The following is a 557,499-nucleotide window of genomic DNA, read 5'->3' as shown; positions in this document are numbered from 1 at the left end:
TTTTTAAAAAAAAAAACTTATGTAGTCCTAATTTTATGGTGTTTATCAAGGTGGTGTGGATTACTGGTTCTTCTGGGGCGTGTCTTCATATAGTTTTGCATAATTAGCCTCACCCCCTGGTAAATACTATAAATTAGCACTAAAAAAGGCCTATAAGGTGGATTTAAAAAAATACTTAGGGGAGCAATGGGAATAAAATTAAAGCAAAAAATTGCCATTTTTGAGATGGTGACTAGTTGTGTTCAAATGAATAAAATTCTATGTAATGTTTATCCAACTGCAAGCAAAAAAAATAATTTTAATGAAAAATTCCCATTACTTATAATAAATTGTGTCGTTTCATCAGATTTAGTGAGGAAGGCATGGAAGTGATGGAGAGACTCATCTACCTATATCGAAAGTTCATGCAAATGAAAGTGAGCAATGAAGAGTACGTTTGCATGAAAGCCATTAACTTCCTGAATCAAGGTGAGCATCCGCTGGTGTTTTGTGATTTGCATTGGCAGATTTTCCATGACACTAGGTGGCAGTGCACTTTTTTTGGAAGTTGTGTTGAGGCAATGCGTAGTTTTCCATTTATTAATCACCACTTAATAACAGTTTAATGCTGCCACCAAGGCCAGGACGCGCGTCACGTCACATATGTATTACAGGGAGCAGCACTATAAGATTAGCCCTATCCAAATAGGGATTTTGTGACAGATCGCCAGCTGTTCTCACTTTATCTGGGAATGTTGACATCAGTAGATCAATGTAGTGACCACACACGCTTGATAGTGTCATTCTTGTTTTAGGATTCATATTTCAGAGCTCCGTTGACTTTGCCTATTATTTCTATTTTTTTTCCCCCCTGACTGCTATTCTAAAACTTTTTATGACTAATATGATGTATTACTTTCTTCAAGACCTATTTTTGCACCAAATCCCCCCCACACAAAAAAAAATAGGATTATTAATGTTTTAGCTGGGTGCTTAAAAGGATCCTGGATCCCCATATCATTAATCCCTTCACGCCATGGCCACTTTCCGTTTTTTGTTCGTTTTAGTTTTTTCCTTTGTTTCTTCCAAGAGACATAACTATTTTTTTTAATTTTTCTGTTAATATGGCTGAGTGAGGGCTTTTTTTTTTTTTTTCAGGACGAGTTGTACTTTTGAATGACACCATTCATTTATAGTGTACTGGAAAATAAGGAAAAAAATTGCAAGTGCGTTGAAATTTCAAAAAAAAGTGCAATTTTCACAATTGTTTTTTGGGGTTTTATTTGCCATGTTCATTATATGGTAAAACTGACTGGGAAATATGATTATCCAGGTCAGTACGAGTACGCAGATACCAAACATGTATAAAAAATTTGGAAATTTGTAATAAAAAAATATGTAGCTCATGTCACCGTTTTCAGAGACCTGTAATATTTACATTTTTTCGGTATCTTGGGCTGGGTGAGGGCTTATTTTTTGCGTGTTTTTACGGACACCATTTTGGTAGATACAGTGTTTTGACTGCCTCTTATTGGATTTTGTTGCAGTGGCCAAAAATTTGTAATTCTGGCATTTTTATTTTTTTTTCCGCCGTTTACCAATCAGATAGATTGGACTTTTTCTAATGCAGTGATACCAAATATGTGTTTTTTTTATTCTTTTATTTTTTAAGGAGACAAAAGGATTTGATTTGAACTTGTGTTTTTTTTCGTTTTTTTCATATTTTTAAAAATATTCCCGCTTTTTACCATATTTAAAAAAAAATTGTGATTGCTTGTGCTATACATATCAGGCCATCAGCATTGCTATGTATAGCAGAAATCACAATCTCCTATGAACGCCGGCCACAAGCCGACGTTCACAGGAGGATCATAATGGCAGGCATGGAGGTCATCAGCAGACCCCTGGCTGTCATGATAACCCATCAGCGCCCTACAATCACGTAATGGGTGCTCCGATGGGAGCGTGGAACGGCTCCACTCCACCCGCAGCTGTTAGACACAAGATGGCTGTTTTAAATTTGCCGTCATGTGCAGGGAAAGATGCTCGGCTTGCGAACCTGCATCAAAGACAGAGACAAGACATATGACGTAAGTTTACGTCATATGTCGTGAAGTGGTTAAAGAGCGCCTTTTAACAGGTCAAAAGTAGCCAATTTTTGCCTTTATTTTATTCCCGCTGCTCCCTAGTACGTGGTATTTTTGTTTTTTATATCCGTCACTCAGTTCCAGAGATGTGGGCTTTTTTATTCAGTGTTGTAAAAGAAGATGCAAAATCTTCATCTTTATTGGTGAGGACACTACCACTTTTCTGGTGCATGTAGCACCTTTACCCGACAGTTACACTTTAAGCTCCGGATCAAATTAAGTTACTACAGTGAGCTGGCTTTTTCTTTAAGCTTTTTATTTAGGGCTAATATTTAGGATCTTTATCAACTGGGCGTGGTTCACAGATCCTCTGGGGCGTGTCTTTAAGCTGCCATGCATTATTACCCTCGAGCCATGCTCTCTTGTTGAATACTATAATAAGTAGCCCTAAATAAAAAGGCCCATATATCTGAAACTAGATGGTGGGGTTTTTTTTTTTTTGTTTTTTTTTTAAAAACTCAGCAAATTCAGGGGAGCAGTGGGAATTAAATAAAAGCAACCACTGGTAACTTTTTACCTGGTTACAGATATCTATATGGTGGGCTGAGCTGTTGTCCATTATGTGGGGACAGAGCAGAAGGTGAATTATTTTTGAATTATTTTTTTTTTTGTCCAGGTTTTCTATGTTTTTTTTTTTCTGGTACAACAAATAATTCTGCTATTTCATTTTGCTTATTTACACCAAAAACTAAAACTTTTGTTTACTAATACATTATTATTCAAAGTATTAATAACAAATATTTTTAAATAAATAACATAAGAAGGTAATCTTTAGGATTTCTACATAAGCTACAATTTAGGTCATAAAATTTAGTTATCTTTTTTTTTGTGTGTGTGACATTGAACTTGCTGTAATTTCATGCTTTAATGAAACAAGGGTTTGACGTTCAAACCTAGAATTTCTTTTGACCTTTGGTCCTTCTTGGCTTTTCAGTTCTTACCTTTGTGTTTTCTTCAACAGATATCCAAGGTCTTAGCAGTATCTCTCAGCTTGAACAGCTGAATAAGAGATATTGGTACGTGTGCCAGGACTTCACGGAGTATAGGTATCCACATCAACCCAGCAGATTCCCGGACCTTATGATGTGTTTGCCTGAGATTCGCTACATTGCTGGTAAGTATCCAGCAACTAGTCGAGATCTGTCCATCATGATGGCCAAGACTGGATTAGGACACATGTCTAAGGCCTCGATTTTCTCGTACGAGTGCTCTCCATTATTTTCATGGGTAGCACTTATAACTTTGATAGTCTATAGTTCACATGTCTGTAATCTTCAGTGGACTGAGCGTTCCGCGGAAAGTCGCGGCGACATGTCCAATTTATAATTTGAGCTTCAGATCAAAATCAGCCATGACATTCGAGTGCAGTCCTATTTTTACGGACTGTCGGAAAAGAAAAGGCGGAGAAACTTGAGAAAATTTCTGACACTCGGGACCAAACTCTGAACTAAGTAACTGGTCCTTTTTTCGCATATGTGAGAAAATCTGAAGACTGAATGAGGCCTTAAACTGTGTTTACATGGGAAGACGTATCAACAATATAAGTTAACTGTTGTTTGTTTAAACTCTTTCTGTCTGGCTCAGTTTTTCATTTTTGCTCCTGAGTTTTCTTCCTCCCCTTCATTTAAGAACCAGAACTTCATTATATTTCCATTGACATTTTACCATGTGATGGTTTTAAGTCATTCATTGTGTTGTAAAAATGACCTAACTACAGAGGTGTGTCTAGGTTTTCCAGCACCCAGGGCAAGAACTCAGTTTGGCGTCACCCACCCCCCAAGCACATATATGATTTTCACATTTAGTCACATGCCAACTAGCTGCTCTTCCTAATTCTCTTATTGTTCAGTGAAAAACTGAGAGGAGCAGAAAGCAAAGCTAGTTGTCATGTGACTAAGTATGAAAATCACATATGAAGGAAGTGGCTGGAACTCTGGAACCTGCAAGCAGAGCTGAATCCCGACAGTGAGGATATTACACGCTGTTGGGATTGGCTACAGGGTTTCATTTTATAATTAAAGGGCATGTCCAGGTTTGTTAGAGTGGCTGCAGATTGTCATAAGTGCACACTTTTAAGATTCTCCCTTTCCAACGGCATGAGAATTAGGATCATAAAAAAAAATACATTTACATCCAGGTACCTTTATAGATGATATGGTCTCTGATTGGAGTCAGTCATTCTCTCTGTTCTTCATCTTGTCCAGACTCCATGATGACTTTTCTCACAGCTCGTCTCTGCAGACTTCCATCTTCTCCGGTCTTCTGCAGCACATCCCCACACGATGACCTTAAAGATAGCAGAGTCATTATAATGCTCCTAAATACAAATATCTGCCCTACGCAGAGCTCCTGAATGTATAATTGCCCCTCACTATATTCCCTGCACAAAATATACAAAATACTTGGACAACCCTTTCTTGATCTAAATGTTTGGCTCCGATAAAATAAAAAAGCCTATACTCACATCCTGTGCCGGCACCGTTCCAGCGGTGTCAGCATTCGTTCTCCCTGCGGCTGTTGTGACATGTGACACCGGAGTCCAATCAGCGCCGGCGTCACAGTCTCCACCTTCGGACGAATCGAACATGAAGAGGACGTCCGGGCTGCGGCCGACCTCTGACATCCTCTTCATGTTCAATTCCACAGGAGGCGGATTCAGTGGCGCCAATGAAAAGTAAAATGTAAAAGCAAAAACAAAAAATCAGCAGAATTACTATTTGTTGTTTTTTTTCTTCTGTTTCTCTCTCTATAAAGAGTTAATAAAAGTTTGGTAATAAGTTATATGTACCCGAGAATCCTGCCACTGTCAAATACAACTCATCCTGCAAAAATACAGCCACGTCGATGAATAAATAAAAATACTGCGACGACTTCAAGGTGACAATGATAAAGAAGAATAGCTTTATCCTAAAGCCCCAAATGGGCAACTTATTAAAGGGATTTGGGTTTGTTTTTTTTGCTATTGGGCTAAGAATTTACCCTAAGGTAGTTGCTAACCACCTGCCTATTCTGCCGATCTGTCCTATTTAGGTGGTTCAGATTCATTTGACCTCACGTCAGCAGAGGAGCTCTTTCTTTCCCGATCTGCTCTTGGGGCGTCACTACCGATGTCTTGCCGATGTAAAAAGGGCTCCCTGCAGTTTGGCAGCAGGGAGCCAGCTGTCAATTAGCATGACATCGACAGAGACACCCCGTCATCAGAGCAGAGCGGAAGAAAAGAAGCTGCACTGTTGGCGTGACGTCACCAGAAGCGGAAGAATCAGTGGCAGGTAGTTAGCAACTACATGCTTCTTCTCTTCCGTTCTATCCATGGGGTGTCTTTGCTGATGTCATACTGATTGACAGCCGGCTCCCTGCTGTCAAACTGCAGGGAACCAGTTTTAAATTGACATGATGTCGGTAGTGACGCCTCAAGACCAGATCCAAAGAGCTGCTCTGTTGATGTGAGGTCAAATGAAGCTGGACTGCCTGAACTGGACAGATCGATGCATGGCAGAACAGGAGGGAGGCTAGCTAGCAACTACATACCGGTAAGTTCTTAACCCAGTTGCTAAAAAATCCCCTCAAAGAGTCCTGGATATCATCTTTAAGGAGTTATACTATAACTTTTTGTTGACTTTTTTTTGCTTTTCATGTGTTTTTTACATACATAGATTTATTTTAACCTTTTTTCTTTGTTTGTTTGAACTTTTAACTAGGAAAATTGCTGAATGTACCTCTGGAGCAATTACCACTACTTTTTAAAGCATTTCTCCACTCATGCAAGACAGGTGTGCAAGGATTGAGCAAGGATTAACTAAAGAACTGATTTGCAGACAGTTGGATACCAGGGCTGCTCTGCATCAGTTGAATAAGAAAAGAAAGACAATTGCATATCCCTGTATGGGAAAAAAAAAAAAAAAAAGTTTTCATTATTATTATTATTTTTTTTTTTTTTTTTTACTCTTTCTTATCTATTTATTTCTTGACAGAGTTGAATGTATTATCTTCAACACGGGTGCACAAACATAAATGCAGTTGCTGCATTTTGCTGTTGTTTACAGACCTAAAAAAAAATAATTTTGAAGCCTTTTAAGGGAGGGATTCACCTCCTGATACTGGGAGGGATTCTCCTCCTGTTACGGGGAGGGGATACAAATGTTACAGTGTTGCCATTTATTGTGTCTTTTTTTTTATTTTTATTTTTTTTATTTTGTTGGGAGTGGGTGAGAAATTATTTCAATAGTTGGAGCGAAGAAAACTACCTCGATTTTAAATGTTTGTGTTTTTTTTAATTATTGATAGATTTTGTTTGAACTTAAGAAAATAAGACATTTAGTTGCAAAAAAAAATGCTGAGATTAACTTGTGCAATTTTGGTTTTATAACGGATTTTAATGAACGGTGAATATTTTACAGCGTCTGGCTTTGTGCAAAAAATGTGTAGATCATAATTGGTATGCGGTCTTTAATCTGTCTGGGACTTTACCCTGAGTTTTTAAAAGAAAAAATACACAAGCGAGCAATAAGTCAATCAGATTGGATTTAACTCTACAAAATTTGATAATATATAAAAAAAAAATAACAAAAAGTGTATAGAGCTTCCCCTTGCTCAGACTAAAAGTAATTCACAGAATGGTTTTGATGTTAAGTCCACATTCAGATGTCCGTTTTTCACGTACGAGTGCTGTCTGTTTTTTTTTTCATGGATAGGATGGTCTATTGGACTGTTCTTGTCAGATTTTTTTTGTCAGACCTACAGATCTATGCAAAATCGTGGAGACATGTCCGATATTGAACCATTTTTCACTGACTGATAGGAGAAGGTGGAGAAACTTTTTTTTTTGTCATCAGTGAAAAAAAAACCTGATGGCACTCAGATGAAAATCACTGATGAAGCTCTGTCTGTTTTTCTCACATGTCAAAAAAACTGAATGAGCCCTAACACATATTAAGGTCAATACATGTCTTGTACTTTCATCACTTTCTTTCACTGCAGCACCTAAAATTAGAATTAATTCACTCGGTGCCCGATTCATCGAAGCTTTCACACCCGAATCGTAGCATAAAAGCTTTGAAAAGTTTCAAAAATTAGGCTCAACTCAGAGTTTTACCTAAATGTTGCCACTTTTGGCGTCTTCACTCCAGTTTCTCCCAGCTCCGCTTAAATGAGCATAGCTGGGACAAGACTCCACAGCCCATCTTAATTCATAACGAGCTGTGGCGTTCCCTACACCAAAAAAAAATCTCACTCCAGCACACTTCTTCATAAATCAGGAGCATATAAACTCCAGCGCACCCCCTCATCAAAACCGGCGGGAAAAATACCGGTCTTGATTAATCGGGCCCTAATTTTCTAAATTAAAATGATTAGTATTGCTTTGAAATATAAATTACACAATTGATTGCACAAGACAGATACTGTTTCAGATTCATTTCATACATAACTTTTTCCACAAAGATTTAGTAGCGATGTCATAAAATGTGAAGTTTTTGGGGGTTTCTTTTGTTTTTTCTCAGCATTTTTCTTATCCTCCAATTTTACATGTAGAACGATAAATGGATATTATCCCATGCTGCCGAGCACAACACAACATTTAATTAGCATCTTACGGTTTCCAAATCCTTTAGATTTAGTATTTGCTATAGCACCTTTTATGCCATTGTTGTATTAGTCTTTGGAGACCATCTTGTTAGTAAGAAGGTCTTCTCCATCGTCTTTACCAATGTAATTAGGGATTGGGTCACAAAGTCAGTGTCCCCCGAGCCTTTTAAACGTATTATCGCAAGTATCCATGATTTGTGACTTTAAACAGGGTAACAATACAGCGTTCCGGATGCTAAGCTCAGGCATTACGGTTTAGTTCTACGAAAGCAACGTCATTAGGTCAATTTCTCTTCCTTACCTTTCTTCGATTGTGAAGGCCAGTGATCATATGAAGTCATACATTTTATTGTGATTTTATTTTTTTTTCTAATAGACTGGTAAGAAGATCACAATGATAATGAGTCCTGGAGCTGGGCCACCCCACAAGTGGTCCTGACAATAGCACTAATAGACTTCTGTAATTCCATTTGGAGAGGTCCATGTCTTATTTTGGGCATCAGTTTGGTTCCCTAACTGAGGTCTTTAATTAACTCCGTGCCATTTGTAGCGGTTTCAATTGTATTCTGCAGCCCATAGCATAATGTACAACTGGAGGAAGGATTCAAAGCAACCCCATTTGTATGTTCCATAGCCTTTCTAACTTGTAGAACTGTCTTATTGTTTGATTTGGTGATATTTTTTGTTGTTATTTTGCCTTTTGTGTTTTTGTGCTTTTATCTTACATGATTTTTTATGGGAAGCCGGGGGAAGGAGTTTTGTTTCATGATTTAAGAGTTCTTCATTATTTTTTTTTTTTACACAATGTTACTTGCTTTTAAAGTTGCCCCTTTTGATTAGTTTATACATATGTCGTGATCAAAGAGGACTAAAATAGAATATTCATAGATCCCATTGGCTTAAAGATATATTGACCTATGAGTGATCCTGAAGACACTGAAATATACAATAAGAAAGAAAAAAAAATCCCCGTTAGTGTTGAGCGAGTATGTTCTGTCCGAGTATGCTCGGGCCGAGCTCCGAGTATTTACAGCTGCTCGGTGATGTGTTTGAATCGCTCCCGTGTGTATGATTTGCGACTGACAGCTTTATTACATGGGAGGAATGTGTAAGAAATAGACATTCCTCTCATGTAATAAAGCTGTCAAACAGTCGTAAATCATGCACACGGGAGCGATTCAACCATATCACCGAGCAGCTATAAATACTCGGAGCTCGGCCCGAGCGTACTCGTCGAAAGGGTTAACAGAACATACTCGCTCAACACTAATCCCCGTCCATATTTTATTCCCAGGTAGACAAATGTGATTTTGAAGTACTTAAAGGGAACCTGTCATGTGAAAAAAACTCTTATTAACCTGCAGATATGGGGTTAACCCGCAGGTTAATAGTGTTCTGAACCTGCCTGGTGCCCAGCACTTAGACTCCCGCTGCCAGGAGGAACCGTATTTCTCCCAGTAGCACTCGGGGTTCAGTCACCGCACAGTGCATAGAGAGCTGCGGCTGTAATCGCGCCCGAGCACTCACTCACAGCCGGCCCTAACTCTGATCCTGCTGTCAGTCAGTGTCGGGGGGCATGGTTATAACCACTGCTCACTATACACAGAGCGGTGACTGAACCCTTGCCGGCTCTGCCCCCCGAGCAAAAGGAACGGGCGTTCAAATTCATACTGCCCAATCCTTCTCTCTACAACATCATCTGTAAGAGAGAAAAGTGAAGACATCTATATACTTTAGATGGTTGGCCAGCTTTTATCTAATGTGTATGAAGACTGTCGGGAGTGGAAATCAGAGAGGTGGGTGGTGGTTCTTAGACCCCTCAGAATATCATTTTTTGGTAAGTCTCCTTTTTAATATAGTCTCCACCATCCCACTGTTCAACAATGCTCTAGTCATTTTAATCATATTGACTTTACATAACCCTCTCTCCTTATCTATGCAAAATGAGCCAGCGATTCACCACTGGATGAATGCAAGAGCCCGGGGATTGGTCTAGGAGATGGCTCATACTAAGCCAATGGTCAACATTTTTTCCTTCCGAAAATCAGAAGGAGATCCAAGTTTTTTTCAACCCCATGGAATTTTTACAAACATCCGACAAGGGTACAAAATAAAAGGAGTCCTACTAACCTTACCAATATCCTGCCGCTGCAGCGCTAACCCTTCCCTTGTACTCCACTGGCCTATGGCTGGCATGGTTAAATGTTGACACACCACATCATTTTTGGAGCCAGGTAGAGAAGCACTGGCTGTAATGGTGATAAGTTGTCACCGATGCCGACACGAGATGACTTCAGCTATATGATGCCAAGACAATAAACTTAATGAACAGACACCCTCAGCAACTCAAGGAAGGGTCGGCACAAGAGCGATGGGATCGGAGTTTTATTCATTTATACCATTTGTTGGCTGTTTTTAAAAATTATAGGAGACCAGAAATCTCCTTTTTAACGATAACCACCTGTATGATGATAAACGGAGCGGCTCAATTTTGGTCTATAAAGCCTGTTGTATCAAGCCAATAGTATAAGTCATAGACCCATTCAGTGCTTAGCTTTGGGGGACTTCCTAGCTGGTTTGCAGCTGCTGCACAAATGTGTCCCCAGAGCACCCGTAATGCACATTACTACAAGCATACTTCCCCTCCCTTAGTGACTCTACTTGCCGAAAAGCCTTTTTTAATTTTTTTTTTTTCACTGGTAATACGGGTATGCTTAACGGCTGAGTCGGTCACTTACATTCTCAAAGGCCATGTAACTAAACCTTGTGCCCAATATGCATGTGATATTACAGCTGTGCCTAATAACGTGCGTATGCTAAAGTTTTTAAAGAAAACTGGCCAAGATACACGAGTTTTAAGGGTTCTTGGCATTCCAAATTCAACTGGTTTTCATCCTGTAGTTTCCGAAGGTGGAGAATTTTTTTTTTTCCATTGGGTTTGTGATAGGATCAAAATGATTTACTGACTAGTTTTGAGCAATGCAAACGACCTGAGAACATCTTCCCAAGTTTTTAAAAAAAATGAAATTGAAATATTCACCATGGATGAGCTTTACTAAAATCATTACGTGCACTTATAGTGTTGAGTATGGTATGATCAAACGTACGGAAAAACACGAATGATATAGACGTCTTCTGGCTGAGATGGTCCACCATTTTCTTTTAAAGTTTTTGTCATCATAGAAATTCACTAGCATATAGGAAAATGTTTTTTTTTTTTTTAATTATGCCATAAATTAGCATATAATTTAAGATCATGGGGTTTCAGAATGAGAACAGACACATCTCACAAACTATACATGCCCATCCAAGGAGCCATCTCATTCTGCACGGTGAAGTTTAAGAAGACCTGATGCAATTCCCATACTTGACTCCTTGGGGGAGGGATTTCTTTAAAATAATTGCCTCATCCATATGTTTTAATAATTTTACTCAATTTATTTTTTTTGTTCTGATAAAATGGTATTAATTAACGGATGTTGTCAATCTTTCCATTGAAGTTTAGAAAGCAAAATAACAGCTTTAAGATCTGGATTATTTGTATAGTTTCAGCTGATTTTTTACCTTTTTTTTTTACCAAATACGTCTGAACGTTTGGTCGTGCTGCATTCAGAAAACTTTGCAAACATTTGATATTCTGCGTTAATTTACAGGAATTCCTAAAAGAGCAAAGTTTTTTTTTCCCAAGTGAAACCAAAGTTCCAACATTTCACTAACTACCTCATGTAGAGATACTGTGGGAGCGGACCACACTTACTCCATAAACTACCTCCTCCTTGATCTGCTATAGGAGTTTCAGCGCTTATGAAGCTACAGGGGGATTTATTAAAGGAATTCCCCTAAATCTTCACACGAGTGATCTCACTACAACCCCGTAGTGTCTTCTTATCTACTCTTCATATAGTACTTAAGTCACAATGGCATGGATTCACTGTGAGAAGCAATTTTTTTTTTCCCAAATAACAGGAAGGCAGGGCATTTCCCATAAAGTATAGCTTTCCTGTGTTTTTGGCAACTGCCTTTTCCATAGGATATATTTGTGATATTTCTATGTATTTGTATAAATAATATAAAAGCAAGAATTCATCATCTTTCGATTGTTATCTATTGAAGACGGACTCTATTGCAAAACTACCCCTGCGTCCTGAAATTTTTTTATTTTTTTTATTGTAGTACAGCATTATTCCTGCTGTAGCTTTATGTATCTGTAACTCCACTACCTTTTTGGAAATGTGACCAATGTATTTTAAAGAGCATGTCTAGCAAGTGTTTAGAGATTTTTAAATCAATAAATGTGAATTCATATAACAACATTCTCGTCTGTGGTTATTTGTATTATTACTGTAAGGATTATGATGTCACTGCGACATGTCTTTACACAATGTAAATCAAGATGAAGACATCGGGGCTAAGTACTTACTGGCAGGTAGTTGCTACCTACCTTCCTGTTCTGCCCTGCACCCAGTGTCGGACTGGGATGACAAATGCCCACCAGTAGCATTGATTATTAGGCCCACTGTTCAGCTGAATGCAAAAAATAACCTGACCCTAGTACACAAATGGACTTTTGCTTCTATGTAATATTTATTCGGCTAGATTTTCTAATGAGTGATTAGATTATACCTTTTTCTGAAAATTGTGAATCAAGTGTAATAGCACTGCTCATTAGCACTGCTTCACTGGGGCGGCCTACCGGAGGATTCTCCTGTTCCCCTGTGGGCCAGTCCGAGCCTGCCTGCACCGATCTCAGAAGCAGACCACTCCTCCTGGTGGTTCTTCTGCTTCTGGTAACGTCATCTTGACAGAGCAGCTTTCTCTCTTCCACTCTGCTCTGTCAACGGGGCGTCATTGCCGATTGACAGCCGGCTCCCTGCGTCATTCATCATGACATTGGCAGTGACTCCCCGTGGACAGCGCAGACCAGAAGTGAGGTTGAAGGAAGCCGGAGAATCGCCGCCTGAGCACATCATTGTTGCAGGGCAGAACAGGCACATAGTTATCAACTCCCTGCCAGTATGTTCTTAGCCCCTTGGCCATAAAGAAACCAAAGTCCCGAATAACCTCTATAAAATCAATGAGCGACCATGTTTTGCAACATTTCTCCCTTCTTGACTGTTTATATTATCAGTAAACACATGGGGGGGATTTAGGAAGTATCCCAACTACCAGCAGAAAAGGTAACAACTATATAAACATGCTTAATTTGCACAAAAAATGTCAACTTTTTTTTTTTTCTTTTAACTACAAAAAATGTTCCTGTGGTTCGGCAAATTTACACCAGAAATTTGGTGTAATGCTTCACAAATCTACGCCCTAGCATAGATCCGACTTTCTGTCACACAGACTATTTTAATAAACTGGGCTTATTTTACTTTGGTGCACTACAAGAATGCAATATTCATTTAAGTCATCAAAGACGTTAATTATTTTAATAATGTCCCCCAAATGCAAGTTTCCAAATACTCTGTACAGTTTAGGTACAGTGCATGAATCATCACTGAAGTTAATGATTGATCGCAGCGGTCACACGAATGATAAAAGCGCCGTCGTCTTTGCAGTACAGATCTGAGATCACCAGAGCGGTGGGGATTGTAATAACTAAGCAAAGGGGAGCTCTCATTTTATACCCACTTCTTAGTCTGTAATTTTAAAGATGTTGCCTAGAACAACACTTTGACACCGGACCCCCAAACCACTGTTTCCCTTCAAAGGGTCAGATAAATGGCGCTCCCACCTTTTCTAAAGAAGCTCTAATATTAGCAATAAACCATTATGGGTACGTTTATATTCTGTTTGTGTCTTGGGACTGGGGAAATGTTGCAGAGCACATAAAGGTTCACTTCTTTCTGATTCTTTCCATTGTTGTCTAGCGGATGACTTAAGCCGGCCATACACAAGTTATATATCGGAATACTGGTAGATCCCCATACCCAAAAGCATGAGGGGGCAGCCATCGCCTCCAGTTTAGTGAATCTCTGGAAATTCATTTTGGGTAAATTTGCTTTAGGAGTGAAGATTTGATTTGCATTCGATAAATTCAGTGTGAATTATATCGGAGGGTAATGGGTTGAATAAAATAAGCCATCATACTTCCCCCTCCTCATACCTGTCCCGACACGCCTTGTCTAGTCCTCATTTTCCTCCTCCCACTGGTCTCCCGGCGGGTGCTGCTGCTGGATAACCCCACATGGGATGCGACATATGTCACTGACCAGCCAATCAGAGGGCTAGGAATGGAGCAGTGGGCAGGTATGGGGAAGTATGAGTTTTTGTTTTTTGGGGATTTTTTAAACCCTTACCTGGCAATCAGAATCCAGCACAATGGCAGCCAGTTGACCATCCATTGCTGGATTAGTGTAAATTTAAATCAAAAATTCCCATTAATCAGAATCCAAATTTTGGGAGAATTGTGGAGCTAATTCAAGTAGTTTGGAATCAATTTTTCTCATACTTTTCTATCAGCCAAAAGTTGTTTAAGTTGTTTGGGCACCTTAAATTTTTGTGAGATCTGCTGTAAATCTGTTGTGGACAAATACATAAGATTACTAACATATATCCTATCATCATCCAATTTGTGGATCAGACTCAGCCATTAAAGTCTGTGGGGGAATCAGTAAGACCTGGTTGACACACACAAAACAGGCTTAAAAACCGATGAAACTTGAATGAAGCTCAGAAGTACATTGTTAGGAGTCAATAGATAAAAATAAGTTCAGACCGTCTACCTGCTTCAGTGAAAAAAAAAGGATCAGTTTTTTTACTGATGCAACAATGGAGGACACATCAGGAAAAAAATTAATCAGTCTGTTTTTCTCGAATGGTAATACGCACATGGATGTGTAAATTTAGCCTTAGCCAGCCTTGCCAAACTTTAGGAAAAACAGCCTCCTCTGGAGTAAGCAGGGTGATATGGGGCAGCAATATATGGTCCGAGAGTCATGCTCACCATTGGAGCAGCAGAAAGGTGGTGAGAAGAAATCATTGACAGTGAAATTTTTGGTGGTGTTACTACCCCCTGTACAAATTCTCATTTGACTCCACTATCTGGATGAAGAATGCTGCCCAAGAGGGTACTGCTGGCACAGCTGAGAGCTTATGAAATTTTCTGCCTAGCATCATGAAAGTAACTTGCAAGTACCACCTTGGGTTGGTAGTGATTACAGTGTTTCCTCGAAAATAAGACCCAACATAATTTTACAGAATTTTTGGAGTATGCTTGAAATATAAGTTCAAGTTACAGTCAAAGCCAGCATTAGGGGTGGGGTGGGCAAACTGGGCAATTGCCCAGGGCCCCTACTCACTTAGAGACCACCAGCATTTCTATTCCGAATTTAGGACTGCTTAAAGACCTTTGGTGACATCACGGTCATGTCATCAAAGGTCCTTTAACTGCGGGAGTCTAGAGGAACTGAAGAGGAGACAGGCTGGTTTGTACCGTATGTGCAGTGTGTATATGTACAGTATGTGTATACATGGGCTGTGTGTGTGGGTGAGAACATGATTATATTTGAATAGATGTTTTGTTTTGTTTTTGTTCAAGAATAAATGTGGATTGTTGTTCATGGAAAAAATAAATAAAACATCCCTTGAAAATAAGCACAAACTCACCTTTCAGAGCAAAAAATAACATAAGACCCTGTCTAATTTTTGGGGAAACATGGTAGTTACCCTATAAGTTAATGTCCAGCTCTTTAGCAAGTCATGCAGCAGGATCGGGAATTATTGCCTAGCCAGAAACTCGTCTACAGCCAGCCTTGTAGCAACATTGACTAAGTACTGGTGGCATTCAGTTAACTTCCCTAGGCCCCCCCCCAAACCGCCACCATATATTGATTGTTATGTACTTCCTAGCAAACTCCTTTTCATGCCTTATTGATTTTGAATGTCAAAAAATCAATTTGATGACTAGGTTTGTGATTATGGGGATGTTGCTTTCCCCAGATTAATCATGTTATCATGCCCCTATTGGCGTCAGTTACATTATTTGCAGGAGCTGCGTCACCGTCGGCATTTTGCAATTTTCTGACAATGTGCGGTAAGCCGGGTGTACGGTCCCTGGCTTCATCGGTGTCCTGTACATGCCCAGGGAGGCAGCAGATTCAGCCATGCGCAAGGTTTGCAGAGCCAGTGAGTAATGACTGGCTGAGTCCTGCATCACTGCTGCCCCCCTGGGCACGTGTAGTACACCGATTAAGTCGGGGAGCGTACACCCGGCATCACTGCGCATTGCCAGGGAGGAAGAGATATGAAAAGAGCCGGGGATGACTCCGCTCTTGCAATTGATGTCACCCAAAGGGACAAGGGAGGATTAGTCTGGGGACAGTAACGCCGCCATGACTAGTCACCCACTAATTAACTTATCTCAAGCCCAGTTGTAAAAATTTAAACTTTTGTGGTTCTTTGAAATGCGTAGAGAATAAACTACACTGTTATCGTCTATGCCGTATATTGGAGCAGCGCAGGTTACCCACACCTCCTACTTCTCTAAAAATTAATATTAGGCATATTAAAAAAGTCAATAAATGAAAAATGGACTTGTATATAAAGGGATCAATATAAACATGGAGACAGTTTGGGGGGAAGAATTGCATTAACATTTAAGTAATAAATCAGCTTTTGAATTTCCGTGAACAACCGTGTGTTTGTGATATCCTAACAGGAGTCTAAATCCTCATCCCCCCCCCCCACACCGCAATGCCATTTTGGAGGGGGCTTCTTCTTAACACCTTAAAATGAAATCGCTGCGCTAGTATTGACAATTCTCCTCCACAAGTTGTCATAATGCACTAGACTAACCTAGTAGACAAATGTGCTACATTTGGTGACATGCCGATGCAACACCACACATACCACTCTTTTATTGTTTTGATGGCGGAATGCAGAAACTTTTTTCAAAATATCAACATTTAGATTTTTTTTCTTTTTAAATTCTTGACAATTAAACACATTGACAACAATGTCAATTAAAGAATTTACATTATGTTGCATTGTTACCTGAAAGGAATTTGAGAAATAGAGTCACGGCAAAGTTCTTTCGAATTGCAATTTTTTGACCGCACTTGTTTCTTAGAAATCTCCGAGATGGAACAGGCTTGATACACAAGGAATGTTAGGTAACAAGGTCACTGTCACTTAAAATGCTATTAAATTTATTGTGTTACATGGAATTATCAGCACAATGTCTCTGGAGTTCAGGGACAATGTGGATAGATGGCGGCAGATGGACAGATAACTAGCATGATACGCAGGACGAGAAGGACCACACTCACAACAGGCACACGTCAAGAGTGTGCCTGAATAATGAGGCTGGGCCCTCAAGAGATAAAGCTCCGTGGACTCCGATATGGGAGAGCAGATAGCTCAAGGCTGTAGAAAAACAACTAAATTCATCAGCGGCCAAGAAATTTGATTACATACTGTATGGCAGGAACCAAATAGTTCCTAAAACCTTAATGTTTTAGACATAAAACTATGCTGGAGATTCTGTTGTAGCGAGACTGATTTCCTCTCCTATCGATTCCTTTGGCATCTTAAAGGCAGATGTTAAAATTCACTTATTGGAAACTCATCCAAAAATTTTTGGGGCAAATGTTGTCTATGTCTATTTAGGGCACTAAACCTCCGAAACGGCTGATGCTTCCTGTTCTGTAAAGATCACTTTTCAGTGGTCATCTCATTATCATCACAGACAGGATTACAATGAAAGACATCACCTAAACACAGTACACGATAGACAATGGTACTAGGTTTTGGAGATGGGACATTGATCCAGGGATAGAGATGAGCGAACCCAAACTTTTGGGGTTCGTACCGAAAACTTTCCGACATTAAACGTTGAACGCAGACTTCTCCTGGAAATCTGTTGCAATGTTCAGAGTTTCGGGAGGGGGGAGAGAATTTTCCAGCTCAAATGTTCGGGTCCTCTTTGTTTTCAATGAGGTTCGGGTTTTGCTTCAAGTTCTGGTACCAGAACCAAAATTTCCACGGGTCTGCTCATCCCTATCCAGGGAGCTAGTCTGTTTGCCGTATGTGGAGTCATGAAGGAATTTTTCCCCTAATATGGGGCAATTGCCTCATGTTTTTTTTCCTTTCTATGGATCACATTCATAACATTCAGGTTATTGGTTGAACTGGATGGAGGGGTGTCTTCTTTCAGCTTTAAAACTATTAAATATTGATCACCTCCTCCGTACACCACCGAACATGTCTAGAAAACTCTTTCATTTCCATGTAGTCACCATGATGCATATCTATGAATGCTGACGAGGATTTGTCATCTTTCCTGACACGTCTATTTTAGTAAATAATTGTATTTCCTATTAAATATTTTTGGATGGTCTTCGCTTATAAAATTGTACAATTCCTTCGTTTTTCCGACCAGAAATTCACAAATGGACAACTGGGTGTTACCAGCTGAGGGTGTGTCCCAACACACACGCAGACTGTCCAATCATCCAATCAGTATTAGACTCCATAAGCACACACCCCTTTGATAAAGAGAATGGCAACACCCAGTTGTAATTTTTTTCAAAAATTTGTAGCAGGAAATACATCGGAATGACCACACAGAAGTCTAAAAAACTGGGCTCCATAAGTGCGGTTTTATGGGGAATACAAATAATAGAAGTGTCAAAAGAGCTGACAGGCCCGCTTTAACAACAGCTCATGAAAGATGGAAGCCTCCATGGATGATGTGAGGGGAACTAAGAAATTGGGCAGCTTGAATTTTTAAGCCGATCCCTTTGTTCTCTGGGTGGATAAGTTACTCTGCTCTCACCCTAAAGAATACATGAATGCTTGGCCAAATGTTCGGCAGAGAGCTGAATGCTCATTCGGCCATCTAAGGTGGATGGAGACCTTTATCCCTTACAATCTCATTCTAACTATTCAGAACTCGACTTTGTGCCATTGCCCAATGATCTTATTGGTGCCAGGAACTCTCATCCCATTAAAATTCCTATTAATTCAGGTAAATGTCCATTTAACTTAAAATATCCCACACATTACATTCCTAACACTACCCGTGTCACTCTTTGCAAAGTATCCTCTATATACTGCAGCTTTACCTCTAAAAGTTATTTACAAAGTCACAAAATTGGAATCCCTTACTCAATCCTAAAAGACTAAAGCCCCCCATACACATTAAACTAATTTTGGCAACAGTGACTTGTATCCAACAAAAGCTTTTCTTTATTCCATCCATTAGTCTGTTACGACCAAGACCGACTTCTGGTCAACTTTACCGCTCCTCCAATGTGATGTATCATTTTATATAAAAATGGAATGAGAGAAAGTTTATTTTGCATTCAAGCCACTATTGTCAAGTTTCTTTGTAGAAGTTTCACTGACATCCAATGTGCAACATAGCAGCGCCGGTGAGCCCACAAATACACAGACATTTACAATAGATTAATGAGGGGCGCGCTCGCCAATATTGACAGGTTGGCCCAACATTCTAACATGCATTTGCGGCGCAAGTCAACTGGTTGTTGGGAGAGATGTCAATCGAGCATGTCTGATTTTGGACTGTCGATTTCTTTGCTCTCCCACGATTAAGCCGCTGCCAGACATGTACCCGCATTTTTCAGGCTATAAGAGACACTCTAAATTTTCAGGAGGAAAATAGGGGGAAAAAAATGTAACCCGTCAAATGGGGGTCTGTCTTGCAGTCTGAATTCAGCTTACTGGCGAGGGGTGGCAGCGGTGGTGGAGCAGGGACACAGGAGATGTTCGGAGGTGCGATGCTGCAGGGTGATGCATCCTTTTTTTCCCAGGCTGGAAGAAGAGGGTGCTCAACGGCAGGAGTCGGGCGATGCTGACGGTCCTACGCTTGGAGAAGGGGATGTCTGGACATATGACGCTGCGTGTCCCAGGGTGGTAAGAGGGGGTGTTTGACGGTACTCGGCGGTGCGAGGGCTCCGCTGACATTTTTTGAAAGTCCGGAGCCCCAGTACTTCCATGTTCTCTATGCGGTGGACTTGAGAAAGCGGCTGTGTATGCCGCGAAACGCGCGTCGGGGTCCACCGCCACACCCCTTGTGCTGCCTCTTCCCATGGCCACTTATATTTGTAAGATCATCATTGGACTAGCTAGCCTGTTTATGTAAATTGCTGATGGATGCTCCTGATACACTTATATTGGCATTGGTTATATGATGGTGATAATTCCTATGCCCTACCTGTGCTGCACTTTATATTTACATCCTTTGCAGCTTACTTTGATACTTATTAGGGTTTTGTCCCCTTTTTGGGCTGTGGAGGATTTGGTTGCACGTTGTTGCCGTCAGTTGCTGGTGTTGGTTTGTCTACATGAAGTTTTTGGTATTTAATACTTATTTTATTTATGTTTTAGCCATCATAACTCCGGTGTCTACTTTTATATAATGTTTGCTAGGAGTTGGTTTAACTTGGTGCCTGTGGGAAGGAACTGCCCCCACTCCCACCATAGTATCAAGACTTGGGCTATTTTGCTAACATGATGCAGTGTGTATAATATGTGCCAAGTTTCATTTGCGGGTGCAAGCTGTCATATTACACGGCCATGTAGGGTGCAAGCTACCAGAGAGGGATCACAACTTTAACACCACCAGAGACTCTGACCGTGTGGCAAGTCACCATTCCAACATATCTCCATAGTTGTAATTGTAACCTCCAAGCATACTGCCTGTGTATTAGAGAAACCACCAAGTTTTATCCAAGTGGCTGTAACCTTAAAGAGAGTGCACCTGTTGGCCCAGGAGGTAGAATGAAGAACTCAAACCCTACCCCATCGGCAATTTTTCCAGTGCCATTTTCCAGTTGGAAAAGGACTACCAGGCTGTAAACTCACACATTTACCCTGCCACTCCATTCCACATATATTGGAACCAGCCCTCCATTGCAATGAGAAGACATTTAGCACTTGTTCATTGACTTATTTTACAGCTCTACATGATAGGCACATAGTAGGCACACAATGCTGCTCTGCATCCATCATATAGGACAAGGGAAACATAGAGGGACCTCTTCATCGAATACTGGCATTTCCAATGCAAGCCTTAAAGAAAAGCCGTCAGGAGTTGGATGCGCCAAATTCTTTAAGAGGAGCAAATTCCTTAATAAATTTAACAGCTTTCACTATAGTGAATTTGCAGGGTTGCAAAGGCCATGACTCCTTTTCCTAAGCCCCACTGACTTTGTGGAAAAGTGACGTAAAAGTCATAGAATGTGTAAAATTGGTGGGTTGTAAGATACAAAAGCAGCAAGAAGTAAAAAAAAAAAACTCTATTAAGCTTTATCTAAATATATAAGTACCGAAAAGGATAAGGTGTCACTGCGGGGGTGGAGGGTACAAGGTACCCTCCAATAGGAACCCTAGACAAAGGTATTGGTACACATCGGGACATCCCAGTTTGGGCGAGTACTTTAGGTAGGAGGGGGGGGGGCACACAACTTTTTAGTTTAGTAGACTTCCTATATGAAATTACATAGATATTCTGCAAACATGCAGCTTATACCCAGGGCTCTTGACCTAAACATGGAAGTATACATAACTTCTCTATTTTATTATTAATTTTTGCATTTAATGCCCACAGCTAAGCAACACCAATCATCATTACGAAGAGTGGGGACAGAATCTGCATCCTATGTATGTACTATACACTAGTGTCAGACTACATGATATAAAGCACATTGAAGCCTTTATGAAGTAAAACTGTGTCCAACTCTTTTGGATGGATACCAAGAAAAAGGAGCCATAATTCGGGTTATCCCTCTACCCTTACCCTATGGGCAATGTATAGGACTCTTTGGCAAACAATAGGGGGGTAATGACTTTGGCAGTCACTCAGCTCATCTCTTCTCCTTCGGAATAGAAGGAAATAGACATACTATAGCCTCCTTTCCTTCGGCCTAGTATTTATGCCTTCTGGACAGAGATAAACCTTACAATCTGAGGAGCAGAGGGCATAAAAGTCACCACCGCTCTGCTGACTCCATAACTGCAGAATCCAAACTTCTTCTGGAGTTAAAATCAACACAAACACTGCACCCCCGCAGGAAGCTGCATGGCCGAGCAGCTGCATGCAGCATTACATCACCAAGCACAATGCAGAGTGTTGGATAGAGTAGTGTAAAGCCGCCACCACTGGACTCTGGAGGGGACGTGTTCTGTGCAGTGACGGATCGCACTTCTCTATCCGGCATCTGATGGACGAGTCTGCATTGTACCCGCTGTACAGTTTGGTGGAGTTGGGATAATGCTATTGGCTTGTTTTTCAGGGGTCAGTCTCAGCTCCCTAGTTTCAGTGAAGGGACATCTTAATACTTCAGCACACAAGACCTTTTGGACAATTGTAGCTTCCAATATTTTGTTCCCCATGACTGTGCCCAGTGCACAGGTCCATAAAGTAGTGGTTGGGGGAGTTTGATGGAAAAACACAAAGCCTGGACCTCAACCCATCCAACACCTTTGGGATGAACTAGACCAGAGATTGTGATCCCGGCCTCTTCCCAACATCAGGGCCTGACCTCACAAATCCTCTTCAATATGAAGGGGCAAAAATTCCCACAGACATTGCCAAGATATTGTAAAAAACCTTCCCAGAAGTATGGAAGTTTATATATCTGGAAAGAGAGACCAACACCATCATAATACCTTTGGATTTACAATGGAAGGTCATAGACGCTTCTGTAGGTGTAATGTGTAGAATCCCAATACTTTAGTCATATTGTATCTCTATGGGACTTTCAGAAATATTACATTTTTTTATAATATTACATACAGTGTAGAATTGCCAGATATGACATCCAACACAGATGTACGCTAAAAAAACCCACAAAGCACGTATTTCATAAAAACCTGAATATAGCACTGTTGTGCACTACTGAACTCTTTGTAACCTACCCCAATATCTGTCGCACCTTAACGCAGGAATAACCATCTTCCGCTGCAAGTTGGAAAATCCCCTGTAAAACAAAACATTCAAGGACACATTATAAATCAGAATCTGTACAGAAAGACAAATATAGCAAGTGAAGGAAAGCTCAACAGCGAGGATGTTCGAAAAAGAAATTTTAGGATCATAAAGGAAGTAAACACTTATAAGACAATAACCAAATCGTTACAAATAATTCCCTTTACTCAACAGCTCGGCAATGTCATACAAGAGGTTAAACATGGACCCCATCAGTGCCAAAATCCTTGAACATTTTCTCTTCTGTACTTTGACATCAGTTTTAAACATCTGGACTTCTCGAGATAAGAGTATGGAAACTTTGCTTCCGCCAGCAAAAAAAAAATAAAAGAAAAAATAACAGCCTCCATTTGGCTTAGAGGTGTCTATCTACCTAAAAAAAAATTGTCTTTATTCTTTGAGAGTTGTACATCTGTAAGTTAGGAAATGATATTAGTTTATTATGAGGAGTCAAGTCTAAGAAGTTGACCCTTGGTTATGATGCTATAATGGGCCCCAAACATCTAGAAGGACAGAAGCCATTTTGAGCCAGTTACGTTCCAGTTATGAGTAAATTCACAATGTGTTTCACTTAGAGATTATCATTTTCAGAGGCACTGTCTGGGTGTCACTTTTGGGAGGGATCTTACTCGTATTTTGGAGGGAGAGCATTTTTTGGGAGGAAGGGGCAAGTGGGGCGGCAACAGGCATAGAACTAGGGGCAACAGCAGGATGAGGAGTTTGCAGAGGTTGTGTAAAAAGGTCGGAAGCGTGGAGAAAAAGGTGTCACGTGTCAGTAAGTATAATTTGTTTAACCCCGCCCTCACCACTGACTGGCTGCTTGCTGACAATTTACACAAGAAGCTACCAATCAGGGATAGCAAAAATCTGCTGACAAATTCCCTTTAATAAATTTGTGTCATGTTCTCTTGTCTATGAGTGCCAATGCTACTACTTTGCACCTCCCTTTTTATAAATGTATGTATATATGTATGTACATATATCTATATATATATATATGTGTGTATGTATGATATATATATACACTGCTCAAAAAAATAAAGGGAACACTTAAACAACAGAATATAACTCCAAGTAAATCAAACTTCTGTGAAATCAGACTGTCCACTTAGGAAGCAACACTGATTGACAATCAATTTCACATGCTGTTGTGCAAATGGAATAGACAATAGATGGAAATTATTGGCAATTATCAAGATACCCTCAATAAAGGAGTGGTTCTGCAGGTGGGAACAATAGACCACATCTCAGTACCAATGCTTTCTGGCTGATGTTTTGGTCACTTTTGAATGTTGGTTGTGCTTTCACACTCGTGGTAGCATGAGACAGACTCTACAACCCACAGAAGTTGCTCAGGTAGTGCAGCTCATCCAGGATGGCACATCAATGCGATCTGTGGCAAGAAGGTTTGCTGTGTCTGTCAGCGTAGTGTCCAGAGGCTGGAGGTGCTAACAAGAGACAGGCCAGTACACCAGGAGACGTGGAGGGGGCCGTAGGAGGGCAACAACCCAGCAGCAGGACCGCTACCTCCGCCTTTGTGCAAGGAGGAACAGGAGGAGCACTGCCAGAGCCCCGCAAAATGACCTCCAGCAGACCACAAATGTGCATGTGTCTGCACAAACGGTTAGAAACAGACTCCATGAGGGTGGTATGAGGGCCCAACGTCGACAGGTGGGGGTTGTGCTCACAGCCCAACACCGTGCAGGACAGACGTGACAGAGTCTCAAGACACCATGGAGAGCAATCTGCTGCCTGCAACATCCTTCAGCATGACTGGTTTGGCAGTGGGTCAGTAATGGTGTGGGGTGGAATTTCTTTGGAGTGCCGCATAGCGGTTGGCCGTGATGTTGGTGGATGGAGCGAGACATGATGTCCCAGAGGTGCTCAATTGGATTAAGGTCTGGGGAACGGGCGACAAGTCCATAGCTTCAATGCCTTCATCTTGCAGGAACAACTGACACACTCCAGCCACATGAGGTCTGGCATTGTCCTGCATTAGGAGGAACCCAGGGCCAACCGCACCAGCATATGGTCTCACAAGAGGTCTGAGGATCTCATCTCAGTACCTAATGGCAGTCAATCTACCTCTGGCGAGCACATGGAGGGCTGTGCAGCCCTCCCAAGAAATGCCACCCCACACCATTACTGACCCACTGACAAACCGGTCATGCTGAAGGATGTTTTAGGCAGAAGATCGCTTTCCATGGCGTCTCCAGACTCTGTCACGTCTGTCACATGTGCTCAGTGTGAACCTGCCTTCATCTGTGAAGAGCACAGGGCGCCAGTGGTGACTTCTCCACTCCTGGTGTTCTGTGGCAAATGCCAAGCATCCTGCATGGTGTTGGGCTGTGAGCACAACCCCCATCTGTGGACGTTGGGCCCTCATACCACCCTCATGGAGTCGGTTTCTAACCGTTTGTGCAGACACATGCACATTTGTGGCCAACTGGAGGTCATTTTGCGGGGCTCTGGCAGTGCTCCTCCTGTTCCTCCTTGCACAAAGGCGGAGGTAGCGGTCCTGCTGCTGGGTTGTTGCCCTCCTACGGCCCCCTCCACATCTCCTGGTGTACTGGCCTGTCTCCTGGTAGTGCCTCCAGCCTCTGGACACTATGCTGACAGACACAGCAAACCTTCTTGCCACAGCTCGCATTGATGAGCCATCCTGGATGAGCCGCACTACCTGAGCAACTTCTGTGGGTTGTAGAGTTTGTCTCATGCTACCATGAGTGTTAAAGCACAACCAACATTCAAAAGTGACCAAAACATCAGTCAGAAAGCATTGGTACTGAGATGTGGTCTGTGATCCCCACCTGCAGAACCACTCCTTTATTGAGGGTGTCTTGATAATTACCAATAATTTCCATCTATTGTCTATTCCATTTGCACAACAGCATGTGAAATTGATTGTCAATCAGTGTTGCTTCCTAAGTGGACAGTTTAATTTCACAGAAGTTTGATTTACTTGGAGTTATATTCTGTTGCTTAAGTGTTCTCTTTATTTTTTTGAGCAGTGTATGTATATATATATATATATATATATATGTATATACACACACACACATACGCACACATATACATACATAACAAACATACATGCATATATACACATACACACATTCATGGCCGAAAGTGTTGGCACCCTTGAATTGTTCCAAAAATTAAGTATTTCTCTCAGAGAATTATTGCAATTACACACGTTTTGTTATACACATGTTTATTTCCTTTGTGTGTATTGGAGCAACACAAAAAAAAAAAAGGAAAATTGGAAATAATTTAACACAAAACCCCAAAAATGGGCCAGACAAAATTGTTGGCACTTTTCCAAAATTGTGGGTTACCAGCTTTGTTTCAAGCATGTGATGCTCGTTCACACTCACCTGTGGCAAGTAACAGATGTGAGCAATATGAAACTCACACCTGAAATCAGATAAAAAGGGGAGAAGGTAACTCAATCTTAGCTTTGTGTGTTTGTGTGTGCCACACTAAGCGACCCCAAAAATGGACCCGACCAAATTGTTGGCATCATCAACTTAACATTAATACTTCATTTTCTGGAACAATTTCAAGGCTGCCCACACTTTCGGCCATGACTGTAAATAGACAGACAGAATGTGTATAAAAGATAACCTGAGATTGAAGGCCCCACTTTGAATTTCACCCCCCCCAGAGCTACAATTTGTCTAAAACCACACAAACTCTGTATCAGTTTTATTTTGCTCTTTGTGCTTTTTCCACCTTTTCATGTACTGTTGCCCAGGACTAAACACACTAATGACTTGCCTGACCGTTACGACATCTACCTATCTTAAGAATAATGATCTCTACACAATTTGTACCTGGTTTTCCTACATTGTTTTATCTTGTGGTCATGGTCTCTTTAGCTTGTATTTATACATTTAGCATCTAATCCTCTTTAAGTATCAAAATAGATTCTAATTGTTTTAATCAAGATTGTCACATTTCTAATTTATCAATTTTTTTTTCACCATGATCCCGTGTTAGTAATTGGAGCCTTCACTTTTTCCTCTTGCCCTTTTTTATTTTATCTTTGTATGTAGAAGTGTGACCCCCATTTTTCCCCGTTTGCAATCCAAACAACGGAGACTGATTAGCTGCTCAGTAGGAAAATAAAAGTCGTCAAGCCTCTTCAGCTTAACCTCTTTGTGTGGTCATTCTTGATTTAACCCTAAACAAACATGTAAAGTGTTGTGTACCAGCAGCGTTAGGTGACATTTGCCTGATCAATGTTGAAAAGTCACTTGAAGCGCTTAGCGACCCGAGGGCATAAATTACACGTGGCGCAAAAATAAATTCAATTCCTCTGACTCCAATAACAAGCGTCCACCCGGAGACCTTGGTGCACAACGACACTTTGTAACCAAATCTTACTTCATAGCATTGTCACTGCTCATGGAGGAATGACAAATTCAGGAAATGTTACAGGGCGTCTTGTTTGCCAAACAAGATTTACATTTTTTACTTTTCGTCTCATTTTCCAAGATTGCAGAATATGAATTGCACGCTGCGTGTATATGACATCTACATAATCTGTTTCTTTTAATTGCGATTTTCCGTGAACTTATTATATATATTATTAAAGTGTAAATCGTTTGTAAATCCAGGGGTCACACATGGCTCAAGCACCTAGAAATAAGTAGCTAAGTAGGGCGTGCTGTGCATTCCCTAGGATAAGAGGTCTGTAAAGGGTTTTGTCCAGGAACATTCCTCTCTACCAACAGGTAAGACATCACCAAAACGGAAAATGTATAAAAGTCAATCCATAAATTATATGTATTGGCAAAATTGGAGCAAAATGCTCCAGGTGAAGATGACAGGTCACTCTAATATGACGCTGTCATTCCCTCGCGCCCTTCTAGGGATGTTGGCATGATGCTCACATGACATTTTAATTGCATTCAAGCATTGCAGCCAATCAGTATCTGCTAATGGTCTGCAGTGCTCACACTTCTCTTGGACATCTGAGTTTCGTCTGAGAGAAGTGTGAGTGTTGCAGACCATTAGTAGCCACTAATTGTTATGTAAGGTGCCCAAGCGAGGTAGTCGTGGGCGAGCTGCTGCTTCTGCTCACTCTGGCACCCTACAGACAAAGTGTGTCCCCTTTCTGGAGTGCTGTTGTGTATGTGGTGCTTCTAGCTTACTTATGGCCTACAGGCCTCCTCTGACACCAGGAATTCCTCTTCTGGAACCAGGGCAGCAATCAATCCAAGGGACACAAGATTCATATAAACAATCACTTTTACTGGGTAATTGGCAGTCTTAAGAGGCAGGTATAAAGGATAAGGCCCAATGGGTTATCATCTTTCCCACAGGTACTGAACACAACTTCAGCCCTGGTTCTTGGTATAGGTAGAGTATCCCTCATGCTAACTTCTCTAGCCCTAGGAATTCTTCTCCATCACTAGCAGTATATTCAGATTCCATCTCACTCCATCTCTGAGAGCTTGAGTACAATATCTCCTGCAGCTTAGCAAGTAGAGTGTGCCCCCAGACCCCGATATCTGTCTCGAGGTTCCCAGGCTGGCAAAGGGGACTCGTGCAGAGGGGTTCTCTGGCAATCCACTGCCCGAGGTTCTAGGCCCATGTTGTCCCTAGCAGCCCTTAACCTGTGACTGCTGCTTGTGACCTCTCACTACTCACTGATTGTCACTTCCTGAACGTCACACTAACTCTCAGTTCCCCCCTCCCTCAACTGGGCCAACCGTTACAGTTAACCCTACCTAAGCTAAACTGCAGCCCCAGAGAGATATACCTTCAGAAACAGACATTTAACCCTTTACAGTGTCAGGGAGCAGACCATCACCTCCACCACTCCTAAAGTTATGCCACGTGAGCGCTGCGGCCAATGTCACGTGAGTGCCAGAAGACCCGGTGCCAACATCAATGAAACAGTGCAAGTGTGGGAGGTGAGTGAGTTTTTATTTTCAATGGGGAAGTACAGCATAGTGTGACTTCTCTAACTGTAAAGAACCCTTTCCTATCTCCTTTTCAACACATGCAATGAATATTCCCTGATCCTTCATAAAGCCTTTGGAAAGAATAAATCTGGTATTGGATCTTTCCACTGACCACACATTTATCCATTTAAAGAAGATCAGCTTGAAAAAAAAAAAACATGCCTCAGGTGACGGGCACACGACATATTTTTCAGACGGATTCCACCACGGAATGTTAAATGGTTATCCAGGACTTTTTTTTCCTTATGGGCCTAAAATCTAACAAGCAGTTAGTGGTCGACTACCTGCATGTTTTACCCGGCGCTGGCTCAGAGTGGTTACTGACTTCCTCTTCAGTACTGCTCTGTTGACGGGGCGTCACTGCCGACGTTATGCTGATTGAGAGCAGACTCCCCGCAGTAAGGCAGTGGGTAGCTGGCTGTCAATCAGCATGACGTCAGCAGTCACGCCCCGTCAACAGAGTAGAGCGGAAGAGAAGCTCCTGCTCTGTCAACGTGAAGTCAGCAGAAGCCGCTGAATTGCTGGCATTCGCTATCTGTCACCACTGTGTGCCGGCAGAGATTAGCGCCAAGCACAATAGGTAGCAACTTTCTGTTCACTAGGAACAGGCAGCCCGCTACATCGTAGGGATTCAGCTTAGTCTTACTGTAGGGACAGCTTTCCCCTATCTTTCCTTAGTACATGTTGCAGATCATAACAGTAAGTCCAGCCCAAAAAACTAAAAGGAAAGAAATTCGGGGATCAGTATGGTTTCCGTCCAGGATTTGGCTCAACGCCTGCAGGGATTGTCTCTGGAGGTGGCCGAGCTTCAGCAACACGTGAGTAGCTGTTCTGGAGCGCATTTTGTCGAACCCAAGGTAGGACTGCCTGATGTTTTTTATGGTAAACAGAGAGATTTTTTTACTTTAAAAATGCTTGTTTGTTATATTTTCATTTGAGATCAAGATCCTCTGGGAATGAATCACAGCGCATTGGTTTTATTATGTCACTTTTGTGCAATGAACCACAGGGCTGGGCCTTTTCTCTCCAGCCTAATGATCCGTGTTTAAGGTATGTTGAAGAATTTTTTTCTGCTATGGGGCTATTATATGACGATCCTGATCGAATCTCATCTGCTGAATCAGAACTTAGACGTTTGAATCAGGGGTCAGATGATGTTGAAAATTAATGCACACACTTCAGGAGATGGGCTTCAGAAGTTAAGTGGAATGATCCTGCACTGAGATGTTTATTTCTTGCTGGTCTGAATAAAAGGGTTAAGGATTTGCTAATTGCATTCCCCGCACCCGAGACTCTGCAGGATGCTATGCAGTTAGCTGTTCGTATAGACAGGAGACTGAGGTGCAGGCTGAATTACATTACTCCTGTAATGTCAGTTCCTAGTCCCCAGAAAATCTGCTCTGACGGCGGAGAACCGATGGAGGTTGAGGGGATGTCACTCCGCTCTCAGGAAAGAGACCGGAGGTTTGCCGAGGGATTGTGTCTTTATTGTGGTAAAGCTGACCATTTGATTAAGTATTGTGAGCGTTGTTTAAGTAAAGAAAAAAAAAGGTCAGTTACGCCCGTATAACTTGTTTATGCTCTGCAGGAGTATTTATTTGTGGGAGTACTACTCTGCAGGGAGATTTGATTGAATTTCAGATATTTGTGGATTGTGGTTCAACACTTAATGTGATTGATAAAGGGTTTTTGGAAAGCCTTAAATTGAAATCCAAACCTTTGTCATCACCTATTTCTGTGATTGCTATTGATTACACTCGCTTGAAATGTATTACTCACAAGACTGCTGCATTTCCTCTCACTATCAATGGAGTTCACCAAGAAATTTTGGACTTGGTTGTTTTGGATAATTTACCCTCTCCAGTTGTTCTAGGATTGCCTTGATTAAGACTGCACAATCCTTTATTGGACTGGTCTACTAATGTGATTAAGTCTTGGAGTCCGAAGTGCTATGATAAATGTTGTAATGGTCGCATTGCGACTGTGGAAAAAGGGGAATTACCTGTACCTATTCAAGAATTTTGGAGGGTTTTTTTCGGAGGAGGAGTCGCAAGTTTTACCTCCTCATAGGGATTATGATTGCGCCATTGAGTTTGTTCCGGGAGCTACTCTTCCCAAAAGTCGCTTGTTTAATCTGACTATCCCTGAAAGAAAGGCCTTGGAGTAGTATATAGAGACTAGCCTCGCTGCTGGTCACATTAGACCTTCTAAGTCGCCTGTGGCAATTGGATTCTTCTTTGTTAAAATAAAAGGACGGGGGTTTACGTCCATGTCTGGATTTTCGTGAAATTAATAAGATTACCGTACGCAATTCCTACCCATTGCCGTTAATTCCTGACTTGTTTAACCAGTTAGTGGGGGCCAAGTGGTTTTCTAAAATTGATCTCCGGGGGGCATACAATTTGTTACGAGTGAAGGAGGGTGATGAATGGAAAACTGCTTTTAACACTCCGGTGGGTCATTTTGAGAATCTGGTGATGCCTTTTGGTCTTACCAATGCACCTGCATTTTTTCAGAACCTTATTAATGACATCCTGAGACCTTTGATTGGTAAGAATGTGGTTGTGTATTTGGATGATATTTTGATTTATTCACCAGATCTAGAGTCCCATTGGCAGAGTGTACGTGAAGTTTTGCAGTTATTGAGTGATAATTCACCCTTTTCTAAGCTGGAGAAATGTGAGTTCGCTGTGCAGATAATTTTTTTTTTGGGCTACATTGTCTCCAGCGAGGGCTTTGAGATGGACCCGGTGAAGGTTCAGGCTGTGTAGGAATGGCCTAGGCCTATTGGTTTGAAATCTATACAGAGATTTTTGGGTTTTGCTAATTATTACAAGAAATTCATTAAGAATTTTTCTGTAATTGTTAAACCTCTAACCGATCTCACCAGGAAAGGTGCGAATACGGCCCAGTGGACTACTGAAGCCATTGAAGCGTTTGAGTATCTCAAAGAGAGGTTCAGTTCTGCCCCTATCCTTATGCAGCCTGATGAGACCAAGCCTTTTTTGGTCGAGGTCAATGCTTCATCGGTGGGGGTCGGAGCAGTTTTGTCTCAGGAGAACCAGGGTGGAGTACATCCTTGAGCCTTCTTTTCGAAAAAAGTTTCGGAAACCGAACTGAATTATGATGTTGGAAATCGGGAGTTGCTGGCTATTAAACTTGCGTTTGAACATTGGCGTCATTTTTTGGAAGGCGCTAGATTTCCTATTCAGGTTTTCACAGATCATAAGAATTTGATCTATCTGGATGCTGCCAAGCACTTGAATGCCCGTCAAGCTAGGTGGGCACCTTTTTTTACTCCGTTTCATTTTTCTGTTACCTATATCCCTGGTACTAAGAATGTTAAAGTCAATGCTTTATCTCGCAGCTTCTCTCCTACGGTCGGTGCCGAGGAAGAGGAGAGCATTTTACAGAAAGGAGTTGTGGTGGCGGCTTTGGACTCCGTTTTGGAGAATGGGATTCTGAAAGCTCAAGATGATGCTCCATCTAACACTCCCCATGGGAGGTTGTTCGTGCCTAGAGCCTTTAGGAGAGATTTATTTGTGGAGTGTCATGAGTCTCGGTTGGCAGGTCATCCAGGAATTTCAGAGACTAAGAGACTTATAAGTCGCAGTTTTTGGTGGCCTGGATGGCAGAAGGAAGTCATCAAGTGGCTGCGTCAGTGTACTGTGGGTGCTAGGTCAAAGGCTTCACATACTCCTGTTGCGGGGTTGCTTTGCCCTCTGGAGGTTCCTAGTGCCCCTTGGACGCATCTCACTATGGATTTTATTACTGATCTTCCTGTGTCCGAGGGTTTTACTGTCATCTGGGTGGTCGTGGACCGTTTTAGTAAGATGTGTCATTTGGTTCCATTCATTAAGTTGCCCTGCGCCAAGACACTCGCTAAGGGGTTTGTTAAGGAGATTGTCAAGCTCCATGGCGTTCCCACGGATATTGTTTCTAATAGAGGACCTCAGTTTGTGGCTCGCTTTTGGCGTGCTTTTTGTGACAGGTTGGGAGTCCATTTGTCATTTTCGTCTGGTTATCATCCTGAGTCTAATGGACAGACTGAAAGAAAGAACTAGGATGTTGAACAGTTTTTGCGTTGTTTTGTGGTGGACGATCAAGAGGTATGGTCTGAGTTTCTGCCTCTCGCAGAATTTGCTCTTAACAATCATACATCCTCCTCTGCTGGGTGTTCACCTTTTTTTTGTTGTACTGGGAGACATCCGTCTTTTGGTTCATTCTCCAAATTGGGGTCGGCGGTGCCAGAGGAGGAGAATTTTTCCGGTGATTTGGAGAGAGTTTGGACTAATGTATGTTGTAACCTTCAAGAGGCTAACTAGAAGTCCAAGAAGTATTTTGACAGGAAACGTAAAGAGGTCTTGTTTACTGTGGGTGACATGGTTTGGTTGTCCTCAAAGAACCTGCGGTTGAGGATTCCCTCTAAAAAACTGGGTCCTAAGTTTGTGGGTCCATTTAAGGTGCTTCAGGTTGTTAACCTGTCTGCTGTTAGGTTGGATGTCCCTACTTCCTGGAAGATTAATCCTGTGTTTCATGTTTCCTTGTTGAAAAAGGCTGACGTATCTGATAGGGACGCCACTGTCACAGTTCCTCCTGTGGTCGAAGACGGTGAATATGAAATTTCTCATATCTTGAATTCTAGATGGCATAGAGGGAGATTACAGTATCTTGTCTCCTGGAAGGGTTTTGGTCCCGAAGACAACTCCTTGGTAAGGATGGATGATGTCTCTAGGCTTGTTAAAGCTTTCCACAGGAGGTTTCCGGATAGGCCTGGGCCTGGAGGATCCGGAAGATCCTCATAAAAGAGGGGGGTACCGTTAGAACCCTCCTGTGTGTTTTTTCTATCTTGTGGTTTGCGGTCACGTGACCATCTGCCTTTATATTCCAGCTCCGCCCTTCTGGCTGTGCTGGACTTCAGTGTTTGACTGTTTCTCTAGCCTGGTGCTTCGGTGCCTTTCTCTGTCAGTTCGCTTGGTCCTCTGGGACCTCTAGTACATTTTTGTCAGTTTGTCTTTTTGTGTTCTGCAACAACATCTCTGCTTAGGAGGTGTCCCATTTTTGTCCCAGTCCTTAGTTCTTTTAGGGACCCCTCCCTTAATTCTATAGGTCTTCGTTCAGACTAGCCGAGGACTAAGGCAGGTCTGTTCGCAAGGAACAGGCAGCCCGCTACATCGTAGGGATTCACCTTAGTCTTACTGTAGGGACAGCTTTCCCCTATCTTTCCTTAGTACATGTTGCAGATCATAACACTATCCGCCTGTTCGTTTTGAGGCCCATGGTAAAAAAAAATCCCTTTAAGGCTTTTGAACATCTTTTTTAAACTCTTCAGGTTTTTAAAAAAGCCAAGCGGTTAACAGAAGTGACCTGTCCATTTTTCTGGTATTTTCCACTTGGAAGAAGCTCTATATTTTACAAAAGCAAAAAAAACCTCAAAAGACAACCGGACTTCTTTTGAAACGTTTTGCCATTGTTTTTCCTTTAAAAAAAACAGTAGCGGTTTCTTAATTATTTAATAGAGTGAAAAACAACTGGAAATCAACAGTGAAAAAATAAAATGAAAAAAAATAATGGAAATCCCTCCAAAAAAAGGGCAAAACTGTTAGAAAAACACTCAATGAAAAAATGACACAAAAAAACACATCAGAAAAAAAAACGCCAGTTTCCTCAAGCGTATTCTGCCTGAAAAAGTCGACAGATTCCCATAAATTTTAAACACATTGTGTTACCCTCTCCAGCGTTCATATAACCATTTACAATTGTGTAGCTTAAAATCGAATGAGCTAAGAGAAAACAATTAAAATAGCACCTGTTTTATAATATAAAACCACATAAAACCCGCAGAAAACAGAATAATATTTCTGTTGAATCTCTGCTTTTGCCATTTGTAATTGACATCCCTGTGCCATTCCATGCCCAGAGACAAAAAGAAAGTTTGGTATTAATTATAAAGTTGTAGAACAATAGAGAGTCTAGAGCGAACATATCAAAACATTTTTTTTTTTTTTTTTATAAAAACTTGATTGTTTTATAAATGTCATTAAATTAGAAAGTGTTTTAGAGGGCGATATCAGCTATTGTTATCATCAGTGCATAATAAGCACATCAATGAGCAGCTATGAGCCAAACATTTAGCACTTTTGCAGAACAAAGAGAGTTCAAGCAGCCAAAAATGAATTAAAATGCAAGAACAATAACTCTGCAAAACAAAAAAATATCACTTATCAACAGTTAGTAAGGCAAATACTGTACATGCACGCAGCATAGCGTATTGGCACAAATCAGCCTTATTTAGAAGGTTAATATACAGTTTTGGGGCACTTGAGCCCTATAGGGAGCCAATGACATAAGGGGCTGTTCACACTGCAGTTGGCAGCGCATTAATGTATCTTTCTGAGGAATTCTATCTAAATCCCCAAAGAACAGAATTCAAATATACCCCTGATGGAGCATTCACATGGCGTTTAGGCACCCATTCATTGGTTCTCGTTGGGTCTTGGGTCCAAACCCTCCACAAAACGGGATTCGGTTGTATTCTCCAATGGGTACATAGACTATAATAGTGTCGTCAGAGCGAGCGTGAGTTCTGCCGTGCATAATTTTTGGCCGTGGAGGCGGACACCGAGACATAGTAGACTGTACTTGATTCTATCGAAAATCAAATTCAATTTGAATTTTACAAAAGATTCAGTTTAGTCTGAATCCCAATTTTTTTCCCTATTGGCTTTAGTTGAATTCTGCTTAATGGCAGCTAGGTGGGTGGATTCTAAAAGCCTGGGGATGGGTTTTAAAATGATAAATGCTCACCTCTTTCCAATCCCCACCTGTCCACCATCACTTGTCCCCCTAATGCAACGCCATTTCATTGCAAGAACTAGTCAGCATTGGAGGTGCCAAAGACCACTATAAAGACAGAAGAGGACTGGAGGACCAGGCGGGGAGCTGTGTGGGTGGACAGATGAGTGTCAGGAAAATGAGATTATAATTTTTGTTTTTTAAACCCTATGTTTATCATACTCCGGGTTCTGATGAGACCTCAGAGTAAAATAAGGCACATTTTATTCACATCAAATAGATTCAATTTGAATTAAATTTCCTGTACAAAATAGAGCTAATCTGACAAGTTTGAATTTTGGCACATTCGCTCATCTCTATCCGGTATATTTCTAGATTCTAAGAGCTGACAGGGAGAAACTTATTACCAGCAGCAGGCAGAGATGACAGATTGATATTGAATTATATAAACAACAAGTTTTGGCATTTTAGCTGCTTACCAAAACATATTTAAGATATGGTTACATAATTAATATGGGTTTAACGTGCAGACTCTCAGCTTTAATTTGAGGGTATTTACATCCTAATTGGAGGAAGGGTTTAGGATTTAAAGCTCTTAGTAGAATACACTGAGCCTCTGCAATATACATTAGGGGACAGAATTTCTATATCACTAATCTATCGCTGAATGCCATTAGATAGAAGAAAAATACATATCATGAGAATCTATCCATTATGGAAAATGAGTAAAGGGGAAAGATATCAGGAGACAAAGAAAGGATCGAGATGGCAAACGACCCACAAATGGAACATCAGCTAAAACAAGTACCGGTATACACAAGGCAAACAAATGCCTCCGCATTAAATACATAATGCTGGAGTGCTACTGTAAACCTAATGGGATTCTTCAAAATTATTGATCCCTTTTTGCCAAAACTGCAAGGTGGAGGGAGCAAGAACCAAATCTCAATATGCTGACACTGAACTGAGCCAAACTAGATAAAAAAATAAATGATTTATAAAAAAAAAATGTACATAGAACCCTAGTTTATAATAGCAGTCCATCGGATCACAAATATAAATTTACTCCATCTATTCAAGTAGGTTACATTTATATGTGAATCTTCTATTACAAATACAAATAATAAAAGATACCATGTTTAAAACCCAGTCAGACCATATCAGCTAAATTCATCCTGTGTGGGCTAAAGGAAGAAAAGTCAAGGTAATTTCACTGCAGGTTTTTTTTACACTTAGTCGCTTGGACACTATATGTTTGTTTTAACTGCAGATGATTTTTTTTCTTTTGATTTTAGAAAAATTTAGTGGTGCAATATTGTAAGAAATTTGCTAAAATCCTTAAAGGGGTTGTCAATCTTTTCTTTATTTTAACAAATGTGTTGGGGACATGATTTTGTGGCACTAATATACTTTATAAGCATTGTATAAAGGATTTCCTGTATTTGTTAGTAAATCTTTCCTCACTGTCTGTATAGCTTCTCCTGCTGGTTCTGGAGGGGTATGTAAGCAGACCTGTCCATCAGTCTCCTCCAATTGAAAAACACTACACATTGGAAAGAGCATGATGTCTGACATCTGACAGTCACAATATTGCAAATGGATACCTAAAGTGAACTAGGTTCAGCAAAAGGTACAAGTAGGTAAAAGTAGAAGTAGATGTCATATAAAAGATAAATAAAGGTAAAGATACACAACGGCACACAAGTGAGCTCAACAGTCAGAAAAAACACACCCGATGTGCGTTTCGCACCTGGCTACATCAAGAGGTAATTGTTTAAAAAGCTGATCTTTAGACAGAGGGGGGCTGGCTTAGCTTCTTCTTTTTTTTTTCATGCAACACTTGTATTTGGCCCATTGTTTTATGCTTGAGCTGGACAAAAAAGTTCAGTAGCCAGAATGAAAAAATTCTGCATACAATGTTTTTTAATCCAGCACCATTGTAAGAGTGGTGGACTGTACTGTCATGTTCCTACCCCTGAAGACACCAATCTCGTCATGTATATAATGTTATGCGTTTTATACATATAATGTATTATGCGAAATGTGAACTAGGTACTGCGGTTTTAGTGTACACGGTGAATAGACTGTGATATGGTAGTATACAGAATAGGGTAGAGATATAGATTAGGATCTAGGACATAAGATAAGGATAATAGGCTTAGTACATACTGTTAAAGAGATAGCAATTATAGGGTAAGCATTATAGGTGTAATATATTTAGTGTATAATGTTTGGGGAAGCTTTGCCGGCTACATCCTGTAGGGACAGACTTAGTTAAAGGTCAGCACTAGCCCATAGTGGGAGAGACAAGTCCCAGTAAAAAGGGACTGCTTCCTGGTAGTGACTCAACTAGGGAAGTACAGTACCAAAGGTCAAGTTCAAGACCAGTGGGCTGCTAATGCCACTAAGTATCTGTGGCGCCCCTGCGGGTTCAGTCGCCACAGAGATACTGCATCTCACCCAGAGGTGTGGTACCCCACTCTCAGGTAAAGAGGGAGTACTGCCCGGGACCCACCCACCTGCATCCAACACTACACCATTCCAGACCAGCAGGAGGGGCAAGATGCACGTGTACAATGCTGAGCCCTGTCCCTGGTTGGAAGGGGGGGAACCGAGAGAGGGGGAACCATGTAGTGGGTGTGGGTGGAGGAAGTAGATCAGGGGAGCATCCTCAGTAGGAGTATAAGAAAGAAGGGAAACATCTAGAAGCAGATCAGTCAGTTGTGAGGAGACAGTACAGAGGAGAGAGAGTTGGGGAGCAGGAGCTCTGCTCAGGAGGAGTGGAGAAAGGAGCAGGGCCTAGTCTGAGACTCCCAGGAGGAAAGACAGACAGAGAGGATGGGAGCAGAGTGAAGGCTCCACAGACAGAGGGGATCCCAGGGGCACGGTGAGTGCAGAGGCCACCCGTGCGCCCGAATCTACATGGACGTGGAGGGATCAGGCCACAGAGGGGACCGGCCCCTAAACTAGTGGAGAAGAATCAGGCTTAGCTAGATAACCAGAGGCTACTGTACTTTCAAGGTGCAGCTGCCCACTACCACAATTATATCGCCGAAAAGGTGGCTGCATAGGGTCCAGGGGACTGCAGGTCGCCCGACAAGATCCGAGGCTACCAGCTTGGGACACTGATTGTGAGGCGCAAGGCAGGAGGGTGAGAGCCAGCGCAGGAAGACGACTGAAGAAGAAACATAGAACGGAATCCCGTTTAAGTACTCCTGAAATACCTGAGAGCTGCTGAACCCCTTCCTTGGTGAACGACGTGGGTGGTTATAAGCTGGCAGTTGTAACCTGGAGCAGCGTGATAACTGTGAGTAAACCTTGAAGACTGCACCCCACTGTGTCCTGGAATTATTGCTGCACCATCATCAGCCCTGCACTACACAGCATAGCAACATCTACCTCATAACATCCCTATCCTGCCCTGGAGGTAAGTTCTGACTGTGGAGAGCTGAACCAATTCTGCTGCGTCACCATCAGCTCCAGAGGATCAGCACCGCAGCGACGGCCCCATATAGCCGCATACCACAGGTGGCGTCACGAACATTATTTCTATAAAAACTCCATTCCCCGTTTACTTTTCCCATTTTATTGACCGCCCTGTGTCACGGACTGGGTCACTGCCACTATGACATCCCCCAGCACAGCATCGACCGGCCCGGCTACAAAGTACCCCACGGCCCAGGGGGCGCGTCATATATCTATCGTTCATGAAAGTGGGAGGCCTTACTTGAATCCCTTGCGGACATTCCTGCAACATCCGGCGCTCAATGCTTGGTACAGGTACTATGGAGAGTGCCTTATCCTCTGGTGTACAGGGGATGATGGATGTGGAACCGCGAGAAGGGAAGTTCAAGGATCCCGGGAGCACTGCGGGACTGGACGAGAAATCCCATGGGCTGAAAAAGCCAGCAAACATAGGGATAGTCCAGGAAGAACGGATAGCGATGCTGAGGGCGTTAAGGATCAAGCAACGGGAAGAGTAGTTCCAAATACTGTGTGTTGCAATCTGATGAACTTGAACTGTCCAGTGAACTTTTACGTGCTGAAAGGAACTGGGTGTCCTTTGATCTATGTGCAGTGGCTACTGAAGATGGACGCCTGGAGAAGGCCGACAAGTGATTGTGATCCACCCCACACGATAGCACATTAGGACTAGGGCACAATTTTCCTGTAAAGTGCCGGGGCATTATGAAGAAGCAGCACCGCCAAGGCTACCACCTGCAGTCACTTTACATCATAATTGAGGTTTCCTTCTGGTGTTTATCTACCATGGAGAAGGGAAAATTTAACAGATGGCTGGACTTTTTGAAACAAGGTCTAACCCAATTAAATACATGTATTCATATGGAAAAAGGCAGCAAGGTTTAGAGGATAGAAGTACAAAAAATGTAACATGGAAAATAGGCAGACCCAACTCAGGTTGGGTATATGCACTGGACATAACTCGAAAATGCAGGGAGCAAAGTTGTCATAAAACTTTGATGGGTTATACAACTTTTTGAGACAATCAGTAACTGGATTTAAAAAAAAAAACTTAGGTGAAGTGTGTTCATTAGTGATGAGCGAGCACTAAAATACTCGGGTACTCGTTGCTCGAGTCGAGTAAATATTAATGCTCAGGTGCTCGACCTGAGCATTGAGTAGAATGTAAGTCCATGGGAAAAGTAAGCATTTTTCCAGCGCACCCCCCTCCGGAGGTCTGGAAGTGGTCTAAAAATTTGGCCAAATCAAAGGGAACAGTGCTGAAATGACATGGGAACAGCATGTGGAAGACCCCTGGAAGCATCTGTGAATCCCAGGTCACTGCTGTGAACAATGTTATCAGAGTATTACGCCACTTTTACAGACTCACAATAAAACATACAAAAACGAAGCGAAAATGGATTTTCCTGGAAAACATTCTTTCCAGGGTAATGACTAGTATATAAGGCAAAATAAATAACCAAAAACAAAAATGCTCATCCACACCTTGGGCTATGTTCACACGTAGTGTTTTTGCACTTTCGCAATTCTTTCAATGGTGAAAAATACATTCACCAGTAAATGTAATTTTAACATTTTACTACCTCATCTGGCCATGTGGTGTATGAGACATGATCAGACACATCCTGTTTCACTTTTGATGGAGGGACTCAAAGTCACAAAGCCTATTTTTACATCAGGTGGCCCTTACTATTGTTAGAGGGCATAGCCATATATTGCTACTGCAATATAACTTATCCATCAGAGGTGGTCAAATTATCTTTTTCGTATATATTCTGTAAAATTTGAAATTTGGATGTCCAGCAGGCGGCCCTCCAATTTATGGATGTCCAGCAGGCGGCCTCACAATTTATAGAGTGGCAGCAGACAGCCTCCAATATTTTTAGTGGGCCAGCAAGCATCTTGGGGACAGATGAGACCAAGATAGAGCTTTTGGTAAAGCATATCATTCAAGTGTTTACTGTAAATGGAATGAGGCCTACAAATAAAAGAACAATGCTTACAGTCAAATATGGTGGAAGCTCAAAGATATTTAGGGGTTGTTTTGCTGCCTCTGGCACTGGGTACCTCGACTGTGTGCAAGGCATCATGAAATTTGAAGATTCCCAAAGGATTTTGGGTCGCAATGTGCCCAGTGTCATGAAGCTGGATTTGCATCCTAGGTCATGGGTCTTCCAGCAGAACAATGACCTCAAACATACTTCAAGAAGCACCCAGAAATGGATGTAAACAAAGCACTGGAGAGTTCTGAAGTGGTAATTCCAGCTTCAGTAACGTCAAGTCTCCCTCCACTACCTTTTACATACAGAAGCTACAGAGAAATGGACATATTAAATCATTACATTTTGTTATCTTTGATTAAGATTAATTTCTGTTAAATTTTAAAAATTTCTGACTACTCCGATGATTTTCTGTCAACTATGATAAATTTCTGTCAACTTTGATTAATTTGTGAGTACAGATCACTGTTAAAATTATGAAATCGGTCAATGAGTGTATGGAAGAAATCAATCTAGTTGTGGACTGTGGAAAAGATGTATGCGACCAGAATCAACACTCATTTCCAGCAGATGTTACCACCTAGCACCTTTCTGCATTCTAAATGCAGCTAAGAGCGGTGTCAATAGGGAATAGAATAGATTTTTTTTGTTTGGTTGTAGCAGCAAGGGGTATAAGGCAATAATCCTTGTCTGGATGCGTATAATACGATATCCATAGTGCGATAGCTCATCCATACACAAATTGCAGATGAGAGGTAATATTGTAGAATAAAAAATTGAATTTATCCAGCCCCGAAGAGTTTTTTTTTGGTACATGGCAGCACCAAACTGTGGAGGAATGCAAGCAATCCTGCCTGCTTTGTTGAATTTCTGAGTACAGATCACTGTAAAAATTATGAATTAGTCAATGAGTGTATGGAAGTAAATCAATCTAGTTATGGACTGTGGAAGAGATGTATGCGACCAGAATGAACACTCATTTCCAGAAGATGTTACCACCTAGCACCTGCCCTATTCTAAATGCAGCTAACGGTGGTATCAATAGGGCATAGAATAGATATTTTTTGGTTTTGTTGTAGCAGCAAGAAGTATACGGTAATAATCCCTGGCTGGATGCATGTAATATGCCATCCCTAGTGTGATAGCTCACCTGTACACAATTGCAGATAAGAGAGGTAATATTGTAGAATATAGAATCGATTTGAATTGCCCTTCTGTCACGACAGGGGGGAAAGATAAAGGGAGTCCAGACATTAGGGAAAGGGGAAGTGGTGACCTCCTAAACTGGACTAGCATCACCCTGTCTTCCCCTACCGTCCCTATACAGCCTCCGCAGCTGTCGCCAATCACGTGCCTCACCCTACTATCCCTGGCGTAAGGCTACAACTGGGGGTGGAAGGAGATGAGCACTAGTCAACCTCTGCTAGCACTCTAAAGACAAAAGGGGAAGGCAACACAGGGGAATTACAACTTAGCTTTACAAGAAACTCCAAAAGGGCACACGGCGTCAAGACTCCAAAGAGGACGTAATGCTACTTCAGCCAAGTTCCAAGAAGGAATAAGTATAACCGGCGATGCCCACCTAGACAGACCAAATATATATACACCCAGGCCAGAGGGAGGAAGTCGCTGGGTCCTAAAGACAACCTCCTATCTAGGAAGCTGTCTGCAATGCCAAACGTGGAGATCTCCTACAGGCCACTGCAGGGCGACTGTCTGTCACCTCTGACACACCCGTGACACCTTCCCATTATTAAGGAGTGGGTCTCCTTTAATGCTATTGCATATGCAGTAAGTTCAAGGGCTGACAAAAATTAGGACGCACTTCAATACCTCTCCGAAGAGACTAGTAGTGGAGGGGCTCACTCAAATTTTTTTTTGCCATTATTAAGCAGTGGGTCTCCCAGACTGGTAATGCACATGCACTAAGTGCATGGGCTGAAAAACATTTGCCCCATTTATTGTACAGAATGTTAGAGGTAGGCCACTAAAAATAGTTCCTACGTGCATCATAAACAAGCATAAAAAAAATGATGTGGGTGTTGCATGATGGTCACCCTGTTTATATGGTGGTGGAGGATGAGGAGAAGGAGAAGTAGGAGGACAGCATAAAATAGACGAAATCCTGAAGCATATACCCATGTCTGGGTGTAAAGGGGCGCGCGGGAATAGACCCTCCAACAAAAACCACTTTGAGTTTAAGTTCCTCAGCTATCATCCGGTGGTGTTGAGAAGTCTGGCCTAATCCAGCCCTTGTTCATTTTGATAAGAGTCAGCCTGTCAGCATTTTCAGTTGACAGGTGGATGAGCCTATCAGTTATAATACCCCGCTCTGACAAAACACTAGTGGCAGGGCAGGCCAGGACCTCCAAGGGGTAGAGAGACAGTTCTTGCCACATATCCCGCTTGGATACCCAATAGTTGTAAGGCACAGAGGAATCACGGAGGATGCTGTATGGTCACCAAGGTACTCCTTCAGCATCGTCCAAAACTTATCCCTCCTTGTCAGAGTACCTCACGATCAGGGCCTGGACGCTGGGAAGGTCTGAGAAAACTGTCCCAGACCTATGACAGTGTTCCCCCTGCCTCTGCTGCATCTGGTTTGTGTCTCCCTCGCCTGTACTCCTTGGTTGTCCAAGAAACTGTGACATCTGCCACCAGCGTTGTCAGATGGGAATTTTTTAAAATAATTCTTTAACACGGGTCTTCTGGTACCGCAACATTTTATTAGACCTCTCCACCATGGGAAGGAGAGATAGAAAGTTCTCCTTGTAGCACGGGTCTATAAGTGTGACCGACGAGTAATTACTGTTGCCCAAAATGCGTACAATGCGAGGGTCACGGGAACGGCAGTGGAACATAAACTCAGCCATGTGTGCCAGACTGCCAACAGCCAAGACTTCCCTGTCCCCACCAAGAGGACGACTGTCCATGTTCTCCTCCTCCTCTTTCTCCCTCTCCTCAGGCCATCCACGCTGAACAGACGGTATGAATATGGAGTGGGTAGTACCGTCTGTAGCGCAGGAATCCAGCTCCTTTTCCTCCTCTTCCGTGTTGAGATGAGACGAGGCTGGGCTGTGTAGCATGACCCTGTATAGTTCCTTGCTCCATCTCATCCTGCTCCACCTGCAAAGCCTCCTCTTTAATTGTGAACAGTGAGTGTTTCCGTAGGCAGAGAAAAGGGATGGTGACACTAATTATGGCGTCATCGCCGCTCACTATCTTGATGGAGTCCTCAAAGTTTTGGAGAACCGCACAGATGTCTGATGTCCATACCCACTCATCAGCTCTTTTGTGCAGAGGCTGACCGGTATACCTACGGGCGTGTTGAAGCTGACTCAACAACTGCCCTCTGCTGCTCAGAAATCCTTCCCAACATATGCAACGTTGAGTTCCAACGCGTGGTGACATCGCACACCAGTCAGTGAGCTGGAAGCTGAAAACGCTGCTGAAGCACTGCCAGGGCGGCGGAAGCTGTAGCTGACTTTTGGAAATGGGCACACATGCAGCGTACTTTCACAAGCAGCTCAGGCAGATCAGGGTAGGTTTTGAGAAACCGCTGAACCACTAAGTTGAGCACATGGGCCAGGAATTTTACGTGTGCGAGGTTGCCAAGCTTCAGAGACACCACCAGGTTCCGGCCATTGTCACACACGACCATGCCTGGTTGTGACGCGCCCCCAGGGCCGTGGGGTACTCGGCAGCCGGGCCTCTGGTTGCCGGGGGATATCACGGTGGCTGGCCCGGTCCATGACCCAGGGCGGTCAGTGAAATGGGGGAGTACTTTTATATGGGGTTTTTGGGATTTTTCGTGACGCCACCTGTGGTGTCTGGTGAGGATCACCAGCGCTGCAACAGTCCTCTGAGGCAGATGGTAGGGCAGCTTGTGATGGAATGGCTCCCCACAGATGGAGCGGGCCTCAGGGCAGCGTGGGGGATGTACTGGATGGCGGTGCAGGGGACAGACGGCAGGACAGTCCCTCCTGATCTGTTGCTTTACTCTCTCAGCTTCTGGCCTGCCTGGAGCTGGGCCTAGCTTGGTTACTGTCTCTCTATGCACCTGCTGACCTGGTGGTAGGGCCTTCTCTTTGGAGATTACTCTCCCTGGATGCTGGGACCTCTGTGACTCCTAGCCCTGGTACTACAATCAGCATTAGGTGGACCTGGGACCTGTAGTTCTCCAGGGGTTCCGGTGGTTCCTACTGGGTGTAGGGAGTCCCTGTAGGCGCGGACCCGGTGTCCGGTATATAAATCGGGGTGAGCTTACTATGCTCCTCTGCCCCCTTAGCTCCACTCTCCTTTTCCTCTCGCCGTCGACCACACTCGGGGCCCTCACTACTTGGCAGCTGGCGTGCTGCATCTTCACTGCTCTCTGAGCGTCGGCACGCTCTCTGCTCACTCTGAGCTGTGTTCCTCTCTGAACACTGAACTGAAACTAAGACTAATATGTATAAGCAAAATAGGATACTAAGATTCATTACACCTATAATGTTCTTATTCAAAGAAAAAAATGAGGATAACCTGTATAGATTAAATTAATTCTCATCCCTCATTTAAAGATAAAGAAGTCATATACTGAGTAAAGATACTATATCAAAGAAGTTTTTATTACAGAGACAAAAACACACCCCTTTACATAAAACAATTGCTAGCCCCTAAAACAAGAGAAGAAAAACCCCATTTAAAAATAGAGGCAGTGTGGTTTTAAAGAGTAACTAGATATGACACCATGATAAATACATAATTGTAGTACAGAAAAAATACAGGGGTACAGTAAGATTATAATCAAATATAATTCACATAGGTCATATATAGCATGCAGACAAGATTATGCAGACCCTCCATAGGATCTAGCAATAGCGGATAAACAGCTTGTAAATCGCATATATGCAAAAGATCAATACAGATGCAATAAATTGTAATTGGTATAGGTCATGTAGAATATACATATAATCAAGATCTAGCATAGGATCTGGAACAAGCAGTTAACCAACTTGTAAAAGGTATATGACCCCTAAGCGTCGCTTAGCACATATAAGCCACACCAAAACATGCATTTGAGTTGATCAGCAATATTTTAAACATAATACCCCAAAGTCAGTAAACAAATTTATACAAACCAAGTGCCATAATTGTAAAGAACCACACTGCTTCGTACCCCAACTTGATCGAAATCCAACTTTGAAATTTTGAAGGGAACTGGTAAATATCTTGGAAACTGCAGTAGATATGAATATCATTCCTAAATCCATCTTTGAGGGACTAATTGCCAAAATTCCCACCATACCTACGCTATACCTTCTCCCGAAGGTCCATAAAGACACTATTGACCCCCCTGGGCGGCCAATAGTGTCTGGAAAGAATGGGTTATGTGAGCCAACCTGTAGATTTCTAGACTACTACCTTAAGCCACTGGTACAGAACCTGCCTTCGTATATTAGGGACTCAACAGACCTATTGGTCAGACTCCAGAATATTACACTGGATCAGGATATAATCATGGCTACTGTGGATGTTGAGTCCCTATATACATCGATAAACCACGAGGAAGGTCTAATGGCGGTAAAATTCTTTCTGGAGCTGACTGATATGGACCGTCATTTGATTGAATTATTGCTTCAACTATTACGGTATGTTCTCACACATAACTTCTTTCTTTTTAAGGACAGGATATACCTACAGGAGAGGGGCACGGCTATGGGGGCGTCTTGTGCGCCCTCGTATGCGTGTCTCTTCCTGGGATATTGGGAACATGACATTGACTTCCCTGATCAAGATGATGGAGCGGTCCATATGTGGGTCCGCTTCATTGATGACCTCTTCTCGATCTGGCAGGGTGGTGAATATCAACTGAAATGTTTTTTCAATGAATTGAATAATAACAAACGGAACATATGACTGACATATTCTTCAAGCCCTGAGGAAGTAGATTTTTTAGATTTACGAATCAAAGGGGAGTGATGGCCGAATCTCAACTGACATCTATAGGAAAAAAACAGCAGTTAATTCTTTACTTAATGCTAAGTCTTCTCACCCTCCCCAAGTGATTAAATCAATCCCTACGGGACAGTTTCTTCGGGCCCGGAGAATATGTTCCTCGGATGCTCTGTTTGAATGTCAAGCCAAGGATCTAAAAAAACGCTTCAAAGCCCGTAACTATAACTATGATGTTATTCAACAGGGCTACGTTAGAGCAATGGCAACCCCAAGAGATCAACTTCTGAGCAACAAACAAAAGAAAGAAGATGAGCAGGTGAGACTGATAACATCTTATCATGCACACTGGAGGGAAATGTCTGCGATTTTTACCAGATACTGGCCCATCCTGTTATCAGACCCCACTTTAAAGAGCATCATATCATCAAAACCTTTAATAACCCCCAGGAGATCACAGAACCTGAGGGATATACTCATAAGAAGCCACTATACACCACCGCCAATAGAAGGCTTTATGTCTGGCCCTGGAAAACCTAAATGGGGCTGTTTCCCTTGTGGGTCATGTGGGGCCTGTCCACAGATTGACAGGGCATTTGATTTCTGCGACTCTTCAAATATCTGCATTTTCAAGATTCTTCATCGGTTGACTTGTCACTCCGCTGATGTTGTTTACTGGGCAATCTGTCCTTGCAAGTTAATCTATGTGGGATTAATGTCTAGAGAATTCCGTGTAAGAGTCTTGGAACACATGCGTGATATTAAAAATGCGGCAAAAATAACTGACCCGGAACAAATAGCAAAACTAAAAAATATTCCTAAACATTTTCGCGAATTTCATAACTGCAACTGGCGCCTTTTACGCTTTCGGGCAATTGATCAAATTCACTTAGGGGCAAGGGGAGGAGATGCCAAGAATTTGCAACACAAAACGGAAGCGAAAGGGATTACCATCCTTGACACTATTAAACCAAATGGTCTAAACGACGCAGTGAGCTTTGCACCATTTTTGGTATGACCATCCCTAGTATGACTGTATCTTCATGACATTGCTGAGGCAACTTTTCCAGTGCAAGCAGTCTGGAAATGTGGCAGTTTAGTATTGTGGCCTGTGGGTGGTTGGCTGCATATTTGCGCTTGAGTTCCAAGGACTGGGGTAGGAACAACTGAATGCTGCACTGGGACAAGGATGTGGATATGGTTGCTGATGGTGGTGGTTGCAAGAGTTCAATGACAGGTGCAGGGTGGGAGGCATCTTTGCCTGCGTCATGGACAGGGGATTGGCTTGCACGCACAACAGTGGAACAGGCAGTAGTGTCACCCGCAGACGCTGTTTCTGGACCCTGGCGTTTGGCCCAACTAGTCGGGTGCTTTGCTGTCATGTGCCTGAGCATGCTGGTGGTGGTCAGGATGGTAGTTTTGCTGCCCCTGCTGATGCTGGCATGGCAGATGTTGCAAATGGCCTTTTTTGGGTTAATTGGACAGTCTTTAAAAAAGATCCAGACTCGGGAAGACCTAACAGTTGGACTGGAAACTTCCCTCGTATTGGTGTTTTGGGGAACAGTTGCCCACCTTGTGTTTGTGGCCACCCCACTGCTTCTTCCTGCCTGTTGTGGTGCTATGGCTCCCTTCCCCTCTGTGCTGCTGTCCTCACTATGCATGTCACCTTCCCAGGTAGGGTCAGTAACTTCATCGTCCACCACCTCGTCTTCCATGTATGCACCCTGGTCCTCCTCCTGACTTTCTGGCAATTGTGTCTCATCATCATCCAATACTTGCAACAGTAATTGCACTTTCCCACCATTGCCCTTGTGTGACCATGGCCGCTCAAATATTTGGGCATTGCTACATGCAATCTCCTCATGCCCTGCTTGAAGCGGAAAGAGCAAGAGGCCAGAATCTATAAATGGAAATGTGAACAGCTCTTCGGAGTGTCCAAGTGTAGGATCACTTGTCTTTGGGCACTCGGCATGGTGGGAGGAAGGAGGATTAGGGTAAAGAATATGTGGTCCCGAAATTAATAATAGTGGTGTGGAATCCCTGCCTAAAATAAGTGCCAATTCTCTCCCTCGCTTAGCAGAACCTCTCCCTACTCTGCATGTTTGACGGGTAGACTGTAATGAGCATAGGGTCCAGGGTCTTATATAGACCTGATGACGCTATGCAGCCAGCAAATCACTGTAATGACGCAACCAACAAGGCTACGGCATTACAGTGTGTGGCAGACAATCCCTGCATGTTAATTTGCTGTGTAATATGCACCAAACATGTGGGGCGGGGACTCGAGCTCCCGCCCAAACATTCAAAAAATACTCGCAGAGTAACGAGCATCTCAAGCACTGTGATGCTCGGGCGAGTAACGAGTAGTGACGAGCATGCTCGCTCATCACTAGTGTTCATATAAAATATTCCTTGGTGTGATGTGGTAACATAAATAATGTCGCCATTCTCAGTTCATGCAAATGAACACTGAAGAACAAAGAAAGTTGTAGCCTTCAGGACTTATGTTATGGCTTCATCTTTTACCTAATCATCTCTATGGATAAAGTTTGAAGCTTTGTTCCAGAGTCCTTCACTTTCAGAACATAATTAACTTTTTCATTGTTTTACGTTTTAAAATTCTAAGTTTTGATTTATTCTTATCTGTAGGTCTTTCTTTTTAAAAAATTTCATTGGAAGTGAATATAATTAATTACTTCCATTTGGCCTGTAATCAATCAAAATTTTATTTTTACAATAAAAATAATTATCAATAGTAGAAAACAATTGGAGTTACATGTGAATATTTCACTATGCAGGAATTCATTCCATTAACCAATTTTCCCCCCAATAAAATAATTACTTTTTTTGAATATTTTTTTTCTAAATTGACTCATTATTCTTGTCTTTTTGTATTTCAAAGAGAGATTTCTATCTTCATGCAATATTTTAATTAATAATGTATATATAAAAGCTTCTATTCAATCAACTTTGACTATTGTCCATCTACAGTTAGGGGGATTGTATACCCTCTGTGTCGAGAGAAAGTTAAAAAGTCCAGTAAGTTAACCCCATGCAAAAAAGGGTTATATATACTGTGACAGAGTCATTGGTGTTATATGCGATGGGAGGTATGTGTCACTCCGGCTGCTAGCCTGTGTGAACTGAAACCTACAAACTTTCCTCCAGCATGTTGTATGTTGGGGGTTAATTCCCTAAAGCATGTGGTTTTATGTGAATGGCAAAGAGGGTGGGAAGTCATTCACCCCATCCCCAGCTCTGGCTGAGCCAGCTTAAATGCTCAATCACTATTTTTTTTTTCGATTGTTGTGTTTGGAGAGGCAAGGTCTCCAGACTGGGGAGGCTATAACTCAGGAAGGAGCTGAAGGCTGTGATACAACCAGTGTGGGCGAATCCCACAATCCTATGGACTGTGCTATCGTTTATCTTTTGTTTTGTCGTTTTGCCAGTAAGGCCATTTTGTTTTAGCTGAAGCTGGAGAGCTTTATGCCACACAATAAAGCCTGCAGAGAAAACCCCGTCCCTGAGTCTACTTCTGAAAGTGGCCGAGCGAGTCGTCTTACCACAGTTGGTGTAGAATGTGGACAAGATACCAGGAACTTGTGTACCTGCCACAGAGACCGGTGGATGTCCTCGGTAAAGGCCGCTAGCCAGCAAGAGATGTCCGGCAGCATGGAGGATCTAATTCAGCACCTGGTGCAGAGCCAGCAAGCACAACACCAGCAATTATTGCAGCAGCAACAAATGGCGCAACAAGAGACCACCAAGCTGTTGGTGCAACAGATCCAGCTCCAGAAACAGCAGCAACAGGAGCAGCATCATCAACAGCAACAGCAGATTGAGTTACTTGCACAGGCGGTCTATGACAAGGCGACTGCTCCGACGAGTCCAGGTGATGACTAGTGTTGAGAGAATTTGTTCGGCATTTCAAATTCGGGTTTGTCTGCATGACAGTGTGGCAAATCAGGGATGTTCATGGGCGGAGCCGATTTTTTGCCACGAACAAGTCGGAACCCCGAACATGAACCCGAAATTGAAATGCCGAACAAATTCGCTCGACACTAGTGATAACTTACACATCAGGAAGACGGTAAGGAGAATGTTACAGAAGATGACCCCGGGGGATGATGTTGAAGCATTCCTGACTATTTTTGAAAGGGTGGCAGAATGTGGGAGATTTCCACAGGAGCAGTGGGCGGAGGTGCTGGCGCTGGGCTGGACTGGGTCAAAAGCAGCCCTGCCACACAAACCCCACCAGCCCACATATTATAAGGGTAAGTGCACACGGTCGGTATTGGCAGCGCTTTGAACGCAGCATACTTTATGCTGCATCCAAAGCGCTGCACGCAGGTGAATCTGCACTTGTTCATTGAACCATGCGGATTCACTGCATCCTATATATTGCACGGATATAATTTCTCTTCTGGAGACTAGCGACTCCGCACGAGAATTTGACATGCTGCGGTCTGGAAAGCCACATATCCGTTTCGCAGGTGATCCACATAGTGGACATGGGATTTCTACAAATCCCATCCACTATGTCGTAACATCTGGCCGCTGAGGATTGTACCGATCGTGTGCACGTACCCTAATACTCATTACACCCGATCAGTGAATTTTGCTTTACTTTGTCATGCCCCTCACTCTCCTAAAAGGAGTTATTTGAAGAGCCGCATGTGAATGGCACCACAGTGCGTATGATCGGCCACAGCTCCATTTACAAGGTGCTCTACAGAGCTCTGATTCTCGGGATCATGGGGGTCCCAACAGTCGGATCTCCAGCGATTGAACAGTTATCCCCTATCCAGATGTGAGAGGATTACTTGGGATAATCAATTTAAACAGGTTTTCCAATATTTATTTTTATTTGGTCATAGTAATATTGAAAATACTAAACCAATATTAACGCCTCTCCGACAACAGGACAGGACAAGTGGTACTGTGCAGTGTATATACAGTATACAGGACAGGAGGAGTGGTACTGTGCCGTGTATATATACAGGACAGGAGGAGTGGTACTGTGCAGTGTATATATACAGGACAGGAGAAGTGGTACCGTGCAGTATATATATACAGGGCACAGTACCACTTCTCCGGTCCTGTATATATACACTGCACAGTACCACTCCTCCTGTCCTATATATATACACTGCACAGTACCTCTTCATCTGTCCTGTATATATGCACTGCACAGTACAGCTCCTCCTGTCCTGTATATATGTACTGCACAGTACCACAACTTGGCGTGTTTGGAGGAGAAAGAATGCTGAGTTGCATCCAAAGAACACCATACCTACTGTGAAGCATGGGGGTGGCAACATCATGCTTTGGGGCTGTTTCTCTGCCAAGGGACCAGGATGACTGATCCGTGTACATGAAAGAATGAATGGGGCCATTTATCATGAGATATTGAGTGCAAATGACTCGCCCCCTGGGCCGTGGGGCACTCGGATCCGGGCAATAGGGGAACGATGGGGGTAGTAGTGGCGACCCAGTTCCGTGGCTCAGGGTGGTCAGACCAGTGGCAGTCTTTTAGATGTTTTAGATAATGTCCGACTACGCCACCCGTGGATTGCGGTTATTAGGAACCGCCGCTGCAGGGCAGACCGCTGGGGCTGATGGTGGGTGCAGCTGAGGTGGTGTGACTCCCCACGGGAAGAGTGCGGCCCCAGGGCAGTGTAGTAGATGGTGGGAGTGATGGTGGTGAGAGTCCCAGTACCGGTAGTGCTGGAGGCACAAAGGAGCACACAGACAACAAGTTACAGTCCAGGGTCTTTACTCACAGTTCATGTGCTCCGGGTCACTTCGGCACCAGTAGTGACCGCCCGAGCCGTGCTGCGTCCACCAGGTGTGGGGCTCGGTCAACTCCCAGGCAGTTCAGAAGTATGGCTCAGGACCCCCTTTTGTCCTTTCTCTGGCCTGCCTCACCAGTGACCCTCTTTTGTCCAGCTGCCGCGAACTTGTGCGGGTAAACGTGGGCCCCGTCCTCCGCTGTCCTATATGGTGCGTTCCTAGCAGGTTTGATGAGGTGTCGCACCAATAAATGATCACGACGACCGGTCTTTGGCTGAGGGTTGTTTCTCCTCCACCAACTTGGGGTCTGGTACCCTTAATCTGCCTGACCCTTCACCCTGGATTCTCGTGGGTTCTTAGGGTCCCTTCCACCTTCTTGTTCCTGAGCCCTTCTGTTTCTCTGTCTCTTCTTTTCCTTTTCTGTTCCTTCCTGTTCCTTTCTGTTCCTTTCTCTTGGAGCTGGGATGAGCCACAATCTCAGCTCCCCTTCACCTCCTCCTCGGCCTCTCACTAGACCCTTCTGGAGTAGAGCTCCTACAGAGCCTCTACTCCCTGTCTTCTCCTCACTGGACAGAACGAACTTCTTCTCTCTAGAGCTAAGATGGTGCCCACCTTTTATACCTCCCTCTGACCATGAGCCCAGGTGACCAGCAACCAATGGGCTCCTACCTACGCTCAGGAACCAACCCCTACCTGCCCCTACAGCACTGGGTATTCCACCCCCCTCCCCACTCCAGCCAGGGACATAGTCGGTCGTGCCTGCATTTCTGTCTAGTGGGAGCACCGTTGAGCTGTCTCTCGGAAATGGGGTGTGTGTGCTGTAAGCAGCTAACTGAGCCCTGGTCCATACTCCATCCTTACCCGGGAGTGGAATACCACACCTCTGGCAGAGGTGCAATACCCCTGTAGCGGCCGAGCCCTCGGGGCGCTACACAAACCTCCTTCCATCAGCAAGTGCATTGAAGATGAGACGTGGCTGGGTCTTTCAGCATGACAATGATCTCAAGCACACTGCCAGGGCAACAAAGGAGTGGCTTTGTAAAAAGAATTTTAAGGTCCTGGAGTGGCCTAGCCAGTCTTCAGATCTAAACCCTATAGAAAACCTTTGGAGGGAGTTGAAATTCCGTGTTGCCCAGCGACAGCCCCAAAACATCACTGCTCTAGAGGAGATCTGCATGGAGGAATGGGCCAACATACCAGCAACAGTTTGTGCCAACCTTGTGAAGACTTACAGAAAACGTTTGAACTTTGTCATTACCAACAAAGGATATATACCAAAGTATTGAGATTAACTTTTGCAATTGACCAAATACTTATTTTCCACCAAAATGTGAAAAAAAAATTATTTCCAAATCAGACAATGTGATTTTCAGGATTTGTTTTCTCATTTTGTCTCTCATAGTTGAGGTCTAACTATGATGTCAATTACAGGCCTCTCTCATTTTTTTTAAGTCTAAGAACTTGCACAATTGGTGGCTGACTAAGTCCTTTTTTTCCCCACTGTATACAGGACAGGAGAAGTGGTACTGTGTAATATATATATACAGGACAGGAGAAGTGGTACTGTGCAGTATATACATACAGGACAGGAGAAGTGGTACTGTGCAGCGTATATATACACGGCAGGAGAAGTGGTACTGTGCAGTATATAAATATACAGGACAGGAGAAGTGGTACCGTGCAGTGTATATACAGTACAGACCAAAAGTTTGGACACACCTTCTCATTTAAAGATTTTTCTGTATTTTCATGACTATGAAAATTGTACATTCACACTGAAGGCATCACAACTATGAATTAAGACATGTGGAATTATATACTTAAAAAAGTGTGAAACGACTGAAAATATGTCTTATATTCTAGGTTCTTCAAAGTAGCCACCTTTTGCTTTGATGACTGCTTTGCACACTCTTGGCATTCTCTTGATGAGCTTCAAGAGGTAGTCACCGGAAATGTTTTTCACTTCACAGGTGTGCCCTGTCAGGTTTAATAAGTGGGATTTCTTGCCTTATAAATGGGGTTGGGACCATCAGTTGTGTTGTGCAGAAGTCTGGTGGATACACAGCTGATAGTCCTACTGAATAGACTGTTAGAATTTGTATTATGGCAAGAAAAAAGCATCTAAGTAAAGAAAAACGAGTGGTTATCGTTACTTTAAGAAATGAAGGTCAGTCAGTCCGAAAAATTGGGAAAACTTTGAAAGTGTCCCCAAGTGCAGTTGCAAAAACCATCAAGCGCTACAAAGAAACTGGCTCACATGAGGACCGCCCCAGGAAAGGAAGACCAAGAGTCACCTCTGCTTCTGAGGATAAATTTATCCGAGTCACCAGCCTCAAAAATCACAGATTAACAGCAGCTCAGATTAGAGACCAGGTCAATGCCACACAAAGTTCTAGCAGCAGACACATCTCTACAACAACTGTTAAGAGGAGACTTTGTGCAGCAGGCCTTCATGGTAAAATAACTGCTAGGAAACCACTGCTAAGGACAGGCAACAAGCAGAAGAGACTTGTTTGGGCTAAAGAACACAAGGAATGGACATTAGACCAGTGGAAATCTGTGCTTTGGTCTGATGCGTCCAAATTTGAGATCTTTGGTTCCAGCCACCATGTCTTTGTGCGACGCAGAAAAGGTGAACGGATGGACTCTACATGCCTGGTTCCCACCGTGAAGCATGGAGGAGGAGGTGTGATGGTGTGGGGGTGCTTTGCTGGTGACACTGTTGAGGATTTATTCAAAATTGAAGGCATACTGAACCAGCATGGCTACCACAGCATCTTGCAGCGGCATGCTATTCCATCCGGTTTGCATTTAGTTGGACCATCATTTATTTTTCAACAGGACAATGACCCCAAACACACCTCCAGGCTGTGTAAGGGCTATTTGACCAAGAGGGAGAGTGATGGGGTGCTATGCCAGATGACCTGGCCTCCACAGTCATCAGACCTGAACCCAATCGAGATGGTTTGGGGTGAGCTGGACCGCAGAGTGAAGGCAAAAGGGCCAACAAGTGCTAAGCATCTCTGGGAGCTGCTTCAAGATTATTGGAAGACCATTTCCGGTGACTACCTCTTGAAGCTCATCAAGAGAATGCCAAGAGTGTGCAAAGCAGTCATCAAAGCAAAAGGTGGCTACTTTGAAGAACCTAGAATATAAGACATATTTTCAGTTGTTTCACACTTTTTTGCTAAGTATATAATTCCACATGTGTTAATTCATAGTTTTGATGCCTTCAGTGTGAATGTACAATTTTCATGGTCATGAAAATACAGAAAAATCTTTAAATGAGAAGGTGTGTCCAAACTTTTGGTCTGTACTGTATACAGGGCAGGAGAAGTGGTACTGTGCAGTGTATATATGACTCGCCCCCTGGGCCGTGGGGCACCCGGAACCGGGCTTCAGTGCGATGATGGGGGTAGTAGTGGCAACCCGATCCCGTCGCTCAGGGTGGTCAGACTAAACAGAGTCCAATGGTGCAGTTCAGGCCTTTTACTCACAGTTGTTATCCAAGTCACTTCCGTCGGCAAGGACTGCCTGAGCCGTGCTGCGTCCACCAGGTGAGGGGCTGGGTCAACCCCCAGGCAATTCAGGAGTATGGCACAGGACCCCCTTCTATCCTTTCTCCAGCCTCTCGTGCCCCACCAGTGACCACGCTTCAGTCCAGCTGCCTCGGGCCTTCTCTGGTAAAACTTGGCGCCAGTTTCCCTGACCCTATGTGGTGCCTTCCTAGCGGGTGTAGCAAGGGGTCGCACCAATAGATGATCACGACCTCCGGTTCTTGGCTGAGGGATGATTTCCCTCCATCAACTTGGGAATCCGGTACCCTTCCGCGGCCTGACCCTTCACGCGGGCTTGCAACGGTTGCTGTCCGTTCTGCTCTCTTAGGGTCCCTTCTGCCTTCTTGTTTCTGGAGCCTTTCTACTCCTCTGTCTCTCCTCTTTCCTTCCTTCTCCTTCTTCTCTTCTCCTCTCTGGCCCCGGCCTTCTCTCTAGGCCTGCCTCGTGGAGCTGAGCTCAGGCCGAGCCTGTCAGCTCTCTCTCCCTTTCTGCTCTCCCTCTCTGAACTGAACTCCCTCCTAAGATGGCCCCCACCTTTTATCTGCTTCTCTGTGTCTGAGCTCAGGTGACCTGCACCCAATGAGCTCCTTCCTATGCTCCAGAAACCATCCCCTTCTGCTCCTACATCACTGGGCTCTCTCCCCCCTCCCTACTCCAGCCAGGGACATGGTCAGTTGTGCCTGCATAAATGGGAGCACCGTCGAGCTGTCCCCCGGAAATGGGAAGCGTGTGTATGTGCATGCAGCTAACTGAGCCCTGGTCCACACTCCATCCTTACCTGGGAGTGGAATATCACACCTCTGGTTGAGGTGCAATACCCCTGTGGCAACCGAACCCTCGGGGCGCCACATTCCCCCCTGGTAAACCACAGCACGTCCTCGGGCTGGGTGCAATACCCCTATGGCAACCGAACCCTCGGAGCGCCACATATATACAGGGCAGGAGAAGTGGTACTGTGCAGTATATAAATATACAGGGCAGGAGAAGTGGTACTGTGCAGTGTATATATACAGGGCAGAAAAAGTGGTACTGTGAAGTGTATATATGTGTGTATTTACTGACTTAATGATTTTTGGGTTTTCATTGGCTGTAAGCAATAAGCATCAACATTAACAGAAATAAACACTTGCAATAGATCACCGTTTGTAATGACTATATAATATATGAGTTTCACTTTTTGTATTGAAGAACGGAAATATATTAACTTTTTGATGATATTCTAATTTTGTGAGACACACCTGTATACAGGATAGGCGGAGTGGTTCTGTGCAGTGTATATACAGGACAGGAGAAGTAGGTACTGTGCAGTGTATATATACAGAACAGGAGAACTCTTCAGAGCAAACTCTGCAGTTAGAGGGAATAGAAGCTATTAATTAGTGCACAATATACAAGACCAGCTTTTCAAAGACAAATCTGTGTCTGGATTGCCCATCCTAAACTCTTAGAACTCTGAGTTGTCCAGTCATTTGTTTATTTACCTACCATAAAGATAAGTAGATAAGCAGATAACCTCAGACGCCACACAGAATGCATGACTCACTGATACACAATGATACACTGACAACAGTAGCCAGGCAGCCCATTTTATGACCCAACAGACCAGCCCACCAGGCATCAGCCCGATAAGAAAGATTAGCAGTCCGGGCCTGTGGTGCCATATTTGACTGGGGAGCCGCAGAAGGCCTATTACGATCTGACTTTACAAGATGCAAAGGAATACACCAAATTAAAAACTTTGATATTGACATGCACAGGAGTGACTATGTCTATTAGAGTGCAAAGGGTCCAACACTGGGCGTATGATGGTGACCAATCCCTACGCTCACAGATGTTTGACTTGCTACAACTAGTCCAGAAGTGGCTGCAGCCAGAGTCTTCCCCTCCTGCCCAGATGGTTGAGCACGTGGTGATGGACAGGTTCATTCATTCCCTACCCAGGCTAGTGTAGACCAGGGTTGACCAGGGAAACCCTCGGAATGCAGACGACCTCGTGGGTCTGGTAGAGAGGTACCAAGTGGTTGAAAAATCCCTAGGAAAACCCGACATAGTCACCTCCCCATACTGGAGTGCCCAAAAGGGTCGGGTTCAGCACGGAAGGGGTTCAGAGCCACAACTGGTGGCCATCCCACTTCCACTGAAGGTGCCGCAAGGACTGTAGTCAAGAATGTGATTCATTGGCGGTGTCGCAATCCGGTACACATAGCCACCCAGTGTCATATGTCTGCTGAGCCAATAGACTGCAGCCTAGGCAGATGATGTTCATATTATGCTTACCCAGCCTGCAGTGTGGACTGTCAACCCGGCAAAGGGCCGCAGACGTGTGCTGTATCCGTTAATGGAGTGATGGTTCTGGGGCTGTTGGATTCCAGGTGTCAGGTAACCTTAATCAATACCACCCTTCCCCACAAGCTGATCCCTATCAAATCAGTGGGCATCCACTGAATACATGGGGATGCCAAGAACTACCCAGTGGCCAGAGTGTCGGAACAGACTGTGGCGCCCAATCCCAAGAGGTCGGGGTGGTCAAGGACCTGATACATCCTGTTATATTGGGGCTCGATTTTCCCTTGTTCAGGGACTTGTGGGGGAAGGGCTCCAGACTGAGTCATGTGGACAAAAGCCAGGACCCTAGAGAAATACCCCGGTCGACATCGGAAGTGGATGAGTTCCCACTGTGTGTCCTTGTCGGCGACAAGGACGAGACTGTGACCAACCTCCCTGAATTAGAGGTGCCCCCGCAGAGAACTTTGGGTCAGCTCAAGTTCTGGACTTGACCTTGAAAAGGGGCGTGGGAGAATGTTACTGTTTGTAATGGTGTTGCTCAATAGATGGGGGCAGACACCAGGTACCTACACTTTGCAGTTCAGGGGGAGCTATTATACTGGGTGACAAAACTAAAAAGGTGAAGAGGTAGTGGAACAGCTGTTAGTTCCAGGGCTATACTGTCAGAGGGTATTAGACATAGCCCACTCACATATTCTGGGGGGACACCTAGGGGTTGAAAAACCCCAGGAGAGAATCATGAGGAGGTTCTATTGGCCAGGATGTTACCGGTAAAACTTAAACTATTATAGGTTCTGCCCCATCTGCCAGATTACCGCGCCCACCTCCCACTTCTGTAGTCCCTTAGTTCCACTACCTATGATAGAGGTTCCCTTTGAGAGGATTGCCATGGACATCGTGGGTCCCTTAGTTAAATCAGCCCAGGGCCACCAATACATCCTGGTGGTCATGGACTTTGCAACCCGGTACCCCGAAGCGATACCCCTACCCCGAAGCGATACCCCTAAGGAACTAGTCCAGTAAAAGTATAGCCCGAGAGCTGGTCCATATTTTTGCTTGGACAGGTCTGCCAAAAGAGATTTTGACAGACCAAGGAACCCCCTTCATGAGCAAGGTGATGAAGGAGCTATGGCGAATCCTTCAGACGGCCCAGGTTTGGACCTCAGTTTACCATCCGCAGACGGACAGCCAAGTGGAACGCTTCAACAAGACATTAAAGGCGATGGTCTGGAAGGTCATTGAAAAGTATGGGCGAGACTGGGTCTACCAGCTCCCATTCTACTTTTCTCCGTCAGAGAAGTTCCTCAAGCCTCCACTGGTTTGTCTCCATTTGCGCTCCTGTATGGACGTCTTCCAAGAGGTCTCCTAGACATCACTAAGGAAACCTGGGAGGCCGGAGTCACGCCCCACCGGGGCATCATTGAACATGTCGCCCAGTTACAGGAGAGAATGGCAAAGGTGATGCCCATCGTGAAGGAACATCTCCTCCAGGTGCAGGAAACCCAGGTGAGGGTGTATAACAGGTCGGCAAGACAGACAGTTCCAGCCTGGGGATCGCGTTCTGGTTCTCATTCCCACTGTTGAAAGTAAGTGGCAAGGCCCATATGAGGTGGTGGAGAAACTTGGTGAAGTGAACTACAGCATCCACCAGCCTGGCCGAAGAAAGCCGCACCAGGTGTACCATGTAAACCTGCTCAAGCCGTGGCGAGATCGGGAACCTGTGGGAACTCCTTGCCTGGGGGCCAGGTGGAAGATGTCACGATAGTGAAGACCCTTTCGCTAGCCCAGAAGCAACAGTGTCAGGAACTGCTCCAGCAGAATCTGGACCTGTTCTCAGAGTTGCCGGGGCATACTCAGGTGGTAGAACATGAAGTGCTAACAGAGACGCATGTAAGGGTGAACCTGAAGCCGTACAGGATTCCTGAAGCATGCTGGGAGGTGATCTCAGTCGAGGTGAAGAGGATGTTAGACCTCGGTGTGATAGAGGAATCAAAGAGTGGATGGTCGAGCCCCATCGTCCTCGTGCCAAAACCCAACGGCGAGTGGAGGCTTTGTAGTTACTACCCCCAGCTGAATGAGGTGTCCAAGTGCAACGCATACCCGATGCCCCACGTCAACGAGCTCAATGAGAAGCTGGGACCGGCGAGGTATATTACCACCCTTGACCTGACGAAGGGCTAGTGGCAGATCTCCATGTCCCAGATGGCCAAGAGAAGACGGCTTTCTCGACACCTGAAGGGTGCTTTCAGTACATACGGATGCCGTTTGGACTACAGGGGGCCCCAGCCACCTTCCAGAGGGCTATGGATAGGATCCTAGCCCCACATAGAAAGTATGCTGCAGCCTACCTTGACGACATTGTAGTCTTTAGTCCAGACTAGGCTAGTCATCTACCTAAACTACAGGCCGTTCAGGATGCTCTGAGGAAGGCAGGATTTACTATAAATCTGAAAAAATGTTCTGTTGGAAAGGAGGAGGCCAAGTACTTGTGGCTTTATTTCGCCTCTCCCAACAGCATAGCCCAAGTCAATAAAGTGGAGGCAATCCAGACCTGGCCGCAATCACTCTCCAAGAAGCAAGTGAGAGCGTTCCTGGGAATGGTGGGATATTACCGGCGGTTTATCCCAAATTTTTCCATGATGGCCGCACCACTTACAGATCTCCTAAAAGGCACCTGATCAATGATGGTGAAATGGACGGAGGAAACAGACGGCGTTTTAACAGTTGAAGCTAGCACTGTGTAAGCAGCCGGTCCTGGTCGCACCTGACTTTAAGAAAGAATTCGTAGTCCAGATGGACGCTTCAGAAGTTGGCTAGGAGCCGTACTCTCTAAGGAGATAAATGGGGAAGAACATCCCATCCTCTATCTGAGCCGGGAGCTCTCGTCCTGTGTGAAAAACTATGCAATAGTAGAAAGAGTACTTAGCCATAAAATGGGCCTTAGATACACTGAGATACTACCTACTAGTCCAGAAATTTAAACTGGCATCAGACCATGCCCCTTTGAGATGTTTGAGAGAAAAGAGAGGTAAAAATGCATGGGTGACTAGATGGTTCTTAGTAGTAATGAGCGAGCACTAAAATGCTCGGGTACTCGTTGTTCAGGTCGAGCAAATTGGAATGCTCGAGTGCTTGATCCGAGTAACGAGTCCAATGTAAGTCTATGGGAAACTCAAGCATTTTTCCGGTGGCTCCCCCCGGCGGTCTGCAGAGGGCCTAAAAATTGCCCCAAATCGATGGGAACAGTGCTCAAATGACATGGGAACAGCATGGGGAAGAACCCTGGAAGCATTTCTGACTCCCAGACAGGGCCGGCTCCAGGTTTTTCTGTGCCCCGGGCGAAAGAGTCTCAGTGGGCCCCTTTAACACATACCACGAATCATGATGCACAGATACAGCAGAGAAATATATATATAGTACAATGCAAAGATTTCACTTCTTACATTACATGAGTGATATCTATTGTAAATTCCACAATGGCTCAGAAACCAACGAATCACTCCATACGGTATACTGGCCCCCATAAAATGCTCCATACAGAACACTGGCCCCTATATAACGCTCCATACAGAATACTGGCCCCCATAAAACGCTCCGTACAGGATACTGGCCCCCATCTAATGCTCCATGAAGGCTGTCCCCCCACATAATGCCCTATGCAGGATGTCACCCCCCATATAATGCGCCATGCAGGATTTCACCCCCCATATAATGTCCCATGCAGGATGTCTCTCTCCCCCATATAATGCCCCATGCAGGATATCACTTCTACCCCCCCATATAATGCCCTATGCAGGATGTCACTCCCCCTGCATATAATGCCCTATGCAGGATATCACTTCCCCCCCCCCCATATAATGCCCCATGCAGGATGTCACTTCTCCCCGCAATATAATGCCCCATGCAGGATGTCACTTCTCCCCCACATATGATGCCCCATGCAGGAAGTCACCTCTTCCCCCAATATAATGCCCCATGCAGGATGTCACTTCTCCCCCCCATATAATGCCCCATGCAGGATGTCACTTCTCCACCCCATATAATGCCCCATGCAGGATATCACCCCCCCATATAATGCCCCATGCTGGATGTCACCCCTCCTCTTTATAATGCCCCATGCAGGATGTCACCCCCTATATAATGCCCCATAACTCCATACATTAAAAAAAAAAAAATCAAAATACTCACCTCACTCCTCCTCACCTGCTGCCGCTGCTCAGGTCCGGACTCCAGCATCGCTGGCGTCGTCCCGCTCTGTGCTGCCTGTGATGGCTCAGGGGAGGGCGCGGTGAAAAGACGTCACCGCACCCTCTGACCTGAGACGTCACAAGGAGCGCACAGCAGGAAGACAGCGGATCTGTGGCGGCACGGGGAGAGGTAAGTATCCCGCTTTCGGGGCCCTGAGCAAGCGGGGGAGAAGGGTGGGCGCTGGCACTGCTCTCCTCCGCCCATAGCCAGGCGGGGTGCCTGACCGTGAGTGGGCCCCCCGCCTGCTCAGGGCCCCGGCACTTGCCTTTGTACACCAGGTGCTGACGCCGGCCCTGCTCCCAGGTCACTGCTGTCAACAACATTGTCAGAGTAATACGCCACTTTTGCGGACTCACAATAAAATATACAAAAATGAAACCAAAATGGATTTTCCTGGGAAAAATGTTAAGGAACATCCTTTCCAGGGTAATGACTTGCAGTTTTGCATTGCTTTTAACCAAGACAAATGCATTCACCGGAAAAGGTCATTTTAACATTTTACAACCTTATCTGGCCATGTGCTGTGTGACATGGGAACAGCATGGGGAAGACCCCTAGGGCCAGAAGCATCTCTGACTCCCAGGTCACTGCCTAAAACTGTGGTCATCTCATCAGACGTGATCCTATATTACTGCGGTAATAATACAGACATTTTTGGCAACATGACAAATCTTAAACTATATTTAAAATGGGCAAGGTGTGTGTCAAGGGACGGGGAAGTGGACGTTTTGGTGATGATGATAGTGCATGTGACTCGCCCCCTGGGCCGTGGGGCACTCGGATCCGGGCAATAGGGAGACGATGGGGGTAGTAGTGGCGACCCGGTTCCGTGGCTCAGGGTGGTCAGGCCAATGGTAGTCTGCTACGTTCTGCTGATAATGTCCGACTACGCCACCCGTGGATTGCGGTTATTAGGAACCGCCGCTGCATGCAGACCGCTGGGGCTGATGAGGTGTGCAGCTAGGGTAGTGTGACTCCCCACGGGAAGAGTGCGGCCCCAGGGCAGTATAATGGATGGTGGGAGTGATGGTGGTGAGAGTCCCAGTACCGGTAGTGCTGGAGGCGCGAAGGAGCACACAGACAATAGGTTGCAGTCCAGGGTCTTTACTGAAACAGGTAAACTGACCCATAGACAGTCCCAGCTAGGAGGGGACCTGGATGTCTGAGAGCAACGGGGAAATTGGCCCTGGTCAGGGTGAGGGTGTAGGCCTACCGTGCTTTCTGCGCTCCTTCTGGCTATCTCCTCGTTATAGGGTAACAGCCCACGTTTCCGAGCTTTCCGTGTATTCTCGCCTGTATGGCCTGCGACGTGGGTTCCTTTCTGCTCCCAGCCTTGTACGGCTTTACTGGTCCCTTCGGTTGTGGCAGGGCCTCCAGGCTTCTTAGGCCAAGGAATATACAGTCCCTTGCGGACTGGTTCTCTGCTGGAGGATGTAGAATCCTCCCAGCCTCAGACACCAAAGTCTGGTAAAGTAAGTCTTTTATCTGCCAAGACAGGCTCTCTTCGCCTCTTGTCTCCGGCTTGTGGCTCTCCTCCTGCCACACTTCCTCTTAAGTGCAGTGCAACTGTCTGTCCCTGCTCTGCTCTGGGACAAGTCTCAGTGCTGAGACAGGCCATCAAGTTCTCCCTAACCCTGCCCCCAGCACCAGCTTTTATAGGGGCAGCCAGCTCCCCCTACTGGCCTGAGACAGGAGGCATTGCATGCTAATGTTCCCCTGACTAGAGAACCTCCCCCTTGCTCTCAGACACAGCTTTAATTACACTTGTGGCATCCAGGCCAGGGTGACACACATGCAGAGGCCGTGGGCAAGCTGAAACTGTGCCTGCTGAGGGAGCACAACAAACACCCATGTCATGTCGAACTACCTTCCTGTCCCAATATTTAGCGGGCCGCGGAACACCACTATTGAAGCCAGAGCAGTGTGAAAAGGTTGTTGGTTGGGTAGCAGATAATGCTTCCAGTCACTTTGCCACCACCACCACCCCTGTGTTCCACATGGTCCAGTCTCAGTACATGAGAGTCTGGATCACATTATTATTATTACTTTATCGCTATTTATTCCATGGCGCTTTACATGTGAAAAAGGGGTAGACATCGCAAAAACAATTACAATAATCTTGAACAAAAATGTGACAGCGACTGTTGCAGGAGAGGAGAGGACCCTGCCCGCGAGGGCTCAGTCTACAAGGCATGGGTGAGGATACAGTAGGTGAGGATAGAGCTGGTCTTGCAGAGGTATGGTGGAGCAAGGGTTACTGCAGGTTGTATGCATGTAGGAAGAGGTGGGCCTTCAGCTTCCTTTTAAAGGTTTCAACAGTAGGCGAGAATCAGAAATGGTGGGGTAGAGAGTTCCAGAGAAGGGGGGATGCATGGGAGAAATCTTGTATGCGATTGTGGGAGGAGGAGATAAGAGGGGATTAGAGAAGGAGATCTTGTGAGGATCGGAGGTTGCGTGCAGGTAAGTACTGGGAGACTGGGTCACAGATGTATGGAGGAGACACGTTATGGATAGCTTTGCATTCTAAGGTTAGGGTTTTGAACTGGAGTCTCTGGGTAATGGGAAGGCAGTGAAGGGATTGACAGAGAGAAGAGGCCAGGGAATAGTGAGGGGAAAGGTGGATTAGTTGGACAACAGAGTTTAGGATAGATTGGAGGAATGCGAGAGTGTTAGAAGGGAGGCCACAGAGCAGGAGGTTGCAGTCGTCGAGAAGGGAGATGATGAGCATGTGCACAAGTGTTTTTGTAGATTTGTGGTTGAGGAATGTGCGGATATGGGAGATTTTTTTACTTGGAGTCGGCATCTTCCTCACCCTGATTCTCCTTCCTTCCACCATTCAGAGTGCCCTGAGACAACTGATCCCACACTTGGACACTTCGAAGAGATGTTTTGTTCATCTTTCCATTTATAGATTCTGGCCTCTCGCTCAGTCCGCTTGGAAGTGGACAGAGCTTCGATATGTGGTTTGAAGGAGAGATTACAGTCCAGGGTTACCCCAAGAGCTGTTCACTTTTCCATCAATAAATTTGGGCCTCTCGACCGGCCAGCTTCGAGCAAGGCAACAGAAAATCACATGTAGCAATTTGAGGAGCCATGGTCACCCGGAGGTAACGGTGGGAAAGTGCAAATACTGTCGAAAGAGGTGGATAATGATGAGACATAATGGACAGAAAGTCAGGAGGAGGACTAGGGTGCGGAGGTGGACGAAGAAGTCTCTAACCCAACCTGGCAAGGGGACATGTAGAGCAAGGACAGCAGCACACAGGGGGAGGGAGGCGTAGCACCACAACAGGCAGGAACAAGCAGTGTGGTGGCCACAGACAGAAGGCGGGCAACTGCTCCCCGGAAAACCAAAACGACGGAAGTTGCCAGTACAACTGTTATGTCTTCCCGAGTCTGGTTCTTTTTTAAAGACTGTTTAGATAACCCCAAAAAGGTCATTTGCAAAATCTGCCAGGCCAGCATCAGCAAGAGCACCAAAACTACCAGCCTGACCACCACCAGCATGCTCAGGCACATGACAACAAAGCGCCTGACAAGCTGGGTCAAACATCAAGGTCCAGAAACCGTGTTTGCGGGTGACACCACTGCCTCTTCCGCTGTTGTGCATGCACGCCAATCCCCTGTCCATGGCGCATGCAAAGATGCCTCCCGCCCTGCACCTGTCATTGCAGACTTGCAACCATCACCATCCATGTCCTTGTCCCTTTTCAGCATTCAGTTGTCCCTATCACAGTTCTTGGAATGCAAGCGCAAGTATGCAGCCAGCCACCCACCCACAGGCCACAATACTAAACTGCCCCATTTCTGGAATGCTTGCACTTGAAATGTCGCCTTTTAGGCTCGTGGAGGAAGAAGCTTTCCACAACCTCATGGTGGGGTAGGCAGGGGGCCATACTCGGTTCCCAGCCGCCACTATTTCTCCCGGTATCATCTCCTGCTTCTACAAGCACGGGTCCCAGAAAATTACCCATGCCCTTTCCAGAGCACTTAAGTGGGAAGGACCGCTTAACCACAAACAAGTGGACAAGTGAATGTGGCTAGGGACGGTCCATCTCACTGACGCATTCCACTGGGTTAATACCGTGGAAGCTGGGACACAGTGGGACCCTGGGATGGAACACGTCCTCCCGACTCAGGGGATTGTGGGCCCTTGGTCAATCAGGGTTTTAGTGCCACCGGGGGTATTATAACTGGTAAAACTGATAGATGCATCCGCCTGTCAACTGACAATGCTGACAGGCTGACTCTTATAAAAATGAACAAGGGCTGAATTGGGCCAGACTTCTCTGGTTTCTCCATCAGGAGAGTTCATGATAGCGGAAACTTTGCAGCTGCTATGGGGCTCTTGAGCAGAGGAGAAAGGTGAGCCCTCAGAATCAAATCCTCTGGTGGGCCCAATGTTTTTCAGTCTGAAACAGCTTCTCAGTGGGAGTTGTATTTCACCACAGTCATATTCTTTAGCTCTGTGAAAGGACTGGCATAGAGGGAAACCGTATCTACTCCGGCTGTCATTTCTCCGTCACCAGGTTCCGCCCATTGTCACACATGACCATGCCTGGCTGTATGTTTAGCAGTGAGAGCCACAGATCAGGCTGCTGTGTTACAGCTTTCAACAACTCTGCAGCGGTGGGTGGTTTGTCATCTAAGCATTAGCATGCTATTTTCAGCACAGCCTGTTGCCGCTTGGCCAAGGCAGTGCTGCAGTGCTTTCAGCTTGTGACTGATGTGGTCACTTTGGAGATGGAGGCCAAACTGGAGGAGGAGGTGCAGGAGCTGAACAATGTGATTACATTGAGGTTACATTGGAGAGTCTGGTTTTTATACTAAAGAAATATCCTACTGTGTTTTTATTTTTTTTTTTTACGTCTCTTCAAATGTGTATTTGAGTGCATCCTAATTTTTGGCAGTCCTTGAAATTGTTGCGTATGCAATAACTGTATAGGAGACACACTCCTTAATAATGGGAAAGACAATTCAAATAGATTCTATGTTCTAGAATATTAACTGTAGTGTTGAGCCACCCCCGTAGTGTTCGAGTTCGGTTCGGTTCGGTTCGTCGAACACCCGTGTGTTCGCCGAACTGTTCGTCGAACACCTTCGAACACCGTTAAAACCAATGGCAGGCAAACAAAAACACATAGAAACACATAGAAAACACCTTCAAAGGTGTCCAAAAGCTGACAAACTGCTCAGAAGACACAACTAACACATGGAGAAGTGACAAGTACATATAGTCATGCGAAAAGAAAAGAGGTGGAGGAGTAAAAGGAGGGGGAGACACAGATATAGGCATGTCATGCCCTTCTAAAATCCAAAAAGTGAGAAGCCGACACGTTCAGTCCGCTCCTGCCCGTGCCACCTCCGCATCGCCGGGTTTGTGCCAGAGCCGCGGTGAACCCTGACGGCCAGCCCCCCTCTCCCAATACTGGTGCCTGTCCGCTGGTGGGTCGAGTGAGCCCCCCTGTGGTGGAGGCAGCTCTAAGCTTTTTAATTTAAATTGTCTCTCTAATTTGAATGAATACACTTTAAATCCATTTACAAGGATCTATTGGAGGGCAAGTCTCATGCCAGCAGCCGCGTAATTCCAGCTCCAGTAGCGTCCACTAAAGCTGCTGCAGTTAAAAAGCTTTTATAAGGATCGAGCTCGGCTGTCCACCGCAAGGCATCCTACTGCCAGTCCCAGCCCCTATGCCTTGGGGTGCCTCCTGATGCTCTTCACTGAGTATCCCGTGGTCCCGAAGCATTTCCTTTGAAAAAATTAAGTGTCCAAACTACAGGTGGTGTAGCTTGCTTAACAGCCGGGATAATCCGCTGACTAGCAGACACTGCTACTAGGCACAAAGTATTTCCTGGGCTAGATGCAGTTAAAAATTTGTAATTAGATACTCTCGTTGGATGCTGAGAAAGCATTCCATAGAGTCTCCTGGCACGCCATATATGATTCTCTTAAAAAGCTTGGGGTAGGGGTCTAGGGGACCCTTTTATAGCCAAAATCACGGCCCTGTATCGCAATACGTCACCTAGGCTGAAGATAAATGGAACTGTAGCACCCTGAGGGCTCGGTTGCTACAGAGGTATTGCACCTCACCCAGAGGTGTGATATCTCACTCTCAGGTAAGGATGTAGTGTGGATCAGGACCCGACACCTGCATGCATTACACTACATTGCCGTGGGGCAGGGCGACCAATATGCCCCTGAGATGGGCACGACAGTCCCTGTCCCTGGCTGGAGTGGGGGGAGGGAACACTGAGGAAGGGGAACCCTGTAGTGCAGGAGCAGGGAGGAAGCAGTTCCTGGGTGCATTGAGAAGGGAGTATAAAAGGTGGGCACCATCTTAGTTCAGTGCAGAGAAGTCTGAGCAGAAGTGGCAGGGAGCAGGGGCTCTGCATGAGCTCTGCTCCGGAGGCGGGCCTAGTAACAGAGGCCCAGGCCTGGAAGAGGGAGAAGGAAGGAAGAGGAGCGGAGAAGGCTCCAGGAACGAGGAACGAAGGGATCCCAGGGGTGCGGATGGGCGAGTCGCCACCGCACGCCCGAATCCACCTGCGTGGAGGGGTCAGGCCAAAGGGGGAGACTGGTCCCCGAAACTAGTGGAGGCAGGAAACGACCCTCAGCTAGAAACAGGAGGCTGTGACATTTTATGTGGCGCAGCCCCTCGCTACACCCGCTAGGAAGGCACCACATAGGGTCAGGGAAACTGGCGCCAAGTTTACCAAGAGGAGGCCCGAGGCAGAAGGGTTGGTAAGAAAGGCCAGACAAAGGACACACAAAGGGGGTCCTGGGAAGCGCTCCAAAGTTATCTGGGAGTTGTCTGAGCCCCTCACCTGGTGAGCACATTACGACGTGGGCAGCCGTTACCTGCAGACGTGGTCTGGATTATAAGAACTGTGAGTAAAGGCCCTGGACTGCATCACTGACTCCGTGTCATTACTGCTGCTGCCCTGCACCATCACCCCCATCCTCCGCATACACTGCCCTGAGGCTATACTCCTCCCGTGGGGAGTTATGCTACGCTCTGCTGCACCCACAACACCAGCCTCAGCGGTCTGCCCTGGAGCGGCGGTTCACTCTGACCGCAATCCACGGGTGGGGTAGTCGGACATTTAAACATCAAAACCACATAAATAGTTCCGCCACTGGTTTGACCGCCCTGAGCCACGGAATCGGGTCGCCGCCACGGAGACTACAACCACCAGCATCCACCAAAAAGGGTCCGGCTCCGGGTGTCCCAAGGCCCAGGGGGCGCGTCAGAACATTTTCATCACCTTTCACAATCACCAATGGGACAAGGCAGGGATGTTCTCTGTCCCCTCTCTTATACATCCTAGTGACGGAGCACCTGCTCTCATCAATTCACCATAACCCCAATATTAGGTGGATTGAGGTGGGAGTCACCGAGTACAAGTGCTCTCTATTTGCTGATGATGTCCTAGTATATATCACTCAATCACATATATCCATCCATGCTGTTATGGCTGAAATAGATCACTTTGTTACATGGTCAAATTTTAAAATCAATGCAGCGAAGTCTGAGGCCCTCGATGTCTCCCTCCCCAAATCCATATAGGATTCCATCCAGTCCAACTTTCCCTTTGCCTGGCCCTCACAGGGTATCAAATACTTAGGAATTCCTATTCATAGAGACCTCTCCCATCTATGTTATCTTAATTTTGGGCCCTTTATTGAACAACTCCATACAGACCACGGTTGGCAAGTTAGAACTGTAAGATTCACTACGTGAACCACTGGTGTTTTGTGGAAAAGCACATGTACACTGTGTTCCAAATTATTATGCAAAAAGTGTTTAGGAGTGATAAGGGAAGAATTTGTTTGTTTGTCAGTTAAACTCATTGATGGTGATGTGTGTCAGGGCTCTTTATATCACTGTAAGCAATTGCAGACACCTGTGCTAATTAGTTTGGCAGGTGTGTCCAATGAAAGGCAAGACTACTTAAGAAGGCTGTCTCACATTATTAAGCAGCCTACATTTTCTGCCAAAATGGGAAAGAAAAAGGATGTGTCGGCTGCTGAGAAGCAACAAATTGTGGAGTGTTTAGGTCAAGGCATGACTACAATCAACATTGTGCGATGATCAGGATGAAGTGTCTTGGCAATCAAGAAGTATGTAGCTGATTCACAGTACACACGTGTGCGTGCTGATAAGGGCAAATTGAGGATTCTTTCCTACAGGCAATTACGTCAGGTTGAAAGAGCAGCGGCAAAAAAGCCTTGTCATAGCAGCAGACAAGTTTTTGAAGCTGCTGGTGCCTCCAACGTCCCCCGAACAACAAGATGCAGGGTCCTTCAGAGGTTTGCAGCTGTGCATACGCCATCCTGTCGACCTCCTCTATCCACTTCACACAAGCAGAAACGGCTCCAGTGGGCCAAACATTACATGAAGACTGATTTCAAAACTGTTTTGTTCACGGATGAGTGCCGTGCAGCGCTCGATGGTCCAGATGGATGGAGTGGAGGATGGCTGGTTGATGGACACCCCACGCAAACACGGCTACAGCGCCAACAAGGAGGAGGTGGAGTAATGTTTTGGGCTGGAATCATGGGGAGAGAGATTGTCGGCCCCTTTAGGATCCCTGAAGGCGCTAAAGATGAACTCCATAATGTATGTGGATTTTCTCAAACAGCACTTCCTGCCATGGTTCAAGAAGAAGAACCGTGTATTTCACAGCAAGATCATTTTTTTGCATGATAATGCACCATCTCATGCTGCACATAAAACATCTGCATCTCTGGCTGATATGGGCATAAAAGGGGACAAACTTATGGTGTGACCCCCATGCTCCCCTGACCTCTACCCCATTCAGAACCTTTGGAGCATCATTAAAAGGAGTGTCTATGATGGCGGGAGGCAGTTCACATCTAAGCAACAGCTCTGGGAGGGTATTCTGTCCTCATGCAAAACAATTGAAGCAGAAACCATCCAAAACCTGACAAATTCAATGGACGAGAGAGTTCAGAAGCTCCTTTCGAACAAGGGGTCCTATGTGAAAATGTAACATCACCTAGAATAAAGTTTTGAGTTGAAAACTGTTTGATTTCAGTTTCTAACAACCTGCTAATGCTCATAATTTCAAAAATGACCATTTTTTTGGTCTTTATTAAAATGAAAAGGTTGATCGAAAAGTTTGGGGGATCTAAGAGTGTGGCAACCCAGTAGTCATGATTACTTCGAATTCTGACAATATGAGGGTCATGCTGCAGGTAGTGCAGCAAGAAGGCACTTATGTGTCTTGCGCATCTCGGAGCCCCAAAATTATTTTCCGGGCTAGATGCAGCTAAAAATTATTATTAATTTTAAATCTGGTGAAGCTTTAGTATAGATGGCCTAATAGGATCAGTGCTGCACACTGCTACAAAGCCCAAATTATTTTCCAGTCAAGATACAGATAAACATGATTAGTAATTTTAAATCTGGTGGAGCTTATTATAGATGGCCTAATAGAATCAGTGCTGCACACTGCTACAAAGCCCAAATTATTTTCCAGCCAAGATACAGATAAACATGATTAGTAATTTGAAAGCTTAAAACGGTTGGTAGGGTGATTTTAACCAATCATCAAGCTTTTACTCTCCCCAGGATGACACAGGGGTAGAAAAGTCGTTTCGGATCCATGATTTGTTCATCTTTATGAACGTGAGTCTGTCTACATTATCAGTGGAGAGCCGCGTGCGCTTATCTGTCAGCACACCACCAGCAGCGCTGAACACACGTTCAGACAGAACGCTGGCTGCGGGGCATGACAAGATCTCCAAGGCGTAAGTGGCTAGCTCCGGCCATTTATCCAGATTGGAAGCCCAAAAAGAGCAAGGGTCCAGTGACACAGTCATGGCTTCAATGTTTACTTGGAGATACTCCTGTACCATCGTCTCTAGGCGTTGACTATGTGTCAGACTTCTTGTCTCCTGTGGCCTTGCAAAGGATGGGCTAAAAAAGTGGTGAAATGATTCCGCAAAATTGATGTTACCAGCAGATACTGTGGTTCTGTTACGGTTTGAGTGCTGAACACTTGACGGTCCCACGGTTGGCAAGTTGGAACTGTGAGATTCACTACGTGCACCACTGGTATTTTGTGGAAAAGCACATGTAAGATTCTGCAACAGTCTCTGCTGATACTCCTGCATGCGTGCATCCCTTTCTATGGCAGGAATAATTTCTGCAAATTTACTTTTGTACCGGGGATCTAACAGTGTGGCAACCCAGTAGTCAGGATTATTTCTAATTCTCACAATTCGAGGGTCATGTTGCAGGTAGTGCAGCAAGAAGGCACTCATGTGTGTTGCGCATCCAGGAGCACCAAGTTCCTGTTGTGTTGGTGGCAAGGTAACAATCATGCTTCCTTCCTCTGTCCTCTCCCCCCAACCTCGCACAACAGAAATGTGATCAAGGTCTCCCTCATCTGATGAGTCTTCCATCAGTTCGTCCTCCACTTCTTCCTGGGCTCCTGCACCTTCCTCACTAGTTTGGCTGCTACCATGCGCCCTGGTTAAACCATCTCCCCCACCCTCACATGCCTGCCGCCTTGGTGCTGCCGACCGTCTGGACCTTGCAGATGTTAGCCCTTCCGCATACAACTCCTCCTCCTCTACTTCCTCCACCTCCTCTTGTGCCACCACCTGACTCCGAATTCTGTTTAACATGTGCTCCAGCATGTAAATCACCGGAATAGTCATGCTGATAATGGCATCGTCAGCACTAAACATCTTCGTCGCCATTTCAAAACTGTGCAGAAGGGTGCATAGGTCCCTGATCTGAGACCACTCCTCCAGCGTGATTTGCCCCACCTCTGGATCTCGTTGGCCCAGGCTATACGTCAGAACGTATTGCACCAGGGCTTGTCGGTGCTGCCACAGTCGCTGCAACATGTGCAGAGTTGAATTCCACCGGGTAGGCACATCGCATTTTAGCCGGTGAAGTGGCAGGCCCAACGACTTCTGTAGAGATGTAAGTCGCTGAGCTGCGGGATGCGAACGGCGGAAGTGAGCACACAGCGACCGTGCCCTCTGCAGAAGGCCATCTAGTCTGGGATAGTGGGCTAAAAATTGCTGGGCAACCAGGTTCAACACGTGAGCCATACAAGGCACGTGTGTGACATTGCCCCGGCGAAGGGCCGCACCCAGGTTTGCAGCATTGTCGCACACGGCCTTCCCTGGTTTCAGGTCCAGTGGAGACAACCATTCATGAAATTGGTTCTCCAGAGCTGACCACAACTCCTCAGCTGTGTGACTCACATTTCCCAGACATTTCAATGTAAAAACCGCCTGATGACGTTGAGCCCTACTGCCAGCATAGTAAGGAGGTGTGCAGGATCCCTTCTGCGCAGTTAGAAAGCTTGTGGCATGACCAGACAGGCTTTGGGTGCAGGTGGAAGACCGAGAGGAGGTTGAGGAGGCAGAAGCAGTGGAGGAACTTTGACATAAAGAGGATTGACGCACAACTCGTGGGGACGGCAAGACTTGGACAGCAGCCCCTTGTCCTGCTGTCACCATAGTTACCCAGTGCCCAGTCAGCGACATGTAACGCCCCTGTCCATGCCTACTCGTCCAAGTGTCTGTGGTGAAATGCACCCTGTCACACACAGAGTTTCTCAAAGAAGCGATGATGTTGTGTGCGACATGCTGGTGGAGCGCAGGCACACCTTTCTTTGAGAAGTAGTGCCGACTGGGCATCTGGTACTGGGGCACTGCGACGGACATAAGGTCTCGAAAATCCTCTGTGTCCACCAGGCGGAAAGGCAGCATTTCTGTAGCCAAGAGCTTGCAGATGGTGAAATTCAACCTCTTAGCTTTCTTATGGCTAGGAGGAAATGGTCTTTTACTTGTCCACATCTGAGGGACCGAGGGCTGGCTATTGTGCTTAGACGGGGTTGATAAGGGTGTCCCCGGCAAACTGCCGGTCTGTGAGGAAGATGCAGGCGGACATGTTAGGTTGCCTTGATCCAAAGGTGGTGCTATCGATGTCGGACAGCGCTCAACACCAGCTGGTGTTACCACCTCCAAAGAAAATGATGACCTGCCAATCACGCTGGCTGTTGCGGGTAAAGAGGTGGCAGGTCTGCGCCCCAAAACAGGTGTGACTGCTGTCCCCCCTGTCACAGAGGATGAAGAGGCCGCGGATGCACAAGATATGGCAGACGGTGGTTGGCCCGGCCGGCTAGGCCGCATTGTAGCACACTGAGCTTCCCACTGCAACTTATGCTTCATGTCCATGTGCCGGTTCATGCATGAAGTACTCAAACTATGTATTTTTTGGCCTCTACTTAGCTTTTGCTGACAAATGTTACAGATAACACGAGTTGGGTCATCTTTATCGATCTGAAAAAATGCCCAGGCTATGCAAGGCTTAGCACCCATGCGACCTGAAGAGCCACCACGACTTGTGGTGAGAGGCAGAGTTGTGTTTGAGGATGCAGTTGTTGACGTGCTTCCAGTACTACGTCTCTGTCCAGGAAGGCGCAACCTGACCTCGTCGTCACTAGCATCTTCCTCCACCTCCTCTGCTGACCTCATCTCTTGGCTGACTGTGGGTTGACAGTAAGTGGGATCTCCAACCTCATCATCATCACCCTGTGCGTTATCACACCCGTCGTCCTCAGAGCCAACCTGTTCCTGCCCTGACAAAAAACTAAAGTTGTCGCTCCAATCAGGTATTTGAGTCTTATCATCGTCTTCCTCATTGTCTCCACCAACAGGAGTTACAGTTTGGGAATGAGGATCTACATTATGGTCAGAACCTTCTGCGTCTGGTCCTGGATCCGACTCATAAAGATTTTGGGCATCAGTGCAGATCATTTCCTCGTCTGGATTCACAGAAGCGCTGGAGTCGACCTCTGATTCCCAGGCTATAGTATGAGTAAACAGCTCTGCAGACTCAACCATCTGTTCTACCTCATACTCAGACGGGCAGCTGGAGATTTGGGAGCTGTGAGGAAGCAAGTGCGATTGGGGTGACACCTTTGAGGACTGGAGTATTTGTGATGTTGAAGTTGATGTGGAGGAGAGCCCACTTAAAGGAGCACTTGATATCCGTTGAAGCACCTGCTGTTTTTGTGCCTCATCTGGAATTTGTAGCGATTGGCGTGGCCGTAAGAAAGGGATCTTATCACATTGTCCGCTAAAAGAAGTAGACGTTTTAGTTTGGCTGGAAGATGGTCTTTCTTCTGCAGATGTTACTGTTGCTTTAACACCTACCCCACGGACACAACCTTTTTTCCCCTTCCCAACACGCCTATTCCCCTTTCCACCAGCAACAGGCCTTTTTCCACTCATTTTGGTGGTTAAGTAATTCACAACTCTGGAGTTGTTTGCACAAAAAAACAATGGATGGGAACCGAGCAGAGCTGAGTGGCCAAACTGTGGTATTAGGCCAAAACTATTGGCTGGGTTAGATGCAGAAAAAAATTATATTCAATTTGCAACCTGATGGAGGTCAGTATAGATGGACTAATAGAACAAGTCCCACACACTGCTAGAAGCCCAAATATTTTTTCAGAGCTAGATGCAGAAAAAAATTATATTCAATTTGCAACCTGATGGAGGTCAGTATAGATGGACTAATAGAACAAGTCCCACACACAGCTAGAAGCCCAAATATTTTTTCAGAGGTACTGTAGATGCAGATAAAAATTATTTTTAATTTGCAACCTGATGGAGGTCAATATAGATGGACTAATAGACCAAGTCCCACACACTGCTAGAAGGCCAAATATTTTTTCAGAGCTAGATGCAGAAAAAAATTATATTCAGTTTGCAACCTGATGGAGGTCAGTATAGATGGACTAATAGAGAAAGTCCCACACACTGCTAGAAGGCCACATATTTTTTCAGAGGTAGATGCAGAAAAAAATATATTCAGTTTGCAACCTGATGGAGGTCAGTATAGATGGACTAATACAACAAGTCCCACACACAGCTAGAAGCCCAATATTTTTTCAGAGGTAGATGCAGAAAAAAATATATTCAGTTTGCAACCTGATGGAGGTCTGTATAGATGGATTAATAGAACAAGTCCCACACACAGCTAGAAGCCCAATATTTTTTCAGAGGTAGATGTAGAAAAAAATATATTCAGTTTGCAACCTGATGGAGGTCTGTATAGATGGATTAATAGAACAAGTCCCACACACAGCTAGAAGCCCAATATTTTTTCAGAGCTAGATGCAGAAAAAAATTATATTCAATTTGCAACCTGATGGAGGTCAGTATAGATGGACTAATAGAATGATGCTATGCCCAAAAGATTTTACTTCACTAGGTGCAGTAAAAAAATTGGTATTCTATACACAGGTGGTATATCTTGCAACACAGATAGGCTACTCCACTGACTAACACACTCTGCAATAGGCCAAAAAGGATTAGCTTTACTAGATTCAGCCAAATGCTGTGAAAAAAACTTGCACAGCACTGGCACAGACCTGCCTGGCAAAAACTGATAGGAACTGATGTAACCTAGTCCTGAAAAGGACTCCAATTACAATTAGTCTTTACTCCCACAATCTATCTATTTAAGAGCACAGACCTGCCTGATAAAAGTCGTAGGAAATGCTGTAACCTAGTCCTTAAAAGGACTGCAATCACAACTATTCCCTACTCCCAAGCTATCTGTAGATTTGTGCGAAAATTGGCTTGAAATTAACAAGGTATAGCGCACACAGCAACAGCGGTGCCGTCTAACACGCAGCTGCAGCAGTGAGAAAATGGTGGCGACGGGGAAAATGGCTGGGTCTTATAGGGCAAGGACATGTGACATACACTGCCAATGACACATGCCCTTGCTTGTGTGAAAAAAAGCACTTCGCTCCGTGTGTGCGCTGCTGATAGGCTGACAGATTGCACCTCCCCACTGTAAATGCGGGAAAGAGAAAAAAAAAATGGAGATCTTCATTGTTCCTGCAGAGATCCATCCCCTGCCCCTCCCCCCACCCCGCTGTACACTCAAACTGCGTATTAACATTAATTTTCATCATTACTGAGAAAAAATCCAGTTATGATTTTGGTGCACGAACAGTTATCGAACATAACCTCGAACAGCCGAATTTTTCTCAAATTGTTCGTGTTCGCCGAACGGCTTGAACACCGCCCAAAACAGCTCGAATTTGAGATTGGCGAACAGTTCGAGTAGAACAACGCTCATCTCTAATTAACTGTCTTATCTGAAATTCTTTTACGGGTGAGGTATCGCAGAATAGATAGCGTATTACACCGATCCAGCCAGGCATTATTGCCTTATACTGTGTGCTGCTGGTGCTGTCCAAAAAAAATTAAAATCTATTCTATTCCCTATCGATAAAGCTGTTAGATGCATTTACAATAGGAACAGGTGCTGCTGCTAGGTGGTATCATCACCAGCTACAGATGAGTGTCTTCCACAATCCATAACTTTATTTGTTTTATTTCTTTGGCCTTATATACAAGTCATTACCCTGGAAAGAATGTTTAACATTTTTTCCATTTTAGCTTGTTTTTTGTATGTTTTTTTTTTGTCAGTCTGCAAAATTGGTGTAATACTCTGGCAACATTGTTCACAGATATGCTATTTGTCAGCGGCCAACTGAGAAAAGGTTTGAACCCTCAACTGTAATACTTTAAATGGAGTGTAATATTTGACATGCTCACAATAATTGCTGGATTATTAGAGCTGTCATATGGGATAACGTCTGTTGGCCACGGTTTCAGGCAGTTGCCTAATAGTATGGTATTGGCAGCGACCAAATGTCAATTGGTTCAACAAAACACATGTGGCTGATTTTAAAGGGAGTGGAATATTTGGCACGCTCCACAAAATTTCTGCATTACAATGGCAGTTATATGGATCACATGCATCTGATCATTGAAAAAAGTTCCTCTGCTTCCACAATACAGTAATATGAATAAAACTAAAAAAAATCTGGCTGTATTCTGTGAAAAAGCAAATGGATCTGTAAAATGGTGTACACTGACACACTGCTACAATCTATAAATGGAGGACAATATTTTCCATGTTCACTGCAAATGGCTGGATTTGAACCACAGTTATATTTGACTAGATGGTGGCCCGATTCAAACGCATTGGGTTTTCTAGAATATGTATGCGGTATACCGGGCGCAATCAGCACAGCGGTGTTTAAATTTGGCGCCAATATCGCTGAGTGGTCGGGGTCGGCGGCCGCGACCAATCAGCACAGCGGTTTTTAAAATTTGGTGCCAATATTGCCGGCCGCGACCAATCAGCGAATCATATTTCTGAGGACCGGGCAGCGGCGCTGCCTGTGCGGGTACTTCCGCTGCGAAGAGCCCGGAGATGGTCGGCTGCTCACAGCTGAAGTATCCCGACCGGCGGCGCCGCTCACCAGTCCTCCCTTCACACTTGCCGTCGGGAGATCAGCGGGCCAAGCCGCTGATCTCCCGACGGTAGTCGCATGGAGGTCAGCGGCGCCGCCCGTCGGGGTACTTTTGCTAGCAGCTGGGAGATGAGCGGCTAGCACCGCTCATCTCCCTGCTGCATCGCCGCTGACCTCTGTCCGGCAGATGAGCCGCTAACGGCCACCATATTTTTCTGAAATCCCACGTCGCTGATTGGCCGCGGCCGGACCAATCAGCGACGCGGGATTTCCTGGACAGACAGACAGACAGACGGGATAAGACGATTATATATATTAGATACGTCTGATAGGGAACCACGGTTTTAACTAGCAGGCCTTTAATTTACTAATATTATTAATATTATTCTACACAGAGACCTAGTGTGAATAGCTTGACCGACACACTAACAAAATGAAAATGGAAGAAATGGCTGATTTTGGAACACTCTTATAGGCGTTATGTCTGACAGAGAACCCCGGTTTTAAATAGCAGGCCTGTAATTTGCTAATATTATTCTACACAGAGACCAAGTGTGAATAGCTTGACTGACACACTGCAACAGAATGGAAAAGGAGGCCAATATTTTCCATGTTCAATTTAAATTTCTGGATTTTTGTCACTGAAATATGGAACAGATCTGGCTTTATTCTGCAGTGAGAACAAGCAAATGAAGCAGAAAAGTGGTGTACTCTGGATTGCTTTTTAAGGAAATAACCAGGATTAAGATAAAAAAAAAATTCCCTGGCCCCTGATATCTGGGACTATGTCTACAAATATCTGTAAGAACAGCAGCAGCAGGAACGTTCAATGGACCCTCTTGCACTATATGCACTGCAGTCTGCCACATAGCAGGAGGCAGGCAGGCAGGCAGGGTATCACCACTGAATATATGCAGCTGGATTAGTTCTCATATATATTATATACAACCCCTGGGCAAAATTATGGAATCACCGGGCTCAGAGGATGTTCATTCAGTTGTTTAATGTTGTTGGAAAAAAAGCAGATCACAGACATGGCACAAAACTAAAGTCATTTCAAATGGCAACTTTATGGCTTTAAGAAACACTAAAATAAATTAAGAAAAAAAATGTTGTACTCGGTAAGGGTAATTTTTTTCAGACCAAGCAGAGGAAAAAATTATGGAATCACTGAATTCTGAGGAAAAAACTATGGAATCATGAAAAACAAACACACAAAAGAACACTCTAATACATCACTAGTATTTTGGACACACCTTCTCATTTAAAGATTTTTCTGTATTTTCAGGACTATGAAAATTGTACATTCACACTGAAGGCATCAAAACTATGAATTAACACATGTGGAATTATATACTTAACAATAAAGTGTGAAACAACTGAAAATATGTCTTATATTCTAGGTTCTTCAAAGTAGCCACCTTTTGCTTTGATGACTGCTTTGCACACTCTTGGCATTCTCTTGATGAGCTTCAAGAGGTAGTCACCGGAAATGGTCTTCCAACAATCTTGAAGAAGTTCCCAGAGATGCTTAGCACTTGTTGGCCCTTTTGCCTTCACTCTGCGGTCCAGCTCACCCCAAACCATCTCTATTGGGTTCAAGTCTGGTGACTGTGGAGGCCAGGTCATCTGGCTTAGCACCCCATCACTCTCCTTCTTGGTCAAATAGCCCTTACACAGCCTGGATGTGTGTTTGGGGTCATTGTCCTGTTGAAAAATAAATGATGGTCCAACTAAACGCAAACCGGATGCAATAGCATGCCGCTGCAAGATGCTGTGGTAGCCATGCTGGTTCAGTATTAGAGATGAGCGTTGTTCTACTCGAACTGTTCGCCAATCTCAAATTCGAGCTGTTTTGGGCGGTGTTCGAGCCGGTCGGCGAACACGAACAATTTGAGAAAAATTCGGCTGTTCGAGGTTATGTTCGATAACTGTTCGTGCACCAAAATCATAACTGGATTTTTTCTCAGTAATGATGAAAATTAATGTTAATACGCAGTTTGAGTGTACAGCGGGGCGGGGGGAGGGGCAGGGGATGGATCTCTGCAGGAACAATGAAGATCTCCATTTTTTTTTCTCTTTCCCGCATTTACAGTGGGGAGGTGCAATCTGTCAGCCTATCAGCAGCGCACACACGGAGCGAAGTGCTTTTTTTCACACAAGCAAGGGCATGTGTGATTGGCAGTGTATGTCACATGTCCTTGCCCTATAAGACCAAGCCATTTTCCCCGTCGCCACCATTTTCTCACTGCTGCAGCTGCGTGTTAGACGGCACCGCTGTTGCTGTGTGCGCTATACCTTGTTAATTTCAAGCCAATTTTCGCACAAATATACAGATAGCTTGGGAGTAGGGAATAGTTGTGATTGCAGTCCTTTTAAGGACTAGGTTACAGCATTTCCTACGACTTTTATCAGGCAGGTCTGTGCTCTTAAATAGATAGATTGTGGGAGTAAAGACTAATTGTAATTGGAGTCCTTTTCAGGACTAGGTTACATCAGTTCCTATCAGTTTTTGCCAGGCAGGTCTGTGCCAGTGCTGTGCAAGTTTTTTTCACAGCATTTGGCTGAATCTAGCAAAGCTAATCCTTTTTGGCCTATTGCAGAGTGTGTTAGTCAGTGGAGTAGCCTATCTGTGTTGCAAGATATACCACCTGTGTATAGAATACCAATTTTTTTACTGCACCTAGTGAAGTAAAATCTTTTGGGCATAGCATCATTCTATTAGTCCATCTATACTGACCTCCATCAGGTTGCAAACTGAATATAATTTTTTTCTGCATCTAGCTCTGAAAAAATATTTGGGCTTCTAGCAGTGTGTGGGACTTGGTCTATTAGTCCATCTATACTGACCTCCATCAGGTTGCAAATTAAAAATAATTTTTTTCTGCATCTAGCTCTGAAAAAATATTTGGGCTTCTAGCGGTGTGTGGGACTTGGTCTATTAGTCCATCTATACTGACCTCCATCAGGTTGCAAATTGAAAATATTTTTTTTCTGCATCTAGCTCTGAAAAAATATTTGGGCTTCTAGCAGTGTGTGGGACTTGGTCTATTAGTCCATCTATACTGACCTCCATCAGGTTGCAAATTAAAAATAATTTTTTTCTGCATCTAGCTCTGAAAAAATATTTGGGCTTCTAGCGGTGTGTGGGACTTGGTCTATTAGTCCATCTATACTGACCTCCATCAGGTTGCAAATTAAAAATAATTTTTTTCTGCATCTAGCTCTGAAAAAATATTTGGGCTTCTAGCGGTGTGTGGGACTTGGTCTATTAGTCCATCTATACTGACCTCCATCAGGTTGCAAATTAAAAATAATTTTTTTCTGCATCTAGCTCTGAAAAAATATTTGGGCTTCTAGCAGTGTGTGGGACTTGGTCTATTAGTCCATCTATACTGACCTCCATCAGTTTGCAAATTGAATAAAAAAATTTTCTGCATCTAGCTCTGAAAAAATATTTGGGCTTCTAGCGGTGTGTGGGACTTGGTCTATTAGTCCATCTATACTGACCTCCATCAGGTTGCAAATTAAAAATAATTTTTTTCTGCATCTAGCTCTGAAAAAATATTTGGGCTTCTAGCAGTGTGTGGGACTTGGTCTATTAGTCCATCTATACTGACCTCCATCAGGTTGCAAATTGAATAAAAAAAATTTCTGCATCTAGCTCTGAAAAAATATTTGGGCTTCTAGCGGTGTGTGGGACTTGGTCTATTAGTCCATCTATACTGACCTCCATCAGGTTGCAAATTAAAAATAATTTTTTTCTGCATCTAACCCAGCCAATAGTTTTGGCCTAATACCACAGTTTGGCCACTCAGCTCTGCTCGGTTAACATCCATTGTTTTTTTGTGCAAACAACTCCAGAGTTGTGAATTAGTTAACCACCAAAATGAGTGGAAAAAGGCCTGCTGCTGGTGGAAAGGGGAATAGGCGTGTTGGGAAGGGGAAAAAAGGTTGTGTCCGTGGGGTAGGTGCAGAAGAAAGACCATCTTCCAGCCAAACTAAAATGTCTACTTCTTTTAGCGGACAATGTGATAAGATCCCTTTCTTACGGCCACGCCAATCGCTACAAATTCCAGATGAGGCACAAAAACAGCAGGTGCTTCAACGGATATCAAGTGCTCCTTTAAGTGGGCTCTCCTCCACATCAACTTCAACATCACAAATACTCCAGTCCTCAAAGGTGTCACCCAAATCGCACTTGCTTCCTCACAGCTCCCAAATCTCCAGCTGCCCGTCTGAGTATGAGGTAGAACAGATGGTTGAGTCTGCAGAGCTGTTTACTCATACTATAGCCTGGGAATCAGAGGTCGACTCCAGCGCTTCTGTGAATCCAGACGAGGAAATGATCTGCACTGATGCCCAGAATCTTTATGAGTCGGATCCAGGACCAGACGCAGAAGGTTCTGACCATAATGTAGACCCTCATTCCCAAACTGTAACTCCTGTTGGTGGAGACAATGAGGAAGACGATGATAAGACTCAAATACCTGATTGGAGCGACAACTTTAGTTTTTTGTCAGGGCAGGAACAGGTTGGCTCTGAGGACGACGGGTGTGATAACGCACAGGGTGATGATGATGAGGTCGGAGATCCCACTTACTGTCAACCCACAGTCAGCCAAGAGATGAGGTCAGCAGAGGAGGTGGAGGAAGATGCTAGTGACGACGAGGTCAGGTTGCGCCTTCCTGGACAGAGACGTAGTACTGGAAGCACGTCAACAACTGCATCCTCAAACACAACTCTGCCTCTCACCACAAGTCGTGGTGGCTCTTCAGGTCGCATGGGTGCTAAGCCTTGCATAGCCTGGGCATTTTTTCAGATCGATAAAGATGACCCAACTCGTGTTATCTGTAACATTTGTCAGCAAAAGCTAAGTAGAGGCCAAAAAATACATAGTTTGAGTACTTCATGCATGAACCGGCACATGGACATGAAGCATAAGTTGCAGTGGGAAGCTCAGTGTGCTACAATGCGGTCTAGCCGGCCGGGCCAACCACCGTCTGCCATATCTTGTGCATCCGCGGCCTCTTCATCCTCTGTGACTGGGGGGACAGCAGTCACACCTGTTTTGGGGCGCAGACCTGCCACCTCTTTACCCGCAACAGCCAGCGTGATTGGCAGGTCATCATTTTCTTTGGAGGTGGTAACACCAGCTGGTCTTGAGCGCTGTCCGACATCGATAACACCACCTTTGCATCAAGGCAACCTAACATGTTTGCCTGCATCTTCCTCACAGACCGGCAGTTTGCCGGGGACACCCTTATCAACCCCGTCTAAGCACAATAGCCAGCCCTCGGTCCCTCAGATGTGGACAAGTAAAAGACCATTTCCTCCTAGCCATGAGAAAGCTAAGAGGTTGAATTTCACCATCTGCAAGCTCTTGGCTACAGAAATGCTGCCTTTCCGCCTGGTGGACACAGAGGATTTTCGAGACCTTATGTCCGTCGCAGTGCCCCAGTACCAGATGCCCAGTCGGCACTACTTCTCAAAGAAAGGTGTGCCTGCGCTCCACCAGCATGTCGCACACAACATCACCGCTTCTTTGAGAAACTCTGTGTGTGACAGGGTGCATTTCACCACAGACACTTGGACGAGTAGGCATGGACAGGGGCGTTACATGTCGCTGACTGGGCACTGGGTAACTATGGTGACAGCAGGACAAGGGGCTGCTGTCCAAGTCTTGCCGTCCCCACGAGTTGTGCGTCAATCCTCTTTATGTCATTTTTCCTCCACTGCTTCTGCCTCCTCAACCTCCTCTCGGTCTTCCACCTGCACCCAAAGCCTGTCTGGTCATGCCACAAGCTTTCTAACTGCGCAGAAGGGATCCTGCACACCTCCTTACTATGCTGGCAGTAGGGCTCAACGTCATCAGGCGGTTTTTACATTGAAATGTCTGGGAAATGTGAGTCACACAGCTGAGGAGTTGTGGTCAGCTCTGGAGAACCAATTTCATGAATGGTTGTCTCCACTGGACCTGAAACCAGGGAAGGCCGTGTGCGACAATGCTGCAAACCTGGGTGCGGCCCTTCGCCGGGGCAATGTCACACACGTGCCTTGTATGGCTCACGTGTTGAACCTGGTTGTCCAGCAATTTTTAGCCCACTATCCCAGACTAGATGGCCTTCTGCAGAGGGCACGGTCGCTGTGTGCTCACTTCCGCCGTTCGCATCCCGCAGCTCAGCGACTTACATCTCTACAGAAGTCGTTGGGCCTGCCACTTCACCGGCTAAAATGCGATGTGCCTACCCGGTGGAATTCAACTCTGCACATGTTGCAGCGACTGTGGCAGCACCGACAAGCCCTGGTGCAATACGTTCTGACGTATAGCCTGGGCCAACGAGATTCAGAGGTGGGGCAAATCACGCTGGAGGAGTGGTCTCAGATCAGGGACCTATGCACCCTTCTGCACAGTTTTGAAATGGCGACGAAGATGTTTAGTGCTGACGATGCCATTATCAGCATGACTATTCCGGTGATTTACATGCTGGAGCACATGTTAAACAGAATTCGGAGTCAGGTGGTGGCACAAGAGGAGGTGGAGGAAGTAGAGGAGGAGGAGTTGTATGCGGAAGGGCTAACATCTGCAAGGTCCAGACGGTCGGCAGCACCAAGGCGGCAGGCATGTGAGGGTGGGGGAGATGGTTTAACCAGGGCGCATGGTAGCAGCCAAACTAGTGAGGAAGGTGCAGGAGCCCAGGAAGAAGTGGAGGACGAACTGATGGAAGACTCATCAGATGAGGGAGACCTTGATCACATTTCTGTTGTGCGAGGTTGGGGGGAGAGGACAGAGGAAGGAAGCATGATTGTTACCTCGCCACCAACACAACAGGGACTTGGTGCTCCTGGATGCGCAACACACATGAGTGCCTTCTTGCTGCACTACCTGCAACATGACCCTCGAATTGTGAGAATTAGAAATAATCCTGACTACTGGGTTGCCACACTGTTAGATCCCCGGTACAAAAGTAAATTTGCAGAAATTATTCCTGCCATAGAAAGGGATGCACGCATGCAGGAGTATCAGCAGAGACTGTTGCAGAATCTTACATGTGCTTTTCCACAAAATACCAGTGGTGCACGTAGTGAATCTCACAGTTCCAACTTGCCAACCGTGGGACCGTCAAGTGTTCAGCACTCAAACCGTAACAGAACCACAGTATCTGCTGGTAACATCAATTTTGCGGAATCATTTCACCACTTTTTTAGCCCATCCTTTGCAAGGCCACAGGAGACAAGAAGTCTGACACATAGTCAACGCCTAGAGACGATGGTACAGGAGTATCTCCAAGTAAACATTGAAGCCACGACTGTGTCACTGGACCCTTGCTCTTTTTGGGCTTCCAATCTGGATAAATGGCTGGAGCTAGCCACTTACGCCTTGGAGATCTTGTCATGCCCCGCAGCCAGCGTTCTGTCTGAACGTGTGTTCAGCGCTGCTGGTGGTGTGCTGACAGATAAGCGCACGCGGCTCTCCACTGATAATGTAGACAGACTCACGTTCATAAAGATGAACAAATCATGGATCCGAAACGACTTTTCTACCCCTGTGTCATCCTGGGGAGAGTAAAAGCTTGATGATTGGTTAAAATCACCCTACCAACCGTTTTAAGCTTTCAAATTACTAATCATGTTTATCTGTATCTTGGCTGGAAAATAATTTGGGCTTTGTAGCAGTGTGCAGCACTGATCCTATTAGGCCATCTATAATAAGCTTCACCAGATTTAAAATTAAAAATAATTTTTAGCTGCATCTAGCCCGGAAAATAATTTTGGGGCTCCGAGATGCGCAAGACACATAAGTGCCTTCTTGCTGCACTACCTGCAGCATGACCCTCATATTGTCAGAATTCGAAGTAATCATGACTACTGGGTTGCCACACTCTTAGATCCCCAAACTTTTCGATCAACCTTTTCATTTTAATAAAGACCAAAAAAATGGTCATTTTTGAAATTATAAGCATTAGCAGGTTGTTAGAAACTGAAATCAAACAGTTTTCAACTCAAAACTTTATTCTAGGTGATGTTACATTTTCACATAGGACCCCTTGTTCGAAAGGAGCTTCTGAACTCTCTCGTCCATTGAATTTGTCAGGTTTTGGATGGTTTCTGCTTCAATTGTTTTGCATGAGGACAGAATACCCTCCCAGAGCTGTTGCTTAGATGTGAACTGCCTCCCGCCATCATAGACACTCCTTTTAATGATGCTCCAAAGGTTCTGAATGGGGTAGAGGTCAGGGGAGCATGGGGGTCACACCATAAGTTTGTCCCCTTTTATGCCCATATCAGCCAGAGATGCAGATGTTTTATGTGCAGCATGAGATGGTGCATTATCATGCAGAAAAATGATCTTGCTGTGAAATACATGGTTCTTCTTCTTGAACCATGGCAGGAAGTGCTGTTTGAGAAAATCCACATACATTATGGAGTTCATCTTTAGCGCCTTCAGGGATCCTAAAGGGGCCGACAATCTCTCTCCCCATGATTCCAGCCCAAAACATTACTCCACCTCCTCCTTGTTGGCGCTGTAGCCGTGTTTGCGTGGGGTGTCCATCAACCAGCCATCCTCCACTCCATTCATCTGGACCATCGAGCGCTGCACGGCACTCATCCGTGAACAAAACAGTTTTGAAATCAGTCTTCATGTAATGTTTGGCCCACTGGAGCCGTTTCTGCTTGTGTGAAGTGGATAGAGGAGGTCGACAGGATGGCGTATGCACAGCTGCAAACCTCTGAAGGACCCTGCATCTTGTTGTTCGGGGGACGTTGGAGGCACAAGCAGCTTCAAAAACTTGTCTGCTGCTATGACAAGGCTTTTTTGCCGCTGCTCTTTCAACCTGACGTAATTGCCTGTAGGAAAGAGTCCTCAATTTGCCCTTATCAGCACGCACACGTGTGTACTGTGAATCAGCTACATACTTCTTGATTGCCAAGACACTTCATCCTGATCATCGCACAATGTTGATTGTAGTCATGCCTTGACCTAAACACTCCACAATTTGTTGCTTCTCAGCAGCCGACACATCCTTTTTCTTTCCCATTTTGGCAGAAAATGTAGGCTGCTTAATAATGTGAGAGAGCCTTCTTAAGTAGTCTTGCCTTTCATTGGACACACCTGCCAAACTAATTAGCACAGGTGTCTGCAATTGCTTACAGTGATATAAAGAGCCCTGACACACATCACCATCAATGAGTTTAACTGACAAACAAACAAATTCTTCCCTTATCACTCCTAAACACTTTTTGCATAATAATTTGGAACGCGGTGTACATGTGCTTTTCCACAAAACACCAGTGGTTCACGTAGTGAATCTTACAGTTCTAACTTGCCAACCGTGGTCTGTATGGAATTGTTCAATAAAGGGCCCAAAATTAAGATAACATAGATGGGAGAGGTCTCTATGAATAGGAATTCCTAAGTATTTGATACCCTGTGAGGGCCAGGCAAAGGGAAAGTTGGACTGGATGGAATCCTATATGGATTTAGGGAGGGAGACATCGAGGGCCTCAGACTTCGCTGCATTGATTTTAAAATTTTACCATGTAACAAAGTGATCTATTTCAGCCATAACAGCAGGGATGGATATATGTGATTGAGTGATATATACTAGGACATCATCAGCAAATAGAGAGCACTTGTACTCGGTGCCTCCCACCTCAATCCACCTAATATTGGGGTTATGGCGAATTGATGAGAGCAGGTGCTCCGTCACTAGGATGTATAAGAGAGGGGACAGAGGACATCCCTGCCTTGTCCCATTGGTGATTGTGAAAGGTGATGAAAATGTTCTGACGCACCCCCTGGGCCTTGGGACACCCGGAGCCGGACCCTTTTTGGTGGATGCTGGTGGTTGTAGTCTTCGTGGCGGCGATCCGGTTCCGTGGCTCAGGGCGGTCAAACCAGTGGCGGAACTATTTATGTGGTTTTGATGTTTAAATGTCCGACTACGCCACCCGTGGATTGCGGTCAGAGTGAACCGCCGCTACAGGGCAGACCGCTAAGGCTGGTGTTGTGGGTGCAGCAGAGCGTAGCATAACTCCCCACGGGAGGAGTATAGCCTCAGGGCAGTGTATGCGGAGGATGGGGGTGATGGTGCAGGGCAGCAGCAGTAACGACACGGAGTCAGTGATGCAGTTCAGGGCCTTTACTCACAGTTCTTATTATCCAGACCACGTCTGCAGGTAACGGCTGCCCACGTCGTACTGTGCTCACCAGGTGAGGGGCTCAGACAACTCCCAGATAACTTTGGAGCGCTTCACAGGACCCCCTTTGTGTGTCCTTTGTCTGGCCTTTCTTACCAACACTTCTGTCCGGCTGCCTCGGGCCTCCTCTTGGTAAACTTGGCGCCAGTTTCCCTGACCCTATGTGGTGCCTTCCTAGCGGGTGGAGCAAGGGGCTGCGCCACATAAAATGTCAGAGCCTCCGGTTTCTAGCTGAGGGTCGTTTCCTGCCTCCACTAGTTCGGGGACCGGTCTCCCCCTTTGGCCTGACCCCTCCACGCAGGTGGATTCGGGCGTGCGGTGGCGACTCGCCCGTCCGCACCCCTGGGATCCCTTCATTCCTCGTTCCTGGAGCCTTCTCCGCTCCTCTTCCTTCCTTCTCCCTCTTGCAGGCCTGGGCCTCTGTTACTAGGCCCGCCTCCGGAGCAGAGCTCATGCAGAGCCCCTGCTCCCTGCCACTTCTGCTCAGACTTCTCTGCACTGAACTAAGATGGTGCCCACCTTTTATACTCCCTTCTCAATGCACCCAGGAACTGCTTCCTCCCTGCTCCTGCACTGCAGGGTTCCCCTTCCTCAGTGTTCCCTCCCCCCACTCCAGCCAGGGACAGGGACTGTCGTGCCCATCTCAGGGGCATATTGGTCGCCCTGCCCCACGGCAATGTGGTGTAATGCATGCAGGTGTTGGGTCCTGATCCACACTCCATCCTTATCTGAGAGTGAGATATCACACCTCTGGGTGAGGTGCAATACGTCTGTAGCAACCGAGCCCTCGGTGCTACAGTTCCATTTATCTTCAGCCTAGGTGACGTATTGTGATACAGGGCCGTGATTTTGGCTATAAAAGGGTCCCCTAGACCCCTACCCCAAGCTTTTTAAGAGAATCATATATGGCGTGCCAGGAGACTCTATGGAATGCTTTCTCAGCATCCAACGAGAGTATCTACTTACAAATTTTTAACTGCATCTAGCCCAGGAAATACTTTGTGCCTAGTAGCAGTGTCTGCTAGTCAGCGGATTATCCCGGCTGTTAAGCAAGCTACACCACCTGTAGTTTGGACACTTAATTTTTTCAAAGGGAATGCTTCGGGACCACGGGATACTTAGTGAAGAGCATCAGGAGGCACCCCAAGGCATAGGGGCTGGGACTGGCACTAGGATGCCTTGCGGTGGACAGCCGAGCTCGATCCTTATAAAAGCTTTTTAACTGCAGCAGCTTTAGTGGACGCTACTGGAGCTGGAATTACGCGGCTGCTGGCATGAGACTTGCCCTCCAATAGATCCTTGTAAATGGATTTAAAGTGTATTCATTCAAATTAGAGGGACAATTTAAATTAAAAAGCTTAGAGCTGCCTCCACCACAGGGGGGCTCTCTCGACCCACCAGCGGACAGGCACCAGTATTGGGAGAGGGGGGCTGGCCGTCAGGGTTCACCGCGGCTCTGGCACAAACCCGGCGACACGGAGGTGGCACGGGCAGGAGCGGACTGGCCGTCTCGGTTTCTCACTTTTTGGATTTTAGAAGGGCATGACATGCCTATATCTGTGTCTCCCCCTCCTTTTACTCCTCCACCTCTTTTCTTTTCGCATGACTATATGTACTTGTCACTTTTCCATGTGTTAGTTGTGTCTTCTGAGCAGTTTGTCAGCTTTTGGACACCTTTGAAGGTGTTTTCTATGTGTTTCTATGTGTTTTTGTTTGCCTGCCATTGGTTTTAACGGTGTTCGAAGGTGTTCGACGAACAGTTCGGCGAACACACGGGTGTTCGACGAACCGAACCGAACTCGAACACTACGGGGGTGGCTCAACACTATTCAGTATGCCTTCAATTTTGAATAAATCCCCAACAGTGTCACCAGCAAAGCACCCCCACACCATCACACCTCCTCCTCCATGCTTCACGGTGGGAACCAGGCATGTAGAGTCCATCCGTTCACCTTTTCTGCGTCGCACAAAGACATGGTGGTTGGAACTAAAGATCTCAAATTTGGACGCATCAGACCAAAGCACAGATTTCCACTGGTCTAATGTCCATTCCTTGTGTTCTTTAGCCCAAACAAGTCTCTTCTGCTTGTTGCCTGTCCTTAGCAGTGGTTTCCTAGCAGTTATTTTACCATGAAGGCCTGCTGCACAAAGTCTCCTCTTAACAGTTGTTGTAGAGATGTGTCTGCTGCTAGAACTCTGTGTGGCATTGACCTGGTCTCTAATCTGAGCTGCTGTTAACCTGCGATTTCTGAGGCTGGTGACTCGGATAGACTTATCCTCAGAAGCTGAGGTGACTCTTGGTCTTCCTTTCCTGGGGTGGTCCTCATGAGAGCCAGTTTCTTTGTAGCGCTTGATGGTTTTTGCAACTGCACTTGGGGACACTTTCAAAGTTTGCCCAATTTTTCGGACTGACTGACCTTCATTTCTTAAAGTAATGATGACCACTCGTTTTTCTTTACTTAGCTGCTTTTTTCTTGCCATAATACAAATTCTAACAGTCTATTCAGTAGGACTATCAGCTGTGTATCCACCTGACTTCTGCACAACACAACTGATGGTCCCAACCCCATTTATAAGGCAAGAAATCCCACTTATTAAACCTGACAGGGCACACCTGTGAAGTGAAAACCATTTCCGATGACTACCTCTTGAAGCTCATCAAGAGAATGCCAAGAGTGTGCAAAGCAGTCATCACAGCAAAAGGTGGCTACTTTGAAGAACCTAGAATGTAATACATATTTTCAGTTGTTTCACACTTTTTTGTTAAGTATATAATTCCACATGTGTTAATTAATAGTTTTGATGCTTTCAGTGTGAATGTACAATTTTCATAGTCATGAAAATACAAAAAAAAATCTTTAAAGGAGAAGGCGTGTCCAAACTTTTGGTCTGTACTGTATATACACACACACACACACACACACACACACACACACACACACAGCTGTGGCAAAAATTAAGAGACCACTGCAAAATTTTCAGTTTCTCTGATTTTTCTCTTTATAGGTATATTTTTTTTAGTCTATAAACTACTGACAACATGTATCCGAAATTCAATGCTAAAAATTTTGTATTTATTTGCAGCAAATGAGAAATCATCAAAACAATAAAAAAGAAACACAGTGCTTTCAGACCTCAAATTACTCATGTTTTAACTGTGAAATCAACATTTGCCAATATTTGGTGGAATAACCATGATTTTTAATCACAGTTTTCATGCGTCTTGGCTGCTTTCCACCAATTTTTCCATGATTTCCAATAGAAAACTGTTCAGTGGTCTCTTAATTTTGGCCAGAACTGTATGTGTGTGTGTATATATATATATATATATATATCACACATACATACACACACACACACACACACACACACACACACATGTATATATGCATATATGTTGTGGAATGGCTATACTAACTATGAAGAAGCAAATTTCTCCCTGACGCAGCAGCACCTCTTCCTACTCTGCCTGATTCCGGGGTAGACTGTGACGAGCATGGTGGCGACCGGTTATATACACCTGATGACGCTGTGCGGCCAGCCAATCATTGGAATGCCCACAACCAACATGGCTACGGCATTACAGTGCATGGCAGGCAATCCCTGCATTTTCATTGGCTCTCTAAAGAGCGGCAAACATGCAGGGAGGGGACCAGAGTTTCCGTCCGAGCAACCTGGAAATACTCGTCGAGCGCCGAACTCATCAAGCTCAGTAATGCTCGGGCGAGTACCGAGCAATGGTAAGCATGTTCTCTCATTACTAGTTCTTAGGTCTCCAGGACTTTAATTTTCACGTGGAGCAGAGGCCTGGGAAGTTACATGGGAACACTGATGCCCTCTCTAGAATTCCCTGCCTGGTGTTTGAAGGTGCCCAAACCCCTGGCTTTGGGCAGAGGTGGGGAATATGTGACAGTCACTGGTGTTATATGCGAGGGGAGGTATGTGCTAGCCTGTATGATGAACTGAAACCTACAAACTTTCCTCCAGCATGTTATATGTTGGGGGTTAATTCCCTAAAGGGTGTGGTTTTATGTGAATGGCAAAGAAGGTGGGCTGAGCAAGCTTAAATGCTCAGTCACTATTTTTTTTCGGTTGTTGGGTTTGGAGAGGCAAGGTCTCCAGACTGGGAGGCCATAGCTCAGGAACGAGCTGAAGGCTGTGATACAACCAGTGTGGGCGAATCCCACAGTCCTATGGACTGTGCCATCGTTTATCTTTTGTTTTGTTGTTTTTCCAGTAAGGCTGTGTTTGTTTTTGCTGGAGCTGCAGAGCTTTATGCCACACAATAAAGCCTGCAGAGAAAACCCGGTTCCTGAGTCTGAAGACTGAAGCTATCCTCCATGGCAGTCATTTCACACTGGATGAGAAGGAACTCCGGTCCTGTTACCCAAGAAGAATTTGCAAAAGCACCAACAGACACTGGCCTAGTATTAAGGTCAGCAGGGTTAAGATGGGATGGAACATACTGCCATTGCTTAGGTTTAGAGGATTTCCTGATCTTTTCAACGTGGTTACTGACATAGACATAGAAGCGTTTTGTCTGGTTGTATATGTAGCCCACAACAACCTTGCTTTCTGTGTAAAATCTTGTGCCATCCACGTGAATAGATAGATCACTCGGTATGAAGTCTGCAATCTCTATGGGTAGTACAGCTCCACAGTGCTCAAGTCTGGGTATAGTGTGCTCGGGTTTAGGAGACAATTTAGCTTTTCCAAATAGAAATACAACATGAGCTTCATTGTTAGAGTCTATAAACTTCAAATAGGCAACAGCTGCAATAGCTTCAGTAGAGGCGTCAGAGAATATATGGATCTCTTTCCTTTGACTCGTAGTAAGAGATGCTGGAGTGTAACAACATGGTATGTGGATTTTATCCAAGGCACAAAGAGATTCCCTCCATGACTTGCACTTTAGTTGTTTGCCAGCAGGGAGTGGTACGTCCCAGTCCTTAATAGACTCGGAGAGTTGCCTTAACAGAAGCTTGCCTTGTATAGTCAGGGGTGCAACAACCCAAGTGGATCATATAGACTGTTCACCACTGACAGAACCCCACGCTTAGTGAATGGTTTTTCTGCACCACTAACCTGAAAGCTGAAGGAGTCCTTTAACAAGTTCCATCTCAAGCCCAGACTTCTCTGTACTGGTGGGTTGTCTGAACCTACATTCAAGTCTCTGAATTCTGAAGCATGATCATTAGAGTGAAAGGCCTTCATGACAGCAGCACTATTGGAGGCAATTTTATGCAATCTTAAATGAGCTTTAGAAAGCATACCTTGTGTTCATTTGAGCAGATCTATGGCTTCTTCCACTGTGGGCAGGGATTTGAGACAGTCGTCCACGTAGAAGTCCTTTTCAACGAACTGTTGGGCATCCTTCCCGAATTCTGATTCACCATCAGAAGCAGTCCTATGTAGGCCGTATGTAGCAACTGCAGGAGAAGGATTGTTTCCGAACACGTGCACCTTCATGTGGTATTCAACCACTTCCTTGCTGGTGTCATTGTCTCGATGCCATAGAAAACGGAGATAACTTCTGTGATCTTGTTGCACGATGAAACAATGGAACACTTGTTCGATGTCAGCAGTAATGGCGACTGGCTTTTTTCTGAATCTCATGAGCACTCCCACCAGGCTATTAGTCAGGTTTGGGCCAGTGAGGAGAACATCGTTCAGAGATACACCATCATGTCTGGCACTTGAATCGAACACCACTCTGATTTGTTTAGGCTTTCTTGGATGATATACTCCAAAGGAAGGTAGATACCAGCATTCTTCATTGGCTTGCAAGGGTGGAGCTGGCTCTGCATGGTCATTGCAAAATATTTTGCCCATAAAGGCTACGAAATGGTCCTTCATTTCAGGCTTGTTTCTCAATGATCTTTTAGTGAAGGAGGGTCCAGTAAGTGGAACGTCAGTCTTTCTCATGGATACTGTGCTCCTTAACTCTCTACGTTTGTTGATACTGTTATCATACCTTGTAGATGATGATGATGATGATGAAGCTGGTGGAGTAGGTTCACTGAAGTCGAAGCTGGGATCATTCTTCTTCTGAGCTTGATCATGGACGAACCTGGAAAAATATGAAAAGGGAAGAAAAGACACATTATGCTGTCTGTTATACCGTGAGCCGTGGTCTGCCCATTTATGCTGCATGCCTTTTGGCAACTTGAGAACTACTGTAGTCATGCCATGACAAGGTAGCTTAGTCCTGAAAGACATGGGTCTAGAAGCGCCAGGTTAAGTGTGGTAACAAGAGAATCCCTTCTCCAGTCCTGCAGCATGTAAAGACAAGATGGATCTGATCAAGAAGAAGGAAGTGAGGAGCTGGAGATGGGAGGAGTTACAGACAGGAGGGATTTTGGGTAATACACAGGAATAATACATGTTATAACATATTATAACAACCAGTAGATGGCAGCAAAGTACAACAAATACAATAATCAAGTAACATTAGGTAATGCCCAAATGCCTGAAAGTCTTTTCAAACAAAGAACTGGACAGCACAATAAGGGTTTTCAAATACAAGCAATTGCTAGAAACAACAGCTTTAACCTTCCAGTATTTCCCCCGATAGGATTTTTTTTCTACTTGTTTGATCAGGTATCCAATATCTAGTAGTCTTTTTTGGCTTAAAAAAAGCATATACAGTTCCATCTTTCTATGCCTAGTGATGTTGACCCTCCTCCTTGTTGACCCTAGCGCTATAGAGCCTCCTCTTTTCTGTCCATAATGCTAGTGACCCTCCCTTCTGTCCCTAATGCCATAGTCCTTCCTTATTTCTATTCTTAATGCTATAGTCCTGCCTTATTTCTGTCCCTAGCGCTATAGACCTTTCTTTCAGTTACTAGTGTTATAGTCCCCCCTATCTGTACCTAGCACTAGGACCATCCTTCTTTCTGTCCCTAGCACTATTGTGATTCAGTCTTTCTGTCCCTACCTCTATTGACCTTACTTCTTTCTATCCCTAGAGCTGAAGACCTTCCTTATTTCTGTCCCTATTGCGAGTGACCCTCCTTTCTGGCCCTAATGCTATAGACCCTCCTATTTGTCCCTAGCACTTATTCCACCCTTTTATTCTGTCACTAGCACTATTGACATTCCTTCTTTCTGTCCATAGCTGTCACCGGTGTGTCAGATGTGACAGTCGCTCTGGATCTGGCTGTAGAAGGTCACTGTGCTAGGCATTGCAGATGCCTTCTTGATCCTCTCATCTTTGTAGTATAGTTAAATCATTGTTCCTCTAGGACCCAGCAGCGACCTCCACCTTTTGCTGCTTATTGACACACCCTTGCTTGGTAGTTAAAAACTCTCACTTTCTCCAGAGAGTCGTTGGTGATAGTTCTATGTACCTCTGGGCAGGCTTGGAGCACTAGCAGTCGGCTACTTTCTTCTTTGGTGCCCTTGGAGGACAGTTGGCGTCATCTCTCTGGTGTCTGCTCAAGCCAAGTGTATCCCCTTTAACTTGTTGTCTTTAATTTGTAGTGAGACCTGACTAGTGCTCACCCCGTCCCCTCCCTATCTAGGGCCAAGCTCTAGGGATATTCAGGGATTAGGTTCCTGCTCGGCGATAGGTGTGGAACCTATATAGGGACGATAGGGAAGGCAGGGTGATATTAGATCTGCCTAGGGGTCTCCACTCCCTCATTCCCTAGTTGTTGGGCTTCCTTCCCCCCTTTCCCATCGTTGTACACTTGTGCCTTCCCTCACCTTGCGTGACACTAGCGCAAAAGACCCGCTTTCTTTCAGTAACTAGTGCTATAGACCCTTTTTATTTCTGTCCCTAGTGCCATAGATCACCCTTTTCTGTCCCTTGCACTATTGACCATTCTTTGTGTGCCATGCATGCACCACTGTACCATCCTACATCCACATTGTGGACATGTACATGTTCACACCAGTTGCCCTGGAAGAATATATCAACACAAAAACCTCAGGCTATAAACCCACTGTTATAAGGAAGCAAAAAGAGAAAAGACTCGTAAAATAAATAATTTATTTCAATATTTTTTAAAAATACTAGTAGAAGTTAAAAAACAGGAACCTTCAAAACAGCCCACAACAAACATACATCCCTCTTGGCTATTACAAAAAAATCAATCAACACCCTATTTAAAATAATAGTATATTACATCTGTAACTGATATTGCACATGCCTTTTTAGTAAAGTGCTATAGTTGCTGAACAAAGTGAGTATACACATTTAAGGAAGCCTTCAATAATTAAAGTGCCAATGTGCACATATACACATTTAGTAAGCAGAAAAAGTGCAAAAAAGTGTACATATAAGTAGAATTCAAGGCAGTGCAGACAAATACAAATATATATGCTCTATGCAGCCTATTCACTCAAGTAGTGAAGTTAAACCTGTAAGGTGGATGCATTAGAGTAGAGTTTTTTTTTTCCAAGGGTTACTAACATAATGTTTGCAAAAGAAAGAAATAGCCTGGGGGGATGTGCCGTTGTAAACCCCGACGATGCCGTTTCGCCTTCAGCTTTTTCAAAAGGGGCATGTACTGAAGTGTGGTCTAAAAGCCACTATAAATGTGTAGTGGGCAGGTGAGTTTAATTAACAATAATGAATGGGGAGACATGATAGGGTTTTCGGCGCATGCGTTGGCTACACAGGGTCCCATTTATGAATGAGAACTTCCGTACTCCAGCGCGTGACACGCAAGTGTGGAACGCATGCCGCGTCTATTGCGCAGGACCGGAAGTTCAATGGGCCCGTTCGCGCGCAGATAAACCAGATGTCGTCGAAGTATCGCATCCACCCCTGGACGAGGTGGATGCCATCGACTTCATCACTGTGAAAAAGGTATTTTTCCATAACCCCAGAAACAGGTTTGCGTAAGAGGGGGCACAAGAAGCCCCCATCGCAGTCCCCTGTTTCTGGAGATATATTTTTTTGTTGAAGACAAAAACATTATGCTCCAACACAAATCGGAGCAAGGTTAGAATTAGGGTGGACATAGGTTTATCAATATTGCTCTCCTTCAGGAACAATGATACTGCTTTGAGGCCATCCTCATGCTTAATCGAGGATTATAAGGCCTCAACGTCCGTAGTCACCATAACAGATTCAGGTTCCAATTGTATAGAGTTTAGCCTTTTAAGGGCTTCTGTGGAGTCCTTAATATAAGAGGGAAGGGTATGCACCAACGGTTGGAGATAGTAGTCTATAATGGTGCAAATATTATCACACAGGCTACCCATGCCAGAGATAATAGGTCTCCCAGGTGGATCCAACTGGTCTTTGTGGAGCTTGGGTAAAAGATAAAAGGTAGACAGTTTCGGTTTTGTTTTTTTTATCAAGTCAACCAGTCTTTTTGGTATGATGTTATCCGCAAATGCCCTCTCCAGTATTTCTATTAAATGAAGTTGATATTGAGACAAAGGATTGTATGTCAATTTCTGATAGCAACCTGGGAAGTCTAGTATCTTTGCGGCCTGTTTCTCATATAAGTCACAAGGCCAGATGACAAGGTTACCGCCTTTGTCAGCTGGCTTTATGACCACATTAGGCAAATTCTTAAGAACCTCCAGGGCCATCCTCTCCTCCCTATTCATATTTATTCTAATTTTGGAATTACATGAGAGTAATTCAACCTCAGCCGTTACCATCTTGGTGAAGATATCACTCACTAATCTTTCTTCTTCTTCTTTTTTCTATAATCTTTATTATATTCTCAATGTTCTGTCACTTCTCTCCTGTATATTTACCTTCTGTACACGATGGCCGCGAGAGTACATTTATCTTCCTGTTCTCCACGCCTCCGTTGAACTCCGCCACTGTTATATGGGGATTCTTTAGATGGAGAGTGCTCATGCGCGCGAACGTGCTCATGCGCGCGAACGGGCCCATTGAACTTCCGGTCCTGCGCAATAGACGCGGCATGCGTTCCACGCTTGCGTGTCACGCGCTGGAGTACGGAAGTTCTCATTCATAAATGGAACCCTGTGTAGCTAACGCATGCGCCGAAATCCCTATCATGTCTCCCCATTCATTATTGTTAATTAAACTCACCTGCCCACTACACATTTATAGTGGCACTTAGACCACACTTCAGTACATGCCCCTTTTGAAAAAGCTGAAGGCGAAACGGCATCGTCGGGGTTTACAACGGCAGATCCCCCCAGGCTATTTCTTTCTTTTGCAAACATTATGTAAGTAACCCTTGGAAAAAAAAGTCTCTACTCTAATGCATCCACCTTACAGGTTTAACTTCACTACTTGAGTGAATAGGCTGCATAGAGCATATATATTTATATTTGTCTGCACTGCCTTGAATTCTACTTATATGTACACTTTTTTGCACTTTTTCTGCTTACTAAATGTGTATATGTGCACATTGGCACTTTAATTATTGAAGGCTTCCTTAAATGTGTATACACACTTTGTTCAGCAACTATAGCACTTTACTAAAAAGGCATGTGCAATATCAGTTACAGATGTAATATACTATTATTTTAAATAGGGTGTTGATTGAATTTTTTGTAATAGCCAAGAGGGATGTATGTTTGTTGTGGGCTGTTTTGAAGGTTCCTGTTTTTTAACTTCTACTAGTATTTTTAAAAAATATTGAAATAAATTATTTATTTTACGAGTCTTTTCTCTTTTTGCTTCCTTATAACCGTGGGTTTATAGCCTGAGGTTTTTGTGTTGATAAATTTTGATTGGAAGTAATAACCTTTTTGACCGTTTTGGGATAACTGCCCTGGAAGAATGCCTGCACAAATGCAAGTTGAGCTTCATATAAATTCTGAACAAAAAAATGCATTTATTTCAATACCAGACAATATTTAGACTTGTCAATCTTATTGTGCTTTTCCTAAAAGTTGTCACTAGAACGTAATATATTTTTCTGCCCCATTTGACCCGCGAGTCAATATTAATGGACAATTACTACTTAAAATGCATAAATGTTATCAATAGAACATAACATAATTACATGTGAATTTGTTTTGCAGTGCAGGAATACATTCCATTAAACCTTTTTCTATCAAATAATGCCTTTTTTGTAACATTTCTCTTAAATTGACCTATTGTTCCAGCACTATTGTACTTGTAAACCACGCATCTCTTTCCATGCTGTGTACCTACTAATACTGTATGTAGAAATTTTGAACTGCTAGGTAGAGTGACCTAGTTTCAAAATTATTGTTAGAAAAACGTTTGTTATGAGCAATGGGAATATAAACATATTAAATAATGCAGACAGGAGATTGTGTGCAGCATTTCTCCATAGTGCCATTGATAGTGTTCTCCAGGTTCAATGAAAAATGGTCCAAAGAGGAGAAAATGCCATTAAATTAAAAAAAAAAAAGCATTACTTATTTGCCAAGACCCCTCATTCTGCAGTGATAACATGCCTTGTATGTTCTGTATGTAACTGCTGAGTCTAGAGATTGACTGCAGTGGTCACGTAGGTAGACGTGATGTCATTGTTGCACCACAGTAAACACAGACCATCAGGGAGTACAGAAGTTGAGGAACTTTAGCAGAGGAGGTTTATCAGGCAAGTAATGTTGCTTTTATTATTTGATTAATTGTGGAAAAACAGGGATCCGGCAATGCCTTCATGAACATTGTGTGCGTTGAAACCGCAGTGATGACAGTGTCTAGGTTAAGCAGTTAATTAACCCATCTTGATGGTGCTCACCAGAAAAATAGTCCAAAAAAGTAAGGAGAAAACAGGGCACTCACCACCACATGTTAAAATGAGCTTTATCTGAGGTTCCAAACCGAGATTGTGGAGACAATGTGGCTGACAACCATTTTGCGAACCATCAGAGGAAGCGTAACTTACACGCGAAACGGCTGTCAGCTACATTGTCTCCACAGTTTTTGTATGGAACCTCAAATAAAGCTTATTTTAATGTGTAGTGGTTAGTGCCCTATTTTCTACTTACATTCTTATTATTTGATGGCATACTCTTCCATTGTAAGCTTGTTTTTGGCAATTCTGTACAACCTCTTTCACCTGTAAACTTTGAAATAGATTCTCCTAAAGTTAACTCAAAATAGTATACAATTGTACAGCTGAAAATGTCTCTTTGGTTTGTACATCCTTACAGTTATAGCCTGGGGTCTACATAAGTCATAAAATTTATCTTTGATACATTTTTTTTTTTTTTAAGACAAATCTGGTTCCACACAGGGTACCCAAGCGATCAAAGGAGGGAAGAAAGCTGCTAACAGGAAGATTTATGGAGTAGAGAACTAAATAGCAACTATAGCATCTATTGGTCAGAAAGCAGAAGTAAGCTCCCTCTGTTGACCATTTTGCCCCTGCAACACGATCGCAGGAAGCTAATGCTTAGTAATGGCATCTGTGAGCCTAATATTGACTTCTACTGCTTCATCATCGTCCTCCTATTAGATCCTGCTGCCAGAGGCTGGTTCTAATAGAGTTCTGGTCCGCATTCTGCCACGACTTGTAATAACTTCACATATATAAATATCATGGTATTTACATTAACTCATATAGTGAACATGTAATAAATAAATTAATAAAAATAATTTCAGAATTTCTTTTTTTTTTGTTCACCCTCCACCCAAAAAGTTGAGTTAAAAAAGCCATCAAAAAATCATACGTTCCCCAAAATGGCACCAATGTAAATGTCAGCTCATTTCACAAAAAAAAAAAGAGTCCCCATATACCTCTTTTGATAGAAAAATAAAAGTTATGACTCTTAGAATATGGGGACACAAAACATTTGTTCAAAAGTAGTAAAGTATAAAATATACTATAAAAGCTTTGTATCACCATAATCGTTCTGACTAGTGGAATAAAGTTAAAACAAGAGAAAAAAATGGACAACTGTTTTTTTTTTTTTATTTTTTTAAACATCTTCCCACTCCCAAAAAGAAAATATTAAAAAGTTTTTCAACACATTGTATAAACCAAAAATAGATCTCTTCCAGGAAGCACTAGCTCTTATATGGCTACATCTGCTGCAAAAATTAAAAATCTATTTTTCTGGCAACCCAGTCATTAAAAAAAAATGTTATGTCCTTGAGCCCAAAAAAGCAGTGCCTTGAAGGGGATAAAAAAATTGAAATTTTTTTTTTGGGGAAAAAATATTCAATACCGCAAAGCTGTCTAGAATCGTAAAATGTTGTGTGCATGAAATCAGTGTCGTTTGTTCGACTAGCAGTTCCTGCTATTTCTGGTCCTAGGCTAAAAACCTTGAATTGACAAAAGCAAGCGCTTTGTCTTTTTCTTGATCTCTGGATGTAAAAACTTCTTAAATCACAAGAATGGAATAAAAGGCTAAAATGCCTTTGAATTTTCTAAGCACCTATGAAATTACTAAAATAAAAAAATTCTATACTGACAGCCCTTTTACATTTTGTCCTTTTTACTGATGCCTTGTATTCATATTTAATCTTTTAACACTTTTTATATATCTACTTTGAAAATACATATTTGGTCTTTTTTTTTTTTTACGTAATCCTGAGAAAAGAGTAATCAAGGTCCAAAATATTTCCTAACAGTGGAGGCTGTGTGTAATACCTAATTTTTCCTGTAGTTGTGCTGTAGGGAAATTTAACACTTGCTGCTGCCAGGTTCATCTACACATCACAGCTGATCGGTGGGATTCTTAGTAGGACACCGATCACAATTTTTGCTTCAACGACTACAACAATAAAATAATAATAAATAATATTTGCATTCTCAGATTAATATTTCTGTACTCTAAATATAAGATATTCTGTTAATATGAAAATAATCTGTGGATTTTACCTAGTATATGATCTTTGAGCTTTTATTTTCCCTTTGTCTTTTGTTGTTTGCAGGCCATATATTTTCCAAAGAGACATTTTCTATTTTTTTTTTTTCATATGATCACGTGATTGTATGGACCAATGAGGTAAATAATATTAAACTGAATAACTACAAGGGATTCTAAGCTTTACACTTTCACTCATTGCAGCTAACGGCAAACCTCAAAACAGGATTTGTGTGCGCCCTCCATAGCATAAATCAAGGCTATCTTTTCTTTTCTTTTAATGGGAAGGAACAATTAGAGTAAAATATTGTATGCAAGCTCCGCTTTTTTTTTTCCCAGTTTCACTTTGCAAGCGATAACGAACGTCTTCAGATCTGGACATATTTAAAATCTTCTTCCGAAGAAGAACAAAAACGCAAAATATAAAGTAAGCTAATGTTATTTTATTTATATTCTATACCATCTTCTTCTCTACTGTTACACATGAATGTCTAGGTTGAAATGCAAACTTTTAAACTGTTGCACTTTTGCATTTAGATTTTTGGAAAACAGACAAATATGGTTAACGGTCAATTTGAGAAAGTTTTCAGCTCAGCCTCGTTTCCTTGTTTTTTTTCGCCTTCAGTGCATTAATGAGCGTCCGTAGCGGTCCGTAAATTGGCGGGGAAAGACATGATGATATGTAATCGGTTTTGAGGAAGAGAAGTTGGTTGGAAGGGGTTACAATTGCAGATGTTTAGACTCCATTTTAATTTTTCCAGCTACGTAATACACAAAGAGAATTATGGTGATGAATTCTTTTAAAGAATTTTTTTTTAAAAAAAAGTTATATAATAAAAAAACACATACATAATATTGTGAAGGGGTCCAAGTTGGTATATATACATTTTTAAAGCTTGAAGTTTTTTGTTTTTTTTTAGGTGATAAGGATAAGAAACGGATATATATTATTGCCGAATAAGGATACATTTCGGTTGACTCCATTGTCACTTTTTCCAAACAAGTAAACACATAAAATGAAAAGAGATAAAAGCATTTGTTTAGAGAAAGTGAAGGCTGAAAATATGCGCTTGTGATATTAACATTCTCGGAAAACAGCCATCATAAGTACAATAGATTAAATAATATACACACAAACAATAGAATAAAAAGATAAGTAAAAGAAAAAAAAAGGATTAGTTTAATAATAAATATACAAATACATTTTTTTTTTTTACTGTCGCTGTTTATCAGTAAGGAGATCACAATTGCGCAATTGTAGCATTATTGCATTGTAAGGAGATTGAGACACATTGTTGGGTCGATCTTTTAACGATATTTTGGTGAAAGTTCTCTCCATTCGTCAATTAAAGACAGGAGGTGACATGGCGGACGGGAATTCTCACGAGAACAACTCAAAATCGCACTCTTAGAATTTCTCCTGCCGGTCGTCATGAGTTCATTACCTAATGAGAGGCATCAGTGTCTCTGGAACTACGGAGAAATCTGGCCAGCGAGTTTGAGCATTGCGATCAGCTCAATCTCGGCTTCTACCATCTCATTTTTCCGCTTTGACGGAAACTCTATTAACCCCTCATGCTCCTTTTAAACGCTTTGGGTTATTCATTCAATGACTAAAGCAACTGTAAAAATTTATTTTAGAATTTTGGGATTAAAATTCATGCTGGCAGATATTATATCTAATTTATGCTAGAAGGAGGATATAGGATGGTTACTTTAGACAACCTTTCTCCTGGTAGGACAATTTCTCCAGTGGATGACATACAAACATTATGAGCAGCAGTTTAAAACATTATATAAGTTTGGACGTAAATAAGAAAAAGAATGACTTTTTTTTTCTAAATCATCATTTTCTGGTAAAAAAAAAAAAATGCATTAGTCAAAGACAAGGTCAAGGTCAAAACATTTTTGGCTTATACCTACGTGAAAAGCTTTGGGCAAATATAAAACATTTTGTAAAAAAAAACCCCCAAAAAAACAGAACTATAAAGCATACAGAAACAATAATTAATATACAAGATTTAAGAAATGTATTGATTTTAAGACATTGCTAGTGTTTATGAGAAATTCCTTAAATTGAGAATAATTTTGGTTCTCACACGCCAATGTGACGCGCCCCCTGGGCCATATTCTTTAGGGGGAATATCCGGAGCCGGATCAGATGGGAGTTGTAGTCTTCCGAGTGGCTGTGACCCGGTCCGTGCCCAGGGTGTCAAACTCAGTTGTATGTGGCAGTCCTACAGATGTTAATAAGTTCTTAATGTCGACTACGCCACCCGTTGTATTGCGGTCACTATGGCCGCCGCTGCAGCAGGGTCCACTGAGGCTGATGGTGTAGGTGCAGCTTTTGATGGTATAACCCCCAACGGGTGGGGTATAGCCTCAGGGGGATCAGGTGCAGAGGATGGGGGTTGTGGTGATGCAGTGTAGACGGCAATCAGAGACAGAGTCGGGTTATGCAGTTTAGGATGTTTACTCACTGCTGATGTTCTGGTCACTCCAGCTTCGAGTGACCTCCCGAGCCGTGCTGCGTCCACCAGGTTCTGGATCCAGCCAACCCCCAAATAAGTCCGGAGCGTGACCCTGAGCTCTCCTTCTGTCCTTTCTCTGGCCGTCCCCACTATTGATCCACCCAGGTCCAGCTCCCTCGGGCCTTCTGTTGGGAGACCCTTGGCCTTGGGTTCCCTGACCCTCCTCGTGGTATGCCTTCGTGGTGGATGTGGTGGGTGACCGTGACAAACGCTGCCCACGGTCTCCGGTCTCTGGCTGGGGAGTGTTTTTGCCCCCACCAGCTTGGGTTCCGGTACCCTGTGCCGACTCTTCACCCGGGGATTTAAGTTGGGTTCTTGGAGTCCTTTTCTTCTGTTTCCCCCTCTGGGTCTCTCTCTCTCCTCTCTCACTCTGGGTCTCTCTTCTCCTCCGCTCGCTGACTTTCTCTCTGCAACTGACTTGTTCTCTGCATCTGACTTGTTCTCTGCATCTGACCCTGTTCTTAGTTGGTGCCCACCTTATATACACCCTCTATGTGTGAGCTCAGGTGACCAGCACCCAATGAGCTCCTATCTTTACCCAGGCTGCTCCCCCTATCTGCCCCTACACTACTTGGGATGTACCACCCCCCTCCCACTCCAGCCAGGAACAGACTCGGTCGTACCTGCACATTTCTAAGTGGGAGTACCGTCGGTCTGCTCCTCGGAAATGGGATGTGTGTAGTGCATGCAGCCTACCGAGCTCAGTTCCACACTCCATCCTTACCCGGGAGTGGAATATCACACCTCTGGGTTGAGGTTCAATACCCCTGTAGCAGCCGAATCCTCAGGGTGCTACATTCCCCCCTGGTAAATCACAGCACGTCCTCGGGCTGTAAGACATAAATAACACCAAAAACATACATTTTTTTTTTTTCATAAACATATAAAATATATAAAACATTATATATATAAAACTTTCTCGTCGCCTCTGGCTCCTCCTCCGGTCACTGTGCAACGTGTGACCGGGTACAGTGCGACAGTCTCTCTGGACAACTGGTTCTCCTATAAAACCAGTAGGGGGCGCTTTAGGAAGCGCAACTATATACAGGGGAAGTTGGCCGCTCTCAGTCCTCGGCCAGGTAAAGGGAAGGGAATGGCTGCTCACAGTCCTCAGCCTGTGGGATCAAGGGTAAACGGGTGAACAGTTCACATCAGCTAGTCCCAACGGGGACTATATTTGCAGTAACAGTTTCTTTGGTACCCGGTCGGGTAACTATTTACATCTACTGCTCTGCCGCACTCAACGGCGTCTTCCTCCTGCTCTTTGCTTGTAGCTGGTTGTAACTTCAGACCCGTCCGGGTCCTCTTGCTCCTCCTCCTCGCACCGCAACTCCTCCTCCGTCAGGCGGTGTACGTGGAGGGCGTAAGGTCCTTTGGCACACTTGTGCCGGGTGAAGGTGACCTCGTCTCTGATGTAGAGGTCACGACCTCTGTGCCCCTCCGGCAGATGGGACTCCACGTCTCTGCGCGTGACAAAGACGTCGCCGGGGGTGTTGTTGTCTCGGATGAAGCCCCACCCATGCTGCTGGTTGAACTTGATCACTGTCCCGATGGTGCGGGGACAATGCGCTGCACGGGGGTCCCTCCTGGTCCGGCTCTTCTGCTCGGCACTCCGTACTTGGGCCTGCTGTTCCCGGACCCGCCTCTCTCTCCGCTCCCTCGCAAACTCTTCGAGCTGCTGTCGGCAACACTCAGCACGCTCCGCTGCAGCTGCCCTGGTTTCCTGAGTGAACCCCATTAGGTCTTCTCCGGTGGGGTCCCACTCAAATTGGGCCTCTTCAAGCGGGGGCGAGATCCGTGCCACGGGCTTCGGAGCCGGAATCAGGGGCTCACACAAGGGCCCTAGTCTCTGCTGCCGTTCCAGCTCATGGAATTCTTCGGGCCAGATGAAGGGCCGCCCGTCCGGCCATGTGAGCTGGCTGAACAAGTCCTCCCCCAGGTGTGGCACCCTTGGTTTTACGGGCGCGGGCGCGGTGGTGGTGGCGCCCGGGTTGCCCAGGCCTTGCGGCCAGGCCTGGGGCACCTGGAAGGTGAAGGGCACCGTTAGGACGGCGGCGCCCTGGGCTACCTGGCCTTGCGGCCAGGCCGGAGGCTCCGCGGAGGTAGGGGGCGCTGTTGGTGATGCGGCGCCCGGGGGTACTAGGCCTTGCGACCAGGCTGGTGGTATTTCCTGCTTTGTCACGCTCCGGGTCGAGGCGCGTGACGTCACAGGGGTCGCTGCGGCGGCTTCCGGTCGGGGCTTAGTCCATAGCGGTGACATGGCGGCTACGGGCACAGCAGGGGGACTTTCGGGCTCTGCGACGGGGAGCTGGGGCAGGTGGGCGGTTTCCCGGCTTGGGGTATAGGCGTCCCCTTTACCTGCCTCCATGCATTCGGCTCCCTTCTCGGCGCCGTCTCCGGCCTTTGGTCCTCCCGCGCCATCCTCAGAGGCGGTCTGTTTCCTCTTCCAGGGTAGCGTGCTCCGTTGACTGGTCTCAGCTTGCTGGGCCATCTCCCGGCTCCATTCCGCCAATGTCTCTCGCTGCACCCGGGCCATCCTCCGTGCGAGGCCCTCCAGGGCAGTCTGTGCACACTCCCGGTCTCGGGGGAGCTGTGCAAGGACCTCCACTAGGCCTAGTGGGGTCGTGGTTTCTAGCAGGCTCCTGACCAACGGGTCGGTGCTGCTCTGCTCTCCTTCCTCGGTCTCTAGCAGACTCCTGGCCAGCGGGCCGGTGCTGTTCTGCTTTCTCTCCATCTCCGGGCAAGCTCCTCCGCCACTCCTCTCCAGGCTTCTTGCCTCCGGGTGCGCTCGCTCCAGACTCCTCGTTAGACTTCTTGTCTCCGGGTGCGCTCGCTCCAGACTGCTCCAGGCGGCACCCATCTTCGTTCTTTTCTTTCGTCTCCTCCCACTTCGAGGGCGGTCCCGGGGCAACTCGGTGACTGTCAGCTCCAGGGGCAGTTCTTTCACGCTGACAGACACCTCTAGCATCACAGTCTCTGTTGGTGGGGGCGGTTTCCACTTTTGGCGCCATTTTCTGTCCTGGCCCACGATGGGAGGTGGCCTCTTGCCCTCCTTTGGCACGCCCATAATGGCGTCCGCTGCTCTTCCAAGGCGGGAAATCTGCGGATTTGGCGGGAAGCGTCGCCCAGTGGCGGGAAACTCTGCAGATGGCGGGAACAAGCTGGAAATGGCGGACAATCGGCGGGAAACGACCTGTGATGGGGTCCGATGGCGGGGACCCTCCGGAACCGGCAGGAGACTTCTTTCTGAGGTAAACTTGCACTTTTCTTCAGGCACGCAGTACCCGGTTGTTGTGGGCACGTAATCCTGCCGACTATGCCAAAGTTGACGCGCCCCCTGGGCCATATTCTTTAGGGGGAATATCCGGAGCCGGATCAGATGGGAGTTGTAGTCTTCCGAGTGGCTGTGACCCGGTCCGTGCCCAGGGTGTCAAACTCAGTTGTATGTGGCAGTCCTACAGATGTTAATAAGTTCTTAATGTCGACTACGCCACCCGTTGTATTGCGGTCACTATGGCCGCCGCTGCAGCAGGGTCCACTGAGGCTGATGGTGTAGGTGCAGCTTTTGATGGTATAACCCCCAACGGGTGGGGTATAGCCTCAGGGGGATCAGGTGCAGAGGATGGGGGTTGTGGTGATGCAGTGTAGACGGCAATCAGAGACAGAGTCGGGTTATGCAGTTTAGGATGTTTACTCACTGCTGATGTTCTGGTCACTCCAGCTTCGAGTGACCTCCCGAGCCGTGCTGCGTCCACCAGGTTCTGGATCCAGCCAACCCCCAAATAAGTCCGGAGCGTGACCCTGAGCTCTCCTTCTGTCCTTTCTCTGGCCGTCCCCACTATTGATCCACCCAGGTCCAGCTCCCTCGGGCCTTCTGTTGGGAGACCCTTGGCCTTGGGTTCCCTGACCCTCCTCGTGGTATGCCTTCGTGGTGGATGTGGTGGGTGACCGTGACAAACGCTGCCCACGGTCTCCGGTCTCTGGCTGGGGAGTGTTTTTGCCCCCACCAGCTTGGGTTCCGGTACCCTGTGCCGACTCTTCACCCGGGGATTTAAGTTGGGTTCTTGGAGTCCTTTTCTTCTGTTTCCCCCTCTGGGTCTCTCTCTCTCCTCTCTCACTCTGGGTCTCTCTTCTCCTCCGCTCGCTGACTTTCTCTCTGCAACTGACTTGTTCTCTGCATCTGACTTGTTCTCTGCATCTGACCCTGTTCTTAGTTGGTGCCCACCTTATATACACCCTCTATGTGTGAGCTCAGGTGACCAGCACCCAATGAGCTCCTATCTTTACCCAGGCTGCTCCCCCTATCTGCCCCTACACTACTTGGGATGTACCACCCCCCTCCCACTCCAGCCAGGAACAGACTCGGTCGTACCTGCACATTTCTAAGTGGGAGTACCGTCGGTCTGCTCCTCGGAAATGGGATGTGTGTAGTGCATGCAGCCTACCGAGCTCAGTTCCACACTCCATCCTTACCCGGGAGTGGAATATCACACCTCTGGGTTGAGGTGCAATACCCCTGTAGCAGCCGAATCCTCAGGGTGCTACAAATGCATCCTACCAATTTTACAATGATAGCCCTTTAGTTGTTTGTTTGTAGTGCATAACAGCATCCATCTCTCATGGTGATATTCACTTATGTAATGATTTATTTTGTATAGAAGACACAAAAGACCAAGCGCCCTTCCCTCGCTTGTAAACACTCCTTGCACAGCTTTGAAGTCGCCTCTTACACTTCGACAAACTTTTTTGCACAAGTCTCTTTGGGTATTAATTTCTTGAAATGCGTCTCTTATGGAATTTTTCAAATCACTGACACTTTTTGGTTTTCGACTATAAACTTTGTCCTTGAGTACTCCCCAAAAGAAAAAAATCCATTGGGGTCAAGTCTGGTGAACGTGCCGGCCAATCAAGTGGGCCTCTTCAGCCAATCCATTTATTAGGAAATGTTTCATCAAGATACTCGCGGACCACTCTTGAATAATGTGGAGGGGTCTCATCTTGTTGGAAATAAAGGTCATTTGAATTAGGCTGTTGCTGTAACTGGGGAACAACTTGATTCATTATAATTTCGAGATACTTATCTCCTGTGACTGTTCCATCAAAAAATATTGGTCCTAAAACACCATAACTTAACTCTCATTTTTTCAGAGTGATTATTACTAGTGTTGAGCCACCCCCGTAGTGTTCGAGTTCGGTTCGGTTCGTCGAACACCCGTGTGTTCGCCGAACTGTTCGTCGAACTGTTCGTCGAACACCTTCGAACACCGTTAAAACCAATGGCAGGCAAACAAAAACACATAGAAACACATAGAAAACACCTTCAAAGGTGTCCAAAAGCTGACAAACTGCTCAGAAGACACAACTAACACATGGAAAAGTGACAAGTACATATAGTCATGCGAAAAGAAAAGAGGTGGAGGAGTAAAAGGAGGGGGAGACACAGATATAGGCATGTCATGCCCTTCTAAAATCCAAAAAGTGAGAAGCCGAGACGGCCAGTCCGCTCCTGCCCGTGCCACCTCCGTGTCGCCGGGTTTGTGCCAGAGCCGCGGTGAACCCTGACGGCCAGCCCCCCTCTCCCAATACTGGTGCCTGTCCGCTGGTGGGTCGAGAGAGCCCTGTGGTGGAGGCAGCTCTAAGCTTTTTAATTTAAATTGTCCCTCTAATTTGAATGAATACACTTTAAATCCATTTACAAGGATCTATTGGAGGGCAAGTCTCATGCCAGCAGCCGCGTAATTCCAGCTCCAGTAGCGTCCACTAAAGCTGCTGCAGTTAAAAAGCTTTTATAAGGATCGAGCTCGGCTGTCCACCGCAAGGCATCCTAGTGCCAGTCCCAGCCCCTATGCCTTGGGGTGCCTCCTGATGCTCTTCACTAAGTATCCCGTGGTCCCGAAGCATTTCCTTTGAAAAAATTAAGTGTCCAAACTACAGGTGGTGTAGCTTGCTTAACAGCCGGGATAATCCGCTGACTAGCAGACACTGCTACTAGGCACAAAGTATTTCCTGGGCTAGATGCAGTTAAAAATTTGTAAGTAGATACTCTCGTTGGATGCTGAGAAAGCATTCCATAGAGTCTCCTGGCACGCCATATATGATTCTCTTAAAAAGCTTGGGGTAGGGGTCTAGGGGACCCTTTTATAGCCAAAATCACGGCCCTGTATCACAATACGTGAAGATAGGCTGAAGATAAATGGAACTGTAGCACCGAGGGCTCGGTTGCTACAGACGTATTGCACCTCACCCAGAGGTGTGATATCTCACTCTCAGATAAGGATGGAGTGTGGATCAGGACTCGACACCTGCATGCATTACACCACATTGCCGTGGGGCAGGGCGACCAATATGCCCCTGAGATGGGCACGACAGTCCCTGTCCCTGGCTGGAGTGGGGGGAGGGAACACTGAGGAAGGGGAACCCTGCAGTGCAGGAGCAGGGAGGAAGCAGTTCCTGGGTGCATTGAGAAGGGAGTATAAAAGGTGGGCACCATCTTAGTTCAGTGCAGAGAAGTCTGAGCAGAAGTGGCAGGGAGCAGGGGCTCTGCATGAGCTCTGCTCCGGAGGCGGGCCTAGTAACAGAGGCCCAGGCCTGCAAGAGGGAGAAGGAAGGAAGAGGAGCGGAGAAGGCTCCAGGAACGAGGAATGAAGGGATCCCAGGGGTGCGGACGGGCGAGTCGCCACCGCACGCCCGAATCCACCTGCGTGGAGGGGTCAGGCCAAAGGGGGAGACCGGTCCCCGAACTAGTGGAGGCAGGAAACGACCCTCAGCTAGAAACCGGAGGCTCTGACATTTTATGTGGCGCAGCCCCTTGCTCCACCCGCTAGGAAGGCACCACATAGGGTCAGGGAAACTGGCGCCAAGTTTACCAAGAGGAGGCCCGAGGCAGCCGGACAGAAGTGTTGGTAAGAAAGGCCAGACAAAGGACACACAAAGGGGGTCCTGTGAAGCGCTCCAAAGTTATCTGGGAGTTGTCTGAGCCCCTCACCTGGTGAGCACAGTACGACGTGGGCAGCCGTTACCTGCAGACGTGGTCTGGATAATAAGAACTGTGAGTAAAGGCCCTGAACTGCATCACTGACTCCGTGTCGTTACTGCTGCTGCCCTGCACCATCACCCCCATCCTCCGCATACACTGCCCTGAGGCTATACTCCTCCCGTGGGGAGTTATGCTACGCTCTGCTGCACCCACAACACCAGCCTTAGCGGTCTGCCCTGTAGCGGCGGTTCACTCTGACCGCAATCCACGGGTGGCGTAGTCGGACATTTAAACATCAAAACCACATAAATAGTTCCGCCACTGGTTTGACCGCCCTGAGCCACGGAACCGGATCGCCGCCACGAAGACTACAACCACCAGCATCCACCAAAAAGGGTCCGGCTCCGGGTGTCCCAAGGCCCAGGGGGTGCGTCAGAACATTTTCATCACCTTTCACAATCACCAATGGGACAAGGCAGGGATGTCCTCTGTCCCCTCTCTTATACATCCTAGTGACGGAGCACCTGCTCTCATCAATTCGCCATAACCCCAATATTAGGTGGATTGAGGTGGGAGGCACCGAGTACAAGTGCTCTCTATTTGCTGATGATGTCCTAGTATATATCACTCAATCACATATATCCATCCCTGCTGTTATGGCTGAAATAGATCACTTTGTTACATGGTAAAATTTTAAAATCAATGCAGCGAAGTCTGAGGCCCTCGATGTCTCCCTCCCTAAATCCATATAGGATTCCATCCAGTCCAACTTTCTCTTTGCCTGGCCCTCACAGGGTATCAAATACTTAGGAATTCCTATTCATAGAGACCTCTCCCATCTATGTTATCTTAATTTTGGGCCCTTTATTGAACAATTCCATACAGACCACGGTTGGCAAGTTAGAACTGTAAGATTCACTACGTGAACCACTGGTGTTTTGTGGAAAAGCACATGTACACCGCGTTCCAAATTATTATGCAAAAAGTGTTTAGGAGTGATAAGGGAAGAATTTGTTTGTTTGTCAGTTAAACTCATTGATGGTGATGTGTGTCAGGGCTCTTTATATCACTGTAAGCAATTGCAGACACCTGTGCTAATTAGTTTGGCAGGTGTGTCCAATGAAAGGCAAGACTACTTAAGAAGGCTCTCTCACATTATTAAGCAGCCTACATTTTCTGCCAAAATGGGAAAGAAAAAGGATGTGTCGGCTGCTGAGAAGCAACAAATTGTGGAGTGTTTAGGTCAAGGCATGACTACAATCAACATTGTGCGATGATCAGGATGAAGTGTCTTGGCAATCAAGAAGTATGTAGCTGATTCACAGTACACACGTGTGCGTGCTGATAAGGGCAAATTGAGGACTCTTTCCTACAGGCAATTACGTCAGGTTGAAAGAGCAGCGGCAAAAAAGCCTTGTCATAGCAGCAGACAAGTTTTTGAAGCTGCTTGTGCCTCCAACGTCCCCCGAACAACAAGATGCAGGGTCCTTCAGAGGTTTGCAGCTGTGCATACGCCATCCTGTCGACCTCCTCTATCCACTTCACACAAGCAGAAACGGCTCCAGTGGGCCAAACATTACATGAAGACTGATTTCAAAACTGTTTTGTTCACGGATGAGTGCCGTGCAGCGCTCGATGGTCCAGATGAATGGAGTGGAGGATGGCTGGTTGATGGACACCCCACGCAAACACGGCTACAGCGCCAACAAGGAGGAGGTGGAGTAATGTTTTGGGCTGGAATCATGGGGAGAGAGATTGTCGGCCCCTTTAGGATCCCTGAAGGCGCTAAAGATGAACTCCATAATGTATGTGGATTTTCTCAAACAGCACTTCCTGCCATGGTTCAAGAAGAAGAACCGTGTATTTCACAGCAAGATCATTTTTCTGCATGATAATGCACCATCTCATGCTGCACATAAAACATCTGCATCTCTGGCTGATATGGGCATAAAAGGGGACAAACTTATGGTGTGACCCCCATGCTCCCCTGACCTCTACCCCATTCAGAACCTTTGGAGCATCATTAAAAGGAGTGTCTATGATGGCGGGAGGCAGTTCACATCTAAGCAACAGCTCTGGGAGGGTATTCTGTCCTCATGCAAAACAATTGAAGCAGAAACCATCCAAAACCTGACAAATTCAATGGACGAGAGAGTTCAGAAGCTCCTTTCGAACAAGGGGTCCTATGTGAAAATGTAACATCACCTAGAATAAAGTTTTGAGTTGAAAACTGTTTGATTTCAGTTTCTAACAACCTGCTAATGCTTATAATTTCAAAAATGACCATTTTTTTGGTCTTTATTAAAATGAAAAGGTTGATCGAAAAGTTTGGGGGATCTAAGAGTGTGGCAACCCAGTAGTCATGATTACTTCGAATTCTGACAATATGAGGGTCATGCTGCAGGTAGTGCAGCAAGAAGGCACTTATGTGTCTTGCGCATCTCGGAGCCCCAAAATTATTTTCCGGGCTAGATGCAGCTAAAAATTATTTTTAATTTTAAATCTGGTGAAGCTTATTATAGATGGCCTAATAGGATCAGTGCTGCACACTGCTACAAAGCCCAAATTATTTTCCAGTCAAGATACAGATAAACATGATTAGTAATTTGAAAGCTTAAAACGTTTGGTAGGGTGATTTTAACCAATCATCAAGCTTTTACTCTCCCCAGGATGACACAGGGGTAGAAAAGTCGTTTCGGATCCATGATTTGTTCATCTTTATGAACGTGAGTCTGTCTACATTATCAGTGGAGAGCTGCGTGCGCTTATCTGTCAGCACACCACCAGCAGCGCTGAACACACGTTCAGACAGAACGCTGGCTGCGGGGCATGACAAGATCTCCAAGGCGTAAGTGGCTAGCTCCGGCCATTTATCCAGATTGGAAGCCCAAAAAGAGCAAGGGTCCAGTGACACAGTCGTGGCTTCAATGTTTACTTGGAGATACTCCTGTACCATCGTCTCTAGGCGTTGACTATGTGTCAGACTTCTTGTCTCCTGTGGCCTTGCAAAGGATGGGCTAAAAAAGTGGTGAAATGATTCCGCAAAATTGATGTTACCAGCAGATACTGTGGTTCTGTTACGGTTTGAGTGCTGAACACTTGACGGTCCCACGGTTGGCAAGTTGGAACTGTGAGATTCACTACGTGCACCACTGGTATTTTGTGGAAAAGCACATGTAAGATTCTGCAACAGTCTCTGCTGATACTCCTGCATGCGTGCATCCCTTTCTATGGCAGGAATAATTTCTGCAAATTTACTTTTGTACCGGGGATCTAACAGTGTGGCAACCCAGTAGTCAGGATTATTTCTAATTCTCACAATTCGAGGGTCATGTTGCAGGTAGTGCAGCAAGAAGGCACTCATGTGTGTTGCGCATCCAGGAGCACCAAGTCCCTGTTGTGTTGGTGGCGAGGTAACAATCATGCTTCCTTCCTCTGTCCTCTCCCCCCAACCTCGCACAACAGAAATGTGATCAAGGTCTCCCTCATCTGATGAGTCTTCCATCAGTTCGTCCTCCACTTCTTCCTGGGCTCCTGCACCTTCCTCACTAGTTTGGCTGCTACCATGCGCCCTGGTTAAACCATCTCCCCCACCCTCACATGCCTGCCGCCTTGGTGCTGCCGACCGTCTGGACCTTGCAGATGTTAGCCCTTCCGCATACAACTCCTCCTCCTCTACTTCCTCCACCTCCTCTTGTGCCACCACCTGACTCCGAATTCTGTTTAACATGTGCTCCAGCATGTAAATCACCGGAATAGTCATGCTGATAATGGCATCGTCAGCACTAAACATCTTCGTCGCCATTTCAAAACTGTGCAGAAGGGTGCATAGGTCCCTGATCTGAGACCACTCCTCCAGCGTGATTTGCCCCACCTCTGAATCTCGTTGGCCCAGGCTATACGTCAGAACGTATTGCACCAGGGCTTGTCGGTGCTGCCACAGTCGCTGCAACATGTGCAGAGTTGAATTCCACCGGGTAGGCACATCGCATTTTAGCCGGTGAAGTGGCAGGCCCAACGACTTCTGTAGAGATGTAAGTCGCTGAGCTGCGGGATGCGAACGGCGGAAGTGAGCACACAGCGACCGTGCCCTCTGCAGAAGGCCATCTAGTCTGGGATAGTGGGCTAAAAATTGCTGGACAACCAGGTTCAACACGTGAGCCATACAAGGCACGTGTGTGACATTGCCCCGGCGAAGGGCCGCACCCAGGTTTGCAGCATTGTCGCACACGGCCTTCCCTGGTTTCAGGTCCAGTGGAGACAACCATTCATGAAATTGGTTCTCCAGAGCTGACCACAACTCCTCAGCTGTGTGACTCACATTTCCCAGACATTTCAATGTAAAAACCGCCTGATGACGTTGAGCCCTACTGCCAGCATAGTAAGGAGGTGTGCAGGATCCCTTCTGCGCAGTTAGAAAGCTTGTGGCATGACCAGACAGGCTTTGGGTGCAGGTGGAAGACCGAGAGGAGGTTGAGGAGGCAGAAGCAGTGGAGGAAAAATGACATAAAGAGAATTGACGCACAACTCGTGGGGACGGCAAGACTTGGACAGCAGCCCCTTGTCCTGCTGTCACCATAGTTACCCAGTGCCCAGTCAGCGACATGTAACGCCCCTGTCCATGCCTACTCGTCCAAGTGTCTGTGGTGAAATGCACCCTGTCACACACAGAGTTTCTCAAAGAAGCGGTGATGTTGTGTGCGACATGCTGGTGGAGCGCAGGCACACCTTTCTTTGAGAAGTAGTGCCGACTGGGCATCTGGTACTGGGGCACTGCGACGGACATAAGGTCTCGAAAATCCTCTGTGTCCACCAGGCGGAAAGGCAGCATTTCTGTAGCCAAGAGCTTGCAGATGGTGAAATTCAACCTCTTAGCTTTCTCATGGCTAGGAGGAAATGGTCTTTTACTTGTCCACATCTGAGGGACCGAGGGCTGGCTATTGTGCTTAGACGGGGTTGATAAGGGTGTCCCCGGCAAACTGCCGGTCTGTGAGGAAGATGCAGGCGGACATGTTAGGTTGCCTTGATCCAAAGGTGGTGCTATCGATGTCGGACAGCGCTCAAGACCAGCTGGTGTTACCACCTCCAAAGAAAATGATGACCTGCCAATCACGCTGGCTGTTGCGGGTAAAGAGGTGGCAGGTCTGCGCCCCAAAACAGGTGTGACTGCTGTCCCCCCAGTCACAGAGGATGAAGAGGCCGCGGATGCACAAGATATGGCAGACGGTGGTTGGCCCGGCCGGCTAGACTGCATTGTAGCACACTGAGCTTCCCACTGCAACTTATGCTTCATGTCCATGTGCCGGTTCATGCATGAAGTACTCAAACTATGTATTTTTTGGCCTCTACTTAGCTTTTGCTGACAAATGTTACAGATAACACGAGTTGGGTCATCTTTATCGATCTGAAAAAATGCCCAGGCTATGCAAGGCTTAGCACCCATGCGACCTGAAGAGCCACCACGACTTGTGGTGAGAGGCAGAGTTGTGTTTGAGGATGCAGTTGTTGACGTGCTTCCAGTACTACGTCTCTGTCCAGGAAGGCGCAACCTGACCTCGTCGTCACTAGCATCTTCCTCCACCTCCTCTGCTGACCTCATCTCTTGGCTGACTGTGGGTTGACAGTAAGTGGGATCTCCGACCTCATCATCATCACCCTGTGCGTTATCACACCCGTCGTCCTCAGAGCCAACCTGTTCCTGCCCTGACAAAAAACTAAAGTTGTCGCTCCAATCAGGTATTTGAGTCTTATCATCGTCTTCCTCATTGTCTCCACCAACAGGAGTTACAGTTTGGGAATGAGGGTCTACATTATGGTCAGAACCTTCTGCGTCTGGTCCTGGATCCGACTCATAAAGATTCTGGGCATCAGTGCAGATCATTTCCTCGTCTGGATTCACAGAAGCGCTGGAGTCGACCTCTGATTCCCAGGCTATAGTATGAGTAAACAGCTCTGCAGAGTCAACCATCTGTTCTACCTCATACTCAGACGGGCAGCTGGAGATTTGGGAGCTGTGAGGAAGCAAGTGCGATTTGGGTGACACCTTTGAGGACTGGAGTATTTGTGATGTTGAAGTTGATGTGGAGGAGAGCCCACTTAAAGGAGCACTTGATATCCGTTGAAGCACCTGCTGTTTTTGTGCCTCATCTGGAATTTGTAGCGATTGGCGTGGCCGTAAGAAAGGGATCTTATCACATTGTCCGCTAAAAGAAGTAGACATTTTAGTTTGGCTGGAAGATGGTCTTTCTTCTGCACCTACCCCACGGACACAACCTTTTTTCCCCTTCCCAACACGCCTATTCCCCTTTCCACCAGCAGCAGGCCTTTTTCCACTCATTTTGGTGGTTAACTAATTCACAACTCTGGAGTTGTTTGCACAAAAAAACAATGGATGGTAACCGAGCAGAGCTGAGTGGCCAAACTGTGGTATTAGGCCAAAACTATTGGCTGGGTTAGATGCAGAAAAAAATTATTTTTAATTTGCAACCTGATGGAGGTCAGTATAGATGGACTAATAGACCAAGTCCCACACACCGCTAGAAGCCCAAATATTTTTTCAGAGCTAGATGCAGAAATTTTTTTTATTCAATTTGCAACCTGATGGAGGTCAGTATAGATGGACTAATAGACCAAGTCCCACACACTGCTAGAAGCCCAAATATTTTTTCAGAGCTAGATGCAGAAAAAAATTATTTTTAATTTGCAACCTGATGGAGGTCAGTATAGATGGAATAATAGACCAAGTCCCACACACCGCTAGAAGCCCAAATATTTTTTCAGAGCTAGATGCAGAAAAAAATTATATTCAGTTTGCAACCTGATGGAGGTCAGTATAGATGGACTAATAGAATGATGCTATGCCCAAAAGATTTTACTTCACTAGGTGCAGTAAAAAAATTGGTATTCTATACACAGGTGGTATATCTTGCAACACAGATAGGCTACTCCACTGACTAACACACTCTGCAATAGGCCAAAAAGGATTAGCTTTGCTAGATTCAGCCAAATGCTGTGAAAAAAACTTGCACAGCACTGGCACAGACCTGCCTGGCAAAAACTGATAGGAACTGATGTAACCTAGTCCTGAAAAGGACTCCAATTACAATTAGTCTTTACTCCCACAATCTATCTATTTAAGAGCACAGACCTGCCTGATAAAAGTCGTAGGAAATGCTGTAACCTAGTCCTTAAAAGGACTGCAATCACAACTATTCCCTACTCCCAAGCTATCTGTATATTTGTGCGAAAATTGGCTTGAAATTAACAAGGTATAGCGCACACAGCAACAGCGGTGCCGTCTAACACGCAGCTGCAGCAGTGAGAAAATGGTGGCGACGGGGAAAATGGCTTGGTCTTATAGGGCAAGGACATGTGACATACACTGCCAATGACACATGCCCTTGCTTGTGTGAAAAAAAGCACTTCGCTCCGTGTGTGCGCTGCTGATAGGCTGACAGATTGCACCTCCCCACTGCAAATGCGGGAAAGAGAAAAAAAAATGGAGATCTTCATTGTTCCTGCAGAGATCCATCCCCTGCCCCTCCCCCCGCCCCGCTGTACACTCAAACTGCGTATTAACATTAATTTTCATCATTACTGAGAAAAAATCCAGTTATGATTTTGGTGCACGAACAGTTATCGAACATAACCTCGAACAGCCGAATTTTTCTCAAATTGTTCGTGTTCGCCGACCGGCTCGAACACCGCCCAAAACAGCTCGAATTTGAGATTGGCGAACAGTTAATTATTACAAGAACCAGAGCTGGAGAGGAATAAGTGGCTCATAAGTAGAGAAAGTAGCCTATTCCTCTGATAAAATATATAAAAATATTTCTTCTAATCATTTACACTATTGACCTCTACAATGCTCTTCAAACCACATTGACCATTTTTGTGTTTCAAGTCTGTTTCTGCTTCGAGTCATTGTCGTGTGTCAATGATTCAGGCTTCTAGTGTCAATGGTATAACAATAGTAATTATAATAATAATATTAATATGGAAATGTTTTGCACATAAAACAGCCTGATTCATATATCTGTGTTTTCATATAGGTTTATTAATATATATAAAAAATGACAATACATTCTACAGATGACATAAGATATGAAAAATGTAATGCTCTATGTGCAGCATGTGCAGATAATAAGACAACAATGTATCAGCATGAAAAGAAAGAATTTCTGCTAAATGATGTGGATTGTTGAGCATCACAACTATAACTGGAAATGTAAAGAAAAAGATTGTACCGCAGCACTGCGGTTGGTAGATAAAGAAATTATTACATTGTAAGGAGTCATTGGCGAGGGACTGCTGTGCTCCCACACCCTGGCACCCAATAAATAAACAGTGTCCCGATTCCCATGTGCTGTAGCGCTATAACATCCCTGGCGGCGTGCTTGCATAGTGCACCACCTCCCACTATGCAAGACCGCAATCTTACCTGTCTGTCCAGTCTGCTATTCCTGCTCCAGTTCATGCTGTGTGCATGTCCCGTGACTGACTGCTTAGGGCGGCGGCCCGGTTACTTCCTGATTCTTATAGCTGCTGTGGGCACACCCCTAATGTGTCTCCAGCCTATTGCTGTGAGTCACTGGATATTTAAACCCCCTCCACCCAGTAGGAGGTGCCTGAGCAACACCTTCACTCAGTTTGTCTTTGCAACTGTATTGCCAGGTCCTGTCCTGTTACCTCTGACTTCTAGTCTGTTTCTACCTCTCTGGGGGCCGTATACCCAGACTTGCTCCTGTATCTCGTTGCAGTGTCAGTTCCTGTCTGAACACTCTCCTAGCAAGTTTGTCCGCCATTCTGGGGGCCGTATACCCAGATTCGCTCCTGTATCTTGTTGCAGTGTCAGTTCCTGTCTGAACACTCTCCTAGCCTGTTTGTCTCTGTGTCCGTACCTTCCCTTTTCCTGCAGTCTCTGAACCTGCACCTAACTCCTACTTGTTGTCTCTGTACTTCTGTTGTGAGTTTAGAGTCCACTCGCTACTTCACTGCAAGTACCTTGTGTGTTTCTGGTTCTGCTTGTCCCTTCCAGTCTGTTCAGTGTGAACAGAGCCTGTCCTCTCTGCTCTGCCTTGCTCACCGCTCCGGTGGTTCCACTCTGCTCTGCCTTGCTCACCACTCCGGTGGTTCCACTCTGCTCTGCCTTGCTCACCGCTCCGGCGGTTCCTCTCTGTTCTGCCTCGCTCACCGCTCTGGCGGTTCCTCTCTGTTCTGCCTCGCTCACCGCTCCGGCGGTTCCTCTCTGCTCTGCCTTGCTCACCGCTCCGGGGGTTCCTCTCTGCTCTGCCTTGCTCACCGCTCTGGGGGTTCCTCTCTGCTCTGCCTTGCTCACCGCTCCGGCGGTTCCTCTCTGCTCTGCCTTGTCCACCGCTCCGGCGGTTTCGCCCTGCTCTGCCTTGCTCACCGCTCCGGCGGTTCCTCCTGCTCTGCCTTGCCCACCGCCCCGGCGTTTCGCCCTGCTCTGCCTTGCCCACTGCTCCAGCGGTTCCTCTCTGCTCTGCTTGTCTACCGCATCTGCGGTTCTGTTCCTGAATCCCAGTCTGTACTGGACCCTATCTAGCCTGCGCTCCAACCTGCTAGTGCCTCCCTGTCTGCACTCCAGCCGTGCTTGCCAGTACCCCCCTGTCTGCATACCAGCCGTGCTTCCAGTACCCACCTGTCTGTATGCCAGCCTAACCTGCTTGTTCCTGCATTCCCCGGTGTGGGTCAACAGCTGTGACCGGGGTCTGACCTGGAGTAGCACCTGGTCCCTCTGCTCGGTTCCTCCTTGGTTCACAGATTCGTTAGCCGCCGTGCGACCTAGATACTTAGTTACGCCCCTCCAGGCACTCCTCGGCTCATGGTACAGTGGGATCACTAATCACGCTCACGCCAGTCAGTCCGGGCGCGAGCGTGACAAGTGCACTCATGGTTCTCCCCGATTCTGGATCCAGGAACAGCCGCACATAATCCAGACGACACCTGGTTCTCCTTAACCAGTCCAACTTTATCTAACAGTCTCAGTTCAGTAGATGGCATCGTGTCGTATTGGTCACAACAACCTTCACTTCCATTACTAAGGTTCCTGGCACAGAATACTTTGACATTTTTCCTTCTTTCAGCCTGCTCTATCCCTCCGCTTATTACACCTTTCAGCCCCAGGGATTTTCAGATGGGTTCAGCAGTACTCACAGGATCTGTCTTGTCCCTCTCACGCATTTCCCTGTCCATCTTTCATGCTATGGAAGTAATGTCAGCGCTCTCCATAGCCAATGACTCGAGCCCGAGACTCCAGATGTTCCAGGAGTGTCCACAGGGAGTTCCACGGGATCCCATACTACCCGAACGATAGGTACTTCTTGTGCCTCCAGCCCACTGCTCTTGAACTTCACTTTTCTTCTTAACACTGAACTCTCCCTCTAACTAACATTATCAGAAAGCATTTCTTGTCTAACCCCTCCCCTAGTGGGCTGGTCCCAACCATATTAACTGTATGCTAACCTGTCTTGCCCCAGAAGTCTGTTGCTTGGGAATCTTCACCTTTCACCTACTTGACTTCAGTCACCATCTTCTAACAGTATGCACTGAACTTCCTATATCTTGCACTATACCTTATGTCCTAAATGTTAACTCTATACCTAATACATCAACACATTAGGAGAACCACGTCACTTAGTACTTATAAGACTCTATGGAGTTTCACAAATCATAATCACAAAAATGCAATAAAATCACACAGTTTATACAAACACTGTCTCAAGAGGGAGAGGCATATGACAGCCCCTGTCACACCCTTACAAAATTACAAAAAAACAGACTCATTTAGAGTCGAAACCTTGCTATCCCTTGAAAAATTTGACACATTTAGAGTCTGTTTTTTTGGCATGGAATAAAGAATTTATTAGAGTGCTTTAATAAGTTCCAAACTCATTTATAGTACAATGGTGTATGTGTCTAAGCTTGACATCGTGTGCATTCGCCATTTTGGATCTTTGTCTGGCTGCTGTCGTTTGGGATTATGCGGTGCTGCTTTTTTCTATGTTAATTATAAAAGGAAATACACCATTCCAATTAAGACAAATGGCAATGGAAAATAGAGAATTGTATTCATGTACTGTATGGTATGGCCCAGAGATGGGACAAAGTATTTTGGCGCGACAGATTAGGCAACCAGAGCACTACTGTACCACAGAGAAATTAGACAGAGACACTGAGTAAATGTAGCGCCCCGAGGGTTCGGCCGCTACAGGGGTATTGCACCTCTGCTAGAGGTGTGATATTCCACTCCCGGGTAAGGATGGAGTGTGGACCAGGGCTCGGTAGGCTGCATGCATCACACACACCCCATTTCCGGGGGACAGCTCAATGGTGCTCCCATTAGACAGTAATGCAGGCACGACAGAATCATGTCCCTGGCTGGAGTGGGGAGGGGGGAGGAAAACCCAGTGATGTAGGAGCAGGAGGGGACGGTTTCTGGGCATAGGCAGGAGCCCATTGGTTGCAAGTCACCTGGGCTCATACACAGAGGGGAGGGTATATAAGGTGGGCCCCATCTTCATTCTGGGTCAGTTCAGAGAAGAAGTCAGTGGAGTGAGAGAAGGAGTTCAGCCAGAGAGGGCTGACAGGGAGCTGTGGCTCAGTCTGGGCCCAGCTCCACGAGGCAGGCCTGAGGAGAGGGCCAGGAACAGAAAGGAACAGAAACAGAAAGGAACAGCAAGGAAGGAGAAGTACCCAAAGTGTAGAAGGGCCCAGAGACACGAAAGCAGAAGGAACCCTAAGGACCCAGGAGATTACGGGTGACGGGTTGGCAGAACAGGGTATCGGATCACAAGTTGGTGGAGGCGACTAATCCTCAGCCAAGAACCGGAGATCGTGGCCATCTCTTGGTGCGACCCCTCGCTACACCTACTAGAAAGGCACACCACATAGGGTCAGGGAGGTGAGCACGAAGCCCTCCCAAGAGAAGGCCCGCGGGAGCTGGACAGACATCGTGTCACTGGTGGGGCACGGCCAGAGAAAGGAATAGAAGGGAGACCTGTGCTACACTCTGGAATTGCCTGGGGGTTGACCGAGCCCCACACCTGGTGGACGCAGCACGGCTTGGGCAGTCATTGTCGGCGGAGTGACTTGGAATATAAAGAACTGTGAGTAAAGAACTTGAACTGCAACCCCACGTCTCTGTGCTTCATCGCCGCACCAGCACTACTAGTGCTGGGACGCCCGTGCACCATCACCCCCATCATCCACATTTCCTGCCCTGAGGCCATACTCTTCCAGTGAGGAGTTATCCCATCTTTAGCTGCACACACCACACCGGCCTCAGCGGACTGCCTTGCAGCGGCGGTACACTCTGACCGCCATCCACGGGTGGTGTAGTCGGACATTAAACCACAAAAACCCCATAAAAACTGCCACTGGTTTGACCACCCTGAGCCACGGGACCTGGTCGCCGCCACGGAGACTACAACCCCCAGCATCCCACAAAAGGCCCGGTTCCGGGTTCCCCACGCGGCCCAGGGGGGGCGCGTCATATACATGTAAGATTGGACGCTGCCTCTTATTCCTTGCATTAGGCAGCAGAGAGTCCTGACGCCATCTGTCACTCATCCCATTCAGGACCTAGCGCCGCTTATCCCTTGTACTGGGCAGCACTGAGTCTTCACCCTGCCCGCCGCTGACCCCCAACAAATCAGGCACAGACAGTTTATTCACTCAGGAGTCAGCACTGCCGAACCTAATGCTTTGGATAAGTGGCCTCTGTTGCCATTTATCCCTTGTACTATGCAGAGCTGACGTTGCCCACCACTTCTCCTGGATCCCTACTATGAGGAAGCAGTCAGACGACCGTATATCACGGACGACGACCACATCGCAATGCTTGGACTGGCCGGCGCCTCTCCTAACCCGGGCATGGCAGCTGCACAGAAATACATGCAGTAACTCTCGGGTCGGGAGAGCCGCAAGCCAGTCCGTGCACTGAGATGTGATCGTCATCTGTGCTATATGGCCGTCTGACTGCGCCCTTAGAGAGAGCAGTATTTACCCTTCCCACCAGTGCTCACAGTCAGTAGTAAAGATGGGAGAACCGATTCACAGGACTCCGATCATCGGACAGGTCAATAATCTGTGACCATGGGAAGGGACGCATGCAAATCCCCTTACCTTTCCGCATTCTCCACTCTTCTTCTGATTATCTGAGCTAGCGCAATGCTGAGTGTGCAGTCAGCCTGCACACTATGGCGGCATAAATCTACGGCTATTGACTACTGTATGCGTGTGAGTGCTGAATTATTATTAGAAGTAGAAGTAGTTTAGTGCTGATTGACCGCCTTTCTTATTTTGCTGACAGATACATTACATGTAACACTATGCCTGATGAAGAGACCTGAGTAGTCTCGAAAGCTTGCAATTTGTTACCATCTTTTCAGTTAGCCATTAAAAGGTATCAACCACTGAGGACTCTCAAATCTAAATATGTAACACTACTAATTTCAAAAGAATGTCTGGTTTAGAAAATACATTTTCATAGAGGGAGGAGGATCTCATTTGGTGATCCTCATGTCTGTTCAAAGATAAAGAGAGGCTACAACTACAGAGGATCAAGAATGCTCTAATTACACAGACACCCCATCATTTACCCCACAGCTTACTTTTGATTGATGGGGGTTCCAGGAGCAGGACACTTTATAATCAGCTTATTGACAAGGGAGAAGTAAGAAGTTGGTATTATCCAAAGTGTTTTTTTTTTCTGGGATTATAAATGGAGTCTTTGCTCTATCCACTCCACCAAGTAGGTCCTGGGGAATGCTTTAGTATTCACGCTTTCACCATGTACAGGGAGCTGGCCTTCACTGTAATGTCTCATAGAGTATTTGCTGGCAGGTGAAGCGAGTAGGCAGTGGGATTGTGAGCAAACCAGGTGAAAAACCGAAAGGAAAGACGCAACCAAGGACAAAATCAGCAGGTAGAGACTCTCAGGAGGATGGCAAATGTAAAAACCAGAGGGATAGAACTAGGGACAAAATCAGATGAGACACATGAGAAATTAAGGCAGTCCAGAATGAAGTTCAGGTATCAATCAGAGGATTAGACAAAAACATACAGTCCTGCCCATCGTTATTGACACCCATGAAGTTTAAGTACATAATGTGAAATATTTCCTGAAAAAAAAATGAATCCAATGAAACAGTTTTTTTTGTATAGAGACTCGTGTTAAATGCAAAAGAGCAAATGCTAAACAATAATTTAAAACAAAAAACAATGGGAGGGAAAAATAGAAAAACCTAAAGCTTGTTGTGACACTGGTATTGGCACTTTTTACATTGATTTAGTATGGAAACACATTTTCACTCGCCTGTGGTAAATCACAAAAGAGATTCACCTGTGATTAATTGGCTGTTTTAAAAAAACACATGGTAGGCCCAGTTCCTTTGTCACAATGGTGAAGACAAAGGAGCTGTTTGAGGACATCAGAACTGCTATTATTAGCAAACACAAGACTTCCAAAGGGTAAAAGGTCATCTCCATTAAGAAGTTTGTCAAGCATGGAACCATCAAGAACCTCCCTGGATGTGGGGGAAAGAAGAAAATTGACTAGAGAGGTCTTCGAAGGTTGGTGCGAATGATGGAAAAAACACCATGTCAAGCATCCAAACACCTGAAAGCCAACCCGGAACAGTCTGGGATCATGGTTTCAACAAGTATCATATGCAGCACACTAAACTAAGCAGAGCTTTATGGGTGAAGGCCAAGGAAGAAACCATTGCTGAAGAAAAGACATAAAAAGGAACAACTGATCTTTGCCAAAAGTACCTTGCAAACCACAATCCTTCTGGGAAAATGTTCCTTGGACAGATGAAACAAAAATAGAGCTTTTTGAAAATGCAAAGCAACAGTTTGTTTACAGCAGTGAAGCTCATAAGGAAAATAGCACTATACCAACAGTTAATCATGGTGGAGGATCCATAATGCCATGTGGTTGCGTTGACGTCTGGTACTAGAGGCCTTGACCGTATCACAGGAATCATGAAATCAGAGGATTATCAAGAGATTTTAGAGCGAAATATCCTACCCAGTGTAAGAAAACTTGGTTTGAGTCGAAGATCATGGGCCCTCCAGTTAGTCAATGACCCAAAGAACACATCCAAAAGTACACGGCTGAAAAAGAAAAAATGGACTATTTTAATATTGCCAGCAATGAGTCCTCACCTCAATCCCATTGAAAATCTTTGGGGTGAGCTGAAATCTGCCATTGGGAAAAAGAACCCTGCAAACATTCAAGAGCTTGAATAAACTGCAAAGAAAGAGTGGGAGAAAATTCCAGCTGAGAAGTGCAAGAAGCTTATAGATGGCTACAAGAAACGTTTGGAGGCTGTCAGCAATGCCAAAGGGTGTGCAACCAAGTATTGATTAGGGGTGCCTTTATTGCTGCACATGCTGTTTATTCTGTTTTTTTTAAATTGCAACATGGAAGTTGAAAAACAATGTTTTATGGTTGTATTAATTTGGACCACTAATTAAAAAATCCTGAGGATATAACTTTGGTATATTTCCATTTATTTCTGAAGATATTGTACAGTTTATGATTAAAAAATGAAGGGGTGCCAATAATGATGAGCAGCACTGTAGTAGTCACAAATGAGCGGCTACTAAAACCCTTTGAATTTGTAGTTGATCATCAAGAGACACTCTATTCAGTCAGCAAAAAATTCAATACAATGATTGTAGGGGAAGAGATAGGATGAGAAATAGGGTTCTGTTCATAAGTCTTTATCTGGTGACCATTTTTAAGTTGAGTCGTATTATATGGAACCAAGTAGACCAGATATTCAAAAAAATAATTGAGGTCAACCCTTAGGATGCTGGCCAACTTTTCATTGACCAGAATTTTAGTTTTCTTTTGGCATCAGGTAGATAAAGCTGGATAATTTAGGATAGTATTTTAGGACCATGTAAGATTGTGTGAGCTTCCCTAAAGGCTTATAGATGCCCTTGAGTGGTTTCCATGAGACTTCATAAGCCAGATATTTATCACCATATTGATAGAAATAAAAAGCTTATGGCAAAATCTATATACATTGTCTTTTGAGAGTTGGTTTATATGAACCTTTTTGTAGCAATGAAGATGATGTTAAGAACTAGCATATCAAACAGCCTTTTTTCCTGAAAAATGTCATATAAGAAGTTTGTTATAAGTTTAATGTCTGTTTTTCTATAGCACACTAGAAAAAAGGACTATTTTTCGTCAGTGGGCTAGATTTAATTGTCATGCATTTTTAGTCCACGAGTCCGTGTGGCATCTGTTTTTTCCTTGTATGTAAAAGAAAAAAAAAATTCCAAGCTTCTTCTACCTATAAAGGAGGACAAAATGGACAGCACAGTTTTTCTAATCCTAGATAAGGTCCAAATGTATAGCCCTAAACACATTGGATAAAAATATTCTCTTGATAATAGAGTTTTTTTTTGCTTTATTGCTTGAATTGACAAATGGATTAAGGCTATATGCACATGAAGCGTTTTTACTGTGTCTCTGTGGCGGTTTTTCCTCGGAAACGCTTGTTAATATATTATATATTGCTATAGCAATGGTAATCTGGATGTGCTGTGCATATGATGCGGAAATTACCCCTCAGAATTACCATTGCGGTAAAAACCGCAGCATGACCATTGTGCCAGCGTTTCTGGCGCGAATTTGCACCCATTGACTTGAATTGAGCCGCAGCAAATCTGCAGGTATAATATTTATACCTGCGGATTTGCGGTGTTTCAATTAAAGCCAATAGCCGCGAATTTGCGACGGAAACGCAGTGCAGGTGGTACCCAGGTCGGGAGAGGAGGACTACTACTCCTCTTATCTGACTGCCGCTCCCGCTGATAACAGCAAGAGCGGGTCGGCTGGGGGGAGCAGTAGTCTGCTCTGCCAAGCCGGCTACCAAGATGTGTAAAAAAAAAGAAAAAAAAAAGTAAAAAAAAAACAACACTATACTGACCCAGGGTGTTCTCCTGGTCCTGATCCCGGTGCCCGGCGATGCACTGCGGAGAGCGCGCTCGCTCCCAGCAGTGTACTGCGCTGCCAGGACCTGCGGTCACGTGAGAAATCAGCTGATCGCTCACGTGACCTCACCGTGGGAACATTCTTCAGAATGTTCCCATGGTGGTGAGCTCACCGGGGCTGAAAGCTGATCCTCAGCTGATGAACCTCCTGCAGCAGCATGTATACTGACAGGAGTGATTTTACACTCCTGTCAGTGTACATTACTGATGTCACTGCTGTAGAAGTGACCCAGATCACCGAGACCAATCAGCCTAATCATGGACTGCGTCGTTGACGGCGGACAGGTGAGGGATATGGTTGTTTGTTTTTTTACTTTTTTTTCAGAAGATCGATGGCTTTGCGGACAGAGTACAATAAAAAAAATAATTAAAACCATACTTTATTCTGGCCGTGTCTTTTATTGAAAAAGCGCGGACCACTTTACTACGTAGTTAATAACTACATTACTAACCTGGGCTTCACATCAGCCGCCAATACAAGGCTGACGTGAACCCCAACACCATTACCCCACTCGTCACCGCTACAGGGCAGTGGGAAGAGCGGAAGCTAAGCGCCAGATTTGGCGCATCTTATGGATGAACCATTTCTGGAACTGCTGAGGGGTGATATTATTAGCCGCAGAGGGGGCTAGTATTCATGGCCCCTTCCCTGGCTATAAATATCAGCCTGCAGCTGTTTGTTTAGTCTTTTCTGGTTAGATTTTATGGGGGACCCCACGTAAACATTTTTCTGGCGTCCCCCTGTAATCTAGCCAATAAAGGATAAACAAACAGCTGTGGGCTGATATTAATAGCCAGGGAACATTGTTGGCTAATGTCCCCTTTACCAGTTATTAATATCAGTATAAACATGCAGCGTCAAACCTGCAGCGGCTCCTGATTATGGCGACGTACCCAAACTCACCCGCAGCATGTTAATTTCTGTCTCCACTGCAGATTTTGAACGATTGAAGTGTCATTATATGCGGTGGATTCACATGTGCCGACAACAAAAGTGCAGCATTAGAGCACAGCATTTTGTATGCTGCAAAAATACACTGTGTCCAAAGCGCTGCTTGTTGCTAATTGAGGGAACGTAGAGGCTAACCAAACAGCTGTGAGCTGTTAATAATGGCCAGGGACCATGTTTGCAAATGGCACCTTCCTAGGCTAAAAATAGCAGCTCACAGCTGCCGCATAAATTACATGAATGGAAATGCTAATGAGATTGGGCGAATGGGATTAGCTGACACCTAGCTCTTTTGTTTGGTGATGAAGGTGTCAATCAGATTAAAGTAAAGAGTTAAATAAATAAACACACAGACACAGAGCAATCACTTTATTTGAAATACACAGACACATTCTTTAATCATTTAAATTAACCAATATACTCACTCCAGTTCTGATGGTAAACCAATGGTTTAAGCAATGTCCCACAAAATAACTTTATTTAGCTCCAAAAAGCATTCATTGATGTTCAAAAACGCTTCAAAAAACGAGTCAAAACCACGTGTTTTTTCCGCAGCATTTTTCCTGTCAAGGAGATGCAGAAACGCTCAGGAAATTTCTGCTTCAAATCCTGACCGTGCGCACATAGCCTGAAGGGTTATTCCCAACACTGGACAATATCATGTATACACAGGTAGGTAATAAACTTGCTAATTGGTAGATCCCAAGAACTGGGTTCTAAAATGCTACTACGGTTGTGCTCCACCACTTCATTCATTGTGCACCATGGCTTCATTCATTCATACATAAACAACAGTAATATTGGATTTCATGTGCACTGCTGATTCCAAGATCCAAAGACAAGATGGTTAATTGAAAGTGTTTTATTGTCAACGTGTTTCAAAGTCAGTAAGGACTCCTTCCTCAGGATAACCACTTCATTCATTGTGTCCCTGTGACAGAAAGCCGAGTCTTGTACTCTATTCATTGTCTATGGGACTTTCAATGATAGTTAAGTGGTAACATGCATCTGTGTCCGCAGCTCCATTCTGACAAAGCACTGCAGAGCCATATTTTTGGAACCGGTGGTCAGACCCTCACCAATCAGCAAGTCATCACCTATCATGCAGATAGGTGGTGATCAGTTCCACAGTTTGGGTAACCCTTGACTATTTCTTAATATCAGGATCTAATTATCCTAACGTCAGGCCATCAATATAATGAGAAAACCCATTTAATGTTCAATCTCCTTTTTTTTTTTTTTTTTTTACAGCATACATATAAAATAAATATGGCGGTATAAATATAAAAGAAGCAATGCCATAATTTTTTTTTTTACATTCAGCTTCATAAACGTAATAACGTTATTGTGTGGTTGATTATGAGAAGACTGAAACGTTTTCTGCTTTTGTGTCAATCGCTGGTATAGAAGATCAAGCAGATCAAACAATATAGAAAATATTGTTACTTAGGTTTCCTTTATCTAGTCTTGCATTTTCCTTCTGAAATGTCTTGATCATCTTTTGTTTTATCCAACTACGAGAATCTGCGTAGCCGTAAATTCTAAGTAGTCATCTACAATTCAAACAATTTACACAAAGCACTTAAAAGTTCAGTGCGTCTATTTGGTTTATGTAAAATCATTAGGAAAAAGCACTTTTGCTGATTTTCTAAGCTGTAATACCTTTTCTTTTCTTTCCTTTCTTCACTCACTCCTGGCATTAAGCTATGCAAAATAGGAAATATTACAATAGCTGGCCCCCGACATTTCGAGGTGGCAGCATCTTGTTTTTGGGGTCATGGTCAATAAAGTAAAATGAGTGTCTGTGGTGATGTGTTAGATGTAACAAAGAGTCATCTTAACACTTTGCATATCTCCCATTCAGAATTCTTATCACAATTGCAAGTGCATATTTTAAATGATCTTGGAATCTCAAGAATATTAAAACTTTGAAGATTTTATAGGTTAAACTCATCCAACTTCCTACAATTGCACTTCTATAGATATAGAAGGCATTTTTCTTTTTTTAAATAATAGATATATTTTGTATGAGAGAGAGAGAAAAAAGATAAAGGGCAAGAGAGAAACAGCGAAAGAGAAAGAAAGGGAGAGAGAGAGCTAGAAACATAGAAAGAGAGAATGACAGAAAAAGAAAGTGAGAGAGAAAGAGGGGGGGAAGAGGAGAAAGAAGGAGAGAAAGGGACAGAGAGAGAGAGGGAATGCGAGAAAGAGAGAAAGCGAGAGAGAGAAAAAGCGAGAGAGAGAGAAAGCGAGAGAGAGAAAGCGAGAGAGAGAGAGAAAGCGAGAGAGAGAAAGCGAGAGAGAGAAAGCGAGAGAGAGAAAGCGAGAAAGAGAGAGAAAGCGAGAGAAAGCGAGAGAGAGAAAGCGCGAGAAAGCGAGAGAGAAAAAGCGAGAGAGAAAAAGCGAAAAAGAAAAAGCGAGAGAGAGAAAGCGAGAGCGAGAAAGCCAGAGACAGGGAATGCGAGAGAGAGAGAAAGCAAGAGAGAGAGAAAGCAAGAGAGAGAGAAAGCAAGAGAGAGAGAAAGCGCCCGAGAGAGAGAGAAAGCGCCCGAGAGAGAAAGCGCCCGAGAGAGAGAGAAAGCGCCCGAGAGAGAGAGAAAGCGCCCGAGAGAGAGAGAAAGCGCCCGAGAGAGAAAGCGCCCGAGAGAGAAAGCGCCCGAGAGAGAAAGCGCCCGAGAGAGAGAAAGCGCCCGAGAGAGAGAAAGCGCCCGAGAGAGAGAGAAAGCGCCCGAGAGAGAGAGAAAGCGCCCGAGAGAGAAAGCGCCCGAGAGAGAAAGCGCCCGAGAGAGAAAGAGCCCGAGAGAGAAAGAGCCCGAGAGAGAAAGAGCCCGAGAGAGAAAGAGCCCGAGAGAGAAAGCGCCTGAGAGAGAAAGCGCCCGAGAGAGAGAGAAAGCGCCCGAGAGAGAGAGAAAGCGCCCGAGAGAGAGAGCAAGCGCCCGAGAGAGAGAGCAAGCGCCCGAGAGAGAGAGAAAGCGCCCGAGAGAGAGAGAGAGAAAGCGCCCGAGAGAGAAAGCGCCCGAGAGAGAGAGAGCGCCCGAGAAAGCGCCCGAGAGAGAGAGAGAGCGCCCGAGAGAGAGAGCAAGCGCCCGAGAGAGAGAGCAAGCGCCCGAGAGAGAGAGAAAGCGCCCGAGAGAGAAAGCGCCCGAGAGAGAGAGAAAGCGCCCGAGAGAGAAAGCGCCCGAGAGAGAAAGCGCCCGAGAGAGAAAGCGCCCGAGAGAGAAAGCGCCCGAGAGAGAAAGCAAGCGCCCGAGTGAGAAAGCAAGCGCCCGAGAGAGAGAGCAAGCGCCCGAGAGAGAGAAAGCGCCCTTGAGAGAGAGAGAAAGCGCGCGCGAGAGAGAAAGAGAAAGCGCGCGCGAGAGAGAGAGAGAAAGCGCGCGCGCGCGAGAGAGAGAGAAAGAGCCCGAGCGAGAGAGAAAGAGCGAGAAAGCGGGAGCGAGAAAGCGGGAGCGAGAAAGCGAGAGCGAGAAAGCGAGAGCGAGAAAGCGAGAGAGAGAAAGCGAGAGAGAGAAAGCACGCGCGAGAGAGAGAAAGCACGCGAGAGAGAGAGAGAGAAAGAGAAAGCGAAAGAGAGAGAGAGAGAGGGAAAGAGAGCGAGAAAGCGAGAGAGAGCGGGAAAGAGAGAGGGAAAGAGAGATGGAAAGAGAGTGAGAGAAAAGAAAAAGAGAAAGGAAAGAGAAAGGAAGAGAAAGAGAGAGAAGAAGGGATAGAGAGAGGGAAAAATTCTTAATGCTATAATATGCCATGATGGTGTAAAACAGAAACAGTACTCATGTCTTATATTCGTTGCCGATCCAGTAAAGATGCTGTAAATTACTGCACACGATTACTGCAACCATTGACAGACTGGCAGCTTGTAAGTAAAAATCAGGAGGACTGCTGTGGCATCAGAGCTGGATTGTTGGAGAAAGCATGATGTAGAGGCTGAGACCCTGATTCCGCGACTGTGTCACTTACTAAGCTGTGTGTCGTAAGTTAAAAAAAATTGTGTTTTAATCAGCAGATGATTATTACTAGAGGACTAGTTGCCTTGTGCCTCCTAGCCTTCCTTCTCAGCATTACCCCTCACCCACCACTGATTGGCAGATTTCTGCCTGTGCACAATGTACACATAAATCTGCCAATCAGTGGTGTGGGCGGGGTTATTCAGGCTTAGAATTCAGAGAACTGCTAGATCTGCAGCAGAGAAAACAGTAAGCAGCCTTGTAAGTGACACATCGCTGGAGTCTCTATCCTATATTATGCTACTATCAGATTACAAATAAAAACCTGCTGACAGATTCCTTTTATATAAATCTGGGTCCTATACTTCACATGGTGCCGCCAAATTGAAATACCCAATAACATCACACCCCCCCCCCCCCCAAGTAAAAAAATTGCTCAACAATGCACCCCCAAATAAAAACTTGCCCTCCATTGTGCCTCTTAATGCAAATCTTGATCCAAATTCTGAATCTTAAACCAAAATAACCTAAAATGTGCCCCTCAATAAAAAGGGCCCCACATTGTGGCCCCCCCGTGACCTCATACATCAGTGCATAGATACAGTATCAGCTGTAATGTCAAATATAATAATAATATATGGTGACACTTGTTATTTGTAAATAGTGATGAGTGAACGTGCTCGCCACTGCTCGGTACTCGCCCGAGCATCACTGTGCTCAACAAGCTCGGGAGTATTTCCGGGTTGCTTGGGCGGGAACTCGGGTCTCCTCCCTGCATTTTTGGTGCTCTTTAGAGAGCCGATGAATGTGCAGGGATTGCCTGCCATGCACTGTAATGCCGCAGCCATGTTGGTTGTGGCATTACAGTGATTGGCTGACCGCACAGCGGCATCAGCTCTATACAAGTCCTGGCGCCGCTATGTTCGTCACAGTCACTCTGGAATCAGGCCTGAGCTAGGGAGAGATTTGCTTGTTTATAGTTAGTATAGGTATTCTACAACATATATATTTATATCCATCTGAACTAACAGTCCTTCTCAGGAGTAATCCAGCTGCATATAATCAGTGCTAGGTGTTATGCACACGCCCGGGCTAAGCGGCGTGTGCGTGTGATTGGTAGTGATTCCACTGGACCGTGCCGGAGAGTGAATGTATAGCACCCTGAGGATTCGGCTGCTACAGGGGTATTGCACCTCAGCCAGAGGTGTGATATTCCACTCCCGGGTAAGGATGGAGTGTGGAACTGAGCTCAGATAGACTGCATGCACTACATACATCCCATTTCCGGGGAGCAGGCCGACGGCACTCCCACTTAGAAATGTGCAGGTGCGACCGAGCCTGTTCCTGGCTGGAGTGGGAGGGGGGAGGAACATCCCATGTAGTGTAGGGGCAGATAGGGGGAGCAGTCTGGGTAGTGATAGGAGCTCATTGGGTGCTGGTCACCTGAGCTCACACATAGAGGGATATATAAGGAGGGCACCAACTAGGATCAGGGTCAGACGCAGAGGAGCCTGTCAGACGCAGAGGAGCCTGTCAGACGCTGAGAACAAGTCAGTTGGAGAGAGAGAAGGAAACAGCAGCCCTGGAGAGAGAGAGAGGAGAAAGAAAGAGAAAGACCCAGAGGGAGACAAAGAAGGGACCCAAGAACCCAAATTAGAGCACCGGGTGAGGAGTCAGCAAGAGGGTACCGGAACCCAAGCTGGTGGGGGTAAAGACATTCCCCAGCCAGAGACCGGAGACCGTGGGCAGTGTCTGTCACGGTCACCCACTACATTCACCCTGAAGGCACACCACAGGAAGGGTCAGGGAACCTAAGGCCAAAGGTTGCCCAACAGAAGGCCCGAGGGAGCTGGACTTAGGTGAATCACTGGTGGGGACGGCTGAAGAAAGGACAGAGGGGGAGCTCAGGGCCACGCTCCGGACTTGTTTGGGGGTTGGCCGGATCCAGGACCTGGTGGACGCAGCACGGCTCGGGTGGTCACTTGGAGCTAGAGTGACCAGGAACATCAGCAGTGAGTAAAACCCTTAACTGCACAACCCGACTCTGTCTTCCTTTATCATCTATGCTGCACCACCACAACCCCCATCCTCTGCGCCTGTCCCCTCTGAGGCTATACCCCTCCCGTTGGGGGTTATCCCACCAAGCTGCACATCCACCAGCAGCCTCAGCGGACCCTGCTGCAGCGGCGGCCACAGTGACCGCATTACAACGGGTGGCGTAGTCGACACAAAAAGAACTCTAATAACATCTGTAGGACTGCCACATAACACATAGCTTGACGCCCTGGGCACGGGACCGGGTCACAGCCGCTCGGAGACTACAACCCCCCATCTGATCCGGTGCCGGGTATTCCCCTCAAAAAGGAATATGTCCCAGGGGGCGCGTCAAATGCCTGGAGGGGCGTGACTAGGTATTCACCCGATCCGACCAGGGTCGCACGACGGCATACGACGCCAGTGCACCAAGGAGGAACCGAGCAGAGGGACCAGGTGCTACTCCAGGACAGACCCCGGACATGGCTGTTGACCCACACAGGGGAATACAGGAACAGGCTGGTAGGCTGGCACACAGACTGGTGGGTATAGGCAGGCACGACTGGTATGCAGGCAGGCGGGTATGCAGGCAGGGGGGTAAAGGCAAGCACAGCTAGAGTGCAGACAGGGAGGCACTAGCAGGTAGGAACACAGGCGGGATAGGACCCAGTACACACCGGGACTAAGGAACAATACAGGCAGAACAGGTAAAGGACAGGAGAGAGTTCAGACTGGAACTGAGTGTACGGAGGAGACCGACACTGCAGAGGGATACAGGAGCGGGTCTGGGAATACGGCCCCCAGAGAGGCGGAACGAACAGGCAAGGAGCGTGTTCAGACAGGACAGACCAGACACAGGAGCGGGTCTAGGAAATCGGCCACTAGAAGGCGGAGCGAACAGGCAAGGAGCGTGTTCAGACAGGACAGACCAGACACAGGAGCGGGTCTAGGAAATCGGCCACTAGAAGGCGAGAGGAACAGGCTAGGAGCGTGTTCAGACAGGTCAGACAAGATACAGGAACGGGTCTAGGTAATCGGCCCCTAGAAGGCAGGAGGAACAGGCTAGGAGCGTGTTCAGACAGGACAGACAAGAGAACACAGAAAGGACTCAGTTCAGACACGGGAACTAATACCGAAAAGCAGGAGACATACAGGACTCAGTTCAGACACGGGAGCTGATACCGCAAAGCAGGAGACATACAGGACTCAGTTCAGACACGGGAGCTGATACCGCAAAGCAGAAGACATACAGGACTCAGTTCAGACAGGCCTGGAAATACAGCCTCCAGGAAAGGCAGACAAGGAAACAAAGAACGGGACCTGGCACCTTCAGAGTGCAAGCACACACTGAAGGAAACACTATGCTCAGGCAGGGATAGAAGGGAGCTGCTGAGCTATATACCAAGTGACAGACAGCAATAGGCTGAGGACGCACAAGGGGTGTGACCCACAGCAGGTACAAAAGGCAGGAAGTGATCGGGCGCCGCCCTTAAGCAGCAGAAACAGACACAAACAGACAGCATGGAGGGAAGCCAGAGAGACATTCTGGACAGGAGATCAAGTGCGCCCTCTTGCACAGTGGGAGATGGACCACCATGCAAGGACGCCGCCAGGTATGTTACAGTACCTCCCCCCTTACGCCCCCTCTTCTTCAGGCCTGCCAGAATCTTCCGCAGGGAATTCGAGGACCAGTCGTTCACTGGGTTGGAGGGGGACAGAGACTTGAGGGTAATCTCTGCTTCGAGGTACATCTTGTCAAGCTCACAGGAAAAAATAGACGGGTTATCAGGTACATAATGAGGAAAAGTCACTGTCTCTTTGTTATCTGGTGGTATCCCGGAGGATTCAGGAAACAACTGGAGGTCCTCCGCCGGGTCAGAAGAGTGCAGAGGCTCAGAGAAAACAACTGCTTCAGAGTACACTAGGTCAGACTCACTGGAGGAAGCAGGCGAGGTATCGGGTACCGAGTATAGGAAAGTCTCTGTCCATTCACCACCAGGTGGCACCCCGAAGGGTTCTGAACACAACTGGAGGTCCTCCGCCTGGTCGGAGGGGTGTAGAGACTCGGGAGTAACCTCTGCTTCGGAGTACACTAGGTCGGACTCACTGGACGAAGCGAGCGAGGTATCAGGTACAGGATATAGGAAAGTCTCTGTCCATTCACCACCAGGTGGCACCCCGAAGGATTCTGAACACAACTGGAGGTCCTCCGCCTGGTCGGAGGGGTGTAGAGACTCAGGAGTAACCTCTGCTTCGGAGTACACTAGGTTGGACTCACTGGACGAAGCGAGCGAGGTATCAGGTACAGAGTATAGGAAAGTCTCTGTCCATTCACCACCAGGTGGCACCCCGAAGGATTCTGAACACAACTGGAGGTCCTCCGCCTGGTCGGAGGGGTGTAGAGACTCAGGAGTAACCTCTGCTTCGGAGTACACTAGGTTGGACTCACTGGACGAAGCGAGCGAGGTATCAGGTACAGAGTATAGGAGAGTCTCTGTCCTTTCGCTACCAGGTAGCACCCCGAAGGGTTCAGGAGACAACTGGAGATCCTCCGCCTTGTCGGAGGGGTGTAGAGACTCGGAGGTAACTACCACTTTGGGGTACCCATTGTCAGGCTCACAGGACGAAGCGGACAAAGTATTGTGTACCGGGTGTAGAGAAGTCTCTCTCCATTTGTCATCGAGTGGTATCCCGGAGGGTTCAGGAGGCAACAGGGGATCCTCCGCCAGGTAGTAGAGGTGCACAGACTCTGAGGTAACCACAGCTTTGGAGCATCCTTGGACATGCACACCGGTTAAAGAGAGAGAAGCATCTGATGCCGGGTGCAGGAAGTTCTCCTGTGTGGAGTCTGGATGGGCAGAAGTCTCTTCAGCCAGGAGAACTGGTGCACTACCCACGCACATTACCCATTGGGGTTTCTCCGGGATACAGGGAGATGAAGCTTCAGTAGGGACTTCAAGGTTGGGGTCAGGAGGTCTCAGGGAGGACAGACCCTGGCGTGACGGCTTGCCTCTAAGTCTAGCACGTCTGGACTGCCTCTTGAGGTTGAGAGAAGTATTCCGGAAAGCGTAGTCACCCTGTGAGGATTCTGGGTGGGCAGTAGTCTCATTGGGCTGGAGGACTATTGCGCTACCCACACACATTACCCGTCGGGGCTGCTCCGGGATATTGGGAAGTGAAGCTTCAGCAGGGGCTTCAGAGTTAGGGTCCTCGAAGACCATACGAAAGGCCACCAGGAAGGCCTGCAGGTCAAGGATGACAGGATCCCATGCTTCCCATAGGGGGGTGACCCATTTCAAGGCATCACCCGCTAGGTAGTCAATCATAAAGGCCACTTTAGCCCAATCGGAAGGAAAATAGAGAGGGTAGGCCTTAAAGTGTAGCATGCATTGCTCCACAAATGCACGACACTGTCTTGGATCCCCATAGTAACGTGGCGGATCCGCAGGAACGAGAGCTGATAGATCCATCTGGACGGGTGCGTAATTCGCCTGGAACTCAGCTAAAGGGGGAAAAAAATTTATTTATTTATTTTAATGCATGTATTCGCTGGAAAAACTTCTCAAAGAGCGAAGGCCGTGGGGCTCAACGGGAACCATGGCCTGAGCATGCTGTTATGCACACGCCCGGGCTAAGCGGCGTGTGCGTGTGATTGGTAGTGATTCCACTGGACCGTGCCGGAGAGTGAATGCCTGGAGGGGCGTGACTAGGTATTCACCCGATCCGACCAGGGTCGCACGACGGCATACGACGCCAGTGCACCAAGGAGGAACCGAGCAGAGGGACCAGGTGCTACTCCAGGACAGACCCCGGACACGGCTGTTGACCCACACAGGGGAATACAGGAACAGGCTGGTAGGCTGGCACACAGACTGGTGGGTATAGGCAGGCACGACTGGTATGCAGGCAGGCGGGTATGCAGGCAGGGGGGTAAAGGCAAGCACAGCTAGAGTGCAGACAGGGAGGCACTAGCAGGTAGGAACACAGGCGGGATAGGACCCAGTACACACCGGGACTAAGGAACAATACAGGCAGAACAGGTAAAGGACAGGAGAGAGTTCAGACTGGAACTGAGTGTACGGAGGAGACCGACACTGCAGAGGGATACAGGAGCGGGTCTGGGAATACGGCCCCCAGAGAGGCGGAACGAACAGGCAAGGAGCGTGTTCAGACAGGACAGACCAGACACAGGAGCGGGTCTAGGAAATCGGCCACTAGAAGGCGGAGCGAACAGGCAAGGAGCGTGTTCAGACAGGACAGACCAGACACAGGAGCGGGTCTAGGAAATCGGCCACTAGAAGGCGAGAGGAACAGGCTAGGAGCGTGTTCAGACAGGTCAGACAAGATACAGGAACGGGTCTAGGTAATCGGCCCCTAGAAGGCAGGAGGAACAGGCTAGGAGCGTGTTCAGACAGGACAGACAAGAGAACACAGAAAGGACTCAGTTCAGACACGGGAACTAATACCGAAAAGCAGGAGACATACAGGACTCAGTTCAGACACGGGAGCTGATACCGCAAAGCAGGAGACATACAGGACTCAGTTCAGACACGGGAGCTGATACCGCAAAGCAGAAGACATACAGGACTCAGTTCAGACAGGCCTGGAAATACAGCCTCCAGGAAAGGCAGACAAGGAAACAAAGAACGGGACCTGGCACCTTCAGAGTGCAAGCACACACTGAAGGAAACACTATGCTCAGGCAGGGATAGAAGGGAGCTGCTGAGCTATATACCAAGTGACAGACAGCAATAGGCTGAGGACGCACAAGGGGTGTGACCCACAGCAGGTACAAAAGGCAGGAAGTGATCGGGCGCCGCCCTTAAGCAGCAGAAACAGACACAAACAGACAGCATGGAGGGAAGCCAGAGAGACATTCTGGACAGGAGATCAAGTGCGCCCTCTTGCACAGTGGGAGATGGACCACCATGCAAGGACGCCGCCAGGTATGTTACACTAGGCAGGCAGGCAGTGTATGTGGCAGACTGCAGTGTATGATACAGCACAAGAGGGTTCATTAAATGTCCTGTCTGCTGCTGCTGTAATAATTACAGATAATTGTAGACATAGCCCCAGATATCAGAGGCCAAGGCAAATCTTTTTTTATCTTAATCCTGGTTATTTGTTTTAAAAGCAATCCAGAGTACACCATTTTTCTGCTCCATTTGCTTGTTCTCACTGCAGAATAAAGCCAGATCTGTTTCATATTTCAGCGATAAAAATCCAGAAATTTGAACTGAACTGAAATATTGGCCTCCTTTTCCATTCTGTTGAAGTGTGTCGGTGAAGCTATTCACACTAGGTCTCTGTGTAGAATAATATTAGTAAATTACAGGCCTACAATTTAAAGCCGTGGTTCTCTGTCAAACATATCACTGAAAAGACTGTTCAAAAATCATACATTTCCTCCATTTTCATTCCGTTGCAGTGTGTTGGTGAAGCTCTTCACACTAGGTCTCTGTGTAGAATAATATTAGTAAATTACAGGCCTGCTATTTAAAATTGTGGTTCTCTGTCAGATGTATCACATATAACTGTGTTCCAAAATAAGCCATTTCTTGTGAACGTGGAAAATATTGTCCTCCATTTTAAATGGGCAAGGTGCGTGGCAAGGGACGGGGAAGTGGACGTGATGGTGATGGTCCCTTTAAAAACAGGGTGGCACATGTTAAGGAGCTGAAACTCCTAAACCCTTCATCCAATTTTAATGTGGATACCCTCAAATGAAAGCTGTAAGTCTGAACTTCAACGGCATCTGAATTGTTTTGTTTAAAATTCATTGTGGTAATGTCTAGAACCAAAATTAGAAAAATGTTGTCTCTGTCCAAATATATATGGACCTAACTGTATCTACATCTCCTGCAAGGGACATTGGAGTTCCTCCAAATTTTTGGCAGCCGTTGCTTCACTGCATAGGCAAACAGTATGGCAGACTCTCTCCTTTCTAATGGGAACATGTCGTTACTGTGGCCCTGCTCTGTGTGTCTTTAAATTGTAAGTAGGGTTTTTCCTAAATTTTGGCAGCCATTGGACTCACTGCATACCCTATAACTGTATAGCAGACCCTCTCCTTTCTAATGGGAACATGTTGTTACTGTGGCCCAGCTCTGTCTTTGAATTCTAAGTAGGGTTTTTCCCAAATTTTGGCAGCCCTTGCAGTCACAGCATGGGCACTATATGAGACCCGCTCCTTTCTAATGGGAACACTTTTTTTTACTGAGACCCTCCTCTATGTCTCTTCAAAGGAGTATTGGGTTGCGCCCAAATTTTTGGCAGCCCTTGCAGTCACTGCATATGCAATAATAGTATAGGAGACCCACTCGTTAATAATGGGAACAACAAAGCATAGCTGGCTGATTGCGCTCTAACAATAGTGAGGGCCGACTGCTGGCTCTTTAAAAATAGTAAGGGCCACCTGATGACCCTATAAAAATAGTTTTTGTGACTTTCAGAGTCCCTCCATCATAAATGAAACAGGATGTGTCTGATGATGTGTCACACACCACATGGCCAGAAAAGATTGTAAAATGTTAAAATGACATTTCCTGGTGAATGCATTTATCTTGGTTGAAAGCAATGCAAAAGTGCAAAAACGCATCAAAAACGCTACGTGTGAACATAGCTCAAGGTGTGGAGGAGCATTTTTGTATATTTATTTTGCCTTATATACAAGTCATTACCCTGGAAAGGATGCTCCTTAACTTATTTCCCAGGAAAATCTATTTTGGTTTCGTTTTTGTATGTTTTATTGTGAGTCCGTAAAAGTGGTGTAATACCTCTGACAACATTGTTGACAGTATTGACCTAGGAGTCAGAAATGCTTCCAGGGGTCTTCCCCATGCTGTTCCCATGTCATTTGAGCACTGTTCCCATCGATTTGGGCAATTTTTAGGTCCTCTGCAGACCGCCGGGGGGAGCCGCCTGAAAAATGCTTGAGTTTCTTATAGACTTACATTTTGCTATTTACTCGGACCGAGCACCCGAGCATTTTAGTGCTCGCTCATCACTATTTGTAAACATTATATTCTCATATACTCAAAAAGATGTTGTGCAGCAGATAAGGTGCATATTAAGAATAATGTATTCATTATGTAAAAAGACAAAAATTCTTCTGATTCAAACTGAAACAAAACACAAGGTAGCATTCGCTTATTTTAGCCAATTTCTATTTTTCTAGTATTTAGCGGTACATTGAAAAATCAGACCTTGATAGTTCAGTCTCATTGTGTTTGTATTCTTGATACTATACTTGTATAAAAAAAAAAATAATATGAGGAAAACCACCATTTTTTTTTTGCCAAACCTTTGTGGAGAGTAACAAAATAATAAAATAATAAACTCAAATGGTGTATTCTAGCTAAAATGGTTCAATACAATATGCAGTGGGCTATAATATTTTTCAATGCCAAATCCTTTCAGTCTAATAAAAAAAAGGGATTTTTATTTACATGACCCATGATAATATAAACAAAAATATAACTACTGTATCTATCCAGAACACAATTTCATTGATTTAAAAAGAAAAATATAGACAGAGAGCGCTCTTTGTGTGGACCAACAAAGGCTTAGGAGAGAGGGCAAATTCACGCATCAAGTATGATTGTTCGGGGCAGGCAAAACACTGATGGATTTTATTGGATCCACTGTGGGGCTGCAGCTTCGACCGCTGGTTCCTAGACTCATGAGTGCCGGAACTAAAGAGCATTTATTCAAAGATAAACGCTTGTGGATCATCCGAGCGCTGCCCAGGGATCTAGGAGATCCAGATAGAGATATGAATTATCAGTTTATTAAGACTACGTGTTTTGGAGTTGATCAAACTCCTTCATCAAGTATAAAGTAAAATAGAAACAAAATGTCAGAATTTCTATTGTCATTCTACAGTTTGACCACTAGTGGCTGCTATTGTTAACCTTAATTGTGCTGCAATCACACTCCTTACCACTGGAGGCTGCTGTTGTGTTCTGCAATTGCTCTTTACTAAGATGGCAGATTCTGAACCTTGGAATCCATCTTGTTTCCTGTTTGGACTTGCTTAAAGCTGCATGGATCACTCACTCATTGCTTGAGTACTGTGTCTAGCTGTTAGCCTAGTTCCAGTCTCCAGGTCCTGAACATTCTTACCCAGACTGTTGTCACCCATCTATGGATTGTTTCCTACAACTCCTTTTGCTAACACCAAGAACTTCTACTACCGCTTGCTGTTCCTGCTCGTGCTCCTTCGGCCACTGGTTTCCAGAAGTACTACGCCAGTATCGTAACACAAAATGAGAAAAAACCCTGCTGTAAGTAAAAAATAATAGTACATATAAACAATATAGGGTACTTCATAAACGCTGTTTTTGATTTAAAAAAAAAAAGAAGCTTACAAGCCATCCCACCACAACAAGGCATACCCAAATCGGGATGGTCACATACCATCTCTAATATTAAAACCTTAACATTTGTCAAAAACTACATGAATGTGAGTAAGGACCGAGCAGGACAGAAGCCCAACTGTGAAAACCCAGTCATGGGAAGCTACACAAATGCAATGCCCAGCTCAAAGAAAGGGAGGTCACACCCTTCTTTGTACTGAGTACAAGACCATAAAGCAAAACCAAAAATAATGAAACAGACTATAATTTGGTATACATGCAACATATAGGAGCATGTTCACACTGGCTATTAAACAGACAAAACCTAAGATAGAAACAAAATTAGCAAAACCCTGCTGTAAGTAATCATCAGGTATGAGTTATGTCTTAACTGCATGCAATTTTTTAAAATTAAATATTGTAAGGTAGAGTGTAAAGCATTGATCAACTTTTGGGACTAGAAGACCTAGAAAGACTTGTAATCCTCAATCCTCCTCATTTCTCCCCATATTTCTACTAAAATAGGGCAATCTGTATGTGCCTAATTGGGTGTAAGACACTGCTGTAAAGTATCTGTATATTACGCCTGATGAAGGAGTTGGATCAACTCTGAAATGCGTAGTTTTAATATAGTGATCATTCTTATCTCTACCTGGACCTCCTACATCCCTGGGCAGCGCCCGGATGATCCGCAAGTTTTCATCTTTGAATAATTAATTTAAAAAGGGAATATATAACTAGAATATGAATTACCAATAGAGATGAGGGAATTGATGCAAATCTAAATTTGAATTTTTAAGAATTCACTGAATCTGGTGAATTAAAAAAAAATTGCAATTCATTTCTCCTAAAAATCAACTACAATGCATGGCACCATTTTTGAACATTGCAGAAAATTGCATCAGTCGGAAAAGAATCACTTCACCTCGGGCGTGGCTGTGCTTGCTTTCCCATAATGCCTTGTAGCTATCACATCACATGGTATAGCTGAGTCTGATAGCCTGTATAAAAGCAGAAGCAGGAAATGCAGCAGCCATTTGTTGTGAATCTGGATAGTAAGAGATAATCAAAGCTCAAAGCTTAGCCATAGAGATAGGGAGACAAAGCCATAAAACACTGAAGAAACTGCACAGGTAGCATGTGTCAGCAGAATAGTGATGAAGATTAGTGTTTGAGGAAAAGAGAATGATACAGATTTAATAAATAGGAAAAGAGAAAGGAAAGCAGATCCAATCTGTAAAACAAGGCCAAGCATGGCCGCATGACTTGCTGCTGCTGCTTTCGTGATCAGTGTAATTTTAATGCTGCTGTTTCAATTCAGTCACAATTTATTTGTATTTGCAGAAGCAAGCCACCAACATTGCTGAAAAAAACATTTAACTCTGTAATTGCTTCACAAAGTGTGCTGGTCACAGTGCAGATTTTTTTTTAACACCTGTTATATTAATCTAATTTGATGTACTAACACATTACACATACTGTGACATGTTGCCGCTGTTTTCTTTTTTGTCTACTAAACATTTCCAGGTTGCTCCTTTTTAGGAAGAGGAAATTGTGGTTCAAAGAAAACAAAAAATAATTCTAGCGTATTAAAAAAAAAGTATGATACATAAAAAAATAGCAATGGCAATGAACGGGGTACTGTAAAAGAAAAACAAAAAGCGCAACATCAATAATCATGCGAAACCCAAGATAAAAACGTCATAAGCAAATACCCTGCTGTAAATAAACAGCTATAGTGCATGAAAATAATATAGGGTATTTAGTCAATCAATTTTGATAAAAAAAAATGTAAAACTGTCCCACCACATCACGGTGACCCTATTTGGGACAATCCTAACCTCTAGTTTTAAAATCTAACCATTTGTAAAGGGACATGCGTGTGGATAAGGGCTGAGAAGAACTGAAACCCGTCTAGTGGACACGCAGCCATGGGAAACTACATGAATGTAATGTCCAGCTCAAAGAAAAGGCAGACCACACCTTTATATGCACTGGGTGCAAACAAACTGAAAGAACACCTAAAGAGATGAACTCTAACGAGTTGGTGTGCATGCAGCATGTAAGCGCATGTTCACAAAAGCCACTAAACAGAGAAAACCAAGATAAAAACATAATAAGCAAATACCCTGTAGTAAATAAACAGCAAGAGTGCAAGAAAATGACATAGGGTGCTTAGTTAACATAATTTTGATAAAAAAAATGTAAAAGCCATCCCACCACGTCACGGTGACCCTATTCGGGACGGTCTTAACCTCTAGCATTAAAACCTACCATTTGTCAAGTTTTGTGCATCAATAACAATACAGAAGTCACAAGTAGCAGCAGCACCACCAAATTGTCCGGAAGCACCAAATCAAGGTACAATTGTCCTCTTTAGCCTATGGAAATCATATTAGTGAGGTAGAAGCAGATGACGTTATTGAATAAATGGCAAATCACTCATCTCAGTCACAGCAGAATGATGTAGGATGATGTTACCTCTGACAGTGACATAGTCAGTTTGAGTCAGTGTTCTGCATATTACTTTGCAGCCGCCATAACCGTGAAATATTTTCAATTATGGTCTTCCAATTCCATCAATAACATCTCTGTCCCTTAATACTTCAGCACAACACTAGAGAAGATACTTCACAACAACTATTTCTTCCAGTTGAAATGTTGGATGAGAACAGTTAGCATTTGGAAATGGATGAGGTGTGGAACTTGACTCAAATGGCTGTTAGTAGGAGTGGCATTGACAGTCACGGTAGTAGGGGCACAGGCATTAGCAGCAGAGGTCGTAGCGACACTACTCAATCATGAACTCATAAGTCCACATTTTATATTTTAAGTACACCACAAAAGCAGTGAAGGAAGTCTACAACCATCACCCGATACAAATTTGGAAACATATCCAATATAGGTGAATGAATGCTTATATGTACCCTATTATTGTACAACTAATTGAATATTCTACATTATTGTAACCATCATGTAATAATAAAAAAAAAATTGATGGATTAAAATTATTCTATAGTAAAAAGCACAGCACTATGGAGAACAAGAGAGAATGATCAAACAAAGAAGTTGCCGGTGTTCTGAGAACAAGCTGCTATCCATTTCCCAGCTGGGCCTTAGCATAAATGAATATGTGTAGATGTATTTGAATAGCGACTCAATATAAAAAAGACATTTAAAAATATCCACAAAGATTTTTTTTTAAAGACTAACAATGAGTCTACCAAAAAGAACGTGTAACAAAGAAAAGCTGAATACACATAAAAGACTAAAAAATGTGATTACGGTATATTTTGTTCTAGAAAGTTGTAAGTACTTTTCAATTAAATAATAAGTGATCGGAGGTTTTTATGAAGAGCAAATAAATTAAAGGGGGGCATATTAAGACCCGGATTACCTTAAAAAACGTACATATCAGATTCTTGTTTCCATTTTCATATATATATATATATATTTATATATATATATATTTTTTTTTAGATTATTGGCGGGCTTACAACCTCTCCCATATTACAAAATGATTCCTTTGCTATAGGTTAAAGGTGATGACTTTTGTAAGTCATCATCTTTAATCTGCTCTTCTCAACCATGCATACCCTGGTATGACCACTATCATTCTCTGGAAGCTGTATGCTATCTGGTGCATTTGGAACACGCACGTCGTTAGGTTAAGATAGGGGCGAGACAGGTTACATGAATTCTTTGGAATCCTGGGGGAACCGTGACCATAGACCATGTGCTGCAGCTGCTCTCAGGCACACAGGGGTATTGACCCTCAGTCACAGACACGTAGGTTGTTTCACTTGCTGACCAGACACACTTGACAAGAGTCCTCAACGGTAGAACAGTAGCATTTAATAGGAAGCCGCACAGCCAGTGCAAGTTAAGTCTTATGAGCAACAGGCTCCAGTGACAAACAGTACAGTTTCCTTAACAGCACAGCAGTTCACAGTCTTCCCAGTAGTACAGGACAGCACAGTTCTAATGCAAAGGGACATTAATTAACACAGCATTCTTTACAGCACAGTGAGATGGAGGGGGGAGGGTTAGCTGAGGGAGATGATCCCTGTGACACCAATTCTTCCAGTCCTTATCTTTCTGCCTGACAATACTCTGCACTGCTAGTTCAGGAACTCTACCTGACCTGTGCTTAGCTTCACTCCTGACTTGAATCCTTTTCACTTGCAGGGGCGCTTCTTTGAGATACAGATCACACACACCACCTTTCTCTTTGGCTCCAGACAGACAGTAAACAACTTCCCCACAATCCCCCTGGGGCTCTGCTAAAACACTCCCCTTCTCCTGTGACTATGTTAAGCCCTCTAGCTGCTGGATGTTTCTGGAGCACAACACTTCCTGTCTCATGTGCTTGTGTTACTTCTAATAGTTGCTGAATGCTTTTAAAGCAACAGCACTACTTCTGTATGTCACACTCTGCAACAGCACTAGTTCTGTATGTCACACATTTACCCATGAACTGCACCATACAAATACAACATTTGACAAGCACACTGGGACACGAATATCAGTCCATGAACAGCCTCTAATGTGGGGAACATTGTTCTCCATGTCTAATGGAAAATAAAACAAAGGGGGAAAACTATTCCATTGGTGGGAAACTAGAGAACAATCCATTCATATCCATGGGCTTTATCTATATATACAGTATAATCGTCTTATCCTGTCTGTCTGTCCTGGAAATCCCGCGTCGCTCATTGGTCCGGCAGCGGCCAATCAGCGCCGCGGGATTTCTGAAAAAAATATGGCGGCCGTTAGCGGCTCATCTGCGGGACGGAGCTCAGCGGCGATGCAGCTGGGAGATGACCGGTGCGAGGCGCTCATCTCCCGGCCGGTACCAGCAGAAGGACCTCGACTGCCGGACCCATCTGCGGGACGGAGATGCAGCCGGGAGATGAGCGGCGCGAGGCGCTCATCTCCCGGCCGGTAGCAGCGGAAGGACCCCGACTGCCGGCGCCGCTGACCTCCATGCGGAAGGGAGGATCGGGGAAGTACCCGCACAGGCAGCGCCGCTCCCCGGTCCTCACCAAGACGATTAGATGATTGGTCGCGGTCTTCGGACCCGACCAATCACTGATCTTACCGCAAAAGTTAAACACCGCTGTGCTGATTGGTCGCGGACGCTGCCCGCGACCAATCACCGATTTGGGCGCCACATTTAAATATCGCCCGCGACCAATCACCGATCTTGGCTCCACATTTAAACACCGCTGTGCTGATTGGTCGCCGACGCCGGGCGCGACCAATCACCGATTTTGGCGCCACATTTAAATAGCGTCCGCGACCAATCAGCACAGCGGTGTTTAAATGTGGAGCCAAGATCGGTGATTGGTCACGGCCGATATTTAAATTTGGCGCCAAAATCGGTGATTGGTCGCGGGCAGCGTCCGCGACCAATCAGCACAGTAGTGCTCAACTTTTGCGGCAAGATCAGTGATTGGTCGCGGGCCAAGACTGCGACCAATCACCGATTTGTGCGGCACATTTAAATAGCGTCCGCGACCAATTGGATGTCAGCGCCGCTCCCTGGTCCTCCCTTCACACCCTAGGCGCATGGATGTCAGCGGCGCTGCCTGTGCGGATACTTCCGCTGCGAGAACCCGGTACATGAGCGTGCGCTCACAGCAGAAGTATCCTGACCCGCAGCGCCGCTCCCCGGTCCTCCCTTGACACGCTAGCCGCTGATGTCCCCACAGTATCCGCATGGTGTTACAAAGGTCCGGACATTTGTGTTAAAAATCGCTGATTGGTCGCTGGCGCTGCCCGCGACCAATCACCGATTTGGCCGCCGGCGCTGCCCGCGACCAATCACCGATTTGGCCGCCACATTTAAATATCAGCCAATCACCGATCTTGGCTCCACATTTAAACACCGCTGTACTGATTGGTCGCGGATGCTATTTAAATGTGGCGCCAAAATCGGCGATTGGTCGCGGCCGATATTTAAATTTGGCGCCCAAATTGGTGATTGGTCGCGGGCAGCGCCAGCGACCAATCAGCGATTTTTAATACAAATGTCCGGACCTTTGTAACACCATGCGGCTACTGTCGGGAGATCAGCGGCTAGGGTGTCAAGGGAGGACCGGCGAGCGGCGCTGCGGGTCGCGATACTTCTGCTGCGAGCAGTCGCTCATGTCCCGGCTTCTCGCAGCGGAAGTATCCGCACAAGCAGCGGCGCTCCCCGGTCCTCACCAATACGATTCCGCTCACCTGTCCTCACCAATACGATTCGCTGATTGGTCGCGCTCTCCGCCCGCAACCAATCAGTGATCTTGGTGCTAAAGTTAAACACTGCTGTGCTGATTGGTCGCGGACGCCAGCCGCGACCAATCAGCGAGATTGGGCCAAATTTAAACAACGCTCTGCTGATTGGTCACATCTGGCGTCCGCAACCAATCAGCGAGATTGGCGCCAAATTTAAACAACGCTCTGCTGATTGGACGGGGTCGGCTGTCATCCGCGACCAATCAGCGAGATTAGCGCAAAATTTAAACAACGCTCTATTGATTCGTCGCGGCTGGCGGCCGTGACCAATCAGCGAGATTGGCGCCAAATTTAAACAATGCTCTGCTGATTGCTTGTGGCCGCCAGCTGACCGCGACCAATCAGCGAGATTGGCGCCTAATTTAAACAGCGCTATGATCTCCCGACGGCAAGTGTGAACGGAGGACCGAGGAGCGGCACCGCCGGTTGGGATGCTTCTGCTGCGAGCAGCCACTCATCTCCCAGCTGCTCGTAGCGGAAGTAGCCGCACAGGCAGCGCCTCTCCCCGGTCCTCACTAATACGACACTGATTGGTTGCGGCCGCCGGCCCCGACCAATCATCGATATGGGCGGCAAATTTAAACCCCGCTCTGCTGATTGGTCGCAGTGGCCGGCCCCGACCAATCAGCGATTTTGGTGGCAAATTGAAACACCGCTCTGCTCATTGGTCGCGGTTTACGAAAACCAGCATTATTGGCGACAAATTTAAACACCGCTCTGCTGATTGGTCACGGCCGCGACCAATCACCATTTTTGGCGCCAAATTTAAATACCGCTCTGCTGATTAGTCGCGAGCGCTGGCCGTGACCAATCTGCGATATAGGCGCCAAATTTTAACACCGCTTTGCTGATTGGTCGCGGTTGCCGGCCTCGACCAATCAGCGATTTTGGCGCCAAATATAAACACCGCTCTGCTGCTTGCGCCCGGTCGGCCGCATACCTATTTTAGAATACCCGATGCGTTAGAATCGGGCCACCATCTAGTATGATATAATAGCTCTATCTCATTAATGGAATTTTTAAACAATCATCAATGAGGTGTAACAAATTTTTCAAGGGAATCGATCATCAAAAAAAATCTCCTAATCAATATCCACTAAATGATCACTGTCACACCTTTTCAGGTGGTGACCATGGGGCACCATACTATAGTACACAGATGAAGAAAACTAAATACATGCACTATGTATTGTATAATGTGTAACTGGCCAGTCATAGGCTAAATTTGTCAACAAAATAAAGGACCAAAGATGGAATTAGGTGCGACTCCGTTAAGTTACAGGAAACTTACAAAAGAGTAGAGTCAAAATACAACAGAAAATTGTACAAAAACAGACGCTTTATGAAATTACATCAGAATATCAGAATCTAAAAATGTGACTTCCCACATAGGTTTAAAAAGCATCAGCCTAGGTAAGGACATAAACTGAAAATAGCAAGTGCAAACACCCCCTGATGCTAAACGCGCGTCCTGTCCTGCAATTTTTAAACCCATTCACACTTTTGGATCCTGATGTAATTTCATATAAATTAATAAAGCATATTTTTTTTTTCTTTCTTTACTATGTTTTTGTAGGCTTCCACTGTTCTACAGTGAAGACTATTCAAGACCTTGTTTTCTTATGGAGATTTCTCTGAGGTTCTAGAGCATTTAACCTCTTGATGGTTGTGGTAGATTTTCCCATTTAGACCATGTTAATAGTCTTCCAAATTATGTGATCCAGAACTAGTAAAGTAAAATAGTGATCTTTAATTCTCTATACTCCTCCTTCTAGGATCTGCCCTCTCCCTTCTTCACAGTTGTCCATTCCCTTCTACTACATAACCACTCTTCCCTTGACATCAAAGACCTTGCCCTCTCCTGGATCTCCTCATACCTTGCGAATCACACATTTAGCATCTCCCACTCCCATACTACCTGCTCATTATGCCTTCTCTTTGTTGGTGACCCTCAGGGCTCTGTCCTGGGACACCCACTCTTCTCCATCTATACCTTTGGCCTGGGTCAACTCAAAGTCCCATGGCTTCCATTACCACCTATGCGCTGATTACACTCAGATCTACCTCTCTGGCTCAGACATCACCTCTCTACTGTCCAGAATCCCAGAGTGTCTATCAGCCATATCCGCTTTCTTCTATCGTTTCCTAAAACTCAATGTGGACAAAACTGAGCTCCTCATCTTACCTACCCGATCTACCACAATAAATGACACCACGCTTTCCCCTGTACCAGAAGCTGCCTCGGAGAAACCATTGACTCTGCCCAGTCCTTCAAACCGCACATCCAAGCTCTTACGTCTTCCTGCTGCCTCCAACTCAAAAATACATTGAAGAGCAAAAGGGTAACAATGTATTGAACTTTGGACTTTCAGGCTCCATATCTCACCATCCACTTCTGCTTCGAACGTGAGACTACCATCATTTTACAGACAATCATCTCGGCTATCTTATATATAAATTTGACTTGCAACTATTTAGCATATGATTAGTTATGCAGATTCTTGTCATGTCACTGCATTGTTACTGTTTTTCTCCTAAAAATCAAATTCTTAATTTTTATTATTTTGTTACTATTTTGTAAATCCATTTTTGTCTTTCAACACTGAATCTGATCAGATTTCGGTCAATACACGTTTGCCTGAATCCTTCTTGGCATGCACCTAGAAGAGTTCAGGCAAACATGCCTCGACCAAAAACTCATCCCAGGTCTCTTCTACACGTTCCCGAAGTTGTTGCACGCTGGTCGACTCACTTGGGTATGTATACAGGTTTTTTTTTTCAACTCTACCCACAAGTGTTCAATTGGGTTGAGGTTTGAGGGACTATGGGGGCCAATCCAGCACCTCCTCTACTTCATTGTCATTGAACTATTGCGTTGCCAAACTCAATGTATGCTTCAGGTCGTTATCCTGCTGGAACATTATTTTGTCCTTTTCATACCCATAGTACTCGAGTGTAAGAAGTAAATTGTCAGGACTCGAACCCAGCAGCTCTGGTGCACCAGGCGGCAGCTCTTCTCATTGAGCTATTCAGCTCGCTGGATAGTTCCCGGCTAAATTAAGATTCTTGTATCTGTATTGTTCCTGAGCAACTCCATCCCATGTTGTTCCTGATTGGCTTCATCCTGATTGAACAAACTATTTAAATCTGGCCTGGCACCTCTTTCCTTGTGAAATTATTGACCTCCTAGCCTGTAGTCAGCTCTCCCTTCTCCTTCAGCTTCATACAAATTATACTGCTTACCTGTTTACTGATTCCTGGCTTCCCTGACTAGGCTACGTGCCGGTGCTGCCCTTAATGGTTGCAATATCACTACTCCAACCCAGGTCAGTTCCTAACAGAATAATCTCACACACAATATGGAGTTTGATGCAGCCACCCTGAGACAACACATTCCTGAACTTCAGAATTTTGGTGCCACGTACCAAGAAAAATTTTCGAAGTTGTAAGCACAGGTATTGGGTCAGCAAAAAGAAATTGAGTTGCAGAGGCAACTTCTGGATTTGCGTAATTCGGGCTCAGAATCAAACGCATGGATGCCACTGCCCGCAAAGTTCACTGGGGATAGTCATCATTACTGTGGATTCCTTAATTAATGTGGTATCTATTTCCAGATGCAGCCTTCTCTGTTTACCAGCGACAGGAAAAAGGTGCGGTTCATCATTAATCTCCTGACTGATGACGCTCTTGCATGGGCCTCACCTTATGTGGAAAAGAATTGTGACCTCCTAAATGATTTACGTTCCTTCATCACAGCTATGGATCAAGTGTTCGATGACCCAAATCGTTGTGCTACAGCGGAAACCAAGTTGCATAATTTACGTCAAGGGTGGCGCTTTGTAGCTGAATATACCTCTGAATTCCGCCACTGGGTAGCAGACACCACATGGAATCTAGCTGCCCAGAGGCGTCAATTTCGACGAGGATTATCAGAGCTAATAAAGCATGTACTTGCATGGGTCGAGACCCCTGATAATTTAGAGGACTTTATCCAATTGTACATCCGAATTGATCAAAGACTCACTGAACAAAGAGAGGAAAGACTGCGAGTATTTGGAAACAACCCTAACTATTCCTTTACTCAATCCGCATTAAAAAACCAACAGGAAATGGAAAGTGTGCCTGAACCTATGCAAATTGATGTAATCCGAAAACCTCTCTCTGCAGTAGAGAAGGAGAGGCAACGTACAGAAAATGTATGCCTCTAGTGTGGGGGCTCTGGACATTTTGCTATTAACTGTCCTAATAAAAGGACTATAGCCTTCACCAATGCCAGAACTGTAAGCATTTTAGACCTTTCTGAACAGCTAGATCCGGTTATGCAGACCATCTCGTCTGTAATGCAGGATGAAAGCAAAGAGCAATCACCATCGTCTCATTTTGTCGTTCCCATAGAGGTCATAATCAGGAGACAAAAAATACAATGCTTTGCCGTGTTAGATTCTGGAGCAGGAGGGAATTTCATGGACTTACAATTCACACTGGATACTTTCATTGCAAATAGGACTAAATCCATGCCAATCGATATGGAAACTGGGGATAGATCATCTTTAATCTTCTGGACCTGATACTCATGAGACAATTAAACTTGAAATCTGGATGGAACCAAATCATCATGAAGCTGTTAGTTTTCATCTGATTTCCTCTCCAATATTTCCAGTTATTCTAGGAATTCCCTGGTTCTCAACCCATAACCATTCTATCAACTGGGCATCGAGGACCATTACCTTTCCCTCTGAGTACTGTAAGAACAATTGCCATGCTAAATTTACACATTATTAAACAAACTCAAGTATCTGAGATTTCTCATCAGAATTATGATAACTACTGGTACTGAGGTGGTAGGTTAAGTGAGGTCTGCAGTAAGAAGAAAGCCGATCTACTGCCTCCTCATCGTTCTTATGACTGTCCCATTGAATTACTTCCTGGAGCATCCATTCCATTTGGGTGAATTTACAATCTCTCTGAACCAGAATTGAAGTTACTAAAGGAGTACATAGATGAAATCTTAGAGAAAGGCTTTATTCAACCTTCTTCTTCGCCAGCTGGAGCACCCTTGTTTTTTTGTAGAAAAAAAAGGACTCAACCCCGCGGCTCTGTATTGATTACAGAGAATTAAATAAGATTACCATCAAAAATCGCTACTCACTCCTCTTAATTCCTGAGTTGTTGGAGAGACTACGTTCAGGCAAGAATTTTACCAACCTCGATCTAAAACGGGCTTATAATCTCATACGAATTTGCCTGGGAGATGAGTGAAAAAACGCCTTTAGAACTAGATATGGACATTTTGAATACCTGGTTTGGCCTTAGCAACGCCCCTGCCACCTTTCAGCACTAAATTAATGATGTTTTTTTCGAGATTTCCTGAATCGACTTGTTGTTGTTTATCTTGATGACATTCTTATATTTTCAGACACCTTGGAGGAGCATCGCAGGTATGTCAAATTAGTCCTAGAATGTCTACAGGAGAACCATCTCTATATCAAACTCGAAAAATGTGAATTTGAACAAACCAAGACTCAAATGTGGGATACATCATCTCCCTAGAAGGTCTGAGCATGGATCCCAGTAAGATCAGAGCGGTAGTTGACAGGCTTACCCCAAGAAATGTAAAATACGTCTAGCGCTTTATAAGATTTGCAAATTTCTATAGAAGATTCAATAAAAGCTTTTCAAAAATCATTCTGCCAATTACTTCACTCACAAAGAAAACCAAAAGTGTTTCTCTGGTCTCCAGAGGCACAAGGGGCCTTTGACAAACTAAAGACTCTTTTCACCTCTGCACCATTACTAGTCCATCCAAATCCTGAACTGCCGTTTATTGTCTAAGTGGACGCCTCAGACTCTGCGGTAGGAGCCATTTTGTCACAGCGTGTTGGAGACAAGATGCAGCTTCATCCGTGTGCATTCCTTTCTCATACCATGTCATCTGCAGAAAAGAACTTTTAGCTATTAAAGTCGCCTTCTCTGAATGGAGACATCTATTGGAAGAGGCAAATCATCCAGTGACTGTCCTTATGAATTTTTGTGGTCAATAAGTACAGCTAAGAGGTTGTCTGCAAGACAAGCACGCTGGGCCTTATTTTTCTCCAGGTTTAATTTTGTAATTTCTTATTGGCCTGGTTCAATAAACGGCAAGGTTGACGCTCTGTCCAGAATATCTACTGAACTTCAGGAGAGGTCCAACACCGACCATACCATTCTTCATCCAAAAAATTTATTAGGAATACTGGACACTAAAGAATTGTTTACAAAAATTAAAGATGGATACTAAACTGACTTTTTTATTAACCATCCTTCTAAAGATGTTGATCTTTCTTTTAAGAAGGGGTTTTGGATGCAGAAGCACCAAATATATGTTCCTGAATCTGTTCGACTGGAAGTCCTCAAGATTGTCCATGATTCTAAACTTGAAAGACACCCTGGAGTCATGAAAACTGAAGAACTACTGCTCCGTTCTTTTTGGTGGCCTAATTGTAGAAGGGATGTGAGAAAATATGTTTCCTCCTGTTTAACATGTGCACAGAATAAGACGCCACGATCTTCTCCTTTAGGACTCCTTCAACCTCTTCCAGTTCTATCCAGGCCTCGGGGACCAATCTCAATGGATTTTATTGTGGAACTACCTCCATATAAAGAAATTAATTATCCTTGTTGTGGTGGATCGGCTCACAAAGATGGCCCATTTTATTCAAACTAAAGGGATTCCTACCGCTGAACAAACCGCATTACTAATGGTCAGAGAGGTATTCAGGCTGCAAGGAATTCCTGACAATGTAATTTCTGATAGAGGTGTTCAGTTTACATCAAAATTTTGGAAAAGCTTCTGCACAGCTTTAGGAATTACTGTCATCAATTTGTCTACTGCCTTCCATCCGCAATCCAATGGCCAGACTGAAAGGACTAACCAAACTTTCAAACAATACCTGCGCTGTTTTATTTCTTACCTGCTGGATGACTTGGTGGACAGCAGAATTTGCCTATAATAACTCCAAACACAGTTCTACATCCCAAAGTTCATTTTTTGCTAATTATGGCTTGCATCCAGTATTTATTCCTAATCTTCCATTTAATACTTCAGTTCCTGCTGTTACTCACAAAGTTGCAGGAAGCTCAGAAAGAACTAATTGAGGTGCTAGAGAAGACCCAAGAAGACTATAAAAAAAACTGCAGATAAATATTGCAAAGTCCCTTCTACCCTTCAGGTCAGTGACAAGCTTTGGCTATCTACAAAAAACCTGAAAACAAATGTACGGTCGTCGAAAATTGGGTCAAAACTTCATAGGTCCTTTTCAAATTTCTGCACAGTTGTTTTCCGTTTAAAGCTCCCTAACAGCCTGAAAATTCACCCTGTGTTCCATGTATCCTTGCTCAAACCATTCAGCGAGAAACTGTTTCCAGGAAGAACTCAGCCACCTCCACCAGAAATAGTCCATAGTGAAGAAGAGTACATTGTGGATAAAATTCTGGACTCTAGAAAATTTAGGGGAAGATTGCAGTATTTGGTGCAATGGAAGGATTACGGACCAGACGATAATTCCTGGGATCCGGAGTGCAATGAATATGCACCCAGGCTTACAAAAGACTTTCATCAGAAACATCCAGAGAAACCAGCGCCTGAGATGTCCAGAGGCCATCCTGGAAAGAGGGGACTACTGTTTGGGTATGTGCACACGATGCAGAAATGCTCAGGATTTTTTCCTGAGCGTTTCTGCATCTCTCTGGCAGGAAAAAACGCATGCGGATTGTACATGCGGTTTCCTGCCAGGGACATGCGGAAATGAAGCGGTCTTCACTTTCATTTCCGCATGCGGGTTGACAAGCGCTTCCCAAGCGATTTTAGCATCACTTGGAAAGTGCTTGTCAACTTCACACTATATAAATCCATGCAACCGGCATGGATTTATATAGTGTGTGATGTCAAAAAATAAAAAATAAATCTATACTTTACCCTCTGATGGCCCCCGGTGTCCTGCTTCATCGGTCCCGGCTGCCGGCAGTGAAGACTTTAGGACCTTCCGACGTCAGCGTCACGTGACCCGTCACATGACTCTGACGTCAGCGAAGGTCCTTCTTCATTCAAACGCGAAGTGCCCGGGAAGCCGGCAGGACGCAGCGCGGGCCGTCAGAAGGTGAGAATATATATATTTTTTATTTTATTCTTTTGGTACCTGGGTCTGGATGAGAGTCCTCTCATCCACACCCGGGTACCATCCGCACATTAGACCGCATGAAAAGCGCATCAACATATACAGTGATGCGGATTCCATGCGGTCTAATGCAAGTCAATGGCGGCAAAAGAGCAGCGTTTCCGCAAAATTAATTGACATGCTGCGGATTTTTGACCGCAGCGTTTACGCTGCGGAAAAATCCGCATCATGGGCACAGCACATGCGGATTTCCATTGGGGAACATTGCTGCCCTTCTACCATGCGTTTTTCATGCGTTTCCGCGGCGTTTACGCAACTGCAAAAACGCCGCGGAAACGCATGAAAAACGCATCGTGTGAACTCAGCCTTAGTGTTCACACGATGCGTTTTTCATGCGTTTCCGCGGCGTTTTTGCAGTTGCGTAAACGCCGCGGAAACGCATGAAAAACGCATGGTAGAAGGGAAGCAATGTTCCCCAATGGAAATCCGCATGTGCTGTGCCCATGATGCGGATTTTTCCGCAGCGTTAACGCTGCGGTCAAAAATCCGCAGCATGTCAATTAATTTTGCGGAAACGCGGCGATTTCGCCGCCATTGACTTGCATTAGAACGCGCCAATTCCGCAAGACAGCATTTGTACTTGCGTTATTGGTGCGTTCTAATGTGCGGATGGTACCCGGGTGTGGAGGAGAGGAGAGTCTCATCCACACCCAGGTACCATTAAAAAAGCTGTAAAAGAAGAATAAAATAAAAAATAAATGTATTCTTACCATCTGTCGGCCCGCGCACCGCTCCCGCTTGGTTCCCGGCACTTGCAGTGAGTTGTAGGACCTGCGGTGACGTCAGAGTCATGTGACGGGTCACGTGACGCTGACGTCGGCAGGTCTTTCAATTCAAAGTTGCCGGCGAGGGAGAACAGATTGAGCAGGACAGCGCGGGCCATCGGAGGTAAGTATATACATTCTCTCTGGTCACACTGTATAAATCCATGCTGTTTGCATGGATTTATATAGTGTGACCTAGTTATCAAGCACTTTCCAGGTGATGCTAACATCGCCTGGAAAGCGCTTGTCAATCTGCATGCGGAAACGCATGTGAATCTGCATGTGGATCCGCATGTATTCTGCAGGAAAAATGCATGCACAATCTGCATGCGTTTTTTCTGCCAGGGAGATGCAGAAATGATGCAGAAATTTTCTGCTTCATTTCTGCATCGTGTGCACATACCCTTAAGACTCAAACCCAGCAGCTCTGGTGCATCAGGCGGCAGCTCTTCTCATTGAGCTAGTCAGCTCGCTGGACAGTTCCCGGCCAGCTTAAGATTCTTGTATCTGTATTGTTCCTGAGCAGCTCCACTCCATGTTGTTCCTGATTGGCCTGAACTACTTAAATCTGGCATGGCACCTCCTATCTTGCAATATTATTGAGCTCCTAGCCTTTAGCCAAGCTCTCCCTTCTCATGCTGCTTCATACAAGTTAGACTGCTTACTTGTGTACCGATTCCTGGCTTCCCTGACAACGCTACTTGCTAAACCCTTAAAGTTATACTGCTTTTCCTGTGTATGGATTCTTGGATTTTCCTGACCACGTTACCTGCTGATGCTGCCCCTAGTGGTTGCAATATCACTACTCCAACCCACATCAGTTCCTAACATAACTCCTCTTGCAGGATACTCACATATAGCTCAGTATTGAGACCACCATCGATCCTGGTCAAATATCCAAAGCCTTTGGCTGTGAAACAACCCCATATCATCAGGCTTCCTCCACCAAACTTGACAGTTCCTTCAATTTCTTGATCAGTTTTTCCCTCGTTTCTTCCAGACCCATTTGCACCCATCAGAGCCTAGTCTATTGACTCTCATCTTATCAGTCCAAATCACCTGTTTCACATCTTCTACTGTCCACTTTTCATACTTTTTTTTTTTTTTGCAAACTAGAGCCGATGCTTCTTATGATGATATTTGAAGACGTGGCTTCTTCATCTTTTTTCGAGCCACCATTACAGACTTTTGTAACGTGTGTCGCATAGTTCTTGCATGGACCGCCACTGCCGTGTTTGTCACTTCAGAACTGATAGACCTTGAGATGAGCAAACATGTTGACTCTGATATTTTGCCTGGATGTCCACCTCTGGCTTTTGAATGGATGGACGAACTTCATTTCGTATTCTTGCAACTGTAATGGCGCTCATGTGGCGCCCCTGAGGGTTCAGTCGCCACAGGGGTACTGCACCTCAGAGGTGTGGTATCTCCTCTTCCAGGTAAGGATGGAGCATCACTCAGGTCCCCACTTCACACTCAACACTACACCACTCCAGTCCTGTAGGGGGCCTAAATGCACCAGGGTGCTGCCCCGGCCCTGGATAGAGGAGATGGGGGGAACCAAAGATAGGGGGAACCAAGTAGTGGGTGAGGGTGGAGGAAACACTTACAGGAAGCACTTATAGAATCATATAAAATATATGGCCATCTTAAGTTCAAGGTCTTTGATTGTGGGTCTTCTGTCAGGGTCCAGCAAGAGTCTGTAGCTGGCTGAAGATTCGCGGTCCTCGTTCTCTGGCCTTGAGATGAGGAGCGGGACAGCGTTAACAAGTGTCTCTGCCCGGTCAGGGTCCTGTTCTAAGAAGGCCTTGGAGGGGAGCAGAGGAGATAGGCTCCACAGGCAAACGGATCCCAGGGGGATACTGACGGAGCGGAGTCGCCACCTGTATTCCTCACTCTGGCTTAGCCAGAGGGACTCCTGCTGCAAGAGGGGTGACCGGCCCCCGATATCTGACTGTGTACTTCATGTCACTGTTGGAAAAGCCCGGCGGCTTAGTGGATCCCAGGGAGGAACACAAGCGGGAGGAGATAAGAAGGAGAGGAACACACCAACGGGGTCTTGACAGGTGCTCCTGATCTACCTGGGAAGTGCTGAACCCCCTTCCTGGTGGCCGCAGTATGCCGTGTGTAGCAGAGAGAAGCTTTGTGGCTGAAAGTGCATCTAAAGTGAGTAAAGACCCGGATTACTTCATTCACCGCCTCCGCTTGCTTATTCCTGCACAGCACTGCACCCATCATACCTCCACCCAGTTCATCAGTCACTGCCCTGAGGCCTACTCCGCCTGTGTGGAGTAGTACCAACCAAGCTGCCAGAACACCAGCCTCATAGGACTGTCGCAGCGCTGGTGGCCTTCACCAGAAACCACAGGTAGCGTAGTCGAACAACAACCACTCATCCAAAAAGCCCATTTTTCAGGTGACAGCTCTGGGCACGGAATGGGCCAAGGCCACGACTGCATCCCCACAACATCTGCAAGGCCTGGCTCCGAGTACCCCACCGCTCAGGGAGGGCGAGTCACTCACATGATGCAGTTTGGCAATTTTCTTGTCCAAGAGACCGCTGTAGATGAGCTTGATGATGCGGTTTCTTTTTTCTTGGGAAATTTTCTTTATGGCTTCTCCTCGATTTGAACCAGTGACTTTTAACTTGGGAATCAACCTAATAACACATTAAGCTATTAGGGAATATGAGAACAGATTGTATTTTGTAGTATAAAAGGAAGAAAAAGATTTTTCCACCACCAGGAGCTAAACAGTAACAATGAAGTGACATAAGAAGAATCTGCATAACTAATCATATGCTTAATAGTTGCAAGTCAAATTTATGTATGAGATAGCCAAGATGATTGTCTATAAAATGATGGTAGTGTCATATTCAAAGTGTAGTGGATGGTGAGATATGAGCCTGAAAGTCAAAAGTTCAAAATATTGTTCTGCTTTTGCACATCGCTGTATTTCCAGAATCCATCCTTTTCTCAACCCTTAATCTATGAAAATATTAGCACATGCCCTCATCTCCTGCCTCGATTACTGCATTATCGTCCTCTGTGGCCTCTCGCACTTCTCTAGTTCATTCTAAACTCTACTGCTCAACTAATCCATCTCTCTTATTTGCGAATCCCTTCATTGTCTCCCAATTCCCCAACTAATTCAGCTCAAATTAATAACACTGAACTACAAAGCCATCCATAATCTGTCTCCTCCGTATATCTCCGACTTTATCTCCCGATATCTTCAAACAAGTAATCACCGGTCCTCCCAAGACCTCCTCCTCTCCTCCACACTCGTACGTTCCTCACCCAGTCGCCTGCAAGACTTCTCCAGAGTATCTTCATTTTTATTTAATAAATCAATAGTACCCATGAAAATAAGTAATTTTGTGACATATCTTATCTTATCTGCTTCCTTCTCCTCCAGGGCTGATCTTTTACTCTCAATTCATGGGTAAAATCTATATTCAGTGAAGACAGACTTTCCCATTACCGAGATAGACGATGACAGTTGGTGCTTTTAAAATTATATGGAGAGGGGAGGAGCTAAAGGAGTTCTGACATTCTGCTGCAAGTTGAAAAACAGTTACAGTTTTCCTAGAATCTTATAAGCAACAACTGTGATCTCCTATCTCAGTAATAGGAAAATCTGTCTTCACTGAAGACAGATTTTACAGTATCTGTAAATTTAGAATTTTGAGGATTAAAAATCAATCCAGGAGGAGAAAGACGCAGATTACTCTAATGAGATATATTACAAAGTTTCCTATTCTCAAATGTATTAATGGAATAATGAAATAAAGAATAACCGTTGTTTTAATTTGTAACTGAAAAATTAATGTGAACCATTATAAAACTATTTTTTTCTGTATCTTCCCCGCAAACAAAAATATATAAATTACACTTCGAAATTTGTACTTAGAAAATTGCAATATCTCCTACATAAAACAAGGCAATGTGGAGAGGTATAAAAAAAGCAAAAACGTACTGCATCAATAAGACCAACTTTGGCTGTGCCACAAAGGAGTTAAGCCTGGATTCACACAGTGATTTTGTAGCATTTTTCATGATGTTTTTAACAGCTTATTTGCTTTTCTGAAAACTCTACTGCTAGATGGTAAAGTCTAAACTGAAATCTATAATTGTCACGCTCCGCCAAGGAGCCAAACAATGCATGGCGAGAGGGATGGGAAGGGAAGCATTGCCACTAGGGAAAGATAAGCGGGGCAACTCCAAGCTCCATGACGTCCCTAGACGGGTTCTTTCACCCCGTGCAGCTACCGAGTTCCTATCCCTGTCTTACCCTAAGCATTGTCCAGGCTAGTGGCCGGGACAGCATGAACGCCTGTCCTGCTCTATAATACAGACACAAACGGAAACAGACAAGGGTAAAAAAAACAGCAATCACTCAACATGCACCCAACTATGGAATTGTATATAAAGGGAAAGGAAGAGAGGCAAGCCAAAAAGGGAGATAAGGTGAAGGAAGACACCAAACTTCCAAAGAGCAATCTCCGGAGACTACTCCTAAACGACTTCTCTTTCCACAGCTCAAAGCTCCAAACCAATTCCAAGATATTGCAAGTAGGGATGAGAGGACCCGTGGAATTGCAAGTTCTGGTACTCTACCAAACTTTAGTCCAAAGTTCTGTTTTTTGTACCAGAACTGTTCCCGAACCCCAATGCAATCATTGGGGACTCACTCTCTCTCGCTCTCATCCCCAAACTGCAAAACAGACTTTGCAGTTTGGGTTCGCTCATTTCTAATATCAAGCTATCACTGGCAATTACCCAAGCTAAGAGGCGAGTACTTCTATCAGTGGGGAGTGGAGAAAATCAGAACAGCTGAGATAACAGAGGACAGAAAGCTTTAGGAGACAAGCAGGAGTGTTTAACAAATGAACAAGGGAAATCTGCACAGGTAACTGGAAAGCAAACCAGATCCAATCAGTGCAGGCATGCGTGTAGTCAAACGCCGCGATCATCTGACCCCTGAAATAGAGGAGACCACTTTGTTGCCGTAACCCAGTGACAATAACGTTCTAAAAATTGTTTGTGGCAATTTGGCGGCAACTTTTATTTTTCTAAAATGCAGCATGCTCTTGGCACGTAGTGTTCTCTGACATTTTTTTTTACATAGTTCTTTCTTTGGATATGTTAAACCACCATAAAAAAAGTTACATATATCAAAAAACTCATGGCATTTTTTTTTTAACAAGAATGAGAAAATGCAGGAAAAAAAAAGCGCGTGAAGGAGTCTTGGGTCAACTTTTGAAGTTATACATTTGGTAAAATTATAATTTTTTAAGTTTTCATATGAATTGCAGTATATTTACTGAAATATTATGATTTTAAAGTAGCTTTTCAGGCTTAAGATATTGATGACCTATCCTTAGGATCAATCAGGTTCTGATACCTCACATGGATCAGCTGTTTTGTGGTCTGCTGATGGTCTGTTGAAAACCATGACTAGCGCAGGCTCCTATTCACTTCCATTGGAGCTGAGCTGCAGTACCTGAGAACGTCCACTACATAATAATGGAACTGTGCATTTTGGCCTTGGTCCTCATTTACATCTGGCATCTTCACCAGATACTTCTTTGTCATTACAGTCAGTGTAAAGATGCCCATACATCTTAGACAGATGTTGACCCAACGCATCTACAAAGACTGCCATGTCTCCGGACACCCTGAAAAAAACTAATGTGTTGTCTATGGGGAGGGTGAAGTATGTTGCTATCAGACACATCCAGCGGAGGCTTATCGGTCTGGAGAACAATATAAGCCTGATCCCAATCTTTCTTGACATTATCGACCATGGGATAGTGGGTAGACCTCCATGCACATTAGTTGGTTTCCGATTCTTACAAAATTGGCAGTTTGGACAACACTAATCCAATATGGATGGGTATTTACATAGAAAAGTAACATCAGATCATTGGCCATTGGTAATAGGGACAGCTCATCCGTGACCTGACCAAAACAGAAGCAAAGTAGGTCTTTTACTGTTGTACTGTGCTCTTTAGAGAGGCCGTGTGTGCAATAAAGTCATCAAACCAACGCTTAGAATATATTGTATATTATAGCAAATGTTTTATGCTGTGACTCTATAGTAAAATCGAATACTTGGTGCATAGTTCTCCCACCCATTACAAAAGATTGCCAGTGGTATCAGTAGCCGGACATGCCATGATACACTGTTGGGAACTCTTGTAACAAAATTGAACTTCCTTTTTCAGGGCCATGCTGTATAGTGACAAGAGTGGCCAACCATCTATTGCTCTTTTTGCTGTTAATGGAAACCAAGGATAGAATATATAAGCCTCCTCAAAGGACCATTTAGAAGAAGATGTCCAAAATTTGGTGAAAAAAAAATGGCTGCTTACTTCCAAAAATAAGAGCACACTTGTCAACAGGATGTGTTTAGTTTTGCAGTATAGCTGTATTCTCTGCAGTATAGCTGTATTCTCTTCGATAAAGCTGAGCTGCACTACCAGACACAAGTGCTGGACAGGTGTAGCGCGGTTTCTGATAAAAAGTAGTTTTGTTTTTTTTCACTAAATCCTGGGCAACCTTTAAATAGGTTTTAAAGAGGTTGTCCACTACTTTAACATTGATGACCTATCTTTATGATAGAAAGAAAAGTAATAGGAAATCCAGCACATCCATCCATCCATATAAAATACTTACCCGGATGGATATGATGGATTTCCTCTTACTTTCCTTTCTGCAAGTTGCTGCGCTCCACCAGCTAGATGTAGCTCCCACCGGCTCCAAGATTTCCCAGTTGTCTATATAGCTACCAAGTGTGGTGAGCTATCCTCTGCATTTACTTATACTTGGGATAGGTCATCAATATCTGATAGGTGGGGATGCCACACCAGTCACCCCTGTTGATCAGCTATTCTCGATGCCCGCAGCCGAAAATTCTCAGTTAGGGAACTGCTCCACCTACTGATATGTGTTACGGGTGTGTCAGAAGTGACAGACAGTCGTCCTGCAGTGGGTTGCAGGAGATCTTTACATTTGGCATTACAGACACCTTCTTAGAGGCAGTCTCTAGGACCCAAGGCCTACCTCCCTCTGGATAATTAACACCCTGGCCTGGGTGTATAAATACCTGCTGTGTTCCAGAGGGAGGTGCCGGCAATATTCATTACTCCCTGTGAAGGCATTAGCAAGAGCAGTACTTCATCCTCTCTGGAGCTTGAGGACATGTGCGCATTTGTCTGGAGTCATATAAAGCAAAGCTATTTCCCCCTGTTTGTCCTCCCTTGTTGTCTTTAGTGGTCAGTGGGGATCTACTAGTGCTTATCTCCTCCCTTCCCTAGCCTTAGCTATACGCCAGGGAAAGACAGGGCAAGGCACGCGTGCGGTGATTGGTGAAGAGTCAATATAGGGTTGTTAGGGGAGACAGGGTGACACCAAAAACAGCTGACAAGGGAAGGTGCCAGGTGTCGAACCCCGGCCAATCAGACATTGATGACCCATCCTAAGGATAAGGTCATCAATATTAACCCCTTTAGAGCCCATGCCGTATTCTTACGCACATTTGCGTACCCCCCGTTCAGCGAGGGCTGCTGCGCTGAGCCCTCACTGAACCGAGCACATGTCAGCTGATTCTTACAGCTGACATGTGCCCGCAACAGCCGCGGGTGGAATCGCGATCCACCCGCGGCTGTTAACATGTTAAATGCCGCTGTCAATCTCCGACAGCGACATTTAACACGCGCTTCCGGGTTGCGCGTCATAAGCCCCGCCCACCGGCGACCCCGTCACGTGATCGCGGGTCACCGATGGGCGTGCATGACAACCCAGGGTCTGCAGCAGACGCCTGTAGTTGTCATGATCTCGTCGCTATGAGCGCCACCTAGTGGTCGGCGCTCATAGCACAGGACCATTTCTGCTATATGCAGGGGATCTGCTCGTCCCCTGTATGTAGCTGTCACGGGTGTGTCGCCACGAAGATCGTCACGATTACACAGCCTGACTTCTCGCAGCTGACTTTTTGGTGCTTGGTGTTTTCGGCAGTGAGGGAGTTAATTCTCTCTCTCTCTGTGCTAGACGAGGTCCAGCCTCGCCCAGCTGCAATCAATGTTGCTGTAATGAGACTCCTTCATATGCCTGCTGGTCTGTTTGGGAAGTGTCGGTGAAAGCATTTCACACAGACTTACAGAGCGGATCGTTGTATTTGGAGTTTTTGAGATAAGTGTATTTGGAATGTTTTTTCCCTTCCTCGCTTTATCATTTATCTCCTTTCCCGTTGGAGTTCCCTCTGTTGTAGTTGTGTAGTTTTTGTATGCAAGGTGGTTTTGGTTTTTCCCTTGTACTGTCTCGTTCGTCTAAGTACTGTGTGTGGGCATATTATTACTTGTCCTCTTTTGTTGTGATCGGGTTCCTTCTCAGGACTAGATTACTTAGGTGCAGGGATCCTCAGGAGGTAGGGGTTACGCTGGCGGCCTGGACCTCTGTACCTTTAACAGTACCTCCAGGTTGAGGGATTAGTCAGGGCCCCAGCTTAGGGTCAGCTTAGGCTCCCTACCTCCAGTATACAGAGACAGCGTGACATTTTCACCGACCCACTTAGTTTTTCTCCAGCTACCATGGATCCAGTAGCCGGTCTAGCTCGGCAGTTGCAGAGTTTGTCCATGGAGCTGGCGGACGTTAGGTCCAAGGTTTTGCATCCTCTGGAGCAAGCCGGACCAGAACCTAAAGTAGCTCTCCCTGACAGGTTCACTGGGGGGCGGGACAAGTTTTTTGTTTTCCGGGAGGCATGCAAATTGTACTTTCGGCTGCGGCCTCGGTCATCGGGGAGTGAAGAACAAAGGGTGGTAATTGTCATCTCGCTCCTACAAGGGGACCCACAATCTTGGGCGTTCTCTCTTCCCCCGGGCTCCCCGGCTCTCCAGTCAGTGGATAGGTTTTTCGCTGCTCTGGGACTCGTATATGATGACCCAGATCGGATCTCCCTTGCTGAGTCTAAGTTACGTAGGATCCAGCAGGGAGATCGTCCGGCGGAGGAATTCTGTTCGGAGTTCCGTAGGTGGGCCACGGACACCCAGTGGAATGACCCGGCTCTTAGGAGCCAGTTTTGTCAAGGTTTATCCGACAAATTACAGGATGTGTTGGCACAGTATGACTCTCCCGCGTCACTGGAAGCCGCTATGGCCCTGGCTATTCGCGTTGACAGACGGCTTCGGGAGAGGTGCGGGATAACTCGACCCCCTGTGATGACTCCACCTCCTACAAGGTCCCCTCATATGGTGGTTCCCCTGGTCAGTCCAGAGGAGCCTATGCAATTAGGAGGGACATCTTTTCGGGGGAGGGGACCGGTGGTGCGCCATAAGACAGGAAGGTGTTTCTTCTGCGGGAGAAAGGGACATTTTATTGGGGGGTGTCCATCCCGTCCCTTGCAGAGTGAAGAGTCGTCGGAAAACTGTTGATCCCAGGTTGTGTGGTGGACGGCAATCTGGGAGTAGGTATTTCGTCCCTAGGTTCGTCTCAGTTTCTCGTACCGGCGGAGGTGGTGGTGGGTACGAGAACTGAGAGGATATCTGTTCTTCTGGATAGTGGGGCCGGGGCTAATCTGGTTGATGCTCGGTTTGCCCGGGTTCAAGGTATGCGATTGAGTGAGTTGGCTAAACCCATCCCCATATTCTCGATCGATGCCAGGCCTCTCGGTCAGGGAAGTTTTTTGCAAGCTGTGCATGACGTAAAACTTCAAGTGGGGGCGATACATAAAGAACTGTTGTCTTGCTACGTGTTGGAGGGTCTTCCCGCTCCTATAGTGTTGGGCCTTCCTTGGTTAACTAAGCATAACCCGGTTATTAATTGGCAAACCAGAGAGATAAGCCAATGGAGTAAATTCTGTAATATAAACTGCATGAACACGGTCATCGGTGCGGTTACTCCTTGGGTCTTACCTCCATTTCTGGCGGACTTTGAGGATGTATTCTCGGAGAAAGGGTGTCAGGAACTACCTCCTCATCGCGAGTATGACTGTTCTGTAAAACTGCTCCCTGAGGCCAAGTTACCTAAAGCTAGGTTGTATAACCTTTCTGGTCCTGAGAGGCAGGCCATGAAGGATTATATTTCAGAAAGTCTGGCTAAGGGGCATATTAGACCTTCATCTTCACCGGTGGCTGCGGGGTTCTTCTTTGTTAAGAAGAAAGATGGAGGCCTACGCCCTTGCCTGGATTTCCGTGAACTTAATCGGATTACGGTCCGAGATCCGTATCCACTCCCACTTATTCCCGATCTCTTTAATCAGATCGTGGGCGCCAAATGGTTCTCTAAGTTGGATCTCAGGGGGGCGTACAATCTGATTAGGATGAAGGAGGGGGATGAGTGGAAGACGGCGTTTAACACTCCGGAGGGGCATTATGAGAACCTTGTCATGCCATTCGGTCTGACTAATGCCCCGGCGGTGTTCCAACACTTTGTTAATGACATTTTTCGCCGCCTGGTGGGACAGTTTGTTGTCATATATCTGGATGATATCTTAATTTACTCACCGGATCTGGTGTCTCATCAGGAGCACGTTAGGCAGGTGTTACAGATCTTGCAGGATAATAAACTGTATGCCAAATGGGAAAAGTGTGTGTTCGCCGTACAGGAACTCCAATTTTTAGGCTTCCTGGTTTCAGCGTCCGGTTTTCGTATGGACCCTGGGAAAGTGCGGGCAGTTCTTGAGTGGGATCGGCCAGAGAATCTTAAGGCACTACAACGTTTCCTGGGGTTTGCTAATTATTACCGGAAGTTCATTCGTAATTTCTCGTCCATGGTTAAGCCTCTCACAGACATGACTAAAAAGGGGACGGATTTTTCTAGGTGGTCTGACAAGGCTTGTCAAGCATTCTCCTCCTTGAAAAAATGTTTTGCCTCGGCACCCATACTCATTCAACCTGATGCGTCACAGCCATTCATTGTAGAGGTAGACGCTTCCGAGGTAGGGGTGGGAGCAGTATTGTCACAAGGTTCGTCCCCTGGTAAGTGGCATCCGTGCGCCTTTTTCTCTAAAAAATTGTCGTCCGCTGAGAGGAATTACGATGTCGGCAATAGGGAACTCTTGGCCATTAAGTTAGCTTTTGAGGAGTGGCGCCATTTTTTGGAGGGGGCAGTCCATCCGGTCACCGTCATCACCGATCACAAGAACCTGCTATATCTGGAGTCCGCGAAACGTCTGAATCCCAGACAAGCCAGGTGGTCATTGTTTTTTACCAGGTTTAATTTTGTCGTTACATATCGTCCTGGGTCAAAAAATGTAAAGGCGGATGCCTTATCTCGTAGTTTCCCTGGGGCCGGGAATACGGACGACCCGATTCCTATCCTTCAGGAGGGGGTGGTGGTTTCGGCAGTATGCTCTGAGCTGGAGGAGGAGGTATTGGAGGCTCAGGGGGACGCCCCTGTTGGACCTCCGGGGAGACTGTTTGTTCCAGATCAGTTGCGACAAAAGGTGATCGAGGCACACCATAACTCAGTTTTGGCAGGACACCCGGGGAGTAAAGCAACTGTGGATCTCCTCTCGCGTCGGTTTTGGTGGCCTAACTTACATAAGGAGGTGGTAACTTTTGTCGCGTCCTGTGGGGTTTGTGCGCGCTCTAAGACCTCACATACCCGTCCGTCTGGGGCCCTCTTACCTTTGAAGATCCCGGAGCGTCCTTGGACTCATCTGTCTATGGACTTTATTACGGACCTCCCTCCGTCTTCGGGTAAAACGGTCCTACTCGTTGTAGTGGACAGGTTCAGCAAGATGGCACATTTTATCGCTCTTCCGGCTCTCCCTAATGCTAAAACTCTTGCGCAGGTGTTCATTGGGGAGATTGTGAGGCTTCACGGGGTACCCTCCGATGTGGTGTCTGATCGGGGGTCTCAGTTTGTGTCCAAGTTCTGGAAGGCGTTTTGTGCACGGCGGGGGATGCATTTGTCATTTTCATCGGCTTTTCACCCTCAGACCAATGGTCAGACGGAACGTATGAACCAGAGCTTGGAGACATATCTCCGGTGTTTTGTGTCAGAGAACCAGGAGGACTGGGCTTCTTTCTTACCTCTGGCAGAGTTTGCTCTTAATAATAGGCGGAGCGAGTCCACTGGTAAGTCCCCGTTTTTTGGGGCATATGGTTTTCACCCCCAGTTTTGTACTTTCAGTAGGGGGGGCTCTTCGGGGGTTCCTGAGGAGGAACGATTTTCCTCATCACTCGCTTCAGTATGGAGAGGGGTGCTGAAGAATCTGAATACTATGGGGAACCGATACAAACGTATGGCTGATAGGAGGAGAGTGTCTGGTCCGGACCTAAGTGTGAACGATCGGGTATGGTTGTCTACCAGGAATATTAAACTTAAGGTTCCCTCCTGGAAACTGGGTCCCAGGTTCATCGGGCCGTACAGAATCAGTTCTATTATTAATCCGGTGGCATTCCGTCTTGACCTCCCCCCTACGTTTAAAATTCACAACGTGTTCCACAGATCGTTGCTTAAGAGGTATGTGGCGCCGGTGGTACCGTCACCTTTACCTCCCCCTCCAGTGGTGGTCAATGGTAACTTGGAGTTCCAGGTATCAAGGGTCATCGATTCACGTTTTAATCGCCGGTCCGTTCAGTACCTGGTTCATTGGAAAGGGTATGGTCCTGAGGAGAGGATGTGGGTTCCTGCGTCGGATATTAATGCAGACCGATTAGTTCGGGCCTTCCACACGACTCACCCGGATAAACCTGGCCCTGAGGGTCCGGAGGCCCCTCGTAGAAGGGGGGGTACTGTCACGGGTGTGTCGCCACGAAGATCGTCACGATTACACAGCCTGACTTCTCGCAGCTGACTTTTTGGTGCTTGGTGTTTTCGGCAGTGAGGGAGTTAATTCTCTCTCTCTCTGTGCTAGACGAGGTCCAGCCTCGCCCAGCTGCAATCAATGTTGCTGTAATGAGACTCCTTCATATGCCTGCTGGTCTGTTTGGGAAGTGTCGGTGAAAGCATTTCACACAGACTTACAGAGCGGATCGTTGTATTTGGAGTTTCTGAGATAAGTGTATTTGGAGTGTTTTTTCCCTTCCTCGCTTTATCATTTATCTCCTTTCCCGTTGGAGTTCCCTCTGTTGTAGTTGTGTAGTTTTTGTATGCAAGGTGGTTTTGGTTTTTCCCTTGTACTGTCTCGTTCGTCTAAGTACTGTGTGTGGGCATATTATTACTTGTCCTCTTTTGTTGTGATCGGGGTCCTTCTCAGGACTAGATTACTTAGGTGCAGGGATCCTCAGGAGGTAGGGGTTACGCTGGCGGCCTGGACCTCTGTACCTTTAACAGTACCTCCAGGTTGAGGGATTAGTCAGGGCCCCAGCTTAGGGTCAGCTTAGGCTCCCTACCTCCAGTATACAGAGACAGCGTGACAGTAGCAGAGACGATCAGACAACTGCTGCTTCTAGTCTCCTATGGAGACTATAGAAGCATGCAGTAAGTGAAAAAAAAATGCTTTTAAAAATATGAAAAAACTAAAAAAAATATAAAAGTTTAAATCACCCCCCTTTCGCCCCATTCAAAATAAAATATAAAAAAAAAAACCCACATACACATATTTGGTATCGCCGCGTTCAGAATCGCCCAATCAATATAAAAAAAGAATTAATCCGATCGGTAAACGGTGCAATGAGAAAAAAATTCTAAACGCCAGAATTACGTTTTTTGGTCGCCGCAAAATTGCAATAAAATGCAATAACGGGCGATCAAAACATCGGATCTACCCCAAAATGTTATCAATAAAAACGTCAGCCCGGCGCGCAAAAAATAAGCCCTCACCCAGCCCCAGATCCCGAAAAATGGAGACGGAAAATTGCGCTATTTTTTTGGGGGTTTTTTTACCAAATTTTGGAATTTTTTTTCACCACTTAAATATAAAATAACCTATACATGTTTGCTGTCTACGAACTCGTAATGACCTGGAGAATAAGAATGGTAGGTCAGTTTTAGCAATCAGTGAACGTGGTAAAAAAAATAAATAAAAAACAACTGTGGTATTGCACTTTTTTTGCAATTTTACCGCACTTGGAATTTTTTTCCCATTTTCCCGTACACGATATGGTAAAACTAGTTATTTTCGTTGAAAAGTGCAACTCGTCCAGCAAAAAATAAGCCCTCACACGGCCATATTGTCCAAAAAATAAAGACGCTATGGCTCTGGGAACAAGGGGAGCAAAAAACGAAAAAGCAAAAACGACAAAACCCAAGGTTGCGAAGGGGTTAAAGTAGTGGACAACCTCTATTCATAGAACCCATGTTCTATGAATGTTTTTTATATTCTTTTTTTTATTTTTATTCTTATTTATTTATTTTTTTATTCTTATGTTGGACTCACTTCTTGACAGGTTTACTAGAATTTATTCCAGAAACTTGCTAAAATTATAGCAACAATTTAGCCCAACTCATTTGTATTCCTGTGGGATTTGGATCAATTTCCCCACAAAGTATGGTGTTTTTTTTGTTTGTTTGTTTGTTTTTTAACTGGTTGCATGAACATTCCCAGATGAGATGTTGGACTATATAAACAAAACAAATCATGATCTCAAGTTTTTCTTTATGAATCATCATACATCTAAAAATCTCTAGTGGGTTTCCACTTCTATTCCCCACATTCTAAAAAAGACAGTCTTTGGTCTTGACTTGAATGGAAAAGCCTCGAAGTTTCCATTTATATAAGGAACACTTATTGCTATGCTGCATATAAATGGCACTGAAATGTTCTCGGATATTGTAATTGTGAAGTTCAGATCGTTTAGGTCAATAGTAAGCAGGCCGTGAAATCACATATTATTGCAATGAAAACTTTTCAAGTGAAAGGAATTAAATGTGCATAATGGGGTAAACACTCTTTGTAGCACCGTAGGTAATTATGACCGCTACTTGAACGCACTCGTCATGAATCTATAACGACACGCATGATTCTAATTACTTTCAATACAACAATATGCCACAAGTCAATCAGTAGACCTACATTCATTCACACTCAATAGCTTTATTATTGAAACATATAATCCAATAACCGAGGGACCCCTTTACAGCTAGTGAATGGCAATCAAAGATTTCTATTAAATCAATTTAATAAGCACAAACTACTGAAATCAGCACATTGGCGTCTTGAATATAGAGGGTTTGTTTTTTTTTTATGATGTATATTGAATCGTCTCCATTCTTAATCATTTATATGAGTCAGAATATAATGGTTGTTTCTCTTTATGATTATACAGCGCAGTTTCAGAAAATTAAAATTATTATATACATTGTGCCTATGAATACATAGGGAGCAAGGATTTGCCCAGTCAAACAGCGATTTATTCCGATGAATTTCTGCAGTCAGTTTTTTTTCCAAGTCACAAGTGCATGCATTAAATATGCACTTAATGCACTTCATCTTGTAAGCAATAGGAACTAATGGCCCATTTTGTCACAATTAGTCCTTAAAAGGACACTAGACTTCGACGTGGAAACGGTTATTTTAAATATTAAATGTTACTTTTCTACTATGTGATAGCAAGAAAAAAAGGTAGAAGTACCTTGGCATGAAATGCAATTCATACATTTACATTGAAAAGGAAAAATAAGCATTTTAATAATTGTTTCTGCTTCTATAATATTTGAATATTATTCATAATAATTGTTAATTTCCACTATTGCATTTTATCTTAATAAAAAAAAAAAATATTAAAGCCCTAGATATAGACATCTGACAAGATTTGATTTTACTTTTTAATAAGAAAAATATGCAACTTTTTTCGTATTTTATAGCATTTTAAATGTGTCCCTAACTCCCTATAACTAACAAAAGATAATATCTTGCATTCAAGCAAAGACTTATCCTGCTATGATTATTTTTCTATCTTTTTTTTTATTATTATTTAAAACCCAGAGATGTTACATTTACTATCTGGAATCTATGAAAACTATTTTGGATTGCAAACAATATATCTGTTCACATCAGACAAAGATTTATGAAATCTGTAAAGGGAATATATTTTATATTCACATATAAAGCGCCATGGAATTAATGGCGCTATAATAAATAATAATCATCATCAAAATAAATATATTTTTTTAATGTATACATTTTTTTATTTTGGTTTTAATTTTATTTTTAAATTTTATATATATTTTGTTTACAAAACATACGCAAAAAATAAATAAAGGCAAATGTTAATTATTTAATATAATACATTAAAATTCATCTGCCCTAAAATTTGTCATAAATCATAAATGCTACCATTTTTTTTTTCCATATGCATTAAAAACTAAAATCAAATAAAATCACTTCGCTTCTCAATAAAATGGAAAAGGGTCAACATTATTAAAGGACAACCAACAAAAATGCATGATTACAATTGCAGATATTTGATCATGTTACTACCCGAAAAACAAAGAGGGTCACTATGGCTTATTATTTGACATACCCTATTATAAATGGTTACAGCTCATTTTTGCAACACTTGATTAAAATTCTAATCAGATTGATGTAATTCCTTATGACCAAATAATACCGTAATTTTGGGATGTGGTTGTGTTTACTGGGCACCAAGGTACTACATAGTTTTTTTTCCCAACCCCTTTAGCAGCACATCCTAAATGAATGGATATATTTTTGCAGGGAAATAAATGGGGTAGAGGTGAGGTGGAGCTATGCTTTTAAATGATAAATATTCCAATATTTTGTATTCTATCATCTAAATACCCTGACCAAGGCAGTAAATCTTTTATGTACCTTCTTCAGACTAGACTGATAAAATAGGGTCAATATAATCATCTTTTCAGAATTTTTGTTTTACTGTGCCTTATTACAAAAAGGTAATGTCCGCTGCTCACTCATCTCACCCCCTCATTAATTACTTTCTAATTACTTTCTCATTAATTACTTTCCATTTCCAGTGGAAATGACGCAATCCAACATTATAGTCATCCCAAAAGTCAAAGGTCCACCAAAAACTATCGGCCGATTTCCCTCTTGAATTCAGAACTACACAAAAGCCATTGCTGATAGATTAAAGTTAATAATCCCCTATTTGGTCCACCAGGATCAAGTGAAAATCCCATACAAAGAAAAGACTTGCGTCACCCTTGTTTTGTGTGTTGTTTTTTTTTTCCCCCCATTTCCCTTTGTCCTATTTATCCCTTCCTCCATTACCCTTCAATTTTAACATTTTGGTTTAGTTAAGATTTTTCCCCCTACTAATTGATAGGTTATTATTTTCTTTCCTCTGCTAAAATTTAAACTTAATAAAAATTACTTGAAAAAAAAAAAAAAAAAAGAACAATAGACAGAAAACTTAAAAAAAATCCATTTGGTGCAAGGCAATAATAGAGAAAAAATAGTTACAGAAAAATCAAAAACGTCCTTTTATTCTTCCAGCCATATACAGTTCATTTGCAACGTCTCACCCTATATAAAATCCTATTTCACCTTCTGCTCATCCAGGGTATCCCTAATTAAATCACTCACCGTAGGTAAATATCTTGGAAAATTTATATGCGGAAATGCATTGAATATATTACACCAAAAAGTGGAGTTTCATTACCAAAAAAAATAAAATAATCATTTTTATATTATTTGTAAAATAGAAGATAAGTATCTGCTGGGAAGATATTAACATAAATATCCATTGTTACATTATAATTAAACATACAATGTTCATGGACATACCTGATGGTAAACGCTTACTTCTATTATTGCACTATATTGCATCAAAGTCTATCTAAATGTTGACGAAGAAATTTAAGTAAAATAAAGATATGTTGGCTCAACCACAATGTAGGAAATTGGGCCCTTGGTCATTACAGTAAAATTGCATGTAAGCAATAATATATCGGTGTATCTATTTGCTTATGATGGTTTCTATCATTTTCTGTATCTAAAAAAACAAGACTATACAGCAGCCTCTGTAAGCACCAAGATGTATGCAAATATTGAATATATGAAATGTGGACACATTACTGCTATTTAGAATATACTTCTAAAAATGAAGGTACTTAGCGCAGAAATTGGCCAATTCATGAGAGCCCACCAGACATGACAAGGCGTAGCTTCTTTTGATGGGACCCTAAACCTAATATTTATCAAACATGCATCTCCCGGGCTGCAAAATAAAAGGGCAGGTAGGATCCAGCATTAATTAAAAACAGCTTAAGGCTGATGGGAGGAGGAGCTCAGTCAGAAAAGCAGGCAGCCATAACCTGCAACAGTAAACTACAAAAACAAACAAGAAAACTGACACCTCGGAACAAATTAAAAAAAAAATTAAAGCAGCATAAATTCAAAATAGAATGCGAATAGAATGCGAATAGAAGTCTTTGAGCCCAAGGAGTAGTGTTGAGCGAATTTGTTCGGCATTTCAAATTCGTGTTCGGAGTTCCGGCTTGTTCGCGCCCACGAACATCCCTGATTTGCCACGCAGATCTGTATGACAGAGTGGAAAATCAGGGATGTTCATGAGCAGAGCCGATTTTTTGGCGCGAACAAGCCGGAATCCCGAACACGAATTTGAAATGCCGAACAAATTCGCTCAACACTACCAAGGAGGACAGGGACACAAAATACAAAACAAAAAACTTGAAACAGACAAGTAATCACATTGGAAAAAAAATGGGGATTTCTTCCATGCCAAAGTATACAGCATTTCGGAACCAAGACTGAGCCTTTCATGAAACCTTGCATACATTTTGGCATTGACAAAATCACCATTTTTATCACATTAATTATTTGCAAAAGCTGCCTGCTTTTGTTTTCTTTTATTTTAATTATATCTATCATTTCATCTGAGCATTTATCTATACCCAAGACATACTAATAGAGAATTTTGATTGTGACCCTTGCTGGGGATAATCAGTGATGTCTATACAGAGCTGCAGAATATGTTCGCACTAAACAGTCAAACATTATAAATCTATCTACCAGTTTATCTATCTACCTGTGTATCTATGTATCATTTTTTGTATCTGTCTGTGAATCTACCTACCTACATACCATACTTATATATCCCAACCTATCTTTCCTTTTAAATATGAGTGTATTTATACATCCATTTGTCTTTATCTGTGTCTGCATCTTTCTCACTATCACCATAATTTCTCTTTATAGCTTTTACTTTTTTATAAAGTTTTAAATGACTCTTTGTCTTTTATATACACAACAAACAATATTTCAAACTCAATTTCATTAAGTGTACAGAATTGGTGTATTACATAATCCTCATCTATTGGCTTCACCTCTCTTCTGACATTGTGTATGTGTTTGTCCATTAAGCTCTCCATTCTTGTTATATATATATATTATTTTCCTTTCTCCCTATCTGCCTGTGAGTGTTATAGCTGGGAACTATTATTCTATCTGCCTATAAATCTACCCATCTTTTTTTTAATTACAATTATTGCTCTGCCTATTATATATCTATTCGCTAACTGTACATCTACTTGTAGTTTATGAGTCTTTACATTATGTACATGCATCTCATACATATATATGTATTCAATCCTGTACTGTACGTATCAATTATATACAAGAATACATTTTCTTATTTTATTTTATACTTGCATGCATTTGTCTATCTATAAAATACAGCTATTAATTTTGCATGTTTTATTCTATTATATAGATACATTCATCTATGTGTCTATCCATCTAGTATATAAGCATCTTATTATTCTATTACATACATGCATTATATATGTATATAATATATACATATAAACATATACACACATGCTCATGCACACATATAGCTGAAGACAGGAAAAGATGTATGTTTGTGTGATATATATATATATAATATATATATTATATATACACATACATACACACATTTATATTATATATACATACACACAGTTATATCAGCTATATATACACACACATAGTGTGTATATATAAATATATATATACACAGTATATGCACACACATTATATATATATACATACATACACACACATACACATATATACAGACACACACATATATACACACACACACACATTTATATTATATATACACACACACATATATAGTGTGTATGTGTATGTATGTATGTATATGTATATATATATATATATATATATATATATATATATATATATTATACACACACCCTAGCTATCTGTCTATACATCTTCAGGATAAATAAAACAGCAAAAATGGAGGCAGCACTCAAAGTGGCCAAATGTGGAAATATAAAGTTTATTAAATTAATCGATCACATATCTAGTTATCATTCTACATATTGCATGTATTACCTACATACCTATATGAAATATCAGTATCTGGAATGATTACTACATGTAAGTATTGGGCATTGGATCATCCTCCAGAACAGCATGGAGCTGACATGAATTTATCTATTACTAATCGGAAATGCACACCATCTAAACCTTTGTGTATGTACATTTACATTCCTAAAACATTTTTATTAATTGTGATCGAATGTATAAACACAATGGATAAAGTTGTGATCAGGATTTAAGACAGGATGGATTTCAGATCTATAAAATCTCATACATAATTAATAATTAATGCTAATTAGTGCAATGTTTCTTTACGGGTCACAGAATATTAGGTGCCTTTAAATAAAATGTAGTTTTATAGAGGATGAAAATGTCATTGTGGAGGCATGTCCATCTGGAGTGAAATTCCTCCATGGACCCTGGTCCTGGTGTCAGTGTGCAGGGCTTCTTTTTGACAGAATACAATGTAAGTGAATTAGAGGGGCTCTTGTCCTTCAGTGATGCCGTCTTGTCTCCTTATCGCCCACAGCATAGGTAGAATCCTGCATTTATCCATTTCCTTCACTTCTGGTATTTGTTTCAATTTTTATTTTAGGACATCTGCTACTTCTACTACTACTATTACTACATACACACCATTGTGAAGTGCTTTTTGCCTTCTGAATGAACAGATAAGTTGATATTATATTCAAGACATTTCTGTTTTAGCTACTGGACATCAGAAGCAGGGGCTTAAAGGGTCTGTAGAATATCCTTCACTAAATGTAAATGTGTATGATGTTGTATCAACTTTGGTGAACAACATTAAAGAGAAGGTCAAACAAAAAAATAAAAGTTTCTCAATCATATATGGAAAATAATGTACTCAAATATGCACCCATAAAAGTGCAAGACATATGTACACATATAAGCATCACACAGACAGACTCAAACTCTTAAATTTATGTGTGTGTGTGTGTGTGTGTGTGTGTATATATATACACACATACACACACACACACATACATACATACATACATACACATACACATCCATAGATAGATGATAGATTATAGATAGATATATAGGTAGATAATAGACAGATATAGATAGATAATAGACAGCTATAGATAATAGATAGATAGATAGGTGTATGTATATATCCACTCACATGTATATGTATAGGGTTGTGTGTGTGTGTGTGTGTGTGTGTGTGTGTGTATATATATATATACACACACACACACATACATACATACATACACACACATACACATCCATAGATAGATGATAGATAATAGATAGATATATAGGTAGATAATAGACAGATATAGATAGATAATAGACAGCTATAGATAATAGATAGATATAGATAGATAGGTGTAGGTATATATCCACTCACATGTATATGTATAGGGTTGTGTGTGTGTGTGTGTGTGTGTGTGTGTGTGTGTGTATATATATATATATTTTTTTTTTTGTGTGTGTGTTTATATAGATAGGTTTGTGGCTTTTTATATATGCACATATATGTATAAATGTGTGTATATATCATGATTTGAGTGTGTTTGATGTGTACAGATAATGTCTTAAACTGTTTTTTTTTATTTTCCATATATGATATACACATATACACACACACATACATACATACACACTTAAAATATATATACATGCACACACTTATATATTTTACAAACACGCACATTAGATAAACACATGTATGTGAGAGTGTATCTCTATGATATTCTTTTCATACCCCACATGCCTTTAAAGCGGACAATAACTAGATTTTTTTTACCTATGCCATCCCACTATTACAGTCTGGTGTAATGTGTGTATTTTGTATATTTTTTATATGACTAGATCTACAGTTGTGAATGACACTCACCATTATTGCCTTTGTCGTCTGTACTAACAAAAAAAAAAAAAAAATATTATTCATCCCTTAAAACCAATAATAAGCAGCAGCGAAGTGAAAGCAGAGGAGGAGTGCTGTCCAGACAGAGGAGTGCTGCGTGCGGCTCCTGGATGCGGCAGAGCTGCAGTGACTGGAACTTCCTCGCATCCTCTTATATTTATGGGGTTTTGTCTCTTTTCACTTTTTCTTGGCGTTTTTGGCCTTCAGCTGCTGAAGTCTGGAGGGCTTCACGTCTTTCTCCCAGGCCCTGGAGCTCTCACTAATAGGTGGGATTTGTAAGGTAGATGTGGGTCCTGTGCGTCCTGTACAGATTGCTGATGAATAAAACTTTTCTGCTGACATTGTGCTGGGGGTGAAAGCGGCACCCGGGAGAATGGGAGCAACAGACGGGCCAGGACTGCACGAAGAATGGATGGACCGGCCTCTTTTAGAATTAAATGAATCCTATTCTTCTGGCCTCATATAACACTTTAATTGCAATTTAAAGACTCTTAATAAACTAATTGAATGTGGTTATTAGAATTATAATGACTCACATATGGCTGTACATTATGTTGCCTGCTGTAAATACCTGCTTTATGTGAGAGCTGGGTTATGGTTGGATATAAGGGGGAAAAAAAAAATCCATTAATGGGCAAAAATGCAGAGAGCAAGGGCAGAAGTGGATGTGGATGGAGGAGAAGAGGCAGCGCATCGAAATGCTGTGGAAAAAGAACTGTACTAATTATCCTTCTTACTAGCAGTATTTATTCGATTCGCTTTCTTACTAATTTCAATATTACCTTATAATTAATTGATAGTACACCTATATAAGGATTACAACTATTACTCTGTATTATATTATTGTCATTAATTTTGTAGTATAGGTCTCAATGTGGTTTAATATGTCGTAATACTACCGTGTTAAAAGTACAAATAATACAATCAATATTACTAATGATCTTAGTATTTTGATGCTTGCTAATAATGATATTATTGTTTAATTATCTTGTTGGTTTTATTATAAATCACCGAGTTATAAAGTCCTGCAGTATATGTGTGTGTGCCTATATATTATATATATTTATGCACAAATGTGTATGTATTGATATATAATATATTTTACACATGACATCACTCCTGCAGTATGAAAAAATATATAAAAATATTATACACACATTTATATATACTGCTGCAGTGATGTCAATCCAGTAACAAAAATGTACGTATTCGCATATACATACACACACAAAACAAACACTTGTAATAATTCGATCATCCATTAAAGTTCTTTATTTCATGTAATATATATATCTCCTCATGCATACACACATATACATAGATACACAGTGGAGTCTTGTTGCATTGATGGGATGCATGCTCCATAATTATAGTGTTAACAGTGCCTGTAAATGAATATTAAAGCATCGATGCAATGTGTTTTGGATTACATCCACATCAGGCTTCCTAACAATTCTGCTGAATCGGGATTAGGAATGATGTTCAGGATCAGGACGGCCGGGTCCTTACATTCATTTATACGGGGTTTACATACAGACAGAGACATTTCATACCCCCTGTACTATGTGCGTCCACAGTTTTCAATGCACTTTATAATAAATCCGTATGTCTTGATTTGGTTTATTACATATTTGCATACACACACATATATACAATATATATATAATAATAATAGCCTGTTCTTCCTGCTGTGTGTGGGATGACCCTGCGCCTCTCTGGTCTCCCACGCTGCAGGGGGCTCAGCAGGGGGCTCAGCAGGGGGCTCAGCTCTCCCCCTATCTGCACATCTCAGAGGAACTTCTCATTTCTCAGACCCCGGACAGCTTTAAAGCCGGGGAATATTCCTGCTCCCATATCCAAGCGGAAAATGATCCTAAATTCTCAAGTCCTAGCTGAATTGGATTCATTGAATATGTGTTACGCGTCAGTGCAGGGTGCATATATACAGGGGTGTATAATTATATATATATATATTATATTATATACACACACACACACATACATATATATGTATATACGAACACAAAATACATACACACAGCATATTAAAAGAAACTGTATGTTTACATTCAAACAGTATATACTCAGTGTGTGTATATATACACATACACAGAGATTATATGCTGTGCTTGAATGTATATATATTTAATTCATTTTAATATATGCTGTGTGTATGTGTATACAGACTGTGACTTGTTCAATTTATATATATATATATATATATACCTACACAGTATATAATCACTCGCTGTATATATATATATATATATACACACACACACACACATATAATCACTGTGTATATATATTATATATATAAAAAATATATATACACACACACATATATTATATATATATATATTATATACACACACACATTATATATATATATATATACACACACACACACACACACACATATACATTATACACTATATATATATATATATATACACATATATACACACACACACACACACACACACACACACACACACACACACACACACACACATATATATGAATATATATATATATATATTTGGGCAAGTTGAGTGATCAGAGCTTCTGCCAGTCACTGTACACTTTTACTCCAGATGCATTATGAAGTACAGGACCTGATGTGTTAACGGATACATTAATGCTTTTGTAAAAAATAAAAAGTCCCTATAGTCTATAATCATGCCTTTTATCATTGGCTGCCCTCCTGACCAATGACCAAGCAGTAAGCAGTCCAGCCCCCCTCCTGCCCCACTATCATAGGTGTCCAGTGCATTGGGAGATTTAAATGTCCAGGAGAGTGGGCGTGGCCGCGGCTGAGACTGGCTGCTGCCCTGATCATTAATCCTCATTTCTGCCAATGTGGAGTGCAGCAAGGTGTAAATAGGAAGCTGCAGCTCATCCTACACATGGTGCATCCTCCACTGTCCTCTGTGACAGCAGGGAACAGCAGCTGCTGCCATAGTGCCTAGTGCATCCAGTCTACAGCTCATCACACTCCTACAAGAGGCTACTATAGGCAGAGGTTACACCTACATGATTTCTTAAGGGGGAACTGGACTGCAGCACTGGTCAAGAGCACAAACTGCGCAGCAGATACAGTGGTAAGAAACTTGCACTGCATTACATCCTACTAAAGCTGCGGTGTAAATAGCCTACAGAAGGATAGTCAGTGTGTATAATGTAGACTAGATCCTATGTGAATGTATACTGGAGAGATAGATGCTAAATACCAAACAGATAATATTTACCAGCTGGATAGATGATGTATACTATAGACATGACAGTGTATACAGGGTATATTGTATGGCTGTAAGTATACTATAAGAATGTCTGATAAATACTGTATTAGATAATGGATACATTGCTTTCTTGATAGTGTATGATGGATAATGCTAATTGCTAAATAATATATACTAGAGGTAATGATGAAGCATACTAGTCAGACCTGATAATAGATTGCTCAGATGCCATCAAGAAGATGCAAATATTCTTCCAACTATTAATACTATTTATGCACACATTCACACATGGAATTGAAAAAAAAATTCCAATAAGCGCATATCTTAGATCAATGAGATTAATGCATATACAAGCCTGCAAAAAAGTGTTTGCGATATAAAAAATATATATTGAATAGAAGTAAGATCCAGACCAGTGAGATAAAGCCATGTACTGACGCATGATTGTGCGGTTTCAGCACAGAGGTACCGCTGCAGATTGCTCGTGTATAACAAGTAATTGTCGGAAGACGATGGAGAATAGTGGGGTGTCCCTTTAAATCTGCAGTGCACACGATGTGGATGACAGATGATGTCACATTCCGCCAGTGAATCTACGTGTGCACCGATGTGATGAATGTCGGGCGGCGTCATTGTTCTTCCAGTCTGACGTGATTGATATCGGTCGCGAGTCGATGCTCGATTAATATCCTTTGTGTCACACGCAGGAAGTCGCCGGAGAAGCATGGATTACAGCTACGACGAGGATCTGGACGAGATGTGCCCGGTGTGTGGAGACAAAGTGTCCGGGTACCACTATGGCCTCCTCACCTGTGAGAGCTGCAAGGTCAGTACAGTGTGTGCAGACCCGGAGGGTGGCAGATGGGGGGTCCTGCGACCACAGGAGACAGCACTGCTCCATCCAGACGTGTGGGGACAGTAATATAGCACTATTATATATAATACCCTGTATATACAGGGGGATAGTAATATAGCACTATTATATATAATACCCTGTATATTCAGTGGATATAGTAATATAGCATTATTATATATAATACCCTGTATATACAGTGGATATAGTAATATAGCATTATTATATATAATACCCTGTATATACAGGGGGATAGTAATATAGCACTATTATATATAATACCCTGTATATTCAGTGGATATAGTAATATAGCATTATTATATATAATACCCTGTATATACAGTGGATATAGTAATATAGCACTATTATATATAATACCCTGTATATACAGGGGGATAGTAATATAGCACTATTATATATAATACCCTGTATATTCAGTGGATATAGTAATATAGCACTATTATATATAATACCCTGTATATACAGGGGGATAGTAATATAGCACTATTATATATAATACCCTGTATATTCAGTGGATATAGTAATATAGCATTATTATATATAATACCCTGTATATACAGTGGATATAGTAATATAGCATTATTATATGTAATACCCTGTATATACAGTGGATATAGTAATATAGCATTATTATATATAATACCCTGTATATACAGTGGTTATAGTAATATAGCACTATTATATATAATACCCTGTATATACAGGGGGATAGTAATATAGCATTATTATATATAATACCCTGTATATGCAGTGGATGTAGTAATATAGCACTATTATATATAATACCCTGTATATACTGGGGGATAGTAATATAGCACTATTACATATAATACCCTGTATATACAGTGGATATAGTAATATAGCACTATTATATATAATACCCTGTATATACAGGGGGATAGTAATATAGCACTATTATATATAATACCCTGTATATCCAGGGGCATAGTAATATAGCATTATTATATATAATACCCTGTATATACAGGGGGATAGTAATATAGCATTATTATATATAATACCCTGTATATACAGTGGATATAGTAATATAGCACTATTATATATAATACCCTGTATATACAGGGGGATAGTAATATAGCATTATTATATATAATACCCTGTATATACAGTGGATATAGTAATATAGCACTATTATATATAATACCCTGTATATACAGGGGGATAGTAATATAGCACTATTATATATAATACCCTGTATATCCAGGGGCATAGTAATATAGCATTATTATATATAATACCCTGTATATACAGGGGGATAGTAATATAGCATTATTATATATAATACCCTGTATATACAGTGGATATAGTAATATAGCACTATTATATATAATACCCTGTATATACAGGGGGATAGTAATATAGCATTATTATATATAATACCCTGTATATACAGTGGATATAGTAATATAGCACTATTATATATAATACCCTGTATATACAGGGGGATAGTAATATAGCACTATTATATATAATACCCTGTATATCCAGGGGCATAGTAATATAGCATTATTATATATAATACCCTGTATATACAGGGGGATAGTAATATAGCATTATTATATATAATACCCTGTATATACAGTGGATATAGTAATATAGCACTATTATATATAATACCCTGTATATACAGGGGGATAGTAATATAGCATTATTATATATAATACCCTGTATATACAGTGGTTATAGTAATATAGCACTATTATATATAATACCCTGTATATACAGGGGGATAGTAATATAGCATTATTATATATAATACCCTGTATATACAGGGGGATAGTAATATAGCATTATTATATATAATACCCTGTATATACAGTGGATATAGTAATATAGCACTATTATATATAATACCCTGTATATACAGGGGGATAGTAATATAGCATTATTATATATAATACCCCGTATATACAGTGGATATAGTAATATAGCACTATTATATATAATACCCTGTATATACAGTGGATATAGTAATATAGCATTATTATATATAATACCCTGTATATACAGTGGATATAGTAATATAGCACTATTATATATAATACCCTGTATATACAGGGGGATAGTAATGTAGCACTATTATATATAATACCCTGTATATCCAGGGGCATAGTAATATAGCATTATTATATATAATACCCTGTATATACAGGGGGATAGTAATATAGCATTATTATATATAATACCCTGTATATACAGTGGATATAGTAATATAGCACTATTATATATAATACCCTGTATATACAGGGGGATAGTAATATAGCATAATTATATACAATACCCTGTATATACAGTGGATATAGTAATATAGCACTATTATATATAATACCCTGTATATACAGGGGGATAGTAATATAGCATTATTATATATAATACCCTGTATATACAGTGGATATAGTAATATAGCACTATTATATATAATACCCTGTATATACAGGGGGATAGTAATATAGCATTATTATATATAATACCCTGTATATACAGTGGATATAGTAATATAGCACTATTATATATAATACCCTGTATATACAGTGGATATAGTAATATAGCATTATTATATATAATACCCTGTATATACAGTGGATATAGTAATATAGCACTATTATATATAATACCCTGTATATACAGTGGATATAATAATATAGCATTATTATATATAATACCCTGTATATACAGTGGATATAGTAATATAGCATTATTATATATAATACCCTGTATATACAGGGGGATAGTAATAATAGCATTATTATATATAATACCCTGTATATACAGTGGATATAGTAATATAGCATTATTATATATAATACCCTGTATATACAGTGGATATAGTAATATAGCACTATTATATATAATACCCTGTATATCCAGGGGCATAGTAATATAGCATTATTATATGTAATACCCTGTATATCCAGTGGATATAGTAATATAGCACTATTATATATAATACCCTGTATATACAGTGGATATAGTAATATAGCATTATTATATACAGTATGATACCCTGTATATACAGGGGATATAGTAATAAAGCACTATTATATATAATACCCTGTATATACAGGGGGATAGTAATATAGCACTATTATATATAATACCCTGTATATACAGGGGGATAGTAATATAGCATTATTATATATAATACCCTGTATATCCAGGGGGATAGTAATATAGCATTATTATATATAATACCCTGTATATACAGTGGATGTAGTAATATAGCACTATTATATATAATACCCTGTATATACAGGGGGGATAGTAATATAGCATTATTATATATAATACCCTGTATATACAGGGGGATAGTAATATAGCACTATTATATATAATACCCTGTATATACAGGGGGATAGTAATATAGCATTATTATATATAATACCCTGTATATACAGGGGGATAGTTATATAGCACTATTATATATAATACCCTGTATATCCAGGGGGATAGTAATATAGCATTATTATATATAATACCCTGTATATACAGTGGATATAGTAATATAGCATTATTATATATAATACCCTGTATATACAGTGGATATAGTAATATAGCACTATTATATATAATACCCTGTATATACAGGGGGATAGTAATATAGCATTATTATATATAATACCCTGTATATACTGGGGGATAGTAATATAGCATTATTATATATAATACCCTGTATATACAGGGGGATAGTAATATAGCACTATTATATATAATACCCTGTATATACTGGGGGATAGTAATATAGCACTATTATATATAATACCCTGTATATACAGGGGGATAGTAATATAGCACTATTATATATAATACCCTGTATATACTGGGGGATAGTAATATAGCATTATTATATATAATACCCTGTATATTCAGTGGATATAGTAATATAGCACTATTATATATAATACCCTGTATATACAGTGGATGTAGTAATATAGCATTATTATATATAATACCCTGTATATACTGGGGGATAGTAATATAGCATTATTATATATAATACCCTGTATATTTAGTGGATATAGTAATATAGCACTATTATATATAATACCCTGTATATACAGTGGATGTAGTAATATAGCATTATTATATATAATACCCTGTATATACAGTTGATATAGTAATATAGCATTATTATATATAATACTCAGTATAATCCGGTTCTAACAATGCTCAGTATGTTCAGTAGTGATAATAATACAGTTAATTATGGACAATAATAAACTGGATCGGGGGTAAAAGTACCACAGTATTATATACAATATCCAGGGGGGATATTAATCCAGCTCGAGCATTTCACAGTATATTCAGAAATGATGGTAATAAAGTAACATATATATAATAGTAATACTTATGTCTAGTGTAGAAGTATGGATTTCACAGTACTTTTGCAAATGCATTGATTTCACAAGGGTGAAATTAATACACCATTATATATAATACGGAATCAATTCATGAAGTTCTCAGAGATGGTAATAATGCAGTATTATTATATACAGTGCTCAGAATATTCATTTTATTTCACAGAGCTGATAGCAATACAGTGTTATTACATGTGCAGTCACAGGACTGATAGTAACAGTATGTAATGCAATGCTCAATATATTCATTGATTCCTCAGTGGAGATAGTATATAATAGTATCAAGTTCAGCATGTTCAGGGGTGATAGTAATATAGAATTTAAAAAATTATTATAAAATTATATACTGTATCATACACACACATATGTGTGCTAGTATGCTCAGGGGTTATAGTAATACAGTGGTTAAAAAATAATAAAAAAATATAATTATATATATATATATATCACACATACATATATATATATATATATATATATATACACACACACACACATATATATATATACACACATACATACATTATATATATATATATATATATACACACATACATATATGTATATATACACACACACATACATACACACACACACACACACACATATATATATATACACACATACATATATATATATATATATATATATATATATATATACATACACACACATACATACATATATATATATATACACACACATACATACATACACATATATATATACACACACACACACATACATACACACATACATACACACACACACACATACACATTATTATATATATATATATATATATCTGTCTCTCAGTATGTTCTGGGGCGATAATAATGCAGTATTATGCACAATGCTCAGTATGTTGACTGATTTCACTAAGGTGATTACCAGGGGAGATAGTAATACAATGACTGGATACAATGGCCAGTACATTGTTGCCTTCACACAGACTATGGTAATACAATATTTACACACTGTGCTCAATGTATCCATTGATTCTCCAAGGGGTGATAAACAGTGCTGCTATGTATGTACTTAGGTACAGTGACCACTTTATTTTCTGGTTTCACAGGAGTTCTAGAAATACATTATATACAATGCTCAGTGCAGTCATCCATTTCACATGGTGAGCATAATAAAAGTATTATTATTATTATACACCGTGCTCAGTTTATTCGTTGGTTTCACAGAGGTATAGTAATACGGTAATAAATACAGTGCTTACACAGGGGGCAGTAATAAAACTATTATATACAGTGGCCAATATATTGACAGATTTCACAAGGAAATAGGAATTCTAGATTATTATACATAGCACAAGATTGTCCCATCATCGGGCTCTGCAGACAGCAGCTACACCTGGATTCTACTTTTGTAATGACACTAATAGATCTGCATCTGCTCTTACTTTCTAAAACATAATAGGATCTTTCAAGAGAAAGAATATGTGACTATATAGAAAATAAAAGTAACAGCCAGTTAGGTTCTACCCATTAGATCCATCCTTTTTATACTTCTATCAGTGCCTTATCATTTAAGCACGTTTTGGGTGAATTTAGCATAAATGCAAAAACCACATTTTCAGGAAAGAAATTTACTAGTGCCACAAATACCACTCGTTGCTCCATTTACCAACCAGATCAGACTTCATATTTCTTTATCATGATAAGGATGACGTCTCATCAGTGACACCCCAAAACCAAAAAGCATGGTGGGATAATCAAAACCATAACCACTACAATTAATATTAAAATTAATATTTATTGAATAACAATGTTAACAGTATTAAAATACAAAAAGTGAGGTACCTTAGTTGTGAGGGACAGCCTATAGGAAAGCCCTATAAATAATTGTGACTCCAGAGGTCAAAGTTCAACTATATGTCGAATAGGAAAAATACATATATTTATAGATAAGAGCTCAAGTGGCATAAATAAACAAGATAACAATCCAATAATTACATAAAACCTAAATTGACATATATTGATGACTCACAATAATCATATAATAAATAAGGTGATAACTACTATGAGATTCACAGACTGAATGGAATAAAGTGCAAACAGTACCAAATATAGGATTAAATATATCTCAAAATCATAAGAAATTGATACATCCAGGAGATCTGGACCTAAGTTAAGTAAAATGCAGCACTCTATCAATCTGTCAGACGCCCCCTGAGGAAGTGTTTACGAAACGTGTGTTGGGGTTGAGGGACGCGTGCATGCCCTACTCACAGCTCTACTGTTACTACTGGTAATTTATTGCTATTTTATGGGTATCCATAGATAACAGATTGCTAGAGTGCTGCACTTAACTTAGGTCCAGATCTTCTGGCTGTAACAATTTCTTATGATTTTGAGATATATTTAATCCTATATTGGGTACTGCTTGCACTTTGCACTTTATTCCATTCAGTCTGTGGATCTCATAGTGGTTATCACCTTATTTATTATATGATTATTAAGAGTGATCTATATATGTCAATTTAGGTTTTATATAATTATTGGATTGGTAGCTTGTTTATTTATGCCACTTGAGCTATTATCTATAAATATATGTATTTTTCCTATTAGACATACATACACTGCTCAAAAAAATAAAGGGAACACTGAAATAACACATCCTAGATCTGAATGAATGAAATATTCTCATTGAATACTTTGTTCTGTACAAAGTTGAATGTGCTGACAACAAAATCACACAAAAATCATCAATGGAAATCAAATGTATTAACCAATGGAGGCCTGGATTTCGAGTCACCCCCAAAATTAAAGTGGAAAAACACACTACAGGCTGATCCAACTTTGATGTAATGTCCTTAAAACAAGTCAAAATGAGGCTCAGTATTGTGTGTGGCCTCCACGTGCCTGTATGACCTCCCTACAACGCCTGGGCATGCTCCTGATGAGGTTGCGGATGGTCTCCTGTGGGATCTCCTCCCAGACCTGGACTAAAGCATCCGCCAACTCCTGGACAGTCTGTGGTGCAACGTGATATTGGTGGATGGAGCGAGACATGATGTCCCAGATGTGCTCAATCGGATTCAGGTCTGGGGAACGGGCGGCCAGTCCATAGCTTCAATGCCTTCATCTTGCAGGAACTGAGGTCTGGCATTGTCCTGCATTAGGAGGAACCCAGGGCCAACCACACCAGCATATGGTCTCACAAGGGGTCTGAGGATCTCATCTCGGTACCTAATGGCATTCAGGCTACCTCTGGCGAGCACATGGAAGGCTGTGCGGCCCTGTAAAAAGAAATGCCACCCACACCATTACTGACCCACTGCCAAACCCACTGACGCACTGCCAAACCGGTCATGCTTAAGGATGTTGCAGGCAGCAGATCGCTCTCCACAGCATCTCCAGACTCTCACGTCTGTCACATGTGCTCAGTGTGAACCAGCTTTAATCTGTGAAGAGCACAGGGCGGCAGTGGCGACTTTGCCAATCCTGGTGTTCTGTAGCAAATGCCAAGCGTCCTGCATGGTGTTGGGCTGTGAGCACAACCCCCATCTGTGGATGTTGGGCCCTCATACCACCCTCATGGAGTCGATTTCTAACCGTTTGTGCAGACACATGCACACTTGTGGCCTGCTGGAGGTCATTTTGCATGGCTCTGGCAGTGCTCCTCCTGTTCCTCCTTGCACAAAGGCGGAGGTAGCGGTCCTGCTGCTGGGTTGTTTCCCTCCTACGGCCCCCTCCACATCTCCTGGTGTACTGGCCTGTCTCCTGTTAGCGCCTTCAGCCTCTGGACACTACGCTGACAGACACAGCAAACCTTCTTGCCACAGCTCGCATTGATGTGCCATCCTGGATGAGCTGCACTACCTGAGCAACTTCTGTGGGTTGTAGAGTCCGTCTCATGCTACCACGAGTGTGAAAACACAACCAACATTCAAAAGTGACCAAAACATCAGCGAGAAAGCATTGGTAGTGAGATGTGGTCTGTGGTCCCCACCTGCAGAACCACTCCTTTATTGAGTGTGTCTTGATAATTGCCAATAATTTCCATCTATTGTCTATTCCATTTGCACAACAGCATGTGATATTGATTGTCAATCAGTGTTGCTTCCTAAGTGGACAGTTTGATTTCACAGAAGTTTGATTTACTTGGAGTTATATTCTGTTGTTTAAGTGTTCCCTTTATTTTTTTGAGCAGTGTAGTTGAACTTTGACCTCTGGAGTCACAATTATTTATAGGGCATTGTTATAGGTTGTCCCTCACAACTGAGGTACCTTGCTTTTTGTAGTTTAATATTGTTAGCATTGTTATTCAATAAATATTAATTTTAATATTAATTGTCATGGTTTACCCCACCATGGTTTTTGGGTTTAGGGTGTCATATTTTGATCTGATGGTTTGGTTACAACTATATTTATTTTGGATCCATTGATTTATATACAGTACAGACCAAAAGTTTGGACACACCTTCTCATTTAAAGATTTTTCTGTATTTTCATGACTATGAAAATTGTACATTACATAGTTACATAGTTTATAAGGCCGAAAAAAGACAAGCGTCCATCGAGTTCAGCCTATTTCTTGTGCACTGCAGCTATTCCGCAGCGTTGATCCAGGGGAAGGCAAAAAAAAACCCATGCGGTATAGGCCAATTTACATCATTGAGGAAAAATTCTCTTCCCGACTCCAATCTGGCAGTCAGATTAAATCCCTGGATTAATTAACTATCACTAAGCATAAGATGTAATTTTATTGTTCTCAAGAAAGGCGTCCAGGCCTCTCTTGAATTCATTAAGTGAGTTGGACATCACCACTTCCTCTCCCAGAGAGTTCCAGAGTCTCACGGCTCTGACCGTAAAGAATCCCCTTCTATGCTGGTGCAGGAACCTCCTTTCCTCCAGACGCACATTCACACTGAAGGCATCAAAACTATGAATTAACACATGTGGAATTATATACTTAACAAAAAAGTGTGAAACAACTGAAAATATGTCTTCTATTCTAGGTTCTTCAAAGTAGCCACCTTTTGCTTTGATGACTGCTTTGCACACTCTTGGCATTCTCTTGATGAGCTTCCAGAGGTAGTCACCAGAAATGGTCTTCCAACAATCTTGAAGGAGTTCCCAGAGATGCTTAGCACTTGTTGGCCCTTTTGCCTTCACTCTGCGGTCCAGCTCACCCCAAACCATCTCGATTGGGTTCATGTCTGGTGACTGTGGAGGCCAGGTCATCTGGCGTAGCACCCAATCACTCTCCTTCTTGGTCAAATAGCCCTTACACAGTCTGGAGGTGTGTTTGGGGTCATTGTCCTGTTGAAAAATAAATGATGGTCCAACTAAACGCAAACCAGATGGAATAGCATGCCGCTGCAAGATGCTGTGGTAGCCATGCTGGTTCAGTATGCCTTCAATTTTGAATAAATCCCCAAAGCTCCCCCACACCATCACACCTCCTCCTCCATGCTTCACGGTGGGAACCAGGCATGTAGAGTCCATCCGTTCACCTTTTCTGCATCACACAAAGACACGGTGGTTGGAACCAAAGATCTCAAATTTGGACTCATCAGACCAAAGCACAGATTTCCACTGGTCTAATGACCATTCCTTGTGTTCTTTAGCCCAAACAAGTCTATTCTGCTTGTTGCCTGTCCTTAGCAGTGTTTTCCTAGCATATATTTTATTTACCATGAAGGCCTGCTGCACAAAGTCTCCTCTTAACAATTGTTGTAGAGATGTGTCTGCTGCTAGAACTCTGTGTGGCATTGACCTGGTCTCTAATCTGAGCTGCTGTTTACCTGTGCTATCTGAGGCTAGTGACTCGGATAAACTTATCCTCAGAAGCAGAGGTGACTCTTGGGTCTTCCTTTCCTGGGGCGGTCCTCATGTGAGCCAGTTTATTGGTAGCGCTTGATGGTTTTTGCAACTGCACTTGGGGACACTTTCAAAGTTTACCCAATTTTTCAGACTGACTGACCTTCATTTCATAAAGTAATGATGGACACTCGTTTTTCTTTACTTAGCTGCTTTTTTCTTGCCATAATACAAATTCTAACAATCTATTCAGTAGGATTATCAGCTGTGTATCCACCAGACTTCTGCACAACACAACTGATGGTCCCAACCCCATTTATAAAGCAAGAAATCCCACTTATTAAACCTGACAGGGCACACCTGTGAAGTGAAAACCATTTCCGGTGACTACCTCTTGAAGCTCATCAAGAGAATGCCAAGAGTGTGCAAAGCAGTCATCAAAGAAAAAGGTGGCTACTTTGAAGAACCTAGAATATAAGACATATTTTCAGTTGTTTCACACTTTTTCGTTAAGTATATAATTCCACATGTGTTCATTCATAGTTTTGATGCCTTCAGTGTGAATGCACAATTTTTAAAGTCATGAAAATACAGAAAAATCTTTAAATGAGAAGGTGTGTCCAAACTTTTGGTCTGTACTGTACGTGTGAACATAGCCTGACAAAGTATTTTTCCGGGCGTCGCTTCAGCTGATCACAGGCCCGCCGAGCTTTCCTGCTATGCTCCTAGCAGGTCCCAACACTGAACAACACTAATCCTTAATGCAGGGCTTTTAAAGGACCTGTGGCAAGAGCCATTGGAAAACAAGGGTTGGAAGGAGGAGGCCACCCCACTGCCTTCTTGTAGCCTCCTCCAAGAAATGAAGGCCCTGCCGGGTTTTACTTAACCTGCCTTAGCCAGATAGCCTGACCAGGTCAATGCTCACCTTCATTCCTGCATTGCAGCCGCAGCTGTGTCTGTGACTGCAATGCACTCCAATAGGTCTCTGTTCACATTCTGGGGGATATATAACGTCCCTCATATACGATCCCAGTCACTGCCTCACATATCCCCCCCCTCTGTTCAATCTTGGGGGGATATACATTTGTCACCATACAGGGTGCCCGGAACAGGGCATCCGCGTTTGCCTGCGACTTCTACAGAGAGACTGAACTTTTTGCAGTGACAGAAACCGCCTGGTAACTCGCACATTCCTCTCCTTGGCTTTGGACAAAGGTCCAACTTTGACACTTCATTCAATTTCCGGAGATCGTTACAGAAGCATAACGATTCGTCTGGTTTTGGGATCAGTACGATGGGGCTAGCCCATTCACTCCGTGATTCATCATTGACTCCTAACTGGAGCATTTGTTTTACCTCAGCCGTGCCGGCTTACCTCCAGGCTTCGGGTACCCGGTACGGTCTCATTCGTACCCTTACCCCAGGTTCGGTGACAATGTCATGTTGGGAAACCGCAGTCCTACCCGGCAGCTCTGAGAACACGTCGGTATTCTGCTGTACCAGCGAGCGAGCCTCCCGTAGTTGCTGTTTAGTGAGAGCATCACTTATCCTGACCTCTCCCCCGGATGCACCCCTGGCTGAGGGTACACATACTACCACCCTATCGCCCTTGTTAAAAGACCGTGGCTCTTTTATTATATGTGTGCCTCCGTGCTGCCTGGGCATCTAACAGATGTTCTTTCATGATGGGCATGACCGCCGCGATCCGGTCCTGCATACTAGGCACGTGTTCAATTATACTCCTATGTGGAGTCAGCTCTTGTTCCTACGTCTCTTTGGCTACATCCAACAGACCCCCAGGGTGTCTGCCGTACAATAGCTCAAAGGGAGAGAACCCTGTGGAAGCCTGGGGTACCTCACGGATGGCGATCATCAAATAGGATAGTAACATGTCCCAATCCCTTCCGACCTTAGAAACCACCTTTTTTAATATGGACTTGAGGGTGTTATTGAACCGTTCTACTAGCCCGTCGGTTTGTGGATGGTACGCCGAGGTGCGCAAATATGTTTTGTTTTTAGCAGTTTGCTCAGTTCTTTTCGTCACTTTGGACATAAAAAAGGTCCCTTAATCTGTCAGGATCTCCTTAGGTAGGCCAAGGCGACAGAATATGGCAAACAGCTCCCATGCAATCAGCTTCACCGAGGTGTGGCATAGCGGTATAGCCTCCGGGTACTGGGTGGCACAGTCGACGAGCACAAGTATATGTTGGTGGCCATGAATGGATTTTACAATGGGCCCTACCAAGTCTATTGTAATCCGTTCAAAAGGTACATGTATAACTGGCAGAGGTACCAATGGACTGCAGAAGCTTGCGGTGGGTGGAGTCAGCTGACACTCTGGGCAGGATACGCAGTACTTTTGAACCTCAGCGTAAATCCCCGGCCAAAAGAACCGCTGCAAGATACGCTCTGTCTTTTTAACCCCTAAATGTCCTCCCAGCAGGTGTGTGTGTGCCATGTCCAAAACCGCCCGACGGTACGACTGAGGTACCACTAACTGTTCCACGACCTCGTCCCTGATTTTATCTACCCTATTAAGCAATTCACCATTGACCACCATGCGTGGAATCACAGTATCTACACCGGGCTGTTGAGCGACACCATTTACCTCTAACACCCTTTTCCGCGCCCGAGTCAGGGTGGGGATCTTGTAGCTGAGCTGTCCCAAACGTGCCCTGAGACACCTCCAGCTCGGGGATCAATGAGGTCTCCTCGACCTCTCCTGCAAGCACCTCTAAGGGAAACCTATCGGGGTTACACTCTGTCCCTAGGTTGGACACCCCTACGGCAGGTACCCCTGACTCAGGTTCTTCGGGTACAGTGCCCGTAATAAATTTTACCAGGGAAGAGTGACTTTTGTTTTTCCACAGAGTCCAGAACAGAGGCAAGTCTCTTCCCAACACAGTCCCATAGGGAAGAGTTTTTACCACCCCCACCACATGTTTTGTGTCCCCACATGGTGTGGACAACACTACCTCCGCGGTTGGGTATTCTCGGAGGTACCCATGGATACACACAACCCCGACTGACTGTCCTCTGGGGTTGTCTCCTGCCACCAGCGACTCATGTACCAAATTCACTAAGCTCTCCGAGGCTAAGAGGGCCTCCGTTGGGTAGCCATTAACCAGTACCTGGCACAGTTGGGGTTCACTGTCCGGGGGGTCGGCACTCGCAGAGCAGATGGTCTGGGTGTACATTGAGACCCGGCAGTTATACCCGCAGTCCATGGGCTCTGTAGTCAGGGGGCAGTTAGCAACTACGTGTCCCGGCCCCTGACTACAGATATACAAAGTCCTGAGTGGCCGAGGTCCGCTCGATCAGGCTGACCACCTGGTCGAGGGTGCCGGGGTCCCCTTGCCCCACCCAACGTTGGATAGCGGCCGGCAGAGTCCTCACCAACTGGTCGACCACCACCCTCTCCGCCATCTGGGCTGGAGTCAAAGACTCAGGCTGGAGACACCTCTTTATCAGCTGCAGTAGGTCAGAAACCCGAGACCGGGCGGGTCGGGTCTCCACATAGGCTCATGAAAATATGCGCTGAGCCCTCACGTATGTATTGACCCCCAGTCGGGCAAGGATCTCACCTTTGAGCCTCTGGTAGTCCTGGGCGTCCTCCTGACTAAGGTCGAAGAAGGCCTTCTGGACATCGCCGACCAAAAACGGAGCCACCACTTCCGCCCACTGGCCAGCTGGTAGGTTTTCCCGCTCTGCTGTGTGTTCATAGATGGTCAGGAAGGCTTCCACGTTGTCCTCCGGTCCCATCTTCCTCAACGCTGATCGAACCTTGTCCCTGGCCTCTCAACGTTCCTGAATCGGCGTCGTAGCCATTTTCGCAGGGCAGCAATCTGTTGCAGCAACAGTTCATTTGTTTTTTGCTGCTGCTGGTACAGTAGCTGCTGCTGATGATTATGCTGCTGTTCCCGCTGCTGCTGATGCCGCTGAGACTGTAGCTGCTGCTGTTCCCGCTCCTGCTGTTGCCGTTGGAGACTCTGGTGCTGCTCCTGCTGTTGCCGCTGAGACTGCAGCTGCAGCTGCTGGGTGAGTACCAACTACTTTAAACAGCTCCTTCATTTTGTCCACGGGGTGGGGCTGAAAGGTGGCAGCCCGGATTGTGGTCATGCAGCTGCCGGTGGGGTATGCCTCATTCACTATGCTCGCATTCTCCACCAAGCTGTAGGGCGGCGGTGTTCACACCATGCAGTAACTGAGGCAATGACCCAAGCAAGTCAAACATAAGCAGCTTTTATACTGAAAAACTTACAGGTAAACAGAAAGTCCTCGGGTTAACACAAGACCATAACATTGGTTGCCAGGGGCCAGGCCGCTCAAAGCCTAACGGGTGCAGAGCCTTCCCAGGCGTCGGTTCAGCTGATCACAGGCCCGCCAAGCTTTCCTGCTATGCTCCTAGCAGGTCCCAACACTGAACAACTCTAATCCTTAATGCAGGGTTTTTAAAGGACCTGTGGCAAGAGCCACTGGAAAACCCGGGTTGGAGGGAGGAGGCCGCCCCACTGCCTTCCTGTGGCCTCCTCCAAAAAATGAAGGCCCTGACAGGTTTTACTTCATCTGCCTTAGTCAGATAGCCTGACCAGGTCAATCGGTCAATGCTCACCTTCATTCCTGCATTGCAGCCGCAGCTGTGTCTGTGACTGCAATGCACTCCAATGGATTTAATAGGTCTCTGTCCACATTCTGGGGGATCTATAACGTCCCTCGTATATGATCCCAGTCACTCCCTCACATATCCCCCCCCTCTGTTCAAACTTGTGGGGTTGAACATTTGTCACCATACAGGGTGCCCGGGACAGGGCATAAGCGTTTGCCTGTAACTTCTACAGAGAGACTGAAATTTTTGCAGTGACAGAAACCGCCTGGTGACTCGCAGGAAAGTTATATAAGAATACTGATACATTGATACTTATGCATTACTAAAGAAGATACTGAAGTTATGTCATATATTAAAAGAGAAAGGAAATCCAGTCAATCAGTTCTGTCTATAATATTATAATGCTATCATTATACAGCTAAATTACCCATGGAAATAAGGTTAATACTCTAGTAAAATACTTAATATTGATGTAGCCGCTATACATTGGGTACAGTACAATTACTGGATATGACTTTAGTTTATTACAATCTAAAGTGAACATATCAGGGTGATAATATGTTCAGTATTACAATTAAAGACATACGTATAATAGAAGTAATAGAAGCCTCTTTATATTACAGATCTGTGTAATCCTTGACCTGGACTCTGACCTCACTGCTCATGTCCATGCTTCAATGCTAACATTTCAATAGGTTCAATTACTAGGAGATTGTTTTCTTCATTGCAGCTTTAGATGCTGGTATTGTTATATCATAGTATATATTATATAATATATTATAGTAAACATGATATGAATAGAGAATAGAGACGTAGCAGAGCTGAATTTGTCCTTTGCTCTATATGTGCATTCTGGAATGGTTACTAGTCGAGAGAATACATTATTTTAATGGAAATCAAAAGAAATGAAACATTTCACCACTAAATGATGATTGTAGTCAGTTCTATGGTGCAGATCAGTGCAATGATCAATTTAAAATATATACAAATATTCCAGGAATAGTCAGTGATTTAAAGATCATGAACGCATCATATTTTCTTGTTGTCCTATGTAAAAAGCATAACTATATTCGTAGAATGGGCATCAAGTAAAAAGCCATTAAAGTACAGAATGGGAAAATCTTATATGAAAGTAGTACGAGTCGCGGTATTTACAAAAAAAAAATGTATTTATTCATTTAATTCCAACATAGAAAGGTTAAAAAACATAAAAGATAATGAAAGAAAAAAGAAATAAGAACCAGTGAGCAATTGCATCATCCACTGATAAATACAAGGAAGCAAACAAATGCTCACAGAGTATATAAATAGTCAACAGTATTAAAAACGGATACTACAAAAGGTCCAAGAATGGTAAATATTAATAATATTAGTATGGCTGGGTCACAAATAAAGGGAAACAGCAGAAGTAAGGGTACAAAGGTGAAAATGCACAGTGGCATCAAGAGAATCACACCGGTTTAAGAACATGCACCTGACCCATGTTTCACCTCTTGCTTCATCAGGGGTTGTTGGAATGTAAAAGCACAAATATCTAATGTTACACAGATCATGACTTGAAACAAAGCGAATATTATTATTTTGCACATCTGTACCTTTACTATAATCTAGATTTATGTTGACAAATGAAATCCTTACCAAAAATATGTACATATATATTTTTTTTTCTGGTAAGTGTAGGTGACCAAATTAACCAAGTGTTATATATAGGATACATGTGCATGATGTTATAATTGCTTGTACACTAGAAAAGGTACAGGCTAGTTACCAGAATGAATGAATTAATAACATTACACACTTAGGACATGTGCACGTAGTGATAATGGCAGATGAAACACTAGAAAAACACAGAAAAATCTTCACGATCTGTCAATTTTTTGGCTGAGACATTAGTCTGTGGCGTTTTTAATATTGACACAGCCATGTAGTACACAATGCACTTTTAACACTTGCATAATTAAGCAAAGTCTTAGCTAGACTTTCCTTTACATTGCAAAGATCCAGTTCATTGTCTTAGCTCTGTACATAAATAGTCTGCTCTGGGCAGGGTGTCTTGTAAGCACCCAGCACCTCTCCCTCTTAGAAGTATACCAATCAAATTGGATTCAATTGTTTAAGGCAGAACATGACAAAGCTTTCATTGCACTATGCAGAATTTGCACTGTATGAAAAAAGCCTGACAATCCAGTAATAACAGTTTCCAGTCGCAAGTTCTCCGCATTGGAGGAATGTTGTCCTGTCAATGCCGAAAACAAAGCGATCCATTGTTTGCGCCAAGCGTATTTTAAGAATTCGAAACAATGTTGATGGAGAGAATCCACAGAGAAATTTGTAGCGAGCGCGCTGAATGAATTGGCATTGTGTGAATGTGGACTCCTGTATAGCGAGCATGCACACGATTATTGGGAGGCTTAGAGAGGATACAAAGATATTGTATGGAGTCATGTCAGGAATGTAACACAATGAAGGAAAGGAGGAGAAGAAATACTGTTGCCATCAACATGTATAAGTCTGGTTTCATCCAACACATCCTAAACTCAGCAGAATAATTGCTACTTGTGCTGGATAATTTGGAAAATTCTTCTCTACCTTTAGCAATTGTATTACCCCAAGTACAATGGCTTAGTGTTATTTCTCTTACAGGGAATCTGGCAGTCGATTCATGCTGCCCAAACCACGGGCAGCATGAATTACAATCTGGCTGCATAATTCGGTTTGCTCCAGCATTTCAGAGAAAACACTATTTGAAAACCCGCCATGGCCCCCCTTCTTCCTTCACCACTCTAATCAATTGACTGGTCTCTCATGTGCATACATCGGGGGAGACCTGTCAATCAACTAGAGTGGTGTGGAGAGTAGCCGGACTAATCTAGCCTCTACCAATGCTCCCCGGCTGGATGTTTAAGTTGCGTTTTCTCCGAAACACTCCTATGTTACATAGCTGCCAGCAGTCATGCAGCCAGGCTCTGATTTATGCTGCCTGTGGTTCGGGCATCATGAATCAACTGATAGGTGCCCTTTAAAGTGTGTTTGCAAGTTTACATAAATGGGACTCTTTTCTATAAAAGCTTGCAAGTATAATTTTTCCGGTTACAAAGATATCCTTTAAATTAAGTATTTACCTTTGGGTGGCATTTGTGTTTTATCTAAATGCATGTATTTTCAGTAAAACCAAAAGTTTTTTTCCAATAGAGCTTTATTAAATATTTTGGTCTGTTTGGCTCCTGCAGCCTCTATGTATCACAGTGATACCAGACTGCAGAATGAGTTAACAGCGAATACTTCTGTAACTCTTGTCTCTCTTCTCCTGAAGTCTCTTTTAAGCAAATTTAAAAAAAAAAGTGTCAACTCAAAATGATTTAATCCCTTCTGTGGTATAGATAGCCTATTTGCTCCAGTGATCAGTTGAATTTATGTAGAAATAACACAGGAATAGTAACTAGCTGTTGAATTAAATATCACTTTACGAGGATAACGCATTAGACTTTCCTTGCTGTCCTACATAAACACACAAATATCCAATGTTCTAATGATCATGACTTGTAACAGTGCAGAGATAATCATTTTGCCCATCTGTACATTTACTATAGTCTAGAACAGACTTGTAGGCCACATCTAGCCCTTTGGCTGGGACAGACAAAGTGCTGGAAACAGTGGTGTAACCAGGTGCTGAACGGCAATGTGATCCCACCGCCAGGCTTACTATTTCAACATTATCTGCATCCCCAGGACGCAGATACTATTGTAAATAATGGTGGAGAAGGGAGCTATTGGCTACCTCTTCCACCTTTTAGCCTCTGCATCTGAGACTCAATGTAGCAGGTGCGATGAGGTCAGTGCACCGCACCTGCTGTGCCGAGCCTCGGTCCACACATAGCACAGAGTGGAGCAATGCATAAGAAGAATGGGACAAGGTGAGTAGTATTTTTATTTGTTTTTATTGTTAGACACTTGTGGGGGAAATATGTGGGAACATCATACTCTGTGAGGGCCATCATACCATTTAGTAGGGCTTTGGGCCATGCTACTGTATATGGTGACTATAGGGCCAGCATACTGTGTGGGATCATACTCTATAGAGGAGCTATGGAGAAGCATCATACTGTGTACGGTGACTGTAGGGCCAGCATACTGTGTGGGATCATACTCTATAGAGGAGCTATGGAGAAGCATCATACTGTGTACGGTGACTGTAGGGCCAGCATACTGTGTGGGATCATACGCTGTAGAGGAGCTATGGAGAAGCATCATACTGTGTACGGTGACTGTAGGGCCAGCATACTGTGTGGGATCATACGCTGTAGAGGAGCTATGGAGAAGCATCATACTGTGTACGGTGACTGTAGGGCCAGCATACTGTGTGGGATCATACTCTGTAGAGGAGCTATGGAGAATCATCATACTGTGTATGGTGACTGTAGGGCCAGCATACTGTGTGGGATCATACTCTGTAGAGGAGCTATGGAGAAGCATCATACTGTGTATGGTGACTGCAGGGCCAGCATACTGTGTGGGATCATACTCTGTAGAGGAGCTATGGAGAAGCATCATACTGTGTACGGTGACTGTAGGGCCAGCATACTGTGTGGGATCATACTCTGTAGAGGAGCTAGGGAGAAGCATCATACTGTGTATGGTGACTGCAGGGCCAGCATACTGTGTGGGATCATACTCTGTAGAGGAGCTATGGAGAAGCATCATACTGTGTACGGTGACTGTAGGGCCAGCATACTGTGTGGGATCATACGCTGTAGAGGAGCTATGGAGAAGCATCATACTGTGTACGGTGACTGTAGGGCCAGCATACTGTGTGGGATCATAATCTGTAGAGGAGCTATGGAGAAGCATCATACTGTGTACGGTGACTGTAGGGCCAGCATACTGTGTGGGATCATACGCTGTAGAGGAGCTATGGAGAAGCATCATACTGTGTACGGTGACTGTAGGGCCAGCATACTGTGTGGGATCATACTCTGTAGAGGAGCTATGGAGAAGCATCATACTGTGTATGGTGACTGCAGGGCCAGCATACTGTGTGGGATCATACTCTGTAGAGGAGCTATGGAGAAGCATCATACTGTGTATGGTGACTGCAGGGCCAGCATACTGTGTGGGATCATACTCTGTAGAGGAGCTAGGGAGAAGCATCATACTGTGTACGGTGACTGTAGGGCCAGCATACTGTGTGGGATCATACGCTGTAGAGGAGCTATGGAGAAGCATCATACTGTGTACGGTGACTGTAGGGCCAGCATACTGTGTGGGATCATACTCTGTAGAGGAGCTATGGAGAAGCATCATACTGTGTATGGTGACTGTAGGGCCAGCATACTGTGTGGGATCATACTCTGTAGAGGAGCTATGGAGAAGCATCATACTGTGTATGGTGACTGCAGGGCCAGCATACTGTGTGGGATCATACTCTGTAGAGGAGCTAGGGAGAAGCATCATACTGTGTATGGTGACTGCAGGGCCAGCATACTGTGTGGGATCATACTCTGTAGAGGAGCTATGGAGAAGCATCATACTGTGTACGGTGACTGTAGGGCCAGCATACTGTGTGGGATCATACGCTGTAGAGGAGCTATGGAGAAGCATCATACTGTGTACGGTGACTGTAGGGCCAGCACACTGTGTGGGATCATACTCTGTAGAGGAGCTATGGAGAAGCATCATACTGTGTACGGTGACTGTAGGGCCAGCATACTGTGTGGGATCATACTCTGTAGAGGAGCTATGGAGAATCATCATACTGTGTATGGTGACTGTAGGGCCAGCATACTGTGTGGGATCATACTCTGTAGAGGAGCTAGGGAGAAGCATCATACTGTGTACGGTGACTGTAGGGCCAGCATACTGTGTGGGATCATACTCTGTAGAGGAGCTATGGAGAAGCATCATACTGTGCACGGTGACTGTAGGGCCAGCATACTGTGTGGGATCATACTCTGTAGAGGAGCTAGGGAGAAGCATCATACTGTGTATGGTGACTGCAGGGCCAGCACACTGTGTGGGATCATACTCTGTAGAGGAGCTATGGAGAAGCATCATACTGTGTACGGTGACTGTAGGGCCAGCATACTGTGTGGGATCATACTCTGTAGAGGAGCTATGGAGAAGCATCATACTGTGTACGGTGACTGTAGGGCCAGCACACTGTGTGGGATCATACTCTGTAGAGGAGCTATGGAGAAGCATCATACTGTGTACGGTGACTGTAGGGCCAGCATACTGTGTGGGATCATACTCTGTAGAGGAGCTATGGAGAATCATCATACTGTGTATGGTGACTGTAGGGCCAGCATACTGTGTGGGATCATACTCTGTAGAGGAGCTATGGAGAATCATCATACTGTGTATGGTGACTGTAGGGCCAGCACACTGTGTGGGATCATACTCTGTAGAGGAGCTATGGAGAATCATCATACTGTGTATGGTGACTGTAGGGCCAGCATACTGTGTGGGATCATACTCTGTAGAGGAGCTATGGAGAAGCATCATACTGTGTACGGTGACTGTAGGGCCAGCATACTGTGTGGGATCATACTCTGTAGAGGAGCTATGGAGAAGCATCATACTGTGTATGGTGACTGCAGGGCCAGCATACTGTGTGGGATCATAGTCTGTAGAGGAACTATGGAGAAGCATCATACTGTGTATAGTGACTGCAGGGCCAGCATACTGTGTGGGATCATACTCTGTAGAGGAGCTATGGAGAAGCATCATACTGTGTACGGTGACTGTAGGGCCAGCATACTGTGTGGGATCACACTCTGTAGAGGAGCTATGGAGAAGCATCATACTGTGTATGGTGACTCCAGGGCCAGCATACTGTGTGGGATCATACTCTGTAGAGTAGCTGTGGGCATCATCATGCTGTGTGTGGAGAAGCATCATACTGTGTACGGTGACTGTAGGGCCAGCATACTGTGTGGGATCATACTCTGTAGAGGAGCTATGGAGAAGCATCATACTGTGTACGGTGACTGTAGGGCCAGCATACTGTGTGGGATCATACGCTGTAGAGGAGCTATGGAGAAGCATCATACTGTGTACGGTGACTGTAGGGCCAGCATACTGTGTGGGATCATACGCTGTAGAGGAGCTATGGAGAAGCATCATACTGTGTACGGTGACTGTAGGGCCAGCATACTGTGTGGGATCATACTCTGTAGAGGAGCTATGGAGAAGCATCATACTGTGTACGGTGACTGTAGGGCCAGCATACTGTGTGGGATCATACTCTGTAGAGGAGCTATGGAGAAGCATCATACTGTGTATGGTGACTGCAGGGCCAGCATACTGTGTGGGATCATACTCTGTAGAGGAGCTAGGGAGAAGCATCATACTGTGTATGGTGACTGCAGGGCCAGCATACTGTGTGGGATCATACTCTGTAGAGGAGCTAGGGAGAAGCATCATACTGTGTATGGTGACTGCAGGGCCAGCATACTGTGTGGGATCATACTCTGTAGAGGAGCTAGGGAGAAGCATCATACTGTGTATGGTGACTGCAGGGCCAGCATACTGTGTGGGATCATACTCTGTAGAGGAGCTAGGGAGAAGCATCATACTGTGTATGGTGACTGCAGGGCCAGCATACTGTGTGGGATCATACTCTGTAGAGGAGCTAGGGAGAAGCATCATACTGTGTATGGTGACTGTAGGGCCAGCACACTGTGTGGGATCATACTCTGTAGAGGAGCTAGGGAGAAGCATCATACTGTGTATGGTGACTGCAGGGCCAGCATACTGTGTGGGATCATACTCTGTAGAGGAGCTATGGAGAAGCATCATACTGTGTACGGTGACTGTAGGGCCAGCACACTGTGTGGGATCATACTCTGTAGAGGAGCTATGGAGAAGCATCATACTGTGTACGGTGACTGTAGGGCCAGCATACTGTGTGGGATCATACTCTGTAGAGGAGCTATGGAGAAGCATCATACTGTGTACGGTGACTGTAGGGCCAGCACACTGTGTGGGATCATACTCTGTAGAGGAGCTATGGAGAAGCATCATACTGTGTACGGTGACTGTAGGGCCAGAATACTGTGTGGGATCATACTCTGTAGAGGAGCTATGGAGAATCATCATACTGTGTACGGTGACTGTAGGGCCAGCATACTGTGTGGGATCATACTCTGTAGAGGAGCTAGGGAGAAGCATCATACTGTGTATGGTGACTGTAGGGCCAGCATACTGTGTGGGATCATACTCTGTAGAGGAGCTATGGAGAAGCATCATACTGTGTATGGTGACTGCAGGGCCAGCATACTGTGTGGGATCATACTCTGTAGAGGAGCTATGGAGAAGCATCATACTGTGTACGGTGACTGCAGGGCCAGCATACTGTGTGGGATCACACTCTGTAGAGGAGCTATGGAGAAGCATCATACTGTGTACGGTGACTGTAGGGCCAGCATACTGTGTGGGATCATACTCTGTAGAGGAGCTATGGAGAAGCATCATACTGTGTATGGTGACTGTAGGGCCAGCATACTGTGTGGGATCATACTCTGTAGAGGAGCTATGGAGAAGCATCATACTGTGTATGGTGACTGCAGGGCCAGCATACTGTGTGGGATCATACTCTGTAGAGGAGCTATGGAGAAGCATCATACTGTGTATGGTGACTGTAGGGCCAGCATACTGTGTGGGATCATACTCTGTAGAGGAGCTATGGAGAAGCATCATACTGTGTATGGTGACTGCAGGGCCAGCATACTGTGTGGGATCATACTCTGTAGAGGAGCTATGGAGAAGCATCATACTGTGTACGGTGACTGTAGGGCCAGCATACTGTGTGGGATCATACTCTGTAGAGGAGCTATGGAGAAGCATCATACTGTGTACGGTGACTGTAGGGCCAGCATACGGTGTGGGATCATACTCTGTAGAGGAGCTATGGAGAAGCATCATACTGTGTACGGTGACTGTAGGGCCAGCATACTGTGTGGGATCATACTCTGTAGAGGAGCTGTGGGCATCATCATGCTGTGTGTGGAGAAGCATCATACTGTGTATGGTGACTGTAGGGCCAGCATACTGTGTGGGATCATACGCTGTAGAGGAGCTATGGAGAAGCATCATACTGTGTACGGTGACTGCAGGGCCAGCATACTGTGTGGGATCATACTCTGTAGAGGAGCTATGGAGAAGCATCATACTGTGTATGGTGACTGCAGGGCCAGCATACTGTGTGGGATCATACTCTGTAGAGGAGCTATGGAGAAGCATCATACTGTGTATGGTGACTGCAGGGCCAGCATACTGTGTGGGATCATACTCTGTAGAGGAGCTATGGAGAAGCATCATACTGTGTATGGTGACTGCAGGGCCAGCACACTGTGTGGGATCATACGCTGTAGAGGAGCTATGGAGAAGCATCATACTGTGTACGGTGACTGCAGGGCCAGCATACTGTGTGGGATCATACTCTGTAGAGGAGCTATGGAGAAGCATCATACTGTGTATGGTGACTGCAGGGCCAGCATACGGTGTGGGATCATACTCTGTAGAGGAGCTATGGAGAAGCATCATACTGTGTATGGTGACTGTAGGGCCAGCATACTGTGTGGGATCATACTCTGTAGAGGAGCTATGGAGAAGCATCATACTGTGTACGGTGACTGTAGGGCCAGCACACTGTGTGGGATCATACTCTGTAGAGGAGCTATGGAGAAGCATCATACTGTGTACGGTGACTGCAGGGCCAGCATACTGTGTGACATCATACTCTGTAGAGGAGCTATGGAGAAGCATCATACTGTGTATGGTGACTGCAGGGCCAGCATACTGTGTGGGATCATACTCTGTAGAGGAGCTAGGGAGAAGCATCATACTGTGTATGGTGACTGCAGGGCCAGCATACTGTGTGGGATCATACTCTATAGAGGAGCTATGGAGAAGCATCATACTGTGTACGGTGACTGCAGGGCCAGCATACTGTGTGGGATCATACTCTGTAGAGGAGCTATGGAGAAGCATAATACTGTGTACGGTGACTGTAGGGCCAGCATACTGTGTGGGATCATACTCTGTAGAGGAGCTATGGAGAAGCATCATACTGTGTACGGTGACTGTAGGGCCAGAATACTGTGTGGGATCATACTCTGTAGAGGAGCTATGGAGAATCATCATACTGTGTACGGTGACTGTAGGGCCAGCATACTGTGTGGGATCATACGCTGTAGAGGAGCTAGGGAGAAGCATCATACTGTGTATGGTGACTGTAGGGCCAGCATACTGTGTGGGATCATACTCTGTAGAGGAGCTATGGAAAAGCATCATACTGTGTATGGTGACTGCAGGGCCAGCATACTGTGTGGGATCATACTCTGTAGAGGAGCTAGGGAGAAGCATCATACTGTGTATGGTGACTGTAGGGCCAGCATACTGTGTGGGATCATACTCTGTAGAGGAGCTATGGAAAAGCATCATACTGTGTATGGTGACTGCAGGGCCAGCATACTGTGTGGGATCATACTCTGTAGAGGAGCTATGGAGAAGCATCATACTGTGTACGGTGACTGTAGGGCCAGCATACTGTGTGGGATCATACTCTGTAGAGGAGCTATGGAGAAGCATCATACTGTGTACGGTGACTGTAGGGCCAGCATACTGTGTGGGATCATACGCTGTAGAGGAGCTATGGAGAAGCATCATACTGTGTACGGTGACTGTAGGGCCAGCATACTGTGTGGGATCATACGCTGTAGAGGAGCTATGGAGAAGCATCATACTGTGTACGGTGACTGTAGGGCCAGCATACTGTGTGGGATCATACTCTGTAGAAGAGCTATGGAGAAGCAGCATACTGTGTACGGTGACTGTAGGGCCAGCACACTGTGTGGGATCATACTCTGTAGAGGAGCTATGGAGAAGCATCATATTGTGTACGGTGACTGTAGGGCCAGCATACTGTGTGGGATCATACTCTGTAGAGGAGCTATGGAGAATCATCATACTGTGTATGGTGACTGTAGGGCCAGCATACTGTGTGGGATCATTGACGCGCCCCTGGGCCTGTGTCGCGCTGCGGTGCGCACGCGGGAGCTTACCCGGAGCCGGATCCGTGGAGGGTTGTGATCTCGTGGCGGTGACCCGGTCCGTGCCCAGGGAGTCAAACTAGACGGCAGTCTATTAGTAGTAAATAGTTGATGACTACGCCACCCGTTGAGTGCAGCCAGGAAGCTGCTGCTGCAGGGCAGACCGCTGAGGCCGGTGGTAGGATTGTGCAGCGTGATAGTATAACCCCCAACGGGAGGGGTATGGCCTCAGGGCAGCCGACGTGGATGATGGGGGTAGCAGGAACCACTCAGAGACGGTACGGTGTAGTTCAGGGTCTTTACTGGTAACAACGACAGACCCTCCCGGAGTACTTGCTAGCAAACGGGGCCTGGTCAGTCTTTGAGCAGATGGGATCTCCCCTGGCCAGGCGTAGTTGTAGGCCTCCTAAACTGACTGTACTCTTCTGGCTACCTTGCTAGAAGCTGATGTAAGTAGCCCACGTCCCTGAGTGTACCGTGTGGTGCTCACCCGTATGGCCGGTGACTCGGGGCCTTCTAATGGCTTCCGCTCCACGATGGCGGTGCTGGTCCCACGCGTGTGACCGTGCCTTCGGGCTTCTGGGCCAGAGGACCTGAAATCCCCTGCCCGACGGATTCTGCTGCTGGGTAGGAGTTAGTCCCCACAGCCTCGGACTCCGGGTCCGGTAAAGAATCTTCTTAGTCAGGGCGAGCTCTGTAGCTGCCAGCCCCTGACTCCTTGTAACTCTGCTGTTTCCTATGCTGCTTCTCTTCTCCACTCTCCTTGTCTGACTCACCCTGCCTCAGCCCCGGGTTTATACAGGGGAAGTTCTTCCCCTCCCAAGACTGGGCAGGAGGTGTGGCATGCACAGGATCCCTGACCAAAGGACCTCCCACCTGCTCTCAGACATAATATCTCTATCACTGTGGCAACCAGACCCCTGGGGTGTCACATTCCCCCCTAGTGAAATTTAGTACTCCGGGACTAAACACATTTAGAAAAACATAACAAGGCAAAAACATTAATAATACAATAAGAAAACATATAAAGATGGTTACGGCGTGTCCGCAACCGGGTGCAGTTTTGAAAAGCAAGGTGTCCATTTCACCAAAACAGGGAGACGTAACCAGGTAGGGGCCTGTCCTGCCCCGAGTCCTTAACAGTCTTTAGTCCATCCTGGGTTACGCTCCAACTATGTACAAGGATTCCCGGTAAATCCACCAAGGATTCCTAAAAATAACTAGAAACACAAAATTATACACAAGCACCAAGACACAGAAAAACATAAATAAAACAATTTATACACTTTAAATTCTCCAGCGTGCGGGTAACTGGCCTCTAGTGGCCCGAGTGGACCTACGGAGCTGACTGTCTGGCCCTGAACTACAGGGTGTAGGAGCTGTCAAGGGTAAACTGGGCAGCTGTCTACCGGCTCTTTGTCTCACTAGGGGTACGGCAGGCTCACTATAAGCAGAGGGTTGATTCTCCTGTTCTGCTTGTGTGGAGTCTTCTGCCTCCTGGACCGGCTGTTCTTCCAGCTCTACCCGTTGCTCCGTAGGTTCTTGGGATGATGGTTGGAGGAAGGTGAGTACGGGTACCACAACTGCACCATTGACTTGAGTCCAAGACTGAGGGAAGTCCCCGAGCACGGTACTAACCATATCTTCCCTTTCTTCCACGGGTCGATGGTCTTCTTGTTCCTCTTCAGGGTTCCTCAGTTGTTCGGGACACTTCTTCAGGTGGTCCCGGGATACAATGGCTGTGGTTTCCCCTCCGTCTTTACTGATGGTACAGACCTTCGGGTTCTCGTGGCTTGAGGGCAGTACGGTGTACGGGTCCTTCTCCCACTGGTCGTCCAACTTGTGGAGCCGTCTCTTCCTCTTCAAGACCTGCTCTCCGGGTACCAGGGGAACAGCGGGAGCATACTGGTTGTAAGTTTTCTCTTGTCTTTCCCTAGCCTGACAGAGACTTCGCTCCACGCTCTCCTGTACTCTCCGGTACTGCTGCTGCCTCTCTGTGTCCCAGTCTGTTTCTGGTGAAGTGTCCTCGGGGGTCAGGACTCCCATTTCCAGGTCAACAGGTAACTTACCAGGTCTTGCCCTCATTAGGTAAGCCGGGGTACAGTTGGTGGAACCTATCGGGATGTGGTTGAATAGGTCCACCAGATCGGGCAACTTTTCAGGCCACAGACTGCGTTCTTCCAGGGGCAACGTTTTTAGAAGATCCATTACCACCTGGTTCATTTTTTCACAAAGTCCATTAGTCTGCGGATGGTAGGGTGTCGTCCTTATCTTCCGGCAGCCATACAGATTGCAGAATTCCTGAAAGACCTCCGCTTCAAAGGCAGGTCCCTGGTCCGTCAGCACTTGGTCCGGGTACCCGTGTGGACGGCAGAAGTGCTGCTGGAAGGCTCTAGCTGCTGTTTGAGCCGTTAAGTCCTTGACGGGGACGACAACCAAGAACCGGGAGTAATGATCCACGATGGTTAACGCGTAGACGTAGCCACTTCTGCTTGGGGTCAGTTTTACATGATCCAAGGCTACCAGTTCCAACGGTTGCCGGGTGACGATGGACTGCAGGGGAGTCTTCTGGCTGGCTCGGTCCTTCCTTCTCAGGTTGCACGGGCCACAATCTCTGCACCACTTCTCGATGGTTCCCCTCATGCCTACCCAGTGGAACCGCTCGCGCAGCAGGAACTCCAGCTTTTTCCACCCAAAGTGTCCAGCTCCGTCGTGGTATGCCTCCATCACCATGGCTGCGTCTCTTCGTGGCACCACTACTTGCCAGAGTAATTCATGCGTCCGGGAGTTAACCATTCTGCGGCACAACTTCCCTTTGTAAAGGAACAGTCGACTCTTCTCTGCCCACAGTTGTTTGGCTTCCTCCGGAGCGTCTGGTTCAAGGCGAGCCTCCGGCCGAGTCAGCATCTCCTTCACCAGTCGGACGGCAGGGTCGCTGTCTTGCGTTTCCGCCCAGTTGTAGTGGGGTAAGGGGTTCAACGTAGCAGCCTGCTTACTCCTTACCCGGTGGGAATACTGAATAGTCCCATGACGGTGGAACGCAGGGAGTTCAACTTCTTCCAGTCCCTCCGGATCTTCTCCTCCGTCCGGCAGGTTGGGCATCCTGGACAGGGCGTCCGCGTTGGTATTGGAGCGTCCTGCCCGGTATTTAATTGTGAACTCGTAGTTGGACAGACGGGCCATCCACCTCTGCTCCAGGGCACCGAGTCTTGCCGTGTCCAGGTGTGTCAGCGGGTTGTTATCCGTGTACACGGTGAACCGGGAAGAAGCGAGGTAATGCTTAAAGCGCTCAGTGATTGCCCATACTACGGCCAGGAACTCTAACTTAAATGAGCTGTAATTCTCGGGGTTCCTTTCGGTGGGTCGCAGTTTTCGGCTGGCGTAGGCGATTACTCGTTCCTTCCCCTGCTGGATCTGGGACAGTACGGCTCCTAGCCCGATGTTACTGGCGTCGGTGTAGAGGATAAAGGGCTGGCTATAATCCGGGTACGCCAGGATTTCGTCCCCCGTGAGGGCCATCTTCAGCTGGCGGAAGGACTCTTCTTCCAGCTCTTCCCATTTGAAGGGCGGCTTCTGGTTCTTGGCCTTCCGGGACTGGCCTATCAGGAGGTCCTGCATAGGTGCTGCCTTTTTGGTGAAACTGGGAATAAACCTTCGGTAGTAGCCTACCAACCCGAGGAACTGCCGCACTTCCTTTACGCTGGAGGGGCTTGGCCATTCCTTAATTGCGGTGATTTTATCAGGGTCGGGAGCCACTCCGTCAGCGCTCACTACGTGTCCCAGGTACTGCACCTTTGGTTTCAGGAGGTGACACTTGGAGGGTTTCACCTTTAGGCCGTAACTCGCCAGAGCCTCGAACACTTCCGCCAGGTGTTTCAGGTGGTCCTCATACGTCTTGGAATATACGATGACATCGTCCAGGTACAACAGGACCGTCTCGAAGTTTCTGTGGCCCAGACAACACTCCATTAGGCGTTGGAAGGTTCCTGGTGCGTTGCAGAGTCCGAACGGCATGCAGGTGAACTCGCTAAGTCCCATCGGGGTGGTGAATGCGGTCTTCTCCCGGTCCGCCTCTGCTACAGGAACCTGCCAGTACCCGCTAGTGAGATCCAAGGTAGAGAAGAAGTTAGCAGATCTTAAAGCAGCCAATGACTCCTCTATCCTTGGTAAGGGGTACGCATCCTTGTGTGTGATACGGTTGATTTTCCGGTAATCTACACACATCCTCATGGTGTTGTCTTTCTTTTTGACTAAAACTAATGGGGCTGCCCAGGGGCTACAACTATCCCGGATTACCCCAGCCTCCTTCATGTCTCTAAGCATCCCCTTGGCGTGTTGGTAATGTGCAGGGGGTACGGGTCGATACCTCTCTTTTATGGGAGGATGATCTCCCGTGGGGATGCGATGTTCTACCCCTTTGACTCGCCCGAAGTCTAACGGGTGTTTACTAAACACTCTCTCATACTCTTGAACCACCCGATAGACTCCTTGTTTCTGATGTGAGGGAGTGGAGTCAGTACCCAGATGTAGTTGCTGACACCAGTCCTCCATGTCTTTCTTAGAGCCGTTACCTTCCTCCGGGTGAGATGGAGGCAAGGGTTCCACAGATTGTATAGAATTTTGATTAGTGATATATAATTTGGCTAGCGTGGCATACCGGGGCAGGTACACTTCCCTCTCCCCGATATTTATTATGCGAACGGGCACCCTCCCATGGCGTACATTGACGACCCCCCGTGCTGTCAAAATGGTGGGCCTACTGTCTGAGTAAACTGGTTCTACCATTGCCTGGTAATCTCTACCTCTCAGACCAATAGCTGCCCGGCACCAAATCATCATTTCACTTTTTGGGGGCATGGCAATAGGAAAAGGGTCACACATTCTTACGCTACCAATCTCACCGCCGGAGAGTTCCACTTGTTGCCGTTGCATCAGTGCCCGGATCTCTTTCTGGAGCACCCGCTGCTCGCCGGAGCTGGCATTCTTGGCAACCTGCTGTAAAAGGAAAATCACCTCTGCAAGACAATTTTCAATTACATTAGTTCCTAGAGTTATTTTTGGGTGACTCTCATGTTTATCAATATCTACAATGATCAGTCCCTGTGCGGCCAGTTCGACTCTACCAATTTTGATGGTCACCTCTTTAAATCCGATCTGTGGCACGGGCTGACCATTGCTGGCGAGGATACTCAAGTCGTCGTCGGGGTAGCGGGTAATATCCGAGTCATTCCAGTACTGCTTGAAGAGCACGTACGGGATGGTGGTGACCTGTGACCCGGTGTCCAGTAGGGCACTCATGGGAATGCCATCCAGTACCACAGGCAAGACTGGACGTCCTCCCACATATCTGTCGCGCCAGTTCGATGGGCCTGGTGATCTTTTTCCTGGGGGTTGGCCCTCTACCCCAGGTTGTGCCCGTTTAAAGAACAGTACCTTGCCATATGTCCGGGTTGATTGCAGCGGCGGCAGATGGGTCGTCCGTCCTCACTGTATCGGTCACTGGGTCTTCCTCTGGCCGGTGGGGTCCTCCTTGGTCGACGCCACGGGATGTCCTCCGGTCCGGATGCCAGCTGGATCTTCCCTGGGGTGGAAACCTGTAAAGACTGCACAGTTCGGGTTAGCGCAGCAACGCTCTTAGCTAGCTCTTGGACCTGATGGTGTAGGTCTGGAGCCGGGTCATTGTCCAAAGCCTGCGCATCAGCTCCCACAGGCCCTGCTGACAAGGGCGCCGCCTCCTGGTAGTAAGTGGTAGTGGGGCGTCTGTGGGTCACAACGCCACCTGGTGCCGGTTCTCGGAGCACCCGGATGGCTCTGTCCTTGAACTGTGCAAAGTCCAGATGGGGATCCTGTAAGGCCATTGCCCGCAACTGGGTTCGGTGGGCATTGCAATATAAACCCTCTATAAATTGTTCAGTCAACAGCCTGTCCTCGTTTCCCACCCCATCAGGGTCGGTCTGCTTTATGGCCCTCAGGGCCTCTTGTAGGTTTAGTGCATAGTCCCTTATACTCTCATGCGCTCGCTGCTTGCACCCGTAGAATCTAAGCTTAATCTCGGCTGAGGTGCGGGTATCAAAGGTGTCCTTCAGCCGGGTTAGTATCCCTGCAACAGTCTTCCTCCCAGGTGGCCAGGATTTTACTTCCCTTTTGGCTGCCCCGGTTAGTTGGGCCACCAGGATGCTCACTTTTTGCTCTTCTGTGAGGGGGTACACCTGGAAGAGGCTATCCAGCTTTTCTCTAAAGTCATGCAGGGTATGTGACTCCCCTGAGTACTGGGGTAGCCAAGCTGCTCCCGGGATATAGGGCATGGTGAAGGGCATAACTGCAGCAGCGGTAGCGCTGGCGGGGGTTGAGGCAGTGAAGCTCTCCTCCGTATCCGACATCTTCCTCCCCCCTAGTGGACCGTGGCCTACCTTGCGATGATCCTCTTCCGTAGGCCGCGGCTCCGCAGTGGATCGTCAGGGTTGAGGACCTTCCGTCGCGCTCCTGTGACGTCGGCGTCTGCTGGGCTCCTTCCAGGACCTTACGCAACGTCCGGACGTGAGGCGGGGCTTCAGTTCTCGCGCGCTTTCGGAGTCCACGCCCCTCTTCTTCCCGCGCGGCGTCCTCAAGATGGCGTCCAATGGCGGGAAAACTCCACGGATGGCGGGAAGAAGGTCGAAGATGGCGCCGGATGGCGGGAAGAAGGTAGAAGATGGCGCCGGATGGCGGGAAACCTCCACGGATAGCGGGAATCTTCACCACTGGTAAGTTTGAACAGTCTTTGCTTTTCAGGCACGCAGTACCCGGTGGTTGCGGGCACGAAATCCTGCCGACTACGCCAAAATTGACGCGCCCCTGGGCCTGTGTCGCGCTGCGGTGCGCACGCGGGAGCTTACCCGGAGCCGGATCCGTGGAGGGTTGTGATCTCGTGGCGGTGACCCGGTCCGTGCCCAGGGAGTCAAACTAGACGGCAGTCTATTAGTAGTAAATAGTTGATGACTACGCCACCCGTTGAGTGCAGCCAGGAAGCTGCTGCTGCAGGGCAGACCGCTGAGGCCGGTGGTAGGATTGTGCAGCGTGATAGTATAACCCCCAACGGGAGGGGTATGGCCTCAGGACAGCCGACGTGGATGATGGGGGTAGCAGGAACCACTCAGAGACGGTACGGTGTAGTTCAGGGTCTTTACTGGTAACAACGACAGACCCTCCCGGAGTACTTGCTAGCAAACGGGGCCTGGTCAGTCTTTGAGCAGATGGGATCTCCCCTGGCCAGGCGTAGTTGTAGGCCTCCTAAACTGACTGTACTCTTCTGGCTACCTTGCTAGAAGCTGATGTAAGTAGCCCACGTCCCTGAGTGTACCGTGTGGTGCTCACCCGTATGGCCGGTGACTCGGGGCCTTCTAATGGCTTCCGCTCCACGATGGCGGTGCTGGTCCCACGCGTGTGACCGTGCCTTCGGGCTTCTGGGCCAGAGGACCTGAAATCCCCTGCCCGACGGATTCTGCTGCTGGGTAGGAGTTAGTCCCCACAGCCTCGGACTCCGGGTCCGGTAAAGAATCTTCTTAGTCATGGCGAGCTCTGTAGCTGCCAGCCCCTGACTCCTTGTAACTCTCCTGTTTCCTATGCTGCTTCTCTTCTCCACTCTCCTTGTCTGACTCTCCCTGCCTCAGCCCCGGGTTTATACAGGGGAAGTTCTTCCCCTCCCAAGACTGGGCAGGAGGTGTGGCATGCACAGGATCCCTGACCAAAGGACCTCCCACCTGCTCTCAGACATAATATCTCTATCACTGTGGCAACCAGACCCCTGGGGTGTCACATCATACTCTGTAGAGGAGTTATGGAGAAGCATCATACTGTGTATGGTGACTGTAGGGCCAGCATACTGTGTGGGATCATAGTCTGTAGAGGAACTATGGAGAAGCATCATACTGTGTATGGTGACTGTAGGGCCAGCATACTGTGTGGGATCATACTCTGTAGAGGAGCTATGGAGAAGCATCATACTGTGTACGGTGACTGCAGGGCCAGCATACTGTGTGGGATCACACTCTGTAGAGGAGCTATGGAGAAGCATCATACTGTGTATGGTGACTGCAGGGCCAGCATACTGTGTGGGATCATACTCTGTAGAGTAGCTGTGGGCATCATCATGCTGTGTGTGGAGAAGCATCATACTATGTATGGTGACTGCAGGGCCAGCATACTGTGTGGGATCATACTCTGTAGAGGAGCTATGGAGAAGCATCATACTGTGTATGGTGACTGTAGGGCCAGCATACTGTGTGGGATCATACTCTGTAGAGGAGCTATGGAGAAGCATCATAATGTGTATGGTGACTGCAGGGCCAGCATACTGTGTGGGATCATACTCTGTAGAGGAGCTATGGAGAAGCATCATACTGTGTACGGTGACTGTAGGGCCAGCATACTGTGTGGGATCATACTCTGTAGAGGAGCTATGGAGAAGCATCATACTGTGTACGGTGACTGTAGGGCCAGCATACGGTGTGGGATCATACTCTGTAGAGGAGCTATGGAGAAGCATCATACTGTGTACGGTGACTGTAGGGCCAGCATACTGTGTGGGATCATACTCTGTAGAGGAGCTGTGGGCATCATCATGCTGTGTGTGGAGAAGCATCATACTGTGTATGGTGACTGTAGGGCCAGCATACTGTGTGGGATCATACGCTGTAGAGGAGCTATGGAGAAGCATCATACTGTGTACGGTGACTGCAGGGCCAGCATACTGTGTGGGATCATACTCTGTAGAGGAGCTATGGAGAAGCATCATACTGTGTATGGTGACTGCAGGGCCAGCATACTGTGTGGGATCATACTCTGTAGAGGAGCTATGGAGAAGCATCATACTGTGTATGGTGACTGCAGGGCCAGCATACTGTGTGGGATCATACGCTGTAGAGGAGCTATGGAGAAGCATCATACTGTGTACGGTGACTGCAGGGCCAGCATACTGTGTGGGATCATACTCTGTAGAGGAGCTATGGAGAAGCATCATACTGTGTATGGTGACTGTAGGGCCAGCATACTGTGTGGGATCATACTCTGTAGAGGAGCTATGGAGAAGCATCATACTGTGTATGGTGACTGCAGGGCCAGCATACTGTGTGGGATCATACTCTGTAGAGGAGCTATGGAGAAGCATCATACTGTGTACGGTGACTGTAGGGCCAGCATACTGTGTGGGATCATACTCTGTAGAGGAGCTATGGAGAAGCATCATACTGTGTACGGTGACTGTAGGGCCAGCATACGGTGTGGGATCATACTCTGTAGAGGAGCTATGGAGAAGCATCATACTGTGTATGGTGACTGCAGGGCCAGCATACTGTGTGGGATCATACTCTGTAGAGGAGCTATGGAGAAGCATCATACTGTGTATGGTGACTGCAGGGCCAGCATACTGTGTGGGATCATACTCTGTAGAGGAGCTATGGAGAAGCATCATACTGTGTATGGTGACTGCAGGGCCAGCATACTGTGTGGGATCATACTCTGTAGAGGAGCTATGGAGAAGCATCATACTGTGTATGGTGACTGTAGGGCCAGCATACTGTGTGGGATCATACTCTGTAGAGGAGCTATGGAGAAGCATCATACTGTGTATGGTGACTGCAGGGCCAGCATACTGTGTGGGATCATACGCTGTAGAGGAGCTATGGAGAAGCATCATACTGTGTACGGTGACTGCAGGGCCAGCATACTGTGTAGGATCATACTCTGTAGAGGAGCTATGGAGAAGCATCATACTGTGTATGGTGACTGCAGGGCCAGCATACTGTGTGGGATCATACTCTGTAGAGGAGCTAGGGAGAAGCATCATACTGTGTACGGTGACTGTAGGGCCAGCATACTGTGTGGGATCATACTCTGTAGAGGAGCTATGGAGAAGCATCATACTGTTTACGGTGACTGTAGGGCCAGCATACTGTGTGGGATCATACTCTGTAGAGGAGCTATGGAGAAGCATCATACTGTGTACGGTGACTGTAGGGCCAGCATACTGTGTGGGATCATACTCTGTAGAGGAGCTATGGAGAAGCATCATACTGTGTATGGTGACTGTAGGGCCAGCACACTGTGTGGGATCATACTCTGTAGAGGAGCTATGGAGAAGCATCATACTGTGTATGGTGACTGCAGGGCCATCATACTATGTGGGATCATACTCTGTAGAGGAGTTTTGGGGATCATCATACTGTGTGCGGAGAAGCATCATACTGTGTGGGGGACTGTGTGAACATTATAGGGCAATCATGCTGTGTGGTTGGGCACAGTTGATCAAGGTACAAGGGCTGAATAATAGGAGCAGTATGAGTAATAAACATTATATAAAGCAGAAAAATATATGGTTTTGATTGCAACAGGAAAGAATACATAGTACAATAAGCCCTGTGGTAACAGCTAGTCAACATACTTAAAAAAGACACCTGTCACATTGTACGTGCAGTCCAATTTGTGGAGCACATGCTATAGAGAAGGAGAAGCGGAGCAGAATTATATATAGGTTTGATGGAAAAGATTCAGGTAACTTGTATTTTATGAATTGAAATCTCTGGTATTTGCATGCAAGAGTCCAGTGGGCGGTCCTACTCAGTGATTGACAGCTATCTCTGCATGAGGGAAGACTGTCACTCATCAAGTAAGGCCGCCCACTGGACTCTTATATTCAAATACCAGGGACATCAATGAATAAAATACAAGTTTTACTGAAACTTTTCCAACAAAAATGTATATCAATCTGATTAGCTAATCCTGCTATAGAGCATCCGGCCTACAGATCAGATAACATTTTCAAGATGACCGGTTCCCTTTAATCTCACATGTAAAGTGCCATGGAATAAATGGCGCTACAATAATAAATAACAATAATAACAATAATAATAATGTTGCTCAATATTACGTAATACGATTATTAATATAAAATAGTAATAATAATGTTATTATTATTATGGAGAAGAATTAATTTCAGCTTATTAGTTTGGTCCTGCACTACAGTCCCAGTTTCTTCTGTGGTCCCTTAGGAAAATCAATTGCTTATCCCAGTCCTAGGATGGACATGTGGACTTGTGCACATAGTGATAATGGCAGCTGAAACTCTATAAAAACCACAGTAAAATCCTCATGTTTTTTATGTGGTCATTAGAAGACTTCAGGGGAGAGAGAGATAAGCGTTACATATCCTGCTGTTAAACAAGCTCACTAATGAATTCTTCAACCTGCTACGTACTATGTTACATAGAGGCTGAAGAATACAAAGGTTCATCATTTTTATTGAAACCCTACTGCAAAAAATAATGCATGTTAGCCAAAAACACATGATTCAAAGTAAAAATCGCCCTAAATGTATCCAAATCCTTCAACGTCACAGTTTTTTTTTCTGGCAAACATGGTCCCAAACTTTTTACATATAGTATCAGTATTAAAGAGAATATATCATCAGGTTTTGCCCCTTAATTTGAGTGGAACATAATATAGAGAGACCAACCCTGATTACAACGATGTGTCACTTATCGGGCTGCTTGATAAAATAACTGTTTTATCTACAGCAGGTGATTATGACTAGAAGACTAGTCCTCCATATTCATAAGCGTTCTATAACTCCACCCTTACGACTGGCAACTTTCTCGCTATACACAGTGTAAACAGAAAGCTGCCAATCAGTGATGTGGGCGGGGTTATACAGGGCTCAGCATTCAGAGAACTGCTAGATCTGCAGCAGATAAAACTGCAACAAGCAGCTCGGTAAGTGACACATCACTGGCATCAGGGTCTCTCAGATCATGGTCAGATCTCTCTTTCATGCTGCACTCAGATGAGGTTGCAAAAACCTATTGACGGATTTCCTTTAAAAAGGTAGACATTGGCTCTAACAATCTGGATAGCTGTGATATCTTTTCTATTGCTGTATAGACCATTATTTGCAATACGTGTTGCACAACCATCCAGCCCTTAATATGTATTTTAATGAAGAAAAAATGTGCAAAATAGTTACGTTTTTAATAAGGTTAGCCATAAATTGTGCTAAGTTGGGCTTTTAAGAAGTGCAGCACATGTTGAGTACTCCCGGGGCACAAATACTACAGGTTGAGAACCTAGTCTCTAAAGACTTAAAGGGAATCTGTCGATCAGATCAACCCTCCTAAGCCGTCTATATGGGCATGTAGGTCATAGAAAGTTGATTCAAATGAGACCTTGATATCTGCGGTCCGATGTCTTATTACAGAGAAATCCACGTTTTTCTTATTATGTAAATGAGCCGTTAAGATCTCTGGGCCGGACATAGATCTCCCTGAGAATCTGCCTCCAGAGCTTACTGTAAATGAAAGGGGGCATTACCAGTGTGAGGCAAGTTGCTTCTAAAGTTGCTAATTCACATTTGATTAACGCTATGTGAACTATCCAATTTTGGTGAACAAAATGATCAGCTAAGACTATGTTCACACATTGTGTTTTTTCAGCGTTTTTTTTCTGAAGCAAAACCTGATCTCTAGGCAGGAAAGAAGTTGTGTCAAAAATGCAGGTTTGGTGTGTTTTTCAGGATCCCAAAGTTCAGCTTTGCTTCCACCACAGAAGCATGAACACAGGTCACCAATGCAAGACATGTGTGAAACCATATTAACCAGAATTACAAATGTAACAGTGGGGGAGGTGAATTGTTCAGGACTTGCTTTTCTAAGACACTGGCAGTGCATAGAGTTTGTAGGACACTATTTATTTTCACATTATAGTCTGCCATTGAGTTGCTCAGAGATTGTTAAATTTCACCCCTCCGTGGGCCAGAGGTATTGTTCAGTCTCACACCTAGCTCAGCCAATGTTTACACTGTACAAGTCACTATTTTAATTAAAACTCTCCTAATCCAAACTGCCATCTCAGGTGACCAAGACAAGATGATAAAAATCACAAAAATAAATGAGTTTCACATACTGCTGTACTTGATTTTTTTTCACTAAAAACATGGCAAAACCTGATAGCTGTGTTCACACTATGCGTTTTTTCACCACCCATTACTTTCAGTGGGTGAAAAATGCTGAAAAAACGCTGAAAAAAGTGACATGCTCTATTCTGCAAAAAAAAACAAACATGCAAAGCATGTGTGTATATGAGATTCCTGAAATCTCATAGACTTTGCTAATACTGTATAACGCAGCTGAAAATTTGCATAAAAAAAAGGCATAAAAAAAAACACTGAAAAAACGTCTAGTGTGAACATAGCATAATGGTTATGGGGAGAATTTCAATTTTTCCCCAAATGCAGATGTCAGTGGAAAGAAGAACTGGACATGTTGGATCTCAACATGTCCTATTGTTTGCTCTCATGGGAGACAATTTAACACCAGCAGAGACGGCAACAGCTCATTTCCTTCTCCCCATCACATATACGTGCTTAACGGAGCCCAGTATGCATGTGTATGAGGTAGTTGGAAGGAAAAGCCGAGGGTCGATTAAGGAAGTGAATGTCAGTAAGAAAAAAGAGATGGTAGAATGGGAACACTGCTACAGTGTCAACCATACTCTCTTCATTGCTGATTTCTAAAGTAAGTTTGTTCTTTCCATATTTGCGTAGCTTTCTTCACATACTCCGAAAAGATACCAAAACTCTACTGACTTCCTGTGAATTGTCCGTAGTATGGGTCTCAAATTTTCATCCCTCTTATGACCAGAATCACCCTAATTCCTCTCCTACAACTAGTGCTATGTTATGTTTTATACATTTTGACTAATTCTTTATTTTGTTTTGCTTTGCTATAAAATGCCTTTTTTTTTATAACTGATTGATTTTATGCTTTGTAAAATATAGGGCTTCTTCAAGAGGACAGTCCAAAATAACAAGAGGTATACCTGCACAGAAAACCAAACCTGTAAAATAGACAAAACTCAAAGAAAGAGATGTCCATACTGCCGTTTCCAAAAGTGTCTAAATGTAGGAATGCGTCTGGAAGGTAAGACGATGGAAATTCTAGATCAATTTTATAATTATCGGGGCATTGGAAAAATTAGGTAAAAAATTGCTCTATGGAAAAGTTATTTTAAATTTTAATTGCTTTTAAAATAAACAAAGTGAGAAAAAGAGTAGCACATACAGTGCCTTGAAAAAGTGTTCATACCCCGTGAACGTTTCCACATTTTTTTCACATTGCACCCACAAACTTAAATGTATTTTATTGAGATTTTATACCAAAACAAAAGAAAAAAGTATTTGTGAAGTGTAAAGAAAATGATACATGGTTTTCTAATTATTTTAAAAATATAAATCTGAAAATTGTGAGGTGCATTTGTATTCAGCCCCCCTGTAGTCTGATATCCCTAAATAAAATCCTGAGTGACCAATTGTCCCCAGAAATCACATAATTAGTAAATTGAGTCCACCTGTGTGTAATTTATTCTCAGTATAACTACAGCTGTTCTGTGAAGGCCTCAGAGGTTTGTTTGAGATCATGAGGTATGAAACAGCATCATGAAAATCAAGGAACACACCAGACAGGTCAGGGATAAAGTTGTGGAGAAGAGTAAAGCAAGGTTAGGTTATAAAAAGAAACAAAAAAACAGCCCACGCTCTGAACATCTCATGGAGCACCGTTCAATCCATCAACCAAACATGAAAGGAGTGAGGCATAACTGCAAACCTACCAAAACTACAATGACATCAGGGCATCACTGCCACCTAAACTGACATCTCAAGCATGGAGAGTACCAATTACAGAAGAAGCCAAGATGCCAATCCTCACTCTGGAGAAGCTGCAGAGATCCACAGCTCAGGTGGGAGAATCTGTCCACAAGACAACTATTAGTCGTATACTCCACAAATCTGCCATTATGGAAGGGTCGCAAGAAGAAAGCCATTTCGAAAGCAGCCATAACAAGTGCAGTTTACAGGTGCAAAATGCAGTGTAGGGGACACAGCGAACATGTGGAAGAAGGTGCTCTGGTCAGATGAGGTGAGGCCAAAAGAGAAATTTTTGGGTTAAATTAAAAACGCTATGTGTGGTGGAAAATGAACATTGTACATTACCCTGAAAACACCATACCCACCATCAATCACGGTGGTGGCAGCATCCAGCTGTGGGGATGTTTTACTTCAGCATGGATAGAGAATCTGGTCAGAAGTGATTGAAAGATGCATGGAGCTAAATACAGGGCAATCCTGGAGGAAAACCTGTTAGAGGCTGCAAAAGGCTTGAGACTGGGGCGTAGGTTCACCTTTCAGCAGGACAACGACCCTAAACATCCTGCCAGAGCTACAATGCAGGGTTTAGATCAGAGCATATTCATGTGTGTGAACGACTCAGTCACAGTCTAGACCTAAATCCCATTGAGAATCTGTGGCAAGACTGGAAAATTGCTGTTCACAGACGCCTCCATCCAATCTCACTGAGTGAGAGCGAGTGAGCGAAGAAGAAAAGGGCAAAATGTCACCACTAGATGTGCAAAGCTGGAGAGACAGACCCCAAAAGACTGCAGCAGTGACTGCAGGTGGTCCTACAAAGCATCATACTACAGGGGGCTGAATACAAATGCACGTCACAATTTTCAGATTTATATTTTTAAATTATTTAGAAAACCAGGTATAAATTTCCTTTACACTTCACAAATACTTGTTACTTTGTATTGGTAACACATAAAATCCAAACTAAATACATTTAAGTTTGTGGGTGTAATGTGAAAAAAATATGGAAATGTTCACGAGGTATGAAGACTTTTTCAAGGCACTGTAGTACTAATATATACTGTAAACATATATAATATATATATATATATATATTTTATACATATATATGCATCTCTATTTATACCATGCTAATTTTTCTCATTTTTGTTATTATACATATGCAAAATGAGAAAACAGTAGCATATGGCATAGACATGCATACCGTATATATGTAAAATATATACACAAATATTTACAGTATTATATACATATATTGTATATGTCTATACCATATGCTACTTTTTTTTCCCATTTTCATTTCAGGTTAATTACCTTTGATTATTATAATTCACTTCGGAACAATTTTTTTTGTACCCAGTTATGCGCTGTCAAATATATGGGGTCTCAGACAGACTGCCCAGCATTGCCCACAGTACAGGCCCTGTTATCTTTAATGGCGATTACTATTGTAACAAAATATACGACAATTCTGATTGCGTATTTTAGACTTCCTTTCGGACCCATTGGAGAATGTATATATATATAAAAAATAAATTAAAAATACTAATAAACTTTAAATAACAGTAGGTGACATTAATATTAATTCTATGTAAAGGGTTTATTCCAAGTGAACGGCCCATACTTAAAAGCAAGTCATTTCAGTGATCATCTGTCATAGGCATTGGAAGCTGAATCATTCTGTCTATCTATAAATGCATTTTTTTCCTGGAAGTATTCTTTTTTTCCTCAAGGTCTTTCTTTTCTGGCTGTGGTGCATTTCTCTCCATATTACCTTAGGAACCCTCGGAAGCTTGTCAGAACTATAATTCATACCTGCTAACATTTAGAAGCTTAATTTGCAATCATGACAGCGTGTGCGCTGCATGCTGTTATGAATCAAGAAGCCCCAGTCATAGGGTCTCCTTATACTCAAATTTGGACAACCCCTTCAAGCCTCATCCAAATTTTCCTAGAACCTAAAAAAAAACAAAAAAAACTTTCCAATGATGCCCATTAGGACTCATACTCATCTGCGAGAAAAACGGATGAGTGCAAGCCGATTTAAAAAAAAAAAAAAAAAAAAAAAAAAAAAAAAAAATCAGATTGCACTCTGACCAATGTTATTCTATGAGTGACATCTCATCTGCGATTTTTTTCTCAGCTGAAATCGAAGTGAGAAAAAATAAATAATAAAATATTCGCACCATGGCTTCATATTGCCACGTACCTCAGATGAGACTCATCAATGCAAGTCAATGTGTGAGTAAAAAAAAAAAAAATTGCGGGTGTAGTCCGATTTTCATGTACCCGTCTCCTTGAAAACCCGACAATTCATCAGCCACGTACAGTAAAATCACAGCGGGACCCGACATTATAGAATAGAGAGAATAGCTACACATGAATACACTGCTCAAAACAATAAAGGGAGCACTCAAATAACACATCCTAGATCTGAATGAATGAAATATTCTCATTGAATACTTTGTTCTGTACAAAGTTGAATGTGCGGACAACAAAATCACACAAAAATCATCAATGGAAATCACATTTATTAACCAATGGAGGCCTGGATTTGGAGTCACCCCCAAAATTAAAGTGGAAAAACACACTACAGGCTGATCCAACTTTGATGTAATGTCCTTAAAACAAGTCAAAATGAGGCTCAGTATTGTGTGTGGCCTCCACGTGCCTGTATGACCTCCCTACAACGCCTGGGCATGCTCCTGATGAGGCTGAGTATTGTGTGTGGCCTCCACGTGCCTGTATGACCTCCCTACAACGCCTGGGCATGCTCCTGATGAGGTTGCGGATGGTCTCCTGTGGGATCTCCCCCCAGACCTGGACTAAAGCATCTGCCAACTCCTGGACAGTCTGTGGTGCAACGTGACGTTGGTGGATGGAGCGAGACATGATGTCCCAGATGTGCTCAATCGGATTCAGGTCTGGGGAACGGGCGGCCAGTCCATAGCTTCAATGCCTTCATCTTGCAGGAACTGCTGACACACTCCAGCCACATGAGGTCTGGCATTGTCCTGCATTAGGAGGAACCCAGGGCCAACCGCACCAGGAGACCATCCACAACCTCATCAGGAGCATGCCCAGGCGTTGTAGGGAGGTCATACAGGCACGTGGAGGCCACACACAATACTGAGCCTCATCAGGAGCATGCCCAGGCGTTGTAGGGAGGTCATACAGGCACGTGGAGGCCACACACAATACTCAGCCTCATCAGGAGCATGCCCAGGCGTTGTAGGGAGGTCATACAGGCACGTGGAGGCCACACACAATACTCAGCCTCATCAGGAGCATGCCCAGGTGTTGTAGGGAGGTCATACAGGCACGTGGAGGCCACACACAATACTGAGCCTCATCAGGAGCATGCCCAGGCGTTGTAGGGAGGTCATACAGGCACGTGGAGGCCACACACAATACTGAGCCTCATCAGGAGCATGCCCAGGAGTTGTAGTGAGGTCATACAGGCACGTGGAGGCCACACACAATACTGAGCCTCATCAGGAGCATTCCTAGGCGTTGTAGGGAGGTCATACAGGCACGTGGAGGCCACACACAATACTGAGCCTCATCAGGAGCATGCCCAGGCGTTGTAGGGAGGTCATACAGGCACGTGGAGGCCACACACAATACTCAGCCTCATCAGGAGCATGCCCAGGCGTTGTAGGGAGGTCATACAGGCACGTGGAGGCCACACACAATACTGAGCCTCATTTTGATTTCTTTTAAGGACATTACATCAAAGTTGGATCAGCCTGTAGTGTGTTTTTCCACTTTAATTTTGGGGGCGACTCCAAATCCAGGCCTCCATTGGTTAATAAATGTGATTTCCATTGATGATTTTTGTGTGATTTTGTTGTCAGCACATTCAACTTTGTACAGAACAAAGTATTCAATGAGAATATTTCATTCATTCAGATCTAGGATGTGTTATTTCAGTGCTCCCTTTATTGTTTTGAGCAGTGTATATAGAATAGACAGATGATAGACATATAGATAGATAATAGATAAATAGATGATAGATATATAGATAGATAGATGAAAGATGATAGATAATAGATAGATAGATAGATATTCCATGAAGACAAAGGCAGCACTCCAATCTTCAGTTAAAGATGGTGGTTTATTGACATAGTCATAGCAGTGGTAACGTTTCATTCCTAGTGAGGAACTTTTTCAAGCAGTGCATAATCTATCGAGTGAACATTATATAGGTGCACTAATTAAACCCAACATGATTGCAATTACATTGTGACATATCAGTGGGCTCTGGTGATGTTCCCAGATGCCCTATGGTATACTGACATGCGCAGTCGAATCGCGGGGACGCAGATAGCTGCGTGGTAATGGAGTTTTGTAATCATGTCCTAAGGGTGAGACTTTCTTTATCTATTGATTGTACACAGGTGTTATGAAATGAATGATCAATTATGGATATTATGATATCACTGATTTATTTTATGAACTGCACGATTAAATGGATTGTTATTAATTTTTTTATATGTATTGTAATCTATATATTTATCATGTACTGTATCTGTATATTTTTAATATCACAATGTATTTGCAATCATGTTGGATTTAATCAGTGCACCAATATAATCTTCACTTGATAGATTATGCACTGCTTGAAAAAGTTCCTCACTAGGAATGAAACGTTACCACTGCTATGACTGTGTCAATAAACCACCATCTTTCACTGAAGATTTGAATGCTGCCTGTGTCTTCATGGAATATTACTGAGGTTTGGTTGTGCCTTTTGGGCTCTGCACCCACTGTTTTTATCAGCTTGCCTGTGCTGCACCGTTTATTATTTAGATAGATAGAAAGATGTCAGTGACATATAGAATTAGTACAGTGACTAATTTTACACACCAGCAGAGGGAAAGCGGACAGCAGTGGACTGATGTTTTTAGCCTGGGAAGTGGGGTAATACCCATGGAGCTTCCCAGGCTATTAATATCAGCTCTCAGCTGTATACTTAGCCTTTACTGCTTATTAAAATGGGGGACCCAAAATCAAATTGAAATCACATTGCAATCGGATGGCATACGCATGACAAATGGATGTAAATCGGATGCTAGGTGAGAAAATCGCATTGTTCTCACGTGAAAATCGCACGACATTCAGTCATTTTTTTCAGTCCCGATAATGGAATTTTTTTTTCTCACATATGGGTATGAGCCCTTAGAAGAAATGCTGTACAAACCCATTTTGTTTCGGAGGTCTCTTTTGCAAGACAACCCCACCAAAGTTGGAAGAGCTTGATAATTTGTTCCATGGCAGCACCAAGAAGGAAAAAGTCATGCAATTATGAAAATCACAGGATAGATAGTCATGTTACTGATCTGCAAATGGTGAAAAAATGGAAATAAAATGTTCAAAATATCTCAATTTATGCACAGGAATCCTCACACTTACAGCCTTGTCTGCTATCAGTGATGTTATCAATGGTCGTCTGAGGAAGGTTCTGCTGCGCTGAATGCACTTGGGCAAATCATCAAGATCCGCTGCTGGCAGCTCGATGTGCCGTTGATATGCTTTATGGAGGACGGAGTCTGATGACACTGCCCAAGCATATTCACTGCAGCAGAACATTCTTCAGATAGCCACTAATAAACTCATTGATAGCAGCCGAGGCTGTAACTGCGAGAATGTCTGCATGTGGCGCTCATACGCTATACTAAATAAATCAAGATGTTTAGAAAATGTTTGTTTCCAGTTTTTCACCATTTGCAGAGCAGTAACACGTCTATCCATCCTGTGATTTCCATAATTCCACGACTTTTCCTTCTTGGTGTTGCTATTGTAAGGGATGAGACTGGCTGATGGTAATTTCTGCATCCCTAAACACCCTATACAGGTGTCCATGGGTGCGTTCACATGTTTACTTGAACTGCTGTCACTCTCAGACTATACAATGCCATAAATTGGAGCAAGTTGGGACCCTTTCTTGTCATGAACAATGAGCCAAGTGTTAATAATAAAATAAACTCTTGTTTACTTGGTATTGAAACTATGTACTTCAGGTAGCTAATAAAATACTTGAATTATTGATCTGCATTACATGACAGAGGCAGAAACATTTTGGTTGCAGACAGGGGCACATCACTTGCGAGAAACATTACTGAAGTACAACAGGTTAAGATTAGGACCTCCATCTTCCCAGTACAGGGCCACACTGGTCAATGTGTTTCATTGTGACCATTGCACCTAGTACTACACTCTGTGGACTATATAAGGGAGCTCTTCCAACTTCTATACCTTCTGGACATGTCCCAGCCGGTCTGATCCTGTGTTCGGAATACTTAAATCATTAGGTCTGGCAAAACTAAGACTCGTGCTTAAAAGTCTCCTTCACTAGATGCCCCAACTTGCCTGCTATGGAGGAGAAACTGCCGTCTCTGTTCCTTGATAATGAAGGATCTTACTACATTCTTTGGAGCCTGATCTTCTCTGCATATATACCCAATATGGCTGACAATGCTGAGAGTACTCTTCCTTTCTCTGTAGCTGAATTAGAATAACCTAAAAACAGGAACCAACTCCTGGTGCCCACTTATTCCTCTCCAAACCATGGGTTGGCCTTAAAGTTTACCCTGTCCACCGATGTACACCGGAAAACTACAGCCTACATGACGAATAATCACATAAAACAAAGAGGTCAAATTAAATATACATTCATGAGTTTTCAGAGAGGGAGTTCAGACATTTTCTCCTCTTTTACACACCCCTTCTCTTTAATGATTGCCACCCTCGGCAATACAGGACCTGTAAGAAGTGGTTAATATTACACACACACTATAAAAACACAATCATGACTTATGTCTTGAGGTATCTGGACGTTTTCTGCAAAGGTCACAGGCATCGCACAGTACCTGGTCCTTTTAGGTTAAGGACCTGGAAGACAGCATCACAGTCCAGACAATGTTACAGTCCTTAAAATTTTATTGGATCCCGTCCTTCTTGGTAAGGACCCTGGAATGATGTAAAGTCCATAAAAATCACAGTTTCTTGCAGGAATATCCAAGCCTCCAGCTGCACCAATGCTTGCAATCCAGAAGAAAAAGGCGCGAAAGAAAAAGTTCAGCCTATCTGGCTCTTCCAGGCCTATCTTCAGCCACAAGGGTATTGTAACAGTCCCTCCAATTTTCAGGAACAAACGAAACGCTGGCCTTCACAACCACAAAGGTCCTTCTGCCTTAACTCAGCTTCTCTTCTTTCCCTGAGACCTGACTGGTCTCCAGCCTTCTGGTAATTGTACTCCAGAACTTGACCTTTAACGAACATGGCCTCACTTTGGCCAACAGGAACACAGGTTGTATGGATGAATCAATCCTCCTCTTGGCCTCTACAAGGGCCATATGGACTCTTCTAACTGGTTGGGGAAGGTGGTCTTCTCCACCTCCAGGGCTGGTCAGGGTATTTTTCTCTTGATGGATCTTTGGCCACTTGTGCAACAGCCCCAAGGTTAACTGTAGCATTCACATTGTGTGACATATAGAGGTGTGGGTGATAGTACTGGATGACGAGGAAGTACTAGCAGCTTCCGATGTCTGGCCTGCAGAGGGGGCAGCACTTCTCACCTTCTCAGCATCTCCTCCTCTGGCCTTCTCAGTGGGCAGTTACTAAGCCTTTCTTTGGTAGCTCTTTGCTCTCGACGCCTTTCTTCCTTGACTCCTTTGACCGCAAGGTAACGGGATGCCATTATTTCTGAGGTCACATTAAATATATGTTCAGAAGTCTTCAGAGAGGGTGTTCAGACATCTTCTCCACCGTTACACAATTACAATATTGAGGAGTGCATTTTTCACCGCTTTTTCCACCTTCTCTCTTTTAATCGACTAAATTGGACCCTTTTGCTTTTCTCCTTTTGTCTTTCTTCCCAATCCTATCCAACTGCACGTCAATGATAAAACCTCCTTGAACACTTCTCCTTTCAGTTATATGTACACTAAAATTCTTATTAGTGTCAGTTTATTTATGAAGTGACCTCTTACCCCAAACATCTGTTTATTTCAGTATCTGCTCATCCCTGTTCAGTTGTCCTAGGTTATCGGAATGCAATGGAAACGTATAAAGTTATCAGTAAGGAATAGTCACAATTCAGATGAACTGTATGTTCTCATTTTCTTTTGGATGACCACATCTGATAAAGTTGCCATTACCGCTCACATTTCGTCATCCAACTTTTCCAGACAAGACCTATCACAATATGGTAGCCAGTGGTAACTAGAGAAGATCAAATTGATCCACTGCAGATCAAATTCAAGTCGAGTTTTCTGAAATTTGCAGTTCTTGGCGAATTTGAACAATTTGTGGTTCGGTTCATGCAGATCCCAAAAACTTAAATCAATAAGTCCAATGCTATTTCACATGTTGCAAAAGATTTCATCAGCCAGAGAGTGGGCTAACAATGTCAGGCGTGGCTGAAATGGCTTCCTCAAAGTCTTGAAGCCATTACATCACAAGGTCTAACGCAGCCAATCAGGAAGGACTATCACAGACACTATAAAAGATGTGGACAGAGAAAGCAATGGCCATTTTAGAATTTTACAGCCTAGGTTGCACAGCTCACCATTAGACATAGGGATAAAGCAGTGTGGTGTACTACTGAAGCATTGAAAATATAGAACGTTTGAGTGGTAGTCTCAGACCATGAATAATATCACACAAATTCAAGTAATAGGGAGGTGTTGAACCTGCAGAGTCAGTGTGACTATGTTCCATGATATACTGGAGTACAGCACCTTAACACCATTTTTTTTTCATTCTTGATAGACCACAAAAAAAAGATGATCTGTTTAATACCCAAAAGTGCTGGTTTTCATAGTAAAGAAAGATACCAAGGGCTTGTCTGTATGATATAAAAAAAATCATATATATGTATATGTTACATAAGAAAGGTTAATGCTTTCCATGTCTGTTTCACTAGCCCAATTTTGCAACCATAAACACCACAACTGTGTTGAGCTGTTGCTGCATTTGAAAGCCATGTACCCAAGTCCTCCCATTTGTTGTTATGACATCCTTTTTGGGCAGGGGGAATTAATCTGCTTAACTAAAAATCAGAAAACAAATTACACTAAAATCGAGACCTTTGATTGTTCAGCTTTATTTTGGCACACCTGATTAAGTTTGCCAATTGGAGACACTGGTGTTGCATTAACTTTATTAACCATCACGTGTACCCTACCAAGCATTTTGGGTAGATTCCATATTTTTCCATGATTGGAAAATTTTTGTAAACATTATGTGTGTGTCCAAATTCCAAAGTTCAGTTTAGGTACCAGAACTGGACCAGAACTTGAATCAGAACCCAAACCTCATTGAAAACAATGGGGACTTGAACTTTCGATCTGTAAAATATTCTCTCTTCCCCCAGAACTCTGAACATTGCAACGGACGTCCGAGAGAAGTCAGTGTTCTGCAATTAGCCCGGACACCAACTGTCCGGTACGAACCTCCGAACTTTTAAGTTTGGGTTCGCTCATCTCTAATGGTAAACAAAAAAGTGACTCTGTTAAAAGACGTTGGTAGTGTGATATTAAAACCCCCCAATACTACAGCAGCCACCCCATCAGTAATAGTAGTACCAAATTCAGGTCACACTTGCCCTCCTTTGCCTTTGCCAAGCATGTTCGTTGGGATGAAGTGTCGGGCGTAATAGAATAAGTGTCTCTTCGCTTGTCTCAGTCACAGCAGGCTGATGTTACCTCTGACAACGACACTATCAGCTTGAGTCAGTGTTCCGCTCATTCCACCTCCTCTACTGCCATAACACTTCATATTGTACATAACAAAATTTCAATTCTGTGTCACCCGTTTCTGTTCTGCCAGTTAGTCTCCTAAATTACAGCACCCCGGAGACGAAGGAAAATACGTCACCAGAACAACTTCTTGTAGTTGACTTATTGTAAGGCCTGAACAGTCTTTGTACTCAGATTACATGGGACTGCAATAGATGAAGGAGATGTTTCCAATGCCTGGTTTTGTTGCTGGACCTGCAAGCCTGTGTGGTAGGGTCACTGGAAGTCGTTGTAAAGCTCTAAGCCAGGACAAATCTAGGAGGGAAGAGTGAGGCTGGGCAGCAAGGAGATCAGGCCATAGTCCACACAGAGATAACTTTGAGTAGAGTCATGGATAATGGTGCTGATGATTGGGAGCCAAATCCGGGTGTCAAGGAGATGATGTCATTAGAGGAATAGGGGGCGCCTTCTGAGGAAAGCTTATGAACAGATGATGTTAGGATTACAATTTGTGTAGGAGGCTCAACAATGATTGAAATCTCTTGTGATGGCTATGGTAATTCCCATGTGCCGGAATCGTGGATATGCGAATTCTATTCCACGTTGTCAGAGGACTATTGCAGTGTGTAGGCTCTTCTGTTAGAAAGTAAGCCATGTACACCCTGGCACACCAACTAAGAACTACATCACTGTCAGCACACGAAAGAGCATCACCTGCTCATGTGGAGAAAGGAAACTGACCAGCAGGATGAGGAAGGCTCAAGCTGTCCTTCTCCTTGTGATCGCTTTTATGGTAGCATGACCACATCAATTTGAAGAGCCACTGCTAGGTGGTTGTCATCAGCCCCATCATCATCCTCATTTACTGCTTTTGTTACTCTTCCTGCTCTACCTCAATTAAGTCATCACTTATTCTTTATTCGTCACAAGAAAAGCGCTTTCAGTTGTCCGTTTGTGTGGAAACTGAACTCCTACATGTTCAAGTTTATCACAATCAATACCAATCCTTCCTTTCTTTCTTTGTATATCAGGGTCAGTTTTATGGCCGCTGAGCCCATTCCTGATCAAGTGATTTTTTTTTTCATTTTCTTGAAAATGGCTCCTTTTCTTTCAAGTACCATATTTTCTTATTTTTCCTTCATCATAGACATATGAGGATTTGTTATTTGTAGGATGAGTTTTACATTTGAAAGAGACCAATCATTATATCAATCAAGGACTGAAAAATGGTGAAAAACAAAATGATGATTCCAAAATTTGTTTTTGTTTTGGGGGTGGGGGTGTGTGTTTTTAACATGATTGTTCAGGTCAAATCGTTATGGCGATACCAAAGTTATAACTTCAATATAGATTATAGTGGTTAGAAAAATTCAGAACTTTGAAGTTTAGTTGGAGTTACCATTTTCTGAGAGACATAACTGTTTTATTTTTCCATCAATGAAACTGAAGAAGGGCTTCCTTTTTTATTGATACCATTTTGGGTTACATATGTGTGATTGCTTTATGCTACACCTTTTTTGGGGTGGTGGAGGGGAGAGGGGCGTGGGGGGGGCTTTACTATACAGGTTAAAAATAATTTTATATTTTCATAAAAGTGGACTTTTACCAAATTTGTTTAATTTTAAAATTTCTTGAATTTTTGATTTAGGTGAAGGGCGATTTAAATTTTAATATATATATATATATATATATATATATATATATATATATATATTAAAAATTGTTAAGCTTTTTTTTAAATTAATTTTTGCTTAAGTCTACAATTTTTTGATTGCTTGTATTATATAAAACATTGCAGCATTTATTAATATTACACAACTGTCACCTGTCTGGTATGAGTGGGTTAAGCTCCTGAGCATACTTTATATACCATTACCTGTGTTGTGTGCCCTGTGTCGTGTAAGGGTTGCATGAATGAGAGTCTAATAACATTTGTTAACCGACTGCCTCCAGGAACTGATAAAGTACAGCCCTCCTTACATAAAAACAGATGCAAACAGGGCCTTAAATGTATGTATAGTGATAATATCCTGCTTTATCTAAGCCTTCCTCTGTCGACTCTGGCTCATTCTACTGTCACGGATGTGTCAGAAGTGACAGACAGTCGCCCTGCAGTTGGTTGCAGGAGATCTCTTCATTTGGCATTACAGACATCTTCTTAGAAGCTGTCTCTTTAGGACCCAGCGGCTACCTACCTCTTGCTAAATAACACCCTGGCCTGGGTGTATAAATACCTGCTGTTTGCTAGAGGCAGGTGCCGGTGATACTCACATGACCGCTTGTGAAGTCTTGGAGCTAGTGCAGTACTTCTTCCTCTCTGGTGCTAAGAGGACGTGTGTTCATCTCTCTGAAGTCGACTAAAGCTAAGCTATGTTCCCTTGTTTGTCCCCCCTTGTTATCTTTAGTTGTCAGTGGGGATCGACTAGCGCTCATCCCCTCCCTTCCCTAGTGAGGGCCAAACGCCAGGGAAAGGCAGAGCGAGGTTCCTGTGCAGCGATTGGTGCGGAACCAATATAGGGACGTTAAGGAAGACCGGGTGATATAATGTCAGCCTAGGAATTCTCCACTACCCCCTTTCCTTAGAATCTGGGCCCCCTTTCCCCCCTTCCCTTTGTGTTGCACTTAGTCTTTCCTACACCTTGCATGACATCTGTATGACAAAGTTGAAAAGTAAGCATCAAACAAAGTGTCAGCCTATCTAGTGGACAGTGTGACAATTCGAAAATGTCATCTTTTTCTAAATATAAAACACCCCAAAAATGTATATGCATCAATAAAAAGATAAAATAACTCCCATTACACATACCCCAAAAACTGTATGTTTCAAGTAGGTTGTCTTCATAGAGACAATACACTGTGTTCCAAATTATTATGCAAATAATATTTTCTCAGATTTTCCCAAATTACCTATATGAATTGCAGTCATTGTAATTTTCCAGTCAAATAACTATTAGAGTACAATTGAAAGGTTTTTGTACAAACTGCCTATGATAACAGTATATTTTTAAAAAAATAAAAAACTTAAACTGCACTCAAAATGCATGTTCCAAATTATTATGCACAGCAGAGTTTTCAACCTTTTCATTTTAATAAAGAACAAAAAATGGTTATTTTTGAAATTATAAGCATTAGCAGGTTATTAGAAACTGAAATCAAACAGTTTTCAACTCAAAACTTTATTCTAGGTGATGTTACATTTGCACATAGGACCCCTTGTTCGAAAGGCGCTTCTGAACTCTCTCGTCCATTGAATTTGTCAGGTTTTGGATGGTTTCTGCTTTAATTGTTTTGCATGAGGACAGAATACCCTCCCAGAGCTGTTGCTTAGATGTGAACTGCCTCCCGCCATCATAGACACTCCTTTTGATGATGCTCCAGAGGTTCTCAATGGGGTTGAGGTCAGGGGAGCATGGGGGCCGCACCATAAGTTTGTCCTCTTTTATGCCGATAGCAGCCAGAGATGCAGATGTGTTATGTGCAGCATGAGATGGGGCATTATCATGCATGAAAATGATCTTGCTGCGGAGTGCACGGTTCTTCTTCTTGAACCATGGAAGGAAGTGCTGTTTGAGAAACTCAACATACATTATGGAGTTCATCTTTACCCCTTCAGGGATCCTAAAAGGGCCGACAATCTCTCTCCCCATGATTCCATCCCAAAACATTACTCCACCTCCTCCTTGTTGGCGCCGTAGCCCGTGTTTGCATGGGGTGTCCATCAACCAGCCATCCTCCACTCCATCCATCTGGACCATCGAGATCATTGCATGCATGGGCAGTTTGTACAAAAACCTTTCAATTGTACTCTAATAGTTATTTGACTGGAAAATTACAATGACTGCAATTCATATAGGTAATTTGGGAAAATCTGAGAAAATATTATTTGCATAATAATTTGGAACACAGTGTATATAGAAGGCCGTCCTCTGCTCATGACCCCTCTTTATGTGTCAGAACTGAAATTTTTCAGTAAAAGGGTGCCTCATATTTGACCAACTTGAGGTGCCAGTATATTACATGGATGACCATCCATATTCAAATTGTACATTTTCCCTCATAGAAAATGCCTGACTGGCTGCAACTTTCACCGCCTAAAATCATCTGCTTGTCAAGGGTTGCCGAGAGCTTTTCCATTCTCGTAGGGGGTGTTTCTGATGAGACATCCTTTTTAATAATAAAACTATCTCTATTTACAGAAAGCAACTAGGATTTCACGTTATCGTTTCAGTTCAATTAAAGTCTATACAAGCAGTCTCTCGTGTGACCTTGAACACTGAAAAGAAAACAGTACAGTTTCCTAGTAGAAGTCTCGAGCTGAATAGTAGAACCGGTTCAACATAGAATAAAAACTTATTCTACTCCATATGAATGACTTTTGCAGTGATTAAAAGTTCAATTAGAGATGCAATGCAAAATATACACTTAAAAGCCAAAGAACACTTTGCCCCCCCCCCACCCGAGAGACTTTATTCTTGCCGCGATCATTATTTAGACATGTATAGAAGCAAAAATTGTGCCATTTACTATCTAAATTAATCAATTAACTATAGGAAAAGAAAACAACTCTCAACTAGCTGCTGAAATCGCTGTGTATGGGGGTTGTTCGTGAATTGCTGAAAGAACACAAAAGAGAGGAATAGACTTTCACTGGGTAACAGGCAACAATAAGTCATGATCTGCGTTTTCCTGCAAATGGAGGTGGCGGATCCAAGGAAGCAATAGTGTAATGCAGTGCATGCAAGAGGCAAGGGATATACCTTGGAGAAAAGTGTGAGGAGCCAGGAGGAGGATCTTACTGAAGGCTAACCAACATGTTAATCCAAAAGAACATTTTTAGCTGAATGCCCATTCTTCCTGCCCTCAGTTCTCAACCTAAAAACTCAGCCTATGTGATGCCACAGAGCAGGTTGGAGTATCGGATTATGTGGTGCAGGCTCAAGAGCTGAGCCTGCTCCACAGACATTGCATAAAAAACATTTGTCTCGAACAGCAGCAACCAAAGCTGAGCGCTGAACATTTCCATTAACTGCAGTAAATTTGGACAGCGGCATTGAAATTATGGGATGCCAGTGGGCTCAGCACGACCGTGGGGTACAGATAGGTTGTCTTGGCAGCCAGTAGCTACTAAATACCTGACACGCCCCCTGGGGCCATGCGGTACCCGATAGCCAGGCCGTTTCGTTTTGGGGTAGTCACGGTGGCAGTAACCCGGTCCTTGGCCCAGGGCGGTCAATAAGAAAAGTCAAATGGGGAATAAAGTATTTGGGGATAAAGTTTGTGACGCCACCCGTGGTATATATAGGGGGCCGCCGCTGCGGTGCAGATCCACTGGGGCTGATGGTGACGCAGCAGAGATAGCGCAGCTCTCCACGGTAGAGCTAAGCCCCAGGGCAGTATATAGGACTGGATGAGGTAGATGTTGTTGACAGGGACAGTGTAGTGCAGGGCCGGTGACGCAGCAATAAATCAAGGGCACAGTGGGATGCAGTCTTCAGGCTTTACTCACAGTTCTTAGGCAGTTCCAGGTTACCGCTGCAGCCGGTTACAACCACCCACGTCGTCCTGTGTCCTCCAGGGAAGTGATCCATCCAACTCTCAGATAACTTGGGTGCACTTGAACGGGACTCATTTCTTGTGTACCTACCCAGGTCGTCTCTCTGCGCTGGCTCTCGCCCTCCTGCCCTGTGCCTCACACACAGTGTCCCAAGCCAGTGGCCGAGGGCCTTGTTGGGCGACGTCCTGTCTATCCCTTGTGTCCTGTATGGCCACCTTTTCAGCGAATGTGTGTGGTTTTTGGCTACGGCACTTGAAGATAGCTAGCAAACCGGAGGTTGCGGTGAGTCTTGCAGTCCTCCACTAGTCTGGGGCCGGTCCCCTACTGCGGCCTGATCCCTTCACGGTCAGCGTGAACTTGAGCGCACGGGTGGACTCCGCACTTCCCGTGCCCCTAGGATCCCTTCTATCTCTGGAGCCTCTCACTGCTCCGGTCTTCTCTCCTCACTCTACTGGGCCCTACTCCTCCACGGTCCTCACTTACTGAACTCCTGCTCCAAGGACCCTTCTTTTTATACTCTTCCTTCAGTGCTCCCCTAAACTACTTCCTCCATCCACCTCCTCTACTTAGTTCCACCTTCCAGACAGGGACCGGGTCTGTGCTCTCCCTCAGGAGCTATCTGGACTTTCCCTAATGGAGTGGTGTAGTGTTGGATGTGAGTGTGTGGGTCCCGGGTAATGGTCCCTCCTTACCTGAGAGTGGGGTACCACACCTCTGGCTGAGATGCAGTACCTCTGTGGCAACTGGACCCGCAGGAGCGCCACATACCCCTATCTCTATTATGGATCTTTTGTGAAGCTAAGCCACAAGCTAGGCTTCATAGGAGACCAAGATTTACCCTATGTACTGCCATACTTTGATATTGCAAGACATAGTATAAGCGATCAGATGAGCACTCGATTCTTGTCTTCTAAAGAGACCAAAAAATAAAGCAAAAAATTAAAATATGAGTAAATAATATAAAAAAAACAAAACAAAAAAAACCCACCCCCTTTGTCCTCGTTAAAAATAAAGAAAACAATATAAAAAAAAAACTCACCCTCTTTATCCTTGTTAAAAAAAAAAAAAAAAGAAATTAGAAGTATAATTGTTATCGCGGCATATGTAAAAGTCCAGTCTATCAAAATTCCCAAAATATAAAACTATATAACCTGTCCGGTTAGGGTTATAAAAGGAGAGAAAAATTAAATACCAGATTTGTGAGGTTCTTTTTGCTCACCCCATTTCCATAAAAGTATGTAAAGAAAAGCAATATAATTGGGAACCTCAAATTGGTATCAATCAATCAAAACGTCAGTTTGCCACTCAAAAAACAATCTCTACACAGTCTGAGGGAAGAAATATGAAACATTCAAAAGTCTCAGCAACAGAAACTAATTTATTTTTTTTTTTTTAAAACCTCTGAATTTTTTTTCATTGCAAAGGTAAAAAAATAAAATCCATGCATGTTTGGCATCACTGTAATCACAGTGACCTGGAAAATCATACTGACAGGTTATTTGTACCATACAATGAACACATGTATTTAACAGAGCCAGTGATGTGTCAATCAACCAGAGTGGGTGGGACAAAGCAGGAGATACAGAGGATGACGAAGGGTACGGTTATACCCCAATGCACTTTTAGCCTTATACTTTTTTGGGCAATGCTTTGTGAACATAAAGGAATCCATTGTCTTTTGTATAAAGCGTTACATGGTCATATAAATATTTTGGGCGGGCTAAAAGTTGCTGACATATTCCCTTTAAAGGGTATTGTCTGACTAAGACCACACTTTCTCATATAATCTATTATAGTAAATGGATGTCATATAGGTGGGAGCCTTGCTTGGCACCCCTACTATAATTTATAGCACCCCTCTAGTCGGCAGCCCCGGATGGTGTAATACTACAGCATACTGCAGCAGTGTCGGACTGGCATGCCAAGGGCCCTCCAGTACCATTGATTCTGGGGGTCCATTCTGCAAGTATATGCAAATATTACCTGACCTTTGTTTGCAGATCTGCAGCCCCCACATTCACCATTAATTTGAATAGAAAAGTGGCTGCATTTTGCGGGCAGCTACATCTCCACTGAAGTATGTGGAGGATGCAGTGGGATGGAATTGGTGGACCCCATCCATCTGATAAGTGAGGATCCCAAAGGTGACATTTATGGTACTGACGCGCCCCTGGGCCTGCTGCGTCGCGCGGCATCGCGCGCATGGGGAAGCTTACCCGGATCCGGATCAGATGAGGGTAGTAGTCTCGTGGCGGTGACCCGATCCGTGCCCAGGGAGTCAAACTGAGTGGCAGCGTTTTGCAGTAGATGTTAAAATGTTCGACTACGCCACCCGTTGATTGCGGCTATGAGGCCGCCGCTGCAGGGCAGACCGCTGAGGCCGGTGATAGGATTGTGCAGCGTAGATGGTATAACCCCCAACGGGAGGGGTATGGCCTCAGGGCAGCAGATGTAGATGACAGTGGTGGTGATGGTGAAGCAAGGAAGCTCAGAGACGTGTGATGCAGTTTCAGGGTTTTTACTCACAGGTGTTGCTCCGGTCACTTCGGCCAAGGGTGACCACCCGGGCCGTGCTGCGTCCACCAGGTGCGGGACTCGGTCAACTCCCGGGCAGTTCCAGAGCGTGGTCCTGAGCTCCCCTCTCTCTTTCTTCCTACTGGCCGTCCCCACCAGGGACCCACCTTTGTCCGGCTCCCTCGGGCCTCTTGGTGGCAAAACCTTTCCTGACTTTCCTGACCCTATTCGTGGTATGCCTTCCTGGTGGATGTGGTGAGGGTCGTGCCAAAGCTTGACCACGACCTCCGGTTCCTGGCTAAGGATATTTTGCCTCTGCCAGTTTGGGCTCCGGTACCCTTTTCTGCCAACCCTTCACCCTTCTGGTTTACTTCTGGGATCTCAGGGTTCCCTCTTGTCTTGTGTCTCTGGGCCTCTCTTCCTCCTTCTCTCCACTACAGGCCTGGCCCTGGAGCTGGGCCCAGACGGAGCCACAGCTCCCTGTCAGCCCTCCTGGCTGAACTCTCCCTCAGAACTCACTGACCCTGTCTCTAGATGGTGCCCACCATATATACTCCCTCTATGTGTGAGCCCAGGTGACTAGCACCCAATGGGCTCCTACCTCTATGCCCAGAGCCCCTCCCCTATCTGCCCCTACACTACTGGGATGTTCCTCCCCCCCCCACTCCAGCCAGGGACAGACGCTGTCGTACCTGCACAACTATTTGGTGGGAGTACCGTTGTTCTGTCCCCCGGAAATGGGGTGAGTGTAGTGCATGCAGCTATCTGAGCTCAGTCCCACACTCCATCCTTACCCGGGAGTGGAATACCACACCTCTGGTTTGAGGTGCAATACCCCTGTAGCAGCCGAGTCCTCGGGGTGCTACATTCCCCCCTGGTAAACCAGAGCACGTCCTCGGGCTGGAAAAGAGTAAAACAAAACATACAAAATTTTAAAGTGTACACTCACATATAAAACATTAACTAAGAACTCATCCCTTTATGGGAGGTATTTTTCTCCATCTTTACAGGTATAAAACATTACAGGTAACTTTTCATATTATAATTTTAGCAGCATAAACTTTTGATATAAAACTTTTTCATATATAGCGCCCTTGATCTTCTGGCCACGGTGCAACTTGTGACCAGGTAAAGTGCAACAGTCACTAGTAGAAAAACAGTTCTCCTATAAAACCGGTAGGGGGCGCCTTAGGAAGCGCAACTATTTACAGGATATGGCCGCTCTCAGTCCTCGGCCAGTGGGGATTAGGAATGGCTGCTCACAGTCCTCAGCCTGGTTAAGGATAGGGACACACGGGAAACAGTTCACACCAGTCCCAACGGGGACCACTTAAATTGGCAACAGTTCTTGTACCCCGACGGGTAACTTTATACAGTTCTCTTTACCGTTCAGTGATAACTATGCCCTCCTTTTCCTTCCGGAGGGTAATCTTCAAACCCGTCCGGGTCCTCTTGTTCCTCCTCATACCGCAGCTCTTCCTCCGTCAATCGGTGCACGTGAAGGGCGTATGGTCCTTTGGCACACTGATGCCGGGTGAAGGTGACCTCATCACCCAGGTAAAGGTCACGTCCGCGGTGTCCCTCTGGCAGGTGGGACTCAACATCCCTACGGGTGACGAAGACGTCGCCGGGGGTTCTGTGATCCCGGATAAAGCCCCAACCGTGCTCCAGTTGGAACTTGATTACGGTCCCGGTGGCGCGGGGACCGTGGGCTGCACGGGGGTTTCGCCGGGTCCGGCGTTTCTGCTCCGCGCTCTGTACCTGCAGCCGCTCCTCGCGGACCCGCCTCTCTTGCCGTTCTTTGTTGAAGACCTCTAGTTGTTGTCGGCAGCACTCCGCACGCTGGGCTGCGGCCGCCCGGGTCTCTTGGGTGAACCCCATGAGGTTTTCACCGGTGGGGTCCCATGCGAACTGAGCCTCCTCCAACGGGAGTGGGGTGATCTTGGCGGGCGCCGGAGCCGGGATCAGGGGCTCACACAGGGGCCATTCCTTCCGGAGTCGGGGATTGACGTACTCCGGTGGCCACACAAAGGACTGCCCATCCGGGCAAGTATGTTGTGCGAACAGGTCTGCACCCAAGGGCAGCACTGTGGAGGTTGAGGGCGCGGTGGTGGTAGCGGCGCCCGGATTCACCAGGCCTTGCGACCAGGCCGGTGGCACTCTGAAGGTGAAGGGCACTGTGGAAACGGCGGCGCCCGGGGGTACTCGGCCTTGCGACCAGGCCGGTGGCGTTTCCTGCTTGGCCACGCTCAGGGTTGAGGCGCGTGACGTCACAGGGGACGTGGCCACGGCTCCTGCTGCTTGAGGCCTAGTTTGGAGCGGTGGCAGTGCAGCATCGGGCACGGTACGGGGGATTTTGGGCTCTGCGACGGGGAGCTGGGGCAGGCTCACGGCTACTAGGCCTGGGGTGGTGACGTCCCCTTCACCTGCTTCCATCTCTTCAGCTCCTTCCACGGCGTCGTCTCCGGCCTTCGTCCCTCCTGCACCATCCTCAGAGGCAGTCAGACTCCTCGTCCCGGGTGGCGTCCTTTGCTGGCGGGTTCCAGCCTGCAGGGCCATTTCTCTGCTCCACTCGGACAGCACTTCTTGCTGCACTCGGGCCATCTTCCGAGCCAAGCCCTCCAGCGCGGTCTGTGCATGCTCCCGATCTTTGGGGAGCTGTGCCAGGATCTACACCAGGCCTTCTGGGGTGGCGGCCTGCAACAGGCTCCTGACCAGAGGGTCGGTGCTGCCTGACTCTCCTTCCATCTCCGGGTACGATCTTTCCAGACTCCTCCAGGCTGCACCCATCCTCTCTCTTTTGTTCTTGATCCGCCCATACTGAGGGTGGTCCCGGGGCCACTTGGTGATTGTCAGTTCCAGGGGCAGACCCCTCGCTCTGATGGACATCTCTATCCTTGCAGTCTCTGCTGGTGGGGGCGGTCTCCGCTTTTGGCGCTCTTCTGGGACCAGGCCCACGATGGGAGGTGGTCTCTTGCCACCCTCTGGCACGCCCATAATGGCGTCCGCTCTGCCAGGGCGGGAAATAGTCTCAGATGGCGGGAATCGTCTCCCAATGGCGGGAAACTCCGTGGATGGCGGGAAAAGGCTGCAGATGGCGGGCAAACGGCGGGAAACGACCCGAGATGGCGTCCGATGGCGGGGACCCTCTGGAATTGGCGGAAGACTTCTTCTGACGGTACATATAAACTTTTCTTCAGGCACGCAGTACCCGGTGGTTGCGGGCACGAAATCCTGCCGACTACGCCAAAGTTGACGCGCCCCTGGGCCTGCTGCGTCACGCGGCTTCGCGCGCACGGGGAAGCTTACCCGGATCCGGATCAGATGAGGGTAGTAGTCTCGTGGCGGTGACCCGATCCGTGCCCAGGGAGTCAAACTGAGTGGCAGCGTTTTGCAGTAGATGTTAAAATGTTCGACTACGCCACCCGTTGATTGCGGCTATGAGGCCGCCGCTGCAGGGCAGACCGCTGAGGCCGGTGATAGGATTGTGCAGCGTAGATGGTATAACCCCCAACGGGAGGGGTATGGCCTCAGGGCAGCAGATGTAGATGACAGTGGTGGTGATGGTGAAGCAAGGAAGCTCAGAGACGTGTGATGCAGTTTCAGGGTTTTTACTCACAGGTGTTGCTCCGGTCACTTCGGCCAAGGGTGACCACCCGGGCCGTGCTGCGTCCACCAGGTGCGGGACTCGGTCAACTCCCGGGCAGTTCCAGAGCGTGGTCCTGAGCTCCCCTCTCTCTTTCTTCCTACTGGCCGTCCCCACCAGGGACCCACCTTTGTCCGGCTCCCTCGGGCCTCTTGGTGGCAAAACCTTTCCTGGCTTTCCTGACCCTATTCGTGGTATGCCTTCCTGGTGGATGTGGTGAGGGTCGTGCCAAAGCTTGACCACGACCTCCGGTTCCTGGCTAAGGATATTTTGCCTCTGCCAGTTTGGGCTCCGGTACCCTTTTCTGCCAACCCTTCACCCTTCTGGTTTACTTCTGGGATCTCAGGGTTCCCTCTTGTCTTGTGTCTCTGGGCCTCTCTTCCTCCTTCTCTCCACTACAGGCCTGGCCCTGGAGCTGGGCCCAGACGGAGCCACAGCTCCCTGTCAGCCCTCCTGGCTGAACTCTCCCTCAGAACTCACTGACCCTGTCTCTAGATGGTGCCCACCATATATACTCCCTCTATGTGTGAGCCCAGGTGACTAGCACCCAATGGGCTCCTACCTCTATGCCCAGAGCCCCTCCCCTATCTGCCCCTACACTACTGGGATGTTCCTCCCCCCCCCACTCCAGCCAGGGACAGACGCTGTCGTACCTGCACAACTATTTGGTGGGAGTACCGTTGTTCTGTCCCCCGGAAATGGGGTGAGTGTAGTGCATGCAGCTATCTGAGCTCAGTCCCACACTCCATCCTTACCCGGGAGTGGAATACCACACCTCTGGTTTGAGGTGCAATACCCCTGTAGCAGCCGAGTCCTCGGGGTGCTACAGTACTTATTCATGCTTGTCTGTGACGCGCCCCTGGGCCTGTGTCGCGCTGCATTGCGCACGCGGGAGCTTACCCGGAGCCGGATCTCTTGAGGGTTGTAGTCTCGTGGCGGTGATCCGGTCCGTGCCCAGGGAGTCAGACTAAGTGGCGCTGTATCAGCGGTAGATGATGGACCACTACGCCACCCGTTGAATGCAGCTATGGAGCTGCAGCTGCAGGGCAGACCGCTGAGGCCGGTGGAAGGATGGTGCAGCGTGGATGGTATAACCCCCAACGGGAGGGGTATGGCCTCAGGGCAGCCGACGTGGATGATGGGGGTAGCAGGAACCACTCAGAGACGATGCGGTGTAGTTCAGGGTCTTTACTGGTGACAAAGATAGACCCTCCCGGAGTACTGGCTAGCGGTTGGGGCCTGGTCAGTCCTTGAGCAGATGGGATCTCCCCTGGCCAGGCGGAGTTGTAGGCCTCCCAAACTAACGATACTCTTCTGGCTACCTTGCTAGAAGCGAGTATAAGTAGCCCATGTCCCTGAGTGTACCGTGTGGTGCTCACCCGTATGGCCGGTGACTCGGGGCCTTCTAGTAGCTTCCGCTCCACGACGGCGGTGCTGGTCCCATGCGTGTGACCGTGCCTTCGGGTTTCTTGGCCAGAGGACCTGAAATCCCCTGCCTGACGGATTCTGCTGCTGGGTAGGAGTTAGTCCCCACAGCCTCGGACTCCGGGTCCGGTAAGAAATCTTCTCAGTCAGGGCGAGCTCTGCAGCTACCAGCCCCTGACTCCTTGTAACACTGCTCCCACAGAGCTCCTGTTGTTTCTTCCCATAGCTGCTTCTCTTCTCTGTCTCTACTTCTGGCATGGCCCAGGAGCTGGGCCCAGCCGGAGCCACAGCTCCCTGTCAGCCCTCCTGGCTGAACTCTCCCTCTGAACTCTCTAACCCTGCCTCAGCCCCAGGTTTATATAGGGGAAGTCCTTCCCCTCCCAGGACTGGGCAGGAGGTGTGGCATGCATAGGATTCCTGACCAAGAGACCTCCCACCTGCTCTCAGACATAACATTGCATTACTGTGGAAACCAGACCCCTGGGGTGCCACATTCCCCCCTAGTGAAATTTAGTACTCCGGGACTAAACATATTTTTAGAAAAACATAACAAGGTATAAACAATAATAATACAATAAGAAAAACACATAAAGATGGTTACGGCGTGTCCGCAACCGGGTGCAGTCTTTGAAGAAAAGCAAGGTGTCCATTTCACCAAAACAGGGAGACGTAACCAGGTAGGGGTCTGTCCTGCCCCGAGTCCTTAACAGTCTTTTAGTCCATCCTGGGTTACGCTCCACTAACTGTACAAAGGATTCCCGGTAAATCCACCAAGGACTCCTATACATTACTAGAAACACATAATTATTTACAGGATATGGCCGCTCTCAGTCCTCGGCCAGTGGGGATAAGGATTGGCTGCTCACAGTCCTCAGCCTGGTCAGGGATAGGGGATGGCTGCTCACAGTCCTCAGCCTGGTAAGGGATAGGGACACACGGGGAACAATTCACTAATCCCAACGGGGACCATATTTTAATTAGCAGCAGTCCTTGTACCCTAACGGGTAACTATGTACAGCTCTTTATTCACGCTACTTCCCTTCAGTAGCTATGTCCTCTTTGTGCTCCCTCCTGAGGGTAGTCCTCAGACCCGTCCGGGTCCTCTTGGCTTTCCTCGTATTGGTAGTACTGCAGCTCCTCCTCGGTTAGCTGGGTTAGTATTTCTGCGACAGTCCTCCTCCCAGGTGGCCAGGACTTTACCTCCCTTTGGGCTGCCCCGGTTAATTGGGCCACCAGGATGCTCACTTTTTGCTCCTCTGTGAGGGGGTACACCTGGAAGAGGCTATCCAGCTTTTCTCTAAAGTCATGCAGGGTATGTGACTCCCCTGAGTACTGGGGTAGCCAGGCTGCCCCCGGGATATAGGGCATGGTGAAAGGCATGACCGCAACAGCGGTGGCGCTGGCGGGGGTTGAAGCGGTGAAGCTCTCCTCCGTATCCGGCATCCTTCTCCCCCCTAGTGGACCGTGGCCTAGCTTGCGATGATCCTCTTCAGTAGGCCGCGGCTCCGCAGTGGATCGTCAGGGTTGAGGACCTTCCGTCGCGCTCCTGTGACGTCGGCGTCTGCTGGGCTCCTTCCAGGACCTTACGCAACGTCCGGACGTGAGGCGGGGCTTCAGTTCTCACGCGCTTTCGGAGTCCACGCCCCTCTTCTTCCCGCGCGGCGTCCTCAAGATGGCGTCCAATGGCGGGAAAACTCCACGTATGGCGGGAAGAAGGCCGAAGATGGCGCCGGATGGCGGGAATCTTCACCACTGGTAAGTTTGAACAGTCTTTTTCAGGCACGCAGTACCCGGTGGTTGCGGGCACGAAATCCTGCCGACTACGCCAAAAGTTGACGCGCCCCTGGGCCTGTGTCGCGCTGCGTTGCGCACGCGGGAGCTTACCCGGAGCCGGATCTCTTGAGGGTTGTAGTCTCGTGGCGGTGATCCGGTCCGTGCCCAGGGAGTCAGACTAAGTGGCGCTGTATCAGCGGTAGATGATGGACGACTACGCCACCCGTTGAATGCAGCTATGGAGCTGCTGCTGCAGGGCAGACCGCTGAGGCCGGTGGAAGGATGGTGCAGCGTGGATGGTATAACCCCCAACGGGAGGGGTATGGCCTCAGGGCAGCCGACGTGGATGATGGGGGTAGCAGGAACCACTCAGAGACGATGCGGTGTAGTTCAGGGTCTTTACTGGTGACAAAGATAGACCCTCCCGGAGTACTGGCTAGCGGTTGGGGCCTGGTCAGTCCTTGAGCAGATGGGATCTCCCCTGGCCAGGCGGAGTTGTAGGCCTCCCAAACTAACGATACTCTTCTGGCTACCTTGCTAGAAGCGAGTATAAGTAGCCCACGTCCCTGAGTGTACCGTGTGGTGCTCACCCGTATGGCCGGTGACTCGGGGCCGTCTAGTAGCTTCCGCTCCACGACGGCGGTGCTGGTCCCATGCGTGTGACCGTGCCTTCGGGTTTCTTGGCCAGAGGACCTGAAATCCCCTGCCTGACGGATTCTGCTGCTGGGTAGGAGTTAGTCCCCACAGCCTCGGACTCCGCGTCCGGTAAGAAATCTTCTCAGTCAGGGCGAGCTCTGCAGCTGCCAGCCCCTGACTCCTTGTAACACTGCTCCCACAGAGCTCCTGTTGTTTCTTCCCATAGCTGCTTCTCTTCTCTGTCTCTACTTCTGGCATGGCCCAGGAGCTGGGCCCAGCCGGAGCCACAGCTCCCTGTCAGCCCTCCTGGCTGAACTCTCCCTCTGAACTCTCTAACCCTGCCTCAGCCCCAGGTTTATATAGGGGAAGTCCTTCCCCTCCCAGGACTGGGCAGGAGGTGTGGCATGCATAGGATTCCTGACCAAGAGACCTCCCACCTGCTCTCAGACATAACATTGCATTACTGTGGAAACCAGACCCCTGGGGTGCCACATCTGTATATAGTGCATTCAGTGTGCTGTACCAAACACTGCTCCTGCATGGGGGCCCACCAGAGAATTTACCTCTTCACCCGTGTGCCAGTCCAAGCCTGGCTATAGGTTAATGTATGTGACTGGCTGCAGCTAATTGACAGGGATTTCCCCAAGTTGTACCAGCTAACTGCAGGGATACCTACTGTGATGAAAGCCGGCCGGTGGGTGCAGCTCTCTGGCGCCCCCTTACCTCTCAGGTCAGTCAAGGTACTGCACCTAGAGAAAGTAGTGCCAGGAAGCTGCAACCAGCGCAGGGAACACGGTAGTGTGTTATCCCTTCAACGTCACTAAACCGTAACGTCACTACACAGCACAACTCGCTAGCGCCCTCTTAGCCTCAGGTCAGTCAAGGAACTGCACCTAGGATAAGCGGTCGCCAGGGAGACTGTCCTGTAACCTACTGGGTATCGGGGCCCTCTGTAGTGAGGGCGGTATATATATCTTCCTTGGCCGCGCCAGGAATATATATATCTGAACCTCCGACCGTCACTACCAGCCTTCCCCAATCCCCAGTTGGTATGCTGCCACCAGTCCCTATTTTAGATATACGCCCAGTCCGTGAATGGGCCTATATCGGGTCAGGAACCAACCCTGGGTAGCTTTTTTGGCTTGAGCCGAGCTCACACGGACGTGCGTTCGTTATGCAGAATAAAAGGCAGGCCCACAATTACTTGAGGTAATTGATTATAATAATACACTAGATACACGATATACAACTAAATATACACAGGTATAAGGTCAGGCTAAACTATACAACAATGGAATACAACACACAGAATCACCACAGCATATCAGTTACCGGTTTCTTGATTTTCTTGTGACGCAGGGAGAGGATTCTGCGGTCGCAGGCACGGTTCTTTGTTACAGGCTGAGGCCTACCACCGCATGGTCAAACTGCTCCTCCCCTTGGTGGCCTCAGCTGGTGCTCAGATGTTCAGCACACCACTCTTGGGTCAAGACTGACTTGTCTCTTGTCTGTCCTGCTATCTTACCTGCCCCGTCCCGCCCACTGCTGGTGAGGTCAGCTGGCTCAGTCTCCACCCTCAGGTCTAACTTCGATCAGAAGCCCAAATTCTATGGAACCCAATAACTTCTTCTGGGATGGTCTCATGATACCCCCAGGGGTTCCCATGGATTCGGGCCGCCGTAACCGACCTTTTGATATCAATTATGATACCATACGGTCCTCAGGAATGGCTCCGCGCTATATCTTGGCTTCCAGAGCACGTACAAACGTCTACCGCGGAGGCTTGTGTGCGCAATGGCTCCGGGACGCCGTGATATTTTTTTATTGGCCCATCCCATGCAACATGCGTGTACTTTTCATGTTTCTATATCTTATGCCTCCATGCTTGTGACAGACAAAGAAACTAGTCCTATGGGACAAATGGTCAGGTACAGATAGACGAAGCACCCCCCCCTGCTGGCTGTGTTTCCTCTCGAAGTCTTTGAAGCTCCTAGCATTCAAGTGTTAAGTAGGCTTCTTATCTTACAGGAGCCTGGATGGGGGGAAACTATCTAGTTGACGTTTTAACAGAAGGTCCCAAGGGTGGGGGCTGCTGAAGTGTGGCCATCCCTGGATATGATTTATCATTACCAAGATGGCGGCTACAGGTTCATCACACCTCCCCCTATACGAGGGCGCGAGGGGGTAGCACATTCCTGTGTTCCCCCGTGCGTCCTTCTGCACCCTCCCCTTGCCGGGATAACCCGTCAGCGTTACCGTGGTCACGGCCTCTTCTGTGGCGAATGGAGAAGTGGTACTGCTGGAGAGCGAGGCTCCAGCGTAGCAACCTGCCATTCGACCCAGAGACCGTGTGTAACCAGCTGAGGGGGTTGTGGTCCGTCTCCACGGTGAAATGGCTCCCGTACAAGTAGGGCTGCAGACGCTGCAGGGCCCATACAATTGCCAGGCATTCTTTTTCCACCGTGGAGTAAGCCACCTCCCGGGGCAGTAGCTTCCTGCTCAGGTACAAGACAGGATGTTCCTGGCCTGTCGTGTTGACCTGACTTAGCACAGCACCGAGGCCAAAGTCACTGGCGTCGGTCTGTACCACAAACGGCCGGTCGAAGTCGGCAGCTTGCAGTACAGGGGAGCTACTTAGGGCGGCCTTGAGTGCCCCGAAAGCTGTCTCGCAGGCGACTGTCCAGTCGACTGCGACGGGCAGCTTCTTCTTGGTGAGGTCCGTCAGGGGCTTGGCCAGGGTGCTATAGTGTGGGACGAACCTCCTATAGTACCCGGCGGTCCCCAAGAAGGACATCACCTGCTTTTTGGTCCTAGGAGTGGGCCAGGATGCGATGGCATCCACTTTCCCCGGTTCTGGCTTCAGAACCCCCCCGCCTACCCGGTGACCCAGGTAGAGGACCTCACTCATGCCCAGCTGGCACTTTTCCGGCTTGATGGTCAAGCCTGCCCGGTGGATCCGACCGAGCACCTGCCGCAGGTGCTCTAGGTGATCCTCCCAAGTGGGACTGAAGACTGCAATATCGTCCAAGTACGCAGCCGCGTACCCTTCAAGTCCCTCAAGCAGCGTATTGACCATCCGCTGAAAAGTGGCAGGGGCATTCTTCATGCCGAATGGCATCACTGTGGACTCGTACAGTCCAAAAGGGGTGATAAAGGCAGAGCGTTCCCTTGCCGCGGGGGTCAGAGGAATCTGCCAGTACCCCCGGCTCAGATCCATGATGGTCAGGTACTTAGCCCCGGCCATCCGATCGAGCAGGTCATCGATGCGTGGTATGGGGAACGCATCGGTGGCCGTTACAGCGTTGAGCCCCCGGTAGTCCACGCAGAACCGTGTAGTTCGGTCCTTCTTTGGTACGAGGACTACAGGCGAGGCCCACGCGCTGCTGGATGCCTGGATCACCCCCAGCTTCAGCATCTCGTCTATCTCTTGGCGCATGTTTCCCTGCACCTCGAAAGAGACCCGATATGCTGAACGCCGGATCGGCGGGTGATCGCCAGTGTCCACGTCGTGGACAGCCATCTCAGTCCTTCCGGGCAGGCTGCTGAACAGCCCCCGGAAGGGGTGCAGGGTGGTCCCCAGCTGGGACCGTTGGTCCTCCGTGAGCTGGTGGCCAACCCCCACATCCTCGATGGACCCACCCGCCTTGGCTTGGGTGAGCAGATCCAGGAGGGTTTCTACCTCTCCTTCCTCGGGAAGGTTGCACACTGGGTGGGCAGTCGCTTCCCGCTCATGATGAGCCTTCATCATGTTCACGTGGAAGGCCTTCCTCCTTCCACGGGCGTGATCCAGGGTGACCAGATAGGTGACGGCATTGAGTTTCTGGTGCACGAAGTAGGGACCTTCCCAGGCTGCCTGAAGTTTGTTCTGTGGTACGGGGACCAGTACCCACACCTTTTGACCCACCTGGTAGGTCCTCTCACAAGCATTCTGGTCGTACCACCGCTTCTGGTCGGCCTGGGCCTGGGCCATATTGTCCTGCACCAGCTTTGCCAAGGCCATCATCCTGTCCCGGTGGCGCACGACATACTCGATGACCGACACCTCGGGGGTGGCCAAATCCCCTTCCCATGCTTCCTTCACCAGAGCCAGGGGGCCCCGTACCCGTCGCCCGTACAGGAGCTCAAAGGGGGAGAACCCCGTTGAGGCCTGCGGAACCTCCCGGTAAGCAAATAGGAGGTGTGGGAGGTAACGCTCCCAGTCTCTCCCGTGGGAGTCGACCAACATCTTAAGCATCTGCTTTAAGGTGCCATTGAACCGCTCACACAGGCCATTAGTCTGTGGGTGATACGGGCTGGCCACCAGATGTTGCACCTGCATTTGCTTACAGAGGGACTCCATCAGCCGCGACATGAACTGGGTCCCTCGGTCGGTGAGCATTTCTTGGGGGAAACCCACTCTGGAGAAGATCTCCAGTAAGGCGGTAGCCACCTTGTCGGCCCGAATGGACGACAAAGCTACCGCTTCCGGGTACCGGGTGGCATAGTCCACTACCGTGAGTATGAAGCATTTCCCGGAGTGGCTGGGAGTGGACAGAGGTCCAATAAGATCCACAGCGACCCTCGAGAAAGGCTCTTCGATGATTGGCAGAGTTACCAGTGGGGCTTTGGGGCGCGGCCCCGCCTTCCCCACCCTCTGACAGGTGTCACACGAACGGCAGTAGGCACCCACCGCGGCTCCCATCCCAGGCCAGTAGAAATGCTGAGCTATCCTGGCCTTGGTTTTAGCGATCCCTAGGTGTCCGGCCATCGGAATCTCGTGTGCGATCCGCAACAATTCCGCCCTGAACGGATAGGGTACCACTAACTGTCGGTCCCTGGGCCACGCCTCCGGTGAACCCTGCTGGACCGTTACCCGGTACAGCCGTCCCTGGTCCCAGACCACACGCTCGCAGTCTGACTCCATGGGAGGCTGTGCCGCCTGTTCCTTGAGAGCTTTCAGGCTGTCGTCTGCTTCCAACGCAGCCTGAAATTCCTGACTTGATGTGGCCAGAATCGACGAAACTGCCACATCCTCCGTCAGCCCCTCCGGGCATGTCACCTGGCCGCTGTCTGACCCGGCAGACACTTGGTCAGAAGTGGGGAAGCCGTCGGACCTCTGCAAGGCTCCTTGGGCTCCGGCGCTCCCACTCCTGGTGACAGCGGCTATGACCGCTGTGACCGTGGGTAGTGCCTGCTTCCCCTCTGTTTCTGACCAAGCCGCCCGATCAGGCAGGCTTCCTAGGCCTTTGGACATCTCGGATGTGGGGAACTCCTGCCCTGGGGTCTTACCTGGCGGCTCCTCTCTTGGGACACCCCCACCCCCCATGGCCTGTTCCTCCCCCTGCAGTGGGCCTATACTCAGCAGCCTGGATACCCCTGGGAGCCCTACACTGCCGGTAGCTGCCCCCCTCTCCATCCCTGAGCTTCCCTCTACAGAATCCTGCCCGCCCCCTCCCTCACCGGAGGACAAGAGGTCACGGCACGCCGGCTGAGCACCTCTGCGGGCATCCCCACACTCCCCACCTGCTTTCACTAACCCTGTTTGTGTTGTGTCTGTGCAGGTGTTACCCTCAGGTTTCACTCCCTCCTCCTCAGCAGGACACACACTACATACAACATGGTTGGCATTAGCAGCAGACAAATCAATACACTCTTGGGGGGCCGAAGTTGGGGGTTCAGAGGGTACATACTGCGATACTAGACGCCCCAAGTCGGTCCCTAATAAAACATTTGCGGGAATATTTGGCGTTACTCCCACCTCCCGCATCCCCCTTCCGGCACCCCAGTCCAAATACACCATGGCAACGGGAAGTGCCGGCTCCACGCCTCCAACCCCGGAGACGGAAAGAGTCTTTCCTGGTACCAAGTCCTGGGGGGACACCACCTCAGGCCGTACCAGTGTTCGTTCAGCGCCCGTGTCCCGCAGTCCCATGACCGCAGAACGGCCTATGGTGACGGGTTGGATGTTGTCCAGGGACCTACCACCACCCCCTCCCACACACAAAACATTGGGCGCTCTCTGGGACTGGGATGGGGTCTTTTGGCGCTGGGGACACTCAGCCCTAAAGTGTCCTGGTTTGTTGCATAGATGACAACGTCTTACGTCTGGTCCTTGCCTGGAGAGGGCAACAGGGGGATACACCCCTTGTGTTCTAGGGGCCGGGGAAACAGGGGCATGACTGGGCTTACCCCCTCTCCAGGTGCTGCTGGCAGACTTCTTCAGCTCAGGCGCCCTGTTATTGGCATACTCGTCTGCCAGGGCGGCTGTAGCAGAAGCCCCTGTTGGTTTTCGGTCACGGAGGAACTGTCGGAGGTCCTCTGGGCAGTTCCACAAGAACTGCTCCGTGACGAACAGTTCCTGGACCTCCTGGCGGGTAGTAAGCGCTAGACCCGAGGTCCAGTGCTCTGCGGCTCTCAACAGCGCCCGCATATGATCGGTCCAGGTGTCCTTGGGGCCACGCAGCAGGCTCCGGAACTTCTGGCGGTACGACTCGGGAGTGAGGTTGTACTGCCGGATCAGGGCCCGCTTGATGCAGTCGTAGTTCTGTACCTCCCCGGCAGGTAAGTCCCCCAAGGCATCCAGGGACTTACCCCTCAAACGGGGGGTCAGGTATCTGGCCCACTGATCCCGGGCCAGATGGTGCTGAAGACAGGTCCGTTCAAATGCCACCAGAAAGGAGTCCAGGTCCCCATCCTTCTCCAGTAGAGGGAAGTCCTCAGCTCGGACTTTGGACGACTTGGTCTCCTGATGGGTTGGTTGCTCTAGCGGAAGCCCCCGCTGGGCCAGGTCCAGTTGGTGCTGGCGCTCCGCAGCCCGCTCCGCAGCCCGCTCTGCACGCTCCTCCTCCGCTGCCTTCTCTGATGCTGCCAGGAGGGTTTTGTAGACGGCATCGCCATGAGACTGGAGACTTGCCATAGCCGCTTGTAAAAGGGCTTGTGATCTGGACAGGCTGGGCTGGGTAGGTGGTGGGCAGCCCACTGCGGGACCGTATACTGGGGACTGGCTCCCTGAGGTGCCCGGGCTGGACTCCTCCTCGCCATGAGTAACAATGTCCTCCCCTCCTGCCACACGGACCGTAGCATTAGCCTCTTGCAGGGTCTTGCTCCTGGTGCCGTCTGCCATCTTGGTAACCGACACCGCTGCAACCCTGAGTTTGCACACACCTTGTTATACTTTTAGCCTGACCGTCTAACGTTGGGCTGACCTTAAGACTCCAGCAGTGGAAGTTACCACTGGCAGTCTTTAGTGCCTGGGAGTAGGGGTCCCACAACACTATTATTCTGCAATCCCACCGCTCTGCCACCAATGTGATGAAAGCCGGCCGGTGGGTGCAGCTCTCTGGCGCCCCCTTACCTCTCAGGTCAGTCAAGGTACTGCACCTAGAGAAAGTAGTGCCAGGAAGCTGCAACCAGCGCAGGGAACACGGTAGTGTGTTATCCCTTCAACGTCACTAAACCGTAACGTCACTACACAGCACAACTCGCTAGCGCCCTCTTAGCCTCAGGTCAGTCAAGGAACTGCACCTAGGATAAGCGGTCGCCAGGGAGACTGTCCTGTAACCTACTGGGTATCGGGGCCCTCTGTAGTGAGGGCGGTATATATATCTTCCTTGGCCGCGCCAGGAATATATATATCTGAACCTCCGACCGTCACTACCAGCCTTCCCCAATCCCCAGTTGGTATGCTGCCACCAGTCCCTATTTTAGATATACGCCCAGTCCGTGAATGGGCCTATATCGGGTCAGGAACCAACCCTGGGTAGCGTTTTTGGCTTGAGCCGAGCTCACAGGGACGTGCGTTCGTTATGCAGAATAAAAGGCAGGCCCACAATTACTTGAGGTAATTGATTATAATAATACACTAGATACACGATATACAACTAAATATACACAGGTATAAGGTCAGGCTAAACTATACAACAATGGAATACAACACACAGAATCACCACAGCATATCAGTTACCGGTTTCTTGATTTTCTTGTGACGCAGGGAGAGGATTCTGCGGTCGCAGGCACGGTTCTTTGTTACAGGCTGAGGCCTACCACCGCATGGTCAAACTGCTCCTCCCCTTGGTGGCCTCAGCTGGTGCTCAGATGTTCAGCACACCACTCTTGGGTCAAGACTGACTTGTCTCTTGTCTGTCCTGCTATCTTACCTGCCCCGTCCCGCCCACTGCTGGTGAGGTCAGCTGGCTCAGTCTCCACCCTCAGGTCTAACTTCGATCAGAAGCCCAAATTCTATGGAACCCAATAACTTCTTCTGGGATGGTCTCATGATACCCCCAGGGGTTCCCATGGATTCGGGCCGCCGTAACCGACCTTTTGATATCAATTATGATACCATACGGTCCTCAGGAATGGCTCCGCGCTATATCTTGGCTTCCAGAGCACGTACAAACGTCTACCGCGGAGGCTTGTGTGCGCAATGGCTCCGGGACGCCGTGATATTTTTTTATTGGCCCATCCCATGCAACATGCGTGTACTTTTCATGTTTCTATATCTTATGCCTCCATGCTTGTGACAGACAAAGAAACTAGTCCTATGGGACAAATGGTCAGGTACAGATAGACGAAGCACCCCCCCCTGCTGGCTGTGTTTCCTCTCGAAGTCTTTGAAGCTCCTAGCATTCAAGTGTTAAGTAGGCTTCTTATCTTACAGGAGCCTGGATGGGGGGAAACTATCTAGTTGACGTTTTAACAGAAGGTCCCAAGGGTGGGGGCTGCTGAAGTGTGGCCATCCCTGGATATGATTTATCATTACCAAGATGGCGGCTACAGGTTCATCACACCTACATTTAAAAAAAAAAAAGTACATTAGGAAATTGGGATAATATAATTTGCTAGTACATTAGGACAGAGCTTAAAAGCAGAGACTTGTTGCAATATGAAACATTTTCATTTTTGCTGAATGACTTGCTTCATTTTTATGGCAGATTTAATGTTGTTACAGTCTCTTCCTTTGGTCGGAGGTCTCTCCCCTTCCTGTGTGGCTGTTCTAAAATAGACTCTTCAGTCCCGGTGCTGTCCAACCATACACCCCCCCTCTCTGGGATGTAAGAGATATAGGGAAGATCATTCTGCAGAGTTTGGCAGAGCGGAGCGAATCTCCCACACAAGATGACACATTCTTGAATTTCCACTAAGGAGTCCGAAGCAGCTGCTCCTTTCTTACATACAAAGAGTTAATAAGCGATTCCAAATTCTGCCACTAATCACTTATTTGTTCATGTTATAAAGGATTGCCAAGTTTTCTAAACAGAATTGTATTCTACTGAGATTTCGAGTCATCTGAGTCTAGTCTTATTTATGTATTGAGCAAATACATAGTTTCTAATATATATATATTATTTTACATAGAATCTGTCCGTCAGCAGATTTCTCCCTACTAAACCAAGAACGCCACTTGGTAGTACACGAACACATGGTAATCATACCGTTCTTGGCGTTATTAGACTTGGAATTTTTACACCACTATAATAGTGTATGTGTATGTGTAATATACACTGCTCAAAACAATAAAGGGAACACTGAAATAACACATCCTAGATCTGAATGAATGAAATATTCTCATTGAATACTTTGTTCTGTACAAAGTTGAATGTGCTGACAACAAAATCACACAAAAATCATCAATGGAAATCACATTTATTAACCAATGGAGGCCTGGATTTGGAGTCACCCCCAAAATTAAAGTGAAAAAACACACTACAGGCCGATCCAACTTTGATGTAATGTCCTTAAAACAAGTCAAAATGAGTCTCAGTATTGTGTGTGGCCTCCACGTGCCTGTATGACCTCCCTACAACGCCTGGGCATGCTCCTGATGAGGCGGAGTATTGTATGTGGCCTCCACGTGCCTGTATGACCTCCCTACAACGCCTGGGCATGCTCCTAATGAGGCTGAGTATTGTGTGTGGCCTCCACGTGCCTGTATGACCTCCCTACAACGCCAGGGCATGCTCCTGATGAGGCTCAGTATTGTGTGTGGCCTCCACGTGCCTGTATGACCTCCCTACAACGCCTGGGCATGCTCCTGATGAGGCTGAGTATTGTGTGTGGCCTCCACGTCCCTGTATGACCTCCCTACAACGCCTGGGCATGCTCCTGATGAGGCTGAGCATTGTGTGTGGCCTCCACGTGCCTGTATGACCTCCCTACAACGCCTGGGCATGCTCCTGATGAGGCTGAGTATTGTGTGTGGCCTCCACGTGCCTGTATTGTGGCACCCCAGGGGTCTGGTCTCCACAATAATAGCAATATTATGTCTGAGAGCAGGTGGGAGGTCTCTTGGTCAGGGATCTTATGCATGCCACACCTCCTGCCCAGTCCTGGGAGGGGAAGAACTTCCCCTATATAAACCTGGGGCTGAGGCAGGGTGAGAGACAGGACAAGAGTAGAGAAGAGAAGCAGCATAGGAAGAAACAACAGGAGCTCTGTGGGAGCAGTGCTACAAGGAGTCAGGGGCTGGCAGCTGCAGAGCTCGCCCTGACTGAGAAGATTTCTTACCGGACCCGGAGTCCGAGGCTGTGGGGACTAACTCCTACCCAGCAGCAGAATCCGTCAGGCAGGGGATTTCAGGTCCTCTGGCCAAGAAACCCGAAGGCACGGTCACACGCATGGGACCAGCACCGCCGTCGTGGAGCGGAAGCTACTAGAAGGCCCCGAGTCACCGGCCATACGGGTGAGCACCACACGGTACACTCAGGGACGTGGGCTACTTATACCCGCCTCTAGCAAGGTAGCCAGAAGAGTACAGTTAGTTTGGGAGGCCTACAACTCCGCCTGGCCAGGGGAGATCCCATCTGCTCAAGGACTGACCAGGCCCCAATCGCTAGCCAGTACTCCGGGAGGGTCTATCTTTATCACCAGTAAAGACCCTGAACTACACCGTACCGTCTCTGAGTGGTTCCTGCTACCCCCATCATCCACGTCGGCTGCCCTGAGGCCATACCCCTCCCGTTGGGGGTTATACTATCACGCTGCACAATCCTACCACCGGCCTCAGCGGTCTGCCCTGCAGCAGCAGCTCCTTAGCTGCATTCAACGGGTGGCGTAGTCGTACAACATCTACCGCTAATACAGCGCCACTTAGTCTGACTCCCTGGGCACGGACCGGGTCACCGTCACGAGACTACAACCCTCAACAGATCCGGCTCCGGGTAAGCTCCCGCGTGCGCAACGCTGCGCGACACAGGCCCAGGGGTGCGTCAGTATGACCTCCCTACAACGCCTGGGCATGCTCCTGATGAGGCTGAGTATTGTGTGTGGCCTCCACGTGCCTGTATGACCTCTCTACAACGCCTGGGCATGCTCTTGATGAGGCTCAGTATTATGTGTGGCCTCCACGTCCCTGTATGACCTCCCTACAATGCCTGGGTATGCTCCTGATGAGGCGGAGTATTGTGTGTGGCCTCCACGTGCCTGTATGACCTCCCTACAACGCCTGTGCATGCTTCTGATGAGGCTCAGTATTGTGTGTGGCCTCCACGTGCCTGTATGACCTCCCTACAACGCCTGGGCATGCTCCTGATGAGGCTCAGTATTGTGTGTGTGTAGCACCCTGAGGACTCGGCTGCTACAGGGGTATTACACCTCAAGCCAGAGGTGTGGTATTCCACTCCCGGGTAAGGATGGAGTGTGGAACTGAGCTCAGTAGGCTGCATGCACTACATACATCCCATTTCCGGGGGACAGAACTACGGTACTCCCACCAGTATATGTGCAGGTACGACAGCGTCTGTCCCTGGCTGGAGTGGGAGGGGGGTGGAACATCCCAGTAGTGTAGGGGCAGATAGGGGGAGTAGTCTGGGTAAATGTAGGAGCTCATTGGGTGCTGGTCACCTGAGCTCACACATAGAGGGAGTATATAAGGTGGGCACCATCTTAGGACAGGGTCAGTCAGTCAGTCAGTGAGTCAGCAGTAACTCCAGGAGAGGAGAAGGAAGAGGGACCCAGAGGCGCAGGACGAGAGGGGACCCCAAGATCCCAGAATAAGGACAAAAGGGTGAAGGGTCGGCAAAAGGGTACCGGATCCCAAGCTGGCGGAGGCCAAAGCACACCTTAGCCAGGAACCGGAGGTTGTGGGCAGGATCTGCCACGACCCTCACCAAATCCACTAGAAAGGCACACCGAGCATAGTGTCAGGGAGCCCAGAGGAGGCTTGACCACCAAGAGACCCGAGGGAGCCGGCCAAAAGTGGATCCCTGGTGGGAACGGCCAGAGGAAGGGAGAGTCAGAAAGGAGCTCAGGACCACGCTCCAGAATTGCCTGGGGGTTGACCGAGTCCCGCACCTGGTGGACGCAGCACGGCTTGGGTGGTCACTGCTGTACAGAGTGACCCGAGCAACACCAGTGAGTAAAAACCCTGAAACTGCATTTCATGCCTCTGAGTCTCCTTGCTGCACCTTCACAACCACCATCCTCCACGTCTGACGCCCTGAGGCTATTCCCCTCCCGTTGGGGGTTATACTACCACAGCTGCACACACACCACCAGCCTCAGCGGACCATCCTGCAGTGGCGGCCTTTTGACCGCAAATCAACGGGTGGCGTAGTCGACACTAAGAACATCTGCAAGGACTGCCGCACACTGAGTTTGACACCCTGGGCACGGACCGGGTCACAGCCACTCGGAGACTACAACCCCCATCTGATCCGGCTCCGGGTATCCCTAACAACATGGCCCAGGGGGCGCGTCAACTTTGGCGTAGTCGGCAGGATCACGTGCCCGCAACAACCGGGTACTGCGTGCCTGAAGAAAAATTCGTATTTACCTCAAAACGAAGTCTCCCGCCAATTCCAGAGGGTCCCCGCCATCGGACGCCATCTCGGATCAGTTCCCGCCATTTGCCCGTCATCTGCAGTCTTTTCCCGCCATCTGCAGTGTTTCCCGCCACTGGGAAGCGGTTCCCGCCATCTGAGAAGATTTCCCGCCTTGGCAGAGCGGACGCCATTATGGGCGTGCCAGAGGATGGTAAGAGGCCACCTCCCATCGTGGGCCAGGATCGGAAATGGCGCCAAAAGTGGAAACCGCCCCCACCAGCAGAGACTGTGATGATTGATATGTCCATCAGCGTGAGGGAACTGCCCCTGGAACTGTCAATCACAAAGTTGCCCCAGGACGACCCCCAATGTGGGCGGATACAGAACAAAACAGAGAAGATGGGTGCAGCCTGGAGGAGTCTGGAGAGAGCGCACCCGGAGATGAGGAGTCTGGAGAGGAGTCCAGAGAGAACACACCCGGAGATGGAGGGAGAGTCAGGCAGCACCGACCCTGTGGTCAGGAGCCTGTTGCAGGCCGCCACTCCAGAAGGCCTGCTGGAGATCCTGGCACAGCTCCCCCGAGATCGGGAGCGTGCACAGACCGCGCTGGAGGGCCTCGCACGAAGGATGGCCCGGGTGCAGCAGGAAACACTGGCGGAGTGGACCCGAGAGATGGCCCTGCAGGCTGGAGCCTGCCAGCGAAGCATGCCACCCGCAGCGAGGAGCAAGTCCACCTCTGAGGACGGCGAAGGAGGGACGACGGCCGGAGACGACGCCGCGGAGGGAGCCGAAGAGATGAAGGCAGGTAATGGGGACGACAATATCCCGTGCCCAGAAGCCGTAAACCTGCCCCAGCTCCCCGTCGCAGAGCCCGAAGCCCCACTCACCGTTCCCGTAGCCGCTGCGTCATCGCTCCAAGCTAGGCCTCAAGCGGCCGGAGCCGCGGCCACGCCCCCTGTGATGTCACGCGCCTCGATCCAGAGCACGGCCAAGCAGGAGACGCCACCGGCCTGGTCGCAAGGCCGAGTGCCCCCGGGCGCCGCAGTGCCAACAGCGCCCTCTACCTCCACTGAGCCACCGGCCTGGTCGCTGGGCCAAGTAACCCCGGGCGCCGCCGTCTTCACGGTGCCCTTTACATTCAGGGTGCCCCATGCCTGGTCGCAAGGCCTGGTGAACCCGGGCGCCGCCACAACAACAGCGCCCTCAACGTCCACAGCGCCACACCTGGGTGAAGACCTATTTGACCAGCACACATGCCCGGATGGGCAGCCCTTTGTGTGGCCACCGGAGTTCCACCATCCCCGACTCCGGAAGGAAAGACCCCTGGATGAGCCCCTGATCCCGGCTCCGGCGCCCGCCAAGACCACCCCACTCTCGTTGGAGGAAGCACAGTTTGCTTGGGACCCCACCGGAGAAGACCTCATCGGGTTCACCGAGGAAACCCGGGCAGCCGCAGCCCAGCGTGCGGAGTGCTGCCGGCAACAATTGGAGGTTTTTGCTAGAGAGCGACTAGAGAGGCGGGTCCGCGAGGAGCGGCTCCAAGTGAAGAGCGCCGAGCAGAAGAGCCGAGCCCGCAGAAACCCCCGTGCTGCCCACGGTCCCCGTGCCAGCGGGACTGTAATAAAATTCCAGTTGGAGCACGGGTGGGGTTTCATCCGGGACCACAAGACCCCCGGCGACGTCTTTGTCACCCGCAGAGACGTTGAAAGTCATCTGCCGGAGGGACACAGAGGTCGTGACCTATACCTGGGTGATGAGGTCACCTTCACCCAGCATCAGTGCGCCAAGGGCCCATATGCCCTGCACGTGCATAGACTTACTGAGAAGGAGCTACGGGGTGAGGAGGATCAAGAGGACCCGGACGGGTCTAAAGATTACCCTCAGCCAAGAGCACACCGCCACTGATGAACTGTAAATAGAATATGTAAATAGTTACCCGTGTGGGTACAAAAACTGTAGCTACCAAAGTGTAGTCCCCGTCGGGACCAGCAAGTGAATACCCATGTGTCCCTATCCCTTAACAGGCTGAGGACTGTGAACAGCCATTCCTTTTCCCCACTGGCCGAGGACTGAGAGCGGCCATATTCCCCTTTGTACATAGTTGCGCTTCTTAAAGCGCCCCCTACCGGTTTTATAGGAAACTGTTGTTTTTTCTACCAGAGACTGTGGCACTTACCTGGTCACCATTTGCACCGTGGCCGGAGGAACAAGAATGTTTATATGAAAAAGTTTTATGATATATATAGTGTTTTATATGTTTATGATGTTTTGAAAAAAATTGTATGTTTGTGGATGTTTTTATTCTTTTACAGCCCGAGGACGTGCTGTGATTTACCAGGGGGGGATGTAGCACCCTGAGGACTCGGCTGCTACAGGGGTATTACACCTCAAGCCAGAGGTGTGGTATTCCACTCCCGGGTAAGGATGGAGTGTGGAACTGAGCTCAGTAGGCTGCATGCACTACATACATCCCATTTCCGGGGGACAGAACTACGGTACTCCCACCAGTATATGTGCAGGTACGACAGCGTCTGTCCCTGGCTGGAGTGGGAGGGGGGTGGAACATCCCAGTAGTGTAGGGGCAGATAGGGGGAGTAGTCTGGGTAAATGTAGGAGCTCATTGGGTGCTGGTCACCTGAGCTCACACATAGAGGGAGTATATAAGGTGGGCACCATCTTAGGACAGGGTCAGTCAGTCAGTCAGTGAGTCAGCAGTAACTCCAGGAGAGGAGAAGGAAGAGGGACCCAGAGGCGCAGGACGAGAGGGGACCCCAAGATCCCAGAATAAGGACAAAAGGGTGAAGGGTCGGCAAAAGGGTACCGGATCCCAAGCTGGCGGAGGCCAAAGCACACCTTAGCCAGGAACCGGAGGTTGTGGGCAGGATCTGCCACGACCCTCACCAAATCCACTAGAAAGGCACACCGAGCATAGGGTCAGGGAGCCCAGAGGAGGCTTGACCACCAAGAGACCCGAGGGAGCAGGCCAAAAGTGGATCCCTGGTGGGAACGGCCAGAGGAAGGGAGAGTCAGAAAGGAGCTCAGGACCACGCTCCAGAATTGCCTGGGGGTTGACCGAGTCCCGCACCTGGTGGACGCAGCACGGCTTGGGTGGTCACTGCTGTACAGAGTGACCCGAGCAACACCAGTGAGTAAAAACCCTGAAACTGCATTTCATGCCTCTGAGTCTCCTTGCTGCACCTTCACAACCACCATCCTCCACGTCTGACCCCCTGAGGCTATTCCCCTCCCGTTGGGGGTTATACTACCACAGCTGCACACACAAGACCAGTCTCAGCGGACCATCCTGCAGCGGCGGCCTTTTGACCGCAAATCAACGGGTGGCGTAGTCGACACTAAGAACATCTGCAAGGACTGCCGCACACTGAGTTTGACACCCTGGGCACGGACCGGGTCACAGCCACTCGGAGACTACAACCCCCATCTAATCCGGCTCCGGGTATCCCTAACAACATGGCCCAGGGGGCGCGTCATGTGGCCTCCACGTGCCTGTATGACCTCCCTACAACGCCTGGGCATGCTCCTGATGAGGCTCAGTATTGTGTGTGGCCTCCACGTGCCTGTATGACCTCCCTACAACGCCTGGGCATGCTCCTGATGAGGCTCAGTATTGTGTGTGGCCTCCACGTGCCTGTATGACCTCCCTACAACGCCCGGGCATGCTTCTGATGAGGCTGAGTATTGTGTGTGGCCTCCACGTGCCTGTATGACCTCCCTACAACGCCTGGACATGCTCCTGATGAGGCCGAGTATTGTGTGTGGTCTCCACGTGCCTGTATGACCTCCCTACAATGCCTGGGCATGCTCCTGATGAGGCTCAGTATTGTGTGTGGCCTCCACGTGCCTGTATGACCTCCCTACAACGCCCGGGCATGCTCCTGATGAGGCTCAGTATTGTGTGTGGCCTCCACGTGCCTGTATGACCTCCCTACAACGCCCGGGCATGCTCCTGATGAGGCTCAGTATTGTGTGTGGCCTCCACGTGCCTGTATGACCTCCCTACAACGCCTGGGTATGCTCCTGATGAGGCAGAGTATTGTGTGTGGCCTCCACGTGCCTGTATGACCTCCCTACAACGCCTGTGCATGCTTCTGATAAGGCTGAGTATTGTGTGTGGCCTCCACGTGCCTGTATGACCTCCCTACAACGCCTGGGCATGCTCCTGATGAGGCTCAGTATTGTGTGTGGCCTCCACGTGCCTGTATGACCTCCCTACAACGCCTGGGCATGCTCCTGATGAGGCTCAGTATTGTGTGTGGCCTCCACGTGCCTGTATGACCTCCCTACAACGCCTGGGCATGCTCCTGATGAGGCTCAGTATTGTGTGTGGCCTCCACGTGCCTGTATGACCTCCCTACAACGCCCGGGCATGCTTCTGATGAGGCTGAGTATTGTGTGTGGCCTCCACGTGCCTGTATGACCTCCCTACAACGCCTGGACATGCTCCTGATGAGGCTGAGTATTGTGTGTGGCCTCCACGTGCCTGTATGACCTCCCTACAACGCCTGGGCATGCTCCTGATGAGGCTCAGTATTGTGTGTGGCCTCCACGTGCCTGTATGACCTCCCTACAACGCCCGGGCATGCTCCTGATGAGGCTCAGTATTGTGTGTGGCCTCCACGTGCCTGTATGACCTCCCTACAACGCCCGGGCATGCTCCTGATGAGGCTCAGTATTGTGTGTGGCCTCCACGTGCCTGTATGACCTCCCTACAACGCCTGGGCATGCTCCTGATGAGGCTCAGTATTGTGTGTGGCCTCCACGTGCCTGTATGACCTCCCTACAACGCCTGGGCATGCTCCTGATGAGGCTCAGTATTGTGTGTGGCCTCCACGTGCCTGTATGACCTCCCTACAACGCCCGGGCATGCTTCTGATGAGGCTGAGTATTGTGTGTGGCCTCCACGTGTCTGTATGACCTCCCTACAACGCCTGGGCATGCTCCTGATGAGGCTGAGTATTGTGTGTGGCCTCCACGTGCCTGTATGACCTCCCTACAACGCCTGGGCATGCTCCTGATGAGGCTCAGTATTGTGTGTGGCCTCCACGTGCCTGTATGACCTCCCTACAACGCCTGGGCATGCTCCTGATGAGGCTCAGTATTGTGTGTGGCCTCCACGTGCCTGTATGACCTCCCTACAACGCCTGGGCATGCTCCTGATGAGGCTCAGTATTGTGTGTGGCCTCCATGTGCCTTTATGACCTCCCTACAATGCCTGGGCATGCTCCTGATGAGGCCGAGTATTGTGTGTGGCCTCCACGTGCCTGTATGACCTCCCTACAACGCCCGGGCATGCTCCTGATGAGGCTGAGTATTGTGTGTGGCCTCCACGTGCCTGTATGACCTCCCTACAACGCCTGGGCATGCTCCTGATGAGGTTGCGGATGGTCTTGATGGTCCATCAAGTGTGTCTTGATAATTGCCAATAATTTCCATCTATTGTCTATTCCATTTGCACAACAGCATGTGAAATTGATTGTCAATCAGTGTTTCTTCCTAATTGGACAGTTTGATTTCACAGAAGTTTCATTTACTTGGAGTTATATTCTGTTGTTTAAGTGTTCCCTTTATTTTTTTTTGAGCAGTGTATATGTGGCACCCCAGGGGTCTGGTTTCCACAGTAACAGCAATGTTATGTCTGAGAGCAGGTGGGAGGTCTCTTGGTCAGGGATCCTATGCATGCCACACCTCCTGCCCAGTCCTGGGAGGGGAAGAACTTCCCCTATATAAACCTGGGGCTGAGGCAGGGTTAGGGAGTTCAGAGGGAGAGTTCAGCCAGGAGGGCTGACAGGGAGCTGTGGCTCCGGCTGGGCCCAGCTCCTGGGCCATGCCAGAAGTAGAGACAGAGAAGAGAAGCAGCATAGGAAGAAACAACAGAAGCTCTGTGGGAGCAGTGTTACAAAGAGTCAGGGGCTGGCAGCTGCAGAGCTCGCCCTGACTGAGAAGATTTCTTACCGGACTCGGAGTCCAAGGCTGTGGGGACTAACTCCTACCCAGCAGCAGAATCCGTCAGGCAGGGGATTTCAGGTCCTCTGGCCAAGAAACCCGAAGGCACGGTCACATGCATGGGACCAGAACCGCCGTCGTGGAGCGGAAGCTACTAGAAGGCCCCGAGTCACCGGCCATACGGGTGAGCACCACACGGTACACTCAGGGATGTGGGCTACTTATACTCGCTTCTAGCAAGGTAGCCAGAAGAGTATCGTTAGTTTGGGAGGCCTACAACTCCGCCTGGCCAGGGGAGATCCCATCTGCTCAAGGACTGACCAGGCCCCAACCGCTAGCCAGTACTCCGGGAGGGTCTATCTTTGTCACCAGTAAAGACCCTGAACTACACCGCATCGTCTCTGAGTGGTTCCTGCTACCCCCATCATCCACGTCGGCTGCCCTGAGGCCATACCCCTCCCGTTGGGGGTTATACCATCCACGCTGCACCATCCTTCCACCGGCCTAAGCGGTCTGCCCTGCAGCGGCAGCTCCATAGCTGCATTCAATGGGTGGCGTAGTCGTCCATCATCTACCGCTGATACAGCGCCACTTAGTCTGACTCCCTGGGCACGGACCGGATCACCGCCACGAGACTACAACCCTCAAGAGATCCGGCTCCGGGTAAGCTCCCGCGTGCGCAACGCAGCGCGACACAGGCCCAGGGGCGCGTTATATATATATATATATATATGTATATGACGCGCCCCTGGGCCTGCTTGGTGTAGCGTTGCGCACGCGGGGACTACCCGGAGCCGGGCCTGTTGGGGGTAGTAGTCTCGTGGCGGTGACCCGGTCCGTGCCCAGGGAGTCAAACTGTGTGGCTGAGTATTAGCAGTAGATGTTGGACGACTACGCCACCCGTTGAATGCAGCTATGGAGCTGCCGCTGCAGGGCAGACCGCTGAGGCCGGTGGTACGATTGTGCAGCGTAGATGGTATAACCCCCAACGGGAGGGGTATGGCCTCAGGGCAGCCGACGTGGATGATGGGGGTAGCAGGAACCACTCAGAGACGATGCGGTGTAGTTCAGGGTCTTTACTGGTGATAAAGATAGACCCTCCCGGAGTACTGGCTAGCGATCGGGGCCTGGTCAGTCTTTGAGCAGATGGGATTTCCCCTGGCCAGGCGGAGTTGTAGGCCTCCCCAACTAATTGTACTCTACTGGCTACCTTGCTAGAGGCGGGTAAAAGTAGCCCACGTCCCTGAGTGTACCGTGTGGTGCTCACCCGTATGGCCGGTGACTCGGGGCCTTCTAGTGGCTTCCGCTCCACGACGGCGGTGCTGGTCCCATGCGTGTGACCGTGCCTTCGGGTTTCTTGGCCAGAGGACCTGAAATCCCCTGCCGGTCGGTTTCTGCTGCTGGGTAAGGATTAGCCCCCACAGCCTCGGACTCCGGGTCCGGTGGTAACTCTTCAATCAGGGCGAGCTCTACAGCTGCCAGCCCCTGATTCCTTTTAGCACGACTTCCCCAGAGCTCCTGATCTCTCTTTCCTATAGCTGCTTCTCCTCTTCTCTCTCTACTCTTTTTTCTCTCTAACCCTGCCTCAGCCCCAGTTTTATATAGGGGAAGTTCTTCCCCTCCCAGGACTGGGCAGGAGGTGTGGCATGCATAGGATTCCTGACCAAGAGACCTCCCACCTGCTCTCAGACATAATATTGCTATTACTGTGGAAACCAGACCCCTGGGGTGCCACATTCCCCCCTAGTGAAATTTAGTACTCCGGGACTAAACATACTTTTGTAAACATAACAAGGTATAAACAATAACGTTCTGGTAGAGACAACACATAAGGTGGTCACGGCGTGTCCGCAACCGGGTGTAACTTTTGAGGAAAACAAAGTTGTCCATTTCACCAAAACAGGGAGACGTAACTAGGTAGGGGTCTGTCCTGCCCCGAGTCCTTATCAGTCTTTTAGTCCGTCCTGGGTTACGCTCCAACTATATGCACAAAGGATTCCCGGTAAATCCACCAAAGACTCCTACAAATAACTAGAAACACATAATTATACACAAGCAACAATAAACAGGTAAACATTAATAAAATAGCTTGAACATTTAGATCCTCCACCGTATGGGCAACTGGCCTCTAGTGACCCTAGTGGACCTACGGAGCTGGCTGACTGGTCCTGAGCTACAGGGTATAGGAGCTGTCAAGGGTAAACTGGGCAGCCGTCTACGGACTCTTTGGCTCACTAGGGGTATGGCAGGCTCACTATTAGAGATGAGCGTTGTTCTACTCGAACTGTTCGCCAATCTCAATTTCGAGCTGTTTTGGGCGGTGTTCGAGCCGGTCGGCGAACACGAACAATTTGAGAAAAATTCGGCTGTTCGAGGTTATGTTCGATAACTGTTCGTGCACCAAAATCATAACTGGATTTTTTCTCAGTAATGATGAAAATTAATGTTAATACGCAGTTTGAGTGTACAGCGGGGCGGGGGGAGGGGCAGGGGATGGATCTCTGCAGGAACAATGAAGATCTCCATTTTTTTTTCTCTTTCCCGCATTTGCAGTGGGGAGGTGCAATCTGTCAGCCTATCAGCAGCGCACACACGGAGCGAAGTGCTTTTTTTCACACAAGCAAGGGCATGTGTGATTGGCAGTGTATGTCACATGTCCTTGCCCTATAAGACCAAGCCATTTTCCCCGTCGCCACCATTTTCTCACTGCTGCAGCTGCGTGTTAGACGGCACCGCTGTTGCTGTGTGCGCTATACCTTGTTAATTTCAAGCCAATTTTCGCACAAATATACAGATAGCTTGGGAGTAGGGAATAGTTGTGATTGCAGTCCTTTTAAGGACTAGGTTACAGCATTTCCTACGACTTTTATCAGGCAGGTCTGTGCTCTTAAATAGATAGATTGTGGGAGTAAAGACTAATTGTAATTGGAGTCCTTTTCAGGACTAGGTTACATCAGTTCCTATCAGTTTTTGCCAGGCAGGTCTGTGCCAGTGCTGTGCAAGTTTTTTTCACAGCATTTGGCTGAATCTAGCAAAGCTAATCCTTTTTGGCCTATTGCAGAGTGTGTTAGTCAGTGGAGTAGCCTATCTGTGTTGCAAGATATACCACCTGTGTATAGAATACCAATTTTTTTACTGCACCTAGTGAAGTAAAATCTTTTGGGCATAGCATCATTCTATTAGTCCATCTATACTGACCTCCATCAGGTTGCAAACTGAATATAATTTTTTTCTGCATCTAGCTCTGAAAAAATATTTGGGCTTCTAGCAGTGTGTGGGACTTGGTCTATTAGTCCATCTATACTGACCTCCATCAGGTTGCAAATTAAAAATATTTTTTTTCTGCATCTAGCTCTGAAAAAATATTTGGGCTTCTAGCAGTGTGTGGGACTTGGTCTATTAGTCCATCTATACTGACCTCCATCAGGTTGCAAATTGAATAAAAAAATTTTCTTCTTCATTTAGCTCTGAAAAAATATTTGGGCTTCTAGCAGTGTGTGGGACTTGTTCTATTAGTCCTTCTATACTGACGTCCAGCAGGTTACAAATTGAATATAATTTTTTTCTGCATCTAGCTCTGAAAAAATATTTGGGCTTCTAGCGGTGTGTGGGACTTGGTCTATTAGTCCATCTATACTGACCTCCATCAGGTTGCAAATTAAAAATAATTTTTTTCTGCATCTAGCTCTGAAAAAATATTTGGGCTTCTAGCAGTGTGTGGGACTTGGTCTATTAGTCCATCTATACTGACCTCCATCAGGTTGCAAATTAAAAATAATTTTTTTCTGCATCTAGCTCTGAAAAAATATTTGGGCTTCTAGCAGTGTGTGGGACTTGGTCTATTAGTCCATCTATACTGACCTCCATCAGGTTGCAAATTGAATAAAAAAATTTTCTGCATCTAGCTCTGAAAAAATATTTGGGCTTCTAGCGGTGTGTGGGACTTGGTCTATTAATCCATCTATACTGACCTCCATCAGGTTGCAAATTAAAAATAATTTTTTTCTGCATCTAACCCAGCCAATAGTTTTGGCCTAATACCACAGTTTGGCCACTCAGCTCTGCTCGGTTACCATCCATTGTTTTTTTGTGCAAACAACTCCAGAGTTGTGAATTAGTTAACCACCAAAACGAGTGGAAAAAGGCCTGCTGCTGGTGGAAAGGGGAATAGGCGTGTTGGGAAGGGGAAAAAAGGTTGTGTCCGTGGGGTAGGTGCAGAAGAAAGACCATCTTCCAGCCAAACTAAAATGTCTACTTCTTTTAGTGGACAATGTGATAAGATCCCTTTCTTACGGCCACGCCAATCGCTACAAATTCCAGATGAGGCACAAAAACAGCAGGTGCTTCAACGGATATCAAGTGCTCCTTTAAGTGGGCTCTCCTCCACATCAACTTCAACATCACAAATACTCCAGTCCTCAAAGGTGTCACCCAAATCGCACTTGCTTCCTCACAGCTCCCAAATCTCCAGCTGCCCGTCTGAGTATGAGGTAGAACAGATGGTTGAGTCTGCAGAGCTGTTTACTCATACTATAGCCTGGGAATCAGAGGTCGACTCCAGCGCTTCTGTGAATCCAGACGAGGAAATGATCTGCACTGATGCCCAGAATCTTTATGAGTCGGATCCAGGACCAGACGCAGAAGGTTCTGACCATAATGTAGACCCTCATTCCCAAACTGTAACTCCTGTTGGTGGAGACAATGAGGAAGACGATGATAAGACTCAAATACCTGATTGGAGCGACAACTTTAGTTTTTTGTCAGGGCAGGAACAGGTTGGCTCTGAGGACGAAGGGTGTGATAACGCACAGGGTGATGATGATGAGGTCGGAGATCCCACTTACTGTCAACCCACAGTCAGCCAAGAGATGAGGTCAGCAGAGGAGGTGGAGGAAGATGCTAGTGACGACGAGGTCAGGTTGCGCCTTCCTGGACAGAGACGTAGTACTGGAAGCACGTCAACAACTGCATCCTCAAACACAACTCTGCCTCTCACCACAAGTCGTGGTGGCTCTTCAGGTCGCATGGGTGCTAAGCCTTGCATAGCCTGGGCATTTTTTCAGATCGATAAAGATGACCCAACTCGTGTTATCTGTAACATTTGTCAGCAAAAGCTAAGTAGAGGCCAAAAAATACATAGTTTGAGTACTTCATGCATGAACCGGCACATGGACATGAAGCATAAGTTGCAGTGGGAAGCTCAGTGTGCTACAATGCGGTCTAGCCGGCCGGGCCAACCACCGTCTGCCATATCTTGTGCATCCGCGGCCTCTTCATCCTCTGTGACTGGGGGGACAGCAGTCACACCTGTTTTGGGGCGCAGACCTGCCACCTCTTTACCCGCAACAGCCAGCGTGATTGGCAGGTCATCATTTTCTTTGGAGGTGGTAACACCAGCTGGTCTTGAGCGCTGTCCGACATCGATAGGTTGCCTTGATCCAAAGGTGGTGCTAACATGTCCGCCTGCATCTTCCTCACAGACCGGCAGTTTGCCGGGGACACCCTTATCAACCCCGTCTAAGCACAATAGCCAGCCCTCGGTCCCTCAGATGTGGACAAGTAAAAGACCATTTCCTCCTAGCCATGAGAAAGCTAAGAGGTTGAATTTCACCATCTGTAAGCTCTTGGCTACAGAAATGCTGCCTTTCCGCCTGGTGGACACAGAGGATTTTCGAGACCTTATGTCCGTCGCAGTGCCCCAGTACCAGATGCCCAGTCGGCACTACTTCTCAAAGAAAGGTGTGCCTGCGCTCCACCAGCATGTCGCACACAACATCACCGCTTCTTTGAGAAACTCTGTGTGTGACAGGGTGCATTTCACCACAGACACTTGGACGAGTAGGCATGGACAGGGGCGTTACATGTCGCTGACTGGGCACTGGGTAACTATGGTGACAGCAGGACAAGGGGCTGCTGTCCAAGTCTTGCCGTCCCCACGAGTTGTGCGTCAATCCTCTTTATGTCATTTTTCCTCCACTGCTTCTGCCTCCTCAACCTCCTCTCGGTCTTCCACCTGCACCCAAAGCCTGTCTGGTCATGCCACAAGCTTTCTAACTGCGCAGAAGGGATCCTGCACACCTCCTTACTATGCTGGCAGTAGGGCTCAACGTCATCAGGCGGTTTTTACATTGAAATGTCTGGGAAATGTGAGTCACACAGCTGAGGAGTTGTGGTCAGCTCTGGAGAACCAATTTCATGAATGGTTGTCTCCACTGGACCTGAAACCAGGGAAGGCCGTGTGCGACAATGCTGCAAACCTGGGTGCGGCCCTTCGCCGGGGCAATGTCACACACGTGCCTTGTATGGCTCACGTGTTGAACCTGGTTGTCCAGCAATTTTTAGCCCACTATCCCAGACTAGATGGCCTTCTGCAGAGGGCACGGTCGCTGTGTGCTCACTTCCGCCGTTCGCATCCCGCAGCTCAGCGACTTACATCTCTACAGAAGTCGTTGGGCCTGCCACTTCACCGGCTAAAATGCGATGTGCCTACCCGGTGGAATTCAACTCTGCACATGTTGCAGCGACTGTGGCAGCACCGACAAGCCCTGGTGCAATACGTTCTGACGTATAGCCTGGGCCAACGAGATTCAGAGGTGGGGCAAATCACGCTGGAGGAGTGGTCTCAGATCAGGGACCTATGCACCCTTCTGCACAGTTTTGAAATGGCGACGAAGATGTTTAGTGCTGACGATGCCATTATCAGCATGACTATTCCGGTGATTTACATGCTGGAGCACATGTTAAACAGAATTCGGAGTCAGGTGGTGGCACAAGAGGAGGTGGAGGAAGTAGAGGAGGAGGAGTTGTATGCGGAAGGGCTAACATCTGCAAGGTCCAGACGGTCGGCAGCACCAAGGCGGCAGGCATGTGAGGGTGGGGGAGATGGTTTAACCAGGGCGCATGGTAGCAGCCAAACTAGTGAGGAAGGTGCAGGAGCCCAGGAAGAAGTGGAGGACGAACTGATGGAAGACTCATCAGATGAGGGAGACCTTGATCACATTTCTGTTGTGCGAGGTTGGGGGGAGAGGACAGAGGAAGGAAGCATGATTGTTACCTCGCCACCAACACAACAGGGACTTGGTGCTCCTGGATGCGCAACACACATGAGTGCCTTCTTGCTGCACTACCTGCAACATGACCCTCGAATTGTGAGAATTAGAAATAATCCTGACTACTGGGTTGCCACACTGTTAGATCCCCGGTACAAAAGTAAATTTGCAGAAATTATTCCTGCCATAGAAAGGGATGCACGCATGCAGGAGTATCAGCAGAGACTGTTGCAGAATCTTACATGTGCTTTTCCACAAAATACCAGTGGTGCACGTAGTGAATCTCACAGTTCCAACTTGCCAACCGTGGGACCGTCAAGTGTTCAGCACTCAAACCGTAACAGAACCACAGTATCTGCTGGTAACATCAATTTTGCGGAATCATTTCACCACTTTTTTAGCCCATCCTTTGCAAGGCCACAGGAGACAAGAAGTCTGACACATAGTCAACGCCTAGAGACGATGGTACAGGAGTATCTCCAAGTAAACATTGAAGCCACGACTGTGTCACTGGACCCTTGCTCTTTTTGGGCTTCCAATCTGGATAAATGGCCGGAGCTAGCCACTTACGCCTTGGAGATCTTGTCATGCCTCGCAGCCAGCGTTCTGTCTGAACGTGTGTTCAGCGCTGCTGGTGGTGTGCTGACAGATAAGCGCACGCAGCTCTCCACTGATAATGTAGACAGACTCACGTTCATAAAGATGAACAAATCATGGATCCGAAACGACTTTTCTACCCCTGTGTCATCCTGGGGAGAGTAAAAGCTTGATGATTGGTTAAAATCACCCTACCAACCGTTTTAAGCTTTCAAATTACTAATCATGTTTATCTGTATCTTGACTGGAAAATAATTTGGGCTTTGTAGCAGTGTGCAGCACTGATCCTATTAGGCCATCTATAATAAGCTTCACCAGATTTAAAATTAAAAATAATTTTTAGCTGCATCTAGCCCGGAAAATAATTTTGGGGCTCCGAGATGCGCAAGACACATAAGTGCCTTCTTGCTGCACTACCTGCAGCATGACCCTCATATTGTCAGAATTCGAAGTAATCATGACTACTGGGTTGCCACACTCTTAGATCCCCCAAACTTTTCGATCAACCTTTTCATTTTAATAAAGACCAAAAAAATGGTCATTTTTGAAATTATAAGCATTAGCAGGTTGTTAGAAACTGAAATCAAACAGTTTTCAACTCAAAACTTTATTCTAGGTGATGTTACATTTTCACATAGGACCCCTTGTTCGAAAGGAGCTTCTGAACTCTCTCGTCCATTGAATTTGTCAGGTTTTGGATGGTTTCTGCTTCAATTGTTTTGCATGAGGACAGAATACCCTCCCAGAGCTGTTGCTTAGATGTGAACTGCCTCCCGCCATCATAGACACTCCTTTTAATGATGCTCCAAAGGTTCTGAATGGGGTAGAGGTCAGGGGAGCATGGGGGTCACACCATAAGTTTGTCCCCTTTTATGCCCATATCAGCCAGAGATGCAGATGTTTTATGTGCAGCATGAGATGGTGCATTATCATGCAGAAAAATGATCTTGCTGTGAAATACACGGTTCTTCTTCTTGAACCATGGCAGGAAGTGCTGTTTGAGAAAATCCACATACATTATGGAGTTCATCTTTAGCGCCTTCAGGGATCCTAAAGGGGCCGACAATCTCTCTCCCCATGATTCCAGCCCAAAACATTACTCCACCTCCTCCTTGTTGGCGCTGTAGCCGTGTTTGCGTGGGGTGTCCATCAACCAGCCATCCTCCACTCCATTCATCTGGACCATCGAGCGCTGCACGGCACTCATCCGTGAACAAAACAGTTTTGAAATCAGTCTTCATGTAATGTTTGGCCCACTGGAGCCGTTTCTGCTTGTGTGAAGTGGATAGAGGAGGTCGACAGGATGGCGTATGCACAGCTGCAAACCTCTGAAGGACCCTGCATCTTGTTGTTCGGGGGACGTTGGAGGCACAAGCAGCTTCAAAAATTTGTCTGCTGCTATGACCAGGCTTTTTTGCCGCTGCTCTTTCAACCTGACGTAATTGCCTGTAGGAAAGAGTCCTCAATTTGCCCTTATCAGCACGCACACGTGTGTACTGTGAATCAGCTATATACTTCTTGATTGCCAAGACACTTCATCCTGATCATCGCACAATGTTGATTGTAGTCATGCCTTGACCTAAACACTCCACAATTTGTTGCTTCTCAGCAGCCGACACATCCTTTTTCTTTCCCATTTTGGCAGAAAATGTAGACTGCTTAATAATGTGAGAGAGCCTTCTTAAGTAGTCTTGCCTTTCATTGGACACACCTGCCAAACTAATTAGCACAGGTGTCTGCAATTGCTTACAGTGATATAAAGAGCCCTGACACACATCACTATCAATGAGTTTAACTGACAAACAAACAAATTCTTCCCTTATCACTCCTAAACACTTTTTGCATAATAATTTGGAACGCGGTGTACATGTGCTTTTCCACAAAACACCAGTGGTTCACGTAGTGAATCTTACAGTTCTAACTTGCCAACCATGGTCTGTATGGAATTTTTCAATAAAGGGCCCAAAATTAAGATAACATAGATGGGAGAGGTCTCTATGAATAGGAATTCCTAAGTATTTGATACCCTGTGAGGGCCAGGCAAAGGGAAAGTTGGACTGGATGGAATCCTATATGGATTTAGGGAGGGAGACAGCGAGGGCCTCAGACTTCGCTGCATTGATTTTAAAATTTTACCATGTAACAAAGTGATCTATTTCAGCCATAACAGCAGGGATGGATATATGTGATTGAGTGATATATACTAGGACATCATCAGCAAATAGAGAGCACTTGTACTCGGTGCCTCCCACCTCAATCCACCTAATATTGGGGTTATGGCGAATTGATGAGAGCAGGTGCTCCGTCACTAGGATGTATAAGAGAGGGGACAGAGGACATCCCTGCCTTGTCCCATTGGTGATTGTGAAAGGTGATGAAAATGTTCTGACGCACCCCCTGGGCCTTGGGACACCCGGAGCCGGACCCTTTTTGGTGGATGCTGGTGGTTGTAGTCTTCGTGGCGGCGATCCGGTTCCGTGGCTCAGGGCGGTCAAACCAGTGGCGGAACTATTTATGTGGTTTTGATGTTTAAATGTCCGACTACGCCACCCGTGGATTGCGGTCAGAGTGAACCGCCGCTACAGGGCAGACCGCTAAGGCTGGTGTTGTGGGTGCAGCAGAGCGTAGCATAACTCCCCACGGGAGGAGTATAGCCTCAGGGCAGTGTATGCGGAGGATGGGGGTGATGGTGCAGGGCAGCAGCAGTAACGACACGGAGTCAGTGATGCAGTTTAGGGCCTTTACTCACAGTTCTTATTATCCAGACCACGTCTGCAGGTAACGGCTGCCCACGTCGTACTGTGCTCACCAGGTGAGGGGCTCAGACAACTCCCAGATAACTTTGGAGCGCTTCACAGGACCCCCTTTGTGTGTCCTTTGTCTGGCCTTTCTTACCAACACTTCTGTCCGGCTGCCTCGGGCCTCCTCTTGGTAAACTTGGCGCCAGTTTCCCTGACCCTATGTGGTGCCTTCCTAGCGGGTGGAGCAAGGGGCTGCGCCACATAAAATGTCAGAGCCTCCGGTTTCTAGCTGAGGGTCGTTTCCTGCCTCCACTAGTTCGGGGACCGGTCTCCCCCTTTGGCCTGACCCCTCCACGCAGGTGGATTCGGGCGTGCGGTGGCGACTCGCCCGTCCGCACCCCTGGGATCCCTTCATTCCTCGTTCCTGGAGCCTTCTCCGCTCCTCTTCCTTCCTTCTCCCTCTTACAGGCCTGGGCCTCTGTTACTAGGCCCGCCTCCGGAGCAGAGCTCATGCAGAGCCCCTGCTCCCTGTCACTTCTGCTCAGACTTCTCTGCACTGAACTAAGATGGTGCCCACCTTTTATACTCCCTTCTCAATGCACCCAGGAACTGCTTCCTCCCTGCTCCTGCACTGCAGGGTTCCCCTTCCTCAGTGTTCCCTCCCCCCACTCCAGCCAGGGACAGGGACTGTCGTGCCCATCTCAGGGGCATATTGGTCGCCCTGCCCCACGGCAATGTGGTGTAATGCATGCAGGTGTCGGGTCCTGATCCACACTCCATCCTTATCTGAGAGTGAGATATCACACCTCTGGGTGAGGTGCAATACGTCTGTAGCAACCGAGCCCTCGGTGCTACAGTTCCATTTATCTTCAGCCTAGGTGACGTATTGTGATACAGGGCCGTGATTTTGGCTATAAAAGGGTCCCCTAGACCCCTACCCCAAGCTTTTTAAGAGAATCATATATGGCGTGCCAGGAGACTCTATGGAATGCTTTCTCAGCATCCAACGAGAGTATCTACTTACAAATTTTTAACTGCATGTAGCCCAGGAAATACTTTGTGCCTAGTAGCAGTGTCTGCTAGTCAGCGGATTATCCCAGCTGTTAAGCAAGCTACAGCACCTGTAGTTTGGACACTTAATTTTTTCAAAGGAAATGCTTCGGGACCACGGGATACTTAGTGAAGAGCATCATGAGGCACCCCAAGGCATAGGGGCTGGGACTGGCACTAGGATGCCTTGCGGTGGACAGCCGAGCTCGATCCTTATAAAAGCTTTTTAACTGCAGCAGCTTTAGTGGACGCTACTGGAGCTGGAATTACGCGGCTGCTGGCATGAGACTTGCCCTCCAATAGATCCTTGTAAATGGATTTAAAGTGTATTCATTCAAATTAGAGGGACAATTTAAATTAAAAAGCTTAGAGCTGCCTCCACCACAGGGGGGCTCTCTCGACCCACCAGCGGACAGGCACCAGTATTGGGAGAGGGGGGCTGGCCGTCAGGGTTCACCGCGGCTCTGGCACAAACCCGGCGACACGGAGGTGGCACGGGCAGGAGCGGACTGGCCGTCTCGGCTTCTCACTTTTTGGATTTTAGAAGGGCATGACATGCCTATATCTGTGTCTCCCCCTCCTTTTACTCCTCCACCTCTTTTCTTTTCGCATGACTATATGTACTTGTCACTTTTCCATGTGTTAGTTGTGTCTTCTGAGCAGTTTGTCAGCTTTTGGACACCTTTGAAGGTGTTTTCTATGTGTTTCTATGTGTTTTTGTTTGCCTGCCATTGGTTTTAACGGTGTTCGAAGGTGTTCGACGAACAGTTCGACGAACACACGGGTGTTCGACGAACCGAACCGAACCGAACCGAACTCGAACACTACGGGGGTGGCTCAACACTACTCACTATAAGCAGAGGGTTGATTCTCCTGGTCTGCTTGTGTGGGGTCTTCTGCCTCCTGGACCGGCTGTTCTTCCAGCTCTACCTGTGTCTCCGTAGGCACTTGGGATGCTGGTTGGAGGAACGTGAGGACGGGTACCACAACAGCACCATTGACTTGAGTCCAAGACCGAGGGAAGTCTCCGAGCACAGTACTAACCATATCTTCCCTTTCCTCTACGGGTCGAGGGTCTTCTTGTTCCTCTTCAGGGTTCCGTAGCTGTTCAGGACACTTCTTCAGGTGATCCCGGGATACAATGGCTGTGGTTTCCCCTCCGTCTTTACTGATTGTACAGATCTTTGGGTTGTCGTGGCTTGAGGGCAGTACGGTGTACGGGTCCTTCTCCCACTGGTCGTCCAACTTGTGGAGCCGTCTTTTCCTCTTCAAGACCTGCTCTCCGGGCACCAGGGGAACAGCGGGAGCATACTGGTTGTAAGTTTTCTCTTGTCTTTCCCTAGCTTGACAGAGACTTCGCTCCACGCTCTCCTTTACTTTCCGGTACTGCTGCTGCCTCTCTGTGTTCCAGTCTGCTTCTGGTGAAGTGTCCTCGGGTGTCAGGACTCCCATCTCCAGATCAACAGGAAGCTTACCAGGTCTTGCCCTCATTAGGTAAGCCGGGGTACAGTTGGTGGAACCTACAGGGATGTGGTTGTATAGGTCCACCAGGTCGGGCAGCTTTTCAGGCCACAGACTACGTTCTTCCAGGGGCAATGTTTTCAGAAGATCTATCACCACCTGGTTCATTTTCTCACAAAGTCCATTAGTTTGCGGGTGATAGGGTGTTGTTCTAATCTTCCGGCAGCCATACAGGGTGCAGAACTCCTGGAAGACTTCCGCTTCAAAGGCAGGCCCCTGGTCCGTCAGCACCTGCTCCGGGTATCCGTGCGGACGGCAGAAGTGCTGCTGGAAGGCTCTAGCTGCTGTTTGAGCCGTTAAGTCCTTGACGGGGACGACAACCAAGAACCGGGAGTAGTGATCCACGATGGTTAACGCGTAGACGTAGCCACTTCTGCTTGGGGTCAGTTTTACATGATCCAAGGCTACCAGTTCCAACGGCTGTCTGGTGATGATGGACTGCAGGGGAGTCTTCTGGCTGGCACGGTCCCTCCTTCTTAGGTTGCATGGGCCACAGTCTCTGCACCACCTCTCGATGGTTCCTCTCATGCCTACCCAGTGGAACCGCCCGCGCAGCAGGAACTCCAGCTTCTTCCATCCGAAGTGCCCAGCTCCGTCGTGGTATGCCTCCATCACCATAGCTGCGTCTCTTCTTGGCACCACTACTTGCCAGATTAGTTCATGCGTCCGGGAGTTAACCATTCTGCGGCACAACTTCCCCTTGTAAAGGAACAGTCGACTCTTCTCAGCCCACAGTTGCTTGGCTTCCTCCGGAGCGTCTGGGTCAAGGCGTGCATCTGGCCGAGTCAGCATCTCCTTTACCAGTCGGACGGCAGGGTCACTGTCTTTCGTCTCCGCCCAGTTGTAATGAGGTAATGGGTTGAACGTAGCGGATTGCTTACTCCTTACACGGTGGGAATACTGGATAGTCCCATGACGGTGGAACGCGCGGAGTTCAACTTCTTCCAGTTCCTCTGAATCTTCCCCTACGTCCGGTAGGTTCGGCATCCTGGACAGGGCGTCCGCGTTGGTATTGGAGCGTCCTGCCCGGTATTTGATTGTAAACTCATAGTTGGACAAGCGGGCCATCCATCTCTGCTCTAGGGCACCGAGTCTTGCAGTGTCCAGGTGTGTCAACGGGTTGTTATCCGTGTACACGGTGAATCGGGAAGCAGCGAGGTAGTGCTTAAAGCGTTCGGTGACTGCCCACACCACTGCCTGGAACTCTAGCTTAAATGAGCTGTAATTCTCAGGGTTTCTTTCGGTGGGTCGCAGTTGTCGGCTGGCGTAAGCAATTACCCGTTCCTACCCCTGCTGGATCTGGGACAGTACGGCTCCTAGCCCGATGTTACTGGCGTCGGTGTAGAGGATAAAGGGCTGGCTATAATCAGGGTACGCCAGGATTTCATCCTCCGTGAGGGCCATCTTCAGCTGGCGGAAGGACTCTTCTTCCAGCTTCTCCCATCTGAAGGGTGGCTTCTGGTTCTTGGCCTTCCTGGACTGGCCTATCAGGAGGTCCTGCATAGGAGCTGCCTTTTTGGTGAAACCGGGAATGAACCTTCGGTAGTAGCCTACCAACCCGAGGAACTGCCTCACTTCCTTTACGCTGGAGGGGCTTGGCCATTCCTTAATTGCGGTGATCTTATCAGGGTCGGGAGCCACTCCGTCAGCACTCACCACGTGTCCCAGGTACTGCACCTTTGGCTTCAGGAGGTGACACTTGGAGGGTTTCACCTTTAGGCCGTAACTTGCCAGAGCTTCGAACACTTCCGCCAGGTGTTTCAGGTGGTCCTCGTAGGTCTTGGAATAGACGATGACATCGTCCAGGTATAACAGGACCGTCTCAAAGTTTCGGTGTCCCAGACAGCATTCCATCAATCGCTGGAAGGTTCCTGGTGCGTTGCAGAGTCCGAACGGCATGCAGGTAAACTCGCTAAGTCCCATCGGGGTGGTGAATGCGGTCTTCTCCCGGTCCGCCTCTGCTACAGGAACCTGCCAGTACCCGCTAGTGAGATCCAAGGTGGAGAAGAAGTTAGCAGATTTTAAAGCAGCCAAAGACTCCTCTATTCTTGGTAAGGGGTACGCATCTTTGTGTGTGATACGGTTAATTTTCCGGTAATCTACACACATTCTCATGGTGTTGTCTTTCTTTCGGACTAAGACTAGTGGAGCTGCCCAGGGGCTACAGCTATCCCTGATTACTCCAGCCTCCTTCATGTCTCTAAGCATCCCCTTGGCGTGTTGGTAGTGTGCAGGGGGTACGGGTCGATACCTCTCTTTTATGGGAGGATGGTCTCCCGTGGGGATGTGGTGTTCTACCCCCTTGACTCGCCCGAAGTCTAACGGGTGTTTACTAAACACTCTCTCGTACTCTCGAACCACCCGGTAGACTCCCTGTTTCTGGTGGGAGGGAGTGGAGTCAGTACCCAAATGTAGTTGCTGACACCAATCCTCCATTATTTTCGTAGAGCCGTTACCTTCCTCCGGGTGAGATGGAGGCAAGGGTTCCACAGACTGTATAGAATTTTGGTTGATAGTATATAATTTGGCTAGCGTAGCATACCGGGGCAGGTATACTTCCCTTTTCCCGATATTTATTATACGAACGGGCACCCTCCCATGGCGTACATCAACTACCCCCCGTGCTGTCAAAATGGTGGGCCTACTGTCTGAGTAGACTGGTTCTACCATGGCCTGGTAATCTCTACCTCTCAGACCAATAGCTGCCCGGCACCAAATCATCATTTCACTTTTCGGGGGCATGGCAATAGGGAAAGGGTCACACATTCTTACGCTACCAATCTCACCACCGGAGAGTTCCACCTGTTGCCGTCGCATCAGTGCCCGGATCTCTTTCTGGAGCACTCGCTGCTGGCCGGAGCTGGCGTTCTTGGCAACCTGCTGTAAAATGAAAATCACCTCTGCAAGACAATTTTCAATCACATTAGTTCCTAGAGTTATCTTTGGGTGACTCCCGCGCTTGTCAATGTCTACAATGATCAATCCCTGTGCTGCCAGTTCGACTCTACCGATTTTAATGGTCATTTCTTTAAATCCGATCTGTGGCACGGGCTGACCATTACTGGCGATGATACTCAAGTCGTCGTCTGCATAGCGGGTTATATCCGAGTCATTCCAGTACTGCTTGAAGAGCACGTACGGGATGGTGGTGACCTGTGACCCGGTGTCCAGTAGGGCACTCATAGGGATGCCATCCAGTACCACAGGCAAGACTGGACGTCCTCCCACATATTTGTCGCGCCAGTTTGATGGGCCTGGTGATCTTTTTCCTGGGGGTTGGCCCTCTACCCCAGGTTGTGCCAGTTTAAAGGACAGTACCTTGCCATATGTCCGGGTTGATTGCAGCGGCGGCAGATGGGTTGTCCGTCCTCGTTGTATCGGTCGCTGGGTCTTCCTCTGGCCAGTGGGGTCCTCCTTGGTCGACGCCACAGGATGTCCTCCGGTCCGGATGCCAGCTGGATCTTCCCTGGAGTGGAAACCTGTAAAGACTGCACAGTTCGGGTTAGCGCAGCAACGCTTTTAGCTAGCTCTTGGACCTGATGGTGCATGTCCGGAGCCGGGTCATTGTTCAAAGCCTGCGCATCAGCCCCCACAGGCCCTGCCGACAAGGGCGCCGCCTCCTGGTGGTAAGTGATAGCTGGGCGCCTGTGGGTCACAACGCCATCCGGTGCCGGTTCTCGGAGCACCCGGATGGCTCTGTCCTTGAACTGTGCAAAGTCCAGATGAGGATCCTGTAAGGCTATGGCCCGCAACTGGGTTCGGTGGACATTGCAATATAGTCCCTCTATAAATTGCTCGGTCAACAGCCTGTCCTCGTTTCCCACGCTGTCAGGGTCGGTCTGCTTAATGGCTCTCAGGGCCTCTTGTAGGTTTAGTGCATAGTCCCTTATACTCTCATGTGCTCGCTGCTTGCACCCATAGAATCTAAGCTTAATCTCGGCTGAGGTGCGGGTATCAAAGGTGTCCCTCAGCCGGGTTAGTATCCCTGCGACAGTCCTCCTCCCAGGTGGCCAGGACTTTACCTCCCTTTGGGCTGCCCCGGTTAGTTGGGCCACCAGGATGCTCACTTTTTGCTCTTCTGTGAGGGGGTACACCTGGAAGAGGCTATCCAGCTTTTCTTTAAAGTCATTCAGGGTATGTGACTCCCCTGAGTACTGGGGTAGCCAGGCTGCTCCCGGAATATAGGGCATGGTGAAAGGCATGACTGCAGCAGCGGTGGCGCTGGCGGGGGTTGAGGCAGTGAAGCTCTCCTCCGTATCCGACATCTTTCTCCCCCCCTAGTGGACCGTGGCCTACCTTGCGATGATCCTCTTCCGTAGGCCGCGGCTCCGCAGTGGATCGTCAGGGTTGAGGACCTTCCGTCGCGCTCCTGTGACGTCGGCGTCTGCTGGGCTCCTTCCAGGACCTTACGCAACGTCCGGACGTGAGGCGGGGCTTCAGTTCTCGCGCGCTTTCGGAGTCCACGCCCCTCTTCTTCCCGCGCGGCGTCTTCAAGATGGCGTCCAACGGCGGGAAAACTTCGCGGATGGCGGGAAGAAGGTAGAAGATGGCGCCGGATGGCGGGAAAACTTCGCGGATGGCGGGAAGAAGGTAGAAGATGGCGCCGGATGGCGGGAAACCTCCACGGATGGCGGGAATCTTCACCACTGGTAAGTTTGAACAGTCTTTTTCAGGCACGCAGTACCCGGTGGTTGCGGGCACGAAATCCTGCCGACTACGCCAAAAGTTGACGCGCCCCTGGGCCTGCTTGGTGTAGCGTTGCGCACGCGGGGACTACCCGGAGCCGGGCCTGTTGGGGGTAGTAGTCTCGTGGCGGTGACCCGGTCCGTGCCCAGGGAGTCAAACTGTGTGGCTGAGTATTAGCAGTAGATGTTGGACGACTACGCCACCCGTTGAATGCAGCTATGGAGCTGCCGCTGCAGGGCAGACCGCTGAGGCCGGTGGTACGATTGTGCAGCGTAGATGGTATAACCCCCAACGGGAGGGGTATGGCCTCAGGGCAGCCGACGTGGATGATGGGGGTAGCAGGAACCACTCAGAGACGATGCGGTGTAGTTCAGGGTCTTTACTGGTGATAAAGATAGACCCTCCCGGAGTACTGGCTAGCGATCGGGGCCTGGTCAGTCTTTGAGCAGATGGGATTTCCCCTGGCCAGGCGGAGTTGTAGGCCTCCCCAACTAATTGTACTCTACTGGCTACCTTGCTAGAGGCGGGTAAAAGTAGCCCACGTCCCTGAGTGTACCGTGTGGTGCTCACCCGTATGGCCGGTGACTCGGGGCCTTCTAGTGGCTTCCGCTCCACGACGGCGGTGCTGGTCCCATGCGTGTGACCGTGCCTTCGGGTTTCTTGGCCAGAAGACCTGAAATCCCCTGCCGGTCGGTTTCTGCTGCTGGGTAAGGATTAGCCCCCACAGCCTCGGACTCTGGGTCCGGTGGTAACTCTTCAATCAGGGCGAGCTCTACAGCTGCCAGCCCCTGATTCCTTTTAGCACGACTTCCCCAGAGCTCCTGATCTCTCTTTCCTATAGCTGCTTCTCCTCTTCTCTCTCTACTCTTTTTTCTCTCTAACCCTGCCTCAGCCCCAGTTTTATATAGGGGAAGTTCTTCCCCTCCCAGGACTGGGCAGGAGGTGTGGCATGCATAGGATTCCTGACCAAGAGACCTCCCACCTGCTCTCAGACATAATATTGCTATTACTGTGGAAACCAGACCCCTGGGGTGATATATATAGATAGATATATATATATATATATATATATATATATATATATATATATATATATATATATATATATATATATATATATATATATATATATATATATATATATATATATATATATATATATATATATATAAAATCAGTGCTTCCTTCATTAAAGAGTAATTGTCGCTTTAATTTTTATTTAATAAATGCATCGTACACATGAAAGTAAACTACTTTGTAATATATCGTATCAGAGAGATCTGTTTCATTCTCTTCCTGGACTGATCTTTCACTCTCAATTCATGGGTATAATCTGTAGTCACTGAAGACAGATTTTCCCATTACAGAGATCGGAAATGACAGTTAGTGCTTGTAAAATTCTATGGAGGAGGGAAGGGGAGTGGGAGCTAGAGACATTTTATGCAGAGCTCCATAGAACTTTATGAGCACCAACTCTATTATGTCCCATCTCAGTTATGGGAAAATCTGTATTCACAGAAGACTGATTTTACCCATGAGAATTTTGACAATGAAAGATCAGTCTAGGAAGAGAAAGAAGCGGATTTCTCTAATAAGATATATTACAATGTATCCTATTTTCACATGTACTAATGATTTATTACAAATAAAATTAAAATGATGGTTACTTTAAGGCCACGGCCCCACTATCAGTATTCGGTCAGTAGTGGGAGACAAAACCAGGTGAGGAACAATCAGAGAAAAGGTATAATAGGAACAAGTCACCAATTCTGCATTTATCACCCACTCCTGGTTTTGGCTCCCACTCCGGAGAAAAAATACTGACCGAATACGGATAGTGGGGCCGTGGCCTAAGAGTGCTCTACAATTATTCTTTATGCAAATTAGATTAAAGTGCCCAGTTGTCGGTCCCAAGCCAGGCAAGTAATCTGACTCATCACCAAACCCTCCCGATGGCCGGTTTCAAGGGCTGTATTTGGACTGCGGTTTTTGGACTGTCCGTGGTCCCCGAAACTGTTGAGTTTGAGTCAGGAGACCCACTGGCATTCACAAAAATTGCAAATCATACATGGACCTTGAAATGTGGATATATGAAACCCGCCGCACCCTGCCCTTTCAGTGCTGACTGCAGGCTCAAGCCTTCATTTGCAGTACAGTTCCTGTGGCCATACTGTGCTTTCCGGGGTCGGCACATATACGATGATTTCCCCTGACGTTGCCAGTAGCATCAGTTAGGTATTTCATTGTTGCAAACGATTGCTAGACATGTTAGTGAACACCAAAGGGGAGAGCATGGAGAACTTTTCATATACTTCAGTAACCTCCAAAAGATAAACTAAACATAGACCATAGGGAGAACCAGAAAATATATATCAGTCACGTGATCGCAAGTATACAAATAGTATATGAGCGATGACGTGACGAGCAACGGGAGTGACAAAATATACAAATCCTAAGGGCTCGTGCACAAGGCCGTATGTTTGGTGCGAGCGTGATCTGACGAAACATTGAATCGCACCCGGAACAATGTTATGCTATTGGGTAGTGGAAATGTTACATTTTTTCATTAGAGCCGGTCTGAAGAACTAAAAAAAAAAAAATTGCAGCATGTCCGAGTTTGATCGAATATTCAGATCGCACTCAGCCATGCAAGTCAATGAGCGAGTGGGAAACATCAGACTGCACTCGGGTTACATCTGAGTGCAGTCCAATTTCCGCAGCCTCACAGAGTCATCCAAGTGTAATGTGGTGTGGAGCGGTAGCCATAGCCGAGGCACCCGTTTCCTGCTTCCCGGCACGTTACCTGAAAGTGGAGGTCCTGGCTGGGTATGAGGACTTGTGTTGTGACGGCCTATGCCCATGCAGGCCATATGCAACCGATGTTGCTGGTTTACCAGGACCAGAGATGTTTCACAATTCAATGAGGGAAACCACCGATCAAAAATAAACGCTTTACTGAACAGTAACTTGGTAAGTGTTATATACAAGGGATAGCGGGTACAAAGTCTTATGGAAGTTTCCTTTACTACTCAAAGCATTTTCCGCAGTTTCCTTCCTCAGTAGTTTACTTCAGGGTTCTCTATGTCCACTGTTTCTCCCTACTTCACCACAACTCAACTTTAATGCTACAGTCCTGATTAACAAGTCTCCTTTACTTGTTCAGCGGTTTCGCGCCCTATTTCTTCCACTACTTCTCTCAGTCCTGTTTAGCCAAGTTACCTTCCATTGATAGAAGCCCAAGATCTTGTGGCTAGGCGTCCTCTCCAAGGACCCGTCTCCGGAAGCCACTCTGTCTCTCTCTGTCAGTTATGCTCCGGATCTCACTATCCCTCCTCTTTGGTCTCCTCTCACATAGGGTCACCCTTGAATGTGGCACTGTTCACTTTGGACTTTTGAGTCCTCTCACCAAGCAGTTAGGGCCCTATCTGCCTTCCTAGCAGGAAGCACTTTCCCTTACACTATCCCCTCCCACTATGGGCTAGTTCCAACTATTAACTCTCAACTTCAACTTACCCTATAGTCAACTACACTCATACTAGCGCACTACACTATTCACATTACACCACAATACTATTAACGCTTATCATATTATACAATTTTTATAAAAAGACGCAGGACACAATTCACATAACATTACAATAAAACTTGTCTTCTTCAGGTGAAAAACGAGAGCAGCATGTCCGGACACACTCAAATTCTGATCAGAGTTTGATCTGAGTGTCAGCTTAGTGTAGTCAGATCCTCTCGGAGGAGAGAACCGTAGCACACTGAGGAGAAGATGGAGAACAAAATTCTGTGAGTCAGCAGAAATCGAACTGCACTCAGATGTCATCCAAGTGCAGTTAGATGACTTCCTTGCACCCATAGACTTGAATAGATGAGTCTCGTTCATCGCAGCATACTGGGATTTTTTTCTCATGCCGAATCGGTATGTGAAAGAAAAAGAAAAAAAAAAAAAAATCAGAACTGTCCCACTACACATCATTGGTCAGCGTGCTATCCGATAAAAAAAAAAAATATAGGATAGGAGTCGTCCAATTAATATGGTGGTGTGAGCGAGCCCCAACAGTGAGTACATTGTGAGGATTCCATAATTTAGACTGCCTTGCAAAGTATAGAAATGTCCATAGGATTGGTGATAACTTATTGATTAGTGGGGGTCCTACTGCTAGGACCCTCACTGATCCCGAGGAAGGATTGAAAACCTCTGTTCCATTCATTCTCTATGATGTGAATGCCCAGCCTCTGCTCCATCCAGGTAGGGCTCTGCAGAACCCCAATCTTGAAATCATGGGGGGGGGGGGTGAACAGCGATTAGAGAGATAATAACTGCTTTGTATAGGTGGGCTATTGTTCATAAAGCTAGAATAAGTCTTTATATCTTTCTCATCCTTCATTATGCTTGAATGGAAACATTTTTATTTGTACTATGCATGAAAGTCAAAAATGCCGCTATCCCTACTGCAAAGAGGAGAATATAATAATTCTGGATTAATTATTTCTCAACTTTTTGCAACTGTCAGCGATGAAGTCTACATTGGAATTTTATCGCAACTGGTGCAAAGCAACGTAGAGTAGTTACTCATAGCAAACAATCATAGAAATAATGAGAGTAGGACTGGAGGAGTTGACCTAAGCAAGGGCTTTTATCCAAAACCAATAATCTGCCCTACTCAGTAGGATCTGTGGTCTGATCAATGCATATTAAAAAGGGGTTCTCTCATTAAAGGATTAGTGCTATATCTCTGATTACTGGGATTTCCACTATTTATGAGACTGGGAAGTCTTCTCCACCATTTGAATGATCGTCCATGTGTTCTGGTGCTCCACTCAATGTCTACGCTGTACAAGGCTAAAAACCACCAGTCCCATAAAATTTAAAAAGGAACATGTCAGGACAAAATGACTAATCAAACCAAGCACAGGCTCAGTGTTCCCTAGGCATGGTGAAACAGTTCAGTGCACCTTCTCCACCCTCCTATGCCTCCTGCAAAGACAGAGCTGGCAATCAAGGAAAAAAGGGGCACAGATGGTGGGAAAAAAGTAAAGTAGATGGGAAAGTGCACTTAAGTGTTTAGTCCCACTGAGGGTTCACTAAGCGCCTGTGCTTGGTTTGAACGGTCATTTTGGGCTGACAGACTCCCTTTAAGATGGTGGGTTATCAGCAGGGTTGGACTGGCCCACCAGAGAACCGGGGAATCTTCAGGTGGGCCCTGGCTTCTTCTTCAAGAGAGTTCATAGTGCAAACCTTGCAGCTGCTATGGGGCTCTTGAATGGGAGAGAAAGGTGGGCCCTCAGAATCAAATCCTCTAAAAAAAAAAAAAAAAAAAAAAAAAAAAAAACATGGCTGCCTTCTTCCAAAGCACCACTCTTGTCTATAGGTTGTGTGCGGTATATTAGGCCTGGCGCCATTCAGCTCAATGGATCCAAGGCATTGTAGTGTTTTTGGAAGAAGGAAGACATGTTTTCCTAATTGTGGACAATCACTTTAAAAGGAGGCGCTAACCCACTTCATTCAAATGAAGGGTATGGGACCCCAGTTCTTGTGGACAGTGAGGGTCCCAGCGATCAGACACTTCTCCCCTGTCCGGTGGTAGATATGAGGGTTAATGTCCTTTAGGATCTGTTTGGCCGGGATTGTCTAATAATACTGACATTTTGTGTTCTTACTTTTCTAAAGCTGTTCGTGCTGACCGGATGCGAGGAGGGCGCAACAAATTTGGGCCCATGTATAAGCGGGACCGTGCCTTAAAGCAGCAGAAAAAAGCCCTGATACGTGCAAATGGTATCAAACTGGAAACTGTACCACAGATCGTGTCCCCAGCTCAAAGTGACTATACCATCTCCAGCAACATCCATACTATTCATCCTGTATCTAAAAATGTGCCATCAAACCCAGCTCCAATGACTCCTGTCGAATATGATAGGGGACCTTACAGCGCTCCCCAACTGGGAATGACTATGCCCAACCAAGATCCTCTGTCCGGTTACCATTACTCCTCGTACCAGAGCCGTGCCATCAAATCTGAATACCCAGACCACTACACAAACGTGCACGAACCAGTTCCCGCAGGACCCTATGTATATACCGAGCCCTATGCCAGCACTTCTCCACCAGATATACCCGAAGTGATCCTTAAGCTGTTACAACTGGAGCCAGACGAGCCTCAAGTAAAAGCCAGGATATTGACTTGCCTACAGCAGGAACAGAACAAAAGCCGGCATGAGAAACTCAGTATGTTCGGCTTAATGTGCAAGATGGCCGATCAGACTCTCTTCTCCATTGTGGAATGGGCTCGAAGTTGCATCTACTTTAAAGAGCTGGAGGTAAATGTTCTCTCTTTATTCATGATATTAACTTGATGTAACTTAATATTTTAAAAGGAGCGCCCATATGGAACTGATACGCTGTGGATTTTTAGCTACGAAAAATCTGCACAGAAATCCGAAGCAGAAAATTTTGCAAACAAACAAAAATGGTTGAGAAGTTAGTTGCAGAAATGCTACAAATTTATTACACAACTCAACTTCCCATCACAAATCCATTGTGAAAACTGGTAACACGTAAGGTCAATTTACATTGTGTATTTTTTCTGCAAGGTGTGGATGCGATTAGGTAAAATCTTGGTAAGGTGGACTTCAGACGTCCACATATCACAACTTTAGGACTGACCATGAGGCTGTTGAGTTCCCGTGGGCAGTTCTGAAGTTGTGTTCTGTTTTCAGACCGTGATCTATGGACGTCTGAAATCGGCAGTGGGTTATCCACATGTAATTTCATGGAGAAAAATCTGTGGCATATTCACTATGCAGGAACCAGGGGCGGGCATATCTTATGTGCAGCATGTGCGACGGCACAGGAGCGAAAGAGGTAAGGGGGCCTTCTACCTCCAAAGCAGGTGGAATTTTGCATTATGATGAGGTATTGGGCTGCAAAGGGCCCATGTATTGTTCTTGCACAAGGACGCTTTTCTGTCTGTGTCCACCAGTGGCAGAAACGTATATACTTTTACATTGATGGCCTACTTCTAAGGATAGGTCATCAATGTCTAATTGGCCGGGGTTCGACATCCGGCACCCCCGCCGATCAGCTGCTATCAATGCCGGTCAGCCGGAAGTACACGCCTGCTGAGCTGGCCGTCTACGTGTAGTGGCCGCTGCAGGGTACTACACACGCCTCCGATTGATTTGAATATTAGTTGTTTGTGTAGTACCAAGCCGTGGCCACTACAAGTAGACGGAGCTGCTCCGCTAGCGAGTTCTTCCGGCTGCCCCCGATAACAGGTGATCGGTGGGAGTGCTGGCTGTCGGACCCCGACAGATCAGACATTGATGACCTATCCTAAGGATGGGTCATCAATGTAAAAGTAGTGGACAATCTCTTTAAAGTATGTTCACACAGGCACTATAGGCAGTGGATTTTATGGCTGTATTTTTCAGATGGAAAATCTGCTACATATTAAATTAGCAGAATTAAGGTTAAGATTTACTGAAATATTAGCAAGAGGGTGCAGAGAAAATCCCTAGTGTAAGTTTACTGCCGCTGCGGATTTATCAGTCCTAGCATGATGCATAATCTCTACGATGCAAAGAGTGAAATCTGCAGCAAATCTGGATTTGTGGCTTAAATGCTGCTGAAATCTACAAAAAAATCCACATGGAACATAAGGTTCGTCAAGGGTGTAAAATTATGGGCAGAGTGGATCCACTCAAACACATCCCATTATAAGACCATCTTCACACAAACGCAATTCAAGGTTCATGGTTCATGCCAGAACTGCAATTTCCAGACCTGAGGTCACAAAATTCATGGCAGGATTCACGATCAGCGTTCCTTTATCGTCAACCACATGGAACATATTTATCAATTCTGTTTAATTCCTATACAGCGCAAAGAAGACATGACAGCCACAAAGTGCCAAATTTATCAACGTGATTCATGTGGTTTGATAAATCTGTCCAATTTTAAGATTGTCTGGTCTAAGGCACTGATTCATCATTGTTGAGTCTCCAGTTTTCTGCAGTAATGTGATAATTTTTAGTCGCTTTATTACTTGTACCTTATTTTTGATCCATCTTCCACAACTTTTCTTATCCAGATTCATGAAATGCGACTTTTTAAAAATATCACTTTTTTTGTGCATCTTATTCCAGACCCTACGTGAAATAAGGTTTTTTGGGAAAAAATTTTTTTTATTTTGACACAGTGAACAAAAACAAAAAGATTTTTCCATTTTTTTTGTTTTGCTGTAAAACATTGCAAAAACAGTTAAGGACAAAAATAAAAAGCATTTTTGATTTTGCACCAAATTCATGAACCGGGTCATGGTGCAAAAACAGCAAAAAAAAAAAAAAAAAGACTTAAAAAAAAATTGCTAAAGATCAATCAGGCCTTAAAGTTTACACCCCCTATTAGTTGGCTTGTTTAGTTCCAGAAATGTGCTCCACAATTTTGGCATATTTTTTGGTACAGACATTGAGTCAAATTCATAATTTTCATTTTTTTTTCTTTTTATTGTCTTTTGGTATTCGTTGACTATTTTTGCGCCAAATCCTTCAAGATAGTACACGTGGTTGATACATTGTGTGTAAAAATTGAAAACGTTCTCTATTTTTGCAACTTTTAAGCAAAAAAAAAAAAAAAAAAAAAAAAAAAAAATCAAGCTTTTTGCAGAACAGAGCCAAAATAACTAACGTGCTTAAACCGTTCCAGCGAGGAAGTGGAGCACATTTTTGAAAGTTGTGCAACTATTTAAAAAGTTGCAATTGATAAAACAGTCAAAAAACACTGAACTCTGTGTACAATGGTGAACGTAAAAAAAAACCCCAAAAAACAGGCGAATACGTAATAGACTTTTTTAAAAAAAAGCATCCTGTTCCAAGGAGCAAAAGCGAGAGATAAATGCAGGGTGGGTTTATCATGAAGGGACTTTTGAAATCTTTTTGGCAGAATGCTGCATTTATTTTTCAGAGTGCAGCACGACGTTTAAGAAATCAGGAACATCTTTGGATAAACCATTTCTGTCTAGAGCTATTTCTCCAATTTTTATGTGAGTGGAATAAGAGTATAAACGTTTGCACCATTATGTTGCGCGACATAATTTGCAGAAGTCGTGATAAATTCTCTCCTATGACTTGTTTTTTGGAATCTGCTTTGGTTTCAAAAATTGCATGTGAAACATTAGTCTTAGGCTGTGTTCACACATCATGTTTTTTTTGGGCGTAAATTTTCTGCAGCAAAACCTGATCTTCAAGGGAATTTTGTTCAGGATATTTCTTGCAGTTTTGGTGCATTTTTTTTCACTGTCCTGTCTCTTTATGCATGTACATAAAATTCAGCAGAAAAAAAAAATAGAACCCCTTCTATTTTGGCAATGAAAATGCTGAAAAAACACATACCAATTTTGGTGCGTTTTTTTCACATATTACTTCCTCTGTGTGAAAAAATGCTGAAAGAAGTGACATGCTCTATTTTGCAAAAAAAACAACAACCAAGGCACAAAATCCTGAACGAAGAACCCCATGATGTGTGAACAGAGAATTCTGGTTTCTCATAGACTTTGCTGGTACTGCAAAAGGCAGCTGAAAATTTGCATAAAAAACTGCATCAAAAACCGCTGAAAAAAACATGATGTGTGAACACAGCCTTAGACCATGTGCACATGTTAAGTATTTTCATTACATGAGTAAAACCAGGAGTGGGTGAGGATACAGAAGTGGTGACATGTTTCTATTAGATTTTTCCTCTGATTGTTCCACTTCTGGTTTTGGCTTGTAAATACTGTATGTGTGAGCGTGACCTTAATGCATGCCTTCCCCCTGCAACTCCATCCACAATCCTTGGTTACCCACAACATTCTCAATTGTTATCGCGCACATTCTAAATAATAGAAATAGTCAAAATCAAGAAACAAACAAAAAAAAAAAGCATATTTGAGCAAAGTTTTCAACTTACCCAACACCAGGAGATAAACTGAACTGAGTATGTAGTAAGATCTCCGCGCCGTCCATTACTCCTCAGCTGTGCACTCAATTAGCCTCCAATCCAGGTGTCCAACATAAGGATACAGTTTTTTGCTGGTACATTCACAGCTGCATTAATTGCAGTTTTTCAAGGTGAAAAATTTGAAATAAAAAAGTTTCATCTGCAAAAACGCAACTAGTAAAACTAACAAAAAAAAAAAAAAAGTATCAAAAACCAGAAAAGTGTAGCAAACTATGGTGAGACAAGTCCGATCAAAATCACCCTCATAAGTCTATGGGTCTGTAAAAATTACTGACCGCACGTGGAAGCCATCAGTGTGATGGTCCATTTTTAACATTGTTATGGGTAGGAGATTTTTTTTTTTTTTTTTTTTTTTTACATATGAGGAAATCAGTGATGAAAATCTGAAAAAAAAATGGACTTCTGAATAAGACCTTTGGTATGTTCACATGATGTGTTTTTGCAGCATTTTTTTCTGCAGGCAAAACAAACTTACAAAATGCAGGTTTTGCTTTTTTTTTTGGGGTGAGTCTTTTCCTCGTCTTTTTGGTACAGATTATATGTCTCATTTGTCAGTACCCGTTTTACTAACGTTAGTCTTATTCACCAAAAATGCATGGTTACATTTTTTTTTTTCAACATTTATGCACTTTCTCATCGCTTTCTATGGGTGAAAAAAAAAAACACTGAAAGAATTTACAGGCTGCAGACTTCGAACATGAAGCAGTTTTCCAATTCAGTCAGGAAAAAAAAAACCCCAAAGCGTGTGCATGAGATTTCTGAAAATCTCAGCTTTTGCTGGTACTGTAAAAAAATCAGCTTTTAATTTGCATAAAGAAATGCTGCAAAAAAAAAATTTGCTGCAAAAATGCAACGTATGAACATGGTCTGTACAAACCATGTATGATTTTTGTGTATTTTCCAATATGTGCTGGAGGTTTTGCTAACATCAAGAAAAGGACTGCATGAATCACATAAATGCTCCTTCAGGGATATATTCACACATAGCAGTTGTGTTCAGATTTTTGGCAATATCTTCTGCATGTGGAAATCCACCAATCTTTTGGTTAAAAAAAAAAACATCAGTCTGATTCTTCAGTAGCGTGCGGCCAATGTGGATTCCAGAGTGATGGAGCACAGCTGAGATCTCACTTTTTCTCCTGGTGTCAGTCGGGTGAGTGGAGAGTCCTTGATGATTTTTATATATTACACAACTACGTAACATTGTGTCAGACTGACTATCCGCATGGGAATTTTGGCTTGATCCATAAGGAGAAAATTCCCATGCTACTGATTTTTATCTAAATGGGGTTGTTTCAGTAGCAGAACTTTCCAAAATCGTTCTCACAATGAATATTTGGTGAGTTTTTGATTTGCACATTTTCTGCACCAATCGTTAGAATTCGTGTTCATTTTTTTTAACATGTTTTAGACATTTGGGTTTTTGTCTCTGCTTGGCATGTTGCCGCTTTGTTTTTGATACTTCCTAGTATTTGACTTTGACAACTTAATTGTTAGTCATGTGCAGATTACGTGTATAATTTTTTTTTTTTTAACCTGCGTATTTTCCTGATGGACGAGTCACGGATCAAAAGTGTCCATTCAAATCAGTGGGTCATCCCATTGGGTCTCTGGGTGCCATTTAAAATAATAAAATTAAAAAAAATTGCATCCAGCTCATGGTCAGATTTATTTTTTTTCTCATATGGCAAAAAACAGACCTCAGAAACAGGTCTGAAACTGAATTGAGACCTCGGTATTTTACGGCTCATATACGGAGCGCAATGCTCAGACTGAGGCCACGGCCCCACTATCAGTATTCAGTCAGTATTTTTTCTCAGTAGTGGGAGCCAAAACCAGGAGTGGGTGATAAATGCAGAATTGGTGACTTGTTCCTATTATACCTTTTCCCTGATTGTTCATCACCTGGTTTTGGCTCCCACTCCTGAGAAAAAATACTGACCAAATACCGACCGAATACTGATAGTTTTGGTCAGGAGACTTACAGTCAGGCCATGGCCCCACTAACAGCCACATATGTCTATGGGTCAAGGATGTTTTTTATACTTTTGTAGCTCATATATAGTGTGTGTGTGTGTGTGTGTGTGTATATATCTATTCTATCTATCTATATCACACTTCTATATTCCATAAATGGAACTGGCACAGCTCCTGCATATAGCTGACATCATGCAGCAATTCCCAGGATTCAACACTACTGCATCCTGTCCTTTTTAAGGCCAAGTTCCCACGATGAGTTTTTTTTACGCTGCATATTTTTGAAAAAATGCAAGTAATTTGTTTTACGTAATGGGTGCAGAAGATCTGCAACATCAAAAGCTCACTTTGGGAATGAGACCTAAAGGGAATATGGCAGCATAGAATGACTATTCAAACCAAGCACAGGTGCACAAGTTGACGCACCCCCTGGGCCATGTTCAAGGGATACCCGCCGGAGCCGGATCTCGATGGGGGTAGTAGTCCTTGTGGCGGTGACCCGGTCCGTGCCCAGGGTGTCAAACTAAGTGGCAGTCTATGGCAGTAGATGTTAACTTGATCGACTACGCCACCCGTTGAGTGCGGCTTTGAAGCCGCCGCTGCAGAACAGTCCGCTGAGGCCGGTGGTATATGTGCAGCAGTGATGGTATAACCCCCAACGGGAGGGGTATGGCCTCAGGGCAGCAGGTGTGGATGATGGGTGTAGTTATGTTGTAGAAAGCAGAGTCAGAGACTTGAGGTGGAGTTTTAGGGTTTTTACTCACGGTTGTTCTCTCAGTCACTCTGGCCTTGAGTGACCACCCGAGCCGTGCTGCGTCCACCAGGTCCTGGACTCGGCCAACCCCCAAGTAATTCTGGAGCGTGGTCCTGAGCTCCCTTTCTGACTTTCCCTCTCTTCTGGCCGTTCTCACTAGGGATCCACTTATGTCCGGCTCCCTCGGGTCTCTTGGTGGGTACACCTCTTCTGGGTTCCCTGACCCTATACTTGGTATGCCTTCCGAGTGAATTTAGTGAGGGTCGTGGCAGATCCTGCCCACGACCTCCGGTCTCTGGCTGAGGATTAGTGGCCTCCACCAGCTTGGGATCCGGTACCCTGGGTGCCAACCCTTCACCCTGCTGCTTGTATTCTGGGGTCTTGGGGTTCCTTCTCCTTCTCTCTGGGTCCTTCTGACTCCTCTCTCTCTGTCTCTCTGTCTTGGCCTTGGAGCTGGGCCCAGCCGGAACCACAACTCCCTGTCAGCCCTTCTGGCTGAGCTTCTCTGCTCTGCTCCTCTGACTCTGACAGACTGACCCTGATCTAAGATGGTGCCCACCTTATATACTCCCTTTATGTGTGAGCTCAGGTGACCAGCACCCAATGAGCTCCTAGCCTTACCCAGACTGCTCCCCCTATCTGCCCCTACACTACTGGGATGTTCCACCCCCCTCCCACTCCAGCCAGGGACAGACACTATAGTACCTGCACATATATTGGTGGGAGTACCGTCGATCTGTCCCCCGGAAATGGGATGTATGTAGTGCATGCAGCTATCTGAGCTCAGTTCCACACTCCATCCTTACCCGGGAGTGGAATACCACACCTCTGGCTTGAGGTGTAATACCCCTGTAGCAGCTGCCACACACCCTTGGTGTGACCAACCATCTAAATGCATCTACTTGTTTTCCACCTATCTTCTCCCTCCTCTGGCTCTATAAAGCCACAGCTGTCAATCACAGGAGAGGGGATGGAGAAGGTAGCACTTAAATGTTTTGCCCCGCAATAATGCACCGAGTGCCTGTACTTGGTTTGATAAGTCATTGTGTGCTGACAGTCCCAATAATTGCACTACATTGAACGCTATTTGCTTCTTTCCATAGGTAATTATGCGTGCCATGTATAATGTCCCTACTTTCATGTCTATCCAATTTTTTTTTTTTTTTTTTAAGAGTCCAGAGTGGAGATCAGTTCTCAAGAATGATATGGCTGTTTTCCAAAACATAGCAAAGCTCATGTTTACATGTTCCAATACTAGTCCAGCATGGGCTTCTCCCTGCAATGCTCAGATGATTGACAGGTCTCCCCCATGTTTGTACATAAGAAGAGACCTGTCAATCAACCATAGTGGTGCGAGGAGAAGCCGGCTGGGAGCTGCACTTTCTTTGAAACACTGGAGCATTTCAGAGAAATATACCTAGTTGCAATCGTGCAGCCAGGCTCTGATTCATGCTACCTGCGAGTGACCGGTTCCATTGAAATAAATCTTCGATATTGGGAAGTTGTGGAACTTTCTGATAATCGGTGTTTATCAATTCTTGGTTGTTTTTGAGATCTCTGTATAAAGTCACTCATTGAGGAGATGCAATTTGAAAATTGTCTATAGTGTCATCTAAGAAAATGTGTCACGGTACTATCTGCGGAGTTGCACAACTCAAATAGATCGCTAAGTAGTGCCTGTGCTGCGGCTAACATCTGCAGTAGAGATGAGCGAACCCGAACTGTAAAGTGCTGAGAGAGTTTTTTTTTTTTTTTTTCCCATCTCCAAAGTTGGGGTTCCAGTTCTGGTACCCGAACTGAACCAGAAGCTCCAGAGAAGGCAGTTGGAAAGAGGCGGCTCAAGTTATGCATGAGGTTTCTATTACCATGGGTTGTACCACTAGATGCATGTCACAATCTACATTCCCTATCAGTCTTTGGAGTGTGGGAGGAAACCGGAGAACCCGGAGGAAACCCAAGCAAACATGGGGAGAACATACAAACTCCTTGCAGATGTTATCTTTGATGGGATTTGAATCCAGAACTCAAGCGCTGGAAAGCAACAGAGCTAACCACTGAGCCACCATGCAGTGCTAACCACTGAGCCACTGTGCTAGCCATATAACCTGGGACAGGCTTTTTAATCAACAACTGGAAGCAGAGGTCTTAAGACCCATCAATAATTTCTAAAACGCACAGACCCATTTTTTAACGTTGGACACTTTTCTCATTTGCAACATTGTAACATAATCTAACAATACACACAATGAGGCTAAGACAGCGAGCATTGCAAATTTTTTCCCATGCAGACAGGAGGACATGAATCTCTGAATCCATGGTGTAAATTGCTTGTCACATGGCATTACAGGCAAGGCACAAGCCATGTATTTTTAGCTTTTACCACTGATTGGCATTGAGACGTAGAGTCAGGTCAGCACAGACCGGGGCCGACACAATGACAAGAGACAAGTAACGTGACAAAACAATTGAGTTTGTCTGGTTTGAGGTAATGATTTAGTATTTATTATCACCAACGGGGTCCAGGTGTCAAAGCAATAACTAGTCCTAGGAGCTCCGAGTGTCACCCGGGAGATATAATTGAAAGATGGGACGTTGAGAAATTGTGGCTGAGGCTATTCCAACCACAGCCGATCGATAGCGGTCATGTACAGACACATTTGGGAGCAGCATTAAGGAATTGGCAGGTTGATCTTTTCGTTTTATGGTTGATTTTCCTTTCTGTAAAGTATTCTCAGATTTACAGCGTTGTATCTTAATGGCCGAAGCATCAATTTCTCATTTAAGTAATCTGCCTCATCTTTTACCAGAACAAAGACTTCTGACGTTTTCAGACTATGCAAGAACTGTGGTCTCCGAGTAACATACTCCAGAAAATCTAATATTCTTAAATATCATTGCTGTTATACGATCATCATGAATGGCAAATGTAATTCAGTACAGGTTTCTATCAAACATGCACACATGGAGTCTTTTTTGCTGAGTTTTCTGAACGGAAAATCAAAGTTTTTGAGAAGTTTGGAGACTTGTGTTATGCACACTTGACACTTTTTAAACTATGACGAACCAGAGTTTGAGTCTTTCAAGCAGAAGACACTTCAGGAAACCCTAGAGTTTTTTCTTTTCTCCTGAAGCATCTTTTATGTGTTTTTTTTTCGGTCATTTCCTGAGCGTTTTTCTAATTAATTTGGCCGCTGACAGTTTTTTTTGAAGGGTTTTCCATAAGTTTTGAGGCTATGTTCATACTGAGCTTTTTTTTTTTTTTTTTTGGAGTGGCTAGGCTATAAATTGCCGCTTAACCCCTTAAGCCCCGGAGCATTTTTCGTTTTTGCATTTTCGTTTTTGCTCCCCTTGTTCCCAGAGCCATAGCGTTTTTATTTTTTGGTCAATATGGCCATGTGAGGGCTTATTTTTTGCGGGACGAGTTGTACTTTTCAACTCCATTACTAGTTTTATCATATCCTGTACGGGAAAAAAATTCCAAGTGCGGTAAAATTGCAAAAAAAGTGCAATACCACAGTTGTTTTTTTTTTTTTACCACGTTCACTGAATGCTAAAATTGACCTGCCCTTCTCATTCTGCAGGTCATTACGAGTTCATAGACACCAAACATGTATAGGTTCTTTTATATTTAAGTGGTGAAAAAAAATTCCAAAATTTGGTAAAAAAAAAAATAAAAAAATAGCGCCATTTTCTAAGACCCGTAGCGTCTCCACTTTTCGTGATCTGGGGCTGGTTGATGGCTTATTTTTTGCGTGCCGGGCTTATGTTTTTATTGATAACATTTGGGGTAGATCCGATGTTTTGATCGCCCGTTATTGCATTTTATTGCAATTTTGTGGCGACCAAAAAACGTAATTCTGTCGTTTAGAATTTTTTTCTCGTTACGCCGTCTACCGATCGGATTAATTCTTTTTTTATATTGATAGATCGGGCGATTCTGAACGCGGCGATACCAAATATGTGTATGTGTTTTTTTTTTTTATATATTTGATTTTGAATGGGGCGAAAGGGGGGTGATTTAAACTTTTATATATATATATATATATATATATATATATATATATATATATATTTTTATATTTTTAAAAACTTTTTTTTTTTTACTTTTTGCATGCTTCTATAGTCTCCATAGGAGACTAGAATCAGCAACTATCCGATCGCCTCTGCTACATACAGGGGACGAGCAGGTCCCCTGCATGCAGCAGAAATGGTCCTGTGCTATGAGCGCCGACCACTAGGTGGCGCTCATAGTGACAAGATCATGACAACCACAGGCGTCTGCTGCAGACCCTGGGTTGTCATGCACGCCCATCGGCGACCCGCGATCACGTGACGGGGTCGCCGGTGGGCGGGGCTTATGACGCGCTACCCGGAAGCGCGCGTTAAATGCTGCTGTCGGAGATTGACAGCGGCATTTAACATGTTAACAGCCGCGGGTGGATCGCGATTCCACCCGCGGCTGTTGCGGGCACATGTCAGCTGTAAAAATCAGCTGACATGTGCTCCGTTCAGTGAGGGCTCAGAGCAGCAGCCCTCACTGAACGGGCAGTACGCAAATATGCGTACTAATACGTCCCCGGTAAGTAAGGGGTTAAAGGGGTATTCCCATCTCCAAGATCCTATCCCAATATGTAGAAGGTGTAATAATATAATATCAGCAAATACCTCCAATTAGAAATGTAATATAGTTTTTCTGATTCACTATGTCTTTCCTCATGTGCAGGCATTGCAGGACCTTAGGTATCCATGGTTTCGATCACTGATATAGTGACAGTTAACTAGTTGCTAGTGGGTGTAACCATGGATACCTAAGGTCCTGCAATGCCTGCACATGAGGAAAGAGACATGGCGAATCAGAAGAACTATACTACATATCTAATTGGAGGAATTTGCTGATATAATTATTATTACACCTACTATATATTCGGATAGAATCTTGGAGATGGAAATACCCCTTTAAGGCTAAATTCCCACAATGAGTTTTCGGTGAGTTTCTGATGTTGCAGATTTTATGCACCATTTCTGAACCCATTAAGGCTACATTCCCGCTATGCGTTTTTGGTGACTTTTTATGTTGCATTTTTTAAAAAATGCAAGTAACCTATTTTACTAAATGGGTGCAGAATATCTGCAACATCAAAAATCTCATTGTGGGAACGTGGCCTAAGTAAAATAGGTTAATTGCCTTTTTCCCACAAATAAGCAGTGTAAAAATCTCACCAAAAATCCATTGTGGGAATGTAACCGAACCCTATGTATGCACCCTTGGTGTCTTTTTAAAATCCATAGCATGTCAAATTATTTTTATAGAAATCTTTGTGGGTTTTATCCCTTGCAAAATCCACGTGCAAGTGTTTTTCTAAGGACATTTTGAGCGAATGACTCGAAGCTGTGAGGTCCGATTTTATAAAACTGTTCAGTCACTTATACTTGTAATTTGGCGCTTTTTATATATGCAGAGCTGGATGAAGTGGTCATCTAATGAACATGCTGTGCTGATTGTATCACCCGGCATCTAGTGACAGAAGTTTATTTTGTAAGCTTCACACACTTAAATGGCTTCTGTATGTATACAGGAGCGATGAGTGACAGCAGCAAGTGCAAACACTCCACACAAGAGAGCGTCCCGGGGCTAGGCAGGTTCCCAGCCGCTGCAGGATTAGGTGCAAGTCAGGCATGGAGAATATTGTCTGATTCTGATCACACTAGGAAAACATTGGAACAATAGAAATCATTACCCCGAGACCAGGTAAATAATAAGTCACCCGTAATATATTTACTGAGTGCATGTATATAAATATCGTATTTATACACACACATATACCGTATATATATATATATATATATATATATATATATATGTATATGCACATTGCTTAAGGTTTGCACCTAAATAAATAAACCCCCATTGAATGGAATTGAATCTATAGGGGTTTTCTCTGCAAAAAAAAACCCCCAAAAACATACCCAAAAATGATTTGTTTATGTTCACACATGCCACTTTTGCAGCTTTTTTTTTTTTTTGGCTTTGGTAAAATCCGCACATGAAAATAAAAAGAGCTGGCACAATGTGTAGGTGCGTTTATTAGTGCAGAAAAAAATACATCATTTTACAGTATCGAGATTTCAAAAATCTTATTTAGACAATGTTTTTTTTTTTTTTTTTAGCCACTAGCCGTTTATTTTAAAATCTCCGGCACATCAATACTTTTAGTGTTTTTTTGCAGTATTTTCCACTTAAATTCATTCAAATGAATGTAAAAATTCAGCAAAAATGCATGAAAGATGAGTAAAAAATGTGATTTTTACACAGCGGTTTTCCTGTCGATACTGAAAAATCTGCAGCAAAAATGCTGCGTTTGAACATACCCTTATGGTCTGAGCAGATGTTGTCTTTTCCAGGTGGATTCTGCCTGGAGCCCACCTGAAAAATTTCTTAAAAAAAAAAAAAAAAAAATGCTACAAAGAAGCAACGTAATGCATAACCACGTACGGGCTCGGGCACACAACCAATTTTTGGATTTCACTGATCGCATTCAAGTTTATGATATTCTATGGGGCTGTGCACATGTCCAATATTTTTCTTTTTTTCTTTTCTTCAGACCGAGCAGTTTGAGGAAAAAATTGGAAAAGATTTACAATTTTGATCCAAGTGTTGGATCAAAATAAACAATGCAAGTCTATGGGTCCGGAAAAGAAATCAGACCACACTCTATTTCCCTACTTATCAAGAAAAGGTCTCACACTTAATTTTCATGTAATATCTGCAGCAGCTTTGATTATTTTAAGGTGGTTTCACACATATTGATCTCGTTTATCAAAACTGAGTTGTTGTTTTTTCTGAACCATCTTTGTTGCCTGTAGCAACCAATCACGGCATGGCTTTCAGTTCTTAAACTGCTCTGGTAGAATGAAAGCTGTGCTGTGATTGGTTGCTATGGGCAACAAAGACAATTTCCTTTCCTTTAGACAGTTTTAGAGTTGTTTTTGGGGGAAAATTTCACTGCAGATTTCCGAGCCAAAGCCAGGAGTGAATCCAGCGCTCCTAAATTATTAATTTGGCTTTGGACAGTAAAGTAAAACATTGTTACCCATAGCAACCAATCACAGCACAGCTTTCATTCCACAAAATTAAAACTCATTTTTGTTATCCTGCTGTTCAACAGTTTATTAAATGAGGCCCATTGTGTGTATGAAGCCACCATAAGGCCAAATTTGTACAGAGCATGCTCAGATTGCAGCACCAGGTCTGGCCGTTGGGTCTCCTGATTTGTGTGAACTGCCTCCTTTATGAGTTAATTGACATCACTCAGGTGACGAGACCGCTGGTTTGTCCAGGTATGGCGAACCGAGCATGGTCTATGTTTCACGGATGTGTGAATTTGGTCTTATGCCTCATTCAGACATTTTTTTTTTGTGTAGAAGGAAGACTGTGGTCTGGATCCAATTTTTGGTTCCGAATTCACCATCAATGCGACTTCTGTTATACCAAGAAGAGACAACCACTACAGTGTCAAAAATTCGATGAAAATATATGTAAAAAAAAGCATAGAAAAAAAATAACCTAATATATGAAATAGGGGCAGAAAATCTACAGAATAAAACTCACCAAATGCTCATTTCGGGAATGTCATCTAAGGGCTTCAATCCAAGTGTGATCCAACAAAACATCGGATCGCATTCGGACAATGTTAATCTATGGGGCCGTGCACATGTCCGATTTTCTTTTTTTGCCTTCAACAGAGACTGTCCAAGGAAAAAATCGCAGCATGTCCAAGTTTGATCTGATATTCGATTGCGCTCAACCATGCAAGTCAATGAGTCCGTGGAAAAAAATCAGACTGCGCTTGGATGACATCCCAGTCCGATTTTCATGGACTGACAGAATTTAGAAGGTGGAGAAGTTTTTTTTTTTTTTTTTCCCATGTTCTCCTCATCCGAGAAAATCGGATCAGAGTCTGATCAGCATAATCGACCCGATTCTCTCAGATGAGAGAATATACGCTGGTGTGACCCTAGCTTTAGGATGTACTTTCTCACAGCCCAGGGACGATTCATTAAGGAGTAAAACACCAACTTGCAAAAATATTGCGACTTTTGCCGTTTACACACCCGTCCCTGCAAACTACGTCAATATGGGTGTTGCACGGGCGGGAAAGAGTGTGGCTACGCCTGCCTGCCAAATGTATGAACAGTTACACCACTTTAGATGCATAACTTATACTAATAATAATTTTTATTTATATAGCGCCAACATATTCCGCAGCACTTTACAATTAAGCGGGGACATGTACAAACAATAAATTCAATACAAGGTGAGACAGTTTAACAGTTACATCAGGAGTGAGGTCCCTGCTCGCAAGCTTACAATCTACAAGGAAATGGGGGGGACACAATAGGTGGAAAGTGCTTGTTATTTCAGGTCTGGCAATTATAATAAGTCGGGATTATCATATAAAGCTGCATGATCCGGTCATCAGCCTGTATGTTCAAGTGCAATACTCAATTACCGAGTGCAGTTATCATGTGCATGGCGGGTGTAGAGACAGATGAATGGTAGGGGGCAGATTCTGAATAGTGTTTAGGAGGGAACAGGGGAAAGATAGTTTACTGGGTATTTGAGGTGGTAGGCTTGTTTAAAGAGATGGGTTTTTAAAGCGCGCTTGAAGACATCGGGGCTAGGCATCAATCGGATCGTCTGGGGTAGAGCATTCCAGAGAACTAGCGCAGCACGAGAGAAGTCTTGGAGACGGAGGTGCGAGGTTCGGATTATGGGGGATGTTAGTCTTAGGTCATTTGTGGAACGGAGGGCACGTGTAGGATGATAGACTGAGATGAGAGAGGAGATATAAGGTGGTGCAGAACTGTGGAGAGCTTTGTGGGTGAGAGCAATGAGTTTATATTGGACCCTGTAGCGAATGGGTAACCAGTGTAATGACTGGCACAAGGTGGAGGCATCGGTGAAGCGGCTGGACAGAAATACGACCCTGGCTGCCCCATTCAGGACAGATTGGAGAGGGGAAATTTGATAAGAGGGAGACCGATCAGGAGAGAGTTGCAGTAGTCCAGACGAGAGCGAATAAGAGCGACAGTAAGAGTTTTAGCAGTTTCAAAAGTGAGAAAAGATCGGATTCTGGAGATGTTTTTAAGATGCAGGTGACATGAGCGAGCGAGTGATCGGATATAGGGAGTAAAGGAAAGGTTACTTACTCCACAAACGTATCTTTTAGTGAATAAGGTGCCTCGTACTCCAGCGAAACTCGTTCATTATCGGCCGCCTACGGTGTTTTCAGGAAAAATGCAACTTTCTTTATTATGTTTTCCATGGCCTTGTGCAATGAGATGTTAGATTGAAGTTAATAAGGATTTAGAAAATGAAATACAAACTTTTTTTTGCTCTATGCAGCATGCTCTAGGCATTACGAGTGGAGGCCTAGTGTGAACAGAACTTAAGTAATGGATTTAAAAGAAACCTGTCATCAGATGAATGCTGCCCGATCCACAGACTTCTACCTGCCCCAATCCCATTGACTGACAGGTCTCTCCCTATGACTGACCGGAGACCTGCCAAGGACTAGTCATCAAAGATGCATAATCCCTGGCCAGCTTTTCAAAGAATGTTTACACTGAGTAAAACATAAAACCAAAGAAATGAACTGGAACACATGTTGGTATAAGTTCATTGTGTAGGGGCACATTCACACTGTGACCATTAACAAACCTATACTTAGGATAATAACAAAATTAGCAAATACCCTGCAGTAAGTAAATAGTAATAGTACATGTAAATAGCATAGGGGGCTTAGTTGACATTATTTTGATCAAAAAAGCGTAAAAGCCATCCCACCAGCGACAAGGTGCACCCAATCGGGACAGTCCTATCTCTAGTATTAAACCACTCAATGTGCCAGCAGGTAAACTGAATAAAGCATGCCTAACTGCAATTGTGCAGCCAGTGTCTGATTCTTTCTGACTGTGGAAATTTGATGACTGGTTCCTTTTAAAACTGTATTCCACTTTCTGGAAAGTAGAACCTAAATGTACTAAAATAACAGAGAGCAGGTATTTACCCCTCCTGGGTCCAGTGCCAGCTCCCGTCATTGCTCGGGTCTTGGTGTTTTGGCTGCAGCGTTGACATCCTGTCGACAGCTCTGCTGTAGTCAATTGCTGAGCTCAGCGGCTGTGCAGAGGTAGTCTGCGTAAGATGGTGAACTCGGCGACTGGCTGCAGCAGTGATATGTTCTGTTGACATGACGTCACGGCTGCGGCCAAAACACCAAGACCTAAACGGTGATGAGAAGCCGGCGATGGACCCGGGGAGGACAAGTACCTGCTCTGTTTATTAAGTAATTGGAAGTGTTTGGGGCCACTTTCTTGAAAGTGGGAAAGCCCCTTTAAGCAACTCCCAAACTTTAGGTTGAGAAATACTAATAACTGGAAAAAAAAGAATTAAAAGAACCTGCACTATTTTCAGATGGTCATACATATTTTTTGCAAGCAACTTTTGGCAATAATTTGTGTTTTTGTGCAACACCGACTAAGAAACTTTGTACTCCCTCTCTCCACTTAATGCTGGTATTGTTGAGTGAGCACCACAGGCATTGTTAGTATTCTTTATCAGGCTGTCAGACGCCAAGAAGGATGCTGAACACGTACAAACGGCAGTAAAAAGACACTCAAACACTACGAATAATGGAGAGATAGGCTGCAAGCATTCTGCATTAGCAATGGCAATATACAGAATGAACTTGTTCACTTTGTGTGTGCCACTTGACACCTCGCCACCTCTCTACCATGAAGCAGATGGCAAACACTTATATTAGATGACCATATGGTCAGGGTCTGAGAACAGACTGCTTAGGCTCCTTACACTGGTCCTGCTGCTACCGTATAGGTCAATACAGAGATCTGGCCCCAAGTGGTTAAATGTTGGGGCATTCAGGGCGTCTTTTTGGCAAATCTGTAGCTTACAAAGGATGAGTTAATTTGTGAAAAGGTGTTGGGGTGAGTGCCGGCCACGTGGCCCTTGACAGCTGCCAGGCATTTAATTATAACAATTTATGTGATCAAATATTATTTCCTTTGCAACCAACTTCTGCCAGTTTTCCTATTTGATGATCAAATTGACAGCCACCAAGTATGTGAACAAGGCCAATATATACTATTTATGTACAGGTGCATCTCACTAAAGTAAATATATTTCAGTTCTTCAATACAAAAAGTGAAACTCCTATATTATATAGAGTCATTACACACAGAGTGATCTATTTCACGTGTTTATTTCTGTTAATGTTGATGATTATGGCTTACAGCCAATGAAAACACAAAAGTCTTTATCTCAGTAAATTAGAATACTTTATAACAACAGCTTGAAAAATGTTTTAAAATCCAAAATGTTGTCCTACTGAAATGTATATTCAGTAAATGCCCTCAATACTTGGTCGTGGCTCCTTTTGCATCAATTACTGCATCAATGCGGCAATGTGGCATGGAGGCGATCAGCCTGTGGCCCTGCTGAGGGGTTATGGAAGCCCAGGTGGCTTTGATAGCAGCCTTCAGCTCGTCTGTATTGTGGGGTCTGGTGTCTCATCTTCCTCTTGACAATACCCCATAGATTCTCTATAATAGATTCTCTATGGGGTTAAGGTCAGGCGAGTTTGCTGCCAATCAAGCACAGTGATACTGTTGTGTAAACCAGGTATTGGTACTTTTGGCAGTGTGGACAGGTGCCAAGTCCTGCTGGAGAATGACATTCCCATCTCCAAAAAGCTTGTCGGCAGAGGGAAGCATGAAGTGCTCTAAAATGTCCTGGTAGATGCTGCGCTGACTTTGGTCTTGATAAAACACAGTGGACCTACACCAGCAGATGACATGGCTCCCCAAACCATCACTGATTGTGGAGACTTCACACTAGACCTCAAGCAGCTTGGATTGTGGCCTCTCCACTCTTCCTCCAGACTCTGGGACCTTGTGGAGTGTGTTAATGACTGCCTTCTGGACATCTGTCAAGTCAGCAGTCTTCCCCATGATTGTGGAGCCTACTGAAACAGACTAAGGGACCTTTTTAAACGCTTAGGAAGCCTTTTCAGGTGTTTTTTGTTAATAATTTTACTTTACTGAGATAATGACTTTTGTGTTTTCATTGGCTGTAAGCCATAATCATCAACATTAACAGAAATAAACACGTGAAATAGATCATTCTGTTTGTAATGACTCTATATAATATACGAGTTTCACTTTTTGTATTGAAAGACTGAAATATATTAACTTTTTAATGATATTCTAATTTAGTGAGATACACATGTATGTAGTGCAAGTAAATGTTTTCTTTAATGGTTCAATTTTTTCTTTTTTGATCATATGTTTTATTTAACTTGTTAGTACAGAAATAATGCAATTTGTACTAGACAAACTTTATGCAACTTTATGTGTAGCATCGATAAGTCACTATTTTATATATCAACTTTAACCCTGTAATGACAATGGATGGATAAATCTGTTTCACGCAGGTGTTGATTGCCACGTAATGATGGCTATATATGACGCTGTGGTCACAAGATCTCAGTAGGAGTGTAATAAATGATTTGATAGTTTCCTCTATCACTCCATTGGTGCTACTGCAATGTAATTGTAGGGTGCTAATAAGATACCATGGCAGTTGTGGGGCCAAATGAATTTGTAGTAAAAAACAATTATGTAACTTAACCTGGAAAACAAAACCTCATACAGTTGCAGAGAATTTAATTGGGTTTTCTCCTTTTATTAGGTGGGCAAAATTGCAAAGAGCTTGTAAAAACAGGCAACTTTACAATTTACCTTTTTATTAAAAATTCTCTCAAGAACAGAAGGATTTTTAATTTTATAGTGTACAGCTCATTGTCAAGGTTACCAGCCATCTCTGAGGTGGGCGGTCTCCTAGGCAAGGAGTGCGAGCTTGCAAGCTGTTTGCTCTACAGCTTAAAAGTGCTGCTTGTCAAGCACCCTGGTGGGGTACATGGTTCGTGGACCCACTGTGCCACAGGCCGGGCTTACCTAGTTGGGGCGTAGCTAAGCGGCTACCTGGTGTTCACTGGAGCTCCTGATGGTGGAGTTAGACTTGAGCTTCAGGTAGGTAGCTGCCACGTACCAATCCTAGGTAGTCCCCGGTACTGCAGCTGCTGACTCCAAGGATCACACACGTAGACTCGGACTCTGGCTCCTTTCAGACTACTCCTCGGGAAGGACGGATACTGAAAAGGAGTCAGACAGGACTGGATTCGGAGACTGGTTTCAGCAGTCCGGATATGTAGAGTTATAAGTTCAGACATTAGCAGCACATGGACCAGGGGACGAGGTTTAGACACTGGCAGCATATGGACCAGGGGACAAGGTTTAGGCCCTGGCCGCACAGGGACCAGGGGACGAGGTTCAGGCGCTGGCCGCACAGGGACCAGGGGACGAGGTTCAGGCGCTGGCCGCACAGGGACCAGGGGACGAGGTTCAGGCGCTGGCCGCACAGGGACCAGGGGACGAGGTTCAGGCGCTGGCCGCACAGGTTCCAGGGGACGAGGTTCAGGCGCTGGCCGCACAGGGACCAGGGGACGAGGTTCAGGCTCTGGCCGCACAGGGACCAGGGGACCTAACAACTCACTAGTAGCTCACTTAATTCACTATTGACTCAATGTTGCTTAGGCACCTCCCTATTGGGGAGGGTGCCTTTTATACAAGATTCCTCCCAACTATTGACTGGGCGCAACTTAGCAAGTGTGAGTGCTGCCCCTTTAAGAACAGGAGAGTGCACTAGACGCGCCGCCGGGACATAGGTAGCAGGAAGTACACCTGGGAACATGCCATGCGGCCGGGATGGTGAGTATTTTGGTGTCCCTGCATGGAGGGAAAAGGGGAACCATGCAGGGGCGCTGGCATTAGCGTTACGCTGCTCAGAAGCTGGACTGATTTCTAGATGCAGCCTCAGTGCCCCTGTTCTCCTTCGATGCTGCTTTTGTTAGTAATGATGCGCCCCCTGGGCCGTGGGGTACTCGGTGCTGGGCCGGTTGGTGCAGGGGAAGTCACAGTGGCAGTGACCTGGTCCGTGACCCAGGGCGGTCAATAAAAGGGATTATAGTTTTTATAGTTTAATGTTCGTGACGTCACCTGTGGTATGCGGCTATATGGGGCCACCGCTGCAGTGCAGATCCACTGGAGCTGATGGTGACGCAGCAGAGTTGGTTCAGCTCTCCACAGGCAGAGCTTAGCTCCAGGGCAGGAAATAGTGATGTTATGAGGTAGATGTTGCTGGTGCCGTGCAGGGCTGGTGATGGCGCAGCAATAATTCTAGGACACAGTGGGGTGCAGTCTTCAAGGTTTTACTCACAGTTGTTCAAGACTCCAGGTTACCAGCGCCAGTGTGTAACCTCCCACGTCGTCCTGCGTTCACCAAGGAAGGGGTTCAGCAATCTCTCAGGTGTTTCAGGAGTACTTAAACGGGACCCCGCTCTATGTGCCTTCCTCGGTTGTCTTCCCTGCGCTGGCTCTCACCCTCCTGCCCTGCGCCTCACAATCAGTGTCGGGCGACGTGCAGTCCCCTGGACCCTATGCGGCCACCTTTTCGGCGATATAATTGTGGTAGTGGGCAGCTGCACCTTGAGAGTACAGTAGCCACCGGTTGTCTAGCTGAGCCTTGTTGTTCTCCACTAGTTAGGGGCCGGTCCCCTCTGCGGCCTGATCCCTCCACGTCTGTGTAGATTCGGGCGCACGGGTGGCTTCCGCACTCACCCTGCCCCTGGGATCCCCTCTGTCTCTGGAGCCTTTCTCTCTGCTCCCGTCCTCTTCTCTCAGTCTTTCCTCCTGGGCTTCTCAGACTAGGCCCGCTCCTCTCAACTCCTGCTGCAAGCACTGGAGCCAGGAGCCTGGATCTCCTCCACTGCCCTCCTGAGTAGAGATGAGCGGTGCTCGACTCGAACTGTTCGCCAATCTCAAATTCGAGCTGTTTTGGGCAGTGTTCGAGTCGTTCGACAAACTCGAATGATTTGCAAAAAATTCGGCTGTTCGGGGTTATGTTCGATTAACTGTTAGTGCACCAAAAGCGTAACTGGATTTTTTTCACAGTAATACTGTTAATTAGTGATGAGCGAGCATGCTCGCCACTGCTCGGTACTCGCCCGAGCATCTCAGTACTGAGATGCTCTGAGCTCGCCGAGTACTTTCGAGATGCTCGGGCGGGCGGTCGGGTCCCCGTCCTGCATGTCTGGCGCTATTTAGAGCACCAATCATGGAGGGATTGTCTGCCACTCACTGTAATGCCACAGCCATGGTGGTTGTGGCATTACAGTGGTTGCCCAAATCGATGGGAACAGTTCTCACAGTGACACATGAAAAGCCGGCAATTCAGCAGCGGCATACACCGGTACCGACAATTTAGAACAGAAAGAATAGAGCATCACACATAGATTAGAGAGATAGAAATTTGTCAGTCACATATATAAGAAGTACAGTGACAGTGTTGGTTACTGTACTTGTCATTTAGTGTTAAAATAAAGGATTAATTAAAAAAAAAAATTGGCGTGGGGTTCCCCGTAATTTTAGTCTCTAGCGGAGATTAAGCAGACGGCTGGGGCAGATGTTTGGAACCGTGGGAAGATGGTAATACCCACGGAGCTTCCCAGGCTACTAATATCAGCCCCCAGCTGAATACCTAGCCTTTACTAGCTATTAAAATGGGGGACCCCCCAAAAAAATGATGTGGGGTCCACCCTATTTTAATAGCTAGCAAAGGCTAGGCAGACAGCTGGGGGATGATATTAATAGCCCAGGAAGGGTGCCATGAATATTGGCCCCCTCCCAGGCTAGAAACACCAGCAGTCAGCCGCCCCAGAAATGGCGCATCCATAGGATGCACCAATTCTGGCACTTGGCCTCGCTCTTCCCACTGCCCTGTAGCGGTGGCAGTGGGGTAATAGGGCTGGGGTTGATGCCAGCTGACATCAAGCCCAGGTTAGTAATGGAGAGGCGTCTATAAGACGCCCCCATTGCTAACCCCATAGTGAAAGTTAAAAAAACACAAACACCCAGAATAAAGTCCTTTATTTGAAATAAAGAAACAATTCTTTAATGTTCTAAATTAAACTCTACTTACCGCCATGCCCATTCCAGCTGAAGCCAATGTCTTCTGCAATAAAGGTAAAATAATAAACCAACCTCATCCTTACCTTTCCATGGTTCCCAGGACAGCTTCAGCTCTGCTACATTGACATAACAGGCTGGAGCGCAGCAGACGCTGCCATCCAGCTTGCCATGCCGCAGACACTGAGAAGCTCCTCACTGTCTCGCTGTGATGGCATCCAGATGAGCAGAGTTCATGTCCAATGAACTCAGCTCACCTCATGCACGTCACTGACAGCGTGGGAGAATTCTCCTGCGCATGCGGTGCCGGCAAATGATGTCACCACTTGAGCAGGAGAATTTTCCCACGCTGGTACGGCATTGAGATGGCAGGCTGGATGGTAGCAGAACGCTGCCATCCAGCTTGTCATCCTTCAGAGACATTGCCTGCGCTCCACATTGTCTCTGAAGGATGGCATGCTGGATGGCAGCGTTCTGCTACCATCCAGCCTGCCATCTCAATGCCGTCCCAGCGTGGGAAAATTCTCCTGCTCAAGTGGTGACGTCATTTGCCGGCACCGCATGCGCAGGAGAATTCTCCCACGCTGTCAGTGACGTGCATGAGGTGAGCTGAGTTCATTGGACATGAACTCGGCTCATCTGGATGCCGTCACAGCCAGACACTGCGGAGCTTCACTGAGGAGCTTCTCAGTGTCTGCGGCATGGCAAGCTGGATGGCAGCGTTCTGCTGCGCTCCAGCCTGTCATGTCAATGTAGCAGAGCTGAAGCTGTCCTGGGAACCATGGAAAGGTAAGGATGAGGTTGCTTTATTATTTTACTTTTATTGCAGAAGACATTGGCTTCAGCTGGAATGGACGATACCGTAAGTAGAGTTTAATTTAGAACATTAAAGAAATGTGTGTTTATTTCAATTAAAGGACTTTATTCTGGGTGTTTGTGTTTTTTTTTTAAATACTTTACTAGAAATTCATGGCGGTCATGTCTAATATTGGCGTGACCCCATGAATTTCGGGCTTAGGGCCAGCTGATAATACCAAGCTGGCCCTAACCCCTTTATTACCCAGTGAGCCACCGCACTAGGGCCCTGGATGAGTTGGGTACAGCGCCAGAAGGTGGCGCTTCTATGAACGCGACATTTTCTGGGGTGGCTGCGGACTGCAATTTGCAGCGGGGGGGCCCCAGAAAGCTTGGGCCTCTCTGCACAGCAGATTCCAGCCCCCAGCTGCTTAGTTGTACCTGGCTGGACACAAAAATAGGGCGAAGCCCCACGTCAAATTTTTTTTTAATTATTTCATGAAATTCATGAAATAATTAAAAAAAGGGCTTCCCTGTATTTTTGTTTCCAGCCAGGTACAAATAGGCATCTGGGGGTTGGGGGCAGCCCATTCCTGCCTGCTGTACCTGGCTGGACACAAAAATATGGCGAAGCCCACGTCAAATTTTTGGTGAAAAATTCATTAAAAAATTTAAAAAAAAACATTTAGGGACTGCATCTTTATTAACCCCTCCACTTGATTTCTTGATTTTAGAAGGGCATGACATGCCTATATCTGTGTCTCCTCCTCCTTTTACTCCACCTGTTTTCTTTTCGCATGACTATATGTACTTGTCATTTTTCCATGTGTTAATTGTGTCTTCTGAGCAGTTTGTCAGCTTTTGAACACCTTTTGAAGGTGTTTTCTATGTGTTTTTGTTTGCCTGCCATTGGTTTTAACGGTGTTCGACGGTGTTCGACGAACCGTTCGAACATGCCGGTGTTCGACGAACCGAACCCGAACCCGAACACAACGGGGGTGACTCAACACTACTGCGCAGGACTGGCTCTGACTCAACTCTTTCTAGATGGTTCCATTTCTTCTTATACTCCCACTGAAGTACTCCCCTAAACTCCTTCCTCCACCCACACCCACTACATGGTTCCACCCTCCAGCCAGGGACCAGGGACTGTGCTCTCCCTTAGGAGCAATCTTGCCCTTCCCTCTGAAGTGGAGTGTAATGGATGCAAGTGTGTGGGTCCCGGGCAGTACTCCATCCTTACCTGAGAGTGGGATACCACACCTCTGGGTGAGATGCCGTACCTCTGTGGAGACTGAACCCGCAGGGGCGCCACAGTAACACATGAAAATGAACAGTTTAGGCCAGCAGCTCAGCCATGCCATCATCTTGACCTATTAATCTTTAGGAACACATTGCCCCCTGGCAAGCGGGAAGACATGGGAGTGTGGCGCTCCTGAACATAACAATGAGACAACACCTTTAAATAAGCTTTGTCCCTACAGAACGTATCCAGTTTTTATTGTGCATAAACTTTTTTTGCACAACAACTACGCAATGCACAAAGATTTGTGACTTTCCTACCCCAGATTTCTGGTGAAAATGGGAGCCCTTGTGATTTAATTTAGTTTTGAGATATTTCTTTACTGTCAATAAAGGAAAGTGCTCGTTTGCATTCAAAGGCTGCAGATCTAATTCTGTTCGCAGCTGAGAAGGGGAAACATTATTTTCCAGTCTAGGTAATGCTGTCTGAGCCGGAGTCGCACGTAGCACTCACCAAGGATGTAGCACACATCTAAAACTTTAGCAAAATCGTGCGACCATTAACAATAGGCGAGTCATTACCAATTAATTTGCAATGATTCAACAGAAACATTTAAGGAATGTCTTTTCAGCAGACGCACCTCAAAAAGAGTGGTATACCTGTCCTTATCCTATAGGACTGGTCTTCACGCAGATACTTTTCTGCAAGCTAATGGAGATTTCTTCAGCTCCTGCTGATCTATATGGGTCTCAATTCACAGGTATTTTATGTTCTGCTTATATCAGATGCTACAGCTTTCAACGATCTGATGGATGCCATTAGGGTATGTGCACACGATCTAGAGAACCAGTGCTTTGGACGCAGCATACTTTATGCTGCGTCCAAAGTGCTGCGTTCTATTGAACGCAGGTGAATCCGCATGTGTTCATTGAACCATGCAGATTCACCGCATTCAATACATTGTACTGATCAGATTTCTTTTGCGGAGACTAGCGACTCTGGACATAGATCGCCCCAGGAATATGCCTCCAGAGATTATTGCAAATGAAAAGTGGCTTTACCAGTGTGAGACATGTAATATGTCACGGTAGTGTAGCAGGATTTCTCAGGGCAAGGAGTTCCTTCCCTATCCCTCACGCTAGAATGCGCCCTAGTCTATCCCTGTCCCACAGGATTTCCCTGGATGGTGGAGAAGCCGGGGTGATGTGCTTTGCTATGCTCCTGAATTACCCTTATCTGTTCCCTCCCTTACCCAAGAAGATGTGAGGCCAAAGTGTATAGGATGTAACGGGTCTGGGAGGTGGAACCTCTGAGCAACTATACAAAGGGGCAGTCCTTGTAAGGAAGCGGGTGGCTCCCAGGGAAGGCGGGCAGGTAGTCACGGCAAGTGACAGGGACAGTCTCTGGGTAGAAGGGGCAGGAAATCACGGCAAGTGACGGGGACAGTCTCTTGACAGGCGGATGGTCACGGCAAGTGACAGCAGGGTAAGAGTCTCTAAACGGGCAGGTGGTCACGGCAAGTGACAGCAGGGAAAGAGTCTCTAGACGGGCAGGTGGTCACGGCAAGTGACAGCAGGGAAGAGTCTCTAGATAGGCTAGCAGGCAGGTAGCAGGTGAGCGCTCCCAGGTGAGCAGGCAAGAGCCTCTGGACAGGCAGGTGGTCACGGCATGTGACGGCAGGGCCTCCAGGTAGGCTAGCAGGCAGGTAGCAGGTGAGCACTCCCAGGTGAGTGGGCAAGAGTCTCTGGACAGGCAGGTGGTCACGGCAAGTGACGGCAGAGCCTCCAGGTAGGCTAGCAGGTAGGTAGCAGGTGAGCGCTCCCAGGTGGGCGAGTAAGAGTCTCTGGACAGGCAGGTGGTCACAGCAAGTGACGGCTAAGCCTCCAGGTAGGCTAGCAGGCAGGTAGCAGGTGAGCGCTCCCAGGTGAGCGAGTAAGAGTCTCTGGACAGGCAGGCAGGTATCAGGCAGGTATCTGGCAGGTTCTTCCTGGTCCGCAGGTGGACTGATCCATAGATAGACTGGCAGGTGCTGGTAGGCAGACTGTCGGACCACAAGATAGCAAGCAGGTAAGCAGATATCAGGCTGGTATCAGGCAGGTATCAAGCAGGTGACTGGCAGGTAACTGGTAACGGGACCTGAGGGCTGAAGCAGAGTTGAATGGCTTTGCAACAACATTGCTCGGGTACCTCCAGTTTGGAGGAGGTGCCTTATATATGGTGAGGTCCTCCGGCCATCCTCCGCCCTAAGCACAGAGGCCGGGAAGCAGCGCGCGCTGCCAGCAGAGCGGGAGGAAGACGCCGGGCACGGAGCGGAGAGGTGAGGGGAACGGCGTCCCTGCCTAGCAGGAGGCAGGGACGCCAATGCTACAGTACCCCCCCCTTTAGGCCCCCCCTTTTTTAGGCCAGACAGAAATTTATCAAGGATGAGCGGGGCATGGATGTTCTCCCGGGGCTCCCATGTTCTCTCCTCAGGACCAAACCCCTTCCAATCCACTAGAAAAAAGGTTCTTCCTCTTCCCCTTTTTGTGGCCAGAATGTTCTCTACCTCAAACTCGTTTTCAGCGGAAACCGGAGCAGGAGGCGTACCTGTAGACTTGGAAAAAGAGTTAAGTATCACGGGTTTGAGTAGAGATACATGGAAGGAGTTAGGAATCCGCAAATTGGCCCGGAGTTTCAATTTATAGGCCACCGGGTTGATTTGTTTGATAACTTCCAGTGGGCCGATGAACCGAGGCCCTAACTTGTAGGAAGGAATCTTGAGCCGGACATATTTGGACGAGAGCCAGACCTTATCTCCAGGACGGAATTGTGGTGGATCCAGACGTCTCTTGTCAGCCTGTTTTTTCATCCGCTCAGATGACTGAAGAAGTGCGGATCTGGTACTTTCCCAAATGGAGGAAAATTCGTTAACGAGAGATTCCGCAGCCGGATTGTCCACCGAGGCGGAGACGGGAAACGGGATCCGAGGATGCTGACCAAAGACTACAAAAAACGGGGATTTGGAGGAAGATTCGCTCTCGTGATTATTGTAAGAAAATTCGGCCCACGGTAAAAGGTCCACCCAGTCGCAATGGTGAGCATTAACAAAGTGCCGGAGGTAACTGGTTAAAATTTGGTTGATCCGTTCTACTTGGCCATTGGACTGTGGGTGATAAGCAGAAGAAAAGTCCAAGGTGACCCCCAGCAGTTTACACATGGCTCGCCAAAAACGAGAGGTGAACTGAACCCCTCGGTCGGATACGATGTGGAGAGGAACACCATGAAGATGGAAGACATGATAGATAAAGTCTTTAGCTAACTCTGATGCCGACGGGAGACCCGGCAGGGGAATAAAGTGAGCCATTTTGGAAAAGCGGTCAGCGACCACCCATATGACCGTACAACCGGCAGAGACAGGGAGGTCCGTTATAAAGTCCATAGCTATATGCTGCCACGGGGCAGCAGGTACAGGAAGAGGAAGGAGACGGCCGGCTGGCAGATGTCTCGGAACCTTGTTGCGGGCGCAGGACACACAGGCTGAAACAAAGTCTATTACGTCCTTGTGCAGGGTAGGCCACCAGTAATGTCGGGAAATAAGCTGGAGGGTCTTTTTCTGACCAGCGTGGCCAGCTAAATGGACGAGTGTCCCCAGTGTAGAACCTTCTCACGATCAGGAACAGTTACGAACGTCTTACCGGGTGGAAGACTATTTAGATTCACGGGGGCCACCTGCATTACTTTGGTGGGGTCGATGATGTGTTTAGGCTCCTCCTCAAGATCAGAGACCAAAAAGGATCGGGATAAGGCATCAGCTTTGATGTTTTTGTCAGCCGGGCGAAAATGAAGAATGAAATTAAAGCGGGCGAAGAACAAGGACCACCGGGCTTGGCGCGGGTTAAGTCTCTGGGCACTCTGGAGGTAAGCCAAGTTCTTGTGGCCCGTGTAAATTATTACCGGGTGAAGAGCCCCTTCGAGCAGTTAACGCCACTCCTCCAGTGCCAGCTTAATGGCCAACAATTCTCGGTCTCCTATAGAATAATTGCGCTCAGAAGAGGAGAAGAGTTTGGAGAAGAAGCCGCAAGTTACCATTCTTCCGGAAGACGACTTTTGGGTAAGTACTGCTCCGGCTCCGGAGGAGGAAGCGTCGACTTCTAGAAAGAATTGTTTGTTGCCGTCCGGACGATGCAGCACAGGGGCGGAGGAAAAAGCTTGTTTTAAGGAAAGGAAGGCCTCCTCTGCTTCGAGCGACCATTCTCTGGGATTAGCGCCCTTACGGGTGAGCGCCGAGACAGGGGCAGTCCGGGAAGAGAAGTGCGGAATGAAGAGGCGGTAGTAGTTGGCGAAGCCCAGGAACCACTGAATAGCCTTCAACCCCTCTGGTCGGGGCCACTTGTCGATGGCAGACAGTTTCCAGGTTCCATTTGTAGGCCGGTCTGAGAGATTATGTAGCCCAGAAACGGAAGCGAGGTCTGCTCAAAGAGGCAGTTCTCATATTTAGCGTAGAGGTGGTTCTGCCTGAGCCTGAGCAGGACCTGACGAACGTCCCTCCGTTGAGTGAGAAGATCCGGAGAGAAGACCAAGATGTCGTCCAGGTACACCACCACGCAGGAGTAGAGAAGGTCACGGAAGATGTCATTGACCAACTCTTGAAAGACGGCGGGAGCGTTACAGAGACCGAAGGGCATTACAAGATATTCATAGTGGCCATCCCGGGTGTTGAATGCTGTCTTCCATTCATCCCCCTGACGGATACGGACCAGATTGTACGCCCCACGGAGGTCCAGCTTGGTGAAGATTCTAGCCCCCCTCAAACGGTCAAATAATTCAGGAATGAGCGGAAGGGGGTATTTATTCTTCACTGTGATCTGGTTAAGGCCTCTATAGTCTATGCAGGGACGGAATGAGCCGTCCTTCTTTTAGACGAAGAAGAAGCCTGCTCCCGCCGGGGAGGTAGATTTCCGGATAAATCCACGGGCCAGATTCTCCTCAATATATTCAGACATGGACCGGGTCTCAGCAGCGGACAAAGGGTAAATACGCCCACGGGAGGAGTAGCGCCGGGCATCAGGTCAATTGGGCAGTCGTATGGTCTATGAGGGGGTAATGTCTCTGCTTCTCTTTTATTAAAGACGTCCGCAAAAGACCAATAGGGAGCCGGTAGGCCGGGTAGATTGGCTGGGGTAGGAGAAGGACGAGCAGGATGAACGGGAACTAAACAAGTCTTATGGCAGTCCTGTCCCCAGCGAAGAACTTCTCCGGTCTGCCAATCAAGCACGGGTGCGTGTTTCTGGAGCCAAGGTAGGCCTAGCAAGAGGGCGTGAGAGAGTCCAGGCAGAACATGGAAGCAGATGCTCTCAGAGTGCAGCATTCCCACCTGCAGAGTTATGGATTCGGTGATGAGTTGGATGGGATGTGGTAAGAGGCCCCCATCCACGGCGGCGACAGATAAGGGTACAGCCAGAGGTTTGGTGGGAATGCGGTATTTCTCTACCAGGGACTGAGAAATGAGATTTCCGGCAGCTCCAGAGTCAAGTTGAGCCAGTTCAAAATAATGGTTCTCCCCGCAGATGATAGAGACCGACAGCATTAGAGATAGAGAGGGTTTATTTCTGTCTAGGGTGACCTCTCTGAGCGATCCTAGACACAGGCGTTTCCTGACCTCTCCGGGCAGGAACGGATCCGGTGCTCCTTACTGCCACAGTAGAAGCAGCTCCCCTCAACACGGCGTAATTCCTGACGGGTCTTGACCATCTCGGTCTGGTCGACCTGCATAGGCTCGGGTGAGTGCGCCGGAGGAGTAACGGAGGAAGTGACGGATCTCTGGAAGGTAGGGGCAAGGCGTGGAAACCTCCTCTCACGGGTGACCTCTTTGGTGCGCTCCTGGAACCGGATGTCAATCCGGGTGGCAAGTGTAATCAAGTCGTCGAGAGTGGTAGGAATGTCCCGACCGGCGAGTTCATCTTTAATACGGCCGGACAGACCCTCCCAGAAGACGGACACCAGGGCGTCGTTATCCCAGGCAAGCTCCGAAGCAAGGGTACGGAACCGTATGGCATATTGGCCCACGGTGAGACTTCCTTGGCGGAGGCGTAGCAGAGATGAGGCGGATGAGGTCCTCCTTCCTGGTTCGTCGAAGACCTTCCGGAAGGCTGAGAGAAAGGCTGGCAGATTGGACACCAGGGTGTCTCCTCTCTCCCATAGAGGATTTAGCCAAGCCAGTGCCTCCCCCGTGAGATGGGACATGATGAAGGCTACTTTGGCTCGGTCGGTGGAAAACTGGTGTGCCAACAGTTCGAAGTGCAGAGTGCACAGGTTAATGAAGCCCCGTGCCTGACCGGGATCTCCGCCAAAACGAGGCGGGGCGGTGAGGCGGGGACCGGGAAGAGATGCCATGGAATTGATGGGCAGCAGCGCTGCCGGGGTAGGAGTCGTGCGACTGGAAGCCGGTCCCGAAGATGTAGTCAGTGTGTCCAGGCGGGAGTTAACACTACGCAGGTGGCTCAGGATGGACTCCTGTTGGGACCTCTGACGGGACAGTTCATGGCATAGGTCTGAGAGCGAGGGAGCTTGGGTGCCACCGGGTTCCATGGCCCGAGCAAACTGTAACGGGTCTGGGAGGTGGAACCTCTGAGCAACTATACAAAGGGGCAGTCCTTGTAAGGAAGCGGGTGGCTCCCAGGGAAGGCGGGCAGGTAGTCACGGCAAGTGACAGGGACAGTCTCTGGGTAGAAGGGGCAGGAAGTCACGGCAAGTGACGGAGACAGTCTCTTGACAGGCGGATGGTCACGGCAAGTGACAGCAGGGTAAGAGTCTCTAGATGGGCAGGTGGTCACGGCAAGTGACAGCAGGGAAAGAGTCTCTAGATGGGCAGGTGGTCACGGCAAGTGACGGCAGGGAAGAGTCTCTACATAGCCTAGCAGGCAGGTAGCAGGTAGCGCTCCCAGGTGAGCAGGCAAGAGTCTCTGGACAGGCAGGTGGTCACAGCAAATGACGGCTAAGCCTCCAGGTAGGCTAGCAGTCAGGTAGCAGGTGAGCGCTCCCAGGTGAGCGAGTAAGAGTCTCTGGACAGGCACGCAGGTATCAGGCAGGTATCTGGCAGGTACTTCCTGGTCCGCAGGCGGACTGATCCATAGACAGACTGGCAGGTGCTGGTAGGCAGACTGTCGGACCACAAGATAGCAAGCAGGTAAGCAGATATCAGGCTGGTATCAGGCAGGTATCAAGCAGGAATCTGGCAGGTAACTGGTAACGGGACCTGAGGGCTGAAGCAGAGTTGAAAGGCTTTGCAACAACATTGCTCGGGCACCTCCATTTTGGAGGAGGTGCCTTATATATGGTGAGGTCCTCCGGCCATTGGCTGGGGACTCCTTCGGACGACGCGCGCGGCCCCTTTAAGAGAGGGGGAGCGCACGTGCGCGCGCCCTAAGCACAGAGACCGGGAAGCAGCGCGCGCTGCCAGCAGAGCGGGAGGAAGACGCCGGGCACGGAGCGGAGAGGTGAGGGGAACGGCGTCCCTGCCTAGCAGGAGGCAGGGACGCCGATGCTACATAGGATTACACTAACCAGACAAACAAGGGAAGACAGACAGGGATAAATGAAAACTGCAATTCTACAAAATACACTCACCAAACAGAATGGAACACAGTGGAGGTATAGGAAGGTGAAACCAAATAGAAAAGGATGAAGATGAACATGCAACCAAACTTCACGCATAAATCTCCAAAACAACTCTCCAACCGCCAACTTCAAATAACGAGCAACTCCTCCAACTCCAAACCAGGCAGAATGAACTATCACTGGCAATTCCCAAATGACAGCGGCAAGAATATATCACGTATATCAGAGGGGAGTGTCCAACACAGAACAGCTGAGGCAATCCATGATGGTGAGCTCAAGGAGATCAACTGGACTGATTAACCTTAGCAATGCCACAGCAAAGAAAACCTGCACTGCTTAGTATGATGGTGAAGCAGTTCTAGCCAGTGCAGGAGTTCGGATAACCAGACGCCGCAATCTTCTGGCTTCTCTCTGTCGCGGTATCCCTGTGACACAATGACTGACAGTCTGCTCTCCTGATCTACATGTTTCAAACTGGTAGCACCCCCTATCATTTACAATAAGCTCTAGAGGCAGATTCTAAGTGACTCCCCGCCCCCCCCCCCCCTCCAGACCAGTATCTTGAAAATGTGGAGAACTAGAAACACAAAATATATTATAAAGTTGTAGAACTTTCTTATTAGAATTATTTGCTTTATTTTTATAAATAATGAAGCAATATTATAGCCTATCATGTTAGGCTACAGGTTGAATTCAATGGACTTTGTCTACCTTCAACCTAAAAAACTATGAATTTAATAGTAAAAAAACTACCAATATTAATGATCAACGAAATACCACTGCTTTATGATAGTTGCATTTTATTATTTAAAATATTAATTTTATTTATAGTTTAACCTTTGCTCATTAAAAAAATATAATAAACTAAATGCTACTACTTTTTATAAAAAATAAATATATGAATAGTATTAGTATTTTTATTTTACTTATTACAATGTAGTACAAATATTTTAATATATTTTAACTTTATTTTTTGGGGTGGTAATACAATATTATAATAATATTATTAGTATATTAGAGAACAATGTGTGCTCTAGAAACATTTTAAATATGATTCATGTTATTTGCATATTAGAAACGACATAACGCAATGCAGACATAATTTAGAAACTTTCAGATTTCTGATTTTTTTTTATAGTTTAGATGCCAGTAATCTCTCATTTTATAAATATTGGAGTGCAGAGCAATGCTATATGCAAGTGCAATATGTTTTATGTCCCATATATATTTTGTAAATGTGTCCCAGCAGAGCTTGAGACGATGCCGCATGGTTCAGTGACCTTACCGCCAGTATCAATGTCTTGAGATATAGCATGCGGGCGGAAACAGATTGAACTGGCCAGATATATTGTTCCATTTAAGCTCTAGTACGCCTGTCATTGTGTGGTTGACAAATAAGAGCACTAGGCAATAAGCACTCGGCACTGATTTGATTTTTTTTTATTTATTTTTTTTATTTAGTTTGTATCACCTAATGGAGTATGACAGTTCTTGTTGTCAGGAATAATAGCCCTGAAACTTGCTTTTTGATAGAAGGATGGAAGTGACAAAGCTGAATAGGGAAAGAGCTACTTAGATTATTGTATGTTGCTATTAGCAGTGGATACCTGATTTTACAACTTTACAGATACAGAATAATATAATGTCAGAACTAGGTTACATTGCTATTAGCTGGTACTCCACCTTTTGACTGTGGGGTTCTGTATTATATTTGAGCCTGTTACGCACGTCATTGTGGTACCAGTGTGCTGTGGTCCGGAGAAAGCCTGGAGGGGCGTAACAAAGCGAAAACCTGGTTCTTCACTAGAGCCCCTGATGATGTGGTTAGACTTGAACCCAGGTGCATACCAGTTGCTACTCCAGGACGGCCAGGAGCTGGAGCGGCGGCAACTGATCCCCCAAAGAGGCAGGGAAGCAGGACTGGCCAGGAGCTGGATTAGCAGGAGGGATACGGCTGGTAGATAGATGAGGAATCAGGCACGGGCAGGAAAGGTACAGGAACATGGGATGGCCACAGGTACGGGATCACAGGTGCAGGTTCAGACGGATCAGGAACAGGATGAGGCACAGGCAGGACGGATTTGGGTATAGGTGCGGCAGGACGGGCAGGATGAGGTGCGGACAGGGTTTGGTAACTGGCATGGATATGATCAGATTCAGAGAGCAAAGGTATAAGGACCTTACAGCTAGGTAGCAGGATATATACTGATAACTGAAGTTGCAAAGTCACCTCCCAGTAGGGGAGGGTGCCTTAAATATCAAGCGTCTCCCAGCTATTGGCTGGGGACATTTTTAGCAGCGCATGCTGGCCCTTTAAGAGGCAGGGAGCATGTGCATCCTAAGCACGCTCCTAGGAGACCTGCGTGCCGTGTGCAGGTCATGGGAGGAACAGACGCCGAGGGAGCGCGGACGGGTAAATGAACACTCCGGCGTCCCTGCACGGGGGGAGGAAGGTGACACATGCAGGGGCACCGGCGCTGTTCTAACAGCCCCTTTTACTCTTATCTGGTTATGTTCACTCTGGCATAGATTGGGTATTGCTCCATTATTACAGAGCAGAAAAGGCTCCACTGGACTCTATATCTAGATATTCTCCCCTAAAAGCCACACTGTTAGGCCACGTTCACACGTTCGGTATTTGGTCAGTATTTTGCATTAATATTTGTAAGGCAAAATCAGGAGTGGAACAATAAGAGGGAAAGTATAATAGAAACATATGCACCACTTCAGTATTTGGTCAGTATTTTACATCAGTATTTGAACGCCAATGCCAGGAGTAGGTGAAAAATGCATAACATGTGAACGTGGCCTTCGGCATCGTTCAGACGACCATACTGAAAAACAGCCAGTGATGTCCGCAAGTTGCAGACACAACTGGCTCAGTATGCAGCTCTGTGTGCTCATCCACGTGGCGGACGGGTGCCGGAGCTGCCTTTACATTGCATGCACTATTTTGGTCCATCAAACTGCAAACGTACACTGGCTGTAATGTGCACATGGACCGCAAACAGACCAAATATATGCTCAGCTGAATGAGTCCTTAGATGCAAGTATCTTTGTACAGAGTCTGAAACAGTGCTTAAAAAATGACCCTGTGCACATCGGTATAAAATGAAAGACAACTCCTGCTCTACAAGAGCCCTATTTTGGCTCCATACAAATGAGAGCTATAATATAATAATAATAATAATAATTAATAATAATTAATTTTATTTCTATAGCACCAATATATTTTGCAGCACTTTACAATTTAGTAATATGGCTGTGTGCAATAGACAGAGCAAGTGTTCATTTTCTTTCTGCTTGGTACAGCTGGAGAAATATTAGGATTGGTCTACACGATGTCTTTGGTCATCATGACAGGTCACGCAGCCAAAGATCACTATTTGTAGCTGCCTCATCGCAGTACAAAATACAGATGAATGGGGTCTCATTGCAACACCTAGGGTACCTGCAACTGCAAGAAGCAAGTTGTAAAAAAAATCTGTCTAGGTTGGATTTTTTGCAACTTGTTTGTCATGGTACTTTAGATGTTGCAATGTGACCTTCTCCACTTGTATTGCACGGTGATGTTGCAGTGTAGCCCTAGTCTTATTGGACACCTATGTTTATAATTTTTTTTATATTTGTTCCATAGAAATGCATTCACCTTGTTCACCATGGTTGTTAACTCCTATTGGCGTTATAGTTTATGATTCTAGAAAAGACTTTAAAGGGGTAGTCCGACATACAAAGTGATTGCAGAGGAAATAGCATCAGTCACCGCTCCTTAAGTCTAAGAGGGTCTAGTCTGGGCATTGAAGGGCCAGCCAAGGAAGCTTGTGATGCCAACAGATCTCATTGTGATTGTCTACCCAAATAAGAAGGGCAGTGATTACATAACCACCGGTGTCTTAGGTTAAGGCTGTGTGTCTCTGTTGCCGTAAGGGTGCACACAGGCGGCCATATTTCTCATGTGAGGATCGCATTGGAATCCTCGGACTGACCGTTGGCTCTTCTGACTTGATGAAAATACATCACGCTGTCATGCTCAGGTCAGGAGAGGTGCTGGGCCAGTCCTAGGATTCCAATGCGATCCTTGCATGTCAAATACGGCTGTTTGTCTGACCCCCTAAAGCTGAAAAAACTTCTGACTGGTGAAACGGTAATGTTCTATCAAGGGAAAAGACCTGTGCTCTTTTTCCTTGTGGTTGTTGATTCCTCCTGTGCCATTACCCTTTCATAAATAAAAGTCTTCCGCAAGTTCGTGGATTGTTCCTGTGTCTAAGGGCTCATTCAGACCAGCATAGAATTGATCCATGTGCTGCCTGAGTGCACCACAGTCCACACACAGAGAGCACACAGTGACGGATCCATTGTAGCCAATGTGTCAGTGCACATGGCTGATTTTCCACACGGACTGATGGGGTGCATGGAAAAAAATACCAGCATCCACTACTTTAGTCCATTTTATGGACCAGAATAATGCATGCAATGAAAGGCAGCTCTTGTACCTATCCTCAATGCGGCTGCAACTGGCCCAATTTTCAATAGCCGTTATCACCCTGCCTAAGGACTCATTCCAACATCCATGATATATCCGTTTTTTTACATCTACCTTTTTTAAACTATAGTGCTATTCACATGGCAGTTTTTTTCCGGCAGCCCGGATGACATGGGCCAATATAAGTCTATGGTTCCTTAAAAAAAACTTGCTGCACATGGATGGCACCCTTGAGCCATCCGTGTTTAAAGGGAACCTGTCAAGTAAAAAACACTAACCTTCAGATATGGGGTAAATCTGCAGCGTTCTGACCCTGCCAGATGCCTGCACTCAGAGCACCGCAGCCAGGAGGAAATTAACTTTATTTTTTTCCGGTAGTGTTCTGGTTTCAGTCATAGGAGTGCCATCGGCGTGATTTCAGTCACCGCTCAGTGTATAGAGAACGTCCCCAGCAGCTCAGCATTAGGGCCTGCTGTCAGTCAGTGCCAGGGATGTGGCTACAGCCGCTTCTCTCTATACACAGAGCGGTGATTGAAACCGTGATTGAAACCGGAACGCTAATGGGAGGATTAAAGTTACTTTCCTCCCTGCAGCGGGGGTCCAAGTGCGGGCACCAGGCAGGTTCAGAATGCTGTTAACCTGCAGATTAACCCCATATCTGCAGGTTAATAGTGTTTTTTTTTCATGTGACAGGTTCTCTTTAACATTGCAAAGTGTAAGAGAAGCTTTGTAATTTCTTTCTTTATACATCTGTGAAAAACACGGATGACATACTGATTGTAAAAACGAACACACTGATGACACCAGTACAATTTTTTAATATACGTGTTTAAACACGGACGTGTGAATGAGTGCCTACTCAATCCCTAGAACTAGGGGCACCCTAATCTATCCCTGTCCCCCGGATTACTCTTGAAGGTGGAGACGCCAGATTCTCATGCCTTGCTATTCTCCTATATAAACCCTTATCTATCCCCTCTCCCACCCAGGGAGGTGGGAGGCTGAAGTGTAAAGAATTACACTAACCAGACAAACAAAGGAAGATGGACAGGGGTAAATGAAAATAACAATTATGCAAAACACACTCACCAAACAACAAAGTGGAACACTGGGGAGTTATAGGAAGGAGAAACCAAATAGGAGAGAACGAGGATGTATATACAATCAAACTCCAAGCAACAGTCTTCTGAACAAATCTCCAAACACAAATGTCACCACCAACTCCTAACCAGGCAGTAAGAACCAACACTGGCAATTCCTAAGTGCCAGTGGCAAGCATATATAGCCGAGGGGAGTGGCCAACACTGAACAGCTGAGATAATACAGGTTGGAAAGCTCCAGGAGCTTCAATTGAACAGATTAACCCTTGCACTGCCAGCAAGGAAAAAAACTGCACTGTTTAATAAGATGGTGAGGCAGTTGTAACCAGTGCAAGAGTTTGTGAAACCAGATGCCGCGGTCTTCTGGCCCCTCTCTGTCACGGTATCTCTGTAACAGCCGCTTTCCCTCATCTACATTTTATGAACTGTGTATATGACTAGCCCAGGGGAATGGGGATGACTCGGTACCCGGGCCTTTTTGCCTGACCTTGGGGATGTCGCGGTGGTCGGCTCCAGGGCCCATACCCTTGGGTCAGCTTTTAAAGGGGTGGTTTGGTTTACTAATTTTATGGAAGTTCGTGACGCCATCTGTGGTTTCTGGTGAGAATCACCAGCGCTGCGCAGTCCGCTGAGTCGGTGATAAGGCAGCTCGATGGTATAGCTCCCCACAGGTGGAGCTAGGCCTCAGGGCAGCGTATGGAGAGGGGGATGCAGGACAGCTAAGACCCGGCCGGGTCGGAGCAAGAACAGGGACAGACACGATAGTCACTTCAGTACCTTTTACTGGTGGTAATTCAGGCACATTCCGGAGCACTGTAGGGTGAAGGGTGCATATCAGGATCCTCCCCAATGAGCGGGTGTAGGGCCTCCTGTTTCTTGCCTCTGCGTAGTAAGTTTCTGACCTGCCTGAAGCTAGGCCTAACTTTATCTCTGTCCTGCACCGGCTGACGTTGTGGTAGGGCCTTCTCTTGGAGTGCACGCTCCCAGCTTACGGGGCCTATGTGTCTCCTGGCTCTGTTACGTATCAGCTCTCTGGTGAACCTGGGACCTGTAGTTCTCCAGGGATTCCGGTTATGCCTTACTGGGTCGTAGAGATCCCGGTAAGCTCGGACCCGGTGTCCGGTAAATGTTTCGGGGTGAGCTGGATAAGCTCCTCTGCCCCCACTGCTACTCACTTTCCACTCGCCTTCGGCCACGCTCGGGCCGTCACTAGGCTACTCACACTAACGGCAGCTTGCCGCTCTTCACCGCTCTTACAGGCGTCGGCACACCTTAAGCTCACTTACTTGAGCTCCTGAGTCTAGACTGGGCTTCAGGACCGCTGGAGGACTAGCTTGCCTACCAGCTACCCGCATGCTTCTCCGCACACACAGCTCTTCATTCTCTGTGCACTCCAGACTGACTGAACTGCCTAGCTCCACCTTCCCTATTTATATCCCTAACGGGCTCCCTCTGCTGGTCTGAGGTAGAAGGTGGAGATGTGTGAATGTTTATGGGGGCCTCTTGTGGAGGATTCCATCAATGCACTCTTCTAGGATCTGTGGTACCAAGCGCAGCTGGGTGCCACATATAGACCAACCAAGGCTCTACTGCCCCTAACAGGCTCGTATGTACTTATGTGTGTGATGACGACCTTACAGGTAGATAAGTAGTTATCAGCTGGAGTGAAGGATCTCAAGAATTGTTGGTGACCATTTTTTTTTAAACTCTATTCGTGTGAGCATCTATACAAGCCATGCAGGAAACCCAAACAACATTTCCAATTAGGTTTTTGCATGAAAAGTTCATTTCCTACTATGTCACATCTATTTAAAAGAACTATGAAAATTATTTCACAGATAGTAATTGAATGTCCTATTCATGCTGTTTCATTAGCTGTGAATGCCATTGCTAATTTTCCAATTATTAGCTACATCAATGTCCTTCCATAGACAATAGCTATAAGATATTTCTAAACTGTATACCTCATTTATTGAAATGGGATTTCCAATGTTAAATGATTTAGCTTTCTGCCATAAAGATTAAGAAGTCAGAACAATTATTCTTGTTAGTGAAAAGTGATCCTTTCATTGACACTTTTTCATTATAACTTTCATTATTTCATTGGCATATTATGGTACTCTTCCACATTGTCACTCTCAATAGTCTCTGATGCTATTAACACTTCCAGCCTTCACTGAAAGATCTCTTCTGCTTTGTATTGGGGGCTTAATCCATTCTTTATCCTTAATCTGCTACCCAAGCATCACCTACCTCTCACCCTATAATTGTGTGCTACGTTGGTATAATTATCAGTTATGTTCTGTACTTTTATATTGTTGTTATAGTACATACTCCTATTTGTGTCAGGAGTTATGTCCAGAATAGGGAAAAAGGTATCTTCGTTTTCTACAAAAAAAGGTGTCATTTTTATTTGTATCTTGTTTTGCAGCTCTGCTCCCATACACTTAAAAAAGCTGCAGAACCAGACATGTCTTATGGAAAAGAGTGGAAGTTGTAAGCAGTCTTTATTTTCATCATGGTTAAAGGGTTTGTCTATGTAACACCCCTTTTGGGCTACCACGGTACGCTGGGTGTTATGGGGGGGTCTCGCCTCTCTAGGGCGCAGTGCCTCCACCCGAATCTTGATTGGAGCTCTCACTGGGACTGCAGAAGGACTGGTATCTTCTGCCAGGGGCTGATTCGGGAAGCCCCAGCCACAGCTCAGTACACACTCATCCGGGACAGGAGTAAAACGGTTTAACAGGTTTATTGCTATGCAGCAGAAATGAGATGGATTTAAAGAAATAACATACAATACAGGTAACGGTGCTCTATAAAAATCATATACACATCACAATCTAATTCTTCCCCAACCCTGCAAATATAACGTAGCAGGGTTTCCCTTTTCTTGTATTAACTCAGTCCAAACGTTGGGGCCCAGTTGCCGCGGATGTTGGCGTGCAAATTTATAACCGTTGGTGCACTTAGATGAACATTAACGTAAAAAGTCTGGGGCGTAGTGTACTCACTGTAACTGGCGCTGGTAGAACCACAAGTCTCAAAAGGGGCACTCACGGTGCGTCTCAACCGGTCGTATGTTTCCCTGGAGACCAGCTGGGGGCGGCAGGATTCAGGCCTTTATACAGTGGGAGTGCCGGCAGAACTCTCCGAGTCCTTGATGTCACTTGCTTCACCGGGTGACAGGGCCGCGCTCTCTCCAGCAGCGCGGGTATATCAGAGGGGACGGCAACGCTCCGCAGTGTAGAGGGAAACAAGTCCACAGCGCTCCGTCTTTCACAACAACAAGCTGCCACACTCCCTTTCCTCTCTAGTTTTACTTTCACTTTCTCTCCAGCTCCCTCCCCCAAGTCCCTTCTCCGTCCTATCCTTCCAGGCTGTGTCATCTGACTGAAACAAGGGTCCATGGGAATTGTAGTCCACTGCAGCTCAGGGAAAAAACGATTAGTGTCTGTAAGTCCCAGTATACCAGTAGCTGCTCTGACAGTTCCATGTGCAGGTGTTACATTCTCCCCCTGGTGAGTCATTGAAAGTGTCCCATCACGACATGAGGACTCACCACCTGAAACATGAATGGGGGTTAAGGCATCCTGACTAACACCAAATTTACATGCACACAAACCACCTCCTGGACACATGGGAGATACCGGGAAATAAGGCCAAACAAAATTTGAATTAGGGTGTATCAACCTGGGGACCTCAGTGGTATGTCCCATTCTATCATAGGTCAACATCATGGGTGGCTTAGTGTCCCGCTTAGGACGAGTGTGTACTGAGGGGCCACCCTCCTCAGCCCCCGACTCTTGTCTCTCAGGAACGGGCTCCTCCAGGGGGATCTCTTCATTCAATAAATGTCCCTCTTCTGAACTTTCCCCCAATTGTGAGCAGGGTGCACTCGCCTCCTGACAAATGTCCCTTTTCTTTGTTTCTACTTCAGGGGTCTGGTTTTCAGGGTCTACGCCCATGGGGCATGGGTCCTCGGTCCCCCTGTAGCTCCATTGACCGTCAAGTCCCCATTCATCCCCAGACTCGCTGTCACTTCCTCCTGAGGCAACTCCAGTCTGGGGTGGTTTTTTACACCTTCGACTTCTCCTATTGCACGGAAGAGTTGTATGACCTCCTTGAGTTGACAATGGGGGTAAAGGGATGTTTTTTCCCACAGGCAACAGATGGTGTCGATGATAGGTTTTAACAGCTCCGCCCCCTTTCTCAGGCTTCACTCTGTAGGCCGGGACACCGGGCAATTTCTCCATCACCACGTAAGGGTCAGGACTGCACCGATCAGCAAGCTTGTGCTTCCCAGGAAGGCCCAGAAGTTGGATAAGGACTCTATCTCCAGGCAGTAAAACTTGTTCTCGAACCCTACAGTCGTAGCGAGTCTTATTACGCTTCCCTGACCGACCAGAGGCCTGCTCTGCCAATCTGTAAGCTTTTGTCAAATCTTCTTTCAACTGGGACACATATTTTAAGTAGGTCTTCCCATTAGAACGGTCAATGGATGTCCCAAAACTAATATCCACTGGTAGTCAGGCTTTTCTTCCAAACATGAGGAAATAAGGAGAGTATCCAGTTGACTCATTTGTGGTGCAATTGTAGGCATGAACCAACTGGCTCACATGCCTGCTCCAGTGTCCCTTCTTCCTGGGATCCAAAGTGCCTAACATGTTCAGAAGGGTACAATTGAATCTCTCAGGTTGAGGATCCCCTTGGGGGTGATATGGTGTGGTTCTGGATTTCTTGATCCCACAGAGAGTGCATAGCTCCTGGATTAGTCTACTTTCGAAATCTCTTCCTTGATCGGTATGGATGCGGGCAGGCAGCCCGTAATGTACGAAGAACTTCTCCCATAATGTTTTTGCCACAGTAATTGCCCTTTGATTTTTAGTGGGGTAGGCCTGGGCATATCGGGTGAAATGGTCAGTGACCACTAACACATTACTGACATTGCTTTCATAAGGCTCGATGGAGAGGAAATCAATGCACACTAGTTCAAGTGGGCCATCACTGGTAATGTTTACAAGGGGGGCTGTTCTCAAAGGCAAGGTTTTTCTCAACACACACCGGGAGCATGATTTGCAGTATTCTTCAATATCCGCTTCCATGCGAGGCCAGTAAAATTGGTCGGCCACAAGACTCGTGGTCTTTTCGATGCCAAGATGTCCATGGTCATCATGCAGGGACTTCATGACCATCTTCCGAAATCGGGTGGGTAACACCAGCTGTCTGTGGACTCCTCCCTTCTGGCCCTTTGCCTCCCGGTATAGTAGTCCATTTCTTACTACTAGCGACTCTAGCTGCCGAGTCAGCAAGACAGACTCCTCTGTTCTTAATGCATTCTTTTCGGGCCTCCAGCCCCTCTTCACCCACCATCGAACTACCCCCACTGACTGATCCTCCTGCTGCAGCGTTCTGACTTGATTACAAGTCAGTTGAGGGAGAGAGTCTGGGGTTACATTTGTCACTCGGAAGTACGACAACGGGAGCGCTTCACTAGATGCTCCTAAGAATTTAGCACAGCACTGCATAGGGAGGGCATCAGATTGAAGTCTATGGCACAGAGTCTTCACCTCAGGGGCAGGGACCTCTATCCATCCTCCTTCTTCTTCCTCATTTAAGGGTTCACTAGGCAGGCGAGAGAGTGTGTCTGCATCAATGTTACTGATCCCTGGTCGATATTTTAAGCTGAAATCATACAGAGAGAGTGCGGCAAGCCACCGGTACCCCGTGGCATCCAGTTTTGCTGTGGTTCTCACGTAGGTTAATGGATTGTTGTCGGTATGAACCACGAAGTGTACCCCATAGAGATAGTCATGCAGCGTGTCCACTACAGCCCATTTCAGAGCCAGAAACTCCAGTTTGTGAGCTGGTTAGTTGCGTTGACTGGGAGTCAATCCTCGACTAATGTAGTAAATGGGACGTAGACAGCCATCATGGTCCTGATAGAGAATCCCTCCTAGTCCGTCGAGAGAAGCATCTATATGTAACACATATGGTTTACTGGGGTCTGCATAGGCCAACACTGGAGTTTGGGTCAAACATGACTTCAGTTTCTCGAATGCCTCGTCGCATAAGGGTGTCCATCTTTTCCCAAAAAGTTCATTAACTCGGAAGTAGTCTCTCTTTCCTGACCTTGAGGGGTGGGCTGTCCCGCCGGAAGGGGGATACCCCTGGGTAAGGGCAGTTAACGGATTCGCAATCCGAGAGTACTGGGGTACAAATCTTCGGTAGTATCCACAAAATCCTAAAAAGGACCTAAGCTCCCTCAGCTTGGTGGGCTTAGGCCAGTTTACCACAGCCTCCACTTTGACGGGGTCGGTGGAAATTCCTTCTCTGTTGACTATGTGCCCCACATATTTCACAGTCGTCTGGCAAATCCGGCACTTATCAAGGGACAACTTCAACCCAGCCTCCTTCAACCGATCCAGCACCTTGAACAACCGCTGGTTGTGTTCTTCCAGAGTCTTCCCAAAAACAATAAAATCGTCTAGATAAACCAAGACCTCACGTAAGTGCATGTCCCCCACTACTTTGTCCATACATCTCTGAAAAGTGGCCGGAGCACCTGTCAGTCCTTGAGGCAGTCTCTGAAACTCGAAGAACCCAATGGGGCAGATAAAAGCGGTCTTCTCTTGATCTTCCTTTGACATGGGTATCTGATAGTAGCCACTCCGGAGATCTAACACAAAAAACCATTGGCTCCCTTGCAGGCAATCTAGAGCTTCATCGATTCGGGGCACAGTGTACTGGTCAGGAACCGTACGTTTGTTCAAGGTACGATAATCCACACACATCCGAATAGCTCCATTTTTCTTCCGAGCTATCACGATGGGGGAAGCATAGGGGCTACTAGACTCTATGATGACTCCTGTGTCTAACATACCGTGTAGATGCTGCCTAACATCTTCGATATCCGCCGGGGCCAATCTTCGGGATCTCTCTCGGAAAGGCTTTTAATCTTTCAACCGAATGCGATGCTCTACTCCTTGGGCAAGGCCCATGTCCCATTCGCCTAAAGAGAAAGCCGCCCCCCGCATCATCATGCCGTCGATGACTAGCCTCCTCTCTTCTCCTTTCAGCTCACTTCCTTCAAAACAAGGGTCAAAGCTTTCAGGCTGCAGTTCCCTCTTCTCCTCCTCCGTCCTCACATAGGCTTCCAGACAGACGGGGTGGATGGATAGAGTCTGCGAGTAATTTTCTCCCCCAACTTCACGACACCACTGAGCTAACGTACGGAAGATGTTGGCATTTGTTCCCACTATGACAGGTGTTGGTCTCTCATCTGCCTCTGCCTCCGGGCAGATTAGCGCTATGATGGGTATCTCTTTATCCACTCCAACAACAGTCTCTGGGAATCGTAGTGTCACGGACACGTATCCTCGGTAGGGATAGCTGTGCTCACTCAGTCCCCACACCACGAGTCCAGACAGCGGTTTCAGAGGCACATTAGATAAATATCTCTTATACCATCCTTCGAAGATGATGGACACTTGAGATCCGCTATCCAGCAATACTGAACAAGGTTGACCATTGATATATGCAGGGACATGTGGGGCTGGTCCCACTAACCCTTCAGGCAGTGTTTTCGATGAGGCACTATTGGAGGGGGAGGTAGAGTAGGTCTTAGTTGCTGATGGGGGCTCAGTATGGGGCTCTACTGGCCCCCTTTCCCGTTTCCCGACTGCCTCTGAGGGTGATGGGGAAAATGTGAAGAGTTCTTTGAGCTCCACCTCTTTGGACACTGATGGGCTATATGGCCTGGACTCCCACAGACAAAGCACCCTTCTGGTTTCCTACTCTCCACTCTACACAGGTCATCATTCTCTCTTCCTGAAGCCAGAGTTTGCTTCTCGGCTACCTCTGCAGCACTTTGTAGCCGCTGTATTGTCTTGGCCTGAGCACTTAACAATTGTGTAATCTGCTCCCCCTGTTTCTCGATGACTTTCAACAGTTCCATCTCTCGGCAATCGGCTGCTGGCTTCAGGGCAACAGTAGTCACCCGAGGGGATGTCTTCTCTCTTGCGGCCAAAATAACCTCCTCCTTGCGAACTTCCTTAAGCAACTCATGAAAAGAATTGGGAATCTTCTCTTTATCACAAGACCTCATCCGCTGGGCAATTGGATCATGCGCGAGAGCTCCTCTGAGCACTTGTTCCAGACGACACTGATCAACTTCTTTAGGGCTGACTCCACCTTTAGATACTATTCTATGAACCAGCTTATCTAGTCGGTATAAATAGTCGGACATCTTCTCATCTGGCAGTTGGTAGGTCGTACGGAGTTTATAGAGTAGATCACTAGCATCTTCAGGGGACCCAAAAGCATCTTCTAAAGCACTCATATAATCTTGATAAGTTGCTAGTGGTTTGCTCCGCCAAGCAGCCTGCACCACTTCCATAGCAGTACCCTTCAAACTTTCTACTATTCTCTGCTTCTTTACGGCATCAGTGCACTGCCACTCTTCTAAGCACAGTAAAGTGACATCTCTCCAAGTATCATATCCTTCTTCTCCAGCAGGGGTGGGGAGGGCACCCGAGAAAGTTCTTAGACGACGGTAGTTCCCTTCTGGCTGCATCTTTGCAAACTGACTGACTAACTTTTCCATAGCTGTCATAAGCACATCAGCAGGGGCCGCTGTCTCTGCAGGACTGGCTCTAAGTGGAGTAGAGGGCGGACATATACTAGTCTTTCTAGGCTGAGTGGTTGATTCCTGTTGCCGGGTCTCAACTTCGGACTCAGTAGGCCAAGTGATCTTCCATTGTCGACCATACCCTGGGGACACGGCTATCATGGATGGGAAGTATTCTTTCCTCAATGTCTGCCCGGTTGAGATCAGGGCTGTGGATAACTGTCCCCCCTTTTCCTTCCTGCGGTCGACCACTTTAGGGTGGGCAAGTTCAGTGAGTCGGTTAACTATTTTCAGTATCTCTTCATCATACGCATCACAGAGCTCACCACTCACTGCAAAGCTTTGTTTAGCTGTAACATCCATCTCTTCACACCACAAATACACTTCTTGCTCTGTTAAAGTCTCCATAGTAAATACTCCTGTTTTAGTTCTGGATCTCAGCAGTGCCTCCACTGTAACACCCCTTTTGGGCTACCATGGTACGCTGGGTGTTATGGGGGGTCTCACCTCTCTAGGGCGCAGTGCCTCCACCCGAATATTGATTGGAGCTCTCACTGGGACTGCAGAAGGACTGGTATCTTCTGCCAGGGGCTGATTCGGGAAGCCCCTGCCACAGCTCAGTACACACTCATCCGGGACAGGAGTAAAACTGTTTAACAGGTTTATTGCTATGCAGCAGAAATGAGATGGATTTAAAGAAATAACATACAATACAGGTAATGGTGCTCTATAAAAATCATATACACATCACAATCTAATTCTTCCCCAACCCTGCAAATATAACGTAGCAGGGTTTCCCTTTTCTTGTATTAACTCAGTCCAAACGTTGGGGCCCAGTTGCCGCGGATGTTGGCGCGCAAATTTATAACCGTTGGTGCACTTAGATGAACATTAACGTAAAAAGTCTGGGGCGTAGTGTACTCACTGTAACTGGCGCTGGTAGAACCACAAGTCTCAAAAGGGGCACTCACGGTGCGTCTCAACCGGTCGTATGTTTCCCTGGACACCAGCTGGGGGCGGCAGGATTCAGGCCTTTATACAGTGGGAGTGCCGGCAGAACTCTCCGAGTCCTTGATGTCACTTGCTTCACCGAGTGACAGGGCCGCGCTTTCTCCAGCAGCGCGGGTATATCAAAGGGGACGGCAACGCTCCGCAGCGTAGAGGGATACAAGTCCACAGCGCTCCGTCTTTCACAACAACAAGCTGCCACACTCCCTTTCCTCTCTAGTTTTACTTTCACTTTCTCTCCAGCTCCCTCCCCCAAGTCCCTCCTCCCTCCTATCCTTCCAGGCTGTGTCATCTGACTGAAACAAGGGTCCATGGGAATTGTAGTCCACTGCAGCTCAGGGAAAAAACGATTAGTGTCTGTAAGTCCCAGTATACCAGTAGCTTCTCTGACAGTTCCATGTGCAGGTGTTACATCTACTATCTGGACAACCCCATTTCAAATGAAGTACTGCCCCTTGTAAAATAAAAATAACCGATACCTCCTGTACTGGTGCCCTTCCAGTGATGTTGGCACGGGATCTCCCAGGGCTGGCTCCAGGGCCAGGATGACAATGAGCGGCCGCCATTGTGCAACAGCCTATTAGTGGCCATTGATTGGCTGCAGGGCTCATCTGGCATAACAGTGTCAAGTGAGCCCTGCGAGATCCGGTGCCAACAACATGGAATTAACAAGTTGGTGACATTTTGCAATATATTTTTCCATTCTTAAAGAATGACCTCTTTTAGAGCTTGGATGCTGGTTGGAGAGTATTGACAACTTTCCTCTGCCGAATTCCCCTTAGGTGCTCGGATGGGCTCAGATCAGGAGACACTTGACCTCTAAATCACTTTCACCTTGTCCTTCAGAAATACAACAGTGTCCTTAGATGTGTGTTTTGGATTATTGTCACTTTGGAATACTGCATGTCTACCAAGGGCAAGATTTTACAAAGGAGACAATTACAATACATATGCAGTTACACAAAATAATAAGGATTAAAGCAGAAACTTACTCTATACAGTTCACAGGGATGAATTAGCATAGGTGGGGGAGGGGCTTCCCGATTTGAGCGTTATCGAATGCGATCTGTTGCTTATAGTATCTATGCCCTCCTGGCAAAGAATATGGATCAATCTTCAGTTGGCTCTTTTATGCCGAAGGGGAAGATCTGCCCATGCACCCCCTGTGCTGACATCAAGGGGGGCTGGTCTCCAGCCTGCTCATTTTATTTAAGATGCCTGTTTTTTGGGATAACTTGTCATTGATTGATCCCAGATGACCAAAAATGATACCATATTTTCTATTATGATTATACTTTAATTTAGAGACCACTCATGGCGTAGTTGCGACCTGCTATTTTGTTACTTTTGCGCCACAGCCCCCTGGAGGGGCTTACGGCTATGGAAAAATAAGCATATTGCTCCTTGGCTGACCCTGCCACTAAAAATATAGGTCCCGTTATTATGGAACTTACAATATTCCATATTCCGTATTGGTGCCGGCCTGACTAAAGATTTCCTTTTGAAGCTCGGGAGTACATTTTCTTCATCTCACTGTAAATTATCACAAGCCTATGTCTAATCATCCCCTGCTTCTGCAAGGGAGAAGGACCCTTGCATTTGAATTAGGTTGTAGCCCGTCTTGGCTGGCATTTGTTTACAGGGCATTTCTCAGGCATGTGTTAATTGCATACAGACAGAGCTCTCAGCTCTCTTGTGACAAATGGTGAATAAGGGAGGGGTGAAGAGGGGCTTGGCAGAAAGACTTCTTAATATCTATGACAGGGGGAGAAAGAAAGAAAGAAAGAAAGAAAGAGAGTGAATATTTTCAATATTTCCCTGACAATACCTTTCAAATAATAATAATGCAAGGGTACACTATAGTATTACCTTTTGGATTAGGGTTAAATGATAGTGGCCAAGCTTATCAGTCATGTGACCCGTGATATCCTATTAGCCATAGGGTAATATGACATAGGATGGCATGTGTTGGTCTTCATTAATTTTAGTAGTTAGCAATTGACTGTTCAGAACACTTGACATGGGGGAGGGGAGTGTGTCATGTGATTGGCACTAGTTTTATTCCTGCCTTGGTTGCACTTTATAGGACTGATGATTTTTACTGTAAATCTGTAAGTTGTAGTAGAATAAGAAAGGAATGCATCACAAGGAGGTTTTTGCAAGCAGCACCATGGCGGCGTCAGGGTCTTTGTAATCCACATATTCTTACACTCTTCCTTTTAACTCCATTGATAGCTATGATCAGCGCAGGGTGACTCGGGCGTCGACTCTAAGAGCTTCAGCTCCTAGGCAGGTTAGCAGGTTATCTTTGCTGGGCTAAGCTTGTTAATTCCTATAGTCACATGCTGTGAGAGAACCAGTCATGTCTGCTCTCCTATATATGCTGGCTTTACTATGCAGGTAATGCCAGCTATAGTAAAGGCCCCGTCACACTTAGCAACGCTGCAACGAACCCGACAACGATACGACCTGTCAGGGATCGTTGCTGCGTCGCTATGTGGTCGCTGGTGAGCTGTCAAACAGGCAGGCTCACCAACGATCAGGGGAGCAGCGACATCGTGGAAAGAATCTTTCCACGATGTCCTGCTCCTGGTTACGAGCCTGCTGAAGCAGGAGCAGGCTGGTAACTATGGTAAACATCGGGTTACTAGGGGCACACGCGCTCCTAGTAACCCGATGTTTATAATGGTTACCACTCTGCTACAGTGAGCGGGAGGTTACCGCTCACTTTAGCAGGCTCGTAACCATGATAAACAGCGGGTTACTAGGTGCGCGTGTGCCCCTAGTAACCCGATGTTTACCATAGTTACCAGCCTGACCGCTGCTCCCGCTGGTCACACACAGCGATGTGTGCTGACCAGCGGGAGGGCAGCGACTAAAAAATGGTCCAGGACACTTTGCAGCGATCAGCGACCTCACAGCAGGGGCCTGATCGTTGCAAAGTGTTACACATAGCGACATCACTGGTGAGGTCACTGTTGCGTCACCAAAACCGTGACACAGCAGCGATCTCGCTATGTGAGACGGGGGCTTTAGTCTATCCTGGTCTGGAGAGGTTGACTCATCCTGAATAACTGGTTATTCCAAAGTTGTTGCGAGCGGTGTTTGGTGAAATCTTTCCTATTCCTTTGGTGTCTCTTTGTTACTTTGTTGCCTCACAGGCTCTACACCTTTGTACCGTAGTGTTTTTCCCTGTGAAAGCGCTGTGTGGTTGTGCTTCTGTTTTGCCCTGTCTGACTTGTTTATGTTCTCCCCGTACACTTAACAGTTTAGTGCTACTCAGGAGCATAGAGAGGAACGAGACCAAGGGGTCCCCACCATCAGTGGTAATCCTGGGGACAGGAATAGCTAGGGACTAGTGATGAGCGAGTATGTTCTGTTAACCCTTTCGGCGAGCATGCTCGGGTGCTCGCCGAGTATCTTTAGCGGTGTTTGGTGTTATGTTTTCGTCACTCAGTGCTCATGATTTGCGTCTGTTTGACAGCTTTAATACATCTGAGGAATGCCTAAGAAACAGGCATTCCTCACATGTATTAAAGCTGTCAAACAGTCGTAAATCATGCACACAGCGCAACTAAAACATAACACCCAAGCACGCTGAAGATACTCGGGGAAACACCCGAGCATGCTCGTAAATCTCGAGTAACGAGCATGCTCGCTCATCACTACTAGGGACCCCTAGACTGAGGAACAGTATAGGAGTCCATTGGCTTCTCCACAGTCACACTGTGACAGTATGTGAGGGGAGTCTAAAATATATGTATATAAATATAGGGATATTTTCGATATTGTTTTAAAACTTAAGAAAAAATAAAAATCTCTCTACATAAAAAATCCCAATGTGAAGCTATGATCGATAAAATCTATTAATGTATATTACAGTTGTTAAAGGTCTTCTAAAACCACTTAAGTTGATAACTTATACTTTTTTTTTATTAAATACTGGTATTTTAACATCCAAGGGCCTTGTCAATATTCCTCGGAGATTGTACAATCAGTCATTGTAGTATTCACAGAACCATTGATCACAGTACGTTCTTCAAGGGCTCCATTTCCAAATTATTCACTATTGCTGTGGTGCTCAGAATAGAAATTAATCAGTCCGGATGTTCTTCCCTCAAGTTTCAATGAATTGTGTGTCACTTTTCCATACCTCCGATACGAAATGTTTCCCTGGATCCATTAATCTGATAACGCTGCCTAGACCTCTATCCAACCCTTGGTTCTCGTAGGTGACAGGGTGCCCTGCAATTTATTGTTTTGTGCAGAATGAAGTAGCGAAGCCCACCGTGCCGCATGTCAAGGATCATCTATCATCAGGACGAGAAATTAATATGGTGGTAGCTTCAATGACAGTGCTAGTCTATGTTTAATCATGAAGGGTCTTTAATGGCTATTTCTCCATGTAGAGATGCCAGGGCACCTCGGCCATTTATAATGTATTGTTTTATATCGTATGGCATTTTAACTTTTTTTTTTGCTTTGTTTTTGATATTGATCCTTTGCTCACTTATAGTACATAAAAATTTCCTAACAATGGAAAGTGTCATCTGTGGTGTGATGAGGTGGCTTCTGTGCTATAATGTAATTGAAATCTGAAAAATTGCAGACAAAATTTAGGAAATTTTCCCTCTTTTTATTAGGATAATACTTTCTAACTGGATGTTATTTCAGCTTTAGAACATATTTGTTAAAAATGCCTATAGATGTGGTTTGCGGGAAATTAATTGTCAAAAAGTCTACCGAAAAATTAGAAGAAAAAATGAGAAATTTTAATAAGGCCGGTTTCACAAGTCCGATATCCATATCCCGAGTATCAACTTATGCCTATGAGCTGCTTTTGGGTCAGGAGAACTGTGACCAGTTTGGACATAGCAGACCATACTTGATCCGTGAATATAGGACGTATATATTTTTTGGCCGCAGATTATGATTAGACGACGTTCCTGTCACAGAAATTGGCTTTGTTTTGAAATAGGGAATCTATATGGAAAAAACTGTCTTTGTAACCCATAGTAACCAATCACAGTGCAGCTTTCATTTCTTAAAGTTCTTTTGAAAAATGAAAGCTGTGCTGTGATTGGTTGCTATTGGTTACAAAACCAAATTTTCTCTTTTAGACTGTTTTCCCGACTCTCCCAATTGGTGTCCCAGTCCTTTATTTTTACCATAAGAATGTATTAGGCTGGGTTTCCAAATTTCCAGACAAGGCTGGTTTATTAGGGCCCTTGAGTAACAGTGAGCCCCTCTCTCCACTTCCAATTTATCCTCCTCACCTTCTAAGAGTTATAACATTTTTTATTTTTTGGTCAAAATAATTGTTTGATGATTTTTTTTTTAATTTTTTACAGCAAGAGCTGTTGTTTTTGTCATCATTTTCGGGTCCTTATAACTTTCTAATGTGTTTTTTTTGTTGTTGTTGTTTTTGTTTTCTATTTTTTTGGAGTCGCAGTGACCAAAAAAACAGATTTTTTTTTTTCCCCCTCCGTTTCAGCGTTCACCATAGGGGATAAATATTAAGATATTTTATTCTAACAGTAACACATATACTGATTAAAAAAACACACATTTGCTATGTTTTATTTCTTCTTTTATTTCCCAAGAAAATGGGAGTATGTGTATATAGAAAAAGAAAAAAAAATGGAGCAGCGCAAGCAAAAGTGCAGGTCTAGGTTGCAACCCAACAACCTATGGTACATAAAAAAGCAATAAAAATGGGCATAACTCAATAGCAAATTCCATGCAAAAAACTAGTGGCTTTATTGACCCATGTGAAAAAGTGACAACATTTTGACTCGAGCACGTGAGGCTTTGTCAAGCTTGAAATGTCGGTACTTGTTCACATGGGCCAATAAAGACACCCTTTTTTTGCACGGAATTTAGTTTTGAGTGATGCCCACTTCTCTTGCTGTTTATATTTATATTTTTTATTTCTTTATTGGTTGGCCTAGGTACTTGAACCAGGAATCGTTTGTACACTACTTTGCAATACTGTAAAATCTTAGTGTATTTAAAATTACCATTCTCCTATGAAGGCCATAGGTGTCCAAAAATGGTAGACATGTAGACCATGACAATGCCATCAGCACCTCATAATTATGTTGCGGAGAGGCTGATGAGGGTCGGAAGGGACATGTTCCCAAGTTTCCCACCTCTTTAATGCCTCGGTCACAATTGACAGCGGCATCTAAGAGATTAAACTGCTAGCACCGACCATAGCAGTTAGACTCAGGTGCCGGCTGCATTGGTGTGTGGGTTGTATGGAGCAAGCCCGGCTTTTGAGCTCGCTTCATATACGAAGTGTGCACATCCACCATCCATGTACTGCAGATGTGGCAAATTGAAACTTTGGCTTAGTGGGCTTCCCAAGAAAAGAACTGTGGTTCTTGCCCGAATTGACCAGCATTGGCCATCCATTTTTTAACTGGGCGTGGGGCAGTAGCCGTTGGCAAAGTACTCGTCTTTTATGCCCCGGCACATTAAATGAAGGTGGGGGTCATGGCTGGGTGTGTGGACTTCTTCTACAGGGGTTCTACGCCCTAGCAGGCCACATGTTACTGATGCCTTGGGTTGAGCAGTTCAATAAGTTAGACCACCAGTCCAAAATAATTTGTTTACTGAATGATAACTTGGTGGGGATTATGTACAACAGATAGCAGGTGCACAAGTTGTTAAACATTTTCTTCATATTCCAAAGCATTCTCACACAAAGTCTCAGTGCCTTTTCTCTTCACGCACTTGGTCTTTGTCTCCACTGTTTCACTTTCCTTCACCACAACCCAGCTCAGTACTACCGTCCAGTCGTTGAGAGTCCTATTCTCAACCCCCAATTTCGCATCTTCTTTCCCCTCAAGGGAACTAGTCCATTTCACGTTCTCTGTCCCATCCTGGCCCATTACCTGAGTTATAAACTCTGGGCCATACTGCTAGGTATCCTCTCCCAGGACCTGTCTCTGGTTGACCACTCTGTCATTCTTTCAGTTTTCCTTCCTCTTTACTCCGGATCACGCTATCCACTGCCTTCATCTCCTCTCACTTCGGGACACCCACGTCATGCGACACTGCTTACTGTCCAGACCTTAGGTCTGCTTCTGATACACACTGGGCCCTATCTGATGTTCTGACAGGGAACTATTTTTGTTCCTTCACCTTATCCTCTCCCACTCTGTACTAATTCCAAACCTTAACTCTAATATTCCCTACTGTCAGTCAGAACACAACACTATTACCAATAACACCCGTCACAAAACACATTGAAACACTATGACAATACATGCGTCTTCAAGAGGGAACGTGGGAAGTATGTCCTTCTCCTTACACATATCTGTTATTTTGTTCCTCATCTGATGTCTAAATGGCATCTACAGTAAAGCTGGTGAGCCGCCAGACTGAAATACACGAAATATAGCATTATTGATGCAGCTCTTTGAAGGGTTTGGCACAACAGCTGATGCACTGAATCAATGTGGACAATTAATTCTAACAGGGAGAAAAGAGGTATGTTCTGCTAATCCGTGCAGGTCCCAGCGATCAGACCCCTAATAAGTTGTCAACTATCCTGTAAATGTGTGATTACAAATTTTCACTGGACAGCCCTTTTAGAGCAAATAAAATACCAAAGTTTCAAAAGGAGGCAGTGTTGGGGACTAGGGTGCCTAGGGCTAGCTAGTAAAATTGTTTCTGGGTGTCCACTCTGCAGCTACATGGTAAGATTTCCTTGGTCACTTTCATAAAATCCCAACACATTTTACATATGTTTCAATGAAAAATTGACAGCTTTTGAAGCTAAATTTACACTGAAGTATATGAAGAACCTAGTACGGAGTAATCCTATTGCTGCATACACATTAAATAGGAGTATACTCAGGACTACAGAACAGGAGAAGGACTTGGGTATTCTGTTTACAAGCAAGCTGAGCAGCAGCACTCAATGTCAAGCAGCAGCTGCAAAAGCAAGCAAGATTTTAGGATGTATAAAAACAGAGAGAAAATCCTGCAATCCCAATGTACTGTTACCCCTTTATAAATCCCTGGTGAGGCCACAACTGGAATATGGGATCCAGTTTTGGGCTCAACATTTTAGAAAGGATATTCAGAAGTTAGAGTCAGTTCAAAGGCAACAACTAGATTATTACACAGGATGGAGGCCTCCTATGATCTCCAATAAAGTTGAGTCTGTTTAGCTTATAAAAAACACATGTATAAATATATGTGTGGTCAGTACAAAGGACGACACATGACTTATTCCTTCCAAAGACCACAAGAGGTGGTAATGGCAGACACCATAACAGCTTTTATAAAAGGGCTGGATGATTTCCTCAGTACAAATAATATTGTGGGTTATAGATAAATTAGTGACAAAATGTATGCGTGGAGGAGAAAGGTTGCACTTGATGGACCGTGGTCTTTTTTTCAACCTATGTAAGAATGCAACAGGTGATGATCCCAAGAGGTTTCATTTATGTCATATACGCTAAATGGTATGTGCACAAGTAAAAGTCCTAGTGTGACTTAAAATGACGTCAACACTCAGTTTTACCATTAAATAATGCTTTCTCATAGATGTAATTTCATCTAGCCTCTGCATCTATATTATATGACTGGTAGTTTTAAAAGAAAACTAACTGAGGGCGCATTACTGGCACAGTGGCCTACTGGGCATTTACCTGCTCACCTGTGGGGTCAGTCCATGCCTGCACGCATAGTTGGACTGACCCACCAGAGAACCAGAGAATTTTCCGGTGGACTCTGGCTTCTATTTCAGGAGAGTTTATAGTGAAAACCTTGTAGCTACTATGGGGCTCTTGAAAGGGGGAGAACATGGCTCCATCATCTGGATTTCAACAGTATCTGAAAAATTAGTCTAGGTCCAAAAAAACACTTTAACAATAATGCATTTGTTTTCATTAGATGAAAGGTGGGCCACCAGAATCAAGTCCTCTGGTGGGCCCAAGGTTTTTCAGTCTGCACGTAGATATAGTCCTGTGCCTAAGCCAGAGACCACTTCCTTATTTCTATAATTTCCAAATTCCAACCAAAATAGTTATTCCATGTTTTCAAAATATTTAATTTCTAAAATTATAACCTTTTTGAATATACTTAAATGTTTCCAACTAGAAAATTTAAGACCTATTGACACGATATGCCATAAAACTTTGATAGATGTGGATCCAAGAACTGGAACCTCCATCTATCTCGAGAAAGGGTCCTGGCACAATGTCGCCAGGAATGGAGAAGTTGCCAAATATGGGTGTCTCTCTCCATTTGTTTCAATGGGAGGCCGGAAAATTTTTGAGTGACAATATGGCAACACATTATTTACAACGTACAGCAACATTTTAATTTTACTAGTGTACCACACTGGGTCATAACTGCTGCAGATAAAACTAAATGAAGTAAAAAAGTAATTCGCCCCAATTTTATTTTATTTATTATGAGCAGCTACGGAGCCTCGCTGCCTTACAATATTCTATCGAATTCCAAAGAGGTGTCGCAAATTTGTGTATTGTTTCACTCGCTGCTGTAAAATCCATTATTTCATCTAAAAGTTGAGCTCTAACCTGTCTTTTTTTTCTAGCAGTCGGGTATGACTCGTATCAACAAGCGCTGAGTTATTCTGCTAACTTCTTGACCCATCTACGCGTTTACACTTTTGACAAAACAAGAACATTTTCTTCAGTCCTAATAATTACACAGCAGCGTCTGCCGTGAGTGGGTTTGCGGTATGACCTCTACACACAACACAATATAAAGTCATTTGTTTGGAGAAAAGATGTGTAGTGCACAATTTGCTTCCTCTCTATAGCCATTCTTGGGAGTGTGTCCTATAGAGAGAGACATATAAAAAATAACACAGCGCTGAATGATATATACGGTATATATATTTTTTTTACTTCCATACACGAGCAAAGACTAAGAGATCTATAGTATATCACAAAAGTGAGCCTACCCTTCACGTTTTTGTAAATATTTTATTATATCTTCTCATGGGACAACACTGACGATATGACCCTGATACAATGTAAAGCAGTCAGTGTACAACTTGTTTAACCACTTCGCGCCAGAGCCTGTTTTCGCCTTCGTGACCAGGCCAATTTTTACAATTCTGACCACTGTCACTTTATGAGGTAATAGCTCTGGAACGCTTCAACGAATCCCCCTGATTCTGAGAATGTTTTTTCGTGACATCTTGTACTTCATGATAATGGTAAAATTTCTTCAATATCACTTGCGTTTATTTGTGAAAAAATCGGAAATTTGGCAAAAATTTGGAAAATTTTGCAATTTTCAAGCTTTGAATTTTCATGCCCTTAAATCAGAGAGATATGTCACACAAAATTAGTTAATAAATAACATTTCCCACATGTCTACTTTACATCAGCACAGTTTTGGAACCAACATTTTTTTTTGTTAGGAAGCTATAAGGGTTAAAAGTTTACCAGCGATTTCTCATTTTTCCAACAAAATTTACAAAAACATTTTTTTAGGGACCACATCTTATTTGAAGTAACTTTGAGGGGCCTTTATGACAAAAAATACCCAAAAGTGACACCATTCTAAAAACTGCACCCCTTAAGGTGCTCAAAACCACATTCAAGAAGTTTATTAACCCTTCAGGTGCTTCACGGAAATTTTTGGAATGTGGAACAATGAACATTTAACTTTTTTTCACAAAAATGTTACTTTAGACCCAATTTTTTTATTTTCACAAGGGTAACAGGAAAAAATGGACTACACAATTTGTTGTGCAATTTCTTCTGAGCACGCTGATACCCCATATGTGGAGGGAAAACCACTGTTTGGGCGCACTGCAGGGTTCGGAAGGGAAGGAGCGCCATTTGACTTTTTGAATGTAAAATTTGCTTGAATAATTAGCGGACGCCATGTCGCATTTGGGGAGCCCCTGATGTGCCTAAACAGTGGAAACCCCCCCACAAGTGACACCATTTTGGAAACTAGACCCCTTAGGGAACTTATCTAGATGTGTGGTGAGCACCTTGCACCCACAGGTGCTTCACAGAAGTTTATAATGAGCCGTAAAAATTAACATTTTCACATTTTTCCCACAAAAATGTTTTTCATCCCCTAATTTTGCATTATCATAAGGGTAACAGGAAAAATTGCACTATGAAATTTGTTGTGCAATTTCTCCTGAGTACCCAGCTACCCCATATGTGGGGGAAAACCACTGCTTTGGTGTACGGCAGGGTTCGGAAAAGAAAGGAGTGCTATGTTGGCTGGGATAGGTTGCAGACGCCATGTCTCATTTGAAGAGTCTGTGACATGCCGAAACAGCAGAAACCCCCACAAGTGACCTCATTTTGTAAACTACACCTCTCAAGAAATTCATCTAGGGAAGTAGTGAGTATTTTTTAATTTTTTAATTTATACCATTGGGCAGTGAAGAAAACATAATTATATTTTTACCACAAAAAATGTTTTACCCACAGATTTTACATTTTCACACAGGGCAATGGGTAAAAATGGTGCTGAAATGTGTCACACAATTTCTTCTAAACGTGGCAATACCCTATATGTGGCTATACCGTACCGCTTAGCCATACGGCGAGATCTGGGAGTGACTGAGCGCTATTTGACTCTTGGAGAACAAATTATTGTGGAATAGTTTGCGGACTCCATATACACAGCCCCTAAGTGCTAGAAGAGCAGAATCCCCCCTCAAGTGACCCATTTTGGAAATTCTACCCATTTGGGAATTTACCTACAGATGTAGTGACGATTTTGACTCCATGGGTCTTTTCCAGAAACAAGCAGCAGTGGATATTGCTGAGTGAGAATTTCAAACTACTGTTGAAGTGACCAGTACGCTGTAGTGACCAGTACGTTGTGCCCAGATCGTGCTTCTAGAGACATGCACCTGTAAATTAGGCAAGCTCTCATCGCTACAGGAATGCCAAACATGTGGCCCCTAAATGTAGTTTAGGCACATTGTGGGGCTCAGAATGGAGGGAGGCATTTGGATTTGGGAGCACAACATTTTCTGAATTTCTTTTGGGGGGCAAGGGCCATTTCGCTTTTCCAGAGCCTTTCTGCTACCAGTAACTTGGAAGTCCCTTATATTTTTAACAGATAACGGACCTGAGTGGGGACTAGCTTTTTTTTGAGGACTGAGTTGAAGCTTTTATTGGGAACATTTTGCATAACATTTATCTGGCGCTCTAGGCTGAGCACTTACATCGGGGTTTCCATCTAAATTTCCAAGTGATGTAATTCAGATGAAACCCCAGCGGGCTCCACTCACTATAATGAGGCAGCAGAGTTACTCTGGACTCCGTCTGGCCTCTGTTTAGCGGTGTCCTTTTTTTCAGAAGAGCACAAAATTGTGGCCAACCGCACTTTTATGCACGCCTAAAAAACCTGACACCGTGGGATCACAGGCAAGACGGCATCCACAGTGCCTATATCTGCCTCATTATAGGGAATCTTCCGTCATGGCTTCCGTCTCAATCACGTATTTCAGAGATTTACACGGAAACCCTAGTGTAAGTGCTCAGCGCAGAGTGCAGGATAAATGTGAGTCGAGCCTTACTGCGATCTTTGGGAGACATAATAAACAAATCAGCAGCAGGGGAAGAATTGTTTTTATTTATTTTTTACGCCGTTCCTCGTGTAGTATAAGTGATTAGATTACTTTACTCTTCGGGTCGCTGTGATTACAGAGATACCAGATTTATATCGGGTTTTTATGATTGACAGCTGTCACACGCTAAAAAACGCTTTTTTTTTGCAAAATCTAGTTTTTGCATCGCCATATTTTGAGAGCTATAATTTTTCCATATTTCGTCCGACAGAGTCATGTGAGGGCTTGTTTTTTGCGGGACCAGTTGACATTTTTATTGGTACCATTTTTGGGTGCGTGACATTTTTTGATCGCTTTCTATTCCGTTTTTTTGGGAGGTAAAATGAACAAAAACCAACAATTCAGGAATTGTTTTTTGAGGCTTTTTTTTATGCCATTCTGCGTGTGGTAAAATTTATTCAGCGTTATTCTTCAGGTCAGTACGTTTACAGCGATACTACACTTATATCTTTTTTATGTTTTGGCGCTTTTACACAATAAAACTATTTTATAGAAAAAATATTTTTTTTCATCGCTTTATTCTAAGAGCTATAGCTTTTTTATTTTTCAGCTGATGGAGCTGTATGGCGGCTTTTTTTTGTGGAACAAGATGACGTTTTTAGCGGTACCATTTTTATTTTCATTTGGCTTTTTGATCGCATTTTATTCAACTTTTTGTTTGGCGATATGATGAAAAAGCATAGTTTTTTGCTCCGTTATCTTTTTTTTTTATGGTGTGCACAGAAGGAGTTAATTAGTGTGACAGTTTTATAGATCGGGTTGTTTCGGACGCGGCGATACCAAATATGTGTACTTTTTTTGTTTTGCATAAATATACTGATTTATTGGTTTAATATTTTTATTTATTTAGTGATTTTTTTTTTTTATTTTTATTTATTTTTAAATTTTTTTTTACAGTTTGAAAACATTTTTTAGACTTTTTCTTTACATTTTTACTTAGTCCCTGTATGGGACATTAATTTTTATTTTTCTAATCGCTGTTCTCATGCAATGCAATAGACATGTATTGCATTGCATGAGAGCTCTGCTGACAGTGTAAAACTGTCATTATCTCCTGCTAGACTCAGCTGAAAGCTGAGCCTAGCAGGACACCATACATGGCAGACCCTGAGGCGGTCATGTGACTTCCGGCTGCCATGACAACGCCAGGTCCTCTCAGACATCAGGGGGGCCGTCGGAGAGGTAAGTGGACGACCCCCTCTCCTCTCACTATCTTCTAAATGCAGCGATCGCTATAGATCACGGCATCTAGAAGATAGAAAAAGGGTTAACATCATTGGGACCTGATCCAATCAGGTCCCGATGATGTCCCCTGTCAGAGCTACTGCTCTACACCGCACCCGCAGATCTTGCAGGACCCTGGGGGTCCTGAGCGCTGCGGGACCACCGATCGTTTATAAATGTCGGCGCTGCACAGAGCCCAGGCAGCGCCGACATTTATATACAGTGGGCGGTCGGGAAGCGGTTAACAGTATAAATTTGGCGTGCCCTCCAAATAACTGAACACACATCCATTAATGTCTAAACTGATGACTACAAAAGTGAGCAGACCCCTAAGTGAAAATGGCAAAATTGTGCCCTATGAGCAATTTCTCTCCCCGGTGTCATGTTACTTATTAATGTTACAAGGTGTGAATGGGGAGCAGTTGCGAGTACAATGCAATTTTCCTCACGCACCATCCGTATGCAATCCGTATGCAATGCGTTTTTAACATTAGCTTTTACATACAGTACTGTAATTCTCTGTCACTTAAAGCTGATTTTCCAATAAAACAAACTTTTATATACAGATATAGATAGAAATATGTCAGTGAGATATAATCAGTGCTTTGCTTGTGTAGTTTTCTGTACTTGTATTTAGTTAATAAATCAATCAATAAATAAAAAAAATGGCATGGGAGCATATATTTATAAGCTGGGAAGCTCCATGTTTATTGCCCCCTTCCCAGACTATTAAGACTAGCTCACAGCTGTCTGCTTTCCCTCAGCTGGTTAATAAAAATAAGGGGGAACCCCACACCATTTTTTTTCTTTTATTGATTTATTAGCTAAATACATGTACAGTGGGGAAAAAAGTACTTAGCCAGCCACCAATTGTGCAAGTTCTCCCACTTAAAAAGATGAGAGAGGCCTGTAATTGACATCATAGGTAGACCTCAACTATGAGAGACAAAATGAGAAAATAAATCCTGAAAATCACATTGTCTGATTTGGAAAGAAATTTTTTTCAAATTTTGGTGGAAAATAAGTATTTGGTCAATTACAAAAGTTCATCTAAATACTTTGTTATATATCCTTTGTTGGCAATGACAGAGATCAAACATTTTCTGTAAGTCTTCAAAAGGTTGGCACACACAGTTGCTGGTATGTTGGCCCATTCCTCCATGCAGATCTCCTCTAGAGCAGTGATGTTTTGGGGCTGTCGCTGGGCAACACGGACTTTTAACCCCCTCCAAAGGTTTTCTATAGGGCTTAGATCTGGAGACTGGCTAGGCCACTCCAGGACCTTGAAATGCTTCTTACTAAGCCACTCCTTTGTTGCCCTGGCGGTGCGCTTGGGATCATTGTCATGCTGAAAGACCCAGCCACGTTTCATCTTCAATGCCCTTGCTGATGGAAGGAGGTTTGCACTCAAAATCTCATGATACATGGCCCCATTCATTCTTTCATGTACACGGATCAGTCGTCCTAGTCCCTTGGCAGAGAAACAGCCTCAAAGCATGATGTTGTCACCCCCATGCTTCACAGTAGGTATGGTGTTCTTTGGATGCAACTCAGCATTCTTTCTCCTCCAAACATGACGAGTTGTATTTCTACCAAACAGTTCTACTTTGGTTTCATCTGACCATATGACATTCTCCCAATACTCTTCTGGTTCATCCAAATGCTCTCTAGCAAACTTCAGACGGGTCCGGACATGTTATGGCTTAAGCAGGGGGACACGTCTGGCACTGCAGGATCTGAGTCCCTGGCGGTGTAGTGCGTTACTGAGGGTAGCCTGTGTAACGTTGTTTCCAGTTCTCTGCAGGTCATTCACTAGGTCCTCCGGTGTGGTTCTGGGATTTTTGCTTACCGTTCTTGAGATCATTTTCACCCCACGGGGTGAGATCTTGTGTGGAGCCCCAGATCATGGGAGATTATCAGTGATCTTACATGTCTTCCATTTTCTAATTATTGCTCCCACAGTTGATTTCTTCACACCAAGCTGCGTGCCTATTGCAGATTCCGTCTTCCCAGCCTGGTGCAGGGCTACAATTTGGTTTCTGGTGTCCTTTGACAGCTCTTTGGTCTTCACCATAGTGGAGTTTGGAGTGTGACTGTTTGAGGTTGCGGACAGTTGTCTTTTATACTGATAATAAGTTCAAACAGGTATCAGTACTACAGGTAATGAGTGGAGGACAGAGGAGCCTCTTAAAGAAGAAGTTACAGGTCTGTGAGAGACAGAAATCTTGCTTGTTTGTAATTAACCAAATACTTATTTTCCACCAAAATTTGAAAAAAAAATTCTTTCCAAATCAGACAATGTGATTTTCAGGATTTGTTTTCTCATTTTGTCTCTCATAGTTGAGGTCTAACTATGATGTCAATTACAGGCCTCTCTCATCTCTTTAAGTGGGAGAACTTGCACAATTGGTGGCTGACTAAATACTTTTTATCCCCACTGTACAGAAAACTACACACGCACTACACTAATTGTATATCTCAATGACCTCTTTCTATCTATATATCTATTCTATTCTGACGGTTCATGCTGTGAATTTACTGTACTCGGCTGATGAAATGTCAGGTTCCCTTTGAGATGGGTGTGTAGAAATCACATGGCACACACATGGTTCATGTGCTGTGTGATTTTTTTTTCCTGGTATCTAGGGGTAATATTTCTCCTTGCGGACAGTGATGTGTTAAGCACGTCAGGTGAGAAGACTTTTAAAGCCACTATGCTCCTCTGGGAAATATGTAAATTGTCTCTTCAGAGAGGAAGAGGACTAGAACTCTAGTGCCACCTACAGGAAGTAGCAATCTTAAAAGTCAATAGTGACCCTTTAACGAGCCGTATCACATGACTTAGGATAAAAGCCACTTTGCACTGACGAGGGGCAGTACCCCAAAAACACAGTGTCTGCAAATTGAGTTTCTGGTATTGGCTAAGCCATGTGATAAGGCTCGTTAAACGGTCACTATTGACTTTTAGAATTGCTACTTCCTGTAGGTGGCACTAGAGTTCTAGTCCTCTTTCTCTCTGAAGAGACAATTTGCATATTTCCCAGAAGTGCTTAACACGTGTCTCTCGGCAAGGAGAAATATTACCCCTAGATACCGGTCTGACGCCTCTCATCCAGCCAAGCCAGAACTCACACTTTGCACTGATGAGGGGCAGTACCCCGAAACACAGTGTCTGCAAATTTAGTTTCTGGTATTGGCTTATATCCAAAGTCATGTGACAAGGCTCGTTAAAAGGTCACTATTGACTTTTAAGATTGCTACTTCCTGTAGGTGACACTAGAGTTCTAGTCCTCTTCCTCTTTGAAGAGACATTTTGCATTTTTTTTTTCTCGTACCCATTAACTTGCATTGGCGAGTCTCGTCCGATATAGGCGGCCACTTAAAGCTTGATGAGATTTTTTTTCTCAGTCCGATCCGAGATGAGAAAAAAATCGCAGATGAACACTGAATCAGTAAATAACATTAGTCAGAGTGCAATCCGATTTTTTTTTTTTTCTTTATCGGATTGCACTCATCTGATTTATTCGCTGATGGGGATGAGTCCTAAAAGTGCTGGACTGACCAAGCATGTCTCCAGACCTAAACCATGAGCATCTGTGGGCCATCCTCAAATGGAAGGTGGAGGAGCGCAAGGTGTCTAACATCCACCAGCTCCGTGATGGCATCCTGGAGGAGAGGAGTAGAAGAGGACTCTAGTGGCCACCTTTAAAGCTCTAGTGAACGCCATGCCCAAGAGAGTTAAGGCAGTGCTTGAAAATAATGGTGGCCACACAAAATGTTGATACTTTGGGCACAATTTGGCCATTTTCACTTAGGGGTGTACTCACTTTTGTTGCCAGCGGTTTAGATATTAAAGAGGTTGTTTACTACTACAGTGAAACCCCGCCTAAAGCCCATCAATCAGGGGGCGCGCGTCACTGGGTCACGCCTGGTTGCAGACTGAACTTGACGTGACATCAACGGATGTCGGAGCCGGCTGCAGCTGGGGGGGTCACATGATGCCTGATGAGTGGCCAGCGATGGCACCGCTCACAGGCAATAAAGAACCTGCAAGGTAATTCCAAAAAAACTTGTTGCTACAATTTAAATCCATGGGGACAATGTTAATAGCAGTGGACAACCTCTTTAATGTCTAAACAGCTGGCAACAAAAGTGAGTACACCCCTCAGTGAAAATTGCCAAATTGTGCCCAACGTATCAATATTTTGTGTGGCCACCATTATTTTCAAGCACTGCCTTAACTCTCTTGGGCATGGTGTTCACTAGAGCTTCAAAGGTGGCCACTGGAGTCCTCTTCCACTCCTCCAACACGCAAGGTATTTACAAAAAGACTTGTTGCCACAATTTAATTGCAATGCTATTAGTAGCGGACAACCTCTTTAATGACTGTGTGTTTTAGTTACTTAAAGGGCGCCAAATGTTCACAGTTATACAAGCTGTACAGTGACTACTTTACATTGTATCAGTGTCATATCTTCAGTGTTCAGGAGAAAAAAGCAAAAAGAAGGGGGTAGATATGTTCCAGGCGCTGCGATGGAGGAGATCAGCCTATTCCCAGGATGAGAGGTTTAATGGCACTATGCATTTCACGAACGGTCTGTCCCTCTCATCAGGTGCATGCACCTAATAATATTCTGCCCAGTAGCAGCCGGATTTCAGTCCTAGAGGTATGCACGGAGCGGCTACAGTCATTGCTCCCAGTTAGACCAATCCAGCACTTTGATTGACAGTTTGCTCTGCTTTCTGTGAAAGTGCTGGGGCGTGCTAAATCACCGTCCACTGAGTGGTGACTGATACCGCTCTGGCCGCACCTTTATGTCTGACAGCCTGTGGGGTGGCTCCTGGGAGGAATAAAGTTAATTTTCTCCCTGTAGCCGCACTTTCAGATCCAAAACTCTATTTTGTAATGGAAAACAAAGTGCTGTGTCAGATCATTTGTACAATGGATCGAAGTAGCGGTTAACCCTAGAACGCATGACCATAAAAATCTACTTTTTCCCATACCTGGGGCCTTTTAGGCCCGTGTGCAAATAACATGGAATAACTCAAACAAAAATGACAAACAACTATATACCTGAGGAATACCTAGAGTTTTAAAATTCTAACTAAATTAATCTTGCAGAAAATAGAAAACAATTAACAGGGCGGGCCTGCGAGGCCCCAGGTATGCGTTCTAGGGTTAAATGGAATATGTCAGTATTTTTTTTTTTTTGCTATGTAATCTGACAGCAGCATGAGGTAGTGACAGAGAACCTGATTCTGGCAATGTGTCACTTAGTTTACTGGGTGCAGCAGTTGTGGTCGTCATAGATAGTAACAGAGAGATGTTAAAGAAGCACTCTCATGAATTTTATTTAATTAAATCAGTGTATATGGGCATGTGTGGTGACGTCACTGAGAAGAGGAGGACTGTGCTGGATCCCAGAGAAAGCGGCGGTGAGTGAGTATATTAATACACACACTACACAACATGCATAAATACACCCTTTTAATGAAAGAAAATATTCATGGTAGTTCTTCTCAATCGGTGGTGGGTGAGTGGCTGGACTAGCAGGCACGAAGTAAGTTATCCTGTATTGATAATCTCCTGCTGAAAAAACACTGGTTGTATTGAAACAGCTAAACACAGCCCAGTAAGTGACACATCACTGGAATCAGGGTCTCTGCTTCTGCCCCATGTTGCTCTCAGATTACATAGCAAAAACCTGCTGACTCCCTTTAAGGTTGTTTTCAATAATTTTTCAGGAAAATAGTTAATGCGACTCTGTTCATGCTGATTTCTGTAGCTTTTCCAAAACTTTTTACTTGCTTTTCACTCCCTTCTAGTTACATTTTCATGGAAATTCAATTGAATTCATTTTTGCTCACCACGACGTACAATAGGCAACATTATGCAATCCAAAGAGGTTAACAAAACAATATTGCATTTTTAACATTGGAAACATATTGGCAATGTTATCGCAAAGGACAGAAGTCTATTCACTGAGAGACAATGTTTATTGTATTAGTTGCAAGTACATACAGTCGAAACGGTCGCATTGTTCCATATGTCTATTCTTGCTTCACAAGGTTAGAAACTTAGCTGCTGCAAGAAAAAAAGGAGAGTGCGCGCAATACTGTAACTTAGCTAAATAACCGTGAATTAGAAATGAAGTGTACAATGGGAATGAAAGTTTAGGAAAACGGATAAATACATTCCTGCAAGGCCATGCCATCTGAATGTTGCTCATCTCATTGACTTCAATGACTGGTAAAGGGTTATTTCAATAAGAGCTAGCTAAACCTATCCATATGATAGCTGATAACTACAATATTGGTGGGTGCTCGACCTCTCATGCTGACATGGTGCCCCAGTATGAATGGAGTGGTCGTTCCGCCACTGTCCTTAATATTTTATGGGACACCCTAAAATAGTGCCTCCATTCAAACTAGGGATACATGTTCCCTGTTCTGGTGATCGGTGAGACTCTTGGACCCCCACCGATCTAGTTATCATCTTTCCTGTGGATAAGTGATAACTTGTTTCTACTGGATTTACCCCTACAAAGCTGAAATTATGGTAGACAGGGCCGGCTCCAGGTTTTTGTGGGCCCCGGGCGAAAGAGTCTCAGTGGCCCCTTTAACACATACCACAATTCATGATGCAGAGATACCACAGAGAAATATATATATAGCAAAGTGTCAAAGATGTCACTTACTTCTTACGTTACAGGAGTGATATCTATTGTAAATTTTACAATAGCTCAGAAACCGGCGAATCCTCACAGCGCACAGTGCCGACCGGACAGTATAGTCCTCCGTACAGTGTAATGGGCCCCACATAGTCCTCCATACAGTGTAATGGGCCCCACATAGTCCTCCATACAGTGTAATGGGCCCCACATAGTCCTCCATACAGTGTAATGGGCCCCACATAGTCCTCCATACAGTATTATGGGCCCCACATATTGCTCCATACAGTATTATGGGTACCACATAGTCCTCCATACAGTATAATGGACCCCACATAGTCCTCCATACAGTATTATGGGTACCACATAGTCCTCCATACAGTATTATGGGTACCACATAGTCCTCCATACAGTATAATGGGCCCCACATAGTCCTCCATACAGTATAATGGGCCCCACATAGTCCTCCATACAGTATAATGGGTCCCACATAGTCCTCCATACAGTATAATGGGCCCCACATAGTCCTCCATACAGTATAATGGGCCCCACATAGTCTTCCATACAGTATAATGGGCCCCACATAGTCCTCCATACAGTATAATGGGCCCCACATAGTCCTCCATACAGTATAATGGGCCCCACATAGTCCTCCATACAGTATAATGGGCCCCACATAGTCCTCCATACAGTATAATGGGCCCCACATAGTCCTCCATACAGTATAATGGGCCCCACATAGTCCTCCATACAGTATAATGGGCCCCACATAGTCCTCCATACAGTATAATGGGCCCCACATATGCCTCCATACAGTATTATGGGCTCCATATAATGCTCCATACAGGATACTGGCCCCCATATAACGCTCCATACAGAACACTGGCCCCCATATAATGCTCCATACAGAATACTAGCCTCCATATAATGCTCCATGCAGGCTGTGCCCCCATATAGTGCCCCGTTCAGGATGTGCCCCCATATAGTGCCCCGTGGTGCCCCCATATAGTGCCCCGTGCAGGCTATGCCCCCATACAATGCCTCCTGCTGGGCTCTCATATAATGCCCCATGCAGGTGCCCCCATATAAAGCCTCATGCAAATGCCCCCATATAATGCCTCCTGCTGGGCCCCCATATAATTCCCCATGCAGGTGCCGCCATATAATGCATCCTGCTGTGCCCCCATATAATGCCCCATGCAGATGCCCCCATATAATGCCTCCTGCTGGGCCCCCATATAATGCTCCATGCAGATGCCCCCATATAATGCCTCCTGCTGGGCCCCATGCAGATGCCCCCATATGATGCCTCCTGCTGGGCCCCCATATAATGTCCCATTCAGGATGTCACTTGTTCCCCCCGCCATATAATGCCCCATGCCTCTGTAGCACCCTGAGGATTCGGCTGCTACAGGGGTATTGCACCTCAACCCAGAGGTGTGATATTCCACTCCCGGGTAAGGAAGGAGTGTGGAACTGAGCTCAGATAGACTGCATGCACTACATACATCCCATTCCAGAGGAGCAGGCCGACGGTACTCCCACTTAGAAATGTGCAGGTACAACCGAGCCTGTTCCTGGCTGGAGTGGGAGGGGGGTGGTACATCCCATGTAGTGTAGGGGCAGATAGGGGGAGCAGTCTGGGTAGTGATAGGAGCTCATTGGGTGCTGGTCACCTGAGCTCACACATAGAGGGATATATAAGGAGGGCACCAACTTAGATCAGGGTCAGACGCTGAGAACAAGTCAGTTGGAGAGAGAGAAGGAAACAGCAGCCCTGGAGAGAGAGAGAGGAGAAAGAAAGAGAAAGACCCAGAGGGGGAAGACTGAAGGGACCCAAGAACCCAAATTAGAGCACCGGGTGAGGAGTCAGCAAGAGGGTACCGGAACCCAAGCTGGTGGGGGCAAAAACATCCCTAGCCAGAGACCGGAGGCTGTGGGCAGCATCTGCCACGGCCACCCACTACATCCACCCTGAAGGCATACCACATGGAGGGTCAGGGAACCTAAGGCCAAGGGTTGCCCAACAGAAGGCCCGAGGGAGCTGGACCTAGGTGGATCACTGGTGGGGACGGCTGAAGAAAGGACAGAGGGAGAGCTCAGGGCCACGCTCCGGACTTGTTTGGGGGTTGGCCGGATCCAGGACCTGGTGGACGCAGCACGGCTCGGGTGGTCACTAACAGCTGGAGTGACCGAAACATCAGCAGTAAGTAAACTCCCTTAACTGCACAACCCGAGTCTGTCTTCATTGCCGGCTGCACCGCACCACCACAACCCCCATCCTCTGCGCCTGTCCCCTCTGAGGCTATACCCCTCCCGTTGGGGGTTATCCCACCAAGCTGCACATCCACCATCAGCCTCAGCGGACCCTGCTGCAGCGGCGGCCACAGTGACCGCATCACAACGGGTGGCGTAGTCGACACAAAAGAACTTTAATAACATCTGTAGGACTGCCACATAACACTTAGCTTGACGCCCTGGGCACGGGACCGGGTCTCAGCCGCTCGGAGACTACAACCCCCCCATCTGATCCGGTGCCGGGTATTCCCCTCAAAAAGGAATATGTCCCAGGGGGCGCGTCAACTTCATACATAAAAAAAAAAAAAATACCCACCTCACTTCTCACATGCTGCCGCTGCTCCGGACTCCTCAGCCACGTCGCCGTTTTCCCTCTTTGTGCTGTGACTGCTCAGGACAGGGCACGGTGGAATGACATCACCGCGCCCTCTGACCTGAGCCGTCACAGTGCAGCAGCCGTGGAAGAGACAGGACCTGCTGCAGAGGCACGGGAAGAGGTAAGTATTGTGCCAGCTGGCGGGGCCTGAGCAAGCTGAGTGGGTGGGCGCTGGCACCGCTCTCCTCCGCTCATGGGTCCCAAAGCTCCCCCGCCTGCTCAGGGCCCCGGCACTTGCCCGGGTGCGGCGGGTGCTGATGCTGGGCCTGATGGCAGGCTTGTTTCTCTAAGCCCAGTGCACACTCAGTCTGGGTACTCATATTGGATCTTTGAACAGTTTGCTGGCAACCAGTTCTCAATATGTGCTGAACGTGTTTCTGGGCAGGTACTGTCATGATTCTGTTGTCAGGTATCCCGGGACCTGGGGCTCCTTCCCTTACCCTAATGCTAGGGGGCGCCCTAGCTATCCCTGTTCTCTGGATTACTTCTCTGCTGTGGCCATGTACCTTGCTGAGCTCCTGAATCCCCGACTCAGTGAGGAGGGGAGTAGTGATGTATGGCAACACACCAACCAGACTAACAAGGTAATATAAAAAGGGATCAAAGAAAATACCAATCATACAAATATATGCACACAAACAACAGAGGAAAACACAAGGGAGTGGGGAAGGAGAGGATTTGCACACAACCAAAACCAAGCAACAATCTTGGATAAATCCACCAAATGCCTTCTCAAACAACAACTCTCCATCAACTGCTGAACCATGTAGCAATGAAGCTAGCTCTGGCAATGACTGTGTAGCATCGGCGTCTCTGCCCCCTGCCAGGCAGAGACGCCGTCCCTCTCACCTCCCCGCTCCCCGCGCGGCGTCCTCCTGCGCTCCTCTTCCTGCTGCTGCCGGCGCGCGCAGCTTCCCGGGCACTGTGCTTGGGGCGCTCCCTCTCTCTTAAAGGGGCCGCGCGCGCCGTCCTAAGGAGTCCCCGGCCAATAGCCGGAGGACCTCCCATATATAAGGCACCTCCTCCAAAATGGAGGTGCCCGAGCGAAAGTTGTTGCACAGTATATTACCTCTGCTTCAGCCCTCAGGTCCCGTTGCCAGCCTGACTACTGTTCCAGTCCGCCAGCTTGACTACTCTGCAGCCCGACAGTCTGCCTTCCACTCTACCCACCAGTCTGTCTATGGGCAAGCCCGCCTGCTTACCAGGAAGCACCTGCCAGTTACCTGCATGTTACCTGCTAGCCTACCTGGAGGCTCCTGCCATCACTTGCCGTGACCTCCTGATAGCCTACCTGGAGGCTCCTGCCATCACTTACCTGTCTGCTAACCTAGAGACTTCAGCCCGCTCTGCCATCACGTGCCGTGACCACCCGTCAGCTAACCCAGAGACTTCTCCCTTCTTGCTGTGCCCATCCGCTATACCAGTCAGTCCCTGTCTTCTGACCCGTGGGAACCACCTGCTCTCTTACAAGGTCATCCCCAGAGTAGCACCTGGTCCCTCTGCTCAGTCCCTCCCTGGTCACGGAGTCGTTAGCCGCCGTACGACCAGGGTCGGTCTGAGCTGATGCCTAGTTACGCCCCTCTGGGTCCCTCCTTGCACCGCGGCACAGAGGTTCCACCACCCTGACCCATAACAGTTTGCTCGGGCCATGGAACCTGGTGGCCCCCAGACCCCCGCAATCTTCGACCTGCACCAGGAGGTCTTACATCAGAGGACTCAACAGGAGTCTGTCCTGTCCTTCCTGTGGTCTGTTAAACTCTCGCCTAGGGGCATTGTCCGATCCGTCTGTGTCCATCTCTGGTCAGGCAGCACCTGCTTCCTCGGCACCACAACCTAGTCCTATTATGGCATCCGGCTATGGACCCCGGCTCTCGGCACCTCCACGTTTTGCCGGCAACCCCTCCTTAGCTCGAGGTTTCATAAACCAGTGCACTCTGCACTTTGAACTTTTGGCACATCAGTTCATCTCCGACCGGGCCAAAGTGGCATTCATCATGTTCCATCTCACTGGGGAAGCACTGGCATGGCTAAATCCCCTGTGGGAGAGAGGGGATCCCCTGGTGTCCGACCTGTCATCTTTCCTCGCTGCTTTCCGGAGAGTCTTCAATGAACCAGGGCGAAAAACCTCTTCAGCCTCCTCTCTGCTACGTCTCCGCCAAGGGAGTCTCACCGTGGGCCAATATGCCATACGGTTCCGTATTCTCGCTTCTGAGCTTGCCTGGGATAATGAGGCTCTAGTGTCCGTCTTCTGGGAGGGTCTTTCCGGTCAGATTAAGGATGAGCTAGCCGGTCGGGACATTCCTACCACTCTGGATGACCTGGTGTTACTCGCTACCCGGATTGACATCCGGTTCCAAGAACGCACCAAAGAGACCACCCGGGAGAGAGAGCTCCTCCGCCTTGCTTCCACTTTCCAGAGACCTGCCTTTCAACCAGTCACTCCCCGGGCGCACTCGCCTGAACCCATGCAGATCGACCAGACCAAGATGGTCAAATCTTGCCAAGAGTTACGTCGAGCCGAGGGGAGCTGTTTCTATTGTGGCAGTAAAGAGCACCTGATCCGTTCCTGCCCGGAGAGGCCGGGAGACTTCTTCAAGTGTCTAGGACTGCTCGGAGAGGTCGTCCTAGGCAAAAGTAAGCCCTCTCCATCCCTGACTTTGTCTGTCTCTATCTCCTGGGGAGAGAACCGTCACTTTGAAATTGCTCATCTGGATTCTGGAGCTGCTGGAAACCTCATTTCCCAGTCCCTGGTAGAGAGATACCGAATTCCCACCAAACCTCTGGCTGAACCATTGTCCATCGCCTCCATGGATGAAAGACTTCTTCCGGAGACCATCCTGCTCATCATTGAGCCCCTTACCCTGCAGGTGGGAATGCTGCACTCAGAGAAAATCTCCTTCCATGTGCTGTCTGGACTCTCTCACTCCCTATTGCTAGGTCTACCCTGGCTCCAGATACATGAACCCGTGCTGAACTGGCAATCCAGTGAAGTACTCCGGTGGGGGCAGGACTGCCATAGGACCTGCCTGGTTCCGGTTCGCCCGACTCATCCACCACCTACTCCAGCTAATTTACCCGGTCTACCGGCTCCTTACTGGTCCTACGCGGATGTCTTCTGTAAAAAGGAAGCAGAGACACTGCCACCTCATAGACCATATGATTGCCCGATCGACCTGGTACCTGGTGCCACTCCTCCCCGTGGGCGTATTTACCCGTTGTCGGCGGGCGAAACCCGGGCCATGTCTGAGTACATAGAGGAGAATCTGGCTACAGGATTCATCCGGATATCTACCTCCCCGGCTGGAGCCGGATTCTTCTTTGTCAAGAAGAAGGATGGCTCGCTACGCCCCTGTATTGATTATTGAGTCCTCTATCAGATCACGGTAAAAAACAAATATCCCCTGCCGCTCATCTCAGAGTTGTTTGATCGCCTTAAGGGCGCCAGGATCTTCTCCAAGTTGGATCTACGTGGAGCGTATAACCTGGTCCATATCCGTCAAGGAGACGAGTGGAAGACGGCATTCAATACCCGGGACGGTCACTATGAATACCATGTGATGAACTTCAGTCTCTGCAATGCTCCCACTGTCTTCCAAGAATTGGTCAACGACATCTTCCGTGATCTTCTTTACTCCTGCGTGGTGGTATACCTGGACGATATCTTGGTCTTCTCTCCGGATCTTCCTACACACTGGAGGGATGTTTGTCAGGTCCTGCTTAGGCTCAGGCAGAACCACCTCTATGCAAAATACGAGAAGTGCCTCTTCGAGCAGACCTCTCTTCCATTCCTGGGCTACGTTATCTCCCAGACAGTCTTACGAATGGATCCCGAGAAGCTCTCTGCTGTCCTAAAGTGGCCCCGTCTGGAGGGGTTGAAGGCGATTCAGCGATTCCTGGGCTTCGCCAACTACTATCGTCTCTTCATTCCGCACTTCTCTTCCCGGACTGCTCCCATATCTGCGCTCACACGTAAGGGAGCAAATCCTAAGGTATGGCCGCCCGAAGCTGAGGAGGCCTTCCTCTCCTTAAAGCAAGCCTTCTTCTCTGCCCCGATACTGCACCGTCCAGACTGCAACAAACAACTCTACCTGGAGGTTGATGCTTCCTCCTCCGGAGCCGGAGCGGTGCTCACCCAAAAGTCTTCTTCCTGGAGAATGGTAACCTGCGGCTTCTTCTCCAAACTCTTCTCCTCGTCTGAACGCAACTACTCCATTGGAGACCGAGAATTGTTAGCCATTAAATTGGCGCTGGAGGAGTGGCGCTACCTGCTTGAAGGGGCTCTATACCCGGTGATCATCTATACGGATCACAAAAATCTGGCATATCTCCGAAATGCCCAAAGACTCAATCCGCGTCAGGCCCGGTGGTCTTTGTTCTTCGCCCGCTTCGACTTCGTTCTACATTTCCGCCCGGCGGACAAGAATGTCAAAGCAGACGCCTTGTCCCGATCCTTCCTGTCCTCCAATCAAGAGGAGGAGCCTATGCACATCATCGATCCCTCCAAGGTGATGAAGGTGGCCCCCTTGGATCTGACTCGTCTTCCACCCGGTAAGACGTTTGTAGCAGTACCTGATCGTGAGAAGGTTCTTCGCTGGGGTCATTCATCTAAACTAGCCGGCCATGCTGGCCAAAAGAAGACCTTCCTGCTCATCACCCGGCATTACTGGTGGCCTACCCTGCGCAAGGATGTGGTAGACTTCGTCTCAGCCTGTTAGTCCTGTGCCCGCAACAAAGTTCCCAGACATCTACCAGCCGGTCATCTCCTGCCTCTTCCCGTACCTGATGCCCCATGGCAACACATTGCTATGGACTTTATCACAGACCTCCCTGTCTCTGCCGGTTGTACAGTCATTTGGGTGGTCGCCGACCGCTTCTCTAAAATGGCCCACTTCATCCCTCTGCCTGGTCTCCCGTCTACATCAGAGCTAGCTAAGGACTTCTTCCTTCACATCTTCCGTCTCCATGGCCTACCGCTCCACATCGTGTCGGATCGAGGGGTTCAGTTCACTTCACGTTTCTGGAGAGCTACGTGTAAGCTGCTGGATGTCACCCTGGATTTCTCCTCTGCTTACCATCCACAGTCCAATGGTCAAGTGGAGCGGATCAACCAGATCCTTACCAGCTACCTCCGGCACTTTGTTAACGCTCACCATTCTGATTGGGTGGATCTCCTGCCATGGGCCAAATTCTCTTACAACAACCATGAGAGCGAATCGTCTTCCAAGTCTCCGTTCTTTATAGTCTATGGTCAACATCCCCGGATTCCGTTTCCCGTCTCCGCTTCTGTGGACAACCCTGCCGCGGAGTCTCTGGTCAGCGAGTTTTCCACCATTTGGGAGAATACTAGGTCCGCACTTCTTCAGTCCTCCGAGCGGATGAAGAGACATGCTGACAAGAGACGTCTGGATCCGCCTCAATTCCGTCCGGGAGACAAAGTTTGGCTCTCCTCCAAACACATTTGGCTCAAAATACCCTCCTACAAGTTGGGTCCTCGGTTCATCGGTCCTTTCAAAGTCCTTAAACAAATCAATCCAGTGGCCTACAAGTTGAAACTCCCAGCCACCTTACGGATTCCCAACTCCTTCCACGTATCTCTCCTCAAACCAGTTGTCTTTAATTCTTTTTCCAATAATCCAGGTTCTTCCCCTGCTCCGGTTTCCGCTGTGGACGTTTTTGAGGTAGAGAATATTCTGGCCACCAAAAGGGTAAGAGGAAAAACCTTTTTTTTGGTGGATTGGAAGGATTTTGGCCCAGAAGAGAGAACTTGGGAACCCAGGGAGAACATCCATGCCCTGCTTCTCCTTGAAAAATTTCTTTCTGGCCTAAAAAAGAGGGGGCGTAAAGGGGGGGGGGGTACAGTAGCATCGGCGTCTCTGCCCCCTGCCAGGCAGAGACGCCATCCCCCTCACCTCCCCGCTCCCCGCGCGGCGTCCTCCTGCGCTCCTCTTCCTGCTGCTGCCGGCGCGTGCAGCTCCCCGGGCACTGTGCTTGGGGCGCGCGCTCCCTCTCTCTTAAAGGGGCCGCGCGCGCCGTCCTAAGGAGTCCCCGGCCAATAGCCGGAGGACCTCCCATATATAAGGCACCTCCTCCAAAATGGAGGTGCCCGAGCAAAAGTTGTTGCACAGTATATTACCTCTGCTTCAGCCCTCAGGTCCCGTTGCCAGCCTGACTACTGTTCCAGTCCGCCAGCCTGACTACTCTCCAGCCCGACAGTCTGCCTTCCACTCTACCCACCAGTCTGTCTATGGGCAAGCCCGCCTGCTTACCAGGAAGCACCTGTCAGTTACCTGCATGTTACCTGCTAGCCTACCTGGAGGCTCCTGCCGTCACTTGCCGTGACCACCTGTCTGCTAACCTAGAGACTTCAGCCCGCTCTGCCGTCACGTGCCGTGACCACCCGTCAGCTAATAGAAAAAAGAGAGGGGTCGCTCACTGGTCTATTCGGGTGCTCTGAAGAAAAGAGTAATCTCAATTGCAAAAAGAACTTCGGCACTCCATACATGAAAATATAAGAAATATTGTATCTAGACTAATGTCACTTTGAAAAATGAAGGTTTTTTGCGCATAATTTGGCCAATTTATGTGTGCTCATCAACCACGACAAGGTCACCTTCGTATGATGGGAAACTACGCTACGCTACCACTGGATATGCCACTCTTGGGCTGTAAGCCTGTATGGACAATATGTCTTTGCTTGGGCTTTTAACCTACAATGTATGGGCTGGTAGAGCTAGTTAAAACCACCTGGAGGCTCCTGCCATCACTTACCTGTCTGCTAACCTAGAGACTTCAGCCCGCTCTGCCGTCACGTGCCGTGACCACCCGTCAGCTAACCCAGAGACTTCTGCCTGCTTGCTGTGCCCATCCGCTATACCGGTCAGTCCCAGTCTTCTGACCCTTGGGAGCCACCTGCTCTCTTACAAGGTCGTCCCCAGAGTAGCAGCTGGTCCTTCTGCTCGGTCCCTCCCTGGTCACGGAGTCGTTAGCCGCCGTACTTCCAGGGTCGGTGTGAGTTGATACCTAGTTACGCCCCTCTGGGTCCCTCCTTGCACCGCGGCACAGAGGTTCCACCACCCTGACCCGTAACAGACTGCTTGCCAGAGTCCAGTATATATAGGAGAGGGGAGTGGTTAACAAGTCTTTAAGGCGCACCATCCCTATGTCTCTTAAGTGACTCCTTTGACGTTTTACGGTTTCTTATTCCTACTGGCTACTGAACTACTATAGTCATGATGATGTCTTGTACTGTCCTACAAGGAAGCTAGGAAGGATATGAATTTTCCATAAGCTTCAGTTACTCTGACTGTCTGGCACCATCTTGATCTTTAATGGTTGAGCTTAGGCTTTGTCCTCTTCTGACATTCGAGCAAGTCTCTGTCTCATCATGTGCCCTATCAAACACACTCTCTCCTACCTACAAATCACAGCTATGCATAGCTCTCCGCATCATAATTTTCATGGTCACAGAGCTTCAAATGCAATGACTTCTCCCTCATACCACCTCCACATGCAGCATGACATCTTGGAAGCCTATTCCTGATGCCTTCTACTCAACCAGGAGATGGTTACACTGCCAAGTGCCATGGCTCCTAATGAACATTTTAAGCTGGTACTGGGACTCTTGCAGAGAACAATAAAGGATTGATAAGCCTTCCTCAAAGGCACACATATCTCTGCAACACTTTATAGGTGGGGAATATTATTCTTAAGAATGGATCCATCAGTAAGGATAACTCTAGACTGTGACTTGAGCTACCACAAAATAGACAGGTGTGAAAAGCTTATGGAAAGAAAAATACAGAAAAATGAATACCACATCTATAGCATGCTGCATTTTCAGAACAAAAAATACTTTCACCCAAGTTATGCAACAAAAATACCAAAGTGCTGTGTGTTTTACTATAGATTTTAAAGTAACATCTGATGGTAGCATTTTTGAACAGCATAAATCCCCAGAGTAGTTTCCCTTTTTGCCCTCCATCTAATCTGACCCTGATTTCAATGCTATAGAGCAGGGGTCCTCAAACTTTTTAAACAGGGGGCCAGTTCACAGTCCCTCAGACCATTGGAGGGCCGGAATATAATTTTTTAAAAAAAACTATGAACAAATTCCTATGCACACTGCATATATCTTATTTTGAAGTAAAAAAATAATACAGGAACAAATACAATATATAAAATGAAGAACAAGTAAAGTTAAATCAACCGGTATTTCAATAGGCAGCATAGGTCCCTAATAGGCAGGTAAATGTCCCCAATAGGCAGGTAAATGTCCCCAATTGGCAGCATAGGTCCTCAATGGGAGGTAAATGTCCCCAATAGGCAACATACAGTGCTGGCCAAAAGTATTGGCACCCCTGCAATTCTGTCAGATAATACTCAGTTTCTTCCTGAAAATGATTGCAATCACAAATTCTTTGGTATTATTATCTTCATTTAATTTGCTTGCAAGGAAAAAACACAAAAGAGAATGAAGCAAAAATCAAATCATTGATCATTTCACACAAAACTCCAAAAATGGGCCAGACAAAAGTATTGGCCCCCTCAGCCTAATACTTGGTTGCACAACCTTTAGCCAAAACAACTGCGAACAACCGCTTCCAGTAACCATCAATGAGTTTCTTACAATGCTCTGCTGGAATTGTAGACCATTCTTCTTTGGCAAACTGCTCCAGGTCCCTGATATTTGAAGGGTGCCTTCTCCAAACTGCCATTTTGAGATCTCTCCACGGGTGTTCTATAGGATTCAGGTCTGGACTCATTGCTGGCCACCTCAGAAGTCTCCAGTGCTTTCTCTCAAACCATTTTATAGTGCTTTTGGAAGTGTGTTTTGGGTCATTGTCCTGCTGGAAGACCCATGACCTCTGAGGGAGACCCAGCTTTCTCACACTGGGCCCTACATTATGCTGCAAAATTTGTTGGTAGTCTTCAGACTTCATAACGCCATGCACACGGTCAAGCAGTCCAGTGCCAGAGGCAGCAAAGCAACCCCAAAACATCAGGGAACCTCCGCCATGTTTGACTGTAGGGACCGTGTTCTTTTCTTTGAATGCCTCTTTTTTTTCCTGTACACTCTATGTTGATGCTTTTTCCCAAAAAGCTCTACTTTTCTCTCATCTGACCAGAGAACATTCTTCCAAAACGTTTTAGGCTTTCTCAGGTAAGTTTTGGCAAACTCCAGCCTGGCTTTTTTATGTCTCGGGGTAAGAAGTGGGGTCTTCCTGGGTATCCTACCATACAGTCCCTTTTCATTCAGACACCGATGGATAGTACGGGTTGACACTGTTGTACCCTCGGACTGCAAGGCAGCTTGAACTTGTTTGGATGTTAGTCGAGGTTCTTTATCCACCATCCGCACAATCTTGCGTTGAAATCTCTCGTCAATTTTTCTTTTCCGTCCACATCTAGGGAGGTTAGCCACAGTGCCATGGGCTTTAAACTTCTTGATGACACTGCGCACGCAAGACACAGGAACATTCAGGTCTTTGGAGATGGACTTGTAGCCTTGAGATTGCTCATGCTTCCTCACAATTTGGTTTCTCAAGTCCTCAGACAGTTCTTTGGTCTTCTTTCTTTTCTCCATGCTCAATGTGGTACACACAAGGACACAGGACAGAGGTTGAGTCAACTTTAATCCATGTTAACTGGCTGCAAGTGTGATTTAGTTATTGCCAACACCTGTTAGGTGCCACAGGTAAGTTACCGGTGCTGTTAATTACACGAATTAGAGAAGCATCACATGATTTTTAAAAGGGTGCCAATACTTTTGTCCACCCCCTTTTTTAGGTTTGGTGTGGAATTATATCCAATTTGGCTTTAGGACAATTCTTTTTGTGTTTTTTTCATTGAAGACAAATTAAATGAAGAGAATAATACCAAAGAATTTGTGATTGCAATCATTTTCAGGAAGAAATTGAGTATTATCTGACAGAATTGCAGGGGTGCCAATACTTTTGGCCAGCACTGTAGGTCATCAATAGGCAGGCTGTTTCCCCCTTATAATGCCCTATGCAGGCTGTTTCCCCCTTATAATGCCCTATGCAGGCTGTTCCCCCCCCTTATAATGCCCCATGCACGATGTCACCCCCATATAATGCCCCATGCAGGATGTCACTCCCCTGTCTTTATAATGCCCCATGCAGGATGTCACCCCCATATAATGCCCCATTCAGGATGTCACCCCCCCATATAATGCCCCATGCATGATATCACTCCCCTGTCGTTATAATGCACCATGCAGGATATCACCCCCCTCTCTTTATAATGCCCCATGCAGCATGTCACTCCCCCATATAATGCCCCATGCAGGATGTCACCCCCCATATAATGCCCCATGCAGGATATCACTCCCCTGTCGTTATAATGCACCATGCAGGATATCACCCCCCTCTCTTTATAATGCCCCATGCAGCATGTCACTCCCCCATATAATGCCCCATGCAGGATGTCACCCCCCATATTATGCCCCATGCAGCATGTCACTCCCCCATATAATGCCCCATGCAGGATGTCACCCCTAATATTATGCCCCATGCAGGATGTCACCCCCCCATATTATGCCCCATGCAGGATGTCACCCCCTAATATTATGCCCCATACAGGATGTCACCCCCTAATATTATGCCCCATGCAGGATGTCACCCCCCCCATATTATGCCCCATGCAGGATGTCACCCCTAATATTATGCCCCATGCAGGATGTCACCCCTAATATTATGCCCCATGCAGGATGACACCCCTAATATTATGCCCCATGCAGGATGTCACCCTTAATATTATGCCCCATGCCTCCATACATTAAAAAAAACAAGCAAAAAAAAAACTCCCCTCACTTCTCACCTGCTGCCGCTGCTCAGGTCCAGACTCCAGCGTCGTCCCGCTCTGCGCTGCCTGTGACTGCTCAGGGGAGGGCGCGGTGTAAAGACATCACCGCACCCTCTGACCAGAGACGTCACAGGGAGCTGAAAGACAGCCGATCTGAGGAGGCACGGGGAGAAGTAACTATCCGGCTGCCGGGGCCCTGAGCAAGCGGGAGAGAAGGGCGGGCGCTGAAACCGCTCTCCTCCGCCCACAGCCCGGCGGGCCGGATAAAAATCCTCCACGGGCCGCATGTGGCCCGCGAGCTGTCGTTTGAGGACCCCTGCTATAGAGATTGCAATTTTAGCTTCTATAACTTATCATGATTTCACATTATCCATTAAATTATCTATTCTGTTTTTTAGGTCAGCGACCAGATGATTTTGCTGCAAAATTGTTGGAGTGAGCTACTAGTCTTTGACCACATCTACAGGCAAATGCAACACAGCAAAGAGAATAGCATCCTACTGGTGACTGGGCAGGAGGTAAGCTAGAAAAAAATAAATAATATACTGTATATACATGTGTGTGGGTATGTATGTGTGTATATATAATATGCATACATATGTGTATGTGTGTGTGTGTGTGTGTATATATATATATATATATATATATATATATATATCTCAACTAGTTCCAACTTTTCCTAAATCTAAGGTGGTCGCATCTCTTAAAGAGAATGTGTCATCAAAAAACTATTTATTATTTCAAACAGGTTCTTATGTAATGTAGTATTTTTTTTTGCCATATCACTAAGAAAAAATAAACTTGCAATTTTCACACTGGCCACTAGGCCTAATATTAGACTCCTACTTCTCGTACTTCCCATGGACATTACAGGCAATAGACTGACTCAGAACTTATTTATTTGTATAGAAGTATAAACTGGGGGTGATCTAATCTGGGCCAAGAACATTGTGCGGGGAGTGGGTAGAGGTGCACTGTGACATCACCAATTATGAATGGTGGATCCTGTGTTTTGAGCTGTGTACAGGGAGGTTATTTTTTCACTGTAATCCTGTCTGTAATGAGACTGCTGAAGTCATCTGTTCAGAATAGGGAAAAAGCCTAGTTTCTAGTGTGAACATTGCAGTATTTCATATTTTTTTATATAGATCGTGAAATTATGAAAAATTTGAAAAAAAAAAAAGTGTAATCGTACGACAAAAATACTTATATGAAAAAATGCGGGTCATTTAATAAGGATTACCGATGAAAATTAAAAAGGTAATTTGGTATGTCATTGGCTGCACACATGCTTGTTTCTGGAATTTTCAATTGTCCACTTGCCCCCACGCCATCCTTTAAAGGAGTTGTCAATGAGAAGGACAATGGAGGAATGCAATAATAAAATCTGCCTAATTAAGCTGTTAAATGTCCTCCACTTCATTGTCGATGCATATGTTCCCCATTAGTCTTTGTTGTAGTCAGATGTCCCATCTACATTCGTGCTTGCTGCAGCCAGTCACTGGATTTACAGTTGTGACTGTAGAGGCCAGTGATTGGCTGCAAAGGTCCCATCCATTGAGTTGACGTCGCCTCTGCAGCCAAGTAACTGAAGACTGGCAGGAGCGGTTGAGTGACTAGTGCAATGAGAAAAGGTGGATTCAACAAGTTAGTTATGATTATTTTATTATTTATTGCAACCCCCATTGGCCTAGTTTTTCTTGATTATGGAAAAACCCTTTTAACTATCAAAAAAAGAATAAGCTTGGGGTAAAGTAAAACTGCACTAGAGGAAGTCTTGAGTTCGGATACCACTATATCGAAAAGCCAAAATCATGAGACTGTTTTCCTGAGAATTTCTGATAAGAAAAATGGAACTTTCTGTTAGTTGATGTAGTAGAAATTTTGTTTTTGCCACTCCACTCACCCCTGAACCTATGCATTGTGCCAGTCCTGGTAATGTATGAATAAATTGACAATTGGGCATTACCACTTCTTTATTAAACAGGGTGTGCCTCTATACAGTCTGATGATGTAGTCGCACACGGTAGAAACTTCTGCGACTGTTCCATTGATCTGAATGGAGCTTGCAGAAAATCTTTCACATGCTGCAGTAACCACCCCATTCTGATGCACGGAACAGATTTTTCATCCTTTTGTATGAATTTGTGAAGTGCTTTGCCAGTGTCCAATCGGTGCTGACAGTGTAATAGTGTGCAGGGCGCGCACCACAGACCGAGAGAATGGTACCACCAAATTGCCATCATATTTATAAATGGGAGCAATGGAGGAACAGAGTTTTATTGATTTATTTTACTTGTATAGTTCCATTAATTCCACGGCGCTTTTACAGAGTTCTAAGTGAAGATGACCCAGACTTGCTACTTTTAACACAAGTCTAGACTAAATCAGACCTAAATGGCAAGGAAATAGGATATTTTCTATAAAAAAAACAACAAAACTTTTGGGTAAAACCACAAAATCAAAGTATAATGAATTGATTGTTCTATCATGGAGTGATGATAATAATCTTTTTTTATTTATATAGCGCCAACATATTCCGCAGCGCTTTACAATTCAGACAATTTTACAGACATTATTGGCACTGTCCCCATTGGGGTGCACAATCTACATTCCCTATCAGTCTTTGGAGTGTGGGAGGAAACCGGAGAGCCTGGAGGAAACCCACGCAAACACAGGGAGAACATACAAACTCCTTTCAGATGTTGTCCTTGGTGGGATCCCAGGACCCCAGCGCTGCAAGGCTGCAGTGCTAACCACTGAGCCACCGTGCTGCCTATTGAGCCATGTTGCAGAATCCAGCTTTATACTAAATTATTATAGGATTTCTATCTATGCTCCTAAAGCATAGACAGGTAGCAATGATATAATAGTATATTAAAATAAAATGTTACTTTATTATTATAAATCAGATCACAGGAATGATTAATTGCCAATGTTGCTTGGGTTCCCGTGTAATTTCAGTGCATGCTGGGGACATACAGTCCAGTTGTAAGCAGATGCTACTTGTTTAGTTTAGCGTTTTTTAATTTTTTAATTTTTTTTTTTTTCGGGCTCCAGGATTGTTGCTGCACAAAAGGCACAAACAATGATCTTGCGGAGAGATACAACGTATCCACAAACACAGGCAGGGAGGGCTTTGTCATGGCTTTCACCAGCACTCAATAGGGGGACAGTGCGGCCAGGAGAGGCATATTTCTCAAGAGAAGTGACACATCCCCCATCTTTATTTACAGAAAGAGCTGTGAGAATAAGCTGCCGAATTTAGTAGGTAACTAACGGCCAGTTTCCCAGATATAGGCAATTCGTTAGGTAACAGAAGAAAGAGAGCATGCAATTGTTTCCTAATTAGCATTGGTTACCGGACTCTCAAAGGTCGAAACACGTACGGACACAGGCTTGTATTTTCATATTGGCTTTTATACAAATAATGAAAAGCGTGGGAATTTAGCCCTAAATATCTTTTCAACATGAAAAGGGTTCACTTACGTGGTGCGATGTGCAGTGTTTTACGACTGACAATCAGCTACATGTTTGTCAGTCGGTTGTCATTTAATAAATGAACCGACCTCAGATGGGCACTGAACCAGAGAGAATTCGGTGCACATAGGTTGCCATTTTTCTCGACAGCACAGGACGATGTGCTGCCGAGAATGATGATTTTTTTTTGCGCAAGCCAAAAGATCATTTCACTCAAAAAAAGAGTGTTTTGCTTGTTTGTTGGGTGATCTCCAGTCATAGCACGGTTATTCTGAAACGAGCATTCCCAGGCTTATCCTGTAGTGTAAATGTACCTTAACCCCTTAACGACATCTGCCATACATAGCTGCGTGTTACAGCCGAGACCTGCCTCTAACAATTGCGGGTGTAGTGGAGCGCTCCCCTCAATTGCTAACCTGTTAAATGTGGCTGTCAAACCTCACACAGTGCTCCATACAGTAAAATAGCCCCACATCAATGGTATATCGCCAATGGCGGGAGGCTACACCCCTCCGCCCGTCAGCGCCCACACTCCACCCTCCCGCACAGAATGATAGGGGTGTAAGCGTCACCTGACGCTCCCTCCTCCATAATCATTGCTCTCGATGACGGCTGGAGTACCTCTCTACTAGGCCAACGAGTGTCGCCCTGGGTAATCCAAGTCTGTACCGGCATGGGAAGGAAGTGACTGAATCTGTCAATCACCACACGCTCGACCATCTGGGCAGGAGTGGAAGATTCTGGCTGCAACCACTTCTGGATTAGATGCAATAAGTCAAACATCTGTGAGGGGTTTTGTCGCTGGCATACGCCCAGTGGTGGACTCGTTGGGCTCTAACTGCCATAGTCACTCCCAGGCATGCCAAAATTTTGGTCTTAAGTTTGGCATATTCTTTGGCATTCCGTAGTGCCAAGTTTATAATATGCCTTTTTGGGTTCGCCTGTAAAATATGGCGCCAGAACCTCTGCCCACTGTAAAGACAGAAGTCTCTCCCGATCAGCCACCCTCTCATAAACTGTTAGAAAGGCTTCCACATCATCCCCTGGTCATTTTCTGCACGGCCCACCTTACCACCTTCCGGACACGCGAGTCATCAGTTGGACCTGGGGGTGGGGCGGTCGATCTGTCCTGCATAGCTGCACCTGCTACTTCTGCTCTGCTGGTGTTGCTGCTGCACTTGCTGCTGTAATTGAATCTGTTGCAGCAACAGCTTGGATGTCTCCTGTTGGGCTTGTTGCTGCTGCAGCTCTCAGTGCTCCTGTAGCTGCTGCTGCTCTCAGTGCTGCTGTAGGTGCTGTTGTTGTTGGCTTTGGACCAGATGCTTGGTGAGCTCCTCCATGCTGCCGGACATCTCTCGCTGTCTGGCGGCCTTTACCCAGGACATATAACATTTTCTGTGACAGCTACACGAGTTCCTGGAATCTTGCCCACATTCGCTACCAACTGTGGTAGATTGACTCACTTGGCTCCTTCCGGAGGTAGGCACAGGAACGTTTTTCGTCTGCTGGTTTATTTTAATATGGCATAAACCATGGCAGGTTCAACAAAATAAACATGGCCTTGCTGGCATAAGGGTAAAACAAAAGATTCAGGGTCACTGGGGATGTATGCGAGGGAAGATATGTGTCACAGAGGTTGCTATCTTCCATGATGTGAAACCCAGAAGCTTTTCTCCAGCATGTTAGGTGCTCAAGAGGTTAATCAGCCATTTTGGGTTATGTTTTTTGAGAGTAGGTGTGAGGTGGGTGGAACTCCTATTCACCATGTCTCCACCTCAAGGGTGTGGCTGGAGAAGGTAACTATCCAGCATTGAGTTTTTTTTCTGTTGTGGGTTTGGAGACCAGGAAGTCTCCCATGTGGACCTTCAGCTCTGGAGAAGCTGAAGTGTGTTGCAACCTGAGCGGGCGAATCCCGCCTGCTTATGGACTGTGCTGTCCTTTCACTTTATGTAGTGTCAAGATTAGTATATTCCGCCATGGAAAATAAAAACATGTTGTACTCCCCTCTGGTGCCAGCTCTGATCTAGTGATGTTGATGCCAGGTCTCCCAGGGCTCGTGTGATGTTATGTCATGGGAGCCCTGAAGCCAATCAGTGGCCGCTTCACTCTCACTTCCTTCGGACAAAACTAACATCATGTGCAAGTCAAAACTACTGCTGCTGCTCTCTGACTTCCTCTGGGTGTCCGTGTCATTTGAACGAAGTGAAAGAAGTGGCTGCTGATGGTCTGCAGGGAGACCGGGAGACCAGCGCTGACACCGGAGGAGAGTAGACAGTTTGTACTTTATATGGTGGAATATGCTAATTGAGAAGGGTTTGTCTGAGTAGTGGACAACCTCTTTAAGACCCCTGCAGGGGATCGAATTGCTTAAACCCGGAGTCTCATACTTATTCTATGTTTTTAATTAATTTCTTTTTTTTAAATACTTTTGAATAACTGAAGTTTTCGTTACTCAAACAGGCAGATTTTGAACCGCCTTCTCTATTGATTCTAGGAAGTGGAACCCTTGTTCATGATCACCATGCAGTGCAAATGCACCTTTTAGTTCTCTGATCTCCCCAACTAATAAAATGTCTAGATAACTGAGCTTTGTGACTCAAACTTTTCAGAAGATTCACCATACCTCCCAACTTTTGAAGAACAGAAAGAGGGATAAATTATGCTGCACCAAATTTTGACCATACCTCTAGGCACACCCGTTTACTATTTCTTTCCACACTGGCTGGAGGAGATGTCAGCGGGGCGGCGGTAGTGAGGGACATTCAGCAGACACCTGAGACTGCTGGGCGTAGACCCAAATCAGGGAATGTCCCACTTTATCCAGGACGTTTGGGACTAGAGATGAGCGGATGGATTCACGGGACTCCGGTTCAGTGTGCAGACCAGTGGTACCTGGTGGCTGGATGGGAGGCCTGCGAATCTCTTACATTCGGGTGTTCCCGGTGTAACTGTTGGTCAGCCAGGGCTGGCGCAATGTCGACTGTGTGTAATTCTCATCTCTAGTTGGGACCTATTCTCATCTCGATGTAAGGTTCGCTATACAATATCTGGCTTTTCAGTGTCTGTAACGTCGTGTTCATACACTGCATCAATACTGTGTCTTTTGTTTTCTGTAGGTGTCCGCACCAAACTACACAATAACAATCTTCTCTGATTATTGCATTTTTGTTGCATTTTTTTAGCCTTTCCCCCCTTATTTGATGCATTTTTGCTGCAGATGTGAAGCATGGTGCTCTTTTCTCTATAAGCTTCTATGGGGAGCCTGAAAATAATGCATGGGAAAAAAAACGCTGTTACATTTTTAAGCCCAGAATCCAATAAGGGGGAAAACACATAAAAGAAATGCAGCAAACACGCAATAATCAGAGAAGATTGTTATTGTGTCATGTGGTGCGGACACCTGCAGAAAACAAAATAGAAAAGAAGCATTTATGCTATGTGTGAACACTGCCTCAGCGCTACATTTTTATTACATTTTTTATGGATTTAGTAGAAAAAAATATGAATCTTTAATTTTTTTTTTATGCCATTTACCGATCACCATAAATAATCTGATTGCTGTGTTGTCCGAGTTGTTACAATTACAGGGACACAAATATGTACATGTTATTTGATGATTTGTGAGGTTTATTATTTTTATAAAAAAGTGCATTAAAATAATGCAATTGTAATTGTTATATTATTTTTTAGTAATTTTATAGGAAGAAAAAAATCTGTTATTCTCCCTCTAGAATACAGGGACATAGAAATACACTTCCATATACCATGGATCTCTATGTTCCTGTATAATCTACTTCTAGGGTCACTGCCTACAATACAGATCAAGTATACAAAATTCTCCCAGAGAGGTCATTGGAGCCTGTGGCTCATGGCTTTAGCTTTTGTCTGCAGTTATAGAGGTTGTGGGCTTAAGTCACAGGGAGACTCACAAAAAAGAGAAAATGACATTTTTTTAATTGTTTTTTTTATTATTATATGAACAAAAAAATCAAACTTTTTCTTCACCTCTAGAATGCAGGTACATAGCAATACACTGCTATGTACAGATGTATCTCTATGTACCTGTATCATCTGCTTCTGGAGTCACTGCCTGCAATACAGCCCAAGATTACCATATTCTCCAATGTATATCATTGTTGGCTGTGGCTCAGCGCTAAAGCTGCTGCCTGCAAACATGGAGGTCATGAGTTTCATTCTCAGAGAGACCAGAAAAGAGAATTTGTTTATTTAATTTATGTCCATGAGAGCAGAGACCCCGCCTCAGAGGAGGAGAAGCTATGGAGCCAGTGAAGAGAGTGAGAGGAAGTTGGGAGAAATCCCTGTCGTGCCGGGACTAAGACCTCAAATCGGGTCAGTCCCAATGAACTGGGATGGTAGGGTGCTATGAATTCACCCACCTAAAATGATAGCTGGATTGCTTATCATTATCATTGTTACAATAGGGGTGTGTGACATGTTACTACTCATTACTTCTATAGGGGACGCCACTTGTTCTTATGGCTTGTACATCCTGGAGGGGGCAGACTCTCACTTGCAGAGAGTGATATCTTGTTGCAGCCTGGAGAATTCTGGTAGATAACAAGGGGCTCATGCTACAGTAGAGGGAGAAAACCTCGCTCCTCGCTGACTAATTAGTGGGTGCGGAAGAGGGGCTTATATTGTCTAAATGTTGATTCAGCCTCACTTCAAAGCAAATATCCAAACACCCACACTTCTTCTAAAGGATATCTTTAAGCAGTCTTCAGTATGTATTTAGTTAAAGGGACCTTGTTATCTGTGCAATCTATGGGCACCCAGTTTTTGAGAAAGAGGGGCTGAACATTTCGGCATCTAGTTTTTGAGAAAAGATTTAATATTATATTCATTGAAATCCATGCTCCTTCTATGGCTAAGAGTCAAATGGGTGGTTCTAATTGGTGAATGACAGGTCGCTATATACGCATGCACACTTAGGGCTCGTTCAGACGTCCGATTTTTCCATGTGTGAGAATCATAGAATCATAGAATGGTAGAGTTGGAAGGGACCTCCTGGGTCATCTGGTCCAACCCCCTGCTCAAAGCAGGATTCACTAGATCATCTCAGACAGATGTCTGTCCAGCCTCTGTTTGAAGATGTCCATTGAAGGGGAACTCACCACCTCTCGTGGCAGCCTGTTCCACTCATTAATCACCCTAACTGTCAAAAAGTTTTTTCTAATATCTAATCTGTGTCTCCTCCCATTTAGTTTCATCCCATTGCTTCTAGTCTTTCCTTGTGCAAATGAGAATAAAGATGATCCTTCTACAATGTGACAGCCCTTGACATATTTGTAGACAGCTATTAAGTCTCCTCTCAGTCTTCTTTTTTGCAAGCTAAACATTCCCAAATCCTGCAACCGTTCCTCATAGGACATGGTTTGCAGACCAGTCACCATTCTGGTCGCTCTTCTCTGAACTTGCTCCAGTTTGTCTATGTCTTTTTTAAAATGTGGTGCCCAAAACTGTACACAGTATTCCAGATGAGGTCTGACCAAAGAGGAGTAAAGACCGATAATGACTTCACGTGATCTAGACTGTATGCTTCTGTTAATACATCCCAGAATTGTATTTGCCTTTTTTGCTGCTGCATCACACTGTTGACTCATGTTCAGTCTATGATCTATTAGTATACCTAAGTCTTTTTCACATGTACTGTTGCTTAGCTCTATTCCTCCCATTCTGTATATGCTTTTTTCATTTTTATTGCCCAGATGTAGTACTTTGCATTTTTCCCTGTTAAAAACCATTCTGTTTTTAACAGACAAATTTAAGAAAAATTGTCCTTTTTTTTTTCCCTCTTTTTTTTGGATCACATTTTGGACAGAATTTGATCAGAGTGTGGTCAGAGGGTCATCAGTTTTTCTCTGTGATTAGTACCACCCACTGGACTCCTAATCCCAGAATTAACAACTTTTCCCCTACAAACCTATATAATAATTTGCTCAGTTCCTCCTTCTTAGACTGCATGTTCAATTTTTCTGGTTCCCCTTTAAAAAATGTTTTTAATTTTTCTTACCAGTGTTTTATTGCTAGTACTTTATTACCACTCTGTCTGCACAATGCTTGAATTTGGCTCTACATGCACTGATTTACCAGTTTTAGCATGCGTCAGGTTGGTGTTTATATATGAGCACACAGACCTGCGGTATAAAGTATGGAGGAGTGATCAAACTGCAGCTTGACAGGACAATCTCTATTTATAGCTATGGGTTAATGCAGCTGACGCGCCCCCTGGGCCGTGGGGTACTCGGTGCCGGGCCGTCGTTGCTAGGGGAGATGTCACAGTGGTGGTGACCCGGTCCGTGACCCAGGGCGGCCAATCCAAAGGGGAATATTTACAGGGGATTTATAGTTTTATTATACAGTTCGTGACGCCACCTGTGGTATGCGGCTAAAGGGAGGGGTTCAGTCAACTCTCAGATATCTCCGGAGTACTTAGCGGAACCCCCTTCTGTGTGTGCTCCCTCTCTGGCCATCTCCCTGCACCTCATACGTAGTGTCCCAATCCGGTACCCGCGGGCCTTGTCGGGGCGACGTCTGTTCCGTCCCCTGGGTCCTCTATGGCTACCTTCTTGGTGAGACTGATATGGACTGTTGGCTGCAGGACCTGAAATACTGCAGCCTCCGGTTTCTAGTTGAGACATAGAGTACTATGCTAGTTGAGGGACCGGTCCCCTTTGTGTGGCCTGACCCCTCCACCTCCTGGTAGATTCGGGCGTACGGGTGGCCTCCAGCACTGCCCGTACCCCTTGGGTCCCTTCTTCGTTCCTGGAGCCCTTCCTGCTCCTCTCTTCTTCTCCTTCAGTCCTGGGCCTCTCCTCAGGCCCTCCTCCTGAGCAGAGCTCCTACAGAGCCCCTGCTCCCACACTTCTCCTCCTCAGACTGAACTCTCTGACTGACCTGAACTCACAGGATGGTTCCCTCTTTTATATCACTTCCTTTCATGTGCTCCCCTAATATTCTTCCTCCACCCACACCCTCTACATAGTTCCACCCTTCAGCTAGGGACCAGGGACTGTGCTCTCCCTTAGGAGCAATCTCGCCCTACCCCCACTGCGGGTATGTGTTGGATGCAGGTGTTAGGGTCCTGGGCTGTACTCCTTCCTTACCTGAGAGTGAGATACCACACCTCTGGGTGAGATGCAGTACCTCTGTGACGATCGAACCCTCAGGGGCGCCACACAGCAAAGCTACAAAGTATTCTACCGTGAAAAAAATAACCAGCCTGTATGCATAATCCTTAGGTTGCTCCCCCTTTCATTCATACTGCACAATGTAAAATAAGAGCAAAACTAAATGTAAACACTTTTGTAACATGTATTACAAGTCTACTATAAAAAGGTATACAGGGAGTCCAAGATAAGTCCCCAATAAGAGCCATTTATATCCATGGGCACAAATGGAGTTGAGATGCAATACCAGACACAGCCAACAGACTGGAGTGGCGCTGTTTCTGGGGAAAAAGCAGACCTTGTTTTTGCACATATAGTATCAAGAACATATGCTCAGTGATTCAGACACATAAGTGCTTATTTAAAGTACAGATTTTAGCAAATGCTTTAGTTGGATTAAAGGTTATTTTTAAGAAGCAGAAGCGCATGGTAAATGTGTTAAGTGTTTTGTTTGTAGGCATCATAAATTTACATCCTGATACTTTCAATGTCACTGTAAAGAAATGAAGATATGTTGAAGTACATTCTTTGACAAAGGACAGAATGAAACACACCCTGCGTGAAAAAAATAAAAATAATCCTCCTTTTCTTTGACTCTGTTTTGTCTCGTAATAGAATTAAAATTGAGAAATATGGAAAGAAACCTTCTCCGTCTGGCTTAGCTCAGTCATGTCCACCTCCTTCTCATTGTCCTGTGGCTTTGTGTGTGCTGAACAAATGGCTGTAGCTGGAACCTCTCCCTACCCCCCCACCCAACCTTTTTGCAGTAGGATAGAAGATCACTAAAGCTGGATTTACACTGCACGATTAGTGAGAAACAGTGGCAGGCAGTGAAATAATTTTTATGCAGGTCTAAAAATTATAGTTCTCGGCAGCACATCATCTTATACAAACAGGACATGTGCCGCCACGTACAATCTATTACTGATCATACTGTGCTTGTTGAAAATGTGATCTGCCTGCCTAAACAGACTGTTGCATGACTACCGATGGGCAAACAAGTAGCTGATTAGTGGTCGGATACCCTTCCTAAACCATGACTTTGGTATAAGGCGCTTGGTTTCAGCTTGCTACCAGCTGAAGATGAAACTGAATGGCAATAAACTAAAGTCTTTGTTTCCTGCAGGATTTCTACAAGTCTGTCTAATTCAGGATCATGCAGAAAATGCTGCAGACTAATGCTCCCCATAAAAAAATAGACAGCTGTCCGATGAACTATCAGCTGAAGGATTATTCAACCGACAGCTATCACTCCCTAATCTCCTATGGCCACCCAAGTCCTCTTGGGTTGTCAGAAAGACCAGATGCTAGACTTCTCTTGCGACTGCTTGTCATAGTATCGGCCTTCTGAAATCAAACATGCCCGACATCATATGTTGGGAGAGAGTCAGGATGCCTACATACACTTTAGACTGTCAACTAATCCCACCAATATTGACCAACGTTAGTCCAATGTGTATGGGGGCCCTAACAAAAAAATGAGGGCTACTACAGTTTATTTCCTGTTTAATACATGTTCCTTTGTTTAATACAACATACCTATTCTTTGGAACATCAGACCCAAAAATGAAGTTTTGAATTCGAATTCCTTTGCAGAGCTTGTCTTCAAGGTAGACAACCTGTGCTCCAAAAGAAAGAAAAGCGTCTCCGGGCTCACCAGTTATACAGAACATATTCATGTGCACTTATGAGTCTGTATGACTAAAGTTACAGAGGTAGCTGCAGTTTCTAGAGAGCCAATTTGCCTGGTCAGTCAGTATTATTGAGTGGCATTGGATAGTATTAGAATAGGGTTGTCTACATAGATCAGTGATTCTGAGGCCAGTTTCTCATCCGTATCGTGGTCCGAGTTAAGGCCACAATTAATGGACTGACTGTGAATCCCTTGATCCAAACTCAAGATGCTATTAGGCTCTTGAGTTCCCGTTGGGAGACCCATATCCGGTTTATGGATCACAGAAGTGTGAATGTAGCCTCAAACTGGCATTTATGACCATGGTCATACATGGCACAAGCCTTTCTCTAGGTGCAGTAATTTTTGGTTGGGCACCATTTTTGACTTGTATTGTACTTAATGTATTGTTATACTGGCCACACGAGAGAGATAAAAGATAAATTGAGATATATTTGTCTACTTGACACAAACTTTGACTTGGCTGTGTCACCTAGACATTGCCCAGAGCACATCCTGCCACAAGTGAATGTTGTTCATGTAGCCCATTTATCGGCCCGGGTTAGGTTTATAAAAAATGTACCTGAAGAACGGGATGGATCGTCCCTAAAACATGTAGTCCAACAAAGTCCCTAAGCCTACTGTGATCTTGTGCCAATTTATCCACGGCAGCGCCCGGACAATACCACATTTCCTTCTCTTCTCGAGTTGGGTTTATGTCATTGCCCAATCATTTATGTGGTTTCTCTTTCACTTGCTTGCAGTTGCAATACATATCTTTCTTTTCTAAAGCCCCCGGATGATGGGTTACATCTAGCGGTGATACTTTGGATTTGAATAGTTTGACATTTATTAAAAAGTATTCCATGCAAAGCGAGTAATAGACAGTTTAGACTTTATTCACCAGCAGACTCTTTGAAGACATCCATATAACTTTCAGCACATCTCTAATGCAGAAATATAGTGGAAGAGGAAAAATAAAATGAATGAGTGTTGGTGGATATATGGGAATTTTCTTAAAACATATGAATTCTGTACATGATTTTACCATTTTTTTTATTCATACAGTAGTCCTAATTCGCTTATGTCGGTTCCTCCAACTATATTTTCTTGACATGGGATTATATAAGGTTAAAAGGAGTCTGTCGGTACATAATGACTATTCAATACAAGTACATATGTAAATTGCCTTTTCAGAGAGAAAGAGGACTTGAACTCTATAGCGTCACCTATTGGAAGCAACAATCCTACAAGTCACAATCGACCCTTTAATGAGCCTTGCAATATGACTTAGGATAAAAGCCAAGTCAGAATCTCAATTTGCAGACACTGTGTTTCGGGGTATTGCCCCTCGTCAGTGCAAAGTATGAGATCTGATTTGGCTAGGTGAGAGGCTCTGAACTGAGGTCTAAGGGGTAATATTTCTCCTTGTGGAGAGTGACATACCGGCTCTGGAATGTCAAGGTAAGAAGGCTTATTTGCCGTGCAATGCTCCTCTGGGAAATTTAATATGCAAATTGCCTCTTCAGAGAGAAAGAGGACTTGAACTCTATAGCGCCACCTATTGGAAGCAGCAATCCTACAAGTCACAATCTACCTTAGACCTCAGTCCAGAGCCTCTCATGCAGCCAAATCAGTTCTCATACTTTGCACTAATGAAGGCCAATAGCCCGAAACGCCATGTCTGCAAATTGAGATTCTGACTTGGCTTTTATCCTAAGTCATATTGCAAGGCTCATTAAAGGGTCGATTGTGACTTGTAGGATTGCTGCTTCTAATAGATGGCGCTACAGAGTACAAGTCCACTTTCTCTCTGAAGAGGCAATTTGCATATTAAATTTGCCATAGGAGCATTGCACGGTGAATAAGCCTCCTTACCTTGGCATGCCAGAGCCGGTGTGTCACTCTCCACAAGGAGAAACAATACAAGTACAGGCACTTGGTGCACCTTTGGTGTGGCCAAACTGTCCAGTGCACCTTCCCATCTACTTGTTTTCCATCTATCACTGCCCTTCTCTGGCTCGATGAAGCCAGAACTGTCAATCAAAGGGGAGGGTGGGTGAAGGGGTGAAGATGGAGGGGAAACAAGACTCCCTTTAAGAAGACATGATTGCTTTTTTCCCAAACATCACCACTCTTGTTCATGGGTTGTGAGTCGCATCAAGTAAATTAGACAGGTGAGGGAGGGTTTTTTAGGAAAAAAAGCAGCCATATTTTTCTTTTCTTAAGATTTGACCTGTTCAAAAATTGATTCTATTTTTTTATTGTGAAAAGGTAACCTGTTTCTAAGCATAACTTATTACCCAAATAAACAGATTAGCCAAGAATAGTTTAAATTGGTGCAGGGACTTCACATAGAACATACACATGTGGTCAAAATTGTTGGTACCCCTCGTTTAATGAAAGAAAAACCCACAATGGTCACAGAAATAAGTTGAATCTGACAAAAGTAATAATAAATTAAAAATCTATGAAAATGAACAAATGAAAGTCAGACATTGCTTTTCTGCTTTCACAGAATTAAAAAAAAAAATTAAACTCATGAAATAGGCCTGGAGAGAAATGATGGTACCCCTGAAAATAATGTGATAGAAGGGACATGTTAAATCAAGTTGTGTCCACTAATTAGTATCACAGGTGCCTACAATCTTGTAATCAGTCAGTGGGCCTGTATATAGGGCTACAGATACTCACTGTGCTGTTTGGTGACATGGTGTGTACCACACTCAACATGGATCAGAGGAAGGAAAGGAAAGAGTTGTCTCAGGAGATTAGAAAGAAAATTATAGACAAGCATGTTAAAGGTAAAGGTTATAAGACCATCTCCAAGCAGCTTGATGTTCCTGTGACTACAGTTCCACATATTATTCAGAAATTTAAGATCCATGGGATTGTAGCCAACCTCCCTGGACGTGGCCGCAGGAGGAAAATTGATGACAAATCAAAGAGACGGATAATACGAATGGTAATAAAAGAGCCCAGGATAACTTCTAAAGAGATTAAAGGTGAACTTCAAGCTCAAGGAACATCAGTGTCAGATCGCACCATCCGTCATTGTTTGATCCAAAGTGGACTTCATGGGAGACGACCAAGGAGAACACCATTGTTGAAAAAAAAATCCTAAAAAAGCAAGACTGGAATTTGCCAAACTGCATGTTGACAAGCCACAAAGCTTCTGGGAGAATGTCCTATTGACAGATGAGACAAAAATGGAAGTTTTTGGCAAGGCACATCAGCTCTATGTTCACAGATGGAAAAATGAAGCATATCAAGAAAAGAACACTGTCCCTACTGTGAAACATGGAGGAGGCTTTGTTATGTTCTGGGACTGCTTTGCTGCATCTGGCACAGGGTGGCTTGAATCTGTGCAGGGTACAATGAAATATCAAGACTATATCAAGGGATTCTAGAGAGAAATGTGCTGCCCAGTGTCAGAAAGCTGGGTCATGGGTCTTGCAACAGGATAATGACCCAAAACACACAGTTAAAAACACCCAAGAATGGCTAAGAGGAAACATTGTACTATTCTGAAGTGGCCTTCTATGAGCCCTGACCTAAATCCTATTGAGTATCTTTGGAAAGAGCTAAAACATGCCGTCTGGAAAAGGCAACCTTCACACACGAGACAACTGGAGCAGTTTGCTCATGAGGAGTGGGCCAAAGTACCTGACGAGAGGTGCAGAAGTCTCATTGACAGTTACAGGAATCGTTTGATTGCAGTGATTGCCTCAAAAGGTTGTTCAACAAAATATTAAGTTAAGAGTACCATAATTTCTGTCCAGGCCTATTTCATGAGTTTAAAGTTTTTAACAATTCTGTGGAAGCAGGGTTGAAAAGCAATATCTGACTTTCATTTATTAATTTTCATAGATTTTTTTAATTTATTATTAATTTTGTCAGATTCAAGTTATTTCTGTGACCATTGTTGGTTTTTCTTTCATTAAACGAGGGGTGCCAACAATATTGACCACGTCTGTACTTTAGGAAATGTTCCATGGTCCCATTGACATCTTTACGTCTTTGTGCACCGGATTGAAGCCAGGTGTATGGAGCTATAATACATATAATATAATAAGCGCTGACTCTTTAATTTGTCTTTTAGATTGAAATGCCAACAATTTCAGCCCAAGCAGGATCCACACTGAACAACTTGGTCATCAGAGCTCAAGATCTGGTCATTCTTCTACATTCCCTGCAGGTGGACAGACAAGAGTTTGTGTGCCTGAAATTTCTCATACTCTTCAGCCTCGGTGAGTAATACAGAATAATTGTAGACCTCGGAAGTAGAAAGTAATCCAGACAAGATCGATAGTTTATTCAGATTTGATATATCCAAAAATAAAAAACTAATTTTTGATTTTGTGCCATTCCCGTTGCCTTTTCTCACGTAGTTCCCTTATGTCTTGAGCCCTGAACACTTTCACCTTGTCTAATTTCTGTCCATCACAAATCTGTGATAATGATTAATGTCAATATGTGGAAGAACAGGATATCAAAAGAAAAGAAAATACGTAGAATAACAAGATGTTAAAAGAAAAGACAATGAGTGTTCCTGAAACCAGGGATGTAGCTATAGGGGATTTAGAGGTAGTAATTACACCCAGGACCTTGGCGCTCAAAAGGCAATATTGTCATACAAGAACAGACCAATATTATAAATGGTACACAAAGGGTCCAGGAACTTCTAGTTATACCTTAGCCTAGTCTGAATTACCAACAATATGACTTCTAAGGCAACAGTGAGTTTAGATAAATGGTTTGACATGGCAGACATTATATAATATGCCAATAAAGTCTTATCAGGTTAAGTGTCCCATGTGGCCCAAATCCATCAACTGTTGGCAACAAGAAACCCGTTCCCCTCTAGTCTGTCATCATTAGCTCTTAATAGTTGAAAAGATGTGCTATTATGGAGGCATTCCAGCCTAGAAGAATTTGGTTTTGCTTATGGTTCCATGGGATGATCAAATTGCTCCCAAAAGTCAACCTACACGGCTTTCTATGAAATATATTATATATATATATATATATATATATACTGTATATGTGTGTGTGTGTATATATATATATATCTCTGCCTCTCAGATCTCGCACATGCGCGCCTGCGCTGCTTCACTGTGGTCCTCAGGAGCGAGATCTGAGAGGCAGAGAAGGAGGTAATACAATGGCGGGCCAGACGAGTGAAAGAGGCGTGTTTTTCTGGGCACAGCACCGCTCTTTCTCTTTTTCCCACACCCCGGGCATCCTGGACGCCTGCAGCTTGCTTCACTTACACCTTCCCGGTGAGGCGCCCCCTCACCTCGTCACTGCAGTCCTCGGGAGCGAGATCAGAGAGGCAGGAGGTACCGGTAATAAGATACAAGGGCGGGCTAGAGGGATGTGCTACCACTCTGATAGTCTTGGAGACAGGGAGGGCTGGGCAGACAAGGAGGGCTGACTAATCCAAGCAGAATTTGTATACAACAACCAGCCAATCGCCGGTAAGTTTCATCACTTTAAAATTACCATATTGAAATCAAATCTGATTTTTTTTTTTTTTTAATTTTTACTGTATGTGCGTTAGAAGAGGGGTAGTCTTATACGGCGAGTATATCCCAAACTCTATATTTTAACTGGAAAAGTTGGGGGTCGTCTTATACTCCGGAAAATACGGAATTAATATAGATTAATTAGTTAAAAAATAAAAAAAAAACGCATGAATGTGGTGTTTCCATACTATGTACCGCCTGAAGGTTCAATTCAACCACATGAAAAAGCAGTTCATATAATTTTGTAACCCAGAAAAAATATATATCTATACACATCCCCTATTGGATTGGAACTGATACTAAGTTGTTTGATCAAACCATGAATGTAGTGTTCCAATGCTGTGTTCGAATGATCCACATAAAACTGTGGGGTCAATATGGTTCTAAACATGGTGTTACACTGTTGTGGTTCAAGAATGTACCGGGAATTTACTCTCTTTATTCTACCTATATGGAATTAAATGACCACACATTTTTATGTGGATCATTTGAACCTCCAAGTGGCACACAGCATTGGAACACTACCTTTTATGCTTTGATCGAACAACTTAGTATCAGTTCCAATCCCATAGGGGATATATATACAATATTTTTTTTTTCTGAGTTACAAAATTATATGAACTGCTTTTTCATGTGGTTGAATTGAACCTTCAGGCGGTACATAGTATGGAAACCCCACATTCACGCTTCAATTGAACAACTCAGGATCAGTTCACACCCTATACAGGATATATATCTTGTAAAAAAAACAAAACAAAAAAACACCAGACCAATATATAATTATTTTTGCCATACAAATCATATGAATTGTTATATATTTTTTTCTTTTTTAAACGAATTAATCTATATTAATATATAATATGTATTAATGTATCTAATGTTCTTCGTATGCATATCTTTTAACATCTTAATTTTACCATGTTCAAACAGACTTGTTTTTGAACTTTGACATATCATGTGCCCTGGTCTGGCATTTTTTTTTATATATTTTTTAAAAAGACCACCTATATAACTCTCTGAGGTACATACAACATCAATTAGGTTATGTCCTGAGGAAGAAGTTGGAAATAACTTCGAAACGCGTTGACATAAACTTTTTTAATAAACTTCATTCAAGAATACATCGTATTGTTATGATACTGTAGAATATGGAATTAATCAAAATGTATTAATGTTGTTCACCATAAGGTGTCCAGAAGTAATTTTTTGCTTAAATTATTCTGGCTTTCTTAGCAAAGGCTGAAAAAGAAAATGAATTAAAATGATTAAAATGCTCTATCTCTCTGGATTTATCACCATAGCACTGTGGGAGGACGGGGAGCTGATTACACAGTGCAGTCTAAACTGAGTCTACAGACAGTGTGTGATGGCTCACTCACTAAAAGTTAATTATCAAGACCCGGGGCATTCACTTGTAATTTTATCAAGAATTTGAAAACAACACAAAGCAAATAATAATAATTAAAAACTACTTGAATGAACAGTTTATGTCCCACGCTATAGTGAATGGTTCGTGAACTTGTTCACTTGATATCTTAGTTACATGGGTTCACTTTCTGAACTAGAATTGAATGGAATTAGAAGAAAGAAATTGACGAAATAAATTCTGTATAAAAGCCCAACATAGCGGAGGCAAATGTGTCTTTTTTGAACCATCCTTAACAGTTATAAAATTTGTCTGCAAGAGGCACGGAGATGCAAAATGTGCCAAATTTACTAACTGAGTGCGCCATTTTATTTTTTGGGCAAAAGCTGGTGTACAGTTTGTAAGACATGACTCAAGAAGGAGAAAAATTATTAAAGGCCCACATATTAGGTGAAAGTCTGCAGGACCAGATGACCATCTGATGTGTATTGGGGCCTCTCGATGCTCCTTCTACAGATGATGTTGTGGGAGAGTTTCAAAGGCCAATATTTTTGTTTTCATGGGAGATGAGGAGAGAAGTCTAATAGAAGCTTTTTCCTCTCTCCCAATTGAAAATACACTAATGCTCGACCAAGATGACCAAGCCAAATGATCATGTGCATGGGGGCGTTTGCAGAGATACTGTAGCTGTCTGTTGAACGAATGTATGGCCAACAGCTTCCTCATGTGTACGGCCAGCTTTAAACTGACCAAACACAAAAGATGTCATCCCAAATGGCTGATTTCGACCTGTTTTCATTCTTGAAGATTGGAAATTTTATCGATGATCACTCTCGATGACCTACGACAGGTTATTGCCAAATATGTGATTATATTAGGTTGTTTTTTTTTTTCCATCTGTTGTTGGCTGAAACCATAAGTTTATGGAATGATTGGTTAAATGAAGTTGCTTTACCGAGCAAACTCTGTTTTACATTTACCACCTTTTGTAATCTGCCAAGTCTGACACATTAATGGTCATAACATTTGCATCAAAGGTTTTAGGTACGATTCATGTGTTACATTTCAGACCATAATTGTCTTAGGTGTTTAGCTACGTTTATACGTCTTGAAGGTGGAGCCAATTTTATCATTCTAATAACGTTTACCTGTAACTTTTAGATACTATTAAGAAATCTGGTCCACTGTATTTAGGGAATAATATAATTTAGTACTCCCCAAGAAATTGAAGAGAAGCTTCTTGGACAATATATAAATTATGTTTACACATTTTATATATTTGTTACACTCACGCCGCTAGGTTCAGATAGGGTGAGATGGGTTTCATGAATTCGTTGGAATCCTTGGTGGAACCATTACTCAGGGCGACCATAGGCTGCAGCTTCTCTCAGGCACACAATATATTCAGTTGCTGACCAGACACATCTGACAAGAGCATTTTTCAACAGTTTAACAGTGGAATTTATTCTGAAGCATGACCAGTGCAATTCAGGGATATCACAGCAACAATCTTCATTACAGTACAGTCTCATAAAGCAGGCACAGTAAAGTTAGTCTCTTCAATAGCATAATTCAGCACAGATTAGATCTCTTGGCAGCACACTTCTATGCATAACCAGCAGGCTTTTCCTTCACAAGGACACAATAGTACACAGCATTCTTTATCCTGCATGGAGATGGAGGGGGGGGGGGTTGATGAGGGAGATGATCCCTGTGACACAATTCCTTCCAGTCCTTATCTTTCTGCCCGATAATACTCCACACTGTTAGCTCAGGGAGTCTATCTGACCTGTGTTTGGCTTCCCTCCTGACCTGCATTCTGTTCCCCTGTCTTCTGTAAGATACAGTTCACACACCACCTTTCTCTATGGCTCCAGCTAGAACAGTAGACAACTTACCCACAATCCCCCTGGGGCTCTGCTAAAACACTCCCTGTCTCCTGTGACTGTTAACCCCTCTAGTTGCTGGATGCTTTTAAAGCAACAGCACTACTTCTACATGTCACACTCTTCCCTTCTTTTTGAATGTCGACCTCGACATTCGTCTTAATTGGTCAATCTGACCAATTCTGAGACAGTGGTAAAAGTTGAATAACTTTATATATAAATTGGCATTGTCAAATTGGCATAACATTTACAAACATCAATAACAACCTATTCTTACGACATTTTGCTTGTAGAACTCCTGTAAGAAATACACAATTAAAACAATCAGCACCTCTTCCGCTGGAGCTTTTCATACATCTTCAACCAGCTCTCTCTTTCACTAGGCCAAAACACGTCTTTCCACCAGGTAACCTTGTCCATACTGTCTCTCGGTGGTGAATACCAATCTTATGAGCTTACCTGGTCCGTAGGCAAAGATACCTGTTTCCAATCGACAGTCCTTGGCACTTGGCTCGGTTCACCAAGTGTCTCATACGTCAGCATCACAGGCCTCCTCACTTCTCAAGTCGATATCCTCCTGGTAGGTTGTTCCTCAGATACCACGGGTTCCTCGGTTGCAGGAGTTTCTTCTCATCAGCTGTTAAAGTGCGCAACATAGACAATAATGTCTGGTTAAAACGTTACACTTGTCCATTACCCTCTGGGTGATACAGCGTTGTGTGGGATCTCTGAATCCTACAGTACTTTCCTAGCTTGGCAAAGAGCTGGTTCTCAAATTCTCTTCCTTTGTCATGGTGTAACCTCGTAGAGAACCCAAACCTCAAAGCAAAATCATTGAAGATCTTCTCTGCCGCTGTTCAATCCGCTTTATTGGTGGTGGCATATGCTTGAGCAAATTGAGTAAAATGGTCCATCACCACCAAGATGTATTCGTAACCACCCTTGCACGTCTCAAGATGTAGAAAGTCTATTGAGACATCTCAAATGGATACGTAGCTTGGATGTTGCCCATAGGTGCCTGGGTTGATGTGTTGGGATGTTTATCTTTCAGACACCCACACTCCCTGATCACGTAGCTCTCAATATCTCTCTGTATGTACGGCCAGAAGAAACATTCACGGATCAAGTTTGTTGTCCTTTCCACTCCCAGGTGTCCCATGTTTCATGGAGTTCTTTGAAGACCTACCTACAGAATACTCTGGGTAGTACCAACTGCCGGTTTTGACCTCCTTTACGATACAGGATACCGTCTTCACTGAGGTAGATCTTCGTCCATTCTTTAACTAAAGCAGATACTGCTGGTGACTCATTATCTCGCTCCCGTTTACTTGGAAACCGATTTTGGTCCACATAAAGTAGTATTCTACCTATTATCTGATCTTCCCATTGTGCGCTATGGATTTTTCCTTTTGGTAGTTGTTGAATAGACAGGGGGTGATCTTGTTCTCTCACTTTTATGGTGGTTTCCACCGTCAATGGACACCACAATGGTGTGTTTTCCTGTTGATAAGCTTGTACTGCTTGGGTAGTTCTCTCAATTGCTTCCAGACTGACTTCCTCCGAGCATTCTTGCATGAACTCCTCAGGCTCTAGTGGCATTCTCGACAAGCCATCAGCATCCACATTTTATTTTCCTGGCCTGTACTTGATGATGAAATTGAAGTCAACTAGTTCAGCGACCCATCTCTGACCCATTGCATTCAGTTTGGCTGTAGTGAGGACATAGGTCAAAGGGTTGTTGTCAGTGTATATATCAAACTCTTTGATGTAGTAGAGCGAGATAATTCTAAATTGTTCAGACAGCCCATTTCAACGCCAGGAACTCCAATTTTCTGGAATGTAGATGGTAATTCTTCTCGGCGTCTGTCAACCGTTTAGAGATTTTGGTTGATTCCTGCAGGGCTGTTGTTAGGGCTTTGAGTTGTTCTTTCAATTCCTGTAGTTCAGTCTTTGGACGGAGATTCCCGCTTTTGGTAGTTGGTGCTGCCCTTCCATCCTCCAACTTCAACTTGGTTAGAAACTGTGTTAGCTCCTGGAGGACCGTCCCCATGACGTCTTCAGCGTCTTTCTCCCCCAGCTCATCCATTTTTGCATTAATGGCAGCTAACCGTTGCCTGCGGTTGTGTGCTTTAGAAATCTGTTCTTCTGACATCTTTTATATGTACTCAATTCTTCACAGGTTAATTGAAGAAACAGCTCACTAATTCTGTCCATTTGTATTTCCACATCCATTGCTGCTAGTGAGTTTTCTTAAGAGCTGGTCCCCTTTAACTAGTGTAGCAGAGTTGAGTTGAGGTGCTGTGCTGCTGTGTTTTTCCAAACACTTTTCCTCTTCTCCCTCTACACTTCCCGTACGGGCCACCAATGTTACACGCACGCCGCTCGGTTCAGATAGGGTGAGATGGGTTTCATGAATTTGTTGGAATCCTGAGAGAACCATTACTCAGGGCGACCATATGCTGCAGCTTCTCTCAGGCACACAATAGATTCAGTTGCTGACCAGACACATCTGACGAGTATTTTTCAACAGTTTAACAGTGGAATTTAATCTGAAGCACGGGCAGTGCAATTCAGGGATATTACAGCAACAATCTTCATTACAGTACGGTCTCATAAAGCAGGCACAGTAACGTCAGTCTCTTCAGTAGCATGATTCAGCACAGATTAGATCTCTTAGCAGCACACTTCTATGCATAAACAGCAGGCTTTTCCTTCACAAGTTCTCACTAGCACACAGCATTCTTTATCCTGCATGGAGATTGGGGGGGGAGGGTTTGATGAGGGAGATGATCCCCGTGACACGATTCCTTCCAGTCCTTATCTTTCTGCCCGATAATACTCCACACTGTTAGCCCAGGGAGTCTATCTGACCTGTGTTTAGCTTCCCTCCTGACCTGAATTCTGTTCCCTTGTCATCTGTGAGATACACACACCACAATCCCCCTGGGGCTCTGCTAAAACACTCCCTGTCTCCTGTGACTGTTAACCCCTCTAGTTGCTGGATGCTTTTAAAGCAACATCACTACTTCTGCATGTCACATATTACACCATTCAGAATTTTGCCAAAATGATTTTTGGAAAACTTTATGGTGGGAATGATCAGTGATATACCCCCCCCCACTATCTATTTTACAACATCCCAATTAAAACAGGGCAACATACGTCCATATAGTTAGTGATACACTACCATGCCATCTACAATGGTTTTAGCCTGATTTTCTCCAATAACCCCCCACGACAGCACCAAAGGAGGATGTCACCCCACCCTAATAGGGACAGGAAACACAAAGAGGTCAAATAGCCCCTCCCTCATCCTCCCTCCAGTGTTTTTCCTGTCCCTATTGGGATGAAGAGGTCATCCAGGGTGCTCTGTGCCGGCGGCAGAGACCCAGCATACCTTTTAAGCCGGGCAGCTGGGACCGAGCGGTGTTCTCCTCCTCCTCCCCTTATGCTGCTCCCATCTCCTCTGGACTCGGGACCCCCATCCCCACCGAGTCCGTGCCTGCGGGTAAGGTCCGGTGGGTGTCGGGCTGGAGGCCTCCTCGAGCTCTCAAGCCCAGCTCCTCCCCCCTCTCAGGGGGCCTCCGGCATTCTCCATAGCGGAAGAGACGAGCGCCGGATCCCGGAAGTGACGCGGACCGCTGGATAAACGTCACTTCCGGTCTGCGTTCCATCCTGGAACGCAGTTACCTAAAAACGACCGGAAAGTGACGGGGGATGCCGAAACGGGGTCCCTTAGGTTACTTCCGGTCCGTTTAAGACAATCTGGCCTCTGAAAGGGATAATAATAATAAAAAAAAAACCGCAGGTGAATGCAGGTGTTTCTGCTTCACCAATTGGACCAAGGGGGTGGAGCCTTCCCACCCTCCTCCCCAGGGAATGAGGGAAAGCGCTGTGTCCAGTCGCCTATATAAGAGCCCTGGACAGAAGACATCTAAGGTAGGACCTAATCCGTTTTGTATATTTATACACTGGATGGTCAGTAATCTATCTTCTCCATGTCTGCGGTGCCCAGCGCCATTCCAGCCCCAGTAAGTCTGGCACTGGGGGTCCTTTCCTAGGTGCAGGTTAGAATTGATACATTAATTGCCTTTCTTCCTCTTTTTTAGGGGGACAAATATCCTGCACCAGGAAATAAGTCTAACCGGAAGTGTGCTATATGCGCAAAAAAACTATCTTCAAACATGAAATATTTATGCCATAAATGTACGGAGAAGATTCTTAGGGAAGAGCAGCCATCCCTCCTAGATGAAATCAAGGGTATAGTCCGTCAGGAAGTTCAATCTTCATTGGCCTCCTTTTCCCGATCCACTTCTGACTTGCCTCCAAAGGCTAAGAAGAGGAAGATTTCCCTAGAAGAAAGAAGAGACTCGGACTCCCAGGGTGAAATATCCCTTCCAGAAGACCTCATAGAGGAAGGTGAACTCAGCCCAGCAGAGGAAGGTCCGGAAAATAAGAAATATTTCTCAACGGAATTTATGGAAGACCTCGTCATAGCTGTAAGAAGAACGATGGAGGTGGAAGAAGAGAAGCCCACTAGATCAGTCCAGGAAGAGATGTTCGGTGGTCTCTGTTCAAAGAAAAAGATGGTGTTCCCGATACATAAAAACTTTCAGGATTTAATCCTGGACGAATGGGAAAATCCTGAAAGACGACTGAATACACCAGCAGAATTGAAAGACAGGTTTCCGGTAGATGAAGAAACCTGAAAATGTTGGACCGAGATACCTAAGGTTGATATTCAAGTGGCAAGAGTCGCTAAAAAAGCAATATTACCATTCGAGGATTCGTTGCAACTGAAGGATCCTCTGGATCGCAAGATGGACAGCCTTCTCAGGAAATCCTGGGAGACAGCAGCAGCCCTTCTGAACACTAATGTTGTCTCCACGTGTGTTGCACGATCCATGTCGAGATGGCTCATCCAACTTGAAGAGCATGTGGCTTTAGGCACATCCAGAGAAGAGATACAAGCTTCCCTACCCTTGCTGCAGAAGGCCACTGACTTTCTGGCAGATGCTTCAGCAGAATCTGTGAGAGTAACCGCCAGAGCAGCAACCCTATCAAACTCCACAAGGTGGGCACTATGGCTGAAATCGTGGAACGGTGATGTGGCCTCTAAAGTAAAACTCTGTTCCATTCCCTTCAGGGGGGAATATATGTTTGGTCAGGCCCTTGGCGACCTCCTGGAGAAGGCGGCTGATAAAAAGAAGTCCTTGCCAGAACTCAGACACTACAAGAAGACCCCCTCTCGGGGAAAGGGAAGTACTAGGGGAAAGGGAAGTCTGGTCAGTGGAGCTACCCCAAAGGAGGGAAAGATAGAAATATTTTTTTTTCCCAAAAGGACAGCGACAACAGAAGCTGTGATGCCAGAGCAGTGGGGGGACGAATCATGAAATACCTTCCCCACTGGCAAAAGATCTGCTCCAGTCAATGGGCCTTGAAGGTAATTCAAGAAGGGGTGAAGATCAAATTCTCCTCATATCCTCCAAGGAAAGTAAGGATAACTCGTCTAACCTCCCCGAGATTAAAAACCACACTGATGTCCGGCCTAAGAGACCTACTATCCTTGGGGGCTATTTCACCAGTCCCAAAAACAGAAAGACACACAGGCCACTATTCATGCCTGTTTATGATAAGAAAACCAAACGGCACTTACAGAATAATAATAAATCTGAAACCCTTAAACCAATACATCATCTACGGAAGATTCAAAATGGAGTCCATCAGATCAGCAGTTCCCTTGATAGGACAAGGATATGTGATGGCAACCATCTACTTACAGGACGCATACTATCACGTCCCTATACATCCAACATACCGGAAATTTCTAAGGTTTGCGGTGGTTCAAGAGGATCAAACGTTACATTTTCAATTCAACGTATTGCCTTTCGGGATATCCTCAGCGCCAAGAACATTTACCAAAATTATGTCAGTGATAGTAGCTTTTATCAGAAAGGAGAAAATCTGCATCATTCCCTACCTCGACGACTTCTTACTAGTAGGTCCCTCGGTGGCATCACTCCGGGAAGATCTGAAAAGAACAATCCAGATCCTGACTACTCTAGGGTGGCTGATAAATCAAAAGTCAGACCTGGTCCCTGCCACAGAAAAAACGTTCCTGGGTGTTCTACTAGACTCCGCCAGACAAACCTCCTTCCTACCAAAGGACAGACAGATACTTTTGAGATCCAAGATATCGAATATGAAGACCCTGAACAGGGTGTCCCTAAGATTTGCCATGTCAGCCCTTGGCTCCATGACAGCCTGCATTCAATCCATAGCCTGGCCTCAGGCTCACACCAGGGTATTACAAACCCATATTCTAGCACAGTGGGACGGATCCCCAGACTCCCTAAACAGGAAGATTGTGATCCCTCATTATGTGAAGACATCCCTGTCATGGTGGCTCAGCCTAAGAACAGGGGTTCCATGGTCTCAGTTCCCTCTGATAACAGTCATGGTAGACGCCAGCAAGACGGGATGGGGAGCCGTCGTCGCTCAAAGGCCCTTCCAAGGGGTCTGGACAGAAGAGACCAGCAGGAGATCCTCCAACTTCCGCGAGTTAAAGGCAGTGGAGAAGGCACTCAAAATATCAGCTCCAATCATTACGGGCACACACGTAAAAGTCTATTCAGACAACCTGACTACTGTAGCTCACCTGTCCCATCAAGGGAGTACAAGGTACGAGAATCTAAAAAGTATCTCAGCAAGAATATTCTTCTGTGCAGAAGGACATCTTCGTTCCTTATCAGGTCTGCACATAAAAGGCTCAGACAACATTCAGGCTGATTTTCTGAGCAGAAGGAAAATCCATCCAGGGGAATGGGAGCTGGACTCAGACATTTTTCACATGCTGACCAGACAATGGGGTTGTCCAGAGGTGGACCTCTTTGCAAGATGCCAGAACACCAAGGCAGAAAAATACTTTTCCCTAGATCCAGACGACGTATGCCTGGGGATAGATGCATTCGCTCACCCGTGGCGTTTCCATCTAGCTTACGCTTTTTCCCCCAATTCCATTGCTACCCAGGACCTTACAGAAAGTAAGGACCGAGGAGGTCAAGATAATCTTGTTAGCCCCACTTTGGCCCAAAAGGAGCTGGTTCTGTGCACTAAACAGTCTAAGCATAGAAGGACCCCTCATTCTGCCAGCAGTCAAAAACCTTCTCCATCAGGGTCCAATACTCCATCCAGATCCAGAGAACCTCCATCTAGAGGCCTGGCTTCTGAGTTCACAGTCCTGAAAGCCAAGGGACTCTCAGACCGAGTAATTCATACCCTACAAAGAAGTAGGAAACAAATCACAAACTCCATATACAGCAAGATATGGAAGACCTTCCTAACATGGTATGAACCGAATATACCAGATCTTCGGCATCCTGACATGACCCAGATCTTGGATTTTCTACAAGAGGGGCTGGAGAAGGGCCTTAGACCCAGCACCCTCAAGGTACAGATCGCGGCGTTGAGTACCTATTTTGACCAGAGCCTAGCCGAACACCGATGGGTAAAAAGGTTCATGACAGCAGCTACTCGTCTGCGTCCCAGAATAATCAACCACGTTCCCTCCTGGGATCTTAATATCGTCCTTAAAGGTGTGACACTACCGCCGTTTGAACCTTTGGCCTCAATAGAGCTGGATAAATTAGCCTGGAAAACAACTTTTTTAGTAGCGATTACCACTGCCAGGAGAGTGGGAGAAATCCAGGCCTTCTAAGTGAATGAAGGCCTGGAAGTGCATTGAGGTGAAGGGTACATTGCTGGAAAAGGAAAAAAAAAAAAAAAAAAAAAACTCTTTAAATCTCTTAGTTTGCGAGTGTGAACGAGCTGCGTGTGTCCGGAGTGTTAGTGCGAACGAAAGTAAGTGTGTGACTTGTTTTTCAGTGACTTTGGATTCAGGGAGTTTGGAAGGGAGGACTTAGGACTGAATTGCTGACTGTATTTCATTCTTTCTTTACTTTACTTTTTACTTAATTAATCCACCTGACCTACTTATCTGATTTCCCCGTCCATACTTGATACTTAATTGATCCCCCGTCCATACTTAACTGATCCCCCGCCGATATCTAATTGATACACTTGCACATCCCTAATTGATCCCCGTCCATACACCTATATATAAATAATTGTGTTTTGTACTTGTATATATATACTGACTGTATCCCCATATTTAGAATGACGTCCATGTTGGCCGGAGCCGGAGCCGTGCAGTGTACATCTTGCGCAATGTATGCATTCCGTGAGCAACCGCTCGAGGATCCATACTGCTGCGAGAGATGTGAGCATATCATGCACTTGGAAGCCCAAATTCTGGATCTAAGTGCTCAGATAGTGATACTGAGGAGCATCGACAACATGGAACGGAGTTTGCTGCTCACCGAGCAGACACTCAATGGGTCAATACTGGGGGTGGAGCATAGAGGGGAAGTGCAGGCTGAACAGGCAGGGAGCTGGATAACAGTTAGGAGGGATAGAGGGAAGAAGTATAGGAAGGCTGGTTCAGAACCGGCATTATTGGAGCACGACAGATCCTCTGACCGCCGGGGGAGTGTATGCTCCAGTAATGAGGGGGAGGGGGGAAGTGTAGGGCAGGCAAGACAGGTTCTGGTAGTGGGTGACTCTATTATTAGGGGGACCGACAGGGCAATCTGTCACAAAGACCGGGATCGCCGAACGGTGTGCTGCCTCCCTGGCGCTCCAGTCCGGCACATCGCGGATCGGGTTGACAGGTTACTGGGTGGGGCTGGCGAAGACCCAGCGGTCATGGTCCACATCAGCACCAATGACAAAGTGAATGGTAGATGGAGGGTCCTTAAAAATGATTTCAGGGACCTAGGTAGGAAGCTTAGGGCAAGGACCTCCAAAGTAGTTTTCTCAGAAATACTACCAATCCCGCGAGCCACACAGGAGCGCCAACGGGAAGTTAGGGAGGTGAATAAGTGGCTAAAGAGTTGGTGCAAGGCAGAAGGGTTTGGGTTCATGGAGAACTGGGCCGACTTCGCGGTCGGCTACAGGCTCTACCGTAGGGACGGGCTGCACCTCAATGGGGAGGGTGCAGCGGTGCTGGGGAAGAAGATGGCTAATAGGTTGGAGGAGTTTTTAAACTAGAGACGGGGGGGGGGGGAACCAAGGAAATAGGTGGGATGTGAGGCAAGCAAGGGGGAAGGGGAGAAGTGAATATAATGAGGGTGGAGAGGGGGGTGCGGATAGTACAGTTAGATCGTTAGAGAAGAATAGGATGCTAAATAACCCCAAAGTTTTATCTTGCATGCTGACCAACGCAAGAAGCCTGACCAATAAGGCGGATGAGCTGCGGGCGCTTATATCGGAGGAGAGGTATGACATCGTAGGTATAACAGAGACTTGGCTAGACGATAGCTACGACTGGGCGGTAAATTTATTAGATTATAGTTTATTTAGAAGGGACCGGAAACAGGGGAAAGGCGGAGGAGTCTGCTTATATGTAAAGTCATGTCTAAAACCCAGACTAAGGGAAGATATAGGAGAGGGAGAAGAGGGGGTCGAGTCCATGTGGGTAGAGATAGAGGGGGCAAAAAATAATAATAAAATATTACTGGGGGTCTGCTATAAGCCACCAAATATAACAGAGGAGAATGAGAATCTGCTATTAGGACAAATAGACAAAGTAGCAAAACATAATGAAGTGATTGTAATGGGGGATTTCAACTACCCGGATATTGACTGGGAAACAGAAACCTGTAGATCTCAGAAAGGAAAAAGGTTCTTGACAAATATTAAGGATAATTATCTCTCCCAACTAGTGCAGGAACCAACGAGAGGGAAGGCCGTGTTGGACTTAATATTGACTAATAGGCCTGATAGAATAACTGAGGTACAGATAGGGGGGCACCTAGGTAATAGCGATCATAATATTATCGACTTCAAAATGCCCTTCAGTAGAGTTATCAATAAGGGAACAACAAAAACATTAAACTTTAGGAGGGCGAAGTTTGATCAGCTGAAAGAAAACCTTCAACTTATTGACTGGGACAAAGTTCTTAATCAATGGAATACGAATAGTAAATGGGAAACCTTCAAAAGAATTCTGAATACTCAGTGCGAGAGATATATACCGTATGGGAATAAAAGGGCCAGAAATAAGAGGAAACCAATATGGTTGAACAAGAACGTAAAAGGGGCGTTAATTAGCAAAAAAGAGGCATTCAAGAGATTAAAACAGGAAAACAGTAAGGAGGCACTAATGTGTTACAAGGAAAAAACGAGAACCTGTAAAAAACAAATAAAAATAGCGAAGGAGGAAACAGAGAAACGTATTGCTAGGGAAAGTAGATCAAATCCCAAACTGTTCTTTACGTATATAAATAGTAAAAGGATTAAATGGGATAATATTGGACCGATAAAAAGTGATGAAGGCAAAATCATAGAGAAAGATGAGGATAAAGCTAATCTATTAAAAAAAATTTTTTCGACAACTTTCACAAAGGAAATAGAACTAACAGGAGAAATGAGAAGTGACAAGCTTAATCCTCCACTAAGTATGACAAATCTAACCCAAGTTGAGGTACAGAAACGCCTCAGTAACATTAAAATAAACAAATCACCAGGACCTGATGGCATACACCCACGGGTACTAAGGGAACTAAGTAATGTGATAGACAGACCGTTATATCTTATATTTAAGGACTCTGTTGAGACTGGGTCTGTACCACTTGATTGGCGACAGGCAAATGTAGTGCCAATATTCAAAAAGGGAGCGAAAAGTGATGCCGGAAACTATCGGCCGGTGAGTCTGACGTCCGTTGTGGGCAAAATTTTTGAAAGCTTCATTAAAGAGGCAATTACGGAGCATCTTGATGCTAATAATCTTTTAATCCCGAACCAACATGGATTCATGAGGAATCGCTCCTGCCAAACAAACCTGATTGACTTCTACGAGGAGGTTAGCTCTCGAGTAGATCAGGGGGAACCAGTGGATGTCGTGTATCTCGACTTCTCAAAAGCGTTCGATAGCGTGCCACATAATAGGTTGGTATACAAAATGAGAATGATGGGGCTGGGGGAAAATGTCTGCAAGTGGGTAGCTAACTGGCTAAAGGATAGAAGGCAGAGGGTGGTTATAAATGGAATATACTCAGATTGGGTAAGCGTCACTAGTGGGGTACCACAGGGGTCTGTACTAGGCCCAATGTTATTTAATATCTTTATTAACGACATAGTCAACGGGATAAATAGTAAAATATCAATATTTGCAGATGACACAAAGTTATGTAAAACAATTAATACAAAAGAGGACAGTGCAGACCTACAGAGGGATTTGGATAAGCTGGGTAGGTGGAGCATTAAATGGCAAATGAGGTTTAACGAGGAGAAATGTAAGGTCATACATATGGGAAGGAAAAATGGAAGTCACCAGTACTCACTGAATGGGAAATCATTGGGGAATTCAGAGATGGAGAAGGACTTGGGCATCTTGATTGATAGCAAACTAAATTGGAGTGCCCAAAGTCAGGCCGCTGCTGTAAGGGCAAACAGGGTAATGGGATGTATCAGAAGAGGTATAGCTGCAAAGGATGAGAACATTGTTCTTCCACTGTACAAAGCACTGGTCAGACCACACTTGGAATACTGTGCTCAGTTATGGGCCCCAATATATAGAAAGGATATAAATGAGCTTGAAAAGGTACAAAGGAGGGCAACAAAATTAATAAAGGGAATGGAGGGACTGCAATACCCAGAGAGGTTGGCAAAACTAGGACTATTCAGCCTGGAAAAGAGAAGGTTGAGGGGGGACATAATAAATGTGTACAAATATGTTAGGGGACAGTATAGAGACCTTGCCCGGGATTTGTTCAAAAGGAGGGATATTACGGTAACAAGAGGGCATTCACTAAGACTGGAAGAGAAAAGGTTCCAGCACCAGCATAGGAAGGGGTTCTTTACGGTAAGAGCAGTGAGAATATGGAATTCACTGAGTGAGGAGACGGTAATGTCAGATTCACTACACCAGTTCAAGCGGGGACTGGATGCATTTCTAGATACCAGGCAGATTTCAGCGTATACTTAAAAATAAAATAAAATAGTAGGTTGATACAGGGATTTATTCTGACTGCTGGTTTCAGAGTCGGGAGGGAATTTTTCCTCAGGTGAAGATTGGCTAAATCATTTGGGGTTTTTGCCCTCCTCTGGATCAACTTTAGCAATTACAGAACTAACAGGTCGAACTTGATGGACGCAAGTCTTTATTCGGCTTTGCAAACTATGTTACTATGTTACTATATCTGAGAATCTTGGATGATAGGATTATTCTACAACTGGACCCATCTTTCTTACCAAAGGTAGTCTCAGACTTTCAAAGATTACAGGAGATAATTCTGCCTTCCTTCTGTCAGGACCAAAAAAATAAAAGGGAAGAAGAAGTCCATACTTTGGACGTGAGGCGGGTTGCTCTTCACTACCTCCAAAAAACAGAGGCCTGGAGGAAGGATCAGAACCTCTTTATTCAGCCATCTGGTCAGAACAGAGGAAAGAAAGTCTCAAAGGTTACCATCGCTACTTGGATCAAGAAAGCAATTGTGGAATTATATCAGATCCAAAATCTCTCACCACCAGAAAAACTGAAAGCACACTCTACTAGAGCCATGTCCATCTCCTGGGCAGAAAAGGCTAGCGCTTCCCTCAAGCAGATATGTAGAGCAGCTACATGGTCCTCGGTCCATACCTTCACCAAGCATTAGAAACTTAATTTAATGTCCATTAATGGCCTTTGGGCGGAAAGTGCTTCAGGCCATTGTCCCTCCCTAAACATGAGTCTTTGGTACTCCTTCTTTGGTGCTGCCGTGGGGGGTTATTGGAGACAATAGAATTAGACTTACCGGTAATTCGGTTTTGTAATAACCCTCCACGACAGCACTGGTAATTCCCTCCCAGGCTTGGTTAGCCAAAAAATCATCTAATTTGAACAAGAATAAATATAATTTGAAGCATCCATACTTGTGTGGTCCTTTTATAAAACACTGGAGGGAGGATGAGGGAGGGGCTATTTGACCTCTTTGTGTTTCCTGTCCCTATTAGGGTGGGGTGACATACTCCTTTGGTGCTGTCGTGAAGGGTTATTAGAAACCGAATTACCGGTAAGTCTAATTCTATTTTTTTTTTTGATTCTTAAATTTATTGAATATAAACAGCACATGTGAAAACTATAATGGCTCTTAGATTAGTTAGGGTAATGCAGTTCTCTTTGAAAGCTATACTATAAATTATTTCCTACAATCGTATAAACAGTGAATGCTGCAAAATGGGCAGACTTTACTACGATTTTACTCAACAGTGTGTCAAACATTGTCCCCATCATGTCCTGCATTACGTATAAGATAAGATCAGAATGTTCTTTACTGAGTAATCACAGCTGAATGATGCATTCACCTCCTCTGCATCACTTTATAAAGTACAGAGGCAAGTGTACTGAGTTACTTTTAATTTCTCTTCATGTATTTTACAGTAACTTCTAGTTTTGGGAGGTGGTAAGTCAGAACCGAGGACCTGCCTCCCCTCCAAAAAAATTCAGGCGACTTTAGCAATAAACCACCTAAACAGAGTTGTCAATGTAAGGAAATGGACATATTGACCACTTTCCCCCTTGAAGAATATGTAACTTGTTATAATGTGTATTGTGAATTGTGACATGCTTTTGTATTGTTGGTAAAGTGGGCTCAAAATCCTCTACCTTACCTAAAACTAAGAAAACAGAGCAGGCACTTGTCCTCTCAGCATCTACCTCATCTTTAGCCACTGAGCTCGGTGATGAGCTTCTGCTGTAATGTGCATTGTTGACAAGACAGCTAGGACGCGGAAACCCGAGCAGTGGCGTAGTGTCGACACATGACCCAAGGAGGGTGAATACCTGCTCTGGTATTTAGGATCCACTTTCCTAAAAGTGAAAAACCCCTTTTTAAATACTTTTTCTCGGTCAAGACAAGTTTTCACAGCCTAAATTTTATTTCACGTAGTCCACTACAAAGGGCCAAACCCTTCCCTCTTGGAACCAAAAAAACCCTCTTTTCTCAAATTAGAATATATAACAATATAAATATCCCCCAAAAGAGAACAAAAATGTATAATAAGGGCAACTAATTCATCAAAAAATGTATAAAGTTATTATTAAATAAATAAATAAATTTACAAAATAATGTGGTAGAGAGCAGTCAGACTAAAAAATACACATAGGGAAATGAGATGACAAACATCCTAAATATAAAGAGACAAAAAAAACCCCTCATAAATGGCATGCAACAAAATATAATGTAGTAATTGCATAAAAATGCAAAATACTGGCAATAATAGTATAAAAAACACAATGGTTATTGATAAGCTCAATAGGCACATGCAGAATCAAGATACATCAAAGAACACATAACAAGTGCAGTGATAACACAAAAGTCTACATGTGGTAGTACCCTAAGTGTGAACGACAAAAAGGCAGTTAAATGCAAAGATTTATTTGCACCCGAAATTAGCATGAAATTGCCCTGACTGAGATATATGAGAGTGTAAAGTAAATGCCACAATTTCATCAAGGCCAGAACATGGGGCTATATGTAGGAGTACAGATCCAAAGTGCCAGTATATATGATAACCGTTGAATACAAATGACCAGGATACCACAAAAAGCCTAAATAAGAGCTGTGTATAAGGGGGGATACCCCAAATGCTAAATACTGCATATACTTAGAGACATGATGCTAGTAGGATGCCAACGAGGAAACAAGGAGGGGGCGCACAGTCACCTTGACTCGTGTTTCACCAAACACTAGGCTTCATCTGGAGGCTTCTTTCCTGGAGTCTGGAAAAGGGGAAACAAACCTCCCACACACACCCTTTTTAAAAGGAAATGTCGCAATCATACCTAACTAGTTTTTGAGGATATAAAATACTATCGGTTCTTAATTTGGTGATCTTGTTTATTGTGCTGACCATTATTATTCACAATATCAGAATGGCAAACTGTATTTCAGGCACAGCTGTGCCTTTAAAATAAATATTTGCTGGTGGTATTTGCGGCTCATTGTTTATGTATGCGAGACACCGAAGCTGAAGCTGAATTTTTGTTCCAAAATAGACCCTATTTGCAGCACTGTGTCCAAATCTGATTACGAGGGGAACTGCAGATATGGTGTCGGCACAACATTGCTGTTGATACTCGTCTCGGAATTAGAGCAGCAGATAGATTGCTGAATGTACGTCACTTGGGTTCTATTAAGCCTGTCACTCCACGGGAACAAGAGATTTCTCATCGCCGCAGAGTCTCTGGCCAATCCTGCTTAGACTATTTCATGCATTTGTTTGTCTCTTAGACAAAATAGAATGAGATGGGTCCGGGTCAAGTGGTAAAAGGGTAAAGGATGGAAAATTTTCGCAGCTCCATTAAAAATTATTATGTGCGATCAATTCATTCTAAATGTTGAGTTCATTGCTTAATTATATGATTTATGTTCAAGTGGATTATATTATTATTATTTAATAGTAGTGATGAGCGAGCACTAAAATGCTCGGGTACTCGTTGCTCGGGTCGAGCAAATTGGAATACTCGGGTGCTCGACCCGAGCAACGAGCCCAATGTAAGTCTATGGGAAACTAGAGCATTTTTCAGGCGGCTCCCCCCGGCGGTCTGCAGAGGGCCTAAAAATTGCCCAAATCGATGGGAACAGTGCTCAAATGACATGGGAACAGCATGGGGAAGACCCCTGGAAGCATCTCTGACTCCCAGATCACTGCTGTCAACAACGTGGTCAGAGTATTGCGCTACTTTTACGGACTCACAATAAAACATAAAAAAACGAAACCAAAATGGATTTTCCTGGAAAATATGTTAAGGAACATCCTCTCCAAGGTAATGACTTGTATATAAGGCAAAATAAATAACCAAAAACAAAAATACTCCTCCACAACTTGGGTTATGTTCACACGTAGCGTTTTTGATGCGTTTTTGCACTTTTGAATTGCTTTCAACCAAGACAAATGCATTCACCAGGAAATGTCATTTTAACATTTTACAACCTTATCTGGCCATGTGGTCTGTGACACATCGTCAGACACATGCATACAGTGCTGAAAAGACATGGGAACAGCATGGGGAAGACCTCTGGAAGCATCTGACTCCCAGGTCACTGCCTAAAAGTGTGCCTATCATAAGTGATCCTTGGCGCATGTGAAGATGCCTCCCACCATGAACCTGTCGTTGCAGACTTGCAACAATCGCCGTCCACGTCCTTGTCCCACTGCAGCGTTCAGTTGTCCCGACCCCATTCCTTGGAATGCAAGCGCAAGTATGCAGGCAGCCACCCACCCACCCACAGGCTGCAATACTATACTGCCAAATTTTTGACAGCTGCTTGCACTTGAAATATGGCCTTTTAAGCTCGTGGAGGCGGAAGCTTTTCACAACGTCATGCCGGCGGCGGCCGGGTGTCCATACTCTGTCCCCAGCCGCCACTCTATTTCCCGGTATCGCCTCGGCCTTCCACAAGCACGGGTCCCACAACATTACCTGTGCCCTCCCCAGTGCACTTACTGGGAAGGACCACCTAACCACAAACACGAGGACAGGTGAATGTGGCCAGGGACGGTATGGAGCCAGTCCACAACTTTTTTTGTTGAGAGTTGTATTTAGCTCAGTGAAAGGACTGGCATAGAGGGAAACCGTATCTACCCTGCGTGTCATTTCTCCCAGGAAGTCCTCTAAAGCTGCTTGAACTTGAAATATGGCCTGAACATTACTGCTGGTACTTTTCTGTGGGAATCTGCTTGCCTCCTACCAGCCTGGAATATTTCCAGCAAACTATGGTACGACGCCATGGTATTAGCACTGCCCCCAGTACCAGTAGCGAAGCCATCCCCAATTTCCTTCTTAGTAATTTTATTTGGTAGACTGAGTGGCTGCCCAAATACATTTTCTCACAAAGGAGCTGAAGATAGAGTGGCAGTAGGTGTAAGTTTCTCCAGCCTGTTAGATATTAGAGGGTGTAATGCACACGCCCGGACTGACTGGCGTGTGCGTGTTTAGTGGTTCCACTGTGCCATGAACCGGAGAGTGCCTGGAGGGGCGTAACCAAGTATCTGCCCGATCCGACCAAGGTCGCACGACTGCATACGACGCCAGTGCACCAGGTAGGAACCGAGCAGAGCCGCAGACGCGGTAGACAAGGCTGAGCAGAGCAAAACCGCCGACGCGGTAGACAAAGCTGAGCAAAGCGAAACCGCAGACGCGGTGGACAAGGCTGAGCAAAGCGAAACCGCAGACGCGGTGGACAGGGCTGAGCAAAGCGAAACCGCAGACGCGGTGGACAGGGCTGAGCAAAGCGAAACCGCAGACGCGGTGGACAGGGCTGAGCAAAGCGAAACCGCAGACGCGGTGGACAGGGCTGAGCAAAGCGAAACCGCAGACGCGGTGGACAGGGCTGAGCAAAGCGAAACCGCAGACGCGGTGGACAGGGCTGAGCAAAGCGAAACCGCAGACGCGGTGGACAGGGCTGAGCAAAGCGAAACCGCAGACGCGGTGGACAGGGCTGAGCAGGCAAGAACCGCCGAAGCGGCAAGCAAGGCAGAGCGGAGGGGACAGGGCTCTGTTCACATGGAACAGACAGGAAGGGAAAGGCAGAACCAGGTACACACAGGATACTTGCAATGAAGTAGCGAGTGGACTCTAAACTCACAAACGGGAGTACAGAGACAACGAGTAGGAGATAGGTATGGGATCAGATTCTGCAAGAAAAGGGAAGGTACGGACATGGAGAAAAACAGGTAACACGTTAGGAGAGTATACAGACAAGAACAGGCAAGATACAGGAACAGGTCTAGGTATGCGGCCCCTAGAAGGCGGAAAGAACAGGCAAGGAGCGTGTTCACACTGGCTTGGAAATACAGCCTCCAGGATAGGCAGAAGACAACAGGCTAGAGAGCGTGTACAGACTGCAGGTTAGAGTACACAGGTAGGACACAGTACAGACACGGGAACAGATACTGCAAGACAGGTAACATACACAGGACCTGGCATGTCAGAGACAATAAGCCAACTGACAGGGCAAGATGCTCAGGCATGGGTTAATTGGAGCAGCTGGTTTAAATACCAGGTGACAGACAGCAATAGGCTGAGGACGCACAAGGGGTGTGCCTGCAGCAGGTACAAAAAGCAGAAAGTGATCGGACGCCGCCCTTAAGCAGCAGAAACAGAGGCAAGCAGACAGCATGGAGGGAAGCCAGAGAGACATTCTGGATTGGAGATTAAGTGCGCGCTCTTGCACAGTGGGAGATGGACCACTATGCAAGAACGCCGCCAGGTATGTTACAGAGGGTGAACAACAGCACATTGGATCAGTGGTTAGCACTGAAGACTTGCAGCGCTGGGATCCTGGGTTCAAATCCCAGCAAGGACAACATCTGCAAGGACGTTGAATGTTCTCCCCGTGTTTGTGTGTGTTTCCTCCTCAGTAAAAAAGCAGCCATAGAGTGTCCGGGAACCTTCCCACACACTTTTCTTAGCCAGGACTGCTTCTCGGCAGGGTTGGACGGTCCCACCAGAGCCTTGGCTTCTACCTCAGGAGAGTTCATGATAGCGCTAACTTTGCAGCTGCTATGTGGCTCTTGAGCGGGTGAGAAAGGTTAGCCCTCAGAATCAAATCCTCTGGTGGGCCCAATGTTTTTCAATCTGAAACAGCTTCTCAGTGGGAGTTGTATTTCACCACAGCCATATTCTTTAGCTCGGTGAAAGGACTGGCATAGAGGGAAACCGTATCTACCCCGGCTGTCATTTCTCCGTCACCAGGTTCCACCCATTGTCACACACAACCATGCCTGGCTGTATGTTCAGCGGTGAGAGCCACAGATCAGGCTGCTGTGTTACAGCTTTCAACAACTCTGCAGCGCTGGGCGGTTTGTCAATTAAGCATTAAGCATGTTATCTTCAGCACAGCCTGTTGCCGCTTGGCCAAGGCAGTGCTGCAGTGCTGTCAGCTTGTGGCTGATGTGATCATTTCGGAGATGGAGGAGGAGGTGCATGAGCTGAACAATGTGATTACATTGAGGTTAAATTGGTGACGCTGTTTTTTATACTAAAGAAAGATCCTATTGTTTTGTTTTTTTTACGTTATTTTTTAAGACAAATGCATTCACCGGGAAATGTCATTTTAACATTTTACAACCTTATCTGGCAAAGTGGTGTGTGACACATCATCAGACACATCCTGTTTTATTTATGATGGAGGGACTCTGAAAGTCATAAAGCGCCCTAGCTATTGTTAGAGAGCCATCAGACGGCTATGCTTTGATGTTCCCATTATTAACAAGTGGGTCTCCTATACTGTTATTGCGTATCCAGTGACTGCAATGGCTGCCAAAAATTTGGACGCAACCCAGTACCCCTTTGAAGAGACATAGAGAAGGGTCTCAGTAAAAAAAATGTTCCCATTATAAAGGAGCGGGTCTCCTATAGTGGTAATGCCCATGCCGTGACTGCAAGGGCTGCCAAAATTTGGGAAAAACCCCACTAAGAATTTAAAGACACATAGAGCAGGGCCACAGTAACAAGGTACGACATGTTCCCATTAGAAAGGAGAGGGTCTGCTATACAGTTATAGGGTATGCAGTGAGTCCAACGGCTGACCAATTTTAGGAAAAACCCCACTAAGAATTTAAAGACATACAGAGCAGGGCCACAGTAACGACAAATTCCCATTAGAAAGGAGAGAGTCTCCCATAGTGTTGGCCTATGCAGTGAATGCAAGGGCTGCCAAAAATTTGGAGGCACTTCAATGCCCCTTGGAAGAGACGTGGAGGAGGGCCTCATAAAAAAATGTTCCCATTAGAAAGGAGCGGGCCTCCTATACTTGTAATGCCCATGCACTAAGTGTATGGGCTGACAAACATTTACCCCTGGGGGGTATACATGAACATACTGAATACATTTTTTTTTTTCACGGGCATCATAAACACCCTTTAAAAAAAATTATGTGGGTGTTGCATCACGGACCATGGTCACCCTGGTGATATGGTGGTGGAGGATGAGAAGGAGGAGGACAAGAGCAAAATCAGGAAGCGTATACCCATGTGTGGGTGTGAAAAGGTGCATGGGAATACACCTCCCAAGAAAAGACACTGGATTTGAGTTTGTTACGCTGCTATCATTCGGTGGTGTTGAGAAGTCTGGTCCAATCCAGCCCTTGTTCATTTTTATAAGAGTCAGCCTGTCAGCATTTTCAGTTGACAGGCGGATGTGCTTATCAGTTATAATTCCACCAGCGGCACTAAAAACCCGCTCTGATAAAACACTGGCGGCAGGGCAGGCCAGGACCTTCAAGGCATACTGTAGAGAGCCAGTTCATTCCATTCAATAATTATAAGGCACAGAGGAATCACAGAGGACGTTGGTACGGTCAGCAAGGTACTCCCTCAGCATCTTCCCAAACTTTGCACTCCTCGTGAGAGTACCCCGCGCCTCAGGGCCTGTGCGATGGGAGGGTCTGAGAAAACTCTCCCAGAACTTTGACAGTGTTCCCCTGCCTCTGCTGGATTGAAGTTGTGTCTCTCTTGCCTGTACTCCTTGGTTGTCCAACGAAGTGTGCCTTCTGCCGCCAGCGTTTTCAGATGGGAATTTTTTTAATAGTTCGGCAACAAGGGCCTTCTGGTACTGCCCCATTTTTGTAGACCTGTCCGCCTCAGGAATAAGAGATATAAAGTTCTCCTTGTAGCGTGGCTCTAGAAGTGTCACCAACCAGTAATGACTGTCACCCAAAATTTTAAGAACGCGAGGGTCATGGGAAAGGCAGCGTAACATAAACTCAGCCATGCGTGCCAGACTACTAACAGGCAAGACTTCCATGTCCTCACCAAGAGGGATGACTGACCATGCTCTCCTCCTCCTCCTCTCTGTCCTCTGGCCATCCATGCTGAACAGACAGTATGACAGCTGTGCAGGTAGTACCGTCTATAGTGCATGAAACTTGCTCCTGTCCTTCCTCCTCCTCCTCTTCCTCATTGTCACCCAATCCATGTTGGGATGAGATGAGGCTTGGCTGTGTGTAATCACCCTGTATGGTTCCTTGCTCCATCTCATCATGCTCCGCCTGCAATGCATCCTCTTTGATTGTGAGCTGAGAGCGTTTCACAAGACAGAGAAGCATGATGGTGACGCTAATTATGGCGTCATCGCCGCTCACCATCTTGGTGGAGTCCTCAAAGTTTTGGAGGATGGTACATATGTCTGACATCCATGTCCACTCCTGAGGTCTTATGTGTGGAGTCTGAACTGAATACCGACGGCCTTGTTGATGCTGGTACTCAACAACTGCCCTCTTCTGCTCACAAATCCTTCCCAACATCTGCAGTGTAGAGTTCCAACGCGTGGCGACATCACACACCAGTCTGTGAGCCGGAAGCTGCAAACGCTACTGAAACACTGCAAGGGAGGCGGAAGCTGTAGCTGACTTTCTAAAATGGGCACACAGGCGGCGTACTTTAACAAGCAGATCCGGCAGCTTCGGTTAGGATTTGAGAAACCGCTGAACCACGAAGTTAAGCACATGGGCCAGGCATGGTACGTGTGTGAGCTCGCCTCGCCTCAGAGCCGCCACCAGGTTCTGGCCATTGTTACACATGACCATACCTGGCTGTAGGTTCAGTGGTGTGAGCCACAGATCTGCCTGCTCTTTCAGAGCTGTCCACAATTCTTCAGCATGGTGCGGTTTTTCACCTAAGCATATTCGCTTCAGCACAGCCTGTTGCCGCTTGGCCGAGGCAGTGCTGCAGTGCTTCCAGCTTGTGACTGATGTGGTCATTTCAGAGATGGAGGCTGAGGAGGATGAGGTGGAGGAGCTGTAGACAATGGGGGCATCCCTGATTGACCTAGGACCCGCAATCCTTGGCGTCTGGAGGATGTGTTCCGTCCCAAGGTCCGACTGGGTCCCGGCTTCCACTGTTAACCCAGTGTGCCGTCAGCGAGATGTACCGTCCCTGTCCACAAGCAGTTGTTCACGTGTCCGTGGTTAGGTGGATTTCACCGGTAACTGCGTTGTTGAGAGCACGGCTAATGTTTTGGCACACGTGCTTGTGTAATGCGGGGACGGCACACCGGGAGAAATAGTGGCAACTGGGGACCGAGGGACAGCCGCCGCCATCAGGTTGCGGAATGCTTCTGTCTTCACGAGCCTAAAAGGCAACATTTCGAGCGCAAGCAGTCGTGAAATGTGAGAATTTAGTAGTGTGGCCTGTGGGGCGTTGGCTGCATATTTGCACTTGCGTTCAAGGACTTGGGTATGGACAACTGAATGCTGCGCTGGGACAAGGACATGGACGTGCTTCCTGATGCAGCTACTTGAGAGTGTGCAACGACAGGTGCAAGGCAGGAGGCGTCTTCGCATGCATCATGGACAGGGGATTGGCTTGCATGCACAACAGCGGAAGAAGCAATGGTGCCACCCGCAGACACTGTTCCTGGACCCTGGGGTTTGGCCCACAAAGTCGGGTGCTTTGCTGCCATGTGCCTGATCATGCTGGTGGTGGTCAGGCTGGTCGTTTTGCCACCCCTGCTGATGCTGGCCTGGCAGGTGGTGCAAATGGCCTTTTTGGGGTTATCGGCAGAGTATTTAAAAAACAACCAGACTCTGGAAGACCTAACAGTTGTACTGGCAACTTCCTTCGTGTTGGTGTTACGGGGAACGGTTTCCTGCCTTCTGTCTGCGGCCACCACACTGCTTCTTCCTGCCTGTTGGGGAGCTCTGCCTCCCTCCCCCTGTGTGTTGCTGTCCTCGCTCTGCATGTCCTCCTGCCAGGTTGGGTCAGTTACTATATCATCCACCACCTCGTCTTCCACTTCCGCACCCTGGTCCTCCTCCTGACTTTCTGGCAATTGTGTCTCATCATCGTCCACCTCTTGTGACACTTTCTCACCGTCGCCTTCGTGTGACCGTGGCTGCTCAAATATTTGGGCATCGCTACACGCGATCTCCTCTTGCCCCGCTTCAAGTGGACCGGGAGAGAGGCCCGAATCTATAAATGGAAAAGTGAACAGCTCTTCAGAGTGTCCAAGTGTGGGATCAGTTGTCTCTGGGTACTTGGCATGGTGGGAGGAAGGAGGATCAGGATGAGGAATATGCGGTCCAGACTCACAGCTACTGAGACTTGACCGTGCGGAAGACAGGGTGGTGGTGGTGGCGGCTAAGTGACTGGAAGTATTAGCTTCTATCCAACCAACAACCTTTTGATACTGCTCTGGGTTGAATAGTGGTGTGCTGCGGTCCCCTAGAAATTGAGACAGGAAGGTCAGGCGAGAAGATGTGGGTGTTTGTTGTGGCACAATTTCGGCTTACCACGGCCTTGTCCTCAGCCTCTGCATGCACCATTACCATCACGTCCAGTTCCCCGTCCCTTGCCACATGCCTTGCCCATTTTAAATGGCGGACAGTATCTTCCACGCTCACTACAAATGACTGAGTTTGGAGTGAATTTATATGTGATCCGTGTGATAGAGAAAGCAGAGTTAAATACATGGCCTGTAGGTAAGTAGTTTGAACAGCAAACTGCGGTGAATTGCTTCAATGACACACTGAAGGAAATTTTTAATGGAGGCCAGAAATGGCAGTATTTTCTGACAACGTATATGTGATCCGTTTGACGGAGAAAACACTGTTTTAAATAGCTGGATTTCTAGCGCTCTAATATGGAAAGGACCTGGCTGTATTCTGCAGTGCCAACAAGCAAATGGCACAGAAAAAATGGTGTTCTCTGGATTGCTTTTTAAGCAAATAATGAGGATTAAGATCCAAAGAAAAGTATTCCTGGCCCTCCTGGCCCCTGAGACTTTGTATAGATGTATCTAACAGCAGCAGAAGGCAGAATTGGAAAGGAGCCTCTTGTGCTATGTGCACTGCAGTCCGCTATATACACTGCTTGCCTATACACCCTGCCTTCCTGATATCTCTGCAGATGGATTAGTCCTCAGAAGGGCTGTTTGTTAAGATGGATATGTGTAATGTACGGTTTTTCTCCCTACACTACCTAATACACAATCAAATCTCTCCCTAGCTCAGCAGCAGCTCTCCCTACACTGTCTGATTCCGGAGTGACTGTGACGAGCATGGCAGAGCCAGGTCTGATATAGACCTGATGACACTGTGCGGCCAGCCAATCACTGTAATGCCCACAACCAACATGGCTACGGCATTACAGTGCATGGCAGGCAATCCCTGCATGTTCATTGGCTCTCTAAAGAGCGCCAAACATTCAGGGAGGGAACCTGAGTTCCCGCCCGAGCAACCCGGAAATACTCGGCGAGCGCCGAGCATCTTGAGCAGTGAGATGCTTGAGCGAGCACCGAGCAGTAACGAGCATGCTCCCTCATCACTATTTAATAGCCTTCGGCTCGATCTGGAGCCATGACGACTTAATGGATGAAGATCGATCTTGTGCTGCCTAGATAGGTCCACCAGGGTCTTCTCCACCGATATCTTGATAGTATCAAGCCATCGGGTTGCTGGTCTTCCCCTTCCTCTTGTTCCTTCTATTCTTCTGACCATGATGTCCTTCTCCAGTGATTGCTCTCTTCGCATGATGTGTCCAAAGTATAAGGACCGCCATTCAAGCTTTCACTTTTTATTGTTTTCATGAAGTGTATATTCATCTTTGGGCAACATATTTCATTAAATACATTGTATTCCCAATTGTGTATTGACCCTCAGTTACAACTTGTATTATATACTCCAGAGCTGCATTTATAATTCTGCATGTTACTAGACTGAAATCTCTTTGCTGTCTCAATGTCTGTAAATCTGGCGAATTCTATAAAGTCTAATCTTTATTCCGGGCATTGAACAGTAATAAAATGTAAGGATTTATTTGATTTCCATGATAAGAATAACACAACATACAGTACTCCTTATGACAAGAAAATGGGGTATGATCAATAGCATTTGGATCTGGAACAGCATTATAGCTTATGTTATGAGCGGAAGCCATGATGCAATTGAGAGAAAAGACATAGCCAAGTTTTTAGAAATGTGTCTGTCAACAAGCTCTGGATCTGTTTCCAATGACCAGCAGAATTGTGAATGCAGCTCTGGTCTATAATTAGTGTTGAGCGATACCTTCCGATATCAGGAAATATCGTATCGGATTGGATCGGGCCGATACCCAAAAAGTATCGGATATCGCCGATTCCGATACCGGAAACCAATGCAAGTCTATGGGACACAAATATCGGAATGAAAATAAACCCTTTCTTTCCTTGTAGGTTAATTCTACATGAAGGAAAACAACTAAGAATAATGTAGAATGACATGAAAAGCTGGCAATTCATCAGCGGCATACACCGGTACCCGACAATTTACAACAGAAAGAATAGAGCTTCACACATAGATTAGATAGATAGAAACATGTCAGTCACATATATATGAAGTACAGTGACAGTGTTGCTTACGGTACTTGTCATTTAGTGTAAAGGATTTATTAAAAAAAATATTAGTGTTTTCGTGCACCGTCTCTTTAAAAAAGCCGGCCGGCAATTCAGCATCTGTACCCGACAATTTATAACAGACAGAATAGAGCTTCACACATAGATTAGATAGATAGAAACATGTCAGCCACATATATAAGAAGTACAGTGACAGTGTTGATTACTGTACTTGTCATTTAGTGTTAAAATAAAGGATTTATTTAAAAAAAAATTGGCGTGGGGTTCCCCTTAATTTTAGGCTCTAGCGGAGGTTAAGCAGACAGCTGGGGCAAATGTTTGAAGCCTGGGAAGGGGGTAATACCCACGGAGCTTCCCAGGCTACTAATATCAGCCCCCAGCTGAATACCTAGCCTTTACTAGCTATTAAAATGGGGGAACCCCCCCCAAAAAATAACGTGGGGTCCCCCCTAATTTAATAGCTAGCACAGGCTAGGCAGACAGCTGGGGGCTGATATTAATAGCCCAGGAAGGGTGCCATGAATATTGGCCCCCTCCCAGGCTAGAAACACCAGCCGTCAGCCGCCCCAGAAATGGCGCATCCATAGGATGCGCCAATTCTGGCACTTAGCCTCGCTCTTCCACGCTGCCCTGGTGCGGTGGCAGGGGGTAATAGGGTTGGGGTTGATGTCAGCTTATAATGCCAGCTGACATCAAGCCCAGATTAGTAATGGAGAGGCGTCTATAAGACACCCCCATTACTAACCCCATAGTCAAAGTTAAAAGAAAACACAAACACCCAGAATAAAGTCCTTTAATTGAAATAAAGACACAATTCTTTATTGTTCTAAATTAAACCATACTTACCATCACGCCCATTCCAGCTGAAGCCAACGATCTCCTGCAATAAAAGTAAAATAATAAAGCAACCTCATCCTTACCTTTCCATGGTTCCCACGACAGCTTCAGCTCTGCTACATCGAGATGACAGGCTGGACCGCAGCAGAACGCTGCCATCCAGCCTGTCATCCCGCAGACACTGAGAAGCGCAGGCATGCTTGCGCTCCTCAGTGTCTCTCTGTGACGTCATCCAGATGAGCCGAGTTCATGTCCAATGAACTCAGCTCACCTCATGCACGTCACTGACAGCGTGGGAAAATTCTCCTGCACTCAGCGCTTCAGCGTGAGAATTCTCCCACGCTGTCAGTGACATACATGAGGTGAGGTCATGTCCAATGAACTCAGCTCACCTCATGCACGTCACTGACAGCGTGGGAAAATTCTCACGCTGAAGCGCTGAGTGCAGGAGAATTTTCCCACGCTGTCAGTGACGTACATGAGGTGAGCTGAGTTCATTGGACATGACCTCGGCTCATCTGGATGCCGTCACAGCCAGACACTGAGGAGTGGAAGTATGCCTGCGCTTCTCAGTGTCTGCGGGATGACAGGATGGATGGCAGCGTTCTGCTGCGGTCCAGCCTGTCATCTCGATGTAGCAGAGCTGAAGCTGTCGTGGGAGCCATGGAAAGGTAAGGATGATGTTGCTTTATTATTTTACTTTTATTGCAGGAGATCGTTGGCTTCAGCTGGAATGGGCGTGATGGTAAGTATGGTTTAATTTAGAACAATAAAGAATTGTGTGTTTATTTCAATTAAAGGACTTTTTTCTGGGTGTTGTGTTTTTTTAAATACTTTACTAGAAATTCATGGTGGTCATGTCTAATATTGGCGTGACCCCATGAATTTCGGGCTTAGGGCCAGCTGATAATGCCAAGCTGGCCTTAACCCCTTTATTACCCAGTGAGCCACCGCACCAGGGCCCTGGATGAGTTGGGTACAGCGCCAGAAGATGGCGCTTCTATGAACGCGCCATTTTCTGGGGCGGCTGCGGACTGCAATTTGCAGCGGGGGTGGCCCAGAAAGTTTGGGTCTCCCTGCGCTGCGGATTCCAGCCCCCAGCTGCCTAGTTGTATCTGGCTGGACACAAAAACAGGGCGAAGCCCCACGCATTTTTTTTTTAAATTATTTCATGAAATTCATGGAATAATTAAGAAAAAAAGGGCTTCCCTATATTGTTGTGTCCGGCCAGGTACAAATAGGCAGCTGGTGGATGGGGGCAGCCTGTTCCTGCCTGCTGTACCTGGCTGGACACAAATATAGGGCGAAGCCCCACGTCAATTTTTTTTAAAATAAATCCTTTATTTTAACACTAAATGACATTTGAGGAGTTAATAAAGATGCAGTCCCTAAATTATTATTTATTTTTTAATTAATTTTTCCCAAAACTTTTGACGTGGGCTTCGCCATATTTTTGTATGCCAGCCAGGTACAGCATCCAGCTTCTATGAACGCGCCATTTTCCGGGGTGGCTGCGGACTGCAATTTTCAGCGGGGGGGGGGGGCAGAAAGCTTGGGCCTCCCTGCGCTGCAGATTCCATCCCCCAGCTGCCTAGTTGTACCTGGCTGGACACAAAAATAGGGAGAAGCTTCACGTATTTTTTTTTTTAATTATTTCATGAAATTCATGAAATAATTAAGAAAAAAAGGGCTTCCCTATATTGTTGTGTCCGGCCAGGTACAAATAGGCAGCTGGTGGTTGGGGGCAGCCCGTTCCTGCCTGCTGTACCTGGCTGGACACAAATATAGTGCGAAGCCCCACGTCAATTTTTTTTAAATCATTTCAGGAAATTCATGAAATAATTTAAAAAAATTGATGTGGGGCTTCGCCCTATATTTGTGTCCAGTCAGGTACAGCAGGCAGGAACGGGCTGCCCCCAACCACCAGCTGCCTATTTGTACCTGGCCGGACACAACAATATAGGGAAGCCCTTTTTTTCTTAATTATTCCATGAATTTCATGAATTTAAAAAAAAAAAACGTGGAGCTTCGCCCTATTTTTGTGTCCAGCCAGGTACAACTAGGCAGCTGGGGGCTGGAATCTGCAGCGCAGGGAGGCCCAAGCTTTCTGGGCCCCACCCGCTGCAAATTGCAGTCCGCAGCCGCCCCGGAAAATGGCGCGTTCATAGAAGCGCCATCTTCTGGCGCTGTACCCAACTCATCCAGGGCCCTGGTGCGGTGGCTCACTGGGTAATAAAGGAGTTAAGGCCAGCTTGGCATTATCAGCTGGCCCTAAGCCCGAAATTCATGGGGTCACGCCAATATTAGACATGACCACCATGAATTTCTAGTAAAGTATTTAAAAAAAACACAAACACCCAGAAAAAAGTCCTTTAATTGAAATAAACACACAATTCTTTATTGTTCTAAATTAAACCATACTTACCATCACGCCCATTCCAGCTGAAGCCAACGATCTCCTGCAATAAAAGAAAAATAATAAAGCAACCTCATCCTTACCTTTCCATGGCTCCCACGAGGGCTCCAGCTCTGCTACATCGAGATGACAGGCTGGACCGCAGCAGAACGCTGCCATCCAGCCTGTCATCCCGCAGACACTGAGAAGCGCAGGCATACTTCCACTCCTCAGTGTCTGGCTGTGACGGCATCCAGATGAGCCGACAATGAACTCGGCTCACCTCATGTACGTCACTGACAGCGTGGGAGAATTCTCCTGCACTCAGCGCTTCAGCGTGAGAATTTTCCCACGCTGTCAGTGACGTGCATGAGGTGAGGTCATGTCCAATGAACTCGGCGCACCTCATGCACGTCACTGACAGCGTGGGAGAATTCTCACGCTGAAGCGCTGAGTGCAGGAGAATTTTCCCACGCTGTCAGTGACGTGCATGAGGTGAGCTGAGTTCATTGGACATGACCTCGGCTCATCTGGATGACGTCACAGAGAGACACTGAGGAGCGCAAGCATGCCTGCGCTTCTCAGTGTCCGCGGGATGACAGGCTGGATGGCAGCGTTCTGCTGCGGTCCAGCCTGTCATCTCGATGTAGCAGAGCTGAAGCTGTCCTGGGAACCATGGAAAGGTAAGGATGAGGTTGCTTTATTATTTTACTTTTATTGCAGGAGATCGTTGGCTTCAGCTGGAATGGGCGTGGCGGTAAGTATGGTTTAATTTAGAACAATAAAGAATTGTGTCTTTATTTCAATTAAAGGACTTTTTTCTGGGTGTTTGTGTTTTTTTTAAATACTTTACTAGAAATTCATGGCGGTCATGTCTAATATTGGCGTGACCCCATGAATTTCGGGCTTAGGGCCAGCTGATAATGCCAAGCTGGCCTTAACCCCTTTATTACCCAGTGAGCCACCGCACCAGGGCCCTGGATGAGTTGGGTACAGCGCCAGAAGATGGCGCTTCTATGAACGCGCCATTTTCCGGGGCGGCTGCGGACTGCAATTTGCAGCGGGTGGGGCCCAGAAAGCTTGGGTCTCCCTGCGCTGCAGATTCCAGCCCCCAGCTGCCTAGTTGTACCTGGCTGGACACAAAAATAGGGCGAAGCGCCACACATTTTTTTTTTAATTATTTCATGAAATTCATGGAATAATTAAGAAAAAAAGGGCTTCCCTATATTGTTGTGTCCGGCTAGGTACAAATAGGCAGCTGGTGGTTGGGGGCAGCCCGTTCCTGCCTGCTGTACCTGGCTGGACACAAATATAGGGCGAAGCCCCACACATTTTTTTTTTTAATTATTTCATGAATTTCCTGAAATAATTAAAAAAAAATTGACGTGGAGCTTCACACTATATTTGTGTCCAGCCAGGTACAGCAGGCAGGAACGGGCTGCCCCCAACCACCAGCTGCCTATTTGTACCTGGCCAGACACAACAATATAGGGAAGCCCTTTTTTTCTTAATTATTCTATGAATTTCATGAAATAATTAAAAAAAAAAAAAACGTGGAGCTTCTCCCTATTTTTGTGTCCAGCCAGGTACAACTAGGCAGCTGGGGGATGGAATCTGCAGTGCAGGGAGGCCCAAGCTTTCTGCCCCCCCCCCCCGCTGAAAATTGCAGTCCGCGGCCGCCCCGGAAAATGGCGCGTTCATAGAAGCTGGATGCTGTACCTGGCTGGCATACAAAAATATGGCGAAGCCCACGTCAAAAGTTTTGGGAAAAATTTATTAAAAAATAAATAATAATTTAGGGACTGCATCTTTATTAAGTCCTCAAATGTCATTTAGTGTTAAAATAAAGGATTTATGTTAAAAAAAAATGGCGTGGGATCCCCCATAATTTTAGTCTCTAGCGGAGGTTAAGCAGACGGCTGGGGCAGATGTTTGAAGCCTGGGAAGGGGGTAATACCCACGGAGCTTCCCAGGCTACTAATATCAGCCCCCAGCTGAATACCTAGCCTTTACTAGCTATTAAAATGGGGGACCCCCCCCAAAAAAATGACGTGGGGTCCCCCCTATTTTAATAGCTAGCAAAGGCTAGGCAGACAGCTGGGGGCTGATATTAATAGCTCAGGAAGGGTGCCATGAATATTGGCCCCCTCCCAGGCTAGAAACACCAGCCGTCAGCCGCCCCAGAAATGGCGCATCCATAGGATGCGCCAATTCTGGCACTTAGCCTCGCTCTTCCACGCTGCCCTGGTGCGGTGGCAGGGGGTAATAGTGGTGGGGTTCATGTCAGCGCCAGCTGCCATGAAGCCCAGGTTAGTAATGATGGCCGTCTATATGACACCCCCATTACTAACCTACAAAGTGTTAAAAAGAAAAAACACACTACACCCAGAAAAAAATAATTTATTTGAAATAAAACACCATTTTATTTAATTCTTAGTTTACTAAAAAAAAAATAGTTACCTGTCCACGTTCCTGCGCTGATCTCCCATGCACAGCTGTCACATCTGGAGATGGTGACAGCTGTGCATGGCTGCTGTAAGCTCACGCTGCCGGGAACACGTCCGCTCCCGGCAGCGGGAGCCACTGACTGAGGTCACCGGAGTGCATTCAGGCAGCGCAGCTCCGGAGACCTCCTTTACGGCAGTGCTGTACCGTGGGAATTTCTCACGATACAGCAGTGCCGTAAAGGAGCTAACCGGAGCAGCGCTGCCTGAACTCCGGTGAACCCTTACGGCCCCGTCATTCTAGCGGCGGCAGCGGTTCAGACCGGTCACATTCTATGTGGCTGCTCTGAACTGGAGATCTTCGTGGGACACTCGTGGACTGCTACGGAGGGGTAAGGATAAGGTTGTGGTTTACTATTTTATATTTTATTACAGGAGATCGATGGCTTCGGGGAATTAGGTGTCTAGGTGAGTATAGGTGTCGTTTTTTATTTTTTACTTTATTTTAGGTGGCGATCGGCGGGGACAGGTAATGTATGAACTAATTTCTTTTAGGTAACCACTGGCCACCAATGACATGTATTTAAAATTTATTGGGGACACAGTAGGGCAATTTAAATAGCAGGATCAGGCTGATGGGAACTACTGCTCCCATCGAGCTGATCCTGCTGGCAGGAGTGGACGGGGGACAGACATAGGCCGATGGGAGTAGTAGTGTCACATCGGCCTATGTCTGCCTGCACGCACACACCCGCACACACACCCACCCCGCACACACACACACACCCCGCACACACACACCCGCACACATCGCACAGACACCCACACACACCAATCATGACGGGTCTGGGAGGTGAGGCTGACCTGTGCGGCCGTGGGAAAGTTCATGTGAGTTCATGCAGTCAAGCATGAACTCACATGAACCCTCCGAGGGCAACGCGGCGACTTCAAATGAACAGCTGATCGGCATCACCTGATACCTCAGCTGTTCATTTGAAATAACCGGCGGGAAAGCGCAGCACAGAACGGGAAAGCCGGCGGTGAAGTCTTTTCACTGCCGGCTTCCCCGCCCGGGTCCTTCGCTCCTTGGTGCTGCGCTCCCCGCCCGGTCCTAATTTACGATTGGGATTGGAGGTGGCGAGGGGAGCGGAGGATCGGGGTGGGAGGCTGCGGGGAAGCAGTATGGGGCTGCGTGATTGTTTAAAAGCCGGCGGCTTTTTACCGCGCGCCGGCTTTTAAACAATCAGGAGAATTCTCCCCCGCTGGGATGGCATTCTGATGACAGGATGGATATCAGCTGAGCGCTGCCATCCAGCTTGTCATCCTTCACAGACACTGCAGAGCGCAGGCATTATGGGAACTTCCGATTCCGGTATTCGATATTATAAAAGTATCGGAATTAAGTATCGGAATTCCGATACAGTGAATATCGGCCGATACCCGATATTTCAGTATCGGAATGCTCAACACTATCTATAATGCAGGTTTGCAATTTTGGAATAGTGAAAAATAAGTAGAAGCCATAGATAGTTACATTGTATCATATGTATCATCAGCTGTATTGCTATTGTGTGTATTCCAAACTCTTCCAATATTGCATATTACCTTATAATATATTCTATGCTTTATAATATGCATCAGAGTCCGGATTTAGCACTCCAGAACCAGAGTAGATGTCCAGTTCATATTATACAACCTATACAAAATGTCAGTTTTAATGTATCGGGCCACATAATTTTTCTTTTTGCAGCAACTGCCAAAAAATGAGCAGCCAGCAGCAAAATAGCATAAATTATATCCTTTGGCGCCTCGCGGTAAGGCTGGTTATAGTATACAAACCATTTAACTCTTGACATCAGATATCTTACACACATCCCGAACATTGGATACTGTTTAAAGTATGAAAGTAATATGGAAGATAACTTTCTGATCACTAAAGATCCAACTTCTGGGAGCCCCATCTGAATGGAGCAGACGTTGCTAATGTTCCTCTCCTTTTCTCCTCTGAAGAGGCTATTTGCTGTCTTTAATTTCCCAGAGGACCATTGCATGGTCCATACGTCTCATTAAGCTGTCTCGGCGCTCTCCACAAAGAGAAACATTCCCCCTTACACCCTCTGTCAGAGGCCTCTCACCCAGCCAAATCAGAACTCTTGCTTTGTCCTGATGAATGACAAAAACCCTGAAACACGTGTCTGCAAATGGAGTGTCTAGTTGGCTTTTTATCCTATGTCATATGACAAGGCTTGTTAAAGAGTCCATATTGACTTTTAGGATTGCTAAAAGGTGGAGTTAGTGTTCAGATCCTCTTCTTGTCTGAAAAGGCTATTTGCATGGTGCAAACCTAAGTACATGTTATTTCCTAGTGGGTTGTGGGAAAGGGCAGCATGATGTTTTCTGAAGTGGGAACCAAATAAAACAGTGGGTAATATTTCCTGGCATTTGGTAGGGAAAAGAAATTGAATAAGCATTCTCATATCGGTAGGTTGGTGTCTTACAGGATATAAAATGGTTAGACTCTGTGGCCTGTGACCTGTACTCTTTCAATCAATACTAGATGAAGTACCACAAATCATTGCCATCCGGAGTTTGTCCTATACCAGTAAGAGCTACAGTACCCCCAGAACATTGATGGGCATGTCATGTGTCTGATGGAAATGGGAAGACCATGTTAAAGAAGCACTCCTCCTCCCATCAAAGTGTTTATCCTCTTAATATATTGCAGTCATCATGTTATACAGCACTGTGTACTTACAATTGCTCATTTTGCCTTTCTACCGTGTTAATTCTTCTCTTTTCTCTGCTCTATGTAGAAACAGGAAGTCTCTTGTCCCTGCATGAGTCATTCCCCGCCTCAACTCCTGAACCAACTGCTCCCTACCCCCCCTACCAGGGACTTTGGAAGTGATGACTCATGCAAGAAAAAGAGACCTCCTGTTTCTACAAAGAGCTTAGAAGGATTCAGCTAGTCTGTTTTAATCACGTGATGGAAAAGAGAATAAATAACTGGGTAGAAAGGCAAAATGAGCAATTGTAAGTTCACAGTGCTATATAATATGATGATTGCAATATATTAAGAGGATAACAATTTTGAAGGGAGGAGTGCTTCTTTAAAGAGTAACTAAACCGTTTCTGAATTTTTTTTAATATTTTTTTTGTCTGTTTTAATTGCAACCAAATTGGTGGAGGTTCACGTCCTGAGACCTCCACTGATTGCTCAAAAGACCCTCTGTGAAGTGCACAACTCAGGAAACAGGAGTGCACACAGAATGGAGTAGCGATTCTATAGGAAGACTGTGCCTGATTTTTCTATTGTACTGGTACTGTACTCTGTGTGCTCTCCTGTCTCCTGAGCTATTTATTGCCGAAATGACCGCTTTTGACATGGGAATGCTTAAAACAAACTGAACCCCAGCTTTATAATGATATGCTAGTGGTTTGGTAGCCCCAATCCTTGCAACAAGATCCCAGTAGGCTTTCCTGTTGTCCAGTAATGGTCATGCTCAGCACATGTAACGATACCTGTTACTGAGTGGTGTGTCCCTGCCACGAGTTTACATCACCTGCTCTGGTCTTACATTGGAAGATACCCTGCACAGGATCTTCAATCCATCACCTATTAGTTGGCTTACATTGTCCAACTAAGTTCCATCAAATTATTGCGCAATGTTTCGATTGCATTTGAGGTCACCCCCTGTTCTTTGCCCATTTTCTGATAGACTACACCCCCTTGTTAAACAGGTCAAAAAATGTGTCTGAAAAACATTATTTTTGGAGAAAGCATAAACTTGGCACAGATTTTCTGGCACCTGTAGCTTGGTAAATCAACATCAGCAGCTTGTACGTCCTGCCTGTGTTTATGGTGACTTCTATCGGTATCGGGTACTCCAGTTCTCTGCACCAGTCTCAAAAATTCAGATAGGTTTGTTGACTTCCTATGAAATTGGCTCTTGTGTGTTTCTGACAGAGGTAATTTATTGTGAGTTCTATTAAGGGCGAAGTCATGGAGACTATCTCTGTACAATGCTATAAAATGCGACAAATAAGTTACTGTGTGTGTGTGTGTGTATATGTATGTATGTAATATATATATAATATATTGCATTATATATACTGTACTATAGATCAGAGATATCAAACTCAAACATGCAGAGGTCCAAAATGAAACACTTGGACAAAGTCGCGGGCCAACCAGTATACAGTATAATGGGCCCCACATAATCCTCCATACAGAATAATGGGCCCCGCAAAGTCCTCCATACAGAATAATGGGCCCCACATAGTCCTCCATACAGAGTAATTGGCCCCACAAAGTCCTCCATACAGAATAATGGGCCCCACATAGTCCTCCATACAGAATAATGGGCCCTATATAGTCCTCCATACAGAATAATGGGCCCCATATAGTCCTCCATACAGATTAATGGGCCCCATATAGTCCTCCATACAGAATAATGGGCCCCACATAGTCCTCCATACAGTATTATGGGCACCACGTAATCCTCCATACAGTATAATAGCCCCACATAGTCCTCCATACAGAATGATGGGCCCCACATAGTCCTCCATACAGAATAATGGGCCCCACATAGTCCTCCATACAGAATAATGGGCCCCACAAAGTCCTCCATACAGAATGATGGGCCCCACATAGTCCTCCATACAGAATGATGGGCCCCACATAGTCCTCCATACAGTATTATGGGCACCACATAATCCTCCATACAGTATAATAGCCCCACATAGTCCTCCATACAGAATGATGGGCCCCACATAGTCCTCCATACAGAATAATAGCCCCACATAGTCCTCCATACAGAATAATGGCCCCACAAAGGGGTGGTGGTTCTGGTGTCGGGGGCCAAATAAAGCCACCCTGCGGGCCAGATTTGGCCCACGGGCCTGAGTTTGACATGCATGCTGTAGATAGATGTGGATGAGAGATATTTTTCTTAGAAATGGGCTAACTTAATTTCTTCTAACTGCTGAGTACTGAACATATCTGTTACTGAAGTATTATCTCTGTCGGCCAATTGCTGATAACACAGTCGTCAGTGTATCTGAGAATTTCTGGGTAATTTCTACAGCAGATTATAGTTTTTATCAATACAATTAACTGGATACCTAACTTTTAACTAATGTAGGGTACAGCTAATTATGACTCTTCATTTTTCAAGGGGCAGAACAATTCTGTTTTGTTTTTTTTAACTATTATGATATAACATTTATTTATTGCATTTACTATATGGTTTGTTATGATTACACCAATTATATTTATGGATATTTTTCCTACTTTAAAACTTTTTTTATGGCAATGAGGGCAACACAGCAAATATTTTAGAAAAAGGTCAAATTCGATTGAAAAAGGGAGTGCTAGTCTTAGCCTGTAAATTATAATCCAAAGAATCAAGTGCTAGGGAAGTGCTGCACCTGTATAGTCACTCAGTGTGATGGAGTTGATCAGTGATGTACCGCAGAAACAGCACCTGAATAACAGCATTTTCTTTGTCACTACAGTATCCCTCACACACAGTATGTCAGTTCAGCCCCCCGAAAAACCATATAGTATTCCCACATACAGAATGATGTACATCTCCCTCACACACAAAGTATGATGTTAAATGGTATATACCCCCACAAAGTACATGCTCCAACACACAGTATAATATTACCATAGTTTCCCATACAGTATGTCTCCACATCACATGTCCCTACATGCAGTAGGATGTCCCTAAAGTGCCCCCCCCACACAGTATCACCTCCCAACACAGTGTGATGTCCCTACATTGCCCTCACACACAGTATGATGACCCTACAGTGTCCCTCACACACAGTATGGTGTCTCTATAGTGTCCCTCACACAGTATGATGTCCCTACAGTGTCCCCCACACATAGTATGATGTCCCTACAGTGTCCCCCACACACAGTATGATGTCCCTACAGTGTCCCCCACACACAGTATGATGTCCCTACAGTGCTCCCCCACACACACAGTATGTCATAACACACAGTATGATGTCCCTACAGTGCTCCCACACACACACACACAGTATAATGTTATAACACACAGTATGATGTCCCTACAGTGCTCCCACACACACACACACACACAGTATGATGTCATAACACACAGTATGATGTCCCTACAGTGCTCTCCCACACACAGTATGATGTCCCTACAGTGCTCTTATACACACACAGTATGATGTCCCTACAGTGTCCCTCACACACAGTATGACATCCCTACATTGCCCTGACACTCAGTATGATGTCCCTACAGTGTCCCCCACACACAGTATGACATCCCTATGTGGCACCCCAGGGGTCTGGTTTCCACAGTAATAGCAGTATTACGTCTGTGAGCAGGTGGGAGGTCTCCTGGGCAGGAATCCTAAGCATGCCACACCTCCTGCCCAGTCCTGGGAGGGGAAGGACTTCCCCTACATAAACTGGGGCTGAGGCAGGGTTAGAGAGAGGAGTTCCAGACAGAGACGGAGTCTGGTCTGGACACGCAGAAACAGGGACAGATAGACATCAGGAGCTCTGTAGGAGCCAAGGAGAAACGCCAGGGGCTGGAGCTGTGCAGAGCTCGCCCTGGGAGAAGGTACTAAAACCGGACACAGGAGTCCGAGGCTGTGGGGACTAAGATATACCCAGCAGCAGAATCCATCCGGCAGGGGATTCCAGGTCCTCTGGCATAAAAGCCCGGAGGCTCAGTCACAACGAAGGGACCAGCACCGCCATCCCAGAGCGGAGGCTAACAGGAGGCCCCAGGTCACCAGCCATACGGGTGAGCACCACACGGTATACCCAGGGACGTGGGCTACTTGTAACCGCCGAAAGCAGGGTAGCCAGGAAGGGTACAGACTAACGGGAAAGCCTACAACTCCACCTGGCCAGGGGAACTCCGGCTTACTCGCAGACTAACCAGGCCCCAACTACTAGCCAGTACTCCCGGGGGAATTTGCCTTGTACCATCAGTGAAGGCCCTGAACTGTACCCTCGCGTCTCCGTGCTTCCTTGTCGCACCGTTAGTGCTGGGACATCCACACCATCACACCCAACATCACCCACATCCGCTGCCCTGAGGCCATACCTCTCCCGTTGGGGGTTATATCAACATTGCTGCACACCTATACCACCGGCCTCAGCGGTCTGCCCTGCAACGGCGGTTTCATAACCGCATTCAACGGGTGGCGTAGTCGGACACTAATACCATCATACCAATAACTGCCACTTAGTTTGACCACCCTGGGCGCGGACCGGGTCACCGCCACACGAAGACTACTACCCCCATCGGATCCGGCTCTGGGTATCCCCCGCGCGCACGCGCGCCGCACTACAGCACTGGCCCAGGGGGTGAGTCACCTACATTGCCCTGACACTCAGTATGATGTCCCTACAGTGTCCCCCACACACAGTATGACATCCCTACATTGCCCTGACACTCAGTATGATGTCCCTACAGTGTCCCTCACACACTGTATGGTGTCCCTATAGTGTCCTTCACAAAAACTATTGTGTTCCCACATACAGAATGATGTTCCCACAGTACATTCCTCCATACACAGTATGATGTTAAATGGTAAAGACCCCCCGCAGAGCATGATGCCCACACACACAGTATAATGTTCCCAGTTTCCCCTACAGTATGAGGTCTCCACAGCACATGTCCCAACACACAGTATGATGTCCCTACAATGCTCCCTCACACAGTATGATGTCCCTACAGTGTCCCTCACACAGTATGATGTCCCTACAGTGTCCCTCACACAGTATCATGTGGCTACAGTGCTCCCTACACACCACATGGTGTTCCTACACACAGAATGATGTTTCTACAGTTCATCCCACCGCGCATACAGTATGATGTTAAATGATATATATGTGGCACCCCAGGGGTCTGGTTTCCACAGTAACAGCAATGTTATGTCTGAGAGCAGGTGGGAGGTCTCTTGGTCAGGGATCCTATGCATGCCACACCTCCTGCCCAGTCCTGGGAGGGGAAGAACTTCCCCTATATAAACCTAGGGCTGAGGCAGGGTTAGGGAGTAGAGAAGAAGTAGAGACAGAGAAGCAGATATAGGAAAAGAACATCAGGAGCTCTGTGGGAGCAGTGCTACAAGGAGTCAGGGGCTGGCAGCTGCAGAGCTCGCCCTGACTGAGAAGTTATCACCGGACCCGGAGTCCGAGGCTGTGGGGACTAACTCCTATCCAGCAGCAGAAACCGACCGGCAGGGGATTGCAGGTCCTCTGGCCCAGAAACCCGAAGGCACGGTCACACGCGTGGGACCAGCACCGCCGTCGTGGAGCGGAAGCTACTAGAAGGCCCCGAGTCACCGGCCATACGGGTGAGCACCACACGGTACACTCAGGGACGTGGGCTACTTATACCCGCCTCTAGCAAGGTAGCCGGAAGAGTATCGTTAGTTTGGGAGGCCTACAACTCCGCCTGGCCAGGGGAGATCCCATCTGCTCAAGGACTGACCAGGCCCCAATCGCTAGCCAGTACTCCGGGAGGGTCTATCTTTGTCACCAGTAAAGACCCTGAACTACACCGTACCGTCTCCGAGTGGTTCCTGCTACCCCCATCATCCACGTCGGCTGCCCTGAGGCCATACCCCTCCCGTTGGGGGTTATACTATCACGCTGCACAATCCTACCACCGGCCTCAGCGGTCTGCCCTGCAGCAGCAGCTCCTTAGCTGTACTCAACGGGTGGCGTAGTCGTCCAACATCTACCAAGACTGCCACACACTTAGTTTGACCCCCTGGGCACGGACCGGGTTACCGCCACGAGACTACTACCCCCATCTGATCCGGCTCCGGGTAAGCCCCGTGCGCGCGATGCCGCAGGACACAGCAGGCCCAGGGGCGCGTCAACTTTTGGCGTAGTCGGCAGGATTTCGTGCCCGCAACCACCGGGTACTGCGTGCCTGAAAAAGACTGTTCAAACTTACCTGTGGTGAAGATTCCCGCCATCCGGCGCCATCTTCCGCTTCCTTCCCGCCATCGGTGGAGTTTTCCCGCCATCCGGCGCCATCTTCGGCCTTCTTCCCGCCATACGTGGAGTTTTCCCGCCATTGGACGCCATCTTGAGGACGCCGCGCGGGAAGAAGAGGGGCGTGGACTCCGAAAGCGCGCGAGAACTGAAGCCCCGCCTCACGTCCGGACGTTGCGTAAGGTCCTGGAAGGAACCCAGCAGACGTCGACGTCACAGGAGCGCGACGGAAGGTCCTCAACCCTGACGATCCACTGCGGAGCCGCGGCCTACGGAAGAGGATCATCGCAAGGTAGGCCACGGTCCACTAGGGGGGAGAAGGATGTCGGATACGGAGGAGAGCTTCACCGCTTCAACCCCCGCCAGCGCCACCGCTGTTGCGGTCATGCCTTTCACCATGCCCTATATCCCGGGGGCAGCCTGGCTACCCCAGTACTCAGGGGAGTCACATACCCTGCATGACTTTAGAGAAAAGCTGGATAGCCTCTTCCAGGTGTACCCCCTCACAGAGGAGCAAAAAGTGAGCATCCTGGTGGCCCAATTAACCGGGGCAGCCCAAAGGGAGGTAAAGTCCTGGCCACCTGGGGGGAGGACTGTCGCAGGGATACTAACCCGGCTGAGGGACACCTTTGATACCCGCACCTCAGCCGAGATCAAGCTTAGATTCTACGGGTGCAAACAGCGGGCACATGAGAGTATAAGGGACTATGCCCTGAACCTACAAGAGGCCCTGAGAGCCATTAAGCAGACCGACCCTGACGGCGTGGGAGACGAGGACAGGCTGTTGACTGAACAATTTATAGAGGGTTTATATTGCAATGCCCACCGAACCCAGTTGCGGGCAATGGCCTTACAGGACCCTCATCTGGGATTTGCACAGTTCAAGGACAGAGCCATCCGGGTGCTTCGAGAACCGGCACCAGGTGGCGTTGTGACCCCCAGACGCCCCACTACCACTTACCACCAGGAGGCGGCGCCCTTGTCGGCAGGGCCTGTGGGAGCTGGTGCGCAGGCTTTGAACAATGACCCGGCTCCAGACCTGCACCATCAGGTCCAAGAGCTAGCTAAAAGCGTTGCTGCGCTAACCCGAACTGTGCAGTCTTTACAGGTTTCCACTCCAGGGAAGATCCAGCTGGCATCCGGACCGGAGGACATCCCGTGGCGTCGACCAAGGAGGACCCCACCGGCCAGAGGAAGACCCAGCGACCGATACAACGAGGACGGACGACCCATCTGCCGCCGCTGCAATCAACCCGGACATATGGCAAGGTACTGTCCTTTAAACTGGCACAACCTGGGGTAGAGGGCCAACCCCCAGGAAAAAGATCACCAGGCCCATCGAACTGGCGCGACAAATATGTGGGAGGACGTCCAGTCTTACCCGTGGTACTGGATGGCATTCCTATGAGTGCCCTACTGGACACCGGGTCACAGGTCACCACCATCCCGTACGTGCTCTTCAAGCAGTACTGGAATGACTCGGATATCACCCGCTACCCTGACGACGACTTGAGTATCATCGCCAGCAATGGTCAGCCCGTGCCACAGATTGGATTTAAAGAGGTGACCATTAAAATCGGTAGAGTCGAACTGGCAGCACAGGGACTGATCATTGTAGACATTGACAAACACGAGAGTCACCCAAAGATAACTCTAGGAACTAATGTAATTGAAAATTGTCTTGCAGAGGTGATTTTCCTTTTACAGCAGGTTGCCAAGAACGCCAGCTCCGGCCAGCAGCGAGTGCTCCAGAAAGAGATCCGGGCACTGATGCGACGGCAACAGCTAGAACTCTCCGGTGGTGAGATTGGTAGCGTGCGAATGTGTGACCCTTTCCCTATTGCCATGCCCCCGAAAAGTGAAATGATGATTTGGTGCCGGGCAGCTATTGGTCTGAGAGGTAGAGATTACCAGGCAATGGTAGAACCAGTTTACTCAGACAGTAGGCCCACCATTTTGACAGCACGGGGGGTGGTCAATGTACGCCATGGGAGGGTGCCCGTTCGCATAATAAATATCGGGAAGAGGGAAGTGTACCTGCCCCGGTATGCCACGCTAGCCAAATTGTATACCATCAATCAAGATTCCATACAGTCCGTAGAACCCTTGCCTCCATCTTCCCCGGAGGAAGGTAACGGCTCTCAGAAAACAATGGAGGACTGGTGTCAGCAACTACATTTGGGTACTGACTCCACTCCCTCACACCAGAAACAGGGAGTCTATCGGGTGGTTCAAGAGTACGAGAGAGTGTTTAGTAAACACCCGTTAGACTTCGGGCGAGTCAAGGGGGTAGAACACCACATCCCCACGGGAGACCATCCTCCCATAAAAGAGAGGTATCGACCCGTACCCCCTGCACACTACCAACACGCCAAGGGGATGCTTAGAGACATGAAGGAGGCTGGGGTGATCAGGGATAGCTGTAGCCCCTGGGCAGCTCCACTAGTCTTAGTCAAAAAGAAAGACAACACCATGAGGATGTGTGTAGATTACCGGAAAATCAACCGTATCACACACAAGGATGCGTACCCCTTACCAAGGATAGAGGAGTCTTTGGCTGCTTTAAGATCTGCTAACTTCTTCTCTACCTTGGATCTCACTAGTGGGTACTGGCAGGTTCCTGTAGCAGAGGCGGACCGGGAGAAGACCGCATTCACCACCCCGATGGGACTTAGCGAGTTTACCTGCATGCCGTTCGGACTCTGCAACGCACCAGGAACCTTCCAACGATTAATGGAGTGCTGTCTGGGCCACAGAAACTTCGAGACGGTCCTGCTGTACCTGGACGATGTCATCGTATATTCCAAGACGTATGAGGACCACCTGAAACACCTGGCGGAAGTGTTCGAAGCTCTGGCAAGCTACGGCCTAAAGGTGAAACCCTCCAAGTGTCACCTCCTGAAACCAAAGGTGCAGTACCTGGGACACGTGGTGAGCGCTGATGGAGTGGCTCCCGACCCTGATAAGATCACCGCAATTAAGGAATGGCCAAGTCCCTCCAGTGTAAAGGAAGTGCGGCAGTTCCTCGGGTTGGTAGGCTATTACCGCAGATTCATCCCCGGTTTCACCAAAAAGGCAGCTCCTATGCAGGACCTCCTGATAGGCCAGTCCCGGAAGGCCAAGAACCAGAAGCCACCCTTCAGATGGGAGAAGTTAGAAGAAGAGTCCTTCCGCCAGCTGAAGATGGCCCTCACGGGGGATGAAATCCTGGCGTACCCTGATTACAGCCAGCCCTTTATCCTCTACACCGACGCAAGTAACATCGGGCTAGGAGCCGTGCTGTCCCAGATCCAGCAGGGGAAAGAACGAGTAATCGCTTACGCCAGCCGAAAACTGCGACCCACCGAGAGAAACCCTGAGAATTACAGCTCATTTAAGCTAGAGTTCCTGGCACTGGTGTGGGCAGTCACCGAACGCTTTAAGCACTACCTCGCTTCCTCCCGGTTCACCGTGTACACGGATAACAACCCGTTGACACACCTGGACACAGCAAGACTCGGTGCCATAGAGCAGAGATGGATGGCCCGTCTGTCCAACTACGAGTTCACAATCAAATACCGGGCAGGACGCTCCAATACCAACGCGGACGCCCTGTCCAGGATGCCAAACCTACCGGACGTAGGAGAAGATCCGGAGGGACTGGAAGAAGTCGAACTCCCCGCGTTCCACCGTCATGGGACTATCCAGTATTCCCACCGGGTAAGGAGTAAGCAAGCTGCTACGTTTAATCCCTTGCCTCACTACAACTGGGCGGAAACGCAAGACAGTGACCCTGCCGTCCGACTGGTGAAGGAGATGCTGACTCGGCCAGAGGCTCGCCTTGACCCAGACGCTCCGGAGGAAGCCAAGCAACTGTGGGCTGAGAAGAGTCGACTGTTCCTTTATAAGGGGAAGTTGTGCCGCTGAATGGTTAACTCCCGGACGCATGAACTAATCTGGCAAGTAGTGGTGCCACGAAGAGACGCAGCCGTGGTGATGGAGGCATACCACGACGGGGCTGGACACTTCGGATGGAAGAAGCTGGAGTTCCTGCTGCGCGGGCGGTTCCACTGGGTAGGCATGAGGGGAACCATCGAGAGGTGGTGCAGAGACTGTGGCTCGTGCAACCTAAGAAGGAAGGACCGTGCCAGCCAGAAGACTCCCCTGCAGTCCATCGTCACCCGGCAGCCGTTGGAACTGGTAGCCTTGGATCATGTAAAACTGACCCCAAGCAGAAGTGGCTACGTCTACGCACTAACCATCGTGGATCACTACTCCCGGTTCTTGGTTGTCGTCCCCGTCAAGGACTTAACAGCTCGAACAGCAGCTAGAGCCTTCCAGCAGCATTTCTGCCGTCCACACGGGTACCCGGACCAAGTGTTGACAGACCAGGGACCTGCCTTTGAAGCGGAGGTCTTCCAAGAATTCTGCACTCTGTATGGCTGCCGGAAGATAAGGACAACACCCTATCATCCGCAAACTAATGGACTTTGTGAGAAAATGAACCAGGTGGTGATAGATCTTCTGAAAACATTGCCCCTGGAAGAACGCAGTCTGTGGCCTGAGAGGCTGCCCGACCTAGTGGACCTATACAACCACATCCCGGTAGGTTCCACCAACTGTACTCCGGCTTACCTGATGAGGGCAAGACCTGGTAAGCTACCTGTTGACCTGGAGATGGGAGTCCTGACACCCGAGGACACTTCACCAGAAGCAGACTGGGACACAGAGAGGCAGCAGCAGTACCGGAAAGTACAGGAGAGCGTGGAGCGAAGTCTCTGTCAAGCTAGGGAAAGACAAGAGAAAACTTACAACCAGTATGCTCCCGCTGTTCCCCTGGTACCCGGAGAGCAGGTCTTGAAGAGGAAAAGGCGGCTCCACAAGTTGGACGACCAGTGGGAGAAGGACCCGTACATCGTACTGCCCTCAAGCCACGACAACCCAAAGGTCTGTACCATCAGTAAAGACGGAGGGGAAACCACAACCATTGTATCCCGGGATCACCTGAAGAAGTGTCCCGAACAGCTACGGAACCCTGAAGAGGAACAAGAAGACCCTCGACCCGTAGAGGAAAGGGAAGATATGGTTAGTACTGTGCTCGGAGACTTCCCTCGGTCTTGGACTCAAGTCAATGGCGTAGTTGTGGTACCCGTACTCACCTTCCTCCAACCAGCATCCCAAGCACCTACGGAGCAACAGGTAGAGCTGGAAGAACAGCCGGTCCAGGAGGCAGAAGATCCCACACCAGCAGACCAGGAGGATCAACCCTCTGCTTATAGTGAACCTGCCATGCCTCTAGTGAGCCAAAGGGCCCGTGGACAGCTGCCCAGTTTACCCTTGACAGTTCCTACACCCTGTAGTTCGGGACTAGACAGTCAGCTCCGTAGGTCCACTAGGGCCACTAGAGGCCAGTTACCCGCACGTTGGAGGATTTGAAGTGTATAAGTTGTTTTATTTATGGTTACCTGTTTTTCTTGTTGCTTGTGTATAATTATGTGTTTCTAGTTATTTTTAGGAGTCCTTGGTGGATTTACCGGGAATCCTTGTACAATTGGTTGGAGCGTAACCTAGGAATGGACTAAAGACTGTTAAGGACTCGGGGCAGGACAGACCCCTACCTGGTTACGTCTCCCTGTTTTGGTGAAATGGACACCTTGCTTTTCTTCAAAAACTGCACCCGGTTGCGGACACGCCGTGACCATCCTTATGTGTTTTTCTTATTGTATTATTATTGTTTATACCTTGTTATGTTTTTCTAAAAATATGTTTAGTCCCGGAGTACTAAATTTCACTAGGGGGGAATGTGGCACCCCAGGGGTCTGGTTTCCACAGTAACAGCAATGTTATGTCTGAGAGCAGGTGGGAGGTCTCTTGGTCAGGGATCCTATGCATGCCACACCTCCTGCCCAGTCCTGGGAGGGGAAGAACTTCCCCTATATAAACCTAGGGCTGAGGCAGGGTTAGGGAGTAGAGAAGAAGTAGAGACAGAGAAGCAGATATAGGAAAAGAACATCAGGAGCTCTGTGGGAGCAGTGCTACAAGGAGTCAGGGGCTGGCAGCTGCAGAGCTCGCCCTGACTGAGAAGTTATCACCGGACCCGGAGTCCGAGGCTGTGGGGACTAACTCCTATCCAGCAGCAGAAACCGACCGGCAGGGGATTGCAGGTCCTCTGGCCCAGAAACCCGAAGGCACGGTCACACGCGTGGGACCAGCACCGCCGTCGTGGAGCGGAAGCTACTAGAAGGCCCCGAGTCACCGGCCATACGGGTGAGCACCACACGGTACACTCAGGGACGTGGGCTACTTATACCCGCCTCTAGCAAGGTAGCCGGAAGAGTATCGTTAGTTTGGGAGGCCTACAACTCCGCCTTGCCAGGGGAGATCCCATCTGCTCAAGGACTGACCAGGCCCCAATCGCTAGCCAGTACTCCGGGAGGGTCTATCTTTGTCACCAGTAAAGACCCTGAACTACACCGTACCGTCTCCGAGTGGTTCCTGCTACCCCCATCATCCACGTCGGCTGCCCTGAGGCCATACCCCTCCCGTTGGGGGTTATACGATCACGCTGCACAATCCTACCACCGGCCTCAGCGGTCTGCCCTGCAGCAGCAGCTCCTTAGCTGTACTCAATGGGTGGCGTAGTCGTCCAACATCTACCAAGACTGCCACACACTTAGTTTGACCCCCTGGGCACGGACCGGGTTACCGCCACGAGACTACTACCCCCATCTGATCCGGCTCCGGGTAAGCCCCGTGCGCACGATGCCGCACGACACAGCAGGCCCAGGGGCGCGTCATATACCCCCACAGAGTATTATACCTACATACAGAGTGTAATGTTCCCACAGTTTCGCCCTACGGTATGATGTCTCATAGCACATGTCTTAACACACAGTATGATGGTCCACCATCACCTACTCTATCCTCCCACACACACACAGTATGATGCCCCCACTGTCCCCTACTTCTTCTCCAACACACAGTATTATGTCCCCCACACACAATGATACCACCACACAATATTATGCACCATCTACACACAGTATGATTCCCCCACAGAGTTCCTCCTGGGGTCTCTAGTGTAGCTGACTGCACAAAAGATTAAACCTGACAGAATGGATGCCGACGCTAATGTGAACAGGGTATTATAGAGATGTTGTCTCTCTGCGAGATTTAACTGAGCCTTTGTCAGTAAAATGTCTCTCTAACGGGAAATGGCTAATTATCCACTTAAAGCTTTACAGGGTGATACAAGATCAACTAGAAAACCATGATTCAAATAAGAAAATGACTTATTACGTTTAGCAGAATCCATGTGTGGGGGGAACACTGCACACAGAGTCTTTAAAGGGCCCATTCATCAAATCACTGAAGGAAATGAAGAATAATGGTCTCTGACACGTTACGCTCAAGTTGTGTGGTAGTGTGACTAATCTGCAGACTGGAAGTAGTCTGATACAGGCACATTCAGGAATTTATGATACATACTGTGTGTACATATACATACCGTATATATATTTTTTAATTTAGAAACATTTAACCCTTTAATGATCACGCCTGAAAGCACTGACTGACCCAAATTATTTGCGTTTACATTTTTAGCTGTCATAATTTTTTTTTTCACTGATTTGGCAATATGAGGCCTTGTTTATGCAGGAGACATTGTATTATTTTTTTTATTTTGCACAGTTTGGTGGATACATATAAATTACCGAGCATAATACTCACCTCACCAGCCTCGCCACCTCTTGTGATCCTTTTGTGCTCACATGTGCAAGACCGACCCAGGCATCATCTGCGCCATAAGTCCCTGCCTAGCGTGAAAGATCCAAGAATTATTATTATTTATTATTATAGCGCCATTTATTCCATGGCGCTTTACATGTGATAGGGATATACATAGCAAAAACATTTACATAATCTTAACAAAACGAGTCAGCCACTGGTACAGGAGGAGCGAGGACCCTGCCCGCGAGGGATCACAGTCAGGAATCAGCAGATGTGACGTGAACCGGACGGGTGGCGATGAGTAGTGGAGGGGCTGCAGAGGTTGAGTATTTTTTAACCTTTTGAGGACCCTTTACGGTTCAGAAAAATTGCATCCAGCATTGCTGCCATCTTGGTACTCTTATGAAGCTCAGCAACAGGTTGATTCCAAGATTATACTATACTTACTATATAGCAGAAATGAATGCAGGTTCAAGTCCCTAAAAGGGACTAAACAATAATGTAAAAAAAAAGTTTAAAAAATGTAAAAGTTTGGGCCCCCCATGTCAAAATTACTGTACCTAGTAGCACCAACTTTTGCAAGTATCACAGTTTGTAAACGCTTTTTGTAGCATGTCGAGTTTTTCAACTCTTGTTTGAGGAATTTTCATCCATTTTTCCTTGGAAAATTCTTCCAGTTCTGTGAGATTCCTGGGTCGTCTTGCATGCACTGCTATTTTGAAGTCTAGCCACAGATTTTCAATAATGTTCAGATCAAGGGACTGTGAGGACCATTGTAAAACCTTCAGCTTGCGCCTTTTGAGGTTGTCTATTGTGGATTTTGACGTGTGTTTAGGATCATTATCCATTTGTAGAAGCCATCCTCTTTTCAACTTCAGCTTTTTTACAGATGGTGTTATGATGCATCAAGAGTTTGTTGAAATTTCATTGAATCCATTCTTCCCTCTACCCGTAAAATGTTCCCTGTGCCATTGGCTGCAACACAACCCCAAACCATGACTGACCACCCCCATGCTTAATGGTTGGCGAGATATTCTTTTCCTGAAATTCTGTGCCCTTTTTTCTCCACACATACCTTTGATCATTGTGACAAGAGTTCTATTTTAACCTCTTTAGTCCACAGGACTTGTTTGCAAAATGCATCAGGCTTGTTTAGATGTTTTTTTGTATACTTCTGATGCTGAATTTTATGGTGAGGATGCAGGAGAGATTTTCTTCTGATGACTCTTCTATGAAGGCCATATTTGTGCAGGGGTCCCTGAACACTAGAACAATGTACCACAACGCCAGAGTCTGGTAAATCTTTCTGAAGGTCTTTTGCAGTCAAGTGGGGCTTCTAATTTGCCGCTCTAGAAATCCTACGAGCAGCTCTCACTAAAATTTTGCTTGGTCTTCCAGACATTATCTTGACCTCCACTGTTCCTGTTAACTGCCATTTCTTAATGACATCTCAAACTGAGGAACGGGCAACTTGAGAACGCTTTGAGATCTTCTTATAGCCTTCTCCTGCTTTGTCGGCCTCCACCATTATCAGAGTGCTAGGCAGCTGCTTAGAAGAACCCATGGCTGCTGTTTTTTGGCACAAGGTTAGAGGAGGCTGGGTTTTTATAAAGCTGGGAAATTTGCATCACCTGGCCTTTCCTAATGATGATCGTGAACAAGCCATAACTTTTAAACACCACTGCATTTGGAATCACTGCATTGGTAAAAGTCTGCTCTATTAAAATTTTAAATTAATTGACCCTTAGGTGAACACCGTAGAGATGAAAAAAAATTAAATCGCCAGATCTGAATTTCTTTTTTTAAATCCCCTCAAATCTTAAAAAAAATTAAAAAAAATGTAATACAAGTGATTAAAATTGTCATTGTATCCCAAATTAGTAGATAAAACATGTCAGGTTACCATGCAAAAAACAAGCCTCACTCAGCTCCATAAAAATAAAAATGTTACGGGTCTTGGAAAATGGCGATACCAAACAAAAACTTTTTTTTTTTACAAAATTTAGATTTTTTTTTTTTTTAGTTTAATTACTGAAATAGAAAAAAGTGGATCCAAATTTGGTATGAACGCTATAAAACCAAAACCCAAAAGCAATGTCAGAATTGCATTCTTTTATTCACCATTTCATCCCACTTGGAATTTGTTTCTGGCACATTGTATAGCAAAATGAATGGCGTCATTCAAAAGGTTAGCACTCGTCATGCAAAAAAAAAAAATAATTTTACGTCTTTGTCGTCAGAAAAAAAAAGTTAGAACTCTTGAAGGAAGATATAGAAATTGTCCACTACTATAGAACATGCCCGCCATCAATATAAACGGTGGAAATAAGACTTTCAGCAAATACCTTGCACTGACCGCTCACAGGCATTACGTGAACCCCGGCTGCAGCCGGCTCTGACATCCGCTGAAGTCACGTCAAGTCAAGCGTGACCCAGTGACGCGCGCCCCGCTGATTGATGGGTTGTGGGCTGGGTTCCCCCGTGTGACAAAGCTCAGCATACACCGCGCGCTTTCCCAATAAATGCTGGAGAGGGAAAGCGCGCGGTGGATGCTGGTCTGTGACGCACGGGGAAACCCTGCCCACATCCCATCAATCAGTGGGGAGCGCGTCACTGGGTCACGCTTGACTTGACGTGACTTTAGCGGATGCCAAAGGAGGCTGCAGCAGGGAGTCACGTGATGACTGTGAGCGGTCACCAGGCAATATTGACAGTGCACGGTGTTTGCGAAAGTCTTATTTCCACCGTTTACATCGATGGGGGGCATGTTTTATAGTAGTGGACAACTTTTTTAAGGAAAAAATGAAAACTTCCCTGGTCCTTAAACAGTTAAAGCTTAACTCCAGTGTTTTTATTTTATTGCAGTGCTGGAGTGGTACTACTAAATCTCAGTTTCCTAACCGTAGTCTCATACTTACCAGCCGCCGTCTTCATCTGTTCTCAGGGGCGCAACATTTTTGTGGAATTCATATGTTCCCCAGGAGGTCAAAATAACCTCCAGAGGACGTAAATTTTATTTTTTTGCTCACTTTTTTTTTCAAACAGTTTTTCTTGGAAGAGTCATCAAGTCTCACAGACTCTGCAAAACCCTTCCAAAACCCCCCAGAAAGAAAGACCATGTCAGAACTTTCAAATTGGGTATTCAGAGGCGCCCCATAGGAGTTACAATAATATAGTAAGGACCACTGCACTCCTTATTTGCAGTGAAGAAAATTACATTTATTGATGTGTCAGCACAATATGTTCAAGGATACCACACTTTACAACAGGGGTGGGGAATCTTTCTTTCTACCAAGGGTCATTTGGATATTTATACCGTCCTTTGGAGGCTGTACAAATTGTCCACTAGGTCCGTCCGCAAAGTACGTTCTGATGCTGGCACTGGTTTCAAGACGTAATCTTTTATTGCACGAGCCTCAGGGTTCAGTAGTGAACATTGCGTGCGCGTGCTCACAGAGTAAGAAGAAGTTAATGGGAGGATGACCATCAAAATATAGCTGCTGGTCCAAGTACTGTGGTCCCCGGGGGTCATAAAAGGTGACTGCCCGCGGCCCTGAGTTTCCTCACCCCTGCTTTACAAGATGCCCACCATCCACCCGAAATGATGACCAGAACCTCTCTACCATATGTATCACCCCCTGAGGAAGGACGAAAACGAAACGCGCGTCTGGGTGAGCTATCCACATACATAGCGGGAGCACAAGCTGAGCCAGCGTCCCAAGCCCCTACTTTGGTATGAGGTATCCATATACTATACACCAATTTAGCCATACACCATTGATTTATTGTGGTACACCTTGATTTATTGGGTTTTACATTCAAATCTTTGTATATTTCTATCTAGATTTTTCAATTCTGTTGCCATGAATACTTCTTGGTGTCCTCTACCTATTGTATGATTCATTAGCTGCCTTGTATTTATTCTGACACCTCTATACCCATATGCATATATACATTTTTGTGCCAGTACTTGTTTTGGGTTTTGCTAATCGCTTTGGCTACTCATATATATTCTATTATTTCTTAGTCTAATTGTGCTATGTAGTGGATGCTCTTTTCTGTGACACCACATACTATGTTTCAATAAAGGTTTCTTTTTTAAATATGGCCGGTTTGTCGGATGATCATTATAGGGTTTTGCTTCATATGTAAGATGAAGCATGAAAGATGGGCGGGTCTGGCTGCCCACATACCCCACCCCTGGTTGTGGTTCACAGGGTAAAATGGAGTCTGTTTGCTTGAAGCATGGTCCGTTTGTAGAGGTAAGAACGCCTCCTGTGTGTTCTCTCCAGAATGAACCAGTATACTGGATGCTATCCAGCCTGTGTGTCCTGGGCTATCTCTAATGTGACTTTGTTAAGAACGGTTTTCTTTGCTTTTCCTGCATTGAAAGGCCATTTATTTTCCTTTGCTTGTGGCATTGTTTTATGAAGCACCAATAAACCAGCCTAGACATTTAATTGGAAATGGTTCCTGTGTTACCTAACCGCACATCCAAGTGAATAGCGTTCCCACACATAGAAGTTACAGGGAAATCCAACCCCCTGCCATTACATCAATCACTAGCAGAGATTATCTCTGTCTGCTATAACCCAGCTGCTCTGCTACGCGGGTCTGTCACCGTGTAATGGACAGGACGGTGGCTCAGTGGTTAGCACTGTAACTTTGCAGCGCTGGAGTCATGGATTCAAATCCCACCAAGCACAACCTCTGCAAGGAGTTTGTATGTTCTCCCCGTGTTTGCGTGGATTTCCTCCTTTTTGTCCCACACTCCAAATACATACTGATAAGGATTCTAGATTGTGAGCTCCAATGGGGACAGTGACAATGATGTCTGTAAAGCGCCTTGGAATTAATGCAAGAAAAAAAGAGGGCACCACCACAAGGTATATTGGGATCTACCGGTCACATGCCAAAAAAGTACATAATGTGTGTAAGAAAAAGAATTATGTAAAAACAAGGATCACCAAAAAAACAAGCCAAAGAAAACATTTAAAAACCATAACTAGCTATGACAAAAATATACAGGATCAAAACATTATAATTTTGGGTCTAATCCATTAGTCTGTAAGATGTTAAAATAGATCGCTAAAATTTTTTTTTATATAAATCACCAAAAAAAAGAATAAATGTATCAACAAAATCTAAACATGCATAATAGTGCAAATGGCAGTGTGCTTAATGTATTTGTGGCACCCCAGGGGTCTGGTTCCCACAGTAATAGCAATATTACGTCTGTGAGCAGGTGGGAGGTTTCCTGGTCAGACATCCTATGCATGCCACACCTCCTGCCCAGTCCTGGGAGGGGAAGAACTTCCCCTATATAAAGCTGGGGCTGAGGCAGGGTTAGTGTGTAGAGAAAGAGCAGAGAACACAGACAGAGACACAGTCTGGTCTGGAGAGGAGCAGCTATAGGAAAGAAAGATCAGGAGCTCAGTGGGAGCAGTGCTAAAAGAGGTCAGGGCTGGAAGCTGTAGAGCTCGCCCTGATTGAAGAATTCTTACCGGACCCGGAGTCCGAGGCTGTGGGGACTAATCCTTACCCAGCAGCAGAAACCGCCCGGCAGGGGATTTCAGGTCATCTGGCCAAGAAACCCGAAGGCACGGTCACACGCAAGGGACCAGCACCGCGACGTGGAGCGGAAGCTACCAAAAGGCCCCGAGTCACCGGCCATACGGGTGAGCACCACACGGTACACTCAGGGACGTGGGCTACTTTTACCAGCCTCTAGCAAGGTAGCCAGAAGAGTACGATTAGTTGGGGAGGCCTACAACTCCGCCTGGCCAGGGGAGATCCCATCTGCTCGCGGACTGACCAGGCCCCGATCGCTAGCCAGTACTCCGGGAGGGTCTACCTTTGCCACCAGTAAAGACCCTGAACTACACCGCACCGTCTCCGAGTGTTTCATCATCCACGTCCGCTGCCCTGAGGCCATACCCCTCCCGTTGGGGGTTATACCATCCCCGCTGCATAACCGTATCACTGGCCTCAGCGGTCTGCCCTGCAGTGGCGGTCTCTTGACCGCATTCAACGGGTGGCGTAGTCGAACATTCTAACATCTACTGCTAAAGACTGCCACTCAGCTTGACTCCCTGGGCACGGACCGGGTCACCGCCACGAGACTACTACCCCTATCAGATCCGGCTCCGGGTAGGCTCCCGCGTGCGCAACGCTGCGCGACTCAGGCCCAGGGGTGCGTCATATTTAAAGAGGATGCTATTGATGTGGAAACCTGTATAGAAAGTTTTAGGAGAAACTCAAAGGGTTTCACACGTTTGCCAATTTTGATCAAATCAGGGAGTCGATCGGTCGGAGACAAGAGAAACACGACCAAATCTGTCTGTGTCCCAGACTTGTCTGCTCTCAGATGCCTGGTTACAAGTTTTTATTACAAACCACAAAGAGAAGGAAAGTGGAAGTGGCTTACAATACGTCACCTAAAAAGGGAGATAAGTTGGGAAAAACAAAGTTGTCAATCATGTATTCTGCTGCATTCCTTAGGAGGCTGGTTATATCTAGCTTTACTATACTTTCAGAACAAAAGAAGGCTTTAATACATATCTATATCAGATCAGAGACAAGACCCTGCTTTTATGAATAACACTTATAAAGCTAATATTAAAATTCAAACTTATCAAAAATATATGAATTGTCTAAATAATAAAGCAAAGTATAAATATTTACCATAACACGATGATATGCTAAGGCTAAAATAGCCCAGAAAAGGAAAACATGGTACATACAGTATATAAATAATATGCCTAGGATATCTAAGCATATACTCTGTGCAAAATAAAGTGCATGTGCAATACTTATACATCCACTATAAACTAAGTCAGAGGCACTAAATAACAGCTATAGACTCCCATCTATATATATAATCGTCTTATCCCATCTGTCTGTCTGTGTGTCTGTCTGTCCAGGAAATCCCGCGTCGCTCATTGGTCCGCCAGCGGCCAATCAGCGCCGCTGGATTTCTGAAAAAAGATGGCGGCCGTTAGCGGCTCATCTGCGGGACGGAGCTGAGCGGCGATGCAGCCGGGAGATGACCGGCGCGAGGCGCTCATCTCCCGGCCGATAGCAGCGGAAGGACCGCCGGCGTCGCTGACCTCCATGCGGAAGGGAGGACCGGGGAGCGGCGCTGCCTGTGCGGATACTTCTGCTGCGAGAACCAGGGACATGAGCGGCCGCTCGCAGCAGAAGTATCCCTACCCGCAGCGCCGCTCCCCGGTCCTCCCTTCACTCCCTAGCCGCTGATGTCCCCACAGTATCCGCATGGTGTTACAAAGGTCCGGACATTTGTGTTAAAAATTGCTGATTTGGGCGCCAAATTTAAATATCAGCCGCGACCAATCAGCACAGCGGTGTTTAAATGTGGAGCCAAGATCGGTGATTGGTTCATCGATTTGGGCGCCAAATTTAAATATCGGCCGCAACCAATCAGCACAGCGGTGTTTAAATGTGGAGCCAAGATCGGTGATTGGTCGCGGCCGATATTTAAATTTGGCGCCCAAATCGGTGATTGGTCGCGGTCAGCGTCCGCGACCAATCAGCACAATAGTGTTTAACTTTGGCGCCAAGATCAGTGATTGGTCGCGGGCCAAGATAGCGACCAATCACCGATTTGTGCGGCAGATTTAAAATAGCGGCCGCGACCAATTGGATGTCAGCGCCGCTCCCCGGTCCTCCCTTCACACCCTAGCCGCATGGATGTCAGCGGCGCTGCCTGTGCGGATACTTCCGCTCCGAGAACCCGGGACATGAGCGGGCGCTCGGAGCAGAAGTGTCCCGACCTGCAGCGCCGCCCCCCGGTCCTCCCTTCACACCCTAGCCGCTGATGTCCCCACAGTATCCGCATGGTGTTACAAAGGTCCGGACATTTGTGCTAAAAATCGCTGATTGGTCGCTGGCGCTGCCCGCGACCAATCACCGATTTGGGCGCCAAATTTAAATATCGGCCGCGACCAATCAGCACAGCGGTGTTTAAATGTGGAGCCAAGATCGGTGATTGGTCGCGGCCGATATTTAAATTTGGCGCCCAAATCGATGATTGGTCACGGGCAGCGCCAGCGACCAATCAGCGATTTTTAACACAAATGTCCGGACCTTTGTAACACCATGCGGATACTGAGGGGACATCAGCGGCTAGGGTGTGAAGGGAGGACCGGGGAGCGGCGCTGCGGGTCGGGATACTTCTGCTGCGAGCAGTCGCTCATGTCCCGAGTTCTCGAAGCGGAAGTATCCGCACAGGCAGCGGCGCTCCCCGCTCCTCACTAATACGATTCCGCTCCCCGCTCCTCACCAATACGATTTGCTGATTGGTTGCGTGCGGAGAGCGCGACCAATCAGTTATCTTGGCGCTAAAGTTAAACACCGCTCTGCTGATTGGTCGCGGCCGCTGCCCGTGACCAATCACCGATTTGGGCGCCACATTTAAACACTGCTGTGCTAATTGGTCGCGGATGCCAGCCACGACCAATCAGCGAGCTTGGCGCCAAATTTAAACAACGCTCTGCTAATTGGTTGCGGACGCCAGACGCGTCCAATCAGCGAGATTGGCGCCAAATTTAAACAACGCTCTGCTGATTGATCGCGGTCGCTGGCCGAGATCAATCAGCAGTATTGGCGCAAAATTTAAACAACGCTCTGCTGATTGGTCGCGGCCGTCAGCTGCGACTAAGCAGCGATTTTGGCGCCAAATTTAAACACCGCTCTGCTGATTGGTCGCGGCCGGCGACCAATCAGCGATTCTGGCGCCAAATTTAAACCCCGCTCTGCATCGCTCTGCTTATTGGTCGCGGTCGCCGGCCGTGACCAATCAACAGTATTGTCGCCAAATTTAAACACCTCTTTGCTGATTGGTCGCGGTCGCGACTAATCAGCGATTTTGGCGCCAAATTTAAACATCGCTCTGCTGATTGGTCGCGGCCGCCATCCGTGACCAATCAGCGAGATTGGCGCCAAATTTAAACAACGCTCTGCTGATTGGTCGCAGTCGGCGGCCGTGACCAATCAGCAGAGCGATGCAGAGCGTTGTTTAAATTTTGCGCCAAAATCGCTGATTGGTCGCAGCCGTCAGACGCGACTAATCAGCGACTTTGGGGCCAAATTTAAACCCCGCTCTGCATCGCTCTGCTGATTGGTCGCGGTCGGCGTACGCGACCAATCAGCAGTCTTGGCGCCAAATTTAAACACCGCTCTGCTGATTGGTCGCAGTTGCCGAACGCGACCAATCAGCAATTTTGGTGCAACATTTAAACACCGCTCTGCTAATTGCGCCCGGTCGGCCGCATACCTATTCTAGAATACCCGATGCATTAGAATCGGGCCACCATCTAGTGGAATAATAACATGAAAAGAGCATATACTGATGGCACAAGTAGATTGAAAAACCATGAAAGCACAAGAGAAAAAATATTAAGGCTATTGATGACCTATGAGGATATTCAGACAAGGATAAGAAGACACCACGCGTATCGCCACTCCGAACTGAAGCTTCATCAGGGGTAGATGTGTTTTGGCTTGTTTATACATTATTTACATGCATTTTTTGGTGATCCTTGTCTTTACACACTTCTTTTTCTTATACACACTCTGTGGAATTAATGGCGCCATATCAACGAGTAAAATAAATAAATGTGATTGCCAGGTCTAACAGATGCATCACTATTACCAGTGCTTCTGTTTTCTATTTTCTACGTTGAGCTCACTGAGCATTGTTTAGGCTGAAAAGGGAAGTGGTTATTAACTACTTAAATTCTGTAAGCTATGCACTTTTAGAAGAAATACCAAAATAAAAACTTTTTCTTTTATCTAATGTGACCCCCTTTAAAGGGCGTCAGTAACCCCCAAAATGCCGATTAAGCTAGCAGTACGGTATATGGACTTGGCCCCTATAAAAAAAAAAAATAAAAAATCATACAAGCAGTGTAGATTTTAATGGTAAAGTGTCTGAGAACATTATTATTAATTCAAATGCAAATGAGGTGGCTTTGGTGTACCCTTGACATGACCAAGTGCTCAGTGCACTGTTACACCCCCTCAATTAGCATTGTGTGGAGTTCCCTTGCTTCTGATTGACAGAGCCTGAACTCTCCCCCGCGGCATGCACACTGTATGGGCGGGTGCATTCTCCTCCCTAGCTCCTCTCTGCATCCGCCACTCGCAACATTTTTGGGTGCATCAGTGTAGCAAGCGACTGCCGCAGAAGGGAGTCGGGGAGGAGAACGCGACCGCCCATATAGTGTTCACCTCTGGATGCAGATTTCCAGGGTAAATTCAGGCAGCGCTTGCTATGAGTGGGGTGGAGACAAAAATTCCCCTACATCACTACACAGCTAGTATACTATATATTTTGGGGGTGACAAGACTCTTTAAGGAAATTTCAAGTAGCAATGCTGTTTTTTGTAGTGCATTTGCATTTTATTTTACTCAGACCAAACACATAATGTAAATGACTATCCTTGAACTTTTTTACTTCGCTCGAGTTCTAAAGTTCTATTTTTATTTGCTTTTTAACAATTCTTGTGAGAAGTCAATGTTCTGTTTTTCTGATAGCTAAGAATACATGTTGCTGCCACTAGGGGGAGACTAGGAGCAAACAGTACCTTGCATTTATTTAGTTTAGTGTGCAAATATATGCAGCAGATTCCTAAGCGTTCTGTCCTAGTGTCTGAATTTTACTATAAAATGTTTTCTATGTAGATTATTAGGAGATTGTGTGTTTTTTATTTTTTTTTTTTTTTTAATACATAAAAGAAGTCCATTATAACAGAATGATGCACTTAAAATTGTCATGGTGTTAAACATGAGATATGGAGTTTGGGAACAGCCATTGGCATCCAGTAAAGTTGTTGCTTTTAATATTCAGGTCGTTTAGGTAAAAAAAACAAACAAACTGCAGTCTAATTCATATTCTACCACTCATTTTACAGACCGAAATGGAAAAAGTATCTGGTTGGTTGGTGGCCTTGGATGACAATTATTTTCTTAGTATATTTGTGACGCGCCCCCTGGGCCTGTGTTGTGCAGGGAATACCCAGAGCCGGATCGCTGGGGGTTGTAGTCTCCGTGGCGCTGACCCGGTCCGTGCCCAGGGTGGTCAATTCAGTGGCAGTCTTATTAGTGAGATAATAGTCTGACTACGCCACCCGTGGATTGCGGTCAGTGGGGGCCGCCGCTGCAAGGCAGACCGCTGAGGCCGGTGTTATGCGTGCAGCTAAGAATGGGATGACTCCCCACAGGAGAAGTATAGCCTCAGGGCAGTTAGTGTGGATGATGGGAGTGATGGTGCACGAGCGTCCCAGCACTGGTAGTGCTGGTGCGGCGAAGAAGCACAGAGACGTGTGGTTGCGGTTTCCAATGCTTTAGGACCAGTAAAGAACTGTGAGTAGTCACCTCGGTACCGGCGGTGACTGCCCAAGCCGTGCTGCGTCAACCAGGCAAGGGGCTCGACCAACTCCCAGGCAATTCCAGAGCGTGGCACAGGGCTCCCTTCTCTTCCCTTCTCTGGCCGTGCCCCACCAGTGACTCTACGTTTGTCCGGCTGCCTCAGGCCCTCTCTTGGTACGCTGATCTCTGCGTCCCTGACCCTATGTGGTATGCCTTCCTGGTAGGTGTAGTGAGGGGTCGCACCGAGATATAGTCACGACCGCCGGTCTTTGGCTGAGGATTAATCGCCTCCACCAATTTGGGATCCGGTACCCTGCTCTGCCAACCCGTCACCCGCAATCTCCTGGGCCTTTGGGGTTCCTTCTTCTCTCGTGTCTCTGGGCCTCTCTTAATGTTCTGTTCCTTGTTTCCTTTCTCTTCTGTTCCTGTTCTCTCTGCTGTTTCAGGCCTCCACTCCAGGCCTGTCTCGTGGATCTGGGCCCAGACTGAGCCACAGCTCCCTGTCAGCCCTCTCTGGCTGAACTCCTCTCTGAACTCACTCCCCGGACTGAACACTGTTCCAAGATGGTGCCCACCTTATATACCTCCCTTATGTGTGAGCCCAGGTGACTAGCAACCAATGGGCTCCTACCTTTGCCCAGAGACCCACCCCTATCTGCTCCTACACCACTGGGTTTTCCTCCCACTCCCCACTCCAGCCAGGGACAGATGCTGTCGTGCCTGCACTTCTGTCTAGTGGGAGCACCGTTGAGGTGTCCCTCGGAAATGGGGTGTGTGTGGTGCATGCAGCTAACTGAGTCCCGGTCCACACTCCATCCTTACCCGGGAGTGGAATATCACACCTCTGGTTTGAGGTGCAATACCCCTGTAGCAGCCGAGCCCTCGGGGTGCTACATTTGCTTTACTGGTGTAATGAAATTAGATTTTAACCCCTTCCCAACATAAACATAGCGGTATGTCATATGTCAGCCCAGAAAATGAGTCTGCATTAAACCTTGCAGATACTGGCAGTGTTGCACAGCCAGCATCTGACAGCAGCATATAAAGCGTGTGCTCCATACGCTTGCCATCGCTGGGCCCTTGTGCCTACAATGATGGTGCTCCTGTGAAGATAAGTAGGTGGCTGATCACTAAGGAGACTAAATAAAGTAAAAAAAATAATAATTAATCACCTCTTTTTTTCTATTAAAAATGGAATGTAAAAAAATACACATGCTAAATTAGTTAATAGAGAAAAAAATGTAAAATACCAGAACTGTGGTGTAATTTTTGGTCGCCACCACTATGCCAAAAAGTGCAATAAGAAGCGATCAAAATGTAATATCTACCCCAAAAAGATATCAGTAAAAAATGTCAACCCTCACACAGCTCCAGTGACAAAAACTAAAATTCCTACTCACCAGGGCCAGGATGAGGGGTAGGCAGGGTAGGCACCCTGCCTGCCTCCCTGAGAAGGGCACACTTTGGAGGCAAAAGAAACAGCTACTGTATTTTGCGAACTATAAGATAGTGTGACTGTGGGGGTAGAGGAGGAGGAGGAGCAGGGTCACAGGAGGCAGGAGCTGGCTTCTCAGGCTAACAGTGTGCCTGCTATTAAAGAAATGAATATTCACTGCTCCCCACGCCCATAATCTCTCCCAACTCTATGCACTGAAGCCAGTGCTGAGAGGTGGGCAGGACTAGGGGAGTGGAGAGCAGTGAATATTCGTTCTCATTAATAGCGGGCACACGTGTTAGCTGGAGTGGTGCAACTCCTCTAAGTTCCTTGACCATAGTCTTATACTTACCAGCCACTATCTTCATCTGTTTCCAGTGCCACTCTGGTCGGTCTCCAGCAATTTGTCACCTATAAGGTACCTGGATGTAAATGGTTACTTGTTCTTAATGACTACGTCTCATTAGTACTGTGGTTCCTGTATGGTCCGCAGTCTGATAAAGACTGATGGCAACCCCCAGCATCTCTTAACCATTGTTAAGGACATACTAGGAGTTGTAGGTTCATGAGATACAAATATATATGGGCCTGATTTAATAGGATTAAGCTCGTCAGTTTTTAATCACGTGCTGTCACAGACCTAATGGAAAAGAGAAGAATTAGCTGGGAAGAAAGGCGAAATGGGCAATTATAAGTTCAAAGTGCTATATAATATGATGTCTGCGAAATGATGGACACTTTGATTGAAACCAAATAGTCCCCGTTATAGTTAAGACATATTAGTATCCATGACCCTCCTTGCATCTGATATTTAAAATATAGGAGGTCAGGGGTGAATATCGCTATTTATCCCTTGTATTGTGTAAATGGTCTCCAATAGTGTTGAGCATTCCAATACTGTAATATCGGGTATCGGCCGATATTCGCGGTATCGGAATTCCGATACTTAATTCCGATACTTTGACAATATCGGATACCGGAATCGGAAGTTCCCATAATGCCTGTGCTCTGCAGTGTCTCTGAAGGATGACAAGCTGGATGGCAGCGCTCAGCTGAGATCCAGCCTGTCATCAGAATGCCATCCCAGCGTGGGAGAATTCTCCTGATTGTTTAAAAGCCGGCGGGCGGTAAAAAGCCGCCGGCTTTTAAACAATCACACAGCCCCATACTGCTTCCCCGCAGCCTCCCACCCCGATCCTCCGCTCCCCTCGCCACCTCCCATCCCGATCGTAAGCTAGGACCAGGCGGGGAGCGCAGCACCAAGGAGCGAAGGACCCGGGCGGGGAAGCCGGCAATGAAAAGACTTCACCGCCGGCTTTCCCGTTCTGTGCTGCGCTTTCCCGCCGGTTATTTCAAATGAACAGCTGAGGTATCAGGTGATGCCGATCAGCTGTTCATTTGAAGTCGCCGCGGTGCCCTCAGAGGGTTCATGTGAGTTCATGCTTGACTGCATGAACTCACATGAACTTTCCCACGGCTGCACAGGTCAGCCTCACCTCCCAGACCATCAGCCCGTCATGATTAGTGTGTGTGTGCGGGTGTGTGTGCGGGTGTGTGTGCGGGGTGTGTGTGCGAGGTGTGTGTGCGGGGTGTGTGTGCGGGGTGTGTGTGCGATGTGTGCGGGTGTGCGCGGTGTCTGTGCGATGTCTGCGGGTGTGTGCGGGTGTGCGCTGTGTCTGTGCGATGAGTGCGGGTGTGTGCGGGTGTGCGCGGTGTCTGTGCGATGTCTGCGGGTGTGTGCGGGTGTGCGCTGTGTCTGTGCGATGTGTGTGGGTGTGCGCAGTGTCTGTGCGATGTCTGCGAGTGTGTGCGGGTGTGCGCTGTGTCTGTGCGATGTGTGCGGGTGTGTGCGTGCAGGCAGACATAGGCCGATGTGACACTACTACTCCCATCGGCCTATGTCTGTCCCCCGTCCACTCGTGCCAGCAGGATCAGCTCGATGGGAGCAGTAGTTCCCATCAGCCTGATCCTGCTATATAAATTGCCCTACTGTGTCCCCAATAAATTTTAAATACATGTCATTGGTGGCCAGTGGTTACCTACAATAAATTAGTTCATACATTACCTGTCCCCGCCGATCGCCACCTAAAATAAAGTAAAAAATAAAAAACTACACCTATACTCACCTAGACACCTAATTCCCCGAAGCCATCGATCTCCTGTAATAAAATATAAAATAATAAACCACAACCTTATCCTTACCCCTCCGTAGTAGTCCACGAGTGTCCCACGATGATCTCCAGTTCAGAGCAGCCACATAGAATGTGACCGCTCTGAACCGCTGCCGCCGCTAGAATGACGGGGCCGTAAGGGTTCACCGGAGTTCAGGCAGCGCTGCTCCGGTTAGCTCCTTTACGGCCCTGCTGTATCGTGAGAAATTCCCACGGTACAGCAGTGCCGTAAAGGGGGTCTCCGGAGCTGCGCTGACTGAATGCACTCCGGTGACCTCAGTCAGTGGCTCCCGCTGCCGGGAGCGGACGTGTTCCCGGCAGCGTGAGCTTACAGCAGCCATGACAGCTGTCACCATCTCCAGATGTGACAGCTGTGCATGGGAGATCAGCGCAGGAACGTGGACAGGTAACTATTATTTTTAGTAAACTAAGAATTAAATAAAATTGTGTGTTTTATTTCAAATAAATTATTTTTTTCTGGGTGTAGTGTGTTTTTTCTTTTTAACACTTTGTAGGTTAGTAATGGGGGTGTCTTATAGACGCCCATCATTACTAACCTGGGCTTCATGGCAGCTGGCTCTGACATGAACCCCAGCCCTATTACCCCCTGCCACCGCACCAGGGCAGCGTGGAAGAGTGAGGCTAAGTGCCAGAATTGGCGCATCCTATGGATGCGCCATTTCTGGGGCGGCTGACGGCTGGTGTTTCTAGCCTGGGAGCGGGCCATTATTCATGGCACCCTTCCTGGGCTATTAATATCAGCCCCCAGCTGTCTGCCTAGCCTTTGCTAGCTATTAAAATAGGGGGGACCCCACGTCATTTTTTTGGGGGGGGTCCCCCATTTTAATAGCTAGTAAAGGCTAGGTATTCAGCTGGGGGCTGATATTAGTAGCCTGGGAAGCTCCGTGGGTATTACCCCCTTCCCAGACTTCAAACATCTGCCCCAGCCGTCTGCTTAACCTCCGCTAGAGACTAAAATTATGGGGAATCCCACATCATTTTTTTTTTAAATAAATCCTTTATTTTAACACTAAATGACATTTGAGGAGTTAATAAAGATGCAGTCCCTAAATTATTATTTATTTTTTAATACATTTTTCCCAAAACTTTTGACGTGGGCTTCGCCATATTTTTGTATGCCAGCCAGGTACAGCATCCAGCTTCTATGAACGCGCCATTTTCCGGGGCGGCTGCGGACTGCAATTTTCAGCGGGGGGGGGCAGAAAGCTTGGGCCTCCCTGCGCTGCGGATTCCAGCCCCCAGCTGCCTAGTTGTACCTGGCTGGACACAAAAATAGGGAGAAGCTCCACGTTTTTTTTTTTTTAAATTATTTCATGAAATTCATGAAATAATTTAAAAAAAATTATGTGGGGCTTCGCCCTATATTTGTGTCCAGTCAGGTACAGCAGGCAGGCCCCCAACCACCAGCTGCCTATTTGTACCTAGCCGGACACAACAATATAGGGAAGCCCTTTTTTTCTTAATTATTCCATGAATTTCATGAAATAATTAAAAAAAAAAATACGTGGGGCTTCGCCCTATTTTTGTGTCCAGCCAGGTACAACAAGGCAGCTGGGGGCTGGAATCCGCAGCGCAGGGAGGCCCAAGCTTTCTGGGCCCCACCCGCTGCAAATTGCAGTCCGCAGCCGCCCCGGAAAATGGCGTGTTCATAGAAGCGCCATCTTCTGGCGCTGTACCCAACTCATCCAGGGCCCTGGTGCGGTGGCTCACTGGGTAATAAAGGGGTTAAGGCCAGCTTGGCATTATCAGCTGGCCCTAAGCCCGAAATTCATGGGGTCACGCCAATATTAGACATGACCGCCATGAATTTCTAGTAAAGTATTTAAAAAAAACACAAACACCCAGAAAAAAGTCCTTTAATTGAAATAAAGACACAATTCTTTATTGTTCTAAATTAAACCATACTTACCATCACGCCCATTCCAGCTGAAGCCAACGATCTCCTGCAATAAAAGAAAAATAATAAAGCAACCTCATCCTTACCTTTCCATGGTTCCCACAACAGCTTCAGCTCTGCTACATCGAGATGACAGGCTGGACCGCAGCAGAACGCTGCCATCCAGCCTGTCATCCCGCAGACACTGAGAAGCGCAGGCATGCTTGCGCTCCTCAGTGTCTGGCTGTGACGGCATAAAGATGAGCCGAGGTCATGTTCAATGAACTCAGCTCACCTCATGCACGTCACTGACAGCGTGGGAAAATTCTCCTGCACTCAGCGCTTCAGCGTGAGAATTTTCCCATGCTGTCAGTGACGTGCATGAGGTCAGCTGAGTTCATTGGACATGACCTCACCTCATGTATGTCACTGACAGCGTGGGAGAAGTCTCACGCTGAAGCGCTGAGTGCAGGAGAATTTTCCCACGCTGTCAGTGACGTGCATGAGGTGAGCTGAGTTCATTGAACATGACCTCGGCTCATCTTTATGCCGTCACAGCCAGACACTGAGGAGCGCAAGCATGCCTGCGCTTCTCAGTGTCTGCGGGATGACAGGCTGGATGGCAGCGTTCTGCTGCGGTCCAGCCTGTCATCTCGATGTAGCAGAGCTGAAGCTGTCGTGGGAACCATGGAAAGGTAAGGATGATGTTGGTTTATTATTTTATTTTTATTACAGGAGATCGTTGGCTTCAGCTGGAATGGGCGTGACTGTAAGTATGGTTTAATTTAGAACAATAAAGAATTGTGTCTTTATTTCAATTAAAGGACTTTTTTTCTGGGTGTTTGTGTTTTTTTTAAATACTTTACTAGAAATTCATGGTGGTCATGTCTAATATTGGCGTGACCCCATGAATTTCGGGCTTAGGGCCAGCTGATAATGCCAAGCTGGCCTTAACCCCTTTATTACCCAGTGAGCCACCACACCAGGGCCCTGGATGAGTTGGGTACAGCGCCAGAAGATGGCGCTTCTATGAACGCGCCATTTTCCGGGGCGGCTGCGGACTGCAATTTGCAGCGGGTGGGGCCCAGAAAGCTTGGGCCTCCCTGCGCTGCGGATTCCAGCCCCCAGCTGCCTAGTTGTACCTGGCTGGACACAAAAATAGGGCGAAGCCCCACGTATTTTTTTTTTTAATTATTTCATGAAATTCATGGAATAATTAAGAAAAAAAGGGCTTCCCTATATTGTTGTGTCCGGCTAGGTACAAATAGCCAGCTGGTGGTTGGGGGCAGCCCGTTCCTGCCTGCTGTACCTGACTGGACACAAATATAGGGCGAAGCCCCACATTAATTTTTTTTAATTATTTCATGAATTTCCTGAAATGATTTAAAAAAAATTGACGTGGGGCTTCACACTATATTTGTGTCCAGTCAGGTGCAGCAGGCAGGAACGGGCTGCCCCCAACCACCAGCTGCCTATTTGTACCTGGCCGAACACAACAATATAGGGAAGCCCTTTTTTAAAAAAATTATTTCATGAAATAATTAAAAAAAAATTGACGTGGGGCTTCGCACTATATTTGTGTCCAGCCAGGTACAGCAGGCAGGAATGGGCTGCCCCCAACCACCAGCTGCCTATTTGTACCTGGTTGGACACAACAATATAGGGAAGCCCTTTTTTTCTTAATTATTCCATGAATTTCATGAAATAATTAAAAAAAAAAATGCGTGGGGCTTCGCCCTATTTTTGTGCCCAGCCAGGTACAACTAGGCAGCTGGGGGCTGGAATCCGCAGCGCAGGGAGGCCCAAGCTTTCTGGGCCCCACCCGCTGCAAATTGCAGTCCGCAGCCGCCCCAGAAAATGGCGCGTTCATAGAAGCGCCATCTTCTGGCGCTCTACCCAACTCATCCAGGGCCCTGGTGCGGTGGCTCACTGGGTAATAAAGGGGTTAAGGCCAGCTTGGCATTATCAGCTGGCCCTAAGCCCGAAATTCATGGGGTCACGCCAATATTAGACATGACCACCATGAATTTCTAGTAAAGTATTTAAAAAAACACAAACACCCAGAATAAAGTCCTTTAATTGAAATAAACACACAATTCTTTATTGTTCTAAATTAAACCATACTTACCATCACGCCCATTCCAGCTGAAGCCAACGATCTCCTGCAATAAAAGAAAAATAATAAAGCAACATCATCCTTACCTTTCCATGGTTCCCACGACAGCTTCAGCTCTGCTACATCGAGATGACAGCCTGGACCGCAGCAGAACGCTGCCATTCAGCCTGTCATCCCGAAGATACTGAGAAGCGCAGGCATGCTTGCGCTCCTCAGTGTCTGGCTGTGACGGCAAAAAGATGAGCCGAGGTCATGTCCAATGAACTCAGCTCACCTCATGCACGTCACTGACAGCGTGGGAAAATTCTCCTGCACTCAGCACTTCAGCGTGAGAATTTTCCCACGCTGTCAGTGACGTGCATGAGGTGAGCTGAGTTCATTGGACATGAGCTCACCTCATGCACGTCACTGACAGCGTGGGAAAATTCTCCTGCACTCAGCGCTTCAGCGTGAGAATTTTCCCACGCTGTCAGTGACGTGCATGAGGTGAGCTGAGTTCATTGGACATGAACTCGGCTCATCTGGATGACGTCACAGAGAGACACTGAGGAGCGCAAGCACGCCTGCGCTTCTCAGTGTCTGCGGGATGACAGGCTGGATGGCAGCATTCTGCTGCGGTCCAGCCTGTCATCTCGATGTAGCAGAGCTGAAGCTGTCGTGGGAACCATGGAAAGTTAAGGATGAGGTTGCTTTATTATTTTTCTTTTATTGCAGGAGATCGTTGGCTTCAGCTGGAATGGGCGTGATGGTAAGTATGGTTTAATTTAGAACAATAAAGAATTGTGTGTTTATTTCAATTAAAGGACTTTATTCTGGGTGTTTGTGTTTTTCTTTAACTTTGACTATGGGGTTAGTAATGGGGGTGTCTTATAGACGCCTCTCCATTACTAACCTGGGCTTGATGTCAGCTGGCATTATAAGCTGACATCAACCCCAGCCCTATTACCCCCTGCCACCGCACCAGGGCAGCGTGGAAGAGCGAGGCTAAGTGCCAGAATTGGCGCATCCTATGGATGCGCCATTTCTGGGGCGGCTGACGGCTGGTGTTTCTAGCCTGGGAGGGGGCCAATATTCATGGCACCCTTCCTGGGCTATTAAAATCAGCCCCCAGCTGTCTGCCTAGCCTTTGCTAGCTATTAAATTAGGGGGGACCGTACGTTATTTTTTTGGGGGGGTTCCCCCATTTTAATAGCTAGTAAAGGCTAGGTATTCAGCTGGGGGCTGATATTAGTAGCCTGGGAAGCTCCGTGGGTATTACCCCCTTCCCAGGCTTCAAACATCTGCCCCAGCCGTCTGCTTAACCTCCGCTAGAGCCTAAAATTACGGGGAACCCCACGCCAATTTTTTTTTTAAATAAATCCTTTATTTTAACACTAAATGACAAGTACAGTAATCAACACTGTCACTGTGCTTCTTATATGTGTGACTGACATGTTTCTATCTATCTAATCTATGTGTGATTCTCTATTCTTTCTATTCTAAATTGTCGGGTACAGATGCTGAATTGCCGGCCGGCTTTTTTAAAGAGACAGTGCACGAAAACACTAATATTTTTTTAAATAAATCCTTTACACTATATGACAAGTACAGTAACCAACACTGTCACTGTACTTCATATATGTGTGACTGACATGTTTCTATCTATCTAATCTATGTGTGAAGCTCTATTCTGTCTGTTATAAATTGTCGAGTACCGATGCTGAATTGCCGGCCGGCTTTTTTAAAGAGACGGTGTACGAAAACACTAATATTTTTTTAAATAAATCCTTTACACTAAATGACAAGTACAGTAAGCAACACTGTCACAGTACTTCATATATATGTGACTGACATGTTTCTATCTATCTAATCTATGTGTGAAGCTCTATTCTTTCTGTTGTAAATTGTCGGGTACTGGTGTATGCCGCTGATGAATTGCCGGCTTTTCATGTCATTCTACATTATTCTTAGTTGTTTTACTTCATGTAGAATTAACCTACAAGGAAAGAAAGGGTTTATTTTCATTCCGATATTTGTGTCCCATTGACTTGCATTGGTTTCCGGTATCGGAATCGGCGATATCCGATACTTTTTGGGTATCGGCCCGATCCAATCCGATACGATATTTCCTGATATCGGAAGGTATCGCTCAACACTAGTCTCCAAACAATGACTGATTCCATATCTAACTTTGAAAACGTGCTCTCTGTTGAGCCTCACCCCTAAAGTACATCGCTCTTTTTTAACTTTAGGATGGTATTTTTTGGTGAAAAGGGGGGGGGGACTTTAAGGGTCTTTTCAACTAAATCTCTGCCTCATACCTTTACTTGGGTGCTGAGGGTTGGGGGGGGGGCCATCAGCTTAATCTTCCTAGGGCATCAAAATCAAAATTCCTTTTCCCTGTCCTGCTACTCACTAGAGATGTCGCCTCAAATTTAAAAGAAATAAAAATTAGATTCACCAAAATCCAATTTTTCTTTGTCACTTCAGGTCAGTTGCTGCGAAGGGGGTTTAAAAGTAATAATAATACAAGTATTTTGACTGGGCCCTCACCAGTCCTATTGTGCAGCCCCTCTTTGGTCCAGTTGTCTCCTGTCCGAGCACAGGTACAACTGCCAAAGGCATCTTTAGGGTCCTTGGAAGAGAACGTTATAACATTGTGTGAATCCTAGTGACTAAGTATTATGATGATTATGTTACGGGGCCTAGTCCACGCCTGAGGCACCATAGATACCTTAGAAGAGATTGCAGAAGTGACCGGACAGAAGAAAATGACCAGACTAGAAAGATGTGTGTATGTATATATATATATGTGTGTGATATATATATATATATATATATATATATATATATATATATAAAAAAATAATATTATTATTATTATTATTATTATTATTCCCTCCCCAATCCCGGTATATAACCCTTATCCTGGGCCCCATCCTGCTATATACACTGCTCAAAAAAATAAAGGGAACACTCAGATAACACATCCTAGATCAAAATAAATAAAATATTCTCACTGAATACTTTGTTCTGTACAAAATTGAATGTGCTGACAACAAAATCACACAAAAATCATCAATGGAAATCAAATTTATTAACCAATGGAGGCCTGGATTTGGAGTCACTCCCAAAATTAAAGTGGAAAAGCACACTACAGGCTGATCCAACTTTGATGTAATGTAACAAGTCAAAATGGGGCTCAGTATTGTGTGTGGCCTCCACATGCCTGTATGACCTCCCTACAACGCCTGGACATGCTCCTGATGAGGTTGCGGATGGTCTTCTGTGGGATCTCCTCCAAGACTTGGTGCAACGTGACGTTGGTGGATGGAGCGAGACATGATGTCCCAGATGTGCTCAATCGGATTCAGGTCTGGGGAACGGGCGGGCCAGTCCATAGCTTCAATGCCTTCATCTTGTAGGAACTGCTGACACACTCTAGCCACATGAGGTCTGGCATTGTCCTGCATTAGGAAGAACCCAGGGCCAACCACACCAGCATATGGTCTCACAAGGGGTCTGAGGATCTCATCTCAGTACCTAATGGCAGTCAGGCTACCTCTGGCGAGCACATGGAGGGCTGTGCGGCCCTCCAAAGAAATGCCACCCCACACCATTACTGACCCACTGCCAAAACCAGTCATGCTGAAGGATGTTGCAGGCAGCAGATCTCTCTCCACGGCGTCTCCAGACTCTGTCACGTCTGTCACATGTGCTCAGTGTGAACCTGCTTTCATCTGTGAAGAGCACAGGGCACCAGTGGCGACTTTGCCAATCCTGGTGTTCTGTGGCAAATGCAAAGCGTCCTACACAGTGTTGGACTGTGAGCACAACCCCCATCTGTGAACGTTGGGCCCTCATACCACCCTCATGGAGTTGGTTTCTAACCGTTTGTGCAGAAACATGCACATTTGTGGCCTGCTGGAGGTCATTTTGCTGGGCTCTGGCAGTGCTCCTCCTGTTCCTCCTTGCACAAAGGCGGAGGCAGTGGTCCTGCTGCTGGGTTGTTGCCCTCCTACGGCCCCCTCCACGTCTCCTGGTGTACTGGCCAGTCTCCTGGTAGCGCCTCCAGCCTTTGGACACTACGCTGACAGACGCAGCAAACCTTCTTGCCACAGCTCGCATTGATGTGCCATCCTGGATGAGCTGCACTACCTGAGCAACGTATGTGGGTTGTAGAGTCCGTCTCATGCTACCACGAGTGGAAGAGCACAACCAACATTCAAAAGTGAACAAAACATCAGCCAGAAAGCATTGGTACTGAGATGTGGTCTGTGGTCCCCACCTGCTGAACCACTCCTTTATTGAGGGTGTCTTGTTAATTGCCAGTAATTTCCATCTATTGTCTATTCCATTTACACAACAGAATGAGAAATTGATTGTCAATCAGTGTTGCTTCCTAAGTGGACAGTTTGATTTCACAGAAGTTTGATTTACTTGGAGTTACAGTATATTCTGTTGTTTAAGTGTTCCCTTTTATCTCCTCAATCCTGGTATATATGTTCCTCTTCCTGATATATATATTCCCCATCCTGGTATATACATCCCTCATCCTGGTATGTATATCCATTAACCTGGTCCCTATCCTGGTTTATATATTCTTTATCCTGAGCCCCATCCTGGTATATACAGTGGGTACGGAAAGTATTCAGACCCCTTTAAATTTTTCACTGTTTGTTTCATTGAAGCCATTTGGTAAATTCTAAAAAGTTCATTTTTTTCTCATTAAAGTACACCTTGGCCTGTCAAAGGTCCGTTGTTCTGAAGCCACTCCTTTGTTATTTTAGCTGTGTGCTTGGGGTCATTGTCTTGTTGGAAGGTGAACCTTTGGCAAAATCCTGAGGTCCAGAGCACTCTGGAAGAGGTTTTAATCCAGGATATCTCTGTACTTGGCCACATTCATGTTTACTTCAATTGCAACCAGTCGTCCTGTCCCTGCAGCTGAAAAACCTCCCCTATAGCATGATGCTGCCACCACCATGTTTCACTGTTGGAATTGTATTGGGCAGGTGATCAGCAGTGCCTCCTCATATACCGCTTAGAATTATCACCAAAAAGTTCTATCTTCATCTCATCAGACCAGAGAATCTTATTTCTCATAGTCTGGGAGTCCTTCAAGTGTTTTTGAGCAAACTCTATGTGGGCTTTCACATGTCTTGCACTGAGTAGAGGCTTCCGTCAAGTGGAGGGCTGCAGTGATAGTTGACTTTGTGGAACTTTCTCCCATCTCCCTACTGCATCTCTGGAGCTCAGCCACAGTGATCTTGGGGTTCTTCTTTACCTCTCTCACCAAGACTCTTCTCCCACGATTGCTCAGTTTGGCTGGACGGCCAGGTCTAGGAAGACTTCTGGTGGTCCCAAACTTCTTCCATTTAAGGATTATGGAGGCCACTGTGCTCTTAGGAATCTTGAGTACTGCAGAAATTCTTTTGTAACCTTGGCCAGATCTGTGCCTTGCCGCAATTCTGTCTCTGAGCTCCTTGGGCAGTTCCTTTTGAGCTCATGATTTTCATTTAGTCTGACATGCATGGTGAGATGTGATGTCTTATATAGACAGGTGTGTGCCTTTCCAAATCAAGTCCTATCAGTTTAATTAAACACAGCTGGACTCCAATGAAGGAGTAGCACCATCTCAAGGAGGATCACAAGGAAATGGAAAGCATGTGACTTAAATATGAGTGTCTGAGCAAAGGGTCTGAATACTTATGACCATGTGATATTTCAGTTTTTCTTTTTTATTAAATTTGCAAAAATTTCTACATTTCTGTTTTTTTCAGTCAAGATGGGGTGCAGAGAGTACTTTAATGAGAAAAAAAATGAACTTTTTAGAATTTACCAATTGGCTGCAATGAAACAGTGAAAAATTTAAAAGGGTCTAAATACTTTCTGTACCCACTGTATGTCCCTTATCCTGGGCACCATCCTGTTATATATCACTCATCCTGGTATGTATATCCTTTAACCTGGTCCCCATCCTGGTACATATACCAGGATGGAGAATATATATACCAGGATAAAGGATATATGTCCCCCATTCTGCTGCTGTTCTTTAGTGCATAGAAAATAATAACCAATTATACTCACCTTCCCTCTGCTCCCCTGCCGTACGGTGTCCTCTTCTGAAGCTGGCAGCTGCAAGCGACGGGAGCGTATGACATCACTGCCATGTGCCCTCAGTCACGTGCACGCCGACGTTAGCTGCTGGTCTCTGATTGGCTGGCAGTGTGTATTTCAGCACAGGGGGCCAGCAAGATTCTGTGCCGTAATACACTTCAGCTGAATGTGCATCCGAGGAAGCACATCCAGTTGAAGTTTGTGCTGGTGTCGGCAGGCCTCCCTCCAGCACGGGCCCTGTTGTGACCACGGTCGTTATGCTCCTGCAGTCTGGATAGATCTCCTGGAGTGTACAAGCCAACCAGTCCATTGAGCATGGATTGGATCCCTAGTGTCATTGGAGGGGGCCTCATGCAGCGGTGGGCATATGGTGATGAATGTGTGGTGGTGACACTGGCATTACTGTTCCCTCATAGCTGGATGGTCAGTGACTTACCCCATGATGGTGATGTGGAGAGGAAACAGGAGAAGCAGCAGTGGTGTGGTAAAAGAGAAGTAAACTTTACTTAAAGCAACAGATGGTGGTACACAAGATGGCTGGTTACCCACAGAGGCACATTTCTGAAGACAGATTCTATTCTGACTCCATGACCAGGCTGCAACTGTGGGGCTCTTGAGAAAGTGTTTCTATGGATGTCTGTGCATTAATCACTTTGTGTCAGTACTGGTTCAATAGAGTTATGTTTGAAGATTCCAGAAGTTTATCGTGAAGTTGATCTCTTGTATTATACAGTTACAGTAGATAAAAAGACTATTCTGAAGCAGAGATGTGCAGATATCAACTTCTTAACATGGCTGACATACACTAACTGGGGAAGAAGGGAGGGGTTACTGACATCAGAGCCGAGCTATAGGGAGAGAGACGGGACAAACTTCTAAAAAAACAAACCTGCAGTGTAACAGCAACAATACAAAGATAATACAATATGTTCAAGGACAGTCCAGTGGTTAACCTGGAAAACTAAATATTTTCTTGAATATCTTCCACTCTCTATGGGGTTGCTACACCCTAGTGGGCCTCCAGATAACAGTACCTTCTATTTATCATTACATGTACAGTAGGTTGGTGATCAGTTTCATCATCTGCTTTTTGACCTTCCTGGGCCTCTCTGAAATCCTAGCACCTCCTATTAAGGGGTAAACGGGAATACTGCACTACATTTTCCTCACATAGTTTTGCTGTGTCAGCCTACTGGAACAGGGTAGAGAACTGCTCTCCTTCATCTTTATGATGGCTGCCTCACTGCTACACTAACTAGCAACCAGGATTGCAGCATTTTGCACACTAGAGGCTTAACTCTTCTCTGTCTGGCAGTTAATTGGTGAGGTTAACCCTTTAGTGTGTGTTGAATACTAAACAATAAAACAGTGCATCGATTAAAGTATTTAAAGGCATACACACGTGGTCAAAATTGTTGGTACCCCTCGTTTAATGAAAGAAAAACCCACAAATGGTCAGAGAAATAACTTGAATCTGACGAAAGTGATAATAAATTAAAAATGTATGAAAATAAACAAATGAAAGTCAGACATTGCTTTTCTGCTTCCACAGAATTTAAAAAAAATTAAACTCATGAAGTAGGCCTGGACAGAAATGATGGTACCCCTGAAAATAATGTGACAAAAGGGACATGTTAAATCAAGTTGTGTCCACTAATTAGTACCACAGGTGTCTACAATCTTGTAATCAGTCAGTGGGACTGTATATAGGGCTACATATGCTGTTTGGTGACATGGTGCTTACCACACTCAACATGCTTCAGAGGAAGAAAAGGAAAGAGTTGTCTCAGGAGACTAGAAAGAAAATTATAGACAAGTATGTTCAAGGTAAAGGTTATAATACCGTCTCCAAGCAGCTTGATGTTCCTGTGACTACAGTTGCACATATTACTCAGAAATTTAAGATCCATGGGCCTGTAGCCAACCTCCCTGGATGTGGCCGCAGGAGGAAAATTGATGACAAATCAAAGAGACGGATAATACGAATGGTAACAAAAGAGCCCAGGATAACTTCTAAAGAGATTAAAGGTGAACTTCAAGCTCAAGGAACATCAGTGTCAGATTGCACCATCCATCGTTGTTTGATCCAAAGTGGACTACATGGGAGACGACCAAAGAGAACACAATTGTTGAAAAAAAATCATAAAAATGCCAGACTGGAATTTGCCAAACTACATGTTGACAAGCCACAAAGCTTCTGGGAGAATGTCCTATTGACAGATGAGACAAAAAGGGAAGTTTTTGGCAAGACACATCAGCTCTATGTTCACAGATGGAAAAATGAAGCATATCAAGAAAAGAACACTGTCCCTACTGTGAAACATGGAGGAGGCTCTGTTATGTTCTGGGGCTGCTTTGCTGCATCTGACACAGGGTGTCTTGAATCTGTGCAGGGTACAATGAAATCTCAAGACTCAATCAAGGGATTCTAGAGAGAAATGTGCTGCCCAGTGTCAGAAAGCTGGGTCATGGGTCAGTCGCTGGTCATGGGTCTTGCAACAGGATAATGACCCAAAACACACAGCTAAAAAACACCCAAGAATGGCTAAGAGGAAAACATTGTACTATTCTGAAGTGGCTTTCTATGAGACCTGACCTAAATCCTATTGAGCATCTTTGGAAAGAGCTGAAACATGCCGTCTGGAAAAGGCAACCTTCAACCACGAGACAACTGGAGCAGTTTGCTCATGAGGAGTGGCCCAAAATACCTGTCGAGAGGTGCAGAAGTCTCATTGACGGTTACAGGAATCGTTTGATTGCAGTGATTGCCTCAAAAGGTTGTTCAACAAAATATTAAGTTGAGAAGAACCATCATTTCTGTCCAGGCCTATTTCACGAGTTTAATATTTTTAAAAATTCCGTGGAAGCAGGGTTGAAAAGCAATGACTGACTTTCATTTGTTCATTTTCATAGATCAAACATTGTCTGTCTAGGTTATTTGGAGGTTCAACAAGAAAGCCTACAAATATGGCCAAACATCTGTTAAAATAGTTTTGTTGAATCAAAATATAAAATATACAAAGTAAAACAGAATAAAGAATGATGGGTAATATCATCATAAGGAAATACAGATGATACAGGATATTGCCAATGATGCATACATATAGTGGAAACTGTTCCTTGGAAGACGCTACGGTGAAACGTGTGCCAGGCATTAATTGTAATATACACCATGTACTATGTACTTACTATGGTTGTATGGCAATCCTGTATTACATATATGGTGTCATATGGATTTTGTGCATTTAGCTGCTGTCTCTTAGTCTGTATTTTATATTTATTATTATTGTACATTGCAGGAAGTGCTTACTTTTGTCTTATGTGCACTAGCCTTTTATCATTAGGCATGAAGCCCATGTTGAAAGATTGAGACCTTTTGTTATCCATTACTCCGCATGGCACTTTACTTTTTCATTCACTTCAGCTGTTTTCTTGCTGTTTGAGTGGAATTCTTGTTACCATCTTTCACATTGGCCCACTGGCTTGCTGCCAATATTTATAGGTTATTTGATGCTTGTATTCGAATTAAAATCCAAAAAACAGATGTCAATAAGGACCCAATGATGGACATAAAATTGTCATGGTATTAAGAAATAGACGAAAACTGTGGATAGGTAAAAAAATGCAGTTTGTGGACCAAACCCATCTAATGGTCCCATTCACACATCTGTATGTCACGGTCTGGACTTGCTGGTAGTCTCCTGCCCTCATGGGCAAGTTCGGATCAGGAGACTCGCAGTCAGTCTGCGGATCACAGATCATGACATATGGAAGTATTGAATTTGGTTTACGTTGCATTGAAGTAACATGACATCATGTACGCAGGTCTTAATTATTTAAACTGTGGGTTTGGCAAGTTCCATCTAGTGTCCCTGACTTTTTTAGATGACCTGTAGACCCAGTAATCTCGTAGAGCTAGTACCCCTGACTTTTAGATGACTTGTAGACCCAGTGATCTCATAGAGCCAGTACCCCTGACTTTTAGATGACTTGTAGACCCAGTGATCTCATAGAGCCAGTACCCCTGACTTTTAGATGAATTGTAGACCCAGTAATCTCGTAGAGCTAGCACCCCTGACTTTTAGATGACTTGTAGACCCAGTGATCTCGTAGAGCCAGTACCCCTGACTTTTAATAACTTGTAGACCCGGTGTCCTCATACATCCAATACTTTCCATCAGCAACACGGACTACTTTCAGTGGTTGTGTCCACCATGTAAACACAGTTCCGTGAATGCGATCCGAACAATGGGCACAAATGTCATGTTTGGTAACATTCTTCGCTAATGTGGATAACATCCATTTATACTGCTCCTTCTTTCACCTCTGCACATTCACAGCTGCTGTCGGCTCAGCTGTACAGAGCAGAGTTTCATCTCACGTTCGCGATGCAATTGCTTTGATCGAGAGAATTTTCAACATTTCCCACACAATCAAAGCAAAGGCTTTGACTGGAGAGGCTTCTATTTGTGCTGCTAAATAGATTTCTCTCCTGAGCAGGTAAAGTGTTTTAATTAATATTGGAGCTTCTCAAAACAGCAATATTTATGAAGATCACTCAGGTAAGCATCCATTCTGTAGAAGGACTTAATAGAGCTTTAATGGGTTGACCTGTCATTCGATTTCATGTCTTGCATTCATAGAGCAGTCACCGCAGGAGGAGAGAAAGGGCTTTTTATAAGCCAGCATATTCCCTTAACCATTTCCAAGTTATCAACAGCTTCAGCTAAACAAAGGCAGTTCTGAATGAGGAGAACACTTGAGGGCATAGAAATAATCCGAGGCACGTCTGTATGTGTGATGGGTTCCATTGTGACACGACCAACTGCTTGCTGCCTCCGTATGAAGTGAGTCAACGTTATTTAGCCAACATTCTTTGTGGCTTGGCAGAATGAAAAGATTATTCAGATATTCAATTAAACGCTGAATAGGGCCTCTCGGAGAATCAGGTGAGTTAGACAACGACTGTCGATCAAGCCCTATGTATTATTTTGACATTCATCAATGCAATGTCTTTATGGTTATTATGAAATAACCTCAGGAACATGGAGCTGTGTGGCTTTTATTTCGCAAAACGTTTCAGTGGAGCAGAGAAGAAGAAGAAAAAGAAAATTCTTGAGTGCGACATGAGTTGGATTTCGAAAAAAAGGAAAAAAAAAAAAGCCTTATGTTAGAGAATGTAGATAATATGGCTTGTAAATACAGCGAATAAATATAACTTTTAACCCAATAGGTTCATGACATACAGTCCTTGACATCACCCACTGGTTATTGTTCCTTCATGATGTGCGTCTGTACGGACAGCTACATGTTGCTACCATCACCGGCTTTGAGATTTTGCAATATATATATATATATATATATATATATATATATATATATATATATATATATATATATTTTTTTTTTTAAAGCTTCCATTTTGTAGAACACAAAGAACGAGTATATAATATACACTGAGAAAATTTTAGTTGTTGTTACACCTTTTCTTTAAAGAGGTTGTCCATTTAAAAAAGTATTATTTGAAACTCAATAAGGCTTGTCAAATGAAGTGTGTTTCAATATATATCCATTAAATTAGTGTGCGGTTTGGTTTGTACATTACACTTTTATCTGTGTTTTTCCTGCTGCTTCCCCTGTTGCCAGAATGATGGTCCACCTCCCACCTTACGTGGGCTCAGAGGTGGATGCACATGTGCTGTAACGGTCTACGCAGCTCGAAGGGGAGGAGCAGCCTCTTCACTAATAAATATGCGCTTGGGACAGGATAAGTGGAGCTATGAGCAAGGGTGAACATCGAAATCAAGAGGCCATTTTGGGCCATAGCGGCTCCACCACCTCCCATAGCAGATGGGGTCAAGCCACATAGGCTTTGTCACAGAAAAGCATACCGCCCAACATTTAAACACAGAGGGATATGCATTGTGGCACATATTGTTCTTACACACTACAATACCACTTTCACAGCAGCCCCCATTTAGTATGATATCCCCCAAAATACTCCCCGACACAGTACGATTCTTTACCATGAATTCCCCAATAGAATTTTCCCCCAACAGTACCCTTGACATGAAGAAGATGGCAACCACACAGTATGATGTCCTACAATACATCTTCTCACAATATGATGGCCCCCTTATACTCCCACACAGTATGATGGTCCCCACAGCCCCTAAACACTAACGCCCTCCCATAGTATATGACCCACCGCACGGTATATCCCTCTCAAACAGTATGATGCCTTTAGAGTCCGCCACACACGATGATCCCACAGAACCCCAAAGAATAACCATCCACAGTGTAATGCCCACACAGTAACCAACACCACAGTGAATTGACCCCCCCAAAATTGACAATTCTGCCCTTTCAACTTTTAATATACTGTATATATTTTATAACTTTTACAGATGCGATGATACTGAATATTTACTTTTGCTTTTTTCCTATGTCTATAGTTAATGGTGGGGGGAGGGGAGTGGGTGATTTCAGTTTTTAGAGGATTTTTTTTTTTAGTTCCCTTAGGGTACTTGAACCTGCGACCATTTAATCAGGACCGACCTCCTTTAAGTGGCCCCCAGGACCGACCTCCTTTAAGTGGCTTTGTCAGAAATTGACAGCTGTTTTTAAGAGGTTAAAGCAGTGATTGGAGCTTAGCTTGGCTCCGATTGCTACTTTTGTTGGCAGATGCTAGTTATGATGCGGAGCCTACTCCATTACTTTGCACAGTACATGTACAGCGGATATCGGGAAAGAGCTAAAGGTATTCTACCAGGAGCTTAAGGACAACTGAACTAATGATACTGGGTAGGATAGGTAAAAGAAAAGAAACCAATTTAGAAAGATTCCTGGTTGCAAATATATTTTTCTTTGCTGAGAAAAATCAACTTTGAATCTTTATGTAAATTAGTCTGCAAGTGCACCTCATTTGGGATCGACCACCTCAAGGGCGGGCCGTTCCCAAGTTAGCACACAGATTCCACCTCATGGGCCAGACTTATGAGAAATTAAGTCGTTTGCAATATTTCTTCTGAGCACAAAATATTGCAGACAATTAATGCACTTGTAGCCACTTTTACATAGTCTGCAATATTTTGTGCTCAGAGGAAATATTGCAAAGGACCGAATTTCTCATAAGTCTGGCCCATGAGGTGGAATCTGTGTGCTAACTTGGGAATGGCCAGCCCTTGAAGTGGTCGATCCCAAATGAGGTGCACTTGCAGACTAATTTATATGAAGATTCAGAGGTGATTTTCTCAGCAAAGAAAAATCGAATTACCTCCAGGTATGTTTAAGCTACTACCCAGCAATATAATCTTTTGGTAGCCCTAAAGCTTGTCCTCAGGTTATTTTTACACTGCATTCACACATCCATGTTGCATGTCTTTTTTTTTAACCAGTTTTAAAAACCGAATACAGTAGAATGTCTAACCCTATATTTATCCACTGACTATTAATGAATCGGTGCAAGGGCGGACATATCATTGGTGCAACCTGGCGCACAGGGGCCCAAGAGGTAAAAGGTCCATTTCCACCTCCAAAACATGTGGAATTGTGCATTATGATTAGCTATAGGACTGCAAGGGGCCCTTGTATTGTTCTTGAACAGGGGCCCTTTGCTGTCTGGGTCCGCCAGTTGATCAGTGGAACATGAATGGAGCACTGCATTATAAAGTCAGTCTTCCATGTTTTATATGGATTTTAAGGGCCAAGTCTGATCGGAAAAATGGATGAGAATAGGAAATGCTCTGAGTCTCTTGGATCAAACAAATTGATCCGGTTTTATAATGGATGTGTGCATGAATCAATGAAACTCTGAGTCCATGTGCTGTCTGGAGAAAAGATACACAATATACAAAAGTATGAATGTAACCTGAGTAGAAATTGTTGAGTTACAGTGCCTACAAGTAGTATTCAACCCCCTGCAGATTTAGCTGGTTTGATAAGATGCAAATAAGTTAGAGCCTTCAAACTGCAAACGAGAGTAGGTTTTATGAACAGAAGCATAAATCTTACAAACCAACAAGTTATGTTGCTCAGTTGAATTTTATTAAATTTTAAACATAAAAGTGTGGGTCAATTATTATACAACCCCTATGTTTAATATTTTGTGGAATAACCCTTGTTTGCAATTACAGCTAATAATCGTCTTTTATAAGACCTGATCAGGCCGGCACAGGTCTGTGGAGTTATCTTGGCCCACTCCTCCATGCAGATCTTCTCCAAGTTATCTAGGTTCTTTGGGTGTCTCATGTGGACTTTATTCTTGAGCTCCTTCCACAAGTTTTCAATTGGGTTAAGGTCAGGAGACTGACTAGGCCACTCCAACACCTTGTCTTTTTCCCTCTTGAACCAGGTCTTGGTTTTCTTGGCTGTGTGCTTTGGGTCGTTGTCTTCTTGGAAGATGAAATTACGACCTATCTTAAGATGATGGAGGAGCGGAGGTTCTTGGCCAAAATCTCCAGGTAGGCCGTGCTATCCATCTTCCCATGGATGCGGACCAGATGGCCAGGCCCCTTGGCTGAGAAACAGCCCCACAGCATGATGCTGCCACCACCATGCTTGACTGTAGGGATGGTATTCTTGGGGTCGTATGCAGTGCCATCCAGTCTCCAAACGACACGTGTGTGGTTGGCACTAAAGATCTCGATCTTGGTCTCATCAGACCATAGAACCTTGAACCAGTCTGTCTCAGAGTCCTCCAAGTGATCATGAGCAAACTGTAGACGAGCCTTGACATGACGCTTTGATAGTAAAGGTACCTTACGGGCTAGTCTGGAACGGAGACCATTGCGGTAGAGTACGTTACTTATGGTATTGACTGAAACCAATGTCCCCACTGCCATGAGATCTTCCCGGAGCTCCTTCCTTGTTGTCCTTGGGTTAGCCTTGACTCTTCGGACAAGCCTGGCCTCGGCACGGGAGGACACTTTCAAAGGCTGTCCAGGCCGTGGAAGGCTAACAGTAGTTCCATAAGCCTTCCACTTACGGATGATGCTCCCAACAGTGGAGACAGGTAGGCCCAACTCCTTGGAAAGGGTTTTGTACCACTTGCCAGCCTTGTGACCCTCCACGATCTTGTCTCTGATGGCCTTGGAATGCTCCTTTGTCTTTCCCATGTTGACCATGTCTGAGTGCTGTTCACAAGTTTGGGGAGGGTCTTAAATAGTCAGAAAAGGCTGGCAAAAGAGATCTTTAATCCACACATGTGAAGCTCATTATTCTTGGTGCCTGAACTACTTCTTAATACTTTAGGGGGACCAAACAGAATTCTTGTGGTTTGAGGGGTTGAATAATAAATGACACTCTGAATTAACTTTTAACGTTTTAAAAAAAAAAAAAACAAAAAAACAAAAACAAAATTTGCTGCAGTGCATTTCCCACTTCCAGGCTGATCTACAGTACAAATGTCACAATGCCAAGTTAATTCCGCATGTGTCAACCAGCTAAATCTGCAGGGGGTTGAATACTACTTGTAGGCACTGTATCTTCTGTAGGTATCTCAGATACTTCCTTTTAGAAGACAAATGTCTATAAAAGAAAGTCCATAACATAATTTAAGAAATACTTTGATGTTTCCAGATGGTTAATTATCATTGTTTTTCTAATCAACAGATGAAAAGTTCCTGGAAAACCACAATTTAGCCAAGAGTGCTCAAGAAAAAGTCAACTCTGCCCTCCTGGAATACACAATGTGCCACTATCCCCATTGTACGGACAAGTATCGCCTACTTCTGCTGAGGTTAGCTGAAATTCGATCCATCAGTATGCAAGCGGAAGAATATCTATACCACAAGCACCTTAGTGGGGAAGTTCCCTGCAACAATTTACTAATTGAAATGCTCCATGCTAAGCGGGCTTGAGAGGCTCCATTCAGAAGTGACTCAATATTAAAGCTTTCAAGGATTGCTAAACAAGCCAGGGACTCTACAAAGAGCGAAATCATTTTTATCAATGCTGCCTGTCCAGAAAAAAAAAAAATAAAAAATTCTTTGGTGATGTATTTAACCTATAGTATTGGAAAGTTTCAGATTTATTTTAATATAATTGTGGCTCTTAACTGAGTGTTTTATTATGTGCAATGGCTTTTTTTAAGATACCATTATTTGTCGTGTTTTGGTTCATGACTATCTAAATGCTTCTTAACATAAATGTGAAAAAAAAACAAAACAAAAAAACATGAAAAAATCAACCGCTACATGTGTGGGTGACCTGTTGGGTATGTTTATTTAAAATAGTTGTAAGATACCATTTTATTATTTTAACACATGTCCAAAGTTAACCCATACTGATATGCTTTATTATGGCTTTGTTTGCTGAACCCATTTTATTCAGAAATGTCGTGAATGTGTTTATAGTTCAGCACAAGACGTCTAAAGCACATATTTTAAAGGCTCCAACAAATAAAAGACTAATGTATTATGTAAATTGGCTACATTTATTTTTTTTTAAGACTTCCTATCATTAATGTTGTTCTAATTCAGTAAAAAAAAAAATTGCTTCTCTTTTATGCATAATTTGACCTGAGATAAGTACACTGTCAAAGGATTGTCTACTTTTGTGCGGGGTTTACGCAAACCCCATCCCTGTAAGGGTTGCTTCAGACATCCATGTTAATCGGTCGGAGCATAAACTGTCTGTAGCTCTCCTGACGTGAGCGTCACAGTCTCATAGACCTATACGAAGCGGTCACGTTCAGGTCGGGAGACTTGTGGCCAGTCCATGCATTGCTGTCCATGCTCGGAACATTTGGCATAGATCTCGGATGCAATCTTAAGGCTGGGACATACTCGAATTATTTCAGAAAAATCGACACCAACCCAGTTATTTCGGGACTGTTGGGGGCTTTGTAGCCAACTGGTGTTTTACCCTAATGGGAAAAAAGGCAGCATAGCGCTTTCATCCAACGTTTTTAAAATTGGGGAATAACAATTGATGGGGTGCATAAATCTTACAACAAGTCTTGGGTATACCCATACCTCTGACAGCAAAAGACGTTGCTTAACAAATCAGTCTTGGTTGCCCATATAGCAACCAGAGATTAGGATCAAAAAGATTTGAACTATCCTGGTTCTGCATCCAGTTCAGTCATCCATGGCAGCCAGACCAAAGCAGTGTTCACTCCTGCCCCGGCAGTCTTCTGCTCGGCCACCACTAACGCTTATCAGATACCTGCAATGTCAGGACAGCACACAACAACTGTAAGCACCAGGATGGGGGGTAGAGGATTGTTGATGTAGAGGTGAACAGTGCCCTGCTCTGGCCACCACGAAGGACTGTCGGGACACACATGGTAGTTTTTGATTTTTTTTATATTTGTATATTGCCACTCCTTTGTATATTCCCATACTTTGCCCTGTCTGGATCACAGTTCTCAAGTCCCAACATACTGTGAAACAGTGACCTGGGCAACTAGCCCAAGGGGCTTATCCAAAGCAACTTCTCCCCACCTGCTTTCCTGGTTGGACAGGTGCAGGGAGGAGCCAACGAGACCTGCCTCTTGGACTAGTTATCCTAGTTGCATTGTCTCCGACCACCATTTCAAAGTAAATTTCTTTAAAAATGCTGCTGCGATGCAAGGTGAAATACTGGGCTTTAATTATGGAGGCAGTCTTTGTATCATACTGCTCCTTGTTTGGGCAGTTTGAATCAGGTAACCGGTCGCCTTTACCAGGGCATACTAAAGTTATGAAAATTACTTTTTAACAAACTCTGTAACCTCCTGACACTTCAAAATTGCCCATAAACATTAAATTAATGTTGGCAGATGCCGCAAGTATCGGTGATTTTACACATCGAGCACGCTTTCAAAACTAAACATACTTATTTTTTTAAAGTTGATCACTTACCAGATTTGACAATACAAACTACATATATTGTTAAATCTCTTAGACCTCTCTCTTAGAAAGTTGATGTATATCTTTTGAAAATTGATGTAAAAATGTCAGTATAATCCTTTAAGAAAGTTTTACTCATTCTCTGCCCATATAGACTGATTGATTGACAGCACCTCACTGTCCTTCCTCCCTCCAGCTGCTAACTCTCCACCCACTTAGCCTGATTGCTCCTAACTGTCCCTCCTTCACGCTGAAACCTCACACTGCTCAGAACAAGCTGTAGACTGTAGGCTGGATGAGGAGATACTGAATTCACTTGGATTCATTCAATAGCCGGATTCATAAAGTACATATCTTTATATCAGCCTATCTGAAAGATTTTCAAAGCAAACACACTAGTCTCATCAGGGCAAAGAGATCTATTAATGTATTCAGATTGTACTGTGAAATCTAGTGACATATCCGTTTTAAAATCAGTGTGATTAACATTGAATGGATCTAACTTCTCAAAACGAATAGAAATACTTGCGTTTATAACATATTTAATACTAAAAAGGAATGTGTAAAACTCCTCCTAAACAAACTTTTTTTTTTTACACTATGTAAGATTTGTCAACCGAACATGGAAGAGACAGATGGACTATACATATGGTACTCCAATATGAATATATCTATACTTTCTGTTTATTATAATGGGTTAAAACATTAACATTTCCAGGAACCATATTACTATTATCTATCTGCTGTTTAGCATTGTTGAGCTTCAGAACCAGAAATACCTCTTTAAAAGAAAAGCGGCACTGATTGTTATTATTTTTTTGGGGATGAGGTGCAGACCATTTTTATACATAAACACTTGACATGCAAAAAAAGAATCAACACAATTCTATTTCACCCTTATTGTCATGGCTTTGCTGGGTTTTCTACTTTGTGATCAACTTTCTGTCAAGGGACAATAGGCAGGGTTTGTCCAAAGGGTCTTTAGTCCCTCATACACATTAAAAAAGTATGGGGGCCTCCCGACTTTCCATATTCATTCACCTAACAGCGATCTAATGTGTATGTGGTCTTTTTCTGTTGGAGCAAATACTATAATTTGTTTGGAAAACCTGGTATTAAAGCTGGTCCTACACATTATCTATACTTATGAGGAAAATTAACTACACCCTCTTTGAATTGTATGGTTTTATGTAACGGGAATAATAAAAGAACACTTGGACCTTAAAAGGTCTTAAAATTGGGTATATATGAGGGTAGGTCAAAAATATTCCGTACACCAAGGTAACGTCAGTTCATTTGTGCCATTGTATTATTATTACAGTATATATTATTATAGCGTAATTTATTCCATGGTACTTTACATGTGAAAGGGGTATACATAATAAAAAACAAGTGCAATAATCATGAACAATGTAAATCACCTACTGGTACAGGAGAAGAGAGGACCCTGCCCGCGAAGGCTTAAGGTTTACAAGGGATGGGTGAGGATACAGTAGGTGAGCGTACAGCTGGTCATGCAGCGGTATGGTGGAGCGGTGGTTACTGCAGTTGTAGGCTTGTCGGAAGAGGTGGATCTTCAGGTTCCTTTTGAAGGTTTCCACGGTAGGCGAGAGTCTGATGTGTTGGGGTACTGAGTTCCGGAGTAGGGGGGAAGCACGGGAGAAATCTTGTATGGGATTGTGGGAAGAGGAGATAAGAGGGGAGTAGAGAAGGAGATCTTGTGAGGATCAGAGGTTGCGTGTAGGTAAGTACCGGGAGACTAGGTCACAGATGTATGGAGGGGACGGGTTGCGGATGGCTTTGTATGTAATGGTTAGGGTTTTGAACTGGAGTCTCCTGGCAAAGGGGAGCCAGTGAAGGTATTGGCAAAGAGGAGAGGCCAGGGAATAGTGGGGGGACCGATAGATTAATCGGGCAGCAGAATTTAGGATGGATTGGAGGGGTGCAGAGTGTTAGAAGGGAGGCCACAGAGCAGGAGGTTGCAGTAGTCAAGGCGGGAGATGATGAGGGCATGCTCTAGTGTTTTAGCAGATTCTTTGTTAAGGAATATACGGATTCGGGAAATAATTTTGAGTTGGGGTTGGCAGGTGGTGGAAATGGCTTTGATATGTGGTTTGAAGGAGAGAGCAGAGTCCAGGGTTACCCCAAGACATCGAGCTTGTGGGACTGGGGAAAGTGAGCAGCCATTTACTTTGATGGATATGACTGTTGACGTGGTTGAGTGAGGTGGGGGAAAGATGATGAATTCTGTTTTGTCCATGTTAAGTTTTATAAATCGAGCAGAGAAGAAGGATGAAATACCAGACAGACATTGTGGTGTTCTGATTAGTAATGAGGGGATATCAGGTCCAGAGAGGTAGATCTGTGTGTCATCAGCACAGAGATGATATTGAAAGCCATGGGACTCTATGAGCTGTCCCAGGCCGAAGATGTAGATGGAGAAGAGCAGGAGTCCTAGAACTGAACCTTGGGGGACACCGACAGGCGGCGAGATGAGGAGGTGGTGTGTGAGTGGGAGACACTGAATGTCCTGTCTGTTAGGCATGAAGAGATCCAAGGTAGGGCCTTGTCGGTGATGCCAAGAGATCAGAGTCTGTAGTAACAGGGAATGGTCCCCTGTGTCGAAGGCAGAAGACAGGAAGGAGAAAACCCAGTGCACAGTGACCTCCTGTGCACTGAAATCTAATTTGCAACAAAACTTCAAATGGTGATTAAAGAACAGCAACAACAAAGTGGATTTCTCCACCAAAGGTATCAATTGAATCAATGTCACATCGCCATTGCGGCCATGTCTTTACTTTACATTGCAGAATCATGCTTACAGGTTCTCTTTCAAGTAATTGTTTCCTGCATGACTTTATCAATTATTCTGGAGGAAATTTGTCCAACTCTTCTTTAGCATTGCTTAAATTCATCATGTTTGGGGGGACCTAGTTTATGCAAAGTCAAAGGCCAAATGACCTCTAAATGGCTGTTCTGACTCCCTCAGACACTGAAACCGCCAAGCAATCCTACTTTTTATATGGTGAGAGCAGAAGCATCTGGCTGTGGATTATATGCCCACAGAGCAAAAGAAACTATCTTTATTTTACAGATTATGCCTGTACTATCCGGATGTATCCAAATGAGGGGCGGGCAATTCATTTTCCCGAAGGGCTATATGAGAGACTGTGACTGTTGTGGAGGGCCAAACCAATAGACTGAAATTAATTCTGCTCAATAATAATAACAACATTATTATTCATTATATTAATTTTATTGCTTATTATTGATCAGAATTAAGTATGGTGACTCGCTGATATAATAAGTCCTATCATAACATGTATTAGCAGTAACATGTATTTTTACCAGTAACAGCTAATCAAAAACATCTAATTTATTTATTTTTTATAAAGTTTGAATCATATAGAAGGAACGGTGTAGAAAAACCACATCATCTTAAAATGATAAAATCAAATAAACTTTATTGAAAAAAATTTAGAAAAAAGGTGCATACTAGTGTTGAGCGAGCACTAAAATGCTCGGGTGCTCAAAGCTCGGGCCGAGCTCACCGTGATACTCGGGTGCTCGACCCGAGCAACGAACCCAATGTTAGTCTATGGGAGACCCGAGCATTTTTGCGGCGGCACCCCCGGCAGTCTGTAGAAAGCCTAAAAAGTGCCCAAAACGATAGTGACAGTGCTCAAATGACATGGGGACAGCATGGGGATCGCCCCAGGAAGCATTTCTGACCCCCAGGTCACTGATGTCAACAACGTGGTCAGAGGTATTAAGCCACTTTTAAGGGCTCACAATAAAATGTTCAAAAACGAAACTGAAACTGTTTTCCTGTGAAATATGTTAAGGAACTTCCTTTCCAGGGTAAAGACTTGTGTATAAGGTAAAATAAATAACCAAAAACAAAAATACTCCTCCACACCTTGGGCTATGTTCACAAGTAGCATTTTTTATGCGTTTTTGCACTTTTGTATTGCTTTCAACCGTGACAAATGCATTCACCGGGAAAAGTAATTTTAACATTTTACAACCTTATCTGGCCATGTGCTGTGTGACACATGCATACAGTGCTGAAAAGACATGGGAACAGCATGGGGAAGACCCCTGGAAACATTTCTGACACCCATGAAACTGCCTAAAAGTGTGCCCATCAGAGGTGATCCTTGCTGCATCAGAAGATGCAGATTTGCAACTATCCCTGTGAAAGTCCTTGTCCCAGGGCAATGTTCAATTGTAACTCCCCCATTCCTTGCAATGCAAGTGCAAATATGCTGCCAACCACCCACCCACCCACAGGCTGCAATACTATACTGCTAGCTTTGACTTGAAATGGGGCCTTTTAATTTGGAGGAGGCCGAAGCTGGCCACTATCTCACGGCTGCTTCGGCAGCGAGATCTCCATACTCGGTCCCCAGCCGCCACTATTTGTCCCGGTAACCTTCCCCACACTTTTCTTAGCCTGGCCTGCTTTAGGGCAGCATTGGACGAGCCCACCATACAACCAGACTCCTCCGGTGGGCCCTGGCTTCTCCATCAGGGGAGTTGAGAGTGCCAAGGTGAGGAGCATGATGATGATGATAGAAGTTAACATCTGCTTTGTTTTCTTGGAATGCAAGCGTAAGTGTGCAGCCTGCCACCCGCGCACCCCCAGGCTGCAATACCATACTGCTAGCTTGCTTGCACTTGAAATGAGGCCTTTTAGGCTTGAGGAGGCAGACGCCGGCCACCATGTCATGGCTGCGTCGGCTGCCTGGTATCCATACTCAGTCCCCAGCCGCCAGGGGGCGGCCGGTTGTCCATACTCGGTCCCCATCCACCCCTATTTGTCCCGGTGCGCCTTATACACAAGCGCGCATACCAAAACATTACCTGTGCCCTCCCCAGTGCATTTAGTGGGAAGGACAGCCTATTCCGCTGTAGTGTGTGCACGCCAAACCCCTGTTCATGGCACATGTGAAGATGCCTCCCGCCCTGCAGACTTGCAACCATCCCCGTTCAAGTCCTTGTCCCAGGGCAGTGTTCAATTGTACCTCCCCCATTCCTTGCAATGCAAGCGCAAGTATGCAGCCTGGAGGTCACAGTAGTTTAACAAGACGATTTTAATGCCCCTTACAAGAGCCATGCAGTACAGCATATTAAAAACATTATTCCCATTATTGGGGAGTGGGTCTCCCATAGTCTTTGCCTATGCCTTCCAAGCAAAAGCTGCCAAAAATTAGGACGGAGGAACTTGCAATGCCCCTTACAAGAGCCATGCAGTACAGCATATTAAAAACATTATTCCCATTATTGGGGAGTGGGTCTCCCATAGTCTTTGCCTATGCCTTCCAAGCAAAAGCTGCCAAAAATTAGGATGGAGGAACTTGCAATGCCCCTTACAAGAGCCATGCAGTACAGCATATTAAAAACATTCCCATTATTGGGGAGTGGGTCTCCCATAGTCTTTGCCGATGCCTTCCAAGCAAAAGCTGCCAAAAATTAGGACGGAGGAACTTGCAATGTCTCTTACAAGAGCCATGCAGTACAGCATATTAAAAACATTATTCCCATTATTGGGGAGTGGGTCTCCCATAGTCTTTGCCGATGCCTTCCAAGCAAAAGCTGCCAAAAATTAGGACGGAGGAACTTACAATGCTGGCAACATGGACCACGGTCACCCTGGTGGTATAGTGGTGGTGGAGGCTGAGGATAAGGAGAAGAGCAAAAAACAGCCGAAATGAGGAAGCGTATACCCATGTGTGGGTGTGAAGCGGTGCATGGAAATACACCTCCCGAAATAACACAGTGGATTTGACTTTATGTTACTCTGCTGTCATTTGGTGGTGATGAGAAGTCTGGCCCAATCCAGCCTTTGTTCATTTTGATAACGGTCAGCTTGTCAGCATTGTCAGTTGACAGGCGAGAGCGCTTATCAGTTATAATTCCCCCAACAGCACTAAAAACACGCCCCGATAACACGCTAGCGGCAGGGCAGGCCAGGACCTCCATGGCGTACAGAGCTAGTTCATTCCAAGTGTCCAGCTTGGATAACCAATAATGAAAAGGCACAGAGGAATCACGGAGGACGCTGGTACGGTCGGCAAAGTACTCCCTCACCTTCTTTTGAAACTTTCCACTCCTTGTGAGAGTACCCCGCGCCTCAGGGCCTGTAAGCTGGGCGGGTCTGAGAAAACTGTCCCAGAACGTTGACAGTGATCCCCTGCCTCAGCTGGATTGGAGTTGAGTCTCTCTCGCCTGTATGCCTTGGTTGGGCAACGAACTGTGACCTCTGCCGCTAGCGTGTTCAGATGGGAATTTTTTTAACAGTTCTGCAGCAAGGGCCTTCTGACACTGCCCCATTTTTGTAGACCTCTCCACCTCAGGAATAAGAGAGTGAAAGTTCTCCTTGTAGCGGGGGTCTAAAAGTGTCACCAACCAATAATGACTGTCACCCAACGTTTTGACAACGTGAGGGTCACGGTTAAGGCAGCGTAACATAAAGTCAGCTATGTGTGCCAGACTGGTAACGGGCCAGACTTCCGTGTCCTCACCAATATGACGACTGACCATGCCCTCCTCCTCCTCCTCCCCCTTGTCCTCAGGCCACCCACGTTGAACCGACTGTATGACAGTTGTACAGGTACTACCGTCTACAGCGCATGATACCAGCTCCTGTTCTTCCCCTTCCTCCTCCTCTCCCTCATTGTGCCCCAATGCATGTTGGGATGAGATGAGGCTGGGCTGTGTGTAATCACCCGCTACGGCTTCTTGATCCATCTCATCATACTCTGGCTGCAATGCCTCCTCTTTAATTCTCTGCAGAGAGCTTTGCAAACGACAGACAAGTGGGATGCTGACGCTAATGATGGCATCATCGCCACTCACCATCTTGGTTGCCTCCTCAAAGTTTGTCAGGATGGTACATATGTCAGACATCCAGGTCCACTCCTGAGGTCTTATGTGTAGAGTCTGACCTGAATATCGACGGCCTTGTTGCAGCTGGTACTCCACAACTGCTCTCTTCTGCTCACAAATCCTTTGCAACATGTGGAGTGTAGAGTTCCAACGTGTGGGGACATCACACACCAGTCGGTGTGCCGGAAGCTGCAAACGCTGCTGCAACACAGCAAGGGCGGCGGCAGCTGTAGCCGACTTCTGAAAATGAGCTGACAGGCGGCGTACTTTGACAAGCAGATCTGGCAACTCGGTGTATGATTTAAGAAACCGTTGAACCACGAGGTTAAGCACATGAGCCAGGCATGGTACGTGTGTGATCTCGCCTCGCCTCAGAGCCGCCACCAGGTTACGGCCATTGTCACACACGACCATGCCTGGATGTAGGTTCAGCGGTCTCAGCCACAGATCTGCCTGCTCTTTCACAGCTGTCCACAACTCACAAGCAGTGTGAGGTTTATCACCTAAGCTTATGAGGTTCAGCACAGCCTGTTGCCACTTGGCTGAGGCAGTACTGCAGTGCTTCCAACTTGTAACTGATGTGGTGATAACTGAGATGGAGGCTGAACATGAGGAGGAGAATGATACGCAGGAGCTGTACACTGTGGGAGCAACTCTGATTGACATAGGGCCCGCAATCCTCGGTGTGGGGAGGATGTGTTCCATCCCAAGGTCCGACTGGGTCCCGGCTTCCACTATGTTTACCCAGTGTGCCGTCAGGAAGATGTACCATCCCTGGCCACAAGCACTTGTCCACGTGTCCGTTGTTAGATGGACTCTCCCAGTAACTGCGTTGTTGAGGGCACAGCAGATGTTTTGGAACACGTGCTTGTGTAGTGCGGGGATGGCACACCGGGCAAAATAGTGTCGGCTGGGAACCGAGTACCGAGGGACGGCCACCGCCATAAGGTTGCGGAAGGATTCCGTCTCCACCAGCCTAAAAGGCAGCATTTCCAACACAAGCAGTCGTGAAATGTGCAAATTTAGGACTGTGGGCTGTGGGGCGTTGGCTGCGAATTTGTGCTTTCATTCAAAGGTCTGGGATATGGACAATTGAACGCTGCTGTGGGTCGTGGACGTGGACATTGATGCTGTTTCTTGAGAAACTGCCATAACAAGTGAAGACTGAGAGGAGGGGGCATCTTTGCATGCAGTATGGACAGGGGATTGCCTTGCACGCACAACAGGGGGTTCTCTTACACGCACAACAGCGGAAGAATCAGTAGTGACACCCTTTTACACTGGTCGTGGACCATGGAGTTCGCCCCACAAAGTCGGGTGCTTTGCTGATATGTGCCTGATCATGCTGGTGGTGGTCAGGCTGGTAGTTTTGTCAACCCTGCTGATGCTGGCCTGGCAGGTGGTACAAATGGCCTGTTTGGAGTTATCAGCAGACTCTTTAAAAAAAATTCCAGACTCTGGAAGACCTACCGGTTGTACTGGCAACGTCCCTCATGTTGGTGTTACGGGGAACGGTTGCCCGCCTTCTTTCTGCGGCCACCACACTGCTTCTTCCTGCCTGTTGGGGTACTCTGCCTCCCTCCCCCTGTGTGCTGCTGGCCTCGCTCTGCATGTCCTCCTGCCACATTGGGTCAGTTACTAGATCATCCATCACCTCCTCCTCTTCCACTTCCACACCACGGTCCTCCTCACTTCGTGGCAATTGTGTCTCGTCATCATCCACCTCTTGTGACAAATTGCCAGCGTCGCCTTCCAGTGGCCGTGGCTGTTCAAATATTTTGCCGTCGCTACATGGCATCTCCTCTTCCACCACTTCAAGCGGAGCAGTCGAGGGGCCCAAATATGGAAATGGACCAGTGAACAGCTCTTCACAGTGTCCAACTGTGGGATCAGTTGCTGTCTGACGACACTCGGCATGGAGGCAGGAGCATCAGGGTGAGGAGGAATATGCGGTCGAGACTCATGGCTACCTTGACTTGACTGTGTGGAAGACAGACCGGACGTGGTGGTGCCCAGGTGACTAGAAGTATTTTCTGCTATATAATTAATAAGCTGTTCACACTGATCAGTTCACAATAGTGGTGTTGTTGTGTGCTTCCCTAGAAATTCGGTTTTGAACTGGGAGCGAGAAGATGTGGCTGTTTTTTGTGGCAAATTTTCACCTTGGCCGCCACGGCCCCGTCCTCGGCACGCACCATCACCAGAACGTGCAGTTCCACGTCCATTGCCCTGCGCCTTGCCCATTGTAAATGAAGTAAAATAACTTACACTCGCACTATCAAAGGCAAAAGGGTAATAAAAGAGAGATTAGAACTGTAGAAGAGGAAAACCACAGTTCTAGTTCTCTGGCCTACACCAGAATCTTTTAAACAGATATATTTTTGTCTGAACAGTCAGCGAGACACTCAAACTGTTTTTTTTTATGTAAAAATGGCAAAAAGGTGGATTACACCCAGATTTGAACCGTGGAAGAGGAAAACCACAGTTCTATTTCTCTTGCCTACACCACAATCTTTTAAACAGATATATTTGTGTCTGAACAGTCAGCGAGACACTCAAACTGTTTTTTTTTATGTAAAAGAGTCTAAAAGGTGGATTACACAAATTTGAACCGTGGAAGAGGAAAACCACAGTTCTAGTTCTCTGGCCTACATCAGAATCTTTTAAACAGATATATTTGTGTCTGAACAGTCAGCAAGACACTCAAACTGTTTTTTTTTTATGTAAAATAGGCAAAAACGTGGATAACAAACAGATTTGAACCGTGGAAGAGAAAAAACACAGTTCTAGTTCCCTGGCCTACACCATAATCTTTTAAATAGATATATTTGTGTCTGAACAGTCAACAAGACACTCAAACTGTTTTTTTATGTAAAAAAAGGCAAAAACATAGATTACACCCAGATTTGAACGTGTAAGAGCAAAACCACAGTTCTAGTTCTCTGGCCTACACCACAATCTTTTAAACAGATATATTTGTGTCTGAACAGTCAGCGAGACACTCAAACTGTTTTTTTTTTTTTTATGTAAAAAAGGCAAAAAGGTGGATTAAACCCAGATTTGAACCATGGAAGAGGAAAACCAAAGTTCTATTTCTCTGACCTACACCAGAATCTTTTAAACAGATATATTTGTGTCTGAACAGTCAGCGAGACTCTCAAACTGTATTTTTTTATGTAAAAAAGGCAAAAATGTGGATTATACCCAGATTTGAACCATGGTAGTGGAAAACCACAGTTCTAGTTCTCTGGCCTACACCAGAATATTTTAAAAATATATATTTGTGTCTGAACAGTCAGCGAGACACTCAAACTGTTTTTTTTTATGTAAAAAAGGCAAAAAGGTGGATTACACCCTGATTTGATCCATGGAAGAGGAAAACCACAGTTCTAGTTCTCTGGCCTATACAAGAATCTTTTAAACAGATATATTTGTGTCTGAACAGTCAGCGAGACACTCAAACTGTTTTTTTTTATGTAAAAAAGGCAAAAAGGTGGATTACTCCCAGATTTGAACTGTGGAAGAGGAAAACCACAGCTCTGTTTCTCTGGCCTAGTCCACAATCTTTTAAACAGATATATTTGTGTCTGATCAGTCAGCGAGAAACTCAAACTGTTTTTTTTTTTATGTAAAAAAGGCAAAAATGTGGATAATACCCAGATTTGAACCATGGTAGAAGAAAACCACAGTTCTAGTTCTCTGGCCTACACCAGAATATTTTAAACATATATTTGCGTCTGAACAGTCAGCGAGACACTCAAACTGTTTTGCTTTATGTAAAAAAGGCAAAAATGTGGATAATACCCAGATTTGAACCGTGGAAAAAGAAAACCACAGTTCTAGTTCTCTGGCCTACACCAGAAACTTTTAAATAGATATATTTGTGTCTAAACAGTCAGCGTGATACTTAAACTGTTTTGCTTTATGTAAAAAAGGCAAAAATGTGGATTACACCCAGATTTGAACCGTAGAAGAGGAAAACCACAGCTCTATTTCTCTGGCCTACAACAGAATCTTTTAAACAGATATATTTGTGTCTGATCAGTCAGCGAGACACTCAAACTGGTTTTTTTTTAACGCAAAAAAGGCAAAAAGGTGGATAACACCCAGATTTGAACTGTGGAAGAGGAAAACCACAGTTCTAGTTCTCTGGCCTACACCAGAATCTTTTAAACAGATATATTTGTGTCTGAACAGTCAGCGAGACAATCAATCTGTTTTTTTTATGTAAAAAAGGCAAAAAGGTGGATTACATCTGGATTTGAACCGTGTAAGAGCTAAGCCACAGTTCTAGTTCTCTGGCCTACACCAGAATCTTTTAAACAGATATATTTGTGTCTGAACAGTCAGCGAGACACTCAAACTGTTTTTTTTTATGTAAAAAAGGCAAAAAGGTGGATTACTCCCAGATTTGAACCATGATAGAGGAAAACCACAGTTCTAGTTCTCTGGCCTTTACCAGAATCTATTAAACCAATATATTTGTGTCTGGACAGTCAGCGAGACACTCAAACTGTTTTTTTTAATATAAAAAAGGCAAAAAGGTGGATTACACCTAGAGTTGAACAGTGAAAGAGCTAAGCCACAGTTCTAGTTCTCTGGCCTACACCAGAATCTTTTAAACAGATATATTTGTGTCTGAACAGTCAGCGAGACACTCAAACTGTTTTTTTTATGTAAAAAAGGCAAAAAGGTGGATTGCACACAGATTTGAACCATGGAAGAGGAAAACCACAGTTCTAGTTCTCTGGCCTACACCAGAATCTTTTAAACAGATATATTTGTGTCTGAACAGTCAGCGAGACACTCAAACTGTTTTTTTTTATGTAAAAAAGGCAAAAAGGTGGATTACACCCAGATTTGAACCGTGTAAGAGCAAAACCACAGTTCTAGATCTCTGGCTTACACCAGAATCTTTTAAACAGATATATTTGTGTCTGAACAGTCAGTGAGACACTCAAACTGTTTTTTTTTATGTAAAAAAAGGCAAAAAGGTGGATTACACCCAGATTTGAAATGTGGAAGAGGAAACCACAGTTCTAGTTCTCTGGCCTACAGCACAATCTTATAAACAGATATATTTGTGTCTGAACAGTCAGCGAGACACTCAAACTGTTTTTCTATTTAAAAAAGGCAAAAAGGTGGATTACACCCAGATTTGAACTGTGGAAGAGGAAAACCACAGTTCTATTTCTCTGGCCTACACCACAAACTTTTAAACAGATATATTTGTGTCTGAATAGTCAGCGAGACACTCAAACTGTTTTTTTTTATGTAAAAAATGTAAAAGGGTGGATTACACCCTGATTTGAACCATGGAAGAGGAAAACCACAGTTCTATTTCTCTGGCCTACACCAGAAACTTTTAAACAGATATATTTGTGTCTGAACAGTCAGCGAGACACTCAAACTGATTTTTTTTACGTAAAAAAGGCAAAAAGGTGGATTACACAAAGATTTGAACAATGGAAGAGGAAAACCACAGTTCTAGTTCTCTGGCCTACACCAGAATCTTTTAAACACATATATTTGTGTCTGATCAGTCAGTGAGACACTCAAACTTTTTTTTTTCAGCAAAAAAGGCAAAAAGATGGATTACACCCAGATTTGAACCGTGTAAGAGCAAAACCACAGTCTAGTTCTCTGGCCTACACCAGAATCTTTTAAACAGATATATTTGTGTCTGAACAGTCAGTGAGACACTCAAACGTTTTTTTTTTATGTAAAAAAGGCAAAAAGGTGGATTACACCCAGATTTGAACCATGGAAGAGGAAAACCACAGTTCTAGTTCTCTGGCCTACACCAGAATCTTTTAAACAGATATATTTGTGTCTGAACAGTCAACGAGACACTAAAATGGTATCTTTTTTATGTAAGAAAGGGAAAAAGGTGGATTACACCCAGATTTGAACCGTGTAAGAGCAAAATCACAGTTCTAGATCTCTGGCCTACACCAGAATCTTTTAAACAGATATATTTGTGTCTGAACAGTCAGCGAAACACTCAAACTGTTTTTTTTTATGTAAAAAAGGCAATAAGGTGGATTACACCCAAATTTGAAACGTGGAAGAGGAAAACCAAAGTTTTCGTTCTCTGGCCTACACCAGAATCTTTTAAACAGATATATTTGTGCCTGAATAGTCAGCGAGACACTCAAACTGTCTTTTTTTATGTAAAAAAGGGAAAAAGTGGATTACACCCTGATTAGAACCGTGCAAGAGCAAAATCACAGTTCTAGTTCCCTGGCCTACACCAGAATCTTTTAAACAGATATATTTGAGTCTGAACAGTCAGCGAAACACTCAAACTGTTTTTTTTATGTAAAAAAGGGAAAAAGATGGATTGCACCCAGATTTGAACCATGGACGAGGAAAACCAGAGTTGTAGTTCTCTGGCCTACACCACAATCTTTTAAACAGATATATTTGTGTCTGAACAGTCATTGAGACACTCAAACTATTTTTTTTTTTATGTAAAAAAGGCAAAAAGTTGGATTATACCCAGATTTGAACCATGGAAGAGGAAAACCACAGTTCTAGTTCTCTGGCCTACACCAGAATCTTTTAAACAGATATATTTGTGTCTGAACAGTCAACGAGACACTCAAACGGTATTTTTTTTATGTAAAATAGGCAATAAGGTGGATTACACCCAGATTTGAAATGTGGACGAGGAAAATCACAGTTCTATTTCTCTGGCCTACACCAGATTCTGTTAAACACATATATTTGTGTCTGATCAGTCAGTGAGACACTCAAACTTTTTTTTTTAATGTAAAAAAGGCAAAAAGATGGATTACATCCAGATTTGAACCGTGAAAGAGGAAAACCACAGTTCTAGTTCTCCGGCCTACACCAGAATCTTTTAAACAGATATATTTGTGTCTGAACAGTCAACGAGACACTGAAACGGTATTTTTTTATGTAAAAAAGGCAATAAGGTGGATTACACCCAGATTTGAAATGTGGATGAGGAAAATCACAGTTCTATTTCTCTGGCCTACACCAGATTCTGTTAAACACATATATTTGTGTCTGAACAGTCAGCGAGACATTCAAACTGTTTTTTCTATTTAAAAAAGGCAAAAAGGTGGATTACACCCAGATTTGAAATGTGGAAGAGGAAAACCACAGTTCTATTTCTCTGGCCTACACCACAAACTTTTAAACAGATATATTTGTGTCTGAGTAGTCAGCGAGACACTCAAACTGTTTTTTTTTTAATGTAAAAAATGTAAAAGGGTGGATTACACCCAGATTTGAACCGTGTAAGAGCACAAACCACAGTTCTAGTTCTCTGGCCTACACCACAATCTTTTAAACAGATATATTTGTGTCTGAACAGTCAGCGAGACAAGACACTCAAACTGTTTTTTTTTTTATGCAAAAAAGGCAGAAATGTGGATAACACCCAGATTTGAACTGTGGAAGAGGAAAACCACAGTTCTATTACTCTGGCCTACAGCAAAATCTTTTAAACAGATATATTTGTGTCTGAACAGTCAGCGAGACACTCAAACTGATTTTTTTTACGTAAAAAAGGCAAAAAGGTGGATTACACCCAGATTTGAACAATGGAAGAGGAAAACCACAGTTCTAGTTCTCTGGCCAACACCACAATCTTTTAAACAGATATATTTGTGTCTGAACAGTCAGCGAGACACTCAAAATGTTTTTTTTATGTAAAAAAGGCAAAAAGGTGGATTACACCCAGATTTGAACTGTGGAAGAGGAAAACCACAGTTCTATTTCTCTGGCCTACACCAGAATCTTTTAAACAGATATACTTGTGTATGAATAGTCAGCGACACACTCAAACTGTTTTTCTTTATGTAAAAAAGGCAAAAAGGTGGATTACACCCAGATTTGAAATGTGGACGAGGAAAACCACAGTTCTCTTTCTCTGGCATACACCATAATCTTTTAAACAGATATATTTGTGTCTGAACACTCAAACTGTTTTTTTTTACGCAAAAAAGGCAAAAAGGTGGATAACACCCAGATTTGAACTGTGGAAGAGGAAAACCACAGTTCTATTACTCTGGCCTACAACACAAACTTTTAAACAGATATATTTGTGTCTGAGTAGTCAGCGAGACACTTAAACTGTTTTTTTTTATGTAGAAAAGGCAAAAAGGCAGATAACACCCTGATTTGTACCGTGGAAGAGGAAAACCACAGTTCTATTTCTCGGGCCTACACCACAATCTTTTAAACAGATATATTTGTGTCTGAACAGTCAGCAAGACACTCAAACTGTTTTGTTTTATGTAAAAAAGGCAAAAATATGGATTACACCCAGATTTGAACCATGATAGAGGAAAACCACAGTTCTATTTCTCTGGCCTACACCAGAAACTTTTAACCAGATATATTTGTGTCTGAACAGTCAGCGAGATACCCAAACTGTATTTTTTATGTAAAAAAGGCAAAAAGGTGGATAACACCCAGATTTGAACCTTGGAAGAGGAAAACCACAGCTCTATTTCTCTGGCCTACACCAGAATCTTTTAAACAGATATATTTATGTCTGATCAGTCAGCGAGACTCTCAAACTGTTTTTTTTTATGTAAAAAAGGCAAAAAGGTGGATTACACCCAGATATGAATCATGTAAGAGCAAAACCACAGTTCTAGTTCTCTGGCCTACACCAGAAACTTTTAAACAGATATATTTGTGTATAAACAGTCAGCGAGACACTTAAACTGTTTTTTTTTATGTAAAAAAGGTAAAAAGGTGGATTACACCCTGATTTGAACCATGGAAGTGGAAAATCACAGTTCTATTTCTCTGGCCTACACCAGAAACTTTTAAACAGATATATTTGTGTCTGAACAGTCAGCGAGACACTCAAACTGTTTTTTTTACGCAAAAATGGCAAAAAGGTGGATAACACCCAGATTTGAACTGTGGAAGAGGAAAACCACAGTTCTATTACTCTGGCCTACAGCAAAATCTTTTAAACAGATATATTTGTGTCTGAACAGTCAGCGAGACACTCAAACTGATTTTTTTTACGTAAAAAAGGCAAAAAGGTGGATAACACCCAGATTTGAACAATGGAAGAGGAAAACCACAGTTCTAGTTCTCTAGCCTACAGCACAATCTTATAAACAGATATATTTGTGTCTGAACAGTCAGCAAGACACTCAAACTGTTTTTTTTTTATGGAAAAGGGTGGATTAAACACTGATTTGAACCATGGAAGAGGAAAACCACAGTTCTAGTTCTCTGGCCTACACCAGAATCTTTTATACAGATATATTTGTATCTGAACAGTCAGCGAGACACTCAAACTGTTTTTTTATGTAAAAGAGGCAAAAAGGTGGATTACACCCAGATTTGAACCGTGTAAGAGCACAAACCACAGTTCTAGTTCTCTGGCCTACACCACAATCTTTTAAACAGATATATTTGTGTCTGAACAGTCAGCGAGACAAGACACTCAAACTGTTTTTTTTTATGTAAAAAAGGCAAAAATGTGGATTACACCCAGATTTGAAATGTGGACGAGGAAAACCACAGTTCTGTTTCTCTGGCCTACTCCACAATCTTTTAAACAGATATATTTGTGTATGAACAGTCAGCGAGACAAGACACTCAAACTGTTTTTTTTTTATGTAAAAAAGGCAAAAATGTGGATAATACCCAGATTTGAACCATGGTAGAAGAAAACCACAGTTCTAGTTCTCTGGCCTACACCAGAATATTTTAAAAATATATATTTGTGTATAAACAGTCAGAGAGACACTGAAACAATTTTTTTTATGTAAAAAAGGGAAAAAGGTGGATTACACCCAGATATGAACCGTGTAAGAGCAAAACCACAGTTCTAGCTCTCTGGCCTACACCAGAAACTTTTAAACAGATATATTTGTGTATAAACAGTCAGAGAGACACTCAAAATGTTTTTTTTACGCAAACAAGGCAAAAAGGTGGATAACACCCAGATTTGAACTGTGGAAGAGGAAAACCACAGTTCTATTACTCTGGCCTACAGCAAAATCTTTTAAACAGATATATTTGTGTCTGAACAGTCAGCGAGACTCTCAAACTGTTTTTTTACGCAAAAAAGGCAAAAAGGTAGATAACACCCAGATTTGAACTGTGGAAGAGGAAAACCACAGTTCTATTACTCTGGCCTACAGCAAAATCTTTTAAACAGATATATTTGTGTCTGAACAGTTAGCGAGACACTCAAACTGATTTTTTTTACGTAAAAAAGGCAAAAAGGTGGATTACACCCAGATTTGAACAATGGTAGAGGAAAACCACAGTTCCAGTTCTCTGGCCTACACCACAATTTTTTAAACAGATATATTTGTGTCTGAACAGTCAGCGAGACACTCAAACTGATTTTTTTAGGTAAAAAAGGCAAAAAGGTGGATTACACCCAGATTTGAACTGTGAAAGAGGAAAACCACAGTTCTATTTCTCTGGCCTACACCAGAATCTTTTAAACAGATATATTTGTGTATGAATAGTCAGCGACACACTCAAACTGTTTTTTTTTTTATGTAAAAAATGTAAAAGGGTGGATTACACCCTGATTAGAACCATGGAAGTGGAAAACCACGGTTTTAGTTCTCTGGCCTACACCAGAATCTTTTAAACAGATATATTTGTGTCTGAACAGTCAGCGAGACACTCAAACTGTTTTTCTTTATGTAAAAAAGGCAAAAAGGTGGATTACACCCAGATTTGAACCGTGTAAGAGTACAACCACAGTTCTAGTTCTCTGGCCTACACCACAATCTTTTAAACAGATATATTTGTGTCTGAACAGTTAGAGAGACACTCAAGCTATTTTTTTTTTTTACGTAAAAAGGCAAAACGGTGGATTACACCCAGATTTGAAATGTGGACGACGAAAACCACAGTTCTGTTTCTCTGGCCTACACCACAATCTTTTAAACAGCTATATTTGTGTCTGAACAGTCAGCGAGACATTCAAACTGTTTTTTTTATGCAAAAAAGGCAAAAAGGTGGATAACACCCAGATATGGACTGTGGAAGAGGAAAACCACAGTTCTATTACTCTGGCCTACACCTGAATCTTTTAAACAGATATATTTGTGTCTGAACAGTCAGCAAGACACTCAAACTGATTTTTTTTTTTACGTAAAAAAGGCAAAAAGGTGGATTGCACCCAGATTTGAACAATGGAAGAGGAAAACCACAGTTCTAGTTCTCTGGCCTACACAACAATCTTTTAAACAGATATATTTGTGTCTGAACAGTCAGCGAGACACTCAAACTGTTTTTTTTATGTAAAAAAGGCAAAAAGGTGGATTACACCCATATTTGAACTGTGGAAGAGGAAAACCACAATTCTATTTCTCTGGCCTACACCAGAATCTTTTAGACAGATATATTTCTGTCTGAATAGTCAGCGAGACACTCAAACTGTTTTTTTTTTATGTAAAAAATTTAAAAGGGTGGATTACACCCTGATTTGAACCATGGAAGAGGAAAACCACAGTTCTAGTTCTCTGGCCTACACAAGAATCTTTTAAACAGATATATTTGTGTCTGAACAGTCAGCGAAGAAATCTAAAGACCAGGCTCATATGAGATAGGTGCCAGGAACACAACGTAATTCCAATAATCGAGTAAATAAGGTTCCGGCACTCATAAATGATCAAAAAGTCAAATTTTTAATTAAACTCAATTTCTTTTATTGTTTCTCCAGTGAGTGATTTGCCCAGCATTTGAACCCCACCGGGGTTTTCATCAGAGGCCTGAATCAATTGAGTTTGGAGCCATAGGAGGTAAGTATTCCTCAGGATGGATCTCTGACAGCAAATCTGGAGGTTGATTTACAGTCCCCAGTGATAAGTAGTATGTGGCATATATGGCCACCAGACTCCAGGAGGAGGAAATTACTGCATGCCAACAAGGGTTGTATGGGAGAATAGGCTGCCAGTCTGTGTCCTATACGAGGTGACCGAGTGAACAGTCAAACTGATTTTTTTTAACGCAAAAAAGGCAAAAACGTGGATTAAACCCAGATTTGAACAATGGAAGAGGAAAAACACAGTTCTAGTTCTCTGGCCTACATCAGAATCTTTTAAACAGATATATTTGTGTCTGATCAGTCAGCGAGACACTCAAACTTTTTTTATGTAAAAAAAGGCAAAAAGGTGGATTACACCCAGATTTGAACCATGAAAAAGCAAAGCCACAGTTCTAGTTCTTTGGCCTACATCATAATCTTTTAAGCAGATATATTTGTGTCTGAAAATTCAGCGAGACACTCAAACTGTTTTTTTTATGTAAAAAAGGCAAAAAGGTGGATTAAACCCAAATTTGAAACGTGGAAGAGGAAAACCACAGTTCTAGTTCTCTGGCCTACACCAGAATCTTTTAAACAGATATATTTGTGTTTGAACAGTCAGCGAGACACTCAAATTGTTTTTTTTATGGAAAAAAGGCAAAAGGTGGATAAAACCCAGATTTAAACTGTGGAAGAGGAAAACCAAAGTTTTCGTTCTCTGGCCTACACCAGAATCTTTTAAACAGATATATTTGTGCCTGAATAGTCAGCGAGACACTCAAACTGTCTTTTTTAATGTAAAAAAGGCTAAAAGATGGATTACACCCAGATTTGAACCATGGACGAGGAAAACCACAGTTCTATTTCCCTGGCCTACACCAGAATCTTTTAAACAGATATATTTGTGTTTGAACAGTCAGCGAGACAATCAAACTGTTTTTTTTATGTAAAAAAAAGAAAAAGGTGGATTACACCCAGATTTGAACCGTGGAAGAGGAAAACCAGAGTTCTAGTTCTCTGGCCTACACCACAATCTTTTAAACTGATATATTTGTGTCTGATCAGTCAGCGAGACACTCAAACTGTTTTTTTTTATGGAAAAAGTAAAAAGGTGGATAACACCAAGATTTGAACAGTGGAAGAGGAAAACCACAGTTCTATTTTTCTGGCCTACACCAGAATCTTTTAAACAGATATACGTGTGTCTGATCAGTCAGCGAGACACTCAAACTTTTTTTTTATGTAAAAAAAGGCAAAAATGTGGATTACACCCAGATTTGAACCGTGGAAGAGGATTGCCACAGTTCTAGTTCTCTAGCCTACACCAGAATCTTTTAAACAGATATATTTGTGTCTCAACAGTCAGAGAGACACTCAAACTGTTTTTTTTAATGTTAAAATTGCAAAAAGGTGGATTACACCCAGATTTGAACCATGTAAGAGGAAAACCACAGTTCTAGTTCTCTGGCCTACACCAGAATCTTTTAAACACATATATTTGTGTCTGATCAGTCAGTGAGACACTCAAACTTTTTTTTTTCAGTAGAAAAGGCAAAAAGGTGGATTACACCCAGATTTGAACCGTGTAAGAGCAAAACCACAGTCTAGTTCTCTGGCCTACACCAGAATCTTTTAAACAGATATATTTGTGTCTGAACAGTCAGTGAGACACTCAAACGGTTTTTTTTTTTATGTAAAAAAGGCAAAAAGGTGGATTACACCCAGATTTGAACCATGGAAGAGGAAAACCACAGTTCTAGTTCTCTGGCCTACACCAGAATCTTTTAAACAGATATATTTGTGTCTGAACAGTCAACGAGACACTCAAACGGTATCTTTTTTATGTAAGAAAGGGAAAAAGGTGGATTACACCCAGATTTGAACCGTGTAAGAGCAAAACCACAGTTCTAGTTCTCCGGCCTACACCAGAATCTTTTAAACAGATATATTTGTGTCTGAACAGTCAACGAGACACTCAATCTGTATTTTTTTTATGTAAAAAAGGCAATAAGGTGGATTACACCCAGATTTGAAATGTGGACGAGGAAAATCACAGTTCTATTTCTCTGGCCTACACCAGATTCTGTTAAACACATATATTTGTGTCTGATCAGTCAGTGAGACATTCAAACTGTTTTTTTTACGCAAAAAAGGCAAAAAGGTGGACAACACCCAGATTTGAAATGTGGAAGAGGAAACCACAGTTCTAGTTCTCTGGCCTACAGCACAATCTTATAAACAGATATATTTGTGTCTGAACAGTCAGCAAGACACTCAAACTGTTTTTTCTATTTAAAAAAGGCAAAAAGGTGGATTACACCCAGATTTGAAATGTGGAAGAGGAAAACCACAGTTCTATTTCTCTGGCCTACACCACAAACTTTTAAACAGATATATTTGTGTCTGAGTAGTCAGCAAGACACTCAAACTGTTTTTTTTATGTAAAAAATGTAAAAGGGTGGATTACACCCTGATTTGAACCATGGAAGAGGAAAACCACAGTTCTAGTTCTCTGGACTACACCAGAATCTTTTAAACAGATATATTTGTGTCTGAACAGTCAGCGAGACACTCAAACTGTTTTTTTTTATGTAAATAAGGCAAAAAGGTGGATTACACCCAGATTTGAACCGTGTAAGAGCACAAACCACAGTTCTAGTTCTCTGGCCTACACCACAATCTTTTAAACAGATATATTTGTGTCTGAACAGTCAGCGAGACAAGACACTCAAACTGTTTTTTTTTTATGCAAAAAAGGCAAAAATGTGGATAACACCCAGATTTGAACTGTGGAAGAGGAAAACCACAGTTCTATTACTCTGGCCTACAGCAAAATCTTTTAAACAGATATATTTGTGTCTGAACAGTCAGCGAGACACTCAAACTGATTTTTTTTACGTAAAAAAGGCAAAAAGGTGGATAACAACCAGATTTGAACAATTGAAGAGGAAAACCACAGTTCTAGTTCTCTGGCCTACAGCACAATCTTATAAACAGATATATTTGTGTCTGAACAGTCAGCAAGACACTCAAACTGTTTTTTCTATTTAAAAAAGGCAAAAAGGTGGATTACACCCAGATTTGAACTGTGGAAGAGGAAAACCACAGTTCTATTTCTCTAGCCTACACCACAAACTTTTAAACAGATATATCTGTGTCTGATCAGTCAGCGAGAAACTCAAACTGTTTTTTTTTATGTAAAAAAGGCAAAAATGTGGATAATACCCAGATTTGAACCATGGTAGAAGAAAACCACAGTTCTAGTTCTCTGGCCTACACCAGAATATTTTAAAAATATATATTTGTGTCTGAACAGTCAGCGAGACACTGAAACAATTTTTTTTATGTAAAAAAGGCAAAAAGGTGGATTACACAGATTTGAACCGTGGAAAAGGGAAACCACAGCTCTATTTCTCTGGCCTACACCAGAATCTTTTAAACAGATATATTTGTGTCTGAACAGTGAGCGAGACACTGAAACAATTTTTTTTATGTAAAAAAGGCAAAAAGGTGGATTACACCCTGATTTGAACCATGGAAGAGGAAAACCACAGTTCTATTTCTCTGGCCTACACCAGAAACTTTTAAACTGATATATTTGTGTCTGAACAGTCAGCGAGACACTCAAACTGTTTTTTTTTACTCAAAAAAGGCAAAAAGGTGGATAACACCCAGATTTGAACTGTGGAAGAGGAAAACCACAGTTCTATGACTCTGGCCTACAGCAAAATCTTTTAAACAGATATATTTGTGTCTGAACAGTTAGAGAGACACTCAAGCTATTTTTTTTTTTTACGTAAAAAGGCAAAACGGTGGATTACACCCAGATTTGAAATGTGGACGACGAAAACCACAGTTCTGTTTCTCTGGCCTACACCACAATCTTTTAAACAGCTATATTTGTGTCTGAACAGTCAGCGAGACATTCAAACTGTTTTTTTTATGCAAAAAAGGCAAAAAGGTGGATAACACCCAGATATGGACTGTGGAAGAGGAAAACCACAGTTCTATTACTCTGGCCTACACCTGAATCTTTTAAACAGATATATTTGTGTCTGAACAGTCAGCAAGACACTCAAACTGATTTTTTTTTTTACGTAAAAAAGGCAAAAAGGTGGATAACACCCAGATTTGAACTGTGGAAGAGGAAAACCACAGTTCTATGACTCTGGCCTACAGCAAAATCTTTTAAACAGATATATTTGTGTCTGAACAGTCAGAGAGACACTCAAATTGATTGTTTTTACGTAAAAAAGGCAAAAAGGTGGATTACACCCAGATTTGAACAATGGAAGAGGAAAACCACAGTTCTAGTTCTCTGGCCTACACCACAATCTTTTAAACAGATATATTTGTGTCTGAACAGTCAGCGAGACACTCAAACTGATTTTTTTATGTAAAAAAGGCAAAAAGCTGGATTACACCCAGATTTGAACTGTGGAAGAGGAAAACCACAGTTCTATTTCTCTGGCCTACACCAGAATCTTTTAAACAGATATATTTGTGTATGAATAGTCAGCGACACACTCAAACTGTTTTTTTTTTATGTAAAAAATGTAAAAGGGTGGATTACACCCTGATTTGAACCATGGAAGTGGAAAACCACGGTTTTAGTTCTCTGGCCTACACCAGAATCTTTTAAACAGATACATTTGTGTCTGAACAGTCAGCGAGGCAGTCAAACTGTTTTTCTTTATGTAAAAAAGGCAAAAAGGTGGATTACACCCAGATTTGAACCGTGTAAGAGTACAACCACAGTTCTAGTTCTATGGCCTACAGCACAATCTTTTAAACAGATATATTTGTGTCTGAACAGTCAGAGAGACACTCAAGCTATTTTTTTTTTTTTACGTAAAAAAGGCAAAAAGGTGGATTACACCCAGATTTGAAATGTGGACGAGGAAAACCACAGTTCTGTTTCTCTGGCCTACACCAGAATCTTTTAAACAGATATATTTGTGTCTGAACAGTCAGCGAGACATTCAAACTGTTTTGTTTTACGCAAAAAAGGCAAAAAGGTGGATAACACCCAGATATGAACTGTGGAAGAGGAAAACCACAGTTCTATTACTCTGGCCTACACCTGAATCTTTGAAACAGATATATTTGTGTCTGAACAGTCAGCGAGACACTCAAACTGATTTTTTTTTACGTAAAAAAGGCAAAAAGGTGGATTACACCCAGATTTGAACAATGGAAGAGGAATACCACAGTTCTAGTTCTCTGGCCTACACAACAATCTTTTAAACAGATATATTTGTGTCTGAACAGTCAGCGAGACACTCAAACTGTTTTTTTTATGTAAAAAAGGCAAAAAGGTGGATTACACCCATATTTGAACTGTGGAAGAGGAAAACCACAGTTCTAGTTCTCTGGCCTACACCATCTTTTAAACAGATATATTTGTGTCTGAACAGTCAGCGAAGAAATCTAAAGACCAGACTCAACGATATGAGATAGGTGCCAGGAACACAACGTAATTCCAATAATCGAGTAAATAAGGTTCCGGCACTCATAAATTTTCAAAAAGTCAAATTTTAAATTAAACTCAATTTCTTTTATTGTTTCTCCAGTGAGTGATTTGCCCAACATTTCAACCCCACCGGGGTTTTCATCAGAGGCCTGAATCAATTGAGTTTGGAGCCATAGGAGGTAAGTATTCCTCAGGATGGATCTCTGACAGCAAATGTGGAGGTTGATTTACAGTCCCCAGTGATAAGTAGTATGTGGCATATATGGCCACCAGACTCCAGGAGGAGGAAATTACTGCATGCCAACAAGGGTTGTATGGGAGAATAGGCTGCCAATCTGTGTCCTATACGAGGTGACCGAGTGAACAGTCAGCGAGACACTCAAACTGATTTTTTTTAACGCAAAAAAGGTAAAAACGTGGATTAAACCCAGATTTGAACAATGGAAGAGGAAAACCACAGTTCTAGTTCTCTGGCCTACATCAGAATCTTTTAAACAGATATATTTGTGTCTGAATATTCAGCGAGATACTCAAACAGTTTTTTTTTTATGTAAAAAAAGCAAAAAGGTGGATTACACCCAGATTTGAACCGTGGAAGAGGAAAACCACAGTTCTATTTCTCTGGCCTACACCAGAATCTTTTAAACAGATATATTTGTGTCTGATCAGTCAGCGAGACACTCAAACTTTTTTTTTTTTATGTAAAAAAAGGCAAAAAGGTGGATTACACCCAGATTTGAACCATGAAAAAGCAAAGCCACAGTTCTAGTTCTTTGGCCTACACCAGAATATTTTAAACAGATATATTTGTGTCTCAACAGTCAGCGAGACGCTCAAACTGTTTTTTTTAATGTTAAAATGGCAAAAAGGTGGAGTACACCCAGATTTGAGCCATGTAAGAGGAAAACCACAGTTCTAGTTCTCTGGCCTACACCAGAATCTTTTAAACAGATATATTTGTGTCTGAACAGTCAGTGAGACACTCAAATGGTTTTTTTTTCTGTAAAAAAAGGCAAAAAGGTGGATTATACCCAGATTTGAACCATGTAAGAGCAAAACCACAGTCCTAGTTCTTTGGCCTACACCAGAATATTTTAAACAGATATATTTGTGTCTCAACAGTCAGCGAGACGCTCAAACTGTTTTTTTTAATGTTAAAATGGCAAAAAGGTGGAGTACACCCAGATTTGAACCATGTAAGAGGAAAACCACAGTTCTAGTTCTCTGGCCTTCACCAGAATCTTTTAAACAGATATATTTGTGTCTGAACAGTGAGCGAGACACTCAAACTGTTTTTTTTTATGGAAAAAAGGCAAAAAGGTGCATAACACCCAGATTTGAACCGTGGAAGAGTAAAACCACAGTTCTATTTCTCTGGCCTACACCAGATTCTGTTAAACACATATATTTGTGTCTGATCAGTCAGTGAGACACTCAAACTTTTTTTTTTCATGTAAAAAAGGCAAAAAGATGGATTACACCCAGATTTGAACCATGAAAGAGGAAAACCACAGTTCTAGTTGTCTGGCCTACACCACCATCTTTTAAACAGATATATTTGTGTCTGAACAGTCAGCGAGACACTCAAACTGTTTTTTTTTATTGAAAAAGCAAAAAGGTGGATAACACCAAGATTTGAACAGTGGAAGAGGAAAACCACAGTTCTATTTCTCTGGCCTACACCAGAATCTTTTAAACAGATATATGTGTGTCTGATCAGTCAGCGAGACACTCAAACTTTTTTTTTATGTAAAAAAAGGCAAAAAGGTGGATTACACCCAGATTTGAACCATGAAAAAGCAAAGTCACAGTTCTAGATCTTTGGCCTACACCAGAATCTTTTAAACAGATATATTTGTGTCTCAACAGTCAGCGAGACACTCAAACTGTTTTTTTTTATGTAAAAAAGGCAAAAAGGTGGATTACACCCAGATTTGAACCATGAAAAAGCAAAGTCACAGTTCTAGATCTTTGGCCTACACCAGAATCTTTTAAACAGATATATTTGTGTCTGAACAGTCAGCGAGACAATCAATCTGTTTTTTTTATGTTAAAAAGGCAAAAAGGTGGATTACATCTGGATTTGAACCGTGTAAGAGCTAAGCCACAGTTCTAGTTCTCTGGCCTACACCAGAATCTTTTAAACACATATATTTGTGTCTGAACAGTCAGCGAGACACTCAAACTGTTTTTTTTTATGTAAAATAGGCAAAAAGGTGGATTACTCCCAGATTTGAACCATGATAGAGGAAAACCACAGTTCTAGTTCTCTGGCCTATACCAGAATCTATTAAACCAATATATTTGTGTCTGGACAGTCAGCGAGACACTCAAACTGTTTTTTTTAATATAAAAAAGGCAAAAAGGTGGATTACACCTAGAGTTGAACAGTGAAAGAGCTAAGCCACAGTTCTAGTTCTCTGGCCTACACCAGAATCTTTTAAACAGATATATTTGTGTCTGAACAGTCAGCGAGACACTCAAACTGTATTTTTTTATGTAAAAAAGGCAAAAAGGTGGATTACACCCAGATTTGAACCGTGTAAGAGCAAAACCACAGTTCTAGTTCTCTGGCCTACACCAGAATCTTTTAAACAGATATATTTGTGTCTGAACAGTCAGTGAGACACTCAAACTGTTTTTTTTTATGTAAAAAAAGGCAAAAAGGTGGATTACACCCAGATTTGAACTGTGGAAGAGGAAAACCACAGTTCTATTTCTCTGGCCTACACCACAAACTTTTAAACAGATATATTTGTGTCTGAATAGTCAGCGAGACACTCAAACTGTTTTTTTTATGTAAAAAATGTAAAAGGGTGGATTACACCCTGATTTGAACCATGGAAGAGGAAAACCACAGTTCTATTTCTCTGGCCTACACCAGAAACTTTTAAACAGATATATTTGTGTCTGAAGAGTCAGCGAGACACTCAAACTGATTTTTTTTACGTAAAAAAGGCAAAAAGGTGGATTACACAAAGATTTGAACAATGGAAGAGGAAAACCACAGTTCTAGTTCTCTGGCCTACACCAGAATGTTTTAAAGAGATATATTTGTGTCTGAACAGTCAGTGAGACAATAAAACGTTTTTTTTTTTTTATGTAAAAAAGACAAAAAGGTGGATTATACCCAGATTTGAACCATGTAAGAGCAAAACCACAGTCCTAGTTCTGTGGCCTACACCAGAATCTTTTAAACAGATATATTTGTGTCTGAACAGTGAGCGAGACACTCAAACTGTTTTTTTTTATGGAAAAAAGGCAAAAAGGTGCATAACACCCAGATTTGAACCATGGAAGAGGAAAACCACAGTTCTATTTCTCTGGCCTACACCAGATTCTGTTAAACACATATATTTGTGTCTGATCAGTCAGTGAGACTCTCAAACTTTTTTTTTTCAGTAAAAAAGGCAAAAAGATGGATTACACCCAGATTTGAACCGTGTAAGAGCAAAACCACAGTTCTAGTTCTCTGGCCTACACCACAATCTTTTAAACAGATATATTTGTGTCTGAACAGTCAGTGAGACACTCAAACGTTTTTTTTTTATGTAAAAAAGGCAAAAAGGTGCATTACACCCAGATTTGAACCATGGAAGAGGAAAACCACAGTTCTATTTCTCTGGCCTACACCAGAAACTTTTAACCAGATATATTTGTGTCTGAACAGTCAGCGAGATACCCAAACTGTATTTTTTATGTAAAAAGGCAAAAAGGTGGATAACACCCAGATTTGAACCGTGGAAGAGGAAAACCACAGCTCTATTTCTCTGGCCTACACCAGAATCTTTTAAACAGATATATTTATGTCTGATCAGTCAGCGAGACTCTCAAACTGTTTTTTTTTTATGTAAAAAAGGCAAAAAGGTGAATTACACCCAGATATGAATCATGTAAGAGCAAAACCACAGTTCTAGTTCTCTGGCCTACACCAGAAACTTTTAAAAAAATATATTTGTGTATAAACAGTCAGCGAGACACTTAAATTGTTTTTTTTATGTAAAAAAGGTAAAAAGGTGGATTACACCCTGATTTGAACCATGGAAGTGGAGAATCACAGTTCTATTTCTCTGGCCTACACCAGAAACTTTTAAACAGATATATTTGTGTCTGAACAGTCAGCGAGACACTCAAACTGTTTTTTTTACGCAAAAAAGGCAAAAAGGTGGATAACACCCAGATTTGAACTGTGGAAGAGGAAAACCACAGTTCTAGTTCTCTGGCCTACAACACAATCTTATAAACAGATATATTTGTGTCTGAACAGTCAGCAAGACACTCAAACTGTTTTTTTTTTATGTAAAAGGGTGGATTAAACCCTGATTTGAACCATGGAAGAGGAAAACCACAGTTCTAGTTCTCTGGCCTACACCAGAATCTTTTATAAAGATATATTTGTATCTGAACAGTCAGCGAGACACTCAAACTGTTTTTTTTTATGTAAAAGAGGCAAAAAGGTGGATTACACCCAGATTTGAACCGTGTAAGAGCACAAACCACAGTTCTAGTTCTCTGGCCTACACCACAATCTTTTAAACAGATATATTTGTGTCTGAACAGTCAGCGAGACAAGACACTCAAACTGTTTTTTTTTATGTAAAAAAGGCAAAAATGTGGATTACACCCAGATTTGAAATGTGGACGAGGAAAACCACAGTTCTGTTTCTCTGGCTTACTCCACAATCTTTTAAACAGATATATTTGTGTCTGAACAGTCAGCGAGACAAGACACTCAAACTGTTTTTTTTTATGTAAAAAAGGCAAAAATGTGGATAATACCCAGATTTGAACCATGGTAGAAGAAAACCACAGTTCTAGTTCTCTGGCCTACACCAGAATATTTTAAAAATATATATTTGTGTCTGAACAGTCAGCGAGACACTGAAACAATTTTTTTTATGTAAAAAAGGCAAAAAGGTGGATTACACCCAGATTTGAACCATGAAAAAGCAAAGTCACAGTTCTAGATCTTTGGCCTACACCAGAATCTTTTAAACAGATATATTTGTGTCTCAACAGTCAGCGAGACACTCAAACTGTTTTTTTTTATGTAAAAAAGGCAAAAAGGTGGATTACACCCAGATTTGAACCATGAAAAAGCAAAGTCACAGTTCTAGATCTTTGGCCTACACCAGAATCTTTTAAACAGATATATTTGTGTCTGAACAGTCAGCGAGACAATCAATCTGTTTTTTTTATGTTAAAAAGGCAAAAAGGTGGATTACATCTGGATTTGAACCGTGTAAGAGCTAAGCCACAGTTCTAGTTCTCTGGCCTACACCAGAATCTTTTAAACACATATATTTGTGTCTGAACAGTCAGCGAGACACTCAAACTGTTTTTTTTTATGTAAAATAGGCAAAAAGGTGGATTACTCCCAGATTTGAACCATGATAGAGGAAAACCACAGTTCTAGTTCTCTGGCCTATACCAGAATCTATTAAACCAATATATTTGTGTCTGGACAGTCAGCGAGACACTCAAACTGTTTTTTTTAATATAAAAAAGGCAAAAAGGTGGATTACACCTAGAGTTGAACAGTGAAAGAGCTAAGCCACAGTTCTAGTTCTCTGGCCTACACCAGAATCTTTTAAACAGATATATTTGTGTCTGAACAGTCAGCGAGACACTCAAACTGTATTTTTTTATGTAAAAAAGGCAAAAAGGTGGATTACACCCAGATTTGAACCGTGTAAGAGCAAAACCACAGTTCTAGTTCTCTGGCCTACACCAGAATCTTTTAAACAGATATATTTGTGTCTGAACAGTCAGTGAGACACTCAAACTGTTTTTTTTTATGTAAAAAAAGGCAAAAAGGTGGATTACACCCAGATTTGAACTGTGGAAGAGGAAAACCACAGTTCTATTTCTCTGGCCTACACCACAAACTTTTAAACAGATATATTTGTGTCTGAATAGTCAGCGAGACACTCAAACTGTTTTTTTTATGTAAAAAATGTAAAAGGGTGGATTACACCCTGATTTGAACCATGGAAGAGGAAAACCACAGTTCTATTTCTCTGGCCTACACCAGAAACTTTTAAACAGATATATTTGTGTCTGAAGAGTCAGCGAGACACTCAAACTGATTTTTTTTACGTAAAAAAGGCAAAAAGGTGGATTACACAAAGATTTGAACAATGGAAGAGGAAAACCACAGTTCTAGTTCTCTGGCCTACACCAGAATGTTTTAAAGAGATATATTTGTGTCTGAACAGTCAGTGAGACAATAAAACGTTTTTTTTTTTTTATGTAAAAAAGACAAAAAGGTGGATTATACCCAGATTTGAACCATGTAAGAGCAAAACCACAGTCCTAGTTCTGTGGCCTACACCAGAATCTTTTAAACAGATATATTTGTGTCTGAACAGTGAGCGAGACACTCAAACTGTTTTTTTTTATGGAAAAAAGGCAAAAAGGTGCATAACACCCAGATTTGAACCATGGAAGAGGAAAACCACAGTTCTATTTCTCTGGCCTACACCAGATTCTGTTAAACACATATATTTGTGTCTGATCAGTCAGTGAGACTCTCAAACTTTTTTTTTTCAGTAAAAAAGGCAAAAAGATGGATTACACCCAGATTTGAACCGTGTAAGAGCAAAACCACAGTTCTAGTTCTCTGGCCTACACCACAATCTTTTAAACAGATATATTTGTGTCTGAACAGTCAGTGAGACACTCAAACGTTTTTTTTTTATGTAAAAAAGGCAAAAAGGTGCATTACACCCAGATTTGAACCATGGAAGAGGAAAACCACAGTTCTATTTCTCTGGCCTACACCAGAAACTTTTAACCAGATATATTTGTGTCTGAACAGTCAGCGAGATACCCAAACTGTATTTTTTATGTAAAAAGGCAAAAAGGTGGATAACACCCAGATTTGAACCGTGGAAGAGGAAAACCACAGCTCTATTTCTCTGGCCTACACCAGAATCTTTTAAACAGATATATTTATGTCTGATCAGTCAGCGAGACTCTCAAACTGTTTTTTTTTTATGTAAAAAAGGCAAAAAGGTGAATTACACCCAGATATGAATCATGTAAGAGCAAAACCACAGTTCTAGTTCTCTGGCCTACACCAGAAACTTTTAAAAAAATATATTTGTGTATAAACAGTCAGCGAGACACTTAAATTGTTTTTTTTATGTAAAAAAGGTAAAAAGGTGGATTACACCCTGATTTGAACCATGGAAGTGGAGAATCACAGTTCTATTTCTCTGGCCTACACCAGAAACTTTTAAACAGATATATTTGTGTCTGAACAGTCAGCGAGACACTCAAACTGTTTTTTTTACGCAAAAAAGGCAAAAAGGTGGATAACACCCAGATTTGAACTGTGGAAGAGGAAAACCACAGTTCTAGTTCTCTGGCCTACAACACAATCTTATAAACAGATATATTTGTGTCTGAACAGTCAGCAAGACACTCAAACTGTTTTTTTTTTATGTAAAAGGGTGGATTAAACCCTGATTTGAACCATGGAAGAGGAAAACCACAGTTCTAGTTCTCTGGCCTACACCAGAATCTTTTATAAAGATATATTTGTATCTGAACAGTCAGCGAGACACTCAAACTGTTTTTTTTTATGTAAAAGAGGCAAAAAGGTGGATTACACCCAGATTTGAACCGTGTAAGAGCACAAACCACAGTTCTAGTTCTCTGGCCTACACCACAATCTTTTAAACAGATATATTTGTGTCTGAACAGTCAGCGAGACAAGACACTCAAACTGTTTTTTTTTATGTAAAAAAGGCAAAAATGTGGATTACACCCAGATTTGAAATGTGGACGAGGAAAACCACAGTTCTGTTTCTCTGGCTTACTCCACAATCTTTTAAACAGATATATTTGTGTCTGAACAGTCAGCGAGACAAGACACTCAAACTGTTTTTTTTTATGTAAAAAAGGCAAAAATGTGGATAATACCCAGATTTGAACCATGGTAGAAGAAAACCACAGTTCTAGTTCTCTGGCCTACACCAGAATATTTTAAAAATATATATTTGTGTCTGAACAGTCAGCGAGACACTGAAACAATTTTTTTTATGTAAAAAAGGCAAAAAGGTGGATTACACCCAGATATGAACCGTGTAAGAGCAAAACCACAGTTCTAGCTCTCTGGCCTACACCAGAAACTTTTAAACAGATATATTTGTGTATAAACAGTCAGAGAAACACTCAAAATGTTTTTTTTACGCAAACAAGGCAAAAAGGTGGATAACACCCAGATTTGAACTGTGGAAGAGGAAAACCACAGTTCTATTACTCTGGCCTAGAGCAAAATCTTTTAAACAGATATATTTGTGTCTGAACAGTCAGCGAGACTCTGAAACTGTTTTTTTTATGTAAAAAAGGCAAAAAGGTGGATTACACCCAGATTTGAACCGTGAAAGAGGAAAACCACAGTTCTAGTTCTCTGGCCCACACCAGAATCTTTTAAACAGATATATTTGTGTCTAAACAGTCAGCGAGACATTCAAACTGTTTTTTTTTACGCAAAAAAGGCAAAAAGGTGGATAACATCCAGATTTGAAATGTGGAAGAGGAAACCACATTTCTAGTTCTCTGGCCTACAGCACAATCTTATAAACAGATATATTTGTGTCTGAACAGTCAGCAAGACACTCAAACTGTTTTTTCTATTTAAAAAAGGCAAAAAGGTGGATTACACCCAGATTTGAACTGTGGAAGAGAAAAAACACAGTTCTATTTCTCTGGCCTACACCACAAACATTTAAACAGATATATTTGTGTCTGAGTAGTCAGCGAGACACTCAAACTGTTTTTTTTTATGTAAAAAATGTAAAAGGTTGGATTACACCCTGATTTGAACCATGGAAGAGGAAAACCACAGTTCTAGTTCTCTGGCCTACACCAGAATCTTTTAAACAGATATATTTGTGTCTGAACAGTCAGCGAGACACTCAAACTGTTTTTTTTTATGTAAATAAGGCAAAAAGGTGGATTACACCCAGATTTGAACCGTGTAAGAGCACAAACCACAGTTCTAGTTCTCTGGCCTACACCACAATCTTTTAAACAGATATATTTGTGTCTGAACAGTCAGCGAGACAAGACACTCAAACTGTTTTTTTTTTTATGCAAAAAGGCAAAATTGTGGATAACACCCAGATTTGAACTGTGGAAGAGGAAAACCACAGTTCTATTACTCTGGCCTACAGCAAAATCTTTTAAACAGATATATTTGTGTCTGAACAGTTAGCGAGACACTCAAACTGATTTTTTTTACGTAAAAAAGGCAAAAAGGTGGATTACACCCAGATTTGAACAATGGAAGAGGAAAACCACAGTTCTAGTTCTCTGGCCTACACCACAATTTTTTAAACAGATATATTTGTGTCTGAACAGTCAGCGAGACACTCAAACTGATTTTTTTAGGTAAAAAAGGCAAAAAGGTGGATTACACCCAGATTTGAACTGTGGAAGAGGAAAACCACAGTTCTAGTTCTCTGGCCTACACCACAATCTTTTAAACAGATATATTTGTGTCTGAACAGTTAGAGAGACACTCAAACTGATTTTTTTTTTTACGTAAAAAAGGCAAAAAGGTGGATTGCACCCAGATTTGAACAATGGAAGAGGAAAACCACAGTTCTAGTTCTCTGGCCTACACAACAATCTTTTAAACAGATATATTTGTGTCTGAACAGTCAGCGAGACACTCAAACTATTTTTTTTTATGTAAAAAAGGCAAAAAGGTGGATTACACCCATATTTGAACTGTGGACGAGGAAAACCACAATTCTATTTCTCTGGCCTACACCAGAATCTTTTAGACAGATATATTTCTGTCTGAATAGTCAGCGAGACACTCAAACTGTTTTTTTTTTATGTAAAAAATGTAAAAGGGTGGATTACACCCTGATTTGAACCATGGAAGAGGAAAACCACAGTTCTAGTTCTCTGGCCTACACAAGAATCTTTTAAACAGATATATTTGTGTCTGAACAGTCAGCGAAGAAATCTAAAGACCAGGCTCATATGAGATAGGTGCCAGGAATAGAGATGAGCGTTGTTCTACTCGAACTGTTCGCCAATCTCAAATTCGAGCTGTTTTGGGCGGTGTTCGAGTCGTTCGGCGAACACGAACAATTTGAGAAAAATTCGGCTGTTCGAGGTTATGTTCGATAACTGTTCGTGCACCAAAATCATAACTGGATTTTTTCTCAGTAATGATGAAAATTAATGTTAATACGCAGTTTGAGTGTACAGCGGGGTGGGGGGAGGGGCAGGGGATGGATCTCTGCAGGAACAATGAAGATCTCCATTTTTTTTTCTCTTTCCCGCATTTACAGTGGGGAGGTGCAATCTGTCAGCCTATCAGCAGCGCACACACGGAGCGAAGTGCTTTTTTTCACACAAGCAAGGGCATGTGTCATTGGCAGTGTATGTCACATGTCCTTGCCCTATAAGACCAAGCCATTTTCCCCGTCGCCACCATTTTCTCACTGCTGCAGCTGCGTGTTAGACGGTACCGCTGTTGCTGTGTGCGCTATACCTTGTTAATTTCAAGCCAATTTTCGCACAAATATACAGATAGCTTGGGAGTAGGGAATAGTTGTGATTGCAGTCCTTTTAAGGACTAGGTTACAGCATTTCCTACGACTTTTATCAGGCAGGTCTGTGCTCTTAAATAGATAGGTTGTGGGAGTAAAGACTAATTGTAATTGGAGTCCTTTTCAGGACTAGGTTACATCAGTTCCTATCAGTTTTTGCCAGGCAGGTCTGTGCCAGTGCTGTGCAAGTTTTTTTCACAGCATTTGGCTGAATCTAGCAAAGCTAATCCTTTTTGGCCTATTGCAGAGTGTGTTAGTCAGTGGAGTAGCCTATCTGTGTTGCAAGTGTGGCACCCCAGGGGTCTGGTTTCCACAGTAACAGCAATGTTATGTCTGAGAGCAGGTGGGAGGTCTCTTGGTCAGGGATCCTATGCATGCCACACCTCCTGCCCAGTCCTGGGAGGGGAAGAACTTCCCCTATATAAACCTAGGGCTGAGGCAGGGTTAGTGAGTAGAGAAGAAGTAGAGACAGAGAAGCAGATATAGGAAAAGAACATCAGGAGCTCTGTGGGAGCAGTGCTACAAGGAGTCAGGGGCTGGCAGCTGCAGAGCTCGCCCTGACTGAGAAGTTATCACCGGACCCGGAGTCCGAGGCTGTGGGGACTAACTCCTATCCAGCAGCAGAAACCGACCGGCAGGGGATTGCAGGTCCCCTGGCCCAGAAACCCGAAGGCACGGTCACACGCGTGGGACCAGCACCGCCGTCGTGGAGCGGAAGCTACTAGAAGGCCCCGAGTCACCGGCCATACGGGTGAGCACCACACGGTACACTCAGGGACGTGGGCTACTTATACCCGCCTCTAGCAAGGTAGCCGGAAGAGTATCGTTAGTTTGGGAGGCCTACAACTCCGCCTGGCCAGGGGAGATCCCATCTGCTCAAGGACTGACCAGGCCCCAATCGCTAGCCAGTACTCCGGGAGGGTCTATCTTTGTCACCAGTAAAGACCCTGAACTACACCGTACCGTCTCCGAGTGGTTCCTGCTACCCCCATCATCCACGTCGGCTGCCCTGAGGCCATACCCCTCCCGTTGGGGGTTATACTATCACGCTGCACAATCCTACCACCGGCCTCAGCGGTCTGCCCTGCAGCAGCAGCTCCTTAGCTGTACTCAACGGGTGGCGTAGTCGTCCAACATCTACCGCTAATACAGCGCCACTTAGTCTGACTCCCTGGGCATGGACCGGATCACCGCCACGAGACTACAACCCTAAAGAGATCCGGCTCCGGGTAAGCTCCCGCGTGCGCAACGCAGCGCGACACAGGCCCAGGGGCGCGTCAACTTTTGGCGTAGTCGGCAGGATTTCGTGCCCGCAACCACCGGGTACTGAAAAAGACTGTTCAAACTTACCTGTGGTGAAGATTCCCGCCATCCGGCGCCATCTTCCGCTTCCTTCCCGCCATCGGTGGAGTTTTCCCGCCATCCGGCGCCATCTTCGGCCTTCTTCCCGCCATACGTGGAGTTTTCCCGCCATTGGACGCTATCTTGAGGACGCTGCGCGGGAAGAAGAGGGGCGTGGACTCCGAAAGCGCGCGAGAACTGAAGCCCCGCCTCACGTCCGGACGTTGCGTAAGGTCCTGGAAGGAGCCCAGCAGACGCCGACGTCACAGGAGCGCGATGGAAGGTCCTCAACCCTGACGATCCACTGCGGAGCCGCGGCCTACGGAAGAGGATCATCGCAAGGTAGGCCACGGTCCACTAGGGGGGAGAAGGATGTCGGATACGGAGGAGAGCTTCACCGCTTCAACCCCCGCCAGCGCCACCGCTGTTGCGGTCATGCCTTTCACCATGCCCTATATCCCGGGGGCAGCCTGGCTACCCCAGTACTCAGGGGAGTCACATACCCTGCATGACTTTAGAGAAAAGCTGGATAGCCTCTTCCAGGTGTACCCCCTCACAGAGGAGCAAAAAGTGAGCATCCTGGTGGCCCAATTAACCGGGGCAGCCCAAAGGGAGGTAAAGTCCTGGCCACCTGGGGGGAGGACTGTCGCAGGGATACTAACCCGGCTGAGGGACACCTTTGATACCCGCACCTCAGCCGAGATCAAGCTTAGATTCTACGGGTGCAAACAGCGGGCACATGAGAGTATAAAGGACTATGCCCTGAACCTACAAGAGGCCCTGAGAGCCATCAAGCAGACCGACCCTGACCGCTTGGGAGACGAGGACAGGCTGTTGACTGAACAATTTATAGAGGGTTTATATCGCAATGCCCACCGAACCCAGTTGCGGGCAATGGCCTTACAGGACCCTCATCTGGGATTTGCACAGTTCAAGGACAGAGCCATCCGGGTGCTTCGAGAACCGGCACCAGGTGGCGTTGTGACCCCCAGACGCCCCACTACCTCTTACCACCAGGAGGCGGCGCCCTTGTCGGCAGGGCCTGTGGGAGCTGGTGCGCAGGCTTTGAACAATGACCCGGCTCCAGACCTGCACCATCAGGTCCAAGAGCTAGCTAAAAGCGTTGCTGCGCTAACCCAAACTGTGCAGTCTTTACAGGTTTCCACTCCAGGGAAGATCCAGCTGGCATCCGGACCGGAGGACATCCCGTGGCGTCGACCAAGGAGGACCCCACCGGCCAGAGGAAGACCCAGCGACCGATACAACGAGGACGGACGACCCATCTGCCGCCGCTGCAATCAACCCGGACATATGGCAAGGTACTGTCCTTTAAACTGGCACAACCTGGGGTAGAGGGCCAACCCCCAGGAAAAAGATCACCAGGCCCATCGAACTGGCGCGACAAATATGTGGGAGGACGTCCAGTCTTACCCGTGGTACTGGATGGCATTCCTATGAGTGCCCTACTGGACACCGGGTCACAGGTCACCACCATCCCGTACGTGCTCTTCAAGCAGTACTGGAATGACTCGGATATCACCCGCTACCCTGACGACGACTTGAGTATCATCGCCAGCAATGGTCAGCCCGTGCCACAGATTGGATTTAAAGAGGTGACCATTAAAATCGGTAGAGTCGAACTGGCAGCACAGGGACTGATCATTGTAGACATTGACAAACACGAGAGTCACCCAAAGATAACTCTAGGAACTAATGTAATTGAAAATTGTCTTGCAGAGGTGATTTTCCTTTTACAGCAGGTTGCCAAGAACGCCAGCTCCGGCCAGCAGCGAGTGCTCCAGAAAGAGATCCGGGCACTGATGCGACGGCAACAGCTAGAACTCTCCGGTGGTGAGATTGGTAGCGTGCGAATGTGTGACCCTTTCCCTATTGCCATGCCCCCGAAAAGTGAAATGATGATTTGGTGCCGGGCAGCTATTGGTCTGAGAGGTAGAGATTACCAGGCAATGGTAGAACCAGTTTACTCAGACAGTAGGCCCACCATTTTGACAGCACAGGGGGTGGTCAATGTACGCCATGGGAGGGTGCCCGTTCGCATAATAAATATCGGGAAGAGGGAAGTGTACCTGCCCCGGTATGCCACGCTAGCCAAATTGTATACCATCAATCAAGATTCCATACAGTCCGTAGAACCCTTGCCTCCATCTTCCCCGGAGGAAGGTAACGGCTCTCAGAAAACAATGGAGGACTGGTGTCAGCAACTACATTTGGGTACTGACTCCACTCCCTCACACCAGAAACAGGGAGTCTATCGGGTGGTTCAAGAGTACGAGAGAGTGTTTAGTAAACACCCGTTAGACTTCGGGCGAGTCAAGGGGGTAGAACACCACATCCCCACGGGAGACCATCCTCCCATAAAAGAGAGGTATCGACCCGTACCCCCTGCACACTACCAACACGCCAAGGGGATGCTTAGAGACATGAAGGAGGCTGGAGTGATCAGGGATAGCTGTAGCCCCTGGGCAGCTCCACTAGTCTTAGTCAAAAAGAAAGACAACACCATGAGGATGTGTGTAGATTACCGGAAAATCAACCGTATCACACACAAGGATGCGTACCCCTTACCAAGGATAGAGGAGTCTTTGGCTGCTTTAAGATCTGCTAACTTCTTCTCTACCTTGGATCTCACTAGTGGGTACTGGCAGGTTCCTGTAGCAGAGGCGGACCGGGAGAAGACCGCATTCACCACCCCGATGGGACTTAGCGAGTTTACCTGCATGCCGTTCGGACTCTGCAACGCACCAGGAACCTTCCAACGATTAATGGAGTGCTGTCTGGGCCACAGAAACTTCGAGACGGTCCTGCTGTACCTGGACGATGTCATCGTATATTCCAAGACGTATGAGGACCACCTGAAACACCTGGCGGAAGTGTTCGAAGCTCTGGCAAGCTACGGCCTAAAGGTGAAACCCTCCAAGTGTCACCTCCTGAAACCAAAGGTGCAGTACCTGGGACACGTGGTGAGCGCTGATGGAGTGGCTCCCGACCCTGATAAGATCACCGCAGTTAAGGAATGGCCAAGTCCCTCTAGTGTAAAGGATGTGCGGCAGTTCCTCGGGTTGGTAGGCTATTACCGCAGATTCATCCCCGGTTTCACCAAAAAGGCAGCTCCTATGCAGGACCTCCTGATAGGCCAGTCCCGGAAGGCCAAGAACCAGAAGCCACCCTTCAGATGGGAGAAGTTAGAAGAAGAGTCCTTCGGCCAGCTGAAGATGGCCCTCACGGGGGATGAAATCCTGGCGTACCCTGATTACAGCCAGCCCTTTATCCTCTACACCGACGCAAGTAACATCGGGCTAGGAGCCGTGCTGTCCCAGATCCAGCAGGGGAAAGAACGAGTAATCGCTTACGCCAGCCGAAAACTGCGACCCACCGAGAGAAACCCTGAGAATTACAGCTCATTTAAGCTAGAGTTCCTGGCAGTGGTGTGGGCAGTCACCGAACGCTTTAAGCACTACCTCGCTTCTTCCCGGTTCACCGTGTACACGGATAACAACCCGTTGACACACCTGGACACGGCAAGACTCGGTGCCCTAGAGCAGAGATGGATGGCCCGTCTGTCCAACTACGAGTTCACAATCAAATACCGGGCAGGACGCTCCAATACCAACGCGGACGCCCTGTCCAGGATGCCAAACCTACCGGACGTAGGAGAAGATCCAGAGGGACTGGAAGAAGTCGAACTCCCCGCGTTCCACCGTCATGGGACTATCCAGTATTCCCATCGGGTAAGGAGTAAGCAAGCCGCTACGTTTAACCCCTTGCCTCACTACAACTGGGAGGAAACGCAAGACAGTTACCCTGCCGTCCGACTGGTGAAGGAGATGCTGACTCGGCCAGAGGCTCGCCTTGACCCAGACGCTCCGGAGGAAGCCAAGCAACTGTGGGCTGAGAAGAGTCGACTGTTCCTTTATAAGGGGAAGTTGTGCCGCCGAATGGTTAACTCCCGGACGCATGAACTAATCTGGCAAGTAGTGGTGGCATGAAGAGACGCAGCCGTGGTGATGGAGGCATACCACGACGGGGCTGGACACTTCGGATGGAAGAATCTGGAGTTCCTGCTGCGCGGGCGGTTCCACTGGGTAGGCATGAGGGAAACCATCGAGAGGTGGTGCAGAGACTGTGGCCCGTGCAACCTAAGAAGGAAGGACCGTGCCAGCCAGAAGACTCCCCTGCAGTCCATCGTCACCCGGCAGCCGTTGGAACTGGTAGCCTTGGATCATGTAAAACTGACCCCAAGCAGAAGTGGCTACGTCTACGCACTAACCATCGTGGATCACTACTCCCGGTTCTTGGTTGTCGTGCCCGTCAAGGACTTAACCGCTCGAACAGCAGCTAGAGCCTTCCAGCAGCATTTCTGCCGTCCACACGGGTACCCGGACCAAGTGTTGACAGACCAGGGACCTGCCTTTGAAGCGGAGGTCTTCCAAGAATTCTGCACTCTGTATGGCTGCCGGAAGATAAGGACGACACCCTATCATCCGCAAACTAATGGACTTTGTGAGAAAATGAACCAGGTGGTGATAGATCTTCTGAAAACATTGCCCCTGGAAGAACGCAGTCTGTGGCCTGAGAGGCTGCCCGACCTAGTGGACCTATACAACCACATCCCGGTAGGTTCCACCAACTGTACCCCGGCTTACCTGATGAGGGCAAGACCTGGTAAGCCACCTGTTGACCTGGAGATGGGAGTCCTAACACCCGAGGACACTTCACCAGAAGCAGACTGGGACACAGAGAGGCAGCAGCAGTACCGGAAAGTACAGGAGAGCGTGGAGCGAAGTCTCTGTCAAGCTAGGGAAAGACAAGAGAAAACTTACAACCAGTATGCTCCCGCTGTTCCCCTGGTACCCGGAGAGCAGGTCTTGAAGAGGAAAAGGCGGCTCCACAAGTTGGACGACCAGTGGGAGAAGGACCCGTACATCATACTGCCCTCAAGCCACGACAACCCAAAGGTCTGTACCATCAGTAAAGACGGAGGGGAAACCACAACCATTGTATCCCGGGATCACCTGAAGAAGTGTCCCGAACAGCTACGGAACCCTGAAGAGGAACAAGAAGACCCTCGACCCGTAGAGGAAAGGGAAGATATGGTTAGTACTGTGCTCGGAGACTTCCCTCGGTCTTGGACTCAAGTCAATGGCGCAGTTGTGGTACCCGTACTCACCTTCCTCCAACCAGCATCACAAGCACCTACGGAGCAACAGGTAGAGCTGGAAGAACAGCCGGTCCAGGAGGCAGAAGACCCCACACCAGCAGACCAGGAGGATCAACCCTCTGCTTATAGTGAACCTGCCATGCCTCTAGTGAGCCAAAGGGCCCGTGGACAGCTGCCCAGTTTACCCTTGACAGTTCCTACACCCTGTAGTTCGGGGCTAGACAGTCAGCTCCATAGGTCCACTAGGGCCACTAGAGGCCAGTTACCCGCACGTTGGAGGATTTGAAGTGTATAAGTTGTTTTATTTATGGTTACCTGTTTTTCTTGTTACTTGTAAATAATTATGTGTTTCTAGTTATTTTTAGGAGTCCTTGGTGGATTTACCGGGAATCCTTGTACAATTGGTTGGAGCGTAACCTAGGAATGGACTAAAGACTGTTAAGGACTCGGGGCAGGACAGACCCCTACCTGGTTACGTCTCCCTGTTTTGGTGAAATGGACACCTTGCTTTTCTTCAAAACTGCACCCGGTTGCGGACACGCCGTAACCATCTTTATGTGTTTTTCTTATTGTATTATTATTGTTTATACCTTGTTATGTTTTTCTAAAAATATGTTTAGTCCCGGAGTACTAAATTTCACTAGGGGGGAATGTGGCACCCCAGGGGTCTGGTTTCCACAGTAACAGCAATGTTATGTCTGAGAGCCGGTGGGAGGTCTCTTGGTCAGGGATCCTATGCATGCCACACCTCCTGCCCAGTCCTGGGAGGGGAAGAACTTCCCCTATATAAACCTAGGGCTGAGGCAGGGTTAGTGAGTAGAGAAGAAGTAGAGACAGAGAAGCAGATATAGGAAAAGAACATCAGGAGCTCTGTGGGAGCAGTGCTACAAGGAGTCAGGGGCTGGCAGCTGCAGAGCTCGCCCTGACTGAGAAGTTATCACCGGACCCGGAGTCCGAGGCTGTGGGGACTAACTCCTATCCAGCAGAAACCGACCGGCAGGGGATTGCAGGTCCCCTGGCCCAGAAACCCGAAGGCACGGTCACACGCGTTGGACCAGCACCGCCGTCGTGGAGCGGAAGCTACTAGAAGGCCCCGAGTCACCGGCCATACGGGTGAGCACCACACGGTACACTCAGGGACGTGGGCTACTTATACCCGCCTCTAGCAAGGTAGCCGGAAGAGTATCGTTAGTTTGGGAGGCCTACAACTCCGCCTGGCCAGGGGAGATCCCATCTGCTCAAGGACTGACCAGGCCCCAATCGCTAGCCAGTACTCCGGGAGGGTCTATCTTTGTCACCAGTAAAGACCCTGAACTACACCGTACCGTCTCCGAGTGGTTCCTGCTATCCCCATCATCCACGTCGGCTGCCCTGAGGCCATACCCCTCCCGTTGGGGGTTATACTATCACGCTGCACAATCCTACCACCGGCCTCAGCGGTCTGCCCTGCAGCAGCAGCTCCTTAGCTGTACTCAACGGGTGGCGTAGTCGTCCAACATCTACCGCTAATACAGCGCCACTTAGTCTGACTCCCTGGGCACGGACCGGATCACCGCCACGAGACTACAACCCTAAAGAGATCCGGCTCCGGGTAAGCTCCCGCGTGCGCAACGCAGCGCGACACAGGCCCAGGGGCGCGTCACAAGATACACCACCTGTGTATAGAATACCAATTTTTTTACTGCACCTAGTGAAGTAAAATCTTTTGGGCATAGCATCATTCTATTAGTCCATCTATACTGACCTCCATCAGGTTGCAAACTGAATCTAATTTTTTTCTGCATCTAGCTCTGAAAAAATATTTGGCTTCTAGCTGTGTGTGGGTCTTGTTCTATTAATCCATCTATACTGACCTCCATCAGGTTGCAAACTGAATCTAATTTTTTTCTGCATCTAGCTCTGAAAAAATATTTGGCTTCTAGCTGTGTGTGGGTCTTGTTCTATTAATCCATCTATACTGACCTCCATCAGGTTGCAAACTGAATATAATTTTTTTCTGCATCTAGCTCTGAAAAAATATTTGGCCTTCTAGTAGTGTGTCGGACTTTCTCTATTAGTCCATCTATACTGACCTCCATCAGGTTGCAAATTAAAAATAATTTTTATCTGCATCTACAGTACCTCTGAAAAAATATTTGGGCTTCTAGCTGTGTGTGGGACTTGTTGTATTAGTCCATCTATACTGACCTCCATCAGGTTGCAAACTGAATATATTTTTTTCTGCATCTACCTCTGAAAAAATATTGGGCTTCTAGCTGTGTGTGGGACTTGTTGTATTAGTCCATCTATACTGACCTCCATCAGGTTGCAAACTGAATATATTTTTTTCTGCATCTACCTCTGAAAAAATATTGGGCTTCTAGCTGTGTGTGGGTCTTGTTCTATTAATCCATCTATACAGACCTCCATCAGGTTGCAAACTGAATATAATTTTTTTCTACATCTAGCTCTGAAAAAATATTTGGCCTTCTAGCAGTGTGTGGGACTTGTTCTATTAGTCCACCTATACTGACCTCCATCAGGTTGCAAATTCAAAATAATTTTTTGTATGCATCTAGCTCTGAAAAAATATTTGGCCTTCTAGTAGTGTGTCGGACTTTCTCTATTAGTCCATCTATACTGACCTCCATCAGGTTGCAAATTAAAAATAATTTTTATCTGCATCTACAGTACCTCTGAAAAAATATTTGGGCTTCTAGCTGTGTGTGGGACTTGTTGTATTAGTCCATCTATACTGACCTCCATCAGGTTGCAAACTGAATATATTTTTTTCTGCATCTACCTCTGAAAAAATATTGGGCTTCTAGCTGTGTGTGGGACTTGTTGTATTAGTCCATCTATACTGACCTCCATCAGGTTGCAAACTGAATATATTTTTTTCTGCATCTACCTCTGAAAAAATATTGGGCTTCTAGCTGTGTGTGGGTCTTGTTCTATTAATCCATCTATACAGACCTCCATCAGGTTGCAAACTGAATATAATTTTTTTCTGCATCTAGCTCTGAAAAAATATTTGGCCTTCTAGTAGTGTGTGGGACTTTCTCTGTTAGTCCATCTATACTGACCTCCATCAGGTTGCAAACTGAATATATTTTTTTCTGCATCTACCTCTGAAAAAATATTGGGCTTCTAGCTGCGTGTGGGTCTTGTTCTATTAATCCATCTATACTGACCTCCATCAGGTTGCAAACTGAATATAATTTTTTTCTGCATCTAGCTCTGAAAAAATATTTGGCCTTCTAGTAGTGTGTCGGACTTTCTCTATTAGTCCATCTATACTGACCTCCATCAGGTTGCAAATTAAAAATAATTTTTATCTGCATCTACAGTACCTCTGAAAAAATATTTGGGCTTCTAGCTGTGTGTGGGACTTGTTGTATTAGTCCATCTATACTGACCTCCATCAGGTTGCAAACTGAATATATTTTTTTCTGCTCTACCTCTGAAAAAATATTGGGCTTCTAGCTGTGTGTGGGACTTGTTGTATTAGTCCATCTATACTGACCTCCATCAGGTTGCAAACTGAATATATTTTTTTCTGCATCTACCTCTGAAAAAATATTGGGCTTCTAGCTGTGTGTGGGTCTTGTTCTATTAATCCATCTATACAGACCTCCATCAGGTTGCAAACTGAATATAATTTTTTCTGCATCTAGCTCTGAAAAAATATTTGGCCTTCTAGCAGTGTGTGGGACTTGTTCTATTAGTCCACCTATACTGACCTCCATCAGGTTGCAAATTCAAAATAATTTTTTGTATGCATCTAGCTCTGAAAAAATATTTGGCCTTCTAGCAGTGTGTGGGACTTTCTCTGTTAGTCCATCTATACTGACCTCCATCAGGTTGCAAACTGAATCTAATTTTTTTCTGCATCTAGCTCTGAAAAAAATATTTGGCCTTCTAGCAGTGTGTCGGACTTTCTCTATTAGTCCATCTATACTGACCTCCATCAGGTTGCAAATTAAAAATAATTTTTATCTGCATCTACAGTACCTCTGAAAAAATATTTGGGCTTCTAGCTGTGTGTGGGACTTGTTGTATTAGTCCATCTATACTGACCTCCATCAGGTTGCAAACTGAATATATTTTTTTCTGCATCTACCTCTGAAAAAATATTGGGCTTCTAGCTGTGTGTGGGTCTTGTTCTATTAATCCATCTATACAGACCTCCATCAGGTTGCAAACTGAATATAATTTTTTTCTGCATCTACCTCTGAAAAAATATTGGGCTTCTAGCTGTGTGTGGGACTTGTTGTATTAGTCCATCTATACAGACCTCCATCAGGTTGCAAACTGAATATAATTTTTTTCTGCATCTAGCTCTGAAAAAATATTTGGCCTTCTAGCAGTGTGTGGGACTTGTTCTATTAGTCCACCTATACTGACCTCCATCAGGTTGCAAATTCAAAATAATTTTTTGTATGCATCTAGCTCTGAAAAAATATTTGGCCTTCTAGCAGTGTGTGGGACTTTCTCTGTTAGTCCATCTATACTGACCTCCATCAGGTTGCAAACTGAATCTAATTTTTTTCTGCATCTAGCTCTGAAAAAATATTTGGCCTTCTAGCAGTGTGTCGGACTTTCTCTATTAGTCCATCTATACTGACCTCCATCAGGTTGTAAATTGAATATAATTTTTTTCTGAATCTAACCCAGCCAATAGTTTTGGCCTAATACCACAGTTTGGCCACTCAGCTCTGCTCGGTTACCATCCATTGTTTTTTTGTGCAAACAACTCCAGAGTTGTGAATTAGTTAACCACCAAAATGAGTGGAAAAAGGCCTGCTGCTGGTGGAAAGGGGAATAGGCGTGTTGGGAAGGGGAAAAAAGGTTGTGTCCGTGGGGTAGGTGTTAAAGCAACAGTAACATCTGCAGAAGAAAGACCATCTTCCAGCCAAACTAAAATGTCTACTTCTTTTAGCGGACAATGTGATAAGATCCCTTTCTTACGGCCACGCCAATCGCTACAAATTCCAGATGAGGCACAAAAACAGCAGGTGCTTCAACGGATATCAAGTGCTCCTTTAAGTGGGCTCTCCTCCACATCAACTTCAACATCACAAATACTCCAGTCCTCAAAGGTGTCACCCAAATCGCACTTGCTTCCTCACAGCTCCCAAATCTCCAGCTGCCCTTCTGAGTATGAGGTAGAACAGATGGTTGAGTCTGCAGAGCTGTTTACTCATACTATAGCCTGGGAATCAGAGGTCGACTCCAGCGCTTCTGTGAATCCAGACGAGGAAATGATCTGCACTGATGCCCAGAATCTTTATGAGTCGGATCCAGGACCAGACGCAGAAGGTTCTGACCATAATGTAGACCCTCATTCCCAAACTGTAACTCCTGTTGGTGGAGACAATGAGGAAGACGATGATAAGACTCAAATACCTGATTGGAGCGACAACTTTAGTTTTTTGTCAGGGCAGGAACAGGTTGGCTCTGAGGACGACGGGTGTGATAACACACAGGGTGATGATGATGAGGTTGGAGATCCCACTTACTGTCAACCCACAGTCAGCCAAGAGATGAGGTCAGCAGAGGAGGTGGAGGAAGATGCTAGTGACGACGAGGTCAGGTTGCGCCTTCCTGGACAGAGACGTAGTACTGGAAGCACGTCAACAACTGCATCCTCAAACACAACTCTGCCTCTCACCACAAGTCGTGGTGGCTCTTCAGGTCGCATGGGTGCTAAGACTTGCATAGCCTGGGCATTTTTTCAGATCGATAAAGATGACCCAACTCGTGTTATCTGTAACATTTGTCAGCAAAAGCTAAGTAGAGGCCAAAAAATACATAGTTTGAGTATTTCATGCATGAACCGGCACATGGACATGAAGCATAAGTTGCAGTGGGAAGCTCAGTGTGCTACAATGCGGCCTAGCCGGCCGGGCCAACCACCGTCTGCCATATCTTGTGCATCCGCGGCCTCTTCATCCTCTGTGACTGGGGGGACAGCAGTCACACCTGTTTTGGGACGCAGACCTGCCACCTCTTTACCCGCAACAGCCAGCGTGATTGGCAGGTCATCATTTTCTTTGGAGGTGGTAACACCAGCTGGTCTTGAGCGCTGTCCGACATCGATAGCACCACCTTTGGATCAAGGCAACCTAACATGTCCGCCTGCATCTTCCTCACAGACCGGCAGTTTGCCGGGGACACCCTTATCAACCCCGTCTAAGCACAATAGCCAGCCCTCGGTCCCTCAGATGTGGACAAGTAAAAGACCATTTCCTCCTAGCCATGAGAAAGCTAAGAGGTTGAATTTCACCATCTGCAAGCTCTTGGCTACAGAAATGCTGCCTTTCCGCCTGGTGGACACAGAGGATTTTCGAGACCTTATGTCCGTCGCAGTGCCCCAGTGCCAGATGCCCAGTCGGCACTACTTCTCAAAGAAAGGTGTGCCTGCGCTCCACCAGCATGTCGCACACAACATCACCGCTTCTTTGAGAAACTCTGTGTGTGACAGGGTGCATTTCACCACAGACACTTGGACGAGTAGGCATGGACAGGGGCGTTACATGTCGCTGACTGGGCACTGGGTAACTATGGTGACAGCAGGACAAGGGGCTGCTGTCCAAGTCTTGCCGTCCCCACGAGTTGTGCGTCAATCCTCTTTATGTCAAAGTTCCTCCACTGCTTCTGCCTCCTCAACCTCCTCTTGGTCTTCCACCTGCACCCAAAGCCTGTCTGGTCATGCCACAAGCTTTCTAACTGCGCAGAAGGGATCCTGCACACCTCCTTACTATGCTGGCAGTAGGGCTCAACGTCATCAGGCGGTTTTTACTTTGAAATGTCTGGGAAATGTGAGTCACACAGCTGAGGAGTTGTGGTCAGCTCTGGAGAACCAATTTCATGAATGGCTGTCTCCACTGGACCTGAAACCAGGGAAGGCCGTGTGCGACAATGCTGCAAACCTGGGTGCGGCCCTTCCCCAGGGCAATGTCACACACGTGCCTTGTATGGCTCACATGTTGAACCTGGTTGTCCAGCAATTTTTAGCCCACTATCCCAGACTAGATGGCCTTCTGCAGAGGGCACGGTCGCTGTGTGCTCACTTCCGCCGTTCGCATCCCGCAGCTCAGCGACTTACATCTCTACAGAAGTCGTTGGGCCTGCCACTTCACCGGCTAAAATGCGATGTGCCTACCCGGTGGAATTCAACTCTGCACATGTTGCAGCGACTGTGGCAGCACCGACAAGCCCTGGTGCAATACGTTCTGACGTATAGCCTGGGCCAACGAGATCCAGAGGTGGGGCAAATCACGCTGGAGGAGTGGTCTCAGATCAGGGACCTATGCACCCTTCTGCACAGTTTTGAAATGGCGACGAAGATGTTTAGTGCTGATGATGCCATTATCAGCATGACTATTCCGGTGATTTACATGCTGGAGCACATGTTAAACAGAATTCGGAGTCAGGTGGTGGCACAAGAGGAGGTGGAGGAAGTAGAGGAGGAGGAGTTGTATGCGGAAGGGCTAACATCTGCAAGGTCCAGACGGTCGGCAGCACCAAGGCGGCAGGCATGTGAGGGTGGGGGAGATGGTTTTACCAGGGCGCATGGTAGCAGCCAAACTAGTGAGGAAGGTGCAGGAGCCCAGGAAGAAGTGGAGGACGAACTGATGGAAGACTCATCAGATGAGGGAGACCTTGATCACATTTCTGTTGTGCGAGGTTGGGGGGAGAGGACAGAGGAAGGAAGCATGATTGTTACCTCGCCACCAACACAACAGGGACTTGGTGCTCCTGGATGCGCAACACACATGAGTGCCTTCTTGCTGCACTACCTGCAACATGACCCTCGAATTGTGAGAATTAGAAATAATCCTGACTACTGGGTTGCCACACTGTTAGATCCCCGGTACAAAAGTAAATTTGCCGAAATTATTCCTGCCATAGAAAGGGATGCACGCATGCAGGAGTATCAGCAGAGACTGTTGCAGAATCTTACATGTGCTTTTCCACAAAACACCAGTGGTGCACGTAGTGAATCTCACAGTTCCAACTTGCCAACCGTGGGACCGTCAAGTGTTCAGCACTCAAACCGTAACAGAACCACAGTATCTGCTGGTAACATCAATTTTTCGGAATCATTTCACCACTTTTTTAGCCCATCCTTTGCAAGGCCACAGGAGACAAGAAGTCTGACACATAGTCAACGCCTAGAGACGATGGTACAGGAGTATCTCCAAGTAAACATTGAAGCCACGACTGTGTCACTGGACCCTTGCTCTTTTTGGGCTTCCAATCTGGATAAATGGCCGGAGCTAGCCACTTACGCCTTGGAGATCTTGTCATGCCCCGCAGCCAGCGTTCTGTCTGAACGTGTGTTCAGCGCTGCTGGTGGTGTGCTGACAGATAAGCGCACGCGGCTCTCCACTGATAATGTAGACAGACTCACGTTCATAAAGATGAACAAATCATGGATCCGAAACGACTTTTCTACCCCTGTGTCATCCTGGGGAGAGTAAAAGCTTGATGATTGGTTAAAATCACCCTACTAACCGTTTTAAGCTTTCAAATTACTAATCATGTTTATCTGTATCTTGACTGGAAAATAATTTGGGCTTTGTAGCAGTGTGCAGCACTGATCCTATTAGGCCATCTATAATAAGCTCCACCAGATTTAAAATTAAAAATAATTTTTAGCTGCATCTAGCCCGGAAAATAATTTTGGGGCTCCGAGATGCGCAAGACACATAAGTGCCTTCTTGCTGCACTACCTGCAGCATGACCCTCATATTGTCAGAATTCGAAGTAATCATGACTACTGGGTTGCCACACTCTTAGATCCCCCAAACTTTTCGATCAACCTTTTCATTTTAATAAAGACCAAAAAAATGGTCATTTTTGAAATTATAAGCATTAGCAGGTTGATATAAACTGAAATCAAACAGTTTTCAACTCAAAACATTATTCTAGGTGATGTTACATTTTCACATAGGACCCCTTGTTCGAAAGGAGCTTCTGAACTCTCTCGTCCATTGAATTTGTCAGGTTTTGGATGGTTTCTGCTTCAATTGTTTTGCATGAGGACAGAATACCCTCCCAGAGCTGTTGCTTAGATGTGAACTGCCTCCCGCCATCATAGACACTCCTTTTAATGATGCTCCAAAGGTTCTGAATGGGGTAGAGGTCAGGGGAGCATGGGGGTCACACCATAAGTTTGTCCCCTTTTATGCCCATATCAGCCAGAGATGCAGATGTTTTATGTGCAGCATGAGATGGTGCATTATCATGCAGAAAAATGATCTTGCTGTGAAATACACGGTTCTTCTTCTTGAACCATGGCAGGAAGTGCTGTTTGAGAAAATCCACATACATTATGGAGTTCATCTTTAGCGCCTTCAGGGATCCTAAAGGGGCCGACAATCTCTCTCCCCATGATTCCAGCCCAAAACATTACTCCACCTCCTCCTTGTTGGCGCTGTAGCCGTGTTTGCGTGGGGTGTCCATCAACCAGCCATTCTCCACTCCATCCATCTGGACCATCGAGCGCTGCACGGCACTCATCCGTGAACAAAACAGTTTTGAAATCAGTCTTCATGTAATGTTTGGCCCACTGGAGCCGTTTCTGCTTGTGTGAAGTGGATAGAGGAGGTCGACAGGATGGCGTATGCACAGCTGCAAACCTCTGAAGGACCCTGCATCTTGTTGTTTGGGGGACGTTGGAGGCACAAGCAGCTTCAAAAACTTGTCTGCTGCTATGACAAGGCTTTTTTGCCGCTGCTCTTTCAACCTGACGTAATTGCCTGTAGGAAAGAGTCCTCAATTTGCCCTTATCAGCACGCACACGTGTGTACTGTGAATCAGCTACATACTTCTTGATTGCCAAGACACTTCATCCTGATCATCGCACAATGTTGATTGTAGTCATGCCTTGACCTAAACAATCCACAATTTGTTGCTTCTCAGCAGCCGACACATCCTTTTTCTTTCCCATTTTGGCAGAAAATGTAGGCTGCTTAATAATGTGAGAGAGCCTTCTTAAGTAGTCTTGCCTTTCATTGGACACACCTGCCAAACTAATTAGCACAGGTGTCTGCAATTGCTTACAGTGATATAAAGAGCCCTGACACACATCACCATCAATGAGTTTAACTGACAAACAAACAAATTCTTCCCTTATCACTCCTAAACACTTTTTGCATAATAATTTGGAACGCAGTGTACATGTGCTTTTCCACAAAACACCAGTGGTTCGCGTAGTGAATCTTACAGTTCTAACTTGCCAACCGTGGTCTGTATGGAATTGTTCAATAAAGGGCCCAAAATTAAGATAACATAGATGGGAGAGGTCTCTATGAATAGGAATTCCTAAGTATTTGATACCCTGTGAGGGCCAGGCAAAGGGAAAGTTGGACTGGATGGAATCCTATATGGATTTGGGGAGGGAGACATCGAGGGCCTCAGACTTCGCTGCATTGATTTTAAAATTTTACCATGTAACAAAGTGATCTATTTCAGCCATAACAGCAGGGATGGATATATGTGATTGAGTGATATATACTAGGACATCATCAGCAAATAGAGAGCACTTGTACTCGGTGCCTCCCACCTCAATCCACCTAATATTGGGGTTATGGCGAATTGATGAGAGCAGGTGCTCCGTCACTAGGATGTATAAGAGAGGGGACAGAGGACATCCCTGCCTTGTCCCATTGGTGATTGTGAAAGGTGATGAAAATGTTCTGATGCACCCCCTGGGCCTTGGGACACCCGGAGCCGGACCCTTTTTGGTGGATGCTGGTGGTTGTAGCCTTCGTGGCGGCGACCCGGTTCCGTGGCTCAGGGCGGTCAAACCAGTGGCGGAACTATTTATGTGGTTTTGATGTTTAAATGTCCGACTACGCCACCCGTGGATTGCGGTCAGAGTGAACCGCCGCTACAGGGCAGACCGCTGAGGCTGGTGTTGTGGGTGCAGCAGAGCGTAGCATAACTCCCCACGGGAGGAGTATAGCCTCAGGGCAGTGTATGCGGAGGATGGGGGTGATGGTGCAGGGCAGCAGCAGTAACGACACGGAGTCAGTGATGCAGTCCAGGGCCTTTACTCACAGTTCTTATTATCCAGACCACGTCTGCAGGTAACGGCTGCCCACGTCGTACTGTGCTCACCAGGTGAGGGGCTCAGACAACTCCCAGATAACTTTGGAGCACTTCACAGGACCCCCTTTGTGTGTCCTTTGTCTGGCCTTTCTTACCAACACTTCTGTCCGGCTGCCTCGGGCCTCCTCTTGGTAAACTTGGCGCCAGTTTCCCTGACCCCATGTGGTGCCTTCCTAGCGGGTGTAGCGAGGGGCTGCGCCACATAAAATGTCAGAGCCTCCGGTTTCTAGCTGAGGGTCGTTTCCTGCCTCCACTAGTTCGGGGACCGGTCTCCCCCTTTGGCCTGACCCCTCCACGCAGGTGGATTCGGGCGTGCGGTGGCGACTCGCCCGTCCGCACCCCTGGGATCCCTTCATTCCTCGTTCCTGGAGCCTTCTCCGCTCCTCTTCCTTCCTTCTCCCTCTTCCAGGCCTGGGCCTCTGTTACTAGGCCCGCCTCCGGAGCAGAGCTCATGCAGAGCCCCTGCTCCCTGCCACTTCTGCTCAGACTTCTCTGCACTGAACTAAGATGGTGCCCACCTTTTATACTCCCTTCTCAATGCACCCAGGAACTGCTTCCTCCCTGCTCCTGCACTACAGGGTTCCCCTTCCTCAGTGTTCCCTCCCCCCACTCCAGCCAGGGACAGGGACTGTCGTGCCCATCTCAGGGGCATATTGGTCGCCCTGCCCCACGGCAATGTGGTGTAATGCATGCAGGTTTCGGGTCCTGATCCACACTCCATCCTTACCTGAGAGTGAGATATCACACCTCTGGGTGAGGTGCAATACGTCTGTAGCAACCGAGCCCTCAGGGTGCTGCAGTTCCATTTATCTTCAGCCTAGGTGACGTATTGCGATACAGGGCCGTGATTTTGGCTATAAAAGGGTCCCCTAGACCCCTACCCCAAGCTTTTTAAGAGAATCATATATGGCGTGCCAGGAGACTCTATGGAATGCTTTCTCAGCATCCAACGAGAGTATCTAATTACAAATTTTTAACTGCATCTAGCCCAGGAAATACTTTGTGCCTAGTAGCAGTGTCTGCTAGTCAGCGGATTATCCCGGCTGTTAAGCAAGCTACACCACCTGTAGTTTAGACACTTAATTTTTTCAAAGGAAATGCTTCGGGACCATGGGATACTCAGTGAAGAGCATCAGGAGGCACCCCAAGGCATAGGGGCTGGGACTGGCAGTAGGATGCCTTGCGGTGGACAGCCGAGCTCGATCCTTATAAAAGCTTTTTAACTGCAGCAGCTTTAGTGGACGCTACTGGAGCTGGAATTACCGCGGCTGCTGGCATGAGACTTGCCCTCCAATAGATCCTTGTAAATGGATTTAAAGTGTATTCATTCAAATTAGAGAGACAATTTAAATTAAAAAGCTTAGAGCTGCCTCCACCACAGGGGGGCTCGCTCGACCCACCAGCGGACAGGCACCAGTATTGGGAGAGGGGTCTGGCCGTCAGGGTTCACCGCGGCTCTGGCACAAACCCGGCGACACGGAGGTGGCACGGGCAGGAGCGGACTGAACGTGTCGGCTTCTCACTTTTTGGATTTTAGAAGGGCATGACATGCCTATATTTGTGTCTCCCTCTTCTTTTACTCCTCCACCTCTTTTCTTTTCGCATGACTATATGTACTTGTCACTTTTCCATGTGTTAGTTGTGTCTTCTGAGCAGTTTGTCAGCTTTTGGACACCTTTGAAGGTGTTTTCTATGTGTTTCTATGTGTTTTTGTTTGCCTGCCATTGGTTTTAACTGTGTTCGAACGTGTTCGACGAACAGTTCGGCGAACACACGGGTGTTCGACGAACCGAACCGAACTCGAACACTACGGGGGTGGCTCAACACTAGCCAGGAACACAACGTAATTCCAATAATTGAGTAAATAAGGTTCCGGCACTCATAAATGATCAAAAAGTCAAATTTTTAATTAAACTCAATTTCTTTTATTGTTTCTCCAGTGAGTGATTTGCCCAACATTTCAACCCCACCGGGGTTTTCATCAGAGGCCTGAATCAATTGAGTTTGGAGCCATAGGAGGTAAGTATTCCTCAGGATGGATCTCTGACAGCAAATGTGGAGGTTGATTTACAGTCCCCAGTGATAAGTAGTATGTGGCATATATGGCCACCAGACTCCAGGAGGAGGAAATTACTGCATGCCAACAAGGGTTGTATGGGAGAATAGGCTGCCAGTCTGTGTCCTATACGAGGTGACCGAGTGAACAGTCAGCGAGACACTCAAACTGATTTTTTTTAACGCAAAAAAGGCAAAAACGTGGATTAAACCCAGATTTGAACAATGGAAGAGGAAAACCACAGTTCTAGTTCTCTGGCCTACATCAGAATCTTTTAAACAGATATATTTGTGTCTGAACAGTCAGCGAGACACTCAAACTGTTTTTTTTATGTAAAAAAGGCAAAAAGGTGGATTACACCCAGATTTGAACTTTGGAAGAGGAAAAACACAGTTCTATTTCTCTGGCCTACACCCCAATCTTTTAAACAGATATATTTGTGTCTGAATATTCAGCGAGATACTCAAACTGTTTTTTTTTTATGTAAAAAAGGCAAAAAGGTGGATTACACCCAGATTTGAACCGTGGAAGAGGAAAACCACAGTTCTATTTCTCTGGCCTACACCAGAATCTTTTAAACAGATATGTTTGTGTCTGATCAGTCAGCGAGACACTCAAACTTTTTTTTTTTATGTAAAAAAAGGCAAAAAGGTGGATTACACCCAGATTTGAACCATGAAAAAGCAAAGCCACAGTTCTAGTTCTTTGGCCTACACCAGAATATTTTAAACAGATATATTTGTGTCTCAACAGTCAGCGAGACGCTCAAACTGTTTTTTTTAATGTTAAAATGGCAAAAAGGTGGATTACACCCAGATTTGAACCATGTAAGAGGAAAACCACAGTTCTAGTTCTCTGGCCTACACCAGAATCTTTTAAACAGATATATTTGTGTCTGAACAGTGAGCGAGACACTCAAACTGTTTTTTTTTTATGGAAAAAAGGCAAAAAGGTGCATAACACCCAGATTTGAACCGTGGAAGAGTAAAACCACAGTTCTATTTCTCTGGCCTACACCAGATTCTGTTAAACACATATATTTGTGTCTGATCAGTCAGTGAGACACTCAAACTTTTTTTTTTCATGTAAAAAGGCAAAAAGATGGATTACACCCAGATTTGAACCGTGAAAGAGGAAAACCACAGTTCTAGTTGTCTGGCCTACACCACCATCTTTTAAACAGATATATTTGTGTCTGAATATTCAGCGAGATACTCAAACTGTTTTTTTTTCATGTAAAAAAGGCAAAAAGGTGGATTACACCCAGATTTGAACCGTGGAAGAGGAAAACCACAGTTCTATTTCTCTGGCCTACACCAGAATCTTTTAAACAGATATGTTTGTGTCTGATCAGTCAGCGAGACACTCAAACTTTTTTTTTTTATGTAAAAAAAGGCAAAAAGGTGGATTACACCCAGATTTGAACCATGAAAAAGCAAAGCCACAGTTCTAGTTCTTTGGCCTACACCAGAATATTTTAAACAGATATATTTGTGTCTCAACAGTCAGCGAGACGCTCAAACTGTTTTTTTTAATGTTAAAATGGCAAAAAGGTGGATTACACCCAGATTTGAACCATGTAAGAGGAAAACCACAGTTCTAGTTCTCTGGCCTACACCAGAATCTTTTAAACAGATATATTTGTGTCTGAACAGTGAGCGAGACACTCAAACTGTTTTTTTTTTATGGAAAAAAGGCAAAAAGGTGCATAACACCCAGATTTGAACCGTGGAAGAGTAAAACCACAGTTCTATTTCTCTGGCCTACACCAGATTCTGTTAAACACATATATTTGTGTCTGATCAGTCAGTGAGACACTCAAACTTTTTTTTTTCATGTAAAAAAGGCAAAAAGATGGATTACACCCAGATTTGAACCGTGAAAGAGGAAAACCACAGTTCTAGTTGTCTGGCCTACACCACCATCTTTTAAACAGATATATTTGTGTCTGAATATTCAGCGAGATACTCAAACTGTTTTTTTTTTATGTAAAAAAGGCAAAAAGGTGGATTACACCCAGATTTGAACCGTGGAAGAGGAAAACCACAGTTCTATTTCTCTGGCCTACACCAGAATCTTTTAAACAGATATGTTTGTGTCTGATCAGTCAGCGAGACACTCAAACTTTTTTTTTTTATGTAAAAAAAGGCAAAAAGGTGGATTACACCCAGATTTGAACCATGAAAAAGCAAAGCCACAGTTCTAGTTCTTTGGCCTACACCAGAATATTTTAAACAGATATATTTGTGTCTCAACAGTCAGCGAGACGCTCAAACTTTTTTTTTAATGTTAAAATGGCAAAAAGGTGGATTACACCCAGATTTGAACCATGTAAGAGGAAAACCACAGTTCTAGTTCTCTGGCCTACACCAGAATCTTTTAAACAGATATATTTGTGTCTGAATAGTGAGCGAGACACTCAAACTGTTTTTTTTTTATGGAAAAAAGGCAAAAAGGTGCATAACACCCAGATTTGAACCGTGGAAGAGTAAAACCACAGTTCTATTTCTCTGGCCTACACCAGATTCTGTTAAACACATATATTTGTGTCTGATCAGTCAGTGAGACACTCAAACTTTTTTTTTTCATGTAAAAAAGGCAAAAAGATGGATTACACCCAGATTTGAACCGTGAAAGAGGAAAACCACAGTTCTAGTTGTCTGGCCTACACCACCATCTTTTAAACAGATATATTTGTGTCTGAACAGTCAGCGAGACACTCAAACTGTTTTTTTTTATGGAAAAAGCAAAAAGGTGGATAACACCAAGATTTGAACAGTGGAAGAGGAAAACCACAGTTCTATTTCTCTGGCCTACACCAGAATCTTTTAAACAGATATATGTGTGTCTGATCAGTCAGCGAGACACTCAAACTTTTTTTTTATGTAAAAAAAGGCAAAAAGGTGGATTACACCCAGATTTGAACCATGAAAAAGCAAAGTCACAGTTCTAGATCTTTGGCCTACACCAGAATCTTTTAAACAGATATATTTGTGTCTCAACAGTCAGCGAGACACTCAAACTGTTTTTTTTTATGTAAAAAAGGCAAAAAGGTGGATTACACCCAGATTTGAACCATGGAAGAGGAAAACCACAGTTCTAGTTCTCTGGCCTACACCAGAATCTTTTAAACAGATATATTTGTGTCTGAACAGTCAACGAGACACTCAAACTGTTTTTTTTTATGTAAAAATGGCAATAATTTGGATTACACCCAAATTTGAAACGTGGAAGAGGAAAACCACAGTTTTCGTTCTCTGGCCTACACCAGAATCTTTTAAACAGATATATTTGTGCCTGAATAGTCAGCGAGACACTCAAACTGTCTTTTTTTATGCAAAAAAGGCAAAAAGTGGATTACACCCTGATTAGAACCGTGCAAGAGCAAAATCACAGTTCTAGTTCCCTGGCCTACACCAGAATCTTTTAAACAGATATATTTGAGTCTGAACAGTCAGCGAAACACTCAAACTGTTTTTTTTATGTAAAAAAGGCAAAAAGATGGATTGCACCCAGATTTGAACCATGGACGAGGAAAACCACAGTCTATTTCCCTGGCATACACCAGAATCTTTTAAGCAGACATAATTGTGTTTGAACAGTCAGCGAGACACTCAAACTGTTTTTTTTACATAAAAAAAGGGAAAAAGATGGATTACACCCAGATTTGAACCGTGGAAGAGGAAAACCAGAGTTGTAGTTCTCTGGCCTACACCACAATCTTTTAAACACATATATTTGTGTCTGAACAGTCATTGAGACACTCAAACTATTTTTTTTTTATGTAAAAAAGGCAAAAAGGTGGATTATACCCAGACTTGAACCATGGAAGAGGAAAACCACAGTTCTAGTTCTCTGGCCTACACCAGAATCTTTTAAACAGATATATTTGTGTCTGAACAGTCAACGAGACACTCAAACGGTATTTTTTTTATGTAAAAAAGGCAAAAAGGTGGATTACACCCAGATTTGAACCGTGTAAGAGTACATTCACAGTTCTAGTTCTCTGGCCTACAGCACAATCTTTTAAACAGATATATTTGTGTCTGAACAGTCAGAGAGACACTCAAGCTATTTTTTTTTTTACGTAAAAAAGGCAAAAAGGTGGATTACACCCAGATTTGAAATGTGGACGAGGAAAACCACAGTTCTGTTTCTCTGGCCTACACCAGAATCTTTTAAACAGATATATTTGTGTCTGAACAGTCAGCGAGACATTCAAACTGTTTTTTTTTACGCAAAAAAGGCAAAAAGGTGGATAACACCCAGATATGAACTGTGGAAGAGGAAAACCACAGTTCTATTACTCTGGCCTACATCTGAATCTTTGAAACAGATATATTTGTGTCTGAACAGTCAGCGAGACACTCAAACTGTTTTTTTTATGTAAAAAAGGCAAAAAGGTGGATTACACCCATATTTGAACTGTGGAAGAGGAAAACCACAGTTCTAGTTCTCTGGCCTACACCAGAATCTTTGAAACAGATATATTTGTGTCTGAACAGTCAGCGAAGAAATCTAAAGACCAGACTCAACGATATGAGATAGGTGCCAGGAATACAACGTAATTCCAATAATCGAGTAAATAAGGTTCCGGCACTCATAAATTTTCAAAAAGTCAAATTTTAAATTAAACTCAATTTCTTTTATTGTTTCTCCAGTGAGTGATTTGCCCAACATTTCAACCCCACCGGGGTTTTCATCAGAGGCCTGAATCAATTGAGTTTGGAGCCATAGGAGGTAAGTATTCCTCAGGATGGATCTCTGACAGCAAATGTGGAGGTTGATTTACAGTCCCCAGTGATAAGTAGTATGTGGCATATATGGCCACCAGACTCCAGGAGGAGGAAATTACTGCATGCCAACAAGGGTTGTATGGGAGAATAGGCTGCCAGTCTGTGTCCTATACGAGGTGACCGAGTGAACAGTCAGCGAGACACTCAAACTGAATTTTTTTAACGCAAAAAAGGCAAAAACGTGGATTAAACCCAGATTTGAACAATGGAAGAGGAAAACCACAGTTCTAGTTCTCTGGCCTACATCAGAATCTTTTAAACAGATATATTTGTGTCTGAACAGTCAGCGAGACACTCAAACTGTTTTTTTTATTTAAAAAAGGCAAAAAGGTGGATTACACCCAGATTTGAACTTTGGAAGAGGAAAACCACAGTTCTATTTCTCTGGCCTACACCCCAATCTTTTAAACAGATATATTTGTGTCTGAATATTCAGCGAGATACTCAAACTGTTTTTTTTTTTATGTAAAAAAGGCAAAAAGGTGGATTACACCCAGATTTGAACCGTGGAAGAGGAAAACCACAGTTCTATTTCTCTGGCCTATACCAGAATCTTTTAAACAGATATATTTGTGTCTGATCAGTCAGCGAGACACTCAAACTTTTTTTTTTATGTAAAAAAAGGCAAAAAGGTGGATTACACCCAGATTTGAACCATGAAAAAGCAAAGCCACAGTTCTAGTTCTTTGGCCTACACCAGAATATTTTAAACAGATATATTTGTGTCTCAACAGTCAGCGAGACGCTCAAACTGTTTTTTTTAATGTTAAAATGGCAAAAAGGTGGCTTACACCGAGATTTGAACCATGTAAGAGGAAAACTACAGTTCTAGTTCTCTGGCCTACACCAGAATCTTTTAAACAGATATATTTGTGTCTGAACAGTCAGTGAGACACTCAAATGTTTTTTTTTTCTGTAAAAAAGGCAAAAAGGTGGATTATACCCAGATTTGAACCATGTAAGAGCAAAACCACAGTCCTAGTTCTCTGGCCTACACCAGAATCTTTTAAACAGATATATTTGTGTCTGAACAGTGAGCGAGACACTCAAACTGTTTTTTTTTTATGGAAAAAAGGCAAAAAGGTGCATAACACCCAGATTTGAACCGTGGAAGAGTAAAACCACAGTTCTATTTCTCTGGCCTACACCAGATTCTGTTAAACACATATATTTGTGTCTGATCAGTCAGTGAGACACTCAAACTTTTTTTTTTCATGTAAAAAAGGCAAAAAGATGGATTACACCCAGATTTGAACCGTGAAAGAGGAAAACCACAGTTCTAGTTGTCTGGCCTACACCACCATCTTTTAAACAGATATATTTGTGTCTGAACAGTCAGCGAGACACTCAAACTGTTTTTTTTTATGGAAAAAGCAAAAAGGTGGATAACACCAAGATTTGAACAGTGGAAGAGGAAAACCACAGTTCTATTTCTCTGGCCTACACCAGAATCTTTTAAACAGATATGTTTGTGTCTGATCAGTCAGCGAGACACTCAAACTTTTTTTTTTTATGTAAAAAAAGGCAAAAAGGTGGATTACACCCAGATTTGAACCATGAAAAAGCAAAGCCACAGTTCTAGTTCTTTGGCCTACACCAGAATATTTTAAACAGATATATTTGTGTCTCAACAGTCAGCGAGACGCTCAAACTGTTTTTTTTAATGTTAAAATGGCAAAAAGGTGGATTACACCCAGATTTGAACCATGTAAGAGGAAAACCACAGTTCTAGTTCTCTGGCCTACACCAGAATCTTTTAAACAGATATATTTGTGTCTGAACAGTGAGCGAGACACTCAAACTGTTTTTTTTTTATGGAAAAAAGGCAAAAAGGTGCATAACACCCAGATTTGAACCGTGGAAGAGTAAAACCACAGTTCTATTTCTCTGGCCTACACCAGATTCTGTTAAACACATATATTTGTGTCTGATCAGTCAGTGAGACACTCAAACTTTTTTTTTTCATGTAAAAAAGGCAAAAAGATGGATTACACCCAGATTTGAACCGTGAAAGAGGAAAACCACAGTTCTAGTTGTCTGGCCTACACCACCATCTTTTAAACAGATATATTTGTGTCTGAATATTCAGCGAGATACTCAAACTTTTTTTTTTTTATGTAAAAAAGGCAAAAAGGTGGATTACACCCAGATTTGAACCGTGGAAGAGGAAAACCACAGTTCTATTTCTCTGGCCTACACCAGAATCTTTTAAACAGATATGTTTGTGTCTGATCAGTCAGCGAGACACTCAAACTTTTTTTTTTTATGTAAAAAAAGGCAAAAAGGTGGATTACACCCAGATTTGAACCATGAAAAAGCAGAGCCACAGTTCTAGTTCTTTGGCCTACACCAGAATATTTTAAACAGATATATTTGTGTCTCAACAGTCAGCGAGACGCTCAAACTGTTTTTTTTAATGTTAAAATGGCAAAAAGGTGGATTACACCCAGATTTGAACCATGTAAGAGGAAAACCACAGTTCTAGTTCTCTGGCCTACACCAGAATCTTTTAAACAGATATATTTGTGTCTGAACAGTGAGCGAGACACTCAAACTGTTTTTTTTTTATGGAAAAAAGGCAAAAAGGTGCATAACACCCAGATTTGAACCGTGGAAGAGTAAAACCACAGTTCTATTTCTCTGGCCTACACCAGATTCTGTTAAACACATATATTTGTGTCTGATCAGTCAGTGAGACACTCAAACTTTTTTTTTTCATGTAAAAAAGGCAAAAAGATGGATTACACCCAGATTTGAACCGTGAAAGAGGAAAACCACAGTTCTAGTTGTCTGGCCTACACCACCATCTTTTAAACAGATATATTTGTGTCTGAACAGTCAGCGAGACACTCAAACTGTTTTTTTTTATGGAAAAAGCAAAAAGGTGGATAACACCAAGATTTGAACAGTGGAAGAGGAAAACCACAGTTCTATTTCTCTGGCCTACACCAGAATCTTTTAAACAGATATATGTGTGTCTGATCAGTCATCGAGACACTCAAACTTTTTTTTTATGTAAAAAAAGGCAAAAAGGTGGATTACACCCAGATTTGAACCATGACAAAGCAAAGTCACAGTTCTAGATCTTTGGCCTACACCAGAATCTTTTAAACAGATATATTTGTGTCTCAACAGTCAGCGAGACACTCAAACTGTTTTTTTTTATGTAAAAAAGGCAAAAAGGTGGATTACACCCAGATTTGAACCATGGAAGAGGAAAACCACAGTTCTAGTTCTCTGGCCTACACCAGAATCTTTTAAACAGATATATTTGTGTCTGAACAGTCAACGAGACACTCAAACTGTTTTTTTTTATGTAAAAATGGCAATAATTTGGATTACACCCAAATTTGAAACGTGGAAGAGGAAAACCACAGTTTTCGTTCTCTGGCCTACACCAGAATCTTTTAAACAGATATATTTGTGCCTGAATAGTCAGCGAGACACTCAAACTGTCTTTTTTTTATGTAAAAAAGGCAAAAAGTGGATTACACCCTGATTAGAACCGTGCAAGAGCAAAATCACAGTTCTAGTTCCCTGGCCTACACCAGAATCTTTTAAACAGATATATTTGAGTCTGAACAGTCAGCGAAACACTCAAACTGTTTTTTTTATGTAAAAAAGGCAAAAGGATGGATTGCACCCAGATTTGAACCATGGACGAGGAAAACCACAGTCTATTTCCCTGGCATACACCAGAATCTTTTAAGCAGACATAATTGTGTTTGAACAGTCAGCGAGACACTCAAACTGTTTTTTTTACATAAAAAAAGGGAAAAAGATGGATTACACCCAGATTTGAACCGTGGAAGAGGAAAACCAGAGTTGTAGTTCTCTGGCCTACACTACAATCTTTTAAACAGATATATTTGTGTCTGAACAGTCATTGAGACACTCAAACTATTTTTTTTTTATGTAAAAAAGGCAAAAAGGTGGATTATACCCAGATTTGAACCATGGAAGAGGAAAACCACAGTTCTAGTTCTCTGGCCTACACCAGAATCTTTTAAACAGATATATTTGTGTCTGAACAGTCAACGAGACACTCAAACGGTATTTTTTTTATGTAAAAAAGGCAAAAAGGTGGATTACACCCAGATTTGAACCGTGTAAGAGTACATTCACAGTTCTAGTTCTCTGGCCTACAGCACAATCTTTTAAACAGATATATTTGTGTCTGAACAGTCAGAGAGACACTCAAGCTATTTTTTTTTTTACGTAAAAAAGGCAAAAAGGTGGATTACACCCAGATTTGAAATGTGGACGAGGGAAACCACAGTTCTGTTTCTCTGGCCTACACCAGAATCTTTTAAACAGATATATTTGTGTCTGAACAGTCAGCGAGACATTCAAACTGTTTTTTTTTACGCAAAAAAGGCAAAAAGGTGGATAACACCCAGATATGAACTGTGGAAGAGGAAAACCACAGTTCTATTACTCTGGCTTACATCTGAATCTTTGAAACAGATATATTTGTGTCTGAACAGTCAGCGAGACACTCAAACTGTTTTTTTTATGTAAAAAAGGCAAAAAGGTGGATTACACCCATATTTGAACTGTGGAAGAGGAAAACCACAGTTCTAGTTCTCTGGCCTACACCAGAATCTTTTAAACAGATATATTTGTGTCTGAACAGTCAGCGAAGAAATCTAAAGACCAGACTCAACGATATGAGATAGGTGCCAGGAATACAACGTAATTCCAATAATCGAGTAAATAAGGTTCCGGCACTCATAAATTTTCAAAAAGTCAAATTTTAAATTAAACTCAATTTCTTTTATTGTTTCTCCAGTGAGTGATTTGCCCAACATTTCAACCCCACCGGGGTTTTCATCAGAGGCCTGAATCAATTGAGTTTGGAGCCATAGGAGGTAAGTATTCCTCAGGATGGATCTCTGACAGCAAATGTGGAGGTTGATTTACAGTCCCCAGTGATAAGTAGTATGTGGCATATATGGCCACCAGACTCCAGGAGGAGGAAATTACTGCATGCCAACAAGGGTTGTATGGGAGAATAGGCTGCCAGTCTGTGTCCTATACGAGGTGACCGAGTGAACAGTCAGCGAGACACTCAAACTGATTTTTTTTAACGCAAAAAAGGCAAAAACGTGGATTAAACCCAGATTTGAACAATGGAAGAGGAAAACCACAGTTCTAGTTCTCTGGCCTACATCAGAATCTTTTAAACAGATATATTTGTGTCTGAACAGTCAGCGAGACACTCAAACTGTTTTTTTTTATGTAAAAAAGGCAAAAAGGTGGATTACACCCAGATTTGAACTTTGGAAGAGGAAAACCACAGTTCTATTTCTCTGGCCTACACCCCAATCTTTTAAACAGATATATTTGTGTCTGAATATTCAGCGAGATACTCAAACTGTTTTTTTTTTTATGTAAAAAAGGCAAAAAGGTGGATTACACCCAGATTTGAACCGTGGAAGAGGAAAACCACAGTTCTATTTCTCTGGCCTATACCAGAATCTTTTAAACAGATATATTTGTGTCTGATCAGTCAGCGAGACACTCAAACTTTTTTTTTTATGTAAAAAAAGGCAAAAAGGTGGATTACACCCAGATTTGAACCATGAAAAAGCAAAGCCACAGTTCTAGTTCTTTGGCCTACACCAGAATATTTTAAACAGATATATTTGTGTCTCAACAGTCAGCGAGACGCTCAAACTGTTTTTTTTAATGTTAAAATGGCAAAAAGGTGGATTACACCGAGATTTGAACCATGTAAGAGGAAAACCACAGTTCTAGTTCTCTGGCCTACACCAGAATCTTTTAAACAGATATATTTGTGTCTGAACAGTCAGTGAGACACTCAAATGTTTTTTTTTTCTGTAAAAAAGGCAAAAAGGTGGATTATACCCAGATTTGAACCATGTAAGAGCAAAACCACAGTCCTAGTTCTCTGGCCTACACCAGAATCTTTTAAACAGATATATTTGTGTCTGAACAGTGAGCGAGACACTCAAACTGTTTTTTTTTTATGGAAAAAAGGCAAAAAGGTGCATAACACCCAGATTTGAACCGTGGAAGAGTAAAACCACAGTTCTATTTCTCTGGCCTACACCAGATTCTGTTAAACACATATATTTGTGTCTGATCAGTCAGTGAGACACTCAAACTTTTTTTTTTCATGTAAAAAAGGCAAAAAGATGGATTACACCCAGATTTGAACCGTGAAAGAGGAAAACCACAGTTCTAGTTGTCTGGCCTACACCACCATCTTTTAAACAGATATATTTGTGTCTGAACAGTCAGCGAGACACTCAAACTGTTTTTTTTTATGGAAAAAGCAAAAAGGTGGATAACACCAAGATTTGAACAGTGGAAGAGGAAAACCACAGTTCTATTTCTCTGGCCTACACCAGAATCTTTTAAACAGATATATGTGTGTCTGATCAGTCAGCGAGACACTCAAACTTTTTTTTTATGTAAAAAAAGGCAAAAAGGTGGATTACACCCAGATTTGAACCATGAAAAAGCAAAGTCACAGTTCTAGATCTTTGGCCTACACCAGAATCTTTTAAACAGATATATTTGTGTCTCAACAGTCAGCGAGACACTCAAACTGTTTTTTTTTATGTAAAAAAGGCAAAAAGGTGGATTACACCCAGATTTGAACCATGGAAGAGGAAAACCACAGTTCTAGTTCTCTGGCCTACACCAGAATCTTTTAAACAGATATATTTGTGTCTGAATAGTCAGCGAGACACTCAAACTGTCTTTTTTTATGTAGAAAAGGCAAAAAGTGGATTACACCCTGATTAGAACCGTGCAAGAGCAAAATCACAGTTCTGGTTCCCTGGCCTACACCAGAATCTTTTAAACAGATATATTTGAGTCTGAACAGTCAGCGAAACACTCAAACTGTTTTTTTTATGTAAAAAAGGCAAAAAGATGGATTGCACCCAGATTTGAACCATGGACGAGGAAAACCACAGTCCTTTTCCCTGGCATACACCAGAATCTTTTAAGCAGACATATTTGTGTTTGAACAGTCAGCGAGACACTCAAACTGTTTTTTTTACATAAAAAAGGGAAAAAGATGGATTACACCCAGATTTGAACCGTGGAAGAGGAAAACCAGAGTTGTAGTTCTCTGGCCTACACCACAATCTTTTAAACAGATATATTTGTGTCTGAACAGTCATTGAGACACTCAAACTATTTTTTTTTTATGTAAAAAAGGCAAAAAACTTGGATTATACCCAGATTTGAACCATGGAAGAGGAAAACCACAGTTCTAGTTCTCTGGCCTACACCAGAATCTTTTAAACAGATATATTTGTGTCTGAACAGTCAACGAGACACTCAAACGGTATTTTTTTTATGTAAAAAAGGCAATAAGGTGGATTACACCCAGATTTGAAATGTGGACGAGGAAAATCACAGTTCTATTTCTCTGGCCTACACCAGATTCTGTTAAACACATATATTTGTGTCTGATCAGTCAGTGAGACACTCAAACTTTTTTTTTTAATGTAAAAAAGGCAAAAAGATGGATTTGTGGCACCCCAGGGGTCTGGTTTCCCACAGTAATGTAATGTTATGTCTGAGAGCAGGTGGGAGGTCCTTTGGTCAGGGATCCTGTGCATGCCACACCTCCTGCCCAGTCCTGGGAGGGGAAGAACTTCCCCTATATAAACCCGGGGCTGAGGCAGGGTTAGGAGTAAAGGAAAGTAGAGACGAGAAACGGTCATAGGAAGAAACAGCAGAAGCTCAGTGGGAGCAATACTACTACGAGTCAGGGGCTGGCAGCTGCAGAGCTCGCCCTGACTGAGAAGATTTCTTACCGGACCCGGCGTCCGAGGCTGTGGGGACTAACTCTTACCCAGCAGCAGAAGCCGACCGGCAGGGGATTTCAGGTCCTCAGGCCAAGAAACCCGAAGGCACGGTCACACACGTGGGACCAGCACCGCCGTCGTGGAGCGGACGCCACTAGAAGGCCCCGAGTCACCGGCCATACGGGTGAGCACCACACGGTACACTCAGGGACGTGGGCTACTTATACCCGCCTCTAGCAAGGTAGCCAGAAGAGTACAGTCAGTTTGGGAGGCCTACAACTCCGCCTGGCCAGGGGAGATCCCATCTGCTCAAGGACTGACCAGGCCCCGATCGCTAGCCAGTACTCCGGGAGGGTCTATCTTTATCACCAGTAAAGACCCTGAACTACACCGCATCGTCTCTGAGTGATTCCTGATACCCCCATCATCCACGTCGGCTGCCCTGAGGCCATACCCCTCCCGTTGGGGGTTATACTATCACGCTGCACAATTCTACACCGGCCTCAGCGGTCTGCCCTGCAGCGGCAGCTCCATAGCTGCAAATCAACGGGTGGCGTAGTCGACACTCAAATAACACCTATCAAGACTGCCACACACTGAGTTTGACTCCCTGGGCACGGACCGGGTCCCCGCCACTCGGAGACTACAACCCTCATCTGATCCGGTTCCGGGTAAGCCCCCATGCGCGAGACGCTGCGCGACACAGCAGGCCCAGGGGCGCGTCAACTTTTGGCGTAGTCGGCAGGATTTCGTGCCCGCAACCACCGGGTACTGCGTGCCTGAAAAAGAGACTTTCAAACTCACCTGTGGTGAAGATTCCCGCCATCCGGCGCCATTTTCAGCCTTCTTCCCGCCATCTGTGAAGATTCCCGCCATCCGGCGCCATCTTCAGCCTTCTTCCCGCCATCCGTGGAGTTTTCCCGCCGTTGGACGCCATCTTGAGGACGCCGCACGGGAAGAAGAGGGGCGTGGACTCCGAAAAGCCCGCGAGAACTGAAGCCCCGCCTCACATCCGGACGTTGCGTAAGGTCCTGGAAGGAGCCCAGCAGACGCCGACGTCACCGGAGCGCGACGGAAGGTCCTCAACCCTGACGATCCACTGCGGAGCCGCGGCCTACGGAAGAGGATCATCGCAAGGTAGGCCACGGTCCACTAGGGGGGAGAAGGATGTCGGATACGGAGGAGAGCTTCACCGCTTCAACCCCCGCCAGCGCCACCGCTGTCGCGGTCATGCCTTTCACCATGCCCTATATCCCGGGGGCAGCCTGGCTACCCCAGTACTCAGGGGAGTCACATACCCTGCATGACTTTAGAGAAAAGCTGGATAGCCTCTTCCAGGTGTACCCCCTCACAGAAGAGCAAAAAGTGAGCATCCTGGTGGCCCAATTAACCGGGGCAGCCCAAAGGGAGGTAAAGTCCTGGCCACCTGGGGGGAGGACTGTTGCAGGGATACTAACCCGGCTGAGGGACACCTTTGATACCCGCACCTCAGCCGAGATCAAGCTTAGATTCTACGGGTGCAAGCAGCGAGCATACGAGAGTATAAGGGACTATGCCCTGAACCTACAAGAGGCCCTGAGAGCCATTAAGCAGACCGACCCTGACGGCATGGGAGACGAGGACAGGCTGTTGACTGAACAATTTATAGAGGGTTTATATTGCAATGCCCACCGAACCCAGTTGCGGGCAATGGCCTTACAGGACCCTCATCTGGGATTTGCACAGTTCAAGGACAGAGCCATCCGGGTGCTCCGAGAACCGGCACCAGGTGGCGTTGTGACCCACAGACGCCCCACTACCACTTACCACCAGGAGGCGGCGCCCTTGTCGGCAGGGCCTGTGGGAGCTGATGCGCAGGCTTTGAACAATGACCCGGCTCCAGACCTGCACCATCAGGTCCAAGAGCTAGCTAAAAGCGTTGCCGCGCTAACCCGAACTGTGCAGTCTTTACAGGTTTCCACTCCAGGGAAGATCCAGCTGGCATCCGGACCGGAGGACATCCCGTGGCGTCGACCAAGGAGGACCCCACCGGCCAGAGGAAGACCCAGCGACCGATACAACGAGGACGGACAACCCATCTGCCGCCGCTGCAATCAACCCGGACATATGGCAAGGTACTGTCCTTTAAACTGGCACAACCTGGGGTAGAGGGCCAAACCCCAGGAAAAAGAGCATCAGGCCCATCGAACTGGCGCGACAAATATGTGGGAGGACGTCCAGTCTTGCCTGTGGTACTGGATGGCATCCCTATGAGTGCCCTACTGGACACCGGGTCACAGGTTACCACTATCCCGTACGTGCTCTTCAAGCAGTACTGGAATGACTCGGATATCACCCGCTACCCTGACGACGATTTGAGTATCATCGCCAGCAATGGTCAGCCCGTGCCACAGATTGGATTTAAAGAGGTGACCATTAAAATCGGTAGAGTTGAACTGGCGGCACAGGGACTGATCATTGTAGACATTGACAAGCACGAGAGTCACCCAAAGATAACTCTAGGAACTAATGTAATTGAAAATTGTCTTGCAGAGGTGATTTTCCTTTTACAGCAGGTTGCCAAGAACGCCAGCTCCGGCCAGCAGCGAGTGCTCCAGAAAGAGATCTGGGCACTGATGCGACGGCAACAGATAGAACTCTCCGGTGGTGAGATTGGTAGCGTAAGAATGTGTGACCCTTTCCCTATTGCCATGCCCCCAAAAAGTGAAATGATGATTTGGTGCCGGGCAGCTATTGGTCTGAGAGGTAGAGATTACCAGGCAATGGTAGAACCAGTTTACTCAGACAGTAGGCCCACCATCTTGACAGCACGGGGGGTGGTTAATGTACGCCATGGGAGGGTGCCCGTTCGCATAATCAATATCGGGAAGAGGGAAGTGTACCTGCCCCGGTATGCCACGCTAGCCAAATTATATACCATTAACCAAAATGCTATACAATCTGTGGAACCCTTGCCTCCATCTTACCCGGAGGAAGGTAACGGCTCTCAGAAAACAATGGAGGACTGGTGTCAGCAACTACATTTGGGTACTGACTCCACTCCCTCACATCAGAAACAGGGAGTCTATCGGGTGGTTCAAGAGTACGAGAGAGTGTTTAGTAAACACCCGTTAGACTTCGGGCGAGTCAAGGGGGTAGAACACCACATCCCCACGGGAGACCATCCTCCCATAAAAGAGAGGTATCGACCCGTACCCCCTGCACACTACCAACACGCCAAGGGGATGCTTAGAGACATGAAGGAGGCTGGGGTGATCAGGGATAGCTGTAGCCCCTGGGCAGCTCCACTAGTCTTAGTCAGAAAAAAAGACAACACCATGAGGATGTGTGTAGATTACCGGAAAATCAACCGTATCACACACAAGGATGCGTACCCCTTACCAAGGATAGAGGAGTCATTGGCTGCTTTAAGATCTGCTAACTTCTTCTCTACCTTGGATCTCACTAGCGGGTACTGGCAGGTTCCTGTAGCAGAGGCGGACCGGGAGAAGACCGCATTCACCACCCCGATGGGACTTAGCGAGTTCACCTGCATGCCGTTCGGACTCTGCAACGCACCAGGAACCTTCCAACGACTAATGGAGTGTTGTCTGGGCCACAGAAACTTCGAGACGGTCCTGTTGTACCTGGACGATGTCATCGTATATTCCAAGACGTATGAGGACCACCTGAAACACCTGGCGGAAGTGTTCGAAGCTCTGGCGAGTTACGGCCTAAAGGTGAAACCCTCCAAGTGTCACCTCCTGAAACCAAAGGTGCAGTACCTGGGACACGTGGTGAGTGCTGACGGAGTGGCTCCCGACCCTGATAAGATCACCGCAATTAAGGAATGGCCAAGCCCCTCCAGCGTAAAAGAAGTGCGGCAGTTCCTCGGGTTGGTAGGCTACTACCGAAGGTTTATTCCCGGTTTCACCAAAAAGGCGGCACCTATGCAGGACCTCCTGATAGGCCAGTCCCGGAAGGCCAAGAACCAGAAGCCGCCCTTCAAATGGGAGGAGCTGGAAGAAGAGTCCTTCCGCCAGCTGAAGATGGCCCTCACGGGGGACGAAATCCTGGCGTACCCGGATTATAGCCAGCCCTTTATCCTCTACACCGACGCCAGTAACATCGGGCTAGGAGCCGTACTGTCCCAGATCCAGCAGGGGAAGGAACGAGTAATCGCCTACGCCAGCCGAAAGCTGCGACCCACCGAAAGGAACCCCGAGAATTACAGCTCATTTAAGCTAGAGTTCCTGGCCGTAGTATGGGCAGTCACCGAGCGCTTTAAGCATTACCTCGCTTCTTCCCGGTTCACCGTGTACACGGATAACAACCCGTTGACACACCTGGACACGGCAAGACTCGGTGCCCTGGAGCAGAGGTGGATGGCCCGTCTGTCCAACTACGAGTTCACAATCAAATACCGGGCCGGACGCTCCAATACCAACGCGGACGCCCTGTCCAGGATGCCCAACCTGCCGGACGAAGGAGAAGATCCGGAGGGACTGGAAGAAGTTGAACTCCCTGCGTTCCACCGTCATGGGACTATCCAGTATTCCCACCGGGTAAGGAGTAAGCAGGCTGCTACGTTGAACCCCTTACCTCACTACAACTGGGCGGAAACGCAAGACAGCGACCCTGCCGTCCGACTGGTGAAGGAGATGCTGACTCGCCCGGAGGCTTGCCTTGAACCAGACGCTCCGGAGGAAGCCAAACAACTATGGGCAGAGAGGAGTCGACTGTTCCTTTACAAGGGGAAGTTGTGCCGCAGAATGGTTAACTCCCGGACGCATGAACTACTCTGGCAAGTAGTGGTGCCACGAAGAGACGCAGCCATGGTGATGGAGGCATACCACGACGGAACTGGACACTTCGGGTGGAAGAGGCTGGAGTTCCTGCTGCGCGAGCGATTCCACTGGGTAGGCATGAGGGGAACCATTGAGAAGTGGTGCAGAGACTGTGGCCCATGCAACCTAAGAAGGAAGGACCGTGCCAGCCAGAAGACTCCCCTGCAGTCCATCGTCACCCGGCAGCCGTTGGAACTGGTAGCCTTGGATCATGTAAAACTGACCCCAAGCAGAAGTGGCTACGTCTACGCACTAACCATCGTGGATCACTACTCCCGGTTCTTGGTTGTCGTCCCCGTCAAGGACTTAACAGCTCGAACAGCAGCGAGAGCCATCCAGCGGCATTTCTGCCGTCCACACGGGTACCCGGACCAAGTGTTGACAGACCAGGGACCTGCCTTTGAAGCGGAGGTCTTCCAAGAATTCTGCACTCTGTATGGCTGCCGGAAGATAAGGACGACACCCTATCATCCGCAAACTAATGGACTTTGTGAGAAAATGAACCAGGTGGTAATGGATCTTCTGAAAACGTTGCCCCTGGAAGAACGCAGTCTGTGGCCTGAGAAGCTGCCCGATCTGGTGGACCTATACAACCACATCCCGGTAGGTTCCACCAACTGTACCCCGGCTTACCTAATGAGGGCAAGACCTGGTAAGTTACCTGTTGACCTGGAAATGGGAGTCCTGACACCCGAGGACACTTCACCAGAAGCAGACTGGGACACAGAGAGGCAGCAGCAGTACCGGAGAGTACAGGAGAGCGTGGAGCGAAGTCTCTGTCAGGCTAGGGAAAGACAAGAGAAAACTTACAACCAGTATGCTCCCGCTGTTCCCCTGGTAACCGGAGAGCAGGTCTTGAAGAGGAAGAGATGGCTCCACAAGTTGGACGACCAGTGGGAGAAGGACCCGTACACCCTACTGCCCTCAAGCCACGAGAACCCGAAGGTTTGTACCATCAGTAAAGACGGAGGGGAAACCACAGCCATTGTATCCCGGGACCACCTGAAGAAGTGTCCCGAACAACTGAGGAACCCTGAAGAGGAACCAGAAGACCATCGACCCGTAGAGGAAAGGGAAGATATGGTTAGTACTGTGCTCGGGGACTTCCCTCGGTCTTGGACTCAAGTCAATGGTGCAGTTGTGGTACCCGTACTCACCTTCCTCCAACCAGCATCCCAAGCACCTACGGAGCAACAGGTAGAGCTGGAAGAACAGCCGGTCCAGGAGGCAGAAGACCCCACACCCGCAGACCAGGAGGATCAACCCTCTGCTTGCAGTGAGCCTGCCATATCCCTAGTGAGCCAAAGAGCCGGTAGACAGCTGCCCAGTTTACCCTTGACAGCTCCTACACCCTGTAGTTCAGGGCTAGACAGTCAGCTCCGTAGGTCCACTAGGGCCACTAGAGGCCAGTTACCCGCACGTTGGAGGATTTGAAGTGTATAAATTGTTTTATTTATGTTTACCTGTGTATTGTTGCTTGTGTATAATTTTGTGTTTCTAGTTATTTGTAGGAGTCCTTGGTGGATTTACCGGGAATCCTTTGTACATAGTTGGAGCGTAACCCAGGACGGACTAAAGACTGTTAAGGACTCGGGGCAGGACAAACCCCTACCTGGTTACGTCTCCCTGTTTTGGTGAAATGGACACCTTGCTTTTCTTCAAAGACTACACCCGGTTACGGACATGCCGTGACCACCTTTATGTGTTTCTTCTTATTGTACTATTATTGTTGTTATATCTTGTTATGTTTTTCTAAGATATGTTTAGTCCCGGAGCACTAAATTTCACTAGGGGGGAATGTGGCACCCCAGGGGTCTGGTTTCCCACAGTAATGTAATGTTATGTCTGAGAGCAGGTGGGAGGTCCTTTGGTCAGGGATCCTGTGCATGCCACACCTCCTGCCCAGTCCTGGGAGGGGAAGAACTTCCCCTATATAAACCCGGGGCTGAGGCAGGGTTAGGAGTAAAGGAAAGTAGAGACGAGAAACAGTCATAGGAAGAAACAGCAGAAGCTCAGTGGGAGCAATACTACTACGAGTCAGGGGCTGGCAGCTGCAGAGCTCGCCCTGACTGAGAAGATTTCTTACCGGACCCGGCGTCCGAGGCTGTGGGGACTAACTCTTACCCAGCAGCAGAAGCCGACCGGCAGGGGATTTCAGGTCCTCAGGTCAAGAAACCCGAAGGCACGGTCACACGCGTGGGACCAGCACCGCCGTCGTGGAGCGGACGCCACTAGAAGGCCCCGAGTCACCGGCCATACGGGTGAGCACCACACGGTACACTCAGGGATGTGGGCTACTTATACCCGCCTCTAGCAAGGTAGCCAGAAGAGTACAGTCAGTTTGGGAGGCCTACAACTCCGCCTGGCCAGGGGAGATCCCATCTGCTCAAGGACTGACCAGGCCCCGATCGCTAGCCAGTACTGCGGGAGGGTCTATCTTTATCACCAGTAAAGACCCTGAACTACACCGCATCGTCTCTGAGTGATTCCTGATACCCCCATCATCCACGTCGGCTGCCCTGAGGCCATACCCCTCCCGTTGGGGGTGATACTACCACGCTGCACAATCCTACCACCGGCCTCAGCGGTCTGCCCTGCAGCGGCAGCTCCTTCGCTGCATTCAACGGGTGGCGTAGTCGTCCAACATCTACCGCTAATACAACGCCACTTAGTCTGACTCCCTGGGCACGGACCGGGTCACCGCCACGAGACTACAACCCTCAACAGACCCGGCTCCGGGTAAGCTCCTGCATGTGCAACGCTGTGCGACACAGGCCCAGGGGTGCGTCAGATTACACCCAGATTTGAACAGTGAAAGAGGAAAACCACAGTTCTAGTTCTCTGGCCTACACCAGAATCTTTTAAACAGATATATTTGTGTCTGAACAGTCAACGAGACACTCAAACTGTATTTTTTTTATGTAAAAAAGGCAATAAGGTGGATTACACCCAGATTTGAAATGTGGACGAGGAAAATCACAGTTCTATTTCTCTGGCCTACACCAGATTCTGTTAAACACATATATTTGTGTCTGATCAGTCAGTGAGACACTCAACTTTTTTTTTTTATGTAAAAAAGGCAAAAAGATGGATTACACCCAGATTTGAACCATGGAAGAGGAAAACCACAGTTCTAGTTCTCTGGCCTACACCAGAATCTTTTAAACAGATATATTTGTGTCTGAACAGTCAACGAGACACTGAAACGGTATTTTTTTATGTAAAAAAGGCAATAAGGTGGATTACACCCAGATTTGAAATGTGGATGAGGAAAATCACAGTTCTATTTCTCTGGCCTACACCAGATTCTGTTAAACACATATATTTGTGTCTGAACAGTCAGCGAGACATTCAAACTGGTTTTTTTTACGCAAAAAAGGCAATAAGTTGGATTACACCCAGATTTGAACTGTGGAAGAGGAAAACCACAGTTCTATTTCTCTGGCCTACACCACAAACTTTTAAACAGATATATTTGTGTCTGAGTAGTCAACAAGACACTCAAACTGTTTTTTTTTTATATAAAAAATGTAAAAGGGTGGATTACACCCAGATTTGAACCGGGTAAGAGCACAAACCACAGTTCTAGCACTCTGGCCTACACCACAATCTTTTAAACAGATATATTTGTGTCTGAACAGTCAGCGAGACAAGACACTCAAAAGGT

At 45.4% G+C, this 557,499-nt stretch overlaps 2 protein-coding genes across 2 annotated transcripts; both read left to right on the top strand.

The window, feature by feature from the left end:
• Nucleotides 1-350: 350 nt before the first annotated feature.
• LOC141153084 (nuclear receptor subfamily 6 group A member 1-like) lies at nucleotides 351-8,688 on the top strand. Its single transcript, XM_073637756.1, has 3 exons — nucleotides 351-468; nucleotides 3,088-3,240; nucleotides 5,825-8,688. Exons 1-3 carry the CDS (start codon nucleotides 363-365, stop codon nucleotides 5,920-5,922), a joined length of 357 nt encoding a protein of 118 aa, XP_073493857.1. The 5' UTR covers nucleotides 351-362; the 3' UTR covers nucleotides 5,923-8,688.
• A 176,386-nt stretch (nucleotides 8,689-185,074) lies between these two features.
• LOC141153083 (steroidogenic factor 1-like) lies at nucleotides 185,075-480,573 on the top strand. Its single transcript, XM_073637755.1, has 7 exons — nucleotides 185,075-185,322; nucleotides 186,168-186,286; nucleotides 225,949-226,090; nucleotides 294,135-294,781; nucleotides 376,536-376,655; nucleotides 392,582-392,729; nucleotides 479,797-480,573. The coding sequence occupies exons 2-7, from the start codon at nucleotides 186,185-186,187 to the stop codon at nucleotides 480,042-480,044; spliced, it is 1,407 nt and encodes a 468-aa protein (XP_073493856.1). The 5' UTR covers nucleotides 185,075-185,322; nucleotides 186,168-186,184; the 3' UTR covers nucleotides 480,045-480,573.
• The last annotated feature ends 76,926 nt before the right edge of the window (nucleotides 480,574-557,499 follow it).

The sequence above is a fragment of the Phyllobates terribilis genome, unplaced genomic scaffold, assembly GCF_046119375.1.
Source record: "Phyllobates terribilis strain yellow unplaced genomic scaffold, ASM4611937v1 Scaffold_7__3_contigs__length_470593459, whole genome shotgun sequence".
Taxonomy (NCBI): Eukaryota; Metazoa; Chordata; class Amphibia; order Anura; family Dendrobatidae; genus Phyllobates; species Phyllobates terribilis.
The sequence above is the reverse complement of the archived record's forward strand: the minus strand, read 5'-3'. Positions and strand labels throughout refer to the sequence as shown.

Excerpts from the sequence above, each read along its gene's own strand:
- LOC141153084 (XM_073637756.1), top strand. The coding sequence starts at position 363 with ATGGAAGTGATGGAGAGACTCATCTACCTATATCGAAAGTTCATGCAA. Across the intron at positions 469-3,087 it reads CATTAACTTCCTGAATCAAG|ATATCCAAGGTCTTAGCAGT; the intron begins GTGAGCATCCGC and ends TTTCTTCAACAG. Across the intron at positions 3,241-5,824 it reads TGAGATTCGCTACATTGCTG|GAAAATTGCTGAATGTACCT; the intron begins GTAAGTATCCAG and ends ACTTTTAACTAG.
- LOC141153083 (XM_073637755.1), top strand. The coding sequence starts at position 186,185 with ATGGATTACAGCTACGACGAGGATCTGGACGAGATGTGCCCGGTGTGT. Across the intron at positions 226,091-294,134 it reads TGTAGGAATGCGTCTGGAAG|CTGTTCGTGCTGACCGGATG; the intron begins GTAAGACGATGG and ends ACTTTTCTAAAG. Across the intron at positions 376,656-392,581 it reads TACTGGTGACTGGGCAGGAG|ATTGAAATGCCAACAATTTC; the intron begins GTAAGCTAGAAA and ends TTTGTCTTTTAG.